General features: G+C 46.8%; 1 protein-coding gene across 7 annotated transcripts; it reads left to right on the forward strand.

The window, feature by feature from the left end:
* The first annotated feature begins 74,848 nt into the window (after positions 1-74,848).
* hip1 (huntingtin interacting protein 1) lies at positions 74,849-477,084 on the forward strand. Of its 7 annotated transcripts, none has more exons than XM_072469314.1 (31): positions 74,849-75,019; positions 247,947-248,010; positions 253,172-253,314; positions 275,211-275,267; positions 293,127-293,207; positions 303,015-303,091; positions 321,554-321,615; positions 328,568-328,708; positions 331,159-331,216; positions 347,839-347,914; positions 374,596-374,739; positions 380,152-380,249; positions 385,114-385,186; positions 390,583-390,766; positions 391,011-391,099; positions 423,268-423,384; positions 424,098-424,199; positions 428,053-428,247; positions 428,663-428,810; positions 437,646-437,732; positions 446,978-447,085; positions 452,815-452,951; positions 453,731-453,841; positions 454,888-454,946; positions 456,006-456,099; positions 462,061-462,161; positions 465,282-465,387; positions 465,821-465,944; positions 468,575-468,636; positions 469,562-469,670; positions 475,037-477,084. In XM_072469314.1, exons 1-31 carry the CDS (start codon positions 74,915-74,917, stop codon positions 475,045-475,047), a joined length of 3,123 nt encoding a protein of 1,040 aa, XP_072325415.1. In that variant the 5' UTR covers positions 74,849-74,914; the 3' UTR covers positions 475,048-477,084. The 7 variants fall into 7 exon arrangements, with proteins under 7 accessions (XP_072325415.1, XP_072325421.1, XP_072325416.1 ...); XM_072469315.1 differs by lacking the exon at positions 74,849-75,019 and adding an exon at positions 162,809-163,164; XM_072469319.1 differs by lacking the exon at positions 74,849-75,019 and adding an exon at positions 169,944-170,083.
* Positions 477,085-576,716: the final 99,632 nt, after the last annotated feature.

Raw genomic sequence — 576,716 nt, forward strand, 5'->3', positions numbered from 1 at the left:
CGCCTCCCGCTGTGGAGAAACAGGGGGTGGATTGCTCGGTAATCCCGCCCGAGGGCCGGGGGGGGGGGGGGGGGGGGGTGTCACTGTATCAAAATAAGGGCACACCCATTTATAACAGGGCCGAGGAGAAATCTTTTCTCTCAGAGAGTTGTGAGTCTTTAGAACTCGCTCCCTGAGAAGACGGTGGAAGCAGAGTCTTTGATAATTTTTAAGGCAGAGGTGTCTAGGTTCTTGGTCAGTAAGGGGGTGATACATCATCGGGGGTAGGCGGGATGTAGATTTATTTTTTAAATTTAGAGTACCCAATTCATTTTTTCCAATTCAGGGGCAATTTAGTGTGGCCAATCCACCTACCCTGCACACCTTTGGGTTGTGGGGGCGAAACCCACGCAACCACGGGGAGAACGTGCAAACTCCACACGGAGAGTGACCCAGGGCCAGGATTCAAACCCAGGTCATCAACGCCGTGAGGCAGCTGTGCTAACCACTGCGCCACCGTGCTGCCCCTTGACGATGCAGCTTTGGTGTTTGTTATATTTTTGTTGTCAGCCGCAAAGAGAAAAAGAAGCAGGCGTGCTGTAAGTTCGTAAAACACTGCGCAGGGTTTATTCAGAGATGTTGCTTCCACAGTGTAAGATGGTGAACCGAGAGCCCACGCAAAACACGCCGTCGACGTCACTACAGATCTCATGACTTTGCACCAGCAGGAATTAGTACTCGAATGCATAACAATGTTATGGGCGGCAGGGTAGCACAGTGGGTAGCACTGTTACTTCACAGCTCCAGGGTCCCAGATTCGATTCCCGGCTTGGGTCACTGTCTGTGTGGAATCTGCACGTTCTCCCCTGTCTGCGTGGGTTTCCTCCAGGTGCTCCGGTTTCCTCCCACAAGTCCGAAGGATGTGCTGTTAGGTGAATTGGACATTCTGAATTCTCCCTCTGTGTATCCAAACAGGTGCCGGAGTGTGGCGACCAGGGGCTTTTCACAGTAACTTCATTGCAGTGTTAATGTAAGCCTGCTTGTGACACTAATAAACTTTCGATAGATTATTAGATGCCCCCACCGTGGGTTCCACGGCAGCAGACGGTGCGGACAACAGGAAATCTTGTCAACAGTGTCGGGACCGGAGGATCCTGTCACCCGCCAATGGCAGACCACTTCCGCTCCCGCAAAACACACCATGTGGGCTGGGGGGTTGGTAAATCCCACCCACTGTGATTAGTTCAAACTGAAGTTGCCATTTTGAACCCATTAGGATCTTCCCGAAACATTCACTGTCTGTGTTTAAAGGCTGTAAGCATATATGACTTGTTCATCAGTTTCAATTGAATGCACAAAATAATCTGCTTGCTGAAGCATTAGGGGTGAGTGGTTATGAAGCAGAAAGCTATTTGAACAGTTGAATTAGATTGTGTGTGGAACAATGAATGATAGAATAAACTAATCCAGGGGCTAAGATGACAACTGAACAAAACATGATTATCTCGACGTGAAGGTATTACACACAAAGGTCTTTGTGACAGATATCTCAGAGTCAAAAATACTTTGGATGTGAGAAAGGCAAATTGGAATATTTTCTCGATGGGGGGAGACGAGGAACTGTGGAGGAGCATACACGAATCACTAAATGTTAGTGCAGTTATAAAAATCCACCATTGAAAATGGCTATTAGAAATGGTGGGTGGAATTTTGTTCACAGATCTCTGGCTGGGAGGAGAAAACCAGTGTGTAGCTCTCCTGCTGCACAGCCGAGTTTTCTCTCTCGATTCTGGCAATGTGCACAGAGTATCTGGGCATGGTTTTCACCATCACCAACAACAGGACGGGGCCTGATAGAGAAGGCAAAGACTGTTCCACAGAGATCCCTGTGTTAAAACAAAGCTCCCTGTCCCCTCAAGAGCACCAGGGAACATTCCCCCACCCCCTTGGTAGCACCAGGACAACCCCCCCCCCCCCCCACCAAGACATGTGGAACCCCCCAATGGGTTTACAGACAAGGCTGTTCACTCTGGGTGCTGTGGCGCACAGACAGGGCTGCTCACTCTGGGTGCTGTGGGACACAGGGCTGTTCACTCTGGGTGCTGTGGGACACAGACGGGGCTGCTCACTCTGGGTGCTGTGGGGCACAGACAGGGCTGCTCACTCTGGGTGCTGTGGCGCACAGACAGGGCTGCTCACTCTGGGTGCTGTGGGGCACAGACGGGGCTGCTCACACTGGGTGCTGTGGGACACAGACAGGGCTGCTCACTCTGGGTGCTGTGGGACACAGACAGGGCTGCTCACTCTGGGTGCTGTGGGAGACAGGGCTGCTCACTCTGGGTGCTGTGGACACAGACAGGGCTGCTCACTCTGGGTGCTGTGGGACACAGACAGGGCTGCTCACTCTGGGTGCTGTGGGAGACAGGGCTGCTCACTCTGGGTGCTGTGGGAGACAGGGCTGCTCACTCTGGGTGCTGCACTCTGTCAACAGAGTCCAGCATGGGAACGGGTGGTGCAGCAGAGTATATACAGAGACATGAGGCACAGGGATGACTGAGGCTGACGATGGAGCCTGAGGTGGAAGGGGTGCTCGCAGACTCAAGACTTGGGAGTGGTGGAGGAATGTATCCTAAAGGAAGCAGGGGGTTGAGTGTAAGGGAGTCACAGGGATGCGGACTGAGGCCAAATTATCCTGCTGTCAGTTTCAAGGCAGTTCTGGCACTGCACACTGTGGGGGCCAGTGATTAAAGGCAGTCCAGGTGCCTTGCAGGTCATGCTACAAGGATGGGTACGGCTTGTATGTTTTATGGAGGTCATGCAGCTCATGGTGACGAGGGCATGTTCAGTGCCTCAGACATGGTGGTCCTGGGATGGCTAGCTTGGTCTGGGCTGCAGATGGAGCAGTCATGGTCAGGGGAGGCATTTACAGCGTATAAGTAGAAAAAAATAATAAAGGGGGGGGCTACTCAAAGCTGTCATGGTGGGGTGGTGGGGATCTTGCAGACAATCACAAGATGGGGAGGGGCGAGGTCCACATGGGGCATGGGGACATCCACAGTGATGGTTTCAGGGGGGAGGGCAGGATTGTCCACAACAATCACTCGGGGCTACAGGGTTAGTGTGGGAGGCTACAGTGTAACTGAAGAGAGAGATCTGCCTGCACCTCGTGGGATTGCAGGATGATCGGAGGGACGTGAATGGTGACAGGGCGAGGGCCAGAGTTGATCCCGAAGTAGATATGCAGGACCACCATGTTGAGACCCTGAAACAATCATGCAGTTTAAAAATAAAACTACAAAGAAAAAATCAGCATGGGATGGGTGTGAAGCAGTGTGGGAGGAGTCTACGGCTCGGTTCAGGAGCACTTTCAGGGACAACATGATACTTTAAAAAAAAAGAATTTAGAGTGCCAAATTCATTTTTTCTAATTAAGGGGCAATTTAGCGTGGCCAAACCACCTACCCTGCACACCTTTGTGTTGTGTGAGCGAAACCCACGCAAACACGGGGAGAATGTGCAAACTCCACACGGACAGTGACCCAGAGCCGGGATCGAACCTGGGACCTCGGCGCCGTGAGGCAGCTGTGCTAACCACTGCGCCACCGTGCTGCCATTACATCGTACTTAATAGAATTTCAACAGGGAGGTGGAGGCTCAGCTGAGAGAACTTATGAACCCTTCATTGAAAAGTTAGAGTTGGAGCCACTGACTCATGATGCGCTTTTACACGAGGTTACACTGGGCATTGGGGTCACATTAGGGGTGGTCCCATTGAGCATTTAACCATCAGAGGAATGCAAGAAGGGTAGAGGCAGTCGGCCATGAAGGGGGTACAGCTGCTGGATCTGTGCAAGAAGCTCGATCAAACCCTGTCGACTGCATTGTCCACTTCTCATAGGTCACACAGCACAAGGCATCCCATCATTCCCAGCGTCTCCACCCCGACGCAGACTCTTATTATACAAGCAGCATAGAGACTCCTTATTCTTTCTCCAAAAATGCACCACCTCCCACTTCTCTATCTTTTGTCCATTCTTCAGGTTTATTAATGCTTCTCTGTATTTTTGTAACAATCTCCCCTTGTGTCAGCTAGACCTCCCAATTTGGTATTGCCCACAAATCTCCAAATTGTGCTTCTGATTTCTAGGTCAAAATCATTCAAGAAAAAGATGAAAATCAGTGTTCCCAGCACTGAACCACTTCACAACTTTTACCAGTTTGAGCCACTATCTTTAACTCTGACAGTGGCCAGTTTCCCATCCATTCTGCGATACGTCCCCTGACTCACATGCTCTGATGGTAGCTATGAGCCCAATGAATATGGTACCCTATCAAAGGCCGCCAAATAAATTCACGAGGACCAAATATCAGTGGGGCGGGCTGTCAGTAACTAGGGGCATAGATTCAACATGATTGGCAGAAGTATTAGAGGGGGCTTGAGGAGTAATTTTCTCATGCAGAAGATGGTGGAGGTCTGAAACGCTCAGCATATCTACAAACTACTCGGATATGCACTTGAAATGCTGTAACCTACAGCGTTATAGACCAAGGGCTGGTAAGTGGGATTAAGGTTAATAACGCCTCTCAGCTGGCACACACATGATGGGCTGTGCTGCAAATTTTAATTTATATATTTAATAAACAATACAAAAAGGTGCAAGTAAATACTTGGATATTGAGGTTGAAATCCATCCCTGTATCCATGGAAATTAAAATAGCTATGTTGTTTCAAAGCATTCTGTTCCGTATGTCCTGTGTTTCTTTTTTTTCTAATTTAGAGTACCCAATTCATTTTTTTTCCAATTAAGGGGCAATTTAGCATGGCCAATCCACCCACCCTGCACATCTTCGGGTTGTGGGGGCGAAACCCACGCAGACACGGGGAGAATGTGCAAACTCCACACGGACAGTGACCCAGAGCCGGGATCGAATCTGGGACCTCGGCGCCGTGAGGCAGCAATGTTACTCACTGTGCCACCGTGCTGTCCATGTCTCATGTTTCATTAACTGAAATCACCAGCATCAGTATTCAGTATTCACAAAATCTTCCTAAAGAGAATTAGTTCCTTTGATATACTCAAATAAAACTTGTGATAAATACAGGAATTTCAGATATGTTGTATTATGTGTATTTGGTCCAGTAAGGATTAAAAGCCTGGTTTAGTGTGCGTGTGTGTGACTACTGTGGTAGTGTTTTTAAAAATCCTGGTTTGCAAGACAGCTGGGCATTTTGGGAGCCAGAGGTGCAATTAAAGCATGGTAAAAGCTTGGGCTAAAGGATTGTTGTTTGAATTAAGAGGGTTCCCCGGGGAGTCGATATGCATTTCTGCTTGGTAAGATTGTCAATAATGGGAGGTGCGAGAGTACTAGGCATTTTAGATAGCAAGCAGTGCAGTTGGTTCCTGGAAATCAAACCACGAAGACAGTTTCTGAAGACTTCAGCGCGAGATCCTGCATTGTTCTGACAGGATTCAGGTCTATCTCTTAAAACAGTCTCAAAAAGCATAACACAGAACATAGAGCATACGGTGCAGAAGGAGGCCATTCGGCCCATCGAGTCTGCACCGACCCACTTAAGCCCTCACTTCCACCTTATCCCCGTAACCCAATAATCCTTCCTAACCTTTTTGGGCACTAAGGGCAACTTATCATGGCCAATCTACCTAACCTGCACGTCTTTGGACTGTAGGAGGAAACCGGAGCACCTGGAGGAAATCCACGCAGACACGGGGAGAACGTGCAGACTCCACACAGACAGTGACCCAGCGGGGAATCGAACCTGGGACCCTGGCACTGTGAAGCCACAGTGCTATCCACTTGTGCTACCATGCTGCCCAAAGTCGGCATCTTAAGCAAGTATGCCTGGGGGCCTGAAAACTATATTTAAAAGTGGATGTTGACCTGAGATGTGTTTGTTTGAGTGGGAATAAAGATAGCAGTTAAGGGTTACTGTATTGATTCGCATTGTTTAAGGGATAATCGTAAGCTATTTTCCTGTGTGATGTTGAAGATATTTGAATATCGTGTTAGTAGTAAAGTTTGTTTCAATATACCATGCCCCTATTTTGCGTGAAAAACTCCTGGAACGAGATTTGTTTTCTTCACAGTCCTACAAAACTAAAATAAAATATTGGGGTTTCTGTCCATTATCCTAACTACTGTTAGGGTCTGGTCCAGTAACATAATAAACTTCATTTACTGACATCCTCTCACGTTCATTAATATTAAATAGCTCTAAAGTAAACATTATCCAGTTTACGGTTTGATGGTGCTCACTGGTCACTTTGATGCTAATGACTGCAATCTCACGAAAATGATTCATTCAATCTGTAATCCGGGAAGAAGGGTTCAATTCTTGGGTCGGAAGTTCCTCAAAAATTGTGTCATTCTTGTCGAGAAAATCAGTGGAATTCACGTAGGCCTCATCAGCGTGATCTGGAATTTTCAAGCAATATGAAAATCTTTTTCCCCACATGAAAAATGCCACACCTGAGGCAAGAAGTGTCTGATTTGCCTGCCCCAGGGGTCATCTGAGACCCTTAATGGAGGGGTCACTGCATTTAAACAGCTCCACAGCACTTGCTCTCATTCAAACAGAGATGAGGAGGAATTTCTTCAGCCAGAGGATGGTGAATCTGTGAAACTCTTTGCCGCAGAAGGCTGTGGAGGCCAAATCACTGAGTGTCTTTAAGACAGAGATAGATAGGTTCTTGATTCATAAGGGGATAAGGGAGGAACTTCTTCACCCAAAGGTTTGTGAATCTATGGAATTCCATGCCCAATGAAGCAGTTGAGGCTCCTTCATCAAATGTTTTTAAGATAAAGATAGATAGTTTTTTGAGGAATAAAAGGATTAAGGGTTATGGTGTTCGGGCCGGAAAGTGGAGCTGAGTCCACAAAAGATCAGCCATGATCTCATTGAATGGCGAAGCATGCTCGAGGGGCCAGATGGCCTACTCCTGCTCCTAGTTCTTATCAGGGGTTATGGGGAGAAGGCAGGAGGATGGGAATGAGAAAATATCAGCCATGATTGAGTGGTGGAGCAGACTCGATGGGCCGAGTGGCCTAATCCTGCTCCTATGTCTTGTGGTCTAAACCAGGAAGATGACTGAGGAAAGCAGCTCCTAAGTTCACGTCGGGGGCCCTCAGCGTTTGCTGGATGCTGTGGAGGAGAGAATGGCAACAATATACCATGGGGACTTCCGGTTGCGGCGATGCGGAGCTAAGCTGTGCATTTCGGCAGTTCCCGCGACTACGGACTTTCGGGCTCTCCAGAGGAGCCCCAACGGAGCTGTTTTGATCTAATCCCGTGTGGAAAGGTGCAGTGAGGCCCCCCCTCACAATATATGGCAGAGATCAGCGGTGGAGCGATGAGGAAAGAGGCCCTGGAGCAGAGACCAAAACGAGGGGAAAAAAACAAGATGGCGGAGGGCGGAGAGCGAGCAGCGTGGGGGCCAGGCCAGCAGGAGTTCCTCAAGCGATGTGTGGAGGAGCTGAAAAAGGAGGTGCTGGCGCCGATGCTGTTGGCGATCGAGGGGCTGATGGAGACCCAGAAGACCCAGGCGTGATGAATGATAAAGTGAATACCAACGAGGACGAGATCCTGGGCCTGGCGGTAAAAATGGAGACGCACGAGGCGGTGCACAGGAGGTGGGCCGAGAGAATTGAGGTCCTGGAGAACAGGTCGAGAAGGAACAACCTCCGGATTCTGGGTCTTCCCAAAGGAGTGGAGGGAGCTGATGCCGGGGCGTACGTGAGTATGATGCTCCATGCGCTGATGGGAGCGGAGGCCTCTCCGAGCCCCCTGGAGCTGGAAGGGGCTCACCGGGTCCTGGCGAGGAGACCCAAGGCTGATGAGCCGCCAAGGGCGATAGTGGCAAGGTTCCACCGCTTCGCGGACAAAGAAAGTGTGCTGAGATTTACATAGAATTTACAGTGCAGAAGGAGGCCATTCGGCCCATTGAGTCTGCACTGGCTCTTGGAAAGAGCACCCTACCCAAGGTCAACACCGCCACCCTATCCCCATAACCCAGTAACCCCACCCAACACTAAGGGCAATTTTGGACACTAAGGGCAATTTATCATGGCCAATCCACCTAACCTGCACATCTTTGGACTGTGGGAGGAAACCGGAGCACCCGGAGGAAACCCACGCACACACGGGGAGGATGTGCAGACTCCGCACAGACAGTGACCCAAGCTGGAATCGAACCTGGGACCCTGGAGCTGTGAAGCAATTGTGCTATCCACAAGGCTACCGTGCTGCCCCAATGGGCCAAGAAGAGATGGGCCAAGAAGACAAGATGATGATGATGGGGAATGTGGGCGCCGGTGCTGGAGGGAGGTGAGACTCGGGGATGAGGGAACTGGGGTAATGGCCGCAATAGGAGCTGCGCCATAGGAGCTGGCTCAGGAAAGCGCGGGCTTTTTCCCGCGCCAAAAGTGGGGGGGGGGGGGGTGGAGGAAGGCAAGGAGGAGGAGAGACTCACACACGGGGGAGAAAAACGGGAAGGCGGGGGAAGCCGGGGTCAGCAGAAGTCAGCTGACTCACGGAAGTAATGTGGGGGAGCAAAAGAGCTAGATGTGGATCTAGCGGGGTGGGGGGGGGGGGGGGGGGGAGGAGTTTAGGGTTGCTGCTGCACTGTCCGAGGGGGAACTGAAAATGGAAGAGGTGGTCGGGGCGGGGGTCCCGCGCTTGGGGGACTGGAGGGTGCAGGAGGCGCGAGCAGGGGGCTGGCCTAAGATAGGAGACGGCTAGTCGGCCTAAAGGGGCCGGTTAAGAGGGCCCGAGTGTCCGCGCACCTCAAGGGACTGAAGGCAGACATGGTCATGCTTCAGGAGACACATCTGAAGGTGGCAGATCAGGTCAGGTTAAGGAAGGGATGGGTGGGACAGGTGTTCCATTCGGGGCTGGATGCGAAGAATAGAGGGGTGGCAATACTGGTGGGAAAGGGGGTGTCATTTGTGGCCAAGAATATAGTAGCGGACAAGGGACGTCGATACGTGATGGTGAGCAGTAGGCTGCAGGGGACGGAGGTGGTACTGGTGAATGTATATGCCCCAAACTGGGACGATGCTGGATTCATGAAACGGATGTTGGGGCGTATTCCGGACCTGGAGGTAGGGAGTTTGATAATGGGTGGGGATTTTAACACGGTGCTGGACCCAGCATTAGATCGTTCCAGATCTAGGACGGGGAAGAGGCCGGCTGCGGCCAAGGTGCTTAGGGGGTTTATGGATCAGATGGGGGGAGTAAATCCGTGGAGATTTGCCAGGCTTTTGGCCAGAGAATTTTCTTTTTTCTCCCACGTTCATAAGGCCTACTCCCGGATAGATTTTTTTGTTCTGGGCAGGGCATTGATCCCGAAAGTGGAGGGAACGGAGTATTCGGCCATAGCCATTTCAGACCATGCCCCGCACTGGGTGGAGCTGGAGTCGGAGGAGGAGAGGGACCAACGCCCATTGTGGAGGTTGGATGTGGGACTGTTGGCAGGCGAGGAAGTGTGCGGGAGGGTGCGGGGGTGTATTGAAAGGTATCTGGAGGCTAACGACAACGGGGAGGCGCAGGTGGGAGTAGTATGGGAGGCGCTGAAGGCGGTGGTCAGGGGAGAGTTTATCTCCATTAGGGCTCACAGGGTGAAGAGAGAGGGCAGGGAAAGGGAGAAGTTAGTGGGGGAGATTTTAAGGGTGGACAGGAGTTATGCAGAGGCTCCGGATGAGGGACTGCTCAGGGAGAGACAAAGTCTCCAGACGGAGTTCGACCTGTTGACTACAGGGAAGGCAGAGGCACAGTGGAGGAAGGCACAGGGGGCGATATACGAATATGGGGAGAAGGCGAGCCGGATGCTGGCACACCAGCTCCGTAAGAGGATGGCAGCGAGGGAAATAGGTGGAGTCCAAGGTGGCAGGGGAACAACGGTGCAGAGGGCAGGGAAAGTGAATGAGGCTTTTAAGGCCTTTTATGAGGAACTGTATAGGTCCCAGCCCCCAGGGGGAAAAGTGGGGATGCGGCGATTCTTGGATCAGTTAAGGTTCCCAAGCGTGGAGGTACAGGAGGTGGCTGGTTTGGGGTCACCAATTGGGGTGGAGGAGCTGGTTAAAGGACTGGGGAGCATGCAGGCAGGGAAGGCCCCGGGGCCAGATGGGTTCCCGGTGGAGTTCTACAGGAAATATGTAGACCTGTTAGCCCCGTTGCTGGTAAGGACCTTCAATGAATCAAGGGAAGGGGGGACCCTGCCCCCGACAATGTCGGAGGCGACGATCTCTTTGATCTTGAAGCGGGATAAGGACCCACTGCAATGTGGGTCGTATAGACCGATCTCGCTCCTTAATGTAGACGCTAAGTTGCTGGCAAAAATGTTGGCCATGAGGATTGAGGACTGTGTCCAGGGGGTGATTCATGAGGACCAGACGGGATTCGTAAAGGGTAGGCAGTTAAATACTAATGTGCGAAGGCTCCTAAATGTGATAATGATGCCATCGGTGGAGGGAGAAGCGGAGATAGTGACAGCCATGGAGGCGGAGAAGGCCTTCGACCGGGTAGAGTGGGAGTATCTCTGGGAAGTGTTGAGGAGGTTTCAGTTCGGGGAAGGGTTTATCAGTTGGGTTAAGCTCCTGTATAAAACCCCGGTGGCGAGTGTGGTCACGAACCGGCGGAGGTCGGAGTATTTCCGGCTGTATCGAGGGACGAGGCAGGGGTGCCCCCTGTTCCCTCTGCTGTTCGCATTAGCAATTGAACCTTTGGCCATGGCGTTAAGGGAGTCATGGAAATGGAAGGGGGTGGTTCGAGGGGGAGAGGAACATCGGGTGTCGCTGTATGCAAATGACCTGTTGCTGTATGTGACGGATCCAGTGGAGAGGATGGTTGAGGTTCTGCAGATCCTACGGGAGTTTGGAGATTTTTCGAGCTATAAGCTCAATGTGGGAAAGCGTGAGCTCTTTGTGGTCCATCCGGGGGACCAGAGAAGAGGAATAGACGACCTACTGTTGAGGAGGGCGGAAAGGAGCTTTCGATACTTGGGGATTCAGGTAGCTAGGATGGTCCTCCCGAGATTTCTTTTTGTATTCCAATGCCTCCCAATTGTGATCACTGAGGCCTTTTTTAAGAGGGTAAGCAGGAGCATTACGGGATTTGTGTGGGCAAGCAAGACCCCGAGGGTAAGGAGGGGGGTTCTTGGAGCGTAGCAGAGACAGAGGAGGGTTGGCGTTGCCGAATTTGGAGGGTTACTATTGGGCAGCCAACGTGGCAATGATTCGTAAGTGGGTGATGGAGGGAGAGGGGACGGCGTGGAAGAGGTTGGAGATGGCGTACTGCAAAGGAACAAGCCTGGGGGCGCTGGTGACGGCACCGCTGCCGCTCTCGCCGACAAGGTAAAGCACGAGCCCGGAGGTGGCGGCATCGCTAAGGATCTGGGGGCAGTGGAGACGGCATAGGTGCGCGACGGGAGCCTTGGTGTGGTCCCCGATTAGAGACAACCATCGGTCTGTCCCAGGAAGGATGGACGGGGGATTTCAGAGCTGGCATCGGGTAGGGATTAGACGAATGGGGGACCTGTTCATTGATGGGACGTTTGCGAGCTTAGGGGCGCTGGAGGAGAAGTATGGGCTACCCCCGGGAAACGCCTTCAGGTACATGCAAGTGAGGGCGTTTGTGAGGTGGCAGGTGAGGGAATTTCCGCTACTCCCGGCACAGAGGATTCAAGATAGGGTGATTTCGGACGTATGGGTTGGGGAGGGCAAGGTGTCGACGATATACCAGGAGATGAAAGAAGAGGGGGAGGCTTTGGTAGAGGAGCTGAAGGGTAAATGGGAGGAGGAGTTGGGGGAGGAGATTGAGGAGGGGCTATGGGCTGATGCCCTAAGTACGGTTAATTCCTCTTCCTCGTGTGCCAGGCTGAGCCTGATTCAATTTAAGGTGGTTCATAGAGCGCATATGATGGGGGCGAGGCTGAGCAGGTTCTTTGGGGTGGAGGACAGATGTGGGAGGTGCTCAGGAAGTCCGGCGAACCATGTCCATATGGTTTGGTCATGTCCGGCACTGGAGGGGAGTGGCGGGAACAGTATCTAAGGTGGCGAAAGCCAGGGACAAGCCAAGCTGGGGGCTAGCACTATTTGGAGTAGTGGACGAGCCGGGAGTGCAGGAGGCGAAAGAGGCCGGTATTCTGGCCTTTGCGTCCCTAGTAGCCCGGCGAAGGATCTTGCTAATGTGGAAGGAGGCAAAGCCCCCCAGCCTGGAGGCCTGGATAAATGATATGGCTGGGTTCATAAAGTTGGAAAGGATAAAGTTTGCCTCGAGAGTGTCTGCGCAGGGGTTCTACAGGCGGTGGCAACCGTTCCTAGACCATCTCGCGGAGCGTTAGAGGAAAGTCGGACAGCAGCAACAGCAACCCAGGGTGGAGGGGGGGGGGGGACAGCGGTTGTGGGGGGGGGGGGGGGGGGGGTCGGGGGGGGGGAAGGTTTTTTTTTCTGGGGGGCATTTGAACAAGAAAACACATGGTAGGATCCGGAAACTGACATGTACGGGAAGAATCCACTGGACAAAGTTTTGTATCTTATTGACTTGCCATGTTCATGTCTTGCCACGCGAGTTCCTTTTTCTTTGTTTTGTTACGGGAGGGGGGGAGGGGCGTTGTTTGTAATGTAGAAAATATTGTTATTGAAAAATTCTTAATAAAAACACATTTCAAAAAAATATATACTATGGGCTGGCAGGAGGCCCTCCAGCAAGGTGACGAATCCTGCCTTGGAAATGGTGACAGCACTGGTCAGTGCCAGCAGTCTGACCAAGCAGACGGCTGTGCAGTGTCGGAAAAAATGAATGACCTATTCCGATCAGTACGGGTCAGTGCCCCCGGTCTCCTCTTTGTGCCCCAGGAATGTCAACTTGCAGGGCCCAAGCGCCCAACCTCCCACCTACATTCTCAAACCCACCCAGGCACACCTCATCATAACCCCTCCCTTCTTAGGCTCAGTGCCCACACATGCTAGGTGTTGACCTTTGACCCACCAGGCGTCCAGCTCACAAAATCCCCATTTGTGTTCCTCCATGCTTGCCCACAACTACTAGGGGCGAGAGAAAATGGGCGGTGGGATGCCCGAGTTGAGGATCTTGACCCTAAGAGAGGGACATGGAGCTCACAATGGAGGAGCAGGAGCTTGCCTACGCTGAGAGCAAGTTTGACTGCAACAGAATAGTGAGGAACCACTACACCTTCATCCAGCTAATCATCTCAAATGAATTCTTTGTGGCCCAAACCTTGACCAGGCCATGTAATAAAAGTATGTCCCTTGGCTTTGCAGGAACATCAACCAAAGAGCCTGACCTATCTACCAGCAGTGTCGCACCTTCCACCCCTGACACCACCACGGAGTAGACCTCAGAGCAGGACACAAATGAAGCGTCACCACTATCACCCACACCATCCACCATCGCAGAGACAGACACCTGGGTGGGCAAACTTAGTAGGGAGGCTTCAGGGTCACTTTCTGGTGAGCACCGCTCAGCTTCTGATGCACATCAGGTGGAGGCAGGAAGATCCAGTGATTGGACAGTCGGAGGACTGCTGGATCCCTGGACCCAGCTGTGCCCCAGACAGGTGTCATGCCTCTGGACACATTCTTCCCTCAGCTGCTGGAGATGCAAAGGCAGAGCTGAGAATACCAGGAGGGATTGTCAGCAATATTCCTGCAACTGCAAGGCCAAATGGAGGAGTCCCAAAGCCTTCTGTCACAGGAGATGTTACCAACAATGCAAGGTGGCGTCTGCAGTGGAAAGCTTGGAGCAAGAGGTCAGATCCACGATGAGAGAACTCTGAATCATGGCTGAGTCCCTGAGGACCATTACTGAGTGCTTTAACACCATAGTCCAGCCAATGGCAGGACTGCAGGACTGGTAGCACCAGGTGACGTTGAGGCTTCTGGAGCTCACTCCAACTACCCCTCCATCCCATGGAGTAACCCGGGAGCCCACAAACACCCGGAGGGAGAAGGGTCCGCTGGGGGTACCAGCCCACCTGAACTCCCCCTCTTCCTGATACTGGTACAACTCAGAGAATCAGGCAAACAGGGTGATGTGGCAACACCAGTACTACCCGAAAGTAGGCCAGGGCCCTCCAAGTCCTGGCTCTCCAGAGGATGCCCGCCAAGGGCATCTCAGACAACAAGGCGTGGCTGAGTCCTCTGTCACGTTGGGTGTTCCGATATACAAACGAACCAACAAGGTTGTAGATGGTACAACTCTGTTTTATTATTCTGTATAATGACAACTGTTAACTTCTGGCTGTGGTTCGTACTTCACCAGTTAACCTGTGGACCCAGCCCTAGCACTAGCACTATCTGAGAGAGGCACTCAGCACATGGTGTATGTCAGCTCTGTGCTCTGAGCTATCTCCTGGTGGAATGAACGGGAACTGTGGTGTTCCCTGTTTTATAGTGCGTGTGCTCTCACTGGTGATTGGCTGTGATGTTGCGTGTGTGTTGATTGGTCCGTCGACCTGTCCATCAGTGTGTGTGTGTGATTGCACCATGATATGTTAATATGGATATCATGACATCCTCAACTGATGAGCAAGTGAGGTTTGGCCAAAGATTCCCTTGTCCCTTAGCACCAGAGGAGTATTAGGTTTGCACTGAGTGCTGAATTTGGTGCATTTGAGTGCGATAGTGAGAGTTTGGTGACCGAGGGAGTATAAGGCTTCATTTTTATCTAAAGTTTAGTCTTTCTTTTATTAAGTTCATTAACTTAAAAGTTGCTGTTTGGTTTAGAAGAAGGTGAATTTTCAATAAGCTTTAAACCGGCTTCTACCTGTAGGCACTTGCAGCTGGAGCTTGTTAATTAGTTAATTGGATTAGGCCAGGTTTTCAGAGGCTAGATTCACAGTATAAAAGTGATCCCCTACAGTGCAGACTTTGTTTGCACTGAGTGCTGAATTTGGTGCATTTGAGTGCGATAGTGAGAGTTTGGTGACCGAGGGAGTGCTGAATTTGGTGCATTTGAGTGCGATAGTGAGAGTTTGGTGACCGAGGGAGTGCTGAATTTGGTGCATTTGAGTGCGATAGTGAGAGTTTGGTGACCGAGGGAGTGCTGAATTTGGTGCATTTGAGTGCGATAGTGAGAGTTTGGTGACCGAGGGAGTGCTGAATTTGGTGCATTTGAGTGCAATAGTGAGAGTTTGGTGACCGAGGGAGTTAGGTGAGGAGGGAGTAAGGCGCTCCTTTCATTTTGTTTCCGACATTTCCACAAAGAGTGCGAAGAGAGCCAGGAGTTTACAGAAAGTGTAGCTGACTGGGAGCAGGGTCGGAGGGCGGAGATCTAGTTAGTCCACAGGGCAGCTATATTCTGTCAGGTAAGAGGGGATGGAGGCTAGGCCAGTTACATGCTCCTCCTGTAGGATGTGGGTGGTGAGGGATACCACCGGTGTCCCCACTGACTATACCTGCGGGAAGTGCACCCAACTTCAGCTCCTCAAAGACCGTGTTAGGGAACTGGAGCTGAAGCTGGATGAACTTCGGATCATCCGGGAGGCAGAGGGGGTGATTGAGAAGAGTTACAAGGAGGTAACCACACCCAAGGTACAGGACAAGAATAGCTGGGTTACAGTCAGGGGGAAAAAAACAAACAGGCAGAAAGTGCAGGGATCCCTCGTGGCCGTTCCCCTTCAAAACAAGTATACCGTTTTGGATGCTGTTGGGGGGGATGACCTACCGGGGGAAGGCCCTAGCGGCCAGGTCTCTGGCACTGAGTCTGGCTCTGGGGCGCAGAAGGGAAGGGGGGAGAATAGAAAAGCAATAGTTGTAGGAGATTCAATGGTTAGGGGAATAGATAGGAGATTCTGTGGTCGCGAGCGAGACTCCCGGAAGGTATGTTGCCTCCCGGGTGCCAGGGCCAGGGATGTCTCGGATCGTGTCTTCAGGATCCTTAAGGGGGAGGGGGAGCAGCCAGAAGTTGTGGTGCACATTGGTACCAACGACATAGGTAGGAAAAGGGGTGTGGAGGTAATAAACAAGTTTAGGGAGTTAGGCTGGAAGTTAAAAGCCAGGACAGACAGAGTTGTCATCTCTGGTTTGTTGCCGGTGCCACGTGATAGCGAGGCTAGGAATAGGGAGAGAGTGCAGTTGAACACGTGGCTGCAGGAATGGTGTAGGAGGGAGGGCTTCAGGTATTTGGATAATTGGAGCGCATTCTGGGGAAGGTGGGACCTGTACAAGCAGGACGGGTTGCATCTGAACCAGAGGGGCACCAATATCCTGGGAGGGAGGTTTTCTAGTACTCTTCGGGAGGGTTTAAACTAATTTGGCAGGGGAATGGGAACCGGATTTGTAGTCCAGCAACTAAGGTAGCCGATATTCAGGACGCCAAAGCGTGTAGTGAGGCAGTGGGGAAGGGAACACTGACAAAGGAGAGTACTTGCAGGCACGGAGAGGGGTTGAAGTGTGTATACTTCAACGCAAGAAGCATCAGGAATAAGGTGGGTGAACTTAAGGCATGGATCGGTACTTGGGACTACGATGTGGTGGCCATCACGGAAACTTGGATAGAAGAGGGGCAGAAATGGTTGTTGGAGGTCCCTGGTTATAGATGTTTCAATAAGATTAGGGAGGGTGGTAAAAGAGGTGGGGGGGTGGCATTATTAATTAGAGATAGTATAACAGCTGCAGAAAGGCAGTTCGAGGAGTATCAGCCTACTGAGGTGGTATGGGTTGAAGTCAGAAATAGGGAAGGAGCAGTCACCTTGTTAGGAGTTTTCTATAGGCCCCCCAATAGTAGCAGAGATGTGGAGGAACAGATTGGGAAACAGATTTTGGAAAGGTGCAGAAGTCATAGGGTAGTAGTCATGGGCGACTTTAACTTCCCAAATATTGAGTGGAAACTCTTTAGATCAAATAGTTTGGATGGGGTGGTGTTTGTGCAGTGTGTCCAGGAAGCTTTTCTAATGCAGTATGTAGATTGTCCGACCAGAGGAGGGGCAATATTGGATTTAGTACTGGGTAATGAGCCAGGGCAAGTGATAGATTTGTTAGTGGGGGAGCATTTTGGAGATAGTGACCACAATTCTGTGAATTTCACTTTAGTAATGGAGAGGGATAGGTACGTGCAACAGGGCAAGGTTTACAATTGGGGGAAGGGTAAATACGATGTTGTCAGACAAGAATTGAAGTGCATAAGTTGGGAACATAGGCTGGCAGGGAAGGACACAAGTGAAATGTGGAACTTGTTCAAGGAACAGGTGCTACGTGTCCTTGATATGTATGTCCCTGTCAGGCAGGGAAGAGATGGTCGAGTGAGGGAACCATGGTTGACAAGAGAGGTTGAATGTCTTGTTAAGAGGAAAAAGGTGACTTATGTAAGGCTGAGGAAACAAGGTTCAGACAGGGCATTGGAGGGATACAAGATACCCAGGAGGGAACTGAAGAAAGGGATTAGGAGAGCTAAGAGAGGGCATGAACAATCTTTGGCGGGTAGGATCAAGGAAAACCCCAAGGCCTTTTACACATATGTGAGAAATATGAGAATGACTAGAGCGAGGGTAGGTCCGATCAAGGACAGTAGCGGGAGATTGTGTATTGAGTCTGAAGAGATAGGAGAGGTCTTGAACGAGTACTTTTCTTCTGTATTTACAAATGAGAGGGGCGATATTGTTGGAGAGGACAGTGTGAAACAGATTGGTAAGCTCGAGCAAATACTTGTTAGGAAGGAAGATGTGTTGGGCATTTTGAAAAACTTGAGGATAGACAAGTCCCCCGGGCCTGACGGGATATATCCAAGGATTCTATGGGAAGCAAGAGATGAAATTGCAGAGCCGTTGGCAATGATCTTTTCGTCCTCACTGTCAACAGGGGTGGTACCAGGGGATTGGAGAGTGGCGAATGTCGTGCCCCTGTTCAAAAAAGGGACTAGGGATAACCCTGGGAATTACAGGCCAGTTAGTCTTACTTCGGTGGTAGGCAAAGTAATGGAAAGGGTACTGAAGGATAGGATTTCTGAGCATCTGGAAAGACACTGCTTGATTAGGGATAGTCAGCATGGATTTGTGAGGGGTAGGTCTTGCCTTCCAAATCTTATTGAATTCTTTGCGGAGGTGACCAAGCATGTGGATGAAGGTAAAGTAGTGGATGTAGTGTACATGGATTTTAGTAAGGCATTTGATAAAGTTCCCCATGGTAGGCTTATGCAGAAAGTAAGGAGGCATGGGATAGTGGGAAATTTGGCCAGTTGGATAACGAACTGGCTAACCGATAGAAGTCAGAGAGTGGTGGTGGATGGCAAATATTCAGCCTGGATCCCAGTTACCAGTGGCGTACCGCAGGGATCAGTTCTGGGTCCTCTGCTGTTTGTGATTTTCATTAATGACTTGGATGAGGGAGTTGAAGGGTGGGTCAGTAAATTTGCAGACGATACGAAGATTGGTGGAGTTGTGGATAGTAAGGAGGGCTGTTGTCGGCTGCAAAGAGACATAGATAGGATGCAGAGCTGGGCTGAGAAGTGGCAGATGGAGTTTAACCCTGAAAAGTGTGAGGTTGTCCATTTTGGAAGGAGAAATATGAATGCGGAATACAGGGTTAACGGTAGAGTTCTTGGCAATGTGGAGGAGCAGAGAGATCTTGGGGTCTATGTTCATACATCTTTGAAAGTTGCCACTCAAGTGGATAGAGCTGTGAAGAAGGCCTATGGTGTGCTCGCGTTCATTAACAGAGGGATTGAATTTAAGAGCCGTGAGGTGATGATGCAGCTGTACAAAACTTTGGTATGGCCACATTTGGAGTACTGTGTACAGTTCTGGTCGCCTCATTTTAGGAAGGATGTGGAAGCTTTGGATAAGGTGCAAAGAAGATTTACCAGGATGTTGCCTGGAATGGAGAGTAGGTCTTACGAGGAAAGGTTGGGGGTGCTCGGCCATTTCTCATTAGAACGGAGAAGGATGAGGGGCGACTTGATAGAGGTTTATAAGATGATCAGGGGAATAGATAGAGTAGACAGTCAGAGACTTTTTCCACGGGTGGAACAAACCATTACAAGGGGACATAAATTTAAGGTGAAAGGTGGAAGATATAGGAGGGATATCAGAGGTAGGTTCTTTACCCAGAGAGTAGTGGGGGCATGGAATGCACTGCCTGTGGAAGTAGTTGAGTCGGAAACATTAGGGACCTTCAAGCAGCTATTGGATAGGTACATGGATTACGGTTAAATGATATAGTGTAGATTTATTTGTTCTCAAGGGCAGCACGGTAGCATTGTGGATAGTACAATTGCTTACAGCTCCAGGGTCCCAGGTTCGATTCCGGCTTGGGTCATTGTCTGTGCGGAGTCTGCACGTCCTCCCCGTGTCTGCGTGGGTTTCCTCCGGGTGCTCCGGTTTCCTCCCACAATCCAAAGATGTGCGGGTTAGGTGAATTGGCCAATGATAAATTGCCCTTAATGTCCAAATTGCCCTTGGTGTTGGGTGAAGGTGTTGAGTTTGGGTGGGGTGCTCTTTCCAAGAGCCGGTGCAGACTCAAAGGGCCGAATGGCCTCCTTCTGCACTGTAAATTCAATGATAATCTATGATTAATCTAGGACAAAGGTTCGGCACAACATCATGGGCCGAAGGGCCTGTTCTGTGCTGTATTTTCTATGTTCTATGTTCTATGTTAGGGGCGAGGGTCTAGGATTCACTGATTCATGCCTGAGTCCTTACACAATGAATGAAGAGCGACATGAGTGCAATCGATTGCCCCCTACATCTGTGGCAGACCAGCTATGGTGACAAATCCCGTAGCCCTCTCATCCTGCTGGGCCTGCCCCAGGTTGAAATGGATGAAGTCAGAGGCCCTTTCATAGAGCCCACCCATCACCTCACAAATGCACCTTTGGGCGAATGCCTGTGAAATGGCACACTGATCACCTGTTGAGCCCCGGAGCATAAACGTTAAGGGTTGTAGTGACCTTCATGGCCACAGGAAAGCAAGTTAGAAAGAATGTCGCACAGGTACCACACACTCGCCATGGTGAGACCGAGTCTCCTGCGACAAATGTGGTTCAACAGCTGCATGAAGGACATTTGGGTACTGTGTACCCTTGGTCTCCTTCTGCGGCTTTGCTCCCCCTGTTTGGCTGGTGTGGCTTTGGCTCCTGATCTTGCCCTTCGGCCCCCTGGTCTCCTGATGTTGGGTCTTCCCTGGATGCTGCAGTTTGTTGCTGCTAGATCCTGTGCTCCTCCAGCCCAGTGAAATGAAGTCAGTTCTACTGGCTGGCTCCAAACCGATATCACTGCGAGGTGTAAGGATCCTCCCGTTAATTCCAGTCTGTCCCTTGTTATTTTTCCTTTTAATCTCTGTTATTCTGCTATTTCAATTTTTGTACCTGGACAATTAATGGGACCGATGCCTTTAAGGGGAAATGCACCTTGAATTTTAAAACAGTAAACTCCAACAGAATTCAATGTTTGGGTGGGAAGATTCAAATAAGGTCTGAAGATGTGACTTTACGCTCACTAAGTGTATTATAATGGATTCAAATTGATGCAAATCAGGCTCGCGCTGAAGCCAATCGGGTTCACAGCCTTCCTGGGCATGGACCTGATCGTGTGATATGGGAGGGTCCTGGAAGATTGCATTGTGAAATCTCGTGGGCACAAATCCTGTTTTTGACCTCTTGCAATATTTAGTGGCCGTTACGAGATTTCTGCCAGTGGTTAATGGGTCCGCTAAATCCCGCCCTTCATCCAAACGGCTCCCTTGAGGTTTGTAATTCTTCTCTAAGGACGGCACGATGACGCAGTGGTTAGCACTGCTGCCTCACATCACCGAGGACCCGGGTTCAATTCCGGCGCAGGGTCACTGTCATGTGGAGTTTGCAAATTCTTCCCGTGTCTGCATGGGCCTCACCCCCACAACCCAAAAGATGTGCAGGGTAGGTGGATTGGCCACGCTGAATTGCCACATAATTGAGAAAAAAATGAATTACATACACTAAATTTATATTTAAAAAAATAAGTGCTCATCTCTTCAATTCTCATATTCTACACATACTGGAGAGAGGACTGAGAACTTGGGAGCCTGGAAGAGTGTAAACACTGAAGCATCTGCACACCTGGGCAAAAGCTAAACTGTACAAATTAGTTCCCTGGCCTATACTAGCGTCACTGCTTTTTTTGCTGGAGAGCATTATTATAATGGACCATGATAACCCTGGGCAGAACTCAGGCATGATTCCTATTTTGAAGCCTCTCCTGGAACTATGTGGACGTGACCGAGGACAGTGCAGGAAAATTGACAAGGAAATAAAGTAAAATGAAGCAAATTTGCAGTTGGAGGCTGTGCAACACGTTCTGATGATGTAATCCCATTGTCAGGTCCAGTTGTAACCGCTCATGTATAAACTGGGGGTGAGAGACTCTGCTGGGAACCTCACTTCGCAGAACAAACTGCAGTTGCCTCACAAACACCTATCTGGCAATTGCTCAGGTAACAATGGCCACTAGATGGCGAAGAATACTTCACAGCACAGAAGCTGGAAGTTAACTGCCGCCAATATTAGTGAACAAGTGCTCATTCCGCTACCCACTCTTTCTACAGCGGCTCCAGCCAATTCAGAATTACCAGGTTAAATGAGTGGACAGAGGAACATTACATGAACAAATTAGGTTCATTTCTACATTGTTGCAGTTAGTTCCTTGCAGTGTAGAGGGACAGTTATTTCACAGTGTACGAGTGGATTTGCTTTATTTATGGAGAGGCCAGCTGAACACCCAAGAGCTTACAATGCTGTCAAATAGACTGCACGGGTTCTTGTTCGGTGAAATACATTTCCCAGCAGCTGCACTGAGATAAAATGAAAGAATGTTTGTTTTTGTTAAGGAATATACATTGAGTAGGATTAAGTGGGATATATGTGGTTATCAATGTTATTATTACATGTGGGGGGTGGATTGACATGAAAGCAGCGTTTTGATGGACTGTGCACCAAGGAGTCCTGGTGAAATTGAAGTCAATGGGAATCAGGGGAAAGCTCTCCCAGGTTGGAATCATACCCAGCACAAAGGAAGATGGTTGTTAGATGCCTATGATCATAGCTACAGGTTTTCACTCCAGGAGTTCAACAGGGCATTATCCCAGGCCCAACCATCTTCAGCTGATTCAACAATGACCTTCCCTCCATTATAAGGACAAATTCAACCTGCACAATTACCACCCTATCAGTCTACTCTGTATCATCAGTAAAATAGTAGAACATCATCAACAGCGCTATCAAGCGGCACCTGCTTAACAGTAACCTGCTCACTGACATTCAGTTTTGATTCTGCCAGGGTCACTCAGCTCCTGACCTCATTACAGCCTTGGTTAGGGCGGCACGGTGGCACTGCTGACTCACGGTGCCAAGGATCCCGGTTCGATTCCGGCCCCTGTACACTGTCCGTGTGGAATTTGCACATTCTCCAGTGTCTGCGTGAGTCTCACCCCCACAACCTAAAGATATGCAGGGTGGGTGGATTGACCACGCTAAATTGCCCCTTAAGTGGAAACATTAATGTAAAAAAAAATAACAGCCTTGATTCAAATACAGGCAAAAGAGTTGAACTCAAGAGAAGCGATGAAGGTTGCATTTCATTGACTATGGCATCAAGGAGCCCTCGCAAAACTGGAGTCAATGCGAATCAGGGAGAAAAGCCCCCAATGGTTGGAGTCATACCTAGCACACAGGAAGTAGGCTGTGATTTTTGGAGGTTGATCACTTCAGTCCCGAGACATCACTGCAGGAGTTCTGTAGCCACTTAAAATGGCCAACTCCCGATTCAAAATGGCGAACGGCAAAGGCTGATGGGAAAGTCAGGCAACAGGACAAAAATGAGCAGCTGCAGGTTGGCTGTGTATTTACCTCTGGAAAGGCCAGACAAGATCGATACCAGCAACCATCAGCATAACAAAACACCAGCCATCTGCATATTAATGAGCAATCCCCGGGAACAATGAGCAACATTTAGACACATAAAGCAAAACCAGACTCTTCGGCGCCAGCAGAAGCCTACACAAGAGGAGGTGAACGACCACCTCAAGGCTGCCCATCGATCAGGGAACCGCTCCAGCATTGGAGAAAATCGAACCAAGTGATTGGGACAAAGTCCAATCACTTGGGACCAGGTACAGGGTCCGCCCCAAAAGGCGGGAAGCCCCTGGGGACTATAAGAATTGAGCCCCAAGTTCAAGTCGCTCTCTCTTCTTCTTCGGCTCGCTTCCAGCTCTTCTTCTTCAGCTCTCTTCCACCGCTTGCAGCTCTCTTCACTCACTCTTCAACAGCCGCTCAAAATTGTAAGTCTTACTTCAACACTCGCTACGAGTTAGGTGCTCCTAGCTATCAATCTGTACCAACTTCAAATCCCGCAGGCTCAGAACCCGAACAAAAGGCCATTTGTTTCCCTTACCTGGTGGGCCAGTTCCAAGTTAAGTATTGGCCTATTAGAAGTAGCTTAGACGTAGAATTTGTGCATGAGTAGCGATTACTGTGTATAATAAATGTGCTTTGATTTAAATCTTACTAAGCGGTGTATTGGATTATTGATCATTACTCGGACTTGAACCACGTGGCGGTATCATAAGGATACATGGCGACTCAAGAGCAAAGGTGATAAAACAGAGCAATTAAACTAAGGCAAAATCAGCAACAGTTCCTCCGGGCAGTGTCCATCGCCCAACCATCTTCAGCTGCTTCATAAATGACCTTCCCTCCAACATGAGGCCAGAAATAATGATCTTTGCTGATGGCTGCAGAACATCCAGCACCATTTGCACCCCCTCTGATACTGAAGCAGTCCATGTCCAAATACAGCAAGACCTGGACAATATCCAGACTTAGGCTGACAAGTGACAAGTAACATTCACGCCTTTAAGTGCCAGGCAATGACCATCTCCTACAAGAGGAAATCTAACCATCGCCCCTTGATATTCAATGGTATTACCATCACTATGTTCCCGCACTATCAACATCCTTGTTATCATTGACCACATATTGAACTGGACTAGTTATATAAACACTATGGCTCCAATAGCAGATCAAAGGCAAGTGGTGAGTAACTCACCTCCTGACTCCCCAAAGTCTGTTCACCATCCTCAAAACAAAAGTCCGGAGTTTGATGGAATACCCTCCACTTGCCTGGATGAGTGCAGCTTCAACAACACTCAAGAAGCTTGACACCATCCAGGACAAAGCAGCCCGTTTGAATGGCAGCCAGAACATTCACTCCCTCCACACCCATGCACTACAGCAGCCGTGTGTACCATCTACAAGATGAACTGCAGTCACTCACCAAGGTTCCCTCGACCTGATCTTCCAAACCCACGACCACTACTGTCTGAAAGGACAAGTGCAGCGGATACATGGGAACCCCACCACCTGGAAGTTCCCCTCCAAGTTACTCACCATCCTGACTTGTAAATATATCGCCGTTCCTGCACTATTGCTGAGTCAAAATCCTGGAACTCCCTCCCTAATAGCACAGTCGGTATACCGACACAACAGGGGCTGCAGTGGTTCAAGAAAACAGCTCACCACCACCTTCTCCAGGGTAACTGGGGATGGGTAATGAATGCTGGCCGAGCCAACGACACCCACATCCCATGAATGAATTAAAAAATAAGGACAGAAGTACAGATGTTTGCTGATGATTACACTAAATTCAGTGATGGGATGCTCCCTATTTGTCTGCATGAGTGCAGTTCTAACAACATTCTAGAACCAGATACCATCTAGGGCAAAGAAGCTGCTTAAATGCACCCCACCCACCTACCAACTTAAATATTCATTACCTCTACCACTGGTGTACTGTGGTGCTGTGTGTACCATCTGCAAGATTCACTGCAGTCACTCATCGAAGTACTTTTAGCTGCACTTTCCAAATCTGTGACCTCCACCTGCTAGAAGGACAAAGGCAGCAGATCCAAGGGAACACCACAGTCATGATATTTAGATCAGCATATCATGGTGCAATTACACACACACTGATGGACATGCAGTAGGACCAGCCAACACACACACAACATCGCAGCCAATCACCAGTGAGAGCACACGCACTATAAAAACAGGGGACACTACAATTCCCGCTCATTCCAGCAGCAACCAGCTCACCGAGCTCAGAGCCTGCCACTCAGACATTCACCATGTGCTGAGTGCCTCACCCAGATAGTGATAGGACAGGGTCCACAGATTAGCTGGTAATGCACGTACCCAAGTTAGCAGTGTGCTGTTACAGTTGAGTAGTTAACAAAATTGAGTTACACCATCTCCAGCCGTGTTGGATCGTTTGTACACCAGAACACCCAACACGACAACCACCACATGCAAGTTCCCTCCAAGGCACTCATCACCCTGACTTGGAAGTATATTACTTTCACTGTTGCTGGGTTATAATTCCAGAACTCCCTCCCGAACACCACTGTAAATGTACCAATGCCACAAGGACTGCAGCCAGAGGCGGATTTACAGTGAAACACACCATCCCTACACACAGGGTCCCAACCAATGGGGGGTTCCGTGCCGGGCCAGTGCACTGGCCAATCGGAGGCTGATTACTCTGCATTTGCTGATGGGCTCATTTGTAATTGTTCAGCCAATCAGCAGCTAATGCAGAATGAATTCAGACTCCGATTGGAAAACTGGTAACGAATGCTTAACTTGAGGCGTGTGGGACTTCCGGTAGTGGCCATGTCCGGATAGGCCGTGCACACGGCAGCTCCTGCCGAGATCGGACATTTGGGCCCTTTAACGGAGCTGTAGCGGCACTTCAGCGGTGATTTCCAGCGTGGCAAGAGACGCTGGAGAGGTTCCCCTCACTGCTGCATGGAGGGGACCAGGAGTGGGGCCGTCAAGAGAGCAATTGCGGGGAAGCGAGTGGAACGGGTGCGAGAAGACAAAATGGCGGCTGGCGCAGACCAAGCAGCGTGGGTCCAGTGGTTGCGGGAGCAGCAGGAGTTCCTAAGAAGCTGCTTCGCAGAACTGAAGATGGAGATGCTGGCCCCTATGAAGGCCTCTATGGAAAGGATGGTGGAGACTCAGAAGGTGCAGGGGAAGGCAATCAAAGAGGTGGAGAAAAAGGTATCTGACAATGAGGATGACATCCTGGGCCTGGCGGTCAGGGTGGAGGCTCATGAGGCCCTGCACAAGAGATGGCAGGAGAGACTGGATGATCTCGAAAATAGGTCTAGGAGACAAACCCTGCGAATTCTGGGCCTCCATGAAGGTGCGGAGGTGGCAAATGCGAGCGCATTTGTGACCACGATGCTGGTGACGCTGATGGGCGCGGGGGCCTTCCCGCGGCCCTTGGAACTGGATGAGGTGCACAGAGTCCTCGCGAGGAAGCCGAGGGCGAACGAACTGCCAAGGACGATGGCGATAAGGTTCCACCGCTTCACAGACTGGGAGCGTGTCTTGCGTTAGGCAAAGAAGGAGCGGAGCAGTAAGTGGGAGAACTGTGAGATTCGTATATACCAGGACCTGGGAGCAGAATTGGCTAAGAGGCGTGCGGGATTCAACCGTGCTAAGGCGGTCCTCCACAGCAAAGGGGTGAAGTTCGGGCTGCTGCATCCGGCGAGGCTTTGGGTAACGTACCAGGACAGGCACCACCGCTTCGATACGCCGGACGAGGCGTGGACATTTATTAAGCATGAAAAGCTGGACTCGAGCTAAAGGACAGCTGCACGTGGGTGAAACGCCCTGGTGGGGATGTGTAACCGGGTGTTGGCCTAATGTAAGATTGGTAGTTGAATTTAAGTTGTTCACATTTCTTTTTTGGGTTTTTTTTTCAGGGGGCGGGGTAACGCCCGGGCTGTGTTTCTTGTTTCATGGGAAGAATTTGGATAGCTCTCGCTCCCTTATCCTGTGGGGGAGGGGAGGTTGGGGGCCCAAAGGAGGAGACAACAGTAAGATTGGGGATAGAGGCGGGAGCGGCCGGGGTCAGCATGGGCCATCTGACTTATGGAAGCGTAATGGGGGGGAAATCAGTGTTAAGTGGGTGCTTGACATGGGGGATTGTGATTGTGGGGCTGGGGGGCGGGGGGTGGGGGGGGGGCGGGTGGGGCGCTGCTTTGCTGACTGAAGGGGAGACAGCTTTTGGGAACAGATGGAGAGTCGGGTTGGGGGACCACCGGTGGGAGGGCTTGAGCGAGCAGGGGGCGCGGGCACGTGGCTGGCCGAAAGAGGGAGATGGCTAGTCGGCAGTGGGGGGTTTAACCCCCCGTCCAGGCTGATCACGTGGAATGTGAGGGGTCTGAATGGGCCGGTCAAGAGGGCCCGCGTGTTCTCCCACTTAAAGGGATTAAAGGCAGATGTGGCCATGCTACAGGAGATGCATTTAAAACTCGCTGACCAAACGAGAGGGGATGGGTGGACCAGGTGTTCCATTTGGGGCTAGACTCGAAGACCAGGGGGGGTGGCAATTCTGGTTAGCAAACGGGTGGTGTTTGAGGCAGGGAGTATTGTGGCGGACAAGGGGGGCAGGTGCATTATGGTTAGTGGTAAGCTGCAGGGGGCCTGGGTGGTGTTAGTGAACGTCTATGCCCCGAACTGGGATGACGTGGAATTTAAGAGGCGCGTGCTGGGTAAAATCCCGGACTTGGAGTCAAATAATTTGATAATGGGTAGGGGACTTCAACACAGTCCTGGGTCCGGTATTGGGCCGGTCTAAGCCCAGGTCGGGAAAGAGACCGGCGGCGGCCATGGCCCTGAGGGGGTTCATGGATCAGATGGGGGGTGTGGACCCATGGAGATTCGCGCGGCCGAGGGTGAAGGAGTTCTCTTTTTTCTCCCACGTTCACAAAGTTTATTCTCGGATTGACTTTTTTGTGTTGAGCAGGGCGTTAATCCCAAGGGTGGAGGGGGTCGAGTATTTGGCCATTGCGGTCTCAGACCATGCCCTGCACTGGGTGGACTTGCGACTAGGGGCGGAGGGTGGGCAGCGAGACTGGATGTGGGACTGCTAGCGGATGAAGAGGCGTATGGGCGGATAAGGAGGAGCATCCAAAACTATGTGACAACAAACGATATAGGGGAGGTAACAGCAACAGCAGTCTGGAAGGCAATAAAGGCAGTTATCAGAGGGGAGTTAATTTCTATTAGGTCCCATAGAGAGAAGAGGGAGAAGGCGGAGAGGGAGAGGCTGGTGGTTGAGATACTCAGAGTAGACAGGAAGTACGCGGAGACCCCCGGGGAGGGGCTGCTAAAGGAACGCCGGAGACGGCAGGCGGAGTTCGATCTGCTGACCACTGGGAAGGTGGAGGCACAGCTGAGGAAGGTGAAAGGGGCAGTCTACGAGTATGGGGAGAAAGCAAATAGGATGCTGGCGCACCAACTCCGCAGGAGAGAGGCGGCCAGGGAAATTGGAGGAGTTGGGGATAAGGCAGGTCACACGGTTTTGGGCCCAGAAGAGGATCAACCAAGTCTTCGAGGAGTTTTATTGTAAACTGTACGAGTCAGAGCCCCCCGGTGGGAGGGGAAGGGATGAAGCCATTTATGGACCACTTGAGGTTCCCAAGGGTGGACGAGGATCGGGTTGGGGGACTGGAGACCCCGATTGAGTTGGAGGAGATAGTTAAGGGCCTGGATATTATGCAGTCAGGTAAGGCCCCGGGACCGGATGGCTACCCTGTAGAACTCTGCGAGAAATTCTCGGAGCTGCTGAGCCCACTCCTGCTAAGAACCTTTAACGAGGCCAAGGAGAGAGGAACCCTCCCCCCGACGATGTCGCAGGCTTCGATCTCGCTCATCCTGAAGAGGGAGAAGGATCCCCTTAAATGTGGGTCCGACAGGCCGATATCACTCCTGAACGTGGATGCCAAACTGCTGGCTAAAATTTTGGCTATTAGAATAGAGGACTGTGTCCCGGGAGTGATTGATGAGGATCAGACGGGTTTTGTCAAGGGCAGGCAATTGAACACAAATGTGAGGAGGCTCCTAAACATTATCATGATGCCCTCAGAAGGGGGGCACGCAGAAGTAGTGGCTGCAATGGATGCAGAGAAAGCCTTTGACCGGATGGAATGGGAGTACCTGTGGGAAGCGTTAGGTAGGTTTGGATTTGGTGAGGGATTCATAGGGTGGGTCAAGCTACTGTATCAGGCCCCCGTGGCAAGTGTATCCACGAACCGGCTGAGGTTGGAGTATTTTAGGCTGCACCGAGGGACGAGGCAGGGGTGCCCTCTATCCCCGTTACTATTTGCCCTGGCAATTGAGCCGCTGGCCATAGCGCTGAGGACTTCAAGGAACTGGAGGAGGCTGGGCCGGGGGGGGGGAGCACTGGGTTTTCGCTCTACGCAGACGACCTGCTACTGTATATTTCGGACCCGCTAGAGGAGATGGGGGAGGTCATGCGGATCCTAAGGGACTTTGGGACCTTCTCGGGGTACAAGTAGGGAAAAGTGAGCTGTTTGTAATCCGTGCTGGAGGTCAGGAGGAGAGACTGGCTCCCGCTCAAGATGGTGGAGAGGAGCTTTCGTTACCTAGGTATACAGGTGGCTAGGAACTGGGATGCCCTACACAGGCTCAATCTGTCTCGGCTTGTAGAGCAGATGGAAGGAGACTTTAAAAGGTGGGACATGCTCCCACTTTCCCTGGTGGGAAGGGTGCAGACCGTGAAAATGATGGTCCTCCCCAGATTCCTGTTCGTTTTCCAGTGCCTTCTCAAATTCTTCTTCAAGCGGGTGAACAGGATTATCACGGGATTTGTGTGGACAAACAAGACCCCGCGAGTTAAAAGTCCGGTTTTGGAGCACAGTTGGAGGCTTAAATATTCATTATCTCCACCGCTGGTGTACTGTGGAATGACAACGGAACTTCAAGATATTACTGATTCTTTTGTTGAAGTGGGGGAAGAAACCTACCCTGAAGACATTGTCTTATGCACTAAATCTGTTCCACTGGCTATGATCGAATATTTTGTTCTAAATAATCCAGGAAGAATAAATAATGTGGACAATTTGAGACAAGTGTTTGAGGTTGGAGGCTGAAAGCAGATTAGAAGTCTTCATATGTCCCATTTTCTGAAGGTGAAGAGAAATTGGATGCCAGAAATTAGAAATTGGTTGATTTTTTCAGAAATCTCAAAGGCAGTCTACTGTCATGTTTGCAAGCTATTCCCTGACCCTAGTCAACAAGTATTCTAACTGGAGAAATACTGGAAGAGGTATTGATGATCATGGAACTTTCAAAGCTCATATTAAAGCTATGCGGCACAGTGGTTAGCACTGTTGCCTCATGGCGCCGAGGACCCGGGTTTGATCCTGGCTCTGGGTCACTGTCTGTGTGGAGTTTGCACATTCTCCATGTATCTCCTTGACGTCACCCCACAACCCAAAGATGTACAGGGTAGGTGGATTGGCCATGCTAAATTGCCCCTGAATTGCAAAACTAAAAAAAAAATGCAATGTGTGCGTTCATTCAAAGGTGTAAATTGTCTGGACGAATCAATTCTGCTCAGTTTGGAAAAGAATATTCTTATTGGAGGAAAGTGCTGAGATGTGGTTTTGCCACAGTCGAACTGCTGACTTCTTTGGGACTACCTCTAAGAGGACATGATTGACAACTCGAAGAGGTAATTTTTTAACCTGCCTTGGATATCTAAGTGAATTTGTGGAGCTTCTCAAAGAGCATTTGAAAAGTTCTCAATATTGTGGCTCAGGGAAGACCAACTCTTTGATGCATCAAACCTACAATGACTTCATCACTTCAATGGTAGAGCGGTTCAGAAATCAAGTCACTCACAAAGTAAAAGATGTCAAATACAATTCCATAATAGTTGATTCAAAACCAGATCTGAATCATGTAGCCATTTTTGCCATCAGTCTAACAAAAGGTAATCTTGGATCTCAATGGCAATTATTCATACAGGAGTGCTGTTACAAGTAAAAGTGCACTAATGCAGTGACCAATTTGTGTATTTCTGTGGCTTCTGCCTTTGCGTTCTGTGGGGTGACGTTGGGTGGGGTTAGGAGGGGTGTGAGGTTGGTAGAGGCGGCAGAAATGAAGGCGAGCATGGGGCATCATAAATCCACCTTTGACTGCAGCAGTTTCAGGCGGCTCCTCACAGCCACCATCTCCAGGATAGTTGGAGACAGGCAACAAAAGCTGGCCTTCAGAGCAGCACCCAAATCTTTTGACCAAAGAAAAAAGTTCTGAGATCTTGTTCTGCGTTCCTCCAAACCTGTCTGTTTGTACATCTTCAATTTTAATTGCAACAACATGGTTGGGTAGTGGTTAGCATTGCTGTCTCATGGCATTGAGGACCCGGGTTCAATCCCGGCCCAGGGTCTCTGTCCGTGTGGAGTTTGCACACTCTGCCCATGTTTGTGTGGGTCTCACTCCCATAACCCAAAAGATGTTCAGGCTAGGATTGGCCACGCTAAATTTCCCCTTAATTGGAAAAAGAAAGAATTGGGCACTCTGAAATTTTTTTGTTAATTAATCGCGCGATCATTGGTCGCCATCCCTTCAGCTGCTTAGTCCTAATCTCTGGAATCGCCTCCAAAAACCTCTCCACTTCTCTATCTTCTCTCTTTTAAGATGCTCCTCAAAACTTCTCTCTTTGACCAACCCTTTGTCCCCCTGTTCTATTATTGGTTTGTGATGCTCAATGTCAAATGTAGTTTGATTGAGTTCCTGGAACGTTTTACAATGTTAAATGTACATCATAAATACAAGCTGCTGTTCACAATAAATCAGGTCCTTTATTAGGTCAGCTGGGGAAAGTGACCAATAATGTTTCTATACGTGTTCAACTCTGACAAGAAGTGATCAGCTAACATTTGAGGGAACATGAGGCCACAAACTAAATTTGAACAAAAACAGTTTCAGTATCTGGCAGTTGCAAGTTTCTGATTGGCAATGTTAGAGGAAATGAGTAGATTTAGTAAATCTGACTTAGTAAAATCACAAGCTGGTCAAATGCTTATACCCCAGCGAACTTTACACACCCCAAGATCCCATATCAGTAGCATAGATTGTCTGACAAACTTACCTGAGATCACCAAGAATTCTCCAGTGAAGCTTTAGTTGTTTACTGCTAGATAGACAGACATTGAATCAGGAGGCTACAAGGTAGACAAGATTGGAAATTAAACCATGTTTTGTGTATTGATTAACAGTGTATAAATCTGTGACTTGGTGAGAGCGCTGTATTAGAGTGCTGCATTAGAGTGCTGTTTCAAGAGTGAGTTCTGTGTTAGGAGGCTCGAAGACAGTTTTCTCCATGAATAAACGATTGAAATATATACCCGAGTCTCCTGCGGTTTGTTCGTAGAAGTCCACAAAAACAGTAACTTTGAAAAATGATTCAGCAAATTGGTTGGTTAGGTCTGTATGATTCATGTTTCATAATTGGAAGTTTTTGTTACCAATTGCTGATTGGTAGCTTATTCTGTTTGGCTAGACTTCAATGATTCAATGTGGTCATTCGAGATTTCCTCAGCATGATCTGTATTAAAATTGTAAATTCATTCATTATGAATCGATCTATGAATTTATTATACAACACACGGAGGAATTCTCTCCCCATTATTTTTTTCATCAGGTATGCTGCTTTGAAACATTTTTCCACCCATGACTGGATTCTAATTATCAATGGAGGTACAAGATTCAGGCAATGACAGAAAACATGGGAAGGAGAGGCTGAGAACATTCAATTCTAGATGGGGATGTGAAGGCATTGTTTGTGCCAGTTTCCCCCTCTCCACTGCCAGCATCATGCTCGTTTCAAAAATTATCTCACTATGTGAGCACGTTCTTAATGAAACCCAAGAGAGCAAACAGATGCTGACATGCACCATCATTCTCCCATTACTTTCAATGTGAAAGATCCCATGAACAAACAACTTCCACCTCCTCAACTGCTCTCATCGTTGGACACAACAGGTGGAATTTACCATTTAGGGGTAATCAGCTGTTTACCGACAAGGGTACAATTTTTTGCAGGTAGTTGATTTTCAGTATCAGAAAGGCTGGCTCATACAAGTTAATTAAACAGCTGCAGGTTTGGGAAGAATGCTCGACGCAGGACCCTGGTGTGGGATTTTGTGCAGCTGTGGAGTGAAACATGTGTTGATTTGCAGTGCGGTTCACCAGATAGCTCGGGTTAACATTCCTGCCGCTCAAACCTGTTGAGTGAACAAAGCTCAAAAATCCAATTAAGTACTTTTTGAAGATCATCGCCATTGCAATGTGGCAAAACGTCTTTTATTGGGGTTGTCACTGCTGGAATGTGTGTTTAAAACCTCTGGGAAGAGCTCCAGAACAAGGACACCCATTAAAAATAAAGGAACTCAATTTTTAACAAAGAGGTGAGGAGAATTTCTTTCTCTCAGAGGGTCGCGAATCTTTCAAACTCTGTTCCCCAGAGAATGGTGGAGGCAGGGACATTGAATATTGTTAGGGTAGAGATAGACAGGTTCTTGACCAACAAGGGAGTCCGGTGAACCCAAACGGGACAGTGCTGGAGGGTCTACCATTCAAACTAGCCCAAAGCAAATTCTGCTACCTGGGGATCCAGATAGCCCATGACTGGACACAAGTGGAATCTGACCAGTCTGGCGGAGGGAGTTAAAAAGGACCGATACAGATGAGATGCACTCCTGCTTTCCTTGGCAGGGAGGGTGCATACTATCAAGATGAACGTGTTGCCCAGGTTCCTCTTCCTGTTCAGATCCATACAGATCTTCATCCCCAGGCCTTTTTCCAAGGGATAGACAAAATGATAAAGGAGGAAAAATATGGACGGCCTGGCCCTCCCGAACCTGCAATACTGCCAATGGGCAGCCACAGCCGAGAGGGTGAGAGGATGGATACGAGAACCCAACATGGAATGGGTGAGGCTCAGGGAGTCCTCCTTTAAGGGAACGACCCTCTGGGTTCTTGCCACGGCAGTGCCACCATCACCCCTAGCTAAATACACATCCTGCTCAGTGGTGGTAGCCACATTAAGGACATGGAACCAAATGATGCAGCATTTTGGTCGAACCGAGATGTCCGCCAAGGTCCCCATCTGCGGCAACCACAAATTCCTGCCAGCCATGCTCGACGCCACTTTCCAAAAATGGAGAGAGGACGGGTGGATGCAGGGTCTTTTACAGAGGGGACAGACTCGTGACTTTGGATGAACTGACAGAAGATCTGGAGCTAACGACAGGACAGGAACTTTGGCACCTTCAAATTAAATACTTTCTCCGTAAGGCGATGGCAAGGTACCCCAGGGCCCTGAGAGATACTTTACTGGGAGAGCTAATAAACACGGACAGGAAGGAGAAGGGAACTGTGGGTACATCTATGAACAGTTGCTGGAAAGGGTAGGGACACCACTCGATGGAGCCAGGCAAAATTGAGAGGACAAAACTTGGTACGGAAGGACTTCCGGGTGCGGCAATGACCAGCTGAGTCGCACGTTTCGGCAGCTCCCGGTGAAACGGACTTTTGGGCTCTTGATAGGAGCCCCAACGGCAATTTTGACGGCTAAAAACACTGTGCGGTAAACCAGAAGGGAATCCCCCCTGGATACGGATGGAAAAAGGAGGAGAAAGTGGCCAGATTGCAGTGGATCCTTTAGAACAGCGGCAAGGAAGGCAAGCAAAAACCAAGATGGCGTCGGAAGGTGGCAGTTTAACATGGGGCCCTGAACAACAAGAGTTCTTGAAATGCTGTGTGGAAGAGCTCAAAAAGGAAATGAAGAAAGAGCTGTTGGCCCCGATACTACAGGCGATCGAAGGGCTAAAGGAGGAACAAAAGACCCAGGAGCGGGAGCTTCGGGTCGTGAAGGTAAAGGCAGCCGAGAATGAGGACGACATACAGGGCCTGGTGGTGAAGACGGAGACGCAGGAGGCACATCAGAAACGATGTGTGGAAAGGTTGGAGGCACTGGAAAACAACGCAAGGAGGAACAACCTGAGGATTCTTGGTCTTCCTGAAGGTGTGGAGGGAGCGGACGTCGGGGCATATGTGAGCACGATGCTGCACTCGTTAATGGGAGCGGAGGCCCCGGCGGGTCCGTTGGAGGTGGAGGGAGCATACCGAGTGATGGCGCGAGGACCGAGAGCAGGAGAAATTCCCAGAGCCATAGTGGTGAGATTCCTCCGTTTTAAGGATAGAGAAATGGTCCTTAGATGGGCGAAGAAAACTCGGAGCAGTAAATGGGAGAACGCGGTGACCGGGTTTATCAAGACTGGAGTGCGGAGGTGGCGAGAAGGAGGGCGAGCTTTAATCGGGCCAAGGCGGTGCTTCATAAAAAGAAGATAAAATTTGGAATGCTGCAACCGGCAAGACTGTGGGTCACATATCGAGGGAGGCACCACTACTTTGAGACGGCGGATGAAGCGTGGACTTTTATTGTGGAAGAAAAACTGGAATGAGCGGGTTATTAAAAAGAACGTTCGAACAAAGTGGTGGGGCGAATGTGGGGGGCAAAGAGGGGTTTTATGTACTAATCCTGCGATGTGGTAACTTTTCTCTCTCCCACAGGTGGTGATGGGGGGAGGAGGGGAGGTGGAGGAGATGGGGCGTTGGCCATTGGGGGCGGGGCCAAGGGAGAAGCGCGGGCTTGGTTCCCGCGCTATGATAATCATGGCGGGAATAGAGAAGCAGGAAGGAGGGGGCGTCGCACGGTGCGAGCCGAGGTCACGGTGGGAAGCCGAGGTCGGCCAGAGTTTGTTGACTTCTGGGAGCAACATGGGGGGGGGGTAATTACGCTAGCGGGGGGGGGGGGGGTGGGAGGGGGGAATTACTGGGTTGCTGCTGCTGGGGAGAGGGGGGAGCTGGTATGGGAGAGGATGGGCGGGGGGGCACCGCCTGGGGGAGATACAGCTGCGTGGGAACCGGGTGAGGAGCTGGAAAAAGGTGATGGCTAATCGACAAGGGGGGGGGGTAGGAAGCCCCCCAACTCGGCTGATCACGTGGAACGTGAGAGGGCTGAACGGGCCGATAAAGAGGGCACGGGTACTCGCACACCTAAAGAAACTTAAGGCAGATGTGGTTATGTTACAGGAAACGCACCTGAAACTGATAGACCAGGTTAGGCTACGCAAAGGATGGGTGGGGCAGGTGTTCCATTCGGGGCTAGATGCGAAAAACAGGGGGGTGGCTATATTAGTGGGGAAGCGGGTAATGTTCGAGGCAAAGACTATAGTGGCGGATAACGGGGGCAGATACGTGATGGTGAGTGGCAAACTACAGGGGGAGACGGTGGTTTTGGTAAACGTATATGCCCCGAACTGGGATGATGCCAATTTTATGAGGCGGATGCTAGGACGCATTCCGGACCTAGAGATGGGAAAGCTGATAATGGGGGGAGAATTTAATACGGTGTTGGAACCAGGGCTGGATAGGTCGAAGTCCAGGACTGGAAGGAGGCCGGCAGCAGCCAAGGTACTTAAAGATTTTATGGAGCAGATGGGAGGTGTAGACCCGTGGAGATTTAGCAGACCTAGGAGTAAGGAGTTCTCGTTTTTCTCCTATGTCCATAAAGTCTACTCGCGAATAGACTTTTTTGTGCTGGGTAGGGCATTGATCCCGAAGGTGAGGGGAACGGAGTATACGGCTATAGCCATTTCGGATCACGCTCCACACTGGGTGGACTTGGAGATAGGGGAGGAAACAGGAGGGCGCCCACCCTGGAGAATGGACATGGGACTAATGGCAGATGAGGGGGGGTGTCTAAGGGTGAGGGGGTGCATTGAAAAGTACTTGGAACTCAATGATAATGGGGAGGTCCAGGTGGGAGTGGTCTGGGAGGCGTTGAAGGCGGTGGTTAGAGGGGAGCTGATATCAATAAGGGCACATAAAGGGAAGCAGGAGAGTAAGGAACGGGAGCGGTTGCTGCAAGAACTTTTGAGGGTGGACAGACAATATGCGGAAGCACCGGAGGAGGGACTGTACAGGGAAAGGCAAAGGCTACATGTAGAATTTGACTTGCTGACTACGGGCACTGCAGAGGCACAATGGAGGAAGGCACAGGGTGTACAGTACGAATATGGGGAGAAGGCGAGCAGGTTGCTGGCACACCAATTGAGGAAAAGGGGAGCAGCGAGGGAAATAGGGGGAGTGAGGGATGAGGAAGGAGAGATGGAGCGGGGAGCGGAGCGAGTGAATGGAGTGTTCAAGACATTTTATAAAAAATTATATGAAGCTCAACCCCCGGATGGGAGGGAGAGAATGATGGGCTTCTTGGATCGGCTGGAATTTCCCAAGGTGGAAGAGCAGGAAAGGGTGGGACTGGGAGCACAGATCGAGGTAGAAGAAGTGGTGAAAGGAATTAGGAGCATGCAGGCGGGAAAGGCCCCGGGACCGGATGGATTCCCAGTCGAATTCTATCGAAAATATGTGGACTTGCTCGCCCCGGTACTGACGAGGACCTTTAATGAGGCAAAGGAAAGGGGACAACTGCCCCCGACTATGTCTGAAGCAACGATATCGCTTCTCTTAAAGAAGTAAAAGGACCCGCTACAATGCGGGTCCTATAGACCTATTTCCCTTCTAAATGTAGATGCCAAGGTCCTGGCCAAGATAATGGCAAAGAGAATAGAGGAATGTGTCCCGGGGGTGGTCCACGAGGACCAAACTGGGTTTGTGAAGGGGAGACAGCTGAACACGAATATTCGGAGGTTGTTAGGGGTAATGATGATGGCCCCACCAGAGGGAGAAACGGAGATAGTAGTGGCGATGGATGCCGAGAAAGCATTTGATAGAGTGGAGTGGGATTATTTGTGGGAGGTGTTGAGGAGATTTGGTTTTGGAGAGGGGTATGTTAGATGGGTGCAGCTGTTGGAGAGGGCCCCAGTGGTGAGCGTGGTCACGAATGGACGGGGATCTGCATATTTTCGGCTCCATAGAGGGACAAGGCAGGGATGCCCTCTGTCCCCATTATTGTTTGCACTGGCGATTGAGCCCCTGGCGATAGCGTTGAGGGGTTCCAAGAAGTGGTGGGGAGTACTTAGGGGAGGAGAAGAACACCGGGTATCTTTGTATGCGGACGATTTGCTACTATACGTGGCGGACCCGGCGGAGGGGATGCCAGAAATAATGCGGATACTTGGGGAGTTTGGGGATGTTTCAGGGTATAAATTGAACATGGGGAAAAGTGAGTTGTTTGTGGTGCATCCAGGGGAGCAGAGTAGAGAAACAGAGGACCTACCGTTGAGGAAGGTAACAAGGGACTTTCGTTACCTGGGGATCCAGATAGCTAAGAATTGGGGCACATTGCATAGGTTAAATTTAACGCGGTTGGTGGAACAGATAGAGGAGGATTTCAAGAGATGGGATATGGTATCCCTGTCACTGGCAGGGAGGGTGCAGGCGGTTAAGATGGTGGTCCTCCCGAGATTCCTCTTTATGTTTCAGTGCCTCCCGGTGGTGATCACGAAGGCTTTTTTAAAAAGGATTGAAAAGAGCATCATGGGTTTTGTGTGGGCCGGGAAGACCCCGAGAGTGAGGAAGGGATTCTTACAGCGTAGCAGGGATAGGGGGGGCTGGCACTACCGAGCCTAAGTGAGTATTATTGGGCCGCTAATATTTCAATGGTGAGTAAGTGGATCGGAGAGGAGGAGGGAGCGGGGTGGAAGAGATTAGAGAGGGCGTCCTGTAGGGGGACTAGCCTACAGGCTATGGTGACAGCCCCATTGCTGTTCTCACCGAGGAACTACACCACAAGCCCGATGGTGGTGGCTACACTGAAGATTTGGGGACAGTGGAGACGGCATAGGGGAAAGACTGGAGCCTTGGGGGGGTCCCCGATAAGAAACAATCATAGGTTTGCCCCGGGGGGAATGGATGGGGGATATGGAATGTGGCAAAGAGCAGGAATAACGCAACTGAAAGATCTGTTTGTGGATGGGAAGTTCGCGAGTCTGGGAGCGCTGACCGAGAAATATGGGTTGCCCCAAGGGAATGCATTCAGGTATATGCAACTGAGGGCTTTTGCGAGGCAACAGGTGAGGGAATTCCCGCAGCTCCCGACACAAGAGGTGCAGGACAGAGTGATCTCAAAGACATGGGTGGGGGATGGTAAGGTGTCAGATATATATAGGGAAATGAGGGACGAAGGGGAGACTATGGTAGATGAACTAAAAGGGAAATGGGAAGAAGAGCTGGGGGAGGAGATCGAGGAGGGGCTGTGGGCAGATGCCCTAAGCAGGGTAAACTCGTCGTCCTCGTGTGTCAGGCTAAGCCTGATTCAGTTTAAGGTATTACACAGGGGACATATGACTGGAGCACGGCTCAGTACATTTTTTGGGGTGGAGGATAGGTGTGCGAGGTGTTCGAGAAGCCCAGCGAATCATACCCATATGTTTTGGTCATGCCCGGCACTACAGGGGTTTTGGATGGGGGTGACAAAGGTGCTTTCAAAAGTAGTAGGAGTCCGGGTCGAACCAAGCTGGGGGTTGGCTATATTTGGGGTTGCACAAGAGCCGGGAGTGCAGGAGGCGAGAGAGGCCGATGTTTTGGCCTTTGCGTCCCTAGTAGCCCGGCGCAGGATATTGCTAATGTGGAAAGAAGCCAAGCCCCCGGGGGTGGAGACCTGGATAAATGACATGGCGGGGTTTATAAAGCTAGAGCGGATTAAGTTCGTCCTAAGGGGGTCGGCTCAAGGGTTCACCAGGCGGTGGCAACCGTTCGTCGAATACCTCGCAGAAAGATAGACGGAATGGGAAAAAGAAGGCAGCAGCAGCAGCCCAGGATCGGGGGAGGGGTGGGGGGGGAGGAGGAACCAGAAGGACTCTCAGGGTTGTTAATATATACTGTATAGTATGTATAGGTCGTTGCTACAGATAATTATATATTGGACTGTTAAATTATATTTTTGGAGAGTGTTACTTGTGACAAGGCAGTTGCCAATTAGGGCTAGTTTTCATTTTTGTTATTTACTATTTATTCATTTTTTGTTTATAAAATAGGTCATTGTTATTTGTGTTGTTATAATATTGTGTAAAGGATGCACAATGTACTGTGTTGGTTGACCAAAAATTTTCAATAAAATATTTAATAAAAAAAAAACTTGGTACGGAAGTGGGCTGGGGACTCTGGAGTGAAGCACTGAGTAGGACCATCTCCACCTCCTTCTGCGTAAGGCTAAGTCTCATGCAGTTTAAAGTGGTGCACAGAGTGCACCTAACCAGAACCCAAATGAATAGATTATTTCCGGAGGTCGACGATAAATGCGAACGGTGCCAGGGAGGCCCGGCCAACCACGCCCACATATTCTGGGCCTGCCCCAGACTTGGCGGGTTCTGGACAGCCTTCTTCGATGTGATGTCCAAGGTTGTGGGGGTGAGGTTGGAGCCGTGCCCGAGAGTGGCAGTTTTCAGGGTATTGGATCAGCCAGAATTTCATATGGGGAAGAGGGCCTGGCTTTTGCTTCCTTCATCGCACGATGGAGAATCCTGCTCGGCTGGCGATCAGCAGCACCACCCACAGCTGCAAACTGGCTGGCAGACCTATCAGAATTTCTCCACCTGGAGAAGATCATGTACACCATCGGAGGGTCGGACGGGGGCTTCCACAAAGCATGGAAACTATTCATCAGCCTGTTCCAAGACCTGTTCGAGGCCAACAGTGAGTAGGAAGGCGGGGGGGGGCTCTGATGAGAGCAGATAAGAACACACATAATGGAGAGGAGCAGAGGGGTAAGGAGAGAGGAGGTGAGGAGGGACTCCAAGCGAGTCGCAGAGAGAAACAAGGGGAAAAGGGAGGAGGGAAGGGGACAGAAAGCACCCTCCCACCCCACCGAACCCACAAGTACAACAACTAAAACCACAGAAGAGAGGAACCGAGTGATGTGTTGGGTACTCTGCTACACTGACGAACCAACACGGTTGCGAATGGTACAACTCAGTTTTATTACTAACATTTATTTACAGTGGTAAACTGGTTACTGAGGTTCGATCATAACCCTAGAATCTGTGGACCTACTCCTAATACTATATTGGAGTGGCACTCAGCGCATGGTGGATGTCTGAGTGGCTTGCTGTGAGCTCTGTGCCCTGAGCTGTCTCCTGCTGGAATGCCCGGGAAGTGTCGTGTTCCCTGTTTTGTAGTGTGTATGCTCTTGCCTGTGATTGGCTGTGGTGTTGTGTGTGTGTTGATTGGTCCGTTGATCTGTCCATTAGTATGTATGTATGTTTGTACCATAATGTTTACCTGAATATCATGACATCTCCCCTTCATTTACAAGAACGTGTGCCTATGTGGTTATAAATAGAGATGTGTATTGAGTGCAGCTGGATGTGTGTGTGTGCAATATCTACAGCATGTACATGGGGCTAAACTATATACAAGGGGCGATGTCGGGTGCGACATAGCAACGAGGTTGTACCATAAACAAAGAACGGGGAAATCTTGAACGACAAAACAAATTCCTGTAACGACAAGGAAGAACAGAAACATATTAACACAGTGGTATTATGAGTTCAATGTGCAAACAGGCTCATAAGTCCAGTCTAGTAGGTGGGCGACGAATTCGGGTTGACCGCCTCAAGGGTGGGTCTGGATCCACCGGCTGAGGAATGGGCCTAGCCACGGGCGACGACGGAAGGGGCATGGTGGCAGGAAGCTCCACAAAGTCGATATCAGGAACAACAGGAGGGCGTGGTGCCGGTGTAAGTTCCCGTAGCGAGCGTGGAAGTAGGCGAAGAGCCCGGCGATTGCGCCTACGAATGGATCCATCAGGCTTGCGTACCAGGAACGAGCAGGGAGCCACGCGTCGGAGAACTTCAGCAGGTGCTGACCTGCCACCTTCTGGTAGGTGGATACGGACATCGTCTCCAGGCGCCAGGGCGGGAAGATCAGTTGCCTGTGTGTCATATGCCATCTTCTGGCGAAGGCGCTGCTGTTGCATTCTGTGTAGTACCGGAGCATGGTTGGTTGTGGGTACCAGAATGGATGGCATAGTGGTCCTGAGGGCGCAACCGACCAACAGCTGGGCTGGTGAGAGGCCAGTGGCTAGTGGGGCCGAGCGCTAGGCCAGCAGGGCTAGGCAGAAATCTGATCCGGCAGCAGCAGCCTTACAGAGGAGCCGCTTGACGATGTGAACGCCCTTCTCCGCCTTTCCATTGGACTGGGGATGCAGAGGGTTAGACGTCACGTGTGTGAAGCCATACGAAGCAGCAAAGGATGACCATTCCTGGCTGGCAAAACAGAGCCCATTGTCCGACATGACAGTAATCGGAATGCCGTGGCGAGCGAAGGTGTCTTTGCAGGCCCTTATGACAGCGGACGATGTCAAATTGTGCAGGCGTCTGACCTCTGGATAGTTTGAAAGGTAATCAATGGTGATTACATAGTCCCTGCCGGGCGCGTGATAAAGGTCCACACCCACCTTCGCCCAGGGGGATGTCACCAGCTCATGGGGCAGAAGCGTTTCAGGAGGTTGCGCCGGTTGAAACCTTTTGCAGGTGGGGCAGTTTAGCACCATATTGGCAATGTCATCACTGATGCCCGGCCAGTATACCGCCTCTCGGGCCCTCCGTCTGCACTTCTCGACCCCCAAATGGCCTTTTGTGTAGTTGGTCGAGGACCAGCTTGTGCATGCTGTGCGGGATCACAGTCCGGTCCAGCTTTAGGAGGACACCATCAATGACGGCCAAGTCGTCTCGGACATTGTAGAACTGCGGGCACTGTCCTTTGAGCCACCCTCCCATCATGTGGCGCATCACCCGTTGTAGAAGGGGGTCGGCCTCAGTCTCCCGGCGAATACGGGCCAGACTGGAGTCGTCAGCTGGCAGATTTGCCGATGTGAAGGCGCTTCGACCTGACAGACGAACCCCTCCGAATCGGGCGGTGTGCTCACTGCTCGAGATAGGGCATCCGCAATGATAAGGTCCTTTCCCGGGGTGTAGACCAGTTGGAAGTCATACCTCCTGAGTTTAAGTAGGATGCGCTGGAGGCGAGGGGTCATCTCGTTCAGGTCCTTATGTATGATGCTGACCAGGGGGCGATGGTCAGTCTCAACGGTAAACTGGGGGAGACCATACACGTAGTCATGGAACTTGTCTATTCCGGTCAGCAAACTCAGGCACTCCTTTTCGATCTGCGCGTAGCGCTGTTCTGTGGGGGTCATGGCCCGCGAGGCATAGGCGACCGGGGCCCATGACGCAGTGTCATTCCGCTGTAGGAGTACCGCCCCAATGCCGGACTGGCTGGCATCAGTCGAACTTTTAGTGTCACGAGATGTGTCGAAAAACGCCAATACCGGGGCTGTGGTGAGCTTAATTCTGAGCTCCTCCCATTCCTTCTGGTGTGTGGGCAGCCACTGGAACTCCGTGGTCTTCTTGACGAGGTGGCGCAGAGCCGTCGTGTGGGAGGCAAGGATAGGAATGAACTTCCCCAGGAAGTTGACCATGCCTAGGAAGCGTTGCACTGCTTTCTTGTCTGCCGGCTGCGGCATGGCTGTAATGGCGCTCACCTTGTCTGCATCCGGACGGACCCCTGACCGGGAAATGTGGTCCCCCAGGAACTTCAGCTCGGTTTGGCCGAAGGAACACTTGGCTCGGTTGAGGCGCAGGCCATTTTCCCGTATGCGCGCAAAGACACGCTGGAGACGATTGATGGATGCCGAGATGATGCCAAATGGCATTCTGTTATAGCAGAACCTGCCGAAAGGGGTGTTGAAGGTGCACAGCTTTCGGCTGGATGGATCCAGTTGGATCTGCCAAAAACCCTTCGAGACATCCAGTTTTGTGAAGATTTTAGCCCGGGCCATTTCGCTCGTGATCTCTTCCCGTTTGGGTATGGGGTAGTGTACCCTCATTATGTTGTTGTTGAGGTCTTTTGGATCAATGCAGATCCGGAGCTCGCCGGAGGGCTTCTTAACACACACCATGGAGCTGACCCATGGCGTGGGCTCCGTGACCCGGGACAGCACCCCTTGGTCCTGGAGATCCTGCAGCTGCTGCTTGAGGCGGTCTTTGAGTGGCGCTGGGACCCTGCGAGGTGCGTGAATGACCGGGGTGGTGTTCGGTTTGAGCCGTATTCTGTAGGTGTAGGGCAGTGTTCCCATGCCCTCGAATGCCTCCTGGTTGTGGGCGAGGAGCGATTGGAGCTGTGCCCTGAATTCTGCATCGGGGAAGTCAGATATGCCTTCTGGAGACAGAGCGTGGACTCATTGCACGAGGTGGAGAACCTTGCATGCCTGTGCGCCTAGCAGGGAGTCCTTTGATGATCCGACTATTTCGAATGAGAGTGTGGCCGTGTGTGTGTTGTGTGTCACCTGGAGCTGGCAGGATCCCATAGCCGGGATAACGTTCCCATTGTAGTCGACCATCTTGCAACGGGATGGCCAAATTGGTGGTCTGACCTTCATGGCGTAGAAGGCTGACCATGCTATGAGGTTGGCGGAGGCGCCAATGTCCAGACGGAATGTTATCGGTGATCGGTTGACCGTTAGGATGGCACACCATTCATCACCCGGATTGACAGTGTTAACTTGCAACGGCTGGTGGGTCCTGGCTGGAGACATCCGGTTCCCATCAATGACTGCATCACGGAAGGCGTCCCGGTCGTCTGTGTCACTGGTCTGGATATCGTCTGGGCACGACTCGTAGTAAGGAGGCTGAATGGTCCGCACGTCCCTGCGAGGTTGTCGGAATTGGGGAACATTGGCAGGTTGAGCTGCTCGACAGCAGGCAGCGTAGTGGCCCACTTTGCCACAGCGGAGGCATTGTCGGTTTCTTGCCGGACATTGCCGCTTTAAATGTGCGGCTCCGCAGTTGCCCCATGTTGTGACGTCATGGCGTTCGGTACGCCACCGTGCATGCGCAGTTCGGTCTTGCGTCGAGCGCACCTGCGCATCACGTCCCACTGTGTCGACGTCTTTTTTGGCGCGCACAAAGGCAAGTGGCCCCGGAAAGCGTGCGAAATGGCCGCCCTCGTCCAGGCTGCGGGCCGGGAGGTACTCGATCGCCCGGTCCCGTTCAGCCTTGTAGGACGCCTGCCACGCCGATCCAGCCTCGTAGGACCCCTGCCGCGCCGATTCGGCCGCTTGAAATTGGGAGTAGCGGCTAGTCGCGTTTTCATGCAGGACACAGGCTTCGATTGCGGAGGCTAGGGTGAGGCCTTAATTTTTAATAGCTGCTGGCGTAGGGTGCCCGAGGTGACCCCAAAAACAATCTGGTCCCGAATCATTGAATCGGAGGTGGTGTCGTAACTGCCGGACTGCGCGAGGATACGGAGATGTGTAAGGAAGGATTGAAAGGGCTCATCCCTACCCTGCAGGCGCTGCTGGAAGAGATACCTCTCGAAACTCTCGTTTACCTCGACGCTGAAGTATTGGTCGAGTTTGAGAAGGACCGTCTTGTACTTGGTCTTGTCCTCACCTTCCGCAAACACCAGGGAGTTGTAGATATGGATGGCGTGTTGACCTGCCGTGGAGAGGAGGATGGCGATCTTTCTGGTGTCCGAAGCGCTCTCCTTTTCGTTGGCTTCCAGGAAGAGCTGGAAGTGCTGTTTGAACAGCTTCCAATTGACGCCGATGTTTCCAGCGACTTGTAGCGGCTGCGGCGTGCTGACGGTGTCCAATGCGCAGGATGGCAAATTCCGGAGGATTCATAGGTAGGTCCCACAGTTACTCCTGGTACTATGATGTGTTGGGTACTCTGCTACACAGACGAACCAACACGGTTGCGAATGGTACAACTCAGTTTTATTACTAATATTTATTTACAGTGGTAAACTGGTTACTGAGGTTCGATCATAACCCTAGAATCTGTGGACCTACTCCTAATACTATATTGGAGTGGCACTCAGCACATGGTGGATGTCTGAGTGGCTTGCTGTGAGCTCTGTGCCCTGAGCTGTCTCCTGCTGGAATGCCCGGGAAGTGTCGTGTTCCCTGTTTTGTAGTGTGTATGCTCTTGCCTGTGATTGGCTGTGGTGTTGTGTGTGTGTTGATTGGTCCGTTGGTCTGTCCATCAGTATGTATGCTTGTACCATGATGTTTACCTGAGTATCATGACATCCCCCCTTTTTTTACAAGAACATGTGCCTATGCGGTTATAAATAGAGATGTGTACTGAGTGCAGCTGGATGTGTGTGTGTGCAATATCTACAGCATGTACATGGGGCTAAACTATATACAAGGGACGATGTCGGGTGCGACATAGCAACGAGGTTGTACCATAACAAAGAACGGGGAAATCTTGAACGACAAAACAAATTCCTGTAACGACAAGGAAGAACAGAAACATATTAACACAGTGGTATTATGAGTTCAATGTGCAAACAGGCTCATAAGTCCAGTCTAGTAGGTGGGCGACGAATTCGGGTTGACCGCCTCAAGGGTGGGTCTGGATCCACCGGCTGAGGAATGGGCCTGGCCACGGGCGACGACGGAAGGGTCATGGTGGCAGGAAGCTCCACGAAGTCGATATCAGGAACAACAGTAGGGCGCGGTGCCGGTGTAAGTTCCTCTAGCGAGCGTGGATGTAGGCGAAGAGCCCGGCGATTGCGCCTACGAATGGATCCACCAGGTATGCGAACCAGGAACGAGCGGGGAGCCACGCGTCGGAGAACTTCGGCAGGAGCTGACCAGCCACCTTCTGGTAGGTGGATGCGGATGTTGTCTCCAGGCGCCAGGGCGGGAAGATCAGTTGGCCGTGTGTCATATGCCATCTTCTGGCGAACGCACTGCTGTTGCATTCTGTGTAGTACCGGTGCATGGTTGGTTGTGGGTACCAGAATGGATGGCACAGTGGTCCCGAGGGCGCGACCCATCAACAGCTGGGCTGGTGAGAGGCCAGTGGCTAGTGGGGCTGAGCGATAGGCCAGCAGGGCTAGGCAGAAATCCAATCCGGCAGCAGCAGCCTTGCAGAGGAGCCGCTTGACGATGTGAACGCCCTTCGCCGCCTTTCCATTGGACTGGGGATGCACTCACTCAAACATTCAACCATACTAACTTCCCAACAATACAAAACTAATAGCAGCATTCACATTTTTCCTCTGGCTTGGCAGTCAAGCACAGAGGTGTACAATACTTCCGTTGTAAACGAAACACATTTCTTTATTTACAAAAGATGCAACACAAGTGTTCTTTATTGTAGATCAAGGGGTTCGGGGTCCTGGTGATAACCGAAAATAGGGGATCTAATCCTGTATACCGGGGTGCGAGAGCGGTAGGCTCTCCTTCGCCATTTCCTCATGTGGATAGTCTGCACGATGCTGCAGAGTATCGCCAATACTAGAAGGGATTCAATTACGTATGATAGTGAATACCAGATTATGAACGTATCACACCATGATGGTGTGTCGGTGACTATCTCGGGGTTAACTATTTCAGGGTGTAGTGTATGGTGGGGTGGGAATCATTCACGGCCTAAGTGAGCTTCTAGAATTCTGTGGATCAAGCATAGTTTCTGTTACTGTCTTGGTTAATATCTCGTGCATTAGTATGTCTGTCTAGTAGTGCCAATTTCCCTTTATAATTGGTCACCATGTGTGACTCCCTCATTTTTTTTTAAAACCGAAAATTTGGACTAGACACACGTAAAAAAAAAACTGAAACAGTGCGAGCCGTCGCGCAGGCTGTGCGATTTACCATCCAAATGTTTGAGGATGTAAATAGCATAGGGATGGCAACCTAAGGGTTGCCCGAAAACAAAACAACTTTTTGAACCAAGAGTGCCAAAATGAGATGCATATGGAAGATTTGGATGGAGTCCCCGGGTAGGACGGTGGTCAATGCCGTATGTGCTCTACCCGAGTGTAGCTGACCAGAAGGGGGGTCCTCAGGCAGGGCGGAGACCAATGCCGTTTCTCCACTGCCTGGGCAACAGGCAAGAACGGGCAAAAAATGCAGTCATCGTGGGGGGTTGCTGTAATGGTTCTACCGCCGAACCAGAAGAGCAGTTATGAATGGGGGCTGGCAAGCTCGCAGCGGTTTCTGCCGATAAGCGTGCTGGCAAGTTTTCACAGGTTTCTGCCGACAAATATGGCGTGTGGCCGTGGAACTTCCGAGTTTACAAACAACACTGAACAATAACACTAACAAACAACATTGAACAACATGCTGCAGGTTCCATCAGAAAGGACACCGTTTCTCCCAAGCAGTTCCTTTTAAAACATCATCTGGACACCTCAGTTATTGGTTGCGAACAGGGTCGCAAAGGGGTTCTCGTTTTGGGAGTCAGACTCAAAGTCGTCCACTTCTCCGGATGCCATACTCTGGAGTGGATGAGTGGATAAAGCTGCATTGTGTGACTTAGGGTCCATCTCATCGTTTCGGACAAACCTGTATGAATTGTCGCGGTGCCAAAAAGTTGTGACTAATTCTGTGGGGACAGAGTCGTCATCGTAGGGTGGTGGTCTTTGGTGGGGTATGTTGAGGAATGTGATCAGGAAGGGATCACTCGAATCGTGTTCAAATTCGCTGGATGTGGGTCCTGTTGCATGGGGATAGTAGGGAGGCGTGCTGTGGGTATTGTCTGTGTCACAGTCGCTGTCGCTGCTGCTGCTGTCTGTGGGTGTTCCGGGGCGGAGTCTAGAGTTTGGGGGTGGAGTCGAGGGCGAGTCCGTGGGTGGGGTGGACGTGTTGGGGGAGGGTAGGGATACGTTGGGTGTGGGCGGGGTGTGGTCTGCTTCGTCGAGCATGACGTGGTGTGTGTGGTTAGACTGTGGGCCATATGCCTTAAGCTGGTTAATATGGAACCACGCAATCTTTCCGTTGGGGTACTTAATTTTATACACGGAGGGGCTTACTTTGTCCGCAATGGAGTACGGACCCGAATACTTTGGTGACAGGAATGTGCTGGGGTTGTAAATGGAGAGCATGACCTGCTGTCCTACCTCAAACTCAGTCGCGTGCACTGTCTTGTCGAAACAGGTCTTGCTCTATTTCTTTCTAGTGCCTAATCTTACTGCGGCTGCTAGCTAAGCCATTTTTACATTTTCGACTAACTGTTTTACTGCGTTCTCGTGTGTGAGGGCCGTCACTTCGGGGCTGGTCAAGTCAAGTCCTAATAAAAATTCTGTGCCTTTCATGGGGCGTCCGGTCATGAGAGTGTGTGGGGGGAACCTGTGGATGTTGAAATAGTATTTCGCAAAAACATCAGCGCAAAAGGGAGGACTGAATCCCAAGTGGTGTTGTTTTGTTGGACCATTTTTCTGAGGGTTGCTTTTAGGGTCTGATTCATTCGCTCCACGATACCACTTGACTGGGGGTGGTATGCGATGTGGAATTTTTGGGTAATGCCAAATATCGTGATGACTTTCTTCATGACCCGTCCCGTAAAATGGGAACCTTGGTCGGATTCAATGCTGCGGGGGAGTCCCCATCTCGTAAAGATGTGGTGGGTTAAAATCTTTGTGGTAGTCTTTGCCGTGTTAGTTCTGGATGGGAATGCCTCTACCCATTTCGTAAAAGTGTCTATGACGACTAATACGTATTTGTAACCATTCCTGCAAGGGGGCAATGGTCCTATAAAATCAATCTGGAGGTTAGTCCAGGGGCCATTAATGGGGCGGGTGTGGCTAAGCTGAGCTTTCTTTGCGTATCTGTCTGGATTGTTTTGGGCACAGATAAGGCAATTCTCAACGTAGTGCGTTACGTCTTCTTTTAAACTTGGCCACCAACAGAGCTGCCTGAGGTGGGCTGTAGTGGGATCAATTCCCTGATGCCCATGACTGTCATGGAACAAACAAATAAGCTGATTCCTGTCCTGTTCAGGAACCACATAAAGGGTGTCTTTCAGGACCACACCGTCATGTGTGGTTAGTGCATTTTTAAATCTAACGTAAGGTGCTAGAAACTTTCCTTTCAAAATCTCCCTGAGATTGCTATCTTGCTTCTGGGCCTGCACTAAATCCTTGATCTTAGTCTGTGAGACCTGAACTGCATTCACTGGGGCGCTTTTGGGTTGTGTCCAAAAATATCCATGCCTGGAACCTGCTTTAGCCAGTGCGTCGGCTTTTACATTTCCAGGTGGGGAGGAACGTTGGTGACTTCGAATTTTACCAATTCTAAATGTCCTGTCCTGTGCTTTCTCTAAAATGTGGCGGAGCAATGGGGCTGAAGGAAGGGGTTTTCCATCTGCGGAAACAAATCCTCTTGCTTTCCACAGGGGTAGGAATTCTGTAAGGCTGTTGCAGACGTAGAGGCTGTCCGAGTATATGTCTGCTGGGCTGAGGAAGGAATGTGGGTGATCCACAATGAATGCAATGGCTGCTAATTCTGCCGCCTGCGCGCCTAAGTGTTCTGGTAGTTTTAAGGAGATTTCTTCTAGGGCGTGTCCCTGCATGTCCTCGACATAAATGCCGCATCCTGTAATGCGCTTCCCGTCTAATACTGTGGAAGAACCATCCATATAAATCCTTAAAGGTGCGCACGTGCCTGTGTGCTGGAGGCTCTGGGGTGAACTACCTATCTTTTTGGGGGGTGTTTTTGCAATAAAGTGGCCTGTGTTGTGGTGCGGTGAGATGATTTCACATTCATGGGGGGTGCCTTGGTACTGAAGGTTGTCAGCTAGGAAAGTGCGGGTCTTGGTCCTTTTAACAGTGATGTCCCGTCCCTGCAAAAGAAGGGTCCATCTGGCTGCTCTAATCTGGCTGACTGTACCATCCTTAAGTCGTCCGTCTAGTAAAAGTTGGGTGGGGGTGTGTTCCGTGAGGCTTGTGATGGGGTTTAGTCTGGTGATGCATGAAAAATACTGAACCGCCCAGAAAACTGCGAGCAGGTGCCTTTCACAGGCTGAAAATCCCTGTTCCACAGGATCTAAAACTCTGGAGGCATAAGCCACGGGTCTTAATTGTTCGTGCCGTTCCTGGAGGAACACGGCCGAAAGGGTACGGTCTGTGCTAGCTATCTCTATAGCATAGGGGGAAAGCGGGTCTGGAACCTGAAGTGCAGGGGCTGCAATGAGGGCTCTTTTCAAAGCATCCACAGCATCCATATGCTGCGGAAGCCATTCCCAAGGGGCTCCTTTCTTTAGGAGTTCCGAGAGGGGTGCTGCTTTGGTGGCGAGACCGTCAATATGGTTTCGGCAGTAGCCAACCAGTCCTAAAATTGACCGGAGGGCTGAAACATTCTGGGGAAGGGGCAATTTGACAATCGAGTCAATTCTTTTATGCTCGATCTCGCGTTTACCATGCGTGATAATCGTACCCAAATACATCACTTTGTTTTCCAACATTTGGGCCTTTTTGGGGTTTACTTTGCATCCAATTTGCTGTAGGAGTTCAAGGAGTTCGGACAGAAGCTCGATGTGCTCTGCCTTGGTGTCTATCGGCAGTAACAGGTCGTCCACATATTCGACCAGACATTCGGGGCGAGAAAACTTTGATAATCCATTTGCCAGCTGTCGGTGGAAAATGGAGGGGTAGTTGTGGAATCCTTGTGGAAGGCATGCCCACGTGTACTGCTGACTTTTAAAAGTGAAGGCAAATTTATACTGGCATGCTTTTGCCAATGGAATGGACCAGAATCCGTTACTGACGTCCAAAACCGTAAAATATCGTGAGTTGAGTCCCTGTTTGCGCATGGTCTCGGGACTTGTGGCTACCGTGGGTGCTGCTGCGGGGGTGACTTTGTTGAGTTCCCGGTAATCGATGGTCAGTCGCCATGATCCATCGGGCTTCCTCACTGGCCAAATCGGGGCATTATTTGTAGAGGCTACTGATCTAAGTATGCCCTGCTCTAATAAGCTATCGATAACTTTTGAGATTTCTCCCTCTGCCTCTTGGGGAAATCCGTATTGCTTTTGGGGTCTAGGGTCAGGTCCTGTGATTTGAACTGATCCAGTCATCCAGCCACAGTCGTGTTTGTGGGTCGCAAATGCTGTCCTGTGCTTCTGCAGAACTGCCCTAACCTGCTTGTCTGTGCTAATCGTGGTCGGGTCAAACCAGAAATCGCCGACTGCACTAATCTTGTTTGCATACTCATCTACTGTGAGCGTTGCAGGGGCTCTTGTGGATTTTGCCATTTTCCAGACACATTGGTTGACTGGATCAAATGAAAGGTGGTGGGAGTTCATAAAATCTATGCCCAAAATGTGTTCTGCTGTGTGGGGTAGATCTACTAAAACTATGGGGTATCTTGTCGTAATATTGCCAATTTGAATGGGTACAGGGGCTGTGATGTGTCCCTGCCATGAGTGACCTGTGAAGCCGCTGAGGGTGATTGTGGCTGTAGTGGGCCACGTGTCTTTTTGGAACATGGTGGAGGAATTAATTGTGGTGCGGGACCCTCCTGTGTCCCAGAGAAATTCAATGGGCTGTCCCCTTACTTTTGCTGCAACTACTGGTCGGCCTGACCTATCCCAAAGGGTGTCGCAGGCCCAACTGGGGAAGCCCGAACACCATCAGCCAGTTCTGTTCATGTCTGTCTTGTCTGAACGGGTGCTGACACTATGTATGGGCTCTGTCCTATTCTTATTCAGAGTGCCTGCCTGCTGGGCTCTCTGTGGCTTTCGTGGGGCATTGCACTCTCGTGCAAAGTGACCTAATTGTCCACAGTTGTAACACTCCTGTGGTTTCTGTGGGGGGCTGTTCCTGCCTTCGTTCACCCATGCGGGGTTCTGCTGCGTCTTAACTGCGTGGATATCTGAATTTGCCTGCTGTTCTTCGGGTTTCTTAATTACAGGTTTGTTTTGGACAGATTGTTCCCAGGTGCGGGACAGTCTTTTTAAAAACCACTATTCGTTGTGCGCTTCTTCTGAGGGATCATAGTTGGTACAGGTCTTTTGTCCTGCCTCTGTGGCATGGGAGATAAGGATGCGGGTCCATTTGGCCATGTTGTCTTGGGACAAATGGGCGCGGTCTGTTTCCAAAAATGGCTGTAAAATGAATCCACAGGCGTCCAGCAAATGCTGTGGGGTGTTCTGTCTTCTTCTGCCTGCACTTATTCAGGCCTTCTACTGGGTCACCTCTGTTAAAGCCAATCGCATCTAGGATCGCCGTGTGCATCTCTGCAAGGGTGCCTTCTCCTACATTCTGTGGGTTGGGAAGGGCTGCTACGACTGAAGGGACTAAGCTCAAAACTATGAGCTTCACTTGCTCATGCTCATCCAGGCTGTACATGGTCGCCTGCTGCTTCACTCTAGCAAAGAAGGGGTGGGGGTCTGAGGTGGGGGGGAACGGTGTGATCTTTTCGCACGCGTCCCGTTATTGGGTCACGGTTAAGGGGGTGGTATAAAGGAATTCCACGTCTCCTTCTGATGTGACGGTGCGGTGGGTAGTTACTGGATTCATGGGTGCCTGATCTATCTGCTCTGTGGGGGGTTGGGGTGATTTTCTCTTTTGAGGCTTTCCTTGCACACATGTTCCCTTAACATACCTATGCGCGGTTTTGTTTAATTCTTGCCAATCAGGGCCGTCTTCCTCATCTAATTGGGATCCAAAGGTGCTCTGAAACCCATTCTGTACTGAAAGCAAAGACTGCAGTTCCGCAATCTGCTTCCGGCACTTTGCGTGATCTAATGAACTTTGTCTGTGCTCCGTGGTGGCAGCATGAAGTGCTGTTAACGTTGCCTTTTCATCGCTGCACTGCCTTTGCAATGCCTCTACCTGTTTCTCTGTCTCTTCTCTTACCAGGACTGCACGTTGCGTGTCCTGATAGGCCTTCTCATATTGGGTTTGGAAGCTGCTCAAAAGACTGGTGTGCCCACTTGGCATCATCCACCTCTCCGTCCTTTGCTGCCAACTTCCTTCTTAAATCTATATTCTCTCTCTCGATCTCACTAACATCGACCTTGCTCATCCGATGTCTCTCTTCTATCTCTTTGCAGAGCGTCCGAACAACCTCCTCTGTGCCTCGCAATTGTGCCAAACAGGACATGATTGCCATCGGCTTGCGAGCTTTCCCTAAACTTTTCTTATGGATCTCTGACAGGTTCTCCCACCAAGTATGTCCTATACTCCCGGGTCCTGTTTCCTTATTATCACAGAATTCACTCCAAAGGGGCCATCCTTTCCCTTTGAGATATTTCCTGATCTCTTCTTCCCAAACGGGACACTGTCCTACTCTGCTGCTGGTCGCTGCGACCTCAAATTCCTGGGGGTTTATAAGGCGTTCCGTTGCCTTCATTGCCATTTTCTCTATCTGAATGTTCTTTTAAAATTTGGATGAGGGGTACTAAGGTGGTGCAGTAAACATGGGTATGGCGTTCGCTAGTTTCCGGAATACAAACTCCTGACAGATTTCGCAACAAAAATCTATCAGTTTTACCTTATAGCCCTGTTAGTTACGCATGCATTAACACGTTTCCGAATTATGAGGATTGATCAGAACTGCTTGAGCACTTGTGGTTTTTCTGTTCCCAATTGGATTCTCAATTCAAATTTTGGGTTCTCCCGGAGTGGTTAGGCCACTTCTAAGTCGGGTCCCATCAGAGTCGCCAGTAAATGTTGATAACTTTGGTTGGCTCTTGATTCGTTGCACGTTGGGTCTTCACTAAATTTGTTCTGTTTCTATAACCTTTGCTCTAGAGTCGCCAGGTATCTTTACGATACCGCCACGAGTTCAAGTTCAAGTACTGATCAATAACTCGACACACCAATTAGTAAGATTCAAATCAAAACACATTTATTGTACACAGTAAATCACTGCTCATGCAAAAACTCTACTTTCTAGACTATTCTCTATGACTAAAAGGCCTATACTTAGCTTCGGAACTGGCCCACCAGGTCAGGGGAACAAATGGCCTTTTGTTCGATCTGAGTCTGCAGGGTTCAAAAGCTGGTATGGACTGGTATCTAGGAGTGCCTATCTCATAGCGTGCGTTGACTGGAGACTTACTTGGTAGATGCGGCAGCTTAGACAGTTCACTCTCAAGGGTTGATTCGAGATGTTGAGTGACGCTGCCAAGAAGACCGATTTGAACTTGGGGACTCTACTTTATAGTCCCCAGTGGCTTTGCGCCATTCGGGGCGGACCCCGTATCTGGTTCCAAGTGATTGGACTATGTTCCGATCACTTGAATCGATTTCTCCAATACTGGAGTTGTTCCCTGATCGCTGGGCGGTCCCTGAGTGTCTGTTGGCCTTCCTTTGTCTTGGCTCCTGCTGGCGCCGAGGAGTCTGGCTTGGCCTTATTCACCTTAAATGTTTTGATTGTTCCCAGGGATCGCTCATTAGTATGCAGATGGCTGTGAGTTTCAGTGCTGTCTCGGCTTTTGCAAGTTCTAATACACAGGATTTCTGCACTTGCTAGTTTTTTTGCCTGTGTTGGCTGAATTTCCCTGTAGTCTTTGCGGTTCTCCATTTTAAGTCGGGAAGTGGCCAACCCAGGTGGCTACACCATCTTCCCTTGATATTCAATGGCATTGCCACCGCTGAATCCCCCACTATCAACATCCTGGGGGTTACCATTGACCAGAAACTGAACTGGACTAGCCATGTACATTCTGCGGAGAGTAACTCACTTCCTGACTCTCCAAAGCTTGTCCATGATCTGGAAGGCACAATTCAGCAGTGTGATGGAATACTCCCCACTTGCCTGGATGAGTGCAACTCCAACAACATTCAAGACGCTCAACACCATCCAAGCCAAAGCAGCCCGCTTGATTGGCATCCCATCTACCACCATCAACCTCCATCTCCAATGCACAGTGTATGCAATCTAAAAGATGCACTGCAGCAACTCACCAAGGCTCATTCGACAGAACCTTCCAAACTTGTGATCTCCAGCACCTCAAAGGACAAGGGCAGCAGTTACATGGGAACAGCATCATCTGCAAGTTCCCCTCAAAGCCACACACTATCCTGACCTGGGTATATATCTCCATTCCTTCACTGTTGCTGGATCAAAACTTTGGAACCCCCTCCCTAATAGCACTGTGGATGTACCTACACCACATGGACTGCAGCGGTTCAAGAAAGCGGCCCAACACCACCTTCTCAAGGGCAGTTAGGGATGGGCAATAAATGCTGGCCTAGCCAGTGATGTCTATATCCAGTGAAATAATGTGTAAAGCCAAGTCCAGTGGGTGCAGCTCACTGGAACATTCCCAATGGCTGTTTCTTCATTTATGATGTGGAGATGTCGGTGTTGGACTGGGGTAAGCACAGTAAGAAGTCTAGCAACACCAGATGAAAGTCCAACAGGTTTGTTTCGAATCACTGGCTTCTTCCTGTGCTCCGAAAGCTAGTGGTTCGAAACAAACCTGTTGGACTTTAACCTGCTGTTGTTAGACTTCTTACTGTCTTCATTTATGAGCCGAGACAATGAGGGAATCAAACTGTGCAGAGCATCGCCAATAAGCCAAAAGTCATGCACTTCTGCAGGAGACGGAACATTGCTGATTTTGCTTCCATCTCATTAAGGAGCACTGTAAAGTGAATGTAACATCTGTACTGCACCTCCTGAGCTCCGTCTCCCTCATCTCCCTCTTCCAGGAATATGACTTTAAAGAAAAATAAAGATCATTGAGATAATGGGTAATAGTTGTTGAGATACCAGAGGGAGGAATTTGATACAACACAATGAAATTACTGCGCACAATGTTGTTATTAAGGTTAATGCAGCCATTAATATCGCAGAGAAATTTGATCCCAAACCCATTAAACGTTTGTATGATTACATCACTCAAGTACTTTCGAGGCTCTACAGCATTTTCAAATTCCTTGCATTTACTGAATAATTTAATCTCATTACATGTTTCATCTTGATGCCAGAATACTGCTGCTGTCCTAATGGGATTAACAAGTGTAACGTGGAGCTTTTCTCTGCAAGTTTCTTTTTAATGCAGTTTACATAATGGACCTTAAAGGGACTAACAAGCACTGACAGACTGGCAAGGATTACAGAACGTAATACTTTGGGCACGATTTGGCCTCATTTCGCTCGGGCGAGTGCCCCTGTGCTCGGAGGTAGACATTAGCAGTTGTTATTGTACAGAATAATAAAACAGAGTTGTACCATCGACAACCGTGTTGGTTCGTTTGTGTTTTGGAACACCCAACACGACATGGTACCAGGATTTATAGTTTAGCCTCATATACATGTTGTAAATATTGCACACACATACTCAGCCGCACTCAGTAGTAGGCACATATCCTTGTGAAAAAGGGGGATGTCATGATATCCATATTAACATATCATGGTGCAATCACACACACACACTGATGGACAGGTAGATGGACCAATCAACACACACACAACATCACAGCCAATCACCAGTGAGAGCACGCACACTATAAAACAGGGAACACCACAGTTCCCACTCATTCTACCAAGAGATAGCTCAGAGCACAGAGCTCACAGCGTGCCACTCAGACATACACCATGTGCTGAGTGCCTCACTAAGATAGTGCTAGGGCTGGGTCCACAGGTTAACTGGTGAAGTACGAACCACAGCCAGAAGTTAATAGTTATTATTGTACAGAATAATAAAACAGAGTTGTACCATCCACAACCATGTTGGATCGTTTGTGTATCGGAACACCCAACACGACAGGGGGAGGGGCTGCAACCGGGGGTGCAACCGGGGGGGGGGGGGGGGGGGGGGGGCGGGGTGGGGGGGGGAGATCCACACTTGGCTGGGCTGGTCCGCCATGCGGTGGGGGGGGGGGGGGGGGGGGTCGGAGCAGGGTTCGAGAGGGGTGCTCCTCTGGGAGGGCAACCGTGTGTGGCTCCTCCATGCCAACCCCTGGATCGTTGTGTACCCATTCCGGGGGCAACCCTAGACCCTGCCTGTCTGCCCCACCGACCACCGATAATGACCACGGACCATGGAGGCCTCTGGCTGTGCGTATGAAGGCTATTGCTAATAGGGTAATAGGGAATTGGCAAACGTGGTTAAGTGAGCACCAAACAACCCAAGTGGATTCCTGTGGGTGGGCGAGCTATGTGGGGCTTATTGCCTAGCACCCCAATCAGACCGCGATGCCAGAACACTGTTCCTGAACACTGCGAGAGGCAACACCACGGACACAGCAGCCAACATCCGAGCTCCCAGGGGATGGGCCCCAGCTCCTGGGAAATGCCGCGGCCAGAGGATGAGTGATTGCAATGGGGAGGGAATCTGTGCCCTGTCCAGGTAACGTTATGTGCGTGTGTGCGTGTTGTATGCTGTGGGGTCCAGTGAGCAGGGGCCTCTGCTGCAGCCGGGTGTGCGTGGGCAGGGCATGCCGGGTTGGGGGTGGGAGGGGGAGGAGGAAGCGAAGGAACAATGGGGAAATGAATGGTCCCGGGGTGGAAGACAACATGGTTTGTCAGTCTCACACCCTCTCCCAATTCCTTACAGATATCGAACGGTATGGACAATATTCTGGACTCAGCGGAACTTGCCCTAGTGGTGCTGTTGGCAGGCCGGGCGGCCAGGCTCCGGAGATGGAGGCAGCAGCAGTGTTGACAGAGGCTCAAGGTGGCATCCTATGAGCAGGGCCCCGTCCTATACCGAGGACCTGGCCACCCATCAAGCCAGGGTGAGACCCAGAGGGAGAGGCCCACGACCGTCCAGGGTGTACAAGCATCACTGGTCTTTCGAGCAAATGATGTACAGCTCCGCCTCAACAAACTGATGGTGCGGCACCTGTGCTGTGTCCTCATGGACTTGGCACCACGTGGAGGAGGACGACACCTGCTCTCCGTGGCTGGAAAGGTCACTGCAGCCCTGAACATTTATGCCTCGGGATCATTCCATGTCTCAAGCAGGAACCTGTATCTGACAGATCACAGTTGCCCTGTTTGCCCGGGCAGAAAGTCATATAAACTTTGACATGGACCAAGCCCAACAAGATGGGCTTGCAGGATTTTCCGCCATCGTTGGGATGTCCCAGGTCCAGGGGTTGATAAACTGCACGCATGTCACCCACCAGGCCATCTGGGAGTGCCCTACGTTAACAGAAAGGGATTCCACTCCTTGAATATCCAGTTTGTGTGCGACCATCATCTTAGGATCATACACGTGTGTTCATGCTTTCAGGGAGTGTGCTAAACAGCTATTCACACCCTGTGGCAGTCAGACATCCCCAGCCTCTTCAAGGATCATCCCAGGACGGCTGATTGGCCCTTGAGGGCTAAGGGGTTTCCACTTCGGATCTGCTAATGACACGGGTACAGGGGCCGGAGATTGATGCGGAGACTCGATGCAATGAGGCTCAAGTGGCAACGCATGCTGTCATTGAGTGGTGCATTGGACTGCTCAAAATGCGGTTCCAATGCCTCGGCTGCTCTGGTGGCGCCCTGCTGTACACCCCCCAGAGGGCCGCCCACTGTGTGGGGGTCTGCTGTATCCTCCACAACTTGGTGCAGCAGTGGGGTGACATGCTGGAGGTGGAGGGCGAGGAACATTTGGCTACCTCCAAGGAGGTGGAGGAGGACGTGGATGAGGACAAGTATGAGGCACTGGACCAGCAAGGGCTGGAGGACGATCCCACGGAGGAACCAGAGGACCAGCCAGAGGCTGCAGGACAGGCAGCAGCAGTGAGGGTCCGGCAAGCCTGGAGGCCCTGGGAGGCCCTCATACTCCCCTGTTTCATATAGGACGTGGCCTAGTCCGTCAAAGCTACCCTCACCCCCCTCCGCCATTTCTCACTCTCCAAGGGTCCGTGTTACATCACTCCATGATGCTGGGACTGTGTCAGCGGGTCATTGCCGAGGATACGGGTGACGATAATGCGCAGCGAGCTGAGCGCTGGTGCTCCTCAATCTATGCCGTAGTCTGACCACTGCCTGTCTGCTGGGTGCTTGCTCACACCCATCACCTGCATGCAGTGTGCCTTGGGAGTTGGGGGCCGGACCCCCTATGCCTAGGGAGATGGGGCAAGGGTTCGGAGGTCGGCCCGCATTGCGGAAGAAAGTGACAGAGGCGTCATACTGGTTGTGGTGAAAGATTTTTGATGTTTCACACAAGTGTTTAACACTTCCCCACTCTCCCAATGGTGCCGCCCCACTCCCCCCACCAGCCCCTCACACCCCCCCACTCCTACCCCCAACGCACATTCCTGCCTTACCCCCTACCTGCCCCCCACTTGCCCCACTCCCCCAGTGCTCTCTCCATGATCCATGACGTGCTTGGACTTCCTCGCTCTCCCACTGCATCTAGGTGTTTCCCCAGGATGCACATCAGAGGTGGAGGCAGGCAGCTGCTTACCATGTTCCATGGCCTTCAATGCCCCTGGTGGGTGTCCTCTGGGGGCTCTGAGGAAATGGAAATGGAAATGGAAATCGCTTCTTGTCACAAGTAGGCTTCAAATGAAGTTACTGTGAAAAGCCCCTAGTCGCCACATTCCGGCGCCTGTTCGGGGAGGCTGGTACGGGAGGCTGGTATGGGCAGGAGGGCCCTGGCACACTTGTCAGTGGCACAGGCACAACAGTGCCACTCTGTCCCGTGTGCTGACTGTGAGATGCTGCGGCATCAGAGGGGTGGAACTCAGGGGAGCTGGTGGCCACTGTTGCCACTCCATGGTTCGGGTCCAGGTTGCCACCCAGCACCCCCCTCCTCCCGGTCGGTACATGTAGGTTCCTGGGGTTCACCCCTGGATGGCGGGGCAGCTGGATCCAGCCCCGGCTGCCCCTGCGTCATCTGCTCTGCCAGCCCTGGCAGCTCCTCAATGTCTGCAACATGGTGTCAATGCCCTCGGCAATGCTCCTCGGAGACTGGGATATGCTCTGAAGTGCCTCGGCAATGTCCACATACAACTGGGACAAGCTCCGCAGCGCCCCGGCAGTGCCCACATACAACTGGGACAAGCTCTTCGGCGCCCAGTCAGTGCCCACATACAACTGGGACAAGCTCCGCAGCACCTTGGCTATTCCTATCTTAGACTGGGACATGTCCCGCAGCATCTCATCAAGGTCTGCCCGGTACTGGATCACGTCCCCCAGCGAGTTGGACATCTGCGGGGAGCTTTCAGGGAGGGATCTGTGCAGGGGGTGGCGTGTGCGGCATGAGTGGGTCAGGGCCCGGCACAGTGTTGGGTGGAATCGGTGACAAGTCCAGTCTCGTGGAGGGAGGGTGGGGCAGGTTACAGTGTCAGCTCAGCCATGCGGCCCGGTAAAGATCATTCACCTTCTTATGGCACTGGGTGCCGGTTCTGCTTGTGACACTGCCGAGGTGACGGCTGCTGCCACTTCCTCCGAGGCGACACTGCGGCTGACTCTCTGGGACCTTCGGGGGAATAGGACATTGCTCCTGGCCTTGACCGCCTCTAAGAGCCTCCCCAGGTCTGCATCCCCGAATCGTGGGGCCTCAGTGCCATGGCTGTGAGCTGAGTGGGGTTGGATGTGCAAGAGCAGTTTATATGCTGCTCTACCTTGTTAGCGGGGGGCTGGCGAGCACGGTCCTGGCGAATTGGCTTATGAGCCTTGGTGAGCCTTCATTTACGGCATGAAGCTCATAGGCATCCTTAAGTGGACCAATTAACGTTGTATTGTGGTGATGGTATCGCCGGGCCGAGCGCTGGGATGCCTGCGGCAGTTCCTGTCCGCTGCCACTCTTAAAAATCTTCTGGAAAAATCACACCCTTTGTTATCCTGATACAAATTCACCCATTTGGTTATCAAACAGCACCACTGGATCTCATGCTTGCCAGTTCTAATGTGATCATACACCTGAGCACCATGAACTACATTGAGTCTATCACTAATTGGCAATCACCCAACAAATCCAATAGAATCTACAATTAAGAGTCTACAATTAAGGAATGGTGACTGAACAGCTTGAAAATGTCAGGTGATCAGAGAAATTGTGGATGGGTTTGGAAAAGGGAGGTCATACCTGCTGATTACATTTCTTTTTGAAGAAATGACTAAATGGTGGACAGGAGAATGTGTAGGTATATTATTTATCTGGACTTCCAGATGGTATTTGATAAAGTTCCTCATGGGTGAATGTGAGCTAAAGTTGAACCGCACATTATTGACCTGCTTAGGAAATTGTCAGAGTCAGGATCATGGGACTCCATTTGGCAGGATGTAACTCGTATGGTTCCAAAAGAATCAGCGTTGGGATGTCAACTGTTTGCTTAGTTTATTAAAGACTTAAATGAGCTCGAAGACCACATATCCATATTTGCTGATGATGCACAGAGGGGTGATATTGTCAACCTCGTTGGTGGAGGTATAAAATTTGGGAGATACTGGTATTATGACAAACAGCGATTATCAACTGTCTAAATCTGAGTTTGATAGATTTTTGTTTTCATCTATTCAGGGATATGGGGTAAAGGGGAGTTTGTGGAATTAAGTCTCTAATCAGCTATGATGTCCTGACAATCAAACATGAGTTGAGCGCTCAATCAGACTATACAATACTATTCTATTTATGATTCTTTATTCGCTTTACCCCGACAGAATATGGGTAACCAGCTTCACCATTCCAACCTGATTACATCAAACAGTGTGGTTTGCTCATAACATTTTTAGCAATTATACCTTAGAGCCCTGCATTCAAACTAGTTTACAATACATCAAAAGACACTGTGCCGGCTTTAGATAAATAAAATAAATGTCGCCACAGTCCCCGAGGACCATAGGCTGCTTTCCCCTTTGAGAGAGAGCCAACTGGTGGTGATTGAACCGGAGGGTCATCACACCTCGGGTGAGGGGCAAAGTTGAGAAGGTGGGGCCTTCGTGGTAACCTCACCTGGGAATTGAAGCCGTGCTATTGGCCTCGCTCTGCATCAAAAAAACAACTTTAGGTAAAGAAGAAGCAGTCTTCATCAGTTTGTTCCACTGATTCCATTGCCATGTTCTATTCAGGCACTTTTACTACAAGTAGGGCCAAAATTTTAAGACTTGGATAAGTGACTTTCCCACTTTTTCGACATCTCTACCTTTAACAAAGCACTCCTGTTCAGCAGAAATTCAAACAGTTCTAACTCGCCCTGGGCTGATTTCCCCCAAACTCCAAAGTGAGGTATATTGAAATGTCTGGGTAGTGTGAACCCACACTCCCTCAAGGAGCATTATTAATGGATTGTTACTGAAGTCCAGGTCCTGCATGCAAACATTGACTATCATACAAAAAGGACTTGTGATCTGACAGGATTCCATCATTGTTAGCTACTAAAAGCATGCATTCCCAATAAAGACTCGGTATGTTACTTGCTCACCCACTCACTTTCTTGGAAGGTTGGATGCATTCAAAGTATTCCACAGCTGAGTATCTAGTCAGGATGCCTTTGTAATGATTCTGCTCGACTCCGTAAGACCATAAGAATAGGAACAGGAGTAGACTGTTTAGCCCCTCGAGCCTGCTCTGCCGTTAAATAGGCTTGTGGCTGATCCGACATTCCTCTTGTCTACATTCTTGTCCTTTCCCCTTCTGATCATGATCAATTTTAAAAAGCCAATTAAATGCCATTGAGAAGCTTTCTCTGGGACTGGGCGGAAGGGGGCGAGAGGTATTGGCGGGGGGGAGCCACCCGCGCTAGCTAACTAGAGTCAGTTAGTGAACGGGGATGAGGTGAGAGGAGGACGGCGGACGTTGGAGCCTGGATAGCAGGCTCCGTAGAGCAGGGACTCATTTTAGGTATCGGGGGGTGCAGGTTGCCGGGGAGTGGGGGAGGCTTCGCAGGTACAACATCACTAGTTTGGTGGGGAGAGTGAAAGCCGATCTGGCAAGGTGGGACGGCCTTCCTCTGTCACTGGCAGGTTGGGTACAGGCGGTTAAAATGAATGTGTTGCCGCGATTCCTGTTTATTTTTCAATGCCTACCGATTTTCCTGCCAAAGTCTTTTTTCAGGGAGATTGAGGGAAGGATTACCTCATTCATATGGGGAGGGAAGGTGGCCAGAGTGAGAAAGGTGCTGCTACAGAGGGGAAGGCAGGCAGGGGGTTTGGGTCTCCTGAACTTGTTGCACTACTACTGGGCGGCGAATGTGGAGAAAGTGCGGAGCTGGGTCAGAGGGGTGGATTCTCAGTGGGTCAGAATGGAGGAGAGTTTGTGCAGGGGGTCGGGGCTGAAGGCACTTGCAACAGTGCCACTCCCGATAGCTCTGGGGAAATATTCAGGGAGTCCGGTAATAATAGCTTCATTGAAAATCTGGAGGCAGTTTCGCCAACACTTCGGGTTGGGTTTAGGGTCAAGGGAAATGCCGATTTGGGGGAACCACAGATTTGAGCCAGGGAGGTGGGATGGAAGTTTTCGGAAATGGGAAGAGAAGGGGATTAAGACGCTAAAAGATTTGTTTCTTCGGGGTCGGTTTGCAGGATTGAGGGAGCTGGAAGCGAAGTATGGGCTAGAGCAGGGAAAAGAGTTTAGGTACATGCAGGTTCGGGATTTTACCAGGAAGGAGATACAAAGCTTCCCAGAGGAACCGGCCTCCACATTGCTGGAGGAGGTGTTGACGACAAGGGGACTGGAGAAGGGGGCAGTGTCAGCGGTGTACGGAGCTATTCTGGAAGAGGATAAGGCATCACTGGAAGGGATCAAAGCAAAGTGGGAGGAAGAGCTGGGAGAGGCTATAGAGGAGGGGGTCTAGTGTGAGGTGCTCCGGAGAGTGAATGCCTCCACCTCATGTGCGAGGTTGGGGCTGATACAGCTGAAGGTGGTATATAGAGCGCACCTCACGAGGGCGAGGATGAGCCGATTTTTTGAAGGAGTAGAGGATGTGTGTTAGCGTTGCGCGGGGGGGGAAGGAAGCTAGGGGAGTACTGGAAGGAGGTGTTTAGGGTAATTTCCAAGGTGGTGCGTGTGAAACTGGACCCGGGTCCCCAGGAGGCCATATTCGGGGTGTCGGACCAGCCAGGGTTGGAAACGGGAGCGGAGGCAGATATCATAGCCTTCGCCTCGTTGATCGCCCGAAGGCGGATCCTGCTGGGATGGAGAGCAGCTTCTCCACCCAGTGCCCTGGCGTGGCGGAGGGACCTGTTGGAATACTTGACCCTTGAGAAGGTTAAGTTCGAACTGAGGGGAAGCTCGGAGGGGTTCTACAAGTCATGGGCACTATTTATTATGCACTTTCAAGAACTGGATAACATCGAACATTAGTTGGGGAGGGTGGGTGGGGGATGTGGGGTGGGGGGAGGGGGGCTGTGTAGATTAAGGGTGATTCTGGGTAATCCCTGATTCCTTTTTGTCATTTGTTTATGTAAACATGTGGGCTGAGGTTTGGGGGTTGTTGGGCGGATGGGATCGTTGTTATTATGGGGATTGACATATCTTGCTGATTATTGTTTATTGTTGATGGGTGTAAATGTGGGAGAAAATGTGAAAAAGGAGAATTAAAAAAATTAAATTCAAAAAAAGTGCCATTGAGAAGGCTGTGTGTGAGACGGCAGCCAAATGTGGGAGGCAATAGAGCAAACATGAATATCTCATAATGCAAACACTCTGCAGACCAATATGCACGATGTGAGGGGAAAATAATTGCCTACCATGGATCAGGAAGACAGTATACTACATACAAAGGGTCCATCAGCCACAGGAAATGAATATCAGGAGCGTGATCTGTCATGATATCCAGATCAGCATATCATGGTGCAATCACACACACTGATGGACAGGCAGTTGGACCAACCAGCACACACATAACATCACAGCCAATCACCAGTGAGAGCACACGCACTATAAAACAGGGAACACCACAGTTCCCGCTCATTCTACCAGGAGATAGCTCAGAGCACAGAGCTCACAGCGTGCCACTCAGACATAGACCATGTGCTGAGTGCCTCACTAAGATAGTGATAGGGCTGGGTCCACAGGTTAGCTGGTGAAGCACGTACCCAAGCCAATAGTTAGTTGTTACTGTTGATTAGACAATAAAACAGTCTAACAGCCGTGTTGGATCATTTGTGCATCAGAACACCCAACACGACAAAATGAAGATCAGGAGCGCCATCTACTGGCTGAGCCGTGCCCCCGTTCCCCTCTTCGGGTATCTACCCGGCTTGGCACGCCTCATGAAATCTAAAGAAATCTAGTGAGACCGTGACCATTGTGGGCGGAATCAGTATTTGGCAAATCTGACCAGCTGTCTCACTCACAAATGCAGCTCGCCTGATCTACTGAGGCCCTGGGATCAAACCCCTTTGCCTTGGAGACCTCAGGCAAGCACTCTTCGGTGCTGGTCGCCACAAATGGGGACTGGATGGAATGGCACTTGGGGCGGGGGTGGGGGGGGTGACTCCTAGGGATTGGAGGTCCCCAGATGATTGCGGTGGTTGCCCTCTGAGCATGGTGGCATCCTGGCACTAGCCTGGCACCTTGGCAGTGCCACTTGGGTGCCAGCCTGGGTGTCAGGCTGACAATGCCAGGCTGCCCTTTTTCCTGTGCCAGGAAACAGGCCCAGGTGTGCCCTCCCCATCTGTGGTGGGAGGGGGGGGGAAAGCAAGGAGCGCCTTTATATGTGAGTTGGGAGGGATTGGTTGAGGGGAGGGGTGGTTAAGAGCAGACTTCCTCAGTGCAGGAAATGGGCCTGAGTGCGGTCTTGGTGGGGAGTTCCCCGCTGAGGCCCCAGATTGCAACTAGATAACGTGGTGTTTCTCGGCACGGTGAGCGCCTGGAAAGACCCGGCTAAACGCGCCTGGCATGGGACTCTTGTCATGTAAGAGTCCCTTTAAGAAATGTGTGTTTCTCAAATGGCAGCAGTGATGTCAGAGTGTGGGTGGAGCTATGCTGTCTTTCTATCTTTCACTTTAATTTTGAGCTGAAAAGCTGCTTTGTGGCTCTGTTTAGTTTCGTTTTAGATTTGGAGAAGCTGCAGTCACAACAAGATGTGTATCAATCTCTGCAAGCTAAAGAATGTTCATTTGGTGATTTCAAAGTGGTAACTGCTCTCAGTAGAGAATTTAAACCTGCTGTCCTTCTGTAAAAAGGTTTTTTGTCTTATGGATGCTTATAGAGTACTGTATTTTTGGGGGGTGTATTCGAATTGGTGATTGCTAAGATGTTCACTGTATGTTTATAAAATGTTAACTGGGTTCATAGAATAAACGTTGTTTTTGATTAAAAATACCCTTAGTTCTCTGTTGCATCACACCTGTAAAGTGGGCCCTTGTGTTCCCCATAACCAAAATCCATTTAAAGTTGTGGGTCAAGTGAATTCCATGATACACTTTGGGGTTCTCTAAACCCTGGACCATAACACTCTGTTGCAATTCGGTTAGATTGCCCCAGATCTTGTAATAAATGTTATTATTGTCACAACAGACACTGGGAGAATGTGCAGACAGTGACCCAAGCTGGGAATCGAACCTGGTCCCTAGGGTTGTGAAGCAACAGTGCTAACCATTGTGCTACCATGCCACCCAGATCTATAACATGATGGATTTCGAGAACATGAAGACAAGAAAAGGACAATATTAAGCCTATATCAGTCAGACATGTGATCTACACACCATAACCTACCCTCTATGAGGCAAGGAACAGACAAAATGCCTTGGCCAAATTTGGGGGCAGTTGTGGGGGAGGGGGCAATTCCTTTCAGTCTTAAGACAATCCAGCAAATTCCAGGGAGACTATAACACTTGTCAATAATACTTTTTGACTAACATTTTTCCTGTCAGGAACATCTATCATTTGGAGTGAATTCTTGCTTATCACAATCTTAAAGAAAAATTGTAATAAAAATTTGTAAAAGTACATCACAACATTTCAAACTATAAATTTTTTTTTTAACAGTACCCAATTCATTTTTTCCAATTAAGGGGCAATTTAGAGTGGCCAATCCACCCAGCTTGCATATTTTTGGGTTGTTGGGGCGAAACCCACGCAAACACGGGGAGAATGTGCAAACTCCACATGGACAGTGACCCAGAGCCGGGATCGAACCTGGGACCTCTGCGCCATGAGGTCGCAGTGCTTACCCACTGCGCCACCGTGCTGCCCTTACTACATTTCAAACTTAACATTAACATGCAATAGAATTCAGCATGTTGTACCCTTTAGGTGCCCCAGTACAATTGCAATACTTTTGTAATTTCCAATGTCCATTCCATGCCAGGCACACAGCCCAAGGAATTTTCCACAGTTATAGTTTCCAGCCTCTTTGTACTGTGGCTTAAAGTATTAGATAGTGGCCTTCCCAATAGCACCCTTCACAACCTAAGATGTCAGAAAGCACTTTACACTCAATGAAGCTGTCTTGAAGTGACGTCACTGTTGTCGTAGTATACTTCCATATTGTGAAAATACTTCATGGCATCTAACTCTTGTTTCGCTATTTTGTACTAAAGCTCCTTGTTCTTTAATTCCCTCACTGGTTCAATTACCCAATCCATTTGATCTTATGTGGAAAGTGACAACCAGTTCATAGAATTCCTCCAGTGCTGAAGGAGACCATTCGGCCCATCGAGTCTGCACCGACTCTCCAAAAGAGCACTACTCAGGTCCACTCCCCCTGCCCAATTCACTCTATCATTGGAACCCTGTAACCTAGCCAGCACACCACTGGACACTAGGAGGCAATTTAGCATGACCAATCCATCTAACCTGCACATCTTTGGACTGTGGTAGGAAACTGGAGCACCCAGAGGAAAGCCACGCAGACACGGGGAGATTGTGGATTGGCAGTTGGAAGAAATGTCCTCGTGTGTGTGTGTGTGTATATATAATGAGTCTCATAGCCAATTATCTCACTGCTATATATAGTATGATCAATCTTACGTTAATGCAAAATGCCTATTCAGAGATGTATTTGCAATCAAAGCTGAGTATGGTAACCCAGCATTATCTAAAAGTATGCTGGATTGTGAAGAGAAAATGAGAATATTTGAGGAGACCAGAATAGGCAAGAATGCTTATTCGCTGAAAAAAATATATTTAATTGTGCTTTTGTGCAGAAAGTAATGACAAATTGAAATATTTCCTCTGCACTTCCAACCATGGATAGCATGCTAATTTGACTTACCAGCCTGAGCAACATTTTCACTATTGTGAAAGAAAATTAACTATTGCTGAGTTCCAGTCACAGTTATATAAAGTAGCTTCAGTGTTGCAAGGGCCCAATATTCATTCTCTCTCTCTCTCTCTCTCTCTTTCTCTCTCTTCTGGAGCTTGTAACCCCTGTTTTTGTCTCGATGCTAATAGTGCACAGCCAACATTCTACCCCATCAGACCCCCCTGGGTCCCTCAGAGTTGTACTTTCATATCCTGCACAGTTCATTTTGCAGCAGCAATTCTTCTATATATCATATCATAAAATGTACAGTGCAGAAGGAGGCCATTCAGCCCATCGAGTCTGCACCGGCTCTTGGAAAGAGCAGCCCACCCAAGCCCACACCTCCACCCTATCCCCATAACCCAGTAACTCCACCCAACACTAAAGGGCAATTTTGGACACTAAGGGCAATTTATCATGGCCAATCCACCTAACCTGCACGTCTTTGGACTGTGAGAGGAAACCGGAGCACCCGGAGGAAACCCACGCACGCACGGGGAGAATGTGCAGACTCCGCACAGACAGTGACCCAAGCCGGGAATCGAACCTGGGACCATGGAGCTGTGAAGCAATTATGCTAACCACTATGCTACCGTGCTGCCCAAAGGTAATTTACACAGAATTTACAGTACAGAAGGAGGCCATTCGACCCATCAAGTCCGCACCAGCCCTTGGAAAGAGCGTCCCACTTAAGCTCACACATCCATCCCATCCCCGTAACCCAGTAACCCCACCTAACCTTTTTGGACACTAAGGGGCAATTTTAGCATGGCCAATCCACTTAACCTGCACACCTTTGGACTGTGGGAGGATACCGGAGCACCCGGAGGAAACCCATGCAAACACTTAAGGCCGGTCCAAATGAAGAAGGTTCATTCATTCGTTCATGTCAGGAAGGCACCAAACACCCCGAGAAACTTCGTTGGGAGCATGCGGAGGTGAAGTCAATGCGTCGAGAGAGCAAACGCCTCATTTGCCAGACCCTTCCAAGTACCAAGGCACTAGTACTTGGGTGACTGTCTGTGTGGAGTTTGCACTTTCTCTCCCTGTCTGCATGGGATTCCTCCAAGTGCTCCGGTTTCCTTCCACAGTCTGAGGATGTGCAGGTTAGAACAAACAAAGAACAAAGAAATGTACAGCACAGGAACAGGCCCTTCGGCCCTCCAAGCCCGTTAGGTGGATGTAGCGTCCACTTAAACAGCACGCATGGACCAAGCAGGTAGAAAACTAAGGTTAGGTTTTATTTACGATTTACAAGATCTCCACTCGCCGCAGAATCCCCCTCCCTGACCTGCACCCAAATCGGGTTTTTTTTACACTGTGATTGAAGCCCCACCCCCTCATTACCTGGGACGCCTGTAATACGTGGAGGTCAAGGGGATTCTGTTTGTCCTAATGCAGTGATCTCCATATGGGTTATAACACCTCCCCCACCCCCAAGTCCAGAAATATGTCTCTGCGTGAGTCCAAGGAACCCCTAGTCACCTTCGGCTGCCTGAGCGTCTGGAGAGCACAAGGCTGATGAACTTCTTTTCGGGGCTGTTCATCAAATTATTGGGGGAGGAGGAGCACACTTCTCTCTTTGAGCTGGATAGGGTTCAATAGTTCATCAGTCACTCCGGCCGAAACCAAAGGCGAATGATCTACCAAGAGCTGTGATAGTCTGTTTTCACAGCCACCAGATGAAGGAGAAGCTCTTGAGATGGGCCAAGCAAGTGAGCTGGGAAGGCAGTGCTATTTGTATCTTCCAGGATGTCACAGTGCAGCTGGCAAGAAAGGTTGCGTTTTACACGAGTGACGTGCGGTTCAGGATGGTCGACCCGGTGAAGCTCAGTTTAAAAATAAATAAATTTGAGTACCCAATTCATTTTTTCCAATTAAGGGACAATTTTAGCGTGGCCAATCTACCTACCCTGCACATCTTTTGGGTTGTGGAGGCGAAACCCACGCAAGCATGGGGAAATGTGCAAACTCCACACGGACAGTGACCCACGGCCGGGATTGAACCTGGGACATCGGCGCCGTGAGGCAGCAGTGCTAACCACTGCACCACTGTGCTGCCCTGTGAAGCTTGAGAGTTGTGTACAACTCCAAGGTCCATTCCTTTGAGACGTCGATGGAGGCGTTCGTGAGAGCAGAAGGACTGGGGCTGAATGGAGTTTGGAATTTGATTTCTCGTGGTAGGGGGGATGGTTTGGGGGCAATGGGATAACGTGTTTGGGCTTTTTCTCCTTTGTTTGGTGTTTAACATGTTTGGTGGATTTGAAGGGTTGCGTGTGGGGGCGAGGGTGGATTCTCTGTTAGCTTTTGTGTTTTGTCTGTGGGGGGGAGGGAGCTCTGGCGGGGGCCACCTCGCTGGCAAACTGAAGTTAGCTAACAAGGTGGGGGAGGGCTGTGGCCGGACCAGCCTGTGTGGACAGGTTTTGCCTGGACTAGGAGGTGTGAATGGTGTGGGGATGCAGAGAGGGGCAGTTTCGAGAGGAGGTGGTTGGGGAGGGGGGTTTTGGGGATCGGGGGGAGGGGTAGTTGCTTGACTGTGACCAGGGGCAGGGCTTGGTCCCATTTGTGGGGCGGGCCAGGGGCCATTTTGGGTGGAAGGCGGGCCTAAGAAGTTGGCGGAAGGGGCATGGCCGATAGGAGGGGGTGGGTGAGAGATGCCCTAGTCCGAATGGTAACGTGGAAGGTGCGGGGGTTGGGTGGACCGGTGAAGCAGGTTAGAGTCTTTTCGCATTTAAAATGCTTGAGAGCTGGATGTAGTGCTGCTGTGGGAGACTCACCTGAGGGTGAAGGAACAGGTAAGACCAGATGTTTCCCTTGAGCTTTGATAATAGAGCCCGGGGAGTTGCAGAACTGGTGGGTAAGACAGCTAGGTTTCAGATGGAGAAGGTGGTGGCAGATCAGGGGGGCAGATACTTTAGAGTAACGGATGCTTTGGAGGGAGGTTGCTGATGTTGGTTAGCATGTCTGCCCTGAATTGGGATGATGTCTGGCTTATGAAGAGAATGTTGGCAGCTGCCCTGAGCCTGGACCCGCATCCATTAATTTTAGGTGGGGACTTAAAAACAGTGTTGCATCCAAAGATGGTTCGATCTAAGCTGCGCTCGTTGACCCCTTTCGGGGTAGCAAGGGAGTTGGCAGCATTTATGAAGGAGATTGGGGGGGTGGGGGAAGCGATCCAGTGGCAGTTCTTGCTCCACTGTCAGGCGGCCTGGCCCCCAGGAGATTGTTCGGGTGAGGGGGCTGGTGACTGCCAGAGCAAGTGAATCGGGCTTTTGAGGAGTTTTCTCAGAGGTTATATAGGTCGGAGCCCCTGGGGGATGAGTCCGATACGAGTGAGTTTTTGGAGCAGCTGGAGTGTCTCACAGTGGCAGAGGAGGATAGGGCAGTGTTGGAGGAGCCAGGGGGGATTGAAGTGATTCAGACGGCGATAGGGAAAATGCAAACTGGAGGAGTGTCTCCCGCAGGTGGTTGGGGAGGATCAGACGGGTTTGTGAAGGGTAGGCAGTTGTCCTTGAATATGTGGTGCTTGCTAAGCATGGTGCTCTCCCCATCAGAACGAGGGGACCAGGAGGTGGTGGTGATGCTGGGTGCAGAGTAGGTGTTTGATCGAGTAGAGAGGATCGAGTAGAGAGGAGTTATTTGTTAGTGGTGTTGGGCCCAATCCCAAAGGGCTCCCAAATTTGTGACGTGGTCAAATTGCTTAGCACTCGGGTTGGGGTTTTTATACTAATGATTTAATCTCCTGTGAAGTGGAAGCCCCCCGCCCCCCACAGATTACCGGGGAAGCTCGCATTCAGTGCATGTCACTGGGAATCTTATAATCCTGATGCAGTGATTTCCACGAGGATTATAACAGTGGGGTTATGGGGATCTGGTGGGGTAGTGTGCCTAGGTAGGGTGCTCTTTCTTGATGGGCCGAATGACCACCTTCTGCACTGGAGTAACCACTTGTTCGCATGTGATTAAAATCTGCAGATTGTGCATTGGACTTCACAACGATCTCCGAACTGGAGTACAAGTCATCTTCGACCCGAAGGTACTACCTGAGAAATAAATGGGGAGAGTGGAGTTGATGTAGAATTTCAGCCATGATTTTGCTGAAACAACTAGCTGTCAAAAACACCTTTGAAAAAGATCTTGTGACAAAGGCAATTTTGTTGAAATCTTTTGTTTGCCTCCACTGGGGAAATAGCTCTGATTTAAAGCAGTGAGCTGGGACAAAGTCATGAGGCAGATCTGTCGGCAGTGCTGATGTCAAGCTGTGCATGAGGATTTACTGGTGCAGTGTGATGCTTTCAGGAAGTTTGCAGCTTCCTTCATTTCCAGAATCAAGCCAATTGCTTTGATGATGGGAAGAGGAAGTCTTGTCTTAGCTTCAGAGGACACAGGCGGCACGGTCGCACTACTGCCTCCAAACATCATGGGATCTGGGTTCAATTCCGGTCTTGAGTGACTGTCTGGTTATGTGGAGTTTGCACGTTCTATCTGCGTCTGCGGAGTTTCCTCCAGGTGCTCCGGTTTCCTCTCTCAGTCCAAAGTTGTGTAGGTTGGATGCGGTTATGGCAATAGGGTGGTGGAGCGGTCCTTGTAGGGTACGCCTGTGAGGGTCAGTACAGACTCGATGGGCCAAATGGCCTCCTTCTGTACTGTCGGGATTCTAAGGACTTTAAAAATTGTTGGGTTTCAAAATAGAATTTAAAACTCTGGCAAAGGCTCAGTCCTCTGAGATTGTCAAAACACAACAGCCAATAAATGCTCGAACCACATATTTGTCAACCAATAAACCCGCAGAGGGGGTAAACTTTCACCCAATGGTGTTTAGAGGAGGGATTGACCAATGGGTTCAGAGTGGGTTCACTTTTCATCCAATTAGGCCATATTCGGGGTGTCGGACCACCGGGGTTTGAAACGGGTGGGAGACAGATGTTGTAGCCTTCGCCTCATTGATTGCCTGAAGGCGGAACCTGTTGGGGTGGAGATCAACCTCTCCAACCTCCGCCCTGGCGTGGCGGGGGGGACCTGCTGGAATTCTTGACTCTTGAGAAGGTCAAATTTGAACTGAGGGGAAGGATGGAGGGGTTCTACAATTGATGGGCGTTATTCATTATGCACCTTCGAGAATTGGATAACATTTGGGCAGCATGGTAGCACAAGTGATTAGCACTGTGGCTTCACAGCGCCAGGGTCCCAGGTTCGATTCCCCGCTGGGTCACTGTCTGTGCGGAGTTTGCACGTTCTCCCCGTGTCCGCGTGGGTTTCCTCCGGGTGCTCCGGTTTCCTCCCACAGTCCAAAGACGTGCAGGTTAGGTGGATTGGCCATGCTAAATTACCCGTAGTGTCCATAAGGGTTGGGAGGGGTTATTGGGTTGCGGGGATAAGGTGGAAGTGAGGGATTAATGTGGGTCGGTGCAGACTTGATGGGCCGAATGGCCTCCTTCTGCACTGTATGTTCTATGTAATCTATGTCTATGTATAGGACATTGGGGAGGGGAGCTGGTTGGGAGGGTTGGGGGGGGCGGGGGGCTATATGTGTTAATGGTGACTATGGGTGATTCCTGATTCCTTTTTGTTATTTGTTTGAGTTAACATGCGGGCTAATGTTTGGTGGGAAGATGGGATTGTTGTTGTTGATATGGGGATTGTCATTGCATTCGTTACTGGTTATTGCTTATTGTTGGTTGGCGCAGTGGTTAGTGCTGCTGCCTCACAGCGGCGAAGTCCCAGGTTCGATCCCGGCTCTGGGTCACTGTCTGTGTGGAATTTGCACATTCTCCCCGTGCTTGCGTGGGTTTCGCCCCCACAACCCAAAAGATGTGCGTATGTTAATTGGCCATGCTAAATTGCCCCTTAATTGGGAAAAATTAATTGGATAATCTAAATTAAAAAAAAAAAGTTTGTGGGTGTAGATTTGGGTTTGGGAGAAAATGTGAAAAAGGAGAGTAAAAATATTTTAAAAAACCTTTCATCCAATGGCTGCTGGTCAGTCTTGTCGATGACGTGGAGGTTCTGTCCGCTGATTGACGTTTCTGTGGACCAATGGGATTGGGGAATGTCCGGCCGATGCTGTCCAATGGGTGCGGGCTGTGCGGGCGTCGGCAGCCAATGGGAGCGGGGTTTAGGGCGGGGCGAGTGTCCGAAGCGGTGAGGAGGGGGCAAGAGGGCGAGGCGCCCGCCACACCACCCGACAGACCGAGCGGGATGGAGAAGATGAGCAGTTCAGTCAAACAGGTGCCGGCCCAGCTGCTACGGGGCCGCCCGGGCAACAGCCTGGAGGCGGAGAGGGAGAACTTCGAGCGAGGCCAGGTGAGGGGGTCCCGGCCCCGGGGGGTGTGTGTGTGTGTGTGTGTGAGAGAGAGAGCGAGAGAGGCTGCTGTCACTCAGGGGCTCGCTGGGCCCTCTGTTTGCTCTGTGACTGGCACCAGCTGCACCCCAGCCCCCTTGCAGCTAAACTTTCCTCTGCAGAGTCCAGACCGAGTTGAGAAGTTTTTTTTTTGTGGCCAACCATCCATCCAGCATTGGATTAGAATAAGTAGCGCTCGTTTTTATTGTGCAGCCCAGTACCTGTGAGGAGCTGGCGGTCTGTCACATGCTAAATCTGCACTTAACTGCCCGAGTGAACTGCCCTTAGGAGCGGGGAGTATGGGTTGCTTCAGCGCAGTCTTCAGAATCAGCGGTTGTGGTGTTCTGCAAGTTGCCAGCTTCTGGTGGAATGTTGTACCTCTTTTGGCCCCGGTGAATGCCTTTTTGCTTGCCCATCCCAGGGGAGATTTATCAGGTAGTAGTGGCCCAAGTCCGAGGGTGGCACGGTAGCACAGTGCTTAGCACTGTTGCTTAACAGCGCCAGGGTCACAGGTACGATTCCCGCTGGGTCACTGTGTGGAGCCTGCACGTTCTCCCTGTGGCTGCGTGGTTTTTTTTTTTTGGGTGCTCCAGTTTCCTCCCACGATCCCGGAAAGATGTGCTGTTTGGTGAATTGGACAATCTGAATTCTGCCTCCATGTACCCGAACGGCGGAGTGTGGTGACTAGGCAATTTTCACAGTAACTTCATTGCAGTGTTAATGTAAGCCTATTTGTGCAGACGCCGCACAGCGAGTGACCCAAGCCGGGAATCGAACCTGGGACTCTGATGCTGTGAAGCAACTGTGCTACTATGCCGTCCAAACTTCTGAGGTTCAATCCCTGCGTTGTATTGAGTAAAATAATGCAGCAGAGGCATTTGTGGAGAAATTACTCTGGTATTTAAAATGCATTAATGTAAGTACTTGCATTCTACAATGCTGTAGTGTCCCTTTGCTGGGAGTTAATATTAATTAAAAGATCACCATTCACCAGAACTTTAATTGGATGTGCCATATAAATAGTGTGGCGGTCGCTGAATGCTCTGCAGCAACCCCTCCCATCATCTCGAGGGACAAATCGGAAGTGTGTTGGAATTCTGTCCACCTGCTTGGGTGAGTGCTGCTCCAATAACACTGAAACACAGCAACATCTAGGTTAAAGCAATTCATTTGATTGACACCCTATCCAGCATTTTTATTCTCTCCCACCTCTATCTCTTACTCTGTTTCTCTGATTTTTTTTTTTTTTTTTCCAATTAAGGGGTAATTTAGCATGTCCAAGCCACCTATCCTGCCCATCTTTGGGTTAAGGAAGTGAAACTCGCACAGACACTGGGAGAATGTGCAAACTCCACATGAACAGTGACCCAGGGCCGGGATCGAACCTGGGTCCTTGGTGCCCTGAGGTAGCAGTACTAACCACTACGCTATCGTGCCGCCCTTATCCACCATCTTTAAATGTTCACACCCTCCATCATTGAAGCGTTGTGGCCACTATCTTCTGCACTGCAGCAATTCACTAAGGCTGCTTCAACAGCACATGCCAAAACTGCAAGCGAGACGAACAGCAACACACAAAAGCACATCAGTGACAGAATCCTGGGAACACAGGTCTCCCTCCAATTTACCCACCATCCTGCCCTGGAATTATATCACTTCTTGCATTGGCCTGGATTAAATTCCTGGAACTCACACTCTAGGTCATGTGGACAGCAGTGTTTCAAGAAGGTGGCTCCCTGACATCTTTTGAGGGCAGTTAATAAATGCTGGCCTTGCCAGTGGTCTCTGCAGCATGTGAGCAAATTTTTATTAAAAAAAAAAAAAAGCAGCCTGGCTGCCACTTATCCAGTCGCACCTGGATAAAGCGCAGCCATCAGGATAGTGTCAGTGAAGAAAGGGAAACCCATCTCATTACATCCAGCCCAGTTAAATATTGTAAGGAACATAAGGATTTTAATAGTTTACCCTTTCCGTTTTGCACTGCACTCTTCCCACCTGTTCGTTTGTCCAAAGACAGGCACCCTTAAGTTCTATGTGAATAATAATCCAAGTTTTCCCATATGCAGCAGATAGATTGGACTCCTGAGGTAACTTGTAGTGCGATTTGTACTTGCTCAAGTGTGTATTCCTGTTTTTATTGAAGACCAATGTGATCTGATGCCTTTCTTAGCAATGTAAGCAAATTTCAAACTGATTTTATGGATCAACTTGATCTGTGTGATTACACTGACTGTTGTTGATTGAGCATGCCTGTGAGCTTTCAGTGTCGTGAATTCTTACAAAACTGGTTGCCTATGTTCTGGCAGAGCTGGAGAGAGCACGTTGGCCTTGTTGTTGGTCAATCACACTGAGTGTCTGAACAGACTGGGCTGATGTGCATCAGTCATGGAGTAGGGTAAAACTGGCTAGATTTGGAATGAAAATGATAGATTGTAAAAGTATTTTTTCCCCTTCTCTTTGATGTATGTTTTAAAAAATTAAAAAATCTCAATCTTGCATTCAGTTTTTATTGGATGTTTTGTGGTGGGCACTTAATTTGCTGGTTGATTGATCCACTGCTGTTAATCTTCAGGAGCAGAGTGCAGGAACACTGGAAATAAATTTCAAGGCTAGAATCTCTCAGAACTGGTCATAAACCACTTGGGCTTTGCTCAACCATCGTTGCAAGTATTGTTTGTTTATTCCAGACATATAGAATCCAATTTCAAGCAGTTGTCAAGGGTTGTTTAACACTTAACAGCAATCTGTGACAGTGATTCTCGCAATATAGCCAGGAGGCTGATGTCGTTCTCTCTTGTCGTTCTCTCTTGATTCCACTTTTTGTGTTTCTGCAATGGAGGGCTTGTTGATTGAAGTGCTTCTAGGCTTCTGTCTACAGTGGGATTTTGGTCATGCTCTAGTTGGTACTGTTCACAGGATTGCAGAATAATACAGTGCAGAAAAGGCCCTTTGGTCCATTGAGTCTACACCGACACATGAAAAATACCCGACCTGCCTACTCAATCCCATTTGCTAGTACTTGACCCATAGCTCTGAATGTCATGATGTGCCAAGTACTCACCCAGGTACTTTTGATGTGCGGCAACCTGCGCTCACCACCCTCCGGCAGCGCAGTGCACCCCAGACCGTCACCACACTCTGGCTAAAAAAAAAAAAAAAAGTTTTCTCACACTTTCTCTTTCCTCCTCTTTCCTTCCCCCCCCCCCCCCCCCCCCCCCCCCCCCCCCCCATCAAACCTCCTGCACTGAACTTGTGTCCCCTTGTGATAAGGGGAACAGCTGCTCCCTATCCCCCTGTCCATGCCCCTCATAATCTTGTACACCTCGATCAGGTTGCCCCTCCATCTTTTCTGCTCCAGCGGAAGCATAACCAGCCTATCCAACCTCTCTTACTTATGTTCCATCCCAGGCAACATCCTGGTGAATCTCTGCCATCACATCTTTCTTACAATGTGGTGACCAGAATTGCGCACACTACCCCAGCTGTGGCCGTGCCGAAGTACTGTTACATTGTTCTTGGTCTCCAACCAGAAATAGTAATTAAATGCGATTTTGGAGGTATGGTTACCACACAGGATGCAAATGTTTAGATTAAAACTAATCCACAAGATTGTTTTTATCGGTCTTTATTTAATCGGCCCTATTCCTGAATGTATCCACAAAGCATGAAAAATTTGAGGGCACGTCGAAGACTTCTGGACTTTCAAAGGCATTGTTTTGGGCCAGAAGAGAAGCCATTGCTGGAGATTCGCTGGTTTTGGTTGGGGTAGGTAGGAGCGGAACCGAAGTGAGGGCAGTCCCATTGAACTGGGCAGTGGAGGAGGGGGTTGGAGAAGGATGCTTTCAAGGTAGCTCGGAGATCCCAGAGGAGTGCTGACCGTGCTGCACAGTTACAGTGGATGTGGTCACAATGAAAATTGCAGTAGTAGGGGCAAAAATTTGATTTGGTAATGAGAGCTGGCCATGAATTTGGAATACCAGAATTGCATCTTGATAGTCAGCAACCTTCAGAAGAGCATGTCCAGTACAAATAAGCTTTGAAGTCTCAGTTGTTGTCAGATTCACATCACCTTGCTGTACGAGTGATTGTTGGGCTGAAAGGCTAACAGCAGCTTTGGTCCTAAGACAGGAAGTAATTAAAACTAGAAAATGCTGCTGGGTCAGGTTTCTTGGTTCTGATGGCTCTTTCATTTCATAATTGAGATGTTGAAGGCTCATCTGCTTCCATTCCAGGAATTTACAAACCACAATTTGCTACAGTCTGTTACAGAACAGTACTAATTATCGTACAACTTGGGATCACTAGTAAATCTTTATCTGAAGCCTCTGGAACTACTGCTCTGGCTGTGCTGTGCTTTGAGGAGACACAATGTGGGAAGCTGCTGAAGCAGGAATAGAACAAGACATGTGTTTAGATGATTAGTTTCCTGAAGAGGACAACTGTGCGAGACTTAAATCCCCATTTATTGCCAGACATATATTTACTCGGTGCAGACTATTCAAAATACAAATGGAGGGTTTCTGCACATCTAATTTTTCATTCCGTGTGAATTACTTGGTTATCTTGATGAGATATTTCCCTTCTTCTTTTTGCTCTCGTACCTTCTCTGATTGCCTAGCCCAACCTCCTGTAAGTATTAATCACTGCTGAAAAGGTACCTACAGTGGCATCTGTCAGCAGTGTGAGGCTTTTATCAAAAAGCTGCCCAGAAGTATTCACTTCTGAAAAGAACGGCATCTCTGTGCATTGCTCTCTGGCTCATGTTTTGTGTTTTTGCCCAGACAGGCTGTGTTATACAGTGGAAAGGATAGTGGTGCTTGAAATAACAATGCAGGTTTCTGCATTCCCTTTGGGACACTGCCTCCACTTTATGTACAGAACTCGCTGTGCTTGGACAGGCAGTTTCTGCTGCATGAACGAATTATGACTTGCAGGTTGAGCAACTGGTTTTGAGTTTTGTCCTTGCTGGAGTACTTGGGGAGAGAGAACATTGACTAGACTTTGCTAGACTACCGTTGAGAAACCACCTGCTTAGGCAAGGAGTATCTGCGGTAGTGTCATGTGGTTAACGGCCACTCTACTTGCATGTGAAGGCCTTTGAATTTGCTCGTCTAACTTTTTAAAATAAAAATTGATTCCAGAGTTTGCTCCTCCAATACTGGGTGTCCATTCCGCATGGTGATCTTTTTGTGAAGAAACTGCTTCAATCGACCCTAATTTTGTCTTTTTAAAATGTCTGTCTTTGTCCTAGTTTGGTTTAAAGCAGCATCTGAACGGCAGCACGGTGGTTAGCACTGCTGCCTCGCGGCATCACGGGCCCCGATTTGATCCCGGCCCCGAGTCGCTGTCCGTGTGGAGTTTGCACATTCTTCCCATGTCTGCGTGGGTTTCACCCCCACAATCCACAGATGTGCAGGGTAGGTAGATTGGCCTAGTTAAATTGCCCTTTAATTGGGAAAAAAAAGATTAGGTACTCTGCGAAAACAACGTTCTGGAGTTTCTTCAGCCTTGTTTTGTATCGCTGATATTCCGAATCAGCCTTGTGATGCCTCTAGGTCCTGGCGACCAGAACATACCCCAAGGTCTGGTCTGATTACATTGAATCAAAGAACCCTATAGTTCAGAAGGAGGCCATTCAGCTCATCAAGTCTGCACCAACCCTTCGAAAGAGCACTCTACCCATGACCACTCTGCCATAACCCTATAATCTAACTTGCATACCCTGGACACAAAGGGGCAATTTATCATGACCAATTCACCTCACCTGCACATCTTTGGACTCTGGGAGGAAAGCAGACCACACAGACAGTGGTGCAAGACCGGAATTGAACTTGGGTCACTGGCATTGTGAGGCAGCAGTGCTAACCACTGAACCACCCTGTGGCCTATGACGTTTTGGTAACTCTTGTTCTGTTAGTTCCACAGGAATTTTCAACATTGCATTTGGCTATTATAATCATGATTTGTGAAGTTTCTGTGTTGCCCCTGTATCTGTGGGGCCTCGTGATGTGGCCTAAAAGTCAAGACTGAATTTTCTGGGTTTTTTTTTTTTTGCATATGTTCCAAAATTTCAGGGTGAGGTATACGTGTGACCTATCTCAATCTCCTTTCATAAATGTATCAATCTGTTGTATTTTCCCAGCACCCGCAGTTTGTTTCCTGCTGTTCACTTCTCCTCGGACAAGTCGGAATCATCTCCCTATCCTATAGTTTCCCAGATCATGCATTGCTCCTGCAGCTTGTTCTTGTGCTTCGCTTTTCAGCAAGCGCAAATGCATTGTGGGATGCTGTATGGCTTGCATGTGTAATTGCAGAGAATCTTACATTTGCAAATTTACTGGGATGAAGTGTACAAAATTTATATTCATGCCAGCTTGTAGCAATCGTGTTCAACTGACCTTCAAAGGAATCAAGGGATAAGGCAGGGTAGGCGGGATCAGGGTATTTGATGAACAGCCATGATTGTCATGAATGGCGGAGCAAGTTCGAAGGGCTGAATGGCCTCCTTTTCTGTGTATGTTTCTATGTAAATATTAAATTCTGTATCCCGTTGGAGAGGGGTGTTGATACTTTGCAATCACCTGTACCAATTTATTGAATGTGGTTTTGTCTGCTGTATTGGCAGGTCTCTTGCCAAGCACACTGTATATTGTATTTTATGGGCGGCATGTGGTGCAGTGGTTAGCATTGGGACTGCGGCGCTGAGGACCCGGGTTCGAATCCTGTCCCTGGGTCACTGTCCATGTGGTGTTTGCACATTCTCCCCATGTCTGCGTGGGTTTCACCCCCACAACCCAAAGATGTGCAAGTTAGGTGGATTGGCCTTGCTAAATTGCCCCTTAATTGGAAAAAAAAATAATTGGGTGCTCTAAATTTATATTGTTGATGCTGCCTGTTAGTACAGCTGCTTTCTGCAGCATGGGCCTTGAGCATAGACAGCAGCTGCTAAATAACTTGGTCAGAAGCCCAGGCAGGTTTGGCATTGCTGCGGGTACATGAAACCTGCGCCCAGGAACCCACTGATTTAAATATGCAAACAGCTCCTTCACACAACGATTCATTCACGCAATGGGGTTTAGGATATTTGCCAGTTTTGCAACAGAGCTGCGCTAGCCGTGAGATGTGATTTGGGAATGAGCAGTACGCATCCTTTTATGAATGCCAGCAGTTGTATTTGTTTATGTATGTTGTGATTTTTGATGGGTGTTTGAAATATTTCTCTAGAAGTTGCCAAATTGGCAATGAAGCCGCTTGCCTCAGGCTCTTTGGTGGAGGCGTTGTTCGAGTCAAAGAATGTAAACGTCTTTGTTGCTTTGCTTTTGAACCCTTGGATAGATGTGCAATTTACTCTACCCCACCACGACCCATTTGTTTTCATCCCATTTCATTTTAACTGTCTTTTACCATTTCTTTCTTTATATATTTAACTCCCCTCCCCCCCACATCTACAGTTCATCCTCTGATGTTAGTTTCTCTGCTGTTTGGCCTTTCATATCTTTTGCTCTCTCTGGGAACTGCCATTAGCACTCTTTTCCCTTGGTTTCTGTGGCCATTAGCACCCGGTTACCCTGGGTTTCTGTGACTATAACTCCTCTTTCATTCTCACTCCACAGTATAAATATTTTCCACTTTCTCTGTCGTTAGCTTTGACAAAGAGTCATCGGACTCGAAACGTTAGCTCTTTTCTCTCCCTACAGATGCTGCCAGACCTGCTGAGATTTTCCAGCATTTTCCCTTTTGTCTTGCAATTTACTCCAAGCTTCTAGCTATAAAGTTTGTGTAGTTCTGCATGGATTGTTAAATATACCTATTGGAAATAGGTAAGGATATTGCAAATGTCCTGACTATAATCTTGCAAAATTCTCTTGATTCGGGAACAGTTGCATTCAAGAAGAAAATCTAAGCATATCACTATTGTAGAATGATAGAGGCAAACTGTGGCATTCTAGACCAATTGGCCTAATAACGAATGTCTTGAAGTTAAATTGCCCCTTAATTGGAAGAAAAGAATTGGACACTTGGTATTTTAACACAATTTTTAACTGACTGTATACGAGATGAAGTAACATGTCAAACATAAACAATGTCACAGTATTTCTTGCAGGTTCCCCTGCATTGCACTATCCAAACATCCAAATCTTCTCCTTCTCCATTCTCACCAAAAGCACTTACTCCTGATTTCCAGAGAGTGGTGACACAAAGTGATGACTGTGTAGGTTTCTTCTGTTGACGTGTCAGCCGTATTGACTGGCCTCGTTTGATTGGTATTCCTCGCCGACAAGCCTGGCCTTGCTTCTCTCGATGTCCAGGAGCTGCATCTACCCCAGTCACAGACTGCTGACCACTTCCCGACCAGTACTTCATGCTGTGGGAGTGCAAGTGGCCATTGTGCTGCCATTGAACAGCTTGACCACGGAGCCGCAGGTCGCATGCTGCCAATCGGTGGCGGGACATGAGCCCAGCAGTGTGCAGAGGACGAGCATCAGAGTGGAGCTCCAAGCTGGGGCCACCACTGTTAGCATTGCGTGCGCCAACATGGACGCCCGTCAGCCCTGTCACTGCCACCGGCACACCATGACCAACACAAAAGACAAGCCTCGCCCCGTCCCGTCCACTGAATAGCCACAACCAATCATGGACTGCCCGTAGCCAGCATTCTTAAAGGCCGTTTGCTGCCGTTGGCTCTTCTTCCCACGATTGGGATTGCCACAACCAATTGCTTCGCAACCCTCCCAACATAGGCCCATGACCCACCTGAGGGTCACGACGCTGAGTTTGAAAAACCCTGATCTAGAGGACTAGAACAGAAGGAGATAGAAGTTCTATGTTTCACAAAGCCCTGGTTCGACCACACCTGGCACATTGTGAGCAATTTTGAGCATCACACCATAGGAAGGATATTGGCCTTTAAGGAACTGTTGCAGAGATTTATCATACTTGGACCCCCAAAGGTTCAATTAAGAGGAGAGATTAAACAAATGGGTTTGCGTTCCCTCGAGGTTCTGATATAGAGTGAAGTGGATATGCCAATAGAAAGAATTTCTGGTGGTTGAGAATCTTCAAATAGGGGCATCATCTAAAATCAGAGGCAGACATTTTTGTAAGGAGTGAAATTAGAAAACACTCTTCTACACACAAGGGTTTAGTACTCTTGTGCAAATGACAGTGATGCTAGATCAATTAATTTTCAATCTGAGATTGACAGATCTGTTATCTGAAGATATTGAGGGGCATGGCACAAAGACAGGTATATGGAGTTAGCCAGAATCTTTTTAATGGCCAAACCGGCTCAAGGGGTTACATTTCTGTATCGCCACCACTCTTAAGGGCAGTTAGAAATGTGCAAGAAATGCTGGCATAGCCCGATAATGCCCATAGTGCAAGAATAAACAGCCTCCGTTCTGTTTCAAACCACATCCACTTTCTCATTTGACCTTGACATTATCATTGCTGACTGAATTACAAGAGCTACCAGTCACTGATTTTTGGTGGTGCTTGTTGAAGGAAGAATGTAGAATAAGGCATGCAAAAAACTTATTTTAAACTCTTTCTTTATATCTGCAATAATCGTTTATGGCCATCTGATCCATTGTACAGATGGATGAGGCTTTGATTTTGCAATTGCAACTGAAGAATGGTATCAACACTGGTGTTCCTCAGTACTGCACCAGTGTGTCTCCGTTCTGAGCTCTGACAGAACCCACAGTCAGCAGATCCAGAAACTTGAATGCTGCCAGCTAAGCCAAGCTCCCCAAAGGACACATGAGTTAACTCTAGTAGTTAGTTGTAGACCAGTGATTTTCAAAATGGGGGTCACGAACTGCGGATGGGTCGTGGGATGGTGTAGAATGGGTCGCCAAAAGGTCACCAAAAATGATCCCCAAAGATTGCCTGACCAGTTTTTCTGGTTTCTCAAGGTAAATTCTCACTGCGGTCTTGTGCATGACCATATGAGGCTGATGAAGAAACCGGTGTCATGGACTTCCCTGCCTCTTTGGGCCAGAGTGTAGTTGGGCAATTTGCAGTCAGAGACCTGTAAAATTCTCTCTGAGTGGCATTTCCTGCAACTGTGTACAGCGTCAGGATCTGTATTATTTCTTTCACTAAAAAAAACATGTGTCTTTTAACCCAGACATACAGACTCCTCCACCCCTACAAGACCCTCAATCTTTTATATCGTCACAAGTAGGTTTACATTAACACTGCAATGAAGCTACTGTGAAAACGCCCCTAGTCGCCACATTCCGGCGCCTGTTCGGGTTCACCTGAGGGACAATCAGAATGTCCAAATTACATCATAACAGTGCGTCTTTCGGGACTTGTGGGAGGAAACTGGAGCACCCGGAGGAACCCCACGCCGACATGGAGAGATCGTGCAGACTCCACACAGAGACCCAAGCCGGAAATCGAACCTGGGACACTGGCGCTCTGAAGCAACAGTGCTAACCACTGTTCTACCGTGCTGCCCATACTATGTCCACTCCTTCCACTTTCCATTTGTTTCTCCACACCAGGGCTCTGTCCTTCAAGAATGCTTTTTTTCATCACCTCACCCGCCACTATCCATCCCCTCTTCCCAGGTACTTGTCCCAAGCATCCGTCACTGCCGTGTGTCTACATGGACTCCAGCTGAATTGATTCCTGTACTGCAAGGAATTTAGCATCTACCTTTTATCGGGACTTTATTTCATTGCCAAGGATGGCATTAGCTGGCGTATGCAGGAGCCGGTAACATGTTGAAGGTGTGTGGGATGGAATGTGCGCTGAACTGTGCCCAGTGTTTTTTTTTAGCATGCTTTCAGTCTGTTACATAATTACAAGTGTAGCCACCTGGGTTGGCCACTTCCCGACTTAAAATGGAGAACCTCAAAGGCTGAAGGGAAATTCGGCCAACACAAGCAAAGACGAGCAAATACAGAAAGCATGTGTATTGAAACCTGTAAGAAACCAGACAGCACTGAAACCAGCAGCCATCTGCATAGTAATGAGCAATTCCAAGGCACAATTGCAACAGTTAAGGTGAATAAAGCCAAGCCAGATTTCTCGGCGCCAGTAGGAGCCAAGCCAAAGGAAGGCCAACGGACATTTATGGACCGCCCAACGATCCGGGAACAATTCCAGTATTGGAGAAATCGATCCAAGTGATCGGAACGCAGTCCAATCACTTGGAATCAGGTACGGGGTCCGCCCCGAAGGGCGGGAAGCCCCTGGGGACTAAAAGTAAAGCCCCCAAGTTCAAATCGTTCTCCTTGACAGGGTCACTTAGCAACGCGAAGCAACCCCTGAGAGTGAACTGTCCAGCGGCCGCCAACCAAGTAAGTCTCAAGTCAATGCTCGCTACGAGATAGGTACTCCTAGCTGCCAGTCCATACCAGCTTTTGAATCCTGCAGACTCAGGACCTGAATGAAAGGCCATTTGTTCCCCTGACCAGGTGGGCCAGTCCGAAGCTAAATATTGGCCTTTTAGTGATAGGAATAGTCTAGAAAGTAGAGTTTATGCATGAATAGTGATTTACTGTGCATAGTAAATGTGTTTTGATTTAAATATTACTAATTGGTGTGTTGAGTTATTGATCATTACTTGAACTTAAACCTCATGGCGGTATCATAAAGAGACCTGGCGACTCTAGAGCAAAGGTTAAACAAACAGAGCAAATTACGAATTAAGAGCCAACCAAAAGTTAGCAACACAAGTGTCTCGTGACATTCTGTCTGACCGTGTCGTTGGGGCTCTGTTTCTGAAGTTGAAGTTTTGAGTTTAATTTCCTATCTGAGGTAGTGTTAGGTTTTGAACGAGTGAACATGACGTTGTTAAAACTGTGCAATATTGAGCCTGTTAATCTTTCCAGTGCTTGCAGGCAATTCTCCAACTGCTGGCAATGAACGTGAAGATCTAAAATAATCAAATAATCCTGAGTTACACCCTTTAGCAAGGTGTCAGGGTGGAGCTGTCGTTTAAGGCGAAACAGCAGCTCAATTTACAATTTTACATTTAATAACACGTGCCAACAATGAGTGTGACTATTTTAAAAGTAATTATGGAGAATCTTTTGTGACTGTGGAGTGGGTCGCGAGACTCGGCCATTTTGTAAACGTGAGCCGGCGGAACAGTTTTGAAAAACACAATCAACACAATAGAAAGGGGAAAGATTTACTGTAGGGAGCAATGTATAAATATTATTCTTGTTCTAATGGAGTGCATTTAACCAATCACACAAGTGTCCAATTGGTCTGGAATTTGTAATCAGGACTATAATGGACCATTAATGGGAGTCAGTTGCTTAAATTCCATTGCTAAGGGTTTGTGACTTGATCCAATGTGCTAGATACTGGTCAAAAGTAACTTGCATTCCGACTTCGAAATGACAAGTGACTGTGTGCTCGGGATGGCGCTGAATGATTGATGAATTCATTAAATTTGTCATGATGCAGGGGGTAAAACATAGCACATGTGAGGCTCCAATATGTATTACTCTGACAAAGGGCCAACTTCAGGATGGTGTTGGATGAACTTTAGATTTGGCCAAGATGGCGTGGGTGTAGAACTGAGAGAAGCTGTGGAGCACCAGTTGGAGTAATTGAGGAATTTATTGTTAAGCAATTAAGATGGACATGATGGTTGGTGTAAGGGTGGTGCAGTGGTTAGCACTGCTGCCTCACAGCGCCGAGGACCTGGGTTTGATCCTGGTCCCGGGTCACTGTCCGCATGAAGTTTGCACATTCTCCCAGTGTCTACGTGGGTCTCACCCCCCACAACCCAAAGATGTTTATGGTCGGTGAATTGGCCATGCTAAATTGCCCATTAATTGGGGGAAAAATAGAATTGGGTACTCAATTTTCAAAAAAATGATGGTTGGTGTAATTCAAACATTGAGCTGATTTAAAAACTAATTACAAAAAATCCCGGGAGGGAAATCCCTGGGAATGAGACAAACATTTTAAAGAGGGAGTAGAAATGAGTGGTAGGTTGTTAATGACATGCAGGCTATTGAAGACCGTCTGAGAATTCCCTGAGGTTTCAAGCTGAGAGTTGACTCAATGATTAGTTTCTTTTAATGTGTTCTTTAGAGAAGACTCTGGTAGAATGTGGGGTCAAGTACTTTGACATTGAGTCTTCCATGAATGTCTAAGAAACACCATGAATAAATAAATTCTCAAGTGCATCAAGTACTGAATGAGATTAGGCCAAAACCTATGAAGTGATTGTCATGATGCAGGAGTTGATGAATATTCAATTGGGAACAAACCAATATAGGACTTGACTGCAACAAAACAAACCTTCATCTTGCATTGAGAACTGACGATAGTCAGCTGAGAGTTAAAGAACCGGGCAAATGGTAACCACCAGCATAGTTTCAGTGTGGGAAGGTACAGCCTGACTGACTTTGTTGATCTGACTTATTTTGAGAAAGTGATGCTCTAATTAAAATTGGGGAAAGACTCCATGATATTGTACTTGAATTCTCAGAAAGAATTTGAAAGGAACTGGGTATCCTACATCGATTTTAAAATCTTTAATGAGGAGGAGGAAGCAGTGCATACTCTGCTGTTGGCCCAGGGAGAATCTTTAGGGTACTATGCGGAGATATCTGTTTCAAGTTGGTTATATTTGGAGTTGAGTCTCCATCAGTCAAAGTTCTGACAAAAAAAATCATTGACTTGAAACATTAATTCTGTTTTTCTCTCCACAGATGCTGCCAAACCTGCAGAGTCTTTCCAACATTTTGTCCTGGATCAGTTAAAGTTTGCAAGTGGGCAGAGCCATGGCCAGTAGAAATTCTGGGCAAATAAATGGGGGGAATTATGCATAGTCAGTACTCTGGCTGGGTAAATGTCTGGAAGAGATCTGGGAGTGAGTGACCGTTTACGTGCAGTTACTGCAGGAAGCAACAGAGCTCGATTAGCAGAGGGATGGAATTAATTAGGCTGAGACTGGATGATGTGCGCTTTGTGACTTGCTAGGTACTGCTTTTGGTTTTGAAGGGAGGCAGCTGAGTGGTCCCAGGAGAATTAATTTAAATATGGAAAAGTTCCATTGTTGTGTTCAGTAATTTTCTCAACCGATTTCCATTGGTTACAGACATTCTGGAATAGTGCGTCCAGCTTTATCTTCGCCTGTCAGGAATTTTAGGCTGAAACAAAATCCTTGGGGAACGGCTACTGAAAATATATCGGCTTCTTTGGTGCTCACTCGATAACGAGCATGACTGTCTACCTGAGATACTTGTGTTACTGATCACGGGTTCTGTGGGTCTTGGTATGCCTGATGAGCCTGATCCTAGAGCTGCATCTTCTACTGTGCACTTGGCAGGTGTTTCCGGGGGGTGGGATTGGTCCTTGGACATTTGTTCGCTAGTATTCCTTCCTAGGGCTCCTTTTCACGGACTCCTCTTGCTGCCGGGTGTCCTTCAAGAGTTGTGTCCTTTCAATCAGGAGGTTCTTCTGAGCAAGGGTATCCCGGGCATAGACATCGAAGTCTTCAGGGTGTTTTCTTAAAACATATTTTTTTAATTAAGTGGCAATTTAGTGTGGCCAATCCACCTACCCTGCACACCTTTGGGTTGTGGGAGTGAGACCCACACAGACACTGGAGAATGTGGAAACTCCACACGGGCAGTGACCTGGGGCTGGGATTGAACTCGGGTCCTCGGCGCTGTGAGGCAGCAGTGCTGCCCTTCAGGGTGCTTTTGAAGCACTTCCTTTGTCCCTCTCTTGTTTGGGGAGCCTTCCTTGAATTGGGCAAAGATGATTTGCTTTGGGATTTGGGACTCTAACATCCGAAGCACGTGGCTGACTCATTGACTTTGGATGATCATGGACTTGATGCTGGTGCCCTTGGTTCCTTTGAGGATGCTGGTGCATTGTCCTCCCAGCTGATGGGAGAAACCGTCTCCGACAGCACTGATGGTAACCATCCAGAGCCTTGAGGTGACTACTGTAGCTCAAGTTTCTGAGACGTACAGAAAAGTTGGAAGGACAACTGACTTGTGCATGAGTATCTTGGTGTTGGCACAGCTGTCGCAGTCATCAAAGTCTCTCATCCTTGGGCATCCGAAGGAGGCGCTTGTGCTTTGGATACAATGTTGGATTTCAAGCGATTGAGATTGAGAAGCCCAACCTCTTTTCTTGACGAGGTGAAGAATGGTGTCGATGGAGACAAGTGTGGGCACTCCAGCCTTGATTTTGAATGTTTCTGTCTATTTCAGTTGCTGAGGAGTGTCGTGGACATCTTGTTGTGCCGCAGTTGAAGTATGTTAATGGATTTATCCCGACAACCAACCTTTGACAGGGTCTTCCCTAGTACTTGCCAATTTGGCTGAGTCAAAAGGCTTGGTTTAATTGATGAAGACCATGGGTTGCTCCTGGATTTTCTTGAAATTGCCAAGCAGTGAAAATCATGTCTATTGTTCCACAGTTAGAAGCCACATTGGCTTTCCTGAAGGATGTCTTCAGAGACTGGGAGTAGGCAGCTGGCGAGGATTTGAGTGATTGAAGAGGGAGTAGGGAGTTTCCTCCAATTCCCACAGACCACTCTGTTTTGTCTCCTTTCTTGAGGGTGGAGGCGTTAATGGCATCCCTGACGTCGGGAGCAAATTCTGCTCTGTCTCAAATTTTCAGGAACAGCTGATAGAGATGATAGGTGGTCTCCGAGTTTGAAACTCTTGGCTGGAATCCTGTCTTCACATGTATAATGACTGCTTCGACTTGGTCCTTGCTTGGTGGGAGTCCAAGATCACCTTTGATGGGGAGTTCCTCAAACACGTCCTCATCAATGGTAGTATCATGGCTTAAGATTGCTTTGAAGAGTTCTCCCCATCAAAGGCTAATCTCTCAAGGATCTGCCCTTCGTCTTCACTGGTTTGAGGCTAAGGGTATGGTATCACAGTAGTTAGCACTGTTGCTTCACAACGACAGGGACCCAGGTTTGATTCCCGGCTTGGGTCACTGTCTGTGCGGAGTCTGCACGTTCTCCCTGAGTCTGCGTGGGTTTCCTCCCACAAGTCCCGAAAGACTTGCTTGTTAGGTGAATTGGACATTGAATTCTCCCTCAGTGTACCCGAACAGGCACCGGAGTGTGGCGACGAGAGGGTTTTCACAACAACTTCATTGCAGTGTTAATGTAAGCCTACTTGTGACACTAATAAAGATTATTATTATTATTGTATTGGATTTATATATTGCCTTGGTGACATTGAAGAAACCCTGGGTGTTATGCTTGTCAGCGGGGAGTTGCAGGTCCTTGGGCTTTCTCAGTCCACTGTTGACTCTTGATTTCTCTTGTTCTTCTTTGTACCTCTGCCTTTGTGCTCTCCTCTATGCTTTGCTGGTCATGTTGCTTTGCCAGGTGTGAGAGCTGTCCTCCTCTTATCAATGATGTGTGTGCTTGTTTTCGCTGAAGCAGTCTTGGTGTTTCCTGGTCTTGTAGCTGATGATTTCTTCACGGTTTGAGATGATGGCTGTCTTCCAGTTTTCCTCCGTTAATGGACACATTGGAAATTTTGGAGAAGACATTGTTGGAAATTCACAAATCTGCTTGACTCTTGAAGCTGCTCAAAGTTGATCTTTTTCCTTGGCTGTTTATTTGTTTCTGCTGCTTCTGGTGAAGTTTGCTGGATGTAGAGGAGTGGATGAACCGATAGCAAGAGGTCATCTGCACTGGTTATCATGTTGGTGATGAGGGCATCCTTTTGCTCTCTGGATCGGAGATGACTAAGTCAATCATGTGCCAATGCTTTGATTGTGGATCTCTCCAGGAAGTCTTGAACTTTTGCCTTTTTGGCAGAACAGTGTGTTAATGATGACTAGCTGGTGTTCCGTGCACTGGGCGTAGGCATCCAGGACTGTTATCTGCTGGTTCTTGGCAAGTTGTCGATGGACAGTCATGAGGTGTACAGTGCTGACAACAAGGGGCTCCGAGCCGGTTGACTAGTTCATTCTTGATGGCAAATCCAATTCCATGCATCCTGGGCTGATCCTTAAGAAGGTGTAACTGCCGCCATCTTCCCTCAGCTGCTCTTCGGGTCTCTTGCAGAGCAGCGATGTCAATGTTGAGGTGCCTGAGTTCACTGGTAACAAGGGCAGTTCTCTGTTCCGGTTGATTGTTTTGCTCATTATCCATGACTGTTCGTACAATCTAGAATCTGGTCTGACCGTGGGTAGTTGAACATGCTGGATACTGTTTTCCAGCCAGATTGGAAATGGAGCAGACTATTTTCGGGGCACCTTTTCTCGCCCTTTCCCTATGTGGGGTGAGCAGAGTGGATCCTGAAGAGGGCTGCTCGGTCACGAAGAAAGCTGCCGAAACATTCTCCTGTTCTTTTCCAAGAGCGAGACAACTGAATCCAACTCCACTGCCGACGTGTTGGCCCGAAGCTGCCGAACTCCATAGCACATGGACCTGTGCTTGTCACCTTTTGCTGATTGCCACAGGGCTTGTGTGGGAGATTGTATTGGTTTCCTCTAGGTAGACACCTAGATATGTATCCATGAAGCCAATACAGAAAACCGGAGATTGAGGGGTGACACGATGGTGCAGGTGGTTAGCACTTCTGCCTCACCCCGCCGAGCTGCTGATATCAGCCACCATCTCAAACCGTGGAGGAGAAGCACATTCTGCCTTGGATATTACCATACCTTTCTGATGTTGTCAAAATGCTGGAACACTCCATCTAATGACATGATGGCGGAACACAAGTGGTTGAAGTCCCAGTACCCCTCATCCAAGGCAATTAGGTATGCACAACAAACGTTGCCGTATCTAATGACACTTCCATCTTGTAAAGCAAAGGACGCAGATGGCCCTTCACTGTGATCCAGTAAAGGATTTTGTTGAAAAGGTTGCCCGTTCTGCACAGATGGAGTAATACGTTTAGTTCATAAGGCACTTTGTTTCCAAACCACTGGTGCTTCCATTGATTCTTATAAAACAGATGGTGCATTAAATATTTATACCATCACTAGCGGAGAACTAGCTGTAATATAACTGAGCCCTGATCAAGGATTGATTCTGGGACGTTCCTGGCTCTGTGACTGGACACCATCACTAAGGCATGGTGACACCTACTATTATGCCACACCAACAAATGTATGGTCATTTTGTGTATAATATGTGCACCATTTGCATTCTTTATATCAGTTTCAATGGGCCAAGTTTTTGTGCTCTGCAAGAATATCTCTCTCAGTGCAAGTTGATCCTCTGTTTGTCCTTCAGATGAGCTGTCACAAATTTGAGATGCACATAATTAATCTCCCATTGCCTTATTTATAAAGCAGTTAATGGTGCACTGGATGCCATTCCTCCTTCAAACTTCATTGACATTGCATTAATTGGTCATTTTCTGGTTCCTGTAAAAGATGCAAAAGAAACCTTGGTGGGCTGCTATGATCTGTACTTGATCTTGGCTGACTGCATATGTGTATGCGAGTCTCGTGTTGGCTCTGGTTTATTTGTGGATGTGACCTGCGGCTGGGTTTTGGGTGTGTTGGAAAGAATGCTTTGTGTGGGTAGCTGAAGGAGTTTGTTTCCCAACATGTGCTGTAGCCATCGGGAGTGGTTGGGATACACTTCTTCTGTGTGTGTTTTATTGAACTTCATTGTAGTGTCTGGTATATGCAGCATGTAATTTCAGCATGTAATTTAAGCAGTCATATTTTTCTTAAATTCCTGGAATTCATCTTGTCCTGTAGGCTTGCTGGAATAGATGTACTCTCGTGTGCAGGACAGACATTCAATTTCATTCTTATCTTGCTTGTGTGGTGTTCTGGTCTGGCTACAAGCCAGTTCCATTTTCAGGGTGGCCAATATGCCTGTCACAGCAATTAGAATTATTTTCATTTGGTCTTATTATGCTGGAGGAGATGCCGAGTGCAATGGGTGTAGTCAGAATTTTCTTGTAATTTCTCCTTTTCATGTGGATCCCAACAGTGAATATTGGCATGCTCTTCAAATACAAGGGAATGTCACAGATTATGTCCACACCTTGTGTATGTATGAGGACCCACCCAATTGTCTAGACAGCGATTAAGAGTGGCGATCCTGTAGGGCAGCACGGTGGTGCAGTGGTTTGCACTGCTGCCTCACTGCGCCGAGGACCCGGGTTCGTTCCTGGGCCCGGGTCACTGTCTGTGTGGAGTTTGCAATTTCTCCCTGGGTCTCACTACCACAACCCAAAGATGAGCAGGATAGGTGGATTGGCCACACTAAATTGCTCCTTAATTGGAAAAAAGGAGTGGAAGTCCTGGCTTACTCCTGTTCTCTCACTCTATCCGCATTACTTGTTCTTTGCTGCGATCAGCTAAATTCTGCACAGGGCGTCAAACCTGGGACTGATCTGTATTGTTTAGTTCTGCCGCAGGTGGTGCCTTCAACGCACAAAGCCTTTGCACAAGATCTTACCAAACTTTTTGGGCATCATTCTGTGTTGCGAAATGCTAATGTATTAAATTTTTAAAACAAAATTGCAATCCATATGTACGTTTTATAGCCACTGGCAATTGCAACATTTGCAACGGGTGCTGTAACATAAACCAAAGGGTGTACACTTGCAGATGAGAGGAAGACTCTGCATTAGGAGGTTCCAAAGTGCTGAGGTTCCAAAGTGCTTCATAACTATGGAATTTCTCCGAAGAGAAGTTGTGATTTATATAGGTAAATTTTGGAGCCAGTTTATATTCAAACATCCACCAATGTGTTTTTGTGGTGTCAGCTAATTTGGGCACCGAGGCAACTCCCTGCACTTCCATTTACTGCATTTGGATCTTTTACAACCACCTAAACATGGGGTGGCAGATCCTGTGCCTAACATCTTGTCTGAAATATAGCACTTCGAACGATGCATCGCTCAGTCGAGTTTGAACTAAACTGCCTGCCCTGTTTTCGGGTTTGCTGCTGAAGCGATGCCAATTGGCAGAATGCAATTTCTGCAGTCTGCCTGTGTGGCAGGCGTGCCAAACCCAGCGATAAGAGGAAGTAGGTTTACTTGACCCGAGCTTAAACAGAGCTTGTGCTCCGTTGGAACTTTGTGATCGATCGCCAGCGAGTTGGGCTTTGGTGAACAGTTTTATTTTAAATCCTGGTGTTATTTAATCCCTTAATTCTTTTTGCTTTTTAAGATAACAGAGCATTTCCACTGGGGTTACCTTACGTGGCAAAATACTTCACTTCCTTGTGATTCGCACGGAAAATAGCTTCAACAGCCTTTGTTGTGACTTGTTGCTGTTTGTGGGAATGTTGCTTCCCTGAATGCAGCTTGTAATTGCATGTGTGAGTGAGACTAATAGTTAACTGCAGCTCTGTAGCCATGTGATTTGTGTGCTTATTTGCTTTTCAAGTATGTTTTAGAATTTTTCATAATCAGCACAAACCAGAACAAAAGAAAGCAAAAAAAACTGCATCCAAATATGAAAGTTTTAAAAAAAAAAAACCGCACACATAATTAACTTAAATAATATAATAATCCTAATGTAAATTCCCGAACAATTGACTGTGACTAAATATTTTAAAAAGGAAATAAATGGTTGCCATCTTGGGTAGAACCTTCCACCGTCCCCTGGTAGTGAACTTGACTTTCTCCAAATGCAGAAATGGAGTGGGGCAACCTCCATCCAAGCAAGATTCACCTCCGAGCTACTAGGTGAGGCAAAGGCAACAACATCCGCCTCTCGTGGGGGATTCAGCGATTGTAATGCCATTGAATGTCAATGGATGATGGTTAGATTTTCTCTTGTTGATGATGGTCATTGCCTGGAACTTGAAAGGCATGAATGTTACTTGTCCCTTGTCAGCCCTAGTCTGGATACCAAGTTTGGATATTGTCCAGATCTTATTGCATTTGAACCCCCATATATCCCACTTCAGTATCTGAGGAGCTGCAAATGGTGTTGGATGTTCTGCAGCCATCAGCAAAGATCATTATTTCTGACATTGTGTTGGAGGGAAGGTTATTTATGAAGCAACTGAAGATGGGTGGGCCATGTACGCTGCAGTGATGTCTCGGGACTGAAGTGATCAACCTCCAAAAATCACAGCCTACTTCCTTTTGTGCTAGGTATGACTCCCAACAATTGGGGGCTTTTCTCTCTGATTCGCAATGACTCCAGTTTTGCGAGGGCCCCTTGATGCCATAGTCAATCGAATGCAACCTTAAGGGCAGTCACCCTCACCTCCTCTCGAGTTCAGCTTTTCTGCTCCTATTTGAACCAAGGCTGTAATTTTTTTAAATTCATGTTTCCAATTGAGGGGCAATTCATGTGGCCAATCCACCAAACATGCACATCTTTGGGTTGTGGGGGTGAGACCCTCGCAGATCCAGCAGAGGGCAGTAGAGCGGAGCTGCTGATGGGCTGTTGCGGGGGAAGTTTGCATACGTCCGTGTGCTCACCCTAACTTAAAGATGGTTTGTGGAGGAGCTGTTGTCAAGTGGCACTTAAAGATCAAGAGAAAGGCTCGAGGGCAGGTAGAAGTCGAAAGAAGTTGAACCGTGACTTCACAGCCTGCAGGTAAGGGACTGGCTGGTGACTGGTAAGTAGTTTTTCTTTTCTTTTCCCTCCGGTGTTATCGTGCGGGGCGCAGAGGTTGCTGAGTAAGTGCTTGCTGAGAAGGGGAGTGAATAACAGCTAAGCTCTTTCTTTTTCTTTTTTTTATCTAGAGGGGATGGCAGGGAAGGTAGTGCAATGTTCCTCCTGCAGAATGTTTGAGGTGAGGGACGCCGTCAATGTCCCTGCTGATTTCATCTGTGGGAAGTGCACCCATCTCCAGCTCCTCAGAAACCGCGTTAGGGAACTGGAGTTGGATGAACTTCGGATCATTCAGGAGGCAGAGGTGGTCATAGATAGAAGCTTCAGGGATGTAGTTACTCCGAAGAATAAAGATAGATAGGTGACGGTGAGAAGGGCTGGGAGGAAGCAGTCAGTACAGGGATCCCCTGTGGTTGTTCCCCTTAGTAACAAGTATACCGCTTTGGATACTGTTTGGGGGGGGGGGGGGACTTACCAGGATTAAGCCATGGGGTACAGGTCTCTGGCACAGAGTCTGTCCCTGGTGCTCAGAAGGGAAGGGGGAAAGTGGCACAGAGTCTGTCCCTGTTGCTCAGAAGGGAAAGGAGGAGAGGAGTAGAGCATTAGCCATTGGAGACTCCATAGTTAGGGGGATAGATAGGAGATCCTGTGGGAACGAGAGAGACTCGCGGTTGGTGTGTTGCCTCCCAGGCGCCAGGGGTGTGAGATGTCTCGGATCGTGTTTTCGGGATCGTTAAGGGGGAGGGGGAGCAGCCCCAAGTCATGGTCCACATAGGTACCAAAGACATAGGTAGGGATAGGGATGTAAGGCAGGAATTCAGGGAGCTGGGGTGGAAACTTAGATCTAGGACAAACAGGGTTATTATCTCTGGGTTGTTACCCGTGCCACGTGATAGCAAGACGAGGAATAGGGAGAGCGAGGAGTTGAACACGTGGCTACAGGGATGGTGCAGGAGGGAGGGTTTCAGATTTCTGGATAATTGGGGCTCATTTTGGGGTCGGTGGGACCTCTACAAACGGGATGGTCTGCACCTGGACCAGAGGGGTACCAATATCCTTGGGGGGGGGGGGGGGTGGAATTTGCTAATGCTCTTCGGGAGGGTTTTAACTAGTTCAGCAGGGGCTTGGGAACCTGAATTGTAGCTCCAGTATACAGGAGGTTGAGAGTAGTGAGGTCATGAGTAAGGTTTCAAAGTTGCAGGAGTGTACCGGCAGGCAGGAAGGTGGTTTAAAGTGTGTCTTCTTCAATGCCAGGAGCATCCGGAATAAGGTGGGTGAACTTGCGGCATGGATTGGTACCTGGGACTTCGATGTTGTGGCCATTTCGGAGACATGGATTAGATATTTCAGTAAGCTCAGGGAAGGTGGTAAAAGAGGGGGAGGGGTGGCATTGTTAGTCAAGGACAGTATTGCGGTGGCAGAAAGGACGTTTGATGAGGACTCGTCTACTGAGGTAGTATGGGCTGAGGTTAGAAACAGGAAAGGAGAGGTCACCCTGTTAGGGGTTTTCTATAGGCCTCCGAAAAGTTCCAGAGATGTAGAGGAATGGATTGCAAAGATGATTCTGGATAGGAGTGAAACCACCAGGGTAGTTGTTTTGGGAGACTTTAACTTTCCAAATATTGACTGGAAACGCTATAGTTGAGTACTTTCGATGGATCTGTTTTTGTCCAATGTGTACAGGAGTGTTTCCTGACACAGTATGTAGATAGGCCAACGAGAGGCGAGGCCATATTGGATTTGGTACTGGGTAATGAACCAGGACAAGTGTTAGATTTGGAGGTAGGTGAGCACTTTGGTGATAGTGACCACAATTCCATTACGTTTACTTTAGTGATGGAAAGGGATACGTATATACCGCAGGGCAAGAGTTATATCTGGGGGAAAGGCAATTATGATGCAATGAGGCAAGACTTGGGATGCATCGGGTGGAGAGGAAAACTGCAGGGGATGGGCACAATGGAAATGTGGAGCTTGTTCAAGGAACAGCTACTGCGTGTCCTTGATAGGTATGTACCTGTCAGGCAGGGAGGAAGTGGTTGAGCAAGGGAACAGTGGTTTACTAAAGCAGTCGAAACACTTGTCAAGAGGAAGAAGGAGGCTTATGTAAAGATGAGACCTGAAGGTTCAGTTAGGGCGCTCGAGAATTACAAGTTAGCTAGGAAGGACCTAAAGAGAGAGCGAAGAAGAGCCAGGAGGGGACATGAGATGTCTTTGGCAGGTAGGATCAAGGATACCCCTAAAGCTTTCTATAGATATGTCAGGAATAAACGAATGACTCTGGTAAGAGTAGGGCCAGTCAAGGACAGTCGTGGGAAGTTGTGCTTGGAGTCCGAGGAGATAGGAGAGGTGCTAAATGAATATGTTCCGTCAGTATTCACACAGGAAAAAGATAGTGTTGTCGAGGAGAATACTGAGATTCAGGCTACTAGACTAGAAGGGCTTGAGGTTCATAAGGAGGAGGTGTTAGCAATTCTGGTAAGTGTGAAAATAGATAAGTCCCCTGGGCCGGATGGGATTTATCCTAGGATTCTCTGGGAAGCTAGGGAGGAGATTGCTGAGCCTTTGGCTTTGATCTTTAAGTCATCTTTGTCTACAGGAATAGTGCCAGAAGACTGGAGGATAGCAAATGTTGTCCCCTTGTTCAAGAAGGGGAGTAGAGACAACCCCGGTAACTATAGACCAGTGAGCCTTACTTCTGTTGTGGGCAAAATCTTGGAAAGGTTTATAAGAGATAGGATGTATAATCATCTGGAAAGGAATAATTTGATTAGAGATAGTCAACACGGTTATTGAGTTCTTTGAGAAGGTGACCAAACCGGTAGATGAGGGTAAAGCAGTTGATGTGGTGTATATGGATTTCAGTAAAGTGTTTGATCCCACTACAGGGATGGTGCAGGCGGGAGGGATTCAGATTTCTGGATAACTGGGGCGCTTTCTGGGGAAGGTGGGACCTCTACAGACAGGATGGTCTACATCTGAACCTGCGGGGCACAAATATCCTGGGGGGGAGATTTGTTAGTGCTCTTTGGGGGGGTTTAAACTAATGCAGCAGGGGCATGGGAACCTGGATTGTAGTTTTAGGGTAAGGGAGAATGAGAGTATAGAGGTCAGGAGCTCAGATTTGACGTCGGAGGAGGGGGCCAGTGTTCAGGTAGGTGGTTTGAAGTGTGTCTACTTCAATGCCAGGAGTATACGAAATAAGGTAGGGGAACTGGCAGCATGGGTTGGTACCTGGGACTTCGATGTTGTGGCCATTTCGGAGACGTGGATAGAGCAGGGACAGGAATGGATGTTGCAGGTTCCGGGGTTTAGGTGTTTTAGTAAGCTCAGGGAAGGAGGCAAAAGAGGGGGAGGTGTGGCGCTGCTAGTCAAGAGCAGTATTACGGTGGCGGAGAGGATGCTAGATGGGGACTCATCTTCCGAGGTAGTATGGGCTGAGGTTAGAAACAGGAAAGGAGAGGTCACCCTGTTGGGAGTTTTCTATAGGCCTCCAAATAGTTCTAGGGATGTAGAGGAAAGGATGGCGAAGATGATCCTGGATATGAGCGAAAGTAACAGGGTAGTTATTATGGGAGACTTTAACTTTCCAAATATTGACTGGAAAAGATATAGTTCGAGTACATTAGATGGGTCGTTTTTTGTTCAGTGTGTGCAGGAGGGTTTCCTGACACAGTTTGTTGACAGGCCAACAAGAGGTGAGGCCACATTGGATTTGGTTTTGGGTAATGAACCAGGCCAGGTGTTGGATTTGGAGGTAGGTGAGCACTTTGGGGACAGTGACCACAATTCGGTGACGTTTACGTTAAGGATGGAAAGGGATAAGTATACACCGCAGGGCAAGAGTTATAGCTGGGGGAAGGGAAATTATGATGCCATTAGACGTGACTTGGGGGGGATAAGGTGGAGAAGTAGGCTGCAAGTTTTGGACACACTGGATAAGTGGAGCTTGTTCAAGGATCAGCTATTGCGTGTTCTTGATAAGTATGTACCGGTCAGGCAGGGAGGAAGGTGCCGAGCGAGGGAACCGTGGTTTACCAAAGAAGTGGAATCTCTTGTTAAGAGGAAGAAGGAGGCCTATGTGAAGATGAGGTGTGAAGTTTCAGTTGGGGCGATGGATAGTTACAAGGTAGCGAGGAAGGATCTAAAGAGAGAGCTAAGACGAGCAAGGAGGGGACATGAGAAGTATTTGGCAGGAAGGATCAAGGAAAACCCAAAAGCTTTCTATAGGTATGTCAGGAATAAGCGAATGACTAGGGACAGAGTAGGACCAGTCAAGGACAGGGATGGGAAGTTGTGTGTAGAGTCTGAAGAGATAGGCGAGATACTAAATGAATATTTTTCGTCAGTATTCACTCAGGAAAAAGATAATGTTGTGGAGGAGAATGCTGAGCTCCAGGTAAATAGATTAGATGGCATTGAGGTAAGTAGGGAAGAGGTGTTGGCAATTCTGGACAGGCTGAAAATAGATAAGTCCCCGGGGCCTGATGGGATTTATCCTAGGATTCTCTGGGAGGCCAGGGAAGAGATTGCTGGACCATTGGCTTTGATTTTTATGTCATCATTGGATACAGGAATAGTGCCAGAGGACTGGAGGATAGCAAATGTGGTCCCTTTGTTCAAAAAGGGGAGCAGAGACAACCCCGGCAACTATAGACCGGTGAGCCTCACGTCTGTAGTGGGTAAAGTCTTGGAGGGCATTATAAGAGACAAGATTTATAATCATCTAGATAGGAATAATATGATCAGGGATAGTCAGCATGGCTTTGTGAAGGGTAGGTCATGCCTCACAAACCTTATCGAGTTCTTTGAGAAGGTGACTGAACAGGTAGACGAGGGTAGAGCAGTTGATGTGGTGTATATGGATTTCAGCAAAGCGTTTGATAAGGTTCCCCACGGTAGGCTATTGCAGAAAATACGGAGGCTGGGGATTGAGGGTGATTTAGAGATGTGGATCAGAAATTGGCTAGCTGAAAGAAGACAGAGGGTGGTGGTTGATGGGAAATGTTCAGAATGGAGTTCTGTCACAAGTGGAGTACCACAAGGATCTGTTCTGGGGCCGTTGCTGTTTGTCATTTTTATCAATGACCTAGAGGAAGGCGCAGAAGGGTGGGTGAGTAAATTTGCAGACGATACTAAAGTCGGTGGTGTTGTCGATAGTGAGGAAGGAAGTAGCAGGTTACAGAGGGATATAGATAAGCTGCAGTGCTGGGCTGAGAGGTGGCAAATGGAGTTTAATGTAGAGAAGTGTGAGGTGATTCACTTTGGAAGGAAAAACAGGAATGTGGAATATGTGGCTAATGGAAAAGTTCTTGAAAGTGTGGATGAGCAGAGGGATCTAGGTGTCCATGTACATAGATCCCTGAAAGTTGCCACCCAGGTTGATAGGGTGGTGAAGAAGGCCTATGGAGTGTTGGCCTTTATTGGTAGAGGGATTGAGTTCCGGAGTCAGGAGGTCATGTTGCAGCTGTACAGAACTCTGGTACGGCCGCATTTGGAGTATTGCGTACAGTTCTGGTCACCGCATTATAGGAAGGACGTGGAGGCTTTGGAGCGGGTGCAGAGGAGATTTACCAGGATGTTGCCTGGTATGGAGGGAAAATCTTATGAGGAAAGGCTGATGGACTTGAGGTTGTTTTCGTTAGAGAGAAGAAGGTTAAGAGGAGACTTAATAGAGGCATACAAAATGATCAGAGGGTTAGATAGGGTGGACAGTGAGAGCCTTCTCCCGCGGATGGAAATGGCTAGCACGAGGGGACATAGCCTTAAACTGAGGGGTAATAGATATAGGACAGAGGTCAGGGGTAGGTTCTTTACGCAAAGAGTCGTGAGGCCGTGGAATGCCCTACCTGCTACAGTAGTGAAATCGCCAACATTAAGGGCATTTAAAAGTTTATTGGATAAACATATGGATGATAATGGTATAGTGTAGGTTAGATGGCTTTTGTTTCGGTGCAACATCGTGGGCCGAAGGGCCTGTACTGCGCTGTATTGTTCTATGTTCTATGTTCCCCATGGTAGGCTACTGCAGAAAATACAAAGGCATGGGATTCAGGGTGATTTAGCAGTTTGGATCAGAAATTGGCGAGCTGGAAGAAGACAAAGGGTGGTGGTTGATTGGAAATGTTCAGACTGGAGTCCAGTTACTAGTGGTGTACCACAAGGATCTGTTTTGGGGCCACTGCTGTTTGTAATTTTTATAAATGATCTGGAGCAGGGCGTAGAAGGATGCGTGAGTAAATTTGCAGATGACACTAAAGTCGGTGGAGTTGTGGACAGTGCGGAAGGATGTTACAAGTTACTGAGGGACATAGATAAGCTGCAGCGCTGGGCTGAGAGGTGGCAAATGGAGTTTAATGCAGAAAAGTGTGAGGTGATTCATTTTGGAAGAAATAACAGTAAGACGCAGTACTGGGCTAATGGTAAGATTCTTGGCAGTGTGGATGATCAGAGAGATCTCGGTGTCCATGTACATAGATCAGGTTGAGAGGGTTGTTAAGAAGGCGTACGGTGTGTTAGCTTTTATTGGTAGAGGGATTGAGTTTAGGAGCCATGAGGTCATGTTGCAGCTGTACAAAATTCTGGTGCGGCCGCATTTGGAGTATTGCGTGCAATTCTGGTCGTCGCATTATAGGAAGGATGTGGAAGCACTGGAAAGGGTGCAGAGGAGATTTACCAGAATGTTGCCTGGTATGGAGCGAAGATCTTATGAGGAAAGGCTGAGGGACTTGAGGCTGTTTTCGTTAGAGAGAAGAAGGTTAAGAGGTGACTTAATTGAGGCATACAAGATGATCAGAGGATTGGATAGGGTGGACAGTGAGAGCCTTCTTCCTCGGATGGTGATGTCTAGCACGAGGGGACATAGCTTTAAATTGAGGGGAGATAGATATAGGCAAAAAGGTCCTTAATTTGGTTCGCCTCCTCGAGTGGGGGGGGGGTTAACAATCCAATCTCGGGTGCAAAACACAGTTCAGATCCCCACCTAAAATAAGCCGATGTGAGTAGCGGTTGGGGAGGGAGGCCAGCCGGGTGTTAATAAAATTGGTAAAATCCCAATTGGGGCCATAAACGTTGACCATGACTCCCGGGGTGTTCCACTTGAGAGCCACAAACAGTAACATCTCAACCACGGGGGTTGGCTATAATCTGAGAGGTCGAAAACTGAATTATTGTAATTAAAATCGGCGTATCCCTCCTGTCATCGAAACCCGAAAACCTGCCCAACCCACCCCTTGTACAGCGTGATCTGATCTCCTGATACGCAAGTAGGTCTCCTCTTGAGATGGACAAATGCCCTCAACCTTTTCACTGGGCCCTTCAAACCAGGTGACCAAACGTATTGGAGGCTCCCATCACCTCATAATCCGGAGTCAGCAACTCACCGAGAGATCAACCAAAGAACACTGAACGTAAAGCAAAAAAGTACACCCAAGAATGCCACCAAGCCAAGTCGGAAGACTGGACAAGGGAAAACCAACAGACACTGTCAGTAGACTACGCCCCCCCCCACAAATTTGTGAACCCTCCAAAACCACCCCGTTAACTAACTCCTTAGGTAACAGGGAACGGGGCAGCATGGCGGCACCGTGATTAGCACTGCTGCCTCACAGCACCTGGGACCTGGGTTCAATTTTGTCTTTAGGGTCACTGTGGGTTTCCTCCGGGTGCTTCCACAGTCCAAAGATGTGTGGATTAGCTGGATTGGCTATGATAAATTGATCTAGGGATGTGCAGGTTAGGGTCTGGGGGTAGGGGGATAGGGTGGGGTGAACATGGGTAGAGTGCCCTTTTTAAGGGTCTGTGCAGACTTTTGGGGCCAAATGGCCTTTTTCTGCACTGTAGGGATTCTTGTGATTCAATGAAAAATAAATAAAATTTAAAAAATGCCAAAATCCATTTAACTTACACGCTCCTAGCATTTAAATGTCATGTCAAACAACGTTGAAGAATTAAAGGAAACCATATATTAATGTCAAAAACAAAACCCATGTAGTGGAGAAGTTCCAATCAAAGGCAATAAGAACCCCAAGAAAAACAAACCATACAATATGCCCATCAACAGAACCATCAACCAAATTACACAGCGCACAATCTGTGCCTTTTAACAAGAACGACTGCATCTCCTGGCATGTCAAAAACATAGTCTTTTTCCTCCAGCTGGATAGACCAATCCGAACCTGAATCCACTCAGTACTGGGCGGCCTTCACTCCATTAAATGTGGCTCTTTTTTCCGCTAACTCCATGTCCTGTTACAGCCTAATGGGGTGGCCTATCCACTTGAAATCGCAGTGTTCCCTTGCCCATTGCAGAACCCTCTTTTTTAAAAAAAAACGATGGAACTTTACGATCACCAACGGTCGATCTTCAGAATGCGGCTTTGGTCAAATGAGTGATGGGCCCGGTCTAATTCGGGCAGGGATGCAAATCCACCCTCGCCCATCGTTTTGAGGGATATGTCCGAAATATATTCTGTGGGGGTATGGCCCTCTATCCCCTCTGGCAACCCCACAATCCGGATGTTCTGCCTCCTGGACCAGTTTTCCAGGTCATTCAGCTTGGCTCTTAATGACTTATTGGTTTCAGCTACCAAAGTCAGATTGGACTCGAACCCGACACTCTGATCGCTGTGAGCCGATAAAGCCGCCTCAATTAATTGTGACTCCATGGGCTTTGGTCTTGTTAGTTTTCTACATAACCACACGAATGGGGGCCAAGGCCTCTTTTGTTTGGTCTTTAAGATCTTATGATACAATTTGTTGGTGTTTCTCGAAGTCTTACGCCAGAATACTAATAGTCCTGGCCGTTAATAGAGTGGACGGAGAGAAAGAAGCCAACTCCGCCATCTTACTTCCAGTTGAGCCCTGAGAGGCTTCAAGACTCCGAGTTTCTGCCCAGAACTTTCTTAGCTTTGTTTTTTCTGGGAATCTCAGCAGAGATAAAACGCTACCCTGATAACTATCTTGAGTTGAAGGAATAAACGACCCGTGGCCCCAAGAAGAAGGGCAAAATGATCAGTTCTCCAGCGGTAGCCATCTTGTGCGTGTCTTCCTTTTCCATCAGGCCATCGGAAGCAAGGACAATGTTTTTACAGAAAATATTTTTCACTGGAGGCAAGAGAGTTGACTTGCATGCAGTGCATTGATTCAAATGAACAGTCCTATGTGATGGACTTCAGGTGCACTGTAGAGCACATTCCCTTGTCCAGATCTGTTCCCATAGCTATGAAATGGAGGAAGCCAGATGTAGGAACGATGATGAGCCAATGGTTTCCCTCTGGTCAAGTGGGCAGTCCATTGGCTCAGGTTAATGTCAGATTCTAGCTGGGACAATACACAGACTCATTCAGAAGTTAGGCTACAGAGTTTCTGAAGGGAAATAGTGGTTTACTGTCCTGGAATATTTGTAGGGTCTCTGTGTTAGCAGGTGGGGGCCCATGGTGCACGGTGAGTGTTTCGGTGAAAAGTAAAAGCTGATTGTGAATTTACTCTGCAAATTAAAGTGATGGTCAGGATTTTCAGAACCATGGTACATTAATCTACATTTTCAGAACCCTGCTCGTAATACAAAATTTGGTGATCTGAAAATTGAGCTGTGATGGTGCAGAACGTGATGCATCGCTGACCATCTCCCATGACGGTCTGGCCATGTAGCTGAGTTACTGACTCGTGCTCTGTTTAATTTGGTTGGGTTGCCTACTTTCAGAAAAGGAAGCCGGTCTTCTTGACGCACCTCTCCTGTTTTCCCCTAACCTCCAGGTTCTTGAGCTGGGACACTGCTGACAATTTCTCGTTGCCTGTCGGTAGAACCTGCTCCTCTGAAGACCGCTAACTCAACAGAATGCCGTTATTGAACCTGTTGGGATGGGCTGCTGACTGAAGATGGGCACTGTTCATTCGCAAATAGGTAGCAGGACTCAAAATGGCACTTGCATGCTTGTTGGGAATTGGTGTATTCAGCATTCAGTTTGGGGTTGCAGCAGGCCTGATTTGAGTTGTGGGGTGAGATCCACGCAGACACGGGGAGACTGTGCAAACTCCACACGGACAGTGGGCTGGGATATAGACAGCAGTGCTAGCCAGTGTGCAACCATCCAGCCTGGAGTGAGTGAGGTTGATAATAATGGTGTCGTTGGGCTTACAAATCAGCACTGAGCACTTCTCCTGCTCCTGTTCAAAACAAAAAACGCCGGCATCTCCACATCAAAGCAAAAACGACAGGTAGTCTAAGAAAAAGGTCCTGCTGCTGGGGAGTATAAATAGCTGGAAACAAAATAGAAAGCAGAACCACAAAGGTAATTTCTGTATTGCTGCCTGAGACGTGGGGAAAATGTGAGTTTACCCACTTGGGCAGAAGGAATAGAAATGCACAATATTACTTGAATGGAGAAAGATTACAGAATGCTGCAGCACAGAAGGATCTGGCTGTCCTCGTACATGAATCTGCAGGTGCTGATGAGGCAGGCAAATGAAATGTTCTCCTTCATTACAATGGGGCATGGAGCACAACTAGAGAAGTCTTTCTACAACTGTTCTTGTTAGTGTTTTTTTAAAAATAAGCATCTTGCAATTTGATTGTGTATGGATGTTTTTAAATTTTCAGTTTAGCCATGAGGAGCTTGGGTATAAGTTGTGTTTAGCTGCTGCTGGCATCTGAAGCCAAACTACTTCAGAAAACATTGATGTAATAATAAAAAAGATTTAATAATAAAAAAGATTTAACTTTTACAATGTGTGGACTACATTTCTTGTGGTCAAGTTACCTCAGTACTGCACCTTTTAAAATTATTTTCATGTGATGTGGGCATCACTGGCTGGGCCAGCACTTATTCCTTGAGAGGCGGTGAGCGGCCTTCTTGAATTGATGCAGCTGATATGGTGTAAACACATCCACGTGTGCTTTTTGGGTGGTAGCTTCAGGATTTTGACCCAGTGACCATGAAGTAACAGTGAATATAGTTCCAAGTTAGGATGGTGTTGGCTTCGAGGGGAATTTGGAGCTGCTGGTGTTCCCAATCCAGTTGCTGCCCTTGTTCTTCTTGGTGGGTTTGGAAGATGCAATCGAAAGAGCCTTGTTGAGTTGCTGCAGTACATCTTGTAGATGGTACACACTGGTGCAACTGTTCTTAGGTGGTGGAGGGAGTGGATGTTGAAGGTGGGAGAATGTGTTGAATGGGGTGCTATCAACTGGCTTCTTTGTCCTGGATGGTGTTCGGCTTCTTTGTTTTTGGAGCTGCACTGATCCAGGCAAGTGGGGAGATGGTTGGGCCTAGAGCACTATCCTGAGGAACTCCTGTGGTGATGTCCAGGAGCTGAGATGATTGACCACAACGATCTTGCTTCCTGCTAGCTATGACTCCAGTGGACAATTTTCCACCTGATGCCCATTGATTGTCGTTTTGATACTATACTTGGTCAAATGCAACCTCGATGTCAAGGGCAGTCACTCTCTCGCTTCACCCCTTGAGTAGGTGGTAACTTTGGAAGTTTCCTTGCCCACGTTTGACCTGAGGCAATGAGACTTCATGGGGTCAGGGAGTCTATGCTGAGGACTCGCAGGGTGACTCTTTGCCGAATGTATACCACAGTGCAACAACCTCCTGTAGGCCTGTCTCCTTGGTGGAACAGGACATAACCAGTGATCATGGTGTCTCGGACAATGTTTCTGTCAAGCTGCTACCAGTCTGAGGAACAGCATGTCGTTCCCCCCCCCCCCCCCCCCCCCCCCCCCCCCCCCCCACATTTTAAGCCCAAGATGTTAGTAAGGCAGACTAAAAGGGGTTGAAGGGGCTGGGTTGCCGTTGTTGTTTCCATTACCTAGGCCCATGCCCGTTGATCCGTCTGGATACATTGGTGTGTTTTTTTGCTGGGCCGTTTTCAGAGTCAACCACATTGCTGTGCGTCTAGAATCCAATATAGGCCAGGTGAGGAAAGGACATGGGTGAATCTGATGGGGTTTCTATGATCAACAATGGTTCCATTGTCACTATTACCTACACTAGCACTTTTGTTCCAATTTTAGATTTATTAATTGAATTTAAATTCCACCAGCTGCCATGGTGGGTTTCAAACCTATATCCCCAGAGCATTAGTCTGGGTCCCCGGATTAGGACTATTCTATTGCCTCCCCATATATCTGAGGTACTGTATGCAGTTTTGGTTTCCTTACTTAGGGAGTGATGCTTGTATTGGAAGCGGTTCAGAGAAGCTTTGCTGGGCTGATTCCTTGCGTGGAGGAATTTTCTCGGGAATTTCTCGGGAAAAGTTGAGGGGGTTGGACCTTAGTCACTGGAGTACAGAAGGACATGATGAACCTATTGAGATATGTCAGACTCGGGGGATTTGAGGGCATTTCCCCTCTCAAAACGGTCTAGAAATAGGCAGCTCAGCTTCCAGGAAAAATAAAGGGTCACCCATTTAAGATGGAGATGAGGAGAAATTTCTTCCGAGGGTCGGTCATCTTTGGCATTTGCTTCTAGAGAGCAGTGAACGGATAAACTAAAAAATGGGGGAGAAGAGGATAAAGAAACAAAACCATGGTAAAATGGTGCACACCTTCACTTGGCAATTGTTCACACAGCCAATGAGAACATGGGGTAAGATTTTGGTGCCCTGTTCGGGCGCCACAGAACATTCCTTCCCCCGACTCCACTTGTACCAGAGGCACCAATGGCACTGCCTAGAGGAGCCAGTCAATGATTCTTTAACCCCAAAATAAATACACAAGGACATTAGTTCTAAAAGGATATTGTGACCACAAAACTCAAATCCCCCAAATCGAGTACAGTACAGAATGATCATTATTCCACATATTTATAAGAAGACCCGAAAATATTAATATATTTGTTTCAGATTGTAATCATTGTGGTCGGTGTCTCCCTTCACACAGACAATGACAGGATAAAAAGATACAACGATCAGGGGTCTGAGGATAACCGGATACCAGGGTAAAACCATGAGCACATGGCCCTGTGGTGCATGCCCTCTCCGTAAGGCAAAAAAGAAACCTAACTTAGACTCCCAACACCTCAGGCAATGAAAGGATGCCCCAAGTGAAGGTGAACAACAGGATACCACCTTCAGCACAAGATGTGGCTTGGCAGTGTACACTCTCATTCGTGTACCAAGTATCCAGTAAACCAAGACACCATGCAGTGACCCGCCACACAACAGACCTCATTCCTCATCTGTCAAATCCGAGGCATCATTCCAGCCCCACCGACACTGGAGGATCTGAACCACCCTCAGGCGAAGAATCGTCATGACAGCCATCGACTGGGTACATCGGGAAGGGATATGACCCCCTTTGCACACCCCGCACCATCCTAGTGCCGACCAGATAAGGGCCCTGCAATCTCAGGGAAGCCTAAGCCTACAGAAGGAAAACCGTCTGCAGGACCACTTGGGCAACCTTACTCCTCCATCCAGCTTAACCTCGGCTGAAGAAAGACTCTAACTATGCTGAACCGATGCACTCAGACTCTCACTTGGGGCCCTGCAGCCAACAGGATACTACATCCCCAGTGGATCCTTATCTTTTAAGGAGAGCATTCCAGCAGCCCCTCAACAGGGGGACAACTTTGGGGAAGATTACCTACTCCCCCATTCAACCTATCCTCTTCCTGAACAAGGTAAACACAGTTACTGCTGCCCTCACCTAATTAATCAAATGACCACTGCGGCTACCTGCTCAGCCAAGAAAATATAGAAGACCAACCCAAGAAAGGCTAGATATCCAAGGGTTAACTGGGAATGCACCAGTACATATTTTTCCCGTCTACTCTAACAACACCAAAGACACCAACCACAAAAAAAAAGCAACCCTGTCTTCTTCAGGATACATGATCTGCCTGTACTTTCATAAGAGAGCAGCAAGAATTCCATTGTCAAGCAACATCGAGGAACCATCTAGAGATTCACCAAAGCTCCTGCACCTTTGCCATGTCATCCCAAAGCCTTGGAGGTGGGAAACCTAGGCCCTGTCGGGTAGCGAGGACTCATCGCATTTGGTTGCCTCCAATCCTTCTTGACTAACATCGAGGACAAGACAACCGAAACCCAGTGGTCGGAACCCTCGACTGCCCGCAGGCCTCGAGATGGGATATGATGTGCTCCATCAAACTCAAAATGCCCAACCTTCAAATAGATTTGTGAAAACATGGCAGCCAGTTCTCCAACTCAGCCGGGAATTCGTCCCTAGCTCCTCTCCGAACACCGAGCGCACAGATACTCCTCCGACCCCACCTTCCTGAATTGACCAGGATTTTCATTTTTTCCGATTTAAGGGCAATTTAACGTAGCTAATCCACCTACCCTGCACATCTTTGGATTGTGGGAGCGAAACCTATGCAAACACGGGGAGAATGTGCAAACTCCACACTGACAGTGACCCGGAGCTGGGATCGAATCTGGGACCTCGGTGCGGTGAGGCAGGTGCGGTGAGGCAGCAATGTTAACCACTGTACCACCGTGCTGCCCTCAGGACTTTCAACGTACCATGCTGCAGAATTTCCAAAGGCTGCCCCCACCGAAGAAACTGCACTGTCATCTGACCGGATTCTCTTCTCCATCAATTCTCTTCAGGATATCTCGCAGTTAATCAAAGCGAGCAGCAATAACCTGTGTCAGGGAGCCGAGACCATCGCCCACGACTTCACTCAAAATGACAGCTGTCATCTTGACACCACTAACGGCATTGCCGAAGCATAGGCCCCACTCACTGGCGAAAACCGCCATTGCATACAGGGCCCCACCTCCGTTACCTCAATCAAGCAAAGGTTTTCTTGACTTGGCTCCCAGTTGCCAAAATCATCATCTAGCCAGGAACATAGCAAGGGACACACAGACCAGGATCAAATAATTTATGGGTTTGTGCATCAGGATAGTAAAAGGATTAAAAGATGAGTAGCGTCAGAGCTCACAAAAACTCAGCTGCTCCTGTGGTTACTTTTGTGTTATGCTTCTTCATGTAGCATGAGCTGCTTCCTTGATCTATACTCTGACAAAGGAAGGTTCAGACTTGGAGATAGGTTTAACACATTTATTGAGCAGTTAACAATTCTCCTACTTGAGTTCGACTCTCCTGCTGACCTTGCTATAGTAACTCAATCTAACTAACCAGTCTGCTCTAATCCATGTGGTGGGTGTGATGCTTCCTGATCTGCCCCTGTCTCTCTGAGTGTCGCCTATGGAAAGAGAAAGAACATGTGTGCCCTGTCCTTTTATATGGGTAGCCCCCTTGTGGTAGTGTCACCTCCGGGTGTCATGACTGCCCATTGGTCGTGTCCTATCTTACTGACCTATTGGTTGAATGTCTGTGTGTCATGATGTCTCTGGTGCTCCCTCTAGTGTTTACTTCGTCTTAGTGTGTTTATATTATCCCCTTGTGTATTTACAGTGATGCATATCACCACAGTTGCATCACGTGACAACCCTCCCCTGATGTATCCATTGAAATGCTGAACAAGAAATAGAAGAATCATCTATCAATTAGGAGTGATCCCCTCTGAAATGCTGATACTAAACAGCAGGCTGGTCAGTATCTGAAAAGCAAATAGTCCGAACAAGCTTTGCTTTCTCGGATGTCGATTGAACTGCCCGGTTTAGTGCACTGGTTTTCTTTTTTATTTATTTCACCATTCCTTATCCTTTTTCACTACTTTTCCACTTGCTCAAAGGCAGACGGCTCGATCTAGTTCTCTGTCTATAACTAACTATGTATGTGTGTGTGTTTCCATACTGGGACATGCTGGCCTCTTCTTCATCATCCTCCCATGTCCATGAAGTGTATTGGTTTAGTCTGGGAGCCGTCGAGCTGCTGATGACCACATGTCACGTGTGACTGTTTTGAAGCTTAGCCAGGGTGAAGGGTCATTATGCAGAAAGACGTTGTCCAAGATTGACAAGAGGATGGCCGAAGGTCGGAGCAATTCCAAGATTGGCGGTTCCTATCCTTTGGTGTTATTTCTCCAGCCATGTGTCTGATGGGATCTTGTGGCAGCTTGTTCAAACTCACCATGCAGCTAAGATGCTTCCTCCTGCAGGAGATGGATGGTGATTGCATTTTGTTCTTTGTTACTGCTGAATCAGAATAACGCTGTCCAAATTAACACTAGCTGTGAAACCAAGAACTGACTCATTGTCCTGACAGGCTTCAGCAGGTTCTGGGCCATAATCTGCCTTTGGATCTCCTTGCCACACAAGCCTGTAAATGTTGCATTATGCATCTTCCAGGAGGTTGAGAATGCAAATTCTGGTACCTCCACGAAATGCCTATTTTCCTTGTGCCTGAGCAGTAAGGGTAGTTAGGCATTTGACCAAGTGCCAAGTCTCAGTCACAACTTGGTGGGTGCCAGGATCCTGGAGCAGTCTTCAAGGCATTTCCAGGTGTTGGTTCTGATTGTCAGATTTCCATATTTGTTGAGTGAAATTATTTCTGCAGCTGTTATGTTTTCTCCGATGGAGAGGATTGTTTTCCTCTGGGTTGCTGATACTGAACATTCTGATGTGAACAGTCCTGAGATGCACATCTGTATTTACCACTGCTTCCCATGCAGAAGAATTTGCAAATCACTGGTCTGTACAGTACAGCAAAATGCATATACCTTTGAACCTTGATCCTTATGGACCTTGTGGCTTAGCTCCACATGGAGTGCCACCTCCATGTTTTTATTTGAAACGCTCAAACATATATTGTCGCTACACTTGTGGATTTTGCAAATGACCTGAGACCCATGATTATGCAAGATAAAGTTGCAAGAAGATTAATGACAAATACATTAGACATTGCTCCAATTTTACTGTATTTGTGGTAGCATTAATGGCATTTGACTGATTGCTTAATTCTGCAAGGTGAAGCTGTCCCAGATGCCACCAGGTGGTGCTGGAGTTGTATTCCCTGAATCTGTGCTTCAGAGGGATTGAATGTATCTCAACCCTGTTACAAAAGGATTAAATCCTGGTCCAGTTGTGTAAATCAACATGAGTGATATTTCACTCCATTTGATCTGATTGAAGTTCACTGACCCAAGCCTCGCCCCTATATCTTCAGGGTATGCTTCCGGGAATTCCTGGGCTGCCTCAGGAACCATACACATTTTGTATTCTCGTAAGATTGAGCACAACTTGTACCAACTGGAAGCTTGAGCAGGAAAAAACCTCTGGTCTAGCTCACGAAAGGCAAAAAGTTCCAAAGAGAGTAGCAACTCTGTTATGTGAGGGGCGGCACAGTGGTTAGCACTGCTGCCTCACGGCACCGAGGTCCCAGGTTCGATCCCGGCTCTGGGTCACTGTCCATGTGGAGTTTGCACATTCTCCCAGTGTTTGTGTGGGTTTTGCCCCCACAACCCAAAGATGTGCAGGCTAGGTGGATTGGCCACACTAAATTGCCCCTTAATGTGACCTTTGCGCCTGTCAAGTTCTGCCCCATTCGAGTCACTTGGTGTTGTCGTGATTTTCCCTCCATGTGCTTGGGGTGGGTTGCTGCATGTCTGTACTGGTTTGTCCGAGTGTGGTAACTCGACTACTGTGTCTTTGTGGCTCTGGAGCAGGACTCCGAATATGGTGACCAATCACTCCACCCAAAGTAAGATGAATGGAACTTTGTACCTGCCTTGGGGAAGGTGGTGTGCCCGAAGCAAGTCTTAAACCTTTTTATTGTATGATATTGTTAATCAACTACGTGAGGAAGAAGATTTGTTTAACAGGATGAGGTGTATACAAACGTTGAAATTTCTACTTTGGGGGAAAAAAGAGCACAGTCCGGCTAGTTCTCCTTTCACCATGGAGTTTGTAGAAGAGGGGGGGGGGGGGGCAGCAAAGGAAAGAACTGCATTTTTCTAGCACCAAACGAGTGCAGGTCACCCCAACGTATTTTACAGCCAGTGAGATACTTTTGAAGTGGGGTCACTATTCGGAAACGCAGCAACCAGTTTGTACACTGGCTCCTGCAAACGGCAATAGGATAACGACCAGCGAATCTGCTGTTCATGCCATTGATTGCGTGAGCGGAATGTTGTCTGGGGCCAGGAATATCTCCCCTGCTGTTCTTCAGTATAGCGTCACAGGATTTTCAAATACAGCCAGGCGGAAAACGAGGCCTCTGCTTAACATCTCATCCAAATGTTAGCATTTCTGACCGTGTGGTGCACACAGCCTGGATAAGTCCTGGAGTGAGACTTGCCTCAAGAGTCCGATGGTGCTGGGCTCGAGAGTGCTCCCCGCTGAGCTGGACTGACACTTGAATATGTCAATGCTGGAATGGTTGAGTAATAGCCATCAGCCTCTACAATCCATCTTTAACAAACCCAGGCATTTATGTGCGGGAGCACCCCACACGTAGTTGGGTTGCCTGTTTCTTCCAAGCATGCTGCACTTAGCATCTCAATTTACTGTTTATTTCAGAAATTAACATGAAGTAGTAAGCTGAATTAAGCTGTATTATAGTTCTGCAGGAAGATTGTGGTACATAACCAAGAAACTTATTCTCGGGTGGGGCTGGTGTACTTTTCTTGAAGACATGTCTGACCCACAGCACTGTGATTGCCACCACTGTCAGGGCAAGGAGGAAGTCCTGAATCCACAACTGGAACGGGAACTGAACCCTGTGCCAATCTGATCCACCCGTAACAGCCATGAGGTCCTTGCATAAGAACATAAATAGGAGCAAGGCAGGGGCCATATGGCCTGTTGAGCATATTTGGCCATTTGGTGGAACCAGGGCCGATCTTCCGAAGTTGCACTACCACCAATTTCCTTGCATGCAACTTGCATTACTTCTCTCCCATGAAATGGTTCGGAAAGCGGTATGGTTGGTTATGAAAAATAATTTGATACTCAGTGAACCAATTTAAAATTCGTTAAAGCTGCCAAAAAGGAACTCTTGAAGTCCTGCTTACTGGTGCTGCCCTGTGTTTGCTATTTCTTAAAGTTGTAATTCGAATCTGTGCTGTTGCCTGTAGCCAGTGATCCGAGCAATTATATCAGTCTTGTACTGAGGCTGTGGTCTGTCCTGATGGATTCAGTATGAAACTGTGCACTCCTTGCACTGGGCACTGACTGGCATTCAGCCCTGGAGTAGCCTTGAGCTTTTGGGTGTGCCACAGGACATTGTTTACTGAGGTCGATATTTATTCAAATTGCAGGTTTCCATGAATAGTATGATTATACTTGCAGCAAAAGGGCCCCTTGACAGAAGTAATAAACCAAGCTGTTTTCGTGCAGCATCATTCAGTTGTGAGGAGAAACAGATTTAAGATCAACATTAGCTCGTGATTTTTCAGGTCCTGCGACAAAAGTGTGGAACCTTCCGCCGTGCCAGAATTGAAATAGTCCGGTTCTACAACCAAATAATAGAGTCCCTGCAGTGCAGAAGGAGGCCATTCAGTCCTTCGAGTCTGCACTGGCCCTTGGAAAAAGCATTCTATCCCCGTAACCCCACCAAATCTTTTAGGCACCAAGGGGCCAATCCACCCAACCTGCACTTCTTTGGACTGTGGGAGGAAACACATGCAGACACGGGGAGAAAGTGAAAACTCCACAGAGACAGTCATCCAAGGCTGGAATTGAACCCGGGAGCTGTGAGACAGCAATGCTAACCACTCTGCCACTGTACTGTTGTTGAGAATTTGGTGACATCCTGGTTAAAGGCTGATTCCTTTGGCTACTTGGGAGAGAGCAGGGGAGGAATAGGGAAAGAGTAAAATAAAAATTGGCAGCTGCAAAGTGTTGTGCCATACGCCCGTCCAACATTCCATCTCTAGTCAGGGTATCCATCGGTTTCTAGCTCGGGCTAGAAGAGGGAGAGGTGGAATTGATTCCACTCCCTGTTCAATGGACAGTGATCCCTGATGGACCGTGCTTGCAAGTGTCCAGAATGGAAGGGTCTTGTCTTCATTGTGAAACCCCTTGCAGTCTGTTGTCACTTGCTATTCAGTTGATTGCGATTGCGTAGAGAATACTGGTGGGCAGCGGGTGCAGGGACACTTGAGGGCTTGGGGAGAAGAAGGGTGGAACACCAGGTTTGCCATGGCCCGGTTACCTGCTTGAAGCTGCATTAAAACTAACACTCACCAAAATAAACCCTCGAAGACAAACTTGCTGGGCTTTAATATTGGGTCGAACTGAGATGGCCTGTCCTTCACAATTGTGCGAAGTTCAACTCCATCTCTGGGTGTGGTGATATACAAAATGAAAATAAAGGCCAATTTGGGGAAGGGGTTGGGGAAGTCATTGCTTTCAAAAGTAGTTGAAATTGGGTAGAGATATTTTTGGTGACTATAATCTATCCATAAACAATAGCTCAAGAACTAATGGACAGATTTCAATGAAACATGCTACAGCGTGTGGTCCAAGGAAGAACCAATTTTAGTTTTGGATCTGCATCCTGGAAATGGTTAAAAATAGGACAGGTTAATATTGACAGTTAAGGTGAATTAACCTTTTTTTTAGAACGCTGTGAGTTGTTTTATTTAGAATGTCAATTGTCTGAGCTGTGGTAGAATTTTCAAAGCTGTCAAAATGTGAGCAGAGTTTTCAGAGCAGGTTGTTGGATATGTATTGACCTGAAGCCTCAGTAAGATGGTTTTAATGAAAAGGTTTATTTTTTCAGCTTTGAACTTGGAACGTTGTATACTTGTGATGTGTTAACACAGTATGGTGACGGTGTACACTTGTTCTCTCTGGCGCTGTAACCCTGTGTTGAGAGATTCCGCAGAGGGGAAACATTTTCTCAACAGAAGAATTTTCTAAATTGGATTATCTTATTCTTCTTGATTCAAGGGAACAAAGATTTACTCGATTGCGCCTTGTAAGACACTCCCACTTCCCTCCCCTGATTCAGAACCTGCCTAGTGAACCTTTGTTGTGCTCCCTTTCGGATAATTATGTTCTCCCTTTGGTAGGGAAACCAAACTTGCACAGAAATACCCAATTTGTGGCTTCACCACTGCCCTATTTTTTATTTAAAAAAATGTTTTTATTCAAGGTTTTTCAATAATTTGTACAAAATACTCCAAAAAGGAAAATAATACCAAGAAAACAGGGCAATATACCGACAAAACAAAACAACTTAACCCTCTAAACGATTAACAATTTAACACCCATCTCAAAGCAAAATGGGGCACGCACCCCTTACAAAAAGAAAAAGAAATCAGCCCCCCCCCCCCCATCCCTGGGTTGCTGCTGCTGCTGTCCTCCACCTAACGTTCTGCGAGAAAGTCAAGGAACGGTTGCCACTGCCCGGAGAACCACTGCAAGGACCCTCGCAAGGCAAACTTTATCTTCTCCAACCTAAGAAATCCCGCCGTGTTGTTGACCCAAGCCTCTACGCTTGGGGGCTTTGCGTCCCTCCGCATTAACAAGAGCTTTCTCCGGGCTACCAAGGAGGCAAAGGCCAGAACTCCGGCCTCTTTCAACTCCTACACTCCCGGACCGTCCGATACCCCAAATATCGCTATCCCCCAGCTCGGTTTTACCCGAGTATCCAAGACCTTTGACACAGCCTTTGCAAAGGCCTTCCAACATTCCGTAAGCGCCAGGCATGTCCAAAACATATGGGCGTGGTTTGCTGGGCTCCCCGAAAATACCTGTCCTCCACCCCAAAAAACGTACTCATCCTCGCCCCTGTCATTTGCGCCCTGTGCACCACTTTAAACTGGATCACGCTGAGCCTGGCGCAAGATGAGGAGGAATTGACCCTGCCCAGGGCGTCAGCCCACAGGCCCTCATCCAGCTCCTCACCCATCTCCTCCTCCCACTTGCCCTTCAGCTCCTCCACCGAGGCTTCCTCCGCCTCCTGCAGCTCCTGTATATCTCCGATATCTTATCCTCCCCGACCCACACGTCCGAAACCACCGTGTCCTGTATCCTCCGTGCAGGCAGTAGCTGGAATTCCCCTACCTGCTTTCTCTCGAACGCTCGAACCTGCATATACCTAAAGGCATTTCCCGGAGGTAATCCAAATTTCTCTTCTAGCGCCCTCAGACTGGCAAAAGTCCCATCGATGAATGAATCCCCCATCCTTTTAATTCCCGCCCGGTGCCAGCTTAGGAACCCACCATCTATCCTACCTGGAACGAACCTATGGTTGTCCTGTATCGGAGCTCAGACTGAGGCCTCTACCTCCCCCCTATGCCGTCTCCACTGCCCCCAAATCCTCAATGTCGCCGCCACCAACGGGCTCGTGGTATTCCTCGTCGGCGGAAGCGGCAACGGTGCCGTCACCAGTGCCCCCAGGCTAGTACCTATACAGGACGCCGCCTCTAACCTTTTCCACGCCGCCCCCTCTCCCTCCATTACCCACTTCTGAATCATAGACACATTCACTGCACAGTAATAGCTGCACAGGTTCGGCAGTGCCAAACCCGCCCCCCCCCCCCCCCCCCACCCCGGACTGCACTCCAAGAACAGCCTCTTAACCCTCAGGGTCATATTTGCCCACACAAATCCCATAATGCTCCTGTTTACCCGCTTAAAGAAGGCCTTGGGGATGAGAATGGGCAGGCACTGAAAGACGAATAGGAACCTGGGAAGGACCGTCATCTTAGCGGACTGCACCCTACCTGCCAGGGAGAGTGGCAACATGTCCCACCTCCTGAAGTCCTCCCCTATCTGGTCCACCAGCCGTGCCAGATTGAGCTTATGCAAGACCCCCCAACTCTTGGCCACCTGGATACCCAAATACCGAAAATCCTCTCCACCATCTTGAGTGGTAGCTCCTCCAACCTCTTTTCGTGGCGCCTCGCATGCACCACAAACAGCTCGCTCTTCCCCACGTTGACCTTCTACCCCGAGAAGTCTCCAAACTCCCTAAGGGTCTGCATGACCTCCCCCATCCCCTCCACCGGATCCGCAATGTACAGCAGCAGGTCATCCGCATATAGTGAGACACGCCCCCGCCCCGAGGGCATCGTAATCACGTTCAGGAGCCACCGCACGTTGGTGTTCAGCTGCCTACCCTTCACAAACCTGTCTGGTCCTCATGTATCACTCCTGGGACACAATCCTCAATCCTGGTGGCCAAGATTTTTGCCAACAGCTTGGCATCCACATTGAGGAGCGAAATCAGCCTGTAAGAGCCACACTGCAGCGGGTCCTTACCCCGCTTGAGGATAAGCGAGATCAAAGCCTGTGACATTGTCGAGGGAAAGATTCCCTTTTCCTTCACCTCATTAAAGGTTCTCAGCAACAACGGGCCCAACAGCTCCGAGAACTTCCTGTAGAACTCAACTGGGAACCCATCCGGCCCCGGGGCCTTGCCCGCCTGCATACTCCCCAACCCCTTAACTAACTCCTCCATCTCGATCGGGCCCCAAAACCCTCTACCCGCCCTTCCTCCACCCTTGGGAACCTCAGTTGGTCCAGGAACTGCTGCAACCCCCACCCCCCCCTGGGGGTTCTGACTTGTACAACTTACCATGAAAGTCCCTAAAGAACTAATTTATTTTTGCTGGACTCCGCACCGTGTTCCCCCCCCCCTTTGTCTCTGACTCCCCCAATCTCTTTGGCCGCCTCCCTCCCTCCGCAGCTGATGCACCAACATCCGACTCTCCTTCTCCCCATACTCATACACTGCTCCCTGTACCCTCCTCCACTGGGCCTCGGCTTTCCCCGTGGTCAGCAAGTCAAACTTCGTATGGAGGCTCCGGCGCTCCCTCAGCAGCCCCTCTTCGGGGGATTCTGCGTATCTCCTATCCACCCTCATTCTCTCCCTCTCCATCCTCTCCCTCTTCTCCCTGTGAGCCCTGATTGAAATTAGCTCCCCCCTGACCACTGCCTTCAGCGCCTCCCAGACTACACTCACCGACACCTCGCCATTATCATTGGCCTCCACATATCTTTGGATGCACTCCCGAACCCGTCCACAAATCTCCTCATCCGCCAACAGCCCCACATCCATGCGCCACAGTGGGCGCTGGCCTCTCTCCTCCCCAACTCCAGATCCTGGATCTGACTCAACATCCGCTTCATGAACCCTGCATTGTCCCAGTTTGGGGCATACATATTCACCAGAACCACCCTGGCCCCCTGCAGCCTGCCACTCACCATCACATATCGACCCCCTTTATCCGCCACAATACCCACCGCCTCAAATGCCACCCGCTTACTCACCAGAATTGCGCCCCCCCCCCCCTTGGCCATCTCCTTTTTTTAGGCCGACCACGTGTCCGCACTCTCAAGCTCCCCGCCCCGACCCTCCCTCTTACCTTCAACTCGCCTCCCCCCCCCCCCCCCCCCCCCCCAGCCCCGGCCAAGCAGCTGCTTAACCCCCCTGCTCCCCCCATTGCATTCCCGTAAGTCAGCTGACTCAGGCTGCTCCTGCCTCTGTCTCCGTTCCCCCTATTGGATTCCCTCTCGAAGTCTCCAGCCCTCCCCCTACTAAAGTGGGGTGGTCAGAGCCCCCCCCCCCCCCCCCCCCCCCCCCCCCCCCCACCTCCCTATACACCAATGTGGACACCAATCCAGTACCGCCCCGCCTTTTCGCAGGAAAAAGCCCGCGCTCCCTGCCTGGGCCGCCCCCTGTGGCACAGCTCCTTCCACCTGCAGCCTCACCCCAATCCCCAAAGGTCCAGGGCCACAGGCCCACAAGACCCCAAGAAAACACAGGGGACAACCCCCCCCCAAAAAACAAGCCCACATAAAGAAAAAACATTTCTTGTGGGCAGCACGGTAGCACAAGTGATTAGCACTGTGGCTTCACAGCGCCAGGGTCCCAGGTTCGATTCCCCGCTGGGTCACTGTCTGTGTGGAGTTTGCACGTTCTCCCCGTGTGTGCGTGGGTTTCCTCCGGGTGCTCCGGTTTCCTCCCACAGTCCAAAGACGTGCAGGTTAGGTGGATTGGCCATGCTAAATTACCCGTAGTGTCCATAAGGGTTGGGAGGGGTTATTGGGTTGCGGGGATAAGGTGGAAGTGAGGGATTAATGTGGGTCGGTGCAGACTCGATGGGCCGAATGGCCTCCTTCTGCACTGTATGTTCTATGTAATCTATGTAATCGCCCCCTCGCACTCCCCAGCATCCCCCATAACAGGCTACAAACCATTAATTTGAGTCCAACTTCTCATTTTTGATAAAGGTCCACGCCTCATCCGGCGTATCAAAATAGTGGTGACGGTCCTGATACGTGACCCATAGCCGCGCTGGCTGTCACGGCCTGAACTTCACCCCCTTTCCGTGGAGAACCGCCTTGGCCTGGTTGAACCCTGCCCGCTTCTTGGCCAGCTCTGCACTCCAGTCCTGATAGATGCGGATTTTGGCATTCTCCCACCTACTGCTCTGCTCCTCCTTCGCCCATCGCAGGACACACTGCCTGTCGGTGAAGCAGTGGAACCTCACCACCATAGTCCTCGGCTCATTCGCCCTCGGCCTCCTCGCCAGCACCCTGCGCGCCCCATCCAGCTCCAGGGGCCTCTGGAAGGCTCCCCCGCCCATCAGCGTACTCTGCATCGTAGCCACATACGCCCCAGCATCCGACCCCTCCACGCCCTCGGAGAGACCCAGAATCCGCAGGTTCTTCCTCCTCGATCTATTATCTGGGTTCTCAAACTTCTCCTGCCATTTTTTATGCAGCGCATCGTGCGCTTCCACTTTGACAGCCAGGCCCAGGATCTCATCCTCATTATCAGATACCTCCTTTATCGCCGTCCCCTGCATCTTCTGGATCTCCACCAGCCTTTTAATCGACGCAGTCATAGGGGCCAACATCTCCGCCTTCAATTCCGCAAAGCAGCTTCTCAAACTGCTGCTGCTCCCGAGACCACTGGGTCCACGCTGCCTGATCCCCGTCCGCCGCCATCTTGCTTTTTTGCACCCGTTCTCTCCTCTAGTGCCACGTTTTTGACCGCTCCGCTCCTGGTCCACTCCATACAATGCTGGGGGAACCTCACTGCTTCCTTCCCACACCAGCAATCGTCGTCCAAGTGCCGCTGGAGCTCCTTAAAAGGGCCCAAAAGTCCGTTCTCGGCGGGAGCTGCCGGCCGTGCGACCTACCCAGGCATAGCCGCAACCGGAAGTCTCACCACTGCTCTATTTAATTGTCATAAAACGTTTGTACTTCTACTCTAATCCCTTTGTAACAAAAGCTGTGTACCGTTTACCTTCCTAATTGGTTGCTATCTGTGCATTTTAACTTTTTGTGATTCATTGAATGCACACGTTTCCCTGTGTCTCAGTTCAAAAACATTCTTCTCTTTTTTTCCCCTATCAAAGTGAATAAGTTCACACTTTGCCACATTTTATTCCATCTGCCATGTTCCTGCCCAACCTGCAGCCTCTTTGCATCCTCCCTCACTATTTACTTTCCAACTTAACCTTTCATTGTCAGTAAATGTGGATATGTTATAACCTTGCCCAAATCCCTTGTGGTACCCTACTAGATGCAGCTTGTTTTCTGTCCATTAACCAATCCTTAATACATGATGATGTATTACACCAATCCCACAAATCCTGATTTTGTGTAATAACATTCTGAGAGGGTGGCCCAGTGGTTAGCACTGCTGCCTTGCACCGCCAAGGACCCGGGTTCGATCCCGGCCCCGGATCACTGTCTGTGGAGTTTGCACATTCTCCCCGCGTGAAAGGTTAAGTTGGAAAGTAAATAGTGGGGGAGGATGCAAAGAGGCTGCAGGTTGGGCAGGAACATGGCAGATGGAATAAAATGTGGCAAAGTGTGAAGTTATTCACTTTGATGGGGGCGGTGGGTGGGGGAGGAGCAGAATGATTTTGAACTGAGACTCAGGAAAACTTTTGCATTCAATCAATCACAAAAAGTTAAAATGCACACCAATTAGGAATGTAAACGGTACACCGCTTTTGTTACAAAGGGATTAGAGTGTGGGTCTCACCCCCACAACCCAAAAATGGATTGGGTATGCTACATTGTCCCTTAATTGGCAAAAAAATAACTGGGTGCTCTAAATTTATTTAAAAAAAAAATAACCTCTTTTATGTGCATGCTTTCTGAAAATTCAAATGAGCTATATTAGTTTTTGCTCTTTTATCCATTCTGCTGGTTATAGGTTGTCTTTTTGGCCTGCAACTGATTTTGGGCTCACCGACCTATCAATCATTCTCTGTTTTCTCTCTCCCTTCTTAAATAGTGGGGTTATATTTGCTACTTTGCAATCGTTGGAAACTAGAATCGGAAGGGATTCTAGCAGAACCAGTACATCTACCATCTTGCAGGTACCTTTTTAAAAAAGACCCTACGATGTAGATTATGGAGTCCAGGGGCTTTGGTGCCACTTAAGTCTCATTAATTTCTCCAGTGCGATTTACATAGAAAATAGAACATAGAAAATACAGCACAGTACAGGCTCTTCGGCCCACGATGTTGTGCCGAACTTTTGTCCTAGATTAAGAACAAATAATCTACACCCCATCATTCTACCGTAATCCATGTACGTATCCAATAGCCGCTTGAAGGTTCCTAATGTTTCCGACTCAACTACTTCCACAGGCAGTGCATTCCATGCACCCACTACTCTCTGGGTAAAGAACCTACCTCTGACATCCCCCACTATATCTTCCACCATTCATTTAAATTTATGTCCCCTTGTAATGGTTTGTTCTACCCAGGGAAAAAGTCTCTGACTGTCTACTCATCTATTCCCCTGATCATCTTATTCACCTCTATCAAGTCTCCCCTCATCCTTCTCCGTTCTAATGAGAAAAGGCCGAGCACCCTCAACCTTTCCTCGTAAGACCTATTCTCCATTCCAGGCAACATCTTGGTAAATCTCCTTTGCACCTTTTCCAAAGCTTCCACATCCTTCCTAAAATGAGGCGACCAGAACTGCACACAGTACTCCAAATGTGGCCGTACCAAGGTTTTGTACAGCTGCATCATCACCTCACGGCTCTCAAATTCAATCCCTCTGCTAATGAACGCTAGCACACCATGGGCCTTCTTCACAGCTCTATCCACTTGAGTGGCAACTTTCAAAGATGTATGAACATAGACCCCAAGATCTCTCTGCTCCTTCACATTGCCAAGAACCCTACCGTCAACCCTGTATTCCGCGTTCATAATTGTCCTTCCAAAATGGACAACCTCACTTTTCAGGGTCAAACTCCATCTGCCACTTCTCAGCTCAGCTCTGCATCCTATCTGTCTCTTTTCAGCCGACAACAGCCCTCCTCACTGTCCACAACTCCACCAATCTTCGTACGTCTGCAAATTTACTGACCCACCCTTCAACTCCCTCATCCAAGTCATTAATGAAAATCACAAACGGCAGAGGACCCAGAACTGATCCCTGCGGTACGCCACTGGTAACTGGGATCCAGGCTGAATATTTGCCATCACCACCACTCTCTGACTTCTATCATTTAGCCAGTTCGTTATCCAACTGGCCAAATTTCCCACTATCCCATGCCTCCTTACTTTCTGCAGAAGTCTACCATGGGGAACCTTATCAAATGCCTTACTAAAATCCATGTACACTACATCCACTGCTTTACCTTCATCCACGTGCTTGGTCACCTCCTCAAAGAATTCAATAAGACTTGTGAGTCAAGACCTACCCCTCAAATCCATGCTGACTATCCCTAATCAAGCAGAGTCTTTCCAGATGCTCAGAAATCCTATCCCTCCGTACCCTTTCCATTACTTTGCCTACCACCGAAGTAAGACTAACTGGCCTGTATTTCCCAGGGTTATCCCTATTCCCTTTTTTGAACAGGGTCATGACATTCGCCACTCTCCAATCCCCTGGTACCACCCCTGTTGACAGTGAAGACGAAAAGATCATCGCCAACGGCTCTGCAATTTCATCTCTTGCTTCCCATAGAATCCTTTAATATATCCCGTCAGGCCCGGGGGACTTGTCTATCCTCAAGTTTTTGAAAATGCCCAACACATCTTTCTTCCTAACAAGTATGATGGCCCCTCTCATTCGTAAATACTGAAGAAAAGTACTCGTTCAAGACCTTTCCTAGCTCTTCAGACTCAATACACAATCTCCCGCTACTGTCCTTGATTGGACCTACCCTCGCTCTAGTCATTCTCATATTTGTCACATGTGTAAAAGGCCTTGGGGGTTTTCCTTGATCCTACCTGCCAAAGATTTTTCATGCCCTCTCTTAGCTCTCCTAATCCCTTTCTTCAGTTCCCTCCTGGCTATCTTGTATCCCTCCAATGCCTTGTCTGAACCTTGTTTCCTCAGCCTTACATAAGTCTCCTTCTTCCTCTTAACAAGACATTCAACCTCTCTTGTCAACCATGGTTCCTTCACTCGACCACCTCTTCCCTGTCTGACCGGGACATACATATCAAGGACACTATGAGCTATGAAACGTAGTATCTGTTCCTTGAACAAGTTCCACATTTCAATTGTGTCCTTCCCTGACAGCCTGACAGCCTATGTTCCCAACTTATGCACTTCAGTTCTTGTCTGACAGCATCGTATTTACCTTTCCTCCAATTGTAAACCTTGCCCTGTTGCACGCACCTATCCCTCTTCATTGCTAAAGTGAAAGTCACAGAATTGTGGTCATCTCCAAAATGCTCCCCCACTGATAAATCTATCACTTGCCCTGGTTCATTACCAAGTACCAAATCCAATATGACCTCCCCTCTGGTCAGACAATCTACATACTGTGTTAGAAAAGCTTCCTGGACACTGCACAAACACCACCCCATCCAAACTATTTGATCCAAAGAGTTTCCACTCCATGTTTGGGAAGTTGAAGTCACCCATGACTACTACCCTGTGACTTCTGCACCTTTCCAAAATCTGTTTCCCAATCTGTTCCTCTGCTGCTATTGGGGGGCTTATAGAAAACTCCCAACAAGGTGACTGCTCCTTTCCTATTTCTGACTTCAACCCATACCACCTCAGTAGGCAGATCCTCCTCGAACTGCCTTTCTGCAGCTGTTATACTATCTCTAATTAACAATGCCACCCCCCACCTTTTACCACCTTCCCTAATCTTATTGAAACACCTATAACCAGGAACCTCCAACAACCATTTCTACCCCTCTTCTATCCAAGTTTCCGTGATGGCCAAACATCGTAGTCCCAAGTACCGATCCACGCCTTAAGTTCACTCACCTTATTCCTGATGCTTCTTACGTTGAAGTATACACACTTCAACACATCTCCGTGCCTGCAAGTACTCTCCTTTGTCAGTGTTACCTTCCCCACTGCCTCACTACACGCTTTGATGTCCTGAACATCGGCTACCTTAGTTCCTGGACTACAAATCCGGTTGCCATTCCCCTGCCAAATTAGTTTAAACCCTCCCGAAGAGTACTAGAAAACCTCCCTCCCAGGATATTGGTGGCCTTCTGGTTCAGATGCAACCCGTCCTGCTTGTACAGGTCCCACCTTCCCCAGAATGCGCACCAATTATCCAAATACCTGAAGCCCTCCCTCCTACACCATTTCTGCAGCCACGTGTTCAACTGCACTCTCTCCCTATTCCTAGCCTCGCTATCACGTGGCACCGGCAACAAACCAGAGAGTGACAACTCTGTCTGTCCTGGCTTGTAACTTCATATTTTAGATGAAGATTTTTAAAGTTGCTTTTCTTTCTCACTGGACCATCGGTTCCCCATTATTTCTGGGGTTTATTGTGTCTTCAACTATGAAGATAGGTACAAAGTATCTATCACTTCCTTATTTTGTGTTATAATTTCACTGTCTCCAACTCTAATGGGCCCAAATTTATTTTCAGTCATCGCTTTTCTGTTTACCTAGAAATATTTACTTTTTATCTAAGTTGCAATTGTATCTGGAAGATCTCCAGATAAAATTAGTGCTTGTGCGCATCAATGAACTTGTGTTGCTGTGAGGTAAGATCAGAGAAGCAGTGAATGTACCCTGTGATGACCGATCCTGTTGTATTCCCTCCATCCAAAGTGCACCCTGGCCCTCGAGGTATGTGTGCGTGTGTCTCGTTAATTACCCTAAGCTCTGGAATTTGCCACTCTGCACCTTTTCACTTTAGAAGATTTCCTTTGGTAGTCTTGCTCTGACATACCTCAAGACGTTTTTCACTGTTTTAAAGGTGCTCAAAAATTCAAGCTGTTAAATAACTGCACCCTGCTCGCGCTCAATATAAGCAGTTCTGTGGCCCAGGCTTGATGGGCAGGTTTGGACTTAATGAAGTTAGTGTGAAAATCCCCTAGTCACCAAACTCTGGCGCCTGTTCGGGTACACCCGAGGGAGAATTCAGAATGTCCAATTCACCTAATAAACACGTCTTTCGAGACTTGTGGGAGGAAACCAGAGGATACCGACGCAGAAACTGGGAGAATGTGCAGACTCCACGCAGACAGTGACCCAAGCGGGAATAGAACCTGGGACCCTGGCGCTGTGAAGCAACAGTGCTAACCACTGTGCTACCGTGCCGCCCTGTTTCTGCTGTCTGTCGGCTTCATATCTTAGTGAGTAGGATCCAGGAGTAAGAGGTGGTTAAGCCAATGGCCCTGAAGAGTCTGCCACTTGATCAACAGATGGGTGGGGCTCATTCCAACTTTGAAAGTCTGCCACTTTTGGCTGGTTCACACTATTAAGTGTGTGGCACTGCTTGTTCCGTGATCTCATATTGAGAGGAAATTTTGTGTTGCAAAAACATGTGATTCAAAAATTTCCAAATGGCCATTACAGTGCAATAATATTCAAGTTTTCTACATACATCGTGTCGCATTCTGAGGTGCTTCAATACAATCAAAGAAACATTACAGGCATTTCAAAATGGTTATCACAAAAAGTGCAGTGGCATTTAAGTTGTCGACCTAGATTGAGTTGCACTCTTGAGGTGCTTCAATATAATTGTGATTCATGTAATATTCACCGTAAACATTCAGTGTGATTCATACAGCCCAACGGGGTTCTATACAATTCTCTTCCGCTCAGTTCACTATGGCTGTACGGTCTTAGACAGCGAACTTCCCCCATTGCGCCTCTGCGGTGGCTGTACTAAGCTTCAGTGCGTCCCTCAGCACATAGTCCTGAGCCTTGGAAGGTGCCAGCCTGCAACACTCGGTTGGGGACAACTCTGCAGTGGAATACCAACAAGTTTCGGGTAGACCAAAGAGTGAGTTTCATCGTTTGTCTCTGAGCGTCCTTGGGAACAGCCCATAGAACACTGAATCTAGCATCACTGAGCTGCTTGGGACAAAAACAACCTCCTTCCAGAAGTGGGTGTAAAACATTTTCCCCACCTTGAGGGCAATGTATGGATGGGGTGAGACTCCGGGCATGTAGGAAGGACCTGTTGGGAAGGACCTTTCTCACCACCAGCCAAGCTAGGTCTTGGTGCTTGTTTGAAAGGTCTGGTAATGAGGAATTGTGCCAAATTAGTTTGACAGTCTGCTCCGGGAACTATCCGGAGAGGATCCAACACCTCCTTTCCCGTAAGTCCTGCAGGACGTTACATGCCTGATGGATTTGTAGCTTGCGTTTCTCTGAATACATTTTTCCACGAGGGACAGGTGGTATGGCACAGTCCAATTACTTGGGGCGTTCCTCGGCAATGTGGGCAGACCCATCCTTCACAACACTGGGGACAGGTAAAACCTCGGCACATCGTGCCACTTGGTGTTTGCATACTAAGGGTCTACGCACTGCTTTATGCTGCCATATGCAAAGGTGGCCTTCAGGGGTAGGGTGATATTGGGCGCATTCCTTCCCCCTCATCCCTTCGAATGCAATCCATTTCCGACCTCCAGATGAAGCGGAAAATGGCTCTGGTGATCACCACAGTGCAGAAGTGAGGAAATGGGCCAGACCTGCGCCATGTACTGCAGCACCGAGAGTGCCACGCACGTGATAACCAGGTTCTGACATTCAGTGGAGAGAGAGTGTCACTCCCTTATACCCAGTTTTTATTTCATGATAGCTGCTCATTCCTTCCAATTTCTAACGCATGCCCTGCTTTCTCTAAACCATATCCCCAGCACCTTCAGGTTGTCAGACCTGACTGAATGGTTGCAGGTGTTGATCAGCCTGCGCACAGACAAAAAATCTGAGCAGAACACGGTGATGCTGTCTGTACAGGAGGCTTTGACTTGAGTGCCTCCGCTGCCTGGGATTGTCACTCCTCTTAGCCTTCCACGTTGAGATGAAATATTTATACCCAAGAATGGCCACTTCACCTTTTTTTCTTAAATTGCTGTACACATCAGAGAAAATGCTTCAACTTCTGGGGCAATCCTAAACCAGGGTCATTGATATCAGATGGTCACTTAAACTTCCTTAGAGTGATGAGAATGGGGAACTTGTTACACAGATACAAATTTGATGAGCAGGAAAAGATTAGGCATTGTCATGATGTCTTCACTTCCCTTTTCTCGATTTCAACGTCTCTCTCTGGCTGCCCAGAGTGTTCTCTCGCTCAATCTCTCTGCCTGCTTGCCGTTTTCTGTTGTTCCGGCTGCCTGTGTCTCACATTGACTCAAGTAGGTAGGCAAAGGGGCAGCACAGTGGTGCAGTGGTTAGCACTGCTGCCTCACGGCGCCAAGGTCCCAGGTTCGATCCCGGCTCTGGGTCACTGTCTGTGTGGAGTTTGCACATTCTCCCCGTGTTTGTGTGGGTTTCGCCCCCACAACCCAAAAAGATGTGCAAGGTAGGTGGATTGGCCATGCTAAATTGCCCCTTAACTGGAAAAAATGAATTGGGTACCCTAAATTTAAAAAAAAAAAAAAATAAATAATTAGGCAAATTAACATAGCGGAACCTTTCCCGGAGCTGCTGCCCAAACACAAGGCTGTTCGTCTTTCAACAATAACTTCTGCATAGCTTGGGCCTGAGTGGTTTCGAACAACAATCTTTCATATGTTGACTAATATAACATTGTGGCTCAGTACAACTGTTCTACAACATTTACATTTGCTTCCAATTTAATGTAATGAGGTTTGCCCAAAGTGATTAAGCTTGACCTCTGGTCACTCGGCTATGTCCTTTCGATTCTGTCGAGGGCTCTCTTTTTTTTGTAAGTAGGGTGCTCTAATCTTTGATATCACAGCGCTGCCTTTGGATTGCATGTTTGCATCTCTACACTTATCACACGGACCTCTATCTGAGTTTTACAGGAATGTTATTGTCTTTTGAAATGTGTAAGCGCTCCTATCATCTGCAACTGTCTAGTTTTCCTTTCTCTGCTTGTTCCCAAACAAAACCTGTTATCTGTAAGCTTCGCTTGTATGTCAAGAGCCTGCACATCACAAGGACAATTTAACCTGCACCAGGGTCTGGTGGGAAAATGGACTACCAACAGTAATCAATATTTCTAACAGTTGCATTTAAGGGGCAGCACATTAGGGTGAAAGGAATGGAATATGGGTTTGCTGAAGTAGGGTGGGAATACCAAAACCAGCACATATCAGTTGAAATGACCTGTTTATTTGGTCTCAATATAATCTGTAACTACTGTATAATCTCCCTTGTGGCATTTAAAAAAAAATAATCTAAATTTTTCCAGATTTTTGATGACCTAGGAATGATAATGTAATTGCAAGTACATTCTGTACATTGGAACTTGTTAATAATATGTTCGCAATAATAATGTTGGCAAACATTTCGAGCATGGGATACATCATCACCAAGCCTGTGCAATCTTTTCCGAATATCCATGCCTGGTGACTGGCTAACTGTTTGACGTAGAAAGTAGGTCCTAACCTAGAGGAATAATGGATAATTGGAGGTGACGAGATTATGATGGATGGCATGGTAGCACAGTGGTTAGCCCTCTTGATTCACAAGCGCCATGGACCCGGGTTCGATTCCCGGCTTGGGTCACTGTGCAGAGTCTGCACGTTCTCCCCATGTCTGTGTGGGTTTCCTCCGGGTGCTCCCGTTTCCTTCCACAAGTCTGAAAGACGTGCTTGTTCGGTGAATTGGACATTCTGAATTCTCCCTCTGTGCACACGAACAGGTGCCAGAATGTGACGACTAGGGGATTTTCACAGTAACTTCATTGCAGTGTTAATGTAAGTCTACTTGTGACACTGATAAAGATTATTATTATGACCTGTCTGCCCAAATTTTCTCCTCTATCCTCTTCGAATGACATTGATTTCTTGCGAGTTACGGTTTTGCTGGAATTTGATTTCCTCCAGCTCCTTATTATGTTTCTAAGTTTCAGCTTGTGAGGAATCACCAAGCAAAACAACTTCTGCCCCACCCCATGCACTTGTAGCTGGATGCAATTTGAAGTGTAATCACCAATCTCTCTCCAGTTGCATGCACCTTACGCCCCAGGCTGAGATTAGTGAGCAGAACAATTCCCCCTTCCTGAACTGCATCTCTGATACCTCCTGGAAAATGCTAACTTTGGTTATTTTGACTACAATTACTTCTGCAGCAACCGCTCTTCACATAATGCAGATTTAATGTTAAACAATTAAGTTCATCTCACTCCTTGAAGTATAATGGTCAAGTCTACAGTAACCTTTTGGGGGAATTAATTTGATGTCCTGGGTTGATTTTAGTTGCTGCCCAAGTCCTCCAACAATGGTTTCAAGGTAATTGCAGCCAGTTTTGTTTCTAGTTGGGTGAGATGTAGCCTTTGATTTTGTTGGTGGTTCTGGGGACGCAGACAGTGAGATACCAAGAGGGCAATTTTAAAAATGATTGTGGTTTGAAATCCAACCGGAGTGTCTCCCTGAAAGAACTTTGGCTTGGATGTGAGCCAATTCTATTTTTTTTTTAAATATAAATTTAATTTAGAGTGCCCAATTCATTTTTTTCCCTAATTAAGGGGCAATTTAGCACGGCCAATCCACCTCCCCTGCACATTTTTGGGTTGTGGGGGTGAAACCCATGCAAACACTGAGAGAATGTGCAAACTCCACACGGACAATGACCCAGAGCTGGGATTGAACCTGGGACCTCCAGTGCCGTGAGGCAGCAGTCTAACCACTGTGCCACTGTGCTGCTCTCAGCCAACTCTATACTAACCTGAATGGACTTAACTTCTTGTGTGAATGTTTGAAAAGGCATTGGGATCTCCAGATGGAAGGCCAACAGGGAAGAGACTGTTATTGATCCGTGTATGAGTAGTTCATTTTTGTAAGTTCGAGTCGTGTTTGGGACCTTTAGTTCCGACTAGTCACTGACCACTGGGTACAAGACATTTTGTGTCAGCAGTAGTATGTTTATTAACTTGAAGTACAAGTAGTATAACAAAATGGTGCAACAAGGCAGCAGTTACAGTCTGTTCTTATGAATACTGGCTCTGGACTCTCTGGTTGATTGTGGCACTGTCTCCTGCTCTGCTGATCATAGTCCATCTCCTCTTCTCTTGGCTCCATACATCAGAATCTTGCATTGACTGAATTAGTTTTGGCTCTGTCTTCTTGGCATGGCATTTTTAGAATTGATACTTCCATACTAACTTACATTGGAACCTCTGGATCAGTAGCACTATGGATGGTTGGTCAGCAGGGACTGTGGCAGATCAATGCATAAGTAGTTATTTTTGTTTCTGGAGGACACTGCTTTCAAAAGATAATTGTATGATGGGGTTGAAGCTGTAGTGGTGTCTGGAGAGTGTACCCGTGGTCACAGTATCTCCTCAAAACACATCCCTTTGGGAAGTCTCAGGTTATTGCTATGGTGTGGGAAATGGGAAAAGACTGGTGTGCAAATGGTTGCTGGTGTACTCTCTGGGGAGTGACCTGTGGCAGCTGGGCGGCCTGCTTCTTGTTTTTGCCCCCTTTTAATAAGAATATCCACACTCCTTTCATCACATCCAAAATTAGGAAGCAATTGGGCTTCAGTTCAATGCTTTTTAATCATATAACACATTCTGCTGGATCCAGTGATCATGAGATATTGGTGGAAACAGATAATCGGGGGTCTCATCTGGGTCTCATCAGGAAATGTGTGCCATTCTGATCTGCTTATGCTGGTTGAAGTTAGAAGTCCCACTGACCCTTTGTGTGCTCATAAAATCCCTGCAGTGCAGAAGGTGGCCATTTGGCCCATCGAGTCTGCACCAATCTACTTCACCCTACTCATGTAATCCCGTAACCTAACCTGCACAATCCTGGACACTTAAGGGGCAATTTAGCATGGCCACTCCACCTAACCTGCCCATCTTTGGACTGTGGGAGGAAACCCACAACTGGGAGAATGTACACACAGTCACCCAAGACCGTACCTGAACCTGGGTCTCTGGCGCTGTGAAACGCCACTGTGCTGCCCAATAATTGTTCTTTTTAAAATAAATTTAGAGTACCCAATTATTTTTTGCCAATTAAGGGGCAATTTAGCATGCCAGTCCACCTAACCTGCACATAATTGTTCTGCCATTTAGAGTGGTGTTAATGTCTTGAGTGTGGTGATAGCTCTTGTTATTGTTAATAACTATGTAACGTGTCAACCCATTGTTATCTTCAGAGCCTTTGCACAACACTTTTATTGCCTCTCTTGTGATTTGCACCCTACCTGAGTATTCTGCCAGAAGGTGGGTCCTTGGCAATTACTTGTTTAACAATGGCATAGTGGACTTCCGGTGACGGCTATGAAAGAGTAGGTCGCACATTTGGTGGCTCCCGCTCGGGTCGGACCTTTGGATATGTCCCCCCGATTATTTTGTCGGACTTGATTCGGTAAATTGATGGTGGAGGCAATTGTGAAGTGGATTCCTACATCAGTGCATGGAGAAGCGGACCAGAAGTGCTTGCAAAGGAAGAAATAGGCGAACAGAGAAGGCTTGGGCTGAAGCTGGAGTGGAGAAAGCATGGCGGATGACCGGAGTCCTGGCTTGACGACCCAGCGGTCGACGGAGCAGTTGATGCAGTTTATGAGGGAGGGCTTTGCCAAGCAGAAACAGGAATGCTTGGACCCGATTAAGGAATCAATTGCACGGCTGGAACTTAGACTGGATGCTCAAGACCGGGCGATCCAGAAAGTGGAGAAGGCGCTGGCTGAGCAGGAGGGACATCAAACAGCAGTGGAGTTGGCGGTGGGGATGCTGAGAGACCTGCAGAAAAGGCTCCTGGAGAAGGTGGAGGACCTAGTGAATAGGTCCCGCTGGCAGAACTTGAGTATCGTTGGTCTCCCGGAGGGGTCCGAAGGAACAGACTCAGGGGTGTACATAGTGGGCATGTTCGAGAAGTTACTGGGGGATAGGATGTTCTCCCAACCCTTGGAGGTGGACAGGGCTCACAGAGCGCTCGTGAGGAAGCAGCGGGGGGGTGGGGGACAGGGGGGGGCAAAGTTTAGAGATGTGCTAAAGGGATTTATGGAGGGGGTGGAGCCATGGAGATTTGGGCGGCCGAGAGTGAAGGAATTCTCCTTCTACTCACATGTGCATAAAGTGTACTCCCAGATTGACTTTTTTATTCTGAACAGGGATTTACTGACAGGGGTAGTGGACACGGGGTATTCGGGGTCACAATCTCAGATCATGCCCCGCACTGGGTTGACCTACAGGTTGCAAGGAGAGTAGTCAGCGCCCGCACTGGAGGCTGGATATGGGGACTTTTAGTTCCTGAGGAAGTGTGTGGGCGGCTGAGGAAATGTATTCAGAACTACCTGGACGTTCACAACACGGGTGAAGTTTCGGCGGCAGTAGTCTAGGCATTGAAGGCGGTGGTTAGAGGGGAGCTGATCTCTATATGGGCCCACAGGGAGAAGGCAGACAGAGCAGAGATGGACCGACTGATAAAGGATGGAAGAAATTGAGGATTTGGGGGGAATTTGGCCGGTTTTTGGGTTATAAACTGAATATGGGGAAAAGTGAGATCTTTGCGATCCAGGCAAGGGGGCAGGAGAGGCGATTGGGGGAGCTGCCGTTAAGGGTGGTGGGGGAAGCTTTCAGTAACTAAGCATTCAGGTGGCACGGGAATGGGAACGGCTACACAAGTTAAATTTGGCCCGATTAGTAGACCAAATGAAGGACTATTTCCGAAGGTGGGACGCGCTCCCGTTGTCACTAGCTGGGAGGGTGCAGGCAGTGAAAATGACGGTCCTCCCAAGATTCCTGTTTGTGTTTCAGTGTCTCCCCATCTTTATTCCGCGGTCCTTCTTTAAACGGGTCAATAAGGTGATCACAGGCTTTGTATGGGTGGGTAAGACCCCGCGAGTAAAAAAGGGGATGCTGGAGCGGAGCCGGGGGGAGGCTGGCGTTGCCGAACTTTAGTTATTATTATTGGGCGGCGAATATAGCCATGATTAGGGAGTGGGTGGTGGGGGGAGGATCGGTGTGGAAGCGAATGGAGGCGGCATCATGCAAGGGCACTAGTTTGGGGGCATTGGTAACTGCGCCTCTGCCATTCCCGCCGGCACGGTACTCCACCAGCCCCGTGGTGGTGGTGGCCCTGAGAGTCTGGGGGCAATGGAGGAGACGAGGGAGTGGAGGGAGCATCGGTCTGGTCTCCAATCTGTAATAATCACCGGTTTGCCCCGGGCAGGCTGGATGGAGGATTCCGGAGATGGCAGAGAGCAGGGATTGAGAGGATGGGAGACATATTTATAGAGGGAAGCTTTTCTATCCTGAGGGAGCTGGAGGAGAAATTTGGATTGACGAGAGGAAATGAGTTTAGGTACTTGCAAGCGTGGGACTTCCTATGCAGGCAGGTCTCAACCTTCCCGCTCCTACCGCCAAGGGGGATAAAGGACAGGGTAGTTTCCAGAATGTGGGTGTTAGAAGGGAGGGTTTCTGACATTTACAAGGAACTCATGGGGTCAGAGGAGACATAGACCGAGGAGTTGAAACACCAGTGGGAAGAGGAGTTAGGAGGAGAGACAGAGGATGGTCTCTGGGTGGATGTGTTGAGTAGAGTCAACACGTCCACATCATGTGCCAGGCTCAGCCTGATACGGTTCAAGGTCAGTGGCTCGGATGAGCAGGTTCTTTGGGGTAGAAGACAGGTGTGCGGGAGGGCCAGTGAACCATGTCCATATGTTCTGGGCATGCCCGAAGCTTGGGGGATTCTGGCAGGGGTTTGCGGATGTCATGTCAAAAGTGTTGAAAACAAGGGTGGCACCGAGTCCAGAGGTGGCGATTTTCGGAGTGTCGGAAGGCCTGGGTATCCAGGAGGAGAAAGAGGCAGACATTCTGGCCTTTGCTTCCTTGGTAGCCCGGAGACTGATACTATTAGCTTGGAGGTACTCAAAGCCCCGAAGTCGGAGACCTGGATAACTGACATGGCTGGCTTTCTCTGTCTGGAGAAAATCAAGTTCGCCTTGAGAGGGTCAATGTTAGGATTTGTCCGGAGGTGCCAGCCGTTCATCGACTTCTTTTGGGGAAAATTAACTGTCAGCAGAAGAGGGGGAGATGGGGGGCTGGGATTTAGTTTAGAGTAGGGGGTTAGTAAAGGTGGCACCTGTGAGGGAGGATGACTGCTTTTGCACTATGTTTATATTTTCATGTACATTGTTTATTCTGTTGTTATAAAACCATAAATACCTCCATAAAATGTTTATTTTAAAAAAAAAACAATGGCATAGTGCAATGATCTTTTTTACTATGAGTAGAGCAGCGAGTCCACCTCAGCTGGAACAGGGATCAAACCCTTGTTGGTGTTTATCAGATGCACCGGAAGCTATCTCATGAACTAAGCTAATCGTCCCCCACCCTCCATCCCCATCCCTTGTATCCTACTAACTCTTTTCTCATGGCCTTTCTCTAGTCATCTATTATATTCATAAGTCTGCTGATCATCTGCTGATTTCTTGGCTGTACACCCAGAAAACCATGTCTGTCTTTGCAGATTATTAGTGCATTAATATCTTTTCAAAGATTCCAATCTTGTCCTGAACATGACCTCTTGGAATCTGCCAATATTACAGATTCTTTCTTCTACTATATACAAGTATCTTTGGTGTATTAGCATTGTTAGGATCTTCTCTAGACCTACACCTGCCTACAGTGCGGGTCATTGTCAGAGTGTCCTTTTGACTGGGGGGTAGTTTGTCTCCGACGAGGGGAGGAAAGCACTGGCTGTGTGGGTCATTGAAAAGCCGTGTGCTTGGAAAAAACAGTTGCACCTGGGCAACAAATCTTCTGTCTCCTACCCTGAGGTGTAGGAAACAGCTGGACATGTTTCTATAGTGTCATCCTTTTCCAGGTAAAGTTTGTGCTTCTCTCCTGCATAAAATCTCATGGATAAAGTTTGGGCAATGCGTCTTTGTGCGAGAATGATTTAGGTTAATCATATTTATAATAAGTTAATCATTTTAAAAATAAATTTAGAGTACCCAATTATTATTTTTCCCCCAATTAAGGGGCAATTTAGCGTGGCCAATCCATCTAACCTGCATATCTTTTTGGGTGTTAGAGTGAAACCCACGTAAACACTGGGAGAATGTGCAAACTCCACACGGACAAATGACCAAGGGCCGTGATTTGAACCTGGGTCCTCAGCGCCGTATGCAGCAATGCTAACCACTGTGCCACGTGCTGCCATGACCTTTAAAGTATCTTTTCCAAGTTAGACATTTAGGTTTACTTTTCTTTGTGAGAATTTAGGGCATTGAGTGAATCCCTCCCACTTTCTCCATGAGGCAACTATAGTAAAAGCACCATGATATTCAGTCACCAACCCAGAAAGGTATTCCTGATTGGTCCTTTGTTTCGTAGCTTGAAGACGGTCCTCCCACAGGCATAATCTGACTACAAATTCTCAGCTTTAAAGGTAACAACTAATCTAGCTTCAATTGCCACATTACAAATTTGTACTTACCTTTGCATGGAGAAATGTTTCCTTATATCACTCCTGAAAGATCCAACTCTAATTTTTCGACTATATCACTAGTCCCAGTCTCCCCAACCAACGGGAACTCATTTGTTTGGAGTCTGATATCATGGAGGTAAACCAATGCAGCACGCATTCCCCAGGGTCAGAATTGCTCACAGTGCTCCAGGTGTGATCTAACTAGGCCTTTGTATAGCTGAAGCATGACTTCTATTCTTCTAAATATAAAGGCCAGAATTCTCATTACTTTTCACAATTGAGAAAGTACCCTCTCCTCTTCTACAACTCTCCACTCTATCTCGTTTTCCTCCTCTACAACATAATAATAATCTTTATTGTCACAAGTAGGCTTACATTAACACTGCAATGAAGTTACTGTGAAAAGCCGCTCGTTGCCACATTCCGGCACCTGTTCGGGTACACAGAAGGAGAGTTCAGCATGTTCAAATTGCCCTAATGGCATGTCTTTCGGGACTTGTGTGAGGAAACTAAATTTGTGCTTCTGTCTACGCTCCTAGCAATGCTGCTTTAGCTGGGTTGGCTGGACAGCTAGTATGTGATGCGGAGCGAGGCCAATAGCATGGGTTCAATTCCCGTACCGGCTGAGGTTGTTTGTGAAGGCCTCGCCTTCTCAACCTTGACCCCCCACTGGAGGTGTGGTGGACCTCAGGTTAAATCACCTCAAAGGGGAAAGCAGCCTATGGTCACCTGGGGATATGGCGACTTTACTTAATCAGTTTTTCTTAGCGCCAGTGGCAAATTTGGATATGTAGCTCTGTGACACAACTAAGTCGTGAATAATTGACATCCCAACACGTGCTCACCAATCGTCACATCACAATGAGTACATGCCTGTTCTCTCTACTTTCTGTATCCTGCACTCTGACAATTTCCGAAACGGATCAGTAATTTCACATCTACGTTCAAACCAATCCGAATGAAGAATTTCTTGGTCGCTTGTTGGTGACTTGTCTTAAAATTGGACGGACAAATTGTATTGGCTAAACAGTGGGCTAAACAGCTGGCTTGTAATGCAGAACAAGGCCAACAGCGTGGGTTCAATTCCCGTACTGGCCTACCCGAACAGATGCCGGAATGGGGCGACTAGGGGCTTTTCACAGTAACTTCATTGAAGCCTACTTGTGACAATAAGCTATTATTATTATTACAGAAGGAAATTGAAAGGACAAATTGTGTTAGCTGTTCTCAGACAGAAGGAAAGACAACTTGGGGGAGGGGGAAGAGTTGCACTTTGTTGACCCAAACACACGCAATACTGCTGAGTTCACAGCTGTTGTGCACTGTTGGTTTCTTTTGCCTGTGTTGCTGTTATCTGATCGTAGTTGTCTTGTGCAATTGTTTTGCAGAATGTCTAAACAAACTTAAACTAATGTAGGAATTGTAGCTCGAATTTTTGTATGATGGGAAGTAGAAACTAAAATAACATATGACACATTAATAGCTTTTATTCTAACCCTGCAGTTGTAATATTTTAATGATTTTGGCTCTTATCTTCCTTTGACTAGCAACATTTGTATTACTTAGTGTCTGTTTATGAAGTAGAGTCAAGAGTGCAATCAGTGTTGGTTATATTTTTGTTCCTTCCCTGTGTTCAAATGCTGAGGTTGATTAGGGTTTGAATTTGGGGCATTCTTCATCTGTCTTGCAATGGCAGTGCCATTATTAACCTGAGCCATGAGGAGACAATGGAGCCTAAAAAATATTAAGGGTCATAATTTCAATCCTTCATATTCCCAAATACTTGAGTGATTGAGTAATATGGTAGAAATAGATCTGTGTGGACTCAGTAGGTTGCAAGAGTAAGTTTTGATGAGGGACCATGGTAGATCAGCCCTGTGATATGAAGATGTTTCAGCATAGCTGTTGTTGAGTTATTTCTGGTTCTGATGTATTTCTGACCAGAGGTTTTGCAAGTGAATTGGTTAGCACCTGAAAATGACAACTTTTCCTAATCACAGAATGAAACAGCGCAGAAGAGGCCCTTCGGCCCATTGAGTCTGCATCGACACATGAAAATACCTGACCTACCCACCTACTCCCATTTGCTGGCACTTGGCCATAGCCTTGAATGTTATGATGTGTCCTGTGCTCATTTGAGTACTTTTTAAAGGATGTGAGGCAACCCGCCTCTCCCACCATCCCAGGCAGTGCATTCCAGACTGTCACCACCCTCTGGGTCAAAAACATTTTTCCTCAAATTTCCCCCTAAATCTCCTGCCCCTGAACTTGAACCGTGTCCCCACGTAACTGACCCTTCAACTAAGGGGAACAGCAGCTCCCTATCCACCCTCATAACCTCGATCAGATCACCCCTCAATCTTCTCAGCTCCAGCGAAAACAAATTTGATGAGAGTTAGCTGATGTGAAGTAATGCGATTTCATGGAAGGGTCACTGACACCTCAAACTTGAACCTTCAGAGGCTGACTGACCCTTCCTGTTTTTAGCATTTTGTATTCCAATCAATACATTTTTAAAGGTAATCACCTGAGGGAGTAAAGAATAGATATGGTGATTTGGGCTAGATGTAGAGGGAAGGAAGTGGAGCGTGTGGAATATAAACACTGACCTAGACCATTTGGGCAAGTTGCCAGTTTCGTGCCCAAAATTCTATGTAATTATTAAAGAATTTCCGATCCAGGGGCTGCACAGTGGTTAGCACTGCTGCCTCACAGTGCTGAGGACCCGGGTTTGACCCCAGCCCTGGGTCGCTGTCAGTGTGGAGTTTGCACATTCTCCTCGGGTATGCGTGGGTTTTGCCCCCACAGCCCAAAGATGTGGAGCGTAGGTGGATTGGCCATGCTAAATTACCCCTTAATTGGAAAAAAATAATTGGGTACTCTAAATTTATTTTAAAAAAGAATTTCCGATCCAGAGGGTGATTTTTCTCCAGGTGTGTTTTTCAGCGCTACAGAAAATGTAAGAAGATATCGTTGTGCAGAGATGAGTAAATACTGAGCAGGGCCCCAGAGAATTGATGTTACTGTACTTGAAGAATGCAGGTGTATTATGTCAATTTAACTACAGTAACTAGATTGCAGAATGTAAACAACCCATTTTATGTTTTTTTTTAATATTATGATCATGTCTTGTCCTATTGTCCTCCTCTTTTTCATGTTAAAAGATACCTGTTTTCAATCTCATTTGAGCTGTAACCTTGTCCCGTTGCTTGAATCCCTGGACTCCTGCTGTAACCTTGTCCCGTTGCTTGAATCCCTGGACTCCTGCTGATGTGCAGTCCCATGGACGCTTGGCAATTTCTCTTTGGGCCTTTGTTGTGTGGTGCTCGACTTTAAGCACCAGTAAGTCACTTAGCTATGACAGGCATAACTGGCAAACCCATCTGTCCTCATGAGGCAGAGCTTCAGCAAGTGTTGCAGATCCATTAAGAGGAATAGGGATCTTTTTGCCCTCTTGCAGAGGTCCTTCTTTCTGTGGGTTCCAGCTCCCTCCTGGTTGTCTTATGTCCTTGGTCACTATAAAAGTGTGCGTTTTGCTTTGATGTCATGTTGCTTAACCATGTGAGATAGTCGGAAAATCAGGAGTTGCCTGCTTGTGGGAACTTTCACTCTGTGTCCCCACTTCTGCAATAGGTTCCCAGAGAGAGATGAGGAGTAGGAATCCGTGGTGACTTATTTTCCATTATCTGCTGTTCCTAACTGGGTGTTTTGCCCTCCATGTCTAAACAAACTCCATGTTATAAGAGCGTCAAGATCTCAGTTCCTCAACTGTTCTAGTACTGAGCCTTTGGGAGAAATTGTCGGTTCAGGTTCAGTTACATATCTCTAATTCCACAACGGAATTTGTTCCGCCTTGTCTTCAACTCCCTGTCTCTAGTTCCATTGCCTGCTTGCTTTCTTGCAATTCTGAACAAGGTATTTGAATATGGAATTGTACCTCAACTATCCCATTAGTTTTTGCTCGAGTTGCTCTATCTGCTCTTCTTGGCCACTCTACCGTTCTAGCAGCTTCAGGATCTCCAAGGTTTGATCTCTGCCTCATCCCCATGGAGCACCCAACCCTTTTAGTATTTTTTTAACTTCACAAAATCTTTTTCACTCCCACACACATACCTGCACTACAGTCTTTCTTGTTTCTCTCCGTTATCACATCGTTCACTTTCTCTCTCGTTCATCCTTAGATTTAAATGTGCAGGTTTGGCTGTTCTTCCTGCTTGAAGTCAGACTCTTGTCTGACCCCATGGGAAAATCCTTGATCTCCTCAGGCTTTGTCTTCTTTGATCTTCACAAGCTTTTAAAACTCAAACTTGGTTTTATTTAATCACTTCTTGATTTTGAAATTTTCTTTCCTTAGACCTAATCTTTATCACTGGGTTGATGTTTTGCAATCGAGTCCTTGGTTCATTTTCACCTAAATTTCTCAATTTGGTTCCTGTATTTCGAAAAACCATGAGAAAAAACATTTTTGTGTCATGATGGCCAACAAAGTAGTTGGCAACATTTGAAAAGTTACATGAGCAACGAATATCAGTTATATTCATGGAGAAGAAAAATGGCTTGATTTTTTATTTAATCCGTCTGTAGCTCAGGCTAGCAAATGTGATGAGTAATGTGAAATCTGTCTTTTTAAAAATCCTGTCCTTTATTGGGTTTTACGCTTCACATCACAAGACCCCCAGGTTTATCCAATGGGTCTGCAACACAAGAATGGCAGCGTTGAAAGAAGTTTGCAATGCATGGGATGAATTGTTGTTGACTTTACGAATTCTGGCTCAGTTTATAGGCCCTGCTGAGGAGTAAAACCTGATGTAAATCAAGAAACTGTGGTTAGGTGAGTCTGCTGCTGAAATTGAGACTCCACTGTTAAACCAGAATATAAAGGACTGTTTGTTTGGAGGAACATTGTTGTTAATCAAATCAAGAAAAACAGTTCCACGAGAGATACTGAAATGACCACCTGTCAAATGTGTTATGGGCCAGGGTTTAGAGAACCCCGAAGTGTATCATGGAGTTCACCTGACCCACAGCTTTAAATAGATTGTGGTATGGGGAGCACACGGCCCACTCTACAGGTGTGGTACAGCAGAAATGGAAAGTATTTTTTAAAGCAAAACAATGTTTATTCTATGAACTCAAGTTAACCTTTTTAAAAAATACAGTGAATATCTTAGCAACCATTAAGTCAAATACAAGCCCCCAAAGGCGACAGCACTAATTAATCCTTTAAGCTTTCCTTTTAACATCCAGACACTTAAAACAAAACCTTTATCAGAAGCACATCAGGTTAAAGTCACTACTGAAAACATTTATAATTCTTAATTCACCAAACGATCGAGGGATAGTCTTTTCTTGGCAAAGAGAACAGCAGTACAGCTGCTGTGTCTGGCTTCAGCTCCAACACTGAAAACAAAACTAAAACACACCCTGCAGCAAATTGCCTAAAACGAAAGTAAAAAGCTGTCAGGCAGCCCATCTCCACCCACTCTTTCACATCACTGCAGTAGTAAACACCCATTTCTTAAAGGTACTCTCACATGACAAATAGAACATAGAACATAGAAAAATACAGCACAGAACAGGCCCTTCGGCCCACGATGTTGTGCCGAACCTTTGTCCTAGATTAATCCGAGATTATCATTGAATTTACAGTGCAGAAGGAGGCCATTCGGCCCCCTGAGTCTGCACCGGCTCCTTGGAAAGAGCAGCCCGCCCACACCTCCACCCTTTCCCCATAACCCAGTAACTCCACCCAACACCAAGGGCAATTTTGGACACTAAGGGCAATTTATCATGGCCAATCCACCTAACCTGCACATCTTTGGACTGTGGGAGGAAACCGGAGCACCCGGAGGAAACCCACGCAGACACTGGGAGGATGTGCAGACTCCGCACAGACAGTGACCCAAGCCGGAATCGAACCTGGGACCCTGGAGCTGTGAAGCAATTGTGCTATCCACAATGCTACCGTGCTGCCCTTAAGAACAAGTAAATCTACACTATATCATTTTACCGTATTCCATGTACCTATCCAATAGCTGCTTGAAGGTCCCTAATGTTTCTGACTCAACTACTTCCACAGGCAGTGCATTCCATGCCCCCACTACTCTCTGGGTAAAGAACCTACCTCTGGCATCCCCCCCTATATCTTCCACCATTCACCTTAAATTTATGTCCCCTTGTAATGGTTTGTTCCACCCGGGGAAAAAGTCTCTGACTGTCTACTCTATCTCTTCCCCTGATCATCTTATAAACCTCTATCAAGTCGCCCCTCATCCTTTTCCGTTCTAATGAGAAAAGGCCTAGCACCCTCAACCTTTCCTCGTAAGACCTACTCTCCATTCCAGGCAACATCCTGGTAAATCTTCTTTGCACCTTTTCCAAAGCTTCCACATCCTTCCTAAAATGAGGCGACCAGAACTGTACACAGTACTCCAAATGTGGCCTTACCAAAGTTTTGTACAGCTGCATCATCACCTCACGGCTCTTAAATTCAATCCCTCTGTTAATGAACGCTAGCACATCATAGGCCTTCTTTACAGCTCTATCCACTTGAGTGGCAACTTTCAAAGATGTATGAACATAGACCCCAAGATCTCTCTGCTCCTCCACATTGCCAAGAACTCTACCGTTAATACTGTATTCCGCATTCATATTTGTCCTTCCAAAATGGACAACCTCACACTTTTCAGGGTTAAACTCCATCTGCCACTTCTCAGCCCAGCTCTGCATCCTATCTATGTGTCTTTGCAGCCGACAACAGCCCTCCTTACTATCCACAACTCCACCAATCTTCGTATCGTCTGCAAATTTACTGACCCACCCTTCAACTCCCTCATCCAATTCATTAATGAAAATCACAAACAGCAGAGGACCCAGAACTGATCCCTGCGGTACGCCACTGGTAACTGGGATCCAGGCTGAATATTTGCCATCCACCACCACTCTCTGACTTCTATCGGTTAGCCAGTTCGTTATCCAACTGGCCAAATTTCCCACTATCCCATGCCGCCTTACTTTCTGCAGAAGTCTACCATGGGGAACCTTATCAAATGCCTTACTAAAATCCATGTACACTACATCCACTGCTTTACCTTCATCCACATGCTTGGTCACCTCCTCAAAGAATTCAATAAGATTTGTAAGGCAAGACCTACCCCCTCAAATCCGTGCTGACTATCCCATATCAAGCAGTGCCTTTCCAGATGCTCAGAAATTCTATCCTTCAGTACCCTTTCCATGACTTTGCCTACCACCGAAGTAAAACTAACTGGCCTGTAATTCCCAGGGTTATCCCTAGTCCCTTTTTTGAATGGCAAACATTTTCTACTGTAGAACCACAACAGCCTCATCAGATGTTAAAGACAGAACACTTGGGCTTTATTTAAAGTGAAGACTCGAGAAGAATAGAAGTGCTTACCTGAAGAAATAAAGCCCCGTTGAAGGCAGCTTTAGCAATGGATAGATGATAAGGCCACGCTATTTGGGTTGTGGTTCAGCTGGTACACTTGGAGTTTGTGGCTTCAAGCCACACTCCAGTGTCAATGTTAGAAATGCAGGTCCCTTCCAAGACGGAACCAGGATTAGCTTCAGAGCAAATTGAGAGCAAATGATGCTCATTGGAGCTTGCATTTGAGAGCTGGGTTTTCCCCAGTGGGGTGTTGCTTCTGGACAGGGAGAGGATCCAAAAGGGTAGAGTGTAAACCATTGTCTGTACTGAATCATAGTGTCACAATAAACAGTTGTGAATCATCAGGATAACTTCTGCTGCTTAATTCGATAAATGGATATTCGCCTGTTTAGCATCCAGGATTGAAGCACAAAAATTACACTCCAGTACTTTGGGAATGCTGCACATTACAGGATGAATTGTAAAACTTTGCTCTCTCATAGAGAACACAAAAACAGGAACAGTCCATAACACTAAATAACAATAAATACTGCATAGCATATTAACAGCACATATCACACAATAACAACATGATACAACAGGAGCCCCCTATATATACAAAAATGACGGCAACGCCCTTGGGGAAAAAAAAAGAGTAAACATTTTTATTTCTTCGTAAAACAAATTAATGTAAGCTCCCCCTGCTAACAGTCTTGTAGTTATTGAAAAAGTCGATTAGCAGCTTCCACCTCACCGAGAATCCTTCATCCGAAGCTCTTTTATGGCGAACTTGATTCTCCCCAAATAAAGGAACTCCGCAAGGTCCCGTACCCATGACGAGGTGTTTGGCGGTTCTGCGGCCCGCCAATTAAGCAAAATTTTCCTTCAAGCTAGTAGGGAGGTGAATGCCACGACGTTGGCCTCCTTTCCCACCATGACACCAGGATCCGCAGAAACACTGAAGATAGCTACCCATGGAAAAGACGTGACCACCACCCAAGATAATACATCCATAATACCCCACCAGTTTTGGACAATACCAGAACATGTGGACATGGTTCGCATGGGTCCGGCACATCGTGCGCATTGATCAGCCACTTCTGGGAAGAATCGGCCCAGCCTAGCTGGTGTCATAGGTGCTCTGTGCACCAGCTTAACTGTAAAGGACTGAGCCTAGCACATGAATTCTATGGAATTCCTTGCCCAATGAAGCAGTAGAGGCTCCTTCATTAAATGTTTTTAAGATAAAGATAGATAGTTTTTTGAAGAATAAAGGGATTAAGGGTTATGGTGTTCGGGCCGGAAAGTGGAGCTGAGTCCACAAAAGATCAGCCATGGTCTCATTGAATGGTGGAGCAGGCTCGAGGGGCCAGATGGCCTACTCCTGCTTCTAGTTCTTATGTTCTTATGATGAGGATGCATTAACTCTGCGCAAAGCTTCCTCCCAAATCCAGCCCCACACCACACCTCCCAACTCGTCCTCCCATTTCTGCTTGTTGCATCGTTACCATTGAGACTTCCTGCCTACTGACCAACTCAGCATACACATTGGAGATCTTACCCTCCCAATCTCATCATCCGAGAGGAGCCTGTCCTGTAGACCCAAAGGCGGTGACAAACTCAACTCTTTGCTCAAAAAAGCCCTTACCTGGAGATACCTAAACTCATTACCGCTGGGCATGTGATAGGCCTCCGTCAGCTCAGTTTGGTCTGCAGACTTCCCATCCAGGTCCTCAAAGCAGTGGATCCCCAAGCTGTCCCATTCCTTAAACCTGGCATCCAAGCTCTCTGGATTGAATCTGTGGTTACCACTAATCGGAGCCTTCCTAAACATGCCCTCCAAACCAAAATGTAATCGGCACTGGTTTCAAACCCTCAAAGTGGAAACAACCACTCATTTTGATGAATACCTACCCTGGCAAAAAAGGAAGGGGAGCTGAAACCAAAGCCCTTGAGGAGGTCCGCCTACACGAGGCCTCCTCCACTCTGCACCATATCGACCCCTGGTCCAACAACCATCTTCGGACCATAATTATATTAACACCCCAGTGGTAACATTGAAAATTGGGAAGGACCAGGTCACCCCCCTCGGCTACTCCTCTCCAAACAAACTCTTTTAATATGGGGCCGCCTTGTAGAGCTAAAGCAACTTGTGCTGCAGCAAAGCAGAGATCTGAACCCCATTTTGGTCATGAACATTTTGACGCCGTTCTCCACGAGCTGCAACTGCGAATCAACAATTGTTTTGCTCTCTGTTCCAACAATTTAATACTGATCACAGCAGGTTGCTTTGCAGCCGGATCCTGGCCACGATTGACTGGGATTCCCAGAACGGACTGTCCTTGTTTCTTACTTGTGAAAGACTTGTATTATATAGCACCTTTTGTACAATCCCTGCATGTTCCGAAGCATTTTCCAGTCCGTTAAGTACTTTTTGGAAGTGTCGACACTGTTGTTAATATCTGAATATGGCAACCGATTTATGCTCCACGTGATCAGTGTGACAATCAGATTTTGGTGAAGCTGATTGAGGATCAATATTGACCAGCACATTGGGAGAATTGTTGTGTTTTACTTCCAGAAGGGGAGCCATGTAATATTTTGCCCCCTCCTTGGAGCAGATGATGCATCCGTTTCGCATCTCGTCCAAAACGTAATGAAAGATGACTTAAAACGTTGACTCAGTGACGGTTGCTGGAATGAGTGAAGCTGATTGCGGGAGAAATTTTCAACAAGCGGAGCAAGCAAGATTAAGAATTGAATTGTTGGCCAAGTTCAGCATGTCGGGCAGTATTGAGTTGATGTTTAATTGACCCGTAATTAGTAAAGAATCTCTCCACAGATGCTGCCTGACCTGCTGAGTGTTTCCAGCATCTGCAGTATTTCACTTCTGTGTTTGGTCAAGAATAATATTTGTTCTTTGGAAGAAACCATGAAAGATTATTTCTCCTGAATGATGGTTTGGAACTGAAGACATGAACTCAGTATTTTAAAAAAAGTATATATATTTATTCAAATTTTCAACAAATCACTCCAACCAGAAAAAAAAAAGCACAAACCAAGCAAATATTATACATGAGATTTCCAACAAAATACAATAACCCCCATTTACCAAATAAACACGCCAGTAAGGAAAACACCCCACTCTAAACAAAACAAAAACCAAACCCCCCCCCCCCCCCCACTGGGTTGCGGCTGTTGTTGACCTCCACCTAACGTTCCGTGGGAAAGTCTGGGAACGGTTGCCACCGCCTGGAGAACCCCAGCACAGACCCTCGCAAGGCAAACTTTATCCTTTCCAGCTTGATGGAGCCTGCCATATCGTCAATCCAAGCTTCCACGCTTGGGAGCTTTGCATCCCTCCACATTAGTGGAATCCCTCTCTCACTGGAATGGAGAGTAGGTCTTACGAGGAAAGGTTGAGGGTGCTAGGCCTATTCTCATTAGAACGGAGAAGGATGAGGGGCGACTTGATAGAGGTTTATAAGATGATCAGGGGAATAGATAGAGTAGACAGTCAGAGACTTTTTCCCCGGGTGGAACAAACCATTACAAGGGGACATAAATTTAAGGTGAAAGGTGGAAGATATAGGAGGGATATCAGAGGTAGGTTCTTTACCCAGAGAGTAGTGGGGGCATGGAATGCACTGCCTGTGGAAGTAGTTGAGTCGGAAACATTAGGCACCTTCAAGCAGCTATTGGATAGGTACATGGATTACGGTAAAGTGATATAGTGTAGATTTATTTGTTCTTAAGGGCAGCACGGTAGCATTGTGGATAGCACAATGCTTCACAGCTCCAGGGTCCCAGGTTCGATTCCGGCTTGGGTCACTGTCTGTGCGGAGTCTGCACGTCCTCCCCGTGTTTGCGTGGGTTTCCTCCGGGTGCTCCGGTTTCCTCCCACAATCCAAAGATGTGCGGGTTAGGTGAATTGGCCAATGATAAATTGCCCTTAATGTCCAAAATTGCCCTTGGTGTTGGGTGGAGGTGTTGAGTTTGGGTAGGGTGCTCTTTCCAGGAGCCGGTGCAGACTCAGGGGGCCGAATGGCCTCCTTCTGCACTGTAAATTCAATGATAATCTATGATTAATTTAGGACAAAGGTTAGGCACAACATCGTGGGCCGAAGGGCCTGTTCTGTGCTGTATTTTCTATGTTCTATGTTCTATTAGTAGGATCCTCCACTGGGCCACCAGGGACGCAAAGGCGAGAACACTGGCCTCTTTCGGCTCCTGCACTCTCGGCTCATCCGTTACTCCAAATAATGCTATCCCCCAGCTTGGCTTGACCTGGGTGTTCACCACTTTGGACATGGTCCTCACAAAGCCCCTCCAGAACCCCTCCAGTGCCGGGTATGTCCAGAACATATGGGCGTGATTTGCTGGGCTCCCTGAGCACCTCTCACACCTGTCCTCCACCCCAAAAAAACCTACTCATCCTCGCCCCTGTCATATGCGCCCTATGGACAACTTTGAACTGTATTAGGCTGAGCCTGGCGCAAGAGGAGGAAGAATTGACCCTACTCAGGGCATCAGCCCACAGATCTTCATCCAGCTCCTACCCCAGCTCCTCCTCCCACTTACCCTTTAACTCCTCCACCGAGGCCTCCTCCGCCTCCTGCAGTTCCTGATAGATCGCCGAGACCTTGCCTTATCCTACCCATACACCCGAAATCACCCTGTCCTGAATCCTTTGTGCTGGGAGCAGCGGAAATTCCCTCCCCTGCCATCTCACAAACGCCCTCACTTGTATGTACCTAAAAGCATTTCCGGGAGGTAACCCAAATTTCTCCTCTAGCGCCCCTAGGCTCGCAAAGGTCCCATCGATGAAAAGGTCCCCCATTCTTTTAAACCCAGCCCGATGTCTGCTCAGAAACCCCCCATCCTTCCTACCTGGAATGAACCTGTGAGTCACTCGTATTGGGGACCAGACCGAGGCCCCCACCTCGCCCCCCATGTCGCCTCCACTGCCCCCAGATCTTCAGAGTCGCCGCCACCACCGGACTCGTTGTGTACCTTGTTGGTGGAAGTGGCAATGGTGCCTTCACCAGCGCACCCAGACTCGTACCCACACAAGCCCCACCTCTAGCCTCTTCCACGCCGCCCTCTCTCCCTCCATTACCCACTTACGGATCATCGCCACATTAGCTGCCCAATAATAGCCACATCTGTCCGGCAGCGCCAGCTACGTCCAAAAACACCCTTTTCACCCTCGGGGTCTTATTCGCCCATACGAATCCCATAATACTCCTGCTTACCCATTTTAAAAAGAGCCTTGGGGATTAGGATGGGCAGGCACCGGAACACAAACAGGAACCTCGAGAGGACCGTCATCTTGACCGACTGCACCCTACCCGCCAGGGAGCGTGGCAGCATATCCCATCTCTTGAAGTCGTCCTCCATCTGTTCTACTAACCGTGTCAAATTGAGCTTGTGCCGCGCCCCCCAGCTCCTAGCTACCTGGATCCCCAGGTATTGGAAGCTCCTCTCCGCCCTCTTCAGCGGTAGCTCATCTATCCCCCTTCTCTGGTCCCCCGCATGCACCACAAAGAGCTCACTCTTCCCCACGTTGAGCTTATAGCCCGAGTAGTCACCAAACTCCCTAAGGATCCACATAACCTCCACCACCCCCTCCACTGGGTCTGCAACATATAACAGGCCATCAGCATATAACGACACCCGGTGCCCCCCCCCCCCGACCAATCCGCTCCAGTTCCTAGACTCCCTCAGTGCCATGACCAGCGGCTCAATTGCCAGTGCAAACAATAAGGGGGATAAGGGACACCCCTGCCTCGTCCCGCGGTACAACCTAAAGTACTCCGACCTCTGCCGGTTCGTAGCCACACTCGCCACTGGGGCCCTATATAACAGCCTGACCCATCTTATGAACCCTTCCCCAAACCCAAACCTCCCAAGCACTTCCCAGAGATACTCCCACTCCACCCGATCAAAGGCCTTCTCCGCGTCCATAGCCGCCACTACCTCCGCTTCCCCCTCCACCGAGGGCATCGTGATCATATTTAAGAACCTCCGCACATTTGTGTTCACAAACCCCATCTGGTCCTCATGGATCACCCCCCAGACACAGTCCTCAATCCTCGTAGCCAGAACCTTCGCCAACAACTTAGTGTCTACATTGAGGAGCAAAATCGGCCTATACGATCCACATTGCAATGGATCCTTATCCCGCTTCAAAATCAACGAGATCAGCGCCCGGTCACCTCATCGCACGCCTCATTAAATGTTCTCACCAGCAACGGGCCCAGCAGGTCCACATACTTACTGTAAAATTCAACCGGGAACCCGTCCGGTCCTGGGGCCTTCCCCGCCTGCATGCTCCCCAATCCTTCAACCAGCTTTTCTAGTCCAATCGGCGCCCCAACCCAGCCACCTGCTCCTCCTCCTCCCTCCGGAACCTCAGTTGGTCCAAGAATCGCCGCTCTTCTCTCCCCCCCCCCCCCCCCCCCCCCCCCCCAGGGCTCAGACCTATACAGATCCCCATAGAAGTCCCTAAATACCTTGTTTATTCTCACCGCACTCCGCACCGTATTCCCCCCCTCTATCTCTAATTCCACCAATCTCCCTCGCTGCCTCCCTCTAACGAAGCTGATGTGCCAGCATCCAGCTCGCCTTCTCCCCATACTCGTATACCGCCCCCTGCATTTTCCTCCACTGCGTCTCCGCTTTTCCCATCGTCAATAGATCAAATTCCATTTGGAGGTTTCGGCGCTCCCTAAGCAGCCCCTCCTCGGGGGGCCTCTGCATAGCTCCTGTCCATCCTTAATATCTCCACCACCAATCTCTCCCTCTCCCTCCTCTCTCTCTTCTCCCTTTGGGCCCTAATGAAAATTAGCTCTCCCCTAACCACCGCCTTCAGAGCCTCCCAGACTACCCCCCCACCTGCACCTCCCCATTGTCGTTGGCCTCCATGTATCTTTGAATACAGCCCCGATCTGCCCGCACACCACCTCATCCCCATCCGCACACCACCTCATCCCCATCCCCATCCCCCCCCCCCCCCCCCCATTATCAAGCTCCCTGCCTCCAGATCCGGGATCCGACCCAACATACGTTTCATAAATCCGGCATCATCTTAATTCGGGGCATATACGTTCACCCGCGTCCCCTGCAACCTACCACTCACCATCACGTATCAACCTCCATTATCCGCCACAATATTCATCGCCTCAAACGACACCCGCTTCCCCACCAGTATCGCAACCCCTCTATTCTTCGCATCCAGCCCCGAGTGAAAGACCTGCCCTACCCATCTCTTTCTCAGCCTGACCTGATCTGCCACCTTCCAAGTGTGTCTCCTGGAGCATTACCACGTCTGCCTTCAGTCCCTTTAAGTGCGCAAACACCCGGGCCCTCTTCACCCGCCCATTCAGGCCCCTCACATTCCATGTTATCAGTCGGATAACATGGAATCCAACGACCCCCCAGTGTGGGAATCCCCCCACCTCCCCCTGTCGATCAATGTGCGCTCTCCTCCAGCACCACCCTTCTCCCCAGGCCCCCCACCCCCTCCTTAGCATGGGAAAAAACCCGCGCTTTCCATCCGAGCCGGCCCCGCCCCCTATGGCGCAGCTCCTTTTTTCTACGACCTCGCCCCAGCTCCCCAATCCCGGGCTTCCAAACTCCTCTTCATCAGTGGGGATCTGCCCCTACAGTACCGGCGCCCACACTCTCACACAGCCCCCACATCATATTCACTCACCCCTTCCCATTTCTCCTCTTCCCAACCAGAAGAAGAACACCCCCAAAATCCAGTAAACCCCCCCCCCCCCACACACAAAACAAACCATCAGTTCGAGTCCAGCTTTTCAGCCTGAATAAAGGTCCACGCCTAATCTGGCGTCTCAAAATAGTGGTGACGGCCCTGAAACGTGACCCACAATCGCGCTGGCTGCAGCATTCCAAACTTCACCCCCTTCCGATGGAGAAACGCCTTGGCCCGATTAAAACCAGCCCTCTTCTTGGCCACCTCCGCACTCCAGTCCTGGTAGACATGGATCGCCGTATTCTCCCACCTGCTGCTCCGTTCCTTCTTCGCCCATCTCAGGGAGCACTCTTTGTCCATACAGCGGTGGAACCTCACCACTACAGCCCTTGGCGGCTCGTTGGCTTTAGGCCTCCTTGCCAGGACTCGATGAGCCCCATCCAGCTCCAGGGGCCCCGGGAAAGCTCCCGCGCCCATCAGCGTGTTGAGCATTGTAACTACATATGCCCCAGCGTCGGACTCCTTCAGGGAGACCCAGAATCCGAAGATTCTTCCTCTTCTACCTGTTCTCCAGGTCCTCAAACTTCTCCTGCCACTTGTGTAGTGCCTCGTGCGCTTCCACCTTCACCAGCAGGCCCAACATCTCGTCCTCGTTCTGTGAGGCCTTCTGCCTTGCCTTGAATCGCCGCCTCTTGGGCCTTCTGTGTCTCCACCAGCTTTACGATCAACGCCTTCATTGGCGCCAGCATTTCTGCTCTCAGCTCCGCAAAGCAGTTTTTAAGGAACTCTTGCTGCTCCCGTGACCACTGCGCCCACGCTGCTTGATCTCCACCCGCCGCAATCTTGCTTTTCCTCCCCCGCTCTCTTCGCTTTTCCTCCCCCGCTCTCTTCGCTGCTCCAAAACCACTTTTTTGATCGCTCCACTCCTGGTCCACTCCATACAGTGCTGGGGGAACCTTACTATCACCTTCCCACACTGGGAACCGTCATACAAGTGCCGCTGGGGCTCCTCAAAAGGGCCGAACGTGCGACCTACCTAGGCATAGCCGCAACCGGAAGTCCATGAACTCCGTATTAACAACAAATAACAAAGAACAAAGAAACGTACAGCACAGGAACAGGCCCTTCGGTCCTCCAAGCCCGTGCCGACCATGCTGCCCGTCTAAACTAAAATCTTCTACACTTCCTGGGTCCGTATCCCTCTATTCCCATCCTATTCATGTATTTGTCAAGATGCCCCTTAAATGTCACTATTGTCCCTGCTTCCACCACCTCCTCCCACAGCGAGTTCCAGGCACCCACTACCCTCTGCGTAAAAAACTTGCCTCATACATCTACTCTAAACCTTGCCCCTCTCACCTTAAACCTATGCCCCCTAGTAATTGACCCCTCTCCCCTGGGGAAAAGCCTCTTCCTATTCATACTGAACACACAAAGAGAAGGGTTGGAAAATGTATTACTAGAATATGGAACGTGTTATTGCAAGTGGCAAATGAGGTTGGGTCAGTCCCTGTGTTGCGTCTCCCGCACAGTTATTATACGGTGGACAAATAACTGCAAGTCAACTTCGTATCAAAGCAATAATTTTTATTCATTCATACACATACACACACACAAACAATGTTAATGTCAATCAATCACACCATCAATATCAGTTATACTGCAGAATGCTAAAGTTCAATACAAGACCGTGATTTAACTTTGAGTGACTGACAAATACCCAAGCAGATAGTGGCCTTTATCTGTGTGTTGGTTTCTGTCGTCCTCGATGCTTGGTCCTCTGCCTGGTCTGATGGCGTGATGGTCCTCCTCGTGGTGGCCGGTGAAGATCATCGTTGTTCTGTTCCTGTTTCTGGCTGCTGCAGAGAGAGTTTCTTGGGTGGTGTGGCACCTTTTAACCTTCATGGATTTAGCATCCTTTTGGGCAGTCTCTGGGTCATCGCAATCGGTTGATCACGGTTCAATCACCCTGACCGAAGTCCAATCCGGAGCTGCCACACCGATTTTAGGGTGTGCGCACAACGGCCATGCATGCAGTTGTTGGGGGGACACGTAGGCTTTCCAAATAAGGTGTTTAGGCGCCGCTGTGTCTGGTAAACAATCGTAATTTAAAAAAAAAAAAATTTTATTCTCCTTTTTCACCTTTTCTCCAAATTTATACCCACCAACAATAAGCAACAAGCAGTAACGAATATAATGTCAATCCCCAGATCAACAACAATCCCATCCTCCCACCAACCCCCAAAAACTGCCTGCATGTTAACATAAACAAATAACAAAAAGGAATCAGGAATCACCCATAGTCACCATTAACACATACAATCCCCCCCCCCCCCCCCCAATGTTCGATGTTATCCAATTCTTGAAAGTGCACAATGAATAATGCCCATGAATTGTGGAACCCCTCCATCCTTCGCTTCAGTTCAAACTTAACCTTGTCAAGAGTCAAGAATTCCAATAGATCCCCCGCCATGCCAGGGCACAGGGTGGAGAGGTGGCTCTCCATCCCAACAGGTTCCGCCTTTGAGCAATCAACGAGGCAAAGGCTATAACATCTGCCTCCGCATCTGTTTCCAGGTCCTGCTGGTCCAACACCCCGAGTATGGCCTCCCGGGGGCCCGGGTCCAGCTTCACGTGCACCACTTTAGAGATTACGCAAAAAATGTCTTTCCAGTAATCCTCTAGCTTTGGACAGGATCAAAACATATTTATGAGATTCGTGGACTCTCCCCCGCAACGCTCTCACACATCTTCTACCCCCCTCAAAGAGCCGGCTCACCCTCGCCTTTGTGAGGTGTGCTCTGTATACCACCTTCAGCTGTATCAGCCCCAACCTCACGCACGAGGTGGAGACGTTGTAAACAATCGTAATTGACTGTGCGGTTCCACGGTCCCTGGAGCTGGCCTTTTCCCTGTGTATTGCAATGTCCAGGCTGCAACCTACTCCTCAATATCCATTTACACTGAAGCCTGCTTGTTCTTGCACTTGGATAATTTTCCCAGTATACTTTGCAGAATGCTATCTTGGGTGGCCATTCGGCCACACCTGTTTAAAGAGGAATACAGACTATGAAAACTAATGAAAGGGAGCTGATGGCATAGTGCTAATTTCACTGGACTAGCAATCCAGGGGCCCAAACGAAATCTCTGGTGACACTAGTTCAAATCCCACCATGGCCATTGGTGGAATTTAATTTGAATTGTTGATAGTGTCATGTGAGAATACCGTTAAGAAATGGGGGTTAATAAAATAGCTGTAGTGGATGTACCTTTAAGAAATGGGTGTTTATCGGTGATGTCAGAGTGTGGGTGGAGCTGGGCTGTCTGGTCTGCTTTTACTTTCACTTTGGGCTCGCAGCTACAGGGTGTATTTAGTTTTGTTTTAGATTTGGAGAAGCTGCAGTCACGCAAGATGTGTATCAATCTCTGCAAGCTTATGATTGTTCATTTCGTGATTTCAAAGTGGTAACTGTTCTCAGTACAAGTTAAACCTGATATCTTTCTGTAAAAAGGGTTCTTTTTGTCTTATGGATGTTGCAAGGAAAGATTAAGAGTTATTTCGAGAGTACTGTATTCTTTGGGGATTTATTGGTGTTGATAGTTGTCCAGATGTTTACTGTAGGTTTATGAAGTGTGAACTGGTTTCATAAATAAACAGTTTTTAATTTAAAAGTACTGTGGATTTCTGTTGCATCACACCTGTGTGAGTGGGCCCATGTGCTCCCCATAACCATTATCTATTCTGGTTGTGGGTTAGGTGAACTCCATGATACACATTGGGGTTCTCTAAACCCTGGCCTATAACCATAGTCATCATAAAAGCCCATCTGGTTGCCCTTTAGGGAAGGAAATAGCCATCCTTGCCTGGTCTTGCCTACATACCACTCCTTTATATCCAAGGCACTGGAAATGACAACACCCAGCGCTATTGATCCTGTAAAGTTCTCAATAACATCTCCGGGCGTGTGCCAACATTGGGAGAGCTGCCTCACAGACTAGTCGAGCAATGGTTTGACATGATCATAATCACAGCATCATCATCGCTAGGAATGTCCTGTCATAACCAGCAGGACAGACCCACCTGAGGTGGCTGCACAGTGGTCTACAATTGGGAAGCAGTACCCTGTGAGTCCCCACCATTGTCTCCAGACCCCAAGATCTCATGACATCTAATCAAACATGGGCAAGGAAGATTTCCACCTATTCTTTCATCACCCTTCTCCTCCCCCATGCCCCCCTTCCAACTAATGATTAAATGCTCTTCCATGTTGAACACCACTTGGAAGCGCTGAGGGTGGCAAGGGCACAGAAGGTTAGTCTACATAGTATTTGTTTTTAATTGAAAGTACCCAATTATATTTTTTCAAAATTAAGGGGCAATTTAGTGTGGCCAATTCACCAACTTGCACATCTTTTGGGTTGTGGGGGTGAGACCCACGCAGACACTGGGAGAATCTGCAAACTCCACATGGGCAATGATCCGGGCCGGGATTGAACCCGGGTCCTCGGTGCCATGAGGCAGCAGTGCTAATCACTGCGGCACCATGCTGCCCTGTTAGTCTAGGTGGTAAGCTGGTGATTTAGTGTCTTATCGCCAAGCAGCCCTGGAAAATGGGACTGAGGAGTAGGCCATTCAAACCTTCGAGCCTCCTTTGCCATTCAAGATCATGCTTGATCTGGTTGTGGTCTTAACTCCACTTCTTCTTCTCCTTTGCTCCCCCATTCCCCAGCGTAGATGAGCGAACTGGCCAGGTCGGACAGCCAGTCTGCAGCTTTGGCTGGTGCTGCCAATCGCCAGCTGAGCAGGATTCTTCGGTGGGTGATTAGGGAGGCGAAAGCTAGCGTAGTTCTGGCTGATCTGAAACCCCAAAGACCACAACTTTTGGGCCTGGATTCACCCTCCCCCCCACAGCCTTGAACATTGCCCCAAAGAAGGCTGTCCAGAACCCGACAAGTCTGAGGCAGGCCCAGAACATGTGGGTGTGGCTAGCCGGGCCTCCCTGGCAACGTTCGCATTTGTCCTCCACCTTTGGGAAGAACCTGTAGGTGCGTTCTGTGCACCACTGTTAGCATTAAGCTAGATCCTGCATATTATGACATTCCAGACATGGAAGAAGATTAGGAAGCTAGTTGGAAGGGTAGCACTGTTAATGAAGGGTGCCATTTCTCCAATAGTCAGAGATGACCTTGGTTCAGGAAATGAGCATGTTGAATTAGTTTGGGTGGAGATGAGGAATAGTAGGGGAAAGAAGTCGCTCGTGGGAATGTCTGCAGGCTCCCTAACAATAAATACAATGTAGGGCAAAGTATACAAGAAGAAATATTGGGTGCTTGTGATAAAGGGACAGCAATAATCATGAGTGATTTTAGTCTACATATAAACTGGTGGCCGTAACCTGGATGAGAAGTTCATGGAATCAACCACAGAATAGGTTATTTTAGAATTGATGTTGTGTAATGTGACAGAATTAATTTGTGATGTGAGTAAAGGCACCTCGAGGTAGCAATGGCCACCATATGATTGAATTTGTGTCCAGTTTGAAAGGAGAGTGGGACTAAGACTAGTATTTTAAACTTAAAATAAGGCAACTATATGGGCAGGAAACCTGAGCTAGCTGAAGTGAACTGGGATCCTAGACTAGGGGATAGATCAATAGAGAAGCAGAGGTAGACATTGGCCTCGAGTGACTGTGTGGAGTTTATTCTTTCTCCCCCTGGCTGCGTGGGCTTCCTCCAGTTTCCTCCCACAGACCGTTAGGTGAATTGGCCATGCTAAATTGCCCTTTGCGCAAAAGGTTAGATGGGGTTACGGGGAAAGGGTGGAGGCATGGACTTTAGTATGGTGCACTTTCCAAGGGCAGGTGCAGATTCGATGGGCCGAAGGCCTCCTGCACTGTAAAGTCTATGATTCTGTGAATAAGTATATTCTTGCTAGGAAGAAAAATTCTAAGGTGAGGACCCACTGTCTGGTTAACTAAAGAAGTTAAGGAAAGCCTAAAACTTGAGGAAAAAGTATATAAATAACTACACAAAGATGAGTGGCAGGTCAGATGATTGGTCAGAATATAAAGAACGGTAGAGAATGACCAAAAGGTTAATTCGGTGAGGAAGCTGTCAGGTAATGTAAAAACATTACAGGTATTTAAAAAGGAAAAAAGTAGATCATAGAATTCCTGCAGTGCAGAAGGAGGCCATTCGGTCCATCGAGGCTGCACCAGCCCTTCGAAAGACCACCATACCTAGGTCCAATCCCTTGCCCTATTCCTGCAACCACACTATAAGTGGCAACTTAGCATGGCCAATCGACCTAACGTGCACATCTTTGGACTATGGGAGGAAACCGGAGCACTCTGAATCCCATGCAGACATGGGGAGAATGTGCAAACTCCACACAGACAGTCACCCAAGGCCGGAATTGAACCCAGGTCTCTGGCATTGAGGCAGCAGTGCTAGCCACTATGTCGTCCCAAATGAATGTAGTCCTCTAGAGAGTGACAATAGGGAGCGAATATATAAGGAAATGATGAATGAAATGAAAAAATATTTAGCATCTATCTTCATTATAGAAGATACAAACGATTTGCCAGTAATATCTGTAAATCAGGAAGTGGAAGTGAGAAGGGAACTTGGTGAAATTACAATCACTAAAGAAGTGACACTGAGCAAGATGCTGGAGCTACGACTTGACACGTCTCCGGGGTCCAGATGGACTTCATCCTGGGGTCTCAAAAGAGGTGGCTGATGAGGTATTAGGTGTTATTTTCCAAAATTCCCTAAATTCTGGAAAGGTTCCATCAGACTAGAAAGTAGCATATATTCTATTCAAGAAGGGAAGGAGGCAGAAATTGGAAACTATATGCCACTTGGCTTGTGAGGTTGTTTACTGGCAGGAAGAATAAAAAAAGCAGAGTATTACTTAAATGGAGACCTGATTGCTGAATTCCAAGGTGCAGTCCGATCCAGGTATTCTCGTACATGAGTCACAAGTTAGTTTGCAGGTACAACAAGCAACGAAGAAAGCTCATGGAATACTATACTTTATTGTGAGAGGAGTTGAACATGCACAAGGATGTTATGCTTCAGTTACATAGGACATTGGTGCAACCATGGGCACAACTTTGGTCTCCTTATTTAAGGAATAATGTAAATATATTGGAGGCAGCTCAGAGAAAGTTTACCAGATTGGAATAAGTGGATTGTCTTGTAAGGAAAGGTCGGACAGACTTGACTGGTTTCCACTATAGTTTAGAAGAGTGAGGGATGAATTGATTGCGGTCAGAAGTGGAGATGTTTGCTAATTATTGTGCAGTGTTCGCCATTCATTAGAAGTCTGGAACAGCAATAGAGGCTGGGCTATGGTCCCGCGCTCCCTGGGAAGTGGCTGGCTTGCTGGACAGTGGGAGCCGCTGGGAAGATAGGGACTAGTTTGGTGGTGGCGGGGCCATGGGCCACAGCCCTGGTGGTGCAATACAGGGAAAGGCCATTGGAAGCTGTGCGGAGTGGAGTGAGGCTTGCGCGATGTGGCAGCAGGCCAGCCTGACAGGGCAGCAGGAGCGAAGAGGTCAGAGAGCTGATCGAGCATTTCTCCAAACACCCATAACCAAGCCAATGAGGCCGACTACAAGGGAATCAGACCAGCTCTTCCTCTTCCTGACTGACATCAGCACAAAAAAACCAACAGGCGACAATTAGATTTAAAATGTTTAATAAAAAATTTTTCCCAAGGTGACATCGGAGCGTGGCAACTCTCTGCTAACTGTGCCCTACAGATCCTCTTCCTACATCTTTTTATATCCGTTGTTATAGTATGTTCTATAATTATTTATACTATGTTCTATGTATTCATGTATGGAGCAATCTGCCAGGACTGTAAGCAGAACAATACTTATCACTGTACCTTGGTACACATGACAATAAAGCAAATCAAATTTATGACTCTTTGTGACTGCTTAGGTACTAAGTGTCCATATGCAGCAAGACCTGGACAACGTTTGGGCTTAGGCAGATAAGTGGCAAGTCATATTTGTGTCACACAAGTACTCGGCAATGACCATCTCCAACAAGAGAGAATCCAACCCTTCTCCTTGATGTACAAATTACATTACCATCGCTGAATCCCCCACTATCAGCGTCTGAGAAGTTAACATTGATCAGAAGCTGAACTGGATCAGCCATATAAATACTGTGGCTACAAGAGCAGGCCAGAGGCTGGGAATTCTGCTGCAAGTAACTTGCCCCAAAACCTGCCCATCATTCTCCAGGCACAAGTCAGGAGTGCGATTGAATACACTCCACTTGCCTGAATGAGTACAGCTCCAACAACACTCCAGAAGCTTGACACCATCCAAGACCAAGCAGCCCACCTGATTGCTACCCCTTCCACCACCATAAACATTTACTCCTTCTGCTACCGATGCACAATGGCAGCCGTGTGTACAATCTACAGGATGCACTGCAGCAACTCACCCCGGCTCCTTCAGCAGCATCTTCCAAGCCCCCAACCTCTACCACCTTGAAGGAAAGGGCAGCAAATGCATGGGAACACCTACCACCTGCAAATACCACTCCAAACCACTCGCCTTCCTGACTTTGAACTATATCACTGTTGCTGGGTCAAAGTCCTTCCCCAACAGCACGGCAGGTGTACCTACACCACCTGGATTGCAGTGGTTGACGTAGGTGGCTCGCCACTATCTTCTTGAGGGCAATTGGGGTTGGACAATAAATGCTGGCCAGTGAGTGCCACCCACACCCTGTGCAAGAATTTAGAGTGCAGGCAATGGGATTTGAGGAAGAGCGCGTTGATGCAGAGCAGGATTTATGAACTGAATGGCTTCCACAAGTACTGGAATTTCCATGATAGTTTTTGGAAATGTTGTAATGTTCCTGTTAAACCACCAATTGACAGAACAATGCCGCAGAGGTGGGGGCGATGGGGTGAGGGCTTATGTGGCCTGCACTAGATGCTGGATGAGGCGCTAGGTTTGGAAATCATTTGCAAGTTGCACATGGACAAAGTACAACATCTACTATTTAAAAAAAATATTAAAGCCAGCAGCTATGTACATGCTGATCAGTGAGGTCTCGAATAGGAGGAGTTTTTCTTTCAGTGGCAACGAAGGGATTAGAAATGTTGGTAACAATGGGTGAAATCTGCTCTTTTGTTAAACGGGATTAATTTCCTGAGTTTGCTGCTGAGCCCAGCAGCTTGTTGAATGCTTCTTCCTCCTCTCAATTGCCTCATTTAAAATAAGGTGATGTATGTTCTTATACATATATACACACACACTTAAAAGTACGTATTTAGCTCTAATGTGGGCAGCCTCTGCTGCTGTGAAACCCCAGGAGCTTCTAGTCCGTAAAGTGACGTATATTTTAAAAAGCACAATCACAAGGAGCGAGTGTTTCCTGTGAATGAGGATGTCAGCTGTCCGATTTCCCCCCCCCCCCCCCCAACCACACACACACACACACCCTTTATCTCCTCCCCTCCCCAGTCTCCTTCCTGCTCCCCCTGTCCGGAAGCTCTCAGCTGGAGATGGCATCTTTGCGAGCAGCCTCTTAGTTCTGACTGTAACGACTTCCAGACTTTGCAGAAAGAGGGAAGAAAAGGGTTCTGTTTGTGCTGTTGGGAGAGAAGAGGAGGGAAAAACCAGCTTCCATTCAGTTGGAGTTGGACTTAATTGGAAAGAGCAGGTCATGTTCTTCCCAGACGCAGGTTCGGTGGGTGGCAACACAGACTGCCGATGAAAGATTGTGTAAGGACCGTAAGATTGTAGCTGCTGGAGTCTCTCTGCATACAACTCTGTGCGCTCTGCTCTGTTTCGCTCCTCCCCACAACAATGGATATTGGAAAGACGGTAAGTGAGTCTAACTGATGGGAGGCTGGAGGACCCCAGATAGGAGTCTTTTAAACAGTGAGAAATACCTGGGACAAGTAATATCAACCCTTAACGATATGAAGTGTTGTAGCTTTTGTTGTGTGGAGCTGACGAGCTTCCCTGAAACTCTCTGTACAAGTGTTACAAAGGCAACTGGAGGAAAAAAGCATTCCATTGTCCGAGCTTTTGTCGGCTGGGTCGATGAGAATGGATGTGTAGAGGGACCATGTATAATTTAAGATGTTTTTGTTTTGTAAATTTATATGCTGGTGTTTTACAGATGCTCAAACGCAAGCCTTTTCTTTAAAAAAAAACCCCAACAATTGGGAAACTATGATCTGGTATTGTCACAATTTTTGAGAGGATAAAATCGACGAGTGAAAGCTCCTCAGTGCGGCATGTGATAGTGTTTGTATTCCGTTGCATAATGTTCACTGGCTTCGATCACTGAATAGCCGAGTGAGCTGCTGCTGGCAGCTGGGGAGAGCCCTGTTTAGCATGAACAACCCACGCAGTCTGAGCTTATTGTGTGGAGCACTTCCTCCTGACCCTCCCTCCCCCATCTGCTACGCTCGCACCCCTTCTGAATACAAATGCGGCTGAAACCTCTACATTCAGGCAAAAGTTTATCTTGGGATTTCGTTTCACAGCAATTGACGTTTTAAAAAAAATAAAGTCTCTTTTTCACTTTTTGAAGCCCGACACGGGAGGCTTGGATCAATGGATATTGATAATGGTATCGATAAAATGGCAGGGTGACTTTATTCAGGAAGGACAAATGTTATTCAGTATCATGTAACGTACAAGAACACTTCTTGATGCATGTGGCTCATTCAGTAATTTATTTTATTTGACCAATTAAGGGGCAATTTAGCATGGCCAATCCACCTACCCTGTAAATCTTTGGATTGTGGGGGTGAGATCCACACAAACACGGGGACAATGTGCAAACTCCACATGGGCCGGGATCGAACCCGTGTTCTCGGTGCCGTGAGGCAGCAGTGCATTCAGTAACTTTAAGCCCTTGGTTGAATGTAATGTGCCTTCTGTTAAATGACCAAATTGAAGAGTGGGTTGTATTCCTTGTCGAAACCAGAGTACTTTTTGTCATCACAATCAGTAAGATTAAGACCGTATCAAACGTTATATTTATTCATCTCTCCCAATGTTGTGCTACGATGGTAGATGGCTTATTATTGTTCTTTCACTTTCTAGAAAAGATATGCCCTTCTTTCCAAATTTCAGTGCTTGAGGTTTTTGATCAGCTAATTTGTGACTGGCTGCGTGAAGACTGCCAAAGAGAAAATTTGACTTTGTATAGCACCTCGTCACAACTCTCTTAAAACGTTACACCCATACACTTCGTAAAATTGAATTACATTGCACAATTACTGTTGTGTGCCAAAATATCAGAAACAAAAAGCAAACAAATGCAGCGCAATGAATAACCATGAAATCTTTAGTATAGAGCAAATAAAAGTACAGCAGAGGAACAGGCCCTTCAGCCATCCAAGCTGGTGTGACCATGCTCCCCATCTAACCTAAAAGCTTCTACACTTCTGGGGTCCCTATCTCTATATTCCCATCCTATTCATGTATTTGTGAAGATGCCTCTTAAATGTCACTGTCGTACCTGCTTCCACCACCTCTGACGGTGAGTTTCAGGCACCCACTACTCTATATAAAAAAAAACTTCTCTTGCACACCTATTCTAAACTTTGCCCTTCGCACGTGAAACTAACGTCCCCATGTAATTGACTCTTCCACCCTGGGAAAAATCTTATGACTATCTACTCTCTCCATCCCCAACATAATTTTGTAGACTTCCATCAGGTCACCCCTCAACCTCCGTCGTTCCAGTGAGAACAAACCCAGTTTATCCTACCTCTCCTCATAGCTAATGCCCTCCGTACCAGACAACATCTTGGTAAACCTTTCTGTACTCCTCATGTAAGCCTCCTCATCCTTCTGGTATTTGACAACCAGAATTGAACACTATATTCCAAGTGTGGGCTAACTAAGGTTCTATACAGCTACAACATGACTTGCCAATTCTTGTACTCAATGCCGCGGCTAATGAAGGCAAGTATGCCATATGCCTTATTAACTACCTTCTCCATCTGCGTTGCCACTTTCAGTGACCTGTGGACCTGTACACCCAGATCCCTCTGCCTGTCAATATTCTTAAGGGCACTCCCATTTATTGTATATTTCCCACCTGTATTAGACCTTCCAAAATGCATTTCCTCACATTTGCCTAAATTCAACTCCATCTGCCATTGCCCACTCGTATCCTCTGACCGTCCTCATCACTATCTGCAATTCCACCAACCTTTGTGTTGTCTGCAAACACCAATCAGATCAGTTACATTTTCCTCCAAATAATTTATGTTTCCTACAAACAACAAAGATCCCAGCACTGATCCCTGCAGAACACCACTAGTCACAGCCCACATTTGGAAATGCACCCTTTCACTGCTACCCTCTGTCTTCTTTCACCAAGCCAGTTCTGTATCTATCTTGCCAACTCACCTCTAATCCCTTGTGACTTCACATTCTGTACCAGTCTGCCATGAGGGACCATGGCAAAGGCCTTATTGAAGTCCATATCTGTTTGACCATGTGATTGTGGCCCTGGTTTAATGTCTTGCCCAGAAAATGATAGTCAAAAATCCAGTTCTCCTTCAATATTGCATTGAGATGTCGGCCCAGGCTGTGTGCTCAGATGTTGATTTCTGAAGCTTGAAACCATAGCTGTCTCAATTGGAGATAAATTGAATCAAGTTGAAGAGTAGCTTTTCCCCCAACTCAACTTGCGGAGGTTCGCAACCTGCAAGCATATATAGAGAGCTTGGGCGGAATATGGGCCTAATTTTATGACCATTAGTTTAGCTGGCTCAAAGATGACACACTTAAATGTTTGTTACATTGTTCTGTCAGGAAAAACTTTTTTACCAGCAGAGCAAAGTTGGAAAATTCTCCCTTGGGTGTGAAGTCTTTGAACATTGTATATTGCAGTACTGTCAGACCACTAGGTGTCACCAGTGAGTTTTGCAGATAGAATGCCATCTGTTGGTAAAAACAAAAGATTGCAACCTTCCAGCGTAATTTTATGATCTTTGGTCCAAAACAGAGGCTTTATTGAAGTTTAGTCCACTAATCTAGTACTCTGTTCAGTTTGGATTGGATTGGATTTGTTTATTGTCACGTGTACCAGAGGTACAATGTAAAGTATTTTTCTGCGTGCAGCTCAAACAGATCATTTAGCACATGAAGAAAATACGTAGTAGGGCTACACAATGAAATGAAATGGAAATGAAAATCGCTTATTGTCACAAGTAGGATTCAAATGAAGTTACTGTGAAAAGCCCCTAGTCGCCACATTCTGGCGCCTGTTCGGGGAGGCTGGTACAGGAATTGAACATGCGCTGCTGGCCTGCTTTGGTCTGCTTTAAAAGCCAGCTATGTAGCCCTGTGCTAAACCAGCCCCTAGTTTGTGAATGCATAGACACCGGCATCAGGTGAAGCATACATGAGTGTAGTATTAATCAGGTCGGTCCACAAGAGGGTCATTTAGGAGTCTAGTAACAGCGGGGAAGAAGCTGTTTTTGAATTTGTTCGTGCATGTTCTCAGACTTTTGTATTTCCTGCCCGATGGAAGAAGTTAGAAGAGTGAGTAAGCCATGTGGGCGGGGCTTTGATTATACTGCCCGCTTTCCCCTGGCAGCAGGAGGTGCAGATGGAGTCAATGGATGGGAGGCAGGTTCTCCGCCTCTCCGACGTTTCTTGCGGTCTTGGGCCGAGCAGTTGCCATACCAGGCTGTGATGCAGCCAGATAGAATGCTTTCTAATTAATAATCTTTATTGTCACAAGTAGGCTTACATTAACACGAGCAGCACGGTAGCATTGTGGATAGCACAATTGCCTCACAGCTCCAGAGTCCCAGGTTCGATTCCGGCTTTGGTCACTGTCTGTGCGGAGTCTGCACATCCTCCCCGTGTGTGCGTGGGTTTCCTCCCGGGAGCTCCGGTTTCTTCCCACAGTCCAAAGATGTGCAGGTCAGGTGGATTGGCCATGATAAATTGCCCTTAGTGTCCAAAATTGCCCTTAGTGTTGGGTGGGGTTACTGGGTTATGGGGATAGGGTGGAGGTGTTGACCTTGGGTAGGATGCTCTTTCCAAGAGCCGGTGCAGACTCGATGGGCCGAATGGCCTCCTTCTACACTGTAAATTCTATGAACACTGCAATGAAGTTACTGTGAAAAGCCCCTAGTCGCTACATTCTGTTCGGGTACACAGAGGGAAAATCAATGTCCAAATTACCTAACCGCACATCTTTCGGAACTTGTGGGAGGAAACTGGAGCACCCGGCGAAAACCCACGCAGACACGAGGAGAACGTGCAGACTCAGCACAGACAGTGACCAAAGGCACGAATCGAACCGGAACTCTTGTGCTGTGAAGCCATAGTGCTAACCACTGGTGCACTTGTAAAAGTTGGTAAGAGTCAATGTGGGCATGCCTAATTTCCTTAGTTTCCTGAGGAAGTTATAGGCGCTGTTGTGCTTTCTTGGTAGTAGCGTCGATGTGGATTGACCAGGACAGATTTTTGGTGATGTGCACACCTAGGAATTTGAAGCTGTCAACCATCTCCACCTTGGCCCGTTGATGCAGACAGGGGTGTCTACAGTACTTTGCTTCCTGAAGTCAATGACCAGCTCTTTACCCATTCTAGAATTAGAAGATTGTAATGCGATATTCTAATCATGCAGCTTTTAAGCCAGCTTCACAGAATGACTGTACTTGGGTAAGGATTCAGTGCGAGACACTAGGTCATTACTGACTCGCTTACTCCACCTTGTACTCGGACCCCTCCAAATCCTCCTCTTTTATCCTTGCTTTCAGTCCCATCACCGAATTGTACCTTGCTGCTCATCAACCACCCAGTCTCTTTCGTGGAGCAGCTTTGGGCTTTTCACAGTAACTTCATTTGACGCCTACTTGTGACAATAAGCGATTTTCGTTTCATTTCATTTTCTCCCAAAGGTGCTACAGTCATGCAAGTGTTTGTATTGATAATATTACACTTATCCAGTCCTGTCTCATCTGAGTCCAATGATTTATCTGTGATGTTCTTCATCATATTAGCATCACTCGGAAAGCTACCGTTTCACCCTCGTATTGGATTGTCAGATCATTCAAAATGTTCCCTCCAGACACAAGTTTGTTCACGAGGGCTCTGCAGTTACACTTCTGGATGTAGTCAATTCAAACGGATGTGTGGGAATTTTGACATTTTACCGAAGTCCTAGTGATGAAATTTGATGTAATCTGGTGTTTGCAGATAAGTTTTAAATATTTAATTGACTCTGAAACCCCCCCAGTAATTTGCTGTTGGAGGGCAGTTCCTGAAGCAATGGCCACCAGGAAGTGTTTGGAAATTGCCAAAACTTGATGTCCTACAAAGCTGAAATACTTCTGGATCTGAATACCTGTGGATTTGCCCTAGTCCCTTTTGATGGATGCCTTCGGAGCTGTCTTTGTTCTGCACAGTTAGCCTGGTGTGTCAAAGCTAATGAAGACCTTGTGTACACGGGAGTTTGAATTTGCTGAACTACATGGTGATTGAAATGAGAATTGGCTGGATATCTGGTGTGACTCTCTGCCTGTGGGTGAGTCGGCTGCTGATGGTGTCTTGTGATAAATGAAGAGTGGCCCAATTGGTGGGGCGGGTGGGGGGAAGCCAAGTTCCATTCACCCAGCATTTGAATACAAAGCAAAATACTGTGAACGGTGGAAATCTGAAATACAAACAAAATGCTGGATAAACTCAGGAGGTCTGGCAGCATCTGTGGAGAGAGAACACTGTTTTGCTGTCCACAGTGCTGCCAGACCTGCTGAGCTTATCCAGCCGTTTCTGTTTTTACTACTTTTTGCTTGTATTTATATAAGGTTTTTGCCAATCACTGTGTGTCCCAAAGCACTTTTTACAGCCACTGAAGTACTTTGAAGGGGCAGCACGGTAGCATTGTGGATAGCACAATTGCTTCACAGCTCCAGGGTCCCAGGTTCGATTCCGGCTTGGGTCACTGTCTGTGCGGAGTCTGCACATCCTCCCCGTGTGTGTGTGGGTTTCCTCCGGGTGCTCTGGTTTCCTCCCACAGTCCAAAGATGTGCAGGTTAGGTGGATTGGCGATGATAAATTGCCCTGAGTGTCCAAAATTGCCCTTAGTGTTGTTTGGAGTTACTGGGTTATGGGGATAGGGTGGAGGTGTTGACCTTGGGTAGGGTGCTCTTTCCAAAAGCTGGTGCAGACTCGATGGGCTGAATGGCCTCCTTCTGCACTGTAAATTCTATGATTCTGTAAATTCTATGAAGTGTAGTCACTGTTGTAATGTTGGAAACATAGCCACTAAATTACGCACAGCTTACTCCCGCAAGCAGCAGTGTGACTAACGACAACGTAATTTATTTTTCTGATGTTGATTGAAGGATAAGTAAATGCTCAGTACGCTATATAAATGAAAGTCATGAACGGTCATGCCCCTGCTGCAGTGCAAACTTCATAACTCTAATCAGCAAGGCTGCTCTTTTTTTGTTTATATGTGAGCTGTTTTTGAGTTTGAGCTCTCTGTATCTCCATTGAATCAATTGTACATTGTTCCCTGTCTCTCCTGTGTAGATTGGCAACGGAAGCTATAATTAAGTTGCTGACGTTTCTGAGAGCCATGAATAATTTAAAAAACTGAAGCATGCTGTTGAGCTTCCTTTATCAGCTGGGTGCTGCTGTTGTTGCTGCCTATTTGCCCAGAAAAGCGAAGACTGGATCCCCTATACTGAGGCTTAGCAAGGAGAAAGAGGGAGTGGTTTTGCTGCTGTCGACCCAACGGACATCAATGGTTTCAGTTTGTAACTTTTATCTGCGTTTTCTTTTTAGTATGTGATCAAACAGACAGAGGGAACAAGTGCCACTTACTTAATGTTGTGTGCTTCTGACCAATGTTTATCAATTTGTGTCAGCCATGGCTTTGTTGGTAGCACTTAGCCTCTGAATCAGAAGCTTCTGGGCTGAAGTCTTGCACCAGGGCTGCCTTCAGAGAACATTAAGATCTTGTGACACCATTCTGAAAAAGAGCAGGCGGAGTTTACCCTGGTGTCCTGGGAAATGGCTATCCCACAGTCAACATGCAAAAAACGGATTATCTGATCATTATCACATTGCTTATGTGAGCTTTGTGCAAATTAAGTTGCGTTTGTTATATTGCAAAATTTTCAAAAAGTACATGATTGTCTGCAAAAATATTAAGTAGTCTTAAAAAGTACTTCTAAATATAAGTTTTTTTTTTTGACAACACTCCTTGTCCAAACAACAGGCTCACTGTGATCCAATTCTTTGTTTACATGTTGTTGTCTGCAAAGGACACAGCTGTAGCATTGCAGAATAGGTTGCATTTTAGAATAATTCTTATTGCATGGAAATTACAACACAAAAAGCATTCAGCCCATCTGCTCAATCCTGGTGTTTATGCTTCACTTCCACTTCCCCCTGCACCCCACCTCCCCAACTCTAAAATAGCGCACCCTTAACAGGGACAACATGGTGACATTGTGATTAGCACTGTTGCCTCACGGCGCCAAGGACTCGTGTTCAACCTGGCCCCGGGTCACTGTCCGTGTGGAGTTGCACATTCTCCCGTTTCTGCGTGGGTCTCTCCCCATCAACCCAAAGATGTGCAGAGTAGCTGGATTGGCCACACTAACAATTGTCCCTTAATTGGGGGAAAAATGAATTTTGGTACTCTAAACTTATTTTTTAAAACATATAGCATAAGCCGTAGCCAGATTTTGCCACCAGCACTTCAAACTGAGGTGTGGGAACTGTTATGAATACCGGACGTGACCACAAATTATGATCTCAGTAGAGACTACTAATGTGCTTATTTTTTTCAGAATCTGAACACTCAAGCTAAAAACATTAAGTCACAGGATTCATGAAGAATTTTACTAAACAAAAAACAAAAAAAGTGAATATTCATAACTGTACTGTCATAAATAGTCAAAATAGTGGGTGGGACAATGGATAGCACTGCTGTTTCACAGCGCCAGGAACTCGGGTTCATTTCTGGCTTTGGGTGACTGTGGAATTTGCACTTTCTCTCGTGTCACAGGCGGCATGGCACGATGGTGCAGTGGTTAGCACTGCTGCCTCAGGGCGCTGAGGCCCCGGGTCACTGTCCGTGTGGAGTTTGCACATTCTCCCCATGTCTGCGTGGGTCTCACCCCCACAACTTAAAGATGTGCAGGGTAGGATAGATTGGCCACGCTAAATTGCCCATTAATTGGGAAAAAATGAAATGGGTACTTATTAAAAAGAAACTCCTCCCCCTGTCTGCATGGGTTTCCTTCCACAGTCAAAGATATGCAGGTTAGGTGGATTGGCCATGCAAAATTGACCATTAGTGTCCAGGGATGTGCAGGTTGGGTGGACTTACACAGATGGGGTGGGGTTCTGTTTCAAAGGGATGGGACAGATTCAGTGGGCTGAACGACCTCTTTATGCACTGTAGGAATTCTATGGATTCTACAGTCAAAAAAGGGTAAAGATATTAAAAGAACAATGAACAGTTACTTATTTCCCAAACCAAATTTCCTTCTAATTTCCTTCTACCTTTACCTGTTTGATTTGCTGTGCAAAACTCTATTTACCAAACTTTGGAAGATTAACCACTTGGTTTGAGTACTGCTTTTAAGATTTATATAAAGGTTAAGATTTCTGTGGCCTTCCATTAATTTCCCGCATGATTTTTCCTTTGATTCTCCTCAAATCATCCCATAGTTATGGATTCCCATTTCCTCAAATATCCATTCCGAACTCGCTCAGGAATCTTGTATCTAGATTGTGCACATGGTCTTGGTTAATAAGAGTTTTAAACTCTTCTAGCCAGCACACTAAATTTCTAACGTACTGGAAAGAGATATTGCTTGCTCTGCAGCCAGATTACACCAAAAACAAAAGACCCTGCTTGAGACCAGAGCCACACCACAATACAATTCTTGTTGATCCATTGCTTTATGTTGTTCCCAAGCGACTTGGTCACAAGATCATTTTGCTGGAAACCAGATTCTTCACTAAAAGCAACTCTGAAAGAAAACTAATTGCTAAGTCTCTCCATCCCTCCTGTCCACCCCAAGAAAACCTGCCAGATGGTTCCACCCTGTGATATTGCTGGCATTAAGCGTGCAGGAGCAGATATTGCTGGCACTAACCATGCAGAAGCTGTTATTTTTCTTGTTTTTGTTTTTTCTTTCCTTTTTGTGGACCTCCCTTTTGAAATTGGAGAAGATTTGCATCCCAATAGATGTAATTTGTAGCTTCTCTATCCCCTGGTCTCCCCACCCATTGCAAGCACTTGCATCCAGCGGTGTAAACAGGTCAGAAGAAGGCTTTGTGAGATGATCCATGTTCTTGCAGCTGCTAACACCACTTTTAAATGTGGATGTCCTTAATAGGGAGATAATTTGTATGTATAACTGGTACAGTGGGTGCAAGGGAACCCTGAAGTTGTTGCTTAGGTTATTTAGGACTTGGTCCTGCCATGTTGGCAAAGGGTGCCTATTACTGGCAGATTCCACAGAAGTAGACATTGAAAAGAATTATGCGTTTTGTGTAGTCCGAGCACATTGTAAGGTTTGACTCTGAGATTACAGACTGATGTCTATATCTTGTACACATTGTGGCGTAAGTTTTGCAGCATACAAGTTGGTTGTAGTTGGATGCACTTTCCATCATTTCTGCTGTTTTGCATTCAGCTGGCTATTTTAAAACGTTGACCTGACCAGAACATCTCGGCATGTGATCTCCTGGGAGAGGCAAAAAACCAAAAAACTCAGCAAAGAGAAGATCGTTTTGAAAATTCCCCATTGACCTCCACGTGTAATTGAAACCAGTTCACCAGCCCACAACATCACCCAGACCAAGTGTCAGCGATAAAAGAAGCTTGCCTTCTATATGGTACAATCTCTGCCTTAGTCTGGAACCATTTCTGCCATCTCTTGAACGCTTGCAGAGAGTCAGCAAGAGGCATATCAAATGGTAAAGCCTTCCAGAGGTGAAGGACTGTTCAAGTCAAATTTTTTTCTACTCTGTCATGGTTGTTTGTCGTGAAGAGAAAATGCAGCATTTCACTTGAGACACTGGTTTAATGGAGCACCATAATGCCTTGAAGTAGTTAACAGTACTTACTTTTTTTAGTAAACATTTTACTGAGGTATTTTTTTAGCATTGTAACAGCAGCAATATAAACAATGTACATGAAAATATAAACATAGTACAAATACCACTTCCCTCCCCAACAGGTCCCACCATTAATTAACCCCTTAATCTACGCTAACCTAAGCACCCCTCCCCCCCCTCTGCTGACGATTAATCCCCTCCGCTTTGGACATGCCCAGAACATGTGGACATGGTTCGCTGGTCCTCCCGCACATTTTGCATACCTGTCTTCCACCCCAAAGAATCTGCTCATCCGGGCCACTGTCATGTGGGCCCGGTGAACGATCTTGAATTGAATCAGGCTCAGTCTGGCACAAGTTGTGGTCGCGTTGACTCTATTCAACGCGTCCGCCCAAAGGCCCTCCTCTATCTCTCCCCCCAACTCCTCCTCCCACTTTCGCTTTAGCTCCTCGGTCTGCGTCTCCTCTGATCCCATAAGTTCCTTTATAAATGTCAAAAGCGCTCCCCTCTCCTATCCATCCTCTGCAAACTACCCTGTCCTGAATCCCCCTTAGTAGCAGGAGTGGGAAGGTTGATGCCTGTCTACGCAGAAAGGCCTGCACCTGCAGATATCAAAATTTGTTTCCCTCCGCCAATGCAAACTTCTCCTCCAGCGCCCTCATACTTGGAAAGCTTCCCTCTATAAACATGTCCCCCATCCTCTCAATCCCCACTCTCCGCCACATTCGGAAACCCCCGTCCACCCTTCCCAGGGTAAACCGGTGATTAGTACACATTGGGGACCAGACCGATGCTCCCACATATCGCCTCCATTGTCCCCAGACTCTCAAAGTCGCCACCACCACGGTGCTGGTGGAGTACCGTGCCGGCGGGAACGGCAGAGGCACAGTTAACAGCACCCCCAAACATGTGCCCTTGCAAGAAGCCACCTCCATACGCACCCATCTCCTGATCCCTCGCCTGGGATCTCGCTCTTCCCCATATTAAGCTTATAGCCCGAAAACCGGCCGATTTCCCCTAAAATTCCCATGATTTCTTCCATCCCCTCAATTGGATCTGAAACATACAGAAGCAGGCCGTTCGCATACAGCGAGATTCTGTGCTCCGCCACAGGAGCCTGGTACAGCAACCTGACCCAGTCAATAAAGCCCCTCCCAAATCCGAACCGCTCCAGCACCTCCCATAAATAATCCCACTCAACCCGGTCAAAAGCCTTTTCCGCCTCCATAGCGACCACTACCTTCACCTCCCTACTTTCCAGGGGCATCATGATAACGTTTAACAGCCTTCTTACATTGGCTACCAGTGTTGATTCCCAAATTTCTTTCTCTGTCAGTCTGGCCTCAATAAAAGTTGAGATGGATTCGCACGTAAAAAGAAGTTATTTATTTAGCTTGCAAGCTTGATTCATTTCATAGAAATATAAGAGACATCCAGTTTCCTATATCCCAGAAAGCGAATGAACAAAGAAACAAAGGGATCTCTGCAAATCAATTCAAATGGTATCAAGTTTCACATACTCGACGCCCATAGGTCAGCCTATATCCCTCCTGACCTGTTTGATCTATTCTGATTGGCTCACTTCCAATCCCTTTCTCTGGCCCCTATCAATGCAGCATCACTCTCATAGACACACCTCTTCCTGCTTTTTCCATGCGGTCTCAAATCCCTTTGTCCCTAACTGCCAGAATCAAAGTGGCTTATTTCTACATTACATTAACTAGTATCTCTAAAGTAACTATTTTATATCACATTCGTCACCAGCTGCCTGCCCTTAACAACCTCGTCTGATCCTCCACCAGCTGCCTGCCCTTAACAAACACCGTCTGATCCTCTACACTGACATTCGGTACACAATCCTCAATCCTGGAGGACAAAATTTTGGGCAACAGTTTGGCGTCTACGTTTAACAGGGAAATCGGCCTGCAAGACCCACATAGCTCCGGGTTCTTGTCCCATTTCAGGATAAGTGAAATCGTGGCCTGTGACATCGTCTGGGACAGAAGCCCTTTTTCCCTTGCCTCATTAAACCCCTTCATCAGCACCGGTCCCAGTATCCCGGAGAACCTTTTTGTAGAACTCCACTGGGTACCCGTCCGGTCCCGGGGCCTTACCCGACTGCATGGCCTTCAAGCCCTCCACTATCTCTTCCAACCCGATCGGGGCCCCTAGTCCTTCTACCAGCTCCCCGTCCACCTTCAGGAAAGTCAGCTCCTCCAGGAAGTGCCTCATCCCCTCCGGCCCTGCAGGGGGTATCCGACCTGCATAGCCTGCTGTGAATGCCCGAATGCCTTACTCACCCCTGCCAAGTCCCCAACTAAGTTCCCATCCCTGTCAATAACCTCCCCAATACTCTAGCTGCCTCCCTCTTTCTGAGCTGCTGTGCAAGCATCCTGCTGGCCTTCTCACCGTGCTCGTAGATCGCCCCCCTCGCCTTTCTGAGCTGTTCCACTGCCCTCCCTGTGGTTAACAAGCCGAACTCCGCCTGTAGCCTCTGCCGTTCCCTTAAAAGCCCTATCTCTGGAGTCTCCACGTACCTCCTGTCGACTTGTAAAATCTCTTTTACCAGTCAGTCCGTCTCTGTCCTGTCCCTGTGAGCCCGATCGAGATCAGCTCTCCTCTCACCACTGCCTTCAGCGCTTCCTGGACCACCGCTGCTGAGACCTCCCCCGTATCATTTACCTGCAGATAATGTTGTATGCATTTCCTCAGCCCCTCGCACACCGCTTTGTCCGCCAATAGCCCTACATCTAACCTCCATTGCAGTCGCTGATTGCTATCTTTACTAACCTGCAGGTCAACCTGTATCAGCCTCCCTGAACAGGTGCCGGAATGTGGCGACTAGGGGCTTTTCACAGTAACTTCATTTAAAGCCTACTTGTGACAATAAGCCATTTCCATTTCCATCCAGTGTGGAGCATGGTCCGAGATTGTGATCGCCGAGTACTCCGTGTCCATCACCCCTGCCAGCAAGGCCCTACCCAAAACAAAGAAATCGATCCGAGAGTATACCTCATGCACGTGGGTGTAGAAGGAGAACTCCTTCACCCTCGGCTGCGTAAATCTCCATGGAACCCCCCCCCCAAATCTGCTCCATGAACCCTTTCAGTTCCTTTGCCATTGCTGGCACCCTGCCCGTTTTCGAGCATGACCGATCCAGGCCGGGATCAATAACTGTCTTAAAGTCCCCTCACATGGTCAGCATGTGCGAGTCCAGGTCCGGTATCTTCCCCAACATCCTCTTTATAAATTACACGCCATCCCAATTTGGCGCATATACATTAACCAGGCCTACCTTCATCTCCTCCAGCTTACCACTAACCATGATATATCGACCCCCCCACATCCGAAACTATTCTACCCACCGCAAATATCACCCGCTTATTAATCAAGATCGCAACCCCTCTAGTCTTTGTATCCAGCCCCAATTGACAGACCTGACTGACCCAGCCTTTCCTCAATCTAACCTGGTCCGCTACTCTAAGGTGCGTCTCCTGCAGCATTACCACGTCCACCTTCAGACCCCTCAGGTGCGTGAACACACGTGCCCTCTTAGCCGGCCCATTTAACCCTAGAACATTCCAGGTGACCAGTCTAGTTGGGGGGGCAAAGTGCCCCCCCCCCCCCTGCCGCCGATCAGCCATCACCTTCCTTGGGCCCGCCTCCAGCCCATGCGCCGTGCCTCCTCCGGCCCGACCCCCGGCAGCCCCCACCACCGACCTCCTCTCTGTCCCTCAACCGAAGTCCCTCCCTCGTCAGCAGAATGGTTTCCCCCCCCCCACTCTTAAACCTAACCCATACAATAATCTAAACATATATACACCCCCCACTGTGCTTCCGTGAGCTAGCTCACCCAGCTAGCTTGGTGGCCCCCACCCCCAGCGCCAAAAAGTCTCCCACCTATTGTTCCCTCACTTCCCTCCCTCTCCCGCTCATACAAACAAATTCCCATATCTAACAATCCCCACACAATCACCCAGCTGAAATAAAAACACCGAAACCCAAACAAGCCCACCTCGATCCCACAAAAGTGCACATCAAAGAAAAAGACATTGTCAACATCCACCAAAAAGAAAACCCGAAAACGAAAAAACTTTCCCCCCCCCTTCTTAAACAGAAGTCAAAAACAGAAGAGAAAAAATAAAAAAAAGTCCCAATATAAGCTATAAGCCAACAAGTTGCATCAAAGTTCGAGAGTTCTCAGTCCCCCACCAGTCCTTTTCTTTTCGCGAAGTCCAGCGTGTCTTGGGGTGACTCAAAATAATTATGCTGGTCCTCATATGTGACCCAGAGACCAGCCGGATACAGCAGTCCAAACTTCACCTGCTTCTTGAAGAAGATTGACTTAACTTGGGTGAAGTCTGCCCTTTCTCTAGCCGCCTCCACACTCAGGTCCTGGTACACCCGCAGGATACTGTTTTCTCATTTACAGCTCCGCGTTCGCTTGGCCCACTGAAGAATGCATTCCTTGTCCAGGAACCTGTGGAATCTCACCACCATTGCCCTCGGAGGGTCCCCCGTTCGCGGCTTCCTCGCAAGCGCTCTGTACGCCCTGTCCACCTCCAAGGGTTGGGAGAATGTCCCCTCCCCCAGCAGCCTTTCAAACATACCCGCTACGTATGCCCCAGCATCCACTCCCTCAGACCCCTCCGAGAGCCCGACAATTCTTAAGTTCTGCCGACGAGACCTATTCTCTAGGTCCTCCACCTTCTCCAGAAGCCTTTTCTGCTGGTCCCGCAGCATCTCCACCTCCAGCTCCACTGCTGTTTGATGCTCCTCCTGCTCAGCCAGCGCCTTCTCAACCTTCTGGATCGCCCGATCCTGGGCGCCAATCTGCGCTCCAGTCGATCAATCGACTCTTTAATCGGGTCCAGGCAGTCCCGTTTCTGTTTGCAAAGCCGTCCTGGATGACCTGCATCAACTGCTCCGTTGATCGCTGGGCCGACACACCAGGGGTCTGGCCCTCGGCCATGCTGTCTCCTGCTTCAGCACAGCTCTTGCTTATGTTTCTATTTCTGTCTTTTCGTGCACTTCTGGTTCTTTTCTTCATACACCAATACGTGGAAACGGTGCCCAATTACCTCAACCTTTGAATTTACTGTTTAAAACCGGAAAAAAGTCGGGGGGGGGGGGGGGGGGGGGGAGAAAGGTCCAAAAGTCCGACCAGAGCGGGGGCCACCAAATGTTCGACTGACTCCTGCATAACCGCCACCGGAAGTCCGTTAACAGTACTTTCTACATTACTGGTGAACCTGGTTCCCATTGATCATTCAGGATGTGGTAAAACCACAATAATAATAATAGTTTTATAGCTTGCAGCTGTACGTGCTCACCCAAATGTCACCGAGAATTGAATGTGGTGGAATGTCAGATGTTATTTTTGTTTTATTCAATTAGCAAGTACTGAGACCGCTGTATTGCTGATTGGTTTGCAGGACACCAGTCTTGAATAGTGCCATGAGTCTATAGTTTACGGGTGGGTTAATGGGAGAATTCTACCTCTTTTTTTGGGGTCGGAACAGAAACTCACTCACATTGCCACTTGTGAGGGACGCACCATTTTGTTGAAGATGGGTGAACTGGACCGGTCTGACATCCCACCAGAAGTAGAAGTCATAGGCAGAATAGTTGAAATGTTTGATTCATATACTTGGTCTTTCTCTCCCCTTTTTATGTATGATTTTTTTTACAGCATTAGTGCACTCCATAATCAGTTGCTGAGAGCTGTGCTTTGCTATGCTGCTGGTTATTATTTGATATCCAATGACAGCCTGTTGAAGATGGCCCTGCAAGGTCTTACGACTGTTGCCAAATAATATTTTGACTATTTAATAAATTCTCACTGGATACATGCACTGCAAACAACAATTTGAATTTATATAATGCCTCTAACGTAGCAGAAAATTCTCAAACCACCAATCCACAAGAACCTGTTATAGACAGGTGACCGAAAGCTTGGTGAAAATGATAGCTTACAGAGATATAAAGATGCCAAGTATTGTTTGAGCCAATTTCATTCTTCAAATGAACTGACACTTAACTCCCAAGTCAGGTTGTGTTTTTGCTCCTGAGGCCAGTACTGAGGAAATGCTGTATTGTCAGATGTGTCAAACATCTGACATGTCCACTAATGTGACTGCATCCCTTAACAAAACTGTCTACAAAACGATCATCTGATTATTAATTCATTTGCTAGTGGAACCTTTGAGTATACTAACTGTTAGCTGAGTTTAACTGCTTGGGTGAATGCACTTTAGTAATGATCGGTTGCTTGCAGAGTGTTTTTATATGCCCTCAGGCTATATGCTAACATTCTTCATAAATTCAGCTTTATTCATCCTTGACAATCCAATGACCCGTGTGGAACATCTTTGTGAACACGGATCAAAATTGGAGTTGGCTGTGATACACCCTTTCCCTTACTCTGCTTGATTGCTAATCCCCAGGATCACACATCAAGAATAGTACTTTGGGCGAAGGACTAAAGAGCTCACCTGAAATGCTAAAACCCATGCCGGTGAAAACGTGGTTGGCTTGGCTGTCAGCTGTGGTTCCGTTGGTACCACTTTCCTCTGTGGCATGGTGTTTCAGCCTCCAGTCCCACTCTAGGCTTGAGCATAAAAAACAAGGCTGACCCACTAGTGCGGTACTGCTGCAGTGTTGGAGAAGCCACCTTTTGGATGAAATGTTAGACACGTTTGCGTTGATGTAAAAGATCACCTGACACTTGCTAAATATGAGCAAGTGTGTTATCCTGGTTTCCTCCATCAACATAAAAAACGATTATCTGTGGGTGGCACGTGGCACAGTGGTTAGCACTGCTGCCTACGGCGCTGAGGACCCGGGTTCGAATCCCGGCCCTGGGTCACTGTCAGTGTAGAGTTTGCACATTCTCCCCATGTCTGCGTGGGCTTCACCCCCACAACCCAAAGATGTGCAGACACACTTAGGGTGGATTGGCCACGCTAAATTGCCCCTTGATTGAAAAAAAAATAATTGGGTCTTCTAAATTTAGAAAAAAAAAGAAAAAAACCTCAAAATCGATTATCTGATCATTATCATATTGCTGGGGGTTAATTAGCTCAGTTGGCTGGATGGCTGGTTCGTGATGATGACGCCAGAATCACGGGTTCAATTCCTGTACAAACAGGTTATTCATGAAGACCCTGCCTTCTCAGCCTTGCCCCTCGCCTGAGGTGTGATGACTCTCAGTTGAAATCACCACCAGTCAGCGCTCTCTGTCAAAGGGGAGAGTAGCCATTGGTCTTCAGGGACTGTGGCGACATTTACATCACATTGCTGTTATTTGTGGGGACTTGCTGTGAGCAAATTAGTTGCTGCATCTCCTACATTGCAACAGTGGCTGCATTTCAAAAGTACTTCATTGGCTATAAAGGTTTTTCAAATGTCTGGTGGCCATGAAAGTCTTTCTGTTTTTTTTAGTGGAATTAAAACATTTATTTTTTTATTTTTTATACAAGTACCCAATTATTTTTTCTCTAATTAAGGGGTAGTTTAGCATGACCAATCCACTTAACCTGCACATCTTTGGGTTGTGGGGGTGAAACCCATGCAGACATGGGGAGAATGTGCAAACTCCACACAGACAGTGACCCAGGGCCGGGATTCGAACCCAGGCCCTCAGCGTCGCAGTCCCAGTGCTAACCACTGTGCCACATGCTGCCCTTTTTTAGTAGAATTGACAGACACCAAGAACCTGAGTCTCTTGAGAGCAGTAGATGAAGGTGACAGCTGGTAGGCAGCATTGAGTGTTACGTTGTCGATGGGAGGAATTAAGAGTCATCATTCAATAACTTGGAATAAATGATTTTGTGACACTCGCTGCAGGTGGGTTGATTCTGATTTAAAAAGTACTTTTAGATTTATGTGGCTGTCAGCAAATGCTGCTGCTCAAGTTGATGATGTAATTAAATCTGTTTTTCTCCAAACATCCTTCTGGGGTCTAGCACTTTTGCATCATTTCAAGGCTCTGGACTCTGTCTCGTGCTCATTCTCTCTCGTGTTGGGATGAGAGTACACTTAACTGTACACTTTCAGAATGGACAATCTGAAATGATGGTGCAAACACATTCAAACTTCCAAAAGGAGAATGGATAAATACTCAGGATAACTTTGCAGGGTTATGGCAAAGAGTAGGGGAATGGTACGAATTGGATAACTCTTCCACACGTCCTTATCTCCCTACTGTGTTGAATATAGAAATTGTTATTTACTATATTTTATATTCTGTTGCAATAATGTTATTAAAAGCCCTGGTTTAAAATGCATACAGGCTGTGTGTCTACTAAAGCTGTAATTAAAGAGTTGTAAAAGGTGAGATGAGCATTCATTCCAACCACTTAATTGGTTACAGATAAAGGGCAAATGAAATCGTGTTTTGATGCTGGAGATTCCGTGAAGTGTCGATAATTGAGGGATTGTATTTAGTCCTAGACAAACAGGTCATGGAACTTAGCAGGATACAGATGATGTAACTAATGGGAGGCGCCAGGTTGTATGTTTGTAGTCTTATAGGATTTTAAGTTAAATCACAGTTTTGCCAAATGCGGTTAGATTGAACAGAAGGGTCTGAGACAAGACAGTGTACTGGATCTATTCTTGAAAGGAACTCTCGCCACAGCACAGCTAAGTATGTAACCTGTTTGTTAACTTTATTTATTTGTACTGTATTGAGTTGCTTAATTGGATTTAGTGGCAGGTGTAGACAGTAATTTCAGGTTTTTCCTTTTTATTTAAGAACTGTTAATCAAAGGAAGGGCGGCACAGTGGTTAGCATTGCTGCCTCATGGCGCCAGAGATCCGGGTTCAATTCCGATCTTGGGCGACTGTATGGAGTTTTCACATTCTCCCATGTCTGAGTTGGTTTCCTCCAGGTGCTCCGGTTTCCTCCCACTGTCCAAAGATGTGTCGATTAGGTTAAGGGGTTATTGGGATATGTTATTGGGAGTGGGCTTGGTTGGAGTGCTCTTTCAGAGGGTCGGTGCTGACTCAATGGACCGAATGGCCTCCTTTTGCACTGTAGGGATTCTATGAAATAGCTTTACAATGATGTGGTCAATGTTATGTTTAAATTAAAGCTTATTTTAACACAAAAGATACCTATTGGTCAGAGCCATCAGTCCTGGGGTGAAGTGTCCTTTCCCCTCAATTCTATATATTATAGAAAATTGCTTGGGGTTCTCGGCTGGTATCCGAACAAATATTGGGTCTGGTCTGGTATGCTAACACTCCAGATTTATTTTATATATCTTGCATTTTAGTTCTACTTCTAGTCAGTTTTTTCTATTTCAGTGTGTCATCTTGAGAATCATTGTTTCTTTATGGATCTGTACTGACCTGCGCTGACCACATCTAAAAATGCTTTACACTTGTATTTTACTTTATCGTGTCATCAGGCTGTCCCATGATTGGTAATTTACTTTTTGAAGTGAAATCTATTATTCTGTAGAACAAAATCAACACTGTTATCCTGTTCAGAAGTTTGGCTATAATTACTGTGGCAACAGTCACTCAGCTGTCAGTTTTTTGAGGTAGGGTGGAAGAGAACTGTACTACAGGAGACGACAGACAAAGCTTGAGGCATCAATGTGGAGTTTTCGCACATTGGAATACCTTATGCAAACTGGTGATATTTGCCATTGTGTGTGCAGTGCCACTAATCTGTGCCATATTACCACCAAGGAAATCAAAACACTTCACTACTGTGGGCATCAATTTATAGCCAAGGGTTTCAAGAGTATAGTCAGCAGAATGTAGCTGCCTATTTTATCCCTGATATTGTTGCATTAAATTCTTGTGACCTAAACATGGCATTGTTGTCTCAACTATCCCTGGGATCACAAGAAACGGATCTTGCCAGCCAGGTACTGGTAATGGTTAGTCCTTGGAACGGATGATCCCAATTATCATATATGATGTGGGCAAGACCTGTCTGATCCCAGAGGAGCAAATGGACAAATAGGACTGAGATCCCATCAGGGAGGGACCACTTATTACACTTGAGAGGAGTTCCTGTCCAAGTTGTTCGGTTCTTGGGTTTCTTTTTGGGTCATGTTATTTTTTTTGCAGGTGTTACCCAGGTGCAATGTACCATCAGATGTAAATATATGTCTGCCCCACAGGACAATGTTACGAGCGGCTTGAAAGTCAAAACAACTGATGAAAGCACCTGTGGCCTTGATCCAGTAACCTAATTCTCAGGATTGGATACCCTAGACAATAAGAGAATGTGAACAGGAGGAGACCATACTGCTACTTGAGTATGGTCTGCCATTCAGTACGATCACGATTGATTATCTGCTGCAACTCCAGTTTTTGTCTGCTTCTCATAATCCCTTGATTCCCTGCGAGACAAAAAAACTGTGTCTCTGTCTTGCACGTACTCCGCAATGGAGCATCCGTAACCCCATAGGGTGGTTAGTTCCCAAGATTCACAACCATTTGAGATAAAGATGTTTCTCTGCAACTCCATCTTAATTGATTGACCCAATATCCTTGTTCTAGATTCCCCATGCTGGGGAAACAATGTCTTTAGCATCAATGTTGCAAATTTCAACAAGATCACCTTTTCTTCTAAAATCCCAAGATCCTTAGCCCCATTTATTCAGCCTCTCATTTGGACAAGCTCCTTTTCCGAGGAACCAACCTTGTGAACCTTTGCTGCATTACCCCCCATGCAAGTATATCCTTCAAGAAGGAAACCTGTTTCACAAAGAAAAAAGGTGCGACGAACAAATCTAGAGCCCCTTGAGGTCAAGGAGCAGAAAGGGTAAATTGAGGCAGAAAAGGAAAACTGATGTCAGACAGCAAAAGCTTAAAAGCTGAGAGGAATATTGAAAAGTGCAGGGGTGAATTCAGGAGATTAGGAAAGCAAAGAGAGGGCGTAAAAGAATATTGGCAAATATAATCAAGGAAAACTCAGATGTTTTATCAATACAGTAAGAGGAAAAGGATAATTAAGGAAAGAGTAGGGCCCATAAGATCAAAAAGGTAACCTATTTGTGGAAGCAGAAGATGTGGGTATGGTTTTTAATGAATACTTTTACAATTGTCTTCACAAAAGAGGGATGTGTTGACATTGTAATTAAGGAGGAGGAGTGTGAAATATTTGATGTACTAAACATTGGGAGAGAGGAAGTATTAGGGGGATTAGCATCCAAAGTGGATAAATGTCCAGGGCAAGTGGAATGTACCTCTGGCTGTTCGCTAGGGAGGAAATAGCGGACGCTCTGACCATTTTCCAATACTCACTGGATGCACTTGTGGTACCGGAGAATAGGAGGACTGCTAAAGTTGCACCTTTTGGTTAAAAATGGAGTGAGGGATAGACAGAGGCCAGTCAGTCTAACCTCTGTAGTGGATAAATTACTGGAATCACTTCTGGGAGACAGGATAAACTGCCACTCTAAAAGGCACAGCGTAATCAAGGACTGTCATCATGAATTTGTGAAGGGAAGATGGTGTCTGACTAACCTGATTGAAAATTCAATGAGGATTATGAGGGTAGTGTAAGTAAGTGGTCTACCTGGATTTTAGCAAGGTTTTTGATGAGGTCCCACATGGATTCGTTTTTTAAAAAATTAATAAAAGCATCATGACCCAGGAATTGGAGTAATTGACTCAGTGGCAGGAAAAAGGGGAATGGTTGATGTAATTTTTGTGACAGGAAGGCTCCTTCCAGTGTGGCTCCGCAGGGCTCGGTGCAAGGTTGCCTGCATTTTGTGATGTATCAATGATTTAGACTCCGATGTAAGGGGGCACGATGAAGCAGTTTGCAGATGACCCATAAAAGAAAATTGGCCGCGTGATTGATGGTGAAGAGGGAAGCTGAAGACTGTAGGAAGATATCAATGGCCTGGTCAGGTCGGTAGAAATGTGGCAAATGGAATTCAACCCAGAGAAATATGGGTGATGCACTTTGAGAGGTCAAACAAGGCAAAGGAATACACAATAAATGGGAGGACACCAGTAGCAGTGGAGAGGAAGTGAGGGACTTTGGAGTGCATTGCCCACAGAGTCTGGTGGTTAAGAAGGCATATGGAATACTTTATTAGCTGAGGCATAGAATAGAGAGTAGGGAGGTTATGCTGGAATTATATGAAAAACTAGTCCGGCCAAGGAGTACTGCATGAATTTCTGATGGAAGGGTCCCTCCTGTTCCCTGTTTGTTTCCTTATTTCCCTTTTCCTTATTTTGCCGTTACATTTTTGATTCATGGATGATTAATGGACCTTTGCCTTTAATTTAAGCACAGGATTGCAGCAGCAGGCAAGATCAGTGATGACTGATTTGATTGATGTGGCTGATTGCCAATGAATTGGCCCAAAAGACTGTGTTCTGCCCAGTAACAGGTGTGATTGGATTTGATCCCACTGAAATGGTTCAGACCTAAGGAGCTTTCAGTTTCATTTTGACAGCTGGAGAGAAGGCCCACTCTAATTCCATTCCATTTCTGGGTTCAGAATCTGATAACTGCAAAAAAGGCTAATGTGAACTGACCAATTGTTTCTCCAGAAAAGGCAGATGCCTTGAAGCGAAGTCTGATGCGAAGTTTGGGGCCTCTCCGGAGAAGCTGCAAGTAATATTGCTAAACTGCAAGAAACATCATTGCAAGCTGTGCACCAGAGACTTTAGTCCAAAAGTATGCTGTGAAATACCATTTGAAGCAAAGATTTTTATCTTGTGATCTTCATCCGTATTATTTTTACTCCTTTCCATTCCACTGTGTTTGTCCATCTTGTGTGTGTGTGTGGGTAGAGGCTGGTGTGGTTAAAGTGGGTAGTAGGTTAGCTTGTTATTCAGATGTATTTACTGTATTTCCCAGCATTATTTGTGTTATAAATAAACAGTAATTGTATCTACAAATCTGGTGACTGTAATTATTGGGCAGCCAAGGGACAAAGAAATTTTTATACAAATTATTGGTTAATTCACTTGTGTTGTGGCTCTGGGGTGAGTGGAGCTGGAAGTGACCACCCAGGTGTCATAACACTGGTCACCTCATGACAGAGGGTAATTGCATAGATACAGAGGATACCGAAGTGATTTACGAGGATGTTTTCAGGGCTGATAAATCACAGCTATGAGATAAGATTGGATAGGCCGGGGTTGTTGTCCTTGGAGTAGAGGAGGCTGAGGGGAAATTTGATTGAGGGGCACAAGGTTGTGAGAGGTCTGGATGGAGTGGATGGGAAGGATTTATTTCTCTTTTCAAAGAGCTCCATGGCTCGGGCATTGGTTTCTAGTGACTGGTTCAAGGATTAGATGGGGGGGGGGGGGATGTTTTCCCACAGAGGGTGGTAGGGGTCTGGAACTCTGCCTGAAAGGGGTAATAGTGAAGAAACCCTCAGATCATTTTATGTTTGGATATGCTTTTGAAGTTCCATTAACTCCACGGTTATGGACCAAGTGCTGGAAAGTGGGATTAGGCTGAGGGGCTCGTTTTCTTGCTGCAGACATGAGAGGCAGAGAGTTTCCTTCTGTGCTATACATTTTTCTACATGTTCTAAATATCTGAAAGGGACAGATGTGGGGAGAGGGCTTGGGAGTAGCTGTATGTGAATTGCTTCCAAGGAGAGTTGACACCAACACAATGGGCCAAATGGCCAACTTCTAGTGCTCTAACAATTCTATGGAATTTGGTAAAAGTAAAGTCTCCATTGTCCCAGATGACCATAGGCCGCTGTGCTCTGTGAGGGGGAGAGCTGATTGGTGGTGATTGAACCCGAAGATCACCATGCCACAAGACGAGGGGAAAGGTTGAGAAGGCGGGCCTTCATGAATAACTGTTTAGCCCCATTACACCCCCCCCCCCCCCCCCCCCCCCCCCCTCTCCCAATGCTGACCCCTCTATTCTCTTTGAAGAAATCGATGAACGGTTTCCACCTCCGGGCAAACCCCTCCACTGACGCCCGCAGAGCGAAACGCACCCCCCCCCAAAGACTCCTGGGTCTTCCGACACACCAAATATTGGCACCTCCAGACTCACAACCATCCCACACCCAGCACCTCGGACACCACGTACAAGAACCCCTGCCAGAAGCCCCTCAGTTGTGAAGCCCAGAAAATGTGGACATGATTCGCGGGGCCCTCCGCACACTGCCCACATCTGTCCTCCCGCAAAAGAACCTACTCATCCTTGCCACCATCATGTGGGCCCTTTGTACCACTTTAAACTGAATGAGGCTCAACCTCGCACATGACAAGGACGCGTTCATCCTCTGCAAGGCCTCCACACATGTCCTAGCCCGCACTTCCCCACCCAGCTCCTCTTCCCACTTGCGCCTAATATCCTCCACCGGAGCATCCCCCCTTTCCATCAATTCAATTCCTTAGAAGTATGCCACCCCCTCCCCTCCCCTATTTCGTCCTACAATAACAGCTTGTCTCGCAACACTAGAGGCGGCAGCCTGGGAAGGACGACACCTGCCCCCTCACAAAAAAATCTGAACCTGCAGGTACCTGATTCCGTTCCCAGCTCATACACTTCCTCCAACCCCTCCAGTCCCGCAAATTTGCCCCCTATAAACAACCCCCGAAATGCTCAATCCCCACCCCTTGCGTCCAGCCCCACCAGCACAAACCTATGATCATCGCAAATTGGACACCACAATGTCATACCCTACAGTCAAAATGCTGCCGACACTGCTCCCAAACCTTTAAAGCTGACACCACCATTGGGTTCACTGAGTACCTGGCCGACGTGAAGGGCAAAGGAGACAACAACCGCTTTCAAACGCGTTCCCCTACACGACGCCGCCTCTACCTGCCATCACACCGTCCTCTCCTCCACCGCCCACATCCTCACCATCGCAATATTCGCCGCCCAATAATTTATCAAATTTGGCAACGCTCCAAAAATGTAGATCGCAACTGCAGAGCCTTCCGTGCCCAAAACCTCGATCAACCCATTGTCTTTCCTAAAACAAGACTTGGGACAAAGATAGGGAGCTTCTGGAACACAAACAGAAACCTGGGCAGCACTGTAATTTTCACTGTCTGTACCCACCCTGCCAGCGACAGCGGCAACACATCCCACCTCTTAAAATCTGCCTTCATCCCCTCCACCAATCGAGCCAAGTTCAATCTATGCAGCTGGGCCTAGCTCCGCACCACTTGAATACCTCGGTATCAAATGCTTATCCACGCCACCCTAAACGGCAGCTCCCCTAATTTCCTTTACTACCCTCTGGTATTGATCGGGAACAATTCACTTTTTCCCATGTTCAATTTATATCCTGAAAACCGTCTGGATTCCCCCAAAATCTCCATAATCCCCCCAATACTGTTGGGTCCAATAATAACAAATCATCTGCGGTCAATGAAACCCTAAGCTTGGCACCCCTCTGCTCAATCTCACTCCAATGCCTCTGTGCCCAAAGTGCTATTGGCAATGGCTCTATCGCCAAGGTGAAAAGCAACAGGGAGAGCGGGTACCCCTGTTTCGTACCACAGTGTAGCCCAAAGTACTCGGTTCGTCTACACATTGACCACCAGTGCCTTGTACAGCAGCCGGACCCAATCCACAAACCCTTGATCGAACACAAACCACCCCAGCACCTCAAACAAATATGCCCACGCCACCTGAGCAATAGCCATCTCCACGTCCATCGCCGCCACCACCTTCACTTCCTGCCTCACCGAGGACAACATAATTATATTAAGTAGGACGGCGCGGTGGTTAGCACTGCTGCCTCACGTTGCTGAGGACCCAGGTTCGATCCCGGCCTGGGGTCACTGGCCATGTGGAGTTTTCACATTCTCCCCATGTCTGCGTAGGTATCGCCCCCACAACCCAAAGATGTGCCTAGTAGATGGATTGGTCACGCTAAATTGCCCCTTTATCGGGGGAAAAAATAATTGGGTGCTCTAAATTAAAAAAATAAAAATAAAAAAATTCCGTAACCTTCGCACATTCGCCGAAAACTGCCTTCCTTTCGCAAAACCCATCAAGTCCTCCCCTATCACCCTTGGCACACTGTCCTAAATCCGCTATGGCAGACCCTAATTAATGGTAATCCAAGAGTAAAACTCGACATAGTAAAGCTAGGTCCAGGAAAATTCTGTTTTCAAAAAAAAAAGACAGCTACAGTGTCTCTCTCGCTCGCCCCCTCTCTCGCTCGCCCCCCCCTCTCGCTCGCCCCCCCTCTCGCTCGCCCCCCACTCTCGCTCGCCCCCCCTCTCGCTCGCCCCCCCCCTCTCGCTCCCCCCCTCTCGCTCTCCCCCCCCTCTCGCTCTCCCCCCCCCCTCTCGCTCTCCCCCCCCTCTCGCTCCCCCCCCTCTCGCTCCCCCCCCTCTCGCTCCCCCCCCTCTCGCTCCCCCCCCTCTCGCTCCCCCCCCTCTCGCTCCCCCCCCTCTCGCTCCCCCCCCTCTCGCTCCCCCCCCTCTCGCTCCCCCCCCTCTCGCTCCCCCCCCTCTCGCTCCCCCCCCTCTCGCTCCCCCCCTCTCGCTCCCCCCCCTCTCGCTCCCCCCCTCTCGCTCCCCCCCCTCTCGCTCCCCCCCTCTCGCTCCCCCCCCTCTCGCTCCCCCCCTCTCGCTCCCCCCCCTCTCGCTCCCCCCCCCTCTCGCTCCCCCCCCTCTCGCTCCCCCCCCCTCTCGCTCCCCCCCCTCTCGCTCCCCCCCCTCTCGCTCCCCCCCCTCTCGCTCCCCCCCTCTCGCTCCCCCCCCCCTCTCGCTCCCCCCCCTCTCTCGCTCGCCCCCCCCTCTCGCTCGCCCCCCCCTCTCGCTCGCCCCCCCTCTCGCTCGCCCCCCCCTCTCGCTCGCCCCCCCTTCTCGCTCGCCCCCCCCTCTCGCTCGCCCCCCCCTCTCGCTCGCCCCCCCCCTCTCGCTCGCCCCCCCTCTCGCTCGCCCCCCCTCTCGCTCGCCCCCCCTCTCGCTCGCCCCCCCCTCTCGCTCGCCCCCCCCTCTCGCTCGCCCCCCCTCTCGCTCGCCCCCCTCTCGCTCGCCCCCCTCTCGCTCGCCCCCCCCCTCTCGCTCGCCCCCCCCTCTCGCTCGCCCCCCCCCTCTCGCTCGCCCCCCCCTCTCGCTCGCCCCCCCCCTCGCTCGCCCCCCCCTCTCGCTCGCCCCCCCCTCTCGCTCGCCCCCCCCTCTCGCTCGCCCCCCCCTCTCGCTCGCCCCCCCCTCTCGCTCGCCCCCCCCTCTCGCTCGCCCCCCCCTCTCGCTCGCCCCCCCCTCTCGCTCGCCCCCCCCTCTCGCTCGCCCCCCCCTCTCGCTCGCCCCCCCCTCTCGCTCGCCCCCCCCTCTCGCTCGCCCCCCCCTCTCGCTCGCCCCCCCCTCTCGCTCGCCCCCCCCTCTCGCTCGCCCCCCCCTCTCGCTCGCCCCCCCCTCTCGCTCGCCCCCCCCTCTCGCTCGCCCCCCCCTCTCGCTCGCCCCCCCCTCTCGCTCGCCCCCCCCTCTCGCTCGCCCCCCCCTCTCGCTCGCCCCCCCCTCTCGCTCGCCCCCCCCTCTCGCTCGCCCCCCCCTCTCGCTCGCCCCCCCCTCTCGCTCGCCCCCCCCTCTCGCTCGCCCCCCCCTCTCGCTCGCCCCCCCCTCTCGCTCGCCCCCCCCTCTCGCTCGCCCCCCCCTCTCGCTCGCCCCCCCCTCTCGCTCGCCCCCCCCCTCTCGCTCGCCCCCCCCTCTCGCTCGCCCCCCCCCTCTCGCTCGCCCCCCCCTCTCGCTCGCCCCCCCCTCTCGCTCGCCCCCCCCTCTCGCTCGCCCCCCCCTCTCGCTCGCCCCCCCCTCTCGCTCGCCCCCCCCTCTCGCTCGCCCCCCCCTCTCGCTCGCCCCCCCTCTCGCTCGCCCCCCCCTCTCGCTCGCCCCCCCTCTCGCTCGCCCCCCCTCTCGCTCGCCCCCCCCTCTCGCTCGCCCCCCCCCTCGCTCGCCCCCCCCCTCGCTCGCCCCCCCCTCTCGCTCGCCCCCCCCTCTCGCTCGCCCCCCCTCTCGCTCGCCCCCCCTCTCGCTCGCCCCCCCTCTCGCTCGCCCCCCCTCTCGCTCGCCCTCGCCCTCTCGCTCGCCCTCGCCCTCTCCCTCGCCCTCTCGCTCGCCCTCGCCCTCTCGCTCGCCCTCGCCCTCTCGCTCGCCCTCGCCCTCTCTCTCTCTCTCGCTCTCTCTCTCTCTCTCGCTCTCTCTCTCTCTCTCGCTCTCTCTCTCTCTCTCGCTCTCTCTTACTAACTTAGCCACTATCAGAATCTTCAGACCTCTCATTGTCCCTTGTCCTTCAATCTTGTTGCCTCCGTACATAGCACACCTCCATGGGAAAATATGAAGTAATCGAAAGCACACAGCAGACCAAATCTTGGGCCATCCTATTTTATGCTGCTTAATTCAACACAGGACTGTGGATGTATCAAAGGAGACCTGGAGGATAGACCTTCCTTACACTGGTTGATTTGCTCTTTTTCTTTTTAAATTGTTTGTGTTCATTCTCTTTTTGCTTTGGTTCCACTTCTCCCATTATGGCTTATTCATGTGTTTTTCATTAGATTGTGGCTACGGTACTTCTGTCATACACCAGGATGGATTTTCAACTTTGAGGTGGAAATTAGGAGTCAGGGAATTTCCCAACCCCTACCTGCCAGTGGACACGGATACCGGGCTGGATTCTCAGCTGTCGGGATTCTCCGTTCCGCTAACAGCGCACCCTTGCCCAGGGATTTCACGACAACGTGTGCTTGACCACAATGGGAGACCCCATTGGCCGGCCGGTGGGACGGAGAATCCCGCCCACCATCTTCAGGTGAGGGGTCAGGTCCCACTAATTCTCATTTCTCTCTCTCTTCTCCCTCCCTCTCCCCCCACCGCCCCAACCAATGCCTAGTATACACTCAAACAGGACTTACGACCTCTGTAATAATATTGCTAGTCTTTGAGAAGTTTAAGTCTGTCAAAATAAACATACACTCCTGAACCAAATTCATTTAAGCCTTTGAATGCAGCCAGAAGCACGGCCTTCTGTCAGAGATTTGAAACAGCCAAACAAAATGCAGTGTGGATATTTCACAGCATCTCATCTGAATTTCATTCTTGTACAATGTAGAATAGCACTTTATCCAGTGGATAATACACTCCAGATGCACCTGTAAATTCTTTCACTATGCTCTTTGTTCCCTTGGCAGTTTGACAGTTGTCAGAAGTCGCAATATGGCAACTACATTATGTAATGGCCACTTCACCTTTTACACGCATTTTCATCACTTACTGTATTAAAAACAAATATAGAAAATTGGCCTCATTCCCAACTCCAAACCATGGTTCATGACATCACCTACCAAAAACCAGCCTGACGCCATCACAATTGCAGAAGGTCCAAAATGTTTACTGCTTCAATGGTGCCAGCAATGTAGGATCATCAGCGTGTGGGTTCCTGAAATCGCCCTCTTATCCAATACTCGGAAAAATTGCAATCACTGGGAATGGGGTCAGGAATCTCAAATAAGGCCCGGGTCAGGCTGAGAAAATTCAGCCTTCTCACTGCTGCTACTTCTAGATGTCTATTCTTCCTATTGTGTATTCCCTCTCTCTCTTCGTCTCTCTCTCCCTCTCTCTCTCCCTCTCTCTCTCCCTCTCTCTCTCCCTCTCTCTCTCCCTCTCCCTCTCCCTCTCCCTCCCTCTCCCTCCCTCTCCCTCCCTCTCCCTCCCTCTCCCTCCCTCTCCCTCCCTCTCCCTCCCTCTCCCTCCCTCTCCCTCCCTCTCCCTCTCTCTCCCTCTCTCTCCCTCTCTCTCCCTCTCTCTCCCTCTCTCTCCCTCTCTCTCCCTCTCTCTCCCTCTCTCTCCCTCTCTCTCCCTCTCTCTCCCTCTCTCTCCCTCTCTCTCCCTCTCTCTCCCTCTCTCTCCCTCTCTCTCCCTCTCTCTCCCTCTCTCTCTCTCTCTCTCTCTCTCTCTCTCTCCCCCTCTCTCTCATACCTGTACTTTTATCGATGATTGTTTTTCGGGCAAGCTGCCAGGTGGGAAATAATGTGAATATGGTTACCAATCAGTCAGTGAAATGTTGCAGTACATATGGGTGTGAGCAAGTAAGATGGGAATCAGATCTAAGACTAAGAGGGTGAGATGAATTGCAGGCAGAAGAAAGCAAAGGTCGGCTTGCTGGAGGGTTGTTTGGCATGAATTTGGGGATGGGCTTGTGATTAATTGGATGAGGGTCACAGACTGGGAGCATTCTGGGTATAGAGCAATTCGAGGTGAGGTTGAATCAACGAGTACTTACACACTGGTGGCTAAAGCAATAATTTGTGGGATGGGACTGGGACTACTTTGGGGAGGTAAGATCTGGGAAGCTTTAGCGCAATGGACTCTAGTCTTTCTCTTCCCCCACCCAATGTGTACCAGACATAATACTTCCCAATGTCTTGTAGGGGAGACATGTCATCCTGGAATGTGCTGAAAGTCTTCTGAGTGAAGTAGCACAAGCTCATATTACTCTATAACACTTGTGTTTTTGAATCTGGATCTGATGTTCGCAGGAGTGCTGTACAGTAAATGAACCATTATTAACAGTATGTACAGAGTGAATCATGTAGTGACACTGTACCACACACACAAGAGCATTCTGTATTTGGGGATGCAGAATTTGGAGCTCTGGGCGCCTTGGTATTCTGCCATAGGCAGATGCCGGCACTACTAATAAATCTTGGAGGTTCAGGAGAGATGAGGTGGGTTACATAATAATAATAATAATAATACTCGCTTATTGTCACAAGTAGGCTTCAGTGAAGTTACTGTGAAAAGCCCCTATTGGAGTTTTCAAACAGTTTGATTTGGGAATGGCAGTTTAATGAGTTCTGGTTGGATCTCCATTTAGTCCATATGTATCAATGCTCCTTGGTGATTAGTGCTCGAGATATTCTGTGCTTTAATTCCTCCTCACCGGAAAGTTGATCACTAGCTATCCTCACAGAGAAACAATGTTTAAAAAAGAATTTAAACTTCAGAAAAGTGGCAAGAAATCCCTTGTGCGGATTGGCTACGTATTTTGTAAAATGTCATAAAACCAACCTCTTGTCCACCAATATTTAAGTAACAAGTAACTCTGACTTGTTATCACTTGTTTTCCACAGGGATTTTCACCACATGCAGTTAACTATGGAACCTTGTTAAAGGCTATGCCAATGATTTTACAGCCTTGCTAAATGTCTTTTCTCAGATTCGCTGTTTATTTAAAACGTTAATAAAATTTTCTTCAAGGGTGCATTAGGACCGTCGCAGACTTGCTATTGCCAACCAGGCACTGATCTTGTATCCCTAAAACAGCAAGGCTATTCTTCTTCATTAGATGCTCTAATACTAGGTTTAATGAAGTGTTAATCCTCTTAGCTGCAAAAGAGTATTTCACCAGACTTTCTGTCAATGACTAGCTGTCTTTTTTTTTTTTGAAAACAGGATTTTCCTGGACCTAGCTTTACTGTGTCGAGTTTTACTCAAATTAGTTCTAACTTTACATTAATTAGGGTCTGCCATACAGGAATCTAGTGACACGTGCACCATACCAAATCCAACGTAATAAAGCTATGGTAAACAGTTTGGTAATTTATTGTTCTGCAACTGTGCTTTATACATAATTTATACACATTGCAGCACTTTGTCAATTTGCATCTTGCACCAGGGTCTGTAACATACTGGTGCAGTACAATAATACGTGGCCCAAGAAGCGCCTGCCCTGCCATACTCCTTTGTAATGTGTTCGTTGGGCACGATTGAAGGCGAGTATTAAAAGTAGTTTAACATCATTGGAAACTTATTAAATTTGCTTATTAGCATCTAGTTTCTAACATTCAGCTCAGCGTAGTTTCTCCATATCGCGGCTGGTCGATCTGTTGTGTTCTGGCCTCATCCTGATTTCTAACACTCATAAGATTGTTGAGTCAAGTGGGAGAAGTGATTTTCTTGTTGCCCACCTCATGTTTTTTTTAAACTTGTTTTCGAGGTGGCCTGCAACCAACACTGAAGAGTCCTCATGCATTTGGTGCTTGTTTCCCTGCTGAACTTCACGCTGGTATTCAAAGTATGGTGGTCTGGTCTCCGATCCTCCTACCAATATACCAAAGACCTGCTCCAACTAATCAAGAGACATCAGCTGCAGAATCTCCTGATCATTCATATACTGTTTGTGAGGCACTGTGGAGTGTAAATTGGCTTCTGTCTCTACCTCTCAGCCAGTCGCATCTCACTCCACTCCATTCCTGCACTACAATCCCATGCAAAGGAGGAATGCAATGTTTTGAGGACCTTGACCACTAATCAATCTTTCTTTCATATATATGCTCGCCCATTACATTTCTATTGCAGGGGACTGAGAGCCAATAATCTTCCATAAGTTCAGAGATTCAGAGGAATGCAAGAGCAGGAATAGGCCATTCAACCCATCGAGCCTGCTCTGCTATTCAATGACTGATCAGTGCCCTTTTTCTCACACTTTACCCGATACCGCTTTACGTCATTGGCATTTCAAAATCTGTCAGCAGTCCTAAGTGATTTATCCCTGATTTTGAAATTGTGTTCCCTGGTTCTAGACTCCCCAACCAGTGGAAGCTTCTTGCTCGCATCTACCCTATCTCTCCCTTAAGTATTTTTTAGGTTTCAATGAGATCACCTCTTATTCTTCAAAGTTCTTGAACACAAGACCAGTTTCCCCAATCTCTGTTCAGAGTACAGTCCTACTACCCAGGAACAAACTCGATGAACCTTTGTTGCACTCCCTCTATGACAATATACTTCCGAAGGTAAGGGGACTAAAACTGTGCACACTACTGCCGATGTGGTCTAACCAAGGTTCCATACAATTGAAGTAAGACTTTGCTACACCTATATTTTAATCCTCTTGTGATAAAACTAACATACCATTAGCCTTCAGAATTGTTTGGTACACCTGCATGTCCACTTTCAATGATCTACTGGCGAGGACACCCATGTCCCTTTGTACATCTACCACCATTTAAAAAAAAATACCCTGCACATCTGCCCCCCTTAGCAAAGTGGATAACTTCACATTTTCCACTTTATGTTTCACCTGCCATGTTCTTGCCCACTCACCAAGTTTGTCCAAATCCCCTTGAATCCACTTTGCACCTTCCTCAAAACCCATTCTCACCTTAGCTTTGTGTCATCCGCAAACTTGGAAGTGTAAAACGTCCAAATTATAATTTGTGAATAGCTGGGGCTGAAGTACTGATTCTTACGTTGCCATTGCCTACCAGTGTGAGAATGACCTGTTTATTCCTACTCTTTTCTGCCTGTTAACCAATCTTATCCATGGCAGTGTATTGTCTCCCATTCCACTTGCCTTAATTTTGTAGCCAGCTTCCCGTGGGGACATTATCAAAAACCTCCTGAAAGCGAAGTATAATATCTCCACTGACTTTATGTCCACTGACTTTTAACAATCCAAATTTTCATAATGGGGCACAATTCCTGTTCTGGGTCGATGACAGAATGGTCGCCAATAAAGGAAAAACATTGTTGCAGGAAATTCCAACCTGTAATCTCATGCGCATATCTGGTAATATTTGTAATTCTAATGTGTTTTGTTTATTTTGAGGAGTCCGTGGTTTGGAATAATTAGGTTTAAATGTGGTGGTTTTAGGTTTTACTGAAGTTAATTGTTTAGAGAGATGCATCATCTTTTTTGATTGGTTCACTTTTTATTGATGGCAAATGTGAGCCATTTATCTGCAGCATGAACATTTCCCACACTTAGTCCAGGCTTTTCCAACAATCTTTCCTCAACAATTTACAGTTCCATAGTACCTTTAACACAAAAGTTGCATGAATGTGATCAAACAGAATTAAACATTGCTCCAGCTAAGGAGGCATGAGATTATGTGACGAATGGCTTGGATAATGAGGGATGTTTTAAGAAGCATAAGAAGAGAAGTGAGGTGGAGACCTATTTGGGACCGAGGCAACTGAAGGCGTGGCTTCCAGTGGTAGGATGATTTTAAATTTGGTGATCTCGGCGTCTAGAATTGGGAAAAACAGCAGAGATCCGAAGGCTGCAGGGCTTGGGGAGGTTACAAGGATATGAAGGGATTTTGAAAACAGTCATGTTAATTTTAAATTTGATCATTGTTGGACTGGAGCTAACGTAGGTTAGTGTTCACCAGGTGGATGGACGAATTGGGCTTTGAGAGTTAGGGTATAGACAGCACCTTGGACATTGCCTTGGCAAACACCTGCCAGAACCCTCCAAGCTTCGGGCATGCCCAAAACATATGGACATGGTTTGTTGGGCTTCCCGCACACCTCTCACATCTGTCTTCTACCCCGAAAAACTTGCTCATCCTCGCCGCCGTCATGTGCGCCCAGTGTACCACCTTAAACTGGATTAGACTGAGCCTAGCACATGATGAGGAAGAATTGACCCTACTTGGGGCTTCTGCCCACAGACCCGGCTCTAACTCTCCTAACTCCTCCTCCCATTTGCCCTTAAGCTCCTCCACCGGGGTTTCCTCTGCCTCCAACAGCTGGTAGATATCCAACACCTTCCCCTCCCCCACCCAGATACCGGAAACTACTCTATCTTGTACCCCCCGTGGCAGCAGCAGCGGGAAGGCCACCACCTGTTTGCTCAGGAAGGCCCACACTTGCAAATATCTAAAGCCGTTCCCTGGCGGCAGATTAAATTTGTCCTCCAGCGCCTGTAACGGGAAAGCTCCCATCTATAAACAGGTCCCCCCCCCCCCCCCCCCCCCCCCCCCGATCAGTCTGAGGCTGAACTCGAATGTTGGCAACCGTATTATTTTTTTGAAACAGAACTGACGCTCCAGCCCCATTTCCCCCGCCTGACTCTTCTCCTGCTGAAACCCACAACCATATGTTTGATGGCTCCAAGTTTGGTTACTGCAATGTTCTCCAGCCTGGCTCATCCTTCACCCTTCATAAACTTGAGCCCAAACCACTGCTTTCCACATCCTAATTTGCATCAAATCATGTTAATCAAGGTCTCCATGCTTGTTGCCCTACCCTTTGGTTCTCGGTTCACCAGTATATTGATTTTTAAAATGTTCTTCCTGGTGTTCAAATACCTACATGACCGTGTTAATTTCTGTAACCCCCATCAGCCTTGCAGCTTTTCTCCCAACTCTGCATTCCTCCAACTTTCCTCTTGTGTCTCTTATGTATTCCGACGTCCTTTACCTTACCATTGCCGGCTGTGCGTTTCATTATGACCTACCATTTAACAAATCTTTTAATCGCCGCATCTATTATCTCCTCCTTTGGATTGATGTCCATTTTTGTCCAATTACACTCCTGTGAAAGTGCCTTGGGCTATTTTCTTGTGCGAAAGATACTTCAGAAATGCAAGTTGTTGCAGCAATGGATAGCACTAATGAACAATTAATCATTTTTATGTGTATGCGCGTATATAGATCCTCTCATCTCTCTGCCAAGTCTTCTAACTCCTTGTAGGGATTGTTGTGCACTGGATGTGGTTGTCCCAATGTCAGTTTCTATCGCCCTTATTTACCGTAACTGAGACGAGGGCACGCACACCACATTCACAGTCACTGCACACACATAGGGATAAGCCAGGGAAAGTCAGGAAACCAAGAGGTGCAGTAATCAGCGGGATGCGTAGCTGCTTAGGAATACAAAAAAGCACGAAAAGACAAAACTCAGGAGAGGTTACGATAGTCCCCATCCCACAAAATATTGTCATAGTGTATGGAAAGGCTCAGTAAACCAAGGTCCACCACACTAAGAAAACAAAAAGGGACAGTCAATAGAGAATTAAAGGTGCTATATTTAAATGCGTGCAGTGTACGGAACAAGGTAAATGAGCTTGTGGCCCAGATTGTGACTGGAAGGTATGATGTGGTAGGCATCACAGAGACATGGTTGCAGGGGGTTCAGGACTGGCATTTAAACATCCAGGGATTTACAACCTATCGAAAAGACAGAGAGGTGGGCAGAGGGGGCGGGGTTGCCTTGTTAATTAGGAATGAAATTAAATCAATAGCACTAAGCGACATAGGGTCAGATGATATGGAGTCTGTGTGGGTAGAGTTGAGGAACCGCAAAGGCAAAAAAAACATAATGGGAGTTATGTACAGGCCTCCTAACAGTGGTCAGGACCGGGGGCACAAAATGCACCACGACATAGAAAGTGCATGTCAGAAAGGCAAGGTCACAGTGATCACGGGGGACTTCAATATGCAGGTGGACTGGGTAAATAATGCTGCCAGTGGACCCAAGGAAAGGGAATTCATTGAATGTTTACAGGAGGGCTTTTTGGAACAGCTTGTGATGGAGCCCACAAGGGAACAGGCCATTCTGGACTTAGTGTTATGTAATGAGCCAGACTTGATTAAAAATCTTAAAGTAAGGGAACACTTAGGAGGCAGTGATCATAATATGGTGGAATTCAATCTGCAATTGGAAAGAAAGAAGGAGTAATCAGATGTAAAGGTGTTACAGTTAAATAAAGGTAACTACAGGGGCATGAGGGAGGAACTGACGAAAATCGACTGGGAGCAGAGCCTAGTGGGAAAGACAGTAGAACAGCAATGGCAGGAGTTCCTGGGAGTAATTGAGGACACAGTACAGAGGTTCATCCCAAAGAAAAGAAAGGTTATCAGAGGGGGGATTAAGCAGCCCTGGCTGACAAAGGAAGTTGGGGAATGCATCAAAGCAAAAGAGAAAGCCTATAATGTGGCAAAGAGTAGTGGGAAGTCAGAAGATTGGGAAGGCTACAAAAACAAACAGAGGATAACAAAGAGAGAAATAAGGAAAGAGAGGATCAAATATGAAGGTAGGCTAGCCAGTAACATTAGGAATGATAGTAAAAGTTTATTTAAATACATTAAAAACAAATGGGAGGCAAAAGTAGACATTGGGCCGCTCCAAAATGACACTGGTAATCTAGTGATGGGAGACGAGGAAATAGCTGAGGAACTAAATAAGTACTTTGCGTTAGTCTTCACAGTAGAAGACATGAGTAATATCCCACCAATTCCGGAGAGTCAGGGGGCAGAGTTGAATATGGTAGCCATCACAAAGGAGAAAGTGCTAGAGAAACTAAGAGGTCTAAAAATTGATAAATCTCCGGGCCCAGATGGGCTACATCCTAGAGTTCTAAAGGAGATAGCTGAAGAAATAGCGGAGGCGTTAGTTATGATCTTTCAAAAGTCACTGGAGTCAGAGAAAGTCCCAGAGGATTGGAAAATCGCTGTTGTAACCCCCCTGTTCAAGAAGGGAACAAGGAAAAAGATGGAAAATTATAGGCCAATTAGCCTAACCTCGGTTGTTGGCAAGATTCTAGAATCCATTGTTAAGGATGAGATTTCTAAATTCTTGGAAGTGCAGGGTCGGATTCGGACAAGTCAGCATGGATTTAGTAAGGGGAGGTCGTGCCTGACAAACCTGTTAAAGTTCTTTGAAGAGATAACAAATAGGTTAGACCAAGGAGAGCCAGTGGATGTTATCTATCTTGACTTCCAAAAGGCCTTTGATAAGGTGCCTCACGGGAGACTGCTGAGTAAAATAAGGGCCCATGGTATTCGAGGCAAGGTACTAACATGGATTGACGATCGGCTGTCATGGATTGACGATCGGCTGTCAGGCAGAAGGCAGAGAGTTGGGATAAAAGGTTCTTTTTCGGAATGGCAACCGGTGACGAGTGGTGTCCCGCAGGGTTCAGTGTTGGGGCCACAGCTGTTCTCTTTATATATTACCGATCTAGATGACGGGACTGGGGGCATTCTGGCTAAGTTTGCCGATGATACAAAGATAGGTGGAGGGGCAGGTAGTATTGAGGAGGTGGGGAGGATGCAGAAAGATTTAGACAGTTTAGGAGAGTGGTCCAATAAATGGCTGATGAAATTCAATGTGGGCAAGTGTGAGGTCTTGCACTTTGGAAAAAAGAATAGAGGCATGGACTATTTTCTAAACGGTGACAAAATTCATAATGCTGAAGTGCAAAGGGACTTGGGAGTCCTAGTCCAGGATTCTCTAAAGGTAAACTTGCAGGTTGAGTCCGTAATTAAGAAAGCAAATGCAATGTTGTCATTTATCTCAAGAGGCTTGGAATATAAAAGCAGGGATGTACTTTATAAAGCATTAGTTAGGCCCCATTTAGAATACTGTGAGCAATTTTGGGCCCCACACCTCAGGAAGGACATACTGGCACTGGAGCGGGTCCAGCGGAGATTCACACGGATGATCCCAGGAATGGTAGGCCTAACATACGATGAACGTCTGAGGATCCTGGGATTATATTAATTGGAGTGCAGGAGGTTGAGGGGTGATCTAATAGAAGCTTACAAGATAATGAATGGCTTAGATAGGGTGGGCGTAGGGAAGTTGTTTCCATTAGCAGGGGAGACTAGGACCCAGGGGCACAGCCTTAGAATAAAAGGGAGTCACTTTAGAACAGAGATGAGGAGAAATTTCTTCAGCCAGAGAGTGGTGGATCTGTGGAATTCATTGCCACTGAGGGCGGTGGAGGCCAGGGCGCTGAGTGTCTTTCGGACAGAAGTTGATAAATTCTTGATTTCTCGAGGAATTAAGGGCTATGGAGAGCGAGCGGATAAATGGAGATGAAATCAGCCATGATTGAATGGTGGCGTGGACTCGATGGGCCAAATGGCCTTACTTCCGCTCCTGTGTCTTATGGTCTTATAGCACCTGAATTCTGTCTCCCGTTGAAGGAAGACCTTGGACTCTCTCCTCAGATCAGCAATTAATTTATGTACCACGCTATTGCAATTGTAACATTTAATTTTCCATGATTTAGTCTTTGATACGCTTGGTCCTAATGATGTATTTGTGGTGTGGGCTGATGGCCTAATTTGATTAGTAAGGGATGTCTCCTTCCTCAGCCATTTTCTGCTGCTTGAAATGCTGCAAAAAATTGGCTTGTTTACTCAACTCCTGGTCATAAGCTCCTCTAATCTTTTAATATTCATGTATTTCAGTATATATAATCCACTTGATTCCTTCTCTCTCACCCTCATCCTTTTTAAAAAATAAATTTAAAGTACCCAATTATTTTTTTTCCCAATTAAGGGATAATTTCTCATGGTCAATCCACATACCCTACACATCTTTGGGTTGTGGGGGTGAGACCCATGCAGACACTGGGATAATGTGCAAACTCCCCACAGACAATGACCCAGGGCCGGGGTCGAACCCGGGTCCTTGGTGTCGTGAAGCAGCAGTGCTAACCATTGCGCCACCGTGCTGCCTGTTCTCCTATTTGCTCTCTCTTCCCCAGTTATATTACTGGATCTAATAACATGCATCATTACTAGTTGCTGTTGATGCAGATGGTCTGATGGGGTGATTCTGAAGAAACCACGAGTCTTTCAAACTAATTTATTAAAGTAACGATTGGTTATATCTGAGTTCGACGCTCTACAGAACTCTCTAGAAATCAAGTAATTAAATATTGATGTATTAACTGATTCACAACTATAAATACTAACTATATTGAGAGTTATCTATCGTACACTACTGCTTACTAAACACTCCTGGGTGAAAAGAGACCAACATCCTCGAGGAGCTGATACTTGTACTAGGATCTAGTGGTGCCCTCTATTGGTAGTGTTACAGCTAGATGTTATAAATCACCCTTCAGTAATATACACAGAGACATATTATTACATCAGTCCCCCTTTTTTTTAACATTTCTTGTTTTAACAAAGAAAAAATGTAGAACAATAAGTAACCCAAAAAACATGATATGGATAACTTTGTACAGAGCAAAACGAGTAACGAATACACAAATTGACTGTGAAGTATTTACAAGTTCAGTCGATTAGGTTTCTTTCTTCTTCTCGTAGATCTTCTCCGTGGACGAGGTGGTGATTCTGATTTCTTGACGGTTCTTTGCATGTTAGTGGTCCTTTGATTGTTGGTTAGCGTATCTTGAAAGGTAGTTTTGTTGAGTTGTGGATCTGGAAAAGTTTTCTGGTTTAATCTTCTTGAGTTGTCTACGATTTCTATGTAGGATGTTACCTTCAGTTGTTTTAATTATGTGTGATCTGGGTGGGCAGCACGATGGCGCAGTGGTTAGCACTGCAGTTGCACGGTGCCGAGGTCCCAGGTTCGATCCCGGCTCTGGGTCACTGTCCGTGTGGAGTTTGCACATTCTCCCCGTGCTTGCGTGGGTTTCACTCCCACAACCCAAAGATGCGCAAGGTAGGTGGATTAAACACGCTAAATTGCCCCTTAATTGGAGAAAAAGAATTGGGTGCTCTAAATTTAAAATGTATGATCTGGGTGCTGCTTGTCTGATGATTTTGGCAGGAGCAGACCAACCTCCATCAGGAATTTTGATCCTAATTGTGTCACCTGGAGATAGTGGCAGCGTGGGAGCAAGACAATCTTTGACAATCACGTGGCTGGTGCATTTTTTTTGTAGCACTGGAATGTGATTAAAATTTGGAAACTGCAACGCAGGTAACGTTGTTCTCAGATTTCTATTCATTAGCATCCGTGCCTGCGACAGACCTGTTGCTAATGGAGTTGCACGATAGGATAGCAGTGCAAGATGGCTGTCTGACGCAGAATCCAGAGCTTGATTAATCAGTTGTTTAACAATATGTACTCCTTTTTCTACTTGCCCGTTCGACTGTGGGTAATATGGACTAGATGTTATGTGTTTAAAATTGTAGAGTCTTGCAAACTCTGCCCAATCATTGCTCTCGAAACGCGGTCCATTGTCTTGTCATAACAGTGGTTGGTATTCCATGTCGGGAAAAAGTTTATTTGTTCGCTTTTATCACAGACTTGAGGTCAGACAGGTAGCTTCAATACCTCTTGGATAGTTCGAGTAATAGTCAACAATGAGCACGTAGTCACGGCCATTGGACTGAAATTGGTCAATGCCTACTTTGGCCCAAGGAGAGGTTTCCAACTTGTGTTGCTGTAAAACCTCCTTGCACTGCGCAGGCTGGAACCTGCGTTTCACATCACAAAACCATGTCAGTGATGTCCCAGTTTATGCCTGGCTAGTAGACCGCTTTTCTAGCCCGTCTCTTACACTTTTCAATCCCGAGGTCTCTCTTCTGAATCTGACTTAGTACCATGGGCCTGAGACGCATAGGAATGACTATCCTGTCAAGTCTCAGAAGTAGACCATTTATCACTTTCAAATCTGTTTGAACATTGCGAAACTAGGGACATTGCCCTTTCGGCCACCAATTTTTGATGTGGTGAATGACCCGTTGTAGCAATGCATCCTTTTTAGTCTCCTCTCTAAGTTGATTTTTTCATCCGATGCTGGAATGTTGTCTGCACACATCTCTACCTGAGATTCAGTGTGTTGAAATGAATTCCAGTAGTTCACTTTGCAAAGTGATGGAGCGTGATAACGCATCTGCTATTATTAGATCTTTTCAAGGTGTGTAGATGAGGTTGAAATAATATCGTCGTAGTTTCATTAGAATTCTTTGTAATCGTGGAGTCATGTTGTGTCATTGCGATCCTTATGAATAACGTGCACCAATGGTCTGTGGTCAGTCTCCACAGTGAAAGTGGGTAGTCCATAAACGTAGTCATGGAACTCTAATATTCCAGTTAGCAGACACACATTATTTTTTGATTTGAACGTAGTGACATTCTGTTGGTGTCATCGCTCTCGATGCATATGCGACAGGAATCCAAGACAAAATATCGTCTTTCTGCAACAACACTGCTCCAATTCCGTCCTGACTTGCATCAGTCGAAATATTTGTCTCCCTACTTAGATCAAAGAATGCGAAAATCACTGCAGTGGTGAGTTGTGATTTCAAGTCAAGCCACTCTTGTTGATGATCCTTCGTCCTTTCAAACGAGGTTGATTTCTTAATCGGGTTTCTCAGAGCTGTTCGGTTGGACAAATTAGGGATGAATTTGACGAGCAAGTTGATAACGCCAACAAAACGAAGAACTGCTTTTTTGTCCTCTGGGGACTTTCAGTCCTTGAAATGCTGCAATTTTGTCAGTGTCAGGTCGCACATTTTTCTGAAATTTGGTCTCCTAGGAACTTGAATGTAGAAGTGCCAAAACAACATTTGTTGTAAAGTAAAATAATTTAGAGTACTCAATTCATTTATCCCAATTCGGGGGCAATTTTTGCGTGGCCAATCCACCTAGTCTGCACTTATTTTGGGTTGTGGGGGCGAAACCCACGCAAACACTGGGAGATACTCCACACGGACAGTGACCCAGAGCCGGGATCGAACCTGGGACCTCGGCGTCGTGAGGCAGAAGTGCTAACCACTGCGACACCGTGCTGCCCTAAAACTACATTTGGTTTGATTCAGCTTGAGGCCATACTCGTGTATGGTTGAAAGACTTGTCTCAGTCTCGAGACATGTTCGTCCGGTGTTGATGACCAAATGATGATGTCATCTATGTAAATACGAACACCGGCTGTTCCCTCAGTCATCTGTTCCATAATGCGGTGGAATATTTCAGGAGCAGAGATTATTCCGAAAGGCATTCTGTTATAGCAAAATCTGCTTTACGGTGTATTAAAGGTGCAGAGCTTTCTGCTCGAGTCTTCCAATTGAATTTGCCAGAAACCTTGCGATGCATCTAACTTGGTGAAGATGCGAGCATTCGCCATTTCGCTGGTGATTTGCTCTCTTTTCGGGATGGGATAGTGATCCCTCATGATGTTCTCATTGAGATCCTTGGGATCGATACATATCCGCAGATCACCTGACTGTTTTTTCACACAAACCATCGAACTGACTCAGTCAGTCGGTTCAGTGACTCTTGATATTCTACCTTGTAGCCTTTCTAATTCCAACTTCAACATTTTTCTCAGTGGAGCAGGAATTCTCCTTGGATGTACTACAAAGTTTAGCATCCGTCCAAAGTAAAATCTTGTACTTAAATAGTAGCGTGCCCATGTCTTTGAATACATCTGGATATTGATCAAGGATTCTTTGGACATCTTTTGTAGATCAGGATGAGATGAAGTTGCAGTATAAATGCACTGTATTAGGCATAGCTCTTTGCAGGCTTGTACACCTAAGAGTGACGATTTACCTGATTAGACAATCTCAAATCTTAGTTTTGTTTCAATATCCTTGCTGGAAACTACTAAATAGCACAATCCCATTGACGAGATAGCATTGCCGTTGTAGTCTGTAAGTTTACAGGCAGCTGGAAGAATTTTAGGAGTTTGCTTGAGCCTTGAGAGGTTGAGGTTGGACAATAAGTTAGCTGACGCGCATGTGTCCAATTTACAATTGATGGGCATTCATTTACTTTGAGCACTTGTGTTCCATTCAATATCTGAAGTAATGGAATTAATTGAATTGGTAGGCTTCAGTGGAGTTTTCATGTTTTTCAATGATCCCCACAAAAAGAATATATTTTCTGGGGAGTAACTACCTGAATCTGTCTCAAAATCTTGCTCTAACTCTTCTTCTTTTGATTGTACACTTCGAACATTAACCTGCCTTGAAATTGTTTTGGAAGATATAAATGCAAGTGTAGATCTGCACTGTGCAGCATAATTTAATCTGCCTCATTGTGAGCATTGTTTTCCTCTGGCAGGGCATTTTTTCTGAAAGTGGGAGGTTCCACACCTTGAACACGTCTTGCCTTGACGTTATGAAGCACAACACTTATTCGCGCATGCGCAGATCGGGTTTCGGCCGTCTTGCATTTCTGAGCCAAGTGTGCATGTGCAGGGGTAGAATGTGTATGCACAAGATGGCTGCCGCTCAATGTGCATTATCTTCATCTGTGACACTGCGTCACACACTCTGCCTCGTGGGGAATTTTCATGCTCTTCTCACAGAGAAAATACTCTTGGTACTGATTTTTTTGATTGTTGATGAACCATACACATTTCTATCGCGATTTCTAAAGTCAATTCTTTTTGCCTTGGTAATCTTTCTCTCAAATTTTCATCAGTGATGCCAAACACTATTTGGTCACGAATCATTATGTGCAGAATTGTTACAGGATTGTGATAGCAGCCTGAGATCTGTTACAAAGCTGTTAAAGGATTCATCTTTTCCTTACAATCACTTAAATATGTAGCGCTTCATTGGTTTGAATCTTACAATGGTTATCAAATTTTTAAAGGATTGCTTAAACCTTTGTTCTGTCTTGACCCGCAGTGTATTGAAATGAATTGTAGACCTCTATCGTGTGTGGACCAGCCATAGTTAGTAACAGCTATTTTACGAGCATCTATGGCATTATTTAAGTTCAAAGCTTCTAAGTAAAGCTGAAATTGTTGTTTAAAGAAACGGCAGTTTACATTTAAGTTAACGATGATCCTGAGGTGTCGAGGAGCTTGTGTTCTGTCCATCGAGCTGGGAATCATCAAAGTTTTTCGGAACGTGATGCTTCTGTTGCCGAATAGCTGCAATTTTTTTTTCTATTCTAACGTTCTATTCTAGGTAGCTTCTGTAGCCAATCCTGGTACCATATTATATTACTGGGTCTAGTAATATGTATCGTTACTAGTTGCAGTTGATGCAAATAGTCTGATAGTGTGATCCTGAAGATACCACGAGTCTTCAACTTAAAGCAAACTAATTTATTAAGTAACGATTAATTATATTTGAGTTCGACACTCTACAGAACTATCTCTATAAATCAAGTAATTAAATATTGATGTATTAACTGATTCACAACTATAAATACTAACTATACTGAGAGCTATCTATCATAGACGACTGCTTACTAAACACTCCTAGGTTGAAAGAGACCAACATCCTCTAGGAGCTGATACTTATACTGGGATCTGGTGTTGCCCCCTAGTGGTAGTGTTACAGCTAGATGTTATAATTAACCCTTTAGTATACACACATGTACATACCATTACACCGCCCCCTCACCCAAATCCTAACAATTACACCAATATCTCCGGTTTTTATTGCCGGTTTCCTGTTTTCCCAAGCATCGGTAAAAAAATGTTGTTATCTTGCTGTGAATTTAATTGTGTTTGTATATTATTTCAGTATCGTAAGAAGTTTTACAACACCAGGTTAAAGTCCAACAGGTTTGTTTCAAACACTAGCTTTCGGAGCACTGTTCCTTCCTCAAACTGAGTTTGCTCAAGTCAAGTTGGTGCTTGAAAACCATTTGAGTCATTCTTTTGACTAGTTGCTAATGGGAATCATTTTTTCTAGCTGTTGATCAAATGCAAGTCGTGGCTGGTTACTTTTAGAACTGTGATTGGCTTCTTTGTTACCTGTTGCTAAGGTGAAAAATATACTTCTGGGTATGATAAACTAGTCTGTATTATTTACTTACCGATGAATTATATCTTTGGCCTGAACATAACGACAAACCTTTGTTAGGTCTTGTGAACTTTTGACATCCAATAACCGCATGTCAAGAGAGAATAAATCTGTATTATGCAAAGTAATTAGTATAGTGTCATGAGTTTAAAATACATAATCTGGGACATCTGAATGTCACACTCAGTATTTCTCATGTCACGAGATGCCATTGCTGTTTTCATTGCAATATTTTGATAGAATTTTGCTTTGAGTACCATTCTTGCCCAATCTATGCTGAGATGCACCATAGAAAGCATCCTATCGGGCTGCATCACAGCCTGGTATGGCAACTACTCGGCCCAGGACCGCAAGAAACTTCAGGGAGTCGTGAACACCACCCAGTCCATCACACAACTTGCCTCCCATCCATTGACTCCATCTACACCTCCCGCTGCCTGGGGAAAGCGGGCAGCATAATCAAAGACCCTCCCACCCGGCTTACTCACTCTTCCAACTTCTACCATCGGGCAGGAGATACAGAAGTCTGAGAACATGCACGAACAGACTCAAAAACAGCTTCTTCCCCACTGTCACCAGACTCCTAAATGACCCTCTTATGGACTGACTTCATTAACACTACACCCTGTATGCTTCATCCGATGCCAGTGCCTATGTAGTTACATTGTATATGTTGTGTTGCCCTATTATGTATTTTCTTTTATTTCCTTTTCTTCTCACGTACTTAATGATCTGTTGAGCTGCTCGCAGAAAAATACTTTTCACTGTACCTCGGTACACGTGACAATAAACAAATCCAATCCAAATCTTATGGTGCCACATTGTTTACTGAGTGTTGACCATGGACCTACCATCGCAACATTTGAATGCATCATTTAATATATTTAAATCCACATTCTGTTTGTCTCAAATCAATGTAAATCCTCAGTGGTAAGTTTTAAAGTCAGGAATATCTTGCATTAAGATGGAATCCATTTTGATTCTAGCGACGTTTGGTTTCAAAAAGACACAACAGTACAATTGTAATGGAACAACTATTTGCTGCTGGTGTGATGCACCTCTGATTCTGCCCAATACTATTACCCATTCTTTGCTGTTACTGATGACACACTGTAACTGCCATTACATAGGATTTACAAAGCCAAAACAGGCCAAAAGTGGTCTCTGCCAGTATTTGTGCTCTCCATGAACCTCCTTCGACTTTATCTTACCATATCCAGATTTCCTTTGCCATATCCAGATTTCCTTTAATTCTTCTCCCTCATGTAATTATCTATATTGTCCTTAAATGCCTCGAGTTCTGTAAGCAAACTGATTTTAGAATTTAATGCATTTGAATGTGTATAAGGCACTGCCAGAACAAAATTTATATAGTGAATTGGATTTCTATCCGTGTAACTCCTTTTTGAAGAAGTGAAGAAAACAGAGTTTAACATGTAAGCATCGTGTGTGTAATGCAAATCCCTATCTGACGTTTTTAACCGTATCACAGGCAGTTAGGTATGTTGAGCATCATAATATTTCTGAGATTAGACTGCAATACTGAAAATAATGTTTTCCAATGTTGGCTCTGTGTCTCTTAAACATCTGAAGCGCTTAACATGCGATCAATTAATTACTTTTCAATTGCGATGTAAGACGGCAGCTGTTGTGTGCACATCGCAATTCCACAAATAATATTGAATGCCAGTTGAAAAAGGAATGTTTTAAAAAAAAAAAAAAAAAAATTTAGAGGACACAATTAATTTTTTTCCAAATAAGGGGCAATTTAGCGTGGCCAATGCACCTACCCCACACAAACATGAGGCGAATGTGCAAAACTCCACACGGACAAAGTGACCCAGGGCTGGGATCGAACCTGGGACCTTGGTGCCATGAGGCAGCAGTGCTAACTACTGTACCACCGTGCTGGCCTGAAAAGGGAACGTTGACCAGGACAGGAGAAATCCAACAGTAACACAGTTGAGGAAAAATGCATATGATGAGTTTGTCTGCTAGTACAGCATGCTTCAACCCCTTGACATGAGGTTGGCTGGTTTAGCACAGTGGTCTAAACAGCTGGCTTGTAATGCAGAGCAAGGCAGCAGCGCGGGTTCAATTCCCATACCGGCATCCCCGAACAGGCGCCGGAATGTGGCGACTCGGGGCTTTTCACAGTAACTTTGTTGAAGCCTACTTGTGACAATAAGCGAATATTATTATTATTATGAGAGAAAATGTGCTTGAGACTGCCTTCAACTTCAGTATTGTGCTTTTTTTGTAGTCATTGGATTGTCTTGGTTGCTCTATTCTACCTAAATTCCACTCTTGCCCTTTGAATGAAAAGAGTTGGTGAATCCAGGGTGGATTTTGGTTTTGCTCCTGTTGAGTGGGGGAAGAGTTTAAATGTATATTTAGCACTGATAGTTTTAATGTGTTGGTTAATTATTGCTTCATGGGGACCCATTTGTTCTTGACTTGCATTCTTCTTGTTTAGAGACTGGCGGTCATATTTTCTTTTTTAAAAAAATATATATATTTATTAAAGTTTTTTAACACAATTTTTCTCCCTTACAAACAATAACCCCTCGTAACAAAAAAACCAAACAAGAAATCGCGCAGAGCAAGATATATACATGGCAAAATGATATATTTACCCAGCTTTGTACACTTGCCCTCACCCGTACGTGCCAGTTTCCCCAACCCTTCATGTTATCTCTTGCTCATCCACCCTCCCAGGCAGTCTCTTCCCCCCCCCCCCCCCAAAACCCCGCCCCACCCACCCAGGATGGTCTCTTCCCCCCCCCCCCCCCCCCCCAAGGTTGCTGCTGCTGCTGACCGACCTTCCTCTAACGCTCCGCGAGATAGTCTAGGAACGGTTGCCACCGCCTGTAGAACCCCTGCGCAGACCCTCTCAAGGCGAACTTAATCCTCTCCAACTTTATGAACCCAGCCATATCATTTATCCAGGCCTCCAGGCTGGGGGGGGCTTCGCCTCCTTCCACATTAGCAAGATCCTTCGCCGCGCTACTAGGGACGCAAAGGCCAGAATGCCGGCCTCTTTCGCCTCGTGCACTCCCGGTTCGTCCACTACTCCAAATATTGCTAGCCCCCAGCTTGGCTAGACCCGGACTTTCATCACCTGAGATATTGCTCCCGCCACTCCTCTCCAGAACCCCTCCAGTGCCGGGCATGACCAAAACATATGGACATGGTTCGCCGGGCTGCCTGAGCACCTTCCACATCTGTCCTCTACCCCAAAGAACCTACTCAACCTCGCCCCCGTCAAGTGTGCTCTGTGGACCACCTTAAATTGTATCAGGCTGAGCCTGGCACACGAGGAATTAACCCTACCTAGGGCATCAGCCCACAGACCTTCCTCGATCTCCTCCCCCAGCTCCTCCTCCCATCTACCCTTCAACTCTTCTACCAGCGCATCCCCCTCTTCTTTCAACGCCTGGTGTATTTCCGACACCTTGCCCTCCCCGACCCATACACCCGAGATCACCCTATCTTGAACTTCTTGTGCCGGGAGCAACGGGATTTCCCTCGCCTGTCGCCTCACAAAAGCCCTCACCTGCATATATCTTAAGGCATTTCCCAGGGGTAACTCGAACTTCTCCTCCAGTGCCCCTAGGCTCGCAAACGTCCCGTCGATGAACAGGTCCCCCATTCTTCCAATCCCCGCCCGATGCCAGCTCTGGAACCCCCCGTCCATCTTCCCCGGGACAAACCGGTGGTTACCCCTGATCGGGGACCACACCGATGCTCCCATTGCACCCCGGTGCCGTCTCCACTGGCCCCAGATCCTTAGCGTTGCCGCCACCACCGGGCTCGTGGAATACTTTGTCGGCGAGAGCGGCAGAGTTGCCGTCACCAACGCCCCCAGGCTCGTTCCTTTACAGGCTGCCATCTCCATCCTCTTCCATGCCGCCCCCTCTCCCTCCATAACCCACTTGCGGATCATCGCCACATTTGCTGCCCAGTGGTAGCTCCCCAGGTTTGGCAGCGCCAACCCTCCTCGGTCCCTACTGCGTTCCAGGAACCCTCTCCTTACTCTCGGGGTCTTATTCGCCCACACAAACCCCATAATACTCTTGCCTACTCTCTTAAAAAAGGCCTTAGTGATCATGATGGGAAGGCACTGAAACACAAACAGAAACCTCGGAAGGACCACCATTTTGACCGATTGCACTCTACCTGCCAGCGAGAGGGTAACATGTCCCATCTTTTGAAATCCTCCTCCGTTTGCTCCACCAACCTCGTCAGATTCAGTTTATGTAGGGTCCCCCAACTCCTGGCTATCTGGATCCCCAGATACCAAAAGCTCACCTCCGCCCTCCTCAGCGGTAGGTCCCCTATCTCTCTTTCTTGGTCCCCCGCCTGTAATACAAAGAGCTCACTCTTCCCTACATTGAGCTTATAGCCCGAAAACTCCCCAAACTCCCTTAGAGTCTGCATGACCTCCACCATCCCCTCCATTGGATCCGCCACGTACAGCAACAGGTCATCCGCATATAGCGACACCCGATGCTCTTCTCCCCCTCGGACCACCCCCCCTCCATTTATTAGACTCCCTCAATGACATGGCCAATGGTTCGATCGCCAATGCGAACAACAGGGGGGACAGGGGGCACCCCTGCCTCGTCCCTCGGTACAGTTGAAAGTACTCCGACCTCCGCCGGTTCGTCACTACACTCGCCATCGGGGCTCTGTAAAGGAGCTTAACTCAATTGATAAACCCTACCCCGAACCCAAACCTACGCAGCACCTCCCAGAGGTACTGCCACTCTACTCGGTCAAAGGCCTTCTCCGCGTCCATAGCTGCCACTATCTCCGCCTCTCCCTCCTCCGATGGCATCATTATCACGTTTAAGAGCCGCCGCACATTGGTGTTTAGTTGCCTGCCCTTTACAAATCCCGTCTGGTCCTCGTGGATTACCCCCGGGACACAGTCCTCGATCCTTGTGGCCAGCACTTTTGCCAGCAACTTTGCATCCACATTGAGGAGCAAGATCGGCCTGTACGATCCACATTGCAGTGGGTCCTTGTCCCGCTTTAGGATCAAAGAAATTGTCGCTTCCGACATTGTCGGGGGCAGGGTCCCCTCCTCTCTTGCTTCATTAAAGGTCCTCACCAGTAGCGGGGCCAACAGGTCTGCATACTTCCTGTAGAACTCCACCGGGAATCCGTCCGGTCCCGGGGCCTTCCCCGCCTGCATGCTCCCCAAACCCTTGCTCAGCTCCTCCAACCCAATTGGTGCCCCCAAACCAGCCACCTCTTGCTCCTCCACCCTCTGGAATCTCAGCTGATCTAGGAATCGGCTCATCCCCTCTTCCCCCGCTGGGGGCTGGGATCTGTACAGCTCTTCATAAAAGGCCTTGAATACCTCGTTTATTTTCGTCGCACTCCGAACCGTGGCTCCCCTTCCATCTTTGACTCCCCCTATTTCCCTCGCTGCCGCCCTCTTACGGAACTGGTGCGCCAACATCCGACTAGCCTTTTCCCCGTACTCTTAAGTCGCCCCTTGCGCCTTCCTCCACTGTGCCTCCGCCTTGCCCGTGGTCAGCAGGTCAAACTCCGTCTGGAGCCATCGCCTTTCCCCAAGTAATCTTTCCTCCGGGGCCTCTGCGTATCTCCTGTCCACCCGCAAGATCTCCCCCACTAACCTCTCCCTTTCCGTTCCCTCTATCTTCTCCCTATGAGCCCTGATGGAGATCAGCTCTCCCCTGATCATCGCCTTCAACGCCTCCCATACCAGCCCCACTCACACCTCCCCGTTGTCGTTGGCCTCCAAGTACCTTTCGATACACCCCCTCACCTTCCCACACACCACCTCGTCCGCCAGCAGTCCCACATCCAGCCGCCACAACGGGCGTTGGTCCCTCTCCTCTCCCAGCGCCAGTTCCACCCAGTGCGGGGCATGGTCCGAAACGGCTATAGCCGAATACTCCATCCCCTCCACCCTCGGGATGAGCGCCCTACCCAGAACAAAGAAATCTATCCGGGAGTAGGCTTTGTGTACATGGGAGAAGAAAGAAAATTCCCTGGCCTGCGGCCTTGCAAACCGCCATGGGTCCACTCCCCCCATCTGATCCATAAACCCCCTAAGTACCTTGGCCGCCGCCGGCCTCTTTCCAGTCCTTGATTTGGAGCGGTCCAGTGCTGGATCCAACACTGTATTGAAGTCCCCTCCCATTATCAGGCCTCCTATCTCCAGGTCCGGAATGCGCCCCAACATGCGCTTCATGAATCCAGCATCATCCCAGTTCGGGGTGTATACGTTTACCAACACCACCCACGTCCCTTGCAGCCTACCGCTCACCATTACATATCACCCTCCATTGTCCGCTACAATAGTCTTGGCCTCAAATGACACCCGCTTTCCCACCAATATTGCCACCCCTCTATTCTTCGCATCCAGTCCTGAGTGGAATACCTGTCCTACCCATCCCTTTCTTAACCTGACCTGGTCCGCCACCTTCAGATGTGTCTCTTGGAGCATGGCCACGTCCGCCTTCAGTCCCTTTAAATGCGCGGACACTCGAGCCCTCTTCACCGGCCCATTCAGGCCCCTCACATTCCACGTTATCAGCCTGATTGGAGGGGCGCTCACCACCCCACGCCCCGCCGACTAGCCATCTCCTTTTCTGGGCCAGTCCCGTGTCCACGCCTCCCTCACCGTCCAGTCCCCCACCTCTTCTGTGTCCCATTCCCTCTCGACCAGTGCAGCAGCAACCGTTTCTCTCCCCCCCCCCCCCTCTCTCACGCCCCCCCCCCCCCCCCCCCGCTAGACCCCTGTCTAGCTTTTTTGCTCCCCCCATGTCACTCCCGTAAGTCAGCTGACGCCTGCTGACCCCGGCCCTTGTATGTGACCCACAGTCGCGCTGGCTGCAGCATTCCGAATTTCACTTCTTTCCGGTACAACGCCGCTTTGGCCCGGTTGAAACCCGCTCTCCGCTTTGCAACCTCCGTGCTCCAGTCCGGGTATATTCGGATCTCTGCATTGTCCCACTTACTGCTCCGCTCCTTCTTGGCCCATCTCAGGACCCACCCTCTGTCCGTGAACCGGTGGAACCTCACCACCATCGCCCTTGGCGGCTCATTTGCCTGGGGCTTCTTCGCCAGCACCCGATGTGCCCCGTCCAACTCCAGCGGCCTCGAAGGGGCCTTCGTGCCCATCATCGCCTCGAGCATCGTGCTCGCGTATGCCCCGGCATCAGGCCCCTCCACTCCCTCAGGGAGACCCAGGATTCGCAGATTCTTTCTCCTCGACCTGTTCTCCAGGTCTTCGAGTCTTCCCGCCCACCTCTTGTGTAGCGCCTCGTTCTGCTCCACTCTCACCGCCAGGCCCACGAGCTCGTCCTCGTTCTGACTGACTCTTTTCTGTACCTCCTGGATCTTAGCTTCGTGGGCCTTCTGCGTGATCCCGAGTCCTTCAATTGCCGAAAGCATAGGTGCCAACATCTCTTTGCGCATCTCCTCGCGCTGCTCCTCGAAGCAGCGCTTGATGAACTCCTGCAGCTCCCCTTTGTCCCTGGCTGCTGCCATTTTGTTTACTTTCCCTCGCTTCTCCCGTTGCTCCAGTGCCGCTCCTTTGGCTGTTACACTTCTGGTCCATTTCATAGAAGTTGGCAGTGTTTGCTTCACCAGTCTGCCCCAAAAAGTCTATGGAAACTCCTGAAAAAGGTCTGAGAGTCGGTTCCAGACGCGAGCTGCCGAATGCGCGACCTACTCCTCCATGGCCTCCACCAGAAGCCTCGTCCCTGCTTCTTCAATGGCCTTGGTAGATCTTTTCACAGTTGTTCCCTCTGCTGCTAGAATTCACCTTTGATAGAGTCAAGCCAGATTGCAGCTTTAAGCTTGCCCTTCCCCCGCCTGCATGCTGGAAGAGGCTCTGTTTATCCTGCAGTTACAGCCAAATCTTTTACTGTTTCTGCCGGGTCTGGTATCCAAAAGACACAACATTCCTGGGGGACACTGTCAGGGGAATGCTGCAGTCTTCTTCCCACACCGGGAAATGTCAAACAAATGCCGTAGTAAAAGAGCCCAAAAGTCCGTTCCAAACGGGAGCTGCCGAATATGCGACCTAGCTCTGCATAGTCGCACCCGGAAGTGACGGTCATATTTTCAAAGTCATGAAATCAATAATGGCTTCTAGTTGATGAATCCCCAATTGGGATAGTGTTGGGGGCCCGAAGTCAATTAATACAGGCGTGAATCTTCGAGCAGTAAGAAGGATGAGCTGATTGGTGCTGTGCTTGAAGATTCCCCCAACATGATGCTACTGCACATTTCTTCAGGGCTCTTCCATTCCCGACTGCCTAAAAGAAATGCACTGGGCAGCATTCCTCAGGGAGTGCCGTTGGAGTAGAATCGGTGTATAAGGTTAAAAGTCTAGTCTTTAAATGCGGGTGAGTGGGTGGGTGTGTTGGTAGACAGGTTGAGCTAGGGGTGGGTGGTGGTTTGGCCAGGCTGGGGTCGGGTTGAATGTGGTTGGGAGGAGCGGTTGGTTGGGTGGAGGCAGTGGTTGAGTTGGGGAATGGTCGGATCAGGGAAAAGTTGGAGGGGCGGGGGATTGATTTTCGTTGTTGGAGGATGCGGTGCAGGGTGGAGTTGTCCGTGATTAGACTAGGTTTTAATTTGTCTAACATTTCCTGGATGGCTATCCAAGTAAGTACCACTGATCTGTTTCCAGTCTCCTACCCTGTCTCAGAGTCCGAGACATGTATGAAAGTTCCTGGGCTGCAGGGAATTGCCCATTTAGTAGTGTAAACATCCTGGGAATTCTCTGGCCAAATCCCGTGTAGATCTGCAGGGCAGGACTTCCACAGATTCCTAATGTACACCTGGTCTCCAATCCAGAGACTGGAAGATTTGGCCCATGGTCTCCATGCTCAACGATACCTGTCTGCCTGTAGAGGAAGATGAGTGTATCTGACGGGATTATGTTTGAAACCGCTTATTTTGGAAAACTTTGTGTCTTTTAACCCAACCGTTCGTGTCCTTCCCTTTTCGGTTCTGTACTTGGGTATAGATCCATGTGTGCCCTTTTACCCTTGGTACCTCACCCAGTTAGGATGTGTACCTGGATTGTGAGCACTAGTAAACTGAAGTGTGTCAGAGCTGAATCTGGTTCTGATTTTACACAATGACCATACACATGCATGTCCTTGTGTCTGCATATGATTGATTTGATGGAGGTTGCAAAGGTTAGCAGCAGCATTCCACGGCTGTTTCCAAAACCACCGCCCCATAGCAACACCCAGCTGTGCTCCAAGAGATTGCAGTTGCACCTGGATCCTTCTGACAATTGAGGACAACATGTTCAAAATCGAGTTTCTTAGATTACCTTTTTATAAAGCATAGACTCCAGATGGAGTGTTGTGGCCAATCCTGGGCACTATGTTCTGGGATAGATGTCTTAAAATAATGATGGGCTTTGATGGGTCAAATAAGGTGAAATTATTTCCAGTGGAAGAAGGGTTGATAATCGTGGAATTAAGGTCATTGGAAAATAAAATTAAAAGGTGGTACAGTGGTTGGCACTGCTGCTCATCGCACCAAGGACCTGGGTTCGATTCCGACCTTGATGACTGTGTGGAGTTTACAAGTTCTCCCCTTGTCTGCGTGCATTTGCTCCGGGTGCTCCATGTTCCTCCCACTGTCCAAAGATGTGCAGGTTATGGGGATAGTGGGCCTAAGTAGGAGGGTTGGTGCAGACTCGGTGGGCTGAATGGCTTCCTTCTGCATTGTGGGGATTCTAAGTGACACAACGTTTCAACGGCGAGTTGCTCTAATCTGAAGAGTAGAGGAAGCAGATTCATTAGGGGCTTTCCAAAAGTAATTGCATAAATGCTTGGAAAGGAATAATTTGCAGAACTATGAAGGAGAAGGTGAATGGGATTAGATAATACCTGCAAAGTCTGCACAAGTGTGATGGACAGAATGACCTCTTGCTGGATCATTCTTTGATTCGTGTTGTTTCACATTCCAGGGCTATTTTTTTCTCTTGCTAGTCCCGGTGGCAGGAAATGAATCTCTTGTCTCTGACATTGTCGGAATCCACATTTTTGCGTTTCACTGAGTCATCCCATTGCATTCCAGCAAAGGTCAACTACACAGTCATTGCCTTCCTGTTTTTACATCAAGAAAGCTCTGACAAAATATCACACTTCTCTTAAAATATTTTATTTCCTTTAGAGGAGCGAAAAGTAGAAATGACTGCACAGTCCTGTGGTTCTGACCACTTTTAGATCTTTAACAAATAAGTATGGTATCTGATACTTGGTGGGTTTCAGCTGAAGGAGCATATAATTCAAATTGGGCATAAAAATTCACTGCAGAGCTGTCGGCCCCTGCCGACAAGAAGAGCAGTTTGCAATGAAACTTGAAGCACTTTCCCTCTTCTTCTACACCCTGAGCCAACATCGGCCACTTCTGAGATTAGGTGCCAATTCAAACTTGTGCAGAGTGCCTCGACACCAACCCTAGTAAAAGCATCTTCTGCAGAACCAATGTGAGTTATTTCCTCCAATTCAGACGACCACATCATCCCGACCTTTGAGTAGGGTTTGCAGTTATTGTCAAATAGTGTGCTGTTTTTCTGTATGGAAGCATACCTTAGAAAGAGCTCTAAACTTGCTCAAATACGATCCTTAAAGGCTGGTGGAGAGGGGCACTGATCCACTTTACCCATGTGCACTTCAACCCAAGATCCATAGTTAATATGGTTGACCACTGTAGCTTTCAGTCAGTCTATCCTATTTTTGAAGTAATTACTTTTTCAATAGTCCCATTTACAAGTCTGCCCTCTTTTCCTGGTTTAGTTTCAAGTGCCACTACTTTGAACAGTTACAATTGCTTACAATTTGCACAGGTTTAGATTTATATAAAAGGCAGACTTTCCGTTTCCCCTGCACTATCGAACCATTTATTTGAGGAAATTGAGGTGACAAATTATGCTCAATAGATGGTTAAATATTCAAGATGGATGGCACGGTGGTTAGCGCTGCTGCCTCACAGCGCCTGGGACCCGGGTTCAATTCCGGCTTTGGGTAACTGTGTGGAGTTTGTACATTCTCCCCATGGCTGCGTGGGTTTCCTCCCAGGTGCTCCGGTTTCCTCCCACAGTCTAAAGATGTGCAGGTTAGATGGATTGGCCATGTTGAATTGCCCCTTAGCGTGTGGTTGCAGGAATTGGATGGGGGATTGGGTCCAGGTAGTGTGCTTGTTCAAAGGGTCGGTGCAGACTCAATGGGCCAAATGGTCTCCTTCTGCACTGTAGAGATTCGGAGAGCGAGATTGAAGAGTTAATTTTCAACCTCAAGTATAGGAGTATAGTCCTAAGTGTTTTGACACCTTGCTGATGATGTGTGTGTGCATTACACCTGCACCTATCCTAACCCGATGTCCACACCCATAATTCACCTGAGTCCCGTAGATAGCAATCAGGAATGGCCGGGCTGGCCGATTCTGCCCATGCCCACTGACTTAGCCAGGGCACCAAGGGCAGCAATTGAGCAAATTCCCAGTTGAGATTACATAGAATTTCATAGAATCCCTACAGTGCAGAAGGAAGCCATTTGGCCCATCGAGTCTGCACCGATCCTGTGAAAGAGCACTCTACCTAGCCCAATCCCCCACCCTATCCACTTCACCCCGCCTACGGACAATTTAGCATGGTCAATGGTCATGGTCAAAGATGTCTGCACATCTTTGGGCCTTGGGTGGAAACCGGAGCACCTGGAGGAAACCCACACAAACACTGGGGGAATGTGAGAACTCCACAGTTGCCCTAGGTCGAAATTGAACTCTGGTGCCTGGCGCTGAGAGGCAGCAGGGCTAACCACTGTGCTGCCCCAATTTGCAGCATAGAAATGGAGTATTTGGACAATTTGAAAGTGATTATGCTGTACGTGAGTTTCCTTCCGCTATACTTAATTAAACCCTATAAACGTCACTGTGGTGCAGTGGTTAGCACTGCTGCCTCACAGCGCCGAGCTTCCAGGTTCGATCCCGGTCCTGGGTCACTGTCTGTGTGGAGTTTGCACATTCTCCCCGTGTTTGCATGGGTTTCGCCCCCACAACCCAAAGATGTGTAGGCTAGGTGGACTGGCCACATTAAATTGCCCCTTAATTGGAAAAAATGAATTGGGTACTCTAAATTTTTTTTTTTGGAAAAGAACCCTCGTGGATCAGTGGGCAGGTGCACTACTAGTCTGGTCGTAACATGTACAAAGATCCAATATTTGATATTCCGGAACTGTGTTGGATGAGCTGTGTTCAGTAGAGTGGATAGGAGCGCTGCAGTTGGCTTCTCCTCACTAGCGAGGTGTGTGTGTGTGTGTGTGTGTGTGTAGGGGATAGCCGGGGTGGGGAGGGGGGGGAGGAGCGGGATTCTTGGTCTTAAATCTCAGTGTGAGCTGCCCAAGAAGTGCACTTGGGTGCATCAAATATGGTGCTGCCAAATACTTGCTGTTGTGATGTGCATAATGAAAGAAACACAACTCCCCAGTCCCAATTATAGGGGAAGGTAGCAAGTACAATTTGTACTTGTTGCTTTGCTTTCTTGTTCACTTGGTATATGTTACAGAGGGAAGCAATAATGGACCTATTTCCTAAGCCGTTCAATTGGTTAACATGCTGATTCTAGTTGATGGCTGTTTTGCCTTTGTTGAAGTGGAGAAGTACTGCTTGGCAGAATATTGTTTTGCTACATTACACTAAACCACTTTCTCTTGTTTTCTGTCAATTTCCCATCCCCCCACAGCCAGGCACCAGTCTACTGCTGCTATGACCAAATTAGGATGCTTGGTGCTCCCTGGAGATTCAGTGGAATGGGCCTGAGGCTGCCAATTGTGTCTTCCAAACAATAACCTTTTAATGGTCATTTGAACTGAACCCACTTTAGTTTCACTTTGAGTTCCAGTAATTGTTGGAAGTTTCCATCCTGTCTACAGAAAGCAGTGATCAGTAGCTTCCTGGAATTGCATCGATTTGGTGCTGTGAGCTTATCTGAATGGAGAATTAATGCTAGTCTGAAACTGAATCCTTATTGGGGTGGATCTCATCCTGTTGTGCCGCAGTTTGGTTCCTGGTATTAATGAACATGGGGGCCATAGCATAAACTTGCAAAGTTTCTGTGGGTTTGATTATGGTGTGCCCCCATTGGTCAAACTAGATGCAGTATCAGGGGCGTCATTCTCCGACCCCCCCAGCGGGTCAGAGAATAGCCGTTGGCCGCCGTGGATCCCGCCCCCGCCGAAGTCTCCGGTACCGGAGATTGGGCGGGGGTGGGAATCGGGCCGCGCCGGTTGGCGGGACCCCCCGCTCAATTCTCCGGGCCGGATGGGCCGAAGTCCCGCCCAGAAATTGTCCCGCCGGCGTAAATCAAAGCTGGTATTTACCGGCGGGAACAGGCGGCGTGGGCGGGCTCCGGGGTCCTGGGGGGGGCGCAGGGCGATCTGACCCCGGGGCCCCGCGATCGGGGCCCACCGATCCGCGGGCGGGCCTGTGCCATGGGGGCACTCTTTCCCTTCCGCCTCCGCCACGGTCTCCACCATGGTGGAGGCGGAAGAGACTCTCCCCACTGCGCATGCGCGGGAAACTGTTGGCGGCCGCTGACGCTCCCGCGCATGCGCCGCATTTCTGCGCCAGCTGGCGGGGCAACAAACGCCATTTCCGCCAGCTGGCGGGGTGGAAATCCCTCCGGCGTCAGCCTAGCCCCTCAATGTTGGGGCTCGGCCCCCAAAGATGCGGAGCATTCCGCACCTTTGGGCCGGCGCGATGCCCGTCTGATTGGCGCCATTTTTGGCGGCAGTCGGCGGACATCGCGCCGTTGGGGCAGAATTTCGCCCCAGATGTGAGCTGCAGCATTCTGCAAGAGGCAAGGAAAGAAAAAACACTTTTTCTTCAATTCCACCTAGTTTTTTTCCTTTCTCTAATCAGAAGGGTGTGATGGACATGTGCTTGTAGTCCAGCAGTAATGCTGCCTTTGAAGTTGAGGCAAGTTGTTTATTCTGTACCTCTTGAATGAAGAGAACCTTTATCCTAGCGCTCGTATTGTTGGCTCTGGGTTGGGTATAGGGTTCAAACCCAGGTCCCCAGTTCTGGCAAGTTCTTTTGCTTTGAATTCTGGGTTGGAATCGGACATATAGTCTGGTGGTTATAGGAGCCACCACCCTCATTGTATGGGTTGTAGGAGCCCTTAAAACTTCCCAATACACAGAACTAACTATCTAATGACTAGTAGACAGTGTGTTCCAACTGTTGATTGGTGTTTCAATTCTTCCACTGCTTCACATGATTTCCATGGGGTCAGTGTGAAGATATGAAAACCAGCCTCGCGACATGCAGTATGTGAAAAAAGTAGAATTTGCATCTGGGGCAGGGAGCACACATTTCTGGAGAACAAGATTATTGTCTTTTACTGATGCATTTCATATACTGACGATTCCTCAGAACCATTTGAAATCTTGACACCATACAATGCAAATGGAAGAAACCAGGATCTCTGCTGATTTGAAGTGATTGGAGGGGGTAATGGAAGAACAAACATTGTAAACACCCCTGGTGGCTCAGGTCACATGGGAGGGTTCCAGATTCAGTTTTCAGTGAATACCGAATTGGAGTAATTAGCTGCCAAGGCAGTAGGCCGTCCTCCCCTGGGCAGTGGTGGGTGCACTTGACCAAGGTCCCTGTTTCTGTGTGTGTTCGTGTATGTGTATGCGTGTGTGTTCGTGTTCTTCAGAATAAGAGTTTGCTGTCGTGCTCCCTTCATGGTTGAAAAATCTGCTGACACTTGTATGATTTTTCATACTTGATTAAGTGTACACGTCTGGCAACCTGCAAGTGAATGCTCTGATTTTCCAAACTTTACAGAGAATTACAGAGGAATGCAAGCTCGTCGGAAGGCTGATGCCAATCACCGAAACTGTGGGGTACAGCAGCAGAATATGTTGCTTTCACTTTCCTGTCAGTTTAAGCATCGCCAGTTTAAGTATCGCTACTTGGTTGGGGTACCAGAAGCAGCTTGTAGCTGAAGGCTAATGCCCGGTAAAAGTCGGTGCCTTAGGCAATGTGGGGTTGCAGAAATATTATGTAACAAAAACAGAGAATGCTGGAAACTCTCAGCACGTCTGGCAGATCTGTGGATGAAGGGACGAGAGTTTACATTTCAGGTAGATGACACTTTGTCAGAACTGAATTCATGTTCTTTCTCTCTCCACATATGCTGCTAAACCTCCTCTGTATTCAGTATTTGTTTTTATTTCAGACTTCCAGCATGTGCAGTATTTTGCTCAGGATATGGATGGGTATATTTCAATGTACATTACTGACAGCAGTAGATTGGTGTTATTTATTCAGCTGATAAGAGAAATCTATACTTTTCCAAGATGTCAAGTAATTTGAATTGCAGTGCTGTATTTCCAAAGCTATTTTTTTTCCATCTGCTCTCCAACCTTCTGTGAGGCGCAATCTTGGTGTTAAATTAGCATAAGCAATTTATTTATCTTGTAAAAATGTTTCCTGTTTGATATTAAATGAGGGATTCAAGAATACAGGATTAATTCACCAGATCCAACATCCTTTCTAGTTTTAACTGACCTCTGTTTTTTTTTCAATTGAGGGTCAATTTAGCGTGGCCAATCCACGTACCCTGCACATCTTTGGGTTGTGGGGGTGAAACCCACGCAGACGGGGGAGAATCTGCAAACTCCACACGGACAGTGACCCGGGCCGGAATTGAACCCGGGTCCTTGGCGGCGTGAGGCAGCAGTGCTAACCATTGCACCACTATGCTACCTTAACTAACCTCTGTTAAGGTGGAAGAGATGATACAGTAATTGGTAGCCCCTTGGGCTCGAGAGGGGGAAAGATAAGGCAGCAGCTTGAGCCCACAATGATGGAAACAGCCCATCTACCTGATTATCGTAGCTTGTTCTCGAAAGTGCATGTTACCTCATTGTGGTGAGGACCAGTATTATTGCGATAGTCCCATGGCTGAAATACCCTTTACCACTTGATGTCATGGCTCATGTATAAAGAACAGCCAGGGCAGCACGGTAGCCCGCCTGCCCAGGTTCCCTGCAGCACCGACCCACTCGATCCCATTGAAATTGCTTTCAGAATGGTCTTTCATAGAGTCAGTGCAGTCTCGATGGGTCAAATGGCCTCCTTTTGCACCGTGGGGGTTTCTGTGGCATGGGATGAAGGTTTGGAAGCTGCTGTCAAGGAAACCTGGTGAGTTGCTGAAGTAGATGGTACACACTGCTGCCACTGTGTGTCAGCAGTGGAGGGATTGGATGTTGAAGGTGGTGGGTAGGTTGCCAATCAAGAAGGCTGTTTTGTCCTGGATGAGATCGAGCTTCCTGATACTGCTTGGAGCTGTACTCATCCAGGCAAGTCAATAGTATCCCATCACACTCTTGACTTGTGCCTTGGAGATAGCAGACAGGCTTTGGGGAGCCAGGAGGCAAATTACTTGCTGCACTAGTCCCAATCTTTGATCTGCTGTTGCAGTCACAGTATTTACATGGCTGGTCCAGTTCAGTTTCTAGGCAATGGTAAAATCCAGTATGTTGAAAGCAGAGGATTCAGCGATGGCAAGATAGTTGGATTCTCTCTTTGGGAGATGGACATTGCCTGGTACTTGTGTGGCAAGAGAATGTTACTTGCCACTTATCAACCCAAGTCCGAATATCATCCAGGTCTTTCTGCATTTGGGCAGAGACTACTTCAGGATCTGAGGAATTGTGAATGATTGTGCATGTTATGAGAAATCATCTCTACTTCTGACTTTATGATGGAGGGAACTCCATTGATGAAGCAGCCGAACGAAGTTGCAGTGATGCCCTGGAACCGAGATGATTGACCCCGCCTCCCCATTCCCATAGACTCTAGTTTTGCTATGTCTTTTTAAAAATAAATTTGGAGTACCCAATTCATTTTTTTCCAAATAAGGGGCAATTCAGCATGACCAATCCACCTACCCTGCACATCTTTGGATTGTGGGGGTGAAACCCATGCAAACAAGGGGAGAATGTGCAAACTCTACATGGACAGTGACCCAGAGCCAGGATCGAACCTGGGACCTCTGTGCCATGAGACAGCAATGCTATCCACTGCGCCACTGTGCTGCCCTTTTTGCGATGTCTTTTTGATGCCACACTGTCTAATGCTGCCTTGGTGTCAAGATAATTAGGCTGGTTCCCTATTTTTGCTTTGTTGGTAAATATTGATGTGCTTGATCAATAAATGACATCCAAAGCAAATTCAGTCGAACCCTGGAGCTTCTTTGATAAATGCGCTGCATCGGTCCGTGAAATTTAAATCTATCTACATGGCTTGTGTATGAAAACAAACTACTACTTTAATCCCTGTTAACAGAATAATCTCACTTCCCAAACTAAAACTCTGCAACTATTTGAGACTTTTTTTCTCTCTTGCAGGGCATACATGTTCATATATCCGTTCACATATCAATCGGGCAACATCTCATCTTAGAATGATAAAGCACAGGAGGCCATTTGGTCTAGGTATGGAGGGCATTAGCTATGAGGAGCAGTTGAGTAAACTCGGTTTGTTCTCACTGGAACGACGGAGGTTGAGGGGCGACCTGATAGAGGTCTACAAAATTATGAGGGGCATAGACAGAGTGGATAGTCAGAGGCTTTTCCCCAGGGTAGAGGGGTCAATTACTAGGGGTCATAGGTTTAAGGTGCGAGGGGCAAGGTTTAGAGTAGATGTACGAGGCACGTTTTTTTACACCAAGGATAGTGGGTGCCTGGAATTCGCTGCCGGAGGAGGTGGTGGAAGCAGGGACGCTACTGACATTTAAGGGGCATCTTGACAAATACATAAAAAGGATGGGAATAGAGGGATACGGGCCCAGGAAGTGAAGAAGATTGTGGTTTAGTCGGGCAGCATGGGCGGCACGGACCTGGAGGGCCGAAGGGCCTGTTCCTGTGCTGTACTTTTCTTTGTTCTTTGTTTGTTCTATTGTGCCCAGGGCAGCTCTTCAGCAAAGTTGTATAATTCATCCCACTCCTCTGCTTATCTTTTTCACCAAATCCCAAGTATTTTCCCCAGACTGTTCTATTAAATCTGTTTCCACTGGGCAGCACGGTGACGCAGTGGTTAACATTGCTATCTCTCGGTGCCGAGGACCCAGGTTCGATCCCAGCCCCGGTCACTGTCTGTGTGGAGTTTGCACATTCTCCCCGTGTCTGCGTGGGCTTCACCCCCACAACCCAAAGATGTGGAGGCTAGGTGGATTAGCCACACTAAAATTGCCAATTAATTGGGGGAAAACCTCTCTAAATTTATAAGCAAACCTGCACATTTGTGGACCATCTTGAAGGAATTAGGCAGCAAATAAGAATAATAATCTTTATTATTGTCACAAGTTGGCTCACATTATCACTGCAATGTAGTTACTGTGGAAACCTGGACACCATACTACGGCACCTGTTCGGGTACTCCGAGAGAGAATTCAGAATGTTCAATTCACCTAACAAGCACGTCTTTCGGGATTTGTGGGAGGAAACCGGAGCACCCGGAGGAAACCCACGCAGACATGGGGAGAACGTGCAGACCCCGCACAGACCGTGACACAAGCCGGGAATTGAACCCAAGTCACATGGGAACACCACCACCTGAAAGTTTCCCTCCAAACCACTGTCCATTCTGACTTGGAAATATATTATCATTTTTCACTGTCGCTGGGTCAAAAACTCCCTCTCTGTTAGCACTGGCCACCAGTTGTCACCACTGCTGGAGCAATTAACATCTGGGATGTTCTAGGCTGGAGTCCAGATATCTCCTGAGGATTGGAGCAGATTACAGAGTAAAGGCGGTTCCAGGCCGTGGAAGAATTTGAGGACAGCATGGCTGCGCTGCGGTTATCACTGCTGCCTCATGGCACAGAGGTCCCAGGTTCGATCCCGGCCCTGGGTCACTGTCCGTGTGGAGTTTGCACATTCTCCCCGTTATGCGTGGGTTTCGCCCCCGCAACCCAAATATGTGCAGCGTGGGTGGTTTTGGGATGCTAAATTGCCCCTTAATTGTAAAAAATGATTTGGGTACTCTTAAAATTTAAAAAAAAAAAGGAAGCATTCGAATACAAGGATGAGAATTTTAAATTTTATGCATCGTTCAATTATTGGTCAGGGAGGTCAGGGAGCATGGAATGATGGGTGAATTGCATTTGTTAAGAGTTAGGACATAGGAAGCAGGAGGTTGAATGACCTCAGTTTGATGGAGGGTAGAATGTTGGAGACTGGCCAGGAGTGCATTAGATGTGAAAATTAACACTGTCCTTTTGGATGATGTCACTCGGGAGCAGCATCTAGATGGAAAATAGGAGAGGGCATTGCAGACCACCCTGAGGTAAGTGTGCAGGAATGCAAAGAGAAGCCATTGATGCCGATTCTCTGGTTATAATCATAGAATCCCTGCAGTGCAGAAGGAGCCGTTCAGCCCATCAAGTCAGCACCGACCATCCAAAAGAGCACCCTACCTAGGTCCACTGTCCTGCCCTATCCCCGTGACACCACCTAACCTACACCTCTTTGGACTGTGGGAGGAAACCGGAGCACCTGGAGGAAACCTATGCAGACACTAGTAGAATGTGCAAACTTCAGTCATCCAAGACCAGAATTGAACCAGAGTTCCGGGTGCTGTGAGGCAGCAGTGCTAACCACTGCCACCGAGCTGCCCCAATTAGATTGATACAAATGGAACCAGGGTGGAATGCAGTCCCACCCAGCTGGGGGACTGAGATGTGGAAGAGGATAGTGTGATTGACTGTGGCTTCAGTCAGGTTGGGATGGACAGGGAGGGAAAGATCCCTTTGTCAAAACCTTGAAGGATGTCATTTGTGATTTCCTAAGAGCTGTTTTGGACTGTGGCAGTGGTGGAAACCTGATTGGAGGGATTCAAACACAGAATTTCAGGGAAGATTAACACAAATTTGGGAGATGACAACACAGTCAAGGACTTTGAGAGGAAATGGCGAGTGGGGAATGGATAATAGTTTACGAGGATAAGGGGGCCAAGGGTTGTTGTTTTTGAGCATGGGGTGATGATGGCATATTTAAAGGAGCAAAAGGAGTGTCTGTGATTGTGAGCCAGAAAGGGAAGCTGTTTAATGTGATAGGTTTGAGAGAGCAGGAGTTGGACCTCGTGGAAAAGATAAGCGTGGAGAAGGCCTGATGGGGGACTGGATTGAAACTAGAGAAGGAAACCAGCTCCGAGCTAGGGCAGTGGAGAACTTTGGAGGAGGTTTGGGCTGGTGGGCGAGGAGGAGGAAGGAAAGGTGATAGACAGCTGATTAGATGTTATTAGACAATTCTGGATGGAAATATGATCTGGAAAAATATGAGATGATACGTTTTGGGCTGAAGAATAAGGAGGTCTTTTACAGTACCGGGTAAAACGTTGGAAGGAGCAGAAATTTGGGGATTTAAACACTGTTTTAAATTGGTCAAGCCTTGTATGTTAAAATAAAGGATATGGTATCCCCGATTTTATGATCATGCATGCATAGCATGAAAACCAAGGTATTACTGAATATGTAAAAATAAAACTATTGGGCAGAGTCACAGAAGTCCACAGCACAGAAAGATCCTTTGACCCATCGCATCTGCGCTGGTCAAAAACAACTGCCTAACTCTTGTAATCCCATTTTCCAGAATTTGGCCCATAGCCTTGTATACTTTGGCATCGCAAATGCTCATCTTTTTTTAAATATAAATTTAGAGTACCCAATTATTTTTTTCCAATTAAGGGGAAATTTAGCGTGGTCAATCCACTTACCTTGCACATCTTTTTGGATTGTGGAGGTGAGGCCCACGCAGACATGGGGAGAATGTGCAAACTCCACACGGACAGTCACCCAGGGCCGGGATCGGACCAGAGTCCTCAGTGCTAACCACTGCGTCACCGTGCCTCCCGCAATTGCTCATCTATAGAATTGTTTAATGTTATAAGGATTTCTGCCTCTACCATCCTTCGAGGTAGAGAGTTCTAGACTCCCACCACCCTTTTGGTGAAAATGTTTTTCCTCACATCCTCCTCTAAACCTCCTGCCTTTACCTTAAATCTATGCCCCCTGGTCATTGACCCCCTCCATCAAGGGGAAATGTTTCTTCCTGTCTCATGTATTTATTCCTCATAATTTTATACATCTTAATCATGTCCTCCCTCAATCTCCTCTGCTCCAAGGAAAACAACCCCAGTCTATCCAATCTCCCTTAATAACTAAACCTCTCCAGCCCAAGCTGGAGTTCTAATATTGTATACCTTGTATTAGGAATGATGCGGAGATGCCGGCGTTGGACTGGGGTGGACACAGTAAGAACTCTTACAACACCAGTTAAATTCCAACAGGTTTATTTGGAATCACTAGCTTTCGGAGCTCAGCTCCTTCATCCGTTGAGTCCTTGCCTTACGAAGGAAGGATATCAAAGCCAACTAGAAGGTGATGGAAGAGTCACTTGGGTCATATTGGGGATTAGAGGTGATGGTTATGAGGAGAGGCTGGAGAAACAGTTGCTCTTGACAGAACAAAGCAGCTGAAGAGGAAATCTAATTTGGATGCTCAAAATAATGAGTTTCCGCTGATTGCATGGTTAACAGGAAGATGGAAATTGGAGATGATTATCAAAAGAACCTAGCAGATTAACATTTGCTGTTGTCCAAAGGTTAAACGTAGAATATTGTCTTCGGGAAACTGATTTGAAAAAGAATATAGTTAGGCAGTTGATTTTTTTTTTTGTAAATTTAGAGTACCCATAATTTTTTTTCCAATTAAGTCAATTTGGCTTGGCCATTCCACCTAGCCTGCACATCTTTGGGTTGTGGGGGTGAGCCCCACACAGACTGGCAGAATGTGCAAACTCCACACGGACAGTGACCCAGGACCGGGATTCTAACCTGAGTCCTCAGCGCGCGGTAGGTAGCAGTGCTTACCAATATGCCATGTGTCGCATAGTTAGGCAGTTGAAAATGAGAGGTTTTGAACGTTAAGGGCAATGGGACTAAGTTTTTCAAGCTGGTGACCTGAGCCCAATGTGCCGAAATCATTGTCTCCCTGTGCTGTAAGGTTTTTTGGTTCCATTATTCTTGAAACCTGTTGCAACGAAGCTAGGATGATCTGGGGGAGGTTTACTTTTCTACTGGTGATGGCGAAAAGCCCTGGGATGAGAAAAGCCTCACTGGACTGAAGGACAAATAAATCATCATTGCAGAAATCCTATCAGCGAGTGGCACTTCCATTGTTTTATGTACCAGACATCCAAAAACAAAGTTTTACTGTGATTTAGAAGAAGAGGTGTCCTTTTGGCCCTAATATTGCAACTGTACTTGTCTTTTTAAGTTGTAGCAAGCTAGATTGTAACATTAAGCAGATTATGAGAGAATGTGCTCATTTTGGAATGCCGCTGGAGGCACAGGTTAAAAGTGTAGTCGGCATTAAAAAATAATGCGGGAGTTTTTCTGTAAATAATTTAGAGTTTGGCACCGAATAAATATTTTATTACAGTCTGTCTCGAGATTAACTCTCTCCCACTGCTGCTATTTTTCTTCATTATTCTTTTTGTTTTTCTTGATATTTATACAGTGAGCCTCCATTTTTTGTCAGCCAGCACTGGAACCAAGTTTCTAAAGTCTTATTTGCTTTTCTCCTGCCTCCTGAAAGCATTGCTTTGTTGTTGGTTGTCTTATGAAGAAGGTTGTCCAGGCTGGGCTGGTTTCCACTGGAGTTTAGAAGAGCGAGTGGTGACTTGTTTGAAGTATATAAGATCTTGAATGGTCTTGACAAGGTGGACGTGGTGTAGCCGCTTAAAATGGCTAACTCCCGATTAGAATGGCCAAACCCCGATTTAAAATGGCGAACGGAAGAGGCTGATGGGAAAATCAGCCAACAGGACTCAAACAGACAGCTGCAGGTAAAACAGTGTATTCGCCTCTGGGGAAGCCAGACCGAATCGATACCAACAGCCATCAACATAACAACACCCCAGCCATCTGCATATTAATCAGCAATCCCCGGGAACAATTGATACAAAATAGACAAACAAAGCCAACCCAGACCTTTCGGCGCCAGCAGGAGCTGACACAAAGAGAGGTAAATGACCACCGCTTGATCAAGGAATTGCTCCAGCATTGGAGAATATCGAACCAAGTGATTGGGACCAAGTCCAATCACTTGGAACCAGGTACAAGGTCCGCCCTGAGAGGCGGGAAGCCCCTGGGGACTATAAGAATAGGGGCCAAGTTCAAATCTATCCTTCTTCTCCTCCGCACCCTTCGAGACCCTTCTGCTGACCCTCTACAGACGCGAGAAATAGTAAGTCTTACTCCAACGCTCGCTACGAGATAGGCACTCCTGACTATCGACCTGTACCAGCTTTGAATCCCGTAGGCTCAGAACCCATACGAAAGGCCATTCGTTTCCCTGACCTGGTGGGCCATTTCCAAAGTTAAGTATTGGCCTGTTAGTTGTAGGAAGTAACTTAGAAGTAGAATTAATGTATAAGTATTGATTGCTGTATGTAATAAATGTGCGTTGATTTAACTCTTACTAAGCGGTGTGTTGGATTATTGATCATTACTCGGAATTGAACCGCGTGGCGGTATCAGAAAGATACCTGGCGACTCGAGAGCAAAGGTGACAGAACAAGAGCAATTAAACTAAGGCTAAAACGAGCAACAGACAGTGGGCAGGAGTTTTCCTCTTCTGGGCGAGTCCAGAACAAGGGGACTTTGTTTTGAAATTAAGGGCCGCCCTTCTAGGACAGAGATTAGGAGATCAGAGGGTTGTGCGACTCTGGAATATTCTGCCTCAGAAGGCGGTGGAAGCTTGATCATTGAATATTTTTTAAGGTAGAGACAGATAAGTTCCAAGGGAATCGAAGGTTATTGAGTGTAAATTGGGAATGTGGAAGGTGAAACACAAACAGATCGGCTATGATCGGTGGAGTAGGCTCAATGGGCCAAATGGCCTACTTCAGCTCCTAGTTCATATGATATGGATCCAGTGGCATTAGCTGCCCACATGCCTGGCATGAATGTTTATGGACATGCCCAGACATGAATGTCCACAGACTGTTGGGTAAAAGTGACAACCCCAACCGAGGCATCATTCAGTCCTCGGCAATATTCCCCAGCAGAAGTCGATAGATGATCAGAGTGGATACCTTGACTGATCATCTTTTTATTCCCACCGATTTCCCTCACCCAAGTATACTGAGTGAGACCAATTGCTAAAACGACTACTCAGACTTGGATCACCAAATAGACTGGCCGACCTCACTATTGTCTATCGACGAAGAACCTACACCAGTCTTACTCCGTATGTGACTGTTGCTTAAATAATTCATATGTATTTGTTCCGTATTAGCAAGTCCACAGTATAGCAGTGGTGGAAATCTGAGATCAAAACCAGAAATGCTGGAAACACTCCGACCTGGCAGCATCTGTGGAGAGAGAAACTGAGTTAACGCTTCCAAATGGAAACAAAATAAAGGGACCCTATGAAGTTGCGTGATGGCTCTGTGGTAATGCCTGGTCTGCATTTTGTGTTTTCCTGATGTCTCTGGGTTATTGCAACTCATGGGCATCCCCCCCCCCCCCCCCCCCCCCCCCCCCCCCCCCCCCGCACACACACACATCCTTTACCCCATTATTGGTAGATTCACTTTCAGCCCTAAACTTTGGAATTCCCTCCCCAAATCTCTCTGCCCTTCCACTTCAATCAACTCCATCAAACCTGCCTCTTTGATCAAACGTTTAGCCAACTGTCCTAATTTCTCCTTTGCTGTCAAATTAGGCCTGATTCTGTTCCTGTGCACCTCCATGGAACATTTTACAGCTTTAAAGACCATAGACAAATGCTCTTATATATTATGAGAAGCTTGTGCTGTCAGAGTTTCAAACATCTACTGGATTCCTGCAGCAGGGCACGTTGGAGATCTGATGTGAGTGGCGCTAATGTCTTCAAATGCTGTGCACCTAGATGAAAAAAGAATGTGTATAGCCCATAAAAGTAATGTTGGTTTGAGAGGCGGTTTCACTCATTTGAGCTGCAGTTAAAATCTAATTGCCCAGAAAGAGCACAGTCTGAGTGACTGATCTGGCAGCATCTCCACTGCGTTTTGGGATTCAGTTAATCCATGTTAATGCACTCCTATAGCATACTTGGCAGCATTAGTGAAGCGAGAATGTTACTGAACTGATGTCCCACATTGCTCCCACATACTATAGTATGAAGCACTATTCTTACCAGGAGTATGGAAATATGATGAGCCAATCGTCAGCCTCTACTTCAACATTTTTATGGTGTTTATTCTTGCTTCTTCCTGCTTAAAAATGTGGACCCATCCTGACTTGGATGAAGTATCTTTGAACCTCTGACACCAATAGAACTGCAACCGAATTGAGGCCAGAGCCTCCTTGATGAATCGTGGAAAATCTGAGAGGAGACAAATATCCAAGGATCCGGAGGAGCAAAAATCTGATGGCCACTGATTAGGCTGATCTCAGTGGGACTATAGAGCACATTAAAAATTAGACTTTATTCCCTGATAAAACAGCTCACAGGTATTCCTTGACTTTCTCCTGTGCCACAAACTACATTCCCTTTATTTTTCTGTGTTGTGACCTGTTGCACCGCACAATCCCTTTGTGTGGTTGCACCTGCACGCATCTTGAAGGAAATGCTGTTGAGTGCAGTCTGTTTATTCTTTGTTCAAGATTGTTGCATGTCCTTATACCTGTGTAGCGGGAGCATTGGACACATGTATATTTTAACCACAAGGGCATCAAAACTGACTTGAGATCCATTGTTGTCTTCCCCAGAGATGTTAACTTTTCCAACAGTTATTGGATTTGATAAAGGACTGAATGTTTTGTTCATTTTAATTCTCCTTCCTCTGGAACTGAAGATAATTCAAGTGCTGAAGATCGTTGCCAGACTGTAAGCTAGTCCAAGCACTGAAGTATGTTTTGGTTTTCCAAAATATTTCTAGAGTAGTGTGCCCAAGTAGCTTCTTAAAAAAAGAAAGATTTGCATTTATATGGCACTTTTCACGATCACCAGACTTCTTTCAGAGCACTTTACAGCCAATGAAGTACTTGTGAAATTCAGAAAATGGTGCATGTAGATTGCTATAGTGACACGGCATACATGTCTATGGCTTCCTTGAACAGTAGTTACTGTTGTAATGTAGGAAAAGTGGCAGCTTATTGCACAGCAAGCTTCCATGAACAGCAATATGATAAATACTCTCCTGTTTTTCTTCAAACTAAGTGCCATGGGAACTTGTACAGTCACCCAAGCAAGCAGAAGGGGCCTCGGTTTAATGTCTCATTTGAAAGGTGGCACATCCGACGGTGCGGTGCTCCCTCCATTCTCCACTGGAGTGACAGCCTTGGTTTTTGTGCTCCCAGCTCCAGAGTGGGGCTTGCACCTGGAAACTTGTGATTCAGAGGCGAGAGCGCCACCAACTTGAGACACGGTTGACTCGAATTATGAGTCTAAACAGGAGTCTTAGCAAACTATTGCACTCAGGAGAACATTGCTGCTTAAGCTGATGCTTTTGTCCAGCCTGACCTGGATACATACTTCACTTCCAGCGATGTTTATGGATAAATGGCCTGCTTGGTGCTGTATTTGCGTCGGAGTAGTGATGCTGAATAGTTCATGTCTACCCACCAAGACTGTTGAATTGGATTTGGATTTGGGTTTAGGTTTATTATCACATGTACCGATGTACAGTGAAAAGTATTGTTCCGCGTACAGTCCAGACCGATCATTCCGTACATGAAAAAACATGGGACATATGATAAACACAATGTAAATACATAGGCACAGAAATCAGATGAAGCAAACGGATTGAATTACTACTCAGTCAAGAAGATGCATGGAGAATTCAGTTCAGTCCATAAGGGTCATTCAAGAATCTGGTAACATCGAGGAAGAAGCTGTTTTTGAATCTGTTGGTGCGTGTTCTCAGACTTTTGTATCTCCTGCTTGATGGAAGAAAGAATAACCCAGGTGGGAGGGGTCTTTGATTATGCTGCCCACTTTCCCAAGGCAGCGGGAGGTGTAGACTGAGTCGGTGGATGGAAGGTGGGTTCGAATGGTGGACTGGACTGTGTTCACGAATCTGTAGTTTCTCATGGTCTTGGTTGAGCAGTTGCCATACCAGGCTGTGATGCAATCAGATTGGATGCTTTCCATGGTGCATCTGTAAAAGTTGCTAAGAGTTGATGTGGACATGCCAAATTTCCTTAGTTTCCTGAGGAATTGGTAATGTTAATCATCTTACTGACACATAGAAAGGGCATGATGTTTCCCTGCAGGGAGGGAATATTCACCTGAATCCAATACACCTGTACTGGCAACAGATGTATATTTGCAGGACTATGAGGAAAGAAGGTGGAGTGGTAGAATTAAATAGAACTGGTGTTCATTTTGAAAGACAAGATGGACCAAATGGCCTCCTTTGCTGTATGATTCCTGGAACAAGATCTTCAATTGTTCTGTGGATATAGAATGATTCCATCTTGAAGAGAAATTGACATAAAAGAGTAGTATCGTTGACTGGTTCTGTTGACCAACAAATGCGTAATACACTTGCGCCAAATTCCTTACTCCTTTATTTGACTGGGTTAAAGCACAGGTTAGAGATGGTGTTACAAACACACTAAGAATTCAAATGAATATAGTGCTGACTGTAATTTCCATTATAACATGACACATTAGTCCCCTTAATGAACTTTTGTATTTTTCTGCCTCCACCCCCTCCAATGCCATTATTGTGCTGTGAGACAAGTGTTCGGAAGTTGGAATGAAATAAAAAGTAACGAATTGGATACAAAAACTAATGTGACTGTAGCTGCTCTGAGGATGTGTGTGAGATACAGATTAGCCTAGAAGCAGGGTGAGAAGTCTACGGACCTAGATTATAGCCATGTCCACTTGCAAAGCAGAGCTCTCTCAAAGGATCAAGCTGTTGTGCAGAAAAGAAAGCAGCTGAAGCCTGTCTGGGTGAGACCCCGTAAGCTCTATTCTAAAAGAAGGGTTCCAAAAAGCAAGCAACATGTTCTGTGTGGTTATTATTTGCTGGATTTGGCTCTGTGTTAAAACATATGGGATGTTGTTTTGGAGAAGGTGTATTCTCGAGTTTGGGAAAGTAGCTAGATTTAGATGGGGAGGGTTAATTCAAGTATACTGTCGGGGTAACCATTATTGTAGTTAATTGTTGCCTTTCTAGTTGTGTGCTTTAATATTTAAATAAATGTTTTGTTATTAACTTACAGCCAGACTGATCCCTTTTCCTCCCTGGGTTTCATCTCTTCTCCCACATTTTCCAATCGCAAAAATAAGTATTTAAGCATTGACTTTCCAAATTTTCCTTCTGGGATTTTGGATGCCCTCATATAATAATCTTTATTAGTATCACACATAGGCTTACATTACCACTGCAATGAAGTTACTGTGAAAATCCCATAGTCACCACACTAGGGTGCCTGTTCGGGTACACTGAGGGAGAATTTAGGATGTCCAATTAACCTAACAGCCCGTCTTTGGACTGGGAGGAAACCGGAGCACCCGGAGGAAACCCATGCAGACACTGGGAAAAGATGCAAACTCTGCACTGACAGTTACCCAAGCTGGGAATCGAACCTGGGACCCTGGAGCTGTGAAGCAACAGCATTAACCACTGTGCTACCGTGCTGCCCCTCACATTGTGTGGGGTTCATACCATAAGGTGTTGGAGACCCACACACCTGGAGCTTCAACAGACTCTCTTCCCATGACTAATTGACCTTTGAACCACCAGGAATCCGTTCTGTATCATCTCTGAGCTGATGTTGGAGCCCTCCTGCCTTCCAGGCAGAATTTCCTTCTCTCCTGTTAGCTGTTGTGGGCAGTATATGATCCTGAATAAAGCCATGAAATGTTTTTTGTATTGCCGAGTGCTGGGCCGATGTTTTTGCATGAATTTTGCCATTTGATAATCTTTTTCCAAAAGTGAAAGCAATTATTTTTTTTTTCACCGTTACAGTTTGCAAAATGATGCTGGGAAAAGAAATTTGTTGAAATTCTATCCATGAACAGCTTTGTTTTTTCCTGTCTATCACTTAATTTCTCTCATTACTGTCTATCTGTTGATCTTTCCTGTCTGTCTCTGACTATCTCTGTGTCTCTCTGTCGTTTCCTCCTGCCCCCTTCTCCCCGATCCTCCTCTATCTGTCATTCTGTTCCTTCTCTCTCTTCTGCGCTGTCAGTCACTGTTAATCACACTTCCGTCTGTTCACTCATCCTTTCCTGGCCTGTCATGTTGTTTGTGTGCTAGCTCTGCAACTGTGAATGTGTCTCTCCTATCTAGCACTGTGCTCTCATTATTTCTGTGAATCCAGACCGAAAATGTTGTCAGCATTTATAATCCTGTGGAAATGACAGCTAAGCTTGCACCTGTTCACACCTGCCATCCATTTCCCAATAAAGTAATTTGATACTAATCGGGTGCCAGGAACCTGAGTTGATTTCCCCTCCCCCCTTGCTTTAATGCAGGGACAGAGAGGCCAAATGTGGCAGGCCTGTTGCATTCCTGCTAAAGTCAGCTAAGCCAGTACCATCTGGGAACTGAGGCTTTTGTCGACCTTTCCATGTTTGCCTTCAGCCATCAGGATAGCCAGCTCTGTCCATCTCTATCTTGAATATGACGTTCTTTTTGTTAATGACGCCCATTGTTTATTAAAGTTGCTTTCACTGAAGTTTCTTTGTATTCCCATCTTACTAGTCAATTGCCTTCAGTGAATCAAGTCTATTTGGTACTCTGGCCACCTGCGTAACTCGGGAGCCAGTGGCACTAATGTTGTGGAAAACTATCTTTGTTTCTTTTCTGCCAATCTCTTTATTTTTCCAATTTGCCTTTTCCGGTATTGAATTGATTTCTCCAATTCCTTTAAAAAAAATAAATTTAGAGTATCCAATTAACGGGCAATTTGGTGTGGCCAATCCACCTGCACATCTTTGGATTGTGGGGGTGAGACCCACGCAGACACGGGGAGAATGTGCAAATTCCACACAGATAGTGACCCGGGGCCAGGATCGAACCCGGGTCCTCAGCGCTGTGAGGCAGCAGTGCTAACCACTGCACCACCGTGCCGCCTTGATTTCTCCAATTCCTTTGACTCCCTCCTACAGCTTTTAGTTTGCATCTAGTGGGCCCTTTTATTTTGTTCTGCTTCATTAGTAATTGGATATCATGTGTATTTTGCGGAAAAAAAAAAGAGAAAATCATTTCTGCCTCTCTGCTATTTCTCATCTGCAAGCAACATCATCGGAAAACATAGCTTCAGTTTTCACGTGCACTTTTTACACTGATGGCACCTCACTCTCCTTCGACGTCACTTCTCTAAACTCCTCCACTATTACTAAATTGTCAGACTTGAAGCCCCTAAATCTTTTTGTTCTTTCGTGGGATGACAAGGCTGACATTTATTGCACATCCTTAACTGCCCTTCAAGGTGGTGGTGAGTCGCTGCCTTGAACTGCTACAGTCTATCTGAATCAGTTCTACCATTTAATGTGATCTTGGCTGACCTGCAACCTATCAGTCTCGTTTTGAAATTTAAAAATTGATCTCTCACCAATTGTCATATGTGGAACCACCTTTTTATGGGTACTCAACATTACTCCTGAAAGGCCTGGCTCTGATTTTACATTATGCCTCCAAGTCCTAGATTCTCTACCAGAGGAAATAGTTCCTCTCTATCTACCCTTTCTCGCAAGATCTTGAAAACCTCAATCAAAGTACCCATTAATCTTTCCGATTCAAGGGAATACAACTGTAGTTTGTGTGATTATTTCTCGTAATTTAATTTCTCCTAATTTAACCCTTGCAGACTAGGTATAATTCTGGTAAATCCAAGTTGCATTTTTTTCCAAGGCCGATTAGTACATTCTTCCTACAGTGTGGTGCCCAGACCAACTCGTAGTGTCCAGGTGTGGTGAAAGCAGGGCCTTGTAGGGCGGTGCAGTGGTTAGCACTGCTTGCTTCCCGGCGCTGAGGACCCTGGTTCGATCCCGGCGACCGATCACTGACCGTGTGAAGTTTGCACATTCTCCCCATGTCTGCGTGGGTCTTGCCCCGACAACCCAAAGATGTGCAGGGTAGGTGGATTGGCCCCTTAATTGGAATTTTGAAAAAAAAAGACAGGACTTTGTATAGATAGCATAACTTCTACCACCCTTCTATTTTAGTCCTCTAGCTATAAATCTGAACATTGCATTAGCCATTTTTATTATTTGTGACAGATTTTAAAGATTTATGTATTTGGGCACCAGGTCCTCCTGTCCTTAATTATTGAATCTATCGTCGTTTTCTAACAACAGACGTTCAACTGGCTCAATGTTCCATTTCAGAGTGGTGAATGATAGAGCTGGAGCATACAGACACACCTATTTAAAAACCTGTGTCTTCAACCCAACAACTACGGTTTCCATCTGTTGCTATATGTAGGAGCACACCTGAATCCACATCATTTTATAAATACAATGAGACACTCAGTATGCAATTAACATGTAACTCTCTGATTTCCTTCTCACTCCTTTCTTTTAGATAGATAGACATTTGATTACGGGATAAGTTTGTTCTTTTAAAACTTGGAACAGCTCCAATTCCTGCCACCAGAATTAAATTTGTGTGGCCGTTTAAAAATGAACTTTGAAAACATCTTGTTGGTCAGTGCCCATGTGAACAATTGTTGTTATAAAGGGCTAGACTTTCTAAGTTGGGAACCTGACACTCTGATAAATTCCAGATCCAGATTCCGCACCTCAGTTGTGTTGCTGACGTAACTGTCTTTAAATGTAAATGCTATAACTGGGCAGGAAGCATGCTTGGTGTCCTAATTAGGGGTGATGAGTACCTCCAAGAGGCAGGAGTAGTGTGCGCCACACTGTTCGGGTTCACTGAAATCTCCCTTGAAAACTAGTCTTTTTAACCTAATGGGATTAAAGGCAAATAAGTCTCCGGGACCTGATTGCCTTTGCCCTAGGGTATTAAGGGAGGTGGCAGTGGGGATAGTGGATGCATTGGTTATGATATTTCAGAATTCCCTGGATTCTGGAAGGGTCCCGGTGGATTGGAAACACGCTAATGTGACGCCCCGATTCAGAAGGTGAGAGAGTGAAAAAGTGGGAAACTAGAGACCGATTAGCTTGATCTCTGTGGTGGGGCAGTTGCTGGAATCAATCAATAAGGAGGAGGTGACTGAACATTTGGAAAGATAGAGCTCATGGTTTTTTGAGGGATAAGTCATGCTCGACAAACTTGCTTGAGTTCTTTGAGGACGTAACCAGCAAGGTGGATAATGGGGAACCTGTGGATGTGGTATATTTAGACTTCCAGAAGGCATTTGACAAGGTGCCACATAAAAGACTGATACAGAAGGTGAGATTGCAGGGGATTGGGGATAGAGTACTAGATTGGATTGTGGATTGGTTGACTGACCGAAAGCAGAGAGTTGGGATAAATGGGTCCTTCTCTGGCTGGTAAACTGTAACTAGCGGGCTGCTGCAGGGTCAGTCCTTGGACCACAACTGTTTACAATTTATACAAATGATCTGCACGCAGAGACAGAGTGTAACATAGCAACATTTGTGGACAATACTAAAAGAGGTGGGAAAGCAGGCAGTGAAAAGGAGATAGAGTTCACAGAAGGGTATAGATAGGCTAGGAGAGTGGCCCAAAATTTGGTAGTTGGTATTTAATGTGGATAAGTGTGAGGTGATCGAGGCTTCCGGGTGCGGCGATGACCAGCTAGGTCGCACGTTTCGGCAGCTCCCGGTGGAACGGACTTTTGGGCTCTTGATAGGAGCCCCACCGGCAATTTTAACGGCAAAAAACACTGTGCGGTAATCCAGAAGGGAATCCCCCCTGGACACGGATGGAAAAAAGAGAGGAAAGTGGCCGGATTGCGGTGGATCCTCCAGAGCAGCGGCCAGGAAGGCAGGCACAAAGCAAGATGGCGTCGGAAGGAGGCAGTTTAATATGGGGCTCTGACCAACAAGAGTTCCTGCGGCGTTGTGTGGAAGAACTCAAAAAGGAGATGAAGAAGGAGCTGTTGGCCCCGATATTACAAGCGATTGAGGGGCTAATGGAGGAGCAAAAGACCCAGGAACAGGAGCTTCGGGTCGTGAAGGCAAAGGCTGCTGAGAATGAGCACGACATACAGGGCCTGGTGGTGAAAACGCAGACCCACGAGGCACAACACAAGGTGTGTGGAAAGGCTGGAGGTGCTGGAGAATAATGCGAGGAGGAAGAATTTAAGGATTCTTGGTCTTCCCGAAGGTGTAGAAGGGGCGGACGTCGGGGCATATGTGAGCACGATGCTGCACTTGTTCATGGGATCGGAGGCCCCGACGGGTCCGCTGGAGGTGGAGGGAGCCTATCGAATTATGGCGCGAAGATCCAGGACTGGAGAAATTCCTCGAGCCATAGTGGTGAGATTTCTCCGATTATAAGGACAGCGAGATGGTCCTCAGATGGGCAAAGAAAACTCAGAGCAGTAGGTGGGAGAACGCGGTGATCTGCGTATATCAAGATTGGAGTGCGGAGGTGGCGAGAAGGAGGGCAAGCTTTAATCGGGCCAAGGCGGTGCTGCACAAACGGAAGATTAAATTTGGAATGCTGCAACCGGCAAGACTGTGGGTCACACATCAAGGGAAACACCACTACTTCGAAACGGCAGATGAGGCGTGGACATTTATTGTCGAGGAGAAACTGGAGTGAGCGGGCCAGAAAAAGAACGTTTGGGACAAAGTGGGGGGGTGAATATGTGGGATGAAGGGGGGGAAAAGAGGGAAGAGATGACTTCCCAAGTTGTTAATCCTGCGACCCTGTAACTTTTCTCTCTTCCCCATGTCGTGGGGGAGGGGGGGTGGGAGGATGAGGAGCTGAGGGCGCCGGCCATTGGGGGCGGGGCCAAAAGGGAAGCGCGGGCTTTGTTCCCGCGCCATGGTAATCACGGCGGGAACAGGGAAGCAGGATGGATGGGGCCTCTCACAGTGTGAGCCGAGGTCAGCCAGAGTTTGCTGACTTCTGGGAGCAACATGGGGGGTGCAATTACGCTAGTTTGGGATCTAGCGGGGGGGGGGGGTTAACTGGGTTGCTGCTGCTGGGGAGAAGGGGGAGCTGGTATGGGGGGGGGTGGTCGGGGTGGGGGGGCGCCGCTTGGGGGAGATACGGCTACGTGGGAACCGGGTGAGGAGCTGGATTGAAAAAGGAGATGGCTAGTCGTCAAGGGGGGGGGGGGTAAAGAGCCCCCCAACCCGGTTGATCACGTGGAATGTGAGAGGGCTGAACGGGCCGATAAAGAGGGCACGGGTACTCGCACACCTAAAGAAACTTAAGGCAGATGTGGTTATGCTTCAGGAGACGCATCTGAAGCTGATAGACCAGGTCAGACTACGCAAAGGATGGGTGGGGCAGGTGTTTCATTCGGGGCTAGACGCAAAAAACAGGGGGGTGGCCATACTAGTGGGGAAGCGGGTAATGTTTGAGGCAAAGACTATAGTGGCGGATAGTGGGGGCAGATACGTGATGGTGAGTGGCAAATTGCAAGGGGAGGCGGTGGTATTAGTGAAGGTGTATGCCCCGAACTGGGATGATGCCAACTTTGAGGCGTATGCTAGGACGAATCCCGGACCTAGAAGTGGGAAAGTTGGGAATGGGTGGAGATTTTAATACGGTGCTGGACCCAGGGCCGGACAGATCGAGGTCCAGGACCGGAAGGAGGCCGGCTGCAGCTAGGGTGCTTAAGGACTTTATGGAGCAGATGGGAGGAGTAGACCCCTGGAGATTTAGTAGACCTAGGAGTAAGGAGTTTTCGTTTTTCTCCTATGTCCACAAAGTTTATTCACAAATAGATTTTTTTGTCTTGGGAAGGGCACTGATCCCAAAGGTGGCGGGGACGGAGTACACGGCTATAGCCATTTCGGATCATACTCCACATTGGGTGGACCTGGAGATAGGGGAAGAAAAACAACAGCGTCCACCCTGGAGAATGGACATGGGATTATTGGCAGATGAGGGTGTGTGTTTAAGGGTGAGGGGGTGTATTGAAAGGTACTTGGAGCTTAATGATAATGGGGAGGTACAGGTGGGAGTGGTCTGGGAGGCGCTGAAGGCAGTGGTTAGAGGGGAGCTGATATCTATTAGGGCGCATAAAGGAAAGCAGGAGGGGAGGGAAAGGGAGCGGTTGTTGAAAGAACTTCTGAGGGTGGACAGACAATATGCGGAGGCACCGGAGGAGGGACTGTACAGGGAAAGGCAAAGGCTACATGTAGAATTTGACTTGTTGACTACGGGTAATGCAGAGGCACAATGGAGGAAGGCACAGGGTGTACAGTACGAATACGGGGAGAAGGCGAGCAGGTTGCTGGCCCACCAACTGAGGAAAAGGGGAGCAGCGAGGGAGATAGGGGGGGTGAGAGATGAGGAAGGAGAGATGGAGCGGAGAGAGTGAATGGAGTGTTCAAGGCATTTTACGAAAGATTATATGAAGCTCAGCCCCCGGATGAGAAGGAGAGAATGATGTGCTTTCTGGATCAGCTGGAATTTACTAAGGCGGAGGAGCAGGAGAGGGTGGGACTGGGAGCACAGATTGAGACGGAGGAAGTAGTGAAAGGGATTGGGAGCATGCAGGCGGGGAAGGCCCCGGGACCAGACGGATTCCCAGTTGAATTCTATAGGAAATATATGGACTTGCTGGCCCCGCTACTGATGAGAACCTTTAATGAGGCGAGGGAAAGGGGGCAGCTGCCCCCGACTATGTCAGAGGCAACGATATCGCTCCTCCTAAAGATTGAAAAAGACCCGCTGCAATGCGGGTCCTACAGGCCCATTTCCCTCCTGAATGTGGACACTAAGATTCTGGCCAAGGTAATGGCAATGAGGATAGAGGATTGTGTCCCGGTGGTGGTTCATGAGGACCAAACTGGGTTTGTGAAGGGGAGACAGCCCCCGACGCAGGAGGTGCAGGATAGAGTGATCTCAGAGACATGGGTGGGGGACGGTAAGGTGTCGGACAAAAATAGGGAAATGAGGGACGAGGGGGAGATCATGGTGGATGAGCTGAAGGGGAAATGGGAAGAAGAGCTGGGGGAAGAGATTGAGGAGGGGCTGTGGGCTGATGCCCTACAAAGGGTAAACTGATCGTCCTCGTGTGCCAGGCTAAGCCTGATACAATTTAAGGTGTTACACAGGGCGCATATGACTGGAGCACGGCTTAATACATTTTTGGCGGTAGAGGATAGGTCATGCCCGGCACTACAGGGGTTCTGGGAGGGGGTGGCAAAGGTGCTTTCGAAGGTGGTGGGGGTCCGGGTCGAACCAAGCTGGGGGTTGGCTATATTTGGGGTTGCAGAAGAGCCGGGAGTGCAGGAGGCGAGAGAGGCTGACGTGTTGGCCTTTGCGTCCCTAGTAGCCCGGCGCAGGATATTGTTAATGTGGAAGGAAGCCAAACCCCCGGGTGTGGAGACCTGGATAAACGACATGGCAGGGTTTATAAAGTTAGAACGGATTAAGTTTGTGTTAAGGGGTTCGGCTCAGGGGTTCAACAGGCGGTGGCAACCGTTCGTCGATTACCTCACAGAAAGATAGAGGGAATGGAAAAGAAGTAGACAACAGCAGCAACCCAGGGGGGAGGGGGGTGGGGGGGAAAGGGGGGGGGGGGGGAGGAATCGGACGGACTCTCAGATGTTATTGTATATGTATAATATGTATAGGTATTTGTTATAGGTAATTGTATATTGGATTGTTGGATTGTATTTTTGGAGAGTATTTAATTTGGACAAGGCAGTTGCCATTCAGTTTTGTTTTTGTTTATATATTATTTATTTATTTGTTTAAAACTGGCCATTGTTATTTATATTGCTTTATTGTTGTGTAAAAGAAACACTGCGTACTGTTATGTTTGGCCAAAAATCTTGAATAAAATATATTTAAAAAAAAAAAAAGTGTGAGATGATCCATTTTGGCTGAAAAAATAGACAGGCAAATCATTATCTAAATGGAAAACAGTTTCAAAATGCATCAGTGCAGAGGGATCGGGGTCTCTTTATTCATGAATCAGCATGTAATTAAGAAGGTAGATGGAATGTTAGCATTTGTTGCAAAAGGACTGGAGTATAAAAGTAATAATAATCTCTTATTGTCACAAGTAGGCTTACATTTTACACTGCAGTGAAATTACTGTGAAAATCCCTTAGTCGCCACATTCCGGCGCCTGTTCGGGTACACAGAGGGAGAATCCAGAATGCCCAAATTACCTAACAGCATGTCTTTTGGGTCTTGTGGGAGGAAACCGGAGCACCCGGAGGAAACCCATGCAGACACGGGGAGAACATGGCAACTCCACGCAGACCGTGCTGTCGCAATTGCACAACACAGATAGTGTTGTTGCAATGGCGTGAAACTGAGAAACACTCATCTGGGGGACCCTGATCTCCCAAGGAGGTGACTTGAACGTAGACCATTAATTCTGATCGCAATGCACACTGGGCATCCCTGGAAATTTGATCAGCACAGCTTCCATCATGAAAATGTAGTTTTCATAATTCGGTGTTTCTATCTACTTGAGAGGTCATCAATCTTTGTAGATCTTCACACCTATTGGAAGTGTGGAGGCTGGTTTACCTTGTTGCAACCTGGAGTCGCTGTATTGTGTATAAATCCATTTTGTAGGCATCTTTGTCAACAGACTTGGGTAACTTCTGATCTGGAATTAAATTGTAGATACCTTTCAGGTTTGCCCTAGGTTTACGTCTGTATATCGTGGAGATCTCAGGTTATTTCTACACTATCTGTGTAGATAACTTTAAATTTGTGAACTTAAGAGGATCTTGACATATTGGTGTATCTCTGAGAGTCACTGCATGTAATTTCACCTGTTCCAAACCAAAACAAATATTGAAATATCACTCTTGACCAGAATGTGACTTGGATAATTTGCCTGCTGATTTAGCCACTCTCTCCCCACACCACCACTGTAGAGAGTGAGAATGGAGCAAAAGTGAAATACTGTGAATGTTAGAAATCTGAAATTAAAATGAAATGCTGTAAGTACTTAGTAAGGCAGCATTTGTGGAGTGGGAAGGAGATGACATAACTCTGGCAAAATGTAATCTACCTGAAATGCTAACTTTGAAGGAACAAAGCTTCTGTTTCTCTGTCACTCTCTCCTAAACTTCCCTGCCACGTGCAGCTTCTTGTCTGGGCACACGGCTGCAGATTGGAGTGAAAACAGGTAACACAATAGAATCTGCAGAGTAACTCTACACCCCTATCGCTGTATTATGGGAATCCGGATTGGGCATTCATTATTCTGCTCTCTTGTGGAACAGATTGGATAAAGGGTATCTTTGGAGATTTCTCCAGCAATAACTATTCATTCTAATGAAACCAATGCTGTCTGCTAACTTTTTTTTCCTTTTATTGAGCGATGGGATTTAATTAATGAAGGACGCAGCTATCTAGTCAGAATTTGAGAGACTGAACTTAAACTGATTATTGTAAATCACAATTTTTTGATTCTTGTGTGGATTCTACATCTAGGTAGTAATAATAATATAATAATCGTTTATTGTCACAAGTTCAATGCTTCAATGAAGTTACTGTGAAAAGGCCCTAGTCGCCACATTCAGGTGCCTGTTTGGGGAGGCTGGTATGTGAATTGAACCCGCGCTGCTGGTCTTGTTCTGCATTACAAGCCAGCTGTTTAACCCACTGTGCTAAAAATGCCCCTAATACAGTAATCGCTGAAAGGAATTGCTTGGTTTGAGGAGAAAAGGCAGTCGGGGATACCATTTCTGCGAAATCTAGTTGGGGAAGGGCGGCACGGTGGCACAGTGGTTAGCACAGCTGCCTCGCGGCGCTGAGGACCCGGGTTTGATCGCGAACCCGGGTCACTGAATGTGTGAAGTTTGCACATTCTTTCCGTGCCTGCTTGGGTTGCACCCCCACAACCCAAAGATGTGCAGGGTAGGTGGATTGGCCACGCTAAAATTACCCCTTGATTGGAAACCTTTTTAAAAAGGAGAAATTTATTTGGGAATGGAATCGAGCTCGGCTGTGATGCTCCAGCTGCCAATTAGCCCATGCCAAGCTAGGCTCTGAAGAATACTCGCTTCATTGAGGTGCTGAAGGATTGCCTGTGCAAGTGAAACTTTGGCGAGTAGAGAAATTCAATTGGCAAATAATTGTTTGTAATTATTTTATTGGTATTAATTCTTTAAGAAAAACTGATTTTTTTTTTCTCCCCTCCCCTGTTTTACAGAGCGTCAGCATCAATAAGGCTATTAATGCACAGGAAGTTGCTGTGAAGGAAAAACACGCCAGAAATATCCTTTTGGGTGGAGGTTGTGAGAGCACAAAAAAACCCTTGTTCAGGCACTGTTTGTTTCCACTGACTGACTGGGCTCTGGGTGTGAACGGACTGTGGTTTCCTGATTCTCCATCTGATGATTTCAGTCTGTTGATACTGGATGGTAAGGTTTTTTCCATCGCACACCCTATTCTAGGACAGACTACCATGTGTGTTGGCCGCCTGCTCGTGTGTGCGCAGGTTGCAGGTGCAGTTGGGGATTTGTCATGTTCACTATTATGGGCCAGGATTTAGAGAACCCCAAAGTGTCTCATGGAGTTCACCTGACCCACAACTTTTAATAGATTGTGGTATGGGGAGCACACGGCCCACTCTACAGGTGTGGTACAGCAGAAATGGAAAAGTATTTTTTCAAGCAAAACCATGTTTATTCTATGAACTCAAGTTAACCTTTTTAAAACATAGTGACTATCTCAGCAACCATTAATTCAAATACAACCCCAAAGAATATAAAGTAATCCTTAATAAATTCCCAAACAACATTCAGAAGACAAAAGGAACACCTTTTAACAGAAGCACATCAGGTTTAAATTCACTACTGAGAGCATTTATAATTCTGAATTCACCAAATGATCAAGAGAAAGTCTTTTCATGGCAAAGAGAACAGCAGTACACCTGCTTTGTCTGGCTTCAGCTCCAACACTGAAACAAAACCAAAAAAAAAACACAGACACACCCAAGCTTTTCTCAAAGTGAAACTAAAAAGCAGAGCCAGAGCTCTGCTCCACCCACACTCTGACATCACTCCAGTAACATGAGCAGCCAAACATTTCTTAAAGATGCATCCACTACAGTTATTCTATAAAAACATCCATTTCTTAAAGGTACTCTTACATGACAACTGCTACGCCTGGGAGCAGCGTGAACCTCTGCTTCAGTGACTTATCATTTTTGGCAATTAATAATAATAATCTTTATTAGTGTCACAAGTAGGCTTATAGTAACACTGCAATGAAGTTACTGTGAAAATCCCTTAGTCACCAAACTACGGCGCCTGTTTGGGTACACTGATGGAGAAGTCAGAATGTCCAATTTGCCTAACAGCGCGTCTTTTGGGACTTGTGGGTGGAAACCGGAGCACCCGTAAGAAACCCACGCAGACACGGGGAGAACGTGCAGACTCTGCAGAGAGTGACCCAAGCCATGAATCGAACCTGGGCCCCTGGCGCTGTGAAGCAACAATGCTACCCACTGTGCTACTGTGCCATCCATCTGTGGAGGTTTCCAAAACTGGAGGTGTTACATGTTGTATGAGGTTACCTCTTCCCCAATCCTTCAAACCTTGCCCATCCTGTCATTGCAATATTTTGTTGCAAATACATTTTCTAATGTGTCACTGGGTAGCGAGTAGGAGTGACAACACCGACTTTTTATGCTGAGGCTCGATGGTCCCGACAGCCAATATGATTTACAAAAATTGTTGTTGATATTTTAACAGGTTAGTGTGGCAGTGTAGGCCTTGGGCCTGTTTGCTTCCCTCTTTCAGTTTTAAACATTTTCTATATCATTCTCTGTCCCTCAGGGAAGATAGTAAATCATGGCCCTAACTACCATTTGGCATGGTTCAGATGGCCTGTCAAATATCCAAGATATTTTTTCCGAAGAGTAGATAGTTCTTCCAATGTTTGGCTTGTTGAAGCCTGGGAGCACAAAGAGCTGATCTGCTTTTGGGCTGGGAAGGAGAAAATAGACCAGTGTCACAGCTTCTGACTGACTTTCACTGGATGCCTTGTACATGTCAGCTGGACAGACTCCTCTATGAAGTTATCAAAAGATAAGGAACCTGATACTCACTGCCTAGACTTGTCCATGAAGATTGGAGGAGGATGAGATACCAGAGGATACCTGGGGTGCCCCAGCAGGAAATGGTAGGAAGGGGAGACAGAGTTTCAATATGTAGTTTCTTTTACAACAGATTGTGTAAGTGGGCAATGTTGTCCAGAACAATTTTTTGTATTAATACTAGCAGTTGCTGTCGAGTTTGGCAGCTAAATAAAAACTGAGCTATTTTGCAGCCAAAAACCTTGTAGTCTGAGCAACTTAATATATAAATCTGAATTATAAATCTTAATATATACATCAGTATAAATCTGACCCGGTTTCTAGTTCTCTCCAACTCTGACAAGACTTGAAACGTTAGCTCCCTTCTCTCTCCACAGATGCTGTCAGACCTGCTGAGATTGTCCAGTATTTTCTGTTTTTGTTTCAAATTCCAGCATCCGCAGAAATTTGCTTTTATCTTAATATTGCTTGATCTGGCTGCAGAGACTTCCTGTAGATAATTGTGCACAAATTCCCACTGTGAGCAATAACACCACCCTAACAGTTCAGAGCCATTCAATGTCCTTATTTCTCAAGAGTAGTTCCATTGAAATTAATCTCTGAACAGTCATATGTGCCAAGTTAACAGCACTGCCGACAGCAGCTGCCTTCTTGTTTAAAAACCCAGTCTGACCAGAGAGGTGAGTTGGGACATTGAGATAACTGCGAATATTTTACTTGCCTGTGCAATGTGGATTCTAAAATTAGTCTCCTTGTTGCATTTAGATGTGATTTAAAGACATAACTATTAGAGGACATTTGCGTCATCCTTCTGTCCACCTTCTTCCAAAGCTGTTCACTTTGGGGTATAGTTCATTGAATACCGACTCCTTTTGTTTAATTTTGTCCCCCCATGCGTGAGCCCAAGCTATGAGTTATTGGTTGGCTCTGAGGGCAGCATGGTAACACAGTGGTTAGCACTGTTGCTTCACAGTGCCAGGGTCCCAGGTTCGACTCCCGCCTTGGGTCACTGTCTGTGCAGAGTCTGCACGTTATCGCCATGTCTATGTGGGTTTCCTCCGGGTGCTCCGTTTTCTCCCACAGTCCAAAGACGTGCTTGTTAAGTGAATTGGACATTCTGAATTCTCCCTCTGTGTACCCGAACAGGCACCGACCGGAATGTGGAGACCAGGGGCTTTTCATAGCAACTTCATTGCAGTGTTTAAAAATTTTTTTTTTTCGAGTACCCAATTCATTTTTTGCAATTAAGGGGCAATTTAGCGTGGCCAATCCGCCAAGGCTGCACATCTTTGGGTTGTGAGGGCGAAACCCATGGAACCATGGGGAGATTGTGCAAACTCCACACGGACAGTGACCCAGAGCCGGGATCGAACCTGGGATCTCGGCGCCGAGAGGCAGCAGTGCTATCCAATGCACCACCGTGCTGCCCTTTCATTGCAGTGTTAATGTAAATCTACTTGTGACAATAAAGATTATTATTCTTATGAAGTGGTAAGGCAAGGGAGTGGTGGGGTGGGGAAGGCAGTACTGCAGCCAAGCAAGGCTAGCTATATTTAAAAAATATATATATATTTTAATATACATTTTCAAATTTTAACAATTAAATATATAAAAATTTACAAAATAAAAGCGAAACCCCAGGCCCCCTCCTCTACCCCCTCGCAGTTGGCGGCAACCATTTCTCCAAAATGCAATATGAACAAATCCCACCTATTGCGGAATCCGTCATACCCTCGCATTCCCCAAAAGAGCAAATTTCCCCCTCTCCAAATACAAGAATTCCATTATATCCCCCAGCCATAGCGATGCACAGTATGGAGAAGCTGACCTCCATCCTGACGGGACCCGCCTGCGACTGATTAAAGAGGCGAAGGCTAAAACATCTGCCCTCACTCCCGTTTGCAGCTCCAAGTCTGGTACCCCAAATATGGCCTCCAGGGGACTGGGCTATGTCCAGATGTAAAATTGCTGAAATGGTGCTGACTGAACGGCCCCCAAAACCTCTCTAACTTCGGGCAGGACCGGAACACGTGTATGTGATTAACTGGGCCTCTTTCAGACCGCTCACAAACAAAAGGTTGGCTATATGACCACTGTGGGGCACCAAACCTGAGCCCAGTCACCTGACACACACCTCTCATTACCAAAGAGAAAATGCTTGAAATCAAGCATTTTCTCTTTGGTTTCAGATTCCAGCATCCGCAGTAATTTGCTTTTATCCAGTTTTTTTTTACACATCTTGCATTGTTGGCTGGGTAATGATTAGACAAAGAAGCATGATAGTGCTCCGAGATCAGCAACACCGAGGCCACCACTTATGTTACTGTGTTGCACATCAGACGGTTGTGAGCTTTTAAAAAACTTGGCAAGTGAAATAAAGTCTTGGTAGGAACGAGCTTTTGGAGTAGGAACATCCAAAGACTATTTGGGTTTCGAAAATAACCTACAGACATAGACTATTGTTTTGGGCTTTGTACAAAGTTCCTTCTATGATTAACACTGATTAATTAAAAGTGCAAATTGAATTTCTGTGTTATAATATGTCCAATTGCCATTGGATTAGGCTTGTGGTTAATGACCCGACCCCCATGTCGTCTTAACAGTTGGCTTTGACTGGCTCTGCTATCTCCTTTAATATCCTATTCCTCCACCCCTCCTCCCAACCCATTACCTAACCAATAATTGATGATAGCGTCTCAAATAACATGAATGGCCACTGAAGGGAGCCGGAGCATGTGGACAGAGAGGCAATGGAAAGGTCCTTCAGGGATCTTTTAATCTCTCTGCCTTGTGTTCAAACCGCTTCTGGGAAAATTTTGGGTAGTTCCTAAAGTTTATTTATGCTTTGAACAATTAACATTTCCGGCAGCAGTGATTGATAATTGCTTCCTAATCTGTGCAACTGGAGGCTTTTAACCACTACAAGGAATTTGTCCATTAAAATGTGTGAAAACAATTTCAAAAAATGCAAAACTATTCCAAATCAAAATAGAAAATCTGCAAATTCTGCAGCAAGCTAATTAGCACCAAAAAAGAAAGAGGGGAACGGAAAGTTGGGGCACGATCAAAATCTGAAGCATTAATCTTCCTATTTCAACTGCTGATTGAATTGCTGCAACTTTCCTGTTTTGATTCCATATCTGATCTACACTCATTTCTTCTTATCTTGAAAATGTTACAGGGTGGTTTCTATTCCCTTACGGTCGCTAGCTCAACCGACAGCAACCCATGTGATTGAGCTGACTAAATTTCAAAGCTGGGAACTGATCAGATTTTTTATATCTATATAAAATGCATTTCCAGATTTTAACAATTTCCTTAGCACGTTCCTGCACCATGCATTCTGGGCACGCACCACGAAAAAGGCGCTCAAACGTTCTGGTCGGTCGTGAACCGGTTGCCGCTGTCCAGCAACGCTGTCCTTTGCTGGAAATTTTGCCATGTATTTCACAAGCTGCTTCGAGATGGACATCCAAGTGTAAGTCATACCTTGGGTCTGTTACTTTGTTTAACGAGTATTGATTAAGGTCACGGGTGATAGTGAGGGAAGAAAATCGTTGAAACTTGTGATTGCATCTACATGATATTTAGAAATGCTAATCCAATAATGTTTCTCAAGACCACCTTAAATAATCTCACTCTCCACTGGAAAACAAATCCTGGGATTTACTAATACCCTGGTTTCCATTTGTGGTGATGTTCAGTCAGTAATTGGAAGACCCGTTTTTTGTTGTACACTGAAGACTACTGAACCTAAAAAAAAGTGCTTGTTTACACTTGATGGTGACACTAGAACTAACTCCAGCATCCTCAACCTGGGAAGTGTAGATCCGTGTGCTTTTTGCATTTCGCTTGTTCGCGATCCCTGGAATAGGTGAGAATGAGATTGAATTGCTCTTCGGAAAGGTGTCTTCTTGTCTTGACTCGCAGATTTTCATGGAAAGAGGTGAGAAATTTGAAATCATATATTTTAAAGTGACAAACGCAATTAGAACAAAGCGGCTAAATTGATTTTAAAATCATACTATCTCCTCTGCATCAAAGTGAAATGACTGTGCAGCAATGATTTCTTTGCCCTCGTTATGGTAAAACATACAGAAGCCTCCAAATAATGGCTCCATAATAGTAAAGCAAGATCCATGCTCATGATGAATTCATTTACATGTCTATTGTATCTATATTTACCTCTTAAATTATTTGATATATTTGTCTCACATTTCCTGCTGAACTGATTTCTGTCACACTTGTGCATTACATCAAATTTCTGTTCCACACTATATATAAAAAATAAAAGGTGCCCTCTCGGGAAACAAAATACTATATCTAGAATACCTGTAGCCACCTATTGACATCTGTTTGACCGTGGTATTTAAACATGGTGTTTATTAAGCAGCAATTTGACTTATTATTAGCCTTAGATGGATGCACAGCGGCTCTTGAATAGAAAAATAAGAAGTTGCCAGTTCCTTGTACCTATAACTTTATCAAAAAGTGCTCCTTTTGCGAACAATTAAATTGGAGATTTGCGAATATACATATTCTATATGGCTTTTACATTAAAAAGTATTAAAAAACCTGTACTGGGAGCAGCATTAATATTGCTGGTGGGATTACACAAACACCAAAATGGTGGTTATCAGAATGGTGCTCTAATGGGAATTCCAATGGTAAAATATAACATCGATCTGTCACTGTGCCTCAGGCCATTTGATCGTTTTTTAAAAGTATGTTCCCCACAGCTGCTTCAAATTGTTTTCGGACAAAAATTGTTTAATACTCATTTTAATCTTTTTTGCTACAGGCTTTAGTATGTCTCAAAATCTGATTTTGACTGGATAATTTTTATAAATTATGGTTATGACATTTGAAGAATTTCTCAGCAATCTGTTTATTCCTGGCATGTATAATTTTTGTAAGAGTTGAAGGGTGTGTCTTCCCATTCTATTGTTGCCTTTGCTTTTTCCAAAATGCAATGAATAAACTGGTGATTAAATTCTGAAAGTGTTTATTCAGGCACAATTGATATAAATGTATTGACCATTGTGATTTTGTTATGACTTAGAGACACAATACCTGCAAAGAGCAACACCTATTGTCATGGCTTCTTGATGTTTGCGAAATAAAATGTACTGTTCGTTGAGAATGGATTGGTGTTTGCTGCTGCTGATGTTCAGGTTAAAAATAACTTTTGAACCATTTTTGAGGCTCAAAAGATTTGAAAACAATCTAAGCAATTAACCGTTGATTATTTTATGAGGAGTCTTTGGTTGTTTATGGAAACATAGGTTTATTGAAGTTTGGATGAGTCAGCAAACTCACTCAATGTTGCTGTTTTTTGGAATACATATCAGAAAGTGTTGTAAAGAGCAAAATGCTGGAAATCTGAAATCTGGATATAATGGGCTGTGGATGGGTTGTGTGGAAGGTAAAAGATTATGTCTCTTCCACCTTGCCATCCTATAAAGTTTTCAGGCAATGTATCAAATCCCAGCAACATCCAAAGTTGCCAAAACTGAGATCTTCATCTTAAGTTTTGTTGGACCTCCTTTTCCCTCTTTGTGCTCACAATCCAGTAGATCACATTCCTAATGCGCTCTTGACCCTTCATCCTGTGACTCTAGATCCTTTCCTTAAACCTCCGTCCCAAATGGGGCAGCACGGTAGCATTGTGGGTAGCACAATTGCTTCATAGCTCCAGGGTCTCCGGTTCGATTCCCGGCTTGGGTCACTGTCTGTGCGGAGTCTGCACATCCTCCCCGTGTGTGCGTGGGTTTCCTCCGGATGCTCCGGTTTCCTCCCACAGTCCAAAGATGTGCAGGTTAGGTGGATTGGCTATGATAAATTGCACTTCATGTCCAAAATTGCCCTTAGTGTTGGGTGGGGTTACTGGGTTATGGGGATAGGGTGGGGAGGTGTTGACCTTGGGTAGGGTGCTCTTTCCAAGAGCCGGTGCAGACTCGATGGGTCGAATGGCCTCCTTCTGCACTATAAATACTATGATAATCTATGAAATGTTGTGATGCTGTTTCCCTGCCCCTTTAAAATATGATAGACTTCTGACACTTTTTCATGCAGTTCTCACATCTTGGGGACAGCAATAATGCTGGTGATAAAATATTGCATTTACTTTGCATCTTCAGCTGAGAAAACCATCTCCATGCATTTCAGAGAAGTAGATCACAAATAAATGGCCTCTGATCTAGTGAAGGAGATATTGGGAGGGGTGACGAAAAGCTTGGCCAGAGGAGTAGGTGGGTTGGATATTTTGAGGTGTATGGGGCTTTGATAGCTGTGAAGGCATGTTGCAGCCATGCGCTTGGGAGGGTGTTTCAGAAGTTAGAGTCGGGAAATGAGTGTGCGTGGAGGTTACACAGGTGGGGGATGTTAGAGAGATGGGAAGGGGCAAGGTCAGGAGGATTAAAAATGAGGTTGAAAAGATTAGGCTCATGGACACTGAGTTTTGTGACACCCATGTTTTCACGCCCGGAACAGCAAATGCTCTCCAATACGTGAATGTGCCTCTTTGCAGCAATTACAACAAGTGATGTGAGAAAAGGAGAGCTTGGTGTGAGAAAAGCAGTGCTTGGGTTACAGACAGCTCCACCTTCATAATAAAGCAGTGTGTATCCAGACTTTCTGGAAACTGCCAAAACCATAAACGAATAAGCCTAAGCCGGACTCTTGTCTACAGTCATTGGAACAAGCTAACTCCTTTTGAAACTTGCCTTTGCTCCAAGTGGGGAGAAAAAATGTTATTTCTCAAGCCTGATGCAGCCTTGTTTCTCCCCTCCACATCCCTTCATTCACCCCATGCCCCCTCCATACAAATACTAAAAATCTATGTGATAGAGAAGCTGGAACAAGGAAAAAATGTGAGAAAGATATGGTGATCATAAGTGATTTTTAATCTAACTATTGTTTGGACAAATCAGATTGGCAAAGGTAGCCCCGAAGATGTTTTTGGGACAGTTTCTTGTATACCATGTTCCATGTTCCAGCACCAACCTGAGAGCAGACTGTACTAGATCTGGTAATGTCCAATGCGACAGGATTAATGAGGAGCGTCCATAATGAAGGTGACCCTCGGTAGCTGTGATCATAATATGATTGAGCTTTGCATTCAGTTTGAGAGAGAGAGAGGAGTGGATCTAAGGGTAGTGTTTAAACTTAAATAAGTACTGTTGTGAGGACATGAAGACAGAGCTGGCGAAAGTGAGCTGGGAAATTAGGTTAAGGGATAGGTCAGTAGAGATGCAGTGGCAGACATATAAGGAGATATTTCAGAATACTCAAAGATACAATCCAGGGATAAAGAGAGACTCTTGGGGAGGACATAGTAGCACAGTGGTTAGCACAGTTGCTTCACCGCTCCAGGGTCCCAGGTTTGATTCCTGGCTTGGATCACTGGCTGTGCGGAGTCTGCATGTTCACCCTGTGTGTGCGTGGGTTTCCTCCGGGTGCTCCGCTTTCCTCCCACAGTCCAAAGATGTGCAGGTTGACCATGCTAAATTGCCCTTAGTGTCCCAAAAAATTAGATGGGGTTTCTGGGTTATGGGAATAGGGTGGAGGTGTGCGCTTAGGTAGGGTGATCTTTCTTGGGCCGGTGCAGACACGATGGGACGGATGGCCTCCTTCTGTGCTGTAAATGTTATGATCTGTTCTATGATCTATGACACATCATCTGTGGCTAACTAAAGGAGCTAAAGATATCACTTCTCTGCCTTTTGGCTAAGATCAAGTGTCAGATCAAGCCCAAGATGAGGTGCAATGCCTTTTCATGTCAGCTTGGTCTTGTATGTCTCTCTTGTGGAGACCATGAATTGGGTTCAATTTGAATTGGTTTTTGGAGCAAGCAAAGAGATGAATTAAAGGTTTATTGTGTCCACTCCACGCAATGACTTTGTTGTGATAAAACATTTTTTTAAAAAGAAGCTAAAGATAGGGCAGCACGGTGCAGTGGTTAGCACTTCCGCCTCACTGTCCGTTTGGAGTTTGAGCATTCTCCCCGTGTTTGCATGGGTGTCGCCACCACAACCCAAAGATGTGCAGGCTGGGTGGATGGCCATGCTAAATTGCTCCTTAATTGGAAAAAATGAATTGGGCACCCAAAATTTATTTTCAAAAAAGAAGCTAAAGATAGTACCAAATTGAAAGAATATAATTCCACAAAGACGAGTGGCAGGTCGAAAGATTGAACAGAATATAAAGAACAGTAGAGCATGACTAAAAGATTAATAAGGAGAGAGAAATTTGAGTCCAGAGAAAGCTAGCTAGAATATAGAGTATTTAAAAAGGAAAAAAGTAAGTAAAGTGAATGTTTGGCGCTCCAGAGAACAAGTCTGGGGAATTAATAATGGAAAATAAGAAAGAACAAATGAACTGAACAAAAATTTAGCATAAACAAAAATTTAGCATTTTTCTTCACGAGGATACAAATAACATCCCAGAAATAATTTGCTAATCAGGAGGTGAAAGGGACGGAAGAACTTAAAACAATTACAATCACCAGGGAAAGGGTACTGAGAACATTATTGGAACTAAAAGCTGAAGTCCCCAGGTCCTGATGGGCTTCATCCTAGGGCCTTAAAAGAAGCGGCTGCTGATTATAGTAGGTTTTAATTTTCTAAAGTTGCCTCATATCTCGAAAGGTTCCATCAGTTTGGTGACTCTTGTATTCAAGAAAGGAGGGAGACAGAAAGCGGGAAACTACAGGCCAATTAGCTTAACATCTGTCATAGGAAAATTGCTGGAGTCCATTAATTTAATTTAATCTTTATTGTCACAAGTAGGCTCACATTAACACTGCAATGAAGTTACTGTGAAAAGCCCCATGTCGCCACATACCGGTGCCTGTTTGGGTACACAAAGGGAGAATTCAGAATGTCCAAATTACCTAACAAGCACGTCTTTCGGGACTTGTGGGAGGAAACCAGAGCACCTGGAGGAAACCCACGCAGATACGGGGAGAACGTGCAGACTCCGCACAGACAGTGACCCAAGTCGGGAATCGAACCTGGGACCCGGGAGCTGTGAAGCAACTGTGCTACTCACTGTGCTACTGTGCTGGTAGGAGGTTATAGTGGGATATTTTTATAAAATCTCAAGATAATAAAGAGTAGAGTTGGCATGGTTTTCTGAAAGGGAAATAATGTTTGGATAATTTATTGGAGTTTGAGAGGAGGTAGCATGAATAAAGGGGAACTTGTGGATGTGTTGTACTTAGATTTCTAGAAGGCATTTTGACAAGGTGCCACATCAAAAGTTACTGCGCAAAGTAAGAGCTCATGTGCAGGAGGTGACACGTAAGCATGGTTAGCTAACGGGAAGGAGAGAGTAGAAGTAAATAGTTTGTGTCTGGTTTGGCAAGATGAGATGAATGGATTGTCAGGGGCCTCAACCATTTACAATTATATCAGTAACTTTGGATGAAGGGACCAAACCTATGGTTGCTAAATTTGCTGATGGCACAAAGATGGAAAAATAAGTTGCAAATAAGAGGACATGAGCCTGTAAACGGACATTGCTAGGTTAAGTGAGTGGGCAAACATTTGGCAGATGCGGTAAAAATTGGAAAAATACTAACTTTTTACAGGAAGAACTGAAAAGCAGCATATTATTTCAATTGAGCAAGGTTGGAGAACTTGGACAGTACAGAGGAATCTGGGTGTCCCAGTATATGAAGTAGAAAAAATTATATGCAGGCACAGCAAGTGATTAGAAAAACAAATTAATGTTTCCATTTATTTTTATTTTTAAAAATAATTTTTATTCAAAAATTTTCAGATTATCACAACAGAAAAATAACCACCCCCTCACACAAATAATAAAACAACAAGAACAAAAGTGCATAAAAAAACAAATGAACGTTAAACAGTACACAATAATGCATCCCCTACTCGACACAAACTTACCCCCCCCCTCGGTTGCTGCTGCTGCTGCTGACCATCTCCTAACGCTCCGCCAGGAAGTCTAGGAACGGCCGCCGCCGCCTGAAGAACCCTTGCACAGATCCCCTTAGGGCAAATTTCACCTTCTCCAATTTAATAAACCCTGCCATGTCGTTAATCCAGGATTCCACACTTGGTGGCCTCGCATCCTTCCACTGAAGCAGAATCCTTTGGCGGGCTACCAGGGACGCAAAGGCCAGAATACCGGCCTCTTTCGCCTCCTGCACTCCCGGCTCGTCCGACACCCCAAATATTGCGAGCCTCCAGCTTGGCCTAACCCTGGAATTCACTATCCTTGACACCGTCCTCGCTACGCCCCTCCAGAACTCCTCCAACGCTGGAAATGCCCAGCACATGTGGGTGTGGTTTGCTGGGCTCCCCCAACACCTCGCACATCTGTCCTCACTCCCAAAGAAACGGCTTAGCCTTGCCCCGGTCATGTGCGCCCTGTGCAGCACCTTAAATTGTATCAGGCTGAGCCTCGCGCAAGAGGAGGATGAGTTTACCCTTCCCAGGGCCTCCACCCACATACCCTCGACAATTTCCTCCCCCAGCTCCTCCTCGCACTTACCTTTTAACTCCTCCGCCGAGGCCGCCTCCTCCTCCTGCATCACCTGATAAGTTGTCGAGATCCTACCCTCTCCAACCCACACCCCCGAAAGCACCCTGTCCTGGACCCTGCGCGCCGGCAGCAGCGGAAACTCCACCACCTGTCGCCTAACGAACGCCCTTACCTGCATATATCTGAAAGCATTTCCAGGGGGGAGCCCAAATTTCTCCTCCAGCTCCCCAAGGCTTGCAAACTTCCTGTCTATGAACAGGTCCCCCATTCTCCTAATACCTGCCCTGTGCCAACTCAGGAACCCCCCATCCATTTTCCCCGGGACAAACCGATGGTTCTCCCGTATCAGGGACCACACCGAAGCCCCCACTTACCCCGTGGCGTCTTCATTGCCCCCAGATTTTGAGGGTCGCCTCTACCACCGGGCTCGTGGTGTACCTCGTCGGAGGAAGCGGCAGCTGTGCCGTCACCAGCGCCCCCAGGCTCGTGCCCACACAGGACGCCATCTCCAGCCTCTTCCAAGCCACCCCCTCACCCTCCATTACCCACTTACGTATTATCGCCACGTTGGCAGCCCAATAGTACCCACACAAGTTTGGCAACGCTAACCCCCCCCCTGTCCCTGCTCTTCTCCAAGAACACCCTTCTCATCCTCGGTGTCATCTTCACCCATACAAACCCCATAATACTCCTGCTAACCCGCTTAAAGAAGGCCTTGGGAATCAGGATGTGGAGGCACTGAAACAAAAACAAAAACCTCGGGAGCACCGTCATTTTAACTGACTGCACCTTACCCGCCAGGGAGAGCGGCAGCATATCCCACCTTTTGAACTCCTCCTTCATTTGCTCCACCAGCCTCATTAAGTTGAGCTTATGCAGGGCCCCCCAGCTCCTAGCCAGCTGAACCCCCAGGTATCTAAAACGTCTTGCTGCCATTTTTAGCAGAAGCTCACCAATCACCCTTTCCTGGTCTCCCGGCTGCACCATGAACAGCTCTCTCTTCCCCATGTTGAGCTTATACCCGGAGAAATCCCCAAACTCCCTAAGGATCCGCATCACCTCCGGGTCCGCCACATACAGTAGCAGATCGTCCGCGTACAACGATACCGAGTGCCCCCCCCCCCGTACCAACCCCTCCAGTTCCTGGACTCCCTCAAAGCCATGGCCAGGGGCTCAATCGCCAGCGCAAAGAGCAGGGGGATAGAGGACACCCCTGCCTCGTCCCTCGGTATCGCCGGAAATATTCCGACCTCCTCCTGTTCGTGGCCACACTCGCCACCGGGACCTCGTACAGCAACCTCACCCAGCTGACGAACCCAAACCACCTCAACACCTCCCATAGGTACCCCCACTCCACCCGATCAAAGGCCTTCTCCGCGTCCATAGCTGCCACTATCTCCGCCCCCCCCCTCCACCACTGGCATCATAATTACATTCAGGGGCCTACGTATGTTGGTATTCAACTGCCTCCCTTTCACAAAACCAGTCTGATCCTCGTGTATGACTCCTGGAACACAGTCCTCAATCCTCATGGCCAATACCTTTGCTAGCAGTTTCGCATCCACATTAAGGAGTGAAATCGGCCTATACGATCTGCACTGTATAGGGTCCTTGTCCTGCTTCAGAATTAGAGAAGTCAGCGCCCTAGGCATTGTCGGTGGCAGGACCCTCCCCTCCCTTGCCTCGTTAAAAGTCCTTACCAGCAGCGGGCCCAACAGGTCCATGTACTTCCTATAGAATTCCACCGGGAACCCATCTGGCCCCGGTGCCTTCCCCGCCTGCATACTCTCCAATCCCTTGACCAGTTCCTCCAACCTAACCGGCACCCCCAGCCCCGCCACCTGCCCCTCCTCTACCCTCGGGAACCTCAGCCAGTTCAGAAAGCGACCCATCCCCCTCTCCTCCGATGGGGGCTCAGACCGATACAGTCCCTCGTAAAAGTCCCTGAAGACCCCATTAATACCCACTGCACTTCGCACCGTGCTCCCCCCTCCATCCCTAACTCCCCCGATCTCCCTCGCTGCCTCCCGCTTCCGTAGCTGCTGTGCCAGCATCCGGCTAGCCTTCTCTCCGTACTCGGACACCGCTCCTTGCGCCTTCCTCCATTGCACCTCCACCTTCCTGGTGGTCAACAGGTCGAACTCGGCCTGGAGGCTTCGTCGCTCCTTGAGTCGTCCCTCGGGGGCCTCTGAATACCTCCTATCCTCCCTCTCCCTCCTCTCCTTCCTTTCTCTGTGGGCCCTAATGGAGATCAACTCGCCCCTGATCACCACCTTCAGCGCCTCCCAGACGACCCCTACTTGCACCTCCCCATTATCATTGGCCTGCAGGTACCTTACTATACACCCCCAGACCCGCCTGCTCACCTCCTCGTCCGCCAACTACCCCACCTCCAAGCGCCACAGCGGGCGCTGGTCCCTCTCCTCCCCCAGCTCGAGGTCCACCCAATGCGGGGCATGGTCAGAGATGGCTATCGCCGAATACTCCGTGTCCTCCACCCTCGGAATCAGTGCCCTGCTCATTACAAAAAAGTCATTCCGAGAGAAGGCCTTATGAACATGGGAGAAGAATGAGAATTCCCTGGCCCCCGACCTCGCAAACCTCCAAGGATCCACTTCTCCCATCTGGTCCATAAACCCCCTCAGCACCCTGGCTGCCGCCGCCCTCCTGGTCGTCCTAGACCTAGAGCGATCCAATGCCGGATCCAGCACCGTGTTGAAGCCCCCCCCCACCCCCCCCCCCCCCCCCATTATCAAGCACCCTGTCTCCAAGTCCGGGATCCGGCTCAACATGCGCCGCATGAACCCCGCGTCGTCCTATTCGGGACATATACATTTACGAAGACCACACGCACCCCCTGCAGCTTACCACTCACCATCACATACCTACTTCCATTGTCTGCCACGATGCTCAATGCCTCAAATAAACACCCGCTTCCCCACCAAAATCGCCACCCCCCGATTTTTTGCACCCAACCCCGAATGGAACACCTGCCCTACCCACCGCTTTCTTAGCCTTACCTGATTTTCCACCCGCAGATGCGTTTCCTGGAGCATGACCACATCTGCCTTCAGCCCCTTCTGGTGTGCGAACACACGGTCCCATTTGACCGGCCCGTTCAGGCCTCTTACATTCCAGGTTATCAGCCGGATCAAGGGGCTGTCCCACCCCCCCCCCCTGGCCGATTAGCCATAAGCCTTTCTAGGCCAGCCACGTTCCCGTGCCCCCCGCACTTCCCGTTCCCCCCAGCGGCAGACCCCCGCCCCGACCTCCTCTACAGACTCCAGCTCCCCCTTGGCCATTCCAGCAGCAACCCGGTTCTCTTCTCCCCCCCCCCCCCCCCCCTTCCCCCTTTCCACCCACCCGACCCTGCCTCCTCTGGCGCAGCTCCCTTTCCAGGCCCAGTCCCAACTCCCTCGGCTCGGGCCCCCCGCCCCCCTCCGCGGCGCCCCATCTCCATTTCCAGCCACCGACGCCCACAAACGTTTACCTGCCCCCTCCACAAACCCACCCGATAGACAGAGAAGAAATATTGCCCAACCAACTGCACAATCCTCCCAAAGCACGACACAACAGTCCCAACCATCCCCCCTCAGCATCCCCTCGTCCCCAGCCCTCAATCCGAGTCCAGCTTTTCGGCCTGAATAACGGTCCACGCCTCCTCCGGCGTCTCTAAGTAATGGTGACGGTCCCTGTAGGTGACCCACAATCGCGCCGGCTGCAACATGCCAAACTTCACCCTTCTCTGATGCAGCACCGCCTTAGCCCGATTGTATCCGGCCCTCTTCTTGGCCACCTCCGCACTCCAGTCCTGATAAATCCGGATCTGCGTTCTCCCACCTGCTGCTCCGTTCTTCCTTGGCCCACCTTAAGACACATTCTCTGTCCACGAAACGGTGGAACCGCACCAGCACCGCCCACGGCGGCTCTCTGGGCTTGGGCCTCCTCGCCAACACTCTATGGGCCCCCTCCAGCTCCAGGGGCCCCTGGAAGGCCCACGCGCCCATCATCGTGTTCAACATGGTGACCATGTAGGTTCCGTCATCCCATCCTTCCAGCCCCTCCGGGAGACCCAGAATCCGCAGATTCTTTCTTCTCGACCGGTTCTCCATGTCCTCGAACTTCGCCTGCCATTTCTTATGGAGCGCCTCATGCGCCTCCACCTTCACCGCCAGGCCCAAGATCTCGTCCTCATTCTCCGAGACCTTCTGCCGGACCTTCCGGTTTGCCGCCCCTTGGGCCGTCTGAGTCTCAAGCAGCTTGTCAATTGACGCCTTCATCGGCTCCAGCAGCTCTGCCTTCAGCTCCGTGAAGCAGCGCTGGAGAAACCCCTGCTGCTCCTGTGACCACTGCGCCCACGCTGCCTGCTCTCCACCCGCCGCCATCTTGGTCTTCCTCTCTCGCACCTTTCTCATCTCCAATTCCACTTTTTTCACCGCTCCTCTCTTGGTCCAATCCATACAGTGCCGGGGAATATTGCTGTCCCTTTCCCACACTGGGAATCATCGAAAAAGTACCGTTGGGGGCCCTAAAAAGAGCCCAAAAGTCCATTTATAGTGGGAACTGCCGAACGTGCGACTTAACTCCGCATAGCCGCAACCGAAAGTCCTCAATGTTTCCATTTATTGCAAGGGGAATGGAAGTAAGGGTGTTTTGCTGCAGTTGTACAGGGTGAGACCACATCTGGAATACTGTGGACAGTTTTGGTCTCCTTCTTGATAAAACCATATAAATGCATGAGTAGCAGTTTGAGAAGGTTCACTCCACTGATAGCTGGGATGAGGGGGATTACTGTATAAGGAAAAGGTGGAGTGGGGTAAATGTTCATTGACACTGCCTGCACTGCTCTCCGGGTGCACTTTTCCCCGGAGAACAGTTGTGGCAGCAGCAATGAATATTTTTGAGGCAGAGGTAGATAGATTATTGACTAATAAGGGAGTCAAAGGATATTGGGGTTAGGCAGAATGTGAAGTTAAGGCCACAATCGGATTAGTTGCATTCTTATTGAATAGCGGAGCAGGCTTGACGTGGTCTACTTCTGCTCTGAATTCTTATATTCATATGAAAATATGTTCATATGAAAACATTAGAATGCTCATATGAAAATATTAGAAATAATTGACCCAATTCCTGCATTTCTACCTTGCAATCCTTCCAAGCCCTGACATTCTCGGGGAATCCTAAGCTGATGTGTTAATGGACTTGTACCTGTCTCTACCACCCTCTAAGCAGGCACTGTCCTAATCCAGCATCGCTTATTCCCCAATTCACTTCTTTATTGTGTGACCCAAGCATCCTGACTCATAATGTGGCCTGAACCATCCTTTGCCACATCGATAGAACTACAGCACATTGTGATACTTGATGTTTCTGGACTGAGGGTCTTTGCGCAGTTTGATGCAGCCATACACGAGGGTGACTGTCAGAATGAGGGAAATGTTGGGCACGTTATTCTGCCACTATCTCGAGATTTATACTTTGTGTCCCTGCAAACATGATCCACAGTTGACCTCCAGATAAAGCTGAAAATGGCATAAGTGATCACCACAGCACAGGAGTGAGGATTGGCTCAGATCTGTGCCATGTACAGAAATTTGAGTGTCTCACATCGGATGACCAGGTTCTTACCCACGGTGGAGAAGAACGTCACTCCCACATGCCCAGTTTTTATTTGACCATAAGCTACTCACTCCTTCCAGTTTTTAGCTCATGCCCTTGTATTTCTGCATCATATCACCAGCACCTTCAGGCAGTCTGACCTGATGGTGAAGGGGACAAAAGGATCAGTCAGCTCAGATCTCAAAGAGCATGGCCTCGCACTTGCGTCAATTTACCTTGGCACCTGAGGCCAGTTTGAACTGTTCCTCAGTCTGTGAATTTGAGCAGAAGACGGTGACATTGTCCATTGTGCAAGGAGGCTTTGACCTGAGTGACTTCGCTGCTTGGGATCATCATTCCTGTGCCCGAATCTTCCCTGAATCCTCCGCAAAGGGTTCTGTGCAGCACACAAACAGGACAGTGGAGAGAGGGAAGGACTGCCTGACTCCAGATTTAATTGGAAAGTTTTCCAATTCCCAGCCATTAATTGGAACTGCACTGCTGATGTTTCTATGGTGCAGTTGGATCTTAATTGCTGACCCTCTCCCAAAACCCGCTTTGGAGAGCACATCCATCTTGTAGGTCCTGGTCCAGGACGATGAGACAGATGTCCACACCCCTGTCTCATACATAACCTTGCGTAACTCGGGGGTTTTAATGCCTGTACAAGATCTTCCAGGTGGGTACGGCGCAGGCCTTGGTCGGGTGGACCACCTAATCCATACACAATTGCCGATGACCTTGGACAGAATTGTACAGTCCACATTCAATCGGGAAATGGGTCGCCAATTTTTAAATTCCCCCTTTCCGATGCCTTTCCTCCTGGATTCTGACATGCTGCCTAGCCAGAAGCATACTCTCATACACTTGCAGTAGATCTGAGCTGATCCAGTACCATAGAGCTGAATAGAACTCAGTTGGTAAGCTATTGCTTCTGAGAGTTCTACTCTCCTGTAAAGACTCAGGGCCTTCGAGCTCATCCAGAGTTAGCGGTTTGCCCAGGCTCTCCTGCTATCATCAGTGACCTCTGTGAGGACTGGGAGGCCATGCTCTCTGTGGGTTTCACGTCATACAATCGGGCATAAAATGATTTGCTGATCCTTGAACTTTACTGAGCCATCTTCTTCCTTCAGGCTGCTGATCAGAGAGCTCTGTGTGTGTGTGTACCTATTGGAAGAATAAATGCAAGCACATCTCATCCTGCCCTATGAAGTGGACTCTGGACCAGACAGTCCAAAGATGTGCAGGTTAGATGGATTGACCATGCTAAATTTCCCCTTGTCATCCAGGGATGTTAGTTCACTGGGCTTGGGCAGGGTGAGCCGGGGAGTTGGCCTGGGTAGAGTGGTTTTTCGGAGGGTTGGTGCAGACACGATGGGCCAAATAACCTCCTGCGCTGTAGAGATTCCATGGCTGTGATTCTCTGATCAGAGGCCTCAGATGCAAAAAATCAAACTTGCTGGCTCGGCACATCTTGGAGATCCTCCTTGATACTGACCCTTATCGATTGCAACCGGAGCAGATTCTGCATAATTTTCTGGAGTCAGGATACTTTCCTTTGTTCCTTTCTAGCCTCCTGAACACGTTTTTGAAGATGAAAAACCTCAATGTTTTCCTTGATAGCTTCCTACCAGTGCGTCAGGGATAATAAATCAAATCAAAAATCAAATTCTGAGGGTTTCGTGGTCCTCTATTCTTTGTAATCCCTTTTGAATATTCCCTCAATGTTTTCTGGGATCGACTGTTTCGCGTTCAACTTCCATATCCCCCTGCCAACCTCTGCTCTTTCTGTAAGTGACAGTTAGCCAGTAGGAGGCAGTGATCCGAGAAGAAATCCAGCTTGACGTTGGTGGATTTGACTGTGGGACACGAATAGGAAGCCTGTCCTGGAACAGATGGATGGTCTGGCTGTGACCAGGTGTATGAACGCTATATTCCATCTGCAGCATTGATGAAGACTTTGTGCAGCTTGGCATTTTCTCACAATTTCCATCAGGAGTTTGGATGTGGTATCCAGTTTGCTGTCGATCCTGTCCGATCATCCAGATGATGCACTTGACTTTGCCGCTTAGAACAATTACCAGGAGATTGTCAGCAGCAATGGGAGCAGCTGAAGGACAGCCAGCAGAAACAGTAGGTAAGCTTTGACTGTGGCAAGGTAATCCAAGGTTGCAACTTTTGATTCCTTTCCTACACATGAATCTGCACTGTCTTGGAATACACCTTTTGTAATGTGGTCTTGTTTTTTGAATGTCATGGATATCCTCCACCTATCTTAATTCAAAATGCCATCAGTTCAAACCTTGCTGTGAGGTTTCTATACATTTTTGGTTACTTGGTTTGACCTCTGGTCCAAATAAACTTGTGCTATTGTACTTTGGGGCCTTAGCAAAATTATGTGGTGTTTTAATGAAGGCAAAATCACCTTTCTCCAGAAATAGTTAAACTTCCTTAGATGATGAATGTGCAGGATGCATATCATTTAAAGAATTAACTACAATCTGCAGGGTGTCTTAACTTTCTGAAGAAATGCATTATTTCCGTTAAGGTAGTTGAAAGAACAACATCTGTTGTTAAAGACACCATTAAGCTGAGTAAGCAGAGCAGAAGATTTAAAAAATCGGGGACATAGAGATGACATGATAGGAAACCGGATTTGTGGTGTCATGGGATGTCCCTTTAAGAAATGTGTGTCTTATCAAATGGCTTCTGGGATGTCATTGTGTAGGTAGAGCTGGGCTGTGGCTCCAGCTTTTACTTTAGATTTTGAGCTGGGAGCTGTTTGTGGTTCTGAGTTTTATTTTCGGTTTAGACTTTTGGCTGCTGTATTCAGACTACAAGCATCTTGGAGTCTCTCTCTCTCTCTCTCTGCATGTTTAAAAGTTATAACTTTTTCTGGGAAGAATTCAAGTGAAACAATAAAGGGAAGTTGTTAAGGGTTAAATATAGAGTACTGTAGCTGTGTGGGGTATTTATGTTTGTAGTTGATAAAATTGCTTATTGTGGGTGTTTATAAAATGTTAACAGAATTTGTAGAATAAACTTTGTTTTGTTTCAAAGTTCTTAAGGCCTCGTTGAATAACACCTGAAAGGTAGGCCCTTATGCTCCTCATAACCAAAATATATAAACATTGAACATAGAACAGTACAGCACAGTACAGGCCCTTCAGCCTACGATGTTGTGCCGACCATTTATCCTAATCTAAGATCATTTATCCTAATCTAAGATCAACCTAACCTACACCCCTTCAATTTACTGCTGTCCATGTGCCTGTCTAAGAGTTGCTCCTTCTTAATATAAACAGTTGTAAGTCAGGTGAACTCCATGATATACTTTGGAGTTTTCATTATTAATGACTCTGACTCCACCACCTCTGCTGGCAGTGCATTCCACACACCCACCACTCTCTGTGTAAAGAACCTACCTCTGACATCTCCCCATACCTTCCTCCAATCACCTTAAAATATGTCCCTTCGTGATAGCCATTTCCACCCTGGGGAAATGTCTCTGGCTATCCACTCTATCTGCCTCTCATCACCTTGTATACCTCTATCAAGTCACCTCTCTGCTTTCTTCGCTCCAGTGAGAAAAGCCCTAGCTCCCTCAACATTTCTTCATAAGACATGCCCTCCAGTCCAGGCAGCATCCTGATAAATCTCCTCTGTACCCTCTCCAAAGCATCCACATCCTTCCTACAATGAGGCGACCAGAACTGGACACTATTCCAAATGTGGTCTAACTAGAGTTTTATAAAGCTGCAGCAAAACCTCGCGGCTCTTAAACTCAATCCCTCTGTTCATGAAAGCCAACACACCATACGCCTTCTTAACAACCCTATCAAACTGGGTGGCAACTTTGAGGGATCTATGTACGTGTTGTCTTTTAAAATCTTTCCTATTTCAAGACTGTGAGAAAAAACAACTTTACACCTTGGTTTCGATAAAACTAACTTCGTCTTTATTGACCAAAGTCTGCATGCAGATGGCTACAGGTTAGAGAGAGAGAGAGCTGTTAAGGTAAACCTGCTCATTCTTTCTCAAGCTCGCAAAGACATGGAGAAAACGTTCAATATTTATACAAAAGCTGTATCATTTTACAAAAACAGACCTTGTTCAAAAATGTCAATACAGTCATAACTTCTGATCAAACATGTTGTCATGGAAAGACCCTGACTCGGCTTATTTGCAGTAGTTTGTCTTTAGAGGATTTAAGACGTGGTCCTATTTTGTTTTTACCTCTGCCCTCATGATGCCTTGACGCAGATGGACCTAGGTCATGAGGAGGTTGTGTTATTAGGACATTCCTAGATCGTGGCTTTGTTATCAGGTTTTACTAAGGTCAGGCACTATTTTCCCTCTTCTGGCCTTGTATGATACAATTATGTGGATTCTTAGCTTTGTCTAGTTTGTCAGGGTCTGATCTTGGCACTCAGCTGACACAGCTGTCTTACACTTGGTTACATAAGTTGGCTATTTTTCCCATCATGCTATTGCTGAGTTTGTACACTTTCACATACGTGGACCCCAAGATCCCTCTGTTCCTCCGGACTCCAAGAATTCTGCCTTTAACCCTGTATTCAGCATTCAAATTCGACCTTTCAAAATGAATCACTTCACATTTATCTAGGTTGAACTCCATCTGCCACTTCTCAGCCCAGCTCTGCATCCTGTCAATGTCCTGTTGTAATCTGCAACAACCCTCAACACTATCTACAACTCCACCAACCTTCATGTCATCGGCAAACTTATTAACCCACCCTTCCACTTCCTCATCATTTATAAAAAACGCAAAGAGCAGAGGTCCCAGAACAGATCCTTGTGGGACACCACTGGTCACCGATCTCCAGGCGGAATACTTTCCATCCACTACCACTCGCTGTCTTTCTGCCAGCCAATTCTGTATCCAGACAGCCAAATTTCCCTGTATCCCATGCCCCCTAACTTTCTGAATGAGCCTATTATGGGGAACCTTATCAAATGCCTTACCGAAATCCATATACACCACATCCACTGCCCGACCTTCATCAATGTGTCTCGTCACATCCTCAAAGAATTCAATGAGGCTTGTGAGGCATGACCTGCCCCTCACAAAGCCATGCTGACTATCTTAAATCAAACTATGTTTTTCTAAATAATCATAAATCCCATCTCTCCGAATCCTTTCCAATATTCTGCTCACCACAGACGCAAGATTGATGGGTCTGTAATGCCCAGGGATTTCCCTATTCCCTTTCTTGAATAGGGCAACAACATTTGCCTCCCTCCAATCATCCGGTACTACTCCAGTGGAGAGTGAGGACGCAAAGATCATCGCCAACGGCGCAGCAATCTCCTCCCTCGCTTCCTGCAGTAACCTTGGGTATATCCCATCAGGCTCAGGGGACTTATCCATCCTGATGCTTTTCAAAATTTCCATCCCATCCTCCTCCTTAATATAAACAGTTGTAGGTCAAGTGAACTCCATGATTTACTTTGGAGTTTTCTAAACCCTGGCCCATAACAGTGGTCACCAGGATGAAAGGAAAGAAAGTAGAATTGCAGACCTTCAGTTCACCAATCTTCGCCACTAGTGATGATGGGCAGATTCCAGGCTCCAAGAAACTGACTGTATGAAAGTGTCTTAAAAAGGTTCTGCAGATTAGATATACTTGCATTTTAAATAACTCACTACTAAATGCTTACTGGGAAGCTGGACTAAATGAGATGCATCCAAGAGATCCTTGTTGGCATTGAGTGATAAAGGAGGTAGCGATCTGGTGATATTTTAAAGAAGTCCATAAATACATCAGTAGCATCTGGAAACTGGAAAGTTATTCATGCAGTTTCAATGCTCGAAAGAAGGAGCAAGATATGATCCATTTAATTACAGAGCTGATCAAGGCAGTGCATGACAATGTTGGTACAATAGCTAGACAGCAAATTGGCTAAGTAGTAATACACAGAAAGTGATGATTAATGGAGGAGTTGGTGACTAATTGAGTTTGAAAGGGAGCTGGTCTGGGTTCCCTTGATTAAACAGTTTGTAAATATATACATGAGAACCAACAGAATATAATGCTGTAAAATTTTCATATGACACCATGCTACACGATCAGGTGTCCAATTCACAGGGAAAAAAAATGAAGCTTTGTTGATCGGCCAAGAAATGGCAATTGGAGTTTAATGTGAAGTAGTGTGTGATGGTCGATGAAAGAATGCAGCGGTTGGGATTTCCATGGAAGACTGAAGATGGAGAGAAATCTGGACGTGATTGCTGATGATTGACTGAAACTATTCAACATTAATACCATGATATTGACGTTTTTAACCATTGGACATCTCCAACCATTTTACAGCTACAAAGTCTAGCCACTGTTGTAATGCCAGAAACATGGCTGCCAACTTGCACTCCACAAACTCCCACAATCAGCAATGTGATAATAACCAGAGAATCTTTTGCTGTGGTGTTGATTTAAATAACGTTGGCCAGGACACCGAGATAACTTCCCATCTCTTCTTAATGCCATGGCATCTTTTACATCCACCTGATGTGGGCCAATAGGGAGTGCAGTGCTCCCCCACTGTTGCACTGGAGTGATGAGAATTGATTTTTGCATCCCAGTGAGTGGGACTTGAACCTGGAACCTTGTGACTTGGGCGAAATGCTGCCACCTGACACTGCAAAGACAAAAAACTAAACATTCCATGGCTTGTTATATTTGCAAATGTGCAAGGGCAGCACGATGGTGTAGTGGTTTGCACTGCTGCCTCATGGCACTGAGATCCCAGGTTCAATCCCCGCTCTGGGTCACTGTCCGTGTGGAGTTTGCACATTCTCCCCCACAACCAAAATTGGAAAAAATGAATTGGGTACTCTAAAATTTAAAAAATATATATTTTCAAACGTGCAGCCTAGATTCCACAGAACACAATGGATCAAGATGCTGTCCTCTGTGTTTTAGACCAGAAGATCCATATTAGATTCCAGGCCTGCAAAGGTCTTTGACGATTATTAATATGTGTATCAAAGATCTAGTCAGGTGAACATTCATCAGGACCTACCATCAAGTGACTGAGCTGGCACCAACTCTGTTTTAAATGTATTTTAGGCAGTCGGTTACTGTAAGTGTTAAAAGGGGTGATCACCTAAGAACATTATTGATCAGGACATCTATCGTAATGCTGGGAAAAAGGGTTGAATCAATCAGCAGCACAGTTTGTAGAGATTAAGCTGCTTTAATGTAGGCCAGCAGATAAAGCAGCACAGTTTGTAGAGATTAAGCTGCTTTAATGTAGGCCAGCAGATAAATTTTCAGTGTAGAAAATGTCCGTTTCATTGGAGACATCGGTCATCCTTTACTACTTAGTGGTAGAAACATATTGTATGAAGCTGTTGATATTGATCTATTCTTTCAATGATGCCAAAGTGAGTAATGGCTCACCCGCTCAATTATCTGCAGCAGGCGCCAACCTTCAGGCCCTAACTGTGTAGCTTCAGTGGTTTTGTAAATAGATGATCAACATTGCATATTGTTTAACAATGCATAAAAATAAACTATTTCAAGCGTTGGTATGATCAGTTTAACTGTCTACAGCTAGACAATTAGTACTCAAATATAAGCTTTCAGTTATAAGGGGTGACAAAGCAATTCTCCCATTGTGCTTTCTTCTCTTTAGACGATTCTCCTGGTGACGTATTTTAAAATTTGAAATGGGATGGGCGGCATCGTGGCGCAGTGGTTAACACTGCTGCCTCACGGCGCCGAGGACCCGGGTCCAATCTTGGCCGTGGGTCACTGTCCGTGTGGTGTTTTCACACTCTCCCCGTGTCTGCGTGGGTCTCACCCCCACAGCCCAAAGATGTGCAACGAGGTGGATTGGCCATGCTAAATTGCCCCTTAGTTGGAAAAATAAAATAAATAATTTTAAAAATCTGAAACGGGAAGAGCAATACTGTTCCCACAAATCACCTATGTGTTGACATTCTTCTAGAATGTGCATGCAGATATTGCTTTTGGTCTTGACTGTGAAGCACCTCTTCTGTGTTGAAAACCATGTCTGGGATTTTGGGGAGAGCACATATCTCGTCCAAGTGGCCATGCTGTGTGTGCAGATGGCTATCTGGCAATGAAGGGATCATAGCTGAGCCTAACCCTGATAGCATTTCAGCACATTGAATGGCGCGATTATGTTGCCCTTTTTGAACGTAGGTATCGGGCGCAATTTTCCCGAAAACTTGACTGTTATTTTGATCACGAAAGCCGGTGCAATTCCCATTCGCTCGGCCAGCAGAAAGCTGGAATAGGAGTTGGGACAGAATTTGACATTGTGGTAATTGATGGAAGTTGTGCAAGATCTATTTAATCATACTGGCCACATCTACAGTTATTAGGTTTTTATTTTAATGGTGGGTGGATGAGTGACATGCCTATTCTACCATTAAAACTGAATTGTCGTTCCTAACTCTTGTTTTTTTTGGGGGGGTGCGGAGGGAGCATTTTTAGCTGTTTAACCCCAGGATGGTGTTTTAATGGTTAGAGCTCTGTCGCTAGTCTTGGAAATAATTGCAGGTGGTGAGCTAATGGCATTTAAAAAACTGCAGCCAATGGCAAAAGTGCAGTTCCCTCGCTGTCAGCTACATTTTGGGATTCAATCTGGATGACTTGCCTTCTACCAGTGGTGGCAAGAGCAGCTTTGTGTGTAGATGTAAGAATGGAGAGAGCAGAGTTGGAAGACCAACATGCAGTATATAGTGCTATTCTGATACCTTAATGTGAAACAAGTTGTTGGTTAAACATTAACGCTTACTGTGTTATGCATGAATATGTTAAAAACTGATGCTCAGTGATAACACTATATTTGTGTTTTATGGTCAGCCAGTAATGTGTGTTTTTCACTGCACTGAAGGATTTCCTGTTGCCTGATGAGAATTGAAGACTCTGGCAATATGTCACCAAAAGAAATTGAGTATAGGAAGATGACAATAACGGCTGTAAAACCATGACTCTGGATAAACTATTTTCCTGTTATAGTCTTGGTTTTCCAATTGAACTGAAGGAGCACGTATCATGTTTGAGCTGGTGGGACCTTCCTCCTCAATGTTCCTAATCCCCTACCTGCATCTCTATACATGCTGTCCATGCCTATTAAATGTTCAATGTATCTAACCTGTTGTAATGCTTTTGTCATGTTTTATTTGTGGATGTGTACATATATATTTTCCGGTTAATTAGGTTTGAAATGATTGTTGAGCATTCTCTCATGCATGGATTATTCATTATACCCCAGGTTCTGCTGGACTCCATGCGATATAAGAATGAGCTGAACGACATGAGCAGGATGTGGGTAAGTTCTGTGGAGTTCTCATTTATGAATATCCCCTGGTGTATGTGTCTATGTGGGGCCATATTTATCATGTCTGTGAGAAACATGTACAGGAATCCATTTTAAATGCTTTTCAAGGCGATAGGCATTTAGTGGTGTTTCTAAGAGGTAAATGGTTAGATATGTAATCATTGGATATGGGTGTACTTCAGGAGGTGACTGAAGATGCTTTTGAGCGAAAAAAGGTAGGAAGAAAAGTCCAGAGTGCTGGATCCTGATTGGTAAAGGCATTTTACCAACAATGGAGGATAGGGAGGGGAGAACATAAAATAGACCAGAGTCAGAAGAGCAGAAAATGGGAGCTGAGACATTGGGCCAAAGGATGTGTCTACCCACTTTGAGCTATTTGAGATGGGCATCATAAGATTTAGCACAGAATAGGACGAGACAGTTAAAACTCTGGATGGGTGGAATCTGTATGGAATGGAGATCAGGAATCTGATGAAGGTTGCTAAGAAATTCAAAGGCAATGAGGGTGAGGTATGGATGGGCGTTAATCTATGTTCCATCAGTAGAAATAGTGTTATGACACCCTGGCAAGTGTGCAGTCAATTCTAGCCCCACATACCCCGGAGTCACAACACAAGTGAATTAACCAATAATTCTGATCAAAATTACTGAAGTCGTTGGCCCCTGGATGTCCAATAATTATAGTCACCAGGTGTGTAAGTAGAAACACTAACTGTTTATTTATGACATGAATAATGATGAAATACACAGTAAATGCAACTGTCCCAGGCTCTACCGACACACACAAGACAAACAAACACAGGGGTGGGGTGAGGTAAAAATAATAAGGTTGAATGTCAAAAGATTCTTTGCTTCAAATGGTGATCATTTAGGATGCCTTCCTCACAGGACACTTGTTGATCGAAGTCTCTGGTTTACATCTGGTAATGGTCTTCCTTGCAGAGTCATTCATTCAGGGTCCCAGTTGGTTAGAAAATGTAGTACTCACTGGCTGCAGGCTTTCCAGCGGGATGCTTTATTCCTTATCAGACTGGGCCTTCAGCTCCAGGTTCACATTCAGGCATATATTTTCCTGTATAGACACATCAAACCTTGCCTTCAGCTTGTGGTTTGACTTCAAGCCTTTGCGGTCTCGAGAGAATGACACTCTTGCTGGAGAGAGAGTCAGCCTTCACAGTGGCCTTATGGAGAGGATGAGTGAGATCCTTTTGGACATAATTAATTAGAACCCTCCATCCAAAGTGCAGAATCAAAAGTGAAACCAAACTGGAACCCGTGACTCAACATTCCAGTAGGATCAGAACCAATCACCACCTGTTACTGGGCAGAGCACAGCCTTTTGGATACTTCTGTTTGAATTAAAGCTACAGGCTGCTTACAGGCTACTTTGCCTTAAAGCCACAGGTCCATTAAGCATCCATGGATCAAAAATGTAACAGCAAACATAAAAGAAAGCAGAAATAATGGAATAAACAGGGAATAAACACGAACAAACAAGAAGGACCCTTGCAATAAGCAGTCTGAGGGTCTGGGTGCTGAGCAGTGTACCAAGGTTGTTGATTGGCTTCAGCCTTAGTAGGGAGATGTGCCAGGGATTGGAATTTACCTTTGATACCGAGTTTCTGAAGGGAACCGAATAGGCAGCTTTGAACTTGAATGACCTATTAAATAAATCATTGTAGTAATTGTGTTTACTCTTTCATGTTATAACTGTAGCACCTCTTCCCTTTGTCAGATAAGTTAAAAGTAAGTGTCTTATGGCTTAACAAATGCTTTGTTAAATAGCTCTTATCCACTCCAGGTCCACACATGCATACTTTCATTGGCATTTGACAGGGATGTTATGAGACAAATTTGGCAAGTCACATTGGGTGAGATTAGAACAGGTGTAAAAAAATTGGGTCAAAGGGTAAATATCAAGCAAGGTTTATAAGGAGGAGAAAGAGGTTTACAGAAGGATTGGCAGAGAATAAGGGCAGCACGGTAGCATTGTGGCTAGCACAATTGCTTCACAGCTCCAGGGTCCCAGGTTCGATTCCGGCTTGGGTCACTGTCTGTGCGGAGTCTGCACATCCTTCCTGTGTGTGCGTGGGTTTTCTCCGGGTGCTCCGGTTTCCCCCCACAGTCCAAAGATGTGCAGGTTAGGTGGATTGGCCATGATAAATTGCCCTTAGTGTCCAAAATTGCCCTTAGTGTTGGGTGGGGTTACTGGGTTATGGGGCTAGGTTGGCGGTGTGGACCTTGGGTAGGGTGCTCTTTCCAAGAGCCGGTGCAGACTCGATGGGCCGAATGGCCTCCTTCTGCACTGTAAATTCTATGATAATAGGGCATCGACAGCTGAACTGGAAAGGACAATTTCCTAAAATTTTGATTGCCACATTCCCGGTATCGAAATTTGATTGAAATAAACGGCACTTCTTGAGTGACTTTACTTCAGTGGCTGCTGAGCGCTCTAATCCGCTGTATTACTACATGCAAACCATTGAAATATGCAGAATTAATCCAGAAATTAGTTTTGACTTAATGGCTTGGTCAGTAAAGTGCATTGCATAACTGTGGTACCAAGAAGGGAGGATTCCTGAACCTGTGCCATCTTGAGCTGGTATCATCCAGGTTGCCAGTAGTAACCTTGTTATTGGTCTGAGTGTTTTGGAGAGGCAAGGAAAGCAAAAAAACGCAAATGTGTTCATATTCGTATGTTAGATTAGGACAGTCCCTCACATGATTCAGCAGCCTTTTGGCACAAGCTGATTGAAGAAACAACATTGGGAATAGCCACTTGGGCCACATACCATGGAACTGTGCACCATTGTGAGCTTTTGTAGCTGGTTAATTGTTGAATCCTGCCAGATAGTGCACTTACTTGGATGTGTTTTAATGAAAATTGGATATCTGTACCATCATTGATTTTCATCAATGTCACAAGCGTCACCTCATCAACCCATCCTGTTTACTGCCTCAGAAACTAAGATGTCAACTTAAGCTCTGATCATTGTTCCAAAATACAAAGTGTCGTATCCTGGTGTTAGCACTTTTGTTTATTGATTTATTCAGATGTGACTGTATTGTGTTCTGATGAAAAGTCAGCAACCTGAAGCGTTAACTCTGTTTCTCTCGTCAGATTCTGACCTGCTGAGTAGCTCCAGCATTTTCTGTTTTTCTTTTAGATTGCCAGCAGTATTTTGCTTTGGAATGAGAGTAATGTGTGCTGATGATAAACTGGGAATAATATATGATAGTCTCAATGCTTAGAATTGTTTGGGAGACTGTGTTTAAATGGTTGCCCGGGACTGCCTTGTTTGAGGTGCAATACCGGCCTTGTTAAAGACGTAGCTTTGTCACTTATGGCTGATCATCTTCATTATCCGTAGCGTTTAAGATCTTTATTGTTAAAGCCTGGTGAGAACCCTTTAATATGCAAGGAAATTGCATTTTTGGGGAGGGGTGGGGGGTTGGCGGGGGGGGGGGGGGGGGGGTGGGAGGGAGGGAGGGGGGGGGGGGGAGAGGAGGGGGGAGGGAGAGGAGGGGGGAGGGAGAGGAGGGGGGAGGGAGAGGAGGGGGGAGGAGGGGGGGAGGGAGAGGGGGGGAGGAGGGGGGGGGGGAGAGGGGAGAAAGAGTTGAATGAAGGGAATTCATCTCCTGAATCCTGACCAGAAGAGTTACTCATCAGCGGAGATGATGAATCTGCAGCAGTCATTCTGAAACTTTGTGAAGCAGTATTGTTAATCATCTTTTGAAGATTGGAAGGAGCTATATCTGAAAGTTTATCACTCATTCTTACATTATTCTACTATTGACCAGTTGTAACCATTGTTCCTGTGCATTTCAAATCAAAGTTCTGGGGCGCAATTCTCCACTCCCACGGCGGTTGGGAGAATCGCCTGGGCCGCCGAAATTTCCGGGGCCGTCGGTCCGACGCCCTCCCGCGATTCTCCCGAGCGGCGCGAACGGCCCCGTTGAGTTTCACGGGCCGCAGGCTGGAGAATCGCTGGAGATACCCAAAATGGCGATTCTCTGGCACCCCCGCGATTCTGAGGCCCGGATGGGCCGAGCGGCCAGGCCAAAACGGCGGGTTCCCCCCAGCGCCGTCCACACCTGGTCGCTACAGTCGTGGGCGGTGCGTGAACGCTGTGGGGGGGCGAGGGGGGATCCTGCACCGGGGGGTACCTTAAATGTGGGGTGGCCCGCGATCGGTGCCCACCGATCGTCGGGCCGTCCTCTCTGAAGGAGGACCTCCTTCCTTCCGCCGCCCCGCAAGATCCGTCCCCCATCTTCTTGCGGGGCGGATGTGGACAGGACGGCAACCACGCATGCATGGGTTGGCGCCGGCCAACCCGCACATGCGCGGATGACGTCCGTTATGCGGCGCCGGCCGCGTCATCTAATCGGCGCCGCTTTTACGCGGGCGACAAGGCCTCGCGTGGGTAGATGACGCGGCCCCGATACTGGCCCATTGTCAGGGCCTGAATCGGTCGCGACTGGGGCCGTTCCGCGCCGTCGTGAACCTCGACGGCGTTCACGACGGCGCGGCCACTTCGGCGTGGAGGTGGAGAATCGCGCCCCAGATCTGAGGGGGTAATATTCTGCTCAATGGCTGAAACGATAGGATGAATCTACACACTTTTCAATACTGAACTCAATTGCGGTTGTTAATTGCATGCCTCATAAGCTGTGGAAAAACTGATTTTGTGGCCATACCAGATATGGATCATAAATGAGCAGGATACTTCCAGGAATCTTTGTGGAAATGTTGAAAAATAAAGGGGCATTTCAAAACACTATCATTTTAAATGAAGGACAGGGTCAGTCTAGGCTATGTTGCCTTCCCAGCCAGTAACTTGATAAGGCCACTGTCTGGCATCTGATGCCCATGGAACCTTTACGCAGGCATGTCACATTTAGGAGAGATAAAGCATGGCAGGAAACCTATAATTCATTATTTAGTGCATTGGGAGGACTGTTACTCTGATAGCATAGATGGTTTTGTGGTGAATCAACTTTGTGTTTCCTTTTTAATTAAAAAAAAACGCAAGTTCTCAAAGGTAAAGGAGTCCAGCCAGTGTGCTGCTGGGATTGCAGTTTTCAAGTTGGTTGAGGGGCAGCTTTGCTACTTTTAGCTGTGGTTTGGTTTGGTGAAGTTCACATTGGGGTCAGCAGCTCCATCAACATCATCTGTAACCAAGAAAGAGCATGGGGCCATCTTTAATAAGACCGTGTGGCCCTTTTTGGTTCAACTATACAAAATGTTATAAAAATCGCTTATTGTCACAAGTAGGCTTCAATTAAGTTATTGTGAAAAGCCCCTAGTCGCCACATTCCGGCGCCTGTTTTCTGAAATAATAGGATTAGTGCTCTCTAGTTGAACTGCCTCGATGAGGAAGATCCTGGGTTTCATCTCCACTGTGCTGAAATAGCTTACGTGTGTCAACAGTGTCTCCAGTAAAATAGAAAACTGGTAGATTTTTTTCAAAAATTGCATGAGTGGTGTCAAAAATAATATCCTCCTGATTGTAAGATGTGCCGTCTTTAAGCCATTTTCTGAAGAATTGCTGCCTCTTTACTTGAAGTTTTCTGCAAGATCATCATCACTTGGAAGTTCCCCTCCAAGCCACCCATCATCCTGACTTGGAAATATATCGCCGTTCCTTCACTGTCGCGGAGTCACAATCCTGGAACTCCCGCCCTAACAACAATGTGGCTGTACCTACACCAAATAGATTCAGCGGTTCAAGAAGACAGCTCACCACTGCCTTCTTGAGGGGCAATTAGGGATGGGCCATAAATGCTGGCCTAACCAGCGATGCATGCATCCCATGAATTAATTTTTTGAGAAGTTTTTTTTTAAGCCTTTAAGGCCCTAAGCTTTTGTTGTTTCATCATTTCATTCTTTAAGCTTTGTGACTGTCAGATGAAACTTGCCACATGGTTAAATGTTGAATAGGAAAGGTCAAACTACTCACAATCACAGGGTATGTACAAATAAGGAATGATGTTCAACCCATTTTAGTTCATTCATCCAAAAAACCCAACACCGTCCATCATGGCGTTCAACTGTTGTATTTCTTGAAATGATTTCGATTTTCTTTGCCTTTGTTCAACTCACGAAGGTCCATGACGAAGAAATTCACCTTAAGTTAAGGATTTCCTGACTTCAATTCTGAACTTGTGCTTGACTGAGTTTAAATTCATGCTCCAGATTCGTCTTCAGTGGTGTTTAAAATGTCATGTCTCAGTTACCACCTTTCTGGATGAGAAGTCAAAGTTTTTTCTTCATCAGTCAGTCCCCTAATGGCTGAAATCAGCTCTGTGGCTCTTCTTTCAACCAACTCTGATATTCAAATGCATCCCTTGTGTCCTTTGAATAATGAAGTGCAGATGTAGGCACACACTGGGGAGGATGCTGAGGTTTTGGAGAGGATGAGCGTAACAAATAGGCCCAGATGTAGTTCCCTTGAACCTGCTCCCTCATTCAATAATGTGGAGATGCCGGCATTGGACTGGGGTGGTCACAGTAAGAAGTCCTGCAACACCAAGTTAAAGACCACCAGGAAACAAACTTGTTGTACTTTATCCTGGTGTTGTAAGACTCCTTACTGTGCGTCATTCAATAAGATCATGGTGGTTCTGATTTTGACTTGAACCCCCACATAACCTTTGACTCCCTTGTAGATCAAAAATCTGTGTAACACTCTTTTTTTCAGCTGGAAATACTCAGAATCTTTGGAACTGGGAGCCATTTAGGGAAAAAAAAAAATCTGTGTAACTTGGTCTTGAATTTATTCAATGACTCAGCCTCCACTGTTCGTTGGCGTAATGAATTCCAAAGATTAACGACCCTCTAAGAGAGGAAAAGCCCCTTATCCTCATTTTCTATCGGAGACCCCTTTTTTAAACTGTGCTCCCAATTTTGAATTCCCCAATGAATGGAATCATCCTCTCAACATTACCCTCTCGAGCCGCCTCAGAATTTTATACATTTCAATCCGATCACCTCATTCTTTTAAACTCCAATAATTATAAGTCCGTGTAATCAACTATTCCTCATAAGACATCCCCTTTATCCCAGGAATAAGGCTCGTGAACCTTCTCTGAACTGCATGAAATGCAAGCAGATCCTTAAATAAACTAGGAGACCACAAGTGTACACACTACTTATTTTAGGTTCACCAATACCCTATACAGTTGCGACAAGACTTGCCTACTTTTATACTCCATCCCCTTGCATTAAAGTCCAACATTCCATTTGCCTTTTTAATCACCTGCTGTACCTGCATGCCAGCTTTTTGAGATCCAGGGAGATTTAGCACAATCATACCAAGGACCTGGGGCTTCCGTTCCAGGGAGAAACCGGAGAAACTGATGGTGTTCTTCTGTGAACAGAGAAAGTTAACGGAAAATTTAATAGGTTTGTTCAAAATCGCTGGAAATTTTTGATAGAATAAATGAGGAGGAACTGTTTCCATGGGCCGCAGGGTTGTTGACCAGAGTGTGCAGATTTGAGATGAATGGGAGAAAAAATAGCCAGCAGGGATGAGTTTTCTTTTCACTGTGCATGTTGTTATGATCTGATATGCACTCCCTGAAATTGTGGTGGAAGCAGATGAGATAGTAACTTGCAGCAAAAACATTTTTCTGAGCAATTGAGAAAGAGGAGAGTGGGGACTAGTTAGGTAGCTCAGTCAGAGGTGATGTGGGTGTGAAGGACTCAGTGGGCATCTTCTCTGCTGTCTGATTCTCTGCCCCTATGATGGCTTTGTGATTAAATGTAGGGCCTGGCCTAGGGCTGTTGCACAGACCAGAAGGCCACATTCCAGTTACATTTTGTGCTAAGTTAGCATGTTTGGTGGGGTAATGTAAGGACAGTTGGCCTCTGATGTTTTGAACAATTCGGCTAGGATTCCTCTTCCTGACTACTACCCAGTGATTCCTGCTGTAAACTCTTTGTTTTGTAAGGACATGGATTGAATCCAGGTTTGGGTTTGACTGTCATGTACTTAGAAAATCTGCTGACATTTGCTGTCTGGCCTCAGTCAGTAACAGTAGCCACTTGAGTGAACTGCGCAAAATCTCCATTGGCTGTTGAACGAAATAACAGCAACAATCTACCTCCAGAACAGAAAGGAGAAAAATTGAACTGAATAATATCTGCAACAGAGATGATATATATAATAGATCATAGGGGATCTGGAGTCTGCTATCTGATATTTAATCCAATGATTTTTCTGTCTATCATAGAATCTACAGTGCAGAAGGAGGCCATTCGGCCCGTCGAGTCTGCACCGGCTCTTGGAAAGAGCACCCTACCCAAGATCAACACCTCCACCCTATCCCCATAACCCAGTAACCCCACCCAACACTCAGGGCAATTTTGGACACTCAGGGCAATTTATCATGGCCAATCCACCAACCTGCACATCTTTGGACTGTGGGAGGAAACCGGAGCACCCGGAGGAAACCCATGCACACACGGGGAGGATGTGCAGACTCCGCACAGACAGTGACCCAAGCCGGAATCGAACCTGGGACCCTGGAGCTGTGAAGCAATTGTGCTATCCACAATGCTACCGTGCTGCTCTATATGTGGCAGGATTCACTTGTTGCTTCAGAGCAAGAAATTTACTCCAGCTTTATACCACCTGACCACCCTGAGATAAATGATAAATATTGCACACCACATAGAGTTTACTGACTACTTTTAGTTTTAAAGACAACCTGAAGGAAGTGTAAACTTTAAATCACATATTCTCCGTTATTTACATTATTATTTTTTTGCTCCATCTCTGGTGGGTTTGCAGTATTTTCATCGATGCAGGCACTTTATTTTCTTTCTCCTTTCCTTTCCGGTATTTTCATAGTCATCAAATGAAACTCCTCCCCTCTTTTATTCTCATAGCAGATGTGTAATAATTTTTGTAACTTTTGCTAAAGCACTGCTGAAAGAGGCTATTTCCAATACTGAAACTCCCAAGTGGCCAGCACCAGGCCGAGGCCTTGGTGCCTCAGGTTGATTGCTTGACGTTCTCATTCAAGTACCCCCTGAGCATTCCCTCTGGAACTCGAGAACAGGAGTAGGCCATCCGCCTCCCAAGTCTCTTCTACCATTTATTATGATGGTGGCTGCTCTGTACCTCACATCCACTTCTTGCTTATGCCCTTGCTTAACAAAAAAAATCTATTAATCTCCAGTTTTGACATTTTCAATTGACCTAACCTCAATGACCTTTTGGAGGAGAGAGTTCCTCCCTCATGTTTATGACCACTGTTGTTGTTCTACATGGTATAATGTTTGCCTCTGTGGAGCAGGATTTGCACCTCTTGTGATGCCTGTTGGTCATTTTGTTTCTACCGTCTGCTCTCACACTTGCATTTTACCCAGAGGAGCCAGAACAAGCTGGTTCTCTTTATCTGTTTACCATGTGATGAGAGTGGTCATGTATATTCAGGATAATGTGGTTCTACAGATGCAGCACGAAAACTATTGTGGACGCAGAGTTTGCCCTTGTGGTGCTGCTGCTAGGCCGGATGGCCAGACGATTGAGACGGCAGCAGTTGCAGCGGCTGCAGATGCTCGGGGCAGCAGCTCATGTGCCGGTCCCCGCCCCACACCCTGAGGACCTGACCGCCAATCAGGGCAGCGAGGGACCCAGACAGGGTGTCCTGCGATGACCCAGGGTGTATAGGCATCGCTGGTCATTTGAATAGATGACTCGCGTGTCGCAGGAGGCTCTGCTCAACAAGGTGATGATGCAACACCTGTGCCATATCCTCGCGGACTTGGCACCACATGGAGGAGGAGGACACCCGCTCCCAGTGGCCGTGAAGGTCACCGCAGCACTGAACCTTTACGCCTCAGGATCATTCCAAGGCTTGAGCAGGGCTTTGTGTGGCATCTCGCAGGCCACAGCCCACAGGTGCATCCGGCAGGTCACGGGTGCCCTGCATGCCAGGGCGGAAAACTACATCAACTTTGACATGGACCAAGCCCAACAAGATGTCCGGGAAGCAGGTTTCTCTGCCATCGCTGGGATGCTCCAGGTCCAGGGGCTCACTGATGCCACACATGTTGCCCTGCGCTCACCGGGCCATCGCGGGGTGTCCAACGTTAACAGAAAGTGGTACAACTCCCTCAACAAACAGCTCATGTGCGACCACCACATGGAGATAATGCATGTGTGTCCCCGCTTCCCATGGAGTGTGACGACAGCCACCTCCTGGGGCAGTCAGTCATCCCCGACCTCTTTGAGTAGCACCCCAGGATGGGCGGCTGGCTCTTGGACGATGAGGACTTGGCTAATGACACCAGTATGAAGGTTGGTGACCAAAGCGGAGACCCGATTCAGCGAGGCCGATGCGGCCACCCGTGCTGTCATAGAATGGTGCATTGGACTCCAAGTTGCGGTTACGTTGCCGTGGCCGCTCCAGTGGTGCACCCCAGTATACCGCCCGGAGATTCGCCCGCTTTGTGGTGGTCTGCTGTGTCCTCCACAACCTCACGCTGCAGCAGGGTGACGTCCTCGAGGTTGCTGATGAAGAACATGTGGCCGCCACCGAGGAGGAGGAGAGGATGAAGTGGCGCTGGACGAGCAGGGGCTGGAGGATGAGGCCAGGGAGGAACCTGAGGACCAGCCGGAGGCTGCAGGACGGGCGGCAGCAGTGAGGATCCGGCAAACCTGGAGGGCCAGGTTCATGTGGCCTGATTTGCCTGATTCACGTGGCCTGGTCCACCCCTTCCCCCCTCTCCCATTTTCCACCCTCCCAGGGTATGTGTTATATCATTCCAGGGTGCTGGGATTGTGTCAGCACCGTAAAGTGGGTCATTGTCGATGGCAGGGGGGTGATGATAACCCATAGAGAGCTGAGCACCAGTGCTCTTAAATCTATGCCACAGTCTCACCCCTACCTGTCTGCTGAATGCTCGCTCACACCCATCACCTGCATGCAGTGTGCCCAGGGAGGAGAGGATGCCTTGAGAGGTGGGCCAAGGGTTCGGAGGTCGGCCTGCATTGCGTAAGACCGTGACAACACACATCGTGCAGGTTGTGCACAAGGGTGGTTAATATGTAATATAATTCCCCACTCTCCTGATGGTGCCTCCTTCCTCGTCTCTCTCTTCCCCCCCCCCCCCCCCCCCGCCCCCCCTTCCCCGTGCCCTCAGTGATCCTCGATGTGCTTGGTTTTCGTAGCTCTACCATTACGTCTAGGTGCCTCCTCAGGATGCACATCTGAGGTGGAGACAGCCAGCTGCTTACCTCGTCTCGTGGCCTTCGATGCTCCTGGTGGGCGTCCTCTGGGGAAGGAGAGCCCCAGCTCACTTGTCGACGGCACGTGATCAGCCGTGCTGCATTGTCCATGGGCTGACCCCGAGATGTGGACTCATCAGAGGGGCAGAACTCGGGTGGGCTGGTGGACACCGTCGCCACTCCGTGGGACAGGTCTGGGTTGACACAGCGCTCCCCCCCTGTCAGTGCAGACGGGGCCCTGGGGTCCACCTTGGGACGAAGGGGCAGCTGGTTCGAGCCCTGGCTGTCCCTGCATCAACTGGCTCTGCCAGCCCTGGCAGCTCCTCAAGGTCTGCACCATCATGTCGACTCACTCAGCGATGCTCCGCAGTGACTTGGACACATCCCCTAGTGACCGGGCCATGCACTGCAGCACCTCTGCAGTGCTCACCTGTGATTGGGACATGTTCCGCAGTTCCTCGGCCATTCCCATCTGAGAGCGGGACATGTCCCGCCTAACCTCATCAAGGTCAGCCTGGTATTGGGTGACATCCCCCTGCAAGGCAGACATTTTGCTGAGACCCTCAGCCATGGCCATCACCGACTGCACGATACCTTGGATACCTTCACTAATGGTTCCGACATCATGCAGCAGTCTCTCCAATGCGTTGCCACCCCAGCAGTGTTGGCCTCGGTGCCCAGCATTGTTGGCGACATCTCCTGCAGCTGCAGCCCCTGGAACTCCTCCAAGCGGCTATGGATCTGCTGGAGTGTCACTGATATATCTCTCTGAATATCCTGGCTGCGCCCTAAAGTCTCCATCAGCTCCGGGTAACCCTGTTCCACAGCCTCGGCATCAGTTTGGGACCCAGCTGCGTCCTGGAATCCAGCACTCCTCCGACTGCAGTCTCGACTGGGGATTCATGTCTCCACCAGATGTGCATCAGCAGCTGTGTGGTGCTCACCAGATTGTGCTCCAGAAGCCTTGCCACTAACATTTGCCACCGAGGTGTGTGTATCAGCACTGGTGGAGGAGGGGGGTGACAACTGTGCCGTGACTATTACAGTGGCATCCTCAAAGCTCTCCTCTGAGCGGGTCTCCTGGGAGCCTGGGATGGGCCGCGGCTGGAGGACCTGCGGGAGAATGGACATGTGGTCAGTGGGAGGGATGGATCAGTCAGTCAGTAAGGCAATAACAAATCACGTTTGACAGGTCCCTTGGGTGGAGCTGGTGGTTCCTCACCTCAGCGGCGCCTGTCAGCCTCTGTGTGGGTGATCACTCTGCCCGTGGCCACACCAGTCACCTCTAGGGCACGCTCCTCAAAGATGGTGAAGATTCTGATGTCTGGCACCTCTCTGCCAGTCTGTCCGTGTGGAATTTGCACATTCTCCCCGTGACTGCATAGGTCTCACCCCCACAACCCAAAGATGTGCAGGGTGGGACGAGTGGCCACACTAAATTGCCCCTTAATTGAAAACAAAATGAACTGGATACTTTGTATTTTAAAATAAAAAAACACAATTGGCCTATATATGGCGCAGTGGTTTGCACTGCTGCTTCACGGCGCTGTTATGGGTCAGGGTTTAGAGAACCCCAAAGTGTATCATGGTGTTCACCTGACTCACAACTTTTAATAGATTGTTGTATGGGGAGCACACGGCCCACTATACAGGTGTGGTACACAGAAATGGAAAAGTATTTTTTAAAGCAAAACAATGTTTATTCTATGAACTCAAGTTAACCTTTTTAAAACATACAGTGAATATATATATATAGCAACCATTAATTCAAAGATAACCCCCAAAGAATTCAACTCTAAATAACCTGTAAGCTGTCCTTTTAACATCCAAAAGACTTAACAAATCTTTAAAAAGGAGCACATCAGAGTTTACATTCAATACTGAAAACATTTAAATTTCTGAATTCACCAAATGATCAAGAGATAGTCCTTCATGGCAGAGAGATCAACGGTACAGCTGCTTTGGCTGACTTCAGCTGCAACACACTGACAAATGAAACCAAAAAGACAGACACACCCAAGCTTTTCGCAAAGTGAAACTAAAAAGCAGAACCAGAGCTCCGCTCCACGCACATTCTGACATCACTGCAGTAATATGAGCAGCTAACCATTTCTTAAAGCGACATTCTCATGACAGCGCCAAGGACCCAGGATCTATCATGGCCCCAGGTCATTGTCCGTGTGGAGAATGCGTGTTCACCCCGTGTCAACATGGGTCTCACCCCCCGCAATGCAAAGATGTACTTTGTAGAATGCATTGACTTTGCTAAATTGCCCCTTAATCGAAAAAAAAAATTGTGCACTTTAAATTAAAACAATTGGCCTCTGTAATTAATGCTGGTGGCAAGGTGGGGAAAAAAATCAGCAAGCTTTTTTGCACTTGATTGCAATTTCGTAAAGCTTGCTTGAAGTTGAATGTATGTAAACATCAAACGCGGACAGGAACATCTTCAGTATATTGCTGTTTGGCTGAATTCCTTGATAACATTTTGATCTAAGTTTGTTTCGCACTGCAACACCAATGGCAATTCATTCATTTTAATGAATTGCCAACGGCTTTATAATCAGATACAGGAGCTTTTGTGTCTTGGCTCGCATATTAAAAATGGTCACTTCACCAAGGTGCTGGCATACAAGAACACTAACCCCATCCAGTAAGAGTCAGCATCCTAAACAGAGAAAGATGCAAAAACTTAGACAATACCAGAAGGCCACTCCATACAATTGCAGCTGCTCCGAACTAACAAATAATGCAGCAGAGGATTACAATGGAGTGCACAATTAGTAGTTGTTACTGGAACATTAGCTGTGCAGAAATTCCAGACAAGGTAACCCTGTCAGGCTCCTATTCAGAAGGACAATGATGTTATTACTTTCAGCTGAAGACAACACCAGCAGCTCAATATGGCCAAAGAACTTGATACAGGGTCATAACGGACATCCACACAAAGTCAGCCCTCATCCAATTCTGGCCTCTTGTACATCCCCAATTTACTTTACCCAGTCTTCAACTGCCTAGGCTGTAACGGCTAGAATTTCTTCCCAAAGCATTTCTATGCTTCTTTAAGTCACCCCTTCAAACCGCTATCTTGGACCAAGCTTTTGGTCACCTATTCTAATATCAGTTTGTGTAGCTCGGTGTCAAGTTTTGTTTGGGAACCTTGGGTAATGAGATATTATAGGTTTCGTCAAAAAGAAAAAGGAGGCATTTGTCAGGGCGAGAAGGCTGGGAACAGACGAATATGAGGTGAATATAAGGAATATGTGGAATATAAGGAAAGTAGGAAGGAACTTAAGCAAGGACTCAGGAGGGCTAAAAGGGGTCACGAAAAGTCATTGGCAAATAGGGTTAAGGAAAATCCCAAGGCTTTTTACACGTACATAAAAAGCAAGAGTGTAGCCAGGGAAAGGGTTGGCCCACTGAAAGACACGGGAGGAATATGTGTGGAGCCAGAGGAAATGGGCGAGGTACTAAATGAATACTTTGCATCAGTGTTCACCAAAGAGAAGGAATTGGTGGATGTTGAGTCTGGAGACGGATGTAAGCCTGGGTCACATTGAGATCCAAAAAGACGAGGTGTTGGGCGTCTTGAAAAATATTAAGGTAGATAAGTCCCCAGGGCCTGATGGGATCGACCCCAGAATACTGAACTAGGCAAGAAGAAATTGCTGAGGCCTTGACAGAAATCTTTGGATCCTAACCGTCTTCAGGTGATGTCCCGGAGGACTGGAGAATAGCCAATGTTGTTCCTTTGTTTAAGAAGGACAGCAAGGATAATCCAGGGAACTACAGGTCGGTGAGCTGGAGAGAATTCTTCGAGACAGGATCTACTCCCATTTGGAAGCAAGTGGACGTATTAGCAAGAGGCAGCACGGTTTTGTGAAGGGGAGATCGTGTCTCACTAACTTGATAGAGTTTTTCGAGAAGGTCACAAAAGTGATTGATGCAGGTAGGGCAGTGGATGTTGTCTATATGGACTTCAGTAAGGCCTTTGACAAGGTCCCTCATGGCAGACTGGTACAAAAGGTGAAGTCACATGGTATCAGAGGTGAGCTGGCAAGATGGATACAGAACTGGCTAGGTCATAGAAGGCAGAGAGTAGCAATGGAAGGGTGCTTTTCTGATTGGAGGGCTGTGACTAGTGGTGTTCCACAGGGATCAGTGGTGGGACCCTTGCTGTTCGTAGTATATACAAATGATTTGGAGGAAAATGTAACTGGTCTGATTAGTAAGTTTGCGGATGACAAAGGTTGGTGGAATTGCGGATAGCGATGAGGACTGTCAGAGGATACAGCACGATTTGGATTGTTTGGAGACTTGGGCAGAGAGATGGCAGATGGAGTTTAACCTGGACAAATGTGAGGTAATGTATTTTGGAAGGTCTAATGCAGGTAGGGAATATACAGTGAATGGTAGAACCCTCGAGTATTGAAAGTCAGAGAGACCTAAGTGTACAGGTCCACAGGTCACTGAAAGGGGCAACACAGGTGGAGAAGGTAGTCAAGAAGGCATATGGCATGCTTGCCTTCATTGGCCGGGGCATTGAGTATAAAAATTGGCAAGTTGTGTTGCAGCTGTATAGAACCTTAGTTAGGCCACACTTGGGAGTATAGTGTTCTATTCTGATCGCCACACTACCAGAAGGATGTGGAGGCTTTAGAGAGAGTGCAGAAGAGATTTACCAGGATGTTGCCTGGTATGGAGGGCATTAGCTATGAGGAGAGGTTGAATAAACTCGGTTTGTTCTCACTGGAACGACGGCGGTTGAGGGGCGACCTGATAGAGGCCTACAAAATTATGAGGGGCATAGACAGGGTGGATAGTCAGAGACTTTTTCCCAGGGTAGAGGGGTCAATTACTAGGGGGCATAGGTTTAAGGTGAGAGGGGCAAGGTTTAGAGTAGATGTATGAGGCAAGTTTTTTACGCAGAGGGTAGTGGGTGCCTGGAACTCGCTGCCGGAGGAGGTGGTGGAAGCAGGGACGATAGTGACGTTTAAGGGGCATCTTGACAAATACATGAACAGGATGGGAATAGAGGGATATGGACCACGGAAGTGTAGAAGATTGTAGTTTAGTAGGGCAGCATGGTCGGCGCAGGCTTGGAGGGCTGAAGGACCTGTTCCTGTGCTGTACTTCTCTTTGTTCTTTGTTTGATAACGCCCCTATGAAGTGCTTTGGGATATTTTCCTGCATTAACAATGTTATATCAATGCAAGTTCTTGTTGAAGAACATTAACCCATTTTTCAGATGAAGACAGACGGCAATGATATTTCCTTTATTTTACTTCAGATTTCTGGAATCTACAGTATTACTTTTTATGTTCTGAGCTTGTGTTACCAGCAGATATAACAGGCGTATTGCCACAGAAAATAAATAGCTTTTGGTGAAGAGAAGAGAGGAAAACAAGCCATTAGGTTTTTTCAGATCTGCAGTTTTTGACCTACCATTATTTCCAACTTTTGAAAAAAGAAAAAAACCTCCGAACTGAACACTATGTTGACTGCATAGTCCTAAACCCAAGCTTATCAGGGTAATAAGTTTAACTTGGAATATTTTCATAATTACATCAAACTTACCAGCATAGATCAGGCTTCAAATCCTAGAAAACCACGTTTGAATAGATATATAAATAGTCATTTGGCAAGACAAAATTTCTGTATTGCTGAAAAAATAGATTTTGTTGAAATATTGTTTTTTCCCCCGACATTGGTATTCGTGTGATTATCCTGATGAGTGCAAGACAAAAAGCTTCGACAAATTGTTTATTTTCAGCAAAATAATTAAAAATGTACAGTAACGTTTGGCAGACTTATGCAAATTCCTGCCTCACACTTGAGTATCAGAGCCATAATATGAGCGAACTTGCCTTCACCCACAGTACCCGTAATGGGGTTGTGCTTTCAGCTGTCCAGCTTCCACACTCCGACATCCCCTTCCTGCCTCTGCAGCTCCCTCTTTGCCTTTAACCCCTGCCTTAAAACCCACATCTTTGACCAAGCTTTAAGTCACCTCTCCTATCACCTCATCCTTCAGTGCCCATTTTTCTCTCAGTACATTAAAAAAAAATTTTAATCAACTCGGGGACATTCCCCCTAACCTTTTTGGACAATTTATCATGGCCAATCCACCTAACCTGCACATCTTTGGACTGTAGGAGGAAAGCGGAGCACCCGGAGGAAACCCACGCAGACACTAGGAGAATGTACAAATTCCACAGTCACCTAAGGTCAGAATCATACCTGGTTCCCTCTACTGTGAGGCAGCAGTGCTAACCACTACGCCACCATGCTGTCCCAACTTGTCAACTGGCCTGGTTGAGATCAGCTGACAGAGCATAGCCCATAATTGAATAAAAACAGCATGTGGGAATTACACAGCATGTCTGGCAGCAGCTGTGGCGGGAGAAATGAATTTAAGTTACAAGTCTGTGACATTTCATCAGAATTGAACCCAAGAAAAATGTTGAACTTCTAGTGAACCATAGAATAACCATTTGTGATGCAGGTTCTAAACTATACCAATATTCATGTTGTATCGAAATGTATTTGAATGGCTTGATGTATTTGCTGAGGAAAGTAATTTGTGTTTATATTTTCTTTCCTCCCAAAGGGACACTTAAGTGAAGGTTATGGGAAGTTGAGCTGTATCTACCTCAAACTGTTAATAACAAAGATGGAATTCCACAGTAAAGTAAGTAACCTCTCTGCCTTTATTTCTTTACTTTTGTTAAGGTCCTTTCCATGTATTGTTTTCGACAGAGGTAAAATTGAAGGATCAATCGCCTCGAGTAATATTCCCAGAGTCCTCTTATCGTATGATCACTCTTGTCTAGACGATCCTTTATTATGTCGTCATTAATTAATCAAGTTTCATTGCACATTACCAGGCCTAATATAGCCTTCGTTGTCACTTACAGAAGGTAATGAACGTTCTAAGAAACTATCCTGAAATCTAAAGTGAATTGGCAAATATTTGGCAGATGGAGTATAATGTCGGGTAAATGTGAGGTGGTTCACTTTGATAGGAAGATTAAGAAGCAGAGTATTATTTATATGGAGGGAAACTGCAGAATGCTGTGGTGCAGAACGATCTGGGTGTCCTGCGTGAATCACAAACGTGCAAGTATTGCAAGTAAGTAGGAGGTCAAATGGAGTATTGGTCCGTTGCAAGGGGAATTCCTCAGTGTGTCTTTCGTCTTTCGAATTCTCTCTCATAAGAGAGCAGTGGAGGCTGGGTCATTGAATGCATTAAAAGTTGTGTTACGACTCCTCTGGGCTAGTGTGCAGTCCATTCCAGCCCCACTTGACTCTGAGTCGCAACCCAATTGAAATTAATAAATAATTCTGAGAAAAAAAAGACCCAATGTCTTTGGCCCTTAGCTATGCAATAACTGCAATCACCAAGTTTGTAAATTTAGACACAATTAAATGTATAAATAACAATAGCTATAATTAAATATGCAGCAAATACAACAGTTAACTATTATCCAATTCCGAACACCCCCCCCCCCTCCCCCTCCCCACTTAAACTCATCCCATCCCTTTTTTTGACACACACACACACACACACAAGACAGACAGACACAAAGGGGAGAAGAGGGGGGGGGGTAAAATAATAAGTAAAAGGGATAATAATCTTTATTAGTGTCACAAATAGGCTTACTTCAACACTGCACTGAAGTTACTGTGAAAATCCCCTAGTTGCCAGATTCCAGCGCCTGTTCGGGTACACTGAGGGAGAATTCAGAATGTCCAATTAACCGAACAAGCACGCCTTTCAGGACTTATGGGAGGATACCGGAGAACCTGGAGAAAACCCATGCAGACACTGGGAGAACGTGAAGACTTTGCACTGACAGTGACCCAAGCCGGGAATCGAACCCGGTTCCTTGCGCTGTGAGGCAACAGTGCTAACTACTGTGCTACCGAGATAAAAGTCTTTGTTTCATATCATGGCTTTGTTTCATATGGTTTTCTTGTAGCACATCTTCCTTCAATCTAAGCTTTCAGTTCGAGATTTTCACTGTAGATTCATGCAGATTCTGTGTAAACTACAGTTTTTCTGGAGAAAACACGAGGTGGAGAGAGAGCAGTTTCTTTCCTCTGAGCGTCCAGGACTCCAACTGTCCTTCCCCTGGCTCTCTGAAAATGATCCCACTCAGGCAGGACCCAGTCACCGTTACCAGACCGAATACGGCTTTTGGCCAATTCATTGGCCACCAGCCAACGAATCGGTCCGAGTCCCAACCATCTCTTGGGTGCTGAAAAATCTGAGTTCTGCTGTCCAAAACTAAGTGTTCTCTTTTGTAACCTTTGACCTCCTCACTTCCCCTGCTCTACTTAAAGCTATATATGTCCATCAAACATCCATAGATCAAAATGATAACAGCAAAAATAAAGGGGAAAAAAGTGAATCAAAGATAGGGACTTACAGTTGAATTGGACAGATCTTTGATTTACAAAGGAATCCAAGGCTATTGGGGAGGTAGATAGGAAAGTGGAGTTAAAGCCCTATAGCGGACTGCCAAGTGTGTGAGAGGGTGAAATGAAGCTATTCATTATTTGGCACGGTTGTGATTGACAGTGGTGAAGTTGCTGTGTGTGGCATTTGAAGATGCATTCATTGGACTTTGACTACTTGTGTGAGGTAATTGAACTTCTTTTGGATCCCCAGGTCCTCCGGCTGGATTTCTGGCTTAGTTTGCCATGGCTGTCTGTATCTTCACAAAATTTTGTCTGGAGGCTCTCCTGGCCCCCTGTGGATCGATGACATGGCTCCGTCCGTGCAGCTTCAATAAATTTTGGAATTTTTTCTCTTCCCCCATGTTATGCCATTCTTGTGTCTGCCTCATGGATATTACTTTTCGAACAATTTTCAGCACCTGTACCAGCTAAATTGCACCTCCTCTTTCAGAACTACTGGCTGGCCATAAGTGGTGCTTAAACTTGGCCAGTTGGAACTTGCGGATGCCTGGCAAGATTTTGCACCCCTGCTCAGCAAGCAGCCACTCAACAGTGCACGACTTGTATGCTATTAGCATTTGAATTATCAGGCAGTATGTAGATGTTTGCATCAAGAACAATAGGCATGGATTAATTACGCATTGCAGTCTCAGTGCCTGTTATTTGGGGGGGATAGGTAATCAAATTTCATGGCCCAAAGTATTTTATTGTAACTGTTTTCCTTTCCTCCCCCTTGGAGTGGTTGACTGCTGTGGTATGGTTCCAGGGGCATTGGGAAGCCTATGGGACCACCTCCAAATGATCATTCTACGTATGTGAGGTTGTATTGTGTTGGGGTAAGGAGAAACCGCAGGTACGCCTAATCCTGTCCTCGCTTACCAAAAGCAGGGACCAGCGGGGAGGACTAGCCAGCAATTGGGAAAGGGAATCCCAGTGACTTCAAGGCTAGTTTTGGTGCCCTCAATTCCTGCCTTGGCTGAGATCATCTGACTTGTAGCAAATGGAGGATTAAGCGTCTGACATCATGGCTGCATGGCATGGCACAACTGGGTGCATTTATCCACTTGCTCACCAAGGCTGCAAGTGCAAGTCAGAGGTCACAACTGATTCAAGTCACATTGTTGAAATGATCAGTGTCCAGCATTAATGACCTGTTTCTGAAACTGTTGCTGCCATGCCCTACCCTGTATCATGCGAAGAGCAATTTGACTGAAGGTGATATTCGGGCACACTAAAACAAAGGATTTCTATAAAGAGGAAAAAACTGAAAATTCTATTTGATACTTTGAAGAGTTTCGTATTTATTGAAGCATCTGTGCTGGGAGTGAAATGCTTTTACACCTGCAATCCACATAAATATTAAAGTGTTAACCTTTTGAAATTGGAGATTTAAATTGCACACCCAAGCACATGATTAGGTAAAAGATGCTTATCTAGGGAATTCTTGTTACAGTGCCCACATTCTTAATCTGGGAAATATTGTTGAATTTACCATATGTCTGGGATTAATTTTTAAAAATAAATTTAGAGTACCCAATTATTTTTTCCCAGTTAAGGGGCAATTTAGCGTGGCCAATTCACCTACCCCGCACATCTTTGGGTTGTGGGGGCGACACCCACGCAAACACTGGGAGAATGTGCAAACTCCACACGGACAGTGACCTGGGGCCAGGATCGAACCTGGGACCTTGGTGCCGTGAGGCAGCAGTGCTAACCACTGTGCCACCGTGGTGCCCATGTCTTGGATTAATATATGAGAGAACAACAGTGATGGAGTCAAGTGAGTATTGAGAGAGGGATCTAGGGCGAGACATTAGCAATACTAATTTGCTAATTGTGCTACCAGGCCACTTCTCATTCAAAACTTTTTTACTTTTCAAAAATTCAGGCCTGGATTCCATTTCAAAATATGGAGTCGTCTTTAAGAGAACTCTGATACTCGTCTTTAGTAAGGGTGAGACATTGGTTTGCAGGCCTGTCACTGCTTCCCTGCGTGCATCAGAATCCACGCTATCCTGACATCTTTTCCCCTGGCCTGGCTGCAGGCCACTTGTGCCCAACACCACTTATTGATCCCAACTTAGTACAACTCTGTAAAGCACATGCGTACACCAGTATTTGGGCAGGTGGTTGAGTGTCAGTCTCAGGGCCTCTTCTTAATGCTGTGCTGGTTGCTCTTTTTTCACCCCCTGGGGCTGCTGCGCCTGAGCAGATGGCAGTTTTGCTATATGCAAGCAAGAAACTTCTGAAAGTTGGGGTAAGAGAGGGTGATTAGGTGATTACCATGCCAGATAGCAGGATGAACATGTCCTGAGTTGCGAACGGGCAAAACACAGAAACATGGCACCATTCTAGATGTTCTCAGTGAGGCCAGATACTGTGGGCTGTGCAGCCAGCATTATGATGCTAAGAGCCATCGCCTCCATAGAACTCAGCAAATACAGGCACCTTTGCTCTGGGTCTCCTCTACTCTGTTCTATTGTATGGCACCTTTTTAACAAATTCATTTACGGGATGCGGGCGGGGTGGTTAGACCAGCATTTATTGCCCATCCCTAGTTTCCCTTCAAAGATTGTGGTGAGTTGCTTTCTTGAACCGCTGCAGCCCTTCAGGTGTAGGTACACCCACTGTGCTGTTAGGGAGGGAGTTCCAGGATTTTGTCCCAGCCACAGCAAAATAACGGCGATATATTTCCAGGTCAGGGTGGTGAGTGACTTGGAGGGGGACCTTCAGGTGATGGGGTTCCCAAGTATCTGCTGCTCTTGTCCTTCTAGATGGTAGTGGTCGTGGGTTTGGAAGGTGCTGTCTCAGAAACCTTGGTGAGCTACTGCAGTACACCTTGTAAATGGTACATAAGGCTGCCACTGTTCATCTTTGTCCTGCCAGATGGGGAACAGGATGTTAGTGATTGCATAGTACTGTGTTTGATTAATGTGCCTACCATAGATGAATAGCTGGGGGCATGTGGAAGCAACCACAGGTGGGTATGATGCTGGTAGTTTTGGCAGATGTGTGAGGTTGTGTGTCTGTTGGGTATGATTCCTTTTTAAAAATAAATTTGAGTACCCAATTCATTTTTTCCAATTAAGGGGTGATTTAGCGTGGCCAATCCACCTAACCTGCACATCTTTGGGTTGTGGGGGCGACACCCACGCAAACGCGGGGATCATGTGCAAACTCCAAACGGAAAGTGACCCAGGCTCGGGGTCGAACCCGGGTCCTTAGTGCCGTGAGGCAGCAGTGCTAACCACTGCACCACTGTGCTGCCCTTGTTCGGTATGATTCCTGAGTGCCCTGGATTGTTGTAGGGGAGTAATGGAGGTGTGGTGCATTAAGCAATGCAAGAGGCTGGTATTCTGTTGAGTGGGAGCTGTCAAAGTGAAGTTGCAATCACTGACACGACTAATTGTATAAGATAATTAGACTTCTTGGGCTGTGCTGCAAGGACCTCTAATCCTGAATCCAGGAGTTGACCTTCTGGGCCACCACCTCTCCCTTTTTCCTGAGAAAGAGCCTGGGAGCCTCCTCCAGAGCCTCCTGGCCCCCTGTGGCGTCTCTCTGCACTGCGAATGCCTCGAGTGCCACATCCATCGCTCCGGTGCCCTCTCTGTGCCTTGATATTCAGTTAGCCATAATTTAAATTTCAGCAATGTTGTTTAGTGCAGCTTCCCTTTTAAAAGGATAACCTGCCTTTAAGGTGAGTTGAATGGCTGCATCTCATGGTTTGCTCACAACATTGCTTGGTGGAGGCTGCAGCCAGTGTCCAGGAGAGGAGCTGAGCGCTACAATCATTTAACGTGAGGTGTGTACGCCAAGTTTGTGTGTTGCCCATCTTGATCTGAACAGACATGGGCAGGTTGTGAGTGACCTCCTGCATTCAAAAACAGGGCTATCCAATTTCTCATTCATTGTCTCAGCAGGATCTCTGGAGACCAAATGAGTCTCCAGCACGAAAAAAATGGAAATCTTTGTCCTTCTCTGAGCAGGACAATTGCTGCTTCTTTCCATATTAAAGTTAGCTTTCCTATTGATTTTGAGTGAGACCTTCACTTATCACCACCTGCTAGGCATTTCACAGAACTCTTTCTGTGAGACGTAAAATCTTTTACTAAATATTTCAGCTTATCTGTGCTGCACCTGCTCAATCAGCCCTGCCGGGCGAGCATCCAAAAACGTTTGGGTTCTTCCTGTTGCTCCCTCTGCGACAAAACATTTTAATTCAGGATTAAACCGGTCGCATCCCAACAAGCACCACAGGTTTTCAGAGTTAGCTGCATGTCGTGCTGAATGCTCTGTTAGGATTGCTAATCCCTAAAATCTATCCCAGTGTTTATCATACGAGGGAACTTGTGTTACTGAATTAGCTAGCGGCAATGTTGCCAAATCAGGTCTTTTAACTTTTTTGCTTTTTTGTTACTGTAATAGTCTGCTTCTCTTCCTGGGCGTTTTCCAAACATTTCTTGGTCTCTTTCTTCATCTGCCAAGTACGATTAAGATCGTCTTGCACCTTTCAATATCAAAACTAGGCAAAGGATGTGGATCATAAAATAATTATTTCACTCAGATTAGAATGCTTTATTTCCAGTCTTTTATTTAAATGTACAGACTTTGATGATGAGAGAACTTGGTGCTGATACTGCACCTCGGGGAGACCCAATATTGTCAGATATTACTTCAAAATGTTATCTTGTATATATTGGGAGTAAGGAGGAAAATATTTTTTTAATGCCTTCCTTTGCCATTTATTTATTATTCTGGCTGTCAGTGATTCAAATTACCAAAAATCCTGTCCTGGCAAGATTTCCCAAATCTTTAAGAAAATCAAGTTTTCATCCCACCCTGTCTTGTTGGATTTGTTCCTACTTTTTGAAAACCTATCTGTACTTGAGATTGCGCAAAAATCAGCCTTTGATTTGCAGTCAGTTTTGTTAACACTACCAAGAAATCAGTTAAAACTCTCAAACTGATTCTACTTACCCTTACAATGGCTAGAAAAAGGACATGTTTATCCTAGATGGTTAATGGATAAATATCAGTCCCAGAAGTACAAGCACACGGTTTCAAACGATATACTGCACAAAAATGGGCCATTCGACCCAATAAGTTTATGACTGGATGGCATGATGGTACAGTGGGTTAGCATTGGTGCCTCACAGCGTCAGGGACCCGGGTTCAATACTTGGGCAACTGTCTGTGTCGAGTTTGCACATCCTCCCCGAGTCTGCGTGGATTTCCTCCAGGTGCTCCGGTTTCCTCCCACAAACCGAAGATGTGCAGATGTGGTTTGGCCATGCTAAATTACCCCTTTGTGTCCAAAAGTTAGGCGGGGTTATGGGGTAGGGCAAGGGAGTGGGCCTGAGTAGGGTGCTCTTTTGGAGGGTCGGTACAGACTTGATGTGTCGATTGGCCTCTTTCTGCACTATAGGAGATCTATGACTGCACTTATGCTCCACTGATTTAAAGTTCACATTTTTGTGTGGGGAAGCCCTTAGTTGGTATGTGGACAGGTTTCCTATCCAGTTGGGGCCATGGAGGTGAATCAACAAAGTGACCCAAGTCATGGCAGTGGCCTCGTCATTTTCCGACAACTACTCTTTATTTGCCAGCTTATTGGACCGAGATCTTCTGGGCATTTTTCTGATGTGGGACCCTTATCACATCGAAATATTCAAGTTAGACCCCAAACACCCCCAGAAACTGGACGAAAAGGGCAAACAACAAAGTACCCAGGCAGGAGCCACCTCGTGTGCGACTGCTCCTTGCATGCCGCCACCGGATGTTGCTCGACCTCGGCCTTGACGGACTCCCACTGTGTACCTGCCTCCCGTCGGCTGTTAATAAACTGCCAGCTTCTGAAATCCATGTGGTCCTTGAAATTTCCAGCTTTCCCCTTCAACAAGCACTTTGGTAGCTGTTTAGCTAGTTCGTTAGGAAGGTGAGCAGGATTCTTATCCTGCACTGGTGGTGGTTGTTGGTGCCAGTATTTTATATGACTGTTCCCAACGTCATGGGGGCCCGATTTAGCCCTTTGTTGCTCAATTGAGACCTCAGTTAGGTCACTCCTCCACCGTTTCTTTGTCAGAGAAAAGAGATCCAGCCTGTTCATTCTTGCTTGATGGGGATATACCTGCAGTTCTGGTATCATCCATGTAAAACATTTTTGCATCATGTCCAGCGACTTTATATATAATATTTAATAATGCGACAACTAACTTCTTGAGGGCGGCACAGTGGTTAGCACTGCTGCCTCACAGTGCCGAGGACCCGGGTTCGATCCCGGGTCACTGTCCGTGTGAAGTTTGCACATTCTCCCTGAGTCTGCACGGGTCTCACCCCCACAACCCAAAAGATATGCAGGGTAGATGGATTGGCCATGCTAAATTGTCCCTTAATCAAAAACAAGAATTGGGTATCCTAAATTTAAAAAAAAAAAAGTTTAGCATAACTTCTCTACTGTTTAATTTTATCCTGAGCGCTTGGTTCGTTCTGATTGGATTTCCCACTGAAAGGAAGTATCTAATTAGTTTTTAAATGGTCATTTGCTGTGTAATCACGAACCAGATCTGGATTGTTTCCCAGCTGACCCATGAAGGAATCACTGAAAGTACTGATTGGTTTCTTCAGATTGTATTGAGCTTTTTTTCCATAATGTGACTTACATTCTGATTGGAAACATGTGAACTGTAACATGTCAGCCATTTCTTCATAGTAATCTGGTTAAAACATAATTTTAAGACTTGTTAATATGAAAACACTTCTTGTACCTCTTGTATCCCAAGACATAAATTGTTTCAGCCCATCATGCCTGACCAATGTCTTTCTCTGTGTGAGCTACCTGTCCTAATTATTCTCTCTGCTCAGTTCCATACAGTTCGATGTTGCCCCTCCTCAAGCAAAAATGTAATTTTCTTTTCAAATAATTTATTTACTCTTGCTTCAGCCGCCATTTGTGGCAGAGAATTTTATTTTCTGAATACCCTCTGTATCGGAATATTTTCTACAGCAGATAAAATAACTGGGCTTTTGTGATTTCTTATCCTAGACAAAATATTGTGAGCCATGAGTGGGTTCAGAGGCAATTAATATATTTTGCAGCAGGACTGTAAGCAAGAGGGATAATTAAAAGAAATTGGGCTTGTCCTCTTTGCGAAAGAGAAGTTGAGATATGCTGAGGTTAAAGCAGGGAATTGACAAAATAGGTCCAGGTATGTTGTTCACTGTGGTGAAGGATTCAAATTCCAGGGAATATTTTAAATTGACTAACATAATTTGTAAGTGAGCTACTTCCAAACAGTGATCTCTGCCAATTTGGAAGACCAGAGCAGACGATGCACAGGAACACCACCTCCTGCAAGTTTTCCTCCAGGTCACACACCATCCTGACTTGGAAATATTGCTGTTCCTGCATCGCCGCGAAGCTAAAAACCTGGAAAGTTCTCCCTCACACTGTGGGTATACCTATACGCCATGGCCTGCAGTGATTCAGGAAGGTGGCTCACCAATCATCTCTTGAGGGGTAATTAGGGATGGGCAAGAAATGCACGGCTTTCCAGAAATGCTCTCAGCCCGTGAACAAGTAAAAATTGCATTATGATAAAGTCCAAATATAGGGCAGGATTCTCCGGCCTTGCTCACCGGGCGATCAGAAATTCCCGGCCCAGGTCAATGGGCTTTTACATCCTGCCTGTGGGGATCTTGCGGTGGGCGCGGCTGAAGAATCCAGCCCATGTGCCTTTACTGTTACTATTGGCAGTGGCTGCAGCAGCTGCCAGATCCACTTCAGTGTCTTTGAACATCGGCTCTGTGGGACATTTATTTACAGCTTTCCTGGGTAGTGTAAGCTGAGCAAGGTTTTGCAGTCAGAAATTTCTGGCTTTTAAATAAAAAGTGCTCCATTGCAAATACTTCACCGAAGCAACAACTCTCGTTTACGAATATTTTATTCTCCCAAACCATCCCTAAGATCATTTCCCGAATCAAGATTTTTTTTCCTGATGGCTTCTTAGTGATTTTGCCTTTATCTTCCCCCATGTAGAATCCCAGATTCTCAGGAAATCTCCAGATGACAGACAGGCAACTGGAGGAGACAGGAGAAAATGATGTAAATAACTTGTAAGTAATGCAATTAAATGTACTTTCAAAAAAAAAGTGCTAATGAAACAGGAAAGAATGGATCATTCTGCCTTCTTTATCCCTTGAGTAATTTGCTGAGAGATGAATTGGGAATCTAGTGCTGTCTCAATAGGTGTTTTCCCTCATGGTGTCGCCTTGGATGTTTTATCATGTTGACAGATGGATTCCTGCAGATTTGGCTGGTTGCACATTTCTAACATTGGGCTCCAGAAGTCCATTTAAGTAAAATTGGATGAACTGGACACTGGACTGAAAGAATCTTAATTATTTCTACTGCAGGGTTACAGAACCTTACTTGATATCTTGGGGTTCGTGTTCTAGGATTCCATCCATTTTTCAGTGAAAACTAAAGACTTGGTGAAGTTATTATGTGACTGTGATTTCCGCGTAATCAGGGCTATTGATAGATCAAGATTCCTTTTAAATTGCACAGAAATCTGAGATGCGCCTGATGTTTTTTGGGATTGCATTCCGTTCATTTTTATTTTCCATTTTAAATGAAAACCAGTGACTTTACTGATAAGTGAATAATCTGCTAAAGTGAATTAAATCTCATGCACAGATTTTTTTCTTATGACGTTTTCTAAAGTAAATTGGTTCAGCAACAATTGATTTATGACTATTTTGCGACCAGCTGAATGCCGCAATAGGTTCCCTAAATCAATCCATTGAAAAATTGATATTGGTTTAAATTATGATTTCCTAGTATGAAGTAATTATGAATGATGAGGGTCACTACCATTTTGGGACAGACCTATATGGTCTTGAAAGATTTCATTTTATTTTATTTATTTTTTATTCATTTACGGGATGTGGGCATCGCTGGTTAGGCGAGCATTCATTGCCTATCCCCAGTTGCCCTTCAGAAGGTGGTGGCGAGTTGCCTTCTTGAACTGCTGCAGTCTTTGAGGTGTAGGTGCACCCATTGTGCTGTTAGGGAGGGAGTTCCAGGATGTTGTCACAGCGACAGTGAAGGAACTGAGGAGTCGCGATATATTTGCAAATCCGGGTGGTGAGTGATTTGGAGGGAACCTTCAGGTAGTGGGGTTCCCAGGTACCTGCTGCTCTTGTTCTTCTAGATGGTAGTGGTCGTGGGTTTGGACGGTGCTGTCTCAGGAACTTTAGTGATTTACTGGTGTGCATCTTGTAGATGGTACACACGGCTGCCACTGTTCGTCGGTGGTGGAGGGTTTGAATGTTTGTGGAAAGGGGAGCAATCTAGCGGGCTGCTTTGTCCTGGATAGTGTTGAGCTTATTGAGTGTTGTTGGAGCTGCACTCATCCAAGCAAATGGAGGGTATTCTATTACACTCCTGATTTGTGCCTTGTAGATGGTGGGACAGGCTTTGCGGGGTCAGGAGGCGAGTTACTTGTCGTAGGATTCCTAGACTTTGACCTGCCCTAGTAGCTACAATATTAATATGGCTAGTTCAGTTTATAATGAATGGTAACCCCCAGAATGTTGATTGTGGGGGATTCAACGATGGTAATGCCATTGAATGTCAAGGGGCAGTGGTTAAATCCTCTCTTGGAGGAGATGGCCATTGCCTGGCACTTGTGTGGCATGAATGTAACTTGCCACTTGTCAGCCCAAGCCTGGATATTGTCCAGGTCTTGCTGCATTTGGAAATGGACTGCTTCATTATCTGAGGAGTCGTGAGTGGTGCTGAACACTGTGCATCATCCGCGAACATCCCCACTTCTGACCTTATGATGGAAGGGAGGTCATTGATGAAGCAGCTGAAGATGGTTGGACCTAGTGCATTACCCTGAGGAACTCCTGCAGTGATATCCATAATGATAATGATGTAAGGCTAGATCAGCTTGCAATTGTTAACTCCCAGAGAATTGTTGGTCATTTAGGATTTCCAGAAGGTTGATTCCTGGATTCAATACCGATCCTTGTTTACTTTGTTTAATCTGTTTACTTTGGCATGTATTAGCTTTGACACAAAACTAGTTTGCTAACTCTTGGTCCCAGATGATAGAAGCCATATTGATAAAATTAGTTTTCATTAAAATACATCTGGTTAGTAGGTTTAGCTCAGTATGAATACAATTGCCACGAGCTTCCACACCAAGCGAGGTTGCTTTTCATTCAAGCTTGGAAGCTTGGCTCCTCCGGGATCAAGCCTGGACCCCAGGGAGTGATGGAGGGTAGTTTTTGTTTTCTTTTTCTCCCTTTTGGAGAGCCGCCTGATGCAGTGGGTGGTTAATGTGAGGACAGCTCCAGTATTGGAGAAAATCTCCATTTAGCTCATGAGTTTAGTCTAAAGTTGTGGCAGAATTGTGTTAATTTATGGTGTTGCTAACTTTTGGTTGGTTCAATTGGCTCCGTTTTATAACCTTTGCTCTCGAGTCGCCAGGTGTCTTTATGATACCGCCACGAGGTTCAAGTCCAAGTAATGATCAATAACTCAACACACCGATTCGTAGGATTCAAATCAAAGCACATTTATTATACACCGTAATCGGTGCTCATGCACAAATTCTACGTCTAAGCTACTTCTACAACTAACAGACCTATACTTAACTTCGGACTGGCCCACCAGGTCAGGGGAACAAATGTCCTTTCGTTCGGAATCTGAAACTGCGGGATTCAAAACCGGTATGGACCAGTAGCTAGGAGCGCCTATCTCGTAGCGAGCGTCGACTTGAGACTTACTTCAGGGATGTGACAGCTTGGACCGTTCACTCTCAGGGGTTGCTTTGCGTTGCTGAGTGACCCGGTCAAGAAGAACAATTTGAACTTGGGGCTTAACTTATATAGTCCCCAGGGGCTTCCCGCCTTTCGGGGCGGATCCTGTACCTGGTTCTAGGTGATTGGACTTCGTTCCAATCGCTTGGTTCGATTTTCTCCAATACTGGAGCGGTTCCCTGATCGATGGGCGGTCTTGAGGTGTTTGTTAACCTCTTTTGCGTTGGCTCCTGCTGGCGCCGGGGAGTCTGGCTTAGTTTTGTGTGTCCCAAATGTTGCTATTGTTCCCGGGGATTGCTCATTAGTATGTAGATGGCTGCTACATTATTATGCTGATGGTCGCTGGTATCGATGCTGTCTAGGCTTTTGCAGAGTTAAATATACAGCAAACCTGCACCTGCTGGTTTCTGCCTGTGTTGGCTGAATTTCCCTTCAGCCGTTGCCGTTCGCCATTTTAAATCGGGACTTGGCCAACTCAGGTGGCTACAATGGTGAGAGGACATGTGCAAAATTAATGGCATCTCTCTACAATAATAACTTTCTGTCCATTCATATATTCAATGTAGAATAGACCTGCTTGTTAACAGTTGATCTTTCAGTCCAACCTTTACAAATTTAGCTAACCCATCTCCTATAATGGTCGTTCCTCTTTCCCCTGCAAGGATGTGTCCATTGTGCCCTTAAGTTCCATTCAGGGCCTCTTTCCAGTTTAGCATGGAAACACTATGGGCTGAATAATATGGTCCGCAATTGTGAGCGTTCTTTGCTGACATATTATCAGATGTGATGACCTTGCGTTGCGTTTCGCATGTAATCGTGCCAGTTCTGGATAATGTGTTAGGTGGGCAGAGCAAAAATCAGGAACCTGCCCATGTTATTGAAATTCAATTAAGGTAGGTACTTAAGCTTGTTAATGAAGTAATTAACTGCAATAATATGTAGTGTCTGCAACAAAATGCCTGCCACCCGGTGGGCACCACGGGGACTGGGATGCTTTATCAACTTTTTTTTTCAAATTTAGAGCACCCGATTTTTTTTGTTTCCCAATTAATGGGCAATTTAGTGTGGCCATTCCATCTACTCTGCACATCTTTGGGTTGTGGGAGTGAGACCCACATAGACAGGGGGAGAATGTGCAAACTCCACACGGACAGTGACCTGGGGCCGGGATCGAACTCGGGTCCTCGGTGTCGTGAGGCAGCAGTGCTAACCACTGCGCCACCATGCCGCCCCCCCTTAGCGACACACTTAATCACATTTTAGTTTAATATTTTAATTTTATTTACGATTCATTTTTTGTTTCAGGAAGTGTTCTTTTAAGGGGTTGCCCCTTTAATTTGTCTTTCAGTTTATTTTAGTTTAATTGGTCATTTGTTTTCTTCAAAATAAGAATAATCTGGTCTGCTTCAAAAGTAGGAATAAAACGGCTGCAACATCTGTTTCACACCATGTGAGGTTCACATTTTCTTTGAGGCAGCTTGTTAGGGTTGATTTAAAAGGTTCAGCTGAGCCCGAAGGTTTCATTTTAGCAGTTCAGGATTCCATTACTGCTGGAAGTCCTTAATTCAAGGAGCAGAGTGTCCATTTCAAACTTGTATTAGAGGCCTTTTTCCTCTCACTGAGTGCTCCATTTACAACTTGTCCATCACCCCAGGCTTTAATAATTCATATAATATGGGGATTGTGGTTTCTGTGGGAGACGACCAGCAGTGAGGAGAAGAGGAGGAGGAGAGTGTGCTGCGCGTAACCCAGTCCCTGCAGCAATAGCCATCACTGCCGTACTCAACCTCTTTGCGGCAGGGTCACTTCAGTGGCATAATGTAGCCTGTTGCACACCACTGTTCTGGGTCGCGTCCAAAGTCCTTTGAGGCTAGACATCCCGCCGTCCAACAGTGATTTGAGCAGCATACTCACCGCCTGTGGACCTCAAAGCCACCCTCCAAACTCAATTGGATCAGCTTGTGCATCATGAGGTTCCTTTCAATGGTGGGCCCAGAAGTCTGAAGGCTACTCACTTCTGGGTGTGGGTCCCATCCCTGTGCTGGAGCGTGTTAGTCAGCTCTATTACTTTGTCACCTCCAGATTCAATTACTCCAAAGCTCTCCTTGCCGAAAACTCAGGCTCTGCCTTTTTAAAATAATATCTCATCTAAAACCTGTTCATCCTATTCTTTTTTTTTCCCTTTAAAAAAAATTTAGAGTACCAATTATTTTTGCTCCAATTAAGGGACAATTTAGTGTGGTTAATCCATCTAACCTGCACATCTTTGAGTTGTGGGGGTGAAACCCACGCAGACATGGGAGAATGTGCAAACTCCACACGGACAGTGACCCAGGGCCAGGATTCGAACCCGGGTCCTCAGCGCCACAGTCCCAGTGCTAACTATTGTGCCACATGCCAGCCTGTGTGCATCCTATTCTGCACCAAGTCCCATTTTCCTTTCCCCTGCTCTTACTAGATGTTCTCAAGTCCCTTTACACGTCAAATTTTAAAATTATTGTCCTCATCTACATTCCCTCCATCATCTCAACCCTTCCTGCCTCTGCATCTTGATTTAGCCCACCGTCTCTGCTTGGTTTCTAATTCCATTGTTATTTCCATTTCTTCCTACAAGGAAACAGATTTAAGGCTTTTGACAGGAGTTGCAGGGAAGATATGAGGGAGAATTTTTTATGCATAAATGGTAATGACCTGGACGTCGCTGCCTTTGAGGGTGGGCAAAGCTGAGATGGTAAATAATTTCAAAATGAAATTGGGTTGGCTGGGGCAGTACGGTGGTGCAGTGGTTAGCACTGCTGTCTCACGGCGCTGAGGTCCCAGGTTCGATCCCGGCTCTGGGTCACTGTCCGTGTGGAGTTTGCACGTTCTCCCAGTGTTTGCATGGGTTTCACCCCCGCAATCCAAAGATGTGCAGGTTAGCTGGATTGGCCAAGCTAAATTGTCCCTTAATTGGAAAAAATTAATTGGGTACTCTAAATTTATAAAAAAAGAAATTGGGTTGGCGCTTGAGGGAAATAAACTCTGAGGGTTACAGGGATAAAGCAAGAGAATGGGGTGGATTGGATTGCTCTACTGTGAGCCAGTATGGATGTGATGATCTGAATAGCATTCACCCAAAAGCGTAATGACACCGACACTGTTTGCTGTACTTCCACTGGCAGAGCCTTTTCTGATTTAGCCTTGCACTATGGAATGCTCCCTAACTTGCTAGCTCTTCCTTCATCTCTCGTGGTTCTCCACACACCCCCCCCCCCCCAAAAGGTTGCGCAGTCTTCTGGTACCCCATCGATCTTGTTGGTTTAAAAAAAAATTCTTATTAGGTTACTCCTCGTTGCTGGCCTCGAACAGATTTTGGATCAGACCGACAAATTGCCCCTAAGTATCCAGGAAGCCTTCCTCTGACCCTCGGGTGGCACACCTAATCTTCTCCAGGTGGAGAAATTCCGAGAGGTCAGCGAGCCAGTCTGCAGCTGTGGGTGTTGCTGCTGATCGGCGGCCAAGCAGGATTCTCCGGCGTGCGATTAGGGAAGCGAGGTCGTTGGCCCTCTTCCCCATGTGCAACTCTGTCTGCTCCGATACCCCGAAGATTGCCACGATTGGGCATGGCTTCACCCTCACCCCCACAACCTTGGACATTGCCTCGGAGAAGGCTGTCCAGAACCCAGCAAGCTTGGGACAAGCTGGCACCGCTCACATTTGTCCTCCACCTCCGGGAAGAACTTGCTCATTCGGATTCTGGTGAGGTGCGCTCTGTGCACCACTTTCAGCTGCATGAGGCTTAGCCTTGCGCAGGAGGAGGTGGAGTTCACCCTGCTCAGTGCTTCGCTCCAGAGTCCCCATCCTACCTCTGTCCCCTGTTCGTCTTCCCATTTTTGTCTGGTCTCGTCCAGTGGAGTCCGGGCTCTGTCCAGTAGCTGTCTGTATGTTTTCCCACATAGCCCCCACTTTCTCGTTGCTTGTGCCTATCAGGTCCTCTAGTAGTGTGGTTTCTGTGGCCCCGGGGCACCCTACTGTCTCTTTGCGGAGGAAGTGTTTTATTTGGAGGTGTCTCATTTCCTGTCCTTTTGCTAGCTTCCACTTCCTCGTCAGTTTGTCTAGTGTCACCAGTCTGTGCCCTACGTAGAAGTCCCCGACCGTCAGTGTGCCCCCATCCCACCTCCATCTTTTGAAGGTGGCATCCAGCATGGCTGGGGGGAATCTGTGATTGCCGCATATGGGAGCCATGGGGGACATTTTGGTTATCCCGAAGGGTTGTCTCAGCTGGGTCCATGTTCTCAGCGTGGCCGCTACCACTGGGCTCGTTGTGTATCTTGTTGAGGAGGATGCAGTGCTGCTGTGGCCAGGGCCCGGAGGGTCGTTCCTTTACAGGATGTCTCCTCCATTTGTACCCAATTTGTGTCGGGTTCTAGTACCCATCCCCTCACTCTTTCTGCCGTTGCTGCCCAGTGGTAGTATTGTAGGTTCGTTAGAGCCAGGCCCCCTCTGACTTTCCCTCTTTGCAGTGTCGGTTTGGGAATTCTCGGGTTCTTACCCCCCCCACACAAACGCCATGATTAGCCTGTCTATGTTTTGGAAAAAGGCCTTGGGTATGAAGATCGTAATGGATCTAACCAGGAAGAGGAACCTTTGCAGTACATTCATCTTGATCGTCTGCACTCCCCCCGCCAGGGAGAGTGGGAGTGAGGCCCACCTTTGAAGGTCTCTTCTTACTTCCTCCACCAGGCTGGTCAGGTTCCACTTGTGGATCTGTGACCAGTCTCTGGCTATCTGGATCCCCAGGTAACGGAATCTGTTCTGGGCTGTTTTGAACGGGAGTCCCTCCAGCTCTCACCCTCCCCTGTTTGGGTTCACTGGGAATGCCTCGCTTTTGCCCAGGTTAGGTTTGTAGCCTGAGAAGGTTCCCAAACTCTTTCATTATTTGCAGTATTGCCTTCAGTCCCTCCTGTGGCTTTGAGACATAGAGGAGCAGGTCATCTGCACAGAGTGAGGCTCAGTGCTCTCTGTCTCCTCTCGGAATTCCCTTCCAGCTTTTTGCGTCCTGCAGGGCTATTGCCAGAGGTTCGATCGCTAGCGCAAACAAGAGTGGGGACAGGGGGCAGAAGTATTCCGAGCTGGTGGCGTTAGTTCGGACGCTCGCTTTGGGAACATTGTACAGGAGCCTCACCCAGGCGGTGAACCCTGCTCCTAGCCCAATCCATTCCAGTACCTCGAGGAGGTAGTTCCATTCGACTCTGTCGAAGGCCTTTTCTGCGTCCAGGGAGGCGATCACCTCTGGTGTTTTCTCCCCGGGTGCGGTGGGGGGGGGGGGGTCATTATTACGTTCAGCAGTCGCCTGATGTTTGCTGTGAGCTGCCTACCCTTGACACAGCCTGTTTGGTCCTCTGCGACCACCTCTGGTATATAGCCCTCCAGCCTTTTGGCCAGGACCGTGGCAAGTATTGGGCATCTTAAGTTTTGCAGCCAAGAGATCATTTCTTCACGGTTTACCATGTGATGTCTCTGGACAGAAAGGTGTATTTGCTCCAACTGCTGTTTGTAAGAAAGAGATTAAATTAAAATAATAGGCTTTGTTTCAGTTTCAAATTCTTAGCCTCTTGGTCTAGCTACAATTTAAATGCAAAATGCATATTTATTAACATGATCATGCTGTGGTGTAGACCTGCCACATCCACCACCCTCTGTAGCACAGCATGGACAAACACCGTTTCTCATTAGATAGTGATTAGTTAGACATATGGAGCTTCAGCAGCAGCTGCATGCCTCCTACAACCCATTCAAAAAACCGAGCCCTAGACGCGAGTGCATATTCTTATGCCTTCCCTCCAGGTATCACCTTGCAGCAGCTGTCGGGCTAAAGCTTCAAGTTTCCTCATCACTTGCACCATGCTGAAATCAAATGTTGTCATGACAGCTTGGATTGAGACAGCCACCTTGATGTTCTGGATCGTCAAATTCAATGCTGTATTGCAGACCTGTTGGCATCCATTTAATGCAATTCCTTGTGATGGCTTTGGCAAAGAAACAGCTTCTATCGGATGCAGTGCCAAGTGTCTGAGCTGCACGAGCGCGAAGAAAATGTGTTGACCATATAATTTCTAAATCTACGACTAGGTTGTTTTCCTGTGTATTAATCATTTGAGACACCGAACATCAGTGAAAGTATGATTTTTAGGTTTAAACAAATGAGTGCCACAGGTATTTTATTTCAAACCATGTGGTATTTTGAATTATTAGTCTTCAGCGTAGCTAGAATTTCAACATGCAACAGCTTAATTCATACCTATTAAAAACATGAACTGCAGAAAACCTTACTTTTCTGACTGGGGAATCGGACATAGAGGTGATGCTGCTTTTCAGCCAGTTAACGGAGAGTTAAAATGGACGCAGGTGATTGGCAGGGATGCATTCCCCGCCGACTCTTCAGGTGGCGGGGCAGGAAACCCTACCATCGGTAATCCAGGAACACATGGGCTATGTTGGAACTGTACAACACACCATTTAGGCCACGGCTGGAATACTGTGTACGGTTTTGGTCACTGCACTATAGGAAAGATGTGTTTGTACTGGAGAGGATAGGGAGGAAATTTATGAGTAGGTTCTATGGACTGGAGAAGTTTGGTTGTGAGGAGAGATTGGATAGGTTTGTCATTTACTTTTTTTGGAACAGAGGAGGCTGAGGAAAGATTTAATTGAAGTGTAAAAAATTGAATAGTCCAGATATCTAGATGGAATGCCGGAATTCTCTGACCATGGTGATTTTGTTTCCGCCGGCAGCGCATTCCCGCAGCGTGCGGTGGTTTCAATGGGAAATCCCATTGACAAGTGGCAGGAGTATAGAAACCCACGAAAGGCACAGTGTGGGACCAAAGAAGGCCCTGTACCCCTAGGACGTGGTGCCCATGAGCAGGGTAAGAAATAGGGTGAGAAATATGAATTTTAAAGGAGATTCAAGAAGAATTCTTTTCAGAGGGTGGTGGACATCTCTCAAACTCATTGCCTGAAAGGGTGGTCGATGCAGAATCCATCATAATTCAAGTGCATATCCAACTACTAAATGTTGCCGTAACCTGCAGACCAAGAGCTCGAAAGTGTAATTGGGCTGCATGGCTCTTTGCCAGCTGGCGCAATTGGGGCTGGTTTAGCACAGGGCTAAAGAGCTGGCTTTTAAAGCAGACCAAGGCAGGCCAGCAGCACGGTTCAATTCCTGTACCAGCCTCCCCGAACAGGCGCCGGAATGTGGCGACTAGGGGCTTTTCACATTTGAAGCCTACTTGTGACAAGCGATTTTCATTTCATTTCAGACATGATGGGCTGAGGAGCCTCCTTATGTGCTGTAACTTTCTATGTTAGATTTTCTGTTGTTGGTGATGATCATTGCCAACACTTGTGTAGCGTCATGTTACTTGCCACTTTTCAGCCCAAGCCTGCAATTGATGGCATCACCTCTCCACTTGCAGGATGATAGGACAGCACCTGAACCAATGCTACCTGGAAAAATATTCATGGAACTTAAGTAAATCATCGAATTTCTACAATTCAGAAGGAGGCTATTTGGCACTTCCAAAAAAGCACCTAATCGACATATATTTTGAAACTAAGGGGCAATTGGGGGGGGGGGGGGGGGGAGAGGAGATCGACGACCGGCAAACTCCACACAGACAGTGACCCAAGGAAGAAATTGAAGTTCGGGAGGCACGGTTAACATTGCTGCCTCACAGCGCCAGGGACCCGGGTTCAATTCCGCCCGCGGGTGACTGTGTGAAGTTTGCACATTTTTCCAATGTCTGCGTGGGTTTCCTCTGGGTGCTCCGGTTTCCTCCCACAATCCAAAGATGTGCAGGTTAGGTGGATTGGCTATGCTAAATTGCCCCGAGGTGGGATTATAGGGATAGGCTGGGGAATGAGTTGTGCTCCTTCAGAGGGCCGGTGCAGACCTGATGGGCCGAATCGCCTCTTGCACTGCAGTGATTCTATGATTCTATTTATTCTGTGAACCCGGGTCACTGGTGCTGTTAGGCAGCACTGTGCCACCCTGCTGCCCAAGTGAGGATTGGCCCAAACTCGGTGTCATGTTCCCAATCTGTTAACTGTGAATGTATAACACAGGATAATTCAGCACTTTCAGAACAGAAGGAAAGAGAATTAAGCAAAAAACTGGGATGAAATGAAAAATGAAAATCGCTTATTGTCACAAGTAGGCTTCAAATGAAGTTACTGTTAAAAGCCCCTAGGCGCCACATTCCGGCGCCTGTTCGGGGTGGCTGGTACGGGAATTGAACCGTGCTGCTGGCCTGCCTTGGTCTGCTTTGAAAGCCAGCTCCTTTGTGCTAAACCAGCCCCTTCTTAAAGCTGTCCTTTGTATCGGCTAAACCAGGAACCGAATTGAAGGGTGATGCAGTCAGTCCATGATCCATTTTCTTCTATAAAGACTGATGAATGTTTTGTGGATTCAATTTATACTTTTTGATTTATTTATGGGATGCAAGTGTTGCTGGCAAGGTTGCCCATCCATAAGAGCCCTCGAGAAGCTGGTGGTGAGCTACCACCTTGAACTGCTTTAATCCATGTGGTGTCGGTACACCCACAGTGCTGTTCGGTAGGCATACTGCAGTGGTGGTGTGATACTTACTGGTGGAGACTGAGGAACACTGTCTATGCAGTGAGTCACACACCTTTGGATCTGTATCTTTCTTGGCTTTTTTTTTCAGGACTGGTGTGAAAAGAGTGATGCCTTCAAAGTATGTTTCAATGGAATTTAGTTGGCTCTGGCTATTAAAGAACCAACACCTGTTGAAATAAAATAACAGTCAGTGTATTGTATCAGATGTAATTCCTGGCCAAATTGTCTTGAAAGATCCTTGAAACGGATTTAAGTCACAAGAATGAGAAACCGAAGGATAAATTTTGTGCTAAAACTGTTGACAGAATGCTGGCTTGTGACAGACAGTTACAGGCGCTGTTTCTTTCTGCAGAGGTTCCCTGTTGATGGTTGGTTGCATTGTATTTATATTAAGTGTTGCCTCCAGAGACATCCAAAGCACAGTGATTCCGCTTAGATTGCAGCTTTCTAATTTGTTTTTACATTGCACACTTGTGTGGACCGTGACCCATAAATGTTCCATTAATCTGATGGTTGTTTGGCAGTACAGAATTTGAATATTGCTGGGAAAAAGAGAAAAGGGGTGGGATTTATCACTCAATCCACTGCGTATTTTGCAGCGGCAGGAGGTGGCCCGCCATTGGTTGGCAGGGGAGGGGATCTTCTGGCCCTGTCGTTGTCAACTGGCTTTCCCATTGAATGTATCCCTTGTCACCCTGGGGCCACGCTGTCAGCGGGACTGGAATCCCACTGACGTGAATGGCTGGAAAGTTCGGCTAAGCTACCTAAATTTTTGTCTTGTACTCACCAAGCCAAATTGCAAGATGATCAGCAGTAAAGGGGCCAACAATTTATACTATATTAGAACAGAGTGCTGATTGGAAGGCATGGACCCTTAAGTGGTAGAGGTGTTGCCACGGAGAGCTTAGCAGGAATCCGTTAACTGCCAAGTTACTGTTCAAGCTAAACCCAGACAGGCAGACTCTGGTCAAGGCATGTCCATACATCGCTTTTTTTAACCACGCAGAAGCTTGGGGGACAGCTGTTCCTTTGTTCATTCAGCATGGAGGTTCCTTCACCGATCAGCGCTCTCTTCTGCAGCATAAGTTGTTTCCTTTACTGTTGGCAATCTTGCAACCTACCCTGAGAGGGCAAGATAAAAAGACTTAGACAGCAGGTCTCCGGTTTTCAGCAATATTCAAGTTCGATTAAACTGTTCCTTGTGCAACATACCATCAGGGCAGGTGAGTGAGTCTCAGCAGTTGATTGTAACATGAGCTGGAGGCTATTTGCACCCACCTGAGATGAAATGGAAATTCTTGCTTTTATCCCTTAAAGCTTAAGACTAAACGAAGGCTGCTTTCTTTGCTTGATACAAAGAACAAAGAAATGTACAGCACAGGAACAGGCCCTTCGGCCCTCCAAGCCCGTGCCGACCATACTGCCCGACTAAACTACAATCTTCTACACTTCCTGGGTCCGTATCCTTCTATTCCCATCCTATTCATATATTTGTCAAGATGCCCCTTAAATGTCCCTATCGTCCCTGCTTCCACTACCTCCTCCGGTAGTGAGTTCCAGGCACCCACTACCCTCTGCGTAAAAAACTTGCCTCGTACATCTACTCTAAACTTTGCCCCTCTCACCTTAAACCTATGCCCCCTAGTAATTGACCCCTCTACCCTGGGGAAAAGCCTCTGACTATCCACTCTGTCTATGCCCCTCATAATTTTGTATACCTCTATCAGGTCGCCCCTCAACCTCCTTCGTTCCAGTGAGAACAAACCGAGTTTATTCAATCGCTCCTCATAGCTTATGCCCTCCATACCAGGCAACATTCTGGTAAATCTCTTCTGCACCCTCTCTAAAGCCTCCACATCCTTCTGGTAGTGTGGCGACCAGAATTGAACACTATACTCCAAGTGTGGCCTAACTAAGGTTGGATTAACAGAGGCAGGCTCAAATTCCTCTTCAAAACCAGCTTAAAATGTGCTTTGATCATTTCTATACATATATAGGCATGGAAAAATGCAATAGGTCAGGCCAACTCAGTTGGTGGTTGGAGGGGGAGACGGTGGCGTAATGGCAGTATAACTGGACGAGTAATCCTGAGGCCTGAACTAATGCTCTGGGGACAGTGGTTCAAATCCTACTACTGTAGATGGTAGAATTTTAATTTGATTAATAAAATAGGAATTAAAAGCTAGTCTTTGTAATCAGCTATCTTTGATTGTTGTAAAAACCCTTCTGGTTCACTAATGCGCTGTAGGGAAGGAAATCTGCTGTCCTTACTGGGTGTGACTCCATGTGGCTCCAGCCCCCCGCAATGCTGTTGACTCTTGAGGAAAATGGCCCTCTGAAATGATCTAACAAGCTACTCCATTCAAGATGAACCTATTCAATGCTGGCCTCGTCAGCGACACCAGCATCCCATGAAATATTTGAATGAAAATGAAATGAAAATCGCTTATTGTCACGAGTAGGCTTCAAATGAAGTTACTGTGAAAAGCCCCTAGTCGCCACATTCCGGCGCCTGTTCGAGGAGGCTGTTACGGGAATGTTCAAAAAACACATTTACAAATTGCTGTGCAGTGATCTGAAAGTTACGCCAAAAGGACAAAAAGACCATGCACAACAATTTTTTCCTTTAAGATGCACACATGTGCGGCTGCACAACAATCTTGAAGGAATCGTCCAGTAAAACAAACAGGCCATGCACAAACAAAAATTAGATGGGACATTGGTCACAATCCAACTACTTGTTTTGCTGGAGGTCTACCCTCAAAGAGATTTTGTTAATATCCATTTACGCGATGTTTACATTGCTGGTTAGGGCAGCATTTATTGTTCATCCCCAGCTGTCCTCGAGAAGGTGGTGGTGAGCTGCTTTCTTGAACTGTTGCAGTCTAGCTACCAATCCGTACCAACTTCGAATCCCGCAGACTCAGAACCCGAACGAAAGGCCATTTGTTCCCCTGACCTGGTGGGCCAGTCCGAAGTTAAGTATAGGCCTGTCAGTTGTAGAAGTAGCTTAGACGTAGAATTTGTGCATGAGTAACGATTACTGTGTATAATAGATGTGCTTTGATTTGAATCTTACTAATCAGTGTATTGAGTTATTGATCATTACTTGGACTTGAACCTCGTGGCGGTATCATAAAGATACCTGGCGACTCGAGAGCAAAGGTAATAAAAACAGAGCAATTGAACCAACCGGAAAGTTAGCAACATGCACACAATGTCACTCTGATCAGCATCTTTCAGTCAACATATAGGATTCTCAGGAGGCTTGACAGTAGATGCTGAGAGATTGTTTCCCCTTGTAGAGTCTTGCACAAAAGGGCATAGTCTCAAGAGTAAGGGGCCGCACATTTAATTCTGATGAGGTATTTCTTCTCTTGGAGGGTAGTGAATCTGTGGACTTCTTTAGCACTGAGAGCTGTAGAGGCTGGGTTGTTAAGTATGTTCCAGGCTGAGAGATTTTTAATCAGTAAGGGAATCAAGGGTTATGTGGAATACGGCATTAAAGTGGAGTTAAGGATTGTATCAGATCAGTCATGATTTCATTGAATGGCGGAGCAGGCTTGATGGGTGAGTGGCCTACTTCTGCTCCTACGTCTTATGATCTGTCACTAATGGGTGGCACAGTGGTTAGCACTGTTGCTTCACAGCTCCAGGATCCCAGGTTCGATTCCCGGCTTGGGTCACCATTTGAGACATGCTCTCCCTGTGTCTGTGTGGATTTCTTCCGGGTGCTCCGATTTCCTCCCACAAGTCCCGAAAGACGTGCTGTTAGGTAACTTAGACATTCTGAATTATCCTTCTGTGTAACCGAACAGGCACCGTAATGTGGTGACTAGGGGCTTTTCACAGTAACTTCATTGCAGTGTTAATGTAAGCCTACTTATGATAATAAACACAATAAAAATTTTTTAAAAATTGGATTCTGAACTGGATCAGCCATATAAATGCTTTGGCTACAAGAACAGGTCAGAGGCCAGAAATTCTGCAACGAGTAACTCACCACCTGACTGCCCAAAACCTGTCCACCATCAACAAGGCATTAGTCAGGAATGTGTTGTGATACTCACCACTTGCCTGGATGAGTGCTGCTCCAACAATACTTGAAGCTTGACTGGCACCCGTTCCACAAACACTCAATCCTTCCACCACCAGCTAACAGTGGCAGCCGTGTGTACCACCTACAAGATGCACTGCAGGATTTCACCACGGCTCCTTGGGCAACACCTTCCAACCCACGACTGCTAGTATCTAGAAGGGCAGAGGACGCATGGGAGCACCAGCATCTGCAAGTTCCCCTCCAAGTCACTTGCCACCCTGACTTTGAAATAGATTGGATTGCAGTCGTTGGATTGAAATGAAATGGATTGCAGTTGCTTCACTGTAGCTGGTTTAAAATCCTGGAAACCTTGCCCCTCCACGCCCACTGACAACACTGGATGTACCTACACCTCGGGGACTGCAACAGTTCAAGAAAGCAGCTCACCACCACCTTCTCGAGGACAGCTGGGGATGAACAATAAATGCTGCCCTAACCAGCAATGTAAACATCGCGTAAATGGATATTAACAAAATCTCTTTGAGGGTAGACCTCCAGCAAAACAAGTAGTTGGATTGTGACCAATGTCCCATCTAATTTTTGTTTGTGCATGGCCTGTTTGTTTTACTGGACGATTCCTTCAAGATTGTTGTGCAGCCGCACATGTGTGCATCTTAAAGGAAAAAATTGTTGTGCATGGTCTTTTTGTCCTTTTGGCGTAACTTTCAGATCACTGCACAGCAATTTGTAAATGTGTTTTTTGAACATTGGTTACCAATTGCAAGATACAGGGCTATTTTCTGAGCATTCTGGAGTTTAAGCACTAGGGATTACCTTGGAAGCCCCTGTCAATGGCATGACGAGGATCTCATTTAGAAGTAGCGACTGGTGATATAATTTCATCTATCTAACTATTCCAGATAAACTCACAAATCCTTTAACACAATCTAACCCTCTGTTGAATAAGTTCAGAGTTTTTGTCTCCCTTGCTCACCACAGAAAAGGATACCAGGGGCGAGCTTGTACTTGCATCAAAAAACGCTTTCTGACACCCTGAACTTGCCCTTTAGCAATTTGCTCTTATACTTTTTTGTTCTCTAGTCAGCATTTCATGTAGTGCTTGACCAAAAATGATGAAGCCTGTTGAAGCTGGGTTAGTCCATTGCTCCTTGCATCCTTCTTTCAGTATTGTCCCTGTTCCTATGATGCACTGGAATGCCTGTGCCCTGTCTCCGCTTTCTTCATCTCGATGCTTTGCTTATCTATGCTAAAGCAGCGAGATGAAGAAAGCTGAGACAGGACACTGGATCATTTTTCTGGTAAATGACTAAATGTGGGATGGAGTTAAGACATGTCTAGAAGACAATGACTGGCTTGGGTCACTGTCTGTGCGGCGTCTGCACATTCTCCCCGTGCCTGCGTGGGTGCTCCGGTTTCCTCCCACAGTCCAAAGATGTGCGGGTTAAGTGGATTGGCCATGCTAAATTGCCCTTAGTGTCCAAAAAAAATGTTAAGTGGGTGTTACTGGGTTACGGGGATAGGGTAGAAACATGGGCTTGAGTAGGGTGCTCTTTGTAAGGTCCGGTGCAGACTCGATGGGCCGAATGGCTTCCTTCTGCCATTCTATGAATCTTTGATTCTATAAAAGGGAAAAAACTCAGCCCTGAAGTGTATTCCTACAATAAAACAACACTCAGTAAGGGGAGTAGCTGAGTTTTTTCCCTCTTGCCAGTTATTGTCTTCTATATATGTCTTAACTCCATCTCTCATTTAATCATTTACCAGATAAATGATCCATAACTGTTCCTTGCTTTAGGTTTACGTGGTCATGACACCCTGGACTTGTATGGGTGGGTGGATGGATGGGTGGGAAAACAGCAGATGTCCATTAAACATCCATGGATCAAGATAATTATCACACAGTAAAAGAAATGGGAAATAAGGGAATCATGCATAGAAACATACATAGAAAATGGATGCAGGGGAAGTCCATTCGGCCCTTCTGGCCTGCTTTGCCATTCATTATGATCATGGCTGATCATCAAGTTCAATACCTTGATCCCTTTCACCCCAACAGCTATATCAAATTCAATGGTCAGGGCCCTTACAATATGTGATAATGGGATCAGAGTGATTGAGTTTCCTGCTCACAATGTCATGAAACTACCTGACAATTTATCCGTTAAAGGATTCTTATGAACAGTTCTTGGCAGCAGGGAGGCACAGTGGTTAGCACTGTTGCTTCTCAGTGCCAGGGACCCAGGTTCGATTCCGGCTTGGGACACTGTCTGTGCGGAGTCTGCATGTTCTCCCCGTGTCTGCATGGGTTTCCCCTGGCTGCTCCAGTTTCCTCCTGCAAGTCCCAAAAGATGTGCTTGTTAGGTTAATTGGACATTCTGAATTCTCCCTTTGTGTGTCCAACTAGTGTGACGGAGTACACGTAGTAGGCTGAGTGTGACGACTAGGGGATTTTCACAGTAACTTCATTGTAGTGTTGATGTAAGCCTACTTGTGACACTAATAAAGATTATAATTTTTTTGTTTTGTTTTAAAAAAAAAAAAAATAATAATTTAGAGTACCCAATTCTTTTTTTCCAATTAAGTCGCAATTCAATGTGGCCAATCCACCTAACTTGTACATCTTTGGGGAGACACGGGGAGAATGTGCAAACTCCACACGGACAGTGACCCGGGTCCGGGATCAAACCTGGGTCCTCAAAGCCGTAGGCAGCAATGCTAGCCACTGTGCCACCATGCCGCCCCCATTATTATTTTTTTCTGCATCGCCATGAGTTATTTTGTCAACCCTGACAATATCTTGATCTATTTAGAAAGATGATGGAGTACCCTGTGCTGTGTGAACAACCGTCCTATTGTGGACCACCCTAACTGCAGTGCTTCATTCCCTCTGGGAGGTTGCCGCATCTCCCAAGATTAGGAGCCAGCGTGAATGAGTCTGCCTCCCCATATGTTTTGTAAGGCCCGGTTTACGTGGATATGATGGGGGATAGAATGAACACTCAGAGTATCTATATCTGCCGTTGATAAAACCTTTGGCTGACGGATGCCTTTTCTGTTTTCTTAGTTTTCAGTTGACAGTGGAAATGTTTGATTATCTGGAATGTGAGCTCAACCTTTTCCAGGCAGGTAAGTTGGGATTTTCTATTTTTAACTGAATTGAGTATAGTGTACAGTCTTTGTTTTCTCATATTGCACAGCACTACATCAGCCAAGTTGGTACTAATGCAGTCTCCTCCAGAGTCCTCTGAAAATGTTCCTGGGTAACGGAGTGCGTGACACGCCCAGTCGTTTTAAAGAAGCTGGATGGATGTGGCGATTAGTTGCACATTGAACTTCGATACATTTGTCCACTTGGCTCAGTTCGCAGATCTCTCATCTGAATCAGAAGACTCATTCACTCCCAAGACTAAAGACATGTTCTCGCCTGACCTATCAGCCTGACAAATCACAGAACTACAGCTTTGTTACACTCAGGCCATACTATGGATGAACTATTAAATTGAGGCTTTCGATGTCCTATGCCTGTTTTCATGATTCAGCTGAAAAATATTCACGAGCTTTCAGTAAAGAGCAGGTTCACCCAGTGTCCTCCCAAAATGAACAGCACAATAAGATACAGTTTAACCAGGCGGCATGGTGGCACAGTGGTTAGCACTGGATTCGATCCTGGCCCCGGGTCCCTGTCCGGGTGGAGTTTGCAACCCAAAAGATGAGCAGGGTAGGTGGATTGGCCACGCTAAATTGCCCCTTAATTGGGAAAAGAAAATAATTGTGTACTCTAAATGTATTTCAAAAAAATACAGTTTAACTGTAATTTATCTCACTTTCTGTTTGTGGGTCTTTGCATTGACCATTACACCACATAATAACTGTGGCTACATTTAACCATTTCAACATGAAAGACTTCGGAATGTCTTGCGATGTGCAATAAGGCACTAGATAGAAGTTTATTCTTTCTTGATTGATGATCCTGCAGTGATGACTTTGTTTGCATTGAGCATCCTGACCTTTCATGGGCAGCACGGTAGCCTTGTGGATAGCACAATTACTTCACAGCTCCAGGGTCCCAGGTTCGATTCCCGGCTTGGGTCACTGTTTGTGCGGAGTCTGCACATTCTCCCTGTGTGTGCGTGGGTTTCCTCCGGGTGCTCCGGTTTCTTCCCACAGTCCAAAGATGTGCGGGTTAGGTAGATTGGTCATGCTAAATTGCCCATAGTATCCAGAATTGCCCTTTGTGTTGGGTGGGGTTACTGGGTTGTGGGTATAGGGTGGAGGTGTGGACCTTGGGTAGGGTGTTCTTTCCAAGAGCTGGTGCAGACTTGATGGGCCGAATGGCCTCCTTCTGCACTGTAAAGTCTATGATTCTATGACTGTCTGACATCTGTAGCCTGCAGAGACAGGAATTCTCTAAAGCGGATTAAAAAGGCAATGCCTTGCATTACACAGTGTATCGAGCTAGTTAAAAAAAGATTTTCAGTCTGTCATGCTCGAGACCTCACACTTTGCTACAAATGTAAAATAGTCCATTTTTTTTTCAAGAAAAAAGCAAAGCAGTGGTTTCCTGCTGCTAATCTACAGTGAAACAACCACTCTTCAATTGTTTTGAAAGTTTGCAATTGAACTTCATGGCCCTGAAGGGACAAGCTGTATTAAACATAGCAGTGCCTTTGAAGCAGAATAATAAATATTTCTGAAAATAGAGATGTTGTTGAAGCTTTGCGTCTTGCACTCTCAGGACAAACTTGAGAATCACAAGTTTCAAACGATAGCAAACATGTATACTACAGTGGAAAAAGCTGCTGATTGGCAAGTCGACTCTGGTTGAGGTGTAGTCGTGGAGAAAGCAACAGGGAGCTTGGGCTCCAGCTGGTTTCAAGGTAATTTGAAAAAGGCGCAAGGCTTGAACGTATTCCTTCTGTTTGTAGACAACTGGTTGCAGTAGACAAATGTATTTCGCTTATAGAAAGCGAAAATGAGCCATGTTATTGATTATCTTAAATTGGTTGTTAGTATGGCTGTTTTGCAATCGGGATTGTTCAGCAATGCTGCCAAATCACGGAATCACCTGGAGCAGACAAAGCTTTGCTTGCGAGTTTTACAAGTGCAGGCTGGTTGATTACAAGTCTGCTATGAACAACCAGTGGAACATGTTTGATTCGATCCGCCAATTAATGGGATGTATGACTTACCTTCCAGCGCTGTAATTCATACATACAATCATAGACTTTACAGTGCAGAAGGAGGCCATTCGGCCCATAGAATGCATCGACTCTTGGAAAGAGCACCCTACCTAAGCCCGCACCTCTACTCTGTCCCCAAACCTCCACCCTATCCCCACACTTCCACCCTATCCCTGTAACCCCACCAAACCTTTTTTTGGACACTAAAGGCAATTTAGCATGCACATATCCTGCACATCTTTGGACTGTGGGAGGAAACCGGAGCACCCGGAGGAAACCCACGCCGACACGGGGAGAAAGTGCAGACTCTGCACAGACAGTGACCCAAGCTGGGAATCGAACCAGGGACCCTGGAGCTGTGAAGCAACTGTGCTAACTACTGTGCTACCGTGCTTCCCTCTGCTACCATGCTGTCCAAATCAAATGTTGCTCAATTCTATGGTGTTATGGGCCAGGGTTTAGAGAACCCCGAAGTGTATCATGGAGTTCACCTGACCCACAACTTTTAATAGGTTGTGGTATGGGGAGCACATGGCCCACTCTACAGGTGTGGTACAGCAGAAATGGAAAAGTATTTTGTGAAGCAAAACAATGTTTATTCTATGAACTCAAGTTAACCTTTTAAAAACATACAGTGAACATCTGAGCACCCATCAATTCAAATACAACCCCCAAAGAATACAACACTAAGTAACCCTTGAGCTTTCCTTTTAACATCCATAAGACTTAAAACAAAACCTTAAACAGAAGCACCTCAGGTTTAACTTCATTACTGTGAACAGTTACCACGTTGAAATCAGCAAATGGACACTCATAAGCTTGCAGAGATTCACACACATCCTGCTGTGATTGCAGCTTCTCCAAAACTAAAATGAAACCAAACCCACCCTGCAGCAAAAAGCCTAAAGCGAAAGGAAATAGCTTGCAGACAGCCCGGCACCACCCACTCTCTGACATCACTGCAGTAATAAACACCCATTTCTTAAAGGTACTCTCACTACAGATATTTATATGCACACCCATTTATAAACACCCGTATCTGAAAAGTACTCTCACATGACACCTTCCCCCCCCCCCCCCCCAAGAAAAAAAAAACCATCAACTTCAAGATGGTTTCATTTTTCACCTTCTCACTATCCTTTAAGAAATGCACACAGTAAATATACTTTTTCATTTCAAAAAAACAAACGCAAACGGGTATAATAATATAGTCCATTTCTTTTTTTTCTTTCTTCCTCGACTGAAATCCTTCTCGATTTTGTCACTTCGAACAAGAAGGTCTCTGCACGATCCAACCATTTCTCTACGCCTCGGCATTTCTCTTTAAAATCAGATACGTTAGTTCAATCTGATCACAGAGTCCCTTGTAATTCTCCAACACAGGAGCATTGGTTATCACAGCTTTCAGGCAGTCAAATGCCTGTTGAAAGTCCGCTGTCCACTGAAATTTTCGACGTTTCTGCAGCAAGTCCATCAGTGGAGCAACCACGCAACAAAGACTTTTCACAAATGTTCGGACAAATCCACTCATGCCAAGAAATCGCATTATTCCTTTTTGTGATGAGGGTATCAGTAACTCCTCAATAACTGTTGGTTTCACATCCCGTGGGACCATTTGACCCTGTCCGATTGTATCGCCAAGGAAAGCGACTTGTGCCATTCCAAATTCACTTTTGGCAAGGTTTATCACCAAATCCGCCTCCTGAAGTCGATCGAATAACTCCATCAGATGTTTTAAATGTTCTTTCCATGTCTGGCTGAAAATTACCAGACCGTCGATGTATACCGCACAATTGGGTAATCCTGAAACGACTTTGTTAGGTAACCGTTGAAATGTGGCTGTGTGTTGTTCATGCCAAATGGCATATATTTGAATTGGTATATACCATCTGGAGTCACAAAAGCTGAAATCTCCTTCGCCCTTTCGGATAAAGGTACCTGCCAGTAACCTTCAAGTAAATCCAATTTGGAAATAAAAGCTGATTGTCCCACTTGCTCAATGCAATCCTTCAAACGTGGGATAGGATAAGAGTCCGTTCCTGTAACTGCAGTAACCTTTCTGTAGTCCACACACAACTGTTGGGTACTGTCTGTTTTAGGTACCATCACTATGGCTGAGCTCCATTGGCTGCAACCCACTTCAATTATGCCATTTTGAAGCATACTCTCAATCTCTTTGTTATTCTGTGCCAATTTTAAAGAGTTAAGTCTATATGGATGTTGTTTGATTGGAACAGCATTTCCCACATCTATATCATGTATAGCCATTTTAGTACTTTCCAATTTACCTCTACAAACTTGTCCACATGATATCAATAACTCTTTCAAATCAGTCCGTTTTTCCTCTGGAAGGTAACTTAACAATTTATCCCAATTTTTAAGACAATCCTCATTTTACAATTTAATTTGAGGTATGTCAAATTCACAGTCATCTGCATTTGGTTCGTCACTTTGAGTTAGAATCATTAAAACCTCCTCCTTTTTCTCATCTTCCCTTTCAAAGTACCTTTTAAGCGTATTCACATGACACACGCGGTGAGTCTTCCTTCTATCTGGTGTTTTTACCACATAATTCCCCTCACTTAATTTCCTTTCAATATGATAAGGTCCACAAAACCTTGCTTTTAAAGGCTCACCTACCACTGGTAACGATACTAAAACGTTATCTCCACTGGCAAAACTACAAACTTTGGATTTCTTGCCCGCTACCCGTTTCATCCCATTTTGTGCAACTTTCAAATGTTGTCTAGCCAATTCACCTGCTCTATTTAATCGTTCCCTAAAATTTGACACGTAATCCAATAATGTAATTTCTGATTTCTCACTCACCAATTTTTCCTTAATCAATTTAAGTGGTCCTCTTACCTCATGACCAAAAATTAGTTCAAAAGGACTACATTTGGTTGACTCATTAGGTGCATCCCTAATTGCAAACAGTACGAATGGAATTCCTTTATCCCAATCCTCTGGATTATCTTGACAATAAGCCCTCAACATTGTTTTCAATGTCTGATGCCACCTTTCTAACGCTCCCTGCGATTCTGGATGGTACACAGTTGATTTAAATTGTTTTATCCCTAAGCTATCCATAACCTCTTTGAATGACCTTGAGGTAAAATTTGATCCTTGATCCGATTGTATTTCTGTGGGTAGTCCATATCTAGTAAAGAATTTAAGTAACTCCTCCACAATCTTTTTAGCTGTAATATTACATACTGGAATGGCCTCTGGAAACCTAGTAGACACATCCATTATTGTCAAAAGATATTGATTCCCACTTTTCGTTTTAGGATGCGGTCCTACGCAATCAATTAGGACCCTTGTAAAAGGTTCCTCAAATGCTGGAATGGGTATTAAGGGCGCTGGTTTTATCACTGCTTGAGGTTTCCCTATCACGTGACATGTGTGACATGATTGACAAAATTTAACTACATCTTTATGTAGTCCAGGCCAATAAAAATGTTTCAGGATTTTAGCTTGAGTTTTCCTTATTCCCAAATGACCTCCCACTGGTACCTCATGCAACTCGCAACACCTCCTTTCTGTACCCGACTGGCAATACTACTTGATGAACTTCTGCCCACTTTTCATCCGCCTGCATATGTAGAGGTCTCCATTTTCTCATCAAGACATCACTTTTATGGTAATAACACTCTGGTATACACTCAGATTCCTCTTTCGTATATGCTTTCTGATACATCCATTTTATTTCTATATCTTTCTGTTGTAACTCCGCCAATTTTCCTGAACTAAAAATATCCACCTCAACCTCCACCTGTTCTTGTTCTTTTTCTTTTTTTTTTAATAAATGTTTTTTATTGGGTTTTTGAATAAAGTATATGTACCGTTATGACATCACTGCAGTAATAAACACCCATTTCTTAAAGGTACCCTCACTACAGATATTTATATACACACCCATTTATAAACACCCATTTCTGAAAGGTACTCTCACATGACAGTTTATTTAACTTACAGAAACACTCTTTATTCATGTTGTGGCTATTGATATTGGTGAACCTTGACTAATTTTGCAGTGCGAGCACCTTCTGCCCATCCAAAAGTGCTCCAATCCAACAATGGGGAAGAGCTTCATATCAGTGTCATAATGGGCATAAATAGGACACAGCTTGATTTCGTTTCCAGTTAAAACATGATGTGGTTGTACGATGGAAGCATTGAAACAAGAGTTAACTAAGACCCAGAGTGGACTTATTCACGTGAGGAGGATAATGTGACAAAAGCTGGAACTGCTTGGATGAGTATTGTAATTATAATGGGAATTGAAAAAAAAACTTTTTAGAGATCAGAAAGAAAAGTAAGGTAAATATAGCAAATATAAAGGAGAAGCAAATAAATATTTGGAAGGCCAAGGGGACCATGAACTTTACAGCACAGAATGATCTAATTTAGCCCATTATATTTGTCCTGGCTCTTTGTTCTGCCATTTGAAAAGAATCCTGCTTCACTGCACTATCCTAGAAGACATGCATCTTCCTCGACTTCAAATATTATCAAAATATTTATTTTAGTCCCAACAGTGTCTGCTTCCTCTATTTCCTTTGACAAAGCACTCAATGCTCCAACAACCTTCAGTAATTTTACAATGCATTCCTGGATTGACCCATTGTGATAATTTCATTCAACCAAATTGCATTCTTTAAATTCACACAGACGGTCTTTTCTGATGTATTGCTTTTGGGGATATATTCAGTGTATTTTACAGATGGCCATTTAATGTGGGTTCTAAGGGAATAAGTTACTTAAGACGTTCTGTCTCGAGCGTTGAGCAGCAGCGATGAATTCCTTAATGTGTTTTGCTTATGCCTGCAGAATTATTGCTGCAGTTCTGTGTGCTGAAACACTTTCTCTTCCACCCCCCCCCCTTTATTTTGCAGTCTTCAGTTCCCTGGACATGTCCAGATCGGTCTCTGTAACAGCGGCTGGCCAGTGTCGATTGGCTCCTTTAATCCAGGTTATTCTTGACTGCAGTCACCTCTACGACTACACTGTTAAACTCCTCTTCAAGTTACATTCCTGTAAGTGTGAACAAATATAATTTGTTTGATAAGGTAACTGGTGCCACACATGTTTCTTGCAGGACAATTCTGTGTCTTTTGCTGTTGACCATAGCACCAGGTTAGGTGAGTAAGGGGCAGCACGGTGGCACAGTTGGTTAGCCCTGCAGCCTTACGGCGCCGAGATCCCAGGTTCGATCGCGGCTCTGGGTCACTGTCCGTGTGGAGTTTGCACATTCTCCCCGTGTTTGCGTGGGTTTCGCCCCCACAACCCAAAGATAGGGTAGGTGGATTGGCCACGCTAAATTGCACCTTAATTGGAAAAAATGAATTGGTTTATTTAATAAACCAAATTAATAAATAAGTTTATTTAAAAAAAGGTTAGGTGAGTAAGCATTGGGGAGGGCATTACTGACTATGTTATGTGCTTTAAATGGGGTGCCATGTTGTAACTGTTGAAATCTCCCAGTCCTTATTTCCAACAATGACTTCAGCTACCACAAGGAAAATAATAAAGAAATACTTTTTATTATTTCCATATCAAAACTTGTTAACAAATTCCCTTGTGGAACCCAGCTTGAAAATAAGCTCTTCAGCAATCTCTTGCAGATAGTGAGCAAATTGCTATCATTAGACTAATTCTGAGATTTTCACTTACTAAATGCATTTAGGAGGTAGCTGAAAACAGGCTGGACCAGTCATATGACCTCGGAGACCGCCAACTGTTAACGTATTCTTATTTCCTTTTCCTCATCTTTCTGTTAGATTATTTTTGCCTGGGGTTTTGGCAAGTGTTCCTCTTTGAGGAGAGTTGGTAGTTAAGGTCATGACTGATATACAACTCTTCTCTCTAACGGGTGTCTACGCAACTGGTCTGTGGATTTACTGCTCCCATGCTACTTTAGCAAACTGCTGCGGAAGAAAGGAGAGATCACTACATGCCAGGGCGGTTATCATTAAAAACTATTCTTAGATTGGCTACCCTCTGCGATTAAAGCTGGTTTATAAAAGTAGCTGCAAACATTGTAATTCATGAAAAAAAAGACCAGATTATTTATTCAATCCCATTGTTACACCAGGATGTGGAGTGCATTACAGGACTATATGGTAGCAACTAAAATAGCGGTGATGGATCAAGTGTGTGAAGGGGGAGAAGAATGGGTTTGTGATGGTGTTGGGTGAGACTCGGGGATCTGTGGGCTCAGGAACTCTGGACATCGGGGATCTGTGGGATCGGTGATTCTGAGCATCGGGGATCTGTGGGATCAGTGACTCTGGGCATCAGAGATCAGTAGTTCTGGGCATCGGGGATTTGTGGGATCAGTGATTCTGAGCATCGGGATCTGTGGGATCAGTGATTCTGAGCATCAGGGATCTATGGGATCAGTGACACTGAGCACTGGGGATCTGTGGGATCAGTAGCTCTTGGCATCGGGGATTTGTGGGATCAGTGACTCTGGGCATCGGGGATCTATGGGATCAGTGACTGAGCATTAGGGATTTGTGGGATCAGGAACTCTGGCCATCGGGGATCTGTGGGATCAGTGATTCTGAGCATCGCGGATCTGTGGGATCAGTGATTCTGAGCATCGCGGATCTGTGGGATCAGTGATTCTGAGCATCAGGGATCTGTGGGATCAGTGATTCTGAGCATCGGGGGATCTATGGGATCAGTGACTCTGGGCATCGGGGATCTGTGGGATCAGTAACTCTGGGCATCGGGGATCTGTGGGATCAGTGACTCTGGGCATCAGAGATCAGTAGCTCTGGGCATCGGAGATCTGTGGGATCAGTGACTCTGGGCATCCGGGATCTGTGAGATCAGTGACTCTGAGCATCGGAATTCAGTAGCTCTGGGCATCGGAGATCTGTGGGATCAGTGACTCTGAGCATCGCGGATCAGTAACTCTGGACATCGGGGATCTATGCGATCAGTGACTCTGGGGCCAGGGGTCTGATTGTGCTGAATTTGATTCAGGACTTAGTCTTAATCATGATGAAGACTTAATGGCTTGTTTCCAGTTTGCAAACTAAGCTACTGAGGATGCAAATTCTGTTGTGCCATAGGGGCAGAAGTCTTCTATTTACTCTCTCATGAATGTTGAAGGTTGAGTACAAATCCAGGATTCAGCCTTGAAATTCATTTATTCAGGAAGCAAATATTTTTCTCTCCATTTAGCTGACTTGGTTACTTGATGCAACTTCAATAAATTAATTCCCCGTGAAGTAGCAAAAGCTAATTATAAATTAGGGAAAGTTGAAATGTTTTTAGCATTCAGCACCACCACACATTGTGATCTGGATTGCATTGATTTTCAATTATCTTAAACAAGACTCCCTCGTGGGGAACGCTCTCAAATCTATTAACATTTTTATGTGCTTTATGTAACAAATCCAATTTACTGTGTTTTATGCCTGCTTTCCAAACTGCTCTATTGAACTTCAGTTTTAAAATTACAATTTCTCTTCAGGTCTCCCGGCAGACACTTTACAAGGCCATAGAGACCGATTTCACGAGCAATTCAGAAAGTAAGTAGAAACAAGCACTTTGCTTATCTCCTGTCAGCGCTTTAGCTCAGAGTAATTAACATTCTGAAAACCGGATGAAGGTTATCTATATTACTGTGTATCTTTCTTTGCCACTCCCAGTATAGTATATATCCCAGCAACTGCTTAGTGTTTCTTTTTGCTGAGTATTGGTGCTTTTGAATGTCAGCTTTCTTCACTGCACTGCTTGGGGAAGTATTTCCTTCTGAAATGATGCTGGCAACGCTGATGGCGATTGGGCGGAGAATCGGGCATCCAGCCAAAATTAATATTTGTGCTGGGCACTGAACTGACTTCTATGCTCAGACCTACCGCTGGCGACAGGATTGGGGTTTGCGCCTTCACGCCAGCAGGAGGTGGAATGGGCCCAGAACCAGATTCTCCAGGTCCTCTCGATTTCCCAGTCCCCCCCCCCCTGACAATGCACTACCTGCCCACCCTTCCCCTGACCCACTAAAACGGCAGACCCCACCACAGAGGTCTCCTAACCAAAGGGACCTCACCTAACAGACTGCTCCAGAAAAGAGACACTTGTCTGGAAGTTAGACAGCTGTCCAAACAGGGGCAGTGAAAACAATTTAAGTTGTAACATTCACCTGGTAGCACCATGCATCCATTCCTGGAAAGAGAACAGCTGTGAGCTGTGTTTAAGTCCCGAAAGACGTGCTGTTAGGTGATTTGGACATTCTGATTTCTCCCTCGGTGTACTTGAACAGGCGCCGGAGTGTGGCAACTAGGGGATTTTCACAGTAACTTCATTGTAGTGTTAATTAAGCCTACTTGTGACAATAATAAAGATTATTATTATTAAATCCTCTGGTCCATTAGCTGCAAGCCATTCGTTCATTTCTGGTAGTGGGTGGTGATTGACAGCTTCCACAAAACAGCTGTCAGCCATGCTTCATTCATCTGTTTCATGGATGAATAAGTCTTAAGTGCTGAAACCACAATGTTTACAAACATCAACCACATCAAAGAGAGTTAAGTGCTGTCAATTTCCAGAGCAGCACTTCAAAATCACTCGAGAGTAAAGATGTGTGATTGGAATGCACTCCCCTTGGTGGGGGAAAAGGTGGGGGAGGGCACCCAGAAAATTCAGGGGTGGGGGGCTGCTGTGCAATACGGGTGGGAAGCTTAATTCCGGTGTGTGGGGGTGGTGGCCAACTACGGGACTTCTCTCTCTGACTGCCTGCATAAATGGTGGCCCGCTAGTGGAATTCGTGCGGGAATCCCTCCTCTTCCTCCTCGCCATGCATAAATGTGCATGGCGAGGGATACTGAATTTCTTCCTGATTTAGCACAAATCAGTAGCAAATCTCCTCCAGCAAAAGAACATAGTCTCACAAATGGAGAATCCTGCCTGTAATGTTTTAATTTCTTTGAGAACTAGTCTTTAAATTAGTGCAGTGCTTTTGATATTGCAAAATTTCCTCAGGCACTTTGTTGTCAGTCTTGAGAAAGAGTAAAAGAACACTGTATTTGTATATCGCCTTTCATGACCACAAGATGTCCCGCAATGCTTTCTACCTAACTGCTGTAACATGGAAATGTGTCGGAATGAATTTGAGGGAAATGGTCAAATGGATGTGGCCAAAATGGGTTTTAATAATGCTAATGGAGTTGGGGAATTGATGTCACAAGATTAAAGGTTGCGGGGGAGGAAATGAGGAAATTATTGTAGGTTATGGCGTGTGGCTGGACAGAGAGATAGAGCGGGGAGCAGAGTCTTTCAGTGGAGCAGAGTTGGGGAAACAGACAGTGCAAGATGGGACAGAGGCATACCTGGGGTACAATAGAATGAGTCTGTGGAAGGATTTAAAGACTATGATGTGCATTTTATATTGGCCTATTCTTTGAGGTAATGTGCTTTTTTTATTTCTGGAAGTACTCTGACCATCAACCCCCAGATAATTCACTGATGTCAAACTTGCCCATTTTTAAATGTGTCTTTCAGTCAGTAGCACCTGTTCTTTCCACAGCATTGCATGCATTCAATTCCTTTTAAGTACTTTATTTTGATATTATTGTTTATCTTTATCGTTGCCACATGAATTCTTCATTGTGGCTGCACGGTGTCACAGTGGGTAGCCCTGCTGCCTCCCGGCGCTGAGGTCCCAGATTCGAACCCGGCTCTGGGTCACTGTCCATGTGCAGTTTACACATTCCCCCCGTGTCTGCGTGGGTTTCGCCCCCACAACCCAAAGATTTGCAGGGTAGGTGGATTGACCATGCTAAATTGCCCCTTAATTAGAAAAAATGAATTGGGTACTCTAAATTTATTTAAGAAAGAAAGAAAAAAAAATGGCTTCTTCATTGTGTACCAGTCTGTTGGTAACATTTAAAGATTTTAATAATTGTCCGAAGCATTTATTGATAATTCTGGTTGATTTGTCAGTGATGTTATTCAGAATTTTGGAATCAACTCTTGTATATTTATGAGCGGCACAGTGGCCCAGTGGTTAGCACTGCTGCCTCACGGCGCTGAGGACCCGGGTTCAATCCTGGCCCCGGGTCACTGTCTGTGTGGAGTTTGCACAGTCTCCCCGTGTCTGCATGGGTCTCACCCCCCACAACCCCAAACATGTGCAGGGTAGGTGGATTGGCCACACTAAATTGCCCCTTATTAAAAAAAACTCTTGTATATTTATCTGCAACAGCTTTACTTCTCCACCAATGTCCCTGATTTCAGAACTGTCACTGGGCAGTTCAACAGACTGTCTGACTTCAAATCTTGAATAAGTCAGCAGCTCAAAGTCAACAAGACCACAGCCACCCTATTTCATCATGACTAGAAACTGGGTTCTAGCCTCTGATTGCAACTCTCTTCCTGAACACTCATTTGAATTTCTGGATACCCAGTTGAGCTTAAGCCATCTCTGTGTTTTGCTCAACCTTTAACCTAGCTTCAAAGTCGACATTGAGTCGATTACCAAGATGTGTCTTGCCTCTAAACTATTGGCCCTCTGTTCCTGCATCACCCAAGTACTTCCCAAACATTCATTCTTGCCCTGTTATTCCTAGAATATTCCTTTATGAATGCTTCCTTGGCAACACTGGAGACCCACTTTGCACAGGTTCTAACCCACCCACAACTATCTTTCCTATATTTATTCTTGGCAACCTCCATTAACTCCTCATCCTTTAAAAAAAAAAAAAAATTTAGAGTACCCAATTATTTTCTTTTCCAAATAAGGGGCAATTTAGTGTGGCCAATCCACCTGACCTACACATCTTTGGGTTGTGGGGGTGAAACCCATGCAGACATGGGGAGAATGTGCAAACTCCACACGGACAGTGACCCAGGGCCGGGATTCGAACCCAGGTCCTCAGCGCCGTAGGCTGCTGTGCTAACCACTGTGCTACATGCAGCCCCTGACGTTTGTTGAGTGTTGTTGGAGCTGCACTCATTCAGGCTAGGGCAGCATGGTAGGACGGTGGTTAGCACTGTTGTTTCACAGCTCCAGGGTCCCAGGTTCGATTCCCGGCTTGGGGTACTGTCTGTGGAGTCTGCACGTTCTCCCCCGTGTGTGCGTGGGTTTCCTCCGGGTGCTCCGGTTTCCTCCCATGGTCCAAAGATTTGCAGGTTAGGCGGATTGGCCATGCTAAATTGCCTTTAGTGTCCAAAATAAAACGTTACGTGGGGTTACTGGGTTACGGGGATAGGGTGGAAGTGTGGGCTTAGGTAGGATGCTCTTTCCAAGGGCTGATGCAAACTCGAAGGGCCGAATTACCTCCTATCAATTTTTTTTTTTGAACATCTTTTTATTGGCTGTTCTCGTATTTATAAACAGTTGTTACTTATATACATTACATTTTTCTTGCCTGTGCTAATTTGCTTTATTTTACAGAGAGGTTTGTTTTATCCTTCATTTCACTAACTGTATGTACATTTTGCTGCCCTCTGGATCGGTCTATGATATCCCCCCTCCCCCATTGGTTTCAGCATCCTTCCTCTTCTCTTGTGCTTGAATATTGCATCATACCTTTCTGTGCGTTGTAGGTGGTTGGCAGGTCTTGGGGAAGGCAGAAGGTGTGTTGCTCTTTGCAGAATTCCCAGCCTCTGATCTATACTTGTAGCTGCAGAATTTATATGCCTGACCCTGTTCAGTTTCTGGCCAATGGTAACCCGCAGAATGTTGGTAGATAGATTTGTTACTGCACTCTTTTTTGTTAAGGATGCATACTTTGAAAAATTACCCACTGATCTGGCACTGATTTATCTTTTGACAAGCTGGTTCCAGTCCACTTATCAAAATCACATATCTGCTTAGTAAAATTAACCTTTCCTCAATTGAGAGCATTTACGTTTTTGTTCCTGTCTTTCTGCAAAAATGATCAAACATAACCTCAGTTTGCAAAAGCACATAACTTGCAAAAATAAAAGCACAGCATTTGAAACATTTGCAGTTGAACTAGAAGCAAATGAAACATTTCTACTGAGGGTCAAATCTACATTATAGTTCATATGAGCTCTCCATTGTTCAAAATGTGAATATTATAACAGTCAGCAAATACCAACCTAATGATAAGTGTAACCTTCATTCCAACACACAGAAGGAATCCAAAGATGCAACATAGTCAAGCCTGTGTTGCACATTGATGATTGACAACAAATCATCGAATCAAATGTAATGAAGACAATAGCTCAAGAACTAATGGACAGATTTCAATGAAACATGCTACAGCGTGTGGTCCAAGGAAGAACCAATTTTAGTTTTGGATCTGCATCCTGGAAATGGTTAAAAATAGGACAGGTTAATATTGACAGTTAAGGTGAATTAACCTTTTTTTTTTTTTTAGAACGCTGTGAGTTTTATTTAGAATGTCAATTGTCTGAGCTGTGGTAGAATTTTCAAAGCTGTCAAAATGTGAGCAGAGTTTTCAGAGCAGGTTGTTGGATATGTATTGACCTGAAGCCTCAGTAAGATGCTTTTAATGAAAAGGTTTATGTTTTCAGCTTTGAACTTGGAACGTTGTATACTTGTGATGTGTTAACACAGTATGGTGACGGTGTACACTTGTTCTCTCTGGCGCTGTAACCCTGTGTTGAGAGATTCCGCAGAGGGGAAACATTTTCTCAACAGAAGAATTTTCTAAATTGGATTATCTTCTTCTTCTTGATTCGAGGGAACAAAGATTTACTCGATTGCGCCTTGTAAGACACTCCCACTTCCCTCCCCTGATTCAGAACCTGCCTAGTGAAACTTTGTTGTGCTCCCTTTCGGATAATTATGTTCTCCCTTTGGTAGGGAAACCAAACTTGCACAGAAATACCCCATTTGTGGCTTCACCACTGCCCTATTTTTTTAGTTTTAAAAATGTTTTTATTCAAGGTTTTTCAATAATTTTTACAAAATACTCCAAAAAGGAAAATAATACAAAGAAAACAGGGCAATATGCCAACAACCTGGGAAGGACCGTCATCTTAGGGGACTGCACCCTACCCGCCAGGGAGAGTGGCAACATGTCCCACCTCCTGAAGTCCTCCTCTATCTGGTCCACCAGCCGTGCCAGATTGAGCTTATGCAAGACCCCCCAACTCTTGGCCACCTGGATACCCAAATACCGAAAATCCTCTCCACCATCTTGAGTGGTAGCTCCTCCAACCTCTTTTCGTGGCGCCTCGCATGCACCACAAACAGCTCGCTCTTCCCCACGTTGACCTTCTACCCCGTGAAGTCTCCAAACTCCCTAAGGGTCTGCATGACCTCCCCCATCCCCTCCACCGGATCCGCAATGTACAGCAGCAGGTCATCCGCATATAGTGAGACACGCCCCCGCCCCGAGGGCATCGTAATCACGTTCAGGAGCCACCGCACGTTCGTGTTCAGCTGCCTGCCCTTCACAAACCTGTCTGGTCCTCGTGTATCACTCCCGGAACACAATCCTCAATCCTGGTGGCCAAGATTTTTGCCAACAGCTTGGCATCCACATTGAGGAGCGAAATCAGCCTGTAAGAGCCACACTGCAGCGGGTCCTTATCCCGCTTGAGGATAAGCGAGATCAAAGCCTGTGACAATTGCCGAGGGAAAGATTCCCTTTTCCTTCGCCTCATTAAAGGTTCTCAGCAACAACGGGCCCAACAGCTCCGAGAACTTCCTGTAGAACTCAACTGGGAACCCATCCGGCCCCGGGGCCTTGCCCGCCTGCATACTCCCCAACCCCTTAACTAACTCCTCCATCTCGATCGGGCCCCAAAACCCTCTACCCGCCCTTCCTCCACCCTTGGGAACCTCAGTTGGTCCAGGAACTGCTGCATCCCCCCCCGCCCCGCCCCCTCTGGGGGTTCTGACTTGTACAACTTACCATGAAAGTCCCTAAAGAACTCATTTATTTTTGCTGGACTCCGCACCGTGTTCCCCCCTTTGTCTCTGACTCCCCCAATCTCTCTGGCCGCCTCCCTCCCTCCGCAGCTGATGCACCAACATCCGACTCTCCTTCTCCCCATACTCATACACTGCTCCCTGTACCCTCCTCCACTGGGCCTCGGCTTTCCCCGTGGTCAGCAAGTCAAACTTCGTATGGAGGCTCTGGCGCTCACTCAGCAGCCCCTCTTCGGGGGATTCTGCGTATCTCCTATCCACCCTCAGTCTCTCCCTCTCCATCCTCTCCCTCTTCTCCCTGTGAGCCCTGATTGAAATTAGCTCCCCCCTGACCACTGCCTTCAGCGCCTCCCAGACTACACTCACCGACACCTCGCCATTATCATTGGCCTCCACATATCTTTGGATGCACTCCCGAACCCGCCCACAAATCTCCTCATCCGCCAACAGCCCCACATCCATGCGCCACAGTGGGCGCTGGCCCCTCTCCTCCCCCAACTCCAGATCCTGGATCTGACTCAACATCCGCTTCATGAACCCTGCATTGTCCCAGTTTGGGGCATACATATTCACCAGAACCACCCTGGCCCCCTGCAGCCTGCCACTCACCATCACATATCGACCCCCTTTATCCGCCACAATACCCACCGCCTCAAATGCCACCCGCTTACTCACCAGAATTGCGCCCCCCCCCCCCCCCCCCCCAATCCCTTCCTCAGCCTGGTCTGATCCGCGATCTTTAGGTGCGTCTCCTGTAACATGGCTACGTCTGCCTTCAACCCCTTCAAGTGCGCAAACACCCGGGCCCTCTTGACCGGCCCATTAAAGCCTCTCTCGTTCCACGTGATCAGCCGGATCGGGGGGGGGGGGGACCCCCCCAAGCCATCTAGCCATCTCCTTTTTTTAGGCCGACCACGTGCCCGCGCCTTCCGCACTCTCCAGCTCCCCGCCCCGACCCTCCCTCTTACCTTCAACTCCCCCTCAGTCAGCACAGCAGCAAATCCCCCCGCGGCCAAGCAGATGCTTAACCCCCCCTGCTCCCCCCATTGCATTCCCGTAAGTCAGCTGACTCCTGCTGACCCTGGCTGCTCCCGCCTCTGTCTCCATTCCCCCTATTGGATTCCCTCTCGAAGTCTCCAGCCCTCCCCCCACTAAAGTGGGGTGGTCAAAGTCCCCCCCTATACACCAATGTGGACACCAATCCAGTACCGCCCCCCTTTTCGCAGGAAAAAGCCCGCGCTCCCTGCCTGGGCCGCCCCCGCCCCCTGTGGCACAGCTCCTTCCACCTGCAGCCTCACCCCAATCCCCAAAGGTCCAGGGCCACAGGCCCACACGACCCCAAGAAAACACAGGGGACAACCCCCCCCCCCCCCCCCCAAAAACAAGCCCACATAAAGAAAAAACATCGCCCCCTCGCACTCCCCAGCATCCCCCATAACAGGCTACAAACCATTAATTTGAGTCCAACTTCTCATTTTTGATAAAGATCCACGCCTCATCCGGCGTATCAAAATAGTGGTGACGGTCCTGATACGTGACCCATAGCCGCGCTGGCTGTCACGGCCCGAACTTCACCCCCTTTCCGTGGAGAACCGCCTTGGCCTGGTTGAACCCTGCCCGCTTCTTGGCCAGCTCTGCACTCCAGTCCTGATAGATGCGGATTTCGGCATTCTCCCACCTACTGCTCTGCTCCTCCTTTGCCCATCACAGGACACACTGCCTGTCGGTGAAGCGGTGGAACCTCACCACCATAGTCCTCGGCTCATTCGCCCTCGGCCTCCTCGCCAGCACCCTGCGCGCCCCATCCAGCTCCAGGGGCCTCGGGAAGGCTCCCCCGCCCATCAGCATACTCTGCATCATAGCCACATACGCCCCAGCATCCGACCCCTCCACGCCCTCGGGGAGACCCAGAATCCGCAGGTTCTTCCTCCTCGATCTATTATCTGGGTTCTCAAACTTCTCCTGCCATTTTTTATGCAGCGCATCGTGCGCTTCCACTTTGACAGCCAGGCCCAGGATCTCATCCTCATTATCAGATACCTCCTTTATCGCCGTCCCCTGCATCTTCTGGGTCTCCACCAGCCTTTTAATCGACGCATTCATAGGGGCCAACATCTCCGCCTTCAATTCCGCAAAGCAGCTTCTCAAACTGCTGCTGCTCCCGAGACCACTGGGTCCACGCTGCCTGATCCCCGTCCGCCGCCATCTTGCTTTTTTGCACCCGTTCTCTCCTCTAGTGCCACGTTTTTGACCGCTCCGCTCCTGGTCCACTCCATACAATGCTGGGGGAACCTCACTGCTTCCTTCCCACACCAGGAATCGTCGTCGAAGTGCCGCTGGAGCTCCTTAAAAGGGCCCAAAAGTCCGTTCTCGGCGGGAGCTGCTGACCATGCGACCTACCCAGGCATAGCCGCAACCGGAAGTCCAGCCTCCACCCACTCTCCATTTGACACCACTGCAGTAGTAAACACCCATTTCTTAAAGGTACTCTCACATGACAAGTGCAAATTTCTGCTTAGTTGAGTGTATACGAGACTACACTTAACCACGGGTAGATTTCAACAGGCTCCCTACATAATGGCAATAAACACTATTGAATGCATTTTAAGAATTCTGTTCCCTCTGTGCCTTTCATGCTGATTCTACTCCAATTAATATTAGTGTAGTTGAAAACCCTCACTATTACGACCCAATAATATTTTTACACTTCAGTGATTGGCTACATACATCTCTGGCTGTTTGAGGATCTAGAACATGGAACATAGAACAGTACAGCACAGAACAGGCCCTTCGGCCCTTGATGTTGTGCCGAGCTTTGTCCGAAACCAAGATCAAGCTATCCCACTCCCTGTCATTAGAGTACATTACCAGTAGTTTGATTGCCCCTTTTGTGTTCAGTTTAATCCATAAGGTCTGATTTTAAAACTGTTAAAACCCAGTTCTGTGCCTTTGATGTTTCGAAGTGCCACTATTCGGCTGTTGTCCTGATCAACCTCTCTTTGGAACACTCATAAATTTCTGCTCATCCAAAGCTCAACTGCTCATATCCTGATACAGATCAAATCCAGTTTCCCCTGTCATTCCTTTCCTTGCCAATCTATATTGAATCCTGGCTTCTCCATTCTTCCAAGTTAAAATTTTAACCATCGACTGATGGACATGCTCTCTTGACCTACATAATCTACTCACCTACAACCAACCTTAAACTCCCATTTATCCCTACTCAGTCTCTTAATTTTTCCCTCTTGCGTTGGCTGCTCACAGTGTCAACTGTGTCTTCAAATTACTAGACCTGAAAATTCTTCTCTCCACCTCTCTTTTTCAGGCCATCCTTTAAACTACTTCTTTACCACCCACCTAATGACCCCTCTAGTCTGGTATCAGTTTTCTCTTATGCCCTGCGATGCACTCGGGATGTTTTCCTGCAATGAAAGTGCTATACAAATACAAGTTGTTGGTGGATTATTGGTGCTTTAGAGCTCTGTAGAGCAAAGATGAGTTTGCATTGAGAACGCACGACTGTTGGCTTAAGTATAATCATTCCTGTAGTGCAGTTGTAACATTACAATTTGTGACAGCACTTAGAGCATATTCAGTCAAGCAACTCTTAATTCAATACTAATTGAAAATCAGACTACTGTGGATGCTGTAGATCTGAAACAAAAGCAAAATGTGCCGGAAATACTAAGCAGGTCATGCAGCATCAGTGGAGAGAAACCAAGTTTTAAAATAAATTTAGAGTACCCAATTCATTTTTTTCTCCAATTAAGGGGCAATTTAGCGTGGCCAATTCACCTACCCTGTACATCTTTGGGTTGTGGTGGTGAGACCCACGCAGACACTGAGAGAATGTGCAAACTCCACACGGACAGTGACACGTGGCAGGATCAAACCCGGGTTCTCAGCGCCGTGAGGCAGCAGTGCTAATCACTGTGCCATGATGTCGCCAGGAGATAAACAGAATTAGCATTTTGTGTCAATAACCGTTCATCAGAACTGGGAAATTCAGGGCAGCACAGTGGGTTAGCCCTGCTGCCTCACGTCGCCAAGGTCCTAGGTTCGATCCTGGATCTGGGTCACTCTCCGTGTGGAGTTTGCACATTCTTCTCGTGTTTTCGTGGTTCTCACCCCCACAACCCAAAGATGTGCAGAGTAGGTGGATTGGCCACACTAAATTGCCCCTTAATTGGAAAACAAAGAATTGGGTACTCTGAATTTAAAAAAACAAAACAAATTGGTCCTGGGAAGGAGGGAAGGGGTGAGAATAGAAGTGTGGGAAAAAGGGGCAGCACGGTGGCACAGTGGTTCGCACTGCTGTCTCACGGCTCCGTGGACCCATGTTCGATCACGGCCCCGGGGTCACTGTTCATGTGGAATTTGCACATTCTCCCTGTGTCTGCGTGGGTCTCACCCCCACAACCCAAAGTTGTGCAGGGTAGTGGATTGGCAACGCTAAACTGCTGCTTAATTAGGAACACAAATAATTGGATATTCTAAATGTATTTTTGAAAAGTGGTGGACATGGTCGAGGGTACTGTCAACCATGTTGGGGGCAGGGGGAAGACATCACGAACACTGGTGTGGAGGTTTGCGTCATTGGAATAGAAGGGATGGAGATGGGACAGCACGGTGGCGCAGTGGTAGCACCGCAGTCTCACGGCGCCGAGTTCCCAGGTTCGATCCTGGCTCTGGGTCACTGTCCGTGTGGAGTTTGCGCATTCTCCCCGTGTTTGCGTGGGTTTTGCCTCCACATCCCGAAAGATGTGCAAGCTAGGTGGATTGTCCATACTAAATTGCCCTTTAATTGGAACAAAATTAATTGGGTACTCTAAATTTTTTTTTTAAAAGAAGAAATGGAGATGGAGGAACTGGGTGTCATCACATGATGTAGGATGGAAGGAGGTTCAGTTGAGGTAGCTGTGGGGGTCAGTGGGCTTATATTGAATATTAGTTGATTACCTTATCACCAAAAATGATGATAAAAGAGCTTTACAGCACAGAAAGAGGCCCACCGTGCCTGAGCCGGCCATTCCATTTGAATCCCATTTTCCAGCACTTGATTCATCGCCTTGTTTGCTGTGGCATTTCAAGTGCTCTTCTTAATGATTCCTAAACGTTGAGGGGTCCCACTTCTAACACTTTGCAGGTAGTCGTTTCCAGATTCCCATCAACCTCTGAGTGAAAAAGCCTTTCCTCAAATCTCCACAAAATCTCCTGTCCCTTAACTTTAAATCTGTGACCCTGGTTATTGGCTCCTCAATTAATAATAATAATAATCGCTTATAGGTTGATCCTATCTACCCTATCTATGTCCCTCATAATTTTGTACATCTCCATCAGGTTCCCTCAGCCTTCTCTGCTCTAAGAAAAGCAATCCCAGCCTCTTCATAGCTGAAAGCTCCATGCAAGGCAGCATACTGGTAAAATTCCTCTTGACCCTTTCTAGTGCAATCACATGCTTCCTGTAGTGTGGTGACCAGAACTGCAAACAATACTCTCGCTGTGGCTAAACAAATGTTTTATACTGCTCCATCCATCATAACCTCCCTGCTGTTATATTCTGTGCCGTGGCTAATAAAGACAAGTACCCCATATGCCTTACTAACCACCGCATCTACCTGTCCTGTTGCCTTCAGTGATTTTTGGTCTTGCACCTCAAAGTCCCTCTGGTCCTCTGTACCTCCCAAGCGTCCTACTGTTCATTGTGTATTCCCTTGCCTTGTTAGTCTTACCAAAGTTCATCACCTCTCTTGTCAGGGTTAAATTACATTTGCCACTACCCCACACCACCACATTCACATCTAGATCATAAATATACACTGAACTTCCGGGTGCGGCGATGACCAGCTAAGTCGCACGTTTTGGCACCTCCCGTTTCAATGGACTTTTGGGCTCTTATCGGGAGCACCAACGGCAATTTTCGAAGGCTAAACCCACTGTGAGGCGACATAGAAGGGAGTCCCCCCGGATGTGAATGGACAGAAGAGATAATAGTGGCCAGATTGCGGAGGATCCTCTGGAGCAGCGGCAAAGAAGGGAGGTGAGAAGCAAGATGGCGGCGGAGGGAGGCCAGTTGGTATGGGGCCTGGAACAGCAGGGGTTCCTCCGGCGATGTATGGAGGAGCTCAAGAAAGAGGTGCTGGCGCCGATGCTGCAGGCGATTGAGGGGTTAAAGGAGGCGCAGAAGACCCAAGAGATGGAGCTCCATGGACTGAAGGCAAAAGCTGCCGAAAATGAGGACGAGATACAGGGCTTGGTGGTGAAGGCGGAGACGCACGAGGCACTGCATAAGAGGTGTATGGAGAGACTGGAAGCCCTGGAAAATAGCTCGAGGAGGAAGAACTTAAGAATCTTGGGTCTTCCCGAAGGGGCAGAGGGAGTGGACGTTGGGGCGTATGTGAGCACGATGCTCCATACCTTAATGGGAGCTGAGGCCCCTATGGGCCCCCTGGAAGTGGAGGGAGCGTATCGAGTCCTCGTGAGAAGACCAAAGACAGGAGAAATACCTCGAGCAATAGTGGTGAGGTTCCACCGTTACAAGGACAGGGAGATGGTCCTGAGATGGGTGAAAAAGACACCGAGCAGCAGGTGGGAGAACGCGGTGATCCGCGTGTATCAGGATTGGAGTGCAGAGGTGGCGAGAAGGAGGGCGAGTTTCAATCGGGCCAAGGCGGTGCTCCACAAGAGGAGAGTGAAGTTTGGAATGTTGCAGCCGGCAAGACTGTGGGTTACACACCAGGGTAAACACCACTACTTCGAGACGGCAGAAGAGGCGTGGACATTTATTGAAGAGGAGAAGTTGGACTAGATTTGAGAAAGAGTGTTTGAAATGAAGTAGTGAGGTGGTGGCAAGGGACTGTGAATCAGATGGGGGAAAATTTTCTTTCCCCTCGAAGGGGGGGGGACACTAAGAAATGTGGGCGCCGGTGGGGAAGGGGAAGGATAGAGGGAGCTGCGCCATCAGGGGCGGGGCCGAGAGGGAAGCGCGGGCTTTGTCCCCGCGCTATGGAAATTGTGGCGGGAAAAGGGGGCGCAGGAAGGAGGGGGCCTCACATGATGGGAGGCTAAGGATAAACGGGGGAAGCCGAGGTCAGCCAGAGTTTGCTGACTTCCGGAAGCAATATGGGGGGAGCAACTAAGCTAGAGAGGGATCTAGTGGGGGAGGGGGGGGGGGTGATAACTGGGTTGCTGCTGCTAAGGGGAAGGGGGATCTGTTACGGGATGGGATGGTCGGGACGGGAGGGCGCCGTCGGAATAAGCGGGTGCGTGGGAACCGGGTGAGGAGCTGGTCTAAAAAAGGGGATGGCTAGTCGACGAGGGGGGGGGGGGGGGGGTAAAGAGCCCCCCAACCCGGTTGATCACGGAATGTGAGAGGGTTGAATGGGCCGATTAAGAGGGCAAGGGTACTTGCGCACCTAAAGAAGCTAAAGGCAGACGTGGTCATGCTTCAGGAGACACACCTGAAACTGGCGGATCAGGTCAGATTAAGGAAATGATGGGTGGGGCAGGTATTCCACTCGGGCTTGGATGCGAAAAATAGAGGGGTGGCAATACTGGTGGGGAAACGGGTATTGTTTGAGGAGAAGACCACAATGGTGGACAGTGGGGGTAGATACGTGATGGTGAGTGGCAGACTGCAAGGTGAGGCGGTGGTGCTGGTGAATGTATATGCCCCGAACTGGGATGACGTGAACTTTATGAAGCGTATGTTGGGGCGCATCCCGGACCTGGAGATGGGAAAGTTGGTAATGGGGGGGGGACTTCAACACTGCTGGACCCAGGGCTGGACCGGTCCAGATCTAGGACCGGGAGGAGGCCGGCAGCGGCCAAGGTGCTTAAGGGCTTTATGGAGCAGATGGGAGGAGTGGATCCCTGGAGATTTACTAGGCCAAGGAGTAAAGAGTTTTCCGTCTTCTCCCATGCCCACAAGGTGTACTCCCGGATAAACTCTTCGTCCTCGTGTGCCAGGCTCAGCCTGATACAATTCAAGGTTTTACACAGGGCGCATATGACTGGAGCAAGGCTGAGTAGATTTTTTGGAGTGGAGGATAGGTGCGGGAGATGCGCGGGAAGCCCGGCGAACCACACCCACATGTTCTGGTCATGTCCGGTATTGCATGGGTTCTGGGTGGGTGTGGCAAAAGTGATTTCAAAGGTGGTGGGGGTCCGGGTCGAACCAGGCTGGGGGTTGGCTATATTTGGGGTTGCAGATGAGCCGGGAGTGCAGGAGGCGAGAGAGGCCGATGTTTTGGCCTTTGCGTCCCGAGTAGCCCGGCGAAGGATTCTACTTATGTGGAAAGAAGCTAAACCCCCGGGCGTGGAGGCCTGGATAAACGACATGGCAGGGTTCATAAAATTGGAGCGGATAAAGTACGCACTAAGAGGTTCGGCTCAAGGGTTCACCAGGCGGTGGCAACCGTTCCTCGACTATCTCGCAGAGCGATAAGGGAAAATAGGAAACGTAGCAGCAGCAACCCAGGGAGGAGGGGGGGAGGACTCATTTGGGTCCTCAGGGGTTTTATGTGTGTGTTTATATATTAGTTATTCATATTAGATTTTACGAAGTTACTATTTTAGTTACTATTTCTGTTGTTTCTTATTTTGTTGTTGGCAGTTGCCGTTAGTTAGTATATTGTTTATTTAAAAAACGATCAATGTATAGATTGTTACAAAGTTGTAAAATGGGAAATTTTTGTTTTTGTTTCATCGAAAAACTTTAATAAAATATATTTTTAAAAAAATATATACACTGAAAACATCAAGGGATCTAGAACCGATCCCTGCGGTACACAACTGGACACAGTCTTCCAATCACAAAAACAACCTTCAGCCATCACCCTCTGCCTCCTGGCACTAAGCCAATTTCGGATCCAATTTGCTGAATTTCTCTGGATTCCATGGGTTCTTCTTGATGTGTCTCCCATGCAGGACCTTCTCAAAAGCCTGACTGAAGTCCATGTGAACTACATCAACTCCACTGCCCTCATCTACTCACCTAGTCACCTCCTCAAAAAATTCAATCAACTTTGTTGGACTTGATCTCCCCTGACAAAGCCATGCTGACTATCATTGATTAATCCTTCTCCAAGGACTATCCTAACAATCCTATTGCCTCTCCAAGTGGAGATCAATTCTGTCCCTCAAAAGTTTCTCCAATAATTCCTCTACTATTGTTGTTAAATTCACTGGTCTGTAATTATCTTTTTCCCACTTCCCTTCTTGGACAGTGGTACCACAGCAGTTGTCCTCCAGTCCTCTGGCACCTCTCCTGTGGTCAGAGAGGATTTGAAAGTTAGTGTCATAGCCACTGCAATCTCCACCCTTGCCTCATGCAGCAGCCCAGGATTCATCTCATCTGGGATTGAGAAATCAAGGGAAAAGAAGAATCTGAGAAGGGTGGAAATTGTAAGCAGTGTTAACAACCTTTTCCAGTTTGGGCCAAGAGCAGGACACTGGTCATCAATTTACCAGGCAGAGTTGAGGGAGCCCCCCCACCTTTCCAAAAAAATAGTATGCTTGGAGCAAGGAACATTTCAACTTACAAAAAAAGATGGCTATAACTAGGACGTAAGGGTGCCCGCACCAAGTGACATGAACTAAAGGATAAATTGTTCAATGAGAGAGCAAGTTCAGCCTGGCAGAAGAAGGTGGTGTTTGAGCCTCCGTAAAGGAAAAGGGGGAGAGCCCTCAGACAGTCCAGATGGGGGATAGAGGTGTAGAGAGATTGGATGTCCATGATAAAGAGGAGATGGTTAGGTCCAAAGTGAAGAGTCATGGATGCTGGTCGGGCGAGCCTGGAACAAGCAGAAAAAAATGGAGTCACGGTTAGGAAGAAATCAAAGCAAAATGCTGCAGATGCTGGAAATCTGAAATAAACGCCAAGTGCTAGCAATGCCTAGCAGGTCAGCAGAAACTGTGAAGAGAGGAACAGTTAATGGTTCAAGCTGAATATGACTGAAATAAATCAATTAATTGGTCCAGGAACAGTATGAAAATATAATCTACCAGGGAGGGCAATCCTGTTTATGGATCTTGGAAAGGAGGTAGAAGAGAGCTGTATGAGATTGGGGAACTATAAGGTGGAAAGCCATAAAGGGAAGACCACCAGAACAGAAGAGGTCAGTGACTGTTCTGGAGAACATGTTTGACGTTTGATGATGGGGTAATAATAGGAGCTTAGAGTTGCTATTCGGCGTATGCAAGGTAGAGGATAGTTCGCCCTAAACTCTAATTCAACCTTTAGTGGTGTATATGTATTTAATTTTCCTGTTTTTTTTCCAGACTGAAAGAATTACTTTATAGATCCAGCAATTTACAGTATTTCAAGCGGTTGATCCAGATTCCGCAGCTCCCAGAGGTAAGCTCCTTTTGAAGACTAAAAATAGACTGAAATGCTGTTTGTGCACATTCTGTGGCAAGCAAACATTTAAATTGTTACTGCTGAGAAGGAGATGATAACACCAACACCAGCTGACATGTGTTCAGTTGGCAGCTCGCAGACTGTTTTCAAATCTGTCTCATACCATTGCACCTTGCAGGTAGTGAAAATAATAGAACCACTGAATATTATGGATTCAAATGCCAAATGAGGCCAATCCATTGTTGAAAAGTGAATCTCTTGGTCTTGTGCATGGCAAACTGTGTTGGGATATCGTCACGTCTTATCATCGTGCTTAGAAAATGCAGTTGCACTTATTCTTGAAACCTGGAAAAGCATTTAGTTGCATTGAGTGGCCAGGAGGCACCTTGTGGTCACTGACCTCTTACATACTAACCAGAACAAATACCAGGTTTAATGTGACCTTTTACAGAATAGTTGAGAATAGCACATGCGTGAACCAGCCCAGCTCCACAGTTTATCATATAATAGGTAGGTGAATTTGTCATTTGTAGTGATGCTAATATCTGCCGGGGTTATAGAGATTCCCATTGTCTAAATGTTCAGTTTGAGTGTGTTATGTCATGTGGCAGAGCAAGTATTTTGTCAGTGCCAATTACTATGCAAAACAGGAGGTATAGAAGTGCAAAATAACACTTTTGGAAATGAAATAACCTCCTGTTATCTTAATTATATCGTGTGGCGTAGAATGTGGACAAATGAACAAAAGTAGATGATTTTGCCTCTTGAGGCTGCTCTCATTCAGTGAGATCATGGCTGATCTTCAGTGACATAATCCCCTCTACACCCCATTGTCGCATATCCCTCAAAATAATTGCTCAACAAAAACCTATGAATTGCCAATGTAAACTTAGCAATTGACCAAGCATCAATTGCCATTTGCGGAAGAGAGTTCCAAACTTCTACAATTCTTTGCTAATCGCCTCGTAATTTAACCCTTGGGAGTCCAGGTATCATTCTGGTAAAACTGCACTGCATGACTTTTCGAGGCCAATATACCATTCCTGAGGTGCAATGCCCCGAACTGCTCACATTCTAATCTTGCCTTCATATAGTTGCAACATAACATCCACCTCTTTGTATTTAGCCCTCTAGATATAAAGGCCAGTCAGCATTCTGTTGGCCTTTTTGATGATTTTCTGTATGTGTTACTGACGTTTTAATGATATGTGTATCTGAGTCTAATAAAGTGTCTACTGTTAGATGTGATTCAGCAAATGCTGCCCAGTCGTGGAATAAGTACCCTACTAACTACATTAACAGCCAATTTTCGATAATTGAGTCAAGCTCGTAATGTGGCTCCTTTACATTCGCTAATAGTGACATGCATTGACATACGCAGAGACCGTTTCTCTGCAAACAAAGCTGAGTCGTCTTGGCAGAATCCAAATTGATCATCAGTGAGCAGGTGATAAGTGAGTACGGGTTGCATGATAGCACTGTCGATGAAACCTTCCCTCAAATTACTTTTGATGGGGTGTTGGGTAATAGAGCATGTAAATGGTCTGATTACATTTGTCCTGCTTTTTGTGGACAGGGCAAACCTGGACCATCCTCCACATTATTGGGCAAATGCCTGTATCGTAACTGTACTGGAGCAGTTTGGCTGGAGTCGCATCGCGTTCTGGACCACAAATCTTTCAGCATTGCAATCCGGATGTTGTCATGGCCCATAGCTGTATCCAGCATGCTGAACTGTTTCTTGATATCGTGGAATCATAGAAGGAGGCCATTCAACCCATCGACTCTGCACCGGCCCTTGGAAAGAGCACCCCATTTAAGCTCATGCTTCCAATCTATCCCCACAACCCAGTAACCCCACCCTACTGTTTTGGACATTAAGGGCAATTTAGCATGGCCAATCCACCTAACTTGCACATCTTTGGACTGGGGAGGAAACTGGAGCACCCGGAGGAAACCCACGCAGACAAGGGGACAACGTGCAGACTCCACACAGACAGTGACCCAAGCTGGGAATTGAACCTGGGACCCTGGAGCTGTGAAACAACTGTGCTAACCACTGTGCTACCGAGCTTCCCACAATGAATTGAACACAACTGGTGGAGTGAATTAAACTCACTGAAAATTGGTTTCTGTGGTGCTGCAGATCATAGAATAGACAAAATTGTATTAGCATTTGGCACTTCTGATTGAAGATGGTTGCAAATGCTTCACCTTGTCTTTTGAACTGGAGTGCTGGGCTCCCCATCATTGAAATGGGGATACTCTTGGGACCCTCTTCCTCCCACAAATTGTTTAATTGTCATTCACAATTCACACCTGGATGTAGCAGAACCGTCAAACTTTGATCTGACCTGTTGGTTGTGAGATTGCTTTGTCTATTTTCTCTGTTTAGGATGCATGCAATCCTGTGTTGCAGCTTTACCGGGTGCACAAGTCATTTTTATGTCTGCCTGGTGCTTCTTATGGCATGCTCTTCTACACACCACGTTGAGACAGGGTTGGTGTTCTGGCTTGCTGGTAATGGTAGAGTGGCAAATACCCTTGATGTTGAGGTTATTGATTATGGTGGAGCATAATTCTGCCGCTGTTTGTGGCACTCGGTGCCTCTTGGGTTCCTAGTTTTGAGCTGCTCTCCTCCAAAGCTATCCCATTTAGCACAGTGGTTGTGCCATGCAATGCAATGGCGAGTGTCCTCATTGTGAAGACGGTATTTAGTCTCCACAGCTGGCCACCCCTACCAATCTTGCCATGCACAGTTGTGCCTTGCACAGAGAGACTGGTAAGGCCCCTTTTTTTGTTTCATTGCGATAAAGGAACTGTAAGTTGTTGATGAGGTCAAGTAGATATTTCCCTCTTTTTGGTTCTCTCATAGGGCAACACGGTGGCACAGTGGTAGCACTGCAGCCTCAAGGCGCCGAGGTCCCCGGCTCTGGATCACTGGGTCACTGTCCGTGTGGAGTTTGCACATTCTTCCCGTGTTTGCGGGGGTTTCGCCCCCAGAACCCAAAATGATGTGCAGGGTAGGTAGATTGACCATGCTAAATTGCCCCTTAATTGGAAAAAATGAATTGGGTACTCTAAATTTATTTTTAAAAATGTTGGTTCTCTCATCACCGTCACAGTCCAGGTCTCACAGCCATGTTATTCGGGATTCTGATCAGTACTGGTGCTGCCAAGCCACACTGGGTGATAGACATTGAACTCCCACATCCAGAGTACAGTGTGTGTCTTTGCTACTCTTGGTGCTTCAACTGGCATGCAACACTGAATACTGATTCACCTGCTGAGGGAGAGTAGTAATCTTCAGGAGGTTTTCTTGCCCATGTTTAACCTGATGCCATAATGAGTCTATGGTTGATTCTGCAAACTCTGAAAGCAATACCCTCCTGGCTGTCTCCCAGTTTGCCGTCACCTCAGGTTGGCTTGTCCTGCTTGTGGAATACAGAAGAAACGTCTGATTGATTATTTTGTTGTCTGGGGTGTTAGCTGATTATTTGAGCATTACTGTGACAAGTCCTAATCAAGGAGGAATTTGGAAGGTCATTTGTAATAATAATAATAATAATCTTTATTAGTGTCACAATTAGGCTTAACTTAACACTGCAATGAAGTTACTATGAAAATCTCTAGTCGCCACACTTCGGCGCCTGTTTGGATACACAGAGGGAGAATTCAGAATGTCCAATTCATCTAACAAGCACGTCTTTTGGGACTTACTGGCGTGTCATGCTCTTGTCTGATGCCTTGATTGATGGTGGGTGGTCCATCTGGTTTTATTATTCTTGTTTCCGATTTGACACAACTGCTGGTTAGGCCATTTCAGCGGGTAGCTAAGAGCCACAGACTGGGTACGGTTGGCAGTTCATTCATTAAAAGTTTTCAGCGAGCCAGATGAGTCTTTGCAGCAATACTGATGCTAACCTTTTAATTACAGATTTATTTAATTCCTGAATTCAAATTCTCCAACTGCTGTGGTAGGAATTGAATTCATGCCATGGATCACGTCCAAGCCTCGCGATTACACAACCACTCGGCCGCCGTGCCTGCACGTTTACACTAATCTATAACAGTGAACTAACAATGTGGAGATTTTGAACATAACGTCGTTGATAAAGAAATCACAGCACAGAACACTACAACTCCCATCAGGTTCGAGCAAAACTTGGAGATGCACCAAATGAGCTTAGTTTCAAATCCCTGTACAGGTATACCTAATGGAATTGCTGGAATTATGTACAAGAGACTTTTGCTATAATACATTGTTTGGTAGGCAGCCAATTAATACATTATACAGGAGTAGAAATCTGTGTTGAAACTCTGTCTAGGATGTACAGCTGAGTTCAAAACAAACTATTGCAAGGCTATAGAAAACTCATTGAAAAGATTGGCAATGCATCTTTCCATATTCTACAACTGTGATGTGAGCAATGATCACTGACTGCATAAAACAAATGTTCCCCCTGTTACCATTGGATCTTTTTGTCAGTCGCCTTAAGTCGGCACTCTTGGTGCTTAACCTTTCTACAATTGGGTGTCACAGTAGCACAGTGGTTAGCACTGTTTCACAGCGCCAGGGTCCCAGGTTCCATTTCCAGCTTGGGTCACTGTCTGTGTGGAGTCTGCAAGTTCTCCCCGTGTCTGCGTGGGTTTCTTCTGGGTGTTCCGGTTTCCTCCCACAAGTCATGAAAGACGTGCTGTTAGGTAATTTGGGCATTCTGAATTCTCCCTCAGTGTACCCGAACAGATCATTTTTTGATTTTTGAACATCTCACACAAATTTCTTCTTAACCTCCTCTTTAAGGCGAGCAGCCCCAGATTTACAAATCTACTATCGTAACTGCAGTCTTTCATCTCTGGAATCGTTCTTGTAAATCTTTTCTGCACCTTCAGCAATGCCTGCATATTCTTCCGATAGTTTGATGCCCAGATCTGCACACTGCTCCACTTGGGGCTGAACTGTTTTATAAAGGTTCACTATAACTTCCTAGGGTTTGTATTCTATGCCGTAATTGGTAAATTGTTTGCCACTAAAATCCTAACCAATGGAAGCATAGCATGAAAAAGAAAAGACTATATAACTGCCTATTTTATCACCTCTTGGTCTTCATCGCTTCACTAGAAATAGTGCCAGTACCTTGAGTCTCAACTCGCAGCTGAACAGAGCATTTTTCAGCAAAGCAAACAGTTTATTTACAGAATTTATTCAAAGGGATTCTTTATAAACTGTGATAAACGGGATTTGGTGTAAAATCAATTTTGGTCACTTACTGCTGTGGTTTGCAGGCGTGAATGACGGGTGTGTAACCCAGACATCCCCATTCTGGCCAGGAATATTTGATAGACTATCTGTCTTTAAAATATGGTTTAAGTCTGTGCTCTACACAAGTGTGCGATGGACTTTGTCCTTTCTATAATGGGGCATCCAAAAGTGATTGCAATAAAAGAAAAAAAGAACGACTTGCATTTATACAGTACTTTCATGACCACTGGAATCTACAGCCAATTAAGTACATTTTGAGATGTTGGCACTGTTGTAGTATAGGAAGCACGACAGCCACAAGCAGCAATGTGATAATAACCAGATTCTGTTTTTTTGTGATTTTTATAATCTTTATTGTCGCAAGTAGGCTTACAGTGAAATTACTGTGAAAAGCCCGGAGTTGCCACACTGAGGGAGAATTCAGAATGCCCAAATTACCTAACAGCACATCTTTCATGACTTGTGTGAGGAAACCAGAGCACCCAGAGAAAACCCACGCAGACATGGGGAGAACGTGCAGACTCTGCACAGACAGGCCGGGAATCGAATCTGGGACCCTGGCGCTGTGAAGCGAGAGTGCTAACCACTATGCTACCATGCTGCCAATTTTGATTGAGGGGTAAATATTGGCCAGGGTGCTGGGAATAACTTCCCTGCTCCCCTTTGAAATAGTGCCATGAGATCTTTTACATCCACACCCAAGCAGGCCAATTCGAGCCTCAATTTAACATCTCAGCTGAAAGAGGGCACCTCTGATGATGCAGAGCTCCCTCAGTGCTGCGCTGGAGTATGATTCTAGATTTTGGTGCTCAAAACCCTGGAGTGGGACTTGAACCCAGAACCTTGTGATTTGGAGGAGGAGGAGAGCATTCTGCTGACTGAGACCAGGCTGATGTCTGGTCTGTCTAATGCTTTCCATAAATCTATCATTACTCCTTTGCTCTTGCAATTTCCTTCTTTTAAAATTAGTGTTTGAGCTTTTCCTCCAGAAGAGTTGAGAAAAGGAACTGGAGGGCAAATCTTTTAGTTCACCCTGCCAGTGCAGTTGTGTATGTGACAGGACCACTGATCAGGATTTCTGAAGCCTAAGCCATTCATTTTAATGGATAGAATTTCATGCAGGCTCTCAATCGGGTGGGCCAACCTTCATTCCCAAATCATTTTAAAAATACATTTTGAGTACCCAATTATTTTTTTTCCAATTAGGGGGCAATTTAGTGTGGCCAATCCACCTACCCTGCACATCTTTGGGTTGTGCGGGGCGAAACCCACACAGACACGGGAAGAGTGTGCAAACTCCACACATTCGGTGACCCGGGGCTGGGATCGAAATGGGGTCCTCAGCACCATAGGCAGTAGTGTAACCACTGAGCCACCATGCCGCCCACTTCATTCCCAAATCTTGATCTATGTTCTTTCACCTAACCGAGAAGTGCTAATTTCTTAGAAAGAAGTGAAACCAAGATGGCGCCAGAGCGTGGCGACTCTGCAAGCTCTCACACAGATCCTCTAATTTGTAAAATTCATCCCTTTGAAGTATAGGAACAGCAGGTGACTGGTGTTGGCGTGTGGTAACTCCTGTACTCTGAGTTCCCATACTCTTGCTATTGCTCTGAACCAATAATTACCAATGGCCATTGTACCCATGTTCTGGGTCATCTTGCCAGTTATGCACAATAATAACTTGATTTCAGCTGGTGTTCAGAACTCCATTTCTCTTCAGTGACCGTAATGGTCCTTGGCTTTGTCTTGTACGAGTTTCAAAGTTCTCGAATGGGAGCAAAATGTTGCTTTCCTTGCTCCCGGACCAGCCTCTCCGAACAGGCCCCGGAATGTGGCGACTAGGGGCTTATCACAGTATCTTTATTTGAAGCCTACTTGTGACAATAAGCGATTTTCATTTCCCTTTTTATTCCGTTTTTTTTGCCTGAAAATTAACCGCACCAGATAGCTCATCATTGCTCAGTCCATGTTAAATAAAGATTGAGAAAGCAATTGGTCATGCCGCACAGAATTAGCTTTAGTCCTCAAGTGAGTTGAACAAAGGCTCAGCAGGTTTTAATTAAAGTTTTCATAGGTGTCTCTAATTGTTTTCACAATTGTTACTTGAGGTAGAAGCCTCTTTCAGTGCATAATTGTTAAAGCGATTATCTATTAGGATAGACATGGGAATACATTTTTGTCATATATTACCACTGTTGCAATCACACTTGAACACTGAGATCCCAAGCTTTGAATTCAATTTCCACAGAAATAGAGCATGGTTACTGTTGCGCGTTCTATGATACTTCTGTTTGGATCAAAACGCAACTTTTTTTGTTCACATTCCCCTTGGAATATTGACAGTTCCATTCCTCATCCTCAAATTTTATGCCCGTCTCTCCTAAAGGCGCTTTGTCATCTTGGGGCCAGAGTGTGACAGCTCCTGGTTGATTCTCGTGTTAGGCTAAACACTGCCGACAGGCTGTCCTACGATAAAGAATGTTGCAAGCAATCTCGAGACTGTCTTGCTCTTGTGCTCGATCTCGCTCTTCATTCTTGTGAACCTCATCTGGACCCTTTCCAAGGCCAGCACACCCTTCCTGAGATACGGGGCCCAAAACTGCTCACAATACTCCAAATGGGGTCTGACCTGAGCTTCATGCAGCCTCAGAAGTACATCCCCTGGTCTTGTATTCTACTCTCTCGACATAAATGCTAACATTGCATTTGCCTTCCTAACTGCCGACTGAGCCTGCAAGTTAACCTGAAGAGAATCATGAACGAGGACTCCCAAGTCCCTTTGTGCTTCTGATTTCCGAAGCATTCCCCATTTAGAAAATAGTCTGTGCCTCCATTTCTCCTTCCAAAGTACATAACATCTCACTTTTCCACATTGTATTCCATCTGCCACTTCTTTGTTAACTCTCCTAGCCTGTCCAAGTCCTTCTGCAGCCGCCTGCTTCCTCAATACTACCTGCCCCTCTACAGATCTTTGTATCATCTGCAAACTTAGCAACTGTGCCTTCAGTTCCTTCTTCCAGATCATTAATGCATATTGTGAAAAGTTGTGGTCCCAGCACGGACCCCTGAGGTACACCACTAGTCACCGGCTGCCATCCTGAAAAAGACCCCTTTAATCCCACTGGCCTTCTTCCAGTCAGCCAATCCTCTATCCATGCCAGGATCTTACCCTTAACATCATGGAATCTTAACCCTACTCTTCCTGGATACCACATCTTTATTGCTTGTAGGTGGCTACTATGAAGATAAGTAGAAAAACGTCAGTGCACAAACTTCTAATGTTCATGCAATGTTAGGTGCCCTTATCTTTGACATAACAGATTGTCTCATGATTTTGTTGTACTGGGATTGACAGCTGTGTGATTGTACCAGATATGGCACTTTTAATGTTGGTAAAAAATGTGAATGAGTCTGATTACATACATAGAACATACAGTGCAGAAGGAGGCCATTCGGCCCATCGAGTCTGCACCGACCCACTTAATCCCTCACTTCCACCCTATCCCTGTACCCCAATAACCCCTCCTAACCCTTTTGGACACTAAGGGCAATTTAGCATGGCCAATCCACCTAACCTGCACATCTTTGGACTGTGGGAGGAAACCGGAGCCACCGGAGGAAACCCACGCAGACACTGGGAGAACGTGCAGGCTCCGCACAGACAGTGACCCAGTGGGGAATCGAACTGGGACCCTGGAGCTGTGAAGCCACAGTGCTATCCACTTGTGCTACCATGCTGCCCTATGCATAACTAGCAGCGCCTTAATGCATAACTAGCAGCGCCTGCAGTCCCCTGATGTCTGCAGCCTGGATGTTGGCAACTCTGCTGTTCCCACCACTGCTGAGAGACTTTTATTTATACAGCCTGTAACACACACCCCAGGGTTTTGATGTTGTGCAGAAAATTCCCACTGGACAGCAAAGCACTTAACTACCAACTCCTTTTTTGGAGAGATTATGAGTAACTGGGGAATCTGGCTGTATTCTCAAGGTATTCTATAATTGAGATTGGCAATGCATCAAGCTAACTGGATCGTATTTTTATAAAAGCAAAGCATTTGTGGTGGAACAACTACAACAACAGTTCCTGTGGCTACGCTGACCGGATTAGCCAAATGTTTAGAACAATCTACAAGAGGCATCCTCAATAGCTTAAGACAGCAATGCTGAAGTTTTATGCCATTGTTTATGGTTTCAGAGCTCACTGTGAATCTCCAAACTAAATCCTGGAACAATTGTCTAAGAGGTAAGGGAGGTCATATTGCAACCATTTTGCAGATTCCATAAGTCACCTTAGGCCAAAAGAATCTTGACTTCACATGGATTCTAAGACCCAAGTCTACAGAGCTGATTGTCAGACACTGCTCTGCCTTGGGTGACGGAAGGTTTAAGAACGAGGGGCTAGGTAACTAGTTCATCGCTTGTTGACTCTGTTTCTCCCACCTCCCAACCATTACACACATGGGGCTCCTCCATGTGAGGAGCTGAATCTGTTTTTCATTTATTCTCTTTTTTTAAACACACTTTTTTTTATTCTCCTCCATTTTCACATTTTCTCCCACATTTACATCCATCAACAATAAACAATAATCAGCAAGATATGTCAGCCCCCATAATAACAACAACGATCCCATCTACCCACCAACCCCCAAACCTCAACCCGCATGTTTACATAAACAAATGACAAAAATAAATCCGGGATTACCCGTAGTCACCCTTAATCTTACACAGCTCCCACCCCCCCACCCCAGGTCTCCAGCTCCTCCCGTCCATTGCCTCTTGTAAAACTCCTCCCCCTACCCTCGGTTCCTTCCCCCCCAACTTTCCACCCCGGCTAGACCACTCGGACCCTGTTCTGCCAGGCTCCGATGGCCGCAGCCCCTCCCCCCACCTCACTCCCGTTCACTGGCCGGCACACACCGGCCAGCGTGGAGGCCCCCGCCCGGGTCCCTTTCCCACTTGCCCGGCCCCAGGAAAGCCCAAAGATCCCCTTTTAGCACACAAACCCCGCCTATCCACCTACACCCCAAAGAACTCTCATTTTGAGTGAAAGTCCCGTCCCTTCCCTTGTCCAAATATATACCATCTTGGCTCCTTTAATCTCTACACCCGCGCGCAGTGATACAAAAAAGAAGAAAATACAGTCATGAGGTGACATCGGCACATGGGCATTCCTCAATTTGTCAGTTCTGCCACAGTCCTTCTGCTTTCGAAACTCCTCCGCTGCTTCCGCCGTTCTAAAATAAAAGTTCCTGAGCTTGTAAGTCACCCTCAGCTTCGCTGGATATACAATGTTGCACCGCACCGTGCTAATGTACAGTGCCCTCTTCACCCGGTTGAAGGCAGCCCGCCTCCTTGCCAGCTCCACCGTAAAGTCCTGGTATACACGTATACCAGCTCCAGCCCACTGCACCACCCGCTTCTGCTTGGCCCAGCTCAGGACCTTCTCCTTCACCCTGTACCTACGGAAGCACAGAATCACTGCCCTTGGCAGCTCACTCGCCTTTGGTACAGGCCTCCACGACCGATGAGCCCGATCTAGTTCATATCGGGAGGGGTCCTCCCCTCCCCCAGTAGTTTTGCCAGCATCGCGGCAAAATACTCAGTTTTTTCATTTATTCTCAACACTGTGACACTGGCGAGGCTCGTTTATTGCCCACTTGGTATTGGTGCTCCCATCATGTCATTCGGATGTTTGAAGCAGTGACTTTTGTTCATACAGCTTGTAGCTGACTCCCCGGGTTTTCATATCGTGCAGAAAATTTCCACTCTACAGCCAAGTCATTTGGCTCCTCGAGACCGTTCTGCCATCCAACTAAATCTGATCTTCCAACTCAACTCTGTTTTCCCGCACTGTCCCATACCCATTAATGGCTTTTAATTTCTAAAGATCTATTAAGATACTCAATGACTCGGCCTCCACAGCCCTCTGGGATAGAAAATTCCAAAGATTCACCACCCTCCTCCTCTCAGTACTAAATCTCCTGCCCCTTATTCTTGAATTCATTTTTATGGGATGTGGGCTTTGCTGGCTAGGCCAACACTTGTTGCCTTCTTGAGCTGCTGCAGTCCATGTGGTGTAGGTACATCCACGGTGCTGTTAGGGAGGGAGTTCCAGGATTTTGACCCAGCGACAGTGAAGGAACAGTGATATATTTCCAAGTCAGGATGGTGAGTAACTTGGAGGATAACTACATGTGGTGATTTTCCCATGTATCTGTTGCCCTTGTCCTTCAAGGTGGTAGTGGTCACCTGTTTGGATTCTGAGACAATGTCCCCTGGTTCTAGACACCTGAACCAGGGTAATTTCCCTTCCTGCATTTACCTTTATTGAGCCCTGTAAGAATTCTGCGTTTCAATGAGAGATAAACTTTCATTCTTCTAAACTCTTGAGAATACAGACCCAGTTTCTTTGATCTCTCACAGGACATCCTGCCATCCCCATATGGCAATATATCCTTCCGTGAGTGAGGAAACCAAAACTGCACACAATACTCCAGGTGCAGTCTCACCAAGGCTCTATACAATTGTAGCAAGACATCTGCCATGATGCTGCCCACTTGCCTAGCCTGTTTACATTCTCTTGAAGTTTCTTTGCATCCTCTTCACAAGTCATTAACAAACTTGGAAATATTACATTTGGTCCTAACATCAAAATCATTGATGTCGATTGTAAAGGCGGCACGGGACTTCCGGGTGCGGCGATGACCAGCTAAGTCGCACGTTTCGGCAGCTCCCGGTGGAACGGACTTTTGGGCTCTTAATAGGAGCCCCAACGGCAATTTTAACGGCTAAAAACACTGTGCGGTAAGCCAGAAGGGAATTCCCCCTGGACACAGATGGAAAAACGAGAGGAAAGTGGCCGGATTGCGGAGGACCCTCTAGAGCAGCGTCAAGGAAAGCAAGCACAAAGCAAGATGGCGTCGGAAGGTGGCCGTCTAGTATGGGGCCCTGACCAACAAGAGTTCCTGCGGTGCTGTGTGGAAGAACTTAAAAAGGAGATGAAGAAGGAGCTGCTGGCCCCAATATTACAGGCGATTGAAGGGCTAAAGGAGGAACAAAAGACCCAGGAGCAGGAGCTTCGGGTCGTGAAGGCAAAGGCTGCTGAGAATGAGGACGACATACAGGGCCTGGTGGTGAAAACGGAGACCCACGAGGCACAACACAAGGTGTGTGGAAAGGCTGGAGGTGCTGGAGAATAATGCGAGGAGGAAGAATTTAAGGATTCTTGGTCTTCCCGAAGGGGCGGACGTCGGGGCATAAGTGAGCACGATGCTTCACTCGTTAATGGGATCGGAGGCCCCGACGGGCCCATTGGAGGTGGAGGGAGCTTATTGAGTTATGACGCGAAGACCGAGGGCTGGAGAAATTCCTCGAGCCATAGTGGTGAGATTTCTCCGCTATAATGACAGAGAGATGGTCCTCACATGGGCGAAGAAAACTCGGAGCAGTAGGTGGGAGAACGCGGTGATCCGCGTATATCAGGATTGGAGTGCGGAGGTGGCGAGAAGGAGGGCAAGCTTTAAATCGGGCTAAGGCGGTGCTTCACAAAAGGAAGGTCAAATTCGGAATGTTGCAGCCGGCAAGATTGTGGGTCACACACCAAGGGAAGCACCACTACTTTGAGACGGCAGAAGAGGCGTGGACATTTATTGTGGAGGAGCAGCTGGAATAGGCGGGCCAGAAAAAGAATGTTTGGGACAAAGTGGTGGTGTGATTACGTGGGGTGAAGGGGGGGAAAAAGGGGGAAGGGATGATTTCTCAAGTTGTTAATCTTGCGACCCTGTAACTTTTCTCTCTTCCCCATGTCGTGGGGGAGTGTGGGGGGAAGGATGAGGAATTGTGGGCGCCGGCCATTAGGGGTGGGGCCAAGTGGGAAACGCGGGCTTTGTTCCCGCGCTATGGTAATCATGGCGGGAACAGGGAAGCAGGAAGGAGGGGGCCTCGCACAGTGGGGGCCGAGGTCAGCCAGAGTTTGCTGACTTCTGTCAGCAACATGGGGGGTGCAATTACGCTAGAAGAGGATCTCGCGGGGGGGGGGGGATTAACTGGGTTGCTGCTGCTGGGGAGAAGGGGGAGCTGGTACGGGGTGGGGTGGTCGAGGCGGGAGGGCGCCGTCGGGGGGAGATACGGCTACGTGGGAACCGGGTGAGGAGCTGGATTAAAAAAGCGGATGGCTAGTCGACAAGGGGTGGGTGGGGGGGGGGTTGTAAAGAGCCCCCCAACCCGGCTGATCACGTGGAACGTGAGAGGGCTGAACGGGCCGATTAAAAGGGCACGGGTACTCGCACACCTAAAGAAATTAAAGGCAGATGTGGTTATGTTGCAGGAGACGCATTTGAAACTGATAGACCAGGTCAGACTACGCAAAGGATGGGTGGGGCAGGTGTTTCATTCGGGGTTAGATGCAAAGAACAGGGGGGTGGCTATATTAGTGGGGAAACGGGTACTGTTTGAGGCAAAGACCATAGTGGCGGATAGCGGGGGTAGATACGTGATGGTGAGTGGCAGATTGCAAGGGGAGGCGGTGGTTCTAGTGAACGTATATGCCCCGAACTGGGATGATGCCAATTTTATGAGGCGAATGTTGGGACGTATCCTGGACCTAGAGGCGGGAAAGTTGGTAATGGGGGGAGACTTTAATACGGTGCTGGACCCAGGGCTGGACAGATCGAGGTCCAGGACCGGGAGGAGGCCGGCTGCAGCTAGGGTGCTCAAGGACTTTATGGAGCAGATGGGAGGAGTAGACCCCTGGAGATTTAGCAGGCCTAGGAGTAAGGAGTTTTTGTTTTTCTCCTATGTCCATAAAGTATATTCACGGATAGACTTTTTTGTATTGGGAAGGGCGCTGATCCCGAAGGTGACAGGGACGGAGTACACGGCAATAGCTATCTCGGACCACGCTCCACTTTGGGTGGACCTGGAGATAGGGGAGGAAAAAGAACAGCACCCGCCCTGGAGAATGGACATGGGATTGTTGGCAGATGAGGGGATATGTTTAAGGGTGAGGGGGTGTATTGAAAGGTACTTGGAGCTTAATGACAATGGGGAGGTTCAGGTGGGAGTGGTCTGGGAGGCGCTGAAGGCAGTGGTTAGAGGGGAGCTGATATCTATTAGGGCACATAAAGGAAAGCAGGAGGGGAGGGAAAGGGAGCGGTTGCTGAAAGAACTTTTGAGGGTGGACAGACAATATACGGAGGAGGGACTGTACAGGGAAAGGCAAAGGCGACATGTAGAATTTGACTTGTTGACTACGGGTAATGCAGAGGCACAATGGAGGAAGGCACAAGGTGTGCAGTATGAATATGGGGAGAAGGCGAGCCGGTTGCTGGCCCACCAACTGAGGAAGAGGGGAGCAGCGAGGGAGATAGGGGGGGGTGAGAGACGAGGAGGGAGAGATGGAGCGGAGAGCGGAGAGAGTGAATGAGGTGTTCAAGGTATTCTACGAAAGATTATATAAAGCTCAGCCCCCGGAAGGGAAGGAGAGAATGATGTGCTTTCTGGATCAGCTGGAATTCCCTAAGGTGGAGGAGCAGGAGAGGGCGGGACTGGGAGCACAGATTGAGATGGAGGAGGTAGTGAAAGGGATTTGGAGCATGCAGGCGGGGAAGGCCCCGGGACCAGACGGATTCCCGGTGGAATTTTATAGGAGGTATATGGACTTGCTGGCCCCGCTTCTGACGAGAACCTTTAATGAGGCTAGGGAAAGGGGGCAGTTGCCCCCGACTATGTCAGAGGCAAAGATATCGCTCCTCCTAAAGAAGGAAAAAGACCCGCTGCAATGCGGGTCCTATAGGCCCATTTCTCTTTTAAATGTGGATGCTAAGATTCTGGCCAAGGTAATGGCGACGAGGATAGATGACTGTGTCCCGGGGGTGGTACATGAGGACCAGACTGGGTTTGTGAAGGGGAGACAGCTGAACACGAACATACGGAGGTTGCTAGGGGTAATGATGATGCCCCCGCCAGAGGGGGAAGCGGAGATAGTGGTGGCGATGGATGCCGAGAAAGCATTTGATAAAGTGGAGTGGGATTATCTGTGGGAGGTGCTGAGGAGATTTGGCTTCGGAGATGGATATATCGGATGGGTACAGCTGCTGTATAGGGCACCGATGGCGAGTGTGGTTACGAATGGACGGGGGTCTGATTATTTCCGGCTTTACAGAGGGACGAGGCAGGGATGTCCCCTGTCTCCGTTATTGTTTGCACTGCCGATTGAGCCCCTGGCCATGGCACTGAGGGGTTCCAGGAAGTGGAGGGGAGTGTTTAGGGGAGGAGAAGAACACCGGGTATCTCTGTATGCGGATGATATGTTGTTGTATGTGGCGGACCCGGTGGAGGGGATGCCAGAGATAATGCGGATACTTGGGGAGTTTGGGGATTTTTCGGGGTATAAATTGAACATGGGGAAAAGTGAGTTGTTTGTAGTGCATCCGGGGGAGCAGAGCAGGGAAATAGAGGATTTACCGCTGAGGAAGGTAACAAGAGACTTCCGATACTTGGGGATCCAGATAGCCAAGAATTGGGGAACCTTGCACCGGCTTAATTTAACACGATTGGTGGAACAGATGGAGGAGGACTTCAAGAGATGGGACATGGTGTCCCTGTCACTGGCGGGTAGGGTGCAGGCGGTTAAAATGGTGGTTCTCCCGAGATTCCTCTTTGTGTTTCAGTGCCTCCCGGTGATGGTCACGAAGGCTTTTTTAAAGAGAATTGAGAAAAGCATTATGAGTTTTGTGTGGGCCGGGAAAACCCCGAGAGTGAGGAGGGGGTTCTTGCAGCGTAGTAGGGATAGGGGGGGGGGGGTTGGCTCTACCGAGCCTAAATGATTATTACTGGGCCGCCAATATTTCAATGGTGTGTAAGTGGATGGGAGAAGGGGAGGGAGCGGCGTGGAAGAGATTGGAGAGGGCGTCCTGCAAGGGGACCAGCTTACAAGCAATGGTGACGGCACCGTTGCCGTTCTCACCGAAGAAATACACTACAAGCCCGGTGGTGGTGGCAACATTAAAAATTTGGGGGCAGTGGAGATGGCATGGGGGAAGGACGGGAGCCTCGGTGCGGTCCCCGATAAGAAATAACCATAGGTTTGTTCCGGGGAGAATGGATGGGGGATTTGGAGCATGGCAAAAAGCTGGGGTAGTACAATTGAGAGATCTGTTCGTAGATGGGACGTTTGCGAGTCTGGGAGCGCTGACGGAAAAATATGGGTTGCCCCAAGGGAATGCATTTCGGTATATGCAACTGAGGGCTTTTGCGAGGCAACAGGTAAGGGAATTCCCGCAGCTCCCGACGCAGGAGGTGCAGGATAGAGTGATCTCAGAGACATGGGTGGGGGCTGGTAGGGTGTCGGACATATACAGGGAAATGAGGGACGAGGGGGAGATCATGGTAGATGAGCTGAAAGGGAAATGGGAAGAAGAGCTGGGGGAGGAGATTGAGGAGGGGCTGTGGGCTGATGCCCTACGTAGGGTAAAGTCGTCGTCCTCGTGTGCCAGGCTAAGCCTGATACAATTCAAGGTTCTACACAGGGCGCATATGACTGGAGCACGGCTCAGTAAATTTTTCGGGGTAGAGGATAGGTGTGGGAGATGCTCGAGAAGCCCAGCGAATCACACCCACATGTTCTGGTCATGTCCGGCATTACAGGGGTTCTGGGTGGGGGTGGCGAAGGTGCTTTCGAAGGTGGTGGGGGTCCGGGTCGAGCCAAGCTGGGGGTCGGCTATATTCGGGGTTGCAGAAGAGCCGGGAGTGCAGGAGGCGAGAGAGGCTGATGTTTTGGCCTTTGCGTCCCTAGTAGCCCGGCGCAGGATATTGCTTATGTGGAAGGAAGCCAAACCCCCGGGCGTGGAGACCTGGATAAACGACATGGCAGGGTTTATAAAGTTAGAACGGATCAAGTTCGTATTAAGGGATTCGGCTCAAGGGTTCACCAGGCGGTGGCAACCGTTCGTCAACTACCTCACAGAACGATAGAGGGAATGAAAAGAAAGAAAGACAACAGCAGCAACCCAGGGGGGAGGATCCGGGCGGGCTCTTAGGGATGTTATTGTATATGTATAGACATTTGTTATAGGTAATGTATATTGGACTGTTGGATTGTATCTTTGGAGAGTAACTATTTTTGACAAGGCAGTTGCCATTTAGTTTTGTTTTTGTTTCTGTTTATATATTATTTATTTACTTGTTTAAAACTGGCCACTGTTATTTATATTGCTTTATTGTTGTTTAAAAGAAAAACTATGTACTGTTATGTTTGGCCAAAAAATCTTGAATAAAATATATTTTAAAAAAAGTAAAGGCGGCACGGTGGTGCAGTGGTTAGCACTGCTGCCTCACGGCCCCAAGGACCCGGGTTAGATCCTGGCCCTGGATCACTGTACCTGTGGAGTTTGCACATTCTCCCCGTGTCTGCGTGGGCCTCACCCCCACAGCCAAAAGATGTGCAGGGGAGGTGGATTGGCCACGCCAAATTGCCCCTTAATTGGCAAAATAAAAATTGGGCACTCTAAATGTTTTTTTTAAATTTGGTGTCGATTGTGAATAGCTGGGACCCGAGCACTAATCCCTTTGCGCTACCCCACTAGTCACTGCCTGCCAACCTGCAAATTAACTGTTTATTCCTACTCTCTTATTTTCAGTCCATTAACCAATTCTCAATCCATATAAGAACATAAGAACTAGGAACAGGAGTAGGCCATCTGGCCCCTTGAGCCTGCTCCGCCATTTAATGAGATCATGGCTGATCTTTGTGGACTCAGCTCCACTCTCCGGCCCGTACACCATATCCCCGAATCCCTTTATTCTTTCGAAAGGCATCTATCTTTTTCTTAAAAACGTTTAAAGAAGGACCCTCAACTGCTTCACTGGGCAAGGAATTCCAGAGATTCACAACCCTTTGGGTGAAGAAGTTCCTCCTACACTCCGTCCTAAATCTACCTCCCCTTATTTTGAGGCTATGCCCCCTAGTTCTGCTTTCCCCGACCAGTGGAAACAACCTGCCCGCATCTATCCTATCTATTCCCTTCATAAATTTATATGTCTCAATAAGATCCCCCCGCATCCTTCTAAACTCCAATGAGTACAGTCCCAGTCTACTCAACCTCTCGTCATAATCTAATCCCCTCAACTATGGGATCAACCTAGTGAATCTCCTCTGCACTCCCTCCAGTGCCAATATGTCCTTTCTCAGGTAAGGAGACCAAAACTGAACACAATACTCCAGATGCGGCCTCACCAACACCCTATACAATTGCAGCATAACCTCACTAGTCTTGAACTCCATCCCTCTAGCAATGAAAGACAAAACTCGATTAGCCTTCTTAATCACCTGTTGCACCTGCACACCAATGTTTTGCGACTCGTGCACCAGCACACCCAGGTCCCTCTGCACAGCAGCATGTTTTAACATCTTACCGTTTAAATAATAATCCATTCTGCTGTTATTCCTCCCAAAATGGATAGCCTCACACTTGGCAACATTGAATTCCATCTGCCAGACCCTAGCCCATTCACCTAACCTATCCAAATCCTTCTGCAGACTTCCGGTATCCTTTGCCCTTTTTGCTTTACCACTCATCTTAGTGACGTCTGCAAACTTTGACACATTGCACTTGGTCCCCAACTCCAAATCGTCTATGTAAATTGCGAACAACTGTGGGCCCAACACTGATCCTTGAGGGACCCCTACTAGTTACAGGTTGCCAACCTGAGAAACACCCATTTATCCCCACTCTGTGCTTTCTGTTAGTTAACCAATCCTCTACCCATGCTACCACTTTACCCTCAATGCCATGCATCTTTAGTTTATGCAGCAACCTTTTGTGTGGCACCTTGTCAAAAGCTTTCTGGAAATCCAGATATACCACATCCATTGGCTCCCCGTTATCTACTGCACTGGTAACGGCCTCAAAAAATTCTACCAAATTAGTCAGACACGACCTACCCTTTGTGAACCCATGCTACGTCTGCCCAATGGGACAATTTCCCTCCAGGTGCCCCGCTATTTCCTCCTTAATGATAGATTCCAGCATTTTCCCTACAACCGAAGTTAAGCTTACCGGCCTATAATTACCCGCTTTCTGCCGACCTCCTTTTTTAAACAGTGGTGTCACGTTTGCTACTTTGCAATCCTCTGGGACCACCCCAGAGTCTAGTGAATTTTGATAAATTATCACTAGTGTGTTTACAATTTCCCTAGCCATCTCTTTTAACACTCTGGGATGCATCCCATCAGGGCCAGGAGACTTGTCTACCTTTAGCCCCATTAGCTTGCCCAATACTGCCTCCTTAGTGATTACAATCATCTCAAGGTCCTCACCTATCATATCCTTATTTCCATCAGTCACTGGCATGTTATTTGTGTCCTCCACTGTGAAGACTGACCCAAAAAACCTGTTCAGCTCCTCAGCCATTTCCCCGTCTCCTATTATTAAATCTCTCTTCTCATCTTCCAAAGGACCAATATTTACCTTAGCCACTCTTTTTTGTCTTATATATTTGTAGAAGCTTTTACTATCTGCTTTTATGTTCTGTGCCAGTTTACTTTCATAGTTTACTGTACTCTTTATTGCTTTTTTAGTAGCTTTCTGTTGTCCCCTAAAGACTTCCCAGTCCTCTAGTCTCCCACTAATTTTTGCTACTTTGTATGTTTTTTTCCCTCAATTTGATCCTTTCCCTCACCTCCTTAGATATCCACGGTCGATTTTTCCCCTTTCTACCGTCTTTTTTGTCGGTATGAACCTTTTCTGAACACTGTGAAAGATCGCTCGGAAGGTTCTCCACTGTTCCTTAACTGCTTCACCATGAAGTCTTTGCTCCCAGTCTACCTTAGCTAGTTCTTCTCTCATCCCATTGTAATCGCCTTTGTTTAAGCACAAAACACTAGTGTTTGATTTTACCTTGTCATCCTCCAACTGTATTTTAAATTCCACCATATTGTTGTCGCTCCTTCCAAGAGGATCCCAAACTATGAGATCATTAATCAATCCTGCCTCATTACACAGGACCAGATCTAGGACCGCTTGTTCCCTTGTAGGTTCCATTACATACTGTTCCAGGAAATTATCCCGGGCACATTCTATAAACTCCTCCTCAAGGCTGCCTTTACAACCTGGTTAAACCAATCGATATGCAGATTAAAATCTCCCATGATAACCGCTGTACCATTTCTACATGCATCCGTTATTTCTTTGCCTATTGCCTGCCCTACCATCCTGTTACTATTTGGTGGCCTATAGACTACTCCTATCAGTGACCTTTTCGCCTTACTATTCCTGATTTCCACCAAATTGATTCAACCTTGTCCTCCATAGCACCAATATCATCCCTTACTATTGCCCGGATGCCATCCTTAAACAACAAAGCTACACCACCGCCCTTACCGTCCATTCTATCCTTTCGTATACTCTGATACCCGTGGATATTTAACTCCCAGTCGTGACCATCTTTTAACCATGTTTCAGTAATGGCCACTAAATCATAGTCATTCACGATGATTTGCGCCACCAACTCATTTACCTTATTTCGTATACTACGAGCATTCCGGTAAAGTACACTTATGCTGTTTGTTATGTCTTTGTTATGAATCCTAACACCTTGATCAGTAACTTTTCGCAATTTATTTTTCCTCTTACCCTTTCTCCTAATTTTCCTTGTCTTTGAACCCAAATCTCTACATAATAGCCTGTCATGTAACCTGCTGCCTTGATCTCCATTAACCATTATACTGTCCATAGCTTTACACTTCCCTTCCCCCAAACTTGCTAGTTTAAAGTCCTTGTGACCAACCTATTTATCCTATTCGCTAGAACACTGGTCCCAGAATGGTTCAGGTGAAGACCGTCCCAACGGTACAGGTCCCTCCTGCCCCAGTACTGATGCCAATGCCCCATGAAATGGAATCCCTCTTTCCCGCACCACTCCTTTAGCCACGTGTTAACTTCTCTAATTTTCTCAACCCTATGCCAATTGGCACGTGGCTCGGGTAGTAATCCAGAGATTATAACCCTGGAGGACCTGTTCTTTAATTTAGTCCCTAGTGTTTGATAATCCCCAAACAGGTCCTCTTTCCTAGTCTTACCTATGTTGTTAGTCCCAACGTGGACCACAACAACTGGATCCTCCCCCTCCCTCTCCAAAATCCTTTCAAGCCGATCAGAGATGTCCCTCACCCTGGCACCGGGCAGGCAACATACCATGCGGGACTCTCGATCTGGCTTACAAAGGATGCCATCAATCCCCCTAATTATAGAATCCCCTACAACTACCACTTGTCTTTTTGCTCCCCCCTCTTGAATGGCTTCCTGTACCACGGTGCAGTGGGCAGTCAACGCATCCTCCCTACAGCCCTCTTCCTCATCCACACAGGGAGCAAGTACCTCATACCTGTTGGACAAGGTCAAGGGCTGAGGCTCCTCAACTCCTAAACTCAGGATCCCCCTACCTGCCTCCCTTGCAGTCACACCACTCTCTCCCTGACCACTGTCCGAATTAACAGAACTTATTCTACCGGGTGTGATTGCCTCCTGAAACAAAGCGCCCAGGTAATGTTCCCCCTCCCTGATGTGCCGCAGTGTGTGCAGCTCGGTCTCCAGCTCATCAATTCTGAGCCGAAGTTCCTCGAGCAGCCAACACTTGCTGCAGATGTGGTCACTGACGGTCTCAATGGGATCCACAAGTTCCATCATCATACAGCAACAGCACATCACCTGTCCAGCCATACTTAACTAGTTAATTAATTTAAATATATTTTAAAAACATTTTCTTTATAGAACCTCAAGGATAAACCCGAACACCAACAAAAACACAGCCGTCTCGCGCCACTCACCCGAACTCAGTCACTCACCTAAACTCAGATGCATTCTGTTCCAATCAGCACTCAGTCACTCACCTAAACTCAGATGCACTCTGTTCCAATCAGCACTCCGTGACTAAAGGCACTCCTGCCACACCTTTTGTGCATTCACCTCTCCCAGCACTGTCCCGGCTCTCTCCTCCCGCGCTTTTAAAATCTCCCGGCGCTCTCCACCGGCGCTGTTTTCGCTGTCCCGGCTCTCTCCTCCCGCGCTTTTAAAATCTCCCGGCTCTCTCCTCCGGCGCTGTTTTCGCTGTCCCGGCTCTCTCCTCCCACGCTTTTTAAATCTTCTGGCTCTCTCCTCTGGCGCTGTTTTTGCTGTCCCGGCTCTCTCCTCCCGCGCTTTTAAAATCTCCCGGCTCTCTCCTCCGGCGCTGTTTTCGCTGGTATATTACCCCCAGTATATTACCCCCAATCCCACGTGCTCTAATTTTGTTTCCTAACTCCTCATGTGGGCCTTATCGAAAGCCTTCTGAAAATCTAAACTGTGTTCATCCTCTTGTTCCCCCTTATCTATTCTGTTCATTACATCCCCAAAGAATTCCAACTCCCTTTGTTAAACCCATGTTGACTCTAAGGGTGCAGTTATCACATCCTTTCTTAATATATTCCAGCCACTTCCATGCTACAGGTTTGTAGGTCTGTAGTTGCCCCCTTTCTCCACCTTTCTTAAATAGTGGGGTTATGTTTGCTGCCTTTTAATCTACAGGAACCGCTCCAGAATATATAGAGTTTTGGGAGATGAGCAACGCATCGCTATCTCTAAGGCCACTTCTTAGACTCTGGAATGTAGATCACCGGGCCCAGGGGAAATAAATTTCCCATTTATTTCTCCAATACTACTTTTTTATGATTACTTTCTTTCAGTTCCTCATTCTTGCTTCGTCCTGTGGTTCTCCATTATTTCTGAGGGGTTTTTTTGTACCATGTAGACAGACACAAAATATTTAGTTAATTATTAGTGATGACATACCAGCATGTTGACCAAACAACAGTAAAGAAATGATGACTTAAAGGTGCTGGTGCTCCCAATGCTGCTTTTGTTCTTCCCAAAAACAACTCATCAATGTAAACACCTGTTAATATAAAAACAATTCTCCCAAGATATAATTTATCCGGTGTTGAGATTCCTCAGGGAAATAAAATTAACTACAATTCCATAAGCAGTGTCCAAGCCAGTTGCTCATTGTGCAATCTTGGCGCTGAAATAGGCACATGAAAACCATCCTTGCAGTATAATGGCTACCTCAATCGGACCATTGCTCGGTGTGTATGGGCATACACGTGAATGGATCTAAGGCTAACATTTTTGGACCTGAAAAGTGCCCAATATACCTCAAATTATTCTGGAAGGGTAAAGCATCTCAAAATTTGGTGAAGCTAACCATTTCATGCTGCTACAATGCAGTGGCAACGCGATTGATATTTTCCCCGAACAGGATTGTGCGATCAAGGCAAAAGCATGTTCTGCCTACCACACAACTTAGTAATGTGGTATATTCATTTCCGTGCCGGTGAGATGACAGATACATAAGCCGTATATCCCAGCGACTGGCAGATGATATCAAAACAGCACAACTCTTCGGCTGTTTGCAATAGGCAGAGTGTTGACCATACTGAACCAGCCCATGTTTGCAAAACTCAGTAATGTGGAATGTTGGATGAGATTCCACAATTGGCCACAATTTTCTGAATCATCCCGAGCATGCGAACAACTAAGTTAAGATTATCAGTTGGGCTTGCTTGTTGGCTCACTTACACTTGTTCGAAACTGCATGTGTTCGCACGTCAGGTCATTTCCTCTGCAGCCACAAGGAACATGTTCAGGCATTGTGCCTTTTTTTTGGAATTAAACAAAGCATGGGGTTAGGTTTCCTGTTGCATTCTCCATGACAATGTCTCGACCAATCAGCAACTTTTTCTCGGGTGCTATAAATGATTGCTTCCTTTGAAATTTGGCATTCTTGCAACTATCCTGATGAGTGAAGACGAAAAGCTTTGCCAACATAACTTTATTTCAGCAATATTCAAGTGTGGATTGACCACACTAAATTGCATAGGGTCTCGCTGCTCTATATATCAAACACGTTGGAAGTTATTGGGGGGTATTATAGGCATATTGGAAGAATTTGCTTGGTTCTCTGAGTACAAATTGAATATGGGGAAGAGTGCGGTTTTCCCGATGCAAGCGAGGGGGCAGGAGAGGAGGCTGGGGGAGTTGCCGTTTCGAGTAGTGGGGGGGGGGGTGAGGGTGAGCTTTAAGTTTGGGCATTCAGGTGGCGCTAGAACATAGAACATAGAAAATACAGCACAGAACAGGCCCTTCGGCCCACGATGTTGTGCCGAACCTTTGTCCTAGATTAGTGGTGGGAGCAGCTGCACAAGCTGAATCTAGCTCAGTTGGTGGAGCAAATGAAGGGGGATTTTAGGAGGTGGGATGTGCTCCTATTGTCGTCGGCGGGACAGGTGCAATCGGTGAAGATGACGGTTCTCCCGGGGTTCTTATTTTTTCTCCAGAATCTCCCAATCTTTATCCCAAAGGCTTTTTTTAGGAGGGTTAATGCACTGATATCAGGGTTTGTTTGGGCGGGTGAAGCGCCGCGGGTTAAGAGGGTGCTGCTGGTGCGGGATCGATAGGTGGGCAGGTTGGCTCTCCCAAACTTGATGAATTATTATTGGGTGGCGAATATAGCTATGGTTAGGAAGTGGGTAGTGGGGGAGGGGTCTGTCTAGGATCAGATGGAGACAGCCTCTTGTAAGGACTCCAGTATACAGGCACTGCTGACGGCTCCTCTGCCGTTCATGCTGGCCAGGTACTCCACAAGCCCGGCAGTGGTGGTGGCCCTGAGGGTGTGGGGACAGTGGTGGCAGCACCTGAGGCTGGAGGGGGCCTCGATTTGGGCACCGATCTGTGGGAATCATGGGTGTTCCGGGGTGGGGTTTCGGGGGTGGTGGGTGGCAGGGATTGAGCGGTTTGGGGATCTATTCGTGGGGTACAGCTTCTCGAGCTTGGCGGAGTTGGTGGAGGAATTTGAGCTGCCCAACAGGAATGGGTTCCGGTATTTGCAGGTCAAGGATTTTGTTAGGAAACGATGCCGACCTTTCCCCACCTGCTACCCGATGGGCTACAGGACAAGGGGGTGTCAAAAACAGGGGTAGGTGAGGGCAGAGTGTCAGAAATTTATCAAGAGTTAATGGATTGGCAAGGAGCCTTGATAGGGGTAGTGAAGTGCAAATGGGAGGAAGAGTTAGGGAAGGGGGTGGAGGATGGGTTGTGGGAGGAGGCTTTGAGGAGCGTGAACACATCCTCCTCGTGTGCTAGGCTGATCCTCATTCAGTTTAAAGTGGTTCACAGGGCACATAAGACTGTGGCCTGGATGAGCAGGTTTTTTGAAGACATATAGGATAGGTGTGGGCGGTGCGTGGTTGGGCCCGCGAATCGTGTCCACATGTTTTGGGCCTGTCCGTAGCTGGAGGGATTCTGGCAGGGGTTCGCCGAAGTCGGAGGTCTTGAAGGTGAAGGTGGTTCCGAGCCCAGAAGTGATGATCTTTGGAGTGTCAGAGGATCCGGGAGTCCAGGGGGCAAGAGAGGCCATTGTCCTGGCTTTTGTCTCCCTGATAGCCCGAAGACGGATCTTATTGGAATGGCGGGACTCCGGACTGCCGAAACTGGGGGTTTTGGGTGAGTGACCGAGCAGAGTTCCTCAGGCTGGAAAAGATAAAGTTCGCCTTGAGAAAGTCTGTGAAGAGGTTTGCCTGGAGATGGCAGCCGTTCATCGACTTCTTTGAAAACAGTTAAGATGTCAGGAGTGGGGGGTGCTGCTTTTTTATGGTTGTGTTTGATGTGTATAAATGCCTCAATAAAATATTTTTTTTAAAAAGGAAAAAAGTTTGATTTTTGGATTTGTTTATTGTCACGTGTACTGAGGTACAGAAAGTATTTTTCTGCGAGCAGATCATTTTGGACATGAAATTAAAATAATAAGAAAATACACAATAGGGCAACACAAGGTACACAATGTAAATACATAGACACTGGCATCGGGTGAAGCATACAGGAGTGTAGTACTAATGAGGTCAGTCCATAAGAGGGTCATTTAGGAGTCTGGTAACAGCGGGGAAGAAGCTGTTTGTGAATCTGTTTGTGGGTGTTCTGAGACTTTTGTATCTCCTGCCTGATGGAAGAAATTGGGAGAGTGAGTAAGGGTGGGAGGGGTCTTTGATTATGCTGCCTGCTTTCCCCAGGCAGCGGGGGGTGTAGATGGAGTCAATGGATGGGAAGCAGGTTTGTTTGATGGACTGGGCTGTGTTCACAACTCTCTGAAGTTTCTTGCGGTCTTGGGCTGAGCATTTGCCATACCAGGCTGTGATGCAGCCAGATAGGATGTTTTTTTGGGGGCATCTGTGAAAGTTGGTCAGAGTTAATGTGGACAAATTCATGTTTTGCAAGCAGGCTAAAGAGTATGTATGCAAAATGTTAGCCTGTCTGCACTTTTCAAATGTTTTTAGACCAAAAATATACTGAATTAGCATCCATGATCAATTGTTTCCTTGCAGAACCCTCCTAACTTCCTGCGAGCCTCAGCACTGTCAGAGCACGTCAGCCCCGTTGTGGTCATCCCTGTCGAGTCCACCTCTCCAGACAGCGAGCCAGTTGTGGAGACGGACGATCTGGTCGAGATGAACTCCTCATCTCAGCAGGTATGGAATGTGGAGTTTAATGAAGAATGGTGTAGCTGTGCAAGCTTTGCTGTAGTTCACTTGACATTGTGGTTCTCAGTCAACTTTAGCACGCAGCCAAGATGTACTTCTAACTTGTCTCCTTTGGCCGATTTGAGGGGCTCCATTGAGTGGCTCGGAGGCTAACCTTTTCAAGAGGAGGAGGGAGAATATTGGAGAGGCAACATGGAACAAAACTGTTGCAATGCAATCACATCTGCAGGAAGGGAAGCAGCTAGACCCGATTCAGTTTGCCTGAGCTTTTTGATGACCCCATTCATCAAATCCCATTGTGAGAGAGAAATTGATTTTGCATTTTATTTCTTGAATTACACCTGTGGGAGGGAGGGTGTAAGATTTGTCCTTGGTCTGCATCAGTGCATCTGGTAGGTGCGATAGGTAATGCCAAAGATTGTCCCCCGGCTTCCCCATCACTTCCTGAAATCAGTGAAATCGCCACTCAATATCTTCCTGTTCAGTGAGCAGCCCTCCCTTGTGCCCAAGATCGATATGTTCTTTTCCTAACATCAGTGGATGAAACAGATCTATTTATGAACTGGAATCAGACTGGTTACTTTCCGTGGAACTCTTTCCACTGTGTCTATCTGCATGTCAAGCTAGGATGGCCGACACGATGGGCGGCACGGTGGCGTAGTGGTTAGCACTGCTGCCTCACGGTGCCGAGGACCCAGGTTCGATCCCAGCCCCGGGTCACTGTCTGTGTGGAATTTGCACATTCTCCCCATGTCTGCGTGGGTCTCACCCTCACAACCCAAAAATGAGCAGGGTAGGTGGATTGGCCACGCTAAATTGTCCCTTAATTGGAGAAAAACAAAAAATGTGTACTCCTAAATTTATTTATTGTTTAAAAAGGATGGCTGACACAATTCACTGCAGAATTAGCCTCTCCTTTGATCGATAAAATGACAGCATTATGCTCTGACTGGTGGAATGCCCACAGTGGCTGATCTACTTCTGAAGTAGTCAGGTAAATTGGCTCTTCAGCTGACCACTGATAACATGCTGATTTTTTTGTGGACAGAGACAGTTAAGACGATGAGCTTTCATAAGATGTGGAAAACATGTAACGTGCTTTAAGCATAGAGACAGGGAAATGTGGGAGGGGAGGACAGGACAAAAAAATAAGGTCTGTGATGGGGTGGGAAACAGGAGTGATTTAAATGAAAAAAGAGGTAATGGTGCAAGGCAAAAGGAGATGATTCTGGGACAAATTGAAAAACAAAAGACGTGTCTAGACGAGGTGTAAATGGGAACAAACAGAATCATCATATACAACAGCAGCTCAGAAAATGGAGGCTGAGATTTTTCTTTGAAAATGTTAATTTAATGCCTTTAGCCTCCTGAAGTCAACATTGAATTTGATCATTTCATTTCCAAATCCTTCTCCTCGGCTACTTCTCTTAAGTGGACATCTTTAAAATTGAACCACCATTTAAAAATAAAATGTATGCCTTGCTCTCGACATCCAGCTTATGCAGGGTTAATTTACAAGACCTTTTTCTTAAGATCAGCTGCAGGGTTCTTATTGCACTACTGGTGACTTTACAATGTCTAAAAAAAAGTGGGGGGAGGGGGGAGAAGATCTTGAGTAATTCATGGCATGTTGATTGACCAATTCCTGGGGGCTGCCTGTGGTGAAAGTGATTATTTATGCGAGTTGCTGTACCTATAAGACATATGGAAAGCCTCAGGGGCCAGGCAGTTGTAAACCCGGTTGTCAATTTTTTCCATGCTGTGTTGGTAGCCTACCTTTCGACAATGAATGAAATGTGGTCTACTCAGTCGTAAAGGTGGGTCCAGTTTGGGCCCTTAATTTCCCCCTCCCCTCCACTACCCCTGAGCCTTATTGGGGCTGGTTTTCTTTCCCTTGGATGTCAAAGTGTCAGAGTAAATCTGAGGGTTGTGCAAAGAGAAGGTCCGTTAGCTTGACAGTATCAAGCCTGAAATTGTGCTTTTGACTCTGGTGTCTGTATGCTATAATTTGACTATTTTGTTTTTTGCTTGAGCAGTGTAATGCGGTGCCTAATTTCATTGTGAAAACTACTCCTTTCATTCTTATATTTTATACAAGGTAAACTAGAATTTGGATGTGATAGTTTATCATCCTAAAGGTATCCAATAATGCAAAGGAAATCCGGGGTAATTTTTGATCACCGAGTTGCACATGTTTTACTAGACATTGGGTAGTTTGTACTGGGGATGCATCAGCTTGTGGCTTGTAATAGGGAAGGTGATGGCTTCGGACAGATATTGAATTTGTATTGAGGACTGTTGCAGAAGTTGGATTAGAATACACAGAAGTGAAACTTTGACAAAGTTAAATGTTGAGTTCGGAGAAAGATCTATCAGGTGAATAGCTGTAATAGGGAAAGTTTTTCTTCCCTTTTCTTTAATGGGATTTATGGTGAATGTTGAACAGAATCTGCAGTCAAAAAGAGACTTGTGAAATTGTGAACAATATACATTTTTTCTCTTTGAATCTTTTATCATCGTGCAGAAGAGAGGATTAATGTATAGGAGAGGCATTGCGACAGAGAGGTGAAAATGTTACCATGGTGATAATTGCCTTCTATCTGAATAGCTTTATGCACTGAAGAGGTTTGAAGGATTATTAGCTGCAGCCATTAATGGAGCTGTGCTTTCATCTGGAACGGGTCTGGAATCTTTAGTATTCTGTACAGAGCTACTCCAGGAGGGCTTTGTGGAACTCGTGCAGCTGAGTCGTGACTGCAGAAGATTGCATCTTCATTTCACGAGAGTAGCTGCCACGGTTCCATTTCTATGGAAAGTAAACATTCCTGAGCAGTTCCAGCCTCTGAATAAAAATGCTGTCTCTCTCACTGCTCTCCACATCAGTTATTAGATTGACCTTAGACTGCATGGATAGATTACAGCAATGCCAGCATTGAAATGATGATTGCGAAATCCAGATGCAGCACCTTGCTGTCATACTATCTCGTGTGCGTGCTCACATGGTTGGCGGCACAATGCAATCCCACAATCTTTATTTTGGCCGTTTCAAGTGTATTTTTGTTTGCTAGCCAAGATCCAGTTTTTCACCTTCGGAGGGTATCTGTCTTCAGCTGCAAGAATGCCCTTCTCATCATTGCTTCAGCTGTTTCAGCCCAATTCTCTGACATTCCCTCCCTAAACCCATCCACCTCTCTCACCCCTATTAAGATGCTTCTTAAAGATAACCTCTTTGACAAAGATTTACATCACTTATCTTTGTATCTTCTTGTATGCTCTGGTGTTAAATTTTATTTGACACACCTGTGAAGTACCTTGGGGCATTTTTTACTCTGTTAAAGGGATTATTTAAATGCAAGTTGTTGGGGTGATAACTCTAGGTTGACGACCAACATTCTCTTGCATGATCATTATTATTGTTTGCCATCATCTGCTTTTCATATTTTTTATATACATGCTCCCTTTGAATTGTTGCTTCCAAAGTAATATCAGGATTTTTAGAACACCGTCACCAAACATCAAGCCTTCATTACTAAGAATGTCACTATCCTAATATTGCCTGGAGATAATCCCTCGTAGTCTCCAACATAATAGTCACCCAGCAGCACACAGCCTGCCTACTTCCAAAATCCACAAACTGGACTGCCTTTTAGATCCATGGTTTCAGCATGTTCTTCCTGCACAGAACTTAGCTCAACTTTTATTTCTCTCCTTGTCGTGTTTCTTCCCATCTACATCTGCGACCTCAGCCTCGTTGATAGCTTCTGGTTTCCTAGCCCTAACCGTCTCTTCGTCTCCAATCCCTCTACACCTTTATCCTCCATCAGGCCAGCCTGAGGGCCTCCTTTTCCTTATTCAGACATCCAACCAATCTCTATCCATTACTCGTCTCCTCTGTTTAGCTGAATTTATTTTCTCCTTCAACAACTTCTCCTTTGATTCCACTCACTTTCTCTAAACCGAGCCTTGCAGACAGCCGTAAATGCCTTGGTTCAATTCCCAGCTTTCTGATCATGAACATTGTAGCAGAAGAGGTGCTTTTATTGGTCTAAATGCCCCTAAGCCAGAGAAAGAATTGAATGCTGTCTGGGCTCCAGCTCCAGAATTTAAAAAAATTCACAGCATGTGGGTGACGCTGGCTAGTCTAGCATTTATTGCCCATCCCTAACTGACTGGGAAAAGCTGTTGGTGAGCCACCGCCATGAAGTGCTGCAGTCCATTTGGTGTAGGTATGCCCACTGTGCTGTTAGGGAGGGGAGTTCCAGGATTTTGACACCGAGACAGTGAAGGAACGACGACAATACAGTCAGAATAGTGAGGGCTTGGAGGAGAACTTGCAACTGGTGGGATTTCCAGGTATCTGCTGCCCTTGCCCTTGCGAGGTGCTGGAGAATGTGGATTTGCAAGATGCCGTCAAAGGAGCCTTGGTGAGTTGCTGTAGTGCATCTTATAGATGGTACTGCTGCCACTGTGCATTGGTGGTGGAAGGATTCAATGTTGAATATGGTGGATGGGGTGCCAGTCAAGCGGGCTGCTTTGTCCTGGGTGGTTTTGAGCTTCTTGAGTTTTGTTAGAGCTGCACTCACCCAGGCAAATGGAGAATATTCCATCAGACTCTTGGCTTGTGCCTTGTAGATGGTGGACACGCTTTGGCGAGTTATTTGCCACAGAATTCCAGCCTGTGACCTGCCCTTGTAGCAACAGTATTTATATGACTGGTCCAGTTCAATTTCTGGTCATTTGTACCCCCTGCATGCTGATGGATGTTGGCCATTACAGTCCATCCCTCCCAGCGATCTATTACGGTCCCGTTAAAGTAAACGGCAATTTAAATTGCCTGACACTTCCGTTGGTGGCAGACATACCATGGAGGAGCAATAAAATCCTGGCCGCAGTTACAGTTCCTGCTTCAACCATGGCCCTTTTAGAAAGTATGTTTGTGAATGCATATGATTAGGTTTAAGTGTGATGCCCTCGAGGTTGAGCACGATTACTGACATTTTGTGTTTGGGCTTAGCCAAGAGACTGGTTACTTGGTTGAGTGACTGGAGCCTTGACTGTACTCCAGAATGAGTCAGCAGCCTTACCCAAAGGGTGGAAGCATTTTGGGGAGTGGTATTGCTAAGAATTTCCTTTGTTTTCTTCACCCCAACTTCCCAACCTCACCTTTTCTCTCCGAGGATTACCAACATGATACACAAGTCTTCAGATTTCAAATTCTGGGTCAGTCAGAAGCTAGGAGCTTAATCGCCTCCCTCCCATCCTTTGGCTTGTCCTGTGTGCTTTGCAGCAGTTGGAGTGGTGAGGTGACTTTGCATCTGTGAACTGCACACAGACTGAAAACCTGCAAACTATATACCAGCCATGGTTACTTTTAAGCACATTTCACCCTCTTCCTTGCAGAATTTATTTGATAATAAATTTGATGACCTCTTTGGAAGTCCTGGGCCCACCCATCCATTCAACTTTAACAGCCAGAATGGAATGTCCAAGGATGAAAGGTAAGGAATATGAATCTCATGAAAACTTGGGGCTTGATGTGGTAGCTCCTGTGTGTTTCCTGAGTAGTGACGGTAAGCCTCAAATGGTGAGTCTTCCTGTTCTGTATATTCCTGTCATGCAGAGGCAAGTGAATGGCAATGTGGGGGGGGGGGGGGGTCCGTTTTCAGCGGGTGAGCATGGCGGATGGGGCAGAGAATTGTGGGGAGTCCCAAAACGGCTTTTACGCGAGCGGGATTTCCTCACTCGATTGTCCCCACTAGTGACGTAATGGAGTTCTCGCCATGCAATGACAGGAATTCTATTTGAAGACATTTTAATACAATGAATGGGTTTTCCCATTGTAACATCCTGCTGGGGCGGGCGAGCTGAGACTGTTGGTGTGCGGGCTCATTCAGACCCTCCCCTTCAGTGCGACATTGCCAGACCCGTCCCTTCACCCTTTTTCTTTTGTCCAATTGTTTAAAAAATATGGTGGTAAAGTCGGCAGTGCAGCCGACAGGCTACACTCCACTTTTCCCGCCTGAGTTCTCACAGACAAAAAGCAATGTTGCAGAATGAATTCTAGGCTTTAACCCAAGGTATTTAATTTTCATATCTCAATCAAAATGAAGCTAAAAGAACAGATGACGTGCTACCAACCTGTGCAGGTGGAACAATATCCTGTTTTAGGTCAAATTCATGTGGTTGAGTTTTACTCTTATTCTGTTCACTGAACAATTATCTCAGTAACCTGCATCCAGTCAAATGTCCAATGGGCAGCTCTCCAATAAAAATAGTAGCAAAGACTCGAGATGTGAGAGTTCGGAAGCCTGTTGGTGTCTTTCTTGACAATCGGATGCCCAGTTCAATACAAATCAGTAAGTTCTGCAAACAGGTCTGAAGTATTTTAAGGATTGAAAGTCACCGCATTAGCTTTGCTTCTGTTTTACTCCCTTGGATCAATATCAAATCTCTAAACGTGGTTGAATGGACCTCTGCCACCTGAATCCTGATTCCAGTAGAGATGATTTCTTCTTGGTGCTCATAGTTATGATGACCGAATGTGCACTTAACAACAAAAGTGAGGCTAGAGTTCACCACTAATGATCAGTCTGTGCACTAATGCAGTGACCTCTGTGAATTTAAGCAGCAATTAGAACATGATATCCGGAATCCTTCCAGGATTGAATCAATACGCATTGTTGTCCAGATCAGACCTTCCATTGATTGTTCTTTTAATATAAATTTAGAGTACCCCTTTCATTTTTTTTCCAATTAAGGGGCAATTTAACGTGCTATTTAGCCACCTATCCTGCACATCTTTGGGTTGTGTGGGGTGAGACCCACGCAGACGCCGGGAGAATGTGCAAACTCCACACGGACAGTGACCCGGAGCCGGGATCGAACTCGGGTCCTCGGTGCCGTGAGGCAGCAGTGCTAACCACTGTGCCACCAAGTCGCCCCTAGACCTCCCATTGATTAGTTGTAGAATGGGGCAGTCATTCCAAAGATTCATTGTTCATTCTTGAACCTGTTGTTCATTTTTGGGAGATTTTAGTGTTGACCTGCACCATTCTGCTGTATCCCCATTCTGCTGTAAACTCCTTGTTCATTAGTTTTTTTTTTTTAAATTTAGAGTACCCAATTATTTTTTTTTCCAATTGAGGGGCAATTTTGTGTGGCCAATCCACCTAACCTGCACATCTTTGGGTTGTGGGGTGAAACCCACGCAGACATGGGGAGAATGTGCAAACTCCACACGGACAGTGACCCAGGGCCGGGATATGAACCCATCCTTGTTCATTAGTACATGATGATCCTGAAATGGGTGGCACAGCAGCACAGTGGTTGCACTGTTGCTTCACAGCGCCAGGGTCGCGGGTTCGATTCCGGGCCTGGGTCACTGTCTGTGCGGAGTCTGCACATTCTCCTTGTGTCTGCGTGGGTTTCCTCCTGGTGTTCCGGTTTCCTCCCACAAGTCCCGAAAGATGTGCTGATGGGTGAATTGGACATTCTGAATGCTCCCTCAGTGTACCCGAACAGGTGGCATAGTGTGGCGACTAGGGGATTTTCACAGTAACTTCATTCCACTGTTAATGTAAGCCTACTTGTGACAATAATAAAGATTATTATTAAATGTGGTGGTAAAATGTTTCAGAACAGAAATTTTCACCAGAAACCTGCAATGTTTCCCATTGTTATTACACTGATCGTTGCTGATCCTATTTTATTGATGTCGTTTTCAACTGGTTCACGGTGAAGGGTTCAGTGTTAGCTAGATTCTGGAAAGATACTCCGACTGAATGGCCAGGAGTAATAAAGCCATTACTTGAATACAAACATCCAGGAACTTATTAAATCGTGGGTTCTGAACCACACTGGAAAAGGTTGCAATCACCACAGTCAATCTCAGGTTAGACACAGTGACACAACCAAACAAATGGGCATGGCTACAATTGGCATTGACTCCATTATTGCTCTTTGTGTAACTGTTTTTCTTCTGTCCTGTCACTTTAGTTTTAACCCTCGTACAAACAGGAAGTAGCTTGAATGAACGATATGGATTGGCCTACTAAGATACCCAGTATATTGCCAATCCATAGTCCCCATTATTTTGTGCAAACCATTGAAAAGCATTCCGTGTATAAATCTTCTGATGCATTGACAATCTTCACCTTTTCCATGTGCATTCTGATTTTGTCCCGACAAATTTCTGCCCTCCTTTCTCTTTAACACCACCAAACCCGTCTCTAGCCAACACTTGCTGTAATCCACCTATTTTTAAATCACAATGCAAGTTCTCACCCATTATTTGCTCCTCTGTTCTTGTGGCATCTTTGTCACTTTGTATTTCTTTATTGGTCAGAATGTAGCATGTACACATATCGTATCAAAGCTCCAAAACCTAGGACCTGGCTCCTCACTCTGCAACTGGATCCTCGACCTTCTGACCCATAGACCACAATCAGTAAGGATAAACAACAACACCCCCTCCACGATACCGGGGCCCTGCAAGGCTGCGTACTTAGCCCCCTACAATACTCGCTATATACACACGACTGCATGGCGTCAACTCCATCTACAGGTTTGCTGACGACACAACTGTAGTGGGTCGGATCTCGAACAACGATGAGTCAGAATACAGGAGGGCGATAGAGAATCTAGTGGAGTGGTGTAACGACAACAATCTCTCCCTCAATGCCAGCAAAACGAAAGAGCTGGTCATTGACCTCAGGAAGCAAAGTATCGTACACACCCCTGTCTGCATCAATGGGGCCGAGGTGGAGATGGTTGACAGCTTCAAATTTTGAGGTGTGCACATCACCCAAAATCTGTCCTGGTCCACCCACGTCGACGCTACGACCAAGAAAGCACAACAGCGCCTGTACTTCCTCAGGAAAGTAAGGAAATTCTGCATGTCCACATTGACTCTTTCCAACTTTTACAGATGCACCATAGAAAGCATCCTATCTGATTACAGCCTGGTATGGCAACTGCTCAGCCCAAGACTGTAAGAAACTACAGAGAGTTGTGAACACAGCCCAGCCCATCACATGAGCCTGCCTCCCATCCATTGACTCTGTCTACACCACCTGCTGCCATCGGAAAGCAGGCAGCATAATCAAAGACCCCAGCTTGCTAACTCTTCCAGCTTCTTCAATTGGGCAGGAGATTCAAAAGTCTGAGAACACGCACAAACAGACTCAAAAACAGCTTTTTCCCTGCTGTTACCAGACTCCTAAACGACCCTCTTATGAACTGATCTGATCTCTTCACACATCTTCTCTACTGAGTGGTACTTCACTCCTGTATGCTTCACCCGGTGCCTGTGTCTATGTATTTACATTGTATATTTTATGATTGCCCTATGCATTTTCTTTTCACGTACGGAATGACCTGTCTGAACTGTACACAGAACAATACTTTTCACTGTACCTCGGTACGCGTGACAATAGACAAATCCAAATCCAAACTATGCCTTGTGAGTTTGTAACCTCCGCTTTATTTCAGATTTCCAGCTTCCGCAGTATTTTGCTTTTGTCACGTAACAAAATATGTCTTGCCTCCTGACGCTGCAAATTTAATGCACAGAACACCTGGATTAATGGCTTTTTCAACATTGTATTTTGTTGCTGAATCTGCCACTGGGCGGTGGAATAAAGTCCCATACGCACAGCACAAACTAAATATCATAATAGTGAGTTACCTCTTTAAAATCAAAGACCTGCAACCGTCACGTTTTCAGCAAGTGAAATCTTTGTGCAGCAAACTGCAGGTTTATTTGACTTCATCTAATTTTTAAGCTCAAAACAGAAACATTGAAGTTCATTGAAATCTGGTCTGCAGTATCAACACCTGCTTGAGCGCTCTGCACTGAGACAGACCAGGAAGGTCCTGGTTCAATCCCCAATCTATACCAAGTTAAATAATTCCACCTGAGGTGGAAATTGCCAATGATCTTGTTGCCCTTGGTTAGAGGGGGATAGATAATCCAACCAGGCTGCAGCTCCTGACTGCTGTACAATTACAGTGGCTGCTACTGGAAGTTGTGATTGACAAGTACAGTTCAGTTAAGCGGCCTTTAACATTACTGTCCAAGTTGACACATGAAAAATGGCGAGGACACAATGGATAGTTGGTGCCAGTTGTCCTTCACTCTGCACGTCCGCTGTCAGAGGGGACAGAGGTGAAAGGCCTAATTAAAAGTTAATTTGAGAAATCGCTAAATCTGATGTGACAAACCAGTTGCCCTGAAGTAGACTTCAGGGATGCTGATTACCCTCCGTATTAATTCATCAACTGGCTTCCCAATTAGTATCTATTAGTCCACAGTGGATTTCAGCCATTGTTATATACTTATAGCTTGGATTTGTTTGTTCCCAGGGATCAGTTGATTGAACAACTCTACAGGGAGATTGCATCACTGAAGGAAGAAATGGCGAGTATTAAACTAGAGGTAGGCTGCCTATTTACCATTCACTCATGGATCTGTACCCTAGAATCAAGAGAACTGGCTCATTTGACATTTAGCCAACTGTTGCTACTTTTTGAGTGTGATCTACCGGCTGTGCTGCACTCAAACAGGAACGCGACGCTGTCAGTAGATGCCAGGTGATGCCCTCCGTGGGCTTTCCAACAGCCATTATGCCTCGTGAGATCTACCCAAATCTCACAGTGTTGCGATCAAGATCCCACCCACAATGGGCGGGACCAAGCCTCTCTCGCCGAGGCGTACTGATCTGAGATCTATCGGGCACCAGACTCCCAACGGATGCCCCAGCACGGCGCTGTTCAGTACTGGTCCACACAAACATGGACCAGGCAGGAAGGCACCCGCGGGGGGTGGGTGGGGAGGGGCTCCCAGGCCATCGGAGGTCCCTAGATGGTCAGGAGCAGGGTGGCCCCCTGGCTCTCCCCCTTGAGAACATGGGCACCTTTGCATTGCCAGGCTGACATCCTGGCACTGCCAACGTGTCTGGGTGACACTGCAAAGCCAACAGGAGCACTGCTTATGCCCATGAAAGGAGGGTGGAGGTAGGCATTGAGGTGCAGAGGGGGTACGAAAGGGCCTCTAGAAGGTTGGGGGGGGGTGAATCGTGGGAGTCCCGGAAATGGTGAGGGAGGGGGGGGGTTGCCCGAAAGGGGAGTGGGAAGACCAGAAAAGAGGGGGCCCTCGGTGGCCCCATAGTGGGGTGTCATCACTTGGGTGTAGGGAGTAATGCCCGTGTATGTGGGGGGTAATGCCCGTGTATGTGGGGGGTGACACTGCCCATGGGTGTGGGGGGGACTCCAAGCCCACTTGGAGATTGGGGCACCCTGTTGAACTGGTGACCTGATCTCTGTGGAGCTGGTCTGGCTAGTGAGTTCAGCTCCCCAGTGGTGAAACTAATTCTAAGTGTGGGCTTGACCGGGGAGAAACTCCCCAGGGCCCCAAAAAGTGACCAAGTGTGGTTACATAGCGGTTCGTAGACAGAGCCGGGGAGAAACTCCCAGCAAAACCTACCACAAATGACACTTTTGCGTTAGATCGCACTCTGCGTCCATGGTGTATTTTCCATTTCTTTTTCTTCTTGACCCCTCTTGTAGCCATGGATATGATCAACTGTACTATATTTTTCCAATGCTGCCTCTAGTGTGCATTGCAGTGAGCCTGTCCAATTGTAATTAGAGCAATAGTTTATTTTCCCGCTTATGCACCTTTACCTCTGGATTCCACAGTCCGATTATCTATCCTCCCTCCTCTTCCTCACCCACATGCTGCTCCTTCTGACCTCATCAGATGGACTGGCAGCACGTAGCTCTACCTCTCAATCCTATCGAATATCTGTGTTGGGAAATTGCTTTTCTAACATCCATCACTATTTCTTCCACTTAGACTTTAAAAGTTTTTTTAGAACTCCAGACGATTGTCATTGCATTGAATCAGACTATTAGCAACTTTGAGGTCTCCATAAATACCATTTACTTCCACTGACATAACTTCACTCGGCTCTGTCCCTGACTCATTGCTGCTAGAACTCTCGTTTAAACATTTGTCACTCCCAGACTGGACTATTCCAAAGCTCTTCTGGCTGCCTTCCCTCCTTTTTACTGTGCAAACTCCTTTTCTCTTTATAACTCTGCTGCCCAGAATCCATCTAATAGCATGTCCCACTTATCAAGCACTCTGGTGCTCACTGACCTATTGAGTCCTCCATTTTGAAATCCTTTTCCTTGTATTTCAATCCTTTCACTGTGTTGCCCCATCTCCAGCCCTACAACCCTCTTCCCCTCCACTGCAAGGATTATCATTCACCTCAGTTTTCCCCATCGTTGATGGCTGTCCTTCAATCAAATTCCCACTGAAATTTCCTCAAAACTCTTCACAACTCTCCCTCAGCTCCTTTGGATCCTTGTTAAAACCCTATTCTATGACCAAACATTTAACCACAATCCTAATGCATCTCCTTTTGGCTCAACATTCATTTTTTATCTGTCTGCACTTCTGTGAAGTACTTTGGGATGTTTTTCTGTGTTGTAGGTGCTAGAATAGGTGCAGATTCTTGATGATGTAGGTGCTAGAATAGGTACAGGTTCTTGATAATATAGGTGCTAGAATAGGTGCAGGTTCTTGATGAGACAGGTGCTAGAATAGGTGCAGATTCTTGGTGATATGGGTCCTAGAATAGATGCAGGTTCTTGATAATGAAGTGGCTACTCGGCCTCTTGTCACTAACTGGCTGCTCAGAATATTACCGCTATTTAAAGAAAGTCCAGTTTTTTGCTGTCAACCCAAAATCAATAAACTGCATGTGACAGGGCTCAGCAGTTCAAAGTACTAGTGAGGTCTAAGCACTAGTTATTGACTTAACTTTGGAATTCTTTTCAGTGAATAAGTAATGGCGTTTGCAGTTAATATGCTGGATGGTGCAGATTGATGTTCCAACTGTGGCACTTTCCTTTCAACAACTGCCGTTTAAAATGATCTCTGCCAGCAAACTGTGCTGATCACAGTAAATGATTGTGGCAACATAACACCCGACCCTTTATGGGTTTAGGCTGCTGATTTTGATTAGTGCAAGTCACTGACCATGGCAAGCAGCGATGAATGGAATACCATTCCACTGTGCAGCCGACTACTTATACTTGACTGACGACCAGAACACATGATAACCTGCCAGCAATGTTTAGTGGGCAAGTTGGACGGCTGGTTCATGATGCAGCACGAGGCCAACAGCGCAGGTTGAATTCTCGTACCGGCTGAGGTTATTTATGAAGGCCCCACCTTCCCAACCGTGTCATCTGCCTGAGTTGTGGTGACCCTCTGATTAAATCACCACCAATCAGCTCTCAAAGGGGAGAACAGCGTATGGTCCTCGGACTGTGGTGACATTTACATTTATTTAATGCAGATTAAAAAACTGAGACACATAAAAGCTGCCAAATTTGGCCTTTAGCAAATGAAGTCACCGTCTACTATTATCTTTGAATCTTACACCACAGCAAGAGGCCATTTGACCCACTGTGTCTGTGCTAGTCTTTGAAAGTGTAAGTGAAAGTGTCCTGTAAGTGAAAGTCGCCACATCCCCGAGGACCACAGGCACTTCTCTCCTTTTGAGAGAGAGCTGACTGGTGGTGATTCCACCTGAGGGTGACCACACCTCAGACGAGGGGCAAGGCTGAGATGGCTGGATAACCTCAGCTGGTACGGGAATTGAACCTGTCACTCCGCATCACAAACCAGCTGCCAACTAACTGAGCTAACCAACCCCCAATCGTACCTTTCCCCAGAGCGCTGAGAAGCTTGACTCTTTTAAGCATTTACACAATTCCCTTCTGAAATTTTTATCAAAGGGATTCTCCTTTCAGGCAAAGCATTCAAGATTGCAATACCAATTATTGGGGGAGTGGGATCTCAACTCCATTTTTGCCAGTTACCGTAAATACATCAAATCTTTGCCATTGGAAACAGTTTCTCCTTATTTACTGTTTCAAAACCCCTGATAATTTTGAACACTTGTATTAGTTCTTCCCTTAACCATTTTTGCTCGACGTTGAACAGCCCAACTTCTTTAGTCTCTCCACATAACTTGCACTTTCCTTTCTGGGCATGGAAAACTGCAGCCTGGACTGGACATTACTCAAGTGCAGCTTGACCAGAGACTGTTCCATTTGGATCCTGTTTCTTCTTGCTTGTATTCTCTTTTTTTTGGCTACATTGTTTGGTATTCTGTTGCTTGTTTATTGCTGTTCTCCATGAGCAGGCCATGCCTTCCATCTCATTGCAGCCTGTGGGATCTTGTTTTGGGCAAGTTGATTATTGCATACGCCTGTGGAAAAAATATGATTTAATTGGAATTAATTCTTTGGGAACCATTTTGGAACGTTGTGTGAGATCTGATGAATTGTAACTTAAATGAAAGTTCTCTTTATCCAGACAGCTGTGTTATCAATTTAAGACAGACAAATAGCATACAAGAAGGAATCACTCCATTTACAAGACCAGCACGGATATCCAATATGTGTGGAAGTGAATGGAGATCGCAGAGAGGAATTAATTTGCCTGACAGACTCAATACCTTGATGCCTGGAATGTGTCCTAGTCTGCTCCCTCCATTTTCCTCCACCTGCTGTCAATTCAGCGCTAATTTCAGCTAAATTATAGAAAGTTTTGTGTGAATTGGAACTGTTTGAGGTACAGTAGTTTTAAAACATGAATGAGCTCTGTTGGTTCCTGGAAGCCACTGCAATCAGTCAGGTTGACTTCCTCCCACTACAATGGTGTCATTAGGATTTCAGCACAGCTTTCATACCATGTCTACTTCAGCTGTGGAAAGCCTCCAGCCGTACAATTATAGGGTCTTACTGTCCAAAAATGCAGTCCATGTCTGGAGAAAGCATTTTAAGCCTGAAGGCTAGAAACTATTCTGGAAATAATCAGGGTCAATTATTTTTATGGCTTTCCTCTGTCTACTATTTTAACAGACTCGTGGACCATTCAATATAAGCCACTTGGTGTCTCTGCTAAATAACAAACCGGAATGTCATGCAAATGCACAAGGCAATTGACTGCCATTATTGCCAACAGCTTTATGTGACACTGTGAATACTGATGTTACAGCTTTGACACTGTTGCGGCAATTTGAAATGAAGTGTTGCAAGTGCGAGTTAGCTTTACATTGAGGTTTTTCCCAACGGCGAATACTTAACATGCACCATATGACCCTGGTGACAGCAGTGTGTTGAGAAGTCATGATCATTTTCACTGAGACGGAGTATGCTTCACCTGTGTAAATGCTCTAGTTTCCCAGGAGCAGTACCGATCCTGTCCCAAGTAACATTATCAAGTTGTTTTAGATGTCAGGTGGAAAGTGAAGGTGATGAATGCAAAACAAAAGTGTCTCTGACAGTGATTCCTTATTCATTCCTCTTGCTTTCAACTAGTGTGCCTTTGTGCATGAGTGTCCTCTCTTTCTCTTTCACCCCCACCTCTCTCTCTCTCTCTCTTGTGTTCTTCTGAACTTATTACCCAGTTGTACATCCTCACTATCCTCCCTGAATTATTCCTTTATTGAAGTCCCCTCCTATGTCTCTTACTCTTAACTCATTTCATCCTCAAAGCTGCTGTCCTTTTATTAACGGCAGGCTTCTAAAAACCCTCATTTTACATGAACTAATGGCCATTTACTGATTTATCTCAACAACATATCTTTTACGATGAAAACATCCCACGGCCCTTCACAGGATGGTAACCAGTCAAAAATGGACTTCTTCCCTGCAATTATTTCACCCTGTGGTGCCTTACCCTGCTAGTTTTTCCATATTGGGAATGGGCGAGTTGCAAATCCCACAAAGTGCTTCTTCTTGTTTCAGAGCAAGCGCCTGATCTCCCAGCTGAAGGGTCGAATCAGTGAGTTAGAGGCAGAGCTGGCAGAGCAGAAGCACCTGAAGCAGCAAGCGTTGGATGAGAACGAGTTTCTGAAGGCTGAACTCGAGGAGGTGAAAAAGAAACAAGATGACACCGAGAAAGCCCAGAGGAGTCTCACCGAGATTGAACGTAAGTTCCAAATTTATTGGAGTGGAAAGGGTGTGGGGGGGAGGAAGGAAGAGAGAGAGAACGCTGCAATATTCTTCCTCCTAACAACACCCTCACAAGACACTTTCGAGCCGGGGCCTCTGGCTAATAATTCCCAATCAATGACCTACTTTGTTCTCTACCCCAGTGGTTCCGCAGCTAATTGTAAATACCAACTTTAATGGCAAGTTATAGATGGGAGAATTTTGTTTCTCTTATTTCCCAGGGAAAGCTCAAGCCAATGAACAAAAATACACAAAATTGAAGGAGAAGTACACGGAATTGGTTCAGAACCATGCGGATCTGCTGCGGAAGGCAAGTTGTTTTTGAATGTCAGGATCATGTGCAACAGGGTAAAAATGCACGTTTGTGATGTGGGGAATGGTGCTTCGGTATTGTGGAAGATTACACGAACAGTTGCTTTCAAGTCACATTCGTGACACGTTCCTCGCTGCAAACCCTCAACAGGGTTTATATCGGTCTGTGTGGGCAATAGTGTAAAAACCTCTGGCAGCTTGTGCAGGTCATCTGAACTCCATCCACAGATTGAGTAAATGAAAGAAAGATTTGCATTCATGTAACACCATTTACGACCACCAGATGGCCTAAAGTCACTTACAGCCAATGAAGTACTTGGATTGGATTGGATTTGTTTATTGTCACGTGTACCAAGGTACAGTGAGAAGTATTTTTCTGCGAGCAGCTCAACAGATCATTAAGTACATGGGAAGAAAAGGGAATAAAAGAAAATACATAATAGGGCAACACAAGGTAAAAGAGAGAGGTCAGTAATAATGTTAGTTTTAGAATTACATTTTAAAAGATTAGAACGAGTATAAGTTAAGTAAAAAGTGAATCTGTTGGGGAGAGCTCGCAGAGAGTCGCCTCGCTCCGGCGCCATCTTGCAGAAGATCTTTTGAAGTGTAGTCAATGATGCTCATTGCAATCGGTTTGTATGCAGTAAGTTCCACAATGGTTATGAAATAAGTGACTAGGCCACCTATTTTAGGTGCTGGTTGAGGCCGAAACATTCCAGAATTCCCCGTCTCTTCTTTTCCATAGGATTGTTTATGTCCACCAGCAAGGTTAGGTGGGGCCTCTTTTAAAATCACAAACAAAAGATAGAGGGCTAAACGAAAGATAGAGGGCTGGATTCTCCATTCCGCTGCATCAGATTTCTGGTTCGGCACACCGGCGGGATGCTCTGTTTCGCCGGCTGGTCAATGGGGTTTCCCCATTGTGGGGCAGCTCCATGCCATCGGGAAGCCCCCAGGCTGCAGGCAAAACGGACCATCCCGTCGGCGGCGAATCCAGCCCAAAACGGAGCATCCCAAGGGTGTAGTGTTCTCCCAGTAAGGCCTGACCTGTCACCTAGATTATGTGCTTGAGCCTCTGGAGTGAGACCTGAACGCACAACTTTCTGACTGAGGCAAGAGTGGTGGCAACTGCTAGTTTGGCGAGTCACTGTTTGTGCGGAGTCTGCACATTCTCCCTGTGTGTGCGTGGGTTTCCTCCGGGTGCTACGGTTTCCTCCCACAGTCCAAAGATGTGAGGGTTAGGTGGATTGGCCATGCTAAATTGCCCATAGTGTCCAGAATTGCCCTTAGTGTTGGGTGGGGTTACTGGGGTATGGGGATAGGGTGGAGGTGTTGACCTTGGGTAGGGTGTTCTTTCCAAGAGCCGGTGCAGACTCGATGGGCCGAATGGACTCCTTCTGCACTGTCAATTCCATGATTCTATGGTGCAGGCTGGTAAATCTCTGTGCCGCTGCTGGAATTAGTGCTTGTTTTGATGAGCCGAGGAAATCTGGAAGCGCCTGAGATGGTGCCTGGGTTGACACTCCTGATTCCTTACCCCAGTGAAGTGCAGGTACCAAATACTTTGTTTACCAGCAATGGTCAGCATGGCGTTTAAACTGTCCATGTTTTTTGACATTGAAGCTGCCACATAGTCCTTCTGCCTATAGGTTGCTTTGATGCATGGTTTCCAGCCTTGGCAGCAGAGATGGGAGTTTTGGGAGGGTGAGAGATACTGTTTTGCCGTGTTTTATAGGTCTCTTACAGTGTGTCCCGATTGACACAAGTGCTTTATATGTTAGAATCTCCGTTAGTGTATTTCTTTATTTGTTTCTCTCAGAAACTGAGGATCGATGACGATATGTTTTGGTCTAATAGTGTCAAGTGCAATCTCAACAGGTACACATTCTGAGACGTGCTTTTGCTAATTGATAATTGGATCCATTTTAACCGTTTGAAATCATTATTCTATCTCAAACTACCTCCCCATACCACATCTGGTTAAGGCCTGTGCAGCAAACTACTCATCAACCAGAATTAATTCCTATTTACTTTAATTATAAGGTTTGCAGTATTTCATATTACATCTGTTTTTCATTGAGTTGACAGGGTGTTCCTATTTATTTTTCTTTGCCTCTTTTTTGACCCATTATCCGTTAACATGCACTTCAACTATTTCCACAATCTTTTGTCTATATGTTATATCCTGGCAGTAATGCTCTTTGTTTAAACAAATGATTTCTAACTCTTGCAGCTACCTTGGGAGCCATTGTTCCTGGGCTGGAAGAAAAGTATACACCTATCCCTCTGTCCTCACCCCACCTCTCCTTCGACCAGTTCCGGTGTCACAAACATTGACATTGGACAGAATTATATTATGTTTATTTTAATGAACTGTTGTCCATTTTTTTGGGGGGCCTGTTAAAACATTCAAATGACCTGTACCAATATGTCAGCATTTTATTTTGTTATTTTTAAAAATAAATTTAGAGTACCCAAATCTTTTTTCTTTTCCAATTAAGGGGCAATTTAGCATGGCCAACCCACCTATCCTGCACATCTTTGAGTTGTGGGGCTGAGACCCACACTGACATGGGGCGAATGTGCAAACTCCACGCAGCCAGTGACCGAGAGACGGGATCGAACCCAGGCCCTCGGTGCCTTTTAGGCAGCAGTGCTAACCACTGCACCACCATGTCACCCATGTCAGTTTTTTAAAATTAACTCCATGATGTTTTTAGAAAAGGTTTAAAAGTATATTGTGTTTGTTTCAATCTGTTTGCATGAGATGATAGTATTTGATTTTAACAGGTGGAAAAATATCCTATTACATGAAAGAGGGAGTTAGAACTCTTAACTGTCGAATCCAACAGCTAAATCAAAGCACTGCAACTCTCTATACATGCCAGGTACAACACCAGTGCTCAGCAGACTCATTGATAGATAATATCCACTTGTTATCTCTTTTTTTAAAAAAAGGCAGCTCATGCATCACAGTCCTGTAAGGATTAAGCAGGGGCTACCTGATTGACTTACATTTGTGTTTCTTACAAGGCAAAAACACTTCGCAATTTGTCATGGCATTTTGAGTTAGTGCGCAGTCAATTCCAGCCCCACTTGACCCAGACTCGCAACAAGGGAGAAATTAAGTTTTATTTAAAATATCCGTGGTCCTTGGTTGAGCCCACTAAACTGCTTTTACACATGCAAACAACAAAGAAGGGAATGGTTGGTGGAAAGGGAAAGAAAATATTAATAAAAGGATAAGGATCTTTCCACTGGGATTACAATGTTGTTTTGAAGTTCAGACTTTCGTTTTGGACTTGCTTCCTTCTAGCTTGAGATGGTTTTCTCTGGCAATGTTGTCCACCCTCTCTGCAGACTCAGCATCATTTCAGGTTCACAGCAAAGGATGTGCCAGGCACTCACTGCTTTCAGAACAATACAGCAATTCTTTCACTTCAGCAAACAGGGGAGAGAGCGATCGTTCCTTTCACTTCTAAGGTCGAATCACTTGTGCCTAATTCTCTCAAAGCATCAGCCAGGAACCAATCGCAGACCATTATCAGGCAGAACACTGTATCTGTCCAACCCATTGGTTGCCAGTTAACCAAACATGGTTCCCAAGATCCATTCAGTACCAAAGAGTCTGGCCTCTTCTCTCCATGAACAAACCCTGGGAACACAGTTTCCTGACAAGCAGGCTGTTTCGACATCGCGTCTCTTGATTATGGGTCCACGGGGATAAAGGAAATGAACAGGAAGGACTCTTACAGATTGTATTCTATTAGCCCAGACAGAAGTACTTTTTTAAAAAAAAAGAAAGTAGACTGCTGTGTTTCCAGAAGAAATGCTTTCAGTTGGAAAATTTCAGTTTGCCAAAACTGAATGATGAGCATGATTGGCTTCAGCATTTGAATATGGCTGATTCATCGATGGGGGAGATTCCAGAAAGTCAAAGGAACTATTCCAGAAGCTGTGCGAGCCAATGTAAGGGCTCAGCAATTTGAATATCTCGGTTTAAACTTTCATATTTATCAGACTCACCCCATCATCCGTGAAGAGCTTAACGGCAGCATTTCCTGTTGCCTGTTCTGTTGGCGAGGAAACAGCCTCATGATTACTGAGAATGGGCAATAGCAATTTATATCGGGTTCCTCAAAGAGTATCATGCTCTTGTGTAACTTAGCAAGGTGGAAACACGAGCAGACAGAAGGGAAAGGAATTGAAGGGGTTGGGTGGGGTGGTGGGGTGGGGTTCAGTGCTGTGAGGTGGCTGAAAGGATGGATTTTTTTCAGAAGCTTTTGAAAATAAATAGAGAAGTGGTTTTGGGAGGTAACGCCAGACTGCAGGTGATGTGATGAAAGAAAAACCTGCCTTTTGAAGGTAAAATAGAAAGCATGGGGAGCAAACAATAATCTGGAGTTAGGAGAGGATTTGGACTGGGATTATGAAACTGGAGAGCAGATTATCATTCTGATATGGTAAGGTAAAGCTGTAGAATAGATATTCAAGAATTATCTCATTGTTGCCTATTTGCTGAACTGAAATTAATTCAATGTTATTGCTTCCTGGTTATTTCTGCGGCCGACCAGGAACCTTAGACTCGCCCAGAATAACAGCCCACTCTTTTTTTAAAATATAAATTTACAGTACCCAATTATTTTTTCCAATTAAGAGACCATTTAGCATGGCCAATCCACCTACCTTGCACACCTTTGGGTTGTGGCGGTGAAACCCACGCAGACACGGGGAGAATGTGCAAACTCCACACGGACAGTGACCCAGGGCTGGGATTCGAACCCGGGTCCTCCGCGCTGTAGGCAGCAATGTTAACCACTGTGCCACCGTGCTGCCCTGCCCACTCTTTTCTGATGCTTGGCCTTCGCAATTGGAATAAAGCCCAAACGTCTTGAATCAGCCCTGCCTATCTGTAGTAGAGACAAACCCAGATGTTGTTGAGGAGCCAAGTTTATGAATAATGGTATGCGAGTCTCGCTTCCAGATGTGTATATCTGCCACAGAGGCACTTGTGAACACTGGTGACTGTTGCTAAGGAAACTCAGGGTGGTACGCGGTATGAGAGAGTTCAGTGGTGGAGTCGACAAATGGGGATTATGGAGACATATTCAATCTGTGACTTCGTCGAGGCTCACCATTCATAATGGTAGATTGTTGCAGTTTGGGCTTTTGCCCAACACGTTCCTTTGTTTCCTTAGCGAGCCCGCAGCTTTCAGAAGTGTCTGCTTCAGAACTGAAGCTTCAGAACTGAAACCTTGGCCTGTACCCCAGGCTGTCAATGCCTTATTGTAACCCAGATCTAATAATAAAGAGAACTCTTGGGATGCTCACCTCCGTGTTCTGTCACCTTAGAAGCCAGAACGTGACACATCACTAACCCACTGCAATGCTCACATTAAAAACCACTGGTTTAGTTACAAAGTAAAATGAGCAAAAAGACACAGCAAAACATAAAAACCGAACAAGGACCAACTTTACATAACTGAAATGGTCTGTTTGTTTAAATAAGAAAAGAGTCGAAACTTTTGAACAATTGCCGCAGTGAGTCTTGGCTCAGCTTTTGCCATTCATTATGGAACTGCACATCCTTCTTCCTGAGCATCCCATTGTATGTCACCTACGTACACCATGGTCAGAAGTTACTTTATTCACAAGGTGACTGTTTTTGAGGCAGGTCATTTTGAAACGGCAGCACTTGACGCTTATTTTGACCCTGACGCCAAGGACCCTGGCACAGCTTTTAAAAGCTTTGCACACCTTGGGAATCTCCAAATGCTTAAAGCAGAGCCTGTTTTGTGGCAACTTGAAAACCTCTACTTTGGTTGCTTCTAATTGCAAAGCGTTATTTAGCTTCATGCAAGAACAGCTCTCTTCCCGTTTACCCTTACTGGCAGTTCCTGATTTTAGGATTTTATAAAGGACAAACTTACACAGACACAGGCTTTTAGGCTCAACCTCAAATGTTTGTATTTAGTAAAAAAAAACTGATGCTCTATACAAGAGCTTGAAACTAGTGTAATGATGCCGCACACACTTGGAAGACCAGTTTATTAATAAAAAGCCTCCACGAAAAACCACAGGCAAAACTCTACATTTCTGCCCAAGCCCACTCAGGATTTAGTTGTTGCATTTAAACAATTTTAAAACCTCAGCCCCAATATCCCTCTGATCTGGCTGATACTTGCAACACCCCCCACAGCTGGGCCTTCTGTTCAGAGCTGTAGATCTGTGAATAAGGGTGACTGTTCCTGACTCTCCTGGGTGGTTGCACTTCAAGACTCAGCTGCCTTAGCCTTTTTATTACAAAACTTGATCAAAAATATATCAAAGCATATTTCCTGGAGACATCCTGTTTGGGTGGTCAGTGCTTAGCACCTTCTAATCACTTTTAGCCTGGTCCCTGCCTTAGTCGAGACAAGCCCATTCACCATGATGTTGTTTCCACGGCTGAAACAATGGACCCATTCAGGTGTAATGTCTCTGGCTCTCAATTTGATATGTACGTGATAAAGTCAATTTCTCCTTCACTATTCTCGATGTTTGTTTGTATAAATGCCATTGAAACAAACCTGTTGGACTTTAACCTGGTGTTGTAAAACTTCTTACTGTGTTTGTATAAAGGCTGTTGTTTGGTCATCAGCTCTAATAGGCATCCCAGTTTCTTTGATTGGATTGCCTGTTTGCAACTGTTTTGTCTTTGAGATGGTAATATCCCATTGTCTTGATTTCGGTATCGACATGCCTTGAAGATTAACATCATTTGCTAAATGTCCAGTTGGAAGGGATTCCGATCCTACATTCAACAACGCGTAGAGTCAGGCCTTTCACTAGAGAGCCAATAGTACTTGTGGAAAACCAGTCATCGAACTTCGATAGTGCCGAAGGAGGCCATTCAGCCCATTGAGTCTGCACCAGTCCCGGGTTCTTTATATCAGATTGCCTTACATATCTGTGCTAAATTCACTATGCTAATGCTGCATCACAACAGTAATTACACTTCAAAAAGTACTTCACTGGCTGTAAAGCAATTTGGAACTTTGAGGTCATGAATGATGCTATTGCAAGGCTTTTTTTTATTTTTACACTTGCACCGTTACAAAAGCAGAAAACTGAAAATGCGGGACATCTGAAATAAAAGCAAAAAATGCTGGAACTCTCAGCAGATTTGGCAGCATCTGTGGAGAAAAACAGAGTTACGGTTTCAGGTTAATGATCTTTCATCGGTGCTGGCCATAGACTAGGATAGTGTCATCTTCAATGAAATGTCTTCTAGTTGATTAAAAAAAAAGAAATCTGTGTACACTCCTATTATTATATCCTTGCTGGAATTAACACCTTCAGTGGTATTGATTTTGTTTTGAAAAACAGAATGAGCTCAAATTATGGAAAAAGGGACAACTAGCAAAGCTCTAGATTTCCTTGGGGAGGAGGGGGAAAATACTTCAAACCCGTGGAAAAATAAACTTCACAATTTTAGTCCACATTTCTAACTCTGCCAAGGGCAAACTGGATTCTGCTGTGTTAACCTGAGCTGATTGTTGTATTTTGATAGCACTACATCAAAGTTTATAAGAGATTCGTTCCCAAAGCTTGCAGCATGGCGCTCACCTTGTCAGTAGTCATTTGCTGTAGCCTTGGTAAAAGTACAATTCTTACATCCCATCTCAAGTGTTTTAGATCATTGTGAGAAGGTAGCTGTTTGTTCAGTTCTCCTGTCACAGCCAGGAACCTGGCTAAGGCAGAAGTTGATTAGATCACATCAAAGGGTAGATATTTGCCTGAGGGGTGTAACTATAATGGGCAGCTTGAAGCTCTCTATCTCAGAGATTCACAGAGTGCCAGTGGAGTAAGCTGTTTAACACAACAACAAAAAAATTGTGGTGTTCATTCATGTATTTTTTTTTTTGATACATGTAAATTTGATAGTTTCTGCATCAACCCAACTCTGACCTTTTAGTCTTTCTTCCATAAACAATGGGGAACACAGGTAGTTGCATGTATTCTACCCCCAGTGGCCTATGTAGAAAATAAGGATTCCCTGTTAACCTCTCTGGGTGGGCACCGCAGTGGTTAGCACTGGGACTGTGGCGCTGAGGACCCGGGTTCGAATCCCGGCCCTGGGTCACTGTCCGTATGGAGTTTGCACATTCTCCCATGTCTGCGTGGGTTTCACCCCCACAACCCGCCCCAAAAAAGATGTGCAAGTTAGGTGGATTGGCCACGCTAAATTGGCTTTTAATTGGAAAATAAAATAATTGTGTACTCTGAATTTTTTTTAAAACTATCTCCGGGTAATACAAGATGCCTGGCAGAAGTGAATTACACTCCAAATCATTGGATCATGGAACACATTGGAACACTAAACCCAAGAAAATATGCAACATCAAATCAGAAGATGATGGAGATTTCACCATTTAAAAAGGAGGTAGAGAGAAAACAGGGAATTATAGACCAGTCAGCCTGACATCGGCAGTGGGGAAGAAGCTGAAGACCATTTTAAAAGATTTAACAGCAGAACACTTGGAAAATAGAGGTAGGATCAGACAGAGTCATCATGGCTTTACAAAGGGCAAATCGTGCTTGACTAATCTACAGGAGTTCTTCCAGAATGTAACTAGTAGAATTAATGAGGGTAGCTTTCGACCAAGTCCAGATGAGAGATTAGTGTGTAAAATTAAAGCGCATGGGATTTTGGAAAGTGTTGAGATGTACAGAAAACTATTAGTGGAACAGCTAGTTTCACCTGTTGCTCAAATGTTTGAGATATCTCCCGCTATAAGATTGCTCTTATCAGCAACTGTGTAAATAGGGCCACAGCCATTTTCTCACCATGCAAGCTAGATGCTGAAATTGGGTAATTTAAAAACATCCTGTGGCATAATGGCTGCCCGGATCAGGCCATTTTTGTGCTCTGTATCGTGCAAACACATGACCGGTCCTTCAACACTGAAAAGTACCCTGTCTACCTTTTGATTCGCCCGGAAGGGCAAGATAGCTCAAAAACCCGAGCAACGGGTGAAGCTATTTATTTCACACTGTTACTCTGCAGCAGCATCAGGAGTGAGATTCGCCCCTAACAGGATGCTGCCTTCAAATCAAAAAGACATTCAGCCTATCACACAAATGAGTAATCTATATAAATTTCCGTGCCAATGTGATGCTAGGTAAGTAGTCCTTGAGTCAGCTTGGTGGGGCGGATCATATCAAACAGCATGCCCCAGCCACTGTTTGCAATGGGCAAGGTACGGACCATACCGAACCAGTCCGTGCTTGCATAAACTCAAAACAGTGTCCAACATTAGATGTGATTCCACACCGACGGCACAGTGGTGCAGTGGTTAGCACTGCTGTTTCATGGCGCTGAGGACCAAGGTTCGATCCTGGTCCCACGCCACTGTCTCTGTGCAGTTGAAAAAAATGAAATGAAATGGAAATCGCTTATTGTCACAAGTAGGCTTCAAATGAAGTTACTGTGAAAAGCCCCTACTCGCCACATTCCGGCGCCTGTTCGAGGAGGATGGTACGGGAATTAGAACATAGACCATAGAACAGTACATAGAACAGTACAGCACAGAACAGGCCCTTCGGCCCTCGATGTTGTGCCGAGCATTGTCCGAAACCAAGATCAAGCTATCCCACTCCCTGTCATTCTGGTGTGCTCCATGTGCCTATCCAATAACCGCTTGAAAGTTCCTAAAGTGTATGACTCCACTATCACAGCAGGCAGTCCATTCCACACCCTAACCACTCTCTGAGTAAAGAACCTACCTCGGCCATCCCTCCTATATCTCCCACCCTGAACCTTATAGTTATGCCCCCTTGAAACAGCTACATCCACCTGAGGAAATGGTCTCTGAATGTCCACTCTATCCATCCCCCTCATCATCTTATAAACCTCTATTAAGTCGCCTCTCATCCTCCTCCGCTCCAAAGAGAAAAGCCCTAGCTCCCTCAACCTTTCCTCATAAGACCAATCCTGCAAACCAGGCAGCATCCTGGTAAATCTCCTTTGCACCCTTTCCAATACTTCCACATCCTTCCTATAGTGAGGTGACCAGAACTGCACACAATACTCCAAATGTGGTCTCACCAGGGTCATGTACAGTTGCAGCATAACCCCACGGCACTTAAACTCAAACCCCCTGTTAATAAACGCTAACACACTGTAGGCCTTCTTCATGGCTCTATCCACTTGAGTGGCAACCTTCAGAGAGTGGACATGAATCCCAAGATCTCTCTGTTCCTCCACATTCCTCAGAACCCTGCCGTTGACCCTGTAATCCGCATTCAAATTTTTTCTACCAAAATGAATCACCTCGCACTTATCAGGGTTAAACTCCAACTGCCATTTTTCGGCCCAGCTCTGCATCCTATCAATGTCTCTTTGCAGCCTACAACAGCCCTCCACCTCATCCACTACTCCACCAATCTTGGTGTCATCAGCAAATTTCCTGACCCACCCTTCAGCCCCCTCCTCCAAGTCATTGATAAAAATCACAAATAGCAGAGGACCCAGCACTGATCCCTGTGGTACACCGCTGGTAACTGGTCTCCAGTCTGAAAATTTTCCATCCACCACCACCCCCTGTCTTCTATGTGATAGCCAGTTACTTATCCAATTGGCCAAATTCCCCTCTATCCCACACCTCCTTACTTTCTTCATAAGCCGACCATGGGGAGCCTTATCAAACACCTTACTAAAATCCATGTATACGATATCAACTGTTCTACCTTCATCTACACACTTAGTTACCTCGTCAAAGAATTCAATCAAATTTGTGAGGCAAGACTTGCCCTTCACAAATCCGTGTTGACTATCCCAGATTAAGCTGCATCTTTCCAAATGGTCATAAATCCTAACCTTCAGGACCTTTTCCATTAACGTACCGACCACCGAAGTAAGAGTAACCGGCCTATAATTACCAGGGTCATTCCTATTCCCTTTCTTGAACAGAGGAACAACATTCGCCACTCTCCAGTCCTCTGGCACTATCCCCGTGGACAGTGAGGACCCAAAGATCAAAGCCAAAGGCTCTGCAATCTCATCTCTTGCCTCCCAAAGAATCCTTGGATATATCCCATCTGGCCCAGGGGACTTGTTGACCCTAAGGTTTTCAAAATTGCTAATACATCCTTCCTCAGACCATCTACCTCCTCCAGCCTACCCGCCTGTATCACACTCTCATCCTCAAAAACATGGCCCCTCTCCTTGGTGAACACTGAAGAAAAGTATTCATTCAACGCCTCTCCTATTTCTTCTGACTCCATGCACAAGTTCCCACTACTGCCCTTGACCGGCCCTAACCTCACCCTGGTCATCCTTTTATTTCTCACAAGAGTAAAAAACCTTGGGGTTTTCCTTGATCTGACCCGCCAAGGACTTCTCATGCCCCCTCCTAGCTCTCCTAAGCCCTTTTTTTAGCTCATTCCTTGCTACCTTGTAACTCTCAAGCGACCCAATTGAACCTTGTTTTCTCAACCTTACATATGCTTCCTTTTTCCTCTTGACAAGACATTCAACCTCTTTTGTGAACCATGGTTCCCTCACACGGCCATTTTCTCCCTGCCTGACAGGGACATACCTATCAAGGACACGCAGTATTTGTTCCATGAACAAGCTCCACTTTTCATTTGTGCCTTTCCCTGACAGTGTCTGTTCCCATCTTATGCTCCCTAATTCTTGCCTAATCGCATTATAATTACCCCTCCCCCAATTATAAACCTTGTCCTGCCATATGGCCCTATCCCTCTCCATTGCAATAGTGAAAGACACCGAATTGTGGTCACTATATCCAAAGTGCTTTCCCACAAACAAATCTAACACTTGTCCCGGTTCATTACCCAGTACCAAATCCAATGTGGACCCCCCCCCCCCCCCCCCCCTCTTGTCGGCCTATCCACATATTGTGTCAGGAAACCCTCCTGCACACACTGTACAAAAACTGCCCCATCCGAACTGTTCGACCTATAAAAATAAACAACATTTCTATTTCGAGTCGCCTGAGGAAGCGCTGGACTTTGCGAAAAGGAAAGGGCTGGTGTCGGACTGAGAACGTTGAACTTTGAATTTTGCTGTAGCGTTTATGTTTATAAAAAAAATAAAAAAGTTTCTTGTTTATTGCTTTTTCGGACGTTATTTGTAATGCCTGCTGTATGGACCTTGGGGTCAGCTGCAGAGCTGAGTGAGGTAAAGTTTGCATTTGCACCGTTGGAGGATGGAGGTGTGTTTGTTCAGATGCTGGATCTTTTGCTTGATTTTTTCTTTTTGAGTCCAACATGGGTTTTTTAAAATCACTGTCGGACAATTGTGTTGGGATTGTTTTTCATTTGAATATGTATATATGAGCGGGGGGAGGGTGGGGAAGGAACAATAGGTGGGAGATTGTCTGGCGCCAGGGGCGAAGGCCACCAAGCTAGCTGGGCGGGCTAGCTTACGGAAGCGTAGTGGAGGGTGAACAGATGCAATCCTTTCCTCTACATCTCTGGAACCTTTTGGAGGCCTATAGAAGGTTGCTGTATCAGGCTCCTGTGGCGAGCGTATGGACGAATAGGACGACATCAGACTGTTTTAGGCTGCATTGGGGGACGAGACAGGGATGCCCCTCTCCCCACTGTTGTTCACGCCAGCTATAAGGCCGCTGGCAATTGCGCTGAGAGCCTCAAGGGGCTGGAAGGGGTTGGTCCGGGGGTGGGTGGGGGGGGGGGAGTGGGAGTGGAACACAGAGTCTCACAGCAAAGGAGTTCTACTCCCACGTGCATAAAGTGTATTCCTGGATTGACTTCTTTATTCTGAGCAGGGCTCTACTGACGGGGGTGGTGGACACTGGGTACTCGGCGATCACAATCTCAGACCATGCCCCGCACTGGGTTGACCTACAGGTTAGTAAAGGCAGTAATCAGCGCCCGCACTGGAGGTTGGACGTGGGGCTTTTAGCGGACGAGGAGGTGTGCGGGCGGTGGAAGAAATGTATTCAGAATTACCTGGAGGTCAATGACACGGGGGAAATTTCGGCAGCGGTGGTCTGGGAGGCATTGAAGGTGGTGGTTAGAGGGGAGCTGATCTCGATATGGGTCCATAGGGAGAAGGTTGACAGGACAGAGACAGACCGAATGATAAAGGAGATACGATAGGTCGACAGGAGGTATGCGGAGACCCCAGAGGCAGGCTTCTAAGGGAATGGCGGAGGCTACAGGCGGAGTTTGGTTTGTTAACCACAGGGAGGGCGGTGGAGCAGCTGAGGAAGGCGAGGGGAGCAATTTATGGGCAATGAGAGAAGGCCAGCAGACTGCTTGCACAACAGCTTAGAAAGAGGGAGGCAGCCAGGGAGATGGGGAAAGTAAACGATGGAGACGGGAACCTGGTGGGAGACTCCGCAGGGGTGAATAAGGCTTTTAAGGATTTTTATAGTAGGCTGTATGGGTCGGAACCCCTACCGGGGCCAGAGGGGATGAGGCACTTCCTAGGGGGGTTGAATTTCCCGAAGGTGGACGGGGAGCTGGTAGAAGGGCTGGGGGCCCTGATCGGGATTGAAGAGATAGTGGAGGGTCTGAAGGCCATGCAGTCGGGTAAAGCCCCGGGGCCGGACGGGTACCCAGCGGAGTTCTAGATAAAGTTCGCTGGGATATTGCGACTGCTGTTGATGAGGACATTCAATGAGACAAGGGAGAGAGGGGTGCTTCCCCCGACGATGTCACAGGCCACGATCTCGCTGATTCTGAAGTGGGATAAGGATCCAGAGCTGTGTGGGTCCTACAGGCCAATATCCCTATTGAATGTGGACGCCAAATTGCTGGCCAAAATGTTGTCCTTTAGGATTGAAGACTGTGTTCCGGACGTGATTGGGGAGGACCAGACTGGGTTCGTTAAGGGAAGGCAGTTGGTGTCCAATGTAAGAAGATTACTAAATGCGATCATGATGCCCCCAGAAGGTAGGGAGGTGGAGGTAGTGGTCGCAATGGATGCAGAGAAGGCTTTTGATCGAGTAGAATGGGAATATCTGTGGGAGGTGCTGGGACGGTTCTGATTTGGAAGGGGCTTTATTGACTGGGTCAGGTTGCTGTATCAGCTCCTGTGGCGAGTGTATGGACGAAAAGGACGACATCAGACTATTTTAGGCTACATTGGGGGACGAGACAGGGGTGCCCCCTCTCCCCACTGTTCTTCACGCCAGCTATAAGGCCGCTGGCAATTGCGCTGAGAGCCTCAAGGGGCTGGAAGGGGTTGGTCCGGGGGTGGGTGGGGGGGGGGAGTGGGAGTGGAACACAGAGTCTCACAGCAAAGGAGTTCTACTCCCACGTGCATAAAGTGTATTCCTGGATTGACTTCTTTATTCTGAGCAGGGCTCTACTGACGGGGGTGGTGGACACTGGGTACTCGGCGATCACAATCTCAGACCATGCCCCGCACTGGGTTGACCTACAGGTTAGTAAAGGCAGTAATCAGCGCCCGCACTGGAGTTTGGACGTGGGGCTTTTAGCGGACGAGGAGGTGTGCGGGCGGTGGAAGAAATGTATTCAGAATTACCTGGAGGTCAATGACACGGGGGAAATTTCGGCAGCGGTGGTCTGGGAGGCATTGAAGGTGGTGGTTAGAGGGGAGCTGATCTCGATATGGGTCCATAGGGAGAAGGTTGACAGGACAGAGACAGACCGAATGATAAAGGAGATACGATGGGTCGACAGGAGGTATGCGGAGACCCCAGAGGCAGGCTTCTAAGGGAATGGCGGAGGCTACAGGCGGAGTTTGGTTTGTTAACCACAGGGAGGGCGGTGGAGCAGCTGAGGAAGGCGAGGGGAGCAATTTATGGGCAATGAGAGAAGGCCAGCAGACTGCTTGCACAACAGCTTAGAAAGAGGGAGGCAGCCAGGGAGATGGGGAAAGTAAACGATGGAGACGGGAACCTGGTGGGAGACTCCGCAGGGGTGAATAAGGCTTTTAAGGATTTTTATAGTAGGCTGTATGGGTCGGAACCCCTACCGGGGCCAGAGGGGATGAGGCACTTCCTAGGGGGGTTGAATTTCCCGAAGGTGGACGGGGAGCTGGTAGAAGGGCTGGGGGCCCTGATCGGGATTGAAGAGATAGTGGAGGGTCTGAAGGCCATGCAGTCGGGTAAAGCCCCGGGGCCGGACGGGTACCCAGCGGAGTTCTAGATAAAGTTCGCTGGGATATTGCGACTGCTGTTGATGAGGACATTCAATGAGACAAGGGAGAGAGGGGTGCTTCCCCCGACGATGTCACAGGCCACGATCTCGCTGATTCTGAAGTGGGATAAGGATCCAGAGCTGTGTGGGTCCTACAGGCCAATATCCCTATTGAATGTGGACGCCAAATTGCTGGCCAAAATGTTGTCCTTTAGGATTGAAGACTGTGTTCCGGACGTGATTGGGGAGGACCAGACTGGGTTCGTTAAGGGAAGGCAATTGGTGTCCAATGTAAGAAGATTACTAAATGCGATCATGATGCCCCCAGAAGGTAGGGAGGTGGAGGTAGTGGTCGCAATGGATGCAGAGAAGGCTTTTGATCGAGTAGAATGGGAATATCTGTGGGAGGTGCTGGGACGGTTCTGATTTGGAAGGGGCTTTATTGACTGGGTCAGGTTGCTGTATCAGCTCCTGTGGCGAGTGTATGGACGAAAAGGACGACATCAGACTATTTTAGGCTACATTGGGGGACGAGACAGGGGTGCCCCCTCTCCCCACTGTTCTTCACGCCAGCTATAAGGCCGCTGGCGATTGTGCTGAGAGCCTCAAGGGGATGGAAGGGGTTGGTCCGGGGCGGGGGGGGGAAGAGTGGAACACAGAGTCTCACTTTACGCAGACGACCTGCTCCTGTATCGGACCCAGTAGAGGGGATGGAAGAAATCATGAGGATTCTGGGGGAATTTGGCCGGTTTTCGGAGTACAAACTAAATATGGGGAAAAGTGAGATGTTTGCGATTCAGGCAAGGGGACAGGAGAGGCGGCTGGGGGAACTGCCGTTTAGAGTGGTAGGGAGAAGTTTTTGGTATCTAGGCATCCAAGTGGCGCGGGAATGGCAAATTACACAAACTTAATCTGGCCCGTCTGGTGGACCAAATGAAGGACGATTTTCGGAGGTGGGATGCGCTCCCGTTGTCACTAGCTGGGAGGGTCCAGACGGTGAAGATGACGGTCCTTTCGAGATTCCTGTTTGTGTTCCAGTATCCCCCCATCTTTATTCCGCGGACCTTTTTTAAATGGGTTAACAAAGTTATCACTGGCTTTGTATGGGCGGGCAAGACACGGCAAGTAAAAAAGGGGATGATTGAGCGGAGTCAGGAGAGGGCGGGCTGGCGCTGCCAAACTTCAGTAACTATTATTGGGCGGTGAATATCGCCATGATCAGGAAGTGGGTGGTGGTAGGGGGTGGGGGGTGGGGGTGGTGAGGGTCGACATGGGAGCGCATGGAGGCGGCTTCATGTAAGGGCACCAGCTCGGGGGTTTTGATAATGGCGCCTCTGCCATTCCCGCCGGCACGGTACTCCACCAGCCCCTGTTGTGGTGGCAGCCGTGAGAGTCTGGGGACATTGGGGGAAGCATGTGGGAGCAGAGGGAGCATCGGTCTGGTCCCAATCTGCAATAACAACCGGTTTGCCCCGGGAAGGATGGATGGAGGGTTTCGGAGATGGCAGAGGGCAGAAATTGAGAGGATGGGGGATATGTTTAGAGAAGGAAGCTTACCTAGCTTGAGGAGAAATTTGTTTTGGCGAGGGGAAACTAATTTAGGTACCTGCAGATGCGGGACTTCCTACGAATTGAACCTTGCTGCTGGCCTGCTTTGGTCTGCTTTAAAGCCAGCTCTTTAGCCCTGTGCTAAACCAGCCCCAGTTTGCACATTCTCCCCATGTCTGTGTGGGTTTCACCCACATTACCCAAAGATATGCAGCTAGGTGGATTGGCCACACTAAATTGCCCCTTAACTGGAAAAAAAATTGGGCACTTTAAATTTTAAAAAAACTGTGTGATTCCACAATTGTAAAAAATAAATAAATTAGTAAGTCATCCCCAGTGTGCTAAGAATTACACTGACAACCAATTTAAGATTGTCAGTCTGGCTCACAGTGCGGTGCATTTGCATGCATTGGAAGCTACATATATTAATACATAGGGCCATGGTCTGTACAGACAGAAACGTCATGTACACACATTGCGCCTGTTTCACCTTAAAATAAAAGTAACAGCTATTCACGTCATTAATTCAGTCCCATGGCAATGCCTTGACCAATCAGGGTCAAGCTGCCTGGTTTAAATTTCAAACCACGCTTGGCAATTATCTGTCTGTCACCATCAACTGGTGCATTTTCCACAGCAATACCGCTACCAATCAGGGTACATTTGCCAACCAATCCGTACTCTGTTCGAATATATAAATTGTTGTTTTGGAGGTATTCTTTCAAAATGTCCTGATGAGCTATGACGAAGAGCTTGACATGTCCCTCCTTTCAGCTATATTTAAGTTCTAGAGTGCCAAACGAATAATACTTGACTTGGGCCATTAAAACAAATTAATGTAAATACAAATAGTGAACAGTACATTTAAAACAGATTTTTGAGTAATGGAAATGATAATGTGGGATTGGGGGTGGGGGTGCAGGCTGTGGATGGAATTGAAATAATTTAGAAATGAAAAATCTCGTGGCAGTTTCCCAGGGTTGAGCTAGATTGGGTATATTGTCTGGGTTGAGGTGGATCCGGTAATTTGTCACGGGTGAGGTGGATTGTGTATATTGTCCAGGGTGAGGTGGATTGGGTATATTGTCCGGGGTGAGGTGGATTGGGTATATTGTCCGGGGTGAGGTGGATTGGGTATATTGTCAGGGGTGAGGTGGATTGGGTATATTGTCTCGGGTGAGGTGGATTGCGTATATTGTCTCGGGTGAGGTGGATTGGGTATATTGTCCGGGGTGAGGTGGATTGCATATATTGTCTTGGGTGAGGTGGATTGGGTATATTGTCTCGGGTGAGGTGGATTGCGTATATTGTCTCGGGTGAGGTGGATTATGTATATTGTCCAGGGTGAGGTGGATTGCGTATATTGTCCGGGGTGAGTGGATTGCATATATTGTCTCGGGTGAGGTGGATTGGATAAATTGTCTCGGGTGAGGTGGATTGGGTATATTGTCCAGGGTGAGGTGGATTGCATATATTGTCTCGGGTGAGGTGGATTGGATATATTGTCTCGGGTGAGGTGGATTGGATATATTGTCTCGGGTGAGGTGGATTGGGTATATTGTCCAGGGTGAGGTGGATTGGATATATTGTCTCGGGTGAGGTGGATTGGGTATATTGTCCAGGGTGAGGTGGATTGCATATATTGTCTCGGGTGAGGTGGATTGGATATATTGTCCGGGGTGAGGTGGATTGGGTATATTGTCTCGGGTGAGGTGGATTGGATATATTGTCTCGGGTGAGGTGGATTGGGTATATTGTCTCGGGTGAGGTGGATTGGATATATTGTCTCGGGTGAGGTGGATTGGATATATTGTCTCGGGTGAGGTGGATTGTGTATATTGTCTCGGGTGAGGTGGATTGGGTATATTGTCTCGGGTGGGGTGGATTGGGTATATTGTCTTGGGTGGGATGGGTTGGGTATATTGTCTTGGGTGGGGTGGATTGGGTATATTGACTTGGGTGGGGTTGATTGTGTATATTGTCTCGGGTGAGGTGGATTGGACGCGTTGGTGATAAATATAGGTGAATTGAACTTCTAAAGGGAAGAAAGATATGATCTGATTGACTATCTGCTCTCTTGATTACTTGCCTTCTTAAGCTTTGAGACGCAATACCTTTCTTCAATCAAATTGTGAAAATAAATAATGAGGATAAAGTTAGAAGACATTTGAATTTTGAATCTGCTGATTTATAGAAATTAGAACAAGTTGCCCTGCCGAGGAGTTCATGCCTGTTCCATTCCTGTGCAAGGCAGTCAACTCTGGTTGTGTTTTCTATACCCAATAAAGCAAGGGCAGCAATTACTTTAACTGAAACGTGAAACTTAAGTACACGTTCTTTAATATGCAATTTAACGTAAAGGCTAGGCAGACTGCACCATCTGCTGGCTACCACTCGTAGAACTCTTTTGGGAAGAGCTTGCACAAATTTGAGATATGAATCAGGCCAGTGATTTGTTGTGGTGCGTCGTTCTGTGACAGATCACTCGAGTTCAACTTTCCCTGCCTCATTTTCTATGCTACAGTACATTAACTTTGATCAGATGTTTCTGAATGACTGTGTTCGGTCTCTCTCTCTCTCTCTCCCTCTCTCAGCCTGTTGAGCACTGAACACATTTTCCAGGTGGCTGATCTCACTGAGCTCATTTTATCAACTTCTCAAGCAAAACTGGGTTTTAATGGTGGTTGTGCACTGAATGTTTCCTGACGACAAGTCCTAATCAGTTAGAAACTTCCATTTCTCTTGGGATGGCTGAGAGACAGGGCATTGGCAATTTAAAATATACCATTGATTCAAGCTCATGTGCCGGCGAAATGAAAATAGACCCAAGTGCTTCATCAGTGCTCTGGCCCTATCTGGTCCAGGACTTGGAAACACTAATGCTATGAAGAAGAGTCTGGCCAGCATGGTAGCCCAGTGGTTAGCACTGTTGCTTCACAGCGCCAGGGACCCAGGTCCAATGCCCGGCTTGGGTCTGCCTGCGGAGTCTGCACATTCTTCCCGTGTCTGCATGGGTTTCCTCCAGGTGTTCCGGTTTCCTCCCACAAGTCCCGAAAGATGGGCATTGAGGTGATTTGGACATTCTGAATTCTCCCTCGGTGTACCCGAACAGGTGCTGGAGTGTGGCGACTAGGGAATTTTCACAGGAACTTCATTGCAGTGTTAATGTAAGCCTACTTGTTTCATTAATATTGCATTGTTATTGTTATGATTATTATAAGAGTCATATGGACTTGAAACATTAACTCTGTATCTCTCTGAGGGTGGCACAGTGGTTAGCACTGCTGCCTCTCAGCGCCAAGGACTGGGTTCGACCCCGGCCCCGGGTCACTGTCCGTGTGGAGTTTGAACATTCTGCCCATGTCTGCGTGGATCTCACCCCCACAACCCAAAAAGATGTGCAGGGTAGGTGGATTTCGCCACACCAAATTTCCCCTTAATTGTGAAAAAATGAATTGGGTATTCTAAATTTATTTTTAAAAGTCTGCTTCTCTCTCAGATGCTGCCAAAGCAGTTTCTGTTTTTATTTCGTATTTCCAGCATCCACATTATCATGGGAAATGTTAAGCCTGGCTTTATGCATCAACCAAACCCTGAGCTGAGAAGATGGAGAAGAGAAAGGCAATCTCCCAAGTGGCTGGACTATTGGACAGCTAATATTAGTTTGGCTAGAGATTGGAGATGTGCAGCAAGGCTGCAGTAGCAGTTAAACGATCAGCCAGTGTGTCCTTCTTCTCCTCTGGAACTCTTGTCTCTCAACATGTCTGCCTCGACATCTCCTTCCAGTGATTTGAACCCCCCTGGCCCCAGTTCCTCCCCTTCATCCAGCTTTCTGCCCCTCCAACCCTCTCCTGTCTCCACCCCTCTGGTTTAGACGTTTTGTTCCTTCCCTTGTAAAGCGATATCATGTCTCACTTCATTTGAGGAGTGCTGTAGAAATGTAAATTGTTCAGTAAATAATTTGACAAAATTCATGTTGCAAATCAGCCTTTATTTCAACCATCTCTACAGACGAAATTGCACTAAAAGTCTTCCCTGTACGATTTTCTGACTTTCAGCTCTTCGTGTGCTCATTTTTTGTTTTGAGGGAGAAGATATGACTCCTGGTTTATCACTTTGAGCTCAGTGCTTAACTAACATGGCAGGGGGATGGGAACCAGATTAGGAAGTTAGAGGTCAGTAAAAAGACAGCAACTAAAGCCAGTCAGGTATTAGAAAATAAACTCAATGTGACTAAGGGAAAGAGTAGACAGGGAAGAGATGATGAACGCAAAGGGACAGGTGGTCTGAGGTGCATTTGTTTCAATGTGAGAAGTGTAGCAGGTAAGGCAGATGAATTTAGGACTTGGATTAGTACCTGGGAATATGATGTTATTGGTATTACTGAGATTTGGTTGAGGGAAGGTCAAGACTGGCAACTAAATATCCCAGGGTATAGATGCTTCAGGAGGGATAGAGAGGGAGGTAAAAGGGGTGGAGGAGTTGCATTACTGGTCAGAGATGATATCACAGCTGTGATTAAGGAGGGCACGATGGAGGATTCAAGTACTGAGGCAATATGGGTAGAGCTAAGAAATAGGAAGGGTGCAGTAACATTGTTGGGACTTTACTACAGGCCTCCCAAAAGCGAGCGTGAAGTAGAGGTACAAATATGTAGACAGATTATAGAAAAATGTAGGAGCAATAGGGTGGTCGTGATGGGAGATTTTAACTTCCCCAACATTGAATGGGGCTCATGTAGTGTTGGAGGCTTAGATGGAGCAGAATTTGTAAGGAGCATCCAGGAGAGTTTTTTAGAGCAGTATGTAAATAGTCCAACTCGGGAAGGGGCCATACTGGACCTGGTATTGGGGAATGATCCCAGCCAGGTGGTTGAAGTTTCAGTCGGTGATTACTTTGGGAATAGCGATCACAATTCCGTAAGTTTTAGAATACTCATGGGCAAAGACGAGAGTGGTCCTAAAGGAAGAGTGCTAAATTGGGGAAAGGCCAAGTATAGCAAAATTCGGCAGGAGCGAGGAATGTGGATTGGGAGCAGCTGTTTAAGGGTAAATCCACGTTTGAAATGTGGGAGTCTTTTGAGGACAGGTTGATTAGAGTGCAGGACAGATATGTCCCTGTGAAAATGAGGGATAGAAATGGCAAGATTAGGGAACCATGGATGACGGGTGGAATTGTGAGACTAGCTAAGATGAAAAAGGAAGCATACATAAGATCTAGGTGACTTAAAACTGATGAAGCTTTGGAGGAATATCGGGAAAGTAGGACAAATCTCAAACGTGCAATGAAGAGGGCTAAAAGGGATCATGAAATATCTTTGGCTAACAGGGTTAAGGAAAATCCCAAAGCCTTTTATTCGTATATGAGGAGCAAGAGGGTAACTAGAGAAAGGATTGGCCCACTCAAAGACAAAAGAGGGAATTTATGCGTGGAGTCAGAGGAAATGGGTGAGAGTCTTAATGAGTACTTTGCATCGGTATTTACCAAGGAGAGGGACATGACGGATGTTGATGGATGTTTAAATACTCTAGGTCAAGTCGGCATCACTAAGGGGGAGGTTTTGGGGATTCTAAAAGGCATTAAGGTGGACAAGTCCCCAGGTCCGGATGGGATCTATCCCAGGGTGTGAGGGAAGCGAGGTATGAAATAGCTGGGGCCTTAACAGATATCTTTGCAGCATCCTTGAGCACGGGTGAGGTCCCGGAGGACTGGAGAATTGCTAATGTTGTCCCTTTGTTTAAGAAGGGTAGCAGGGATAATCCTGTGAGCTTGACGTCAGTGGTCAGCAAACTGTTGGAGAAGATACTGAGGGATAGGATCTATTCACATTTGAAAGAAAATAGACTTATCAGTGATAGGCAGCATGGTTTTGTGCAGGGAAGGTCATGTCTTACAAACCTAATAGAATTCTTTGAGGAAGTGACAAAGTTAATTGATGAGGGAAGGGCTGTAGATGTCATATACATGGACTTAAAGTGTTTAGCACACTGGGCTAAATCGCTGGCTTTGAAAGCAGACCAAGGCAGGCCAGCAGCACGGTTCAATTCCCAGACTAGCCTCCCCAAACAGGTGCCGGAATGTGGCGACTAGGGGCTTTTCACAGTAACTTCATTGAAGCCTACTCGTGACAATAAGCGATTTTCATTTCATTTTTTCAGTAAAGCGTTTGATAAAGTTTCCCATTGCAGGTTGATGGAAAAAGTGAAGTCTCATGGGGTCCAGGGTGTACTAGCTAGATGGATAAAGAACTGGCTGGGCAACAGGAGACCGAGAGTAGTGGTGGAAGGGAGTGTCTCAAAATGGAGAAAGATGACTAGTGGTGTTCCACAGGGATCTGTGCTCGGACCACTGTTGTTTGTGATATACATAAATGATCTGGACGAAGGTATAGGTGGTCTGATTAGCAAGTTTGAAGATGATGACTTCCGGGTGCGGCGATGACCAGCTGAGTCGCACGTTTCGGCAGCTCCCGGTGAAACGGACTTTTGGGCTCTTGATAGGAGCCCCAACGGCAATTTTGACGGCTAAAAACACTGCGGTAAACCAGAAGGGAATCCCCCCTGGATACGGATGAAAAAAGGAGGAGAAAGTGGCCGGATTGCAGTGGATCCTTTAGAACAGCGGCAAGGAAGGCAAGCAAAAACCAAGATGGCGTCGGAAGGTGGCAGTTTAACATGGGGCCCTGAACAACAAGAGTTCTTGAAATGCTGTGTGGAAGAGCTCAAAAAGGAAATGAAGAAAGAGCTGTTGGCCCCGATACTACAGGCGATCGAAGGGCTAAAGGAGGAACAAAAGACCCAGGAGCGGGAGCTTCGGGTCGTGAAGGCAAAGGCAGCCGAGAATGAGGACGACATACAGGGCCTGGTGGTGAAGACGGAGACGCATGAGGCACATCAGAAACGATGTGTGGAAAGGTTGGTGGCACTGGAGAACAACGCAAGGAGGAACAACCTGAGGATTCTTGGTCTTCCTGAAGGTGTGGAGGGAGCGGACGTCGGGGCATATGTGAGCACGATGCTGCACTCGTTAATGGGAGCGGAGGCCCCGGCGGGTCCGTTAGAGGTGGAGGGAGCATACCGAGTGATGGCGCGAGGACCGAGAGCAGGAGAAATTCCCAGAGCCATAGTGGTGAGATTCCTCCGTTTTAAGGATAGAGAAATGGTCCTTAGATGGGCAAAGAAAACTCGGAGCAGTAAATGGGAGAACGCGGTGATCCGCGTTTATCAAGACTGGAGTGCGGAGGTGGCGAGAAGGAGGGCGAGCTTTAATCGGGCCAAGGCGGTGCTTCATAAAAAGAAGATAAAATTTGGAATGCTGCAACCGGCAAGACTGTGGGTCACATATCGAGGGAGGCACCACTACTTTGAGACGGCGGATGAAGCGTGGACTTTTATTGTGGAAGAAAAACTGGAATGAGCGGGTTATTAAAAAGAACGTTTGAACAAAGTGGTGGGGCGAATGTGGGGGGCGAAGAGGGGGGGTTAAAAAGGGGGGAAAGAGGAGTTTTATGTACTAATCCTGCGATGTGGTAACTTTTCTCTCTTCCACAGGTGGTGATGGGGGGAGGAGGGGAGGTGGAGGAGATGGGGCTTTGGCCATTGGGGGCGGGGCCAAGGGAGAAGCACGGGCTTGGTTCCCGCACTATGATAATCATGGCGGGAATAGAGAAGCAGGAAGGAAGGGGCGTCGCACGGTGCGAGCCGAGGTCACGGGGGGAAGCCAAGGTCGGCCAGAGTTTGCTGACTTCTGGGAGCAACATGGGGGGAGTAATTACGCTAGCGGGGGATCTAGCGGGGTGGGTGGGAGGGGGGAACTACTGGGTTGCTGCTGCTGGGGAGAGGGGGGAGCTGGTATGGGAGGGGATGGGCGGGGGGGGCACCGCCTGGGGGAGATACAGCTGCGTGGGAACCGGGTGAGGAGCTGGAAAAAGGGGATGGCTAATCGACAAGGGGGGGGGGGGTGGGTGGGGTAGGAAGCCCCCCAACCCGGCTGATCACGTGGAACGTGAGAGGGCTGAACGGGCCGATAAAGAGGGCACGGGTACTCGCACACCTTAAGAAACTTAAGGCAGATGTGGTTATGTTACAGGAAACGCACCTGAAACTGATGGACCAGGTTAGGCTACGCAAAGGATGGGTGGGGCAGGTGTTCCATTCGGGGCTAGATGCGAAAAACAGGGGGGTGGCTATATTAGTGGGGAAGCGGGTAATGTTCGAGGCAAAGACTATAGTGGCGGATAACGGGGGCAGATACGTGATGGTGAGTGGCAAACTACAGGGGGAGACGGTGGTTTTGGTAAACGTATATGCCCCGAACTGGGATGATGCCAATTTTATGAGGCGGATGCTAGGACGCATTCCGGACCTAGAGATGGGAAAGCTGATAATGGGGGGAGATTTTAATACGGTGTTGGAACCAGGGCTGGATAGGTCGAAGTCCAGGACTGGAAGGAGGCCGGCAGCAGCCAAGGTACTTAAAAGATTTTATGGAGCAGCTGGGAGGTGTAGACCGTGGAGATTTAGCAGACCTAGGAGTAAGGAGTTCTCGTTTTTCTCCTATGTCCATAAAGTCTACTCGCGAATAGACTTTTTTGTGCTGGGAAGGGCGTTGATCCCGAAGGTGAGGGGAACGGAGTATACGGCTATAGCCATTTCGGATCACGCTCCACACTGGGTAGACTTGGAGATAGGGGAGGAAACAGGTGGGCGCCCACCCTGGAGAATGGACATGGGACTAATGGCAGATGAGGGTGTGTGTTTAAGGGTGAGGGGGTGCATTGAAAAGTACTTGGAACTCAATGATAATGGGGAGGTCCAGGCGGGAGTGGTCTGGGAAGCGCTGAAGGCGGTGGTTAGAGGGGAGCTGATATCAATAAGGGCACATAAAGGGAAGCAGGAGAGTAAGGAACGGAAGCGGTTGCTGCAAGAACTTTTGAGGGTGGACAGACAATATGCGGAAGCACCGGAGGAGGGACTACAGGGAAAGGCAAAGACTACATGTAGAATTTGACTTGCTGACTACGGGCACTGCAGAGGCACAATGGAGGAAGGCACAGGGTGTACAGTACGAATATGGGGAGAAGGCGAGCAGGTTGCTGGCACACCAATTGAGGAAAAGGGGAGCAGCGAGGGAAATAGGGGGAGTGAGGGATGAGGAAGGACAGATGGAGCGGGGAGCGGAGAGAGTGAATGGAGTGTTCAAGACATTTTATAAAAAATTATATGAAGCTCAACCCCCGGATGGGAGGGAGAGAATGATGGGCTTCTTGGATCGGCTGGAATTTCCCAAGGTGGAAGAGCAGGAAAGGGTGGGACTGGGAGCACAGATCGAGGTAGAAGAAGTGGTGAAAGGAATTAGGAGCATGCAGGCGGGAAAGGCCCCGGGACCGGATGGATTCCCAGTCGAATTCTATAGAAAATATGTGGACTTGCTTGCCCCGGTATTGACGAGGACCTTTAATGAGGCAAAGGAAAGGGGACAACTGCCCCCGACTATGTCTGAAGCAACGATATCGCTTCTCTTAAAGAAGGAAAAGGACCCGCTACAATGCGGGTCCTATAGACCTATTTCCCTCCTAAATGTAGATGCCAAGATCCTGGCCAAGGTAATGGCAATGAGAATGGAGGAATGTGTCCCGGGGGTGGTCCACGAGGACCAAACTGGGTTTGTGAAGGGGAGACAGCTGAACACGAATATACGGAGGCTGTTAGGGGTAATGATGATGGCCCCACCAGAGGGGGAAACGGAGATAGTAGTGGCGATGGATGCCGAGAAAGCATTTGATAGAGCGGAGTGGGATTATTTGTGGGAGGTGTTGAGGAGATTTGGTTTTGGAGAGGGGGGATGTTAGATGGGTGCAGCTGTTGTGTAGGGCCCCGATGGCGAGCGTGGTCACGAATGGACGGGGATCTGCATATTTTCGGTTCCATCGAGGGACAAGGCAGGGATGCCCTCTGTCCCCATTATTGTTTGCACTGGCGATTGAGCCCCTGGCGATAGCGTTGAGGGGTTCCAAGAAGTGGAGGGGAGTACTTTGAGGAGGAGAAGAACACCGGGTATCTTTGTATGCGGACGATTTGCTACTAGACGTGGCAGACCCGGCGGAGGGGATGCCAGAAATAATGCGGATACTTGGGGAGTTTGGGGATTTTTCAGGGTATAAATTGAACATGGGGAAAAGTGAGTTGTTTGTGGTGCATCCAGGGGAGCAGAGTAGAGAAATAGAGGACCTACCGTTGAGCAAGGTAACAAGGGACTTTCGTTACCTGGGGATCCAGATAGCCAAGAATTGGGGCACATTGCATAGGTTAAATTTAACGCGGTTGGTGGAACAAATGGAGGAGGATTTCACGAGATGGGATATGGTATCCCTGTCACTGGCAGGGAGGGTGCAGGCGGTTAAGATGGTGGTCCTCCCGAGATTCCTCTTTGTGTTTCAGTGCCTCCCGGTGGTGATCACGAAGGCTTTTTTTAAAAGGATTGAATAGAGCATCATGGGTTTTGTGTGTGCCGGGAAGACCCTGAGAGTGAGGAAGGGATTCTTACAGCGTAGCAGGGATAGGGGGGGGCTGGCACTACCGAGCCTAAGTGAGTATTATTGGGCCGCTAATATTTCAATGGTGAGTAAGTGGATGGGAGAGGAGGAGGGAGCGGCGTGGAAGAGATTAGAGAGGGTGTCCTGTAGGGGGACTAGCCTACAGGCTATGGTGACAGCCTCATTGCCGTTCTCACCGAGGAACTACACCACAAGCCCGGTGGTGGTGGCTACACTGAAGATTTGGGGACAGTGGAGATGGCATAGGGGAAAGACTGGAGCCTTGGGGGGGTCCCCGATAAGAAACAACCATAGGTTTGCCCCGGGGGGAATGGATGGGGCATATGGAATGTGGCAAAGAGCAGGAATAACGCAACTGAAAGATCTGTTTGTGGATGGGAAGTTCGCGAGTCTGGGAGCGCTGACCGAGAAATATGGGATGCCCCAAGGGAATGCATTCAGGTATATGCAACTGAGGGCTTTTGCGAGGCAACAGGTGAGGGAATTCCCGCAGCTCCCGACACAAGAGGTGCAGGACAGAGTGATCTCAAAGACATGGGTGGGGGATGGTAAGGTGTCAGATATATATAGGGAAATGAGGGACGAGGGGGAGACTATGGTAGATGAACTAATAGGGAAATGGGAAGAAGAGCTGGGGGAGGAGATCGAGGAGGGGCTGTGGGCAGATGCCCTAAGCAGGGTAAACTCGTCGTCCTCGTGTGCCAGGCTAAGCCTGATTCAGTTTAAGGTATTACACAGGGCGCATATGACTGGAGCACGGCTCAGTTAATTTTTTGGGCTGGAGGATAGGTGTACGAGGTGCTCAAGAAGCCCAGTGAATCATACCCATATGTTTTGGTCATGCCCGGCACTACAGGGGTTTTGGATGGAGGTGACAAAGGTGCTTTCAAAAGTAGTGGGGGTCCGGGTCGAACCAAGCTGGTGGTTGGCTTTATTTGGGGTTGCACAAGAGCCGGGAGTGCAGGAGGCGAGAGAGGCCGAGGAGGAACCAGAAGGACTCTCAGGGTTGTTAATATATACTGTAGAATATGTATAGGTCGTTGCGACAGATAATTATATTTTGGACTGTTAAATTATATTTTTGGAGAGTGTTACTTGTGATAAGGCAGTTGCCAATTAGGGTTAGTTTTCATTTTTGTTATTTATTATTTATTCATTTTTTGTTTATAAAATAGGTCATTGTTATTTGTGTTGTTATAATATTGTGTAAAGGATGCACAATGTACTGTGTTGGTTGACCAAAAATTTTCAATAAAATATTTATTAAAAAAAAAAGTTTGAAGATGATACTCAGATTGGTGGAGTTGCAGATAGCAAGGAGGACTGTCAGAGAATACAGCAAAATATAGATAGATTGGAGAGTTGGGCAGAGAAATGTCAGATGGAGTTCAATCCAGGCAAATGCGAGGTGATGCATTTTGGAAGATCTAATTCAAGAGCGGACTATACGGTCAATGGAAGAGTCCTGGAGAAAATTGATGTACAGAGAGATCTGGGAGTTCAGGTCCATTGTACCCTGAAGGTGGCAATGCAGGTCGATAGAGTGGTCAAGAAGGCATACAGCATGCTTGCCTTCATCGGCCGGGGTATTGAGTACAAGAGTCGGCAGGTCATGTTACAGTTGTATAGGATTTTGGTTAGGCCACATTTGGAATACTGTGTGCAGTTCTGGTCGCCACATTACCAGGAGGATGTAGATGCTTTAGAGGGGGTGCAGAGGAGGTTCACCAGGACGTTGCCTGGTATGGAGGGTGCTAGCTATGAAGAAAGATTGAGTAGATTAGGATTGTTTTCATTGGAAAGACGGAGGTTGAGGGGGGACCTGATTGAGGTCTACAAAATTTTGAGAGGTATGGACAGGGTGGATAGCAACAAGCTTTTCCCAAGATGGGGTGTCAATTACAAGGGGTCACGATTTCTAGGTGAGAGGGGGAAAGTTTCAGGGAGATGTGCGTGGAAAGTTTTTTACCCAGAGGGTGGTGGGTGCCTGGAACGCTTTGCCAGCGGAAGTGGTAGAGGCGGGCACGATAGCATCATTTAAGATGCATCTAGGCAAATATATGAACGGGCAGGGAACAGAGGGAAGTAGATCCTTGGAAAATAGAAGACCGGTTTAGATAAAGGATCTGGATCGGCGCAGGCTGGGAGGGCAGGGCCTGTTCCGGTGCTGTAATTTTCTTTGTTCTCACTAAGAAACTATATTTTTAAAAAAGAAGAGCGCAAAGAACTTCTCATCACCCGCGTCACGAAGGTACTTAGTCCAATCACGCTGCTCTGATCTGATTGCACACAATCCATCATCTAGACGAGGCAAATCTCGATTTCTACAAACCAAAATCTACCATCTTGTTCCGCGTCATCTCGTGAGAAAGGAATTGGATACATTTAAAAAAACTACATATATTTGCAGGATGATGTGTAAAGAGCTGGGTCTAATTGGGTATTTCTTTCAAAATGCTGGTAAAGGTACAATGGCAAGAATGGCCACCTTCTTAGCTATTGTAAGGTTCTTGGGTTAGTGTGTGCAGGGCCAGTTAGTTAAATAAACCCGCCAATCTCCTACAATTCTTCGGTTAGAGTTAAGACCTGGATAATGTTGTAAATCTTGATATTCGCAAAGAGATAACAAAACCTTACTAAATGAATGAAGCAGAACACAAACTTAATAGGGTATCATTAAAAGTCAATAAATTAATTAATGGAACAGTGAGCATTCGAACAATTTAATTAATAAATTAACAGAGTCAGGGCACAGCAGAAAATCAATAAATGAATGGAGCAGTTGACACTTGCCTTGCTACTTTTACTGTTACTGCTTCTTGCTGTAACTGATTCTCATTGTTTTCATGTCTTATTTGCTTGAAATGTGGAATAGGTGATTACCATAAAATCTCTGACTGCAGAGATAAGTTAAAATGCAAAGCATTTTAAAACAAAACTGGCAAGTCATGTTGTAGCTGTATAGAACCTTGTTAGGCCACACGTGGGAGTATAGTGTTCTATTCTGGCCGCCACACTACCAGAAGGATGTGGAGGCTTTAGAGAGGGTGCAGAAGAGATTTACCAGGATGTTGCCTGGTATGGAGGGCATTAGCTATGAGGAGAGGTTGAATAAACTCTGTTTGTTCTCACTGGAACGACGGCGGTTGAGGGGCGACCTGATAGAGGTCTACAAAATTATGAGGGGCATAGACAGAGTGGATAGTCAGAGGCTTTTCCCCGGGGTAGAGGAGTCAATTACTAGGGGGCATAGGTTTAAGGTGAGAGGGGCAAGGTTTAGAGTAGATGTACGAGGCAAGTTTTTTACGCAGAGGGTAGTGGGTGCCTGGAACTCGCTGCCGGAGGAGGTGGTGGAAGCAGGGACGATAATGACGTTTAAGGGGCATCTTGACAAATACATGGATGGGAATAGAGGGATATGGACCCCGGAAGTGTAGAAGATTTTAGTTTAGACGGGCAGCATGGTCGGCACAGGCTTGGAGGGCCGAAGGCCCTGTTCCTGTGCTGTACTTTGTTCTTTGTGTTAAAATGACACTTCTTTTCACGAAACATTTGTGTTAATATTGCATGGTAGGCTGAGTTTTGAGTACTCCTGAGGAATAATTTCTGATCTTCTAACTTAGTGATTCGGAAAGGTTTTGCTGGAAGCAAATTCCCCGGTTAGAATGCGAGAAACCGATTAAATCGGGAGTTGGGCAGGGAGAACGGTCAGCGACCTCCCAAACTCACTGAGGTATCAGAAGCCCAGATGTGAGGACATAAGTTGTCCGAGTTATTTGAGAGGTCCCGTGGCCGGAACGTACAGAACGTGTGGTCAAGGTAGAGGTTTACGTAGAAGAATTGCGATTATAAATGGCTGCATCTGATGACATCCTCCGTGTTGAAATAAAACATGACCAGAGAAGTTGCATTTGCTCCATTTTTTTTGTGATATCTGTGTTTCGATTTTTATTTTTGATAACAAATCCCATGATATTATCCCATGATCCCAAATTCCCGTACCAACCTCCCCAAACATGCGCCGGAATGTGGCGACTAGGGGCTTTTCACAGTAACTTCATTGAAGCCTACTCGTGACAATAAGCGATTATTATTATTGGAGCTGAGGCATTAAATCAATAATCGGGTGCAAACATTTGTTAAAAAGGCAGCATCAAAGCCAAGGAATTAAGAACACATTAATCCATGATCTATTTCGATTAGATATTTTAAAACCAATTAATTGAATAAGTAATGTAGGTACCTGGTTCTATGGTCGAACATTACCTGGAGTTGCAAAGTTGTGTTATTGACATATAAATGAATTAATCAAAGGAATAATAGAGTTTAATTGGCTGGCGGAATTACGATTGACAGCAGGGTGACGGGCAGTAATATTTGACATTAGGAAATCAGTCCTATCTGTGACATCAACTTCAAGTGAATTAGTGAAAAATGTGAATTTTTTTTAAAAATGCTGCGAGTTTGATGATTTATAATGCACTGACAAGTTGGTGGAAGCAAAAAAGAATTTTAAAAATAAAAATTTGCGATGCACTGGGGAAAGAGTGAGGGAATAGTATGATTTGAATGGGTCTTTCCGAGTTGGATAGGTCTTTCAATGAGCTGGCACAGACTTGATGGGTCGGATGGCCCATGCTGTATGATTCTGGTAAATGCCCTCACATGCTTCACAGGAAGATGTCAGGAGAGAGAGGGGCTTTTGAAGATAGTGTGGCAAAGGGGTTTAGGGATTTATTTTTGTTGGAGGAGTTGTTAAAGAGCTCAAAATGAGGCACTTGAGTATGATGCAATCTGATGTTGAATGTTTGTAAGCCAAGGCATGCTCTGAATGTGTTCTCTGGCCACCATGATGCTTGAAAGTGCAGACTGATTATCCCACCCATTGCCCAGACTGACGGCTCCTGCTTTAATTTATATAGAACGCTGAGGTAACAAAGCAAATTACATCGTTTCGTCAGACGCAGGAGGACATGGAGCAGGTGAAGAAGGAGTTAGAGGAGACTGTGCATCAGCTGAAACAGGATTTTCAGCAGAAAGTGAGTGGAGCAGCTGACCAAATCACAGAAAAAATCCCTATCCAATGCTGACTGATCTCCGGACCTGTGCAACCTTGCAAGCTGGTGCTGTAAATCCAATTCAGCTGAGAGGGATCTGATCTTGCATCTGTTGCACTGCTTCTGTGGAACCTTTCTTTTTGTGCATTTGCTTTTCTCTCCCTCCATCCCTCATGCCAGGGTATCTTTCCACCCAGTGTCGTCTGTCCCCATGTACCTTGCTCACTAGCCACCCCTCAAATCTCTCCATCTCCTTAAACTCTTTTTTACGATGTTCCTCAAAACTTACCTCTGACCAAACTTTTGGTCACCTGTCCAAACATTATCTTATCCAGCTCGGTGTCACATTTTGTCTGACAACACTCCAGTGAACCACCTCCGCATGTGAAAGGCATTGTATAAATGCAAGCTGTCGCTCACGTGTTGACAGGATCTTTGACTGACAGCCAAACCCAATCCTGTGCCTCCACGTGCAGTTCTGGCAGGAGCTGCTGAATAGTGATCCAGTTGGGTGCATTTCAGGTGGGTAATGGGCCAATCGTTGGCATTGGCGAGGAGATGCCTAAAAGGGAAGGTTTTGTTTCTGAGACTGGAGACTACCTTGCCTGTAGGCTTTTCAATTCTTTGAAAACTTGTAAAACCGCAGCCAGTCTCCGGCCGCCTTGTTGATAAATTTCTCTTTCCTGAAACTACAGGCCCAGGAGCAGACACGTGTCCTAGAGTCCCTGCAGAAGGAACTCCGATCCAGGAATCAGGAACTGGGAACCCTGAAAAACTTACACGAGGACTCTCAGCAGGTGAGATTATAATTACCAGCCTTCAAGCTTCGAGGCCGGGGTCAGGAACTCCATGGTCCTTTTGTTCAGTCCAAGAGTAATTTTACCAAATAATAAAAAACCATCAGTTTAAAATGATTCAGAGCAGGGTTATGTGGAACTGAGCCATCCGAGCTAGGGGATCCTGATTAGGTTTGGACCCCTCTTGTTGCATTACCTGACCTCAGTTGGGGCAGAATTTGAGGCACTGAAAGCAACCTGAGCACCCCAGGATATGAAAAGGAAAAATCGGCTCCTGATCACCGCATCCGCCGGGAAATCTGAAGTGTGCATGGATTGAGTGAAGAGAGGTGTGATGAATGTAGGAATTTCAGATATGTATTGTCTTGTATGTATTTGGTGAAGTAAGGGTTAACGCCTGGGTTAGTGTGTGTCATGTTTTTACAAATCTTGGTTTGCAAGACAGCTAGACTTTGTGGCTATGTTTAACTAAATTAAATACACCAATCTACTCCAACCCCTGCCAGTCGTCATTCCTAACAAGGGAAGCATGGGCCAGATGTAAAGCAACAGCTCCGGAGCGCTGATTCTCTCTTGAGATTGGCAAATTTGGCCTTTTTGTACGTCCTTACTTGCTTTGAATGTGCGTTGTTAAATTCTCAAATCACCACACCTCTTTCAGCTCAGAGGTGCTCAAATTGAATTACAGATTTTTAGAAGACTTGAGGGTGGGGTGGCCATGGGAGGGAGGGGAAGATTTATTTGGGTGACAGTCCGCCTCCTGCTTTCCAATCGTTGCAGTATAGAGTTTGAGAGGTTGCTGTGTGATACGTGGTGGAGAGGGGGGAGGCTCTCTTTTTTTTTTTTTTTCTTCCCCAGTGGGGCTGCATTTTAAACCAGAATGTACAGATTGTATTCATATTGCGGTCGTTTGTGTTGAACAATCGTTTCGGGATGAAAGTAATGGCCTCTGCCTTTAGTGAACGCTGTTAGTAGCACATGATGTGGAGATGCCGTCGTTGGACTGGGTGGGGTGAGCACAGTAAGAAGTCTTACAGCACCAGGTTAAAGTCCAATAGGTTTATTTCGAATCACTAGCTTTCGGAGCACTGCTCCTTCCTCAGGTGAACGAAGAGGTGGGTTCCAGAAACATACATATATAGACAAAGTCATGTGCGATCATTATTGTAATTCTAATGAGACAGCTGAACATGACCACCTAGCTGATAATGGCCATGGTTCAACTCCGTCTCAACCGTTCTGCAGTGAGAGTGATGCTTGCTGAATCAGTCTTGAGAACTTAGTGTAGCAGTTGTGTTTCGCTTTTGTAGGTGTGTGATGCTCCATGTGGAAAGCGCACAATTATTTTGAGGGTGGAAAGAGAAGCGTTGCAGGGGGTGGAGGAGATGCAGTTCATTCACTGATATTTCTGATTAAAGGAGACTTCATTACAAACTTTAAAAAAAAAAGAATATTTTAAAATAAATTTACTGTATCCATTCTTTTTTTTCCAACTAAGGGGCAATTTAGCGTGGCCAATCCACCTAGCCTGCACATCTTTGTATTGCGGGGGTGAGACCCACGCAGACACTGAGTGAATGTGCAAACTCCACACGGACAATGACCGGGGCCGGGTTCGAACTTGGGTCCTCAGCGCTGTGAGGCAGCAGTGTGCCACCGTGCTGCCCTAGCTTCATTAAAAACTTGTGACCAGAGTGAGAGTAACTTGGATTTAGATTAATTTGCCTTGTATTGGTCTAACTATCTGTACAAATTGCAGTGGTAAATGAACAAAAGATTTTTGTCTTTTTTTAAAACATAAATTTAGAGGACCCAATTATTTTTTTCCAATTAAGGGTCAATTTAGTGTGGCCAATTCACCTACCCTGCACATTTTTTTTGGTTGTGGGGGTGAGACCCACGCAGACACGGGGAGAAAGTGCAAACTCCACAAGGACCGGGATCGAACCTGGGCCCTAGGCGCGTGAGGTGTCGGGGCTAACCACTCTGCCGCCCGATTTGTCAAGCAATTTTAATTGGTTCACAGAAATACAGAGTATTTCTTAAATGGTGAGAGATTGGGAAGTGTTGATGTCCAAAGGGACCTGGGTGTCCTTGTTCACACGTCACTAAAAGCTAGCATAAAACAATTAGGAAGGCAAATGCAAGAGGATTTGAACACAGGAGTAAAGAAGCCTTGCTGCAGTTGTATGGAGCCTTGGTGAGGCGGCACCTGGACTTTTGTGCACTGTTCTGGTCTCCTTATCCAGGAAGCATATACTTGTCATAGTGCAACAAGGATCCACCTGTGATGGTGGAATTGTCTTATGAGGAGCAATTGAGGAGTTGGGGCCTGTATTCTCTAGAGCATAGAAGAGTGAGAGGTGATCTTATTGAAGCTGACAAAATTCTTACAGGACTCGACAGGGTAGATGCTGAAAGAATGTTTCCTTTGGATGGTATTGGGAGGATCGACAACTGGGGCCACAGTCTCAGGCTAAAGATTGGCCATTTAAGACTTCAGATGAGGATCTTGCTCACTCAGAGAATGATGAATCTTTGGGATTTTGCACTGCAGAGGGCTGCGGAGGCTCAGCTATTAAGTATGGCGGATGTTATTGATTGCTAGACATTAAAGGTTTCAAGGGATAGTGCAGGAAAATGACATTTGAGTTGGAAGATCATCCATGATCTCGCTGAATGACTGAGTAGGCTCGCGGGGCTAAATGGCCTACCATTCCTCCTATATTCCGAACCCTCTGTCCCTTTATGAAAACAGAAAATGCTGCAAGCACTCAATAGGTCAGACATTATTAGGACCGGTTGCACATACTAGGTTTATATTTCCTTGAGTGTAGAAGATTAAGGAGTTATCCAATTAAGGTCTCTTAAGATGATTAAAAGACTTGATATGATAGATGGAGAAAATATATTTCATCTGGTGGGAGAGTTCAGAACAAGGGAGCATAACGTTAAAATTAGAGGTAGGCTTTTCAGAGTTCATGTCAGTGAGTACATCTGCACTCGGAGACTTTTGAAGTTCGAGCACTCTCTTCAAAACACTGTCAGGGCCTAGGTCAATTGAGAATTTCTAAATGGAGATTGCTAGACTTCTCTTAGACAAGTATATTAAGGGTTGTGAGACCAAGGCAGGTAGGTGTAGTTGAGCTACACATTTGCCATGATCTATTTGATTGACAGAACAAACTTGAGGAGCTGAATGACCCACTCCTGTTACTGTGACCCTAGAAAGAAAGAAACTGCGTTTACATTTGATGCTTATGACCTTTCATCCAAATGTTTGTTCTTTTATACTTTCTACCTGATATATCAAGGTTCGCACAAAGTTAACAATAGAATACGAATGGGCAGCACGGTGGTGCAGTGGTTAGCACTGCTGCCTCATGGCACTGAGGACCCGGGTTTGATTCCGGCCCCGGGTCGCTGTCTGTGTGGAGTTTGCACATTCTCCTTGTGGGTCTCACCTCCGTAACCCAAAAAGATATGCAGAGTAGGCGAATTGGCCACGCTAAACTGCCCCTTAATTATGGGGGGAAAAAAAGAATCGGGTACTCTAAATTTAAAAAAACAATAGAACACGAATTAAAATGCAGTTTGTAGCAATGTAAAAACAGTTATATGATTGTTAATAAATGAAAGTGTTCTTATGTTTGTTTCATTGTGATATACACATTACTGTGCAACATCTCTTTTTTAAAAAAAAAAAGGGACAAACAAAATACATATAAAAGTTAACTTTCAATCGCTTTTAATCTGTTTTTAAACTTTAAAACATTCTTGTGGAAAATGCATGTGTATTTTATTCAGTAAAGTTCAAATTACTTTCTCATTTTGTTACTCCTCTCCCTGTTAGGCAAGCACAGTGATGGCATCAACAATTGAATCCCTGACGTCAGAAAAGAAGGTGTTAAGTGAAGCCGTTGACCAGAAGGAGTGTACATTAAGCATACTAGAAGATGAGTTGGAGCAGCTGAAGGAGACTCTATCAGCAGAAAGGGACAATACCAGCCAAATGGTCGAGGGCCTACAGAATCAGCTGAATGAGAAAGTATGCATTGAGTGGCTTAGTCCATGTTCGTGTATCGAAAAGAAATTCCATGTCTGATGATCTGACAACAAAAATACACACACCCAGTTGAGATGCATGCTGGGGGTGAATAGTCTGCTTGTGGCACTGTTACATCTTTGGTTGGATCTTTAACATCCACTAGAACAGTATGACCTGAAGGACAACACTTCCTGACATTACAGCACTCACTCTGTACAGAAACTCAGTCATGAGACTTATACTAGCTGCACCAAACTGTATCTCGAGGTTCCTCTGCTCTATCTGCAACAATTTCACATAAGCCAATCAGACCCCCGCTTCCCAGACTGGGTGTGCGTGCTTCTGCTGTGTAACTGGACTGGGTGTATATGTTTTGAATGTACCATGGTGGCTTCATGTGTTCTATATTCTTTAGGAGAACCACGAGCAAGCTCTGGGGAAGCGGCTACTCGATGAACAGTTTGCTTTGCTGTGCTGTGCACTGGAGGAGGCAGAGGGAATTGTTCAGGATGCACTCAGCAGGATGGATGATCCCCTTCACATTAGCTGCACCAGCTCTGCAGGTAAATGCAGAAAGCAGGAAGTTATGAGGCTGGTCAGGGTTTGAACCAAAATGTCATTGAAATAGTTGATAGTGTGTGAAGTTATTTTCGAAGCTGATTAATATGGAGGTTTGAGATAAGAAATACGTTATTTTGCCTTTAGGTTTCAGGAGCTAGGAAACACATTATGGCTGAATATTGTCCTTCAACCACAGTTTAAATGGAGCCCAGCACGAGTATCTTTGGTCCTCATTACGCCAGGACATCTTGACATTACTCGGCACTGCTGAGAAATGTGAGAGACTCTGCGAGCTAACACCATTAGTTAACTCTTGTTCCATGGAAAGCATGAATCTGAACCCACCCTTTCATCATGTTGATAGTTGAGAGATGGGCAGTCAGGACAGAGGCAATGAAAGCTTCTAATCTTTCATGGGCAAGTGACTCTCCTTGTGACTTGCTCAGACAAATTTAAAAATTGGGTGAAGCTCTGTGCTGGAACATCCAGGTGTCGTGGCACAGACCAAAGACCTAGAGTCATAGATGTTTACAGCATGGAAGCAGGCCCTTCGGCCCAGCTTGTCCATGCCGCCCAGTTTCTAGCACTAATTTAGTCCCACTTGCCAGCATATGGCCTATATCCCTTTATACCCACCCTGCTATTGTAATTGTATAACTTTTTTAAAGGAAATAAATTGTACCCGTGTGGTGAATGTATTATATCAATAATCCACCATTGTATCTGTGCTATGCTGTTGCCCTTGTATTTGTATCTGTGCTACGTTGTTGCCCTTGTGGGCTCCACCTATGGGCCATTGTATGGCATTATCCATAAGGGAACATGTTGGGGCCTGCATGGGCTCTGCCCGTGGCTCCTCCCCTTGAAGGGAGGTATAAAGAGCAGTCAGCCTGTAGGTGGTTCTCAGTGTTAGATCAGTCGCAGGCAGGCACTGTTCTAGTTGATTAAAGCCACAGTTTATTTCTACTCTTGTCTCGAGTGAATTAATGGTTGCATCAATTTAATCAACTACAACGCAACTATGGAATCGGCCCTCAAACCTGACCGCCTGGAACTCGATCTGCAGGCCGCGGAGGCGAAAGAAATGTTTTCGCACTGGCTCTGCTGTTTCAAGGCCTATCTCGCCGCCTCCTCCACGCCTTCCGTTACCGACGAACAGAAGCTGAGCCTCCTCCACGCACGGGTGAGCCATTGAATTTCTATTCAACTTGACGAGGCCTCCTCCTACGCAGACGCCCTTGCGATGCTGGAACACCTTTCTGTACGGCCCGTGAAAAAGGTATACTCGCGACACATCCTCACCACTCGCTGCCAGCGTCCTGGGGAATCACTAGAAGACTACCTACGCGACCTCAAAGTCCTCGCACGCAGCTGCAACTACCAGGTTGTTACGGCCATTCAACATATGGAACTCGCCGCCCGAGGCGTCTACGTGGCAGGAGTCCGGTCCAACTACGTGAGACGGCACCTACTCGAAAAAGGGGCCCTGGACCTGGATCAGACGGTAAAATTAGCCTCCTCCCTGGAAGTAGCGTTCCAAAGCCTTAACGCGTTCCCGGCTGACCACGCGACCCCCTCGTGGACCCCCGACCAAAGACTATCCCAGGCCTGTGACGCGCGGCCGCCTTCCCACCATGGGGGGCTGCTCTGCTATTTCTGTGGTCAGTCCCAACACCCCCGGCAGCACTGCCCGGCCCGTAACGCGAACTGCAGCAGCTGCGGGAGAAAAGGACATTTCGTCAAAGTTTGCCTGGCCAGGTCCAAGAACTCTAAACTGCAGGCCCGACCCTCAGACTCACAGGCCCGCAGACCCGGCAGTGTGGCAGCATGTCTGCCGACTCCGCCTCCTGTCGGCGCGTTATCAGCCTCGTACTATCTGTGGCGGCAGCCATCTTCCAGCCCACACACCACGTGCGACTCACGGGGGCCGCCATCTTGGCCATTCTGCCCCACGCGGCCGGCCACGTGCGATCCATGGGGGCTGCCATCTTTGACGCCATCTTCCTCACTGCCCGACACGCTCGACCAACGGGGGCCTCCACCTTGGCCCCATCTGCAACGCCGCTCGACTCGTGCGATCAACAAGGGCAGCCATCGTGGAACCGCCCCAGCACCTCCCACCACGCCGGCTACCCGCAACTCAGCGCGGTCACCCTGGACCAGTCGCGACAAACACCTCCGGAGTTCCATGATGACCGTCCGGGTAAACGGGCACGAAACGCCTTGCCTCTTCGACTCCGGGAGCACAGAGAGCTTCATTCACCCGGACATGGTAAGACTGTGCTCGCTCCCAATTTTCCCGGCGCACCAAACCATCTCCCTCGCTTCTGGGTCGCACTCGGTGCAAATCCGAGGGTGCACTACCGCAACCCTAGCAATACAGGGCGCCTAGTACGCCAATTTTAAATTACATGTGTGCCCAGACCTCTGCGCTCCTCTGCTATTGGGACTAGATTTCCAATGCAACCTCAGGAGCCTAACCCTGAAATTCGGGGGACCCCTACCCCCACTCACCGTATGTAGCCTCGCGACGCTAAAGGTCGACCCTCCCCCACTTTTCGTAAACCTCATCGCCGACTGCAAACCATTCGCCACCAGAAGCAGGGGTATAGCATACAGGACAGGACTTTCATCATGTCTGAGGTCCAGCGACTCTTGCGGGAGGGAGTCATTGAGGCCAGCAATAGCCCCTGGAGAGCTCTGGTGGTGATCGTCAAGACCGGGGCAAAGAACCGGATGGTTGTAGATTACAGCCAAACCATAAACAGGTACACGCAACTCGATGCGTAACCCCTTCCCCGGATTGCAGACATGGTTAACCAGATCGCACACTACCGGGTGTTCTCCACAGTGGATCTGAAGTCTGCATACCACCAGCTCCTAATCCACCCGGAGGACCGCCACTACACGGCATTTGAGGCAGGTGGCCGCCTTTTCCACTTCCTCCGTGTCCCCTTTGGCATCACGAACGGGGTCTCGGTGTTCCAAAGAACAATGGACCGAATGGTGGACCAGTACGGACTGCGGGCCACATTTCCGTATTTGGGCAACGTCACCACCTGCGGCCATGATCAGCAGAGCCACGATGCCAACCTACACAGATTGCTCCAAACCCTTAACCTCACTTATAACCAGGAGAAATGCGTTTTCCGCACAACCAGACTAGCCATGAAAATGAAAATGAAAATGAAATGAAATGAAATGAAAATGAAAATGAAATCTTCACGTCGTGGCTACGTCGTGGAGAACGGGGTTCTAGGACCCGACCCCGACCGTATGCGCCCCCTCCTGCAACTCCCCCTCCCCCACTGCCCCAAGGCCCTGAAGAGGTGCCTCAGGTTCTTTTCATATTATGCCCAGTGGGTCCCCAACTATGCGGACAAAGCCCGCCCACTAATCAAGACCACCTTTCCACTGGCAACTGAGGCCGCCAGGCCTTCAGCTGCATCAAGGCGGACATCGCCAAAGCCGCGATGCGCACGGTGGACGAGTCCGTCCCCTTCCAGGTGGAGAGCGGCGCATCAGAGGTCGCTCTCAATCAAGCAGGCAGACCGGTGGCGTTTTTTTCGCGCACCCTCACCACCTCCGAAATTCGGCACTCCTCAGTCGAAAAGGCGGCCCAAGCCATCGTGGAAGCCATACAGCACTGGAGGCCTCGCTGGTAGGAGGTTTATCCTCATCACCGACCAATGATCAGTAGCCTTCATGTCCGATAATACGCAGCGGGGCAAAATCAAGAACGATAAGATCATGAGGTGGAGGATCAAACCCTCCACCTATAATTACGGTATAGTATATCGTCCTGGGATGCTGAACGAGCCCCCAGATGCCCTGTCCCGCGGCACATGTGCCAGCGCGCAAGATGACTGACTGCGGGCTATCCACGATGACCTCTGCCACCCAGGGGTCACCCGGCTTATCCACTACACCAAGGCCCGCAACCTGCCCTACTCCACCGAGGAGGTCAGAGCGACAGAACATAGAACATTACAGCGCAGTACAGGCCCTTCGGCCCTCGATGTTGCGCCGACCTGTGAGACCACTCTAAAGCCCATCTACACTATTCCCTTATCGTCCATATGTCTATCCAATGACCATTTGTATGCCCTTGGTGTTGGCGAGTCCACTACTGTTGCAGGCAGGGCATTCCACGCCCTTACTACTCTCTGAGTAAAGAACCTACCTCTGACATCTGTCTTATATCTATCTGCCCTCAATTTAAAGCTATGTCCCCTTGTGCTAGACATCACCATCCGAGGAAAAAGGCTCTCACTGTCCACCCTATCCAATCCTCTGATCATCTTGTATGCCTCAATTAAGTCACCTCTTAACCTTCTTCTCTCTAACGAAAACAGCCTCCAGTCCCTCAGCCTTTCCTCATAAGATCTTCCCTCCATACCAGGCAACATTCTGGTAAATCTCCTCTGCACCCTTTCCAATGCTTCCACATCCTTCCTATAATGCGGCGACCGGAATTGCACGCAATACTCCAAATGCGGCCGCACCAGAGTTTTGTACAGCTGCAACATGACCTCATGGCTGCGAAACTCAATCCCTCTACCAATAAAAGCTAACACACCGTACTCCTTCTTAACAACCCTCTCAACCTGGGTGGCAACTTTCAGGGATCTATGTACATGGACACCGAGATCTCTCTGCTCATCCACACTGCCAAGAATCTTACCATTAGCCCAGTACTCTGTCTTCCTGTTATTCCTTCCAAAATGAATCGCCTCACACTTTTCTGCATTAAGCTCCATTTGCCACCTCTCAGCCCAGCGCTGCAGCTTATCTATGTCCCTCTGTAACTTGTAACATCCTTCCGCACTGTCCACAACTCCACCGACTTTAGTGTCATCTGCAAATTTACTCACCCATCCTTCTACGCCCTCCTCCAGGTCATTTATAAAAATGACAAACAGCAGTGGCCCCAAAACAGATCCTTGTGGCACACCACTAGTAACTGGACTCCAGTCTTAACATTTCCAATCAACCACCACCCTTTGTCTTCTTCCAGCTAGCCAATTTCTGATCCAAACTGCTAAATCACCCTGAATCCAATGCCTCCGTATTTTCTGCAGTAGCCTACCGTGGGGAACCTTATCAAACGCTTTACTGAAATCCATATACACCACATCAACTGCTTTACCCTCATCCACCTGTTTGGTCACCTTCTCAAAGAACTCAATAACCGTGTTGACTATCTCTAATCAAATTATTCCTTTCCAGATGATTATACATCCTATCTCTTATAAACCTTTCCAAGATTTTGCCCACAACAGAAGTAAGGCTCACTGGTCTATAGTTACCAGGGTTGTCTCTACTCCCCTTCTTGAACAAGGGGACAACATTTGCCATCCTCCGGTCTTCTGGCACTATTCCTGTAGACAAAGATGACTTAAAGATCAAAGCCAAAGGCTCAGCAATCTCCTCCCTAGCTTCCCAGAGAATCTTAGGATAAATCCCATCTGGGCCAGGGGACTTATCTATTTTCACACTTTCCAGAATTGCTAACACCGCCTCCTTATGAACCTCAAGCCCTTCTAGTCTAGTAGTCTGAATCTCAGTATTCTCCTTGATAACATTGTCTTTTTCCTGTGTGAATACTGATGAAAAATATTCATTTAGCACCTCTCCTACCTCCTCGGACTCCAAGCACAACTTCCCACTACTGTCCTTGACTGGCCCTACTCTTACCCTAGTCATTCGTTTATTCCTCACATATCTATAGAAAGCTTTAGGGTTATCCTTGATCCTACGTGCCAAAGACTTCTCATGTCCCCTCCTGGCTCCTGTTAGCTCTCTCTTTAGGTCCTTCCTAGCTAACTTGTAACTCTTGAGTGCCCTAACTGAACCTTCATATCTCATCTTTACATAACCAGTGACTGCCAGATCTGTGCGGAGTGTAAACCGCACTTCTATCGACCAGATAAAGGCCCCTGGTGAAGGCTTCCCGGCCCTTTGAGCACCTCAGTATCAATTTCAAAGGGCTCCTCCCCTCCAATAAACGCAATACATATTTCCTCAACATTATTGATGAGTTCTCCTGCTTCCCCTTTGCAATTCCTTCTCCCGACATGACCACGTCCACCGTCATTAAAGCCCTACGTAGTGTCTTCACCCTGTTTGGTTTCCCCAATTATGTCCACAGTGACCGGGGACGAAATACGTCAGTACCCGCTCAGTAAGGGCATCGCCTCGAGCAGGACTACCAGGGGAAACGGGCAGGTGGAGAGGGAGAACGTGATGGTCTGTAAGACCATCCTACTGACCTTGCGGTCCAGGGATCTCCCAGTTTCCCACTGGCAGGAGGTCCTCCCCGATGCGCTCCATTCTACTTTGCACGGCCACAAACGAGACCCCTCATGACCGCCTATTCGTTTTCCCCAGGAGATCCACCTCGGGCCTCGCTTCCGTCCTGGCTGAAGACACTGGGGCCCGTCCTACTCCGAAAACACATCAGGAGCCATAAGTCCGACCCTCTGGTAGAGAGGGTCCAGCTCCTACACTCCAACCCCCAGTACGCATATATCGAACACCCCGATGGCTGACAGGATACGGTCTCCCTCCGTTACCTGGCGCCCGCCGGTTCCACCACCACCTCCACCACCCTCACTCTACCCTATCCCGCCCAACCTACCATGACTAGTGCCCCGCCCCTATATGGCTCCTGCGCTCCCTCCCGCCTGCCATCCCTCCTTCACCGATCCACAGGAATGAAGCTCCAGACGAGATGCTCCCGGAGTCACGTCTGTACCCGCACCGGCGCCCTCACTACCGATGCCAGCACGGACGAGTTCGATACCCGGGCCAGCAACAACGCCGGAGCTTCGGCGATCACAGCGCACAATCCGTGCACCGGACTGGCTGAACTTATGAACCCGTCACCCCCTCCGGACTTCATTTTTTTAAACAGGGGGTGAATGTTTTATATCAATAATCCACCATTGTATCTGTGCTGTGCTGTTGCCCTTGTATTTGTATCTGTGCTATGCTGTTGCCCTTGTGGGCTCCACCTATGGGCCATTGTATAGCATTATCCATAAGGGAACATGTTGGCGCTTGTATGGGCTCCGCCCATGGCTCCTTCCCTTGAAGGGAGGTATAAAGAGCAGTCGGCCTGTAGTCGGTTCTCAGTGTTAGATCAGTCGCTGGCAGGCACTGTTCTAGTTGATTACAGCCACAGTTTATTTCTACTCTTGTCTCGAGTGAATTGATGGTCGCATCAACCCGCCTCTATCACTGCCTCAGGTCTCTTTTGTGTCGCTCCCCTCTCACCTTAAACCTATGCCCTCTAGTTCTAGACTCCTCTACCTTTGGGAAAAGATGTTGACTGTGTACCTTATCTATGCTCCTCATTATTTTATACACCTCTATAAGATCACCCCTAAGCCTTCTATACTCCAGGGAAAAAAGTCCCAGCCTCTCATTATAACTCCAATCATCAAGTCCTGGTAGCATCCTCGTATATCTCTTCTGCACTCTTTCTAGTTTAACAATATCCTTCCTATAATAGGGTGACCAGAACTGAACACAGTATTCCATGTGTGGTTTTACCAATGTCTTGTACAACTTCAACAAGACGTCCCAACTCCTGTATTCAATATTCTGACCAATAAAACCAAGCATGCTGAATGTCTTCTTCACGCCCTGTGCACCTGCGACACCACCTTCAAGGAGCTATGTATCTGTACTCCTAGATCTCTTTGTTCTGTAACTCTCCCCAACTCCCTACCGTTAACTGTGTAGGTCCTGCCCTGATTTGATCTACCAAAATGCATCACCTCACATTTATCCAAATTAAACTCCATCTGCCATTCATTGGCCCACTGGCTCAATTGGTCAAGATCCTGTGCAGTCTTATATAACCTTCACTATCCACTATGCCACCAATCTTGTTGTCATCTGCAAGCTTATTAACCATGCTTCCTACATTCTCATCCAAATCATTTCTATATATGTATAACAAATAACAGTGCACCCAGCACCGATCCCTGAGGCACACCGCTGGTCACAGGCCTCCAGTTTGAAAAACAGCACTCCGCAACCATCCTTTGGCTTCGGTCGCCAAGCCAATTTTGTATCCAATTGGCTACCTGTGGCAGACTGGCTAGTCCAAGAGGAGATCAACCATGATAGTATTGAATGGCAGAGCGGGCTCGAGGGACTAAGTTGTCTACTCCTGCTCCTAGTTCTTATGTGATAGACAAATTAATTTTGAAGATTCAACTAATTGGTTGACAGTAAATAAAATCCAACGGTAGCACCAGCCATTGAACTAGAACACCAGAGAACAGCGAGAGGTGAACTTTATCCCTGTGGAACATGAACCACATAAAACTGTAACTGCATGTTGCTGCTTTTAATTGTATCACTGTTGGGATGCCCAGCTCTTGCTCATAGGAACAGGTGGAAGCAGGAAAGCTATTCTGAATGTCTCCTGGAAATGAACTCTTGTGACTTTGGTAAAGGTCAGAGAGCGCAGTCAAAGGGTCAATTTACGACAGTTTTCCTAGCATGTTTCCTAGCAGTTTTCCAACTTTGCTGGACACGGGTGTGAGTTGGAGATGGGATTATAACAGGATGGAGATAATACTGTATCATCCACTTCCATTCTGTGAGTGTGCACACCAAGAACCTTACCTTGGAAAATGACTGAATCTCCAAAGGTTGTGCCATTTGCTGAAAATTACTAGCGATCATCCCCAGCTCTTCACTATCCCTAGACACCACATTATTGATGCCATGCATAATATGGTTGATGTAGCTTGACTCAACTTAGTGAGAGAATTTTATAAACTACCATGGCCCTTACTGCAATCAATTGCTTCCTGCAGATTATCTTATCACAAGAGGTCAGGCTGCGCTGGATTCCCTCAACAAACTACAGGAAGGACACACAAAGTACCTGTCTGACAGATCAGGTAGGATTCCAGGAAGTACTTGTATAACTGTATGACAAACACATCCAATTGCAACTTTGTATGAGAAGTCACCTTGTTGAGGCGTTCAAGGATTGCTTTTAATTCCCTTTGACTGAAGCAGACGGGAACCTTAGACGGGTCCTATTTTATCAGCAGGATCCATTCTAGGTTGCCCACCACTGCAATTAGAAGAGGCATTGAAGAGGACATTTGTGTGCAATAACTCGGATCATTGCTATCAGTTCACGATTGTGATGTTTGGTTGTTCACTGGGATTTTTACTTTCTTGAAATTTTAATCTGCTCGCCAAGGATGTAGAGTCACAGGGCACAAGATGGCTGCCAGCCTAGGCACCAGTTTGGTTGCAGAAAGAAGAGTTACAAGAAGAGGAGCAGCAGTGGGATGGTGGGGGTAGGATGCTACTCCTGAGAGTCCAGTGACCACTTAGCTGGAATTGACTTGGGAACAATGTATGAGGAGCAGCCTTTGCTCCAGCCAGCATGTCACAGACCTGTGCAGCCTTGTCCAACAAGATCTACAGCTCGCTGTCAGGTGGTCACGCATTGCATGTGGCAGTGAAATTCACCATTGCCCTTAACTGCCTCACCTCGGGCTCTTTCCAGGCTGCAACATGTGATGTTACTAGCATTAGTCCATGAAGCAGGTCAGTAATGCTCCTTTTACTAGGGTCAAATACACATGGTTCCCTAAAGATGTTATCAATCAACCTGAAAGAACAGTGAGCTTTTCTGCAGCAGCTGGCTTCCCACAACTGTAATGGGTGGCCTGGCTGGAACGCATGTAACCATTAGGCCAGCCAAAAATAATCAGCAGGAAAGGCTACCATTCATCAATATGCAGTTGGCTGCTGAATCATGTAGGCCTATGCTCGGTTTCCTGATAGAAAAACATGTATGTAGCTCTTTTTACAAAATCAGGACGTCCTATACGCATTATGGCCAGTGTGTGGCACATTATTTGATCTTTTCCCGACGACTCCCTCATAAGTTTTTCCACCTTGCAGTAAAGAAGCTCATATCTCTGAGCCAACTATCAGACATGCCACCTGACATTACAGGCTCAGCACCAGCTCTGAGACCACACTGCAGACGATGTAGAAAAGTAAGAGGGACAGTGGCAATGTTATTGGATTAGCAATCCAGAGTCCCAGGCTAATGTCAGCCTTGCTTCCAGCCATGTGGAATTTGCACATTCTCCCCGTGTCTGCGTGGGTTTCCTCCGGGTGCTTCAGTTTTCTCCCACAGTCCAAAGATGTGCAGGTTAGATGGATTGGCCATGCTAAATTGCCCCTTAGATGTGCAGGTTAGATGGGGTTGCAGTGTTAAGGTAGGAAAGTGGGCATTGGTAGGATGCTATTTCGGAGGGTTTGTGTAGGCTCGATGGGTCAAATGGCCTACAGGGCCTACAAATGCACTACAGGGATTCTGTATTTCCATGTAATGCTCTGAGGATTCCACACGGCAGTTGGTGGAATTTAAATTCAGTTAATAAATCTGAATTAAAATACAGTCTACGTAAAAGTGTCCATGACACCGTGGTACAGGAAACCATTCAAGTGGGTAGGAGCAAAAAGGAATGCAGTGGTAGTGGTAGCATAATTAGGGGGATTGAAACTGTTCTCTGCAGCAAGAGTCCAGACGACTGTGTTCCTTGCCTGCCTGGTTCTACTGCTCAGGATGTGAAAGGAACTTGCAGTAAGAGGGGGACGATCCAGTTGTCCTGGTCCATGTAGGTACCAATGAAATAGGTAGAATGAGGAAAGAGGTTCTGCATGGAGAATTTGAGGAACTAGACACTAAATTTAAAAAGCTGAACCTCCAAGCGTTTAAACTCTGGTTTATTATCTGAGCTGTGTGCAAATTGACAGAGGGTCCATCTGAGAGATGCAAGTGGCTCAAAGACTGGTGTGGGAGAAATGGGTTTTGGCGGGGCACTGGCTCCGCTGCTGGGGAAAGTGAGCTTATACTGCTAGGACGGTCTACACCTGTAACTGTGCTGGGACCAATACTTTTGTGAGCTGCATAACTGGGGAAGTAGAGAGGGTTTTAAACTGAATAGTGGGACAAGGGATCAAATATGAAAAGATGCAGTTGATCAGAGTAGAGAGGAAAATAATAATTTGGGAAAGGAGGGTCAGGGGACAGCAGGAAGGGACAGAGGGAAAAACTTAAGAGTGCACAAACAAGATGTCACAAAGATTTTTTAAAAATAAATTTAACGTAACCAATTAATTATTTTTCAATCAAGGGACACTTTAGCCAATCCACCTACCCTGCACATCTTTAGGTTGTGGGGGTGAAAACCACGCAGACACAGAGAATGTGCAAACTCCACACAGATAGTGACCCTGGGCCGGGATCAAACCCACGTCCTCAGGGTATATAACATTCAAGAAGATTGGGAAGCTAGGTGAAGATGGAGAGGTTGTGCTGCTAATCAAGCTTGGCATTGGTTCAATAGTTGGTTCAAGAGATCAGGAATTGATTTGGGTAGAGATGAGGAATAGTAGGGAAGAGAAATCACGAGTGAGTGTGGTTTATAGGCCTCTGAACAATAATGTAAGGCAAAGTATCCAAGAAGAAACATTGGGTGCGTGTGATAAAGTCATGGCAATAATCACGGGTGATTTTAATCTACATACTGGAAAAATCAGATTGGCAGTGAGGAGTTCATAGAATGCTTTTGAGATAGTTTCTTTGGTTAGTTCCAGAAACTGCTCTAAGAGCAGGTTATATTAGACTTGATATTGTGTAATGTGACGGGATTAATTAATGACCTCAGAATAAAGACAGCAGCAACCACAATACGATGAAACTTTACACTCAGTTTGAAAGGGGGAGTGTGGGTCTAAGATTAGTATTTTAAACTTAAGTAAGGGCAACTCTGGGGATGAAAGCTGAGTTAGCTGAAGTGAACTGGGGATCCTAGACTAGGGGATAAATCAATAGAGAAACGGCGGCAGAAATTTAAGGGGATATTTTAGAGTACTCTGAATAAGTACATCCGACTATAAAGAAAAATTCTAATGGAGGACCCGCCATCCATGATTGATTGTTTGGATACAGCATGTAAGGCTAATGGAATGCAATCTTTTTATTATGAGAGTGTCATGTGAGAGTACCTTTAAGAAATGGATGTTTAAGCAATGTACCTTTAAGAAATGGAGCTGATCATATTACTGAAGTGATGTCAGAGGGTGGGGGGAGCTGAGCTCACTTCTGCTTTTTGAGTTTCAGTTTGAGAACGTAGCTGGGAGTGTCTGTGTGTTTTGCTGTGAGCTGCATGAAGAAACACAGAGCTGGTGTGTTGATTTCTGCAATCCAAAGACTATAAATATATTGAATGTAACCTAATGTGCTTCTATTTTTGAAGGTTTGAAGTCTTTTGGATGTTTAAAGGAACAGTTTGAAGGATTATTTAATGTTGTAGTCTTTTGGGGTTATCTTTGAAGTAATGGGTGTTAAGATATTCAATGTTTGTTTTAAAAGGTTAACTTGAGTTCATAGAATAAACATTGTTTTGTTTTAAAAACCACTTGTCCATTTCTGCTGTATCACACCTGGAGAGTACGCCGTGTGCTTCCCACACCACAATCTATTAAAAGTTGTGGGTCGGTTGAACTCCATGAAACACTTTGGGGTTCTGTAAACCCGGACCCATAACAAGAGGAATTGAACAAAGTAAAGATGTTATGCTTCAGTTACATCGGACATTGGTGAGACCACATCTTAAATACTGTGGGGAGTTTTGATCTCCTTATTAAAGGAAATATGTAAATGCATTAGATTTGGTTCAGAAGGGGGCTTACTTGTTTGATACCTGCAATGAGCAGGTTGTCTTGGGAGGATTGGGCAGACTAGGCTTGTTTCGACTGGGTGAAGGAGGTGGCAGACCCACAGGAGGCCAGAATTGGATTAGCACCAAGATGGTGGAGGGTTACCTTCTGGAGTTGTGTGTGCCGCTTTGGCTTTCACATTTGGGAAAGGATGTGCTTGCATTGGAGACAGTACAGTGAAGGTTCACTAAATTGGATCCTGGGATAAGAGGGTTGTCCTATGATGAGAGGGTTGAGCCTATCAGGCTTCTATTCTCTAAGTTTAGAAGGATGAGAGGTGATCTCATTGAAATACCCAGGATTCTGAATAGTCTTAATGGGGGTGGATATTTGTTTCCACTGGCTGGGGAATATAAAACATAAAGGCATAATCTCAGGATAAGGGGTTGATTATTTAAGTCTGAGATGAGGAGAAATGACTTCACACAAAGGGTTTTGAATCTTTGCAGTTCTCTATCCCGGTGGATTATGGCTGCTCCATCATTGAACGAATGTAAGGTTGGGAGGGACAGATCTTTGGGGTTTCAGGGAAATGAAGGGATATGGGGAGCAGGCAGGAAAATGGTGATCAGCCAAGATTGTATTGAATGGTAGAGCAGGCTCAATGGGCCATGTAGTCCATTCCTGTTCCTGTTTCTTGTGTTCCAGGGCTGGACACATTTGCAAGAATTGGAAGAGGAAAGGGCCTGGAGAGGTTTGAATACGAGGGGGAGGATTTAAAATTTGAGATGCTGGTGAATTGGGAGTCAGTGGTGATGGCCGAATGGAACTTGGTGCAAGTTAGGATAGGGGCAGCAGAGTGGGTAATGATCTCAAATTTACAAAGGGTGGAGAATCCAATGAGAATAGAAAATGAATTGCCAGGTCTGTTGATAATAAAAGCAAGAGTGAATGATTCAGCAGCAGATAAACTGAAGCAGGGCAGAGTTGGGCAATGTTACGGAGATTGATTTAGGTGATCTTGGTGATGGAGTGGCTGTGAGGTCAGAGCACAGCTTGAGGTCAGAAGGGAAGTGGAGGCTGTGAATAGTCTGGTTCAGCCTGAAACTGTGGCCGTGAGACGAGCAAATTCAGTGGTGAGGGACGAGCATTTATGACTATTGCATTGGGATAATATCCTTGTGTGCATTTGTTATATAATACTCTGTACTACACAGGTTGTAAGCACTCTAGGATGGGTATCCCAACAAATATTTGACAAGAAAAGGGTAAAGCTTGAATCCCCTTCACAGTAATTCCTCTGCAAGGGAGGGACTGTCACCCAATCTACACTTGGGAGTGAATAATGCCCACGTTGCACTCAATAATAATAATCCTTATGAGACACACAAGCATGTTTACTTAACACTGCAATGAAGCTACTGTGAAAATCCCCGAACCGCCACACTACGTTGCCTGTTCAGGTACACTGAGGGATAGGATTGAATTTGGGTTTACCTTGTCAATCTTCAACTAGAAGATCCACAAACTCTGAACAATTGTACAAAAAGTTGCAAAATTATTAAAAAGAGTCAGACAAGGCATGCACTTGACAATTGTTTATTAACTTTGAGATCATAAATAGACCAAACTAGCGCGCACAAATAATTAGCAGTTGGGATTAACTGTTGTGTGAATACTGTGGGACCAGAGTAAATGAGCACCAAACGGGTTTGCTGAATATAGTTGAGCGTGATATAAACTGGTGCGATGTATTTGGATGAGACCTCTTCAATAGCTCAATCATTAACATAGTCTTATTGGGTTAGAGTCTGATATGTGTGATTGAACAGATTGTTCACCTCCCTCTGGGATGCTGAGGTGATTAGTCTGTGGAGGTGCTGTCTGTTCCATTTGAATCCTCATCCCCAGGGTAAATTCACCATATGCATTTGTTCCTGGGTTCACCGGCAAAAATCTTTCCTTCCCCAGTTACAGGAAAGCTTCCACATTTAGATGACACTCTTGTGTTTTCCTGGCAGAGCAGTGTTTCTGTAATTGCTCTTCTCCTGTAACAGATGGGATGTGATTGAAGAGGGGAGGGGGGGATACTCCATCAACCGCCTCTTATCTACATTGGATGCCCCACCCTCCCCGAAGCTCTGGCCCCTGCAGAACCTCCCTCCCCTCCCCTTTCCACCAACACGTTGACCTGCTCAGGCCTCGCCGTTCTGAGACCCCTTGGCCTGGACTGCTGGGTCTCTGGGCACTGCTTGGGGCCCCAGTCCTATCCACTGCGTTTTGTGGTGCTGCTGGGATTAGAATGTTACCAGCCAATTTGATTGAGCAGTAATTCTTTGAGGTGGGACTACCTCTCATGTGAGTGGCAGAAATCCAACCTCACTCAATTAATACTCGGGAGTGTAAATGGCTGCGGGGCAGCCAGTATCCGTGGGAATGCATTCACTTTTTATTTTTAAATTTAAAGTACCCGATTCATTTTTTTTTCCAATTAAAGGGCAATTTAGCGTGGCCATTCCACACAGACACTGGGAGAATGTGCAAAGTCCACACTGAAAGGGGGCCGGGATCGAACCCGGGTCCTCGGTGCCGTGAGGCAGCAGTGCTGACCACTGCACCATCATGCTGCCCCGGGAATGCATTCACCATTGACTCTTTGCAATTCTAAAAATCCTGGTCTTGATTTTTCAAGAAATCTCCTTCGTTCCATTCAGCAACTTGGTTGTCGGTATCACTGAGCAGGCTAGCATTTATTACCCTGGTCTAATTGCCCTTGAGGCCATTGAGTTGCTTGCTGGCCTATTTCAGAGGGCATCAAAGAGTTAACGTTACATTCGGCCCAGACTGGGTAAGGATGGCAGATTTCCTTCCCCAAAGGATATTAATGAACCAGTTGGATATTCATGACAGTCCAGTAGTTACATGGTCACATTACCCACACTAGGTGGTTATTCATAATATGTTTAATGAGCTGAATTTAAGTTCCACAGCTGCCATGGTGGATTTGATCCTGCGTCTCCCAAGTTACTAATCCAGGTCCTTGAATTATCTACCACTCACTATCCTACTATGTCAATGTAATCCAAACATGAGTCAGAAAAATTCACTCTCATTTTTGTTAGAAATATCTCCCAACAGGTGTTAGTGCCACTGCAAAGCTCAGGTTGTTGACAGCTGCAAAAACCTAGATATGCCACGTGGTAATTCACTCTCTCCAACCCCTCTGCTCTTCAGCATAGAGAACTGGTCTTCTGTTGTCAGTTGGGGAGTTGCACATTCTCCTTTCCTTCTGGAAAATCTCTAACCTGTGGCATTGGTTGCATCTGCTTCTCTAGCCTATGAAAACACCTTTTCACTGCCATTTTCAAAAATTATGAACAATTATGTACATTGCTGGCCGCGTTCATTCACTGTACAATGCAGAAAGGTTTGTCTTTTCCTTCCCTTAAGTTCCCCGATAACAATCCGCCGCCATCCACTCTCATTCCCTTCCTTCCTCTGTCCCTGCCGCCTCACCGCTGCCGCATCTGTTCTCTCTCCAAGTTGTTCGTTTTTACAAACCTGTCAGCATCTGTCGGGGTGCCGCAGTAATATTCCTTTCCCTGGTACGTTACCCAGAGCCTGGCCGGGAATTGCATGCCGAATTGCATCCTTTTTTGTAGAGTGCCGATTTCGCTCTATTGAATTCAGCCCTCTTTTTTGCCAGGTCTGTCCCAATGTCTATAGACCCTGATTCTGTGTCCCACCCACGAGCACATCTTCATCTGTCGGGCCCACCTCAAGATTTTTTTCCCGGTCCTGGAATCGGTGTAATTTTGCTATATTGCTCTCGGCTGCTCCTCAGTGTTGGGTTTTGGCCAGAGCGACCTGTGTGCTCTGTCCTTCTCTGGGGGGTTTGGAAAGCCTTCTTTCTCTCCCAACTAGATTGTCCCGCATTTGGGCGATGTAGCCCATTGGGTCCCTTCCCTCAATTCATTCTGGCAGACCCACGATGCGGACGTTTTGCTGCCTGGACCTATTCCCCTGGTCCTCGACCTTCCCTTTTACGTTCCCTGAGCCGCCACCAACCTCTTCACCTCAGCCTCCAGGGCCACGATCCTGTCGCTTTGGTCGGTTGATGCCTTCTCAAGGTCCAGGATCGTCTTCTCCTGGGCCTCCACCTTCCGTCCATCGTGCGTTGAAGGGTAGCTATCACTTCCGTCACCACCTCCTTCACCACCACCCGGAACTCCGTCTTGATCACTTCCTTCATAGCGGTCAGTTTCCTTTTTAAAAACGTTCCTCCATCTGTCCCCTTGTGTAGGGGAGGGAATGTTGTTGTCCGCTCCTGCTCCGCCATTCGGGTCGCCGATCTTTCCCCCTCCTGGTTCACCTGGGCCTCAGCCTCGCCTCGTGGGGCCGCTGGTCGGTCCGCACGCTGCCCCTGCCCCTTTCCTCCGTATGTGCCTCTGCCTTCTCACCGTCCCCTCGAGCTGCTGTTTGCGGGCACCTTCTCTCCTTCTCGGACTGTTGATGCCTTTTGTATTTGGGGGAGTTTTAGGTGGCTTTTAGGGCCAAAACCTCATAACTTCAGTGTTAGGTCCAACTGGGAGGAGAGCCACCTGATATGCATCCGCTTAGCACACTGCCGCCACTGAAGTCGGCATTTCCAATTCTTAGCCAGTTAGCATATCCCACAGTTCCACCTGGCTATTGACTCCATTTTAAGTGACAGTTGTTAGATCATTGTGCCTGTGAGGTATATATTTATTGTGTCAAACACAGATCAAAAATAGGAAGGGAGAGAAAAATGAGTTCATTGTTACTACTCTTGAGTATTATAGTATGATTCTTACTAGAAAGCGCATGTGCGCAAGTATCAGGTGAGGACAGGATCAAACTTGACTGTATGTTTCCTCCACGGATGAATAAATCTCAGGCACACAACAGCACATCATTGGCACAGGTTCTGGAGAGTGGCTGGCACCTCCATAGGGCGCATTGTAGCACAATGGTTAGCATTGTTGCTACACAGCGCCAGGGGCCCAGGTTCGATTCCTGGCTTGGGTCTCTGTCTGTGTAGAGTCTGCACGTTCCCCCGTGTCTGCGTGGGTTTCCTCCGGGTGCTCTGGTTTCCTCCCACAAGTCCGAAAGACGTGCTTATTAGGTGAATTGGACATTCTGAATTCTCCCTCTGTGTACCCGAACAGGTGCCGGAGTGTGGCGACTAGGGGCTTTTACATTGGCTTCACTGCAGTGTTGATGTAAGCCTACTTGTGTCACTAATAAATATTAATATTAATATTATTATTAACTGTATGCCAGTAGGAGTCCGTTCCTTTCTGAGAGGAAGGGGGGAATAAAATAGTTTGTAAAGAAGTGGGGCTATTTGGGGTCTGTTGAGATAGCTGCTGTGGGTTGGCACTGTACTTCGTTTTCGATATTTCAAGTCTTTTTTTTAACTTTCTAGATGTCAGCAACCTTCTGCAGTCAGTCACCCTCTTTACCCATTTGATGGGAGACACCATTGTTCAGGGCAGTGCCACCTCCCATATGGTGCCAATGGAACAGACAGATCGTAAGTCATACTCTCAATCTGCTATAACATCTGTGTTGACCTAAAACCTTATTCTCTTTCTCGCTCATGTGCATGTATATGCTCACAAGTGCTCACCCACACTGAACTCTACTAAAGCTTGGGTCCACGATTTCTTAAACAATGCGACAGAGTCAAATATACTGATAAGAAGCAGTCTACCAACCTGGATCAGGGTTCTCACTATGAGTGTTGGGAGCCCATGAAAAATCCTAATACTTCAATCACAATCTAATTTACAAAAGAATAGTTTACGTCTGAAATGTGTAGCTATGTCACTGTGTATTTCATCATTTTATGCTTTGTACCCCCCTTTTAAAAACTTGTTAATAGAATTACTTTTTAAATAAATATTTAAAGTACCCAATTCATATTTTTTTCCAATTAAGGGGGAATTTCACATGACCAATCCACCCACCCTGCACATCTTTAGGTTGTGGGGGTGAGACCCATGCACACAAGGGAAGAATGTGCAAACTCCACAGTTGCCTCGGCGCAGTGAGGCAACAGTGCTAACCACTGCACCACCGTGCCTCCTGTTAATAGAATGACTTGACCATTTTCTTTTTTTTTTTAAAAAGTATTTTTATTAAGGTTTTGCAGAATTTTTCATAATAAAACAGTAGTAACAATAATAACAAAACAAACTAGAGTGAACATTAACATAGTGCAAAAAGACAATATACAATAACAATTAAGTAGACATTACCCCACGCGACTCCGTCTTCCCACACCATCCCAATGAAGCACTCACCACCTCCACCCCCTACGGATTGCTGCGGCTGCTGACATTTTAATTTTGCCCGAGAAAGTCGACGAACGGCTGCCACCTCCGAGAGAACCCTAGCGTAGACCCTCTTATGGCAAACTTTATTTTCTCGAGGCTGAGAAACCCAGCCATGTCGTTAACCCAAGTCTCTACACTCGGGGGCTTCGAGTCCCTACACATTAATAAAATCCGTCTCCGGGCTATTAGGGAGGCAAAGGCCAAGACGTAGGCCTCTTTCGCCCCCTGAACTCCCAGGTCTTCTGACACTCCAAAGATCATTATCTCTGGACTCGGCACCACCCGTGTATTAAGCACCTTGGACATTGCCCTCGCGAACCCTTGCCAGAACACTAAGCTCTGGGCATGCCCAAAACATGTGGACATGGTTTGCAGGGCTGCCCTTGCACCTCATACAACTGTCTTCTACCCCAAAAAACTTGCTCATTCCCGCTGCCCGCGGCCCCCCCCCCCCCCCCCCCCCCCCCCCCCATTGCCCACTTCCTAATCATAGCTATATTGGCCGCCCAGTAGTAGATGCGAACGTTCGGCAGCGCCAAACCCCCCCCCCCGGCTGCGCTCCAACAGCGATCTCCTTACTCGCGGGGTCTTATTCGCCCACACAAAGCCCGAAATGATCCTACTCACCTGCTTAAAAAAGGCCTTGGGGATGAAGATGGGGAGGCACTGAAAGACAAACAAAAATCTGGGGAGGACAGTCATTTTCACGGTCTGCACCCTCCCTGCCAGTGACAGCGGGAGCAAGTCCCACCTTTTAAAGTCCCCTTCCATTTGTTGAGCCTGTGCAGGGCATCCCATTTCCTGGCCACCTGTATACCCAGATAACAAAAACTTTTCTGTACCATCCTGAGCGGCAGCTCTTTCAGTCTCTCCTCCTGCCCCTTGGCCTGGATCACAAACAACTCACTCTTTCCCATGTTCAGTTTGTACCCTGAAAAACTACCAAAATCCCTCTGGATCCGCAGAACCTCCCCTACCCCCTCCACAGGGTCCGAAATGTACAGGAGCAAATCATCCACTCTGCGTCCATCGCTGTTCCCACCTCCACCTCCCCTCCCTCTGAGGGCATCATAATAATATTCAAAAGTCTCCAGACATTGGTATTGAGTTGTCTGCCTATAACAAACCCAGTCTGGTCTTCCTCTATCACCCCTGGGGCGCAATCCTCAATTCTTGTGGCCAGAATCTTAGCTAGCAATTTGGCATCCATGTTTAAAAGCGAAATCGGCCTGTATGACCCACAATGTTCCGTGTCCTTCCCTCGTTTAAGAATGAGTGAGATTAAGGCCTGTGACATTGTTGGCGGGTGGGTTCCTTGCGCTCTAGCCTCATTGAGGTCCTCATCGGGTGTGGGCTCAATATTTCCGAAAATTTCTTATAGAATTCTACCTGGTAACTGTCCGGCCCGGGGCTTTACCTGATTGCATGCCCTCTATACCCTTGACAATCTCCTCCAATTCAATCGGGGCCCCCAGCCCCTCCACCAGGTCCTCTTCCACCTTTGGAAATCTCAACTGGTCCAAAAATTGCCTCATCCCTTCCGCTCCCGTCGGGGGCTCCGACTCGTATAGTTTACTATAGAACTGCTTAAAGACTCCGTTTACCCCCCCCGGATCCAAGTCCATGTTACCCTCTTTATTCTTTACTCCCCCGATTTCCCTGGCCGCCTTCCTCTTTCGCAGTTGGTGCGCCAGCATTCTACTCGCTTTCTCCCCGTACTCAAAGACTGCCCCCCTTGCCTTCCTCAGCTGTGTTACCGCTTTCCCTGTGGTCAGCAGTTCAAACTCTGCCTGCAGACTCCACCACTCCCTCAGTAGCCCTACCTCGGGGGGCCTCCTTGTATCTGCTGTCCATTCGGAGTATCTCCTCCACCAGTCTCTCCCTCTCCGCTCTTTCTCTCTTTTCCCTATGGGATCGAATTGAGATGAGCTACCCTCTGACAACTGCCTTCAGAGCCTCCCACACCGTTGCCGCTGCTTCCTCACCCGTATCGTTTGTTTCCAGGTAATCCTGGATGTTCGTACTAATCACCCGCAAACCTCTTCGTCCGCCAGCAGCCCCACATCCAGTCTCCAGAGTGGGCGCTGCCCTCTCTCCTCACTAAGCCGCAGGTCTACCCAGTGCGGGGCATGGTCCGAGACTGTGATTGCTGAGTATTCTGTCCCCGCCACCTTTGGGATTAATGCCCTGCTCAAGACAAAGAAATCTATGCGGGAATAAACCTTATGAACGTGGGAGAAAAAAGAGAACTCCTTCGCTCTCGGCCACGCAAACCTCCAGGGATCCACCCCCCCCCCCCCCCCCCCATCTGCTCCATAAAACTCTTCAGTTCCTTAGCCACTGCCGGTCGCTTCCCTGTCCTGGACTTTGACCGGTCCAGCTCGGGGTCAATGACTGTGTTAAAGTCTCCCCCCATGATCAGGTTGTGTGACTCTAAGTCCGGGATTTTGCCTAGCGTGTGTCTCATAAATTCCATATCATCCCAATTCGGAGTGTAGACGTTCACAAACACCACCCGGACCCCCTCCCACTTTCCACTCACCATTATATACCTGCCCCCCCCTTATCTGCCACAATTCTCCCAGCCTCGAATGCCACACCCTTACTGATCAGAATTGCTATCCCCCTGGTCTTCGAATCCAGCCCTGAATGAAACACCTGGCCTACCATCCCTTTCTCAATCTCGTATGACCTGCGAGCTTTAAATGTGTCTCCTGAAGTATTGCTACATCTGCCTTTAACCCCTTTAGATGCGCATACATGCGCGCTCTTTTGACCGGCCCATTCAAACCCCTCACATTCCACATGATCAGCCTGGACGGGGGGGCTAAACCCCCCCCCCCCCGCCGACTAGCCATCGCCCTTTTTTGGCCAACCTCGAGCCCGCGCCTTTCGCTTCCTCGAGCGCCCCCACAGGGAGCCACCGCCCCCAACCCTCAATTGGTACCCTGAAATTGATACGGCCTCTGTCAGCAAAGCAGCATTCTCCCACCCCCCCACCCCCAACAGCCCCATGACCCAAGACCCCCCCGCCAAGCACCAGCTGAGCACTTGCTCACCCCCCACTACGCTCCCGAGAGTCAGCTGACCCCGGCAGCTCCCGCCCCTGGCGCTGATCAGACTGTCGCCTCATTGGCCGGAACCCTCTCCCCACATGAATAAACCAATTAAACTACCTCTCCAGCCCCAGTGAGTAAATAGTAATATGAAACAAAAAATAAACAGAAGACACTAAATCACGTGAGGAGACACTTGTTGAACCAAGGCTCCAACTTCCCGAAAAATCGCACTAAGTACAGGGCCCCCTCCCCCCTCCGTATCTCAACTTTGCCAAAAATACTGCACCCTCCAGCCACCACCACAGCCCTTACACGCACCCAACATTGTATACAATCTTATATTAGAAGTGGCACCGTGTTACTCAACCCCACCGCCGCATTCCACCAAAGCTTAACTGTCCTTTAATTCGAGTCCAGCTTTTCTTGTTTGACGATTGACCACGCCTCGTCCGGCGTCTCAAAATCGTGATGCTGATCCTTGTACGTGACCCATAGCCTCGCTGGGTGTAGCATCCTAAGTTTCACCCCCTTGCTGAAGAGGGTCGCCTTCACCCGGTTGAATCCAGCACGTCTCTTGGCCAGCTCCGCACCCAGGTCCTGGTAGATGCGTATCACGCTGTTCTCCCACCTGCTGCTCCGTTCTTTTTTTGCTCACCGCAAGACAAGTTCCTTGTCCGAGAAGCAATGAAATCTCACCACCATGGCCCTCAGCGGTTCATTCGCTTTGGGCTTCCTTGCGAGGACTCTGTGCGCCCCCCCGTCCAGCTCCAGGGGTCGAAGGAAAACCCCCGTCCCTATCAGCGTCTCCAGCATCCTGGACACAAATGCTCCCGCATCCGACCCCTCCACACCTTCGGGGAGGCCCACAATTCTCAAGTTCTGTCTCCTAGACCTGTTTTCTAGGTCCTCCAGCCTCTCCTGCCACTTCTTGTGGAGGTTATCCTGCACCTCCACCTTAAGGGCCAATACAACCAACTCGTCCTCATGGTCGGATAGCTTTTTCTCCATCTCCTTAATCGCTTTCCCTTGTGTCGCCTGAGTTGCGATCATTTGGTCTATTGATGCCTTCATCGGGGTCAGCATGTCCTTTTTAAGATCAGCAAAGCAGCCCCTAAGGAACTCCTGTTGCTCCTGTGACCACTGCGCCCATGCACCCTGGTCTATGCCGGCCGCCATGCTGTGCCTCGGCGCCTGCTCCGCACGCTTCTGTCTGTTGGGACTTAAATGCTTCACCCGGCCACTCCTGGTCCAGCTATCCATACAACAGAGGGAATCCTTTTGGCAGTATTCGCTTCACCAATCTACCCCAAAATGTCCATGAAAACTCCTGAAAAAAGGTCCGAGAGTCCGTTCCAGACGGGAGCTGCTGAATGCGCGACCTTGTCCTCCATGGCCGCCACCGGAAGTGGACTTGACCATTTTCAATGTGGTTTTGCAGTCTTGTGTTACATTAGTGGTGATGATGCAGGCCATTCTGTTCAAAGCAAAGCATGGTGGTGCAGGCTGAGAGGCTCCATGTCAGGAACCAACCTTATCACTTCTGGGAGCTCATCATCCCCAGCATAACAAGAATGTCTGCTCAATCCAACTGGCCAGCCTCAGATTGGAATGGGACTTTTTCTTGCTGTACCACATTGATTGACATTAACTAAACCAGTAGTAGCTAGAGATGGTGCATTTTCTCTTCTCATTCTTATTTTCTCACATTCTTCTTACACGCAACTTTTTCTTTCTTTGTTTCCCCCCGTCCCCCCACCCAACCCCTTTCTTGCACATAAAACCCAAGTCAGCAAGTTATTGTAATTCTTGTTCCACAGCTGTACTATTTTGTCCGTACCTTCTCTATTCTGTTTTCTATTTGCTAGATCTGTTGGAAGCGTGTAAGCAGTGTGGGAGTGAAGTACTTTCCTACTTCTCCAGTTTGAAGGACACTACAACTTTGAGCATTGCAGATTGCACTAAAGTGAGAGAAGGTCTGAACCAGATAAACAGGATTGGGGAGGTGAGAGGCTGACAGCTGTTTCTTAAATTTGGAAAGAAAAATGTTGGATCGTCTTGAGAATGTAGTATAACATCAAGCTGCCTCCTTGGTTTGCCAGTGTCATCAATTACCCCACAAAGTGCAAAAGTAAAATACTGTGAGAAATCTGGAATAAAAACGGAAAATTCTGGAAATTACTCGGCAGGCAGCATCTGCGGACAGCGATCTGAAATGTTTCTGTTTCTATCTCCGCAGATGCTGCTTGGCCTGCTGAGTGTTTCCAACATTTCCTGTTTCCAATTCTTGTCTCCCCCCCACCCACCCCGCCATAGTGATTACTTTGCCCTCTAATATTCCTTCTCCTTCTCTAAGGCGCTGACTCACAATGGAGTTCAGTTCCAGTTAGATACCATCCAGTCCCCCATCATAGTGACCACAGTGATCCCAGATGAAAGGGTCAGTGGTTCTTGAAGCCTGAGAACCAAGCCTAAAAATGTGCGTTCTCTGGTAGGAACTAGAATGATCAGGATCTCTCTCTCTTTTTCTGGTCTGTCTCTCTCTCGCCATTGAATGTAGGGGCCTGCTGTGGCCACCCAAATTCCTGCCCTAGCTGACTCGACATCGAACAAAAATCAAACCTTGCGCTTTCTTGGTGCTTCTGCTTAAGTTCCACTCTACATTGTCCCTGCTGAAAAACTTGAAGATCTCTTGTAATTTTGGATTGACTAAGTTAAATTCCTTCTCCACGTTTGGCTGTGCCCTCTGCAGTGTTGCTGACTGCTGTGCATGTGTTATTTTAGGAACTACGGCCTAAAGGAAGAGACATCAAACAAAACGAGCTGGGTGACCTGGTGGAACAGGAGATGGCTGCTACGTCAGAAGCTGTTGAAACTGCTACCGCAAGGATAGAGGTGATTTACATCCGTGGAATCCAAGTTCATTTGATACGTTAGTACGGTTGTATCTTGCAAAAATTGCTTCTATAATTTCTATTGGTGGATTGGCAGATGTAGATGTGCACAAAAACTCTCAATTCTGGTGCACTTCAATAAGTTATTGGAAGAGAAATAGGTAGCTGTACACATTAAAAATTTTTTTTAAAGTGCCCAATTCTTTTTTTCCCCCAATTAAGGTGCAATTTAGCGTGGCCAATCCGCCTACCTTCCACATCTTTGGACTGTGGGGGTGAGACCCATGCAGACATGGGGAGAATGTTTAGCTCACTTGGCTAGACAGCTGGTTTGTGATGCAGAGCAAGGCCAGCAGCGTGGGTTCAATTCCCGTACTGGTTGAGGTTATTTATGAAGGCCCCACCTTCTCAACCATGAACCCCGCTTGAGGTGTGGTGATTCTTCGGTTAAATCACCATCAGTCAGCTCTCCCCTTCAAAGGGGAAAGCAGCCTGCGGTCATCTGGGACTATGGCAGTTTTACCTTTTACATTTGTAGTAAGTTGATGGTCTTATTTTCTGGGGCTGTGCATATCGTCGCACAGTGAGCCTTGTCTCATGCATACCTACTAACATGATTGTAGCAAGAGATAGCTCATTCTTTAATCTAGTTGATGTGCAATCAATTGCACAAAGACGCAGATTGGGTACAACTGTGGCTTTATTGCAGTCAGATGCGTGGCCTCCTGCTGCAGCTGGCGAAATGGCAGAGCAATGGAGGTCACGCATATTTATACAGATGTTAGTGGGCGGAGCCAGCAGGCCGGGGTACTGGCGAACCTGTAGTGCAGGTCCTACCTTACATCCCATAATACAGTGGTTCACCACAATAGTTTGACATGATACAGAGACCAGCTTGTTACTATTCAATGGCTTTACAATGGCTTTACAAAAGAAGCCGACACCAGCCTTTCCCTGGCTGGTTGTTGGAGCAGGACGGAGTTCTGCTGTTCCATTTCAAAGCTGCTAGTTTAACCAGGTTTTCTTTTTACAAAATTTTGTAACCAGGAAATGCTGAGCAAGTCGAGGGCAGGAGACACGGGTGTGAAGCTGGAGGTGAATGAGAGGTCAGTGCTTTCATGTGTTCATGAATTTATATCAGTCTACATGAAGCTTGAATGTCGGTAAGGATTCCTCCACAGCAGAATACTGGTCATTTCACACAGTCTCAATTTGAGCCTCCTGCTCATAGAGACTTCAATGCCTTGATCAGGAAGGAATTTGTATGAAACCTGCTCTCGTTTGTTGTGGTCTTTATTTTTTTAAACCGAAGCTGCGTGCCTCAAAACAAAAATGTACAACGTGTTTTCGTTAAATGTAAGATCAAAGTACTGTTATAAATGGACCCAAAACAATGGCCAAATCTGGAACTGGCTATCTCCATTACATTGGTTTCCATTCTACAGAATTTCATGGGTTTAAATTATTCCCATTCATTCCCAATATCCAAAATGCCATTGGTCTAATGATGTACAAAGGAGAAATAAGATGGAATCTAAAAATGACAGACCTGGGACTACGGGGAAGCTCTACATTGAAGGAATATTGACAACTGGGAGCACATTTAAATGGAGGAATCCCTTTAAATAGTGGATTGTAACAGGCTGGGATGATCAGAGCAGAGGGAATCCCCTTGCAAAGGATCTTGGAGCATCGTAACACTCTAGACAAAGAATCTTGCAGGACATTGATGGTCATTTAGTCCAAAGTAATTATTTTTGTAAAAACTAAATTCAAGGACTTAATAATGATGTTGGGTACGGTCAGGAATGAAATGAGGTTTTCCATCTGAACTATTTCATAAGACATAAGATTGATCTGTTAAAAGTTTGTTTCTCAGAAAGAACTGGACAATTATCTGAATAGAAAATAAACTGCAGGTTTATGGGGAAAAGATGGATAGAGTGAGACAGGCCGAGTCGCTCTTGCAGGGAGCTGGCACAGACATGACAGGCTCATTGGCCTCCTGTGCTGTCACCATTCGATGGAAGCTTCAGGATGTGGCACATAAAGATTTAAATAGGTCGAGAGTACATAGTACTTAGTGCTATTCGCTTTACATGAAATTACAGAATTATTAAGGAGGAAGTTATTTGACAGGTCTTCTGTATTCTTATTTCCTGTAGGATCCTTGCGTCCTGCACTGACCTGATGCATGCAGTCAAAATGTTGGTTCTGACATCGAAGGATCTGCAGAGAGATATCGTGGAGAGTGGGAGGGTAAGAGCCAAAACCTGTCGATAAGACTGATGTTTGGTGGGTGTGCAGGACAATGTTCGAGCAGAGGTTTACAGGTTAGTTAGTTGATTGGAAGCGTCTTGAAAACATGGCACTGTACCTAGAGTACTTTGGGGAATCCTACATTCTTCCAACTCTGGCCTCTTGTGCATTCTCCTCCTCTTTTGCTTCACCATTGTTGCCTTCCTTTAAACTGTCCAGGCCATAAGCTCTGGAATTCCCTCCCAAAACCCCTCTCTTCCTTCAAGGCATTCCTTAAAAATCCAATTTGTTGGCCAGCCTTTTAGTCACCGATCCTAATGTCTCCTGCTTTGGCCGAGTTTAAAAAAAAAAAAATGTTTTTTATTACACCCCTTTGAAGAGCCTGGAGACTTTTATTGTATTAAAAGGTGCAATTTGAAGGTTGATTTTTTTCCCCCAAGAGACTGATGCTCTTGGTTGCTTTGCAGTGATTCCTCCATCCCTTTCATGTCATGAGAGGGAAAATGCAGTTTGAAAGTTCCCTCTGGAAGATGCTGGATGAATCCCCTCAGGCCACTCACCTAGCTCAGTAACAATACTGGACAAGACTCATCAGCTGGTAACCTTCCCAAACTCTCAGTTAATATCTTAAAATGCAGAAATGGCTGTGAAAGGCATCCACTTCCCTGGAATTTCTGCCAACGTGATGGGGGGAGGTTGGGAGAACACAATGGAGAATTTAGGCTGGCTTTTTGTTTTGTGCAATGCTATATACCACATCACTTCAATGACTATGGCCCCTTTCTGATCAATTGGATTTCACGATTCAGATTGATCCTGTTTTCAAATACATCAGAATGAGTAAACTCCCTCAAAGAAACCGCTTGTTATCTTATCGCACAAAATCACGCCGAGAGCAAGGTCTCACGATTGATTCCTGATCTGTGCTGAGTTTGAGATGTTCTAATTATCTTCACGGCCTTTGGATTAATGAGGTGAAAAATTCACCAGGATTAGCCAGGTAGCCCCTTGAATTCGGTAAGGAACACTAACAATAGGGAAGTAAAGTTCAATCAAATCATAGCGAAATAGGGTAATTTAGTAAACAAAGTAAGATAAGATTATAGAACAGACCAGGGAGAAAAAAAGAGCGTGAAAAAGAGGGCGACTGAGAGGAAAGCCGGGAGGATAAAGGAGCGTGGGATTGAGAGCGAAGTGCTGGCTTGGGAGTTTGGAGCTCCTGTGGTGACGTCAGGATTCCAAAGTGACGCAGGGTAAGTGGAAGCAGCTGATTGGGTGAGCACAGTCATGTATCCATTTACTACTCTTATCGCTTATAGTTTGTGAGATCTCAATTTTGTGGTCTATAGTTTGTAAGGGCTATATTCTAGTAATGAGGAACAGGGGTGAAGAGCCCTGGAGTAATTGATATTATTTGATTTTAAATATCTTCCAAAGCCTTTAATTTAAAGGGGTAAGTCATGGCAGGAGAGCTCAAAGCTGTGGTGTGCTTCTTCTGCTCTGTGGGAAGCCGGGAACATTTCCAGTGCACGGAGCCAGCAGGTGCTGCAGCTCTTGGATCCTGGGGTTCGGAGCTGGAACAGCTGAGGACACTGGAGCATCTGTGCGCAGAGAGAATCGTGGCTAGCACGTATAGAGAGGTGGTTAAACTGCAGACTCTGAGCCCACAGGCAGGAAGGGAATGGGTGACCACCAGGCAGAGTAAGATGACTAGGCCGACCGTGCAGGAATCTCCTGTGGCCATTGCCCTGCAAAACAGATATGCCGCTTTGGATACAGTTGGGGGTAATGGTCTCTCAGGGGAAAGCAGTAACAGCCAAATTCATTGCACCACAGTTGGCTTTGCTGCACAGGGAAGGAGTAATGACTGTGGGAATGCAATAGTTATAAGGGATTTACTGGTAAGGGAATAGATAGGCATTTCTGTGGCGCAAACGACACTCCAGGATGGTATTTTGCCTCCCTGGTGCGAGCGTCCAGGATGGCTCAAAGCAGCTACAGGACATTCTGGAGGGGGGAGGATAAACAGCCAGTGGTCGTCGTGCACGTTGGTACAAACGACATGGGTAAAGAAAAAAGGGATGAGGCCCTAAAAGCAGAATATAGGGATTGAGGCAGTAAGTTGAAAAATAGGACCGCAATGGTAGTGATCTCTGGATTGCTACCAGTGTCACATGACAGTCAGAGTAGAAATAGTGGGATATATCAGAGGAATGCATGGCTGAAGAGATGGTGCTAGAGGGAGGGTTTCAAATTCCTGGGACATTGAGAACAGTTCTGGAGGAGGTGGGGCCAGTACAAACTGGGCGGGTTGGACCGGGCCTGATGTCCAAGGGAGTGTATTTTCTCGAGTGGTTGGGGAGAGTTCAAGCTATAATGTCAAGGGGTTGCGAACCTATGCAAGGAGTCAGAGGAGGGATAAACACCGACAAGAACAAAAGACAAAGGGGAATAAGAATAGTGATCGGCAGAAAAGTTGAGGGCCAGCATCAAAAGGGTCACTGAAAAATAATGTGAGTATGATAAAGAATGTTAAAAGTCCTGTTTTAAGGCTTTGTGCCTTAATGCACAGAGCATTTGTGATAAGGTGAATGAATTAATCACGCAAAGGTGGATGAATTAATCACGTGAATAGATGTAAACGGATATGATATAGTCTGGATTATGGAGACATGGCTGCAGGGTGACCAGGGATGTGAATTGAACATTCAGGGCAATTCAGTATTTATGAAGGACATACAAAAAAGAAAAGGCAGTGGGGTTGCATTGCTGGTTAAAGAAGAAATTAACACTATAGTGAAGAAGGATACTAGCTCCAACGATGTGGAATACATATGGATAGAATTGACAAACACCAAGGGGCAAAAATCCTTAGTGGGGTTGTATATAGACCCTCAAACTGTAGTCGTGGTGTTGGGAATGGCAATAAACAGGAAATTAAAGATGCATGCGATAAGGGTGAGTTCAATCTGCAGAGAGATTGAGCAAATCAGATTAGTAACAATACTGTGGAGGAGGAATTTGTGGAGTGTATATGGGATGGTTTTCTGGACCAGTGCGTTAAGGAACCAGCTAGAGAACAGGTTATCCTAGACTGGGTATTATGTAGTGAGAGAGGACTAATTGGCGATCTAGTTGTGCGAGGTCCCTTGGGGTTAAGCGACCAAAATAGTTGACTCTGAGATTAGGTCCCTGAATCTAAATAAGAGAAACTGCGATGGTGTGAGTTGGCTATGATGGATTGGAAAACGTTACTTAAAGGGATGACGGTCGATAGACAATGGCAAACATTCAAAGAGTGCATGGGTGAACTGCAACAATTGTTCATTTCTGTCTGGCGCAAAAATAAAATGTGAAAGGTGGCCAAACCATGGCTTACAAGGAAAATTAGAGATAGTATTAGATCCAAGGAAGAAGCATACAAATTGACCAGAAGAAAACAGTAAACCTGAGGATTGGGAGCAGTTTAGAATTCAGCAAAGGAGGACCAAAGGATTGATTAAAATGGCGAAAATAAAGTAGGAGAGTAAGCTTGCAGGGAACATTAAAAACTGACTGTAAAAGCTTCTATAGGCATGCGAAGAGAAAAAGATTGATGAAGACAAATGTTAGGTTCCTTACAGTCAGAAACAGGAATTTATAATGGGGAACAAAGAAATGACCAGCCAACTAAATACATTCTGTCTTCACAAAGGAGGACGCAAATTGGGCAGCATGGTGGCGTGGAGGCAGCACTGCTGCCTCACATTATTGCTGGGTTCGATCCTGGCCCCGGGACACCGTCTGTGCGGAGTTTGCACATTCTCACCGTGTTTGCGTGAGTTTCGCCCCCACAACCCAAAGGTGTGCAGGGTAGGTGGATTTGCCACGCGAAATTGCCCCTTAAAATGAATTGGGTACTCTAAATTTATAACAAAAAAGAAAAAAAGGAGGACACAAATAACAGCTGGGATTCTCCGATCCGAGTTCGCCCGGCTACCACTGCCAGCGTGATCGGAGAATTTGACGCTCAGTCAAAATTCCATTCACTGCAGCGGACCAGAGAGAATCCCGCTGATGTGAATGGATGGAGAATTCCGGCCAATTAACCAGAAATGTAGGCGTACATCGGGTTTAATAGGAGGGAGGAACTGAAGAAAATCAGTATGAATAGGGAAATGGTCATGGGGAAATTGATGGGATTGAAGGCTGATAAATTCCCAGGGCCTGATAATCTGCATCCCAGAGTACTTCCAAGAAGTGGCCCTAGAAATTGTGGATGCATTGGTGTTCATCTTCCACGATTCTGTGGATTCTGGAACAGTTCCTACGGATTGGAGAGTAGTTAATGTAACCCCACTGTTTAAAAAGGCAAGTCGAGGGAAAACAGTGAATTATAGACCAGTCAGCCATCACATGGTAATTGGAATCTGCAAGAGCCCATTACAAAAAATGAAATAGCAGAGCTCTTGGAAAATAGTTGCAGGTTCAGACAGAGTTAGCCTGGATTTACAACAGAGAAATAATGCTTGAGGAATCTACTGGAATTCTTCAAGGATGTAACTAGTAGAGTTGATGAGGGGGAACCAGCGGATGTGGTTTATTTGGACTTTCCAAAGGCTGTGACAAAGTGCCACATTAGAGGTTAACGTTTAGAATTAAAGCGCATAGGATTGGGATAGTGTGTTGAGAGGGATAGAAAACTGGTTGGCAGACAGGAAACAAGAGTTGGAATAAACGGGTCTTTTTCCAAATGGCAGGCAGTGACTAGTGGGGTATTGCAGGAAACAGTGATAGGACCCCAGCTATTCAAAATATGTATTAATGATTTTGATGAGGGATCTAAATGTAATATCTCCAAATTTGCAGATGACACAAAGCTGGGTGGGAGGGTGAGCTGTGAGGAGGATGCACAGATGCTTCAGTGTGATTTGGACAAGCTGAGTGAGTGGGTAAAATGAATGGCAGGTGCAGTATAATTTGGAGAAATGTGAGGTTATACACTTTGGTAGCAAAAACAGGAAGGCAGATTATTATCTGAATGGCTATAGATTACGAGAGGGAACGTGCAACAAGACCTGGGTGTCCTTGTACATCAGTTGCTGAAAGTAAGGATGCAGGTGGAGTAGGCAGTAAAGAAGGCAAATGGTATGTTTTCTTTCGAGGATTTAAGTACAAGAGCAGGAATGTCTTGCTGCAATTATACAGGGCCTTGGTGAGACGACACCTAGAATATTGTTTTTAGTTTTGGTCTCCTTATCTGAGGAAGGAAGTTCTTGCTGTAGAGAGGGAGTGCAGCAAAGGTTTATCAGACTGATTCCTGGCATGAGGGGACTGATGATATGAGGAGGGATCAAGTTGGTTAGGATTATATCCGTTGGAGTTTTGAAGAATTAGTGGAGGATCTCATAACCTATAAAATTCTAACTGGAATGGACAGGGTAGATGCAGGAAGGATGTTCACGATGGCGGGGATGTCCAGAACGAAGTCTAAGGATATGGGGTAAACCATTTAGCACTGAGATGCAGAGAAATTTCTTCACCCAGAGAGTGGTGAGCCTGCGGAATTCTCTACCACAGAAGGCAGTTGAGGCCAAAACATTGAATGTTTTCAAGAAGGAATTAGATAAAGCTCTTGGGCTAAAGGGATCAAAGGCTATGGGTGGAAAGTGGGAACAGGTTACTGAGTTGGATGATCAGCCATGGTCATAATAAATAGCGGAGCAGGCTTGAAGGGCCGAATGTGGTGGTCCTCCTCCTATTTTGTTGCCCTGTTGGAAAGCTCAGATATTTGAACATTGTGTGAGGGAAAGCATAGCTTTAGTCCCTCGGTGGTGAATATTCTACCAGCATTCAGGCCTGTCCACAAAGAATTGGCATTTGGGTGAGAAACCAGGTGCAACAAGATGTAAGCACCTTTAAGAGAGATGGGGAGAAGGTTTGGGGAAATACCATAATAAATATTGTGTTTCTGATTTACAGGGAGCAGCATCGCAGAAAGAGTTCTACGCCAAGAATTCCCGGTGGACTGAAGGCCTCATCTCGGCATCAAAGGCTGTAGGCTGGGGAGCCACAGTGTTGGTGTAAGCACAGCAACTACTGTTCATTTATCGCATAATTTGTCAGTCACTTCCTGACCTCCAGCAAATCTGCGCTGTTGAATTTAGACCATATTTAGACCGTAAGACATAGGAGCAGAATTAGGCCATTAGGTCTGCTCCGCCATTCAATCATCGCTGATATGTTTCTCATCCGCATTCTCCTGCCTTCTCCCCATAACCCCGGATCCCTCTATTAACCAGGAACCTATCTATCTCTTGTCTTAAAGACGCTTAGTGATTTGGCCTCCACAACCTTCTGCGGCAGAGTTGCACAGATTCACCACCCTCTGGCTGAAGAAATTCTCTTCATCGTCCCTTCAGTCTAAGGCTGTGGCCTCGTGTACTGGTTTTTCCTACTAGTGGAAACATCTTCTCCACGTCCATTCTATCTAGGCCTCTCAGTATCCTGTAAGTTTCAATAAGATCCCCCCTCGTCCTTCTAAACTCCAAAAAGTACAGACCCAGAGTCGTCCTCATATGAAGAGCTCTTCATTCCAGGAATGATTCTTTTGAACCTCCTCTGGACTCTTTCCAAGGCCAAGACTGCCTCCCTTAGATACAGGGCGTAAAACTGGCCCCAATACTCCAAATGGTGTCTGACCAGAGCCTGAGGCAGCCTCAGAAGTACATCCCTGATCTTGTATCCTAGCCCTCTTGACATGAATGCGAACATTGCATTTGCCTTCCTAACTGACGACTGAACCTGCATGTTAACCTTAAGAGAATCTTGAACTAGGACTCCTACGTCCCTTTGTGCTTCAGGTTTCCTGAGCCTATTCCCTTTTGGAAAAAGGCTCCATTCTTCCTCCCAAAGTGCATAACCTCTTTTCCATTAAAAAAAAATTTGGAGTACTCAATTATTTTTTTCCCCAATTAAGGGACAATTTAGCATGGCCAATCCACTTAACCTGCATATCTTTGGGTTGTGGGCAAAATCCACACAGACAGTGACCTGGGGGCAGGATCGAAACCGGGTCCTCAGCGCTGTAGGCAGCAGTGCTAACCACTGTGCCACCCTGCATAACCTCCTTTCCACATTATATTCAATCTGCCACTTCTTTGTCCACTCTCCTAACCTGTCCAAGTTCTTCTGCAGCCCCCCCCCCCCCCCCCCTGCTTCCTAATGCTACCTGTCCCTCTGCATACCTTTGTCATATTTGCAAACTTAGCAACAATGCCCTCCGTTCTTTCTTCCAGATCGTTAATGTAGATCGTGAAAAGTAGTGTTCCTAACACCAACTCCTAATTATTATTATTTTTTTTTTCTAATTAAGGGGCAATTTAGTGTGGCCAATCCACCTACCCTGCACATCTTTTGGGTTGTGGGGGTTAAACCCACGCAGACACGGGGAGAACGTGCAAACTCCACACGGACAGTGACCCAGGGCCGGGATTCCAACCCGGGTCCTCAGCGCCGCAGTCCCAGTGCTATCCACTGCGCCACCGTGCTGCCCTCTAACACCAATTCCTGAGGCACACCACTAGTCAACAGCTGCCATCCTGAAAAAGACCCCTTTATCTCCACTCTCTGCCTTCTGCCAGTCAGCCAATCCTCTATCCTTGCTAGTATCTTACCCTTAACATCATGGTCTCTTAACTTATTTAACAGCCTCCTATACGGCACCTTGTCAAATGCCTTTTGGAAGTCTAAATAGATCACATCCATTGGTTCTCCTTTGTCCAACTTCCTTGTTACCTCCTCAAAGAATTCTAACAGCTTTGTCAGACGTGATCTCCCCTTGACAAAGTCGTGTTAATTCAGTTCTATTTTATCATGCGCTTCCAAGTACTCGACAATCTCATCTTATGACTGAAATTAGGCTAACCGGCCAATAATTTCCCATCTTCTGCCTCCCTTCTTACACAGGCATTTTACTGTCTTCTGAGACCTTGTCTGCCTCCAGTGATTCCTGAAAGATCCTCCACAATCTCCTCAGCTATCCCCTTTAGAACCCTGGGGTGTAATTCATCTGGTCCAGGTGATTTATCCACCATCAGACGTGTCAATTTGTCCAGAGCCTTCTGCTTAGTGATGGCCACTACATTCACCTCGTCCCCCCTGATTCTCCTGAAGTTCCCACTGGTGTCTTCCACCGTGAAGACTTATGCAAAGTAATTATTCAGTTCCTCGGCCATTTCTTTGTTTCATATTACTACTGCTCCAGCCACATTTCCAGTAGTCCAATGTCTATTCTTGCTTCTCTCTTACCTTTTATATATTGAAATGAACTCTTGCTATCTTCTTTTATATTACTAGCTAGCTTGTACTCATATTTCATCTTCTCCCCCCTTATTGCTTTTTTAGTTGCCCTCTGCTCCCTTTTAAAGGCTTCCCAATCCTCTGGCTTCCCACTAATCCTCGCGACCTTGTATGTTTTTTACTTTGCTTTTATGCTGTCCTTGACTTCTCTCGTCAGCCATGGATGCCTTGTCCTCCCCTTAGCACGGTTCCTCCTCCTTGGGATGAATTTCTGTTGTGCATCCCAAATTACCCTGCCATTGCTGTTCCACTGTCTTTCCTGCTAGGCTCCCTTTCCAATCAACTCTGGCCAGCTCTTAACTTATGTTTTTGTAGTTACCTTTATTCAATTGTAATACCGTTACATCTGATTCCAGCTTCTCCCTCTCAAACTGCAGGATAAATTCTTTCATATTGTGGTCACTGCTCCCTAAGGATTCCTTCATCTTACGTTCCCTAATCAAGTCTGCCTCATTACACATCACCAAATCCAGAATTGCCTGTTCCCTAGTGAGCTCTGTCATAAACTGCGCCCAAAACACTATCTCTTCGACATTCCACAAATCCTTTTCTTGGGATCCACTACCAACCTGATTATTGAAGTCCCCCATAATTATTGTAATATTTGGCGTATAGTTAAATCCTGTTAATTAGGATCCAATGTAGAGTTGAATGTTCCCATTTAACTGTTTTTCCGTGCAGCTATAACACTGGCATCTACCCAATTAATTGTGCTCACGCCAGCAGATGGCCCTTGCTTTCTGTTTCAGGTGTTACGCTCTTCTGTTTTATTGTGCAGCTATTGAGGTTTGTTTGATGGTTTAGACTCGAGTGTTCTCTCTCATTTGTCTCTCTCTCTTCAGAGATGCTGCAGACATGGTTGTCCAGGGGAAGGGAAAGTTTGAGGAGCTGATGGTGTGTTCTCATGAGATCGCAGCCAGTACAGCACAGCTGGTGGCTGCCTCCAAGGTAAGTGATTTCCTGCAGTGATCGGCTCATAGTTCGGAAAAAAACGCAATGAACCGCAAGTGGATAAATAGTGACTGCACCAATCAAATACAAGGAAAGTGGGTCGAAAGCATTCCAATGAAGAATTGCAAAGAACATTTGAAAAACAATAAATAAGCGTTATTTCAATTTTAGATATTCTTTAGGACTTGAGGGAAAAAACACAAACAGATGAACCGCTTCTTCCTTATACACATTTAGTTATTTATACCAGTGCGTTAAGTGAGGAAGCAAACTTGCATAAGAAAAATATATTTTCCAGGAATCCATCAAAATGCCCTTATTTCAGTGTATCTGGGGACACCTCTCTCACCTTCAACACAGTGGGAAAGACTGCAGTGCATTGACTGAAAACTGTCCAGCTATTTGTGGTAACGGTTTCCTTTTCTTGTAGGTGAAAGCAGATAAAGACAACACTAACCTTGGAAAACTACGGCAGGCATCTAAGGGAGTGAATGAAGCCACAGCCAGTGTAGTGGCTTCAACTAAGTCAGGAAAATCGCAGATTGAGGAAACAGGTAGTTGACTGTACTGTTCATCCTGCACAAGAATCACCCATAAGAGAGATGGCACGATTACATGTAGAGGAAGACTGTATTCATTCTGCTCCCATATTGTGTCCTGGTCCCAACCGAAGAAGGAGCTGCTCACCTTGGCACAATTATGCTGTTTCTCAGTTTTATTCTCTGTGGGAACTGAATGTGACTGCACAGTCCTATTTCACAGGACCTCTAACAGCCAGGAGATAGACAATGCTTCCATTACATGTTATGGGTTATGGGGAAAAGGCAGGAGAATGGGGATGAGAAAAAGATCAGCCATGATTGAATGGCGGAGCAGACTCGATGGGCCGAGTGGCCTAATTCTGCTCCTATTTCTTGTGGTCTTTTGAGCCTGGGCTAGCATTGAGTCCACATCCCTTATGAAAAGTTAGTCTCGAACCCTCTGAATTGCTCAGATTATGTTGGCCTCTTCCAATTTGTTTCAATATTGAGTGAAGTCAGTAGGAGAATTGTTTTGCATGCATATTTAAGGTATTTATAACTTTCAAGCTTAGATGACAAAACTAAAACCGCTCCGTTAGAAGAGTGTTCATTTAAGCTCTTTTCCAGGACTTGCAAGGTTGACACTTTAGTGCAGGACTGAGGGAATGCTAAGTTGTCAGAAATATCGTCCTTCAGGTAAAACAGAGGCTATGTCTCATGTTCCTGGAAAAAGAGCAGAGAGTTATCCTGTTGGTCTGACAAACACTCCTTCCTTATTCAACACCACCAAAAAACAAAGTAACTGGACATTTATTTAATTGCTGTTTGTGGGAGATGGTCACAGTCAAAAAGTCATACAGCACAGAAAGAGACCCTTCAGCCCATCATGTCAGTGCCGGCGATCAAGCACCGATCTCTCTAATCCCACTTTATAGCACTTGGTCCATTGCCTTGTATGCTATGGCATTTCAAGTATTCAGCTAAATGCTTCTTCAATGTTGTGAGGGTTCCTTCCTCTAACATTCTTTCAAGCAGTGAGTTCCAGATTCCCACCACCCTCTGGGTGAAAACGTTTTTCCTTAAATCCCCTCGATATCTCCTGCCCATTACCTTCAATCTATGCCCCCTGGTTATTTGGGGAAAATGTTTCTTCCTACAAACCCTACCTACGTCCTTCATAATTTTGTACACCTCAATCAGGTCCCCCCTCAGCCATCTCTGCTCTAAGGAGAATAACCCCAGCCTTAACCAGCCTCTCTTCATAGCTAAAATTCCCCAGCCCAGGCAACATCCTGGTGAATCTTCTCTGCACCCTTTCTAGTGCAATCACATCCTTCCTATAGTGTGGCGACCAGAACTGCACACAGCACTTTAGCTGTGGCCTAACGAACATGTTATACGGTTCCATCATAACCTCCATGCTCTTGGGTTCCATGCTTCTGCTAATAAAAGCACCAAATACTTGTACAAAGCAATTTATTGTATGTGGAGCGACCCTTTGAGACATATGAGAGAGGTAATAGGCATTGTATAAATGAAAGTTCCTGCAAGAAACATTTTATACTGAGGAGTCCCTTTGGAGTGACATGCAAAGCCTTATATTAATAAAAGAAACCTGCATCCAGCTCACAGATTATTTGCTGCCTGCTAAAACAGCATGTATTGTCAAATCCCATGCATGTTCCCGGCTCAGTCCCTGCTCTGTGCTGACTTAGCTGAACCCAGACCAGGTGCTGTAAGGATATCTGAATCTCTTGAGCCAGGGAAGAGAAAACCATGCAGAATTTCTGCTTCTCATGACCTGAAGAAAAACGACTTTCATTTCTGTAGCACTTGTGATGACCTCAGAAGGTCCCAAAGTGCCTTCCAGCCAATAAGTACCTAGGAAACAGGGCAGAGACTTTGCAGCAAGGATCTCAAACAGCATTGATAATGATCATATCTGTTTCATTTTAAAGATATTGGCTGAGGGATAAATTATGGTCAGGTCACCAGAGAGAATTCCCCTGCTTTTCAAAATGGGGTGACACGGTGGCACAGTGGTTAGCACTGCTGCCTCACAGCACCAGGAACCTGGGTTGAATTCTGACCTTGGGTGACTGTCTGTGTGGAGTTTGCACATTCTCCCAGTACCTGCATGGGTTTCCTCCGGGTGCTCTGGTTTCCTCCCACAATGCAAAGATGTGCAGGTTAGGTGGATTGGCCATGCTAAATTGTCCCTTAGTGACCAAAATGCTGCAGGGAGTGGGCCTAGGTACAGAGGGGGTCGGTGCAGACTCAATGGGCTGAATGGTGTCATAGGATCTTTTACATCTGTCTGAGTGGGCAGAAAGGGGCCTTAGTTTAGCGTCTTGTGGAAAATGGCACCTCCTCCAACAGTGCAGCATTCCTTCAGACTATCTATCCAGTGGTCAATATTGATCGAGAATAGAATTGGATTATGCTGTCATGCCCCATGATTGATTAACTTCAATGAGTAGGCTTAGACTAGAAGGAAAACCACTCGAACAGGCTGTTGGACAATACTCAGTGAGCACAGAACTGTATCCCAGCAAAAAATCAAACCTCTGAAAGAAAGAGAGCAAGTGAACTGCAAGTGGGGACCCTTATTTGCATGTTTGAAGCTTTTCTTTGGCCTTAACACATTCATTCCTTTGTTCCAGATACAATGGATTTCACGAGCATGACGTTGACGCAAATCAAGCGACAGGAGATGGACTCACAGGTATTGGAAAGCTGTCTTTGCATTGTACTCTGCTCCTTTTTAATGGTTTCTTTTAATTGGTTAGGTGGGGTTATGGGGTTGTAGGGATAAGCGGGGGAGTGGACTTAGGTAGGGAATCCTTTCAGAGGGTCGGTGTAGACTCTATTTTAAAAAAATTCATCAAAAATATCCAATTGCTGGATGTGGGCGTCGCTGGCTAGGCCAGAATTTATTGTTCATCCCTAGTTGCCCTTCAGAAGGTGGTGCTGAGCTGGCTTCTTGCACTGCTGACGATGAAGGAATTTGATGGGCTGAATGGCCTCCTTCTGTAGGGGTTCTATGATATGATACTGAAATAAAGAGATTACCTGCCAGGTAATCTTTCACGTTCTTCAAATGAAATGTATCCTTCACAGACCATGGCCTGACATCCATGAGGACATTGACAGGGGAATTAACGTTAAGTGGTTAGTTCACTTCAGTTTCTAATCAAAGTGAACTTGCCCAACAAGTTAGAGTCCGTTACAGAATGAAGGAATAGGAAACCATGGCATTTTTCAATGCTTGCTCTGCCAAGATGATGCATATCATTTGAAAAACTAAAACTTCTCTCTCTGGTAAAATAATATACTTTTCCCATGCTGTTACCTAGAGGACAGCAGTGGAGACGTGACCATTGATGCGGGTTCTGCAGTTTTATTTGATTGCTGATGAAGATTAGGGTATAATCTGTGTGGAGCTTTCCCTTGGGAGATTGAACCGGTGTAACTGGCCTGATGTGGTAACTTAATGCCCGTTCTGCAGATATTTCTTCCACTTTTCTAGTGTTTTTACTGTAATGCGTCTAAAAACAAGAAAGTGGTCTCTACAAGCCTGGTCCGAGTCCAAATTCACCAGAACGCAGCTAGAGAATGTTTAAATTAAATATGTGTTTTTATCTCTGAAGGTTCGTGTTTTAGAACTGGAGAGCCAACTACAGAAAGAGAGGCAACGCCTGGGAGGACTGCGTAAAAAGCACTATGAGCTGGCAGGAGTCTCCGAGGGTTGGGATGAAGGTGCGTGGGATTTATTTCTGATTGCCCCATTCTTTCTAGAGGAGAAGTGTGAGATATTGGCTGGCATAAACATAATAAGAAGTCTTCCAACACCAGGTTAAAGTCCAACAGGTTTGTTTTGAATCACTAGCTTTCGGCGCGCAGCTTTTTCATCAGGTCCACCTGATGAAGGAGCAGTGCTCTGAAAGCTAGAGATTCAAAACAAACCTGTTGGATTTTAACCTGGTGTTGGAAGACTTCTTACTGTGCCCACCCAAGTCCAATGCCAGCATCTCCACATCATAAACGTAATGACAGAGGAAATGAGAATGGATTCAGCATCTTTGAAAGCAGCTTCACCCCCAGGCCTGGATGAAATGTATCCCAGGCTGCAAAGAGAAGTAAGGGAGGAAATAGTGTAGGCTTTGACCCCCATTTCCCAATCTGCTCTGGCTACAGGTGTGGTGCAGAGGAATGGAGGGTTGCTAACACTCGACCATTGTTTAAAATGGAGGAAGAGGAAGAATAAGTAATTCTAGGCCAGTCAGCCTAACCTCTGGTGGGCAGGAATGATGGCACTGAAAACTAATGGCTGACAAATCCCCACCTCCGGGGTTTTAGAGAAAGTAGGTGACGAAATTGTAGGTGATTTAGTCATAATCTTCCAAAATGCTCTCCATTCAGAAACTGTCCCTTTAGCTTGAAAAATTGCAAATGTAACTTAGTTGTTTGAGAATTGAGGAGTGAGAAACCCAGGACATTATAGAAGAACAAAATACCGTGGATCACGAAAATATGAAATAAAAACAGAAAATGCTGGAAATCCTCAAATCGGGCTGTATTTGTGGAAAGCGAGTGTTTTTCAGGTCAATGACCTTCATCAGAACATGATCTATTTGACGAAGGTCACGACCTGAAATGTTAACTGTTGTTTCCCCTCCACAGTTACTGCCAAACCTGCTAAATGTTATTCAGCTAATTTTAGCAAATTGTGGATCTGTTACACTCATCTGTTGTGGAAAAGTTATAATCAAGGACAGAGTGACTGAGAGAAATTTGATAGATACGTAGAAACTCGGAGTAGGCCAGTTGGCCCTCTGAGCCTACTTTGCTAGTCAATATGATCATGGGTGATCCTATAACTCAATACCATGCTCCCCTTTCTCTCCCCATCTCCCTGCACACCTTTACAGTCCAGAAATCTATCTATTTCCTCAAGTATATTCAGTGATTTGGCTTCTGCAGCCTTCTGTGTTAGAGAATTCCAGAGATTCACGACCCCAAGTGAAGAAGTTTCTCCTCATCTCAGTCCTAAATGGCCTCCCCTGTAACCTGAGACCCCTTATTCTATAACCCCCCCCCCCCCCTCCACCAGCCAGAGAAAACAATATCCCTGCATCCAGTCTGTCCAGTCAGTAAGAATTTTATACACTTTAATTGGATCACCTCTTGTTCTTCTAAATCTGGTGAATGCAGGCCTAGTTGACTCTATCTTTCCTCGTAGGACAATCCTGCCATCCCAGGAATCAGTCTGGCAAACTTTGACACGTAATCCAATAATATAATTTCCAATTTCTCACCCATCAATTGTTCCTTAATAATTTAAATGGTCCTCTTACCTCATGACCAAAAATTAGTTCAAAAGGACTAAATTTGGTTGACTCATTAGGAGCATCCCTAATTGCAAACAGTACGAATGGAATTCCTTTATCCCAATCCTCTGGATAATCTTGACAATAAGCCCTGACCATTGTCTTTAATATCTGATGCCACCTTTCTAATGCTCCCTGCGATTTTGGATGGTACACAGTTGATTTAAATTGTTTTATTCCTAAGCTATCCATTACCTCGAGGTAAAATTTGATCCTTGATCCGATTGTATTTCTGTGGGTAGTCCATATCTAGTAAAGAATTTTAAGTAACTCCTCCACAATCTTTTTAGCTGTAATATTATGTACTGGAATGGCCTCTGGAAACCTAGTAGACACATCCATTATCGTCAAAAGATATTGATTCCCACTTTTTGTTTTAGGAAGCGGTCCTACGCAATCAATTAGGACCCTTGTAAAAGGTTCCTCAAATGCTGGAATGGGTATTAAGGGTGCTGGTTTTATCACTGCTTGAGGTTTCCCTATCACTTGACGTGTGACATGATTGACAAAATTTAACTACATCTTTATGTAGTCCAGGCCAATAAAAATGTTTCTGGATTTTAGCTTGATTTTCCTTATTCCCAAATGACCTCCCACTGGTACCTCATGTGCAACTCGCAACTCCTCCTTTCTATACCCTACCGGCAATACTACTTGATGAACTTCTGCCTACTTTTCATCCGCCTGCATATGTAAAGGTCTCCATTTTCTCATCAAGGCATCACCTTGTAATAACACTCGGGTATACACGGAGATTCCTCTTCTGTGTATGCTTTCTGATACATCTGTTTTATTTCTATATCTTTTTGTTGTAACTCCACCAATTTTCCTGAACTAAAAATATCCGCCTCATCCTCCACCTGTTCTTGTTCTTTTTCAACCATCTGATCAAAAATCGTTTCTGATAATTGCACTTCAACTTCATCTTCCCTCTTTGATTTCTCCTCTTGTCTTAACCTATGACTTTGGGACCTTGTTACTACACAATCCGGAAAAATCCTAGGATATTCGTCCTTCAACACTTCAGTTGTCTGATTTTCCACTGGCTTATCAACCACAGTAGGCATCACTCCCACTTGCGATCCCAGCTATATCATTACCCAAGATAAACTGTATTCCTGGACAAGATAGTTTCTCTATTACTCCTACTACCACTTCACCACTCTTCACTGGACTTTCCAACCTTACCTTATATAATTGAACACTACTCCTCTCACCCTGAATTCCACATATTACCACCTTTTCTGGCAACATTCTTCCCAAACTACATAACTCCTCATCTCTTACCATTAAAGATTGACTAGCTCCCGTATCTCTTAAAATTGTGACTTCTTTACCTGCTCCTCCTGACACACGAGTAAACTTTCCCACACAAGTAAATCCTTTAAAGACATCTGGCACCTTCTTATGAATCACCTCTTGAACATCTGTACAATCTTTTGCACCTCCTTCGCTTCCCTTGGGCTTTCCTTTACCACTCTAACAAACCCCACTGTCTTATCCTGTTTTACCATATCAACCTTCCTAGTGCTTTTCTTCAACCACCAACACTGTGACTTTACATGGCCTAGTTTATTACAGTGAAAACATTTGAAACTTTTCATTTCTTTTCCACCCGCCTGGATTTCTTTTTTAATCTGAGGTACATTCTCCTTATTATCTCTCATCAGACCACCTTTACCTTTACCACTTGAGTATTTCTCATGTCCCTAGTTTCTATCCCTCACAGGCTGAAACATGTCGGAAACCAAGCTTTGATTTACGTACTCATTCATAATCATCTGCCATTTCTCCTGCTAACCTTGCAGTTTTAACCCTCTGCTCTTCCCCATGAATTCTCACTACATCAGGAATTGAATTTTTAAACGCCTCCAAAATTACCTCTGAGAGCTTCATACGTTTGGTCTATTTTCAAAGCCCTTATCCACCTATCAAAATTACTCTGTTTGAGCCTATCAAACTCCATGTATGTTTGACCAAATTATTTCCTTAAATTTCTAAACCTTTGTCTGTAAGCTTCAGGCACTAGTTCACATGCACCTAAGTTGGATTTTTTCACCTCCTCATACATCCCAGATACCGCCTCTGGTAGTGATGCAAACACTTCACTAGCCCTATCTACCAGCTTTGTTTGAATCAATAATACCCACATGTCCTGTGGCCATTTCATTTGTTTAGCTACCTTCTCAAATGAAATATAAAAAAGGCTTCTACCTCCTCCTCGTCAAACCTTGGCAATGCTTGGACATATTTAAATAGATTCCCACCAAGCCTTCGACTTTGACGCTCTTTCTCACTATCCTCCAACTGTACGTTTCCCTTTCCGTCTGCCAATTTTAACTGACTGTCATGCTTCATGCCCATTTTCTGAAGCTCAAACTCTCTCTCTTTATCTTTTTCCTTGATCTGTATCTCCCTTTCTCCTTTTTGTTCTGCTAGGGCTATTCTTTCTTTTCTTCTTTCTTCTCCTTTCTTTTTCCTCTCTCTCCCTTTCGTACAAGCTGCTTTAATTCTTTCTCGTGTTCCATTTGTTTAATTTGCAATTGGATCTTTGCCATTTCCAATGAGTCAAACTCTATCTCAGGCAACTTTAATGCTTAACCACCGCCATAATTACCTCATCTTTTCGCATTTTGTCAGGTAATGTTAACTGCAATGTTTTTGCCAAATCTCACAGTCTGCTTTTGGTCTCTGTCCATAAGGTAATGCGTGTGACCGTCTCCACCCCAAAAACGTCTGAGCCTCTGAAAGAGCCATTGTCCACAACACAGTTCCCACTTGAACTAAAATACCACACCTGAAAAGCAACCACAATATGCTCACCTCTCACTGTTTTTAAGTTCACTAAGCCAATCCAATAGATAGACTTTTATCCCCCTAGAGCCCCCAATTGTTATGGGCCAGGGTTTAGAGAATCCAAAAGTGTATCATGGAGTTCACCTGACCCACAACTTTTAGTAGATTGTGGTATGGGGGGGGAGCACGGCTCATTCTACATGTGTGGTACAGCAGAAATGGACCAATGTTTTTTAAAACAAAACAATGTTTATTCTATGAACTCAAGTTAACCTTTTTAAAACAAACAGTGAATATCTTAGCAACCATTAATTCAAATACACCCCCCAAAGAATACAACACTAAGTAACCTGTATGCTGTTCTTTTAACATCCAAAAATGTAACAAACTTCTAAACAGGAACACATTAGGGTTTACATTCAAGATTGAAAACATTTATAATTCTTCTGAATTCACCAAATGATTAAGAGATTGTCCTTCATGGCAGAGATCAACAGCAGTGCAGCTCACAGGCACACCAAAGCTCTTTCAAACTGAAACTGAAAAAAAACAGAAGTGGAGCTCAGCTCCACCCACACTCTGACATCACTCCAGTAACATGAGCAGCTCTATTTCTTAAACACCCTTTTCTTAAAGGGTACTCTCACATGACACACAGCATAAACCAACCAGAACGTTGCCAGGGCGCAAGGGACTTTGAGGAGAGCTTACATAATGCATTTCCTGATGGGCATATGGAGTTAGGATATGGGTCAGCCATGATCTCCTCTCGCACTATGTTTCTGTTGAATACATCCAGCGACCCTGTCCACCTCCAGTATGAAGAGTGGTTGCTTAGGTACCAGAGTGTTTAACATTTTTGGGAGAGCGGTGTGCGGAACAGGATGAGGAATGCATTTGGCAGAAGATTTAAAATAATTAACTTTTTTTTATATGCAGAAACCAAGTAAGCCCAGAGTGGCGACGGAAGAACAGTGATTGAGAGATTGTAGTCTCCAGTCCAAGACTGAATGAACAGTGCAAATTCTCTGTACAAACAAAACCCAGTCCATTCCTTCCAGCATCAAGAGGATCAGTGCAGTAACCATGAGCCTTGACTGGGAATGGTCCTATTTCTGTATCACAGTATTTTCAACTTGTATTCTGGATCCCGTTATTATCAAGATGAGACGGTCCTGCTCCTTTATTTATTATATGTATATTTTTCCTTTATATTTGCACACTAGTGGTAAGTATTGTGTTAGTGTTTTCATTTCCAATGCCCACAGCAAATCTTGGTTTAACTGTTGATGCCCCTTTCATTGGCACATATCAGTGACCTGCCAGCAAAACATGGGAATGTCATAACAGCTCAAGCATCTTGGCTTTTCCTCCGTATAAAACAGGTTTAATGGGTAAAGATATCACTTGCCTTAGTGCTAAGCTACACAGACTCGAATGACCTAAAATTGTCATTGCTCAGTTGGCTGATACAACCTGGAGCATCAGTTGGGGCACCATTTCTGCCGACACGTTAGGAGTAGCCAGATAAAAATCAGCCCCCTTTCTTCTGCTCGTTGATATGTAAAATGCTGAAAGAGTGGATATGACGTGGGTGATACCCTCCAACATCAACTCATTTACGGTCACCCGCTAACCAGGCGAGCTGAAAAGGTGTGTCCAGCTGGTATATGTTGCTAGAGGATGAGAGCTGTGGCATACCCACCGTGGCAGCAGTGTCTTCAGTAGCAGTGGTGAGAAGATTAATTATTTGGCTGTCCTGTCCGCACAGAGGAAATGACCTCCCAATCGTTGGACGTTCCACCGTGTTTTGTTCACCACAAGAAGGAAACTTATAATATTCTCCTAGGTTTCTGTCATTGCATTACAAGGCATTTAATGGCACAGAAATGTATGTGCAGCCCAACTGGTCTATGCTCCACAGAAACCTCCTTCCACCTTACTTTATCTCATCCTATTAACCTATCCTTCCATTCTTTCCTCCTTCACGTGCTTATCCCCGGTGTGCTATTTAACCGATGAGAGCATCTTTCCTTTAGAAATCATTGATTTTTGATTTCCTCCATCCGCACCTCCTCCCATGTGCGGTGGAATGTGCTGCTACAGCGACCATCTTGAGTCAAGCTTCCATCCTGTCCTCTTATGGGGAACTATGGAGGAAAAAATGAAAGATTTAAAATGGATAGCTACACAGCTGCCTGCCACTTCTATTTGATCTCCATTTTTGAAATGTGGAACATTTAAATCCTGTGGTCTCTTGGATGGTGCACTGCGAGACTGTCTGAATCCTTGGAACGATATTCCAGAGAGAGGACGAGGCACTGGCATTTGGGGGCGAAAGTCGCTGTCTCCAGTGGAAGGAAGTGGAAAAGCAACATTTCTAAACAGTTTATCGACCGATATCCACAAAACAATAATGTAATGTCACTTTTGAAATAAACACTGTGCTGGTGAAGGGGAGTTCACCAGTTAGTTCCAGAAATAGAACATTTGGGTTTATAGCGGTTTGGGGAAAAGTCTGTTTTTATTTTAAAGAGTTGTTCAGACTCATTTAACAGCCAAGTATTACTTTCCCTGCCAATTCTGCTAATGTATTTCAAAGTGTCTTAATTATTACTTTCCCTAAACGTGCAGGACTTTTTGTTTCATTTCCTCCTTTTCATATCATAACTTCTAAGTGATGCTTCTTTCAGAAGAGAAGTTTGAATTGAATTGGTCAACGCCCTGCCACAGTTGAACATTAGTTATGAGTGCCCACCTGCGCCTGTATATGTTATCTGCTGAGAGTACGTTTCCCCTTTCATTACAAACTGTGACTGCTCATTTATGGGAACTCGATTGCTGTGGCGTTACTCTCTAATCCCGTGCACATTTACAGAAGCGATACCCTGCACCCAAGCTCGTGTAATGAACTTGTTGCAACTTTGTACACGCCCGACTTTATACTTTTTAACATTTGTTTAAAATCATAAAAATTGAGATTTTCAGCTTCTGTTGTTTTGATCAGTTCTTGCTTAATTCTTTACGTTTAATTAAATCTTGGTTCTGTTTACCCCCTCCCCCAATCCCAGCACCCACCTGTGCAATCTTTCCTGCTTCAAATTATGTGCAAGCATTCAACCCCCCAGGCCTTTGCCAGCCCAAGAGATTTGAAAGTGATTAGAATTTGGGATTCTTCCTAATATGTTTCACTTGTCTTAACTGTGCATGTGTGCTTCCATCGGCAGCTACCTTTTGGCCTAAACTTGACTTCATGCTTTAAACGTTTGTGATGGTGTCGCTATGAACCTGCAATAATATGCTCTCCACACATTGTATGCTCTAGATCTTTGTGCACCAATAGCAAATACCAAATTCTGTTACTCAGGCTGAAAACAATTCCAAATTCATATTTCTTAAGAAATAAAACAACAGAAACAAGAATCATCTAGGCAGTAAAACTATATGCTAGCTCTTACCCTGATACCGTTTTCATATCCTCCTTTTCTGTCTGCTGCACATACTTCTCTGAATGCATTAAATAACTACCATTCCTGTTCGGTGCACTTTCCCCCTTTTCGCACGGTATGATAGCCTTATCCATTGACTGCATGCCGTAGGCATGAAAACACTTAGGCCTGGCTATTGACCGCTAGTTTGGCTTAACCATCTCATTGACAGTATTGTCTTTCCTGATCTGCCAAATCTTTCTATGTTACGGAAAGCAAAGGAAACCCCAAACTCCTTCGCTAATTGCCTCCTTAAACCACCTACTTGCACTCCATCCATCGTTGCCTCTAAGACAAGCCACAAGGCTCTGATGGACCTGTTTATTTTCACAATATGCTTCTGTTTCCCCTGCACACTCATTCCTTTGTTCACACCTAGCGGCAATTGTTTTAATTGATCTACCCAACGGCAAATTCTATATATATTTTTTATTGTTAACATTTTTCCAATTAAAGGCAATTAGCATGGCCAGTCCACCTACCCTGCACATCTTTGGGTTGTGGGGGTGAGACCCATGCAGATAGGGGAGAATGTGCAAACTCCACACGGACAGTGACCCAGGGCCGGGATCGAACCCAGGTCCTCGGTGCCTTGAGGCAGCAGAGCTAACCACTGCATCACCGTGTCGCCCTTAAATCCTAGATACAATCAAATGTCCAGTGTGACTGGAGTTGTCATTTCCCAATACCTGCGCATCAATTCCTACAACACCTATCTCTCACATTGAATGTTCACCCCAAATTGAGCTTTAAGACCTGCTTCCAAGACCACCACCTACCTCTGCGCTATCATTGCTGAAACCCTCATCAACTACTTCATCGCTAGGATTGATTTTCTGGATACTTTTTTCTAGCCCTTCCCCACCCTCACTCAAGAAAACATTTAATGCAGACTTCTGGACTGCACATCCACCACCCCCACACTCACCCAGTGTTACACGTCTTCTTAGTGCCCCAATGCCTGTCTACCTCCCTCCTTCATAGCCAATTTGTTTTATATACCTTCATGGCCTCGCTCTACCCCAGCCCACATACTCCATTCCACCAACTTGGATCACAGTTTAAACTCTGCTCAGTTATCTTCTCCCTCGGGGACTAAACTGTTTTTCTTCACTAGTACTTTGCCTTCAAAGGTAGCTAAAATCCATCTCTGTGAACATAATCTGAATCTGCCTCCTGCATTCCCACCCCGTTTCCCAGATTTATTCACATGCTGCTTGGTATAAATCTGTTTGCCCTCTCAGGAATTTATTAAAACTGCAAGTTGTTGAAATGATTGCATCCCAGCATGATGTGCTGGAGTTCCCTGGCTGGTAATGCTCTCTTCCTCTTATTCCACTCTGCATAGAGCCTCCTTTTGTGACAGAATGAGCAAGTTCCCCCAGTGACTGAATTGCTAAGTGCTTTGCCAGTCTAGTCATGAACAACACAACGAGGTTTTAAAGATTTTCTGCCTTTCTGCGAAAAGTTTGTTGACAGCACAGCATGAGGCATTATTGTTCACTGGCTAAAGGGGAAATTAAGTGGAGTTCTCACTGATATTTTTTTTTGTTATGTGCAACATCAATGTGCATTTATTACACCATACTTGTAGGAAAACACTTCAACATGCTCCTGGAATGTGAAGGAATAAATGAGAAGCTAAAAGAGGAGAATGTACAGAAAGTTTACGGAGGTGGGAGGAGTTAAGAGAAGGAATTGAGATTATTGCAGTAATCAAGTCTGTAGGCTGTCGTGAGCTGTAGGCTGACGGGGGGGGGGGGGGGGGGGGGGGAGAAGATATGGCCGTATGTGACTGGCATGGACGAGGCTGATGTGGGCTGGAGGCTGACATGGGCAGGTATGAAGGTTTCAGCAGCAGATGGACTTGGGGAAGAATGAAGATGGGCAAGGGTGGAGATGGGCAATTTTACAATGGTCAAAATAGGCACATCATGCATTGTAATGTGTAGGGTATCTGCTGGACACTGCTTGGGGTTGAACAGCTTGCTAAGGTTGTAAACACTGATTTATTTGAGACAATGGGGTGGTGATTTGAGAGTAATGGAGTCTATGGTATGGCTAAAGGGTTTGTGGGGTTGAAAGTAATGGTTTTGTTCTAATGCTTCACTGGAGGAGGTTAAATCGAAGACCAGATGCTGAAAAAGCAACCTTCTGGTCACAGCGATAGTGGAGAGGTCGAGTTGGGTGGCAGCATTGAGGGCTTTGAGAGAATGATTTGTTTGAGGGGCAGCTATATGAGGAAGATCACAGACCAATGGAGATTTCAAATCTAGAAAGAAAAAGCAATGCTGGTAACATTGTATTTCATTTGATGTGGGAATTGCTGGCAAAGGCAGCACTTATTGCCCATGCCGTTGAACTGTAGATGGTACATGGCTGCCACTGTTTGTCGATGGTGATCAAGCTGGCTGCTTTGTCCTGGATGGTGTTGATCTTCTTGAGTGTTGGAGCTGCACTCATCCAGGCAAGTGGAGAGTATTCCATCACACTCCTGACTTGTGCCTTGTCGAAGGTGGACGGGCTTTGGGGGGGTCAAGAGGTGGGTTACTTGCTGTAGGATTCGCAGTGCTCCAGATTAGGTTGAAGTGTCTTCTACAAGTTCAACATGACCTTTAATGTAAATGCCACTATTCATAAACCGTAGATACTATTTTTCCTTAACAGTTCCCTTGCCATCTTCAGTGACATATACATAATCACTAACGTCCCTCTTGCTTGGAGTAAAGAAGGCTGAGAGGAGAAATTATAGAAATATTAATGATTGTGGGGTATGGACACGGCGAACAGTGAGAAACCTCTCCAGAGGGCAAAGGTTAAAAATAATTGGCAAAAGGAGTAAAAGTGATGTAAGAAAAATCCTTTTCACTCAGAGGATGGCTGGAGTCTGGAATGAACTTTATCAGAGGGTGGTGGATGCCAGTTCGATCGAGATATTCAAAAGGAATTGGATTGCTATCTGGAAAGTGAGTGTGTGCAATGTTACAGGGATAAGTGGGTAGAATGTCCCTTCAAAGAACTAGTAGAGAATTAATAGACAATGGGCTGAATGGCCTCCTGCACTGTAAAGATTCTGTAGTTCTAACATGAGTTTGAACCGCACAGGCCGCCGACTGACAAGAGAATACTGCCACTATTTAACCTGTCTGCAGAGCACAAAATACATTGGGGAGAAAATTACAGGGCTACAGGGAAAGAACAGGGGAGTGCAACTAATTGGTTAACTGTTTCAAAAGAGCTGATGATGTGGAGCTGGCGGCGTTGGACTGGGGTGAGCACAGTAAGAGGCCTTACAACACCAGGTTAAAGCCCAACAGGTTTGTTTCAAATCACTGGCTTTCGGAGCACTGCTCCTATTCAAATTGGTGGGATTTCTATTGCCTGAGGAAGAAGTTGTGAGACTTCTTACTGTGCTCAAAAGAGCTGATAAGATGGTCTATTGTGCTGTATTATCCTGTGATTGAAACGGGCGCGGATAATCACGATGGTAGTGGAATGGGGGACTTGTGTGCAATGAGGTGCTATCCTATTTGGTCCATCTAAGAAAGAAGTTCAGCAGAAGCTGGAGAGGGACAAAAAAAGGGGTATTTGAAGCGGCACTGGGAGCGGATTATTTGCCCTGGTCCTAAGAAAGTACATATTGGATTTAATTTCAAGAAAATAAATAATTTCTAATCTTTTGGATAATATGTGCTCCACAACAACAAATCCATCTGGATGCAGTACTGCATATTAGGAAATATGAAATGTGGATTTTAGTTTGGTGTTCCTAATAAAATACATATTTCAGTCCAGCAGAGGGCAACATTGCCACACCAAACAGCACTGGCTGCAGATGAAGCGCTGATCCCCAATCCTTTCCTGAACCAGTACGTGCTGCCAGGCTTGTCAATCTCCGATTCCTCACCCATATGACTAATCTGCATTTATATGTCTAGACAGCATTGACAGCCACTGCGTCATGGTAAATGTCGCAAGGGAATCCGTCTCTGCTTTTACCCCATGTCCGCTTAAGTTACGCTTTCAGCAGGGGGTCCCTGGATGGTAATCCAATTGAGGCCGGGCCCTTTCCAGTTTGACGCTGGTTTGGGAGCGCACTGTCTTCGGGTTACTAAAGGCGGTTGTATATTTGCTGATACCATGTTAACTCACAGTCAGTATCTGCTATTTTCGTAAGAAAAAATAAGCTTGTACTTGTGGCACTTATTACAACTTCTGGACATCACACCCAATTTCTAACTTTTAAAGTGCAATGACTTGTCCTGTGTGTCGATATAAACAATATGCATGGCCGAATTCCCCCAACAACTAAGAAAACGCGCTGAATGTTATTATGTCCACTTGAACCTGCGGACATATGAGCAGCAACATTCCTTAAATTTCAGCTGATGACTATTTGCTTTGAGTTCCATGGATTGAGTGTAAATATGCCACGAATTTATAGGATGTGGGGAGTCAAAAATAAGCGTTGATAAACAGTAAAGCTTTATTGCTTCAACTTGCTGCAGTCCCCCAGGACATTTCTACTGTACTTCCTCAGGTTAGTGTCCTAGTCCAGCTATCTTAGCTGCTTTACCAATAATGTCAGAAATGGGGATATTCAGTAATATTTATTTGCATTACATTCTATCTCCCATATGTACTCCCATTCCACCAACATGTTGTGTCCTCTTGAAGTCTTATCATCTGCCTCAAAGTTCACAATAGTTTAGTGCCACCTGTAAGCTTTGACATTGTGCCATGTACACCTTAGACTAGGCCATTAATATATATCAAGAAAAGCAATGGTTCTCGCACTGATCCCTGGGGAACGCTTCTAGTCTGAAAACAACCATTCCATACTATTCTCGTTTCCTGCCACTGTGCTGACTTTGTATCCATGTTGACGCTTTGGGCTGGATTCTTCAGCCCTGCCCGCCGCAAGTTCGTCAGGGGCGGGAGGCGAACAATGTAAAGGTCCATTGATCTCAGGCAGGAATTTCCGGGCCCAGCCGGAGAAGCCAGGCCTTTCTCTTTTATCCCAGTGGGTTACCATTGATCAGAAAATGAACTGGACCAGCCAAATACTGTGGCTACAAGAGCAGGTCAGAGGCTGGTAATTCTGCAATGAAAAACTCCTCTCCTGACTCCCCAAAACCTGCCTACCATCTACAAGGCAGGATTCTGATGGAACACTCTCCACTTGCCTGGATGAGTGCAGCTCCAAGAGCACTGAAGACGTTTGACACTATCCAGGCCAAAGCAGCCCACTTGATTGGCACCCCATCCAATGCTCTAACATTCCCTCCCTCCACAGGTGCACTGTGGCTGCAGTGTGTACAATTTACAAATTGTACTGCGTTGCAGCAACTTGCCAATGTCAAGCGGAGATGGTTAGATGGTCAGTGGCTGGCACCTGTGTGGTGTCAATGTCACTTGCCATTTATCAGCCCAATCAGAATGTTGTCCAGCTCTTGTTGCATGTGGGCACACATGGCTTCAAAGAAGCTAAGAAACAGAGTTGAACATCCCCATTTCTGACCTTAGTTTGGAGGGAAAGTCATTGATGAAGCAACTGAAGATGGTTGGGCTAAGGGCACCACCTTGAGGAACTCCTGCAGTAATGTCCTGAGTTGAGATCAACAAGATGGAACCGATCACGTTTCACTGCTTATCAAAGCTTATTGTTGTCTGCGACCTGTACCACTTAGAAGAATGAGGGTAACAGGAAGATGGGGATACACCTTCCTGTCCCCCTCCAAGTCATATGCCATCCTAACTTGGAAATATATCACTAGTCCTTCATTGTCACGGGACAAAAATCATGAACTCCCTCCTTACCAGCACTCTGGGTGTACCTACACCTCATGGACTGCAGCTGTTCAAGTAGGTAGCTCACCTCTACCTTCTCAAGGGCACTAACCATCCCATGGATGAACATTTAAAATTTGTCATGCAGTTGACATGAAACCAACATCTTGTAAGTCACATAAATGTGTTATCGACTAAGACAGATTGATACGATTCTTTGTGGTGTTCAGGAGGTATCCAATTATCTCAAACTTCCTTGTATTGTCTGCTTCAATGTCTTTTTCGGGAATTGTAAGAAACCTATTACCTTTTCAGTATTAAAAATTCCACTCAACCTCTCTTATTGAGTCCTAACTACTAATTTCTAACTAGTGCGCTCTGGTCACCAGGGTGAACAATCGCTGTGTGCCATTTTTTAGTCAATTCCCTCTCACAATGTGGGAAATTTCAATTTGATCACCTGGAAATCTGTTTTCCAAGCAAGTCCAACTTTCCTATGCTTCCTCATGCCAGATTCCGAGAAACATCTCTGATTCTCACGATTCACATCCTCTAAAATCCTTCTTTTGAGTCTGATGTTCCCAGAACCACTGAGAAATTGACTCCATGTTTCCATTGACCAGGGTTTATACTTTCTGCCCAATATCTAGCGTTAAAATGGTGCAACCTGCAGCCAATACTATCATGTATATTGGATACTGTGGTACATTTTCCTACCTTCATGTGGTTAGATTGGTGAGAATTCTCTTGTGATGAGGCCAATGGTAAACCGGTTTGTTCTCCACGTATTATGTGAATGGAAGCGAATACAGTTTTCAGTGAAATGCAATTTATTTCATACCTGTTCTCCAAAGTAATAAAGTTCACCACTGTGGCCCCGTGTAAAAGGCTAAACTCATTTTGAAGGCAGGTCGTCCCAGAAATCAGCGGGCACCAAACATCCGAGTAGATTCAGTCCTCGGTTTAGAACTTGCCACAGCGTTCCATTGTCTGAAGCGAGAAACCTCTGTCTCCCGTGCACAAGCCCTGCTGCAAACTGACTTTCTTCGCCAACAGAGAGGGACAAAAGCTGAACCTCTTATCCCACCCCCACCTCGGTTGAAACCGGCTTATCCGCCTGCCAAACAAAAGAATCCACCTAGAGTAAAGGCCCTTCCGTGTTTAGTTAGGCATGCCTGCAGTGCTCAATGGATTGAAACCAGATGAATATTGCAAGTATGAATATCTCCAAGGGGGTGGTGGATGATTCCCATTACCTCAAGCTAATGTGAGAAATACAATTTAGTTAATTATTCCATCTGGCACTCCAGTAATGGACCCATTAAACATTCCAGAAAGCTTGTGTATTCCTGTGAATTAACTCCTCATGGACCAAATTTATCTCGTGGCATCAGACCAATATAAATTACCTCAAAAATCAAAATGCAGAAAATTGGGCAAACTCCAGAATATGGTGGATAATGTTACGCTTTATGATAGGGCGCTCAGTGCTCCTCACGGGTTCCAAATGATTACAACTAATAATACTTCACACAGGAACAGTACCATCTCTGGGTTTGTGATTGTAAGATGCATTTATTCTAATGAAGGATGGCTGGATTGCGTCGATTTGATGTCTTGACAGCAGAAGCCTCAGCGTTATTATTATTATTAAACTGTGAAAAATCAAAGAGAGGGAGATATTCCCAGCTGAGTTCAATAGAACTTGGATCAGCTCCTATTAATCTGATTCTTGAAATAAACATTCAGATTTCAGCATCGAAGAGGTTCCTCAGAATGCCAGTGTGACCCGAATCCAAATATTGTACGGCAGAGTTGTTCTCACCCATTGAGTGCAATGAAAAGCACGAATAACGCTTTTGGGCCTGGGCACGTGTGAATATCACTCCTGAGAAATAGTCCATAAGACTATTAGTCCATAAGACTAATAGTCCAGCAGGTAAAAGCTATTAGAAAGTACTTACATGAAAAAGAACTACACTGGTGTTATTTCCAGAATAAGGTTGTATTGACTGAGCTGGTCATGAAGCAAGGAATCGTTAGGCGGGATAGAATCAGTGTCACAGCTGAGCCCGGTCCACTCTTCACCTTTGCACTTGCCATTAATTTTACTGGCAGTGATCGTGAATAGGAACTCTCTCTGCTTCTCTCTTCTCCCTGCTTACCTAACCCTGGGGTGTTGGAGTAAAATTGCATTGACTCCCACACTACCTCAGCAGCCAGCACCCAATGGGAATGGAAGCTTGAGATTTTGCAGATCTGTGGGAATGAAATTTTACATTGGGGCAGTGATCGCAGTAATCTTATTGTTCTTATTACTGTCCTTTAATCTTCACGCAGACACGGGAAGAACATGCAGACTCTGCACAGACAGTGACCCAAGCCGGGAATTGACCCCAGAGCCCGAGGTTCAATTCCGGGCTTGGGTCTGCGCGGAGTTTGCACGTTCGTCCCGTGTCTGCGTGGGTTTCCTCCAGGTGCTCCGGTTTCCTCCCACAAGTCCCGAAAGACATGCTTCTTAGGTGAATTGGACATTCTGAATTCTCTCTCTGTGTAACCGGAACAGGCATCGGAGTGTGGCGACTGGGGGCTTTTCACAGTAACTTCATTGCAGTGTTAATGTAAGCCTCCTTGTGACAATAAAGATTATTTTTAAAACATTTTAAAAATTCGAGTACCCAATTCATTTTTTCCAATTAAGGGGCAATTTAGCATGGCCAATTTACTATCCTGCACATCTTTGGATTGTGGGGGCGAAACCCACGGAAACATGGGGAGAATGTGCAAACTCCACACAGTGACCCAGAGCCGGGCTCAAACCTGGGACCTCAGCGCCGTGAGATAGCAGTGCTGCCAAGAAAGATTATTAGGATTATCTTCCCTGACTTTGTAAATTGAGATGACGGGCCCGAATTCCTAGGAGCAGGACAGCACCAAAGCTAAAAAGAGAAGGTAATTAAAGGAGCCACCAGTATTTACACAGCACCAATGCCGATAGACCTCCCCTACACCATGGATGCATAAAAACAGACCAAGCAGTTTTGTAAATTACTCTAAGTACCCTCAATTAGATCACAATCTGTACCTACTGCCAATGCTTCATTATTCAACTTGTAAACTATTTAATTCTTCTGATTTGATTCCAGCTTGTAACCCACTTCCAGAGATTCAGGGCAGCAAGGTGGCACAGTGGTTAGCACTGCTGCTTCACCATACCATGGACCCGGGTTCAATTTCAGCCTTGGGTGACTCTGTGGAGCCTGCATGTGCTCCCCGTGTCTGCGTGGGTTTCCTCCAAGTGCTCTGGTTTCTTTCCACAATCCAAGATGTGCAGGTTCGGTGGATTGGCCATGATCAATTGCCCCTTACTGTCCAAAAAGGGTAGGGGGAGGGTAGCGGGATGTGCCTGGGTGAGAATCAGTACAGGCTTGATGAACCGAATGGCCTCCTCCTGCTCTCTAGGGATTCTATTTTATATATAAACCACCTGAAGCCGACTGTTCGATCCCAGTCTGCAACTCCGGTGGGAGTTGCTCTGTATAGTGTATCTTTCACAATAAATTAATTATTTTGCATACAGTAAGATGAATTTTTACAATATAGTTTTCCCTTTGAGAGGGATGTTGCATTCTGTTCCATTCTCAAGTTTAAAATAATTAACTTACAAACATACTTTTACTGACTGTCAGAAACCCATTGAATTAATTTGTGGAGTTTGTACATGATACGCGCTTAAAACCTTGGTGAGCAGTGAGCTTCACCTTTGTTGCCTGGATTGTATTCATCCATCAAAACGTAAAGCAGGGACCAGAATGTTCAGATTATAAATTGGGCTATTATGAGAAAGCGAGCTCCACCCGGTAACAGCTTGAATCTGACTTGGTGGAAAGCGCCCGGGGACATGGCAAAACTGACCTCGGAATGACAATAGCAAAATGTTACGGACAAGCTGCAGTTGTTACAGCAGCAAAACTGTCACTCAGCGTTACGGGACCCCAGCAAGGGCACCGGGAGCAGAGAAATCATTTTCTCCTTTGGTTTGTGGATTTTGAAAAACTTGAACTTTAAGCCTCTTCAACTTAACCCAGCTGGGCACACTTGCCATTTCTTGACCTTTGGCATTTTGTGTAGTTACAGAGAAGGTGGAGCTGCAATATTTTCCTGTCCTCATCCTCCTCTAGCCAGCTGGGTTTCTGTGGCTTACTCCCTGTCAGGTTTCTAATCTAGCTAAATTTGCCATGAGCTTCCTTCTTCCTGTTTGTGCTTCTCATAGAATCATGCAGTACAGAAGAGGCCCTTCAGCCCATCAAGCCGACACCAACAAAGAAAAACTGCTCCAAACATGCATTAACCCCACTCCCCAGCACTGGGCCAATGGCCTTGAATGTTATAACATTTCAAGTGCTCGTCAAAGTACTTGTTAAAAGATTGTGAGGTTTGCTGCCTCAACTACCCACCCAGGCAGTGCATTCCAGATTCCCATCAGCCTTTGGGTGAAAAATCTCTTCCCTCCTGCCTGTCATCTTGAAATTATGTCCCCTTGTTATTGACCCTTCTACTTAGAGGTACAGCTCCTTTCTATCCACTCCGACCATGCTCCTCATAATCAGGATCCTTCTTAGCCTTCTCTGCTCCAAATAATTCAATCCTAGTTTAGCCAACCTCTCTGGACAGCACGGTCGCACAGTGGTTAGCACAGTTGCTTCATAGCTCCAGGGTCCCAGATTCGATTCCCAGCTTGGGTCACTATCTGTGCGGAGTCTGCACGTTCTCCCTGTGCCTGCATGGGTTCCTCCGGGTGCTCCGGTTTCCTCCCACAGTCCAAAGATGTGCAGGTTAGGTGGACTGGCTATGCAAAATTGCCCTTAGTGTCCAAAAAAAAGGTTAAGTGGGGTTACGGGGATAAGGGGATGTCATGATATCCACATTAACCTATCATGGTGCAATCACACACACACATTGATGGACAGGTAGCTGGACCAACCAACACACACACAACATCGCAGCCAATCACCAGTGAGAGCACATGCACTATAAAACAGGGAATACCACAGTTCCCGCTCATTCTACCAGGAGATAGCTCAGAGCACAGAGCTCACAGCGTGCCACTCAGACATACACCATGTGCTGAGTGCCTCACTAAGGTAGTGCTAGGGCTGGGTCCACAGGTTAGCTGGTGAAGTACGAACCACAGCCAGAAGTTAATAGTTATTATTGTACATAATAATAAAACAGAGTTGTACCATCTGCAACCGTGTTGGTTCGTTTGTGTATCGGAACACCCAACACGACATGATACCAGGACTGGAAACTCACCAGTGACTGTGAGACCTACCTGCACCTCTTCAGAAACCCGCCACCCTGCGCCATGGAAACCATCAGCCAGCCGCAGCCGTACGGATCGCTGGAAATCTTGGCGTCAACTGGAAGCTGTTTAAACAGCGCTTCCAACTCTTCCTAGAAGCCACAGACAGGGAGAATGCATCGGACACCAGGAAGATTGCCCTCCTCCTCTCCACGGCAGGGCAACACGCCATCCACATCTACAACTCCCTGGCATTCGCGGAAGGCGAGGACAAGACAAAGTACGAGATGATCCTTCTAAAATTTGAGGAACACTTCAGCGTGGACGTCAATGAGAGCTTCGAGAGGTACCTCTTCCAGCAGCGCCTGCAGGGTAAGGATGAGCCTTTTCAATCTTATTTGACACACCTCCGTATCCTCGCGCAGTCCTGCGGTTATGAGGCCACCTCCGACTCCATGATTTGGGATCAGATAGTTTTTTAAGGGGTCACCTCGGACACCCTATGCCAGCAGCTCCTCAAAATAAAGTGCCTCACCCTAGCCACCGCCATTGATACCTGCGTCCTCCACAAAAACGCGACCAGCCGGTGCTCCCAATTCCAGGCGGCCAAATCGGCACGGCAGGGGTCCTACGAGCCCGAGCGGGTTCAGTTGATCGAGTTCCTCCCAACCCGCGCCCCGGACGAGGGCGGCCATTTTGCGTGCTTTCCGAGGCCTCCCGCGCTTGTACGTGCCAAAAGATGGGATGTCAACGCAGAGGGACGGGATGCACAGGCGCGCTCTACGCAAGACCACACCGCGCATGCGCGGTGGCACAACGAATGCCATGACGTCACGACATGCGGCAACTGTGGATCCGCACACTTAAAGCGGCAATGTCCGGCCAAAGCGTGACAATGCCTCCGCTGTGGCAGGATGGGCCACTATGCTGCCTGCTGTCGAGCAGCTCAACCTGCCAACTCTCAACAATTCCGCCAGCCTCTCAGGGACGTGCGGGCCATTCAGCCCCCATACACCGAGTCATACCCTGACGACGTGCTGACCAGTGATACCGACGACTGGGAACCCTGCCGCGTTGCGGTAATAACCAAGAACCGGATGTCCCCAAGTCGGACCCACCAGCCGATGCCAGGGCACAGCATTAATCCGGGCGATGAATGGTGTGCCACCCTAACGGTCAACCCGAATTCGTCGCCCACCTAATAGACTGGACTTTTGAGCCTGTTTGCACATTGGACTCACTGCTTTGTTGTGCAATACTGTTAACTTGTTTCTTTCTTGTCGTTCCAGAAGTTCTCTTTCGATGTTTGCTGTTTGCACTTGTTTTGTTCGTGGTACAACCTCGTTGCTCTGTTGCACCTGACACCTTCCTATGTATATAGTTTAGCCTCATGTACATGTTGTAAATATTGCACACACGTACTCAGATGCACTCAGTACACACCAATATTTATTTCCATGTAGGCACATATTCTTGTGAAAAGGGGGGATGTCATGATATCCACATTAACCTATCATGGTGCAATCACACACATACATTGATGGACAGGTAGCTGGACCAACCAACACACACACAACATCGCAGCCAATCACCAGTGAGAGCACACGCACTATAAAACAGGGAACACCACAGTTCCCGCTCATTCTACCAGGAGATAGCTCAGAGCACAGAGCTCACAGCGTGCCACTCAGACATACACCATGTGCTGAGTGCCTCACTAAGATAGTGCCAGGGCTGGGTCCACAGGCGAGCTGGTAAAGTACGAACCACAGCCAGAAGTTAATAGTTATTATTGTACATAATAATAAAACAGAGTTGTACCATCTACAACCGTGTTGGTTTGTTTGTGTGTCGGAACACCAAACCCGACAGTGGAGGTGTGGGCTTAGATAGTGTGCTCTTTCCAAGTGCCGGTGCAGACCCGATGGGCCGAATGGCCTCCGTCTGCACTGTAAATTCTATGATTCTTTGTAGCTAAAATGCTCCATCCCAACCACCATCTTGGTGAATCTCCTCTGTACCCTCATGTGTCGTATCTCTTATCCTCTTAACCTGTCCATGGGTTCCCAGCCCTCTCAGCCTCATTCCATTTTCTGCATTGTCCTGGGGGCCTCTTAAAGTTCCCCATCTCTCCAATCCCGCCCAGTTTCCAAGCTTCTTCACACTCTCCATCTCACCACCCTATCTTTTCTGAGCTCCCATCTTCTAGTCGTCTCCTCCACAGTTCCTCATACAAACAATAGGAAACATTTAAGCAACTTAATGTTTTAAAATAATACATTCCATTAAATAACAAAATTTCAGCTTTAGGCTAAGATGAAGACCAAAAGAAGAGCCTTGTAATGTAGCAAAGGGCCACCAAAAAGTTGATGAAAAGAGGAAAAAATAGAATATGGTAGTAAACTAGGCAGGAATATAAGAAAAGACTGTAAGTAGATAAAAATATTTTTAAAAGTAGGTAAAAAGGAGAGTAGTTAAAGTAAACATTGGTCCTATAGAAGCCAGAGGCATGAGAAATTGTTGTAGGTTGTGTGTACAAAATGCATAATTTAAACAAATCACAAAGGGGTTACTTACCTCTCGAAAGGTGGCCCCAACTGTCCAACGAATCCACCAAATTCAGACCACCGCTTACCCTATCTGCTCTGTGCACGCCGCGATATTTGCAGGTTCAAAAATTGGAAGTCAGTGGATATAACTGGTGATTCATTAAAAAAAGTTTTAAGTACCTAATTCATTTTTTTTCCAATTAAGGAGCAATTTAGCGTGGCCAATCCACCTACCCCGCACATCTTTGGGTTGTGGGGGGTGAGACCCATGCAAACACTGGGAGAATGTGCAAATTCAACACAGACAGTGACCCGGGTCTGGGCTCAAGCCCAGGTCCTCAGTGCGTGAGGCAGCAGTGCTAACCATTGCGTCACCGTGCCATTCTGACAGCTGCTGATTCGAATCCGCAAATTGTGCACGCACAAACTCCGGCTCGACTCCAGTCCTTCCCCTGAGAAAGTGCACCTAGAGGCTCTTCATCGTGTCGAAAATCCGGACATTTCTGTCTTTTTACAGCGGAAGACACAAGTGACGCACTAGTAACAGAAGGTAACCTTGGGGGCTAATAGGAGTGAGAAGCTTTAGATAATTAATATCAGCAGAGAAAAGAATCATCATAGAATTTACAGTGCAGAAGGAGGCCATTCGGCCCATCGAGTCTGCACCGGCTCTTGGAAAGAGCACCCTACCCAAGGTCAACACCTCCACCCTATCCCCATAACCCAGTAACCCCACCCAACACTGAGGGAAATTTTGGACACTAAGGGCAATTTAGCATGGCCAATCCACCTAACCTGCACATCTTTGGACTGTGGGAGGAAACCGGAGCACCCGGACACACATGGAGAACGTGCAGACTCCGCACAGACAGTGACCCAAGCCGGGAATCGAACGTGGGACCCTGGAGCTGTGAAGCAATTGTGCTAACCACTATGCTACTGTGCTGCCCTTATCATCAAGTTAAATACAACTCGGCAATGAATAATATATATATTACAGTGGGCAGCACGGTAGCATTGTGGATAGCACAATTGCTTCACAGCTCCAGGGTCCCAGGTTCGATTCCGGCTTGGGTTACTGTCTGTGCGGAGTCTGCACATCCTCCCCGTGTGTGCGTGGGTTTCCTCCGGGTGCTCCGGTTTCCTCCCACAGTCCAAAGATGTGCAGGTTAGGTGGATTGGCCATGCTAAATTGCCCATAGTGTCCAAAATTGCCCTTAGTGTTGGGTGGGGTTGCTGGGTTATGGGGATAGGGTGGAGGTGTTGACCTTGGGTAGGGTGCTCTTTCCAAGAGCTGGTGCAGACTCAATGGGCCGAATGGCCTCCTTCTGCACTGTAAATTCTATGATACATCTCTGTAATATAACAATCTCAATCCTAAATGATTGACCCTTATCCTGAGAATGTGTCCCCCATGTTTTAGATTCTCTGACCAGCAGAAACAATCACTCAGTGTCCATCTTATTGAGCCCTTCAGAATCTTGTATGTTCCACTGACGCCATCTCTCATTCTTTCAAACTCCAGAGAATCTAGACTCAATTTACTCAGCCTCTCACCATAGGACAACCACCTCATCTCAGGGACCAATTTAGTAAATGTTCACTGTCCCAGAACTAATACGTGTATATTCTTTCTTAAATACAGAGTCCAAAAGTGCATACAGTAATCCAAATGTGGTCTCAACAAAACTCCATCATAGCAATTGTAGTAAGCCTTCCTTATTCTTGCCCTCCGATCTCTTTGCAATAAATGTCAACCTGTCAGTTATTTGCTGTATCTGCATAATAATTTTCTGCATTCCTTGTTTAAGCACATCCACATCTGTCTGAACATTAACATTTAATAGTTTCACGCCTTCAACAAAAATTCTGTTTTTCAAATCTCACTACCAAGAGAATAACATCGCACTTCCCTGCATTGTTATCAATCTGCCACTTTTTTTACCCCTCACGTAACCTGTCTGTATCTCTTTGCAGCCCCCCTATCACAACTTAGCTTTCCACCTTGCATGGTATTGTCAGCAAACTTTAAGTACTTTACTCTCAGTTTCTTCATCTATGCCATTGATGTATGCTGTAAAAGCTGAGGTTCCAGCATTGGCCCTCTGCAAATCCCATGAGTTATAGCCTGACAACTTGGAAGTTCCCCATTTATCCTGTATAAATACTGTTGTTACAAGAGCAGGTCAGAGGCTAGGAATCCTGCAGTGAGTAACTCACCTCCTGACTCCTGGAAGCATGTACATCACCTACAAGTCAGGCGTGTGATGAAATATTCTGCAGTTGCCTGGATGAGCGCAGCTCCAACAACACTCGAGAAGCTTGACACTATCCAGGTGGAGGCAGCCCGCTTGATTGACATCCCTTCCACAAACATTCACTCCCTCCACCATCGATGAACAGTGCTAGCAGTGTGTGCCATCCACAAGATGCACTGCATGAACTCACCAAGGCTCCTTAGACAGCACCTTCCAAATATGCGACCACTACCATCGAGAAGGATAAGGGCAGCAGATACATGGGAACCCCACCATGTGGACGTTCCCCTCCAAGTCACTCACCATCCTGACTTGGAAATATATCAGCGTTCCTTCACTGTTGCTGGGCCAAAATCCTGTACCTACACCACATGGACTGCAGCAGTTAAAGAAGAAGATGGCTCTCGTCACCACCTACTCAAGGGCAATTCACAGAATGACACAGTGCAGAAGAGGCCCTTCAGCCCATCGAGTCTGCACCGACATATGAAAAAACACCTGACCGACCTACCTAATCCCATTTACCAGCACTTAGCCCATAGCCTTGAATGTTATGACGTGCCAAGTGCTCATTCACCGCCTCGACCACCCTCCCAGGCAGTGCGTTCCAGACCGTCACCACCCTCTGGGTAAAAAAATGTTTCTCCTCAAATCCCCCCGAAACCTCCTGCCCCTCACCTTGAACCTGTGTCCCCTCGTGACTGACCCTTCAACTAAGGGGAACAACTACTCCCTATCCACCCTGTCCATGTTCCTCATGATCTTGTCCACCTCAATCAGGTCGCCCCTCAGTCTTCTCTGCTCCAATGAAAACAACGCAAGCCTATCCAACGTCTTCATAACTTAAATGTTCCATCCCAGGAAACATCCTGGTGAATTTCATAACTTAAATGAATTTGGGTAATCACATCCTTCCTATAATGTGGCGACCAGAATGGCACACACTACTCCAGCTGTGGCCTCGCCAAAGTTCTGTACAACTCCAACATGACCTGCTTTTGTAATCTGTGCCTCGATTGATAAAGGCAAGTGACCCATATGCCTTTTTCACCACCCTATAAACTGCCCTCCCGCCTTCAGAGATCTATGGACAAACACGGCTAGTTCCCTTTGTTCCTCAGACTGTCTAGTGCCATGCCGTTCATTGAGTACTTCCTTGTCAAAATTCTCCTTCCAAAGTGTATCACCTTACACTTTTCAGAGTTAAATTCATGTGGGAAATAAATGCCGGCTGAACCAGCAATGCCCACATAGAATCATAGAATCCCTGCAGTGCAGAAGGAGGCCATTCAACCCATTGGGTCTACACCAACCTTTTTAAACAGCACTCCACCTAGGCCCACTCCCCCACCCTATCCGCATAATCCTGTAACTCCCACCTCACCTATATATCCTAAGGGGCAATTTATCATGGCCAATCCACCTAACCTGCACATCTTTGGACTGTGGGAGGAAACCAGAACAGACGGAAGAAACCCATGAGACATGGAATTCGTATGAAGAAAGATTCCAATAGCTAATCAGACACTGGAAGACCTAAAAGGTCACACCGTTTCTCAGCTTAGTCGGCTATAAAACCTTTATGCCGCTTCAGAATCTTGTTCACCCAGCAACGCTAGGAGACAAATCCTTCAGTGAATTAATGAAAATCTTAGAGGGGCATTTCTCTACTAAACCGTTTCTGATTGCAGAAAGGTTTCGGTTCCAGTGCTATAGTCAGGAAGAAGGTGAAAACCATTTTACAGTTTCTAGCATCATTATGAAGATTAGCAAGGCATTGTGAATTTGGTACAACACTTGATGATACTCTTCGAGATGGGCTGGTTTGTGGATTACGCAGTGAAGTTATTCAGAGGAAGCTACTTACTGTAAGTGATTTAACTCTGAAAGCTGCTGTTGAAGTTGCCACCTCAATGGAGTTTGCAACGAGTGAAACTTCGCAGATAGGGGCTGGAGTGAAGATCCACAAAATGGACACTTCAAGGAACAAGGTTGCAAAAGTGCAACCGTGTCACTGTTGTACACAGATTGGACAGTCAGTAGGGAATGTTGGAGTAAATCAAATACATGCAAGAACTGTGGTAAGAAGGGCCACATTGCCAAGGTATGTCGGGCTCAGAAAGCCTCTCCTACACCAAGAAGGTGCAAGAAGAACAATCTAGTTGTGTCTACAAATTAGTGAATTAAGCTCAAGATTACTCAAAAGACAGTGAAACCGAGTTACAGCCAGAACAAAAGCTCAGTGTTTTGTCAATGCGCGGAAATCAACAAAATTTTTGTGCATATCCAAAACTTGAGGGTCATGAAATTGAAGTTGAAGTGTAGAAAGGTGCAGCAGTATTGCCAATACCCGAGACAATTTATCATCAAAAGCTGAAGCATCTGCCTTTAAAACCATCAAATGTGATCTTAAGGACATCTACTGAAGAGGTTGTACCATTACAAAGATGCAGAGGGGGAAGTTGCCTCATCAGAAACGTTCCTGTTCTATTTGACAGAGCATGGTTAGCTAAGATTAGCCTTAACTGGGAAACAGTCAATCAACTAGTGGATTTAAAGAATAACTTGCAACAACTTCTGAAGAAGTATGAGAAGGTGCTCGAAGATTCACTTGACTCTATGACTGGAGTTGAGGTACACCTAAAGTTCAAACCAGACAGCACACCCAAATGTCTCAAAGCTAGAATCCTACCACATGTCATTCAGCCTAAAGTTGAAGAAGAACTAGAGAGATTAGAAAGGACAGGAGTCGTGGGACCTGTTGCTGCAAGTGATTGGGTGATTTCAATCATTCCTGTCTTAAAACAGGATGGATCAATGAGAATTTGTGGAGAATGTAAAACTATTATTAACCCAGCTTTGTGCATAGATTATTATCCACTGCCATTGATTTAAGACTTGTTTGCTGGACTTTCTGAAGGACAGGACTTCAGTACAATTGATCTTTCACAGGTGTATCTGCAGAGTAATGTGGCTGACCAGTCACAGCCGCTACTCACGACTATAATGCAGAACTGGCTGTTCCAGTACAGAAGACTTCAGGCACGATTTACTGGCTTTGTCGCACCCGGCTTTGTGTCGTGATGAGGCTGTTGAATCTCGTGAGATTCGCGACTCTCGAGACATATCACAAGATTCAATTGAATCTCCCGCGACGTCGTGGTCAGCATATTTAAATGAGCCACTTAATTATGCATTTGCCAGATTCTCCTGGCGCCGAGGACCTAACGCCCTCCCCAACAAGGCATCGACCGGGTGCCATTTAGTATTGGCCCACACATACGTGGACCAAGTGTTTGGCACCTGTGGGGTCTCCCAGGTCATTGTAGACCCCTGGGTGGCCAGGGACAGGGCAGGGTGACACGCTGGGTCTCCCTCTGGTACTGCCACCCTGGCACCTTGGCACTGCCAAGATACCCAGATGGCACTGCCAGAGAGGCAGGGGCACTGCCAGGGTGCTTGGCTGGCAGTGCTAGAGTGGCACTGCCAAGAGTGGGAGCCTGAGGGGAAGGCATACACATGAAAGAGGGGATGAAGGGGTATGAAGGGTTGGGAGGGGTTACGGGCAGCTGTGAAGAGGCCTAATAAAGGTTCGGGGAGGGGTGAAAGGTAGAGCTCCTGAAATGGGCGTCAGTGGTCCGAAAGGGGGTTGAGCAGGCCCAAAATGGCAGCTGGAGATTTCTGCTAAACTCACCCAAAACAACACTTAAAAATTATTTTGTTGCTCTTTTTCAAGGATCCATGGATCAAATTCTAAATGGACTTAATGGAGTGTAATGTTATTTAGATGACATACACATCACCAGTTCAAGTGAACAGGGACAATTGGAGAATTTGGAAGTTACGCTGAAGTGGGTATGGAGCTACAACCTGAGAGTCAAGAAGGAAAAATGTGGCTTATTCAAGTGATCCATAAATTACCTTGGTCATATCATCGACAAAGATGGGTTACACAAAGAACCAAAGGAAATGTCAAGAAGCATCACAATCTCAAAATGTGACACAGTTAAGATCGTTTTTAGGATTGATCAATTATGGTAAATTTGTGCCGAAGTGAGCCACACGATTGAAGCCTTTACACATGTTGCTATGTGTCAAACTGGCATGGCACTGGCCATTCAAACTAGACATTTAAACTTACCGTACAGCAGCTAGTACTGTAAAGAGAGGGTATGTCCTGTCTTTCCCTGACTCTAGTCCATTAGGACCGATTGTCTCCACATCGTTGGTAAATCCAGATTCGGGAGGCAGAGCAGCGTCACGGCGGAGAAAAGTGTAATGATATGTATATATAGAGATATATAAAGGGTTAATGACTGCATCATAGTGTAAGACAACCACTAGATGCAGCACTAGATTCATGTATAAATATGTGAACTCAAAGGAGCTTGGGTCTCTTCGAACCAGGAGTGCCTAGACAGCAGAGTGTTGGAGAGATAGATAATAGCATAGTTAGTACGTGTAGTTAAATATAGTTAATACCTTACTCTGAATTACTTATTCGCTAGTTATAGTTCTGTAAGAATGAACAAACTCAACATTAATCAATTTGTTATTCATTAAACCTATTTTGCTTGAAGATTGGTAGTTTCTTTAGAATCACACCATCAGACCATTGTGGAAGTATAAAGGAAAGTGTAACGACATATTACCAACGAGTAATATAACAGAAAGTTCGAGGGGAATGGCAATCCGATGATGATTCCTGATAATTGGAAGACCTTGGCCAATATCTTTTAAAACAGCACCCATGATTGTTGCACTGCTGGAGGTGTCATCTTTTGGATCAAATGTTAAACCTGCCCATAATCTCAGGTGGATGTGAAAGGCCCCATGACCAGGATGTTCTCTGACCAATGTTTATCCCTCAACCAGCATCATTAAAACCACTCATCTAATCATTATCACATCACGATCAGGCAATTTGTGGAAATGCAAAGTAGCTGCTCTGTTTCCTACATTACAGCAGTCGCTACTTTCAAAAGTCCTTAATTAGCTGCAAGGCATCAGGACATCTCCGGTCATCAAAGGTCTTTGGAACCATGTTCGGGTCTTTGAGGGGGTGAAGAGGAGATTTACCAAAACGGTCCTGGGATGGGGGCCTGTTAACTTCAAGGTCAGGTTGGAGAAGTTGGGGTAACCTGCAGCAAGTGAGACAGAGGGGAGATTTGATAGAGGTGCGCAAGATTATGACAGGTTTGGTTAAGGTACATAAAAAAAAACCTCTTCACATTGGCTGCTGGTACAAGGAGGAGGGGGAGATAGATTTCAGACCCTGGGTAGGTGATGCAGGGGGAATGTGAGGAAGAACATTTTTACACAGTGAGTGGTAATGACCCAAACGCGCTGCCCACCAGAGTGGAGGATGTGAAGACAAACTAATTTCAAGAGAAAATTGGATAGGCACAATAACAAAATAAATTTGCAGGGCTTTAGGGATCGAGCTGAGGAGTGGGACTGACTGATTTGCTCTCCAGAGAACAGGCATAGATTTAATGGGCTGAATGGCCCCCACCCTGTGCCTTAAATGACCCTATGGAGGTATTTAAATCCAAGTCTTAATAACACACCGGGCATAATAAATATTATAGTTTCTATGCTATTCTGTTCTGAAGAATATTAATTTTGAAGAGTGTGCACAAAGTATGAGAACGAGTCCCTTACTAATCCCTTTTTATTAAAACTCATTCTTTAATATTCGCCTCATTTCTCACCTCCTCTCCCACAGGCACTAAATTATGATGGGATACTGGTCCTAAGGCCTTGCTGATAATTTGAATCCTTTGCACATTTATTTGTGCCCAGCCTGGACACGGGGCTATAGAGTAGGGATGTCATTGCTGAGGGTGACCCACTGAAGTATAGATCAACTTGTCAGCAGAATTACAATCAGCATACCCAAGAACGGGGGAAGGCGAGCTCCTGCTTCATTAGAACACAATGTCAATATTACAAATTACTGTGGCGCGGCTGTCTAATGAGGTGCCAGCGGTTACAGATTGTTACAGTCTGCCTTGCAGTTATTAAAAGACTCAATTTCCATAAATGTAGTGAAAAATTCTGAACAGCCTGTTTTAAAATTGGCTGTCATTATAATAATATTTTTAAAAACCCAGATCACATGCCAGGTTGCTTAGGTGTAGTTGGAGTTGGTTGATGGACTGTTTAAACCACATTTCTATCAGGTCACTGTGCCTGGAAGCTTCTTTGCATGTTTATTTAATACTGAACTATTTCAGACTGGACTGGTGCTGCCTCTTTGAGCGAGACCCCACTTAGATTGGGTTCTACGTTGTTTTGGACACCACCCCACCTTTCCGTTTTGTAGAAGCCCACTTTAATGTTGATATTGTGACCTGAATACCTTCATGTCAAAGCAAGGCACAGATAACAGAGTAAACCTATATATTTCAATATGTCTCATTTACATATCCTAATCATTTTGAGGGACTATATAATAATCCCCAGTGTCCAGAAATAGTTCAGACTAACTGCTCAAACATTATCTTTTTATTAATCGGCCACAGGCTAGCTCCATTCTCCAAACCGGAGACACAGAACTGACATTTGAGCCTGGCAGTGAATGCTGTCAATATTAAACAAATGCTGATTGCATCCTTGCCTCAATTCTCCATTTCCTATGTTAATCTAAGGTGGGCAGGGAAGGGGACGGGGACTGATTTCAAATTTAAATAATTTGTTCATTGTCCGGCAACTAGTATCACCAGCAACAATATTGGGCTCTTAAATATTCCAGGAAGGAAAATGTATTTTAAAATCAACAGGTTGGCGTAGGAATGGTTGCCGGGGTGAATCCCTGCTACCGGCAACAACGTAGATGTCGGCCAGTCTTTCTGTTTGTGTTAGGTTGTCAACTCTCCAGAACTGCCTAGGGATCTCCAGGAATGAAGATTACCAACCCAGCAGGAGAATTAAACAAAATCGTGGTCTTTTCATTTTCATTGTATACTTTTGTTAATTTCTTATAAAAAAAATTCGGAGCTGGGGGCAAGAAAAGGATGTTTCACCAACAGGTTAATAAAAAGCCTTTCCCCTTTCCAACAGGTGAGGTAAGGCAGTGTGTCTAGAAGGTGGCACAAAGTGGGGGGTGGGGCAGTTTGAGGTGCAAGGTCATGTGACTAAACCTCCAGGAATACGCCTGGTGAGAGTTGGCAACCTTAGTTTGAGAGCAACATCTTGGGCATGAAATTCAGATCTGTAACACTGCTGGAGACAGCACTATGGAAGCCAAGTGCCATCCTGGGGGGTGTGTGCCGCACTGTCCAAGTGGAATACCGTGGTGAGAAGGGCGTTCGCACACCTGACTCCAATGTGCACCGGAAGCTGCTGAAGTGTCGCTATCGTGACATCAGCCCGATTGACTGGTGTTAACGTCCAACTTCTGAAATTCGGAGCACCCAGGTTAACTGGCTGAATTCACTTGTCATTCACCAAAGATCAAGATTATGACAGGTTTGGTTAAGAGAGACAAACAAAACCTCTTCACATTAGCTGATGGTACAAGGAGGAGGGAGAGATAGATTTCAGACCCTGGGTAAGCGATGCAGGGGGAATGTGAGGAAGAACATTTTTACACAGCAAGTGGTAATGACCCAAACCCGCTGCCCACCGAGAAGTGCTCAACACGAACATCACTTAAAGGGCCAGGCACCCAAATTACAGGCATGGTCATTTTGAATCATTTCTGCTGTTGCAGAATCTCTGGCAAGGATTATGGTGTGTTTTCGCGGTGTTGTGGTGCGATTCTGAATTTGGGAGCTGCATCCAGACAGGGAGACCAGAGGATTTATAAACCTGTTCATACAAAGATGGGGGCTGCAGCCGAAGTCCTGCGTCTGTGACAAAGGCTGCGGAGAGGAGACACCCTACTATTCACGCTGCCAACTTTACAGAGATGGGAGGTATCCCACTAATGCACCCAGTAGCTTAGCCCGTTCAGTGTTCTGTCTGCTGCCCCATTTAGGTCCTCATCTGATTGTAGCAAAACTTGTCTGCGACCTCTTTCTCCGCAGAGCTGGCAATTGAACTATCCTTTCCTCTGGCCTGGCAGCAGCCCACTGTGCCTGCTGATCCTAACTCTATACTTGCAGTGCCAGTGTCTGAGCGGGAGGCTGCAAGCATTGTGAAAGAATACATGAATAAATAGTAGAATTCAGATGTATTTAGGACATTATACTTGAGAACTAAGAAAATGGATACATATTCATGGATAGCCATTTTTACCCAGAAGCCTTAAAGCATATACCTAGGCAGCACTAACTAACAGCTTTGTTTTCCCAGGTCGCATGATGGCACAGTGGTTAGCACTTCTGCCTCACAGCACCAGGGACGTGGATTCAATTCCAGCCTTGGCTGACTGTCTGTGTGGAGTTTGTATGGTCTCCCTGTGTCTGCATGGGTTTCCTCCGGGTGCTCTGCTTTCCTCCCACAGTCCAAAGGTGTGCATGTTAGGTGGATTGACCATTCTAATTTGCTCCTTAGTGTCCAAAGATGTGCCGGTTAGGTGTGGTAACGGGGTTAGGGTGGGGAGCGGGCCTCGGGAGGTTGCTCGTTCAGATGGTAAGTGCCGAGTCAATGGGCAAAATGGCCTCCTCCTGCACTGTAGGGATTCCATGATTCTGTAGTGCTAAACTGACCTCGTCTGTGTTGCACATAAAGTAACCCAGGGCCTTTCAAGTTCTCTTCACACTCAGGAAAGATTTTTAAAAAAGCTCTAAATCTCCTTTTCAAAGGAGCTTTAATAGCAGGTAGATAAATCTATTCTCTCCTATCTATTGAGAAGACATTTTTAAAACATCGCTCAGCAAATTAAAAAACAGACTTTAACAATCCAAATTCCTCTATTAAAAGTTTAGAATTACTTTTATAAAAAATAGAAACAATTGGAGGTAAACAGGAACGATAATTTTTTTTTTTTGAAAGAATGATTTTATTGGGTTTTGTGCATGGTATGTTTACAGATGGACACATAGAGAAAGCAAAAAGCGATAACAAAAAAACCACATAACTAAAAAACCAAGTGATGGAAAATAAAAACTGGGGAAGTGCATATACATAGAAGCAACGGAGAGACAATTACATTATACCATGTCATTGTCATAGAGCGGGGGCTTTCTCCCCCCCTTCTTTTCTGTTTAAAAAAAATATAAAATACATACAGAACAAGCAAAACAAACAAAACTGGGTGGGCATCCCTGATGTTACCTGTTTCTCCCGGTCGGTTTTTGTTGTGTGTTTGCCTCCGCCTCGGCCGTCTGTCGTTCCTTCCTCCTGTACTTTCAAACTCTCTGTTGCCCTGCTGTGTTGTTTGTGGTCATTGTCGTTTCCCATGTTCTCCTTCCAGTTTGTGTTCCTTCGTCTTTCCTCCCCTCTGGCTCCCCTCTATTATTCTTTGCCCCCTGTCCTTCCTTCTTCCCTGCCCCACCGTTCCCCTCCTTCCCGGCCCCCCTTTCCCCCCTCCCCTCCCTGCCCCACTTCCCTCCCCCCCCCTCCCCTCCTCTCCTCTCCCTCTCTGCAGCTCTCCTTTCTTTTCACCTGTGTTTGGCTACCCCCTCTTGCACTGCTCCACCCCTCCGGGTCTTCCCGCCCTTCCCTCTATTTTTCCTCAGGTCTTGGCTACTTTCCCCTGGCTCTTGGCTACTTGATTATATATTTGTTTGCTTGTTGGCCACAAACAGGTCCCAGAACAGTTGGGTGAATGGCTCCCATGTTCTGAGGAAGAGATCTTCCGACCCCCGGATGGCGAATTTGATTTTCTCCGTTTGGAGAAATTCTGATAGGTCGGACAGCCAATGTGCAGCTTTGGGTGGTGTTTCTGACCGCTAGCCGAGCAGGATTCTCCGGCAGACGATCAGGGGGGCAACGGCAAGGGCGTCCGCCCTCCTCCCCGTGAAGAGGTCTGGCTGGTCTGATACCCCGAGGACCGCCACTTTCGGGCATGGCTCCACCCTCATCTCCACCACTTTGGACATCACCTCGAAGAAGGCTGTCCTGTACCCAGCAAGCCTGGGGCAAGACCAGAACATGTGGGTGTGGTTGGGGGTCCTCCATGGCGCCGTTCACATCTGTCCTCCACCTCCGGGAAGAAAGTACTCATTCGGGTTCTGGTTAGGTTTGCTCTATGTGCCACCTTTAGTTGTTAGGCTGAGTCTTGCGCACGTGGAGGTGGAGTTGTCCCTGTGTAGTGCTTCGCTCCAGAGTCCCCACCCTATTTCGAGCCCCAGGTCTTCCTCCCATTTCTTCCTTGTCGCGCCCAGTACAGTGTCAGCCCTCTCTACCAGTCGTTAGTACATGTCGCGACAGTTTTCTCTACCTAGAATGTTTGCGTCCAGTAATTCCTCTAGTAGAGTCTGTTGCAGTGGTCGTGAGTACGTCCTTGTCGCCTTCCGTCGGATGTTTTAAAGCTGCAGGTTTTAAAGCTGCCCTTAGCTAGTTGGAACCTCTCCGTCAGTTTGTCCACTGTTGTGACCCTGTCGTCTGTGTAGGTCCCTGACTGTCAGTCCCCCCCCCCCGTCCTGTCTCCACCTTTTGAAGGTGGCGTCGGTGAGTGCTGGTGTGAACCTACGGTTGTTGCAGATGGGGGCTTTGTCAGACATTTTGGTCAGGCCAAATTGCTGCCGTAATTGGTTCCAGGTCTGGAGGGTGGCTACCACCACCGGGCTGCTGGAGTGTTATTTGGGTGGGGGTGGGAGTGCCACCGTGGCTAGGGCCCGGAGCGAGGTCCCCATGCAGGAGGCCTCTTCCGCGCGCACCCACTCGGCTTCTGGCTCCTTAATCTACCCCATTACTCTTTCTGCTGTTGCCGCCCAGTGGTAGTATTGTAGGTTTGGGAGGGCTGGCCCTCCCTTGGACTTTGTTTTCTGTAAGTCCTTCTTTGGGATCCTAGCATTCTTCCCCCATCATACAAACGTCATGATTAACTTCTTCAGTGAGTAGAAAAAGGCCTTGGGGATATAAATCAGGACACATCTAAGTAGGAACAGGTGCCTGGGCAGTACATTCATTTTGATCGTCTGCACTCTCCCCTGGGAGTGTGTTCCATCTTTGCAGGTCATTTTTTACTTCCTCTGTCAGACTGGTCAGGAACAGGAATGGTAATAAGTGCATATTTAAGAATATGATGACCAGATATCAGGCTCATAGCATGGATAATAAAACCATTTTAACAGTTAAATAATAGTAGGGTTAGCATGGTGGCTCAGTGGTTAGCACTGCTGCCTATGGCGTTGAGGACCTGGTTTTGATCCCGGCCTCGGGTCACTGTCTGTGTGGATTTTGCACATTCTCCCCGTGTCTGTGTGGGTTTCACCCCCACAACCCAAAGATGTGCAGGTTCGGTGGATTGGCCACACTAAATTGATCCTTAATTGGAAAAAAATAATTGGGTACTCTAAATTTATATTTTTAAAAAACAATCAAATAATAGTGAATAGGGCAGCATGGTGGCGGAGTGGTTAGCACTGCTGCCTCACGGCGCTGAGGTCTCAGGTTCGATCCCGGCTCTGGGTCACTGTCCGTGTGGAGTTTACACATTCTCCCCATGTTTGCGTGGGTTTCGTCCCCACAACCCAAAAGATGTGCAGGGTAGGTGGATTGGCCACACTAAATTGCCCCTTAATTGGAAAAAATGATTCGTACTCTAAATTTTAAAAAACAAATAATAATGAATAATAAGGACACATCTGAGAGGAGGAGTTAATCAAAGAGGCCACACTCATTGCTACTAGAGAATGATGTAATCTGGTTTAGAAGGGTATATAACTGTTCCAGTTTCCTTTCAGGAAATCAGTCCTAGGACCCTCCTCAATATTTCTCTGGTTGTCGAGGGGTTGGATATCTTAAACTTTGGTATCCAACCACTCAACAGCTGATTCACTCAGGGATTCAGGTAGACCATTGCTTTGAATATTCATGGTATCCATACTGACTTTAGCAGTAGCATTGCAATTTAAAAGTTTTACTGAATTATGGGGCGAGAGTCTCCGAACCCCTGCCGGGTCGGAGAATCGCCGGGGGCTGGCGTGAATCCCGCCCCCGCCGGTTGCCGAATTCTCCGGCACTGGAGATTCGGCGGGGGCGGGAATCGCGCCGCGCCGGTTGGCGCCCCCCCCCTCCCCGGCGATTCTCCGGCCCGTATGGGCCGAAGTCCCGCTGCTAGAATGCCTGTCCTGCCGGCGTGGATTAAACCACCTCTCTTACCGGCGGGACACGGCGCCGCGAGCGGGCTCCGTGGTCCTGGGGGGGGGGGGGGGGGGGGCGCAGGGCGATCTGGCCCCGGGGGGTGCCTCCACGGTGGCCTGGCCTGTGATCGGGGCCCACCGATCCGCGGGCGGGCCTGTGCCGTGGGGGCACACTTTTCCTTCCGCCTTCGCCATGGTCTCCACCATGGCAGAGGCGGAAGAGACCCCCTCCACTGCGCATGCGCGGGGATGCCGTGAGCGGCCGCTGACGCTCCCGCGCATGCGCCGCCCGGCAATGTCATTTCCGTGCCAGCTGGCGGGGCACCAAAGGCCTTTCACGCCAGCTGGCGGGGCGGAAATCAGTCCGGTGTGGGCCTAGCCCCTCAAGGTTAGGGCTCGGCCGCTCAAGATGCGGAGGATTCCGCACCTTTGGGGCGGCGCGATGCCGGACTGATTTGCGCCATTTTTGGCGCCGGTCGGCGGACATCGCACCGATTACGGAGAATTTCGCCCCTGTATTGTAATGAAGACGATGAGCTGGATTCTCCGTCGGCGGGTTCCTCTGGTTCACCAGCAATGCACTCACGCCTGCAGATTTTCCAATGGCGTGGGGTGCCCACAATGGGAAACCCCATTGGCTGGCTACCAGGGTGGAGCATTCCGCTGCCGGCAGGGGTGCGCTTCACCAGAAAATGTGTGCTGCACAACAGACAATCCCACCCTATGTTTTTTATTCTTTAATAGTCATTAAAGTTGTGAGGTACAGGAACCTATCTACTTTAAAGTGTATTGCATGCTCCCTACACTCCCTTTACACACATGACTGTGTGGCAAGATTTAACTCCAATTCAACCTATAAGTTTGCGGATGATGCGACTGTGGTGGGCCGTATCTCAAACAACGACGAATCAGACTATAGGAGGGAGATAAATCAGTTGGTTGCATGGTGCACCAAAAACAACCTCTCTCTAAATGTTGGAAAGACCAAGGAACTGATCATCGACTTCAGGAAGCGTAGCACGACACACACTCCCGTCTGCATCAATGGCTCCAAAGTGGAGATGATCGATATCTTTAAGTTCCTGGGGGGTCATCATCACCAACAGTCTTTCCTGGTCCAGTCACGTTGATGCAACAGTTAAGAAAGCCGAACAGCGTCTCTACTTCCTACGGAAGCTAAAGAAATTTGGCATGTCTGCATCGACTCTCACAAACCTCTACCGATGTACGATAGAGAGCATCCTATCCGGCTGCATCACAGCCTGGTATGGCAACTGCTCAGTCCAAGATCGCAAGAAACTGCAGAGTGTGGTGAACTCAGCCCAACGCATCACGCAAGCTTGCCACCCCCACATTGATTCTGTATACACCTCTTGCTGCCTCAGGAAGGCAGACAGCATTATCAGAGACCCCTCCCACCCAGGCATTGCCTTGTTCCAGACCCTTCCATCAGGCAGAAGGTACAGAAGTCTGAAGACCATCACATCCAGACATAGGAACAGCTTCTTCCCCACAGCTACATGACTCCTCAACAACACCCCCTCAAACTGATTTGTTCCCTGTAAGAACACTTCACGACGCCCTATGCTGCTCTTGCTCATGTATTTGCTTTGTTTGGCCCCTTGTTCCGCACTGTAACCAATCACTATTATGCCGATGTGCCATTTGTCAATGTTCTCTGTTGATTATTCTTGTGTCTACTATGTACGTACTGTGTATGTTCCCTCGGCCGCAGAAAAATACTTTTCACTGTACATGTGACAATAAATCAAATCAAAATGTTAAATAGTTCTGTAATAAACCTGTAAATAAGTTAGCGAAGTATTTTTTAAAAAAAATTTGGATTGCTCAATTCATTCTTTCCGATTAAGGGGCAATTTAGCGTGGCCAATCCACCTACCCGGCACATCTTTTGGATTGTGGGGCGAAACCCACGCAAGCCCGGGGAGAAGGGCAGCATGGTAGCATTGTGGAAGCACAATTGCTTCACAGCTCCAGGGTCCCAGGTTCAATTCAGGCTTGGGTTACTGTCTGTGCGGAGTCTGCACATCCTCCCCATGTGTGCGTGGGTTTCCTCCGGGTGCTCCGGTTTCCTCCCACAGTCCAAAGATGTGTAGGTTAGGTGGATTGGCCATGATAAATTGCCCTTAGTGTCCAAATTTGCCCTTAGTGTTGGGTGGGGTTACTGGGTTATGGGGATAGGGTGGAGGTGTTGACCTTGGGTAGGGTGCTCTTTCCAAGAGCTGGTGCAGACTCGATGGGCTGAATGGCCTCTTTCATGATATACACCAGTATATCATGGTGCAGATACACACACACTGATGGACACACAGCAAGACCAATCAACACACACAACACCGCAGCCAATCACCAGTTCGAGCACACTTACTATAAAGACAGGGGGCATCAGAGTTCCCGCTCATTCGGGATGCAGCCTCCTACAAGGACAGAGCTCACAGCTTACAGCACAGGTCCTCACCATGTGCTGAGTGCATAGACTGGTTCGGTCAGGCATAGGCCTTTAGTTTAATCTAACGTCGTGTTAACCCACAGTGAAAGTATGTTCAACAGTTTCTAACTTAATAAAATAGGGTTGCACTATTTTAAGTGTTGGTGGCCTGTATGTGTTCCACGGACACCCAATACATCATGATACCAGGAGTTGAGGGATATTAGAACTTCTTAGACCTACCTGCAAGTGATCTGCCTTCCACCAGCATACAGTCATCCTGCAAAATGGACAGAGTCCACCCGCCGCCGCCGCTCCGCATCACCGGTAACCTGGGGGCCAACTGGAAGATATTCAAACAACGCTTCCAGCTCTACCTGGAAGCCACAGACTGGGAAGATGCCTCGGACACCAAGAAGATCGGTCTCTTCCTATCCACGATCAGGGAACATGCCATCCACATTTTCAATTCTCTCACCTTTGCTGGTGATGAAGATAAATCAAAATTCAAGACGGTCCTCCTCAAGTTTGACACTCACTGCAATATAGAGGTGAATGAACGTTTCGAGCGCTATGTATTCCAACAGTGTTTACAGGGTAAGGATGAACCTTTCCAGTCCTTTCTCACCCACCTCCGCATCCTTGCGCAGTCCTGTAATTACGGGCCCACATCCGACTCCATGATACGCGACCAGATCATTTTCGGTGTTCAGTTGGACCCCCTACGCCAGCAGCTCCTCAGGTAAAGCAGCTCACCCTAGTGACCGCCATCGAAACCTGCGTGCTACACGAACACGCCACTAGTCGGTATTCCCACATCCAAGCGGCTGAAACGGCGCGGCAAGGTCCCCACGAGGCAGAACGGGTCCAAGCAATTGAGCAACTCCAGGGCCTCAGCCTGGATGAGGGTGGCCATTTTGCACGCTTTTCGCGGATTCCCGCGCTTGTGCACACTGAACGAGGGGACGGTGACGTCGACGAACGTACTGCGCAGGCGCGCACCACGTACAGCTGCACCACGCTTGCGCGGTGGCGCAGCGAACGTACTGACGCTACAATGTGCGGTAACTGTGGCTCCGCCCACTTAAAGCGGCAATGCCCTGCCAAATCCCGATGATGCCTGAGATGTGGTAAACTTGGCCACTATGCTGCTTTATGCAGATCAGCTCGGCCTGCCAATTTGTATCGCTCCGGCCAGACTCGCAGGAATGTCCGGGCCATTCAACCCACGGTCACCGAGTCCGATGCGGACCTACTACCCGATATTGACACCGAGGATCCGAAGACACCTTTTCGAATCGGTATTGTTACAAAAAACAGGGTGTCCCCGAAGCAAAGAATCCAGCCTCCATCGGTATACAGCATCGATCCAGACGATGAGTGGTGTGCCACCCTTACGGTCAACCAGTCCCAAATACGATTCCACCTGGAAACCGGTGCCTCCGCCAATCTCATTGCGCGGCCTGACCTCCAAAGTCTTTGTGCCAAACCAGCCATCCTGCCATCAGCCTGACCGCTATTAGATTATAATGGCAATGCCATTGCTGCCAGCGGCTCGTGTCAGCTCGAAGTGACGCACAGGTCACCCAAAGCCATCCTTCCCTTTGAAATCGTGGGCTCCTCGAAAGGCTCCCTGCTTGGCGCGCAGGCATGCAAGCTGTTGAACCTAATTCAGAGAGTTCACTCTCTCTCTCCTGCTGACGCGTCTGCCTTTCAGGACACCGACTTCAGAGCGCAGTTCGACGCCATTATCAACCAGTACCACGAAGTATTCGAGAGCATGGGCACGTTCCCATACACCTACAAGATCTTATTAAAACAGAATGCCACGCCTGTGGTGCACTCACCTCGCAGGGTCCCAGCACCCCTTAAGGACTGCCTCAAACAGCAGCTGCAGGACCTACAGAACCAAGGAGTGATTTCCAAAGTCACGGAACCAACCGACTGGGTCAGTTCCATGGTATGTGTAAAAAAGCCTTCCGGCGAATTGAGAATTTGCATTGATCCCAAGGATCTAAATCGCAATATCATGAGGGAGTATTATCCAATTCCCAAGCACGAAGAGCTCACATGTGAGATGGCTCGCGCCAAGCTCTTCACCAAACTTGACGCCTCAAAAGGATTCTGGCAAATCCAGCTCGATAAATCCAGCAGGAAACTTTGCACATTTAATACCCCCTTTGGCAGATATTGTTACAACAGGATGCCGTTTGGGATCATATCTGCTTCAGAAGTGTTCCAACTGGATTAGGGAACAAATGATGGAAGGCATTGAAGGTGTTCGCGTCTATGTCGATGACATGATCAGTTGGTCCACCACCCCGCAGGAGCATGTCAGTCGCCTCCAGCGCGTATTCAGACGTATACATGAGCATGGCCTCCGCCTCAACAGGGCCAAATACTCTTTTGGTCAGACGGAACTCACGTTCCTCGGGGGCCACATCTCCCAGTTGGGTGTGCAGCCGGATGCGGACAAGGTAGCTGCCATCACAGCTATGAAAACACCAGAGGACAAGAAGGCGGTCCTCCGATTTCTGGGCATGGTCAATTTTTTAGGGACATTCATCTCTAACCTCGCCTCTCATACCACGGCTCTCAGGCACCTGGTCAGGAAGACGACAGACTTCCAATGGCTCCCTGCCCACGAGCGCGAATGGAGAGAACTCAAAACCAAACTCACCACGGACCCGGTCTTAGCTTTCTTTGATCCAGCAAAGGAAATAAAAAATTTTGACCGATGCCAGTCAATCCGGCATTGGGGCAGTGCTCCTTTAACATGATGAGGGCTCATCATGGGCCCCCGTTGCATATGCGTCACGTGCGATGACCCCCACGGAGCAGCGCTACGCGCAGATAGAAAAGGAGTGCCTGGGCCTTCTGACTGGTGTGGTTAAGTTTCACGATTATGTGTACGGACTTCCTCAATTCACCGTCGAGACCGACCATCGCCCGCTGGTCAAGATATTACAGAAAGACTTGAACGACATGACGCCTCGCCTCCAGCGTATTCTTCTCAAGCTCCGGCGATATGACTTCCAGCTGGTATACATCCCAGGCAAAGACCTCATCATTGCTGATGCTCTCTCTTTCAAAAAAAATATATTTATTAAAGTTTTTTAACACAATTTTTCTCCCTTACAAACAATAACCCCCCCGTAACAAAAAAAAAACAAAAAAATGAGAAATCGCGCAGAGCAAGATATATACATGGCAAAATGATATATTTACACAGCTTTGTACACTGGCCCTCACCCGTACGTGCCAGTTTCCCCAACCCTTCATGTTATCTCTTGCTCATCCACCCTCCCAGGCAGTCCCCCCATTCCCCCCCCTCCCCCCCCCCCCCCGCCGCTCCCCCCCCCCCCAAGGTTGCTGCTGCTGCTGACTGACCTTCCTCTAAAGCTCCGCGAGATAGTCTAGGAACGGTTGCCACCGCCTGTAGAACCCCTGCGCAGACCCTCTCAAGGCAAACTTAATCCTCTCCAACTTTATGAACCCAGCCATATCATTTATCCAGGCCTCCAGGCTGGGGGGGCTTCGCCTCCTTCCACATTAGCAAGATCCTTCGCCGGGCTACTAGGGATGCAAAGGCCAGAATGCCGGCCTCTTTCGCCTCCTGCACTCCCGGTTCGTCCACTACTCCAAATATTGCTAGCCCCCAGCTTGGCTTGACCTGGACTTTCACCACCTGAGATATTGCTCCCGCCACTCCTCTCCAGAACCCCTCCAGTGCCGGGCATGACCAAAACATATGGACATGGTTCGCCGGGCTGCCTGAGCACCTTCCACATCTGTCCTCTACCCCAAAGAACCTACTCAACCTCGCCCCCGTCAAGTGCGCTCTGTGGACCACCTTAAATTGTATCAGGCTGAGCCTGGCACACGAGGAGGAGGAATTAACCCTACCTAGGGCATCAGCCCACAGACCTTCCTCGATCTCCTCCCCCAGCTCCTCCTCCCATTTACCCTTCAACTCTTCTACCAGCGCTTCCCCCTCTTCTTTCAACTCCTGGTGTATTTCCGACACCTTGCCCTCCCTGACCCATACACCCGAGATCACCCTATCTTGAACTTCTTGTGCCGGGAGCAATGGGAATTCCCTCACCTGTCGCCTCACAAAAGCCCTCACCTGCATATATCTAAAGGCATTTCCCGGGGGTAACTCGAACGTCTCCTCCAGTGCCCCTAGGCTCGCAAACGTCCCGTCGATGAGCAGGTCCCTCATTCTTCCAATCCCCGCCCGATGCCAGCTCTGGAACCCCCGTCCATCTTCCCCGGGACAAACCGGTGGTTACCCCTGATCGGGGACCACACCGAGGCTCCCACTGCACCCCGGTGCCATCTCCACTGGCCCCAGATCCTTAGCGTTGCCGCCACCACCGGGCTCGTGGTATACTTTGTCAGCGAGAGCGGCAGCGGTGCCGTCACCAACGCCCCCAGGCTCGTTCCTTTACAGGACGCCATCTCCATCCTCTTCCATGCCGCCCCCTCTCCCTCCATAACCCACTTGCGGATCATCGCCACATTTGCTGCCCAGTAGTAGCTCCCCAGTTTTGGCAGCGCCAACCCTCCTCGGTCCCTACTGCGTTCCAGGAACCCTCTCCTTACTCTCGGGGTCTTATTCGCCCACACAAACCCCATAATACTCCTGCCTACTCTCTTAAAAAAGGCCTTAGTGATCATGATGGGAAGGCACTGAAACACAAACAGAAACCTCGGAAGGACCACCATTTTGACCGATTGCACTCTACCCGCCAGCGAGAGCGGTAACATGTCCCATCTTTTGAAATCCTCCTCCATTTGCTCCACCAACCTCGTCAGATTCAGTTTATGTAGGGTCCCCCAACTCCTGGCTATCTGGATCCCCAGATACCGAAAGCTCCCCTCCTCCCTCCTCAGCGGTAGGTCCCCTATCCCTCTTTCTTGGTCCCCCGCCTGTAATACAAAGAGCTCACTCTTCCCTACATTGAGCTTATAGCCCGACAACTCCCCAAACTCCTTTAGAGTCTGCATGACCTCCACCATCCCCTCCATTGGATCTGCCACGTACAGCAACAGGTCATCCGCATATAGCGACACCCGATGCTCTTCTCCCCCTCGGACCACCCCCCTTCATTTATTAGACTCCCTCAATGACATGGCCAATGGTTCGATCGCCAATGCGAACAACAGTGGGGATAGGGGGCACCCCTGCCTCGTCCCTCGGTACAGTCGAAAGTACTCCGACCTCCGCCGGTTCGTCACTACACTCGCCATCGGGGCTCTGTAAAGGAGCTTAACCCAATTGATAAACCCTACCCCGAACCCAAACCTACGCAGCACCTCCCAGAGGTACTCCCACTCTACTCGGTCAAAGGCCTTCTCCGCGTCCATAGCTGCCACTATCTCCGCCTCTCCCTCCTCCGATGGCATCATTATCACGTTTAAGAGCCGCCGCACATTGGTGTTTAGTTGCCTGCCCTTTACAAATCCCGTCTGGTCCTCGTGGATTACCCCCGGGACACAGTCCTCGATCCTCGTGGCCAGCACTTTTGCCAGCAACTTTACATCCACATTGAGGAGCGAGATCGGCCTGTACGATCCACATTGCAGTGGGTCCTTGTCCCGCTTTAGGATCAAAGAAATTGTCGCTTCCGACATTGTCGGGGGCAGGGTCCCCTCCTCTCTTGCCTCATTAAAGGTCCTCACCAGTAGCGGGGCCAACAGGTCTGCATACTTCCTGTAGAACTCCACCGGGAATCCGTCCGGTCCCGGGGCCTTCCCCGCCTGCATGCTCTCCAAACCCTTGCTCAGCTCCTCCAACCCAATTGGTGCCCCCAAACCAGCCACCTCTTGCTCCTCCACCCTCGGGAATCTCAGCTGATCTCGGGATCGTCTCATCCCCTCTTCCCCCGCTGGGGGCTGGGATCTGTACAGCTCTTCATAAAAGGCCTTGAATACCTCGTTTATTTTTGTCGCACTCCGAACCGTGGCTCCCCTTCCATCTTTGACTCCCCCTATTTCCCTCGCTGCCATCCTCTTACGGAGCTGGTGTGCCAGCATCCGACTAGCCTTTTCCCCATACTCTTAGATCGCCCCCTGCGCTTTCCCCCACTGTGCCTCCGCCTTCCCTGTGGTCAACAGGTCAAACTCCGCCTGGAGCCGTCGTCTTTCCCCAAGTAATCTTTCCTCCGGGGCCTCTGCGTATCTCCTGTCCACTCTCAAAATCTCCCCCACTAACCTCTCCCTTTCCATACCCTCTGTCTTCTCCCTATGAGCCCTAATGGAAGCTGGTGCTCTCTCGAGGGCAGTCAACACTCCATGTGACCCAGCGGGATTTGTCTGCCAGGTTGACGCCCATGTGGCATTTGCGGCCTCCAATCTACCTGCCATGGATGAACGCCTCGTCCAAATTAGCCGCGAGATGGCGGCTGACCCCTTGCTACAGCGTTTCATGCGCCACCTAACGGATGGTGGCTCAAGAGCCAATAATATCAGAGATGATCTGGTGGTAGTAGGCGGGGTTCTTCTAAAACTGGACCGCATTGTCATCCCGCATAGCATGTGCCAACTTGTCCTGGAACAACTACACGAGGGCCACCTTGGCGTGGAGAAGTGCCGCCGACAGGCCCGAGAGGCAGTGTACTGGCCCGGCATTAATGAGGACATAGCCAACACAGTGCTCAACTGCCCCACTTGTCAGCGCTTCCAGTCGGCCCAACCACGTGAGACCCTGCAGCCCCATGAGTTGGTCACGTCACCATGGACCAAGGTGGGCATCGACCTGTTCCACGCGCTGGGTAGAGACTATGTCCTGATCGTGGACTACTTTTCGAATTACCCGGAGGTGATACGGTTGCACAACATCACCTCGTCGGCCGTCATTCAATCATGTAAAGAAACATTTGCTCAACACGGCATCCCGCTCACGGTTATGTTGGACAATGGCCCCTGTTTTGCCAGCCAGGAATGGTCCAACTTTGCCAGGTGGTACAATTTTGCTCATGTGATGTCCAGTCCCCTGTAATCGGCAAAGCAGAGAAGTGAGTACATATCGTCAAACGGCTCCTATGCAAGGCTGCCGATGCTGGGTCTGATTTCTACCTTGCCTTGCTGGCCCACTCCGCCCCACTGTCCACTGGCCTGTCGCCAGCCCAATTCCTCATGAATCGCACCCTGAGGACGACGGTGCCATCCATCCATGTCCCAGACCTCGACCACGTTTCAGTCCTTCGCCGGATGCAACTGTCTCGAGCACAGCACAAGGCGGCTCATGACTCCCGTGCAGCCGATCTCCCTGCTCTGGCTCCAGATGACAACGTCCGCGTCCATCTTCCGGATGGGGGTTGGTCTGCGACCGCTGTTGTCCTTCGGCAGGTGGCCCCCCCGCTCGTTCCTGGTTCGTCTACCGGATGGCTCTATTCTGCGCCGCAATCAACGCGCCCTTCGTCTCGTTCCACGCTCGCCACGTGATCCTCCAGTGTCGCCTCGCCCTCCTGCTGACCCTGCCACGGACTATGCAGAGCTCCCTGTCACTCTGCCTTCCCCTGACTCTGACGCAGTCCAGCCCACTCCTGAACCGGCGGCTCTCGACCCACCCTTGAGGTGGTCAACCAGAATTCGTCGCCCACCTCAAAGACTTAATTTATGAACTGTGCAGACTTATAGACTCTCTGAATTGTTTTGTTGCTTTGTTTGATCGTTTCCCTGGTTTGTACATAGTGTTGATCTCATTATTCTTGTTGCATACTGCTTCTCTGCACCAGGCACCTTCCCATGTAAATAGCTTAGTTCTCATGTACATAGTCCTGTAAATATGTCTTCGCACCCCACAGGTAGTTAGGAACATTCTCACCACACATTATTTATTGCCACACACATACATTCTTTTATAAAAGGGGGGATGTCATGATATACACCAGTATATCATGGTGCAGATACACACACACTGATGGACACGCAGCAAGACCAATCAACACACACAACACCGCAGCCAATCACCAGTTAGAGCACACTCACTATAAAGACAGGGGGCATCAGAGTTCCCGCTCATTCGGGATGCAGCCTCCTACCAGGACAGAGTTTACAGCTTACAGCACAGGTCCTCACCATGTGCTGAGTGCAGAGACTGGTTCGGACAGGCATAGGTCTTTAGTTTAATCTAACATCGTGTTAACCCACAGTAAAAGTCACCCGGTTCAAAAAAGGGACTAGGGATAACCCTGGGAATTACAGGCCAGTTAGTCTTACTTCGGTGGTAGGCAAAGTAATGGAAAGGGTACTGAAGGATAGGATTTCTGAGCATCTGGAAAGACACTGCTTGATTAGGGATAGTCAGCACGGATTTGTGAGGGGTAGGTCTTGCCTTACAAATCTTATTGAATTCTTTGAGGAGGTGACCAAGCATGTGGATGAAGGCAAAGCAGTGGATGTAGTGTACATGGATTTTAGTAAGGCATTTGATCAGGTTCCCCATGGTAGGCTCCTGCAGAAAGTAAGGAGGCATGGGATAGTGGGAAATTTGGCCAGTTGGATAACGAACTGGCTAACCGATAGAAGTCAGAGAGTGGTGGTGGATGGCAAATATTCAGCCTGGATCCCAGTTACCAGTGGCGTACCGCAGGGATCAGTTCTGGGTCCTCTGCTGTTTGTGATTTTCATTAATGACTTGGATGAGGGAGTACGAAGTCTTACAACACCAGGTTAAAGTCCAAAAGGTTTGTTTCGATGTCACTAGCTTTCGGAGCGCTGCTCCTTCCTCAGGTGAATGAAGAGGTCTGTTCCAGAAACACATATATAGACAAATTCAAAGATGCCAAACAATGCTAGGAATGCGAGCATTAGCAGGTGATTAAATCTTTACAGATCCAGAGATGGGGTAACCCCAGGTTAAAGAGGTGTGAATTGTCTCAAGCCAGGACAGTTGGTAGGATTTCGCAGGCCAGATGGTGGGGGATGAATGTAATGTGACATGAATCCCAGGTCCCGGTTGAGGCCGCACTCTTTAACCTGGGGTTACCCCATCTCTGGATCTGTAAAGATTTAATCACCTGCTAATGCTCGCATTCCTAGCATTGTTTGGCATCTTTGAATTTGTCTATATATGTGTTTCTGGAACAGACCTCTTCATTCACCTGAGGAAGGAGCAGCGCTCCGAAAGCTAGTGACATCGAAACAAACCTGTTGGACTTTAACCTGGTGTTGTAAGACTTCGTACTGTGCTCACCCCAGTCCAACGCCGGCATCTCCACATCTTGGATGAGGGAGTTGAAGGGTGGGTCAGTAAATTTGCAGATGATACGAAGATTGGTGGAGTTGTGGATAGTAAGGAGGGCTGTTGTCGGCTGCAAAGACACATAGATAGGATGCAGAGCTGGGCTGAGAAGTGGCAGATGGAGTTTAACCCTGAAAAGTGTGAGGTTGTCCATTTTGGAAGGACAAATATGAATGCGGAATACAGGGTTAACGGTAGAGTTCTTGGCAATGTGGAGGAGCAGAGAGATCTTGCGGTTTATGTTCATACATCTTTGAAAGTTGCCACTCAAGTGGATAGAGCTGTGAAGAAGGCCTATGGTGTGCTCGCGTTCATTAACAGAGGGATTGAATTTAAGAGCCGTGAGGTGATGATGCAGCTGTACAAAACTTTGGTAAGGCCACATTTGGAGTACTGTGTACAGTTCTGGTCACCTCATTTTAGGAAGGATGTGGAAGCTTTGGAAAAGGTGCAAAGAAGATTTACCAGGATGTTACCTGGAATGGAGAGTAGGTCTGACGAGGAAAGGTTGAGGGTGCTAGGCCTTTTCTCATTAGAACGGAGAAGGGTGAGGGGCGACTTGATAGAGGTTTATAAGATGATCAGGGGAATAGATAGAGTAGACAGTCAGAGACTTTTTCCCCGGGTGGAACAAACCATTACAAGGGGACATAAATTTAAGGTGAAAAGTGGAAGATATAGGAGGGATATCAGAGGTAGGTTCTTTACCCAGAGAGTAGTGGGGGCATGGAATGCACTGCCTGTGGAAGTAGTTGAGTCGGAAACATTAGGGACCTTCAAGTAGCTATTGGATAGGTACATGGATTACGGTAAAATGATAGAGTGTAGATGTATTTGTTCTTAAGGGCAGCACGGTAGCATTGTGGATAGCACAATTGCTTCACAGCTCCAGGGTCCCAGGTTCGATTCCGGCTTGGGTCACTGTCTGTGCGGAGTCTGCACGTCCTCCCCGTGTGTGCGTGGGTTTCCTCCGGGTGCTCCGGTTTCCTCCCACAGTGCAAAGATGTGCAGGGTAGGTGGATTGGCCATGATAAATTGCCCTTAGTGTCCAAAATTGCCCTTGGTGTTGGGTGGAGGTGTTGAGTTTGGGTGGGGTGCTCTTTCCAAGAGCCGGTGCAGACTCAGGGGGCTGAATGGCCTCCTTCTGCACTGTAAATTCAATGATAATCTATGATTAATCTAGGACAAAGGTTCGGCACAACATCGTGGGCCGAAGGGCCTGTTCTGTGCTGTATTTTCTATGTTCTATGTTCTATATGATTGTTGAGGGAGTGCTCCTGATCTAGGATAATCCCTATTTGGGACGAGAGTTATAATCCACTTCAGCATCAGATAAAGTGACAGAATCTCTTCACCAGTGGTGAGCTATCGCCCTGGTACTGGATCAGCTGCACTAGATCAGCCTTCTACAAACTATGGCAGCGAATGTTTGACAACAAAGAACTCCTCAAGTCAACAAAAGCCCTAATGTACAGAGCATTGTCATCACCACACTCCTGTACTGGGGTGACACCTGCACTTTGTAACAGCGATAAGCAAGAGCATGAGAGAAAATCCACCAGCAGTTTTTGGTGTTCCAATGTCCCATATCAAACAGGAATAATTATTTGTGGAGTTTGAATTCCTCTATTCTCAGCTATCCTCCCACAGACCAGAGTCCAATGAAAACATGGAGTTGTTGGAACCATGCCCTGCCGATCTAATGCATGTACGTTATTGGATGCCCAATAACTTATCTGATCTGCACATGCAGCGCAATTGTCTGATGGTGTTGCAAGGCCTCAAGGCCAATCCACACATACATATTTGCAAGCCTGGCACAGGAACAGGATAGTCATCCTGAAGAAACAAGACTATATTGACAAAATGGCATTCTTTTTCCTTTACTGTGGGGCTGCCATCGCGCATGATTGCACCGCCCTGCTCGAAAGCAAGTTCCAGAAACATTTTTAAGCCAACAGTGACAAAGTGCCTTCTGGCATATGTGAAAGGATTTGTCCTCACTATATTCACTATATTCACATTGGTATGGGCTGCCCGAGACACACAAAGTGATGCCCACATTGTGAATTGGCAAAATGGCTAATTTACCAGTTGTGAGAGAGTTTCCTATGCATGGGGAAGTATTTCTTCACCTTTGCTCAAACTATACACAACTTCCATATCGACAGCAGTGTCTATGTGTTTATTTGACATTGTGAGCCTATCCACTAATGTACCATTGAACGAAGCCGTAGGGATTTGCACAGTGTCACTACCACAGCAATCAAGGCATGCTGCCATTTTCTGAATCTGTATTCATTACAGGTATGAACTCAGCAGCCCGCACAGTTGAGTTCAGCTTCAATGATGCCATGTATGCACAAACAGATGGCGTTGCAATGGGATCCCCTTTAGGCTCAGCTCTCACTAACAGTTTCATCAGTTTCCTCGTAAAACGTGTCGTCAATGGGATGAAACCCTAACTTCCTATCCCTGCATTTTTCCGATGTGTAGGTGACACGTTTGCTGTTGGTGAAAATGCAGCATCATGTAAGAATATCCTTAAACACCTTAATGTGCCCCTTCCGTGCTCAAATTCGCCTTTGTAATCGAGCAGTCAAACGAGCTCCCTTTCCTTGACATGTCAGTAGAGAAATCTACTGAAATACACGAGTTGACTTGCCAACCAACCAGCACCCTGTTATAAATTGCTACTCCCTTTGACATTTGGCATTCTTGTGTCCTGATAGGTTGAAGAAGAAAATCTTCGACAGCATGACTCTCTTTTCTGTAAAATTCAGCATTTATTAAGAGTCCCACTGAGAAAAACTGTAAGAGGGAATGGTGCGGGAAATAAAAGAACATGACTCTGTGGCAGTTGGAGGTGTTTCAGATCAGTAAGGAGACATGTTTTCAAGGCACTCCCTATGGCTCCAAGAAGTTATTTAGTATGTAGTTAAAACGTACAGACCAGCAAACTCCCAGATTAAGCTGGTATGGGTGCTGTGCTTGGTTACTGTAAACCTGGGTTAGGAAGGGTAAAAGTAGCCACTTTTCCTGCACTTGGATACTGTCCAATCACTAGTGTCCCCATGTGGATGTCAGGAGGCAACAGGTTTAGCTTTTATCGTTAGCTTTTTATCGAGGGCTAGCAAACAAAATTTTAAATTGAACCACAGAGAGAGATATCAGGATGGGTAGAGAGATATCAGGATGGGTAAAGAGATATCAGGATAGGTAGTCAAGATATTGGTCAAAGAGGTAGGTTTTAAAAAGAATGTCAAAAGTGGTAAGTATAGAGAAGAGGAGAGGTTATGTGGAGTGATGAAACTCTTCAAAGGTAAATGGTTCAGGGGTGGGGTGATGGGGAGGGGTGGACAAGAAGGGAGATGGAGGGTGTGGGTGAGGGTCAGGTCGGGTTGGGGGTGGGAGGGTGATCCATTTTCTAAATATATATTGTTCTTTCCAACATTTATTTTTGTGTGGGGGGGGGGGGGGACACGAGGGGGGAGATCCGTTTTCTATTGGACTCTGCAGCACCCAACAAGTCATAGATTAGAATAGGTTAGGAAAAGGTGATTTGCTTCAGAATCTTAATATTGGAGTAAATCTACATTCACATACAAGGAGCAATAAATACCATGGGCAGGAAGAATGGAGACAATGAAAGGAAGAGATACTTTCAGATAGAATGATGGTTCTAAGAATGCATCCACACAGTTAAAACTCATCCAAAAAGCAGACCATAACCGATCCTCTGACTGATCCAGAAAAGACAGGCATACTCGACATGCCAGACATGTATATGAACATGGCTGTCTGCTGTTCCCGTGACTTGCTAATCACTCTGATTGTGGCATTCATGGGATGCTGACTTATAGCCGCTTGAGTTATTGATTCCATTAGTTTGAAAGCTTTAGTTGTGACTCTCAAGCCTTTATTTATTCTGATAGTGAATATAATGAGACTTTTATTTCAGTTTAGTTAACAGTTTCCAATGATCTGCAGTTATGCTTCTGCTTGAGAACGATCATGTCTTCTGTCAAACCTCCAGAGAAACACCAACAGCTCATTAAGTTTATGTGATCTATTTACTTCCAAACAATATTACACATCCTAAACCTATAATTTTGTGATTTATGAACACACTGCATCCTATTAATTCTAAGTAATCAATTCCTCTTTATAGTAGTTAGGAATCTACAATAATGATGGTGCTAATCAGGTATTTGACTTTCAACCAAAACTAAAATGGGGCGGGTTTCTCCATCGGCTAACGGCGAAATCAGGAAACTCGATTGGACGGAGAACTGGTTCCGACGGCGAAATTGCGGCGGGCATCGAATTCACGCTAAATTGCAATTCTCCGTCACCTCGACAGCGGCCTCCATGCGTTCCAGAATGCATGAGTGGGCCTTACCCGGCATTTTTCGAGTCCTCCGCAATTCTCCGCCGCTGATGGGCCGAATTCCCGATGGCGAGGTTTACTTGTGCTTTTAAAAATCATGAAACCGGTGTCGTGGCTGATGAGGGAAGGAGAGGAGGTAGGACACAGAGATGTACCACCCTGGGCTGCCGGGCCAGACGCTGGCCAGGGCTGGCTGGGGCGGTAGGCGGTGACAGTGGCATGTGCTGTGTGGCCAAGGCGACTCCCCCCACAGGAATCCCCAGCACGCCTTTGAGGTAAATCCTCCAATTCGATGCTGGGGCGCTTGCAGATTACAGCCAATGGTTTGAATTGATTGCTCCTCAACCTGAAGTGTTAACTCTGTTTTCCTTTTGTAATCTTAAAGAACCCTTTGGATTTCTCCGTTCCAGAGAAAAGAATCGCAGCCTGCTCAGTCTTTCTTAATAAATATAACCCCTCCATTCTGGAATCCTCATTTTGTAGGTTGAAGACCAGAGCTGTGCACTCCAAGTGCAGCCTCATCATGGTTTGATACAAGGTTAACATAACATCTCAACTCTTATTCGACCCTGCTCGCAATAATCCCCAAGTACCCCGCTACTCTCCCACTACCCTTCCCAATCAATATAGCTGCTGGAGGCTCACCTTGCTAATCTCCTCACAGCCCAACTGACCCCCTCCTAATGCTGACTCCTGGGATTCTATTGGCACACCACCTTTCGCTGCATCTCTCCACATCTCCCTCCAGAACATCCGTTCACTTGTGATATTGTCTTTTCATCCATACAATCAATCAATAGGGGAGGCAGTGGTGTAGTGGTATTGTCACTGGACTAGCAATCCAGAGACCCAGGATAATGCTCTGGGGACCTGGGTTCAAATCCCACCAGGGCAGTTGATGGAATTTGAATTCAATAAAAATCTGGAATTAAAAATGTCTATGAAACCATTGCCAATTGTTGCAAATGTCCTTTAGGGAAGGAAATCTGTTGTCCTTACCTGGCCTGGCCTACATGTGACTCCAGACCCACAGCAATGTGGTTGACTCTTAAATGCCCTCAGGGATGGGCAATAAATGCTGGCCCACCATGATGCCAACATCCCATGAACGAATAAAGAAAAAAAATCTGTGAATTGCATTGACGTTGTAGCCTTGATAGAAGTCTGGCTGAGGGGTGATGTTACCTTCCCTCGAAATGAAGCCTCCCGACCTGATTATACCTTCCACCACTGGCTCTGCCCAGACCACCATGATAAATGAATGGCTCTCATCACCAAACCACACCTTAGTCTGATCTCCTGCATCTCTGGAGCTTCCTCCTTTTAGCATCTCATCTTGTTCTGCCCCTTTCTCCTCATTTAAAATCCTTGTTCCCTACTGCCCTCCCAAGTACCATAACATTTTTCCACAGAGATATCTTCAGCGCTTTCTCCCCTTAACTCCCGTCGTCAGTGATTGCAAACCCCATCTCAATTGATCTCCTCTGAGTTCATTCCACACATGGGTCAGAATTTTATGTTTCTCTGGCGGGCACGTGCCAATCCCATAAATGTGTCAAATCGCATGACCATTGTGGGCGCACATCGCAACATGGTCGTGCACTCGAGCAATGGCAGCTAACCCCCTGAGGGAGCATATTAGAAGTGCCAGCCTGCACCCTTGCTTTCCTCAGTGCCTGCTCTCTTCCCAACCTCCTGGTGTGGAATCCATAACAAACTGCTTCTTAGGACTTGGGTCTGCAGAGACAGAATGATGGAGATAGCCAAAACACGAATGTGCTTTTCTGTGAACTACAGTAACATCCAAGGGCAGATGGGGAGATAAGGATGCAAACGAAGGATTGAAAATGCTCATTTTTTTTTATTGGTCCATTTGCCCTGTTTTCTATTAGCTAGAATTACTGTCCTTTCATTGGCTTAAAATGAAAGTTTAACTGTGATATTATTGGTGTGTTGACATGCAAATGAAAGATTAGACTGTAGCTTGGTTGGAAAAGTTATAAGTGTTTCTGCTTCGCTGGACTCAGCCAGAACAATGCAGTGTGTTCCACTGAGTTGTTCTCCTTGTGCTCTTGTCAATAAAGATTGATGAAAGAGTACACCCGTGTACACCCGTGTATACCTTGCAATTCATCCAACACGGGCAGTGCTGAACGTTTCCCTGTATGCGTTTCACACTGGCTGCCTGTAAATTGTCCAGCCAGTGTGAAATCGTGTTCCGCGCAGGATCGCGATCACAAGCGCATTTTGCGCCCACTTCCAGGTCTGCTGAAAGTGTGCGCCGGATAGGTGAAAGATTCAGGCAAGGATGTTGTTGTTGTTGTGGAAGTGAGCCCGAGTGTTCAGTTTGCATTTTTAAGGCTTTATTGACCTTTGACCCTACTCTTAGTGATTCATGCATGTTTGCCTTTGGATCCCTTCACTCCTCCATCCCAATTCAACCTTTATCATCAAAGACAACATTTCCTTATTCCTCCTACCAAAATAGAACACTCCACACTTACTGCATTTACCGCTTAAGTGCCCATTCTGCAAAGTTAACAATGGAGTTTTAGATTTGTCACAGTCTCCATTAACTATACTCCATAATTTGGTGTCGCCCACAAATTTAGAAATTGTACTTCCAAGTCCAAATCATTGATGTAAATTGTGGACAATGTTGGCTCCAGCACTGATCCTTCTGGAAGATCACTTCCCATATTTTTCCTGTAGAGTATCTATCCTTAACCCCTACTCTTTGTTCTGTCACAGCTCACTATCCATTGGCTATGACATTAGTAATTTCTCTACTGTGTGGTACCTTATTGAAGGTCTTTTGAAAATCCAATGTATTTTATTACTTTGTTAAAATTGTCTACACTCTCTGTTATTTCTTCAAAGACTGCAGCAAAGTTAGTCATGCATAACCTTCCCTTTTGAAATCATGTTGACTATTCATGATTGTAACTTTAGCTTCCAGATGTTTTTCAATTATATCTTTGAGTAAATATTCCATTGTCTTTCCAGTCTCCAACATTAGGTTAACTGGTCAACCTTCAGAGAAGGTAAGGTGACAGACTTCCTTTCCTAAAGGGATTCAAACCCAGGTCCCCAGAGCACTATCCCTGGGTCTCTGGATTGCTAGTCCATAACAATACCACTATGCCACTACCTCCCCTATTGATTGATCACAGTGTCCTGTGTCAAGCGTATTTAGGCCTTAGTGAGCGGGATCCAGATTGTGACGTGGCGAGCTAGGTAAATCTCGCGAGAGGCCGCTCATGAGATTTAGCGCCCCTGTTGTGCCCCATTCGGACGGGGTCGTTATATTTTGCTCATAGGATCCTGAGGCGCCTTGATGGGGTGGATGTGGAGAGGATGTTTCCTCTTGTGGGAGAATCTAGAACGAAGGATTCACTCATTTAAGACTGGGATGAGAATTGTTTTCTCTCAGAGGATCATGAGTCTCTAGAACTCTCTTTCTCAAAAGGCAATGGAAGCAGAGACTTTAAATATTATCAAGGCAAAGCTAGATAGATTCTTGATGAGCAAGAGGGTGCAAGGTTATCAGGGATAGGCTTGGGCTGACAAGTGGCAAGTACCATTCACACCACATACGTGCCAGTCAATAACCATTTCCGATAAGAGAGGATCTAACCACCGCCCCTTGACATTCAATTGCATTATCATCGCTGAATCCCCCTGTATCAACATCTTGGAGCTTACCATTGACCAGAAACTGAACTGAACTAGCCATATAAATACTGTGGCTACCAGAACAGGTCAAAAGCTAAAACTCCTGCAGCAAGTAACTCACCTTCTGACTCCCTAAAACCTTTCCACCATCTACAAGGCGCAAGTCAGGAGTTTAATGGAAAACTCTCCACTTGCCTGGATGAGTGCAGCTCTAACAACACTCGAGCAGTTCGAAACCATCCAGGACAGAAGCAGGCCCGTTTGATCGCTCCTCCTTCCACAAACATTCAATCCCTCCACCACCAACGAACAGTGGCAGCCGTGTGCACCATCTACAAGATACACTGCAGTAACTCGCCAAGGTCCCTTAGACAGCACCTTCCAAATCCATGACCATTACCATCAGCAAATAACTGGGAACACCACCGCCCGGAGGTTCCTCTCCAAGCCACTCACCACCCTGACTTGGAAAGATATCGCTGCTCCTTTACTGTCGCTGGGTCAAAATCCTGGAACACCCTCCCTAACTGCACTGTGGGTGTACCTACATCTCAGGGGCTTCAGCTGTTCAAGAAGGCAGCTCACTATCACCTTCTGAAGGGCAACTAGGGATGGGCAATAAATGCTGGCCTAACCACCGATGCCCACATCCTGTAAATGAATAAAAAATAATGTGACATTTATGTTACAATCAGATCAGCAAGATCTGATTGAATGGTGAAGGGGCAGAGGGTGTACTGCTGCTCCTAATTCATATGTGAATAATTCTCAGAATATATTCCACCTCCCTTTTTAAATGTAGAAATTGCAATAACTGTTTGCATGTCTCCTGGCACCATTCCCTTTTCTAAATGAATTATTTATTACAGAACCTCTGCTATGTCTTCCTTACCTTCTATTAATATGCACAGATGTAATCCATCCAGGGCAGGGTTTTAACCTTTCTAAGTTTGATTAGTTCATCAATTATCTTTCAATATTAAATGTCTCTTTCTCTTCTATCGTCACTTTTTCTAGTGTCATGCCTACTTTGTTAATGTCCTCCGTAAATACTAAGACCTTTTATTACTCTGCTGTGCCCAACCCCGATTGGGACATTAAAAAAGTTGTTCTTTTCTTTTCACTTTTTTGACATTTCCTTTCTCTTTACTCGACATAAAAATACTGAAAATGGAGGGGAGGGGTACGTCACAAGGCTGGGATGTGTTGGCTGAATAATGGCTGGTGTGTGGGAGAAAGTCATGTGATGGAACCTTCAGGGATACATTTAATCACAGTTGGCAACCCTACTGAAGCATGGTATGTATTCAGAATTTCTGCCATTTCATTGACAATTGCCTGTAAGTTTATCTTATACTTCCTTTCCTATCCTGAATTTCCTTCACTACTTTTAAGTGTTTGTAGAAGTTGTACTATTTTGTTATGTAATCGCAGGTCAAAGAGACACAGCCTGAGTGAATGAGGCACATCCAGAGTGGGAATTTGGAACTTGGTAATTTGGTGCAGTGAGGTAATCAGGAAAGGTAAGTGGTAAGTCTAACTCTGCTGTTTTTCAGTCAAAAGTGCAGTGTGTAGATTAGTATCTGATTGGCTGAAGCTGCCCCGACCCTAATTGCTGAGAGGCAGTTATCTGTCAGTCACCTGAGGCCAGGTTAGGGGCACAAAGGTGCACATTGTATTCTTCTCTTTGAAATTTAAGTACTGTGAGTCACCCTGGTCAGCTGAAGTCTGTATAAAAGACAGACAGAAAGCGCACTCAGTAAGCTTTGCACAGGTCAAAGAGACACAGCCTGAGTGAGTGAGACACATCCAGAGTGGGAATTTCGAACTTGGTAATTTGGTGCAGTGAGGTAATCCGTTGCAGAGTGGGAGAAGGTGCTTTTTCCCTACTGTTTTGTTCTGTCTCTTTCTTCTGGCCTGTAACTTTTAATCAGCAGGGAGAGAACCAGAGAGCAGCTAAGACCCTCGGAAGATAAGTAAGTAATTTTTACTCATTTTTATTTTATTACCTTTTCAAATTGTGTGTGGGGGGGGGGGGGGGGGTGGGGGGGGGGGAATCTGAAGTGACATCACAGAAAAGCTGTGACCTGATTGGCTGGTTGGGAATCTACACTAAATTTTAAAAATTAAGCATTGGTAAACTAATTAAACATAATTACTTAATTATAATTTAGAGGGGTATCTAAGCCAGAAATCAGAGAGTACTGTATTTAGCTTTCACATTTATAGTAGAAATCTAGTGCTAGGAAACATATAGTTAACAGTAACTTTTTTTTTAACTTTTAAATTTAATTTACTAATTAATTGATGCAATGTCAGTTAGAGGGGTGCAGTGCTCTGACTGTGAGATGTGGCAGGTCCGGGAGGCTTCCAGTGTCCCGGATGGCTTCATCTGCAGAAAGTGCACCCAACTGGAGCTCCTCACAGACCGCATGGTTCAGTTGTAGCAGCAGTTGGATGCACTTAGGAGCATGCAGGTGGCGGAAAGCGTCATAGATAGCAGTTATATACATGTGGTCACACCCAAGGTGCAGGCAGAGAAATGGGTGACCACTAGAAAGGGCAGGCAGTCAGTGCAGGAATCCCCTGTGGTTGTCCCCCTCTCGAACAGGTATACCCCTTTGGATACTGTCAGGGGGGATAGCCTATCAGGGGAAAACAGCAGCAGCCAGAGCAGTGGCACCACGGCTGGCTCTGAGTTCAAAAGGGAGGGTCAAAGCGCAGAAGAGCAATAGTCATAGGGAACTCTATAGTCAGGGGCACAGATAGGCGCTTCTATGGACGTGAAAGAGACTCCAGGATGGTATGTTGCCTCCCTGGTGCCAGGGCCCAGGATGTCTCCGAACGGGTAGAGGGCATCCTGAAGTGGGAGGGCAAACAGGCAGAGGTCGTTGTACATATTGGTGCTAACGACCTAGGCAGGAAGGGTCATGAGGCCCTGCAGCAGGAGTTCAGGGAGCTAGGCAGAAAGTTAAAAGACAGGTCCTCTAGGGTTGTAATCTTGGGATTACTCCCTGTGCCATGTGCCAGTGAGGCTAGAAATAGGAAGATAGAGCTAAACACGTGGCTAAACAGCTGGTGTAGGAGGGCGAGTTTCCATTATCTGGACCACTGGGAGCTCTTCCGGGGCAGGTGTGACGGGTTGCATCTAAACTGGAGAGGCATAAATATTCTGGCCGCGAGGTTTGCTAGTGTCACATGGCAGGGTTTAGTATGGCAGGGGGGTGTGCACGGGAGCAATAGGTCAGAAGGTGAGAGCATTGAGAGAGAACTAGGGAATAGGGCCAGTATGACTCTGAGGCGGAGCAGACAGGGAGAAGTTGCTGAACACAGCGGGTCTGGTGGCCTGAAGTGCATGTTTTAATGCAAGAAGTATTACGGGTAAGGCAGATGAACTTAGAGCTTGGATTAGTACTTAGATCTATGATGTTGTTGCCATTACAGAGACCTGGTTGAGGAAGGGCAGGATTGGCAGCTAAACGTTCCAGGATTTAGATGTTTCAGGCGGGATAGAGGGGGATGTAAAAGGGGTGACGGAGTTGTGCTACTGGTTAGGGAGAATATCACAGCTGTACCACGGGAGGACACCTCAGGGGGCAGTGAGACTATATGGGTAGAGATCAGGAATAAGAAGGGTGCAGTCACAATGTTGGGGGTTTACTATAGGCCTCCCAACAGCCAGCGGGAGATAGAGGAGCAGATAGGTAGACAGATTTTGGAAAAGAGTAAAAACAACAGGGTTGTTGTGATGGGAGACCTTAACTTCCCCAATATTGACTGGGACTCACTTAGTGCCAGGGGATTAGACGGGGCAGAGTTTGTGAGGAGCATCCAGGAGGGCTTCTTAAAACAATATGTAGACAGTCCAACTAGGGAAGGGGCTTTACTGGACCTGGTATTGGGGAATGAACCCGGCCAGGTGGTAGAAGTTTCAGTAGGGGAGCATTTTGGGAATAGTGACCACAATTCAGTAAGTTTTAAAATGCTGGTGGACAAGGATAAGAGTGGTCCTAGGGTGATTGTGCTAAATTGGGTAAGGCTAATTATAACAATATTAGGCGGGAACTGAATAACCTAGATTGGGGGCGGATGTTTGAGGGTAAATCAACATCTGAAATGTGGGAGGCTTTCAAGTGTCAGTTGAAAGGAATTCAGGACCGGCATGTTCCTGTGAGGAAGAAGGATAAATACGGCAATTTTCGGGAACCTTGGATAACAAGAGATATTGTAGGCCTCGTGAAAAAGAAAAAGGAGGCATTTGTCAGGGATAAAAGGCTGGGAACAGACAAAACCTGTGTGGAATATAAGGAAAGTAGGAAGGAACTTAAGCAAGGAGTCAGGAGGGCTAGAAGGGGTCATGAAAAGTCATTGGCAGATAGGGTTAAGGAAAATCCCAAGGCTTTTTACACGTACATAAAAAGCAAGAGCGTAGTCAGGGAAAGGGTTGGCCCACTGAAGGATAGGCAAGGGAATTTATGTGTGGAGCCAGAGGAAATGGGCGAGGTACTAAATGGATACTTTGCATCAGAATTCACCAAAGAGAAGGAATTGGTGGATGTTGAGTCTGGAGAAGGGTGTGTAGATAGCCTGGGTCACATTGAGATCCAAAAAGACGAGGCGTTGGGCGTCTTGAAAAATATTAAGGTAGATAAGTCCCCAGGGCCTGATGGGATCTACCCCAGAATACTGAAAGAGGCTAGAGAGGAAATTGCTGAGGCCTTGACAGAAATCTTTGGATCCTCACTGTCTTCAGGTGATGTCCCGGAGGACTGGAGAATAGCCAATGTTGTTCCTCTGTTTAAGAAGGATAGCCAGGATAATCCAGGGAACTACAGGCCGGTGAGCCTTACGTCAGTGGTAGGGAAATTACTGGAGAGAATTCTTCGAGACAGGATCTACTCCCATTTGGAAGAAAATGGACGTATTAGTGAGAGGCAGCATGGTTTTGTGAAGGGGAGGTCGTGTCTGACTAACTTGATAGAGTCTTCGAAGAGGTCACAAAGATGATTGATGCAGGTAGGGCAGTGGATGTTATCTATATGGACTTCAGTAAGGCCTTTGACAAGGTCCCTCATGGTAGACTAGTACAAAAGGTGAAGTCACACGGGATCAGGGGTGAGCTGGCAAGGTGGATACAGAACTGGCTAGGTCATAGAAGGCAGAGAGTAGCAATGGAAGGTGCTTTTCTAATTGGAGGGCTGTGACTAGTGGTGTTCCGCAGGGATCAGTGCTGGGACCTTTGCTGTTTGTAGTATATATAAATGATTTGGAGGAAAATGTAACTGGTCTGATTAGTAAGTTTACAGACGACACAAAGGTTGGTGGAATTGCGGATAGCGATGCGAACTGTCAGAGGACACAGCAGGATTTAGATTGTTTGGTGACTTGGGCGGAGAGATGGCAGATGGAGTTTAATCCGGACAAATGTGAGGTAATGCATTTTGGAAGGTCTAATGCAGGTAGGGAATATACAGTGAATGGTAGAACCCTCAAGAGTATTGAAAGTCAGAGATATCTAGGTGTACAGGTCCACAGGTCACTGAAAGGGGCAACACAGGTGGAGAAGGTAGTCAAGAAGGCATATGGCATGCTTGCCTTCATTGGCCGGGGCATTGAATATAAGAATTGGCAAGTCATGTTGCAGCTGTATAGAACCTTAGCTAGGCCATACTTGGAGTATAGTGTTCAATTCTGGTCGCCACACTACCAGAAGGATGTGGAGGCTTTAGAGAGGGTGCAGAAGAGATTTACCAGAATGTTGCCTGGTATGGAGGGCATTAGCTATGAGGAGCGGTTGAATAAACTCGGTTTGATCTCACTAGAACGACGGAGATTCAGGGGCGTCCTGATAGAGGTCTACAAAATTATGAGGGGCATAGACAGAGTGGATAGTCAGAGGCTTTTCCCAAGGGTAGAGGGGTCAATTACTAGGGGGCAGAGGTTTAAGGTGCGAGGGGCAAGCTTTAGAGTAGATGTACGAGGCAAGTTTTTACATAGAGAGTAGTGGGTGCCTGGAACTCGCTGCCGGAGGAGGTGGTGGAAGCAGGGACGATAGTGACATTTAAGGAGCACCTTGACAAATACATGAATAGGATGGGAATAGAGGGATACGGACCCAGGAAATGTAGAAGATTGTAGTTTAGTCGGGCAGCATGGTCGGCACGGGCTTGGAGGGCCGAAGGGCATGTTCCTGTGCTGCACTTTTCTTTGTTCTATGTTCTGTCATCGAAGGCAGAGAGTAGCAATGGAAGGATGCTTTTCTAATTGGAAGGCTGTGACTAGTGGTGTTCCGCAGAGATCAGTGCTGGGACCTTTGCTGTTTGTAGTATATATAAATGATTTGGAGGAAAATGTAACTGGTCTGATTAGTAAGTTTGCAGACGACACAAAGGTTGGTGGAATTGCGGATAGCGATGAGAACTGTCAGAGGATACAGCAGGATTTAGATTGTTTGGTGACTTGGGCGGAGAGATGGCAGATGGAGTTTAATCCGGACAAATGTGAGGTAATGCATTTTGGAAGGTCTAATGCAGGTAGGGAATATACAGTGAATGGTAGAACCCTCAAGAGTATTGAAAGTCAGAGAGATCTAGGTGTACAGGTCCACGGGTCACTGAAAGGGGCAACACAGGTGGAGACGGATACGGCATGCTTGCCTTCATTGGCCGGGGCATTGAGTATAGGAATTGGCAAGTCATGTTGCAGCTGTACAGAACCTTAGTTAGGCCACACTTGGAGTATAGTGTTCAATTCTGTTCGCCACACTACCAGAAGGATGTGGTGGCTTTAGAGAGGGTGCAGAAGAGATTTACCAGAATGTTGCCTGGTATGGGGGGCATTAGCTATGAGGAGCGGTTGAATAAACTCGGTTTGTTCTCACTAGAACGACGGAGGTTGAGGGGCGACCTGATAGAGGTCTACAAAATTATGAGGGGCAGAGACAGAGTGGATAGTCAGAGGCTTTTCCCCGGGGTAGAGGGGTCAATTACTAGGGGGCATAGGTTTAAGGTGCGAGGGGCAAGCTTTAGAGTAGATGAACAAGGCAAGTTTTTTTACGCAGAGGGTAGTGGGTGCCTGGAACTCGCTGCCGGAGGAGGTGGTGGAAGCAGGGACGATAGTGACATTCAAGGGGCATCTTGACAAATACATGAATAGGATGGGAATAGAGGGATACGGACCCAGGAAGTGTAGAAGATTGTAGTTTAGTCGGGCAGCATGGTCGGCACGGGCTTGGAGGGCCGAAGGGCCTGTTCCTGTGCTGTACTTTTCTTTGTTCTATGTGCTGTCATCGAAGGCAGAGGGTAGCAATGGAAGGATGCTTTTCTAATTGGAGGGCTGTGACTAGTGGTGTTCCGCAGGGATCAGTGCTGGGACCTTTGCTGTTTATAGTATATATAAATGATTTGGAGGAAAATGTAACTGGTCTGATTAGTAAGTTTACAGACGACACAAAGGTTGGTGGAATTGCGGATAGCGATGAGAACTGTCAGAGGATACAGCAGGATTTAGATTGTTTGGTGACTTGGGCGGAGAGATGGCAGATGGAGTTTAATCCGGACAAATGTGAGGTAATGCATTTTGGAAGGTCTATTGCAGGTAGGGAATATACAGTGAATGGTAGAACCCTCAAGAGTATTGAAAGTCAGAGAGATCTAAGTGTACAGGTCCACAGGTCACTGAACGGGGCAACCCAGGTTGAGAAGGTAGTCAAGAAGGCATACGGCATGCTTGCCTTCAATGGCCGGGGCATTGAATATAGGAATTGGCAAGTCATGTTGCAGCTGTATAGAACCTTAGTTAGGCCATACTTGGAGTATAGTGTTCAATTCTGGTCGCCACACTACCAGAAGGATGTGGAGGCTTTAGAGAGGGTGCAGAAGAGATTTACCAGAATGTAAATGAGCTATGAGGAGCGGTTGAATAAACTCGGTTTGTTCTCACTAGAACGACGGAGGTTCAGGGGCGACCTGATAGAGGTCTACAAAATTATGAGGGGCATAGACAGAGTTGATAGTCAGAGGCTTTTCCCCGGGGTAGAGGGGTCAATTACTAGGGGGCATAGGTTTAAGGTGCGAGGGGCAAGCTTTAGAGTAGATGTACGAGGCAAGTGGGTGCTTGGAACTCGTTGCCGGAGGAGGTGGTGGAAGCATGGACGATAGTTACATTTAAGGGGCATCTTGACAAATACATGAATAGGATGGGAATAGAGGGATACGGACCCAGGAAGTGTAGAAGATTGTAGCTTAGTCGGGCAGCATGGTCGGCATGGGCTTGGAAGGCCGAAGGGCCTGTTCCTGTGCTGTACTTTACTTTGTTCTTTGTTTTTGATAGTTTAATTATATTAGGCGGGACTTTCCGTTCCCTGCACTGCTCCTGATGCGCCGTACAACACTCTGCCAAGAGAGATCAGTTCCTGCCTTCATCTCTTGGTCTTCAGGGTCAGCACATTGCTGCTGAATCCATGGACTCTCCTGCATTATTGAGTTGGATCAGCACATTGTCTGGGCTTGGGGAGTACAGGGATTTCCTTCCCCGCTGATTCCCCGGTGTTTATCTGGACAGCATTGTTCTGCGGGGGTAAGGCAGCCTCCTTAACAAAGGTCCGAAGTTCGACTGGGGTGGAGTACGAGGTGAGACCAAGGGGAATGGAGTTAGGAGCATGATGAAGACAAGGGGGGGTGGGGGGCAATGTGCAAGGAGGACGTTGCAAGGAGGGGTAAGGGGAAGGGTAAGGGCTCACAATGGCAGCTATAGGGGTAAGGATTGGATGAGGATGATGAACAATGGAAGGTAGAGGGAAGGCTGAGGGAAGGGAAGCTGGATCCTGACAATGCTGCATGAAAAGCTCACATTGTTTACTGGAAGGTAATGCAGAATGACTCCAAATGCATTGGGCAGAGGTCCAGGTGGGGCATGGGCTCCTTGCAGGTGATGAGATTGGTTGAATCGAGGAATAGATTTCCTCTTGAGGCTGCTTGTCTTTTCCCTCCGGGTTGCTGACATCCTGCACTGTCTGGTGGGCTGCAGAGAGTGATATGAGTGTACTGGACTGGTATTTAAATATGACGACGGCACCTTCTTATCCGTTAGCTGATAATGGGCAGACGAATCAGCTGCCAGCCCGCTAAGTGATTCAGAAGGGAACTACCTGTGTATAATTAACAGGGTTTCAAGCACAGAATCTGGTGCGGGATCCACCATTCCGGCCAATGGGATGCTGCCGCCGGGGCCACCCACCACTGCACTTTGTCACAAAAATGACAAATTCCGCTTAGTCTTGGCTTTCCTGATTTAAAAACAAAACTTCTTCCTTAACATTTTTGCCTTTCATTTTGCCACCCTGTAAGGGATCTACCATGCGGAATTAGTGAGGAACTTGCGACACTACAACTCAGTAGAAATTTGAGTTAAAACTTCTCGGATGCAAACAAGAATGGTTTATTGCCTCTATTTGATTACAATTAAGAGGCACTTAAATCTTATTCTCTAATAAGTCCGGCTAGCAAAAAGGACTTAAAGAGAAGTAACTTGTACACAATTTAACTTTTAGAATAATACAGAAATGGTTTCTTGCTTATGGCACAACAGCTTGCATTTCTAAGAGTTAGAGTGGAAAAGTGAAAAATAGAGATAGCGAATAGTTTAGATCAAAGTATAGAATGATCCGGATAAAGATGGCCGTACAGACCTTCACAGTTATAGGAAATCATATCAGTCTTTAACCATCTATCTACACCTCTAAGTCATCCTAATTGGTTTGGGTTAGAATCAAATGAGTTTGATTTGATGGTTAGTGCAACATTAGCTTTAAATGTTTCATGTCTGAATACTTGTACATGTTATGGAATGCAATTCTGTGCTGTTATCACAACCAGTTTAAACTGGACTTCTGCTGACTTAGCTGTTAGCCACATTGTAGACAATAGGGCCTTAATGTTGTCATGGTGCCTGCCCTGTCCTTGGATTGATATCTGGTACAGCTTGTGTTTTAATGTCACACTGTCTTGCGAATGTATTTGCTAGAACAATGGAGCTCAGTAAAAGTGAATTATGCTGTGTCATGCTGTTTTGTGTCTCTATTGAAGCTATATGTTTTGAGATGACCTGAGGTTATGAGTGAATTTAAAATGGGTATTTAAAACTGGGGCTTAATATTTTACGCTAAATAGCCATATTTTACCTATCAGGTGTATTCGAAAATAGTTGGTTTCTACAGTCCCCGCTTTGATAAATCGAAAGAATAAGTGAGATATATCACAATTAGATAAAAGATACAATTAAGGCGATAGGATAGGTAAAAGCGCAAAGAATAACTCATTCATATTGTCATTGCAGTTTTAAACAATAGAGTGGGCAAGCATTGCATTCCAAGCATTTCAGCAAAAAATATTATAATTCTTTAAAAAATTTTTTTTAGAGCGCCCAAATCATTTTTTCCAATTAAGGGGCAATTTAGCATGGCCAATCCACCTACCCTGCACACTTTTGGATTGTGGGGGCGAAACCCACGCAAACACGGGGAGAATGTGCAAACTCCACACGGACAGTGACCCAGAGCCGGGATCGAACCTGGGACCTCGGCACCGTTTGGCAGCAATGCTAACCACTGCACCACTGTTGCCATTCCAGTGTGTCCCAACCACCCGCAAAGTTTACCCCAGAGAGGGATAACTGGGGGTTGATCAAGTTTCTTGATTTCTTTTTGGATATGTGATGCCAGATCTTTAACTTCTTTTGAGTTATCTGGAATGAAAGTGCAACACTCCGCACCAATCAGGGCGCAGGTGCCACCTTTTTCGGCGAGCATATAGTCAAGTGCCATTCGATTTTGTAATGCCACGGTTCGAATTGCTCGCATTTCATCAGAAATTGTACCTCGGGCAGTGGCGGTGTAATCGGCTACGTTTTGTATGATGGGTGTTATTTTATTCAATTCATTGCCCATCCTTATTTCCCAATAGAAAAGAATAATTCTAGCATAAATTGCATCTCGTAAGGTTATGGAACCTTTATTTCTTTGGGTGGCTGGTTCTGTAACATAAGGGAGATGAGGAAGATGACGGATGGCAGCTACTAAGTATCCTGAATAGCAAGATCCTGACCAGTATTTTGGGAACCAAGAATATGCTCTATCATCACAAATAAAATAAGTCCCATTATAAGCAGAATATAAGTAAATATCTTCTAAGTACCACTGATCTGAGAATGTTTTATTATTTGTGAGGTTACGTATGCCCGTTATTTTTGAGGACCGTTTAGTTCTTTGTAATACATTTTGTGTACCTTTATAAGCTGTGTTAACATCTAAATAATTAGTACAAACACTATTGCCCATTTTCATCCCTTTAGAGTGATTACTAATGAGGCATATTGATCCTTTTTGTTTAATATTAGTTGGGAGGCTAATGTATTGAGGATTTCTGTTAGGGTTATATTTAAGTTGGTGCCATCCTGAAATGGTGTTTAGTGGATAGCCTGCCGATTTCCATAAGTTAATAAATTTCTGTCAATAAACCTTGTACCTTCCTTTTTCACATGAATATGCTCCAGAACGGACCACTACAGAGCGAGGGACGCTTTGATAGATGTACCATTCTGCTGTTTCTGAAGCATTAAACGGAATAGTTAAGAAGGGAATACCCTCTCCTGAGTTAGTAGGGGTTGCAATGCATACCAAACAATTGGAAATGTTGAAATTTTTAGCATATATCTTAGATGTGTAAAGGAATGTGTTCTTATTCAGTTCTGGTAAAACATTTACAAAGCCAATCAAATAACTGAAAATGAATATTACGGTAAACATTTTACAGATCTTAATATTTATACGCGCGCTTCACATGTGATGCGTGGATCCAACTTTTTGTTCCTTTTAACTTTACAGCAGATTGGGTGGTGAGAAGGAATACGAATAGTCCTTCCCACTTCGATCCTAGGGATTCTTTTTGCAGCTTTTTGACCTACACTTCTTCACTGGGCACCAGGCCGTGCCCACCTTCTGGAGGATCGCCCCACGCAGCTAACACCAGTTGAGTGGCAGAACTAACAGCATTTGTTAGATTTTCACAATAAGTCAGCAAAGTATCACTCATTAAATGACAGTCTGCTTTCCACAAATCAATAGTTCCTGGCAGAGACATTGGTCTGCCTGTGATGATTTCAAATGGACTCAGGCCTGTTGTTCTGTTTGGTGTACCTCTAATACTGCATAATACTATTGGCAAGGCTTGGACCCAATTCATGCCTTCCTGGCTGTATTTAGACAGTCTTTCTTTCAAAGTTTAATTCATACGTTCCACTTCTCCTGATGATTGTGGATGATAAGGACAGTGTAAATTCCAGTTAATGTTTAGTAGTCTACAGACTTCCTTACAAACAGCACCTGTAAAGTGGGTTCCATTGTCTGAGTCAATGCTAGCTGGTACTCCCCATCTGGGGATAAAGTCTTTGCATCGCACTTTGGCTGTATGGGCAGCTGTCGCTCTTCCAGCTGGAGCAGCTTCCACCCATCAAGAGAATTTATCCACTGTTAAAAGGACATCATTGCATTTTGGCATTTAGGAAGGGTGATGTAATCTACCTGTATATCCTGGAACGGTCCTGCGGGAGCAGGAGCTCTTAATTGAGGCATTGATGTTATAGGTCCCAAGTTATTCTTTTGACAGGTTACACAACGGTTTGATACTAATTGTGCATGTTTTTTGAATCCTTTACCACACCAAATTCTAAGGAATCGATCCATCATTTGTTGAGGTGATAGATGTCCCCATGAATGAATTTTTTGAGCTAAGGAGGGCATTAGTGACTGCGGTGCGACTGGTTTATCAGTTTGAACTTCTCTCCAAATATTGTCATCATACGGCTGAATACCTGATTCTAACCATGTCCATTTTTCTTCCTTTGTACAATCATGCTGCATTTCACGTACTGATACTTCTTTTGGTAAGGCCATAGCTTCTAGAAGATCTCGTACTTCCTTTCCATTTCGGATAGGTGTACCTGCTGTTGTGAGAAATCCTCTTTTCTCCACAGATGGCCAAAATCATGTGCTACTCCAAAACCATATCTGGAGTCAGTATAGATGTTAGCAGTTTTATCTCTTGCCACATGACATGCTTCTGTTAGTGCTTTTAATTCGGCCTGCTGAGCTGATGTACCTGGAGGCAAACTTCCTTCAGCTAATACTTAGTATGGGCTTGTGACTGCCCACCCAGCTTTTCTGAAACCCTTGTCAATAAAAGAGGAACCATCAGTGAATAGGACTAAATCTGGGTTCTGTAGTGGCTCTTCTTCTACTAACTGTACTTCTTCCATTTCCTCTATTATTTTCACACAGTCATGCCCTTCTCCCTCTCCTTCCTTTTGTTCCTCGGGAAGCGGGAGCAAAGATGATGGGTTTACAGGGCTGGCTCTGTGAAAATATAGGTAGCGAGCTTCCAAAACTGCTGTCCATCTAGCTGATGTAACTTGGGATACTCTGTTCAAGGTTAGAAGAGAATGGACTGAGGGTGGACATTTAATGGTTAACTTTTGGTCTAGGACAAGGCCTGATGTTGCCCTTACAGCTCGACATGTGGCTTCCATGGCTCGTAAACAGCTGCCAAATGCCAGTGCCACATTGTCAAGTTTAAAGGAGTAATATCCAACCGGTCTTAACTGATCACCATGTTCCTGGGCGAGTAGTGCAGTCATGTAACCATCTTTTTCATGAACAAACATGGTAAAAGGTTTTCCGTTGTTTGGAATACCTAAGGCTGGTGTTGAACACAGGGCCCTTTTCAAATTTAGAAATGATTGCTTCTGTTCTGAATTGAGTTTAACTGAATCCTTTGATTTCCGGTTTCCTTTTAAAAGATCATTTAATGGCTGGGATAACAGTGTAAGAATCAATCCAAATTCTGTTAAAATTACACAGTCCCAAAAATGACCTCACTTCCTGTACAGTTGAGGGTTCTTTAGTGGCTTTGATGGCAGCCGTTCTGTCCTGAGTAAGTTCCCTTTTTCCTTTGGATATTTTCTGATCTAAGTAGATAATTTCTTCTTGGGAAATCTGGGCTTTGGCAAAGCTAGCTTTGTGACCATTATCACTGAGGTGGTTCAGGACCACTCGTAGATCTTTCTCATGATCATCTTTATTGATGGAGGCTATCAGAACATCACCTACATACTGGATAATGGTGGAAGGCAGATCAGGCAGTTGCCCAAGATGATTCTGCAGAGCCATGTGTTAAACAGTTGGGCTATTGTGAAAACCTTGCGGTAGTCTAGTACATGTGTATTGTTGTTGATTAACAGTGAAAGCAAACCATGGTTGTACTTGCTTAGTTAGTGGTACTGACCAGAAACCATTTGCCATGTCAATGGCTGAAAACCGTTGAAGGTCAGGTGTTAAAGAGTTAAAGGTTGTAGATAGATCTGCCACTAAAGGAGCTTTTCAGACAATGAATTGATTTGCCCTTCTGTAGTCAATAGTAAGGCACCATGTGCCATTAGCCTTTTTTACAGGCCATACAGGGTGGTTTGATGAGCTGTGAATGCGCACTAAAATACCCCTTTCTTCAAGTTGTTTTATTATAGGTAGAATGCCTTGAATTGACGTTTTGTTAATGGGGTATTGTTTGGCACAAGGTGGAGCGGATCCCATGAAAGTCACTGGTTCCATTTTTAAAAGGCCACAATCATTTTTGTCTTTTGCCCAAATTGGATGATTCTGTATTTCATCTTTTTTGATGTGTCTAATGGACCAGGTGATTTTTCCATTATCAAAATTAAGTGAAGAATTTAGTTGAGATAAGATGTCCATACCTAGAAGTGCATATGTTACCTACCCAAATTGATGCCATCAGTTGATGTGGTCCAAATTCTAAAAGCAGTGACTCAGTTTGTCGCAGAATTTAAGAATCTCCTCCTGCAGGAAAAGCATTAATTTTTCCTGCAGTTAGGGGAAATAAAGCAGCATAGTTTTGAGTAACACCAGGTAAGTTCAGCTCCAGTGTCAAAAAGAAAATCGTTATTAAAACCTCCCACTCTTAGCGAAATATATAGTCCATCCTTTTTCTGTTCCAGAAGTGCATGTAGAGAAATATGGAAAGAATCACTAAGAGTGGGGTCCATTAGTTTTTTGAATGATCAAACATAGAACGCCTTTGAGCTGGAGTGTAGCTGTTTAACATTTTGCTCATGCCATTGTTGTCATTGTGTGCGTCCCTACGTGGGAAAGGTTGGGAGGGTCTAGAATCTCTGTACGCAAGTCTGGGTGTGTCTTGTTGGAACGTAACCCTAGGTGTGTCTTGTCTGTGTGTGTTACGTGATTGGCCACAAGATGGATACGTATTGTCGGATTCATTGCATACTTGATTGTCATCTCTTGACTCCATGATACCATGATACCATCCAATGTCCTAGTTTACCGCAGAAAAGGCATTGTGGTATATTCTTACATGATTTTAATGGAGCAGGGTGCATGGTTGCCCTGATGCTTGTGGGGAGGTTGTAGTGACTGGTGATATCCCTGCAGGGGCTGCAGCAGCTACCGCTGGAGCAGCGGGTAACACAGGCTGAAATTGAGCAGCCGCAGTTTTATAGTCTGTCTGGTTATGCATACCGCGATCTATCTGAATGCATCGGTCAACTATTTTGCGATATGTACCAGCTGTGGCCCAAGTTGGTAAAATCAGATTCAAAGCATTAGAAATTTCAGGTTTAATACCGTTTTAATTGGACCTAACGTGCTTGTGTCCCAAGTGTCAGTTTCATCTTGGAGTGTCATTCCTGAATGTTCTATCCAGACTTGTAAAAATCTGTCTTCGAAATCCTGTATATCTTCAGTATATTTTTGAATGCAAGGTGTGATTTTTGACCAATCGGTTTTCGGAGGACGAAATTTTAACAGCCAATTTTTGACTGCTGGCCAACCAGTTTCTAAATTTTGCAAGTCATCTCCAAGGGCAAGTCCTACCTCTTCTCCAAGAGTTGCACTGTCACGAGTGCCTACCATAATAGACGGAATTTGTACTCCATCTAATGGGTGAAGATGGTAAATGGATTGCAATCTGTGAAGTTGTTCCCATGTGGTCAAACCACTCCTTTTTGGGTGTTGAAGATCTTTAGACCATCAGTCAATTTTTTTAGGGTCTGCGACCTCATGTACCCAATGGTGGCCAAATATAGTTCTAGTAGATATCCCATCGTTTTTGCTTACTTCTTTGCTTCCAATTTAAACCCTTTTGCGTTTTAAAGGAGCTAATTGAATTACTTTATTATTTTGCAGATGAGGAAAACTTATTTCATCACTTTCTTCATCTGAATCAATTGGCAAATGAATTTTAGGTTTTGATTTAGTACTGGCACTTGCTCTTGGCTTTGGAACTGGAGCTGATTGTGCAACTTGGGTTGCTTGTTGAATTGGAGCTGTTTAAGGAACTGGAATTGAATTTGAAGGTGAAACTGGAGTTGGAACTGTGTTGCTCAGAGTACTTACTCCAGCATCAGAACTAACATTCACGTTTGTGCTTTGATTTAAATTATGAACTGCAAGACTGTCTGTCAAGATTTTGCAGTGTCCTTTAAAATTGCTCATTTCACCTTCCAAAACACATCTTTCCTCGACTAACTGACAATTTTGACTTTTGATTTCATCAAATTCTTTTTGTAACGGTTGGTATTTGGGCTCTGATTCAATATTTTTATGTTGTAAATCTCCAATTTGAAATGATTGTTGTTGAACTTTAAAGGTTTCATTTTCCAATAATGTTCTAATTTGATCACATTGCTCAAGTCTAGCTTTTGCATCTCATAATTCTTCAACAACTGTGGCTAGTTGGTCTTTAGTGGACTTAAGGTCATGATCACTTTTATTTTTAACGATTACCTCTTGCTGTCTGCGAAGCTGTGCCATTATTGCAACAGACCATTGTGCATGGTTTTCACCGTTTAAGCGTGTGGTTTTCCCCCATGCCCTCTCGATATTATCGAGGGACCACTGTCCTTTGGGGATATCATATTTTGATTCAATTTTTCTTGAAACTTCAGACAGTCCAAATTGTCTACGAATCAAAGATCCAAGATCACCCAATATATCGTCAATAGAGACATCTGATACAGCACGACCTCCCTTGGAAGTTGTGGGAAGTAGTTCTCTACCATTTAATGGTTCTGAACCTATTTTAGGATTCATTTCCACCATAAACTCAACCTTACATCCAATTTTTTGGTCGTCAACTATGTGTAATCTGTGTACAGTACCTCGACTAGTCTTTCAGTCCCGTTTTATTTTAGTTTCAACGACCGGCACCCAACTGAATTAACAGTCTATAAAAAGGTCCTTTCTAGGGGTCGAAGCACTGCTTGATGCAGCTTTAAGACTTTTAATCGGTGAAAAAGATGTTTCTTACCCCAGTCTAGCTGTTTTTCTTTGGGTCTTCCGTCCTTCTGGGCTTCCATTAGCAGGATGATCGCTCATCTTCCGATGACCTCCGATTCTCCCCGATCATCTCCGACTAGTTCCGAAGGTTTCCGAACCTCTCTGTTTTCATCCGATTTCGTCTCAGCGCTCCTCCCCTTTTGCCGAACTACGCCAGTTGTAAGAGATCTACCATGCAGAATTAGTGAAGAACTTGCAACACTAAAATTCAGTAGACATTTGAGTCAAAACTTATCGGATGCAAACAAGAATCGTTTATTGCCTCTATTAGATTACAATTGAGAGTCACTTAAATTTTATTCTCTAATAAGTCCGGCTAGCAAAAAGGACTTAAAGAGAAGCAACCTGTACACAATTTAACTTTTAAAATAACACAGAAATAGTTTCTTGCTACGGCACAACAGCTTGCATTTACTTCAAGAGTTAGAGTGGAAAAGTGAAAAATAGAGATAGCGAATAGTTTTGATCAAAGTATAGAATGATCCGGATAAAGTTGGCCGTACGGACCTTCATGTTTATAGGAAATCATATCAGTCTTTCGCCATCTAGCTACACCTCTAACTATCCTAATTGGTTTGGGTTAGAATCAAATGAGTTTGATTTGATGGTTAGTGCAACATTAGCTTTAAATGTTTCATGTCTGAATACTTGTACATGTTATGGAATGCAATTCTGTGCTGCTATCACAACCAGTTTAAACTGGACTTCTGCTGACTTAGCTGTTAGCCACATTGTAGACAATAGGGCCTTAATGTTGCTATGGTGCCTGCCCTGTCCTTGGATTGATATCTGGTACGGCTTGTGTTTTAATGTCACACTGTCTTGCGAATGTATTTTCTAGAACAATGGAGCTCAGTAAAAGTGAATTATGCTGTGTCATGCTGTTTTGTGTCTCTATTGAAGCTATATGTTTTGAGATGACCTGAGGTCATGAGTGAATTTAAAATGGGTATTTAAAATTGGTGCTTAATATTTTACGCTAAATAGCCATCTTTTACCTATCAGGTGTATTAGAAAATAGTTGGTTTCTACACACACCCTCATTTATTGTCTATGTACTTGATGCATGCCTTTTTCATTAGTTTCTATTTTACTCTCATCTCTTTATTCATTCATGATATTTTATATTTGCTCATTTGTTCTTTTTTTGTGTGAAATCTACTCCTCCTGAACTTGAATAATCACTAGTGCCATCTGTCTGCCTGCCATTTTTTCCTGGTTTACCTTTACTTATTTTAGTCACATCTTCTCAAGTCTTTGTTTATTTATGTCTTTCTGAGTCATTGGAGATGACAAGTTTCTTCCTACTCTTTGTTTTCTGTCCATTAACCAACCTTCAATGCATATTAACGCATTACCCCCAAACTTGAACTCTGATTTTGTGTAATAACCTCTACTATGGCACCTCATTGGATGTTTTTGAAAATCCATATATATTACATCCACTGGTTCTCCCTTATCTACACTATTAGTAAAACCCCCAAAATTTCTCACAGATTTAGAAACACAATTTCCCTCTTATAATTCCATGTTGACTCTGTCTGATCATATTAATTCCTAAGCGTCCTGTTACCACACTCCTAATAATAGATGCTAGCATTTTACATTTTACTGATGTCAGGCTAAGTTCTCTGTTTTCTCTCTTCTTCCATTCTTGAACTGCAGTGCTGCATTTTCTGCCTTCCAATCTGTGTAGACCATTCTAAAATCTGAGGAATTCTGGATGAACAAAGTTAATGTATCCACCATCTTTGTAGCCACCTCTATTGTACCCCTAGGACAGTGGTCCCCAACTACTGTTGGTCCACGAGAGTACTGCAGGTGGTCCGCAGGAAAAAAATAATAGAATTATGTGTACCTTGTATGTAATTTAATCGATAGGGGAGGCACGGTGGCACAATGGTTAGCACTGATGTCTCATGGCACCGAGGACCCGGGGTCGATCCCGGCCCGGGGTCACTGTCCGTGTGGCGTTTGAACATTCTCCCAGTGTCGGCTTGGGTTTCATCCCCACAACCCAATAAGATGTGCAGGGAAAGTCGATTGGTCATGTTAAATTGCACCTTAATTGGAAAAAATAATTGTGTACTCTAAATTTATTTTGAAAAATGTATCTTAATCGATGTTGCGTTATTATTCGCAATGTAATTTGCTTCACAAACATCCTTATGTAGTATAATCCTCAATGTATTTATGAGGTGTGCATCATAAATATTAGAAATAGCTGTGTTTTTAACACCTGTTGATATATATATATATTTTTTTTAATTACTTTTTCTGAGTTACCAAGCCAGGGCTCAGAGTGTGGTCAGGGGCGAACCCCTAATCCAGCTCCTTGCCTGCTCCAAAAACCAATTCAAATTCAAATTGAATCCAATTCATGGTCCCCACAAGAGAGACATACCAGATCTGAGCCAAAAGACCGAGAAGCGATTACCTGTTGATATATAAGTTTGACTTCCAACAGCCATAAGCTGCTTTAAAAATAATGTTTCAAATGATTTTCATACGTTGCGGTCCACAAAAGCTTCTGATGATGATCTGTGGTCCACATAAAGGAAATAGCTGGGAACGGCTGCCCCAGGCTTGAGGTCCTGGGAATTGTCAGATTTTAGACCCTGTTTGAAAGTCTGGATTTAGCACAGACTGCTGATCACTTATCATTTGAACTTGCTTGGAGTTACTAAACAATAATCCTGCAGATTCAAGTGATGATTAGACACTAGCTTTGTGAAGCAGAATGTGTGGCCACCTCACACCCACTTCCGCTGAAGGTATGGTGTGGCCTGGCTGGCACACACACACTGGCAGACTTCAGGATGGCCTAGGAACTGAGAGAGAGGGTGAACAGGTTAGTCCTGGAGGTGGAGGACTAGGGGAGGAGGGATGCCCTGCATGAGGAAGGAGCCCACCTTGCCCTCCTCTCCTTTCTGCCCCTCTGGCCTGCAGGAGCCTGTGCTGCTCTACTTGGCCTTGTCCCTGTGTAGACCCTTTGGAAGATGCCAGGAGCGAGCATTCTCATTGGCTCTGGTAAGGTGGAGTAACATCTCTTTAGATGAAGTCGTTAGAGAATTTTCAGAATAAATGTTGATAAAGTGGTCCCAGATACCCACCTGATGTGTTCCAGGGATCCACTTCACAACTCCAGCAGCCAGTGAATACTGAAGGGTAAGTATCCCTATAGATAGCATTTAAAATCACCATTGGTGCTAGGTTTACCCCCAGAGAGTTTGTTCCAATTAGAAGAGTGATTATACTAAGCACCAGGGTGAAAATGCCAGGCACCTCACTAATGAGTGCCAGCAGACAATCAAAGTGACAATTAGTTATTTAAAGTTCCTGAAGGGGTGATTCCTGGTGCTGACTTTGATTCTCTTATCAGTTCAGGTTAAACTGGCATTTCAGTTCAAACTCCATTCTGGCTGCAGCTGAACGCACTGTAAAAAAAAATCACCTCAACTGCCTTTTACTCACTTCATAGATTTGCTTACATATGTCTGCCTGCTCTTCCACTAATAGGCGGTCTCTATAATACCCCTACTAACATGATCAATCCCTCATTATCCTTTATCTCAGTCCATATGGATTCTGAGTCTACCTTGATGTTTGTTCTGCCTCTTTTCTCTATTGCAATTATGTTTATCTCTCATTATTACAGGTACCAGTCCTCCTGATCCTTCCCTACCCTTTCAAAATATGTTTAATCCTGCAATATTTATCTCCCACGCCTGTTCTTGTTTCTTGTAGCTTGTCTCAGTTATCCCTGCTGCACCTGGCTCCTCACTGCAAATGATCTCCTCCAGGCATTCATTCTATTCTGGATGCTGTGCACAGGTAATTCAACCCCAGCCAGTTGTCAGTCATTTTACGCAGTTGCTACATCAAAACCAGGTGCCAGTCCTGCTTCCTGTTAGCACTCTCACCTCAAAGTCAGAAGTTTGTGAAGCCCCTTCACCCCCCCCCCCCCCCCGAAAGATTGAGTACAATATTGAGGTTGCTGAGTGTTATCATGGTGCTGTCTTCTGGATGAGATATTGGGCAGAGTTTTACGCTACCCGCTGGGCATGCGCCTGACGCGGAAGTGCGTGAAATCGCACCAGAAGACATTGGTCGCGCATCCATGTGGCATCGTGCACCTGCGCGATATTTCGGTCAGGGGCACACTTGCAGATCGGATGCAACGCCGCCAATTAGGGAGCTCTTTCAGGGGATTAAAAGTACTATCGACCAGAATGTTATGTGGCCCGTTACGATTGTTCTGTCAGCTCACGGGCAACATGGGCAGCCGGCCGGGGGGGGGGGGGGTGGAGCCAACGCGGGCGGAGGGGCGGAGCCAACGCGGGCTGAGTTGGAGGTATTGGGATTTGCTCTGGGTTTGGTTTGGAGACTTGTGAGCATTTCACTGCTTCCTTTGGAGGTTTATGTATCTAGTGCGGAGCTTTCCGGACATTTCAGTCTTGTGATATTTGAGAATTGCGACCCTTTGGCACCCACCTGTGCATGGAACAGCCCCATTTGCCTCTCTGCAGATGGGTATAGTCTACTCAGCGGAGAGCGTCTCCTCTGAGGAGGGAGACAGGGGGAAAAGAGAGAGGAGGCCAGGTGGTCGCAGATATCACCACAAGAGCAGAGGCCCAGGCGCAGGGTGCTCAGGGCCGGCAGGTAAGGCCAAGAGGATGCCCCAGCGAAAGGCATCACTACCCAGCTGCCAGGGTGTACAGGCAGCAATCCAACCACCTCGACATGACAAAGGTCCAGTTCCGCAGGAGACTCTGTCTTTTAAGGGAAGCTGTCACGTTCGTATGACAGATAATTGGGCCAAAGGTACCCTCTAATTGTGTGGGTGGACAACTAATGCCCGTGGTTCTCAAGGTCACCGTTGTGCTTAACTTTTGTGCTTTCGGATCTTTCTAGGGGTCAGTGGCGATCTTTGTGTTGTCTCCCAGTCAGCTGCACACGGCTGTGTCAAGCTCATTTCAGAAGGGTAAGGACATTCATACATTTCAGAACAGATCAAGTCAGCCAGGCAGAGCGGGCCACAGGCTTCACTGTAATTGCAGGAATCCCCCACATCCAGGGGGGCCATTGGTTGCACTCATGCGAAATGAAATTAAAAATGAAAATCGCTAATTGTCACAAGTAGGCTTCAATGAAGTTACTGTGAAAAGCCCCTAGTCGCCACATTCCGACACCTGTTCGGGGAGGCTGGTACGGGAATTGAACCGTGCTGCTGGCCTGCCTTGGTCTGCTTTAAAAGCCAGCTATTTAACCCAGTGTGCTAAACCAAAGGCGCCAGCCAGGTGCCTTGGTCAATAGGAAGGGGTTTCACTGCATTAATGTTCAGATAGTTTGTGACCACAGGACCATTGTTCTGCAAGTCTGTGCGAGGTACCCTGGCAGCTACCATGTGCCTCCATATTGTGCCACTTATAAGTGCCCCAGCTGTTTGTGGGGCAAGCTCGCCTTGGCGGATGGTTGCTTGGTGACAAGGGATTTCCCTTGAAAAGATGGCTGCTGATGCCTCTCAGGCAGCTGAGGACAGCAGCAGAGGAGAGATACCATTGTTACCATGTATCCACAGAGAGGTGGTGGCGAGGACTGCTGACAATGATATCCATGCCTAGACCGCTCCAGGGTGCCCTGCAATACCCGCCAGAATGAGTGCCGCTCATCGCTGTTGTCTGCTGTGCTCTGCATAATTTCTCTTTCCAGGGGGAACCACCGGATCAGGAGGAATCCAATGAAGACTTAGATGCCGAATCCAGGCAGACAGATGGTGAGGACGAAGAGGCTGAAATGAGGAACCTTCACTGTATCCTTCTCCCGCACTGAGAGTGACCTCTTGAGGTAATTGCCCCTATGTGGGCTCTCGGGTCTCAACGTAACCCCCGGAACCCCTCATTCTGTCCCAGGAGCTGCCTCTCCATCCGAGTCGCCACTCTCCCAATGGATGAGGCTATGTGCTTGTAACTCAAGGTCAACGCAGCGCACATGCTCACAAAGACTCCTCCCTGGCCAAAACCATAGCACACTAACCCCCAGGGATTTCCGCCAGATCTCAGTATCCCACGAGACATCCAGCATTTTCTGTCTAATTGATGACCCCAAAGGCTCATCATTTGCTTTGTATCAGCATGGTCCTGGTCTCCAGCAGTCCTCCGACTGCCGGCGGCCTGGGCAGCCCCTGTAGACCTCAGCTGCCACCTCTGCCCAGGCCTTTTAGGTGAAGTGGGGTGGCCTCCTCCTTCCATCCTGTGGCATGAGGATGCCCCTCCTAGCTTTCACTGCCTCCACAAGGGCACTTACCAGAAGAACGAGGGGCTTTCCGCCCACCTGAAATGCCTTCCCGCCTGTAGTGCCTTCCTGGTGCTGCACCCGCCATGATGCAGACCTCCCTCTGCCTTCACATTGTCTTCAGCGGCCTCTGGTAGCCTCTTTTAAACTTCATGTCAGACTGCCATTGCACCCTACGCCTGCCACGCTCCCAGCTCTGCTGACCCCACTGACCCTATCCAGATACATTTCACGCTGGCTCCCACTTAAGCGGCCAGCCAGTATAATATCGCGATTGCTTACCAGTGGGACTGGGAAGAACAGCTGCTTCTACCCCCGTCTTCGTCCCCCCCGCCATGCATTAAATTCTGGCCGTTAAACAGAAGCCTCCATCATTTAAGAGATCGCTTGGCATTAATTTGAAGGAGAGCAAGGAGGAGCAGAGTCACCCAGACTCGAAACGTTAGCTCCCTTCTCTCTCCACAGATGCTGTCAGACCTGCTGAGATTGTCCAGCATTTTCTGTTTTTGTTTCCCATTCCAGCATCTGCTTTTATAAGGAGGATCAGTATTCTGGTTGATATTTATCCCTCACCAACATTGCTAAAGCTGGTCATTACCACATTACTGTTTGTTGGGCCTTGCTAAACACATACTGGTGACCTTGTTTCCAACAGTGACTATACATCAAAAAAAAAAGTATCTAATTGGCTGTAAAATCCTTTGGGATGTCCTGAGGTGGTGAAGGGTCCGATATAAATGCAAACCTTTCCTTCATTAGAATAACACACCGAAATAGAGCCTTTTCTCACATGACTTGGTGTGAGGTTGCAGAGGATAATTGATTTTTGTTGGTATGATTTGATTGTCTTACACACAGCTAGCATGACTGAATATTCTCTCCTCGAGCATCTGTGTTGAATTATAATTAGAACCAACTAATTTGCACAGTACACTATGCCCCGCTATTGTACCATTTGAAATGTCAGTATTGATTGGTTTAGTTTAATAAGGTAGTGCACCAGTGTCCTGTAGATTGAAAAACCGGAGCACTGACATTAAAGTATATTTGTGCAATCAATACCACTCATAGCTCAAGGGAACGTGTTTGAAAAGTGAACCAGTTACTCAGACTCTTTGTTGATATATTGATGTATTTTAAAAAGTGATTTACCATGGGCGCAATTTAACGGAAACATTTGTCATTTTGGCGTGATTGGCGGGGTGTTTCCCGACGGGCGCGTTGGCGAGATCACGGCCCGTATTTAACGACACTTCATGCCGGAAATGAGCCCACACAGGTTTCTCGCCATTACTGGCTGTCTCACTGTTTGATTTGCCAGACGTGTGCCTCAGCGTCTCGCTGCTAACAAGGGGGAGCTGTTTTTGAACGTTCCTTCACCACTCACTCCCAGTCACAAGCATGGCAGCGCGTAGATATGCTCATCGCTCTGCGGATGCTGACTTGGCCAGGCTTTTGGACGCTGTGGGGGGACATCCTGTTCCCCTAAGGGGGTCGGAGGCCCAGCAGCAAGGTCACCAGTACCTCCTAGGAGGCAGTGACAGCGGCTGTCAGTGTGAGCAGCTTGACCAGGAGGACCGTCTTCCAATGTCGGGAGAAGACCAACGACCTCCACTGAGTTGCAAAGGTAAGTTAGCACCTCTCAGCAGAAGATAGCCCATAATAGGTGTGAAAGTACAAGACGGGCGAGGCGGGTACCTGAGATCTGAGTCCTCACCCTCTATGAGGAACCGGCCCTAGAGGTCACGGGATTGACAGAGCAGAACTCAGTCACCTACAGCGAAGTTGGCCTGTGCCCCTTCACCCAGATGACCTGTCTCAAGTGAATCGTTCATGTCAGATAAATCGATCCTTCCCTCTCACTGACCAAATGTCCATTCTCTCACAGGATCACCTTCTGATAGGGCCGGGCCATCCAGAGTCGTCCCCACGGCGCCCCCCCCCCGCGCCCCCCGCCCCCCCCCCCCCCCCCCCCCGCCACCACAACCCAAGAGCACACCTTGGAGGAGAGCTCTGAGGAGACCATCATCGAGTCATCACCGCCATTATCCCCACCTTCCACCAGCACAGAGGCACACACCCCAATGGGCGACATGAGTGGACAGACTTCTGGGGCACAAACTGGTGAGCACCACACAGATGTTGATGCACTTCCGGTGGAGGCAGGAGCCAAGGGAGAGAGCAGTCAGAGATATGTTGGATCGCAGGACTAAACTGGAATTCAGGCGGGGAAGTCAGCGACATTCCGTTGAGTCTATAACTGATTGGAGGAGTCCCAAAGGCTATGGAGCTATAATGCCGACAATGCGTGGCACCGGGGCCAGCACTTTCCAGGTGGCGACTGCACTGGAACACCAGCAGCACGAGGTCAGCATCTTGAGTGGTGGTCCCCAAGGTGTGGTTTAGTCTGTGTTGGCCATGGCTGAGGGCCTCGACAGCATGTTCCAGGCGCTGAGGATCAAGTTCAAGATGGAGCTGCACATTGCCGAGGCAGTCCAGAGCATGGCTCAGTCTCTGAGGACCATCGCTGAGTGCGTCAACACCATAATGCAGACAATGGGGAGGCGCCAGGACTGGCAGAGCCAAGTGACACACAGGCTTCTGGAGCCCCTCCATCCCATTGAGTCCCCCAGGGCTCTACAGGCACCGTCAAGGAAGAGGAAGCACTGAAAGCCAAACCAGGGCCTGCCACCAAGGAGACAGTGGTGGTATTCTGTTCTCCGAATCCCCCCTCCTGGCACAGGCGCATCTCAAGGGCAGCAGGCAGAGCAGGGTGGCACGGTGATACCAGTGACACCGGTAAGTTGGCTGTCAGAGTATAGCATAAAATGAGGAGCATCAGAGCTTACCTCACAGCGAGTGATCATCACTATCCCGCCGTGTGTATTGACCAACTCAGGCTCATCACCCTGGGGTGATGTTAGAGAGATCCTTGGAGCATGGAGCAGGGTAGTTGGAGGGGGGAGTTGCGGGTGGGAGGGTCGGGGAATGGGAGGTGGAAGGAGGGAAATGGGAGGTAGTGAGCTGATGGTCAAAGTTTCATCCTATAAAAACCAGGCGTTGATGAGGGCCTCCCTGGTCCTTTGGGTATGCTGGACCCTTGTCTCTTCCTGTCTTCCATCCTCCGGCTCCTCCTGCTGGTCCTCCCTGGGCCAGTGCAACATCCCTTTTCGTCCGCCTCTTCTTCCGCTTCAGACGAGGCTGCATGTCCGTCCTCCTCCTCCAGTACGTCGCCCCGCTGCTGGGGGCACAGCAGACCAGCACAAAGTGGGAGACCCTCTGGGGGGTGTACTGCAGTGCACCACCACAGCAGTCCAGGCATCGGAACCACATTTTCAGCAGCCTGGTGCACCGCTCAATGGCAGCATGGGTGGCCACAATGGTCTTGTTATATTGGGTCTCTGCCTCGGTCTCCGGCCTCTGCACTGCCGTTGTCAGCCAGGGCCTCAGCAGGTACCCCTTATCCCCAAGAGCCAACCCGCCATCCTGGGGTGGTCCTTGAAGACGCTGGGGACCTCCGAGTGTCCCAGGATGTAGCTGTCATGCACACTCCATGGAAAGCGTGCACCCACATGCATGATCCGGAAGTGGTGGTCACACACAAATTGAACATTCAGGGAGTGGAATGTCTTCCTGTTGTCATGTGAGAGTACCTTTAAGAAATGGGTGTTTATAAATGGGTATGTATATACATATCTGTAGTGAGAGTACCTTTAACAAATGGGTGTTTACTACTGCAGTGATGTGAAAGAGTGGGTGGAGCTGGGCTGCCTGACAGCTTTTTACTTTCGTTTTAGGCTATTTGCTGCAGGGTGTGTTTTAGTTTTGTTTTCAGTGTTGGAGCTGAAGCCAGACACAGCAGCTGTACTGCTGTTCTCTTTGCCAAGAAAAGACTATCTCTCGATCGTTTGGTGAATTCAGAATTATAAATGTTTTCAGTAGTGACTTTAACCTGATGAGCTTCTGTTAAAGGTTTTGTTTTTAAGTGTATGGATGTTAAAAGGAAAGCTTAAAGGATTACTTAGTGTTGTCGTCGTTGGGGGCTTGTATTTGACTTAATGGTTGCTTAGATGTTCACTGTATGTTTTTAAAAGGTTAACTTGAGTTCATAGAATAAACATTGTTTTGCTTTAAAAAATACTTTTCCATTTCTGCTGCACCACACCTGTAGAGTGGGCCGTGTGCTCCCCATACCACAATCTATTAAAAGTTGTGGGTCAGGTGAACTCCATGATACACTTTGGGTTTTCTAAACCCTGGCCCATAACACTGTTAATGATGCCCCAGTGCGCGCAAGGCAACATGTGTGCCATTAGTTACCCCCTGGACCTGGGGCATCTCGGCGATGGCGGAGAATCCTGCAGCCTGGGCATCTTGGTGGGCTTGGTCCAGCTCAAAGTTAATATAGTAAGTTGCCTGGGCACACAGGGCATCCTTGACCTCTTGGATGCACATGTGGGCTGTAGCTTGGGCTATGCCCCACAAGTCCCCTCTCGAGCCCAGGAATGAACCTGTTGCATAAATGTTCAGGGTTGCAGTGCTCCTCCACGGGGTGCCAAGTCGGCGAGGAGGTGGCACAGGTCTCACACTGTCTCTTTATTGAGATAGGGCCTCCTGTGACACATGCTGTCAATCACCTCCTCAAAAGACTAACGGTGCCTGTACACCATAGGCCGTTGCCGGTGTCGCCTACTGGTTCCTCCTTGGCCTGCTGGGCGACGGGTCTTCAGGGCGTGCGGGGGCCCACTACACATGGGGTGCCACCTCTTGCCTGCATCAATGTTCTGGTGTCTGTGACTTCCACCAGCACCGTGAGGACTGCCTCTGCGGGATCCATAACACATCCATTTTGGTATCTGTAAGGAATCGGAGAATGATAGACCGACAATCAGTTAGGTCTTCCACCCTGTGACCCTCAAATCCCCCAAGCCTCCCCCACCCTTATATCTCCCGCCTTCTCTCAGAGTGCCATCCATCAAGCTGGTTGTGTGGAAGTCCTCGCTCTGCACACTCACCCCTGGCTACAGGAGGAGTCCCTAGACCCCAGTCCCCTGCCAGGCACATTAGGAAGGCCGTGCTCAGGTGTCCTCCCCTGATCTGCTTACCCTTTAGTCGCGAGGATATTCCCAGCGCTAAAGCCCAGCTCTTGAGTGTTTGATTGTTGGCTGTACCTCTATGGTGCCGATGCATCTAGAGTTCAGGCAAACTTTTCAGGTGTCAAAGTTTGATTGGAATACGATGCAATAATCATCGTCCAAGATATTGTTTATTAAATGGTCAACAGTACCTTCGTACAAAAGATGAAAACAATTACTCAACAGTCCATACATGAGCCAACAATGAAAAGGTGCGACACTCCTTTATCCTACAAAATATCAGTACAAACACAAAGCTGCAACAGTGCATTTATACAAGGAAAGCTAAACATACTTGGAACATTAAGCAGTCAACAAAACAATGAAATGTCTTGACCCAGGCCACAGAAGCAAAAGAGGCGGCAGCCAACACCACACAGTCTCCAGGCATGAAACAGTAAACAGTCAACAATACAATAAAGTCATCAGCAATCTACAAAAGCTTTTCATCCATACCCTCACCACGTGGTCCATTCAGGCAGTCCGCCCCTCCTTTCCCCTCCCGCAGCCTGAGCAGTAGACCCTCGAAGGTGGGAATAATCACACCAGGAAGTCACACCGACGCAGGGCACGCCAATAGACAGGGAGAGCACCCCTTCCCCCTCTCCAGTGTTGGCAGCAGGTCACTGTACATCCTCCCTTTTCTTGCTCCAGGCCACAGTAAAGAGGCGGCAGAAAGCACCCAGCCTCCGGTTAAGAAACATAAACCAGTCAGCAGTACAATAAAGTCACCAGCAATCTGCAAAAACATTTCTGCAACACCTTTACCAAGCAGCCCATTCAGAGCAGACCACCCCTCTCTCGCCCTCCCCCAGCCTCCAGCAGTAGACCGTCAAAGGTGGGAATATTCACACCAGAAAGTCACATCGACACAGGGCATGGCAGAAGAGAGAAAGAGCATCCCTTCCCCCTCTCCAGCACTGGGGCAGGTCTTGCTCTAGGCCACAGAAGCAAAAGAGGAGGCAACAAACAAACACACTCACAACCTCCAGGTATGAAACATGAAACAGTCAACAATACAATAAAGTCACCAGCAATCTGCAAATGTTCTCCGTCAACACTGTCATCAAGCTACTTGTACGGATCAGTCAGCCTCTCTCTCACCCTCCAGCAGCTCCTAGCAGTAGACCCTCAAAGGTGGGAGTAATCACACTGGGAAGTCACACTGACACAGGGCACACCAGAAAAAAGAAAGAGCATCCCTTCCCCTTTTTACAGCAACGGTAGCAGGTCATCATACATCCTCCCTTTTCTGTACTCCAGGCCATAAAAACAGAAGAGGCAGCAGCAAACAAACATAGGGCCTTCAGGCATTTGCAGCCACCAGCATGAGCGAGCAACAAACACAGCCTGCAGCCATTTGAGAATATTTTGTTTATTAAACGGCCAACAGTAACAAAGATTTGAAAATCAACTACGTACCGTTTCACATATCACCCTAACCATTAAACAACAAGTATATACAAGGAAACGTCACCGTTCCATATTGGTACCAATACAAAGCTATATCAGCTCATTTTCACAATAAAAAACCAAAAACATGGTATGTGTTATCATGTCCAGAACTTTGTCGTAGAAATGATCTGTCCATCAATGTGTTGCTTGTTCCACGTATCAGTGCCAATCGCAGTCCAGGAGCCGCAGCTGTGTAGGCCCTCCCACACGGCCCAATCTCACAGGAACCAAATCCTGGCATTCACGTATTCCACTATCGCTCAAGGTGCAGTTTAACATCCTGGACATCCAGCATGTTTAACCTGTGGTGACATGACAGTTACATTCAGCACTCACCACACCAGTAACAAAAGCATCAGCAATCTGCAAAAAGCATTTCTTCAATGGCAACATCAGGTGGCCCATTTGGATCAATGTCACACACCAGGTCCCTCTGCGTCATCTTACTTCAAACCAGATTGCCTTCTGCACTCATACATACCCCTGAGCCCGGTCTTCCAAGCCTCAGGTATCTCATAAAAACGTGTCCTTCTTTCCAGCTACAGAAAAGGAAAGAAACAGCAAAAGTAGCCTCCAGGCATCTGCAGCCACCAGCAGGAGCAAGCAGCTGTGGAGTGCTCTCACAACTAACAAGGCCATTCCTTATTAGCAATAGCCTTCAGCTGTGAAAGTAGAAGCTGCTCACAGGCAAAGGAAGTTAAAGTGACCTTCAGAATATAACTAAGAATAGGGCTCTGTCCTGGAAGTGTTTGGTAGGACATACAGGTAGCAGCTGTAGTTAGCCAGTTATGGGTATCCACAATATTTAAATATGGCTTCATTTGTAAAGCCCCCCCCAAGCTCAGCGATGATCCCCAACCTGGAATGCTTCAGTCACTCAACCAAGGACCCCCCCTCACCCCCTGAGCACTGGAACTGTATGCCCGATCCTACTCCCCTCTTTAGATCCCCTCAGCAGCCATTGTGCACAGAGAATCTGGGAGCCTTATTTCTGCCGTCACTCTGGTGGGGTGGGACCTGATAGAGCTGGCTCCATGGAGATCGGGGGCCACCTTCAAATTGCGCCCCTGATGTGTGCCAAAAAAAAACTTCATCCCCATGGACACAGAGGACTCCCAACAAGCATCAGGGCAACTAACCCCCTCCAACCACACAGGCATTGGGGCAACGCCCCTCCGAGAAGCATCAGGGCAATGCCCTGGCCAGGTGCCCTGGCCAATATTTATCCCTCTGTCAACATCACCTCAAACAAAACATCTGGTTGTTCTCGCATTGCCATTTTTAGTGGCTTGTTGGGTGCAGATTGGCTGCCACATTTCCTATATCATCATAATGACTACACCTTAAAAATAACATATTGGCTGTAAAGTGCTTTGGGGCATCCTGAGGTCATGAGAGGTCCTATATAAATACAAGGTAATCCATCCATGAGGTAAATCGTATTGGCCTTGTCTACCAATGCCACATTCCAAAGGCTTCCTGCAGCTACTTTATTTAATTATTGGGATGACACCACCAGTTGAGTTTTAAAGGACTGAAACATCATTCCAGAGACTTAAAACAATGGTTTCTAACATGGCGGAATATGTGCATGACTGTACATTACACATTCCAAACACAACGCATCAAAGATAATCCCCTTGGAGGAATATGAATTATTACATCTCCTGATCCAGTCACAAAATATACAGACAGCACCTGGGTGTTCAACTGGGTGGGGAACAAGCCATTGGATGTAATCACTTTGGACAACGGACTCGGTGTGAGAAAGGTACTCATCCAGCCATAATCTAATCATGTAAAAACATGGACATAGAATCAATTGGTTATGCCCATGTTTGGGTAATTGGTTAGATGGTGAGAAGGGATCATGTGAAGGACAAACTAACCCACCTTTGTGTTAAAGAAGCTGCTTTTCTCCAGACCACAATAGAAGAAAAGCTGAGTGAGGTATTTTCTCCTCTTTCCCCTCTCTCTCCTCTATGCCTCAAGAAGAACAGACATAAATCATCTACCAACATCTTTAAATCATCTTGATGCTGAATCCTAAGGGACCATTGAACCCAACTTGAAACCAGCCAGGTCCTTGATTTACAAGATCCATATATTACAACCTTTTATTGGACTTTAAAACCTGCTTAATCTATCCTCCCACGTGTAAGGTGTGCAAGCATGCACCCATGAATGAAAGTCTGAGCTTTTATTTAGACTGGGTGCTAAGTATAATAAATATAATTCTCGGTTTTTAAAAACTTATAAGGAGACCCGTCTGTGTGTATCTTTTACAGTCACAGCAAATCAACAGTTAAACACTTGCTGGATATATCCTTTTATTAGAAAAACCTATTGTGGTCAAATGAGGAGTGGGAAAATAGGGGAGCCATTCTATCCCTCCTTGTCTGAACATAACACAGACAAAGCACATGCTTGTGTTGGTTTTCTGTAGCTTGTTTCTCCTGGTACAAGTTACTAGCCTGAAGCCAGAGGCAGAGGTTATTGCTTGAGGAGCACTATTTTGCATCAAGTGCGGCTGACCAGGAATCTCTCCATTTACAGGTTGAAAGTCCACCCGTGTGGCTGCGCTATGAATGCAACTTCCATGCCCATCGAGTCCTGGAGTGGGACTCATACCAGAAGCATCTGACTCCAAGGCAGGGACATTACCCAAATGTACCACAAGACCACCACAGATTCCAAAATAAATCAAATAACTGATCCAATCAATGCGGCTGTCTAAAGCTAGGTTCGGAGGTTGGAATGGGTTTGAGTTAGATCCTTGCACAGTGTCACAGTGGCTAGCACTGCTGTCTCACAGCTCCAGGGACCTGGGTTCAATTCTAGCCTTGGGTGACTGTCTGTGTGGAGTTTGCCCACTCCCCCGTGTCTGCGTGGCTTTCCTCCGGGTGCTCCGGTTTCCTCCCACAGTCCAGAGATGTGCAGGTTAGGTGGATTGGCCATGCTAAGTTGCCCCTTAGTGTCCAGGGATGGATGCGGGTTAGGTGGGTTGGGTTGCAGGGATAGGGCGGGAGCCTGGTTAGGGTGCTCTTTCAGAGGGACAGTGCAGACCCGATGGGCTGAATGGCCTCCTTCTGCACTGTGCTTCTATAGTTCTATGATTCTAATTGCAGTGTACTTAATGAGAATGCAAAGATTGTGTTGAATTGCAAAGGAAGATCAGGAATTGAATTGTAGCAGCGCATAGTTACCTTTCCTGCAAACTGGTAGAAAGAAAAAGATTGAAATATAGGCGTGGATTAAGAAAACTTTCTAAAGCTACTCATCGCAATTGGAAGTGGCCGAGGCTACCTGGATATAAGTGTTTGAGAAGGGGAACCAACTGCAATGTGAACTTGGACAATAATTACCTGTGGCAAATGAGATTTCAATGCAAGAATGAGCTTTAATGAAAAATAAAATTGGAGATGTGTTTGTGTTGAGGAATGGCAAATGATGTTAAGTGTAAATGGGGACGAGAGAGATCACATTGAATTGTGATTTGAATCAGAACAGTGCACAGGCAATAGATTTGGAGAGATAAATTGATTGCTGAGGCTGAGTTAAGACAATCGTGGGTTCAGTCCACTGTGATGATTGGAATTCTGAGATGAAAATTGGAAAGAAACCAGATTCAAAACACTTATGAAACATGAGCAAAATGGCAGTTGAAATGTGAATGCGGAGACTAAAACATTTTCGCAATTGTGCGTTCAATTGACAATGTGATATGAATGCAGTCGTGAAGAAAAATCATAGAATCTACAGTGCAGAAGGAGGCCATTCGGCCCATCGGGTCTGCACCAGTTCTTGGCAACAGCACCCCACTTAAGCCCACACCTACACCCTATTCCCGTAACCCCACCTAACCTAAGGCCAATTTAGCATGGCCAATCCACCTAACCTGCAAATCTTTGGACTGTGGGAGGAAACCGGAGCACCCGGAGGAAACCCGCAGACACGGGGAGAACGTGCAGACTCCGCACAGACAGTGACCCAAACCGGGAATCGAACCTGGGACCCTGGAGCTGTGAAACAACTGTGCTAACCACTGTGCTACCGTGCCGCCCTATGTAGGTTGATCTTGCTTGGAGAGTCGCTGGTGAAGTGACACTGCGCCTCGAGCAGAATGCGGAACTGCAGAGAGGAATGCAATGATGGTGTTCAGTTTGGAAGGGCGCTGTCATGCAAGAGTGCCTTTAAGAAATGGATGTGTAAGCAATGTACCTTTAAGAAAACAGTGATGTCAGAGAGTGTGTGGGGCTCAGCTCAGTTCAGCCATCTTGCAGTTGGTGTTTTGCAGGTTTTTAGTTTCAGTTTTGAAAAGTACCTGGCTGGTTTTGATGAGAGCAGCTAAAAAGTGCCTGGCTGGTTTTGCTGAAAGAGGTTTAAAAGTAGCAAGCCAGTTTGAGTCAGTCTCTGCCATTCTACAGAAACTATATATATCCTTTAACCTGATGTCATACTGTTTAAAGGTGTTAAGTCTCTTGGAAGTTTTAATGAACATTTTAAGGAAGTATTTACTGTTGCAATATTTTCTGAGCTATCTTTGAAGTAAGGGGTGTTACGAGATCCAATGTTTATTTAAGATGTTAAGTTGAGTTCATGGAATAAACAGTGTTTTGTGTTTAAAAACCCACGTGTCCATAATTATAATCCCACTCCTCGGGAACAAGCCACGTGCTCGGAAAAGCAACACATCCATTAAAGGGAGAGATTGGTTGAACTCCATGATACATTTTGGGGTTTCATAGAATTTCATAGAATTTACAGTGCAGAAGGAGGCCATACGGCCCATCGAGTCTGCACCGGCTCTTGGAAAGAGCACCCAAGGGTTCTGAAAACCCATCGCCCATAACAGGTGCTGTGGTTTGAAATGAATAATTTCAATGAGTAATGAGAATGGAGGAGAAAATGAATCTGAAAGTATGGTCGAGATGTAAAAGAAAAGATTGAAGTTAAGCAAATGCTGCACATTTCAATTTGGAAAGGAATTGGGAAAATAACCTTTGAAATGGAAAAAGTGGTTCAAATGTTAATTTGAACCATTAAAACAATTGGCAGTGATGTTAGGTTCAGCAGTGCGATATGATCGAGAACACTAGATTTGGCGTGAGCCATTTGTAAGGGGAATGAATTGGCTCTAGAATCTAAGGTGATCTGTTTCATTGCATCGTAACTATAGAGGGAAAAGCTAAAGATCACCTTGAATTGGGGGATTTACACTGTGAATTATAGAAACCCAGCATTGGAGAAGCACTTCTATATAGAATTTGGCTAAAAACTATGGTTGAAATAAATACATTCTGATATTAAATTATAGCTGTTAATTCCAATTTGGAATGGTGTTAAGAAATTGGTTTTGTTTTCTTCCTTATTCTGAGGAATAGGGCATTTGCTTCCAAGGCCAGCATTTATTGCTCACCCCTATTGCTCCTTTTGGAGAGTCAGGAGGCGAGTTACTCGCTGCAGCATTCCCAGCCTCTAAGCTGTAGTCACAGTATTTATGTGGCAAGTCCAGTTCTGTTTCTGGTCAATGGTAACCCGGGATGTTGATAGTGGTGGATTTACAAATGGTAAGGCCATTGAATATCAAGGGGAGTTTGTTTAAGTTCTTCTTGTTGGAGATGGTCTTTGCCTGGCATTTGTGTGGCTCGAATGTAACTTGCCACTAGTCATCCCAAGCCTGGATATTATCCAGGTCTTGCTGCATTTGGACATGGACTGCATCAGTATCGGAGGAATTGTGAATGATACTGACCATTGCACAGTCATCAGCGTACATCCCCACTTCTGACCCTATGAGGGCAGAAGGTCATCGATAAAGCAACTGAAGATGGTTGGGCCTAGGACACCCCTCTGAGGAACGCCTGCAGTGATGTCCTGGGACTGAGGTGTTTGACCTCCAACAACCACAACCATTTACCTTTGACCTAGGTATGACTCCAACCAGTGGAGAGTTTTTCCCAATTCCATTTACCTTCAGTTTTATTAGGGCTCCTTGATGCCACATTCAGCCAAAGGGCAGTCACTCACATTTGATCTCTGGAGTTCATGTTTGAAGCATGGCTGGGATGAGATCAGGAACAGAATGGTGCTGGTGAAACCCAGACTGAGGGTTCATGGAGGTTTAGCCCAGTGAGCTAGACAACTGGTTTGCAATGCAGAACAAGGTTCAATTCCCGTACCAACTGAGAATTCTGAATTCACCCTCCGTATACCTGAATAGGCGCTGGGATGTGGAGACTAGGGGCTTTTCACAATAACTTTATTAGTGTTAATGTAAGCTGACTTGTGACAATAAAAATATTATTATTATTATTAGGGTAAGTTATTGCTGATGTTATGGGCCAGGGTTTAGAGAACCCCAAAGTGTATTATGGAGTTCACCAGACCCACAACTTTTAATAGATTGTGGTATGGGGAGCACACGGCCCAATCTACAGGTGTGGTACAGCAGAAATCGAAAAGTATTTTTTAAAGCAAAACAATGTTTATTCTATGAACTCAAGTTAACCTTTTTAAAACATACAGTGAACATGAAATGAATGAATGAAATGAATGAAAATCGCTTATTGTCACAAGTAGGCTTCAAATGAAGTTACTGTGAAAAGCCCCTAGTCGCCACATTCTGGCGCCTGTTCGGGGAGGCTGGTACGGGAATTGAACCGTGCTGCTGGCCTGCCTTGGTCTGCTTTCAAAGCCAGCGATTTAGCCCTGTGCTAAACAGCCCCTTAGCAACCATCAATTCAAATACAACGCCCAAAGAATACAACAATAAGTAATCCTTAATAACTTCCCAAACAACATCCAGAAGACAAAATAAACACCTTTTAACAGAAGCACATTAGGTTTACATTCACTACTGAGAACATTTATAATTCTGAATTCACCAAATGATCAAGAAATAGTCTTTAGATGGCAGAGAGAACAGCAGTACACTTGCTTTGTCTGGCTTCAGCTCCAACACTGAAAACGAAACTAAAACACACCCTGCAGCAAACAACCTAAAACAAAAGTAAAAAAGCTGACAGACAGCCCAGCTCCACCCACACTCTGACATCACTGATAAACACCCATTTCTTAAAGGTACATTTCTTAAACACCCATTAAACACCAAAGGTACTATCACATGACATTAAGTAAGTTCTGCTTGATAGCACTGTCAATGATCCCTTCCATTATTTTGCTGATAATTGGGAGTAGTCTGATGGGACAGTAATTGGCTGAGTTAGATTTGTTCTAAATTTTGTGGATAGGGCATACCTGAGCAACTTTCCATGTTGCTTGGTAGATGCCAGTGCTGTATCTGCACTGGCACAGCTTGGCTTGGGATGCAGCTAGTTCTGGAGCACTTGTCTTCATCATTATTGTTGGATAGTTATCAGGTGCCATAGCCTTTGAAATTGGCTAAAGTTTGCCATCTGTGATGCTGGGCAGCTCAGGTGAAGGTTGAAATGGATTAACCACTTGACACTTTTGATTGAAAATGTTTGCAAACACTCCAGCCTTGTCTTTTGCACAGAAGTTCTGGGCTTCCCTCTAATAGGTGATGAGGATATTTGTGGAGCCTCCTCCCACAATGAGTTGTTTAATTGTCAACCACCATTCACGGCTGGATGTGGCAGGACTGCAGAGTTTCGACCTGACCCGTTGATTATGGGATTGCTCAGCTCTATCTGTTAATTCTAATAATTATATGTTGAGTAAGAACGAATTCAAATCTAGCCAGTACCTTAAACAGGCTTATTTCCAAGATAGCAAAGCAAATTCACAGACTCCTCCCCTAACTGTTCCAGCTGTCCCCATTTATAGGTGGACCAATCACCCATCATCTATTTAACAATGCAATTGCCATTAAACAAAGTGATTACCATTGGACCTTAACAAGTAATTAATAAGATATCGACACTGTCTATTACTTGCAAATTCTGCTGTTTGGCACGCAAGTAATCTTGTGTTGTCGTTTCACCAGGTTGATATCTCATTTTTAGGTCTTCATGGTGCAGTTCCTCGCTTGCCCTCCTGCACACTTCATTGAATCAGGGTTGATCCCCTGCCTTGATGGGTAGAGTGTGGGACATGGCGGGCCATGAGGTTACAGATTGTGGTTGAGTACAATTCTACTGTGGCTGACGGCCCAGAGCACCTCATGGATGCCTTGTTCTGGACTTACTCGATCTGTTTGAAATCTATTCCATTCAGCATTGTGGTAGTGCTGCACAGCACCCTCAATGTGAAGGCGGGACTTTGTCTCCACAAAGAGTGTGGTGGTCAAGCCTACTGATACTGTCATATGCCAATGTTCTGTTATCTTTGGTGCCCCTCCCCACTCCCAACAAGGGTAAATCTGCCTTTTGAACTTACTGATAGATTAAAACCTCAACTCAAAGGAAATTCTAAATGACCATAAGAAGTTAATCAGCCATGCTAGATAGCAGTTTGGTCTTGGATAAATGGCCTTAGTTGCCTGAGATTTTAGACTAAACAGGATTATTGCATGAAAAACTTATACGGTACATTGTAACAGACATTATTCCCTAATGATAAACTTTCTCAGAAAAGTCATAGAATCCTATAATTAAGAATTCTACAAGAGTTAGGGTTCGTGAGGTACGCAGACTGTGTCTATAGCCTGTTTATAATGGTTACTTAATACTTTTAGTTTGAATCTGGCTAACGTTATAATCTTGTTTTGTATACTACAAAGCATAAATGCAAGATAAACCAATTCATCTTGATGATGATTATTGAAGCCACCCAGAGTACATTTTGTTTCTTTGATACCCTCAATGCTTCTTCCAATTGGTGTTCAACATGGAGGAGTACTAATTCAACGGCTTGGGGGACGAGGGTGGTAGGTGGTAATCAGCAGAAGGTTCCTGTGCCCCAGCTGCCAGGGTGGGATTTGAACCTATGATCCCCAGAACATTAGCCTGGGCCTGCTGGATTACGAGTGTCCATTGACATTACCAGACTGTCACCACTTCCCTGTAATGAATTGTGCGGCAGAAGTGCTGAAGGATGGGTTCAGAGCCATAAGGGATAACTCCTCTGAATCAAATTATAGAATTTAACACAATTTCCATGTGCTTCATTCACAATTAACTCTCAATCCTATTTAACCACCTGTTTAGCACATTCACCAATTTAAACACAACATCTAGCCCAAGACTGAAATCAGATTCTCCAAAGTAAAAAAAACACTTGTAATATAAGGACAGAGGACACTGGAAAAACTCAGCAGGTCTGCCAGCATCTATTAGGAGAGAAACAGAGTTAATGTTTTGAGTCCTTTGACTCTTCTTCAGAACTGAAAGGAGGGAGAATGTATTAGAGCTGTAGAAACTGCAACAAAGAGTAGCAACTTTAAGAGCAAAATACTTGTGTGGGAGGGGGAGAGGTGGTTTGCAATGAGGCAATATATGTACGGAATATTTTTTTAAAAGAGGGGGTGGCAGGGGAGGAAGGGACGGTGGCAAGGAGGGGCGGCAGTGGGGCAGAGAGAAAGACTAACAAAATAAAATATGTTAGTAAACTTGCAGTACAGGCGTGTAGATGGCAAATAAATGTTGATACAGATGAGGATGAGGTAGGAAGGACAAGGAAGCAGCTTGGATAATAAAATCTTAATGTGGTAGAAACGAAAGGGATCCAGACATTCAAAGGCATAAATCACCTACGAGTAGTGCTCAGGTTAATAAGCCCATAAAAGAAGCAAAGCAAGCAACTGGGGTTCATTTCTAGAGGGAGATAATTGAAAAGCAGGGAAGTCATGTATAGAATCTTGATTAGACTGCACTTGGAGTACTGTGTATGGATCGAGGCTCCATATCAATAAAAATGATAGAGGAATTGAACAAGGTGGGTAAAAGATTTGCATTGACAATTGCAGAACTTTAAAAAAATATTTTTATTCTCCTTCTTCACATTTTCATTCAAATTTACATTCACCAACAAACAATCATCGGTAACAAATACAGTGTCAATCCCCTGGCCAACAATTCCTCCCTCCCACCAACCCCCAAACAACGGTCAACATTTTAAATACAAACATCAAAGAAAAGGAATCAGGAATCCACCATCCAACCATACATAGCCACCAACAACATACACAGTCCAACCCCCCCCCCCCAACCGATAACTGCAGAACTGAGAGAATCTAACTATTGGAGCAGGGGGTGGGGAAGACAGTGGTGTAATGCTAATGTCAATGTACTAATCATTCAGAGGCATAGGGACAAGGATTCAAATTCCACCGTGACATCTGATGGGAACTCAATTAATAAACTCCTGGGATTGAAAGCTCTTCTCAGTAATAGGAACAGAATTTGGAACAGAAGTAGGCAATTCAGCCCTTCGAGCCAGCACCACCATTCAATCAAGTCATGGCTGATCTCTTCCTGGTCTCAAATCCACCTCACTATCTGCTCCCCATATTCCTTTACCCCGTTAAAATCAGAAATATATCTTTCTCCTACTGGAGAGAAAGTCCTGTAAAGGGACGAGTTTAGAGGCGCTGGTGACGGCGCCGCTACCGATCTCACCTAAAAAGTTTACCACGAACCCGGTGGTGGCGGCAACATTAAATATCTGGGGACAGTGGAGGCGACAGAGAGGGGTGCGGGGAGCCCTGGTGGGGTCCCCAATCAGGAACAACCATAGGTTCGCCCCAGGAAGAATGGATGGAGGATTTCAGAGCTGGTTCCAGTTGGGAATTAGGAGGGTGGGAGATTTATTTATAGATGGGACTTTTGCGAGCTTGGGAGCATTGGAGGAAAAGTATAAGTTGCCCCGGGGAAATTTCTTGAGATATATGCAGGTGAGGGCATTTACTAGACAACAGGTGAGGGAATTTCCATTGCTCCCGACACAGGGGATACAGGACAGGGTGCTTTCAGGGGTGTGGGTCGGAGAGGGCAAGGTGTCAGAGATTTACCGAGAGATGAGGGAAGAGGGGGAGGAGTCGGTGGGCGAACTAAAAGGAAAGTGGGAAGAAGAACTAGGGGAGGAGATAGAGGAGGGTATGTGGGCTGATGCCCTAAGCAGGGTAAATTCCTCTTCCTCATGCGCCAGGCTTAGCCTGATTCAATTTAAGGTGCTACATAGAGCACACATAACGGGAGCAAGATTGAGCAGGTTCTTTGGAGTGGAGGACAAATGTGGGAGGTGTGGCGGGAGCCCGGCAAACCACGCACATATGTTTTGGGCATGCCCGGCACTGGAAGGGTATTGGAAGGGAGTGACGGGAGTGATTTCGCGGGTGGTGAAGGCCCGGGTCAAACCAGGCTGGGGGTTAGCTCTATTTGGAGTTGCGGAAGAGCCGGGAGTGCAGGAGGCGAAAGAGGCCGACGTTGTGGCCTTTGCGTCCCTAGTAGCCCGGCGCAGGATCCTACTCATGTGGAAGGAGGCGAAACCCCCCGGACTGGAGGCCTGGGTAAATGATATGGCGGGGTTCATTAAACTGGAGCAGATAAAGTTTGCCCTGAGAGGATCGGCTCAAGGGTTCACCAGGCGGTGGCAGCCATTTCTCGACTACCTAGGGGAACGTTAGAGGGAAGACAGATGACCAGCAGCAGCAACCCAGGGGGAGGGGGGGGGGGGGGGGGGAGGGGGGGTTTAGTTTAGGTCAAAGATAAAGGGGTTTTGTTACTTGTGTATTGTTTAAAATTTCTGTATTGTTATTGTTGCGTTTGCTTTGTAAGAGGGGAAAAATTGTTGTTTGGGGAAAAAAATTTCAATAAAACATTTATAAAAAAAAAAATATATCTTTCTCCTTCTTGAAACCGTTTAGTGACTCAGATTCCACTTCACTCTGGGACAGCGAGTTCCACAACTTCACCACCCTCTGCGAGAATTAGCTCCTCCTCATCTCAGTTCTAAATATACTACCTCTCAAAATATATCTGTGATCTCTCATCCTAGATTGCCCCACAAAGGGGAACATTTGGTCTATGTTTACTTTATCAATCCCTTTTAGTATTTTATACACCTCGATCAGATCCCCTCTCGTCCTTCTAAACTCCAGCGAGTACAAGCCCAAATGGTTTAATCTATCCTCATATGCCAACCCTTTAATCCCCGTAATCAATCTGGTGAACCTCCTCTGAACTGCGTCCAATGTCACCACGTCCTTCCTCAAATATGGAGAACAAAATTGGACCCTATATCCCAGCTGTGGTCTCACCAACGCCCTGTCCAATTTCAGCAACACCCTATCCAATTGCATGGTAATGGTGAGCAGAACGTTATCATCGATTGGGGTAAAGACCCATTTGGTTCACTTATGCCCTTTGAGGAAGGAAACTGAAATTCTTACCTGCATTCGCCAACGTGGGACTCTAGACCCAGGGCAGTGTAACTACACTCTGAACCTGCCCCTCAGTTCAAAGGCAAATAGGGATGGGCAACAAATGCTGGCCATGTCCGTGATGTTCCCATTTACTAAAATAGTCTGAACATGATGAAACTCTTCTCTATAAAAATGAGAGGGTGACTGGATTAAGGGGCGGGATTCTCCGGTCCACGTTTGCGCCAAAATCGGGGGCGGCACCGCTTTTGTGATGCTCCGCCCCCTCAAACACGGCGTACTCTGTGAGTATACCACACGGATGTCACCTGGGACCCTCCCCCGATGCTTCGCCTCCGAATGGCCGAGTTCCCGACGGTGTGGAACACTTATCCTTTTTTTCATGACTCCGGCGTGGCGGCTGCAGACTGAGTCCAGCGCCACCACAGTCATAGAATTTACAGTGCAGAAGGAGGCCACTCGGCCCATCGAGTCTGCACCGGCTCTCGGAAAGAGAACCCCACCCAAGGTCAACACCTCCACCCTATCCCCACAACCCAGCAACCCCACCCAACACTAAGGGCAATTTATCATGGCCAATCCACCTAACCTGCACATCTTTGGACTGGGGGAGGAAACCGGAGCACCCGGAGGAAACCCACGCACACACGGGGAGGATGTGCAGACTCCGCACAGACAGTGACCCAATCCGGAATCGAACCTGGGACCCTGGAGCTGTGAAGCAATTGTGCTATCCACAATGCTACCGTGCTGCCCCACGGGAGGAGCTGTTCTGCGGACAGGGGGGGCTGAGGCGCGGGCAGGGGGCATTGGTGGAGGGTGGTCCGGGGGGGTTACTGGGGGACATCATGTGGCAGGCCGGGACCGCTAGCGGCTGGTGCCATGTTGCACAGGGCGGACGCTGCAGGCCACTGCCGTGCGCATGCGCGGTCACGGAACCGCCAATTCTCTGGCCGTATCCGCAGGTAAAGCCGGGGGCTTTATGATGCGTGGCTGCTAGCCCCCCACCAGACGAAGAATCGCTGCAGCTTTTGAGCAGTTTCTTCTGGCGTAAAACGCCACTGTTCCCATGCCGACATCAGCACTTAGCCTTCAACGCGGAGAATCCAGCCCAAGGTCTTTAAGATAATGAAAAAGTTTGATCAGGTGGATATAGAGATGTTTCCACAGGGGGGTGGGGAGACCACCAATTCAATACGATCCAATATATCCAACCGAAAAATTCAGAAGCAACATCTTTATCCAGAGACTGATGAGAATGTGGAGTTGACTACTACAAGGAGTAGCTGAGGCAAAAGCTGCACTGAAGGGGAAGCTTGCTGGTTGAACACATGAGAGAGAAAGGAGTATAAGGGTATGCTTAGAAGATTAGATGAAAGGGGTTGTAGGAGGTCCACGTGGAGCATTTAAAGCCAGAATGGAACAGTTGGGTTGAGTGGTCTGCTCCTGTTCTGTAGTCCTGATGTAAGTCAATGTCATCAGGTGAACCCAAAGGTTATACCAGAAACTGGACAGAGTTGGAAACTACACCCCTATGTGGAGAATTGATCAGATTAAACCAGCGGCTTTGTTTCAAGTTTCAATCATTCTTTCATTCAGGCTTAGGCTGGTAAGTGGCAATCTTATTTACGACGTGGAGATGCCGGCGTTGGACTGGGGTGAGCACAGTACGAAATCTTACAACACCAGGTTAAAGTCCAACAGGTTTGTTTCGATGTCACTAGCTTTCGGAGCGCTGCTCCTTCCTCAGGTGAATGAAGAGGTATGTTCCAGAATCATATATATAGACAAATTCAAAGATGCCAAACAATGCTTGGAATGCGACCATTAGCAGGTGATTAAATCTTTACAGATCCAGAGATGGGGTAACCCCAGGTTAAAGAGGTGTGAATTGTGTCAAGCCAGGACAGTTGGTAGGATTTTGCAGGCCAGATGGTGGGGGATGAATGTAATGTGACATGAATCCCAGGTCCCGGTTGAGGCTGCACTCATGTGTGCGGAACTTGGCTATAAGTTTCTGCTCGGCGATTCTGCGTTGTCGCGCGTCCTGAATCTTATTTATGGCATAGAAGTAAAAACAATTTGTGATGAATGTAGAAATTGTTGTACATTGTGTTTTATATTCTGTGGCAATAATGTTATTAAAGATCCCTGATTTAAAATGCATACAGTAAGAAGTCTTACAACACCAGGTTAAAGTCCAACAGGTTTGTTTCGATGTCACTAGCTTTCGGAGCGCTGCTCCTTCCTCAGGTGAATGAAGAGGTATGTTCCAGAAACCCGCAGATCCGTCCAAGGAACACATCCGCCAACTTAACAGACTGATCAAGACCTTGGATCCAGATCTTCAGAGCACCCTACGTGCTCTCATCCCACGTACTCCCCGCATTGGAGATCTCTACTGCCTCCCGAAAATACATAAGGCCAACACACCAGGCCGCCCTATCGTTTCAGGCAATGGGACCTTGTGTGAGAACCTTTCTGGCTACATCGAGGGCATCTTGAAACCCATCGTACAAGGTACGCCCAGCTTCTGTCGCGACACGACGGACTTCCTACAGAAACTCAGCACCCATGGACCAGTTGAACCAGGAACATTCCTCGTCACAATGGACGTCTCGGCACTCTACACCAGCATCCCCCATGACGACGGCATTGCTGCAACAGCCTCAGTACTCAACACCGACAACTGCCAATATCCAGACGCAATTCTGCAACTCATCCGCTTCATTCTGGATCACAACGTCTTCACCTTCGACAACAAGTTCTTCATCCAGACGCACGGAACAGCCATGGGGACCAAATTCGCACCCCAATACGCCAACATCTTCATGCACAAGTTTGAACAGGACCTACTCACCGCACAGGACCTTCAACCGACGTTATACACCAGATACATCGATGACATTTTTTTCCTTTGGACCCATGGCGAAGAATCACTGAAACGACTACACGATGACATTAATAAGTTCCATCCAACCATCAGACTCACCATGGACTACTCTCCAAAATCAGTTGCATTCTTGGACACACTCGTCTCCATCAAGGACGGTCACCTCAGCACTTCGCTTTACCGCAAACCCACGGACAACCTCATGATGCTCCACTTCTCCAGCTTCCACCCTAAACACATTAAAGAAGCCATCCCCTATGGACAAGCGCTCCGTATACACAGGATCTGCTCAGACGAGGAGGAGCGTAACAGCCATCTACAGACGTTGAAAGATGCCCTCGTACGAACGGGATATGGCACTCGACTCATCGATCGACAGTTCCAACGCGCCACAGCGAAAAACCGCACTGACCTCCTCAGAAGACAAACATGGGACACAACCGACAGAATACCCTTCGTCGTCCGGTACTTCCCCGGAGCGGAGAAACTACGTCATCTTCTTCACAGCCTTCAACACGTCATTGATGACGATGAACATCTTGCCAAGGTCATCCCCACACCCCCACTACTTGCCTTCAAACAACCGCGCAACCTCAAACGAACCATTGTTTGCAGCAAACTACCCAGTCTTCAGAACAGTGACCACGACACCACACAACCCTGATATGGCAATCTCTGCAAGACGTGCCAGATCATCGACATGGATACCACTATTACACGTGAGAACACCACCCACCAGGTACGCGGTACATACTCGTGCGACTCGGCCAACGTTGTCTACCTCATACGCTGCAGGAAAGGATGTCCCGAAGCGTGGTACATTGGCGAGACCATGCAGACGCTGCGACAACGAATGAACGGACATCGCGCAACAATCACCAGGCAGGAATGTTCCCTTCCACTCGGGGAACACTTCAGCAGTCAAGGGCATTCAGCCTCTGATCTCCGGGTAAGCGTTCTCCAAGGCGGCCTTCAGGACGCGCGACAACGCAGAATCGCCGAGCAGAAACTTATAGCCAAGTTCCGCACACATGAGTGCGGCCTCAACCGGGACCTGGGATTCATGTCGCATTACATTCATCCCCCACCATCTGGCCTGCGAAATCCTACCAACTGTCCTGGCTTGATGCAATTCACACCTCTTTAACCTGGGGTCGCCCTATCTCTGGATCTGTAAAGATTTAATCACCTGCTAATGGTCGCATTCCTAGCATTGTTTGGCATCTCTGAATTTGTCTATATATGTGTTTCTGGAACATACCTCTTCATTCACCTGAGGAAGGAGCAGCGCTCCGAAAGCTAGTGACATCGAAACAAACCTGTTTCTTTAACCTGGTGTTGTAAGACTTCTTACTGTGCTCACCCCAGTCCAACGCCGGCATCTCCACAAAATGCATACAGACAGTGTATCTACTAAAGCTGTAATTAAAGAGTCATAAAAGTGGTTTAATTGTTTACAGAGAGATGGCTAATGAGATACTGTTTTGATTCCGTGGAGTGTATATGATCCTAGCTAAGCAGGTGATGGAACATCTTAATATGATACAGATGATGTAATTAATGGGAGGAGACAGGTCTGTTTGTAGTTTGCAGTTTTGCAAAATGCTGTTAGGTTCAGCAGAAGAGTCTGACAAGACAGAAAGATTTTCAGGTTGTTCCTGAAAGGGGTTCTCTCTCCAAAGGTCTGCATAGATAAGCAAGTAACCTGTTCTCTTAACTTTATTTATTTGAACTATATTGGGATGCTTAATTGGAATTAATGGCAGGTGTAGATGGTAAGGTGGCATGGTGGTACATTGGTTCGAACTGTTGCCTCACCAAGATGAACGAACTGCCAAGGTTCCTCTTCCTGTTTAGATTTATCCCGATCTTCACCCCCAAGGCTTTTTTCCACAATATAGACAGGCTAATCATGGCGATTGTGTGGGGGGTAAGAACCCAAGAATTCCCAAACAGACACTGCAAAGAGGGAAAGTCAGAGGGGGCCTGGCTCTACCGAACCTACAATAATACCACTGGGCAGCAACGGCAGAAAGAGTGAGGGGATGGGTACAAGAACCCGACAGATTGGGTACAAATGGAGGAAGCATCCTGTAAAGGAACAACCCTCCGGGCCCTGGCCACAGCAGCACTCTCATCCTCCTCAACAAGGTACACAACGAGCCCAGTGGTAGCGGCGACACTGAGGACATGGACCCAGTTGAGACAGCACTTCAGGATAACCAAATTGTTCCCTATGGCCCCCATCTGCGGCAATCACAGATTCCCCCAGCCATGCTAGATACCACCTTCAAATGATGGAGGCGGGACAGGGGCACAATGACGGCCGGAGACTTCTACGTAGGCCGCAGACTGGCGACACGGGACAAACTGATGAGGAAGTGGAAACTAGCAAAAAGGACAGGAATTGAGACACCTCCAAATAAAGCACTTCCTCCGCAAAGAGACAGTAGGGTACCCCGGGGCCCCAGAAAACACACTACTAGAGGACCTGATAGGCACAAGCAGTGAGAAGGGAGTGCTATGTGGGAAAATATACGGACAGCTACTGGACAGAGCCCAAACACCACTGGACAGGACCAGACAAAAATGGGAGGACGAATGAACTGGGGACAGAGGTAGGATGGGGACTCTGGAGCGAAGCATTGAGCAGGGTGAGCTCCTTCTGCGCAAGGCTAAGCCTAATGCAGCTCAAAGTGGTGCACAGAGCGCACCTGACCAGAACCTGAATGAGCAGGTTCTTCCCGAAGGTGGAGGACAAATGTGAGCGGTGCCAGAGGGGCCCGGCCAACCACACCCACATGTTTTGGGCTTGCCCCAAACTTGCTGGATTCTGGACAGCCTTCTCCGAGGCAATGTCCAAGGTTGTGGGGGTGAGGGTGAAGCCATTCCCAATAGTGGCAATCTTTGGGGTATCGGAGCAGCCAGAGTTACACATGGGGGAGGGGGCTAACGCCCTTGCTTTCGCTTCCCGAATCGCACGCTGGAGAATCCTGCTTGATGGCGATCAGCAGCACTACCCAAAGCTGCAGACTGGCTCGCTGAACTCTCGGAATTTCTCCACCTGGAGAAGATTAAGTATGTCATCCGAGGCTCAGAGGAAGGCTTCCTGGATACTTGGGGGAAGTTCGTCGGCCTGTCCTAAAACCTGTTCGAGGCCAGCAACGAGGAGTAAGCCAGGGGACTGCGCAACCCGGGGGGGGGGGGGGGGGGAGAAAGCACAAGAGAAGAGGAAGGGTGCTGAAACCAATGGGCGGGGGGGGGGGCGGTGAGGAGGAGGGGGGGATATCATAGGCCGATCCAGAGGGCAGCAAAATGTATGTACAGTTAGTCAAATGAAGGACAAATCAAACCTCTCTGTAAAATAAAGCAAATTAGTGCGGGCAAGAAAAATGTAATGTATATAAGCAACAACTGCTTATAAATATGAGAAAAGCCAATAATAAGATTTACAAAAAGAAAAAGAACTAGTTGCCTCACAGGAAAAAGATAGAGAGAGGCAAACTCAAAGGAAAAAGATAAAGAGAAAGCGACAATGGCAGGGGAAAAGGAAAAAGAAAGAGCTTCTCAAAATGCATTTGAAATGAGGAAACGTGAGGTAGAAATTGAAAGATTAGTAAGAGAAGAAAAGGATAAGGTGAGTGAGAGAAAATATCAAGTTAAAAATGTTCATGGCACCGGGCTGCACGATGGTGCAGTGGTTAGCACTGCTGCCTCACAATGCCGAGGACCCGGGTTCGGTCCTGGCCCCGGGTCATTGCCCATGTGGAGTTTGCACATTTTCCCCATGCCTGCGAGTGTCTCACCCCCACAACTCAAAGGTGCAGGGTAGGTGGATTGGCCACGCTAAATTGTCTCTTAATTGGAGAAATGTTTTTAAACATCTTCGTGGCCAAGGCAGAAGTTAAGGAAAGTTTAGAGGGAGGAGTAATCCCTCCTATGCAAAAGCCTAGTGGGAATAAAAATAAATATATTCAAGCACTGCCAAAGTTTTATGAGAAAGATGTGAAAGCATTTTTTATATAATTCGAAAAGTAGTTAAACATTTGAAGTGGCCAAAAGCTGTGTGGTTATTGTTGATTCAAGTTAATAGGTAGAATTAGTGAGGTATTTACATCATTATCAGAGGAGGTATCTAGGAATTATGATGATGTGAGAAAAGCTGTCTTAAATGCATATGAGCTAGTGTCGTAAGCCTACAGATAGAAGTTTAAAAATTGAAAGAAAGACACGGGTCAGTCATTTATGGAATTTGAAAGAATCAAACAAAATAATTTTGAAATGTAAATAAAGCATTAAAAATAGACCAAACCTATGAAGCTCTTGGGAAATAATTATTTCGGAGGAATTTAAAAATTCACTTCCCGCAGTAGTGAGAACTCAAGTGGAAGAGCATAAATGGCAGATTATTTTGAATTAGTTCACAAGTCAAGGTTTAGATTTCAACATCAATTGTGAGGAAACTGGGGGAATGAGAAATCCACAGGTGCTCAAGGCAAAGGAGGCCAAATTGGATATATTAAAGCGATTTTGCCTCAGGTTATAAGGAAACCTATTATTGTGGAAGAGAGGTAAGAAAACTTAAACATTTTCATTGTAATAAAGTTGGACACACATAGTTGTCATGTTGATAGCTTAAGAAAAGTACTGGGAGGACAGACCCTTTAAAACAGGATAAGCCAATGGGGTTTATTGAAGTGGAAACAAAATCCATGGTTGCAGCTGAAGAGGTTTGCTCATAAAAGGTGTTAGATCTATTTAAAAATGTTATTTGTGAGGGTAAGATTTACTCATGTGTACGAGGTGGAGTGCTAGCCAAGAGTTCTAGCCAAGCTGTTCCAGTACAGCTACAGGTTAGGTGGATTGGCCATGCTAAATTGCCCTTAGTCTCCAAAAAGGTGAGGAGGGGTTATTGGGTTAAGGGGATAGGGTGGAAGTGAGGGCTTAAGTGGGTCGGTGCAGACTCGATGGGCAAAATGGCCTCCTTCTGCACTGTATGTTCTATGTTCTATGTACAACACTGGCATCTACCCGGCAATGTGGAAAGTTGTCCAGGTGTGTCCTGTACACAAGAAACAGGACAAATCCAACCCAGCCAGTTACTGTCCTATCAGTCTACTCTCCGTCATCAGAAAAGTGATGGAAGGAGTCATCAACAGTACTATCAAGCAGCACTTACTAAGCAATAACCTGCTCACGGAGGCTCAGTTTGGGTTCCGCATGGTCACTCGGCTTCTGACCTCCTTGCAGCATTGGTTCAAACATGGACAAAGAGCTGAATGCCAGAGGTGAGGTGAGAGTGACTGCCTTTGACATCAAGGCACATTTGACCGAGTACGGTATTGAGGAGTTCTAGCTAAACTTGGGTCAATGGGAATCAGAGGGAAAACTCTTCACTAGTTGGAGCCATACCTGTCACTAAGGAAGATGGTTGTGGTGGTCTTCCCTGCAGGAGTTTCTCAGGGTCCTAGGCCCAACCATCTTCAGCTGCTTTATCAATTACCTCCCTTCCATCATAAGGTCAGAAGTGGGGATGTTTGTGGATGACTGCACAATGTTCGCAACTCCTCAGATAATGAAGAGGTCCACGTTCAAATGCAGCAAGACCTGGACAATATACAGGCTTGGGCTGACAAGTGGTAAGTTACATTTGCACCATACAAGTGCCAGGCAATGACCATCTCCAAGAAGAGAGGGTCTAACCACACTGCTTGACATTTAATGGCATTACCATCACTGAATCTCCCACAATCAACATCCTA

This window comes from Scyliorhinus torazame, chromosome 12, assembly GCF_047496885.1.
Source record: "Scyliorhinus torazame isolate Kashiwa2021f chromosome 12, sScyTor2.1, whole genome shotgun sequence".
Lineage (NCBI taxonomy): Eukaryota > Metazoa > Chordata > Chondrichthyes > Carcharhiniformes > Scyliorhinidae > Scyliorhinus > Scyliorhinus torazame.

Bases quoted from the DNA above. Each gene is read 5' to 3' on its own strand.
- hip1 (XM_072469314.1), top strand. From the start codon at position 74,915: ATGGAGAAGATGAGCAGTTCAGTCAAACAGGTGCCGGCCCAGCTGCTA. The intron at 374,740-380,151 runs GTATGGAATGTG...TCTTCCTTGCAG, and splicing joins TGAACTCCTCATCTCAGCAG to AATTTATTTGATAATAAATT. The intron at 465,945-468,574 runs GTAGTTGACTGT...CCTTTGTTCCAG, and splicing joins ATCGCAGATTGAGGAAACAG to ATACAATGGATTTCACGAGC.